Source organism: Molothrus aeneus, chromosome 5, assembly GCF_037042795.1.
Source record: "Molothrus aeneus isolate 106 chromosome 5, BPBGC_Maene_1.0, whole genome shotgun sequence".
Taxonomy (NCBI): Eukaryota; Metazoa; Chordata; class Aves; order Passeriformes; family Icteridae; genus Molothrus; species Molothrus aeneus.
In genome coordinates, this window is record NC_089650.1 from 35,781,477 (window position 1) to 36,334,705 (window position 553,229).

At 39.8% G+C, this 553,229-nt stretch overlaps 5 protein-coding genes and 2 long non-coding RNA genes across 7 annotated transcripts; 4 read left to right on the forward strand and 3 right to left on the reverse strand.

Annotated features, from left to right (window-relative positions):
* Positions 1–53,282: 53,282 nt before the first annotated feature.
* CAND1 (cullin associated and neddylation dissociated 1) lies at positions 53,283–78,586 on the reverse strand. Its single transcript, XM_066550073.1, has 15 exons — positions 78,409–78,586; positions 73,920–74,063; positions 67,101–67,255; positions 65,248–65,371; positions 64,574–64,830; positions 64,386–64,491; positions 63,739–63,884; positions 62,392–62,684; positions 61,646–61,787; positions 59,525–61,018; positions 58,658–58,753; positions 56,869–57,038; positions 56,607–56,771; positions 56,273–56,380; positions 53,283–55,199 (listed from the first exon to the last, which is right to left on the reverse strand). Exons 1-15 carry the CDS (start codon positions 78,474–78,476, stop codon positions 54,975–54,977), a joined length of 3,693 nt encoding a protein of 1,230 aa, XP_066406170.1. The 5' UTR covers positions 78,477–78,586; the 3' UTR covers positions 53,283–54,974.
* Positions 78,409–112,863, forward strand: LOC136556709 (uncharacterized). Its single transcript, XR_010783695.1, has 3 exons — positions 78,409–78,458; positions 111,984–112,069; positions 112,644–112,863. It is a non-coding gene; the product is annotated as an uncharacterized lncRNA (long non-coding RNA).
* An 11,274-nt stretch (positions 112,864–124,137) lies between these two features.
* On the forward strand, positions 124,138–434,778 carry GRIP1 (glutamate receptor interacting protein 1). The gene is made up of 25 exons (XM_066550113.1): positions 124,138–124,295; positions 332,201–332,281; positions 355,897–356,032; positions 356,963–357,108; positions 360,305–360,388; positions 361,223–361,298; positions 362,667–362,812; positions 385,916–386,063; positions 387,657–387,826; positions 393,122–393,277; positions 398,166–398,352; positions 399,700–399,845; positions 400,862–400,942; positions 408,411–408,480; positions 408,732–408,877; positions 413,506–413,650; positions 414,695–414,834; positions 415,003–415,191; positions 417,821–417,974; positions 419,757–419,957; positions 422,336–422,447; positions 422,592–422,636; positions 425,019–425,252; positions 431,709–431,855; positions 432,945–434,778. Exons 1-25 carry the CDS (start codon positions 124,241–124,243, stop codon positions 433,176–433,178), a joined length of 3,429 nt encoding a protein of 1,142 aa, XP_066406210.1. The 5' UTR covers positions 124,138–124,240; the 3' UTR covers positions 433,179–434,778.
* Positions 165,360–167,349, reverse strand: LOC136556869 (uncharacterized). The gene is made up of 2 exons (XR_010783710.1): positions 167,271–167,349; positions 165,360–165,563 (listed from the first exon to the last, which is right to left on the reverse strand). It is a non-coding gene; the product is annotated as an uncharacterized lncRNA (long non-coding RNA).
* Positions 434,581–450,558, reverse strand: HELB (DNA helicase B). Its single transcript, XM_066550114.1, has 13 exons — positions 450,372–450,558; positions 448,700–449,074; positions 446,236–446,444; positions 444,075–444,938; positions 442,865–443,036; positions 441,951–442,092; positions 440,475–440,605; positions 439,348–439,432; positions 438,404–438,463; positions 437,644–437,848; positions 436,886–437,020; positions 436,239–436,676; positions 434,581–435,753 (listed from the first exon to the last, which is right to left on the reverse strand). The coding sequence occupies exons 1-13, from the start codon at positions 450,556–450,558 to the stop codon at positions 435,664–435,666; spliced, it is 3,093 nt and encodes a 1,030-aa protein (XP_066406211.1). The 3' UTR covers positions 434,581–435,663.
* A 33,901-nt stretch (positions 450,559–484,459) lies between these two features.
* TMBIM4 (transmembrane BAX inhibitor motif containing 4) lies at positions 484,460–491,376 on the forward strand. The gene is made up of 7 exons (XM_066549768.1): positions 484,460–484,658; positions 485,693–485,801; positions 487,064–487,169; positions 488,250–488,283; positions 489,224–489,341; positions 489,814–489,859; positions 490,532–491,376. The coding sequence occupies exons 1-7, from the start codon at positions 484,475–484,477 to the stop codon at positions 490,736–490,738; spliced, it is 804 nt and encodes a 267-aa protein (XP_066405865.1). The 5' UTR covers positions 484,460–484,474; the 3' UTR covers positions 490,739–491,376.
* Positions 491,377–491,912: 536 nt separating this feature from the next.
* LLPH (LLP homolog, long-term synaptic facilitation factor) lies at positions 491,913–494,897 on the forward strand. Its single transcript, XM_066550491.1, has 3 exons — positions 491,913–492,002; positions 492,136–492,319; positions 494,672–494,897. Exons 2-3 carry the CDS (start codon positions 492,139–492,141, stop codon positions 494,833–494,835), a joined length of 345 nt encoding a protein of 114 aa, XP_066406588.1. The 5' UTR covers positions 491,913–492,002; positions 492,136–492,138; the 3' UTR covers positions 494,836–494,897.
* The last annotated feature ends 58,332 nt before the right edge of the window (positions 494,898–553,229 follow it).

A 553,229-nucleotide genomic window follows, 5' to 3' on the forward strand; every position in this document is an offset into this window, starting at 1 on the left:
CTCCCTATGCCATTCTTGGTCATAGGTTAGTGGGTTATTTTAGCATCTGATGTATCTAGGCTAATCCACTGGAAATCAATCAGATCAGCTGGGAATGGGCACCCAGTGATGACAGATTGAATTAATGGTCTTTATCGCTGATTCAGTGACGAGGGTCTAATCCTGGTATTTCTGCCATGACATGCAGAACAGAGCACACATGGGAAAGCACAGAAAAGGTAAGTGCAAACATGCTTCTAACTTCTCAAAGACCTGTACATTTGAGTGGGCTGATGCTGGAATAAGTAACTTACCCTGTATTTAACTTACCCTGTATTTTTAGTAGAAAGTCAGGTCCAAGCAACAACCAAGCAATGTTTGTATCTTCCCTCACACCTCACTGATAGCATTACTGAATGGTATGTACCTATTTCCTCATCAAGATACACACATTTTAATTATAGAAATGTTCCAGTTTCATTCTTGCCTCCAAATATATGAAGGCTTTTAATGTTATCACACTTACCTAAATACTAGTAATGTCATACCTAAGGGCTAGCATGGTCTGAGTTGTGTGTTATTTTATGTTGTGTTAATTTAAATATCACTTAAACTAGGTTTTTTTGCTTCAGCATTACCACCTTTCTGAAGGTGATGTAGTAGAGAAATATAGTCTGTATTTTCCATTCCATTCCATCTTCAAGGTCTGTTCCCCAAAGATCCAGAGGTAATTTTTTGGGTAATAATTGAGGTTGTCTTTAATTTTGACTTTTCAAGGGAAGTTAAAAGACATATCCAAAAACCGATAAAGTCACCAGTCATCTTTTAAAGACTTCATCATGTCCACGCAGCTTTATCTATGATTTATCATCACAGCTATTATTTGTCTAAAAAATAGGCCTATATACATAAATATAAGCTCTATCAGTGAGACTGCTGATAGAGGAAAGGTCAGCAGGATCAGACCTTAATATTTTACATGAAATCCTATGAATATTAGGTCCCATATGCCCTGCTAATTCCAGCTTTATCTCTAATACGTGGCTTATTTCTTAGGATTAGGTTAAGAACAGCAATTGGCTGTTCAACCACTAGTGCACCAAAGCATCCATCTTGCAGCTACAATTGGCTTCTTCTACTGGGATTGTGAAAAATAATTCTCTAGCTCAACATCTAAGCAGTTGAATCTCTCTGTGATGAAATCTGTGGCTCCTAATGGCCCGTGTGTACATGCAGAAGAATTCCCTGATCTGCTGGCAATAACTACTTCGCAGCCATGGAGAAATCTGGATAGCACCCATTGTCTGAAAGCAATATCCAAATCATCTATTACAATTGCCAAAATATTTCTGCCTCTACCTCTGTGTGTCTGCTGGGCTGGGGTTTGCTGTGAGCTGCAAGCCCCTCTTTGCCTTTCACCATTACTCCCTGTCACAGCCAGGACAGGACGCAGCATCGTGCCACAAAGGGTGCACAGGCTGCCCCCTTGGGTGGGAGCAGATGGTGTTTTGAGCTGGATGAGCAGGGAAGTGAGCACCTGAGGCTGGGAATGGTGCTGGAGGGAAACTTGGGCACAGGGAACAGCAGCTGGGCTGTGCCTCCCACTGCAGAGCCCATGCTGCCTTCTGCAGGAGGCTGTTGCTGCATCCAGATTTCAGGGTACTTACTTCAGTGCCTGGGGCCAAACCCCTGCAGTGATCTCTCCAGACTCCACATCACATCCTCACCCACACAGCAATCCAGCTCCTAGTTCCTTTTCTGAACACCTTGTAAAAGCCCATCCTAAAAATAAGCTTCTTGGCTCATGGACACAGTGGGAAACAGTGAGAAAAGAGCAGTTAAACAAACACAGGCAAGGCATGAGAGCTCACAAAGTATTGGTTCACTGTCACATCATCCAGTTAGTTCATTTTGTCCTCTGTCATTTGCATCACATACCCAGGCAGTCATTTAAATGTTGGAGTTTTTGCTTTACCTTTGTGGCTTCCAGGGTAATATTCCCTTCTGTTGTTTGGCTGGACTCATTGTTTCTTTTCCAAGGTCAGGATGAGTGTGAACCTCTAGTAGTCTTGTGACTGACTTTCTGCTCTGCCACCAGCTCAAAAGTCTCCCAGCTGCACACCACACAGGCCTTGGACACATCTTTCTCTCAAACATCCACCAACCTAGTCAATAAAGATGCAAAAATGCTAGAACCAAAAGAAAAATAAAGTTTTGTATTCATCTCAACTTGAGCCAAAAAAAGAAAGTTTTTAAAATTATTCTTGTGGAGGGAAAAATGCATTTCACTTATACAAAATGCAGTGATATATTTCTTTAGGCACCCAAAAGGCAAATCTCTTGAGGGTGTAAAATGGATCCAGTCCCTCCGGCCCAATGAGAAGACTCCATGCTTTTCCATACCTCTTGCAAAAAAAGGCTGCCCCCCTGAAAGAGAAACTGCTTCTCAGATGCAGAAAACCCTCAGGACACAAGCAACTACCTAACCTCCACACAGTCCCTTTGTCCAGCTCTGGCAGCTGTCTGGCCTCTGCCCCAAGGCAGCACAGGACAGCAGGCAGTGTTAGATTCATCAGCACTGCCCTGGATGGGGCTCCCATCCAGGTGAGATGCCCCTGGTGTTCCAGCCCACAGAAAGCACAGGCTCCTCCACCACCTGCACAGATCTGGCCAAACCCCCAGGTAGGGTCCCCAGGTTGTTTGGCTTGTTCAGCATGTGTGGGTGCTGCACTGTGAAAGCACAAGCTGTTCCTCACTTCTTCCTCTGCTCTTTTTTCCCTGATTCCAAGTGGTTTGCCTCTAAGAGCAGCCAACTGGTTGAGGAAAGGCTCCCTCCTGTCTGTCACCACTGGCACATCTCCCCAGTGCAGGTATAAATAGCACCAGCCTCCACAGCTGGTGGGCAGCTGCCACGCAGGGGCTTAGCCCAGGGCTAATCCACTCCAATGCTGGCAAAATCCAGCCTGTTAGCTCACAGTCCTTCTCTACAGAGAGGAATCATCTGTCATTTCCCAGCTTCCTGACCCTGCTCCCATGCAGGTCTGCTTCAAGCTTCTCTCTGGGTGGGTGAGTGCCTTGGCAAGCATGGGAACAAGAAGCCACAAGCAGGCTGCTCACTGAGCATCCATGGAAAACCTCTTCATTCTCACCTGAATGGGATGGGACTCAGCTGATGATTATTGTGCTTGTTGAAGTGCCTGAGTGTTTATGCTCTATGACCCCATCACATAAGAGCCCTGTTTGGGCTGATGGGCTAGATCTTTTTGTATTAAGCATTAATGAAAATTTCTTGCATTACTATGGGAAAAATAGGATTATGGACTTGCTGGGGTTTAATACCAGAAGGTAGAGGTTTAACATTATTTTGCTTCCTAGACTAATATCTTATGCAGGAAAGCAATCTAAGACCTTGATACACAACGTTGCTTTAACTGAAATTCACAAAAACCCAAGGATCATCTCAGTGCAAGCATAGATATTTTGATAAGACATACAGGCTAAGGACTTTGCTGTGGATTCCTCTGACTAAAATTAGGAAATGGCAGACAGTGTCTGATCCCATAGCTCCAGGCCCCCTTCAAAATCAATGAGGAGAAGGCACCTCTAGGGTACAATTCATCTGACGTGGATTAGAGTTGCCTTAGAATGACAGGAGCTCCATGGATATCTGTGTCCCTGCTCTAACCATTGAGTCCATTTGGATAAGGTACAGGCCCAGTGTAAGTGTGTGACACTGGTTATGTGAATCCCATACCAGGTGAAAATGTAATCCCATACCAGCTGTCCTTATAGCACAAAACTGGTAGGACAACAGAAGGGGGGAGGCAGGATGAGATTTGTTAACAATCCTCTAAGCTCTCTTGCTGTCAGTTTGCTCCTCTCAGCTTGGGTTAAGTGCAAGACCCCTGCAGTGCCTTAGAAAGGAGATACTGTCCTATGGAAGGGAAAAAGAATGGGACATGCCAAAAAACCCCTGCCCCTTTTGTTGTCAACCCCAAATCCATTCAGCCTAGGTAACTCTAGTGAGATTCTAAACACAGGCAGGAAAGGTGGGTCATGAACCTGGGGAGGTGTTTGCAGACAAACTCATGCCTTACTTCAGTGGCTGCTGTTTAAGGTCTTCCCACAGCTGGTTCCAGCACAATCAGTGGCCTTGGCTTTCTATGTCTCTGGTACATCTCAAGCAGTGATTATTTTCCCCCTCAGACCCAGAAGCCTTTTTCTTTAAACAGTTTTTTAAAAATAAATACTTCTATCAGCATAACTGCTCCAGCCCAGCAGCTGTGAGCAGGTCTTGACCCCTGATCTCACTGTCTGAGGACAGATTCCCCCCTGCAGAATACCTGTAATTCAAGCGTTTGATTTTTCCCAGCAGGGAACAGTTTCTGCAAATGAAGTCTATTTGTGTAATGAAACATCAAGTAGTTCACACAGGGATACAGAACAGTCATAGAGTGAAAGAGCTCTCAAATGAAATGCCATGCCAGGAAAGATTTAATTGTAGTTACCATACAATAATAAAAGAAAAGAGAGGAAAAAAACCCCAACAAGATTGCAGGAACAGGCTGTTTCAATTTCCCGGCAATTGCACAGCAGCAAGGCTACCTCAGCACTCAATAAGCTCCTGTTGGCACTAATTGGCACCCTTGGTGGTGGCTCTGTGTGGATGAGCTGAGGTCTGAATGGCTGGTGGGGGCAGCCCCCCTCCCACACCCCTGCAAGCAGAGGGCTGCACAGGGACACGGCGCAGGCAGCTGCTCCTGCTTGGGATTGGCAGCAGCCCGGCCCTGGCAGCTCTCCTCACTTCTGCAAAAGAATGTCCTCAGATAGGAAGAAAGCAAGTGCATGCACAGCCGTGCTGATATCAGATGGGGGACTCCTGCCAGGATTTTAAGTGTAATTAGCAACTTTGAGGTGTGCAGGGACACCTACTCCTTGGGTATAGCGGGCGTGTAGGTACCTGTAGAGCTCAGAGCATATGCTTCAGTGCTTTCTTCCATGAGGACCTCAAGGAGCCCAGAGTTCCTCTCAATCTGTTATTTACTGATAGCAACCAAGATGATCACAGGCTTTTCCCAGCTAATATTTGCAGTGTTGTTTTCCACACTTCTCATTTCCTATGAACCTCCCCTTCTCTCTTTACAAGTTGCCACAACATTTGCTACCCTTGTCCCTGACAGAGTCCAGAGATTTTCATGTGGAGGGAAAGTTTCTTAGTGATTCTCAAGTGAATCGTAGCCTAGGGTAACCCAGGTTCTTCTTTTGGCCAGAGACCAAACCAGTCCCTTCTCTGTGGTGTTTATGTGCCCAATGGCAGCCTGTCCCAGGGAGAGAGGGTAGTAAGATAGCTCACACATAAAGGACTCAATGATAAGTATGTCTGTAATATTTGAGTCCAGGTTGCCTCAGCAACTTGGGACTTGTGGAAGAAACTTTACTATGAACACAGAAGCACTCTGTCAAAAATGCCAAATTTTTGCCAAATATTTTGCAGCCAAATCTAGGTCTGTTTTTTCATTTGCTTGTTGATTTGGTTTGGGTTTTCTTTTTTACAAGAAAAAAGAAGAAAGATATGTTCCCATGGCTAAAAATTATCTCTGCAGTAGCTCTGTGTAATTGCTGGAAATGCACATTCATATATGAAGGATATCTTGCTATGCAGAATAAGTAACTTTGTGAATGCATCAGCAATAAAAATGCCTGAGTTGTAACACAAAATTCTTGCAATAAGGCAGAGAAGAGGAAAATCTGATTGCCCACCAGTAAGCAATTTATTTTGTATGAAAATAAGCATTTCCATTCCTAATGAGTATGTAAGCAGAAGTGCTTATGACAGCTACTTTATTTCTACAATAAGTGACTTCATGGGACTGGACAGTTTGTAGAATAGGGAAACTGCATGCATCGATACTTGTCTGCATGCCTAGTATTTTAGGTGGTCAAGAGGGAAGAGCCCTTATAAAGATGTCCCCAGTATCATAGCAGAATCATAGAATCACAGAATTTGCTGAGTTGGAAGGGACCCATCAGGACAGAGTCCAACTCCTGGCCCTGCACAGGACACCTCAAGAATGGCACCATGTGCCTGAGAGCACTGTCCAAATGTTTCTTGAGCTCTGTCAGGCTGGGGCTGTGACCACTGCCCTGGGGAGCCTGTTCCAGTGCCCAACCACCCTCTGGGTGAAAAACCTTGAACTGATACCAAACCTGAACCTCCTCTTAAACAGCTTCATGATGTTTCCTCAAGTCCTAGCACTGCTCATGAGAGTGAAGAGATCTGTACCTGGGGGGTGTTGAAGACCACCATGAGGTCCCTCCTCAGTCTCCTCCAGGCTGAACAAACCAAGTGTCCTCAGCCACTCCTCATAAGGCTTCTCCTCCAGACCCTTCACCCTTGTAATTCTATGATCTGTGCTTCCCTTCAAGGAGGTCAGTGCTTACTCCTGCCATCAGATGGGACGGGAGGGAACAGGGTTGGGTATCCCTTCCCAAGCCTGTCTGGTGGGGTCCAGCACTGGGGCTTGCTACCAGGTCCCTCTCCTGCTCAGCTTCTTCATCCAGCTCCTCTGCTCCCACCCCTGCTCTGCAGTGGGGTTTATTCCATGTCCCCTCCTGAGCCTCAGAAACAGCTGGCAGTCCCCTGTCAGGTATCTATGTCCCACACTGGATGCTGGCTCACAGAAGATGGAGCCTCGATAATGCCATAGCCAAGGCCAAAAAATAAGCACGTCTGGAAAGGGGTTAAGATCTTATCTTCACACCTCTGATTTTGAATCCCCATGCTTTAATTCAGCTGTGGTATGTGAACAAATATTAATGATCAATAATTGCTTTGTAGGTAAAATAACCATGCTGCGAATCACAATTTTATTTTAAAACTGATAATAAACACATACCATAAGTAAAGGTATGCATTACATGTTCACAGCAGTAGAGGATACCAAGCTTGTTGAAACGGTATCAATCAGGCACTGAAAATGGTTTATATTTAGCTCATCTCATTTTAGATTAAACAGACTCCACTCCCAATTATGCAGTAATTACCTAGAGGCATGAAGGCATGTACACAAAGCTACACCAAAGCAACTCTGAGCACCGGCTTACTTTGCTGTTGGTAAACTTCATTTTGTCAGGATTAATTGGAGAGAAGGCTGGTGATGAACACATGACAAGCACAACCCTCAATAATGCTTTAATAAAGTGATGGAAGCAAATGTTTTCCATCAAACCTCTTCAGCACAGGAAATGTGATTAATTAAGCACATTCATCTAATTACTGTACGAATTCTCAGGAGGTAAATGTATACTCCAAGGCAGATACACTGAGTTGGATTCCAGAGGCTGTATTCAAACTATTTTTATGTGGTGTTTTTATGTAAACATTAAATAAGGGTTTTTTTTAAAGACAGATCTTAATGGTGATTGGTTTCCAGCACTGGATCAAAGCCGATCCTATTCACCAGTGCTCTTCAGAGCTAATAGCTGCTCTTCCTTCAGAGTAACTCTTTAGCTTTTCTATTATCTCCAGTGAGACTGAGTTGTAGGAAAAATGCAGCCACCAAAATGTTTGCTGGATATTGTCCATGTCTTTCTTACAAGCCTTCTGCTTTCCTTTGCATGAATAGTGTTTGGGTGTTCAGGGCTGGAACTGCTTTTCTAATTAGCAGCAGGAAACGAAGGATACCAGGCTCCAAATTGAGTCTCAATGGTACTGCCTGGGCACAAGCCCTTTCAAAGGCAGGAGCCACAATGTTGCTGTCATTAATCCAGGCACAGCAACCCTACTTGATTAGCAGCTGTGCTACTCCATTGGATGCTGACCTCCCAGCCCTTTTCTCAGCCTGGTGAGGGAAGCCCACGGGCAGGGCAGGTGTGGTGGCAGCAAGTGCCCGTGGCATTCCCCCCTGCCCACCACTGCCAGCCCAGTGCTGCCCTGGGGCTGCCTTCCAGCCCAAAGCAAAATTTGCTTCTGCAATGGGAATCCTCATTTTGCTTGGGACAGGAGAAGCAGCAGTGCAGGAACAGTTCAGCCAAGTGACCCAAGGGGCAGTAAGGGCTGCTGAATTTTCCCCTTGCCCCAGCACAGCCCTGGGCTGCTGAGGGGCTAAATTCCCTCCCCAGCTGCAGGGTGGTCCCAGTCACAAGGTCACAGGGTGGGAGGCTGAAGGGGCTGGCATGCAGGGCACCAACAGACCTGCAACCAGTGCCTCGCTGTGGCTTTGTGCAGAAACACTGAATATTTGAGGTACTGAAGCTGGGGAGAGGGATACCAAAACTAGCAGTGAGGGAAAAGCCATGGCAAATTCCCACCGCTTCTGTTAACGCTGCTTCCGCTCCATCCCCCTCTCCCTTCCCCAAGGGAAAACCCATGCGTGCTGCCTGTATCCTTAAAAAGATCATTGCTGAGCTATAAATATCCAGCCATCAATTAACTTCATGAATGCCCACTGTACAGAGAGCTGTCCTTCTGAGCTGCTAAGCTGATTAAAATCAGGGATGCTCACCATCACAGGTCCTGCCGTACTTGCCTCATTAAACCTTGGACTTTACCAATGTATTTATTTTAGAGGTTTACAGTAATCTAGTCCATAGTGCATTTAAAGTTAACAGAAAGACTCTGCCTGACTTCTGTGGGCTTGGATTGCTTCCAAGGGAAATATTTTCCTACTTAAGTAACTCTGAAACAAGGCGATCACACCAACCAAAAAAAAAACCCCAACCCTGGAATGTTTCATTTAAAAATATGTTGTTGACAACAGAAAGCAAAGAGATCCTTAGCACTGGGATGTATTTTTAATACAGCTTCAATCAAATGCTTCAGAATAATGAAAGACTTGCAAAAGAAACTTGTATGCATTTATGGCCTTCCCAGCTCTGGCTGGGAGGGGATGGGGGGAAGTTCTGTGAAATTCTGGTCCAAAGGAAACAACTGAGGAAAGCAAAAGCTTTGTCAGGCAGCCTGGCAGCTTGCTGGCTTCCCTGAGAGGGGCAGGGAGAGCAGAGGCTGGGGGAAGCCCCACAGTGTGATGCAGTCCTGTAGCACTGTATCTGCCACGTTGGTGTGACCTAACTCATAGTAATACCAGCTCCTTGCAAAGGTCTGGAGACTTTCCAGAGCATTTCCCTAAGGACACTGCACCTGCATGAACAGAAACAAGAAGGAATCCCCACAAGAGAAGGCAGGGCTCTGTTGGGCTTTTATTTGCTGACAGCAGCCCTGGGAGGATCCCACACACCCTAAGTTGTTCATCACACATTGCTGATGCACCACAGGTATGCACAGCAGCAGCAGGTGAATATACCTGTGGGTAGGAGGATATCTGAGAGGGCTCCTGCAATCCTTCCTGCAGTGTAATCAGTTCCCTTCCCTATACTTAGTGCATAATTGGCGCCACTTCAGCAGGGTGAGCCCAGACACATGGCATTGGAGCAGCCAGGTGACTCACCTGGGGCACCTGTTGGCTCCTGCCAGTGACAACCAGGCAGTGTGGAGGAGGAAACACTTGCAGAGCTCACTGGGGGGGCAGGGTTAGCACCTGCCAAAGTACTCAATGGTGCAGCAAGATTCAAGCAACATCAAGTGAAACCAAAATCTGCAGAAGTATTGACATGTAACTACTAGGAATTGGGAAGGCTGTATGATAGGGAGGTGATACATGGGCACTGGAGAGCCTGCAATCATCTCTTGATTCTCAGGAAAAGGAGAGATCTGGTGTAAATTTTTCTGCCCTATTTCATAAATTAAACCTGTACCTAGGTACTGCTCCAGAGTGGTTAACCTGGTGTCTTCCATCATCAGTCTGTGTGTGTATATATGTGTGTGTGTGTCTCTGTGTCTGTGTGTCTGTGTGTATGTGTGTGTCTGTGTGTCTGTGTGTCTGTGTGTCTCTGTGTGTATATGTGTGTGTGTGTGTTTTGCCTGTGAGTTGGGACACCAGATTTCTGTGTGTCCTGCTGGGGTATGCAAATCCTCTGACATCTTCGTGCTAAAATTAAGTTGGAATTGCTGTTTCCCTTTCTGTGACATTTGGTGATTTTTGTCTTCTACTCTCTGTCCAGAGATTTATGTGTGGCCAGGGCCAGTAAACTGCTCTGGGGAGATCTGTGCACTGGGTTGTCTCAGATCTGTATCTAATTGTATGGGATACCTAGAAGGAAGGCAGCAATCAAACCCTCACTGGGGCATTGTGAAGGGACAAGGGAAGCTGTTAGGATGTGGGCTGCAAAGCTGCAATTTTTCCTTGGGTTTGGAAGAGCAATCCCAGAGTTCACCTTACTAAAATGTACATGATACATGGAGGGCTCTTCTCTCCCACTGGGCACTTAAGGTGTGAATATCAAGGTAACAGATCTGGCATTTGGAAAGCTAGCCACGAAAATGTTGCTTTGTGACAAATCTCAGGCAGGCACTGCATGCCTAGGACATGTCCAATGCTCTTCTCCTCCTTTGCAGCACCTTTGCTTACAAGAAGTGCCACTGAACTAAGTCCCCATCATGAAAAACAAAGGGAATATAGCATCACAGTCCAAGAGCTGGGTGTGTGTCCTGTTGGGCACATAGTAGGAGGGGGGGAAATAATAGAACAAGTGCTAGAGAGCTTGAAAACATAAGAAATAGGGGTTGCCCTTCCCGGTCCTGCCAGTGTCACCACAATGGCATGAAGGGACTGCCTGAGGAGGTGCAGCTGTGGTTGCAGCCCCAATATTTCTAAGACAGGACGTGACCTGCAACCTCAGCCCTCTGAGACCAATAGGTGTCCTGCAGCTGAGACCCAGAAAAAGTCTCAGCGAATAAAAGGATGAAATAAGAAACATGAAGATCTGTATGAAAAGCCAAAGTACAATAGAAGACATGGACACAGGCCCCTGTTCGTCTATAAAGTGATGCAGTGCTGGGAGGGGTGCAGGGCTGGGGCTGGCAGGACATGGGCCAGATGTGTTAGCAGGAGGGTCCTGCCCTGGGCTCCAGCTGAGCTCAGGTATCAGCAGGAAAAGGTTTGGAGAGGAGGCACTTTGCATTCAAAACACATATTCACATCTCTCCAGTTTGCCTCAGCTTCACTTTCCTCCCACAACTGATGGAACGGGTCAGTCCTTTACAGAAAACAGCCTACACACAGTTGTGAATGCATCCTCTCTTGTTTGTCTGTGTCCAGCTGTCACAGTTTCTTAAATGTGGGCATATGGGCAAAATGCCATTTTGATGAAAAAGTGTAATATCCAAGAGAGCTGTGTACAGAAATTGAGCATAGGCTTTTGGAATAACTGGAATATCTGGACATGGAAGGATTACTAGATGCTGCTCATGCCATTTCTAAGGTGACTAAAGCAGCATGTTATTTCCACTGCATTGCTAAAGCATATTACTTATCAAATACATTCTACAATTTATATACAGTGAGAAATGGCTTGAAATGTCTGAATGAAAAAGAAACAGATTTTGTTTAAAAAGAAGTCAGAGGTGTCTCACAATGTATGCACCAGATTTATCCTAGAATTAACTGTGGATGACCCAGGGCACATACTGGCTTTTTTTTCCCCTTTTACATGATATTGAGCACAATAGGGCCCAGGCTTTGACAATAGTTCCAAGATACTGCAGGATTACAAGGAACATATGGGCCATAATTTGGCTAGGATTTTGAAAAAAAACCCAGGGACCCAGTGCCCAAATCCAATGACAATTCTGAGATGACTACTCTGTATCTTTAATTCTTAAAGAATGAAGATTACAGGAGGGTGTTCATGGCTGCTACAGTGCAAAGCTCACCTTGCTCAAGAAGCCACTCCCAGCACAGAAAGTGAATAATCATGTATTTCCCTGTTACAGCCAGACTTTTGCGTTTTGGGTGAATCACAGATTTCTCTAAACGTTTAATATTGATGTCCTCAGGGTTTTATCTGGGAGACCACAAACTCAAAACCCTTCTTGTATCTGTAATGCAGGTAATAGAACAAGAATAGTACAGGATGCCAGGATCTGTATGGCATGCAACTCCAGAACAATAAAAAACAGATGCTAAATTAGAGACACTGAAGGTAGAACAAGCATTTAATGAACATTTGGTAAATACTTGAGCTCAGGGTAAGAGGATAACACATACATAAGGAGAACTACTTTAACATCCTGGGGATACTTCTGCCCTAAAAAGAGACAATGATTTTTCAGGCCTCCTGCCCAGAATAGCAGTCACTCATTTCCAGTCCAGCAGTTCAAAGCCAAAGGTGTGCTAAGTTGGCTTCTTGACATCTGAAAACAGAGGCTGTCTTTGACCCAGCAAGAGAAACAAGATTAGCCTTTCCAGATTAGAAGGAAAGTATTAGTAAAGCACCAGAGGGTTTGACATGAGGTCTATTTAAAAGTGGCAGGCTGGACGATAATGATGAAAGCAAAAGTTGCCAAGTCTATAAGGCAGGACTGACGAAGTATTAATTCAGTTATTGCTTAAATTCCTCAGCTGATAGTGAAATGCTGTTCAGCACAGACTGCTATAGAGCAAGGTTTCTTGGACAAAATCACAATATACAGCAAGAGTAGCTAAAATAATAAAGAGAAGGATTTTTAATCACCATTAGGAATATTTCCAAAGCTTTCAGCTAAGTACATCTGCAAGAAGAATAAGAAATATGAAACTGGGTGACCTGGCCCCAAGGAAAAATGGGAACTCTCTTGCTAATATCAGGTGTGCCTCGCCAGGGACATAATATATAAACAAATACTGTGCTAACATTAGCAGACCTGCTAGTAATCAGAAGACCTCACAGTTTAGGCATTTTCTACGGATTCAATATTTTCTTTTATCTACTGCCAAATCTTAAACTAAGGGCAGGTTTCCTATGAGACCACAGAATTATGTATGTGTATTAGTCACTAGCTCTGGGATTGCACTGATCTCTTCCTTTATTTTTTTCCTTGAGTTATTTCATTAACAAGATGACCCAGCAGCAGATAGCCTCCATGGTGTCATTTTAGTATACAGGCATTGCTGAAGAATGGTGTCTCAATACTTTTTCTCTAGTAATTTTAATTTGTTTGTTCAGAGGGTGGCACAAGCTGTATGGCAGAGACTTAATCCAGCAAATGCTAATCCATCAGATCAGGCCAGAGTGCTGTGTTCAGCTTTGACACTCTGGGTTCCCAGCACCACAGGATGTGTGTTACCAACCCTGCTGTCTAGCATGGGCTTCCCCATGGAACTGCACCTCAGAGAGGTGCAGCTCAGCTGCGCTCCCTTCATTGTCTTGTAGATGCACTACTTTAACATGAAATAAAATGTCATTTACGTGACAATTCCAACTGTTCATGTTGAATTAGTAAACAAGAAAAACCCAAATATCTAAACATTTTTTATTTGACTGTGGTCAAGAATAACAATGTACAAACATACTGCAAAATAAGCTGTCCAGCTGTCCTCCTCCCAGAAGATGAACCAAATCAACATAATGCGGTGCGTTTGGGGTGTCTTTTCTTCTTAGCTCAAAAATCCTGTGAAAAAAGCACTGCTGGATTTGAAGTAAACTACAAATAAACTGAGTTAAAACACTAATTAATTCCACACTGCCTTGGTGTAACCATGGACAAGCACTGATTGGTTTCCAACAGAAGCCAGATCTCGTGGTGTGTACCTCTAGTGGGCTCACAGGCTGCTAAGAGGGATGCTAAACACCGTCCCTGCTCTCCACATTTTGTGTGGTCAGTAGCAGCGGGCATGGGTTTAGCTATTTGAGATTCATTCATGAAAGGCAAAATAAGAGAATAAAAATTCCTCTGAATGTTGCCATGAGAAATTGCTGCCCGTCAGGAGTCAAAATCAGTCACAGCATGTGGGTACACGCTGCTCACCTGAGCCCAGGCAGGCTGCCATCAGTATGCACCATTTCTCTCATGTGAGAGAAACCAAGCTCTATTTGTGCAACTGCCTCATGCAGGGCTCCCCTGACTTAAAATCCAGGCTACAAGAGGCACTCAGTGTTTCTCCCTTGGCTGAGACAGGCAGACCCACAAGCCTGGGGACCGAGGGCACCGGTACCAGGCAGGGCGGGAGCCGAGCAGTCGGGTCAGCCCCAGGGCGGGAAGAGGACACGTTGTGTGTCCTCCCTTCTGCAGGGGAGAGCAGCCATGTCTGAGAACAGGCCGTTTTCCCTTTTGTCTCTGACTAGCAGGGCACTGGTAGTGACAACACTGACACGTCTCTGGTGTAGTCCAGGTACATGGGAGCTGTTCTGGTTCCCATCAGTCTGGGATTGGGCTTTGCCATGTCCATAATTCACCTGAAACATTGACTTAGCTGGTTTTGGCAAAAAGACTTCAGTGTCAGAGGCTCCTTTCTCAGAACACTTTCCAACAGTCAGTAGAGAACACCATCATTTCTTGTCATGGCTTAGTGATGTCTCAGCAATAGCTCTGCCCTGGCAGCAGGGCTGTCTGTACCAGCCCTCTCCTTCCTCGGGGCAGCTGCCAGGCTGCCATGCTCCCTTGGCAGTGCTCCAGTTCCACACCACTTGTTGAGAGCTGCTTCAGGTGTTCAGGATAAGGCTCACTTCTCATGCCTTATACTTTCTGTGCTAGGGTAACTGACCACTAAAATAAAACCTGACAGGGCACTTATTTTTCTGAGTAAGTGATTTCAGCAGAATTTCACCTATTGCCTCACAAACACAGTTATTTAACATAGTCTGGAACCTTAATCCTTCTGTTTGTTTTTTCACTGCCAATAGAGGCAGTAAAAAAAACAACTCCTTTTTTTTTTTTTTTTTTTTTACTTTTCTCCTTTAAAGGTAAATTCACTGTCAAAATCCAGATAATCAATCTACCTCCTGTTGTGGCAATAGTTGAGCTGCGCTCAGTATCTCTCTTCTACCCAAACCTGGCTTTCTCCTTACTGGAGAATAACCCAGGTGTCTCCCAGCCCCTGATAAGAAAACAAGCTCTAAATGAACAGGTAGCAGTTAAGATATGTGGTTCACTGACTTTGATGTTGTTTTCAACAACACTGAGAGCCTTGACTTTCTGTGCTCCCCCAGCCAGGCCATGACCCCTCTGGAGCCCGGGAAGCCACGAGCAGTGAGAGGCCAGCACAAACACAGCACCTGCCTGCAAGTTTTGATGGTGCCAGCTCCTGCAGCCATGGCTGTATTGCTCCAAGGGATAGGAAAAGAGAGGCAAAACCTTTCTGACAATGTTTTCATGTCTTGCTCACAACCACAGAGCCTGAAAACACCAATTTGGAATAGCAAAGAAAAATAAGGTATTGAGTTAAGCTCACTGTGGAAACATTTCAGGCTGGAACATTTCAATCTGACATTTTCAAATACTTTGAAATAGAAGGAAATCAAAATGATAGTTGAAAAAACCACATTATTTCGTGTTATATTCTCCAATCAACAACAAATAGTCCAAAATTTAAAGGTTAACAGAGACCCAAAAATTACATTTTATAATGTTTTGAATTTTTTTTAAATTTGAAAATTCTGTGGAACAGCTGTAAAGCAAACAATCAGTAACTCCTCTTTGCAAAAAACTAGGAATACATTTCTTTTGTATTGCTTTTGATTAGTCTGCTTTCCCCTTGCTTGCAGAGAGTTCTTCTATTCCATGCTTGAACAGCACATTTCAATTGTGTGTTTTTATAAGAAAACTTAGAGGTAATTTTAGATGGAGATACAAAGTAAGAGTAGGGATTTTTTTTTTCATTTTGCATTTACTTAGATTACTGAACTAGTGGAAAAGGACACCCAAGATAAAGGTACAGCATGACAAAACATCTGAAGCATAGCAATTTCAATCCATCTCAAAATCACCTCCTTCTCATTGAATTTGCCTTTGTTTTCCAGTTTGTTTGCCTGGAGAAAAAAATAAATTCAATAATAATTGAATTTCATTCAATAAGTGGTAAAACATGATAAAATGAACTCTGCAAAAATGAACTCAAATAATATAACTTGTATATTAATAAATTTGTGGCCCTCACCAAGGGCTTCATAGCAAAACATTATTTTCATGAACTACTTTGTCCAGGATGGGTCACGTCTCTTTTTACCCCCAGGATGTGAGTGCAGGCACTTGCATTGATCCCAGCTGCAGTGGTATGGCTGGGCAATAAATTGGTAGGCAGAAACAAAACTGGTACTTCATGATGTCATGAGAGCTGAAATGTGATGGACACTGCTCTGTGTGACCAGGTCACCAATGGGATGCTGTTATGGAGGAAGGGAACAGCACTGACTGCAAATCCTGGTAAGGAAGAGAATTCCAGCATTCTGACTTTTCTGTCGTTTTTCATCCTCCCTCCAGCCCATCGCTCATCTAAATTGTTGCACATGTGAGTTGCCTCTAGGTGAAGAAGAGAGCTGAGACAGAACACTGCACCTCCAGACTGAAAATCTGGCTGCCTTAGGAGCTGTGCACTCAAGAATGCCCCAAACCACCTTTCTCCCCTTTTTTTATGCTACTGAAAAAAGCACAAATAGGAAAAACCAGCCCCTCCTCATGCTTAAACACTGGCAGCTCTTCCTTCCAAGACCTTAATTCAGTGTTTTTTACTTATGGGAAGCAGATGAGGAGGGAGCCCAGCCTCTCTGTGCAGAAAAATGGCCCTGATAAAAATCCAAATTGCTGACATCTGAGGCCATGCAGTCAGGCTGGGTATTTTTTTTAGAAATTGTCTGATTTTAAGCCTCCAGCTTACCCCTTCCCAGTGCTGCCTGCACTGCAGCAGTGACAGCTGTTGCTCGTCCCTTCCTCACCAGTGAGCGCAGGCAAGGAAAGTTCTCTGGCCAGTCAGAGGTTATTTTTCAATGCCTTACAAATTTTGCCATCTCCCCAGAACATCAGGCACTATCTCCCCATTTTTCTCATCCTCTCAGATCACAGCTATTTGAATTATACCCCTCACATTGTCTTCAATTCACATCAGCTGGGACAGGGAATGTTCCTGCCCAACAGAGGTTTGGTGGGTTATGAAAACCCTGACAGTCCAAGTGGCCTCTGAGTGTTGCTGCTTCTGGTATCTCCAATGCCTATGGCAGCTCAGTCCCTGGGCATTTCACTGCCAAGTTAAAAAGCTCATTCATCACTTGATCTTCAAATGGTAAATTTTCAAATATTTAAAATATTTGTGTGGAAGAACCCACCTCCATAAATAAAAACTAGTTAAAGAGATTTCATTCAAGCTTTAAAGTGAATTAATTGCTTACTTTTTAGGCACAAAGCAAGCCTGGGAGAATTCACAAGGCAGACAAAAAAAAAAACAGCATGGAAACTTAAGGTGACAAAATACAGGCTCCCTGGTTTGTCAGCCTGTACTCAAGTGGCTGCAGATAGCAAAAAGTTAGCAGTTTGCAAAGGTTTCAGCAAGTAGGTAAGTGCTCAGATCAAGTTTTAACTGTGAAATGACCATTTGAAAAAACTGCTGTCATATCTATTTCTAGATTATACACGATTTTAAAAATATAGGAAAAAGGAGAAAAACTTTAATGGTATTTCAGCCTGCCTCTATATGGTTGAAAGATCAGTTACCAAGTAAATGAGGGATTTATAAAATCCACCCCATTTGTCCAGTCCCTCTGCCTGTGCTGCACATTCACCATGACATTTTGGTCCACAGTTTTGCCTTATTGCTTAAGCACAGTTTGCTTGTCACACACTAACCTGTTATTTTCTGAGTAATTTCCTCTGTGTGCCTCAGTCACACTAAACCAAGCCAAACCCAAATATTTACTGCCACTGTGGAGCACGAATAGCATTTATGGCCACACAGAGATCTTAGTGAGGTAACTGTTTAAGCCCAAGAACTACATAGGGGTTTCTAGGAACAAAGTGTTGCACAAAATCTGGCTGTGGTTCCTTTTAAATTTTATGTTGTGTGGCTGTGGCTGCCCATGCAGAGTCTCCATGGGAGATGCCATGGTGCCTCCTTCTCTCCAGTCTCCATATGGCCAGCCTACACACTCCCATCCTGGTCTGGGCATCTGAGCTTCAGTTTTGGGCAGAACTATGTTGACAAGCACAGGTCACACCAATGGCAAAGCCAAGAGGTGGCTCTCCCTGCCCATCCATTGAGATAAAACCTGTTCTTCTTCTGTACAAGTGCTCATTGCCACAACCCCAACTTGGCAGATGTGAGTACCAGCATGTTTGTACCCATCTATTTGCTAGCTTTGCTAGTGAAGCTGCCCTCTTTGCATCCCTATAGAGGCCTCACCTTTCCTTTTATTGGGTGTCAGCAACAGATTTTAACCTTTGGAGCCCTGCTATCCAGAGTTGTGTGAAATATAAACACATACAGGCCATGACTCTTGCTGAAGTGAAGACACATCCCAGCATTCATTTCAGACAGATTCCAAGCAAAGGCTTCAAAGATGGCTTTTGAAGTTATGGTCCTAGGTGGAGGATGGAAACTCCAATTTCCAGTCTCACTGCTGTCACATTCCATAGAATCCCTACTTCTTCTTGCAGCACCTGATGACACTCCAAAAGTCAGCCACCTAAAAACAAATGCTGTGCTCCTTCTGGGCAGCTAGATATCAACACTGGTAAGGATCTTTAGCTGTGAATCCTCTCCCAGACTGAAGTCACAGAGCTGGAATGAAGGGGACAGCAATGGACTTCACATCAGATATTCGGTGACGGCAATGTGGACAGAAGCGATGGGTGGCCAGGTTCAAGGCCCACACTCTTCTTGATCTGAAGCAGGGATCCAAACCCCAGTTTCTGTGAGGAGTACCCCAATCATTGGGTCACTGGATACCTTTTCATGAAGGATAAATTGCTCATGGTAGTTGTTCCACTGCACATAAGAGAAATAATCACATTTTAAGCTGTTAGCAAAGTCAAAAGGCTTTACAGCTTGACATTTAATCCCCTCAGAGAGGATAGCACAGTGAAAGCCTTTGTCATCCTAGCTAGAAGTGTGCACTGCTATATTGTGTGCATTTTGGGATGTGTGTCATCTCCACCCCACTCCTCCCAAACAGACACTGGCTTTGACAGCAACTTTTCAGTTCCACCATGATAATCATTTCCCCACAACCACATCACCAAGTGTGTGGAAAACAACTCACTTCCATAATAAATAAACAAAGAAGGAAACAAATACAAAGCTTATTTCCTCCCATAAGTTTAACATGAAAATACTCTGCTCATGGCAATGGCCAGCTAGAGTAACCCATTTGAGCATCATTTCACCATTTCATCAGCCACTGCTGAAATAGCTTCAGAATGGAAGGGCCTTTCTGAAGATCCTAAAATTGCTTAATGGCATTTCATTACTACAGTATGATTTAGTAAATACAGTGAAGAGTGAAGGGCGGAAAGTTCAGAAAATTTGAGTTCTTTTGTTTATTTGAATTATTCTTGTAGATTATGGTGATGCTCCTAGTTTTTTTCCAGTCTCAGCTATCTGTCAAAAGTGCCCAGGACATCATTGTGCTTTTCTTAGAGCAGCCTCTCTTAGGTTCAGGGCAAAACCCTGCCTTTGGCTCCCATTGCCAACAAAAGCTTCCTGCTGCCCCAGGCCAGACCCAGGCTGTGTCTCCAGTGGCACAGACAGGAGGAACAGCTGTGTGGTGCCTTGGGGAACATGCATCACCGCCCTACAGTCACTTCAGGCAGACTGGGTGGTCAATGAAGGGTGACAGGCCACAGAGCCCAAGGCCCCTGCCCAGGGGACAGGAGGGGGCAGCAGGGGTGAAATGTGCAGAGGCAGAAATGGCTTGTTGCTCACAGGCTGATATTCCCCCAGTGACCACCAGTACCATCAATACAATTGGCATTTCAAGTCCCCCAGCATCACCCCTTCTCCTTTTGGAGCAACCACAGTCAAAATTCCCTTTGCAAAAACAGACCTGCCATGAGCTGTTATGAAAGCACAGCAGCCCCAGTTAAAAGAGGAGCAGTTTGAGCATTGCTGTTCTTGGCCAGACAGATCATGGTCCTGCAGGCATCCAGTGGGCTTGTACCACTCCCCTGGTCTTCCCAGCTGGGCTGGCTCTGCCCTCTGCTCCCCAGTGGTGTGACATTACATATCCACTTGTCATTTTGGTGTCAGCTGCTTTGGCATCTCTTTCTAGCAAGGTTTGCTTCCAGAGGGGAAGGATGGGCTGGGGGTGGGGGATCCTTCCTGTTCACTTTCAGACATGTCAGTCATTGCACATAAGGTAGAGCTCACCATTCTCCCATTCCTGTTTCATGGGTTTGTTTGCTTGGTTTTCCCTTTTTACTTTAATTTGGAAAAAACCCAAAATTAAAACCAAAACAAATAAAAATACCCCCAAAACCAAACCAACAACAAAAACAAAAACCCCCCAAAAAACCAAAAAATCTATACCTTTAAAATTTAAAATTTACCTTTAAAATTTCTCTTGAAAGTGCAAAACACAGATGACTGTACCAGATTAGTCTAAAGGCCAGCTTTCTAGTGAAATGTTTCTGTGTTTGCAGTTCCTGCAGTGACCCAGAGCAGCAAAGAGCACGGCACAGTGCAGCTGGTATGGCTGCCTACTGCAAGACAGCATCCCCATCCACTAGCCAGCAGCACAAGGAGCCCCCACAACTGTGTTAGTTGTCCATCTACTGGTGTCAAGGGTACTGAAGCCCAGTTAGAAATTCAAGAAGGCAACAAAGAAAGTGTCTTCATTTAACCACTTTTCTAATATCTCAATGGAAAAGCTGCTTGTTTTGATAAGACCAAACAATTTTACCACCAGTAACAAAAGCTGCTTGTTTTGATAAGACCAAACAATTTTACTACCAGTCCATATCTTCAGTTGGTGCTCCTGCAATGGAAAGCAGTATGTGTGCAAACAAAGCAAGTGGATAAGTTTGATCAAATTCTCTGTCCCCTATGAAAATAAGGATGTTCTGTGCACAACTGCAGGCTTGTAATGAAGGACATTTTTGGGCAGTCTGAAGCAGAAATCTGTGCCACAAGCAACCATCATCTGTTTGGAGACTGAGGAAATATAAAGAAAAAACCTAGCGAGGTGTTTTCCTCTCTGTACACAGATATACCCAAGCATCACTGCTTCCAGAACCTGGGAACCACTAGTGAATTTGTCCTTGCCAGCCCAGCTGACATCATGTTACATTAGAGGAAGTCCTTCCAGGATCTGCTGAACTGGAAAATATTACTTATGTTCTAATGCACACTTAAGTTTATTTATGTCTTTTAGGCAGGAAACTATCTTGTTCAAGGCTACAAAAGAAACTGTAGAAAAATCCCTGAGATGCATTCTGGTACTGGACCCCATCCTCCTAATCCTTTTTGAAAGCCCCAAACATCTGTCACAAGATAAACTGTAGTGTTTCCACTTGCAGTTTGTAAATAACCTATTTTGAACTCCCAGATACTCAGAAAAGAGAGAATGAGCCCAGCCCCCTTCCCTGCACAACTACTCATGGTTTTGGACAAGGTACTCTCTAGAATGGCCTTTCTCCATGCTGACAGGTAAATAACAACATTTACCTACCTCAAAATCATGGCAGTGGAGTCAAGACAGGATTTATAAGGCATTTCAAGGTTCTTGGAGAACAGGTATTACAGAATTGCAAGCTGATACAGTATCAGGCAGAACATTTATTATTTAGGATTACAAAACAAGCTGCTCTGTCTTATAGCAACATCAAGAAGTCAGATGGAATGCTCAAAGCATGAAATCCAGCCCATTTCTCTTGTAACAGAAGTCCCTTCATCAAAAGTTCATAAAAGGATGAATTGCTTTAACTAGTTCATATCATAAGACAACCGTTATGGGCATTGAGCTTAAATTAGAATTTCCCCAGATTTGTGGGTTTAAGTTGGAATTGGAAATGCCTTTGCATGTGCTTGTGCAGAAACATGTGCATGTTGCAGAGAAAAAAAAATCAGTGAGAGCTGCCAATAACTGGCTGACAACCCAGCACAGGGGGTATGTTAGAACTGATTCACAGTCTTGTGCAACAACTTTGTTTTGGGTTAAAAGAGGGCAGAAAAAATAAACTCAGTTGAGACCGTGTTATGTGAGTCCGTGGACAAGGGCTTGACTTTTGATGTACATGGATTTGGCAGTCAGTGCTGGAGATTTATTTACAGGGTGTCATTTGAGGTTTGCTCTGATATGCCCCAAAGGATAACCACTGGGGTTATTTTGCTTGGGGCTTGCTGTTTCCAGCTGCCTTCTTTAACTTTCTTCAGCTGCTCAGAGACACTTCCTAAAGGCAACTTATTCCTACCTTGCACTGGGCTCAATATTTCTGGTTTTCATTCCTCCACTGCTCCCTCTTAAACCTTTCCTGTCTAAGCAAATAAACAGGAGGCCTAAATATGTCCTTATGTATGCACATGCCAAAGAAAATACACATTAATTCACCAAAGGCCATACTGCCCTGCTCCTTGAGGGCCTGCAGAACCTCCTAGGGGACTGAGAGCTTTCCTTTGCTGAAAATCCTTATATTGCTGCAGCATGGTCATTCCTGAGAAGAGGTTAGGGGTATTACATGTTACCCTTGGTATGCTTCAGATGATGTAAGGCAGAAAGGTTTAATTTGTGTCAGGTAAGGATCTAACTCTGGAACGTGACTTGACAGATGAAGACATTTGAAATCAGTCTCAGGTCTGATTTCAATTCTTCATGTGAATTGTTCAGTCCTTTGTCTCACTGTGAATTATTTTATGGTTTCCAACTACAGTTGTTATTAAATCAGTGAGTTCAAAATATGCTTATATTACACGCTTGATGAGCACTTCTCATAAAGTTACACTTACAGTTGTGTAGCCTGAAAGAAATCAGTTGTTTTCATTTAGTGTGAAATTCCAGCAAGAGCCAGTCAGGCACGCAACATCCATCAAAAACTGTCTCTGCTGGCTGAATCAGTGATATCAGCCTTAAGGGACTACCAGAATCATCTGCCATCAGAGAGCCTCTCACAGTCACAAAATCTCTTATTTGTAAATAAAAGCTAAGCTCTGTCTGGTGATGACACAGTCTGTTCCTGCCTTAGCTTCAGCATTAAGTACTGCACAGAAAAGTCACTGATGCATGGCAGTGACTCTGGCTTTCCCAATGGAGACAATACAGCCACAGCTTCAGCCTCTGCAAATCCTCTCAAGGTTAAAAGGACCACGTCTCACAATCTGATGTGGCTGTGTGTGCTACACAAACTCTTTCCTGTTACTTGCACCTAAAGATTACTGGCCATGGGGTGAGAGAGAAATGAGGGCAGGACTTGAATTGCTGAGCCCTGAGCTGTTGGCAAGGCATGCCATTTTCCCCTGCTCTCCCCTCTTCCCCGCCAGGGACTGCTGGGAATCTGTTTGTCGGGTAGTGTGGCCAAGCACAGGACCTCTCCAGATGGGAACCACCTCTCTGGGAGGTTAGCATGGCACATCTGTCTCTGAGGGAAGCACCTGAACCCTGGGGCAGACACAAGGAATGGGGCCAGGAGCAGCAATGATGGAGATGAGGAGGAGCAAGGAACAATTTGCCTCCAGAGCACAAGAAATCTCAGGTCAACTCTTGATATTTGCTGCCCTGAGATGCCTAGGATGACTCTGCTTCAGCCTGCGCAACTGAAGAACGAGTCTGGACTCTTCACTTTTCGGTCTTGAGGTTGTTTATTAATTCTTATCTATAAAATTTTCTTTCTGCCCAGCTGAGATCTGCTCAGCAAGGCAGCCACAGGCACTCTGACCGCCCCCGAGGCGGTATCGTCTTTTTATACTACAAACTACGTATAACATATTTAGTCTTAATTCCCAATACCTATCACCTATGTTAGACAGTGCACTTCTACTCTAAACCAATCCCAAAGCGCCAACATCACAGCAGAAAATGGAGAACAAGAAGAAGAAAGAAGAAGGACTAGACACACCCTGATTCCTCTATCTTGTCCCCATAACCCCCATACCAAAAATCTTAAAATCTACATTTTCACCTTGTGAATATTTTATTATTACACTATTCAAACTTGTGTGACTTTCACATCCTCATATAATGCTGGTAACTTGCTTCAAGGGTCAAAATCAAATCTCCAGGTGTTCTGGGCAGCATGTCAGGGTCTCTGAGCCCCCCAACGGGGTTCTTGGCAACTCTGGACATCCAAAGGGATGTGCTGAGTTCCGACAAAGAAGGACCAGTGCCAGTGGAAAGAGAACAAAAATGACCTTACAACTACTGCCTGTAACATGACAGGCAGGCAGTTCCAGGGCTCCTGTGAGCTAGTTTCTGTTCCTGAATTACCTGCTCCAAAATATTACCATTACTTTAATGTAGCTTGAGAATATTAAAGAGCATATGGGGTAAAAAAGTTTCTACAAACTTGCATGTGCAATTTTTTTACCAGCTTCTTCTGGGTCTTCAATTGTACAAGCAAATATTTCTGACCACTCTTACAGCAATTACTCACATTTCAATAACCCTTTTCACATGAGTATGTCACTACTCAGTCCTCAATTGAAGGTGAAGACCACTCCTGCTTACCAGTTGATGATCAGCAAAGGAAATGGGCCTGATCTGATCTGTTAGAGACAGATCTAACATTTTAGTAGAATTTATCTCTATAAAGCATCCATATTGTCCCCAGTTGCTGACTGAGAGAGACAGCATTTATTCAATGGAAAAAGGGATTCATTTATATTGATTGGACTTTCCCTCCCACCATGCACATTGTGTAACATCAGGGTACACTTATTCCACATCAGTAACTCTCAGCCCTGCTGCAGTCTAAGTGCTCTCCCATTAAATTATTCAGGATGTCAGCATGGCCAACCAGCTTAAAAAGAAAATTCAGAATGATCTAAAAAGAAAAGAAGGCTTTTGTCTTATAAAAAATCCCAAACACCAACAACAAAAAATCAACCCACAAACCGCAAACCAGGAATTGTCATGTTATTTTTACTTACAAAGATCTAATTATGGCACTATTAACTTACTTATTTCACTAGACAGAAGCCTATAAAAGAAACCGGTGTCATCAACACATAGGCTAATGGTAATTTTTTCTTTAGAAATCAGACCTTCTTGCTGTAACTGAGGTTAAAAACAGAAGTGTGAACTACACATTATTTTAATGTGTGAGAACGGAAGTGAAGGATGGGCTGGAACAATAAATGAGTTGCTTACTTGAAAAATAACAGTGGAGAGAGATCACTGTCTTCATGTCCTGGTCACATAATCTGGTGTTGTTTTAAACAAATTAAAGCAGACTGCTTTCTTTTTGTGCGTTCGAGTAAAACAGAGTTTTCAGCCAGCAGATATTCAATTTTCCTGGCTAGTTTTTGGATGCAGGCCATGTGTGATTAGTGACCTATTTTCACTGCAATGAGATCAGCTGTGTTTGTAGGATCCTGAATCAGCAGATCTGTCCTTATTCCTGGCTCTGCCTGTCAGAGCATTGAGCCAGGCCTGTTCTCCAAACATGCTGACCTGCCATAGATCTGTAGCAAAGGGTGCTTGGTCATAAAAGAGCTGTGCTGAAACCTCACAGGACAGGACCATCAGGATCTATGGTGCACAATCTTCTGGTGCTGCTGAACTTGAAATTTTATTTCACTGATTGAAAGGGCCTGGGAATAGAAGAAACCTGTGCTGTTTGTAGGAATTATAGTTCTTCCTGGACAATAGTGCTATTAAAAAACAGAAGGGGCAGAAGCAAGAGTCAGAGAAAGATCCTAGGGCTTTAGCTTTAGATCTGAAACAATTTTGGTGACAAATACCTGTGGCAGACTCTTGTCTTTGGAAAAGTACAGCATATCCCACAGTTTGCTAGTAGTCCATGAATTATCATGTCCAAATGCAATTTTGAGGTCAGCTCCAAAGTATTCTGCTGTTGTTTGCCACCAAAGCCCAGCACAGCATCTATGGAAGCTTGGTGGTGCTACTTGGACTGAGCTATGCAGAAATGATTGAATCCTCATAGGAAAATTTAGGCTTGAGGGAACTCTGCAGAGGTCATCGAGTCCAACTCTCCACACAAAGCAGGAACAGATGAGATCAGGTTACTTGGAGACCTCTCAGTTGAGTTTTGACTCAGAATTAAATACACTATGTCCAGGATCTGCTCTTCTGGAATGAACCTCATTTGGATTAATAAATTTGAAGACGGTTTTGAAAGAAATTATTATTCATATAGGGCTGCACTGGAGACCAGAATTCTTACTGCAGTTCTTTTCACTTAGCCCCACAGCTGCCAGCAGCACTGGGCACTCAGCTGTCAGGGAGAGAGGAGCTGGTGGCAAGCAGGCAGTGGTCAAAACCTGTCCCCACTGATCATCCAAGATAAAGGAAAGAGAAGGAAATAAAGACAGACAGATTTTCCTCCTAACAGCCAGGAAAACAAAGGCAGTGGTTCACATCCTGCCTCCATTTACCTCTTTTCCTGTGGCTGTTGGCAAAAAGAGTTGCTTTGTCAGGATTAGAGTATTGATTCTCATCTTCATTTCCCAGTGGACCACCTCTGGGATGAAGTGATGTAAGAAGGGATTAATTTGGTCTTGCGGTCACCAATGAAAACCATTGCTATGCATCACCTGAAACACCCTCACAGTGCTCATAAAAACTGCACCAGCACCAGCAACATTGGGGGTTTGTGAGGTGCAATGAGTAACTGGTAACTCCATACAGTTCTCTGAGGGAAACATAATTGAATCCATTGGCAGAAATCAAAGCCATCTTTTTGAATGTTGTGTACCTGACTGCCTCTTACTGGAATCCCATGCTGAGTAAAAACCACTGACTTCTGCGAATTTTGCTCAAAAATACATATAATTTTGTGGCAATCATTTGACATGCTGCCTTCTTTCATTCTCCTCTCTAGTTCAGACTATAGTACTTCCCTGGTAACCTTTCTTTAGCACCACCACCCCTGTGTGATCCCGGGAGGCCATTAAAATGCCAAAGATCCAAGTGTGACGTGAAGAGGGCTGGCATCTCTGCCAGCACAACTTCATGGACGCCAGTACCCTGGGGAGTTGAGCTATGCCAGGGAAGCATCCAAGACTTTAAATGTGAGCAGTGTCCCCATAGTGCAATAGACATCCTCTTTTTGCAGTCACAATGAATGACAGGTTGAAATGCCTGCCCTGAGGCGTGTGGCAGCAGCATGGGATAGTAGGAGCAGCCAAGTTCCTTCTGAAACACGGGGAATGATTTCATTAAGTTAAAATCTCCGAGGACTCTGGGCAGATGCTGAAGTGAGAATGACAAAAGGCATTGCATGGGAGCCGCAGTGTGGACAGCAGAAAGAGCTGGGGCTGGGCAGGTGAGCACAGCGCGGGTTAAAGCATTGTGATCTCCTGTGCCTGCCCACCTTCCTGCTGCCACAGACTAGAGAAATTTGCATACATTTTACAAATAGCTTTGCTGTGACCGGAGTGCTGAGACTTTCCTTTTGGATAGGCAGCATCTCTGCATTTCAGGCATTTCTTTGTTGTTTGCTGCCTCCAACAGGATTACTGGGAAAATTTTCTCCAGTCGGTGACAATAGACCTGCAGTAAGAGCAGCTGCCTTTGATACTCACAGAGGAGGGCAGAATGGTCCTGAGAGACAAGCAAGAGACTCGCAGCAAAATCAAGAGATGTCACCTAAAAATTTGCACAACTCCAGATTAAAAACTCTCTCTTCATGGTAGCTTAAGTACTAATTAAGCCACTGTTTAAAAGTTCATGAATCACAACAGATTTAAAAATCAATTGCTTTTTGGATAAGAAATTAAGATAATTCCTCCAGTGTTGTTCTTGGAGGTTTTATCTCTGTGAAAGGGCAGAGAAAATAGCAGAAGATTGCTGTGGGCCGCCTCTCAAGCCACCCCTTCAGATGCTACCTAAGCTGCCTCCATATTCTTACACACCTGCTAGCACTGGATCTTTGAACCCAAGTGCAAAGTCTTGGTTCATTAGGATTAATGAAACTTGAGCTTAAGTCCAAAGTTTCAAGAAAGGTCAAACAGATTGCTGTGTGCTAGAAAAAGATGAGAACGCTGCTTGACTTGAAGGAGTGCTACTGCTAGACACAAACTCAAGTGCAGGTTAACAAACATTTGTGTGCTTGAAGATCTGCACACACACAAAAAGGAGAGGGGAAAGAGGAAAAAAATGGTGGGGGGGGGGGGACTCATGCAATGCCCTTCATGTTCCCTGCAGAAGACAAGGCAAGAGATAAAGGGGATTTCTCAGAAGTGCAATATGTGCAATATGAGTGCAGAGTGGCCCCTGGATGGATGGGTGAGGCCACCTGCAAGTCTTAGCCTGAACCACAGCAATCCCTACCTCCCAGAAGCTCAACTCACTGGTCCACCAGACCCATCTGTCACCACAATGATTTTCTTACCAAAAAGGTGTTATGTGATGAAAAACAAAATCAGAAAGGGAAAGAACTTCTTCATTTCTGCTTTAACTGATTTTTCCATTGTGTAAGCAAACTTGAACCTGGGGAGACATACATAGATCTCAGTATTAAGGTGCTTGAGAGCTATGTGTTTATACAAAGACGTATTTAGTTAAAATTCTATGACCTCTTAACATACACAAGTCTAAAAATAACATTAAGCACATGCTTTTTATCACAGCTAAAGCTGTTGCAATAAATCCCATCCAACATCACACCCAGCTATTTGCTGTTATGTTGCATAGTAACAGTATTTGGCAAAAACAAAAACCACTTCTGGTCAAATGAGATGGGGAATGAAGATCTGAGAGTAACCCCAAAAGCTCCATGAAGCCCTTGAAGGAACATACACAGCTGATGCTGTGGGATTTAATCGGATGAGGGAGACACAGGAAAGGGGCAAATGCAAACTAGAGGTCAAGCCTAGTGCCATGACACTTAGTCAGGAAATGGGATGGGTTAGGAACACATTTTCCTGAGAATCAGCAAACATTTTTTCAGTCCCAGGTGCAAGAAAAAGACAGAGCAAGGCTGCAGCATCCTTCCCCCTGACTGTGCTCTGATCCATCTTGCTGGGAGCTGGGAACCAGCAGAGAAGCCCTCATTTCAGGCCACTCAGTGAGAAGGAAGAGGAGCAGGTTGTGCCTACTTGAGCACGTCTTCATGCAATTGAAACAGTGTGAAATTAAATTAGTGCAATGAAGAATCAGTCCATGGACACAAAAGCATCAAACACCATGTCTATGATGAGCTATGATGATTGGTTTGTTTTCAGTGTGGCCCAGCTCATGCCCACAGATCTGGTCACATCCAAACTTTCAAATTCAGCTTTTCCTGTATGGAAAAAAGGATTAACTCAGATGGCATACTCTCCGAAATACCTTCAGGGCCATGAACTTCAGCATCTGATCTACTTTTCTGAAACTCAGCCAACACTTCTCTTCAGTTACTAGGAGCAGAAAAACACTGTTTCTCACATCTTTCTGTTTAGCTGAGAGGCAACCGCACATGCATTTGGCACTTTGTCAGTCAAGAGAGAAAAATGAGTTTATAAAGAAAATGCTGACACAAATGCTGGCAGGGCATCCCTGCAATAGGGGTGAAGAACACAAGCTGTTATTGTGACTGAACTCACCCTGGGCAAGACTTGCTGCCTATGGCCACGTGTGAGGGACATTGGTGCTGTCTTTGCTGCTATCAGCTTTGGAGAGGCTGCTGACCGTATGTTTGATCTCCGTTGATCCTAAGTTAGAAGCTAAACAGAAGGAGACAGCTAAAGGCTTGTGAGAGTGAAGTCTTCACAACTCCTTGCTGCCAAGGCAAAACTCCCTACTTTAGGGCAGAGGTGGTTTTACACCTTTGCCACACTGCTGAACATCACTGGTGTGCCACTAGTCCCCAAGTGATCATTTTAAACCAGCAGGTGAAAGTCCAGGAGCGTCCCTCCAGGTGAAGGATTTTCTTCAGTCCAGAATTTGCTTTATCCTTCCCTTGTCATCTCTTTATCACAGCTCCACTTCGTTCCTGGCCTCCAACTTGCTCCTTTCCATTTCCCTCAGTTTCCTTGCCATATATCACCTCTTTGTCTACCTACATCCTCCCAAAAAAGCTGGGGAAATAACCTTGTCTTGGCCACTGTCCTGTGATCCACTTCACTTGTCTGCATCTTCCCAACCCCCTGTATGCCTTGTTGTTGCACAGGCTACAGGACAGGAACTGCCTGCTGCCCTCTGCTTTGACAGAGGGTGCATGCCCAGCTGCTCATAGTGTCATACACAGAATAGGCTTTTTACCACTACTGGGGCTGGATTAGTGGCTTGAGAAACATCATTCAGGACAGTCAGCTACTTTTATTTCTTTTTTTCTTGCAATTCGTAGGAATTCCAGCCCACCCATCAAAGATCCAGTTTGTTGCACAGCTTCCCACACTCGTCAGAGGTAGTCACTGATTCCTGGGCTGTGTGGGCAGAAGATGTGCTGGAAATTACACACTCTCTTTGCACCTGATTTTGTTTTCCCTGAGAAAGAAGCCAAAAAAAATTTTGGTTGTTCCTGCACATACACAGAGAGAGCAGGAGCGTAAAATGAAATTAAATTACTCAAAACCACCCAGAAATGGGGTAGAGCTGCTGCCTGCTTAGGAGCTATTTCTACATCTATGTATAAAGATTTTAGTGTGGTTTTGTCCCATGTGCCATCACCTTTGGAGGGGTGAGTGGGAGCCAGGAGAGTAGAGGAACATGCTGGAGATTATGAGCTCCACTGGTGCAGAGGCCCCTGAGAGCAGCCCCAGGCAGCTGCTGCAGGTCCTGCTGGCTGACAGAACTCCTCATGGCCTCTATGTATTACTCTCTGTTATTTGCTAGCTATTTTTCTCTGTGAATTCAGCCTTTGCTTTCCCAAGGAATGGCACAGTGCTTTCTCTTCCCCCCTTTTTCTGGGGGCACATAACCCCAAATTATCCAAGATTTGTATAAAACACTACCCTGTGTATACTTTCTTAAAGCTGCTGGAAAAAACAGCCCTGATTTGTTTTCTGTCAAAGAGATAAGGTGGGTCACCTCCATCTTCCACCACTTGCAGAGATGTGGCCATCCACCCTACACAGAGGGCAGCTCTTTACCCACACCATGCTCTACTGCAAAGCTTAGGAGGCAACTGGAGCCAGATCTCAAAACTAGGATCTGTTCATGCTCTTGGTTACCTTAAGGCCCTGTGCCTGGCTGTGCCTGGCAAGGGGGTGAGCCCTGCCTCCAGCACCTCAAGGATGACATGGAGAGGGCTGCTGCCATGCCCGTGGCTTTCCCCCACACCCCACACTCCCCTCTCGCTGACCTTCAGACCCTTCAAAGGGTTCTGAAAACCACAATGCCCAGAGCTCCAGGCAGACTGCAGCTTCAAAAGGCATCCCAAGGGGAGCACAGAACTGCCACAACATGGCTTCCTCCACAGCTTTCTCCTTTGAGCCAGCCTTAGCCTTAGCTTTTCCTGCTCTGCCTAGGGTTAGGGGTACACCTAGGGTCTCCCACATGAGGTGTATGTCTTACCACACATGTGCTTGGTCTCACACGCTTCTAGGGCAGTGCCACACTGTCCCCTTGTATCTACAACCCAACATCTCATGCCCCACAGCCTGGTCTCACCTGTGACTTACCAACTTGCTGAACCAGGCACATGGGGCCCAAAATTGGAAAGAAGCTGTCAGACTTCAAAAGCAGCTTATTTTCTACCAGTGAAAACACCTCTGCTCAGCAGTGCCCACGGGGCCAGGGGCCCTGTGCCCAGGAGGCCTGTGGGGTGTCAGCAGGTTCCCAAACTGTCCCAGCTTGCTGTCTGTGGGACAGAAACCTCCCTGCTGAGAGCCTGGGCTTCCTCCACCAGCTCATTTCACACAAGGCACAAGCAATTTCCCCTGGGAACACAGACTTGCTGTCGTTTCACTTGGTTTCTAATCACCGGTCTGCACTTGAAACACTCAGTAGATTTTATTTCCTATGGAAACACCACCAATTCAAATTTTAAGATGTTGAACATCAGCACAATCCTGTACCAGGCCCTTCCAATTAAGAGACATTTTCAGAGAGGGGGTGAGGCAAATGAGAACAGTAATTAACTAAGAAACAACGTAAGTTGTTCTCTCAATTCCCTATGCACCAGGCTGAAATGGTATTATGGCTTCCTACAAAATTACATGTACCACATCAAAAGTAAACACTTAATCTAATATTCTAATTGTGGGTTTAGATAAACATTACAGTTATAAATCATTTTAATGAGTATATAAAAAAGGAGCAAATACCACATTAACTTTTCATTACCTTTTTAACATCCCCCATGGATAATGCAATTCATTCATGGGTATAACAGCCCCCTCTACTATATGGTGTAAATACACAGAGGAATTAAATAGTGTAGCTCTGGGGGTGGTTAAGGTGTTTTAGAGTAAGAAATGTCTATGACTTGTTGATGCACTGCTCGTAAAAATAAAGGTTATGCATTTTAACAAAGTCTGGGATGGAAACATGGATAATTTGATCCAGTAATTAAAAAGAAGAGTTTTCTTAATTGCTGACCTAATACAAAAAGGGTTCTTAATCAAAGTAAAAGCGAACAGTGGAAAACTCTGAGGGAAGTCAACTTTTCTTGACAAGCTGTTAATCTAAAGACTCTCCAGTTACAGTCATGTCATCAAATACATCCCCAAAAAACATAGTTAAGGCAAACTAAGCATCCCAATGGGCGGCAACTTCTTTGCAATAGTAATTTAACTGCTTTCAGAAGTGTAGCCACATGCTTCAGTGAACTACAGAAACATCTGGGGAAAAATCACGCTGTTCTGTAATTCAGCAGAATTTCAACATTGGCTTCAAATGGGATCAGGCACTGGGAGGTGTTTTCAGTGCTCTCTTTCAGGGAAAAGTCCCTCTTCAGGTCATTTGGCTGATAGTAATAGCTTAAAAACATAAAACTTCAGTTATCTGAGCAAAAGCAGTATGAAATTCCTATTTATTTGAAAAAAATGTAAGCAAATATACCATGAAATCTTCCTACAACAGTACAGCTGTTGTTTCTGATCTCACATAATTTCTTTTTGTCTTACTCTAAAATTTATGTTGTAATTTTTGTACAGGCAAGAGAATTTCACACAGATCTTTGCAGTAGCTGAATCAAATGACAGCAATGATGAAGAAAATAAATTCTTTCACTGTATCCTAATTTATTGCACTTGACTGAAATGGTTTAGAGGTATCTCTGAGCCACACAGCCAGTAATTCTCTGCTTCATGGACAGGACATGTTTTCCTAGATGTAAACTAAATTATCTATCTAATGCATAGAGCACATGAACCATCCATTACCTGGTACCCTCGAAACAATAGGATGGAGAGCAGCCAGCATTAATTGATCATCCAACTGTCCAGTTACTCTGTGGGGGCAATTTATGCCAGATGCTATATAACCACACTTTGTATAACCAAACATTTTCCACAAATAAATCTTTCTTATAGAGGGAGGTGGTTGTCTTTGGAAAAGCTATTTATGAGCAGTGATTTGCCAGCTGCAGCACTTGAGTAGGATATGAGCCAAGCTCCTGTCCGTGCTGAGCAGCAGGGCTGGTGCTCACATCCAAACACACCTGATGGAAGGGCTGAGTCAACGGGGCACTGCGTAATTCTTCTAAGACAGGTTTCTCTGAGGTGTCAGAGGCAGTTTGGCCTGGCTCAGAGGAGTCAGGGATTAAAATTACAGCTACTTTCCAAACCAGTGGTAAGAAAACCACCTTTGACAGGCTCCCCCGATGCCGCTGGCTCAGCAGGCCTGGGCAGGCAGGTGGACTTGCTAGGTAGACTGGTCTGCTCCCCAGAGCTGGGGGTCACCATCTGAGCAGCAGCTGGCTTGTGGCTGAACCAGCACCCTGGCACAGGAACAGCTCCAGCTCTGGGGCACTGCTTGGCACGAAGCCCAGGTTAAACAAACCAGCAAGGGCAGTGTGCCCCTGTGCACCAGCTCACACAGAGCCACACTGGCTGGTCCATAGGCATGCCTCCTGTGAATGTCACCCAGAGCATCTGGGCAAAATCTGCTCCTGTAGCATCAATGCATCACCCTCCTATCCTATATCAGCATGGGCTATTTCATTCCATGCAAACATGGTGATTAATCAATTAATCAAATAACAAGTTATTCTGGCCAATAAAAATTCAACAAACTCTTTTTCTTTCTCTGATTGAGGCACCAGTTCTGAGAAACTTTCTGCTCTATCAGTTCTCTCTGTTCAACTTCATGCCCCACATGAATACTTGGGAAAGTTTTAATTTCTAATATCAACTTTCTATTCTGTTGTAGTGCGTTTTTATATTTTGTAATATTTTGAAGTAGTTTTGTTTTGTATTCCTATATTTTTCCCAAATGGTTTATCCCAGACTGTACTCCCCTCCCTTTATCTGTGTTATCCCTCTCCCAGGATGAGATCATCCCTAAACCCCCACCCTGGCTCTCTGTCAATCACTCAGCATCCCATCCCCCCCATCCAGAAGTTTCGGTCCAAGTTGTCGAGTGATTTGCCAGAGGCCAGGGGTCAGCCCCCCAGGCCTAGTCCCATACGCTGCCCTATATGTCTATCCCCCAGTTCCCATCCCTCAGAGATACCTATTGGTTGGTAAAATGTTATCTACTTTTGGTTTCCTGCTCCCTTGAAATGTGACCTTCGGAGATCTCCCGGGGCTCTCGGCAGGAGGCCCCCTGAGGCGCAGGAGCTCCTTTGGGATCTGAATAAAACCATGGACTAACCCCTGCTAAGAGTCGGCCCTTTCTCTTCTACCGATGTCTCTGGTGTCTCTTGTGCTGCGAAGGCAACCAGCCTAAGTGCCCTCAGCACCCTCGGGGCACAGAGAGTGTCTCCCTGCTGTCGGCCGTGTCGGGGCTGCCCTCCCCGGTGTCTGCCGACTCGGGACTGGCCCAGGGTTCCTGAGAGGCTCGCAGAGAGACCGAGACACTATTCCACCAAAGCAAATATATTTACATCCAAGACCATCTGCCTGTTAAATTTGCAGCCCTCATAAGTTTGGGTTTTTTCATTTCACAAGAGTTCTTCCTTTGGAAAAATCAGCCTTGGAACATTCCTCAACCTACAAGGTGATGAGATGCTCTACATAACTCAAATCAGGGTGACAGATCAACATGGTATGTTTTAATAGACACCTACAGAATGTCCATAAAAAGATTTTGTTTTATCTGGTAAGATATTATACATGGTACTTTTTATTGCATATGAAAGAATAGTGAAAAATCTAATTTGTTATGACTGCAGTGTAAATTTTCATGTGGTCTCAGCAGGAGTGCCTATGGGGCAGACAGAAACCCTCTAATGCATGAAAAACAATTGCCTTTCTTCATCTTTTCCTTGCTGCTCCACAAGACCTGATAACAGGTAATCTTGATAATCTGAGCAATTCACAGCTAAGCCTTTGCAATGACAAACTTGTCTTTCCATGTGTGCTGTGAGTCCCACTTTCCCCAGAAGAACCAGCCTGAGTGTCAGAGATTTCAGATGCAAACCATTTGGGATGTCCCACTGCCACCTACAAAGCAAAGCCAGCTGGTGTGCATGGGCTCTTCTGCTCTTTCATTTTTAATGTATCCTACAGTTGCTCTGTCCCTTCCTTCCATTTTCCAATCAGTCCGTCTTTTCCTTTCTTCCTGACTCTCTCTTACTCTTGTTTTCCCAAGTCTTTCAATGCCTACATTTTTTATTTTTTCCTCATCTAAACTGACATTCTGTTCACTTCTTCCTTTATATTCCTAAAATTCACTCCCTGCAATGCACTACTGATCCCCAGGAGAGGAGGTGCTGTTGGCAGGACTGTGTTGTTCCTCCAAGACCTCTTTCCACCTACCCCTCTTCCCTATAAAAGATGTTTTAATTCTACAGAAAATTATTACAGAGGTTATGGGTAAAATGACACTATTCCTTTTCCCTTGCAAGTTAATTTAGATGGGTGATTCAACTTAGTAAAGGTTTTGCTAAGGTACAGGAAACCCCTTACCTTTTCTGGAGTTCCCAAGTAGAAAAGATTGCCCTATACAAAATTATAGTCCCTCAGATCCAAGGATACATGACCATTTAATATGGTTGTTTATAAGTGCCACTTAAATCAGTAGCTGGGGTCTGAAGAGGTTTGCAGTGAACATGAGATCAGACCTGTCCACACAGATGTGTCTGAGTACTTGAGCTCCTTCTTGCCCCTGGCACAATATCAAACACTCAGATGCCCTGCATGGATGTGCCATGCATGGAGCTCACTGTGCTGGCAGGCAATGTTCTGGAGTTAACCACTTCCCCATTTCCTGCCATCTCTGTGGCAAACTCACAAGTCCTCCAGTGATGCTTAAAACCAGAGGTGAAATACAGCTGGTGACCAACTATTTTTTAACAGAAGGATTCAGTGTTTTCACTCACTATTGAAATACAATTTGAGGCTCATGTGGCAAGGAAAGTCCCCAGCTGAACCCTCTCAGTGTGCAGGAACACTCCATAGGTCAGAGCATGGTGCTGATAACCCTGAAGTTGTGGGTTCAACCCCCATTTGGGCCATTCACTTCAGAGCTGGACTTGATCCTTGTGAGCCCCTTCCATCTCCAGATATTCTGTGAATCTGTGGCCAAAAAGCACAGCCAATTTCCCACCCAGCAGACCTGACCAGCCATCACCCTGAGACATCTGAGTCCTCAGCAGAGGCAGGCAAAGGCTCATCCTTCCCGTGGCTGCAGGGAAGCTCCTGGTCCCAGCCCAGACTTCCAGCCTGCCCTAGGAGTGGATCTGCAGATGGCACTGAAAGCGTGCTCTCACTGGCTCCAGCTCTGAGAGAGCAAAGTGCAGAGCTGGCTAAACTGCTGATGCATAGGGGAAACCCTACATGCCAAGAAGAAAGGGGGTGAGGGGTTTGCCTTGCTCTTCACTTCATTGCTTAGACCTTTCTTTTGATATCTGCTTGGCTGCTCCAAAAAAAGATCACAGAAAGGAGATGCCAAACTACATAGCCTAGATTTGATCCAAGATTCTCTCTAAAATTTGTTTTCTTCATAGTCTTTTCTACAAAAGGGGAATGTACATACTTTTACTGAGCCTTCTTATCTTTGCAGGACAGCCTAACTACCTAACTAGCAAAATACAGGGCCATAACAAAACAGGATAATAACTGTTTGACTGCTTATCTTAATGATAATTTATTCTCTAACAAAAGAGGCATATAGCTGTGAGATGGGACTTTATTTACAGTTCATGCCTGACCTTTTTAACGTCTGGTAAAATCATGTTATGGAACTGTTTGAAAATTTATTGTCCCCATTGAACAATGCTGACATTTTGTGATTACTGGCACTGTCAGGCAGAGAAAGTTCAGAAATTGCTCTGCTCTGATTTTTAGAGTGCTGAACACTAACAGATCTTTTTTTATTGCATATTTTTAATATACAGAAATAAGAAAAAACAAGATGCAAAGGAAAGCTGAAAAAGGAAAAGAGAGAAATACTCTTGATAAAATGCAAATTAGAACAGGGCTTCACTCCCAGCTGTCTGAAGTCCGTGGTAAAAAGCATTGTTACTTAAAGCAAGAATGATCAGGTCCAGGGACACTCCAAGACTGGTCCTGTGCCAGCTGGGGCTGAGGCAGGTGGAAAACAGCTCAGCACAGCCCAGCTGGCAGCAAAGCAGCCACGCAGGAGCTCCAGACTTGTGGGGGGCTGCAGGCAGGGAGCCTCAGCAAATAGTGCTGGTGAAACTTTCCAAGTGCCCAGGCCACACAGGCAGGGCTGAGGGTGGTCCCACCAGAGTCTGCAAGTCACCAGGGGCAAATTACAGCTTTTGTACACGGCCCAAGGTGGTGCCCCTCAGCACCGGGTGTCTGGCACACAGCAGGGGTGAGGGGGAGCACTGCACAAGAAAAGCCTCCATAAAATTGTCAGTAGGTAGTAGCCTGACATGGTGCTTGGGGTGGTGTTGAAAAAACCTTTACCAGGATATTTCAGCCGTGTTCATGTACAGCAGCAAAATATTACTGCAGAATGACCACTTGCAGGCTTTGTTAGAAGACACCATGGTTTTCCTGACCTTTCATTCTCAGTGACCTTCCTTTTCAAAACTCTCCTTTATCCCTTTACATTTTTTCACCTAATGCTACAGAAAAATAACATCATATTTGTAGAAACCGATAACTTTTTGTACAGCAGTAAGAAACTACTTGCTCTGTCAGTGTTCTTAAAATTCAGAGTGATATTGATTCACAAAATCTTTTCCATTGCCGAAATGAGGCAGCAGACCTCAGCTCTTGAAAAGCATGTTCCTGGTGCATCAGCCCTTCTGAAGGAATTAGCTGGGCAGGGTTATAGCTGCTATGGAAAAATGTACAGTTAGCTGACCAGTTAACCAGTTTACCACTGGGGGACAGGGATTTTCCAACATGCTTAGTTTGCTACAAAATCTTTAATGAAATCAGATAAAAAATTCTTTCAGAATTGCAGTTACAAAGAGAACCAAGAAACAGAACGATTTTCAGCTTTTCAAATAAATATTCCATTTTCCGGTTGCCATCACATCTGCAAATTCTGTAAGAGGAAGTGGCCTCCCTGTTGCACCAGGGGAGGTTTAGGTGTGATATTAGGAAAAAACCTGTTCATTGAAAGGGTTGCCAAATATTGGAACAGGCTGCCCAGGTATTCTCCATCCCAGGATATGTTCAAAAGGCACATGGGTGTCTCAGTTAGAGTCATTGTTCAGTGGTGAACATGGAAGTGATGGGTTAACAACTGGACTTGGGATCTTAGTGGTCTTTTCCAAGCTAAATATTACTGTGATTCTTCTAAAGAAAACCACAGGGTACAGCAGAGACCATAGCAGTTTGTGACAAGAAATATGTAAAACTATACAAGTGGAAAATGTGAAAATTATGTTTATGGGGTTTTTGTTATGATAGTTCTCAACCATTGTTATTTAGAACCAGCCAAGCATTACACTGATTTCACTGAAGTATAATGGTCTTTACAACTGTTCCTCTAAATGTAGTGACTGATCTAACAGTAAGTTCAATGGAAATAATTCAACTACTTTTCAATAAAATACAGAATTTGCACTTTTGGAAAAAGCACTTTCACTTGAAGCACACTACAACTCGATAAATGCAATTATATATCTAAATGAGTTTTTCTTCATTCATGGTAGTATCAGATCTATTCTGTCTGGTTTTAATGCTCCAAAGTTATTAATCAAAATCTCCCATTAAAACATCTCAGAGAAATTTTGACTCAGCTACTCTAAAGGTCTGGTTTGCAACATGGATCACTATGTGCTGCTGCAGTCATTTATACCACAATAGAAATCTTTGATTATATTCTACTATCCTGCTTTGTCTGCTGCAGTAAAGAATCCCCATGGCTTTGCCAACAATTGAATTAATTTTAACAATAGCTTTTGACTTGATGGAGCACCTCAAGAAGCTGTTAATTATAGGACATTTTCAGGCTCTTTCAGCAGATATAGAAGTTGTGTTGTCTGGTGATATTTTTCATAGTACCAGTTCTTCATTCTTTCTGCAAAATGCACATCTTAAAATTAATTGCTCCATTATGAAGGATTGGAGAAGCAAGGTAAAATAATGAAACCCTTATCCCAATCCCAGTAATTGTAACAGGCTTAAACTCAGCAGGAGGAACACAGATAACTTTTGTGTAACTGAACATTGAGAGTAATATGTTGATAGGAGTGACTGTTGTAAGAACTTGCCCCATTTTGTGGTGGAAGTGATACCAGTTTGGATTAGGTTACACTTTTCTTTATCTAGCTATTGTCACCCTCACAGCTGTACCTGGCTGTCAAGAAGACAATTTTCAAATAAAATATGACAGAGTCTCCAAAGCTAAAGTATGAGAGGAGCAACCTTCTGGCCTAAGACAGACACAAACAGTGTTGGAAATGATGCAGCAGCTTCTTTCTGCAAAGAGCCAGCAATGACCCCAGTATTCCTGGTGCATTCTCAAGTGCAATTAATGAAGTTTAGGGATGTAGTGAAGCTGCTGGTGGCCAAAAGGAGCACTGCTGGAGTGTGGAAAGCCCTCCCCACACACGTTCTGCTTCAGGAGTCCATCATGCCTGAGCCAGCATCCTTGAGGGAGTACACTTTTTCTGGTATTTTTTACCTAAACAAGAGCATTTAAACAGAGCAGAACAGCCCTAATAAGGCACCTTGAGGGAAACTTACATCAGAATAATCTTCAGTTTCATTTTAGACTAGTGATAGTTAAAGAAAGAACAAAACCAGACTCAAGCTCCACAAGATGAAGTTGATTTTCTCACTAGTGCTTGCAATCTCTTTTTTGGAAATTAAGAGAGCAGAGAAACCTCGCAAGAAAAGTGCAGCAGTATCTCGACTAATCAATATTTCCATTTACATTGAAGAAAAAATTGTTATCTTTGATTTTGGAGTAGAACGTGATTCTTTCAGTTTTGCCATTATTGCACGGAATTTAATTCTGGACAGGGCAGCCCATTTTCACTTCTAAGCTCATAAAGGGCAAGAGTGAGTGTGAAGTGCCTGTGAGTGCTGATGGACACCAAGCTGAGCAGGAGGCAGCAATGTGCCCTGCTGGCCAAGAAGGCCAACAGCCTCCTGGACTGCATCAGGCACAGCCCTGCCAGCCGGGCGAGGGGGGCGATCCTTCCCCTCTGCCCATCCTGGTGAGACACACCTGGAGTGCCAGATCCAGTCCTGGGCACAGGGTGAGGGGGACATGGACAGGCTGGAGCAGGTCCAGGGAAGGGCCATGACAGCACCTGACATTGGGAGGGGGAAGGTAAGAGCTGGGGCTGTTCCACCTGGGTAAGAGAAAGCTCTGTGAGGGATCTCACCCATGTGAGAGTACTGGAATGGGGGAGGAAATGAGTAAAGACAAGGATGTACAGTGACAAGGGGCAATAGGTATGAGTTGAAGCATAGATGAAACAAAGTAGAAAAGTTTTGAAGTTTTTCATTTGTTGAGTTTTTTGTTTTGTTTTTTAATGAGGGTGGTCAAGCACTGGAGCATGTTGCCCAGAGAGGTCCAGAGAGTTATTCCTGGTGTTCTATTCCCAAAGAATTTTACACCTCTGGTACAGGGTAGCTTCTTTGCTGGTGTTTCATGGTTAGCTTGCAGTCTGGATGGATCAGGGAATGTCCCATCTCACAGCTCTCCCCAGCCCTATATGTGAATTTATTAACCACAACCTTATACCTGTATTTATTAAAGCCCTAAAAGCAATTATCTGAGGCTCCACAGCAGCTTCACACCATCTCACTGCTTCTTCTTCTTCAGCTGCCTCTCTTCTGTTAGTAACTCTTTCCCAATTCTGGATCCTTCCTCGCCCTGGAAAGAAACTCTTTATTTCCAAGCCAGTGCTTTACAGCTGATAAAGTATGCCAGATTGTAAGAGCTGAGCTAGGTAACCTCTGCAGGGACAGAAAGGAGAACAGTATTTTTCTCTCTAACTTCTGCAGTTCCTATAACTACTCTGAAGCTAAAGCAAATGATTTAGAAAGTGTGAGATAATATGAGAATGTTATTCTCAGAAGTTAACTGCCATGACAGTCACAGAGGATGCTGTGTCCTTTTGTTATGCATTAATATGCATTTTGTATTTTCATGGCCTCTGTGGATACACTGAGATGTAATTCATTTAAAAACACACCAAAGTTAAACAAAAATAGGTATATTAATGTGTGTCAATGTAATTTGAAACTTTAAAAATTATAAAAATTGGTGGCTTTTTCATACCTAGAGAAATTAACTGGGTTATACACTCAGAGCAGATTTATGCTCTCAGTTGTTCACTAGAATAAATATCATGAAGGAACTGGATCTGAAAGTTCAAGGTGAGCATTCACATCCAGAAAACTACAATTCAGGCAGCAGAGCTGTAAAAGCTGCAAATAAAGGCCCTTCTTGGCCAGAATGGTACAATGTCATCTCTTTGCCATTATGGAAGCAAACCTATTCCTGAAGCTGGAGATGCAGGCTTTGAGAGAGATGGCAACTGCTAAACAGTCACTTTTCCTATTGTTAGAGCAATGGGGCTGGAAGCCTGTAAATGTAGAAGCAAAGCAGCCCTTGTGTTTGTTCCATGCAGCTCCTAGCTGAACTGCATTCTATTGTAGTGCTCTAACCAGTGGCATCAAAGTGCTCCGCACTGAATTTTAGTAATGAGAAAAAATTTAAATCTCACACATTTTCTTCTCATTGACTTTTAACATTACATGAACTTAGTGAGAGAGTTTTTGCTTTGTCAGCTAGATACAGGGGTTTTTTAAATGGAAAATTTCTCCTTACTCCAATATTTGCCATGTCATATTGAACCTCTACACACAGGAGTATATTTAAAGCCTGAAAAAAAAGCTCCTCATTGCTTGCTTGTGCATCTAAAATTACCCATTCACTTCTTGATAGCTGAGAGCACTCAAGCATGTCAGTTTTATGACATTCTATGCAGCTTTATATGCTTTGGTTCTTCCAGAAACAGCACACACATGCTAATTAGCACAAAACTGCTCCATAATAAAGTACTGAGCAGTCAAGTAGTGTATACTTTAGAAAAGATCCTTTTCCTTTTCGAAATTTCTCAAGCCTCAGGATGTTCCAGTTTTTCTTTCCAGTTAAGGTGGAGGGCCTCCCTCATCTTCTGACAAAGGGATGATATCTAGAGCATCACTCTATGAATGAGAAAAAGACAATTCTGTCAAACTGACTTTAATTTTGTTTTAACTAAGATAACATTTCAGTTGGTATTTTTTACTCTGAGAGTGCTGTGGGAGTCATCCTTGACAAGCTGTTCATACAAAAAGAATTGTCACTATCTTAGTAAATTCATTATAATTTTGATGCCTTAAATCCAGACTGTTCATGTAAGGCAAAACTTGTAGTTGAAACTAGGTTCTGGTAAAACCAGCAAGTTCTGATGGCAGCTTAAACAACTGGAGCATCAGCACATCCAGGTGGCAGCTCAACATCAGAGTGCATTTATTACTTGAGTTTTGAAATGTATACAAAAGCTAGTTTTCCTTTCCTTTTTTCCCTCAGGTACCCAAGCTGCAGTTTTCTTCAGCAGTTTTTTCAGCTAGAATGTTTGGGCAGATTAGCACTGAGTTTTATTACATTTAGACCCCATGCAAGCACACAGAGCCCAGTTTCCATACACATGAGAATAAACCAATTTTAAACTGCATCATCTTCAAAATCTTCACAAATTTTGTTTCAGTTTTATTCTGAAGCTGTTTTTCAGAGACAGAAGTTGAAGTGGCTCCCTGCATTGTACTTGACAGGAGAAACCACTCAGTGAATGAAACCCTTGATTGAGGTGAAATTCAAAAAAACAAGGTAGATCAGAGACACATCCTACCAGATGAGGAAACTCTGTTGATCTGCCACAGAAGCCAAGACACTGTGTACTTTTCCTGAGAACATTGTAAAGGAATACCAGCAACAGTTCTGGGCCCAAAGGGACTGAGTCAGCAGAAGAGTGACGAATTTAGATCGTGCTGAGCGAAGGAATCCCTCTGCAGGGGAACAGCTGTGAACAAACAGTGCTGAGCTAAACAGAAGTTCCAAACAAACCCAGGAGGCTGATGGGCATATTGTATGCTCTGAGCACCAGGAGGAGGCCATGGAGGAGCACAGGCTTGTTGAGCTTAAGCAAAAGTGCAAAATAGCAAGGGGAGCTGGATGAGTTAGAAAATCAGAATCCACTTCAACTCAGCGAACTAGTCCTTTTTGGCATGAGACCTTCTCTCTCAAGATCTCATTGACTGAGAAGGAATAAACTTCTTCAAGATACTGGGAAACTAACAATGAAACTGTGATGGGAAGGGGCAAAATGTGCTCAGGCCCCTAGCTGGGAATAGGCAGTGAGAAGTGAGTCCACAGCCATGTCTTTGCAGCTTTCCCTGGCACACGAGTTCAGAGCTTGCTGCTCTGCCTTTTTCCCCATTAACAAGACCCTAACCAAAACTCCTTTACAACACTAATGCAGTGTGATGATAGATATTGTACTACCCTTGGACAAAACATACTCCTCAGTGAGGCAATAAAGGCATCCAGGATTTTTATTTGGTCTGGTGCTGGTGTGAGCTGTGGGCACCTCGGAGAAAAGCTCTGCTCTGAGGGCTTGAGGACCAGGATAATGGCTGAAATTAAAAGCAAGCAAATAAAAGAAAACCCTCTGCAAGACTGAAAATACAAAAATGGTTACAAGTGAGATAAAACAAGCTCCAGCCAGACATCTAAATTCTGCTATCTCCCATAGCAGTGGCTGAGAACAACATCTGCGAGGATGTGTTTGGTCAGGGTTTGTGCTCACTGGATTTAACAGCTTTCTTTCTGCCTCTACTGCTGCCTGGAGCAGAAAGCAAGCTTCCATCTCCAGGCATTTCTGCTCAGTTACTGCAGTATGGACAGATCATTCAAAACACTCATCACCTCCTTTTTAGTGTTCAGCACAAGTACAGAGATTTATAGGATCTATCCAATTTTTGGGGCTTTTCTGTTTTGTTTTTTCCTTTATCCACACATTTGTATTTGCATTTATATATTTCAAATAAAATAATTTCATGCTTTGACTTTTGTAGAATCCTATCTCTAAGAGCTCTATCAGATGACAGAGCAGCATTTATTGCAGTACTTGCAGCATGAAGTGCAGGTCTGCCCAAATGACCCCAAAAGAGTTTGTGAGCTCCTGAAGCTGCTGTGGGCTTGTACAGACACCTCCATGGACAACTTCTGGGCAGTTACCTTCTCCAGCTTTTCTTACAATTATGGTACAAGCTGTGCTTCATTAGAATCACATACACTTGGCTCTAAATTACTAGTTTTCCTCCCTTTGGTCAGGTTTTCCAGAATGTAAATGAATGCCCCAGTTCTGCAGCTTCAGAGAATATTACCTTTGGAATTGGGGTCTTATTGCATATTTTGTTCAGTTTATAATCAAATTGTAAAACTGTATTTTAATACTTAATTAAAAAAAATTAAAAATTTTTAAAAAAATTTGTTTTGGTTGCCAGGGCAACTTAGATTAGAAATATAAATTAAAAGCCCTCTCTTGTTTAAACTCCAGACCTGCAAAGTAAGTCAGTGTGCTGTTGCCCAAACACCTCAATTTTACCACTGAAGAAGTGAATGCACTCATTCAGGGGAAGGCAGTCACTGCTGACACACCCATCTGCTCAGCAGAATCCAAACCTAGTTTTGTGAGGTCTCTCATGTTAAGAGCCACCATTCCATTACAGCTGACAGCTGAAAGCCTGCAAGAAGGGAAATCATTAGCAAGGTAGAAAGAAAATATGGAACCATGCTACAAAATCTGCTTTTTCAGCCATCTAACTCAGCTGGGGGGGCCCAGGGATTTACTGCACTCCTTGCAGCAGTAGCCAGCCATCCAGACTGGACCACCAGCAAACATCTGGCTACAGGAGCATTGCCTTGTGGCCACCCACCTGCACAAACTTTGACAAAATATACACTACAGAAGTGAACCTCAGAAACAGCTTGCAAAGGATTGAAATAGAACTTTGAAATAAGCCAGTCTTAACAGAAAGCTTCAGTAGCTTGTCAAGAAAAATAAAATTCACTAGATCCATTTCAAATCCATTCTTCAAATACCTGGAATTTCTCATCTGTGAAGAAACCTCACCGGTTCGGCCCCATTTTGTTTGGTGTTTGTTAATGAGGTTACGGCGCCATCTCCTGGAAGAACACAACTTGTGTTCTGAAATTTTCCATTTCACTGTGCCCACAGAACCAGCTTACACAGAAAATTCTGGCATGACAGGGCAGCGACCTGAAGGAACTGGATGGGAAAAACAAGAAACTGCTGACCTTTTTTTTCTTAGTAGATATACTGCAATACTGAGCACTGGGAGAGAATGGAGAGGTTGATTTTAGCTCATACTCCACTTCTAAGAGGCAATGTGAGACATTATTATAGAATCAGCACTGGGAGAGCACAAGCCTGCTCAAACAGATCTGAGCATTCACTGGCTCAAATAAAAATGAAAGGGTTTCTGGTCCAAGAGGTACATATACCTTTTGGTCAGAGAGTACAGAACCTAAGGTCCAAAAGCTTAATAAGACCCCATGATGAAATCAAAATACCTCCAAATGATGGGTTTTTTTCAGATCTGTGCTTTACAAAACCACTGAGAAACTATTAGCAATAAAACTACTTTCATATCAAAAGGGCCATTGTCAGAGTTAATTTTAGCTTTTTTAAAAAATAAAATATTACTTAATGGTTTAACAGTTAGCATTGGAAAAATACCCAAGAATTGTCCTTTTAATCAGATGATTGATGTAACTTCTACAAATGCAATGCTGATCATCCAGGGGGAACAGTAACTTCAAAAAATTAAAACACCAAAAGATGGTAAACCCAGAAAGACCCATCCATTCTCAGATATATGTGCACACATATGCATAGATAATTATGGATATTTTAAAGTGTTAGAGAGCCAGTTGAACAAACAGGAGACATTAATCAAGACTTACTAGCAAGCAGGTATTTTAATCTTGCAGCTATATGTGACATTAATAGTCCTAGGCACTTTGCTGTATTTATGGAGCATTCTGAAAACTTTGTTATGGGGCAAAAAGCATATACTTTATCAGCCTGGGGTTACTACTGGCATTATCAAGAAGAAATAACAGTTGTTTCCAGGACAGAAGAAACAACAGAAAAAAATACTTAGTTACTTAAAACACTTTTCTTTCATTAGAAGGCTTCAGGGCCTGATATTTAAGGCTCTTTATGAAAAATGCAAAAATTAAAAATTATAGTGATTTTTATGATGTAAGCAATGTAATATAATAGTCTTGGGCATCATGGCTCCCTGCAGAAAAATCCCAGTGCACTAAAATTTTATTCAAAAATCCCCAGCCAAAAGGGTAACCTGGGGCTACAGAAATACCCTATACACAAAACATCATTTTGCTTTTGAGCACAAAAAATAACCTACAGCACTGTGCTTTATTCACCAGCTTAGGATAGTGTATTTACTGGTACAGAAAGGCAGAAACAGCAGGATCATCCTTTGGCAAAGGCCACTGATGAGCTCTGCAGACAGACTTCACAGCAAATAGCCTCTTCTTCAGCCGCACAACCAAGCAGCTCTAAGAACAAATTTATCAAAGAAGCTTCTGATGTTGTTCTCAGATACTGTTCTTTCAATAAACCTGTTTCCACTACTTTGTCAAAGTAATAGCTGGTCTTCAAAATGGAGTGCATTACATATCATATCTCTGTAGTCAAATATACTATTCTACATGCAGACCTCAGACACTTCCGAGGGCTTCTGTGTTTCTCCAACAACTGCTCGTGCCAGAAATGAATGTGTTTTTATTGCTATAGGCTGAAATCTGAACAAAACTACAGAAAAGTATGCAAGATTTAAACAAGGCAAGCAAGACTGGGTTTTGTAGTGACAAAAAGCAAACAAACATTGACAGTAAGAGACATAATCTGTTTACAATCCTAAAGTGCAGGTGTTGGAACATTTCTCTTGTAAACAAACACTACAGAAGCTCAGAAACAACATTATGACATTTAAGGCTAACTCTGCAAATAAATACTTAAATTTTGTATTATAGTTTTTGCCTTCTCAAAGCACTATCCAGAGAGATTGCTCCTCGATGTGTTCCAAGTATTGCTGTACTTTATAACACTGGCAGGTCACTTTCTGAAAGGAGAGACGTTGTCTCCTTCGAAGCTAACTGAAACAGATTGCTAAGTAAGTCTGCAAACAAGTATATTTTTTATTTTAAAAAAGCAGCATAAGCATTCCTGATTTGAAATAATATTTATTCACTAGACTATGTTAAAACTCAAAGAAGATGAACACAGACTAAATGCTCTCCCACTTTCTCTTCAGCACTTCTGAAGGTGGGAAGTAGGAAGAAAAATCTGACTTGATTCCTGCAGAATCTTTCAGCTGATCCTGGAAACTGTGCATTATAGTCGTTTGCTTTACTTCATTAGATGCCATAACAGCATTTTAAGGTTCCTCCTTGGAAACAGATTTATTGGAATTATTAAAGGTATTAAATCCTAGTTTCAGCTACTAACTGCTGCCAGAAGATTTTTAAAAAAATTATATTGAGGTGAATTCTCCAAAAGAAGATCCATGAGGCTAATTTTTAGGACAAACCTTCACTTGAAAAGTAATTGTGCACTTACTAAAATTACAATTAAAAATACATGTAAAAAGTTGAGTATTGCATCCTTGTCAAGCAAACTGGACAGACCTACAAACGAGCGCTACTCTGCTACCTCAAGCAAAACAAAGCTTCTGTACTTGCACTTAATGACTCATTGAAATATGAACTGAATGACATGACAGACTTTTTCTGCACCCCATCATCCCCATTTCACAACAGCATATTCTGATCAGAATTCACACTACACACAACTATGGGCCTTCACTGCACCTGGGCTCAGAAGCACACTGTGAAATAAGTTCCCAAGTTCACTTCTTTCTGCAGTACAGAGCGCACCTTTCCTATATGGTATAGCTGAAAGCATACAAAATGACATCCACACTGCAACAGCAACCTTTGGGGGCTTTCCAACAGATCTGATTCTCTTCTGTGAGTTTCAAGGAGACATTTGTTCTCTCAGCTGGGAGGTCTGATCTCACAGACATGCAGGATATTACCAGGTCTATTTGGCCAGTTGTATTAGAATTTGTTTGTTCCTGGTATGCACTTCAGGACAGCAAGCAAAGAATACTTTGACCAAAGGATGCTCATTATACTCTGCAGTGCTCTTCTTGACCTCCATCTATAGAAGTACCTGAACCTGCCAATGGACTTTTTACTTTCCCATCCTTCCATGTGCTGACATACAAGAAAGAAAATCCCAGCCTGTTGCCAAACTGTTTCTGCACTTTCCAATCCCTGTGACAAAGACAACTTGGGTAACGTGTCAAATATTGTGTTGATAACTAAGCTATGCAGTCTTGCAGCAATAAATGCCTACTGACACCAGTATTAAGAAAAATAGACCAACAAATATGAAACGTTTGCCAAACAGCACTACAATGCAGGTTCACCTTTGTATGTGATGGCCTGCCTTTGTCCTCATTTTAAGTTACCTGAAACAGCCAGGTGCAGCCACCTAACAGACCTGAAATAAGTAATTCATAGACAATCAGAAATTTTTACTATTTCAGAAAATGTTTTGTCTTTACACGGCCCTTGATGAATCCAGCTGTTTCAACCTTAATACATGTGTTCAAACAATTCAAAACATTTTCTCCATGTATAAATTACCTTTCCATTTTTCTTGTACAACCACAGAATGACTGGATATTCAAGCCTGAAAGCCACTCAAATGAATTCACATTCAGAAATCAAATACCAATACCACTACAAAATTACACAATGGTAGGGGTTTTTTCTCTTATTTTCAAAAGTTCGGAGTGAAGAACTGCAAAAATAATTCGTCATCTCCCTAGAAAATGACCTACTGCTAGGGTAAGGCCACTGTAAGAACAGTGTATAATCTTCCATGTCAAACAACTTTTTAATCTTTATATTGGCTGCCTGGAGATACATATATTCTATCATTTTATTAGAGTTAAACTCAACCCACTTTATATGCCCAAACTGGTACCAAAAGCAAAAGCAGCATAGAGTTTGGCATTTCATTTTGGCTGCCCCCTGCCAAGGTATTAAAATCAACAATCGCTGCTCATCTGCATCTTCTGTTCTTCACTTCAATTCTGATGATTAGATGGTTTTTGCAAACAAGTCACATTTCAAACCAGTTATGGCTTTTCAACCTACACTATTAGGAGAAACAAGAATTCCATAGAACTCAGTAACTTCAGTATATTTAAAACGACTCATTTGATCATCTCCACATTTGGAAAAAAATATGGTAATGTTGTTAGACTTTGAAAAGGAGTTGATGATGGGAAATCCAATTTTTGTTTTTCCCTTCTGTCAAATGTGGCTGACATTTCAAAGTTGCCAGCTGTGGAGAGAAAAGAATCTAAGTACCTCCTACCATACATTCCATCAGTAAGCAAAATTCAGCTGTTACAATTCAAAACACCTTACTGGCAAGCTGGGCTAGAATTTTAGATCATTCAATACAGTGTAAGCATTCTGAAACTGAGGGACAGGAGAAAAATTTCCATGAAGCCACATTCTATGGAATTCTGTGGAACACATTATTTTGTTTTGTCCCTAGATAACATTATGTATTTTCACTGCAGAGAGGAATGCTTGGGCTATGAATTCTGTCAAAAATAGCATTCAGTTACATGTAAGCATGGCATCTCTGCATGAGCTCCCTCTGGAGAATGAATACTGCATGCAATAAATGAAAATATTCTCTTGCACGATGGAAATATCATCGATACGGGAGACAAGCCTTGAGCCTTCTAGCATACAACCTTAGTAAGGACTGAAGAAAAAAGTCTTCCAGAGGACTCCATATTAAAACACCAAGAATCCCCAGGAAGGGTGGCATCCAAAGTAACAGTTATCAGATGTTTAGGAGTCCAGTATTTGTTCAGTTGAAGAGAAGAAAGGCTGGATGCTGAATAGAAATTACAGTCATATTGAACTGGGGCTTTTTAATCTATAAATAAAAGAGCAGTGGGAAAAAAAATGGCAAATTTCTTCTGTAGGAATATCTTTACTGCACTGAACCAAGTGACACAGCTTACTTCCTAAAATCTTCAGCAGCTTTATTAAACTGACTCATAATGTCAAGTGGGAGGAATCCACCTAAGAAGGCAAATCATTTCTGCACAATAAAAGAAAAAATAATAAAAATATGACAAATCCAAATATAAACTCTTTCAGAAAAAAAGTATTTTTTCAAAATTACTACAGTTTTATCAAAATACTCTTTTTAAGAAGAAGAAGCAGAAACTACCCCTTTGTGCTCTGGGATCACAGGCCACCACTTGCCCATGAATTTTTTCTTTCCCTTCTCTATTTCCCATTCTTCAAAAACATCAAAGGCAGAACACAGAGAAAATTATTTTAAATTAAAATAATCTCACTTTGGTTTTGTCTTTTTCTCAGCATAACAGTTTAGTTAACATCTTCCAGCCAGTGTCCAACATTGTTCTTAGAAACATGCTTTAATTTCTTCTGTGGCTCAGTGTCATGCTCTAAACCACAACACATGGTGAACATCAGCAGAAATCCTTTGTTTGTTTTGGGGGGTGGATGTCCTTTCTGAAGGAAGGTTTCTCCTCATTTAAGATTATGTGGAAGTATTAAAGCCTCATGGGGTGGAAATAAATCTAAAGAAGGCTAACTCCATACCAAGACAAAATTGCCTGATTCTCACAAAAGCCTCATTTGCAGAAAGCTTCCCTGTTTCACCAACACCGCTCACGGAAGATTAACTTACTTTATTACTCTTAAAAACTCCCTCTCCAAACTCAGATACAATGAAAAATTATAAATGGATACTGATGAAGCAGGTGGATTTAATGTGAGAGTTACAACTATACCCAAGAGCTCTTCTAGGGCAGGGAGCAACACTTGCTGCCAGAATTTCTACCTGCTCATGTTCAGTAGTGCAGGACTCAAATCTTCCCATCACATAGCAAGGAGGAATCAAAGAGGGGGAAAAAAAGTAATAAACTACTATTTTTTTTCAGAATTAATTTTAAGAACAGCAATAACAAAATAGACATTTTATCTGAAGTTTAGAGGAACACGGAAATAAAACCCAGAGGCTGCAGTTTTAACTGTTTGGCAGAAACAAATATTATTTCAGTCAGAATGATAAGGACTCACAAAACAAAAACAACCCACACACACACATCCAAGGCCACATGTTACTTTGCTTTTTAAAGTGGAGGTAATGGAGGAGAAGTACCAGTAAGTATGAAAACAGTTGCTAAATCCCTACTACTGAGTCCACCAGTGCAGGGTGAACTTGTTCCAAGCCTCATTATTGAGAATATCTGTTAAGGCAATTACAATATGAGCAGATATGGAGTTTGAATTCCTAACTTCAAGTTGATGAAATTTAAATATAATCCTTCATTCGAAGGAAGCAATGCTGTTTAGATGGCTATGTGCTGCTTTGTACACCTCATAAAAATACAAGTGGAGTAGTACAGCTCTCTTTATTTTGTCAACTGCTGTATTAGATGCCATACTTGGAAGGAAAATTATATAAAAAATAAATTTACATGATTGAAGTGCAGCGTTCTTGAAGTATTCGTAGGTTTCAATTTCTAATTTTAGAAAAAAACTCTTGTAAGGATGGCGAGTTTTCACTGAAAAACAGAGCATGAAGTATTTTTGAGATACAAAAATATTTTAACCCAAGAATCTACAATGCGAGGACTGGCCAACCATTTTTATATTATGCACAAGCTTGTTAATTGGTCTCAATTGTCTGCGTGCAAAGTGATGAAAAATACTAGAGAAAGTTCTGCTTTTACCAAACATCCTAAGAGCAGCCTTTGAGAATGCTGGTTTTGTTTTAGTGAGAGAAATTTCCTATTTCAGTTTCAAATATTTAGCATTTAAAAAACAGCTACAGGTATTCCTGACATCTTCTTTAAGAGAATTACATGAACGTAATTGATCTAAAAGCATAAACACACCAGATTTATACAAGTACTTGGATATACAGAGGGAAAACCAAAGAAAACTTTCAATCTAGTGATCCAGTGAAATTGAGTGGAATTTCAACACCTAACGTAGTAAGATTTTGTACGTGGATAAATTATCTCAGTAATTATGGTGCAGTTACAATCTTTACGAGATAGCCTTCCCACATCACCAAAATAAATAACTGCTATGTGGAGACAACCACACTCAGAATTTCTGCAATTTACAGGGAAGACTTAGTTCTTCTGTTCCCACCTGCTTTGTCAGGGGTCAAAGTGAAGATTACTCTTCCGCAAGAAAGCATTCACAAGGTAATAGAGCTCAACATTCCCTTCTGTCCTAAAGCTTGCTCCACTGTAAAGTACTGTAAAACAAAGTGAAGATGATCTGCCTCCACCACATCAGCTGTTTGTTATGGTAGTGCAGAAGCACACACAGATCTCTCAACTACAAATATTCTGTTCACTTACCAAATATTCTGTTCACCTACTCCCTTTTCCTGTTTTAGCCTCATGGTTCATGTTTATCATACCATTCTCACATCTAACTTTAGATTTATAAAACATTTTAATATACTTTGAAAACTTAACACAAAAAGTTCAAAGATTAGTCTGACAACTAATTAGTACAACAGATTCTTAATTAGGAGGCCTGTATACTGCTGCAATTGAAGTAGATGATTTATACAGTAAGATAACATATACCTAATTCACAGTGATTTTTCTACTGTATGGTTTCTCTCTAGTCATCCCACTCCTTTTCATGACATTTAGATATGTTGGTATGTTTAATCTCATTTATTTCTACTTCTAGAAGACAATTGTTACATTAGTATGAAGACTTTGGAGACAGAGAAAGCTACATTTTCAAAAATTTCTACAGCATTAGAATTGTTACTATTGAATGAGTTCATAGACTTCTTTGTTCAGGTCCTTCTATCAAAGTAAAATGTACCAATATCTCCTTTGCTTTTCCCAAGCTGCAAGCATGTAAGGTGAAGATTCTGCCCCCAAGCCCCAGTGCTCACAGGAAACTGTCTCTGAGGTCATAAAAATGAATGCTATTTCAGTCCCGTAGCAGCTTATGCCACGTACCCACATAACAGGTTTCCAAAATATCAAACTAGCTAAAAAAGACCAGTTAACTAAAAAAATTCAAATTCATATCTGACTTCGGGAAAAAAAGACAACTAAGCAGTTGCATTAAACAAGTAATGAGGCAGTGGTCCCTGATCATTTTGTTATTAAATTCCCAAATCCAGTTCATTGTGGGACTGCCAGCTCTCCAGTTATGGTCCATTTCTAAATTACCCCATTGTAGCCACAGAGGAATGTTTTCTTCTGTTTGCTCTCTATCTCTCTCCAGCCCTTTGGCCATTCACTGTTCAAAATGATGGTCTGGCAACACTTGTCTAGGTAACACCATATATAAGTGCCTTAACAAAAGCTGTCAGATGAAGAATAGGAGATAGAATCCACTGAAGAAACTTCCTTCATACTTTTATAACAAAAGCAAAGTTGAATGTCGAGTTGACTGAGCAGCTCTTGTTTTCTCTGCTCATTTTACCTCCATCGTGTTTCCTTCCGATCTTACGGTTTGTCCACCTTAATTCCAGTGGATTCAGTCTTTGGGAATGAAAACCCATGAAAACTGCAGAAACTGTCATGTTTACTGTAAGAGTATCTGCAGGGTCATATTACTGGCATTTTAAAAAGCCAGGTTAAGACAACAAACCTTCATTCATCCCTTCCTGTCTGAATGGCCTGTATGTCAAAATACCTGAAAACTGCACTGATACAGTAGAACTTATTTTAACTTGCATTACGAATAAACTGCACATGCTGTTTTACAGACAATATATATTTGTAAACTTGCTCATGCAAAATTAGTGTGCACAACAGGGATATTGGTTTTCTAATCCCCACACCTGTAAAAATGACATTTATGTCTGCTCTTTTTGAACTGTGCCCAAACTCTCTTTTTAATATAATAAATCTTACACATAATTCATCTGCCAGCCAAACCAATTTATGAAGCTAAAACAAAAAAGAATAAAAAGTTATACAAAAAACATGGTGCACCTGGACACTTGATTCCCACCTCCCCCATTTTGTTTACAAGTAGAAAGAATGACTAAAAGAAAAAAAAATCATGGTCACAAAATTTTGACATTTTAATCCTAAACATTACAGGGCAAATGGATGTTGGAATTTATTTCCATACACCATGAGTCAACTTTTTAATTCCCAAATGTGGCCAAATCCACTAAAACAAGAGTGGTTAAACTCTGGACTATGGAAATACATTTCTGGAATAAATGCTAGAAAAGCAATTATGGGAAAAGCCAACTGTCTCCATAAAGGTAAATAAAGTGGAACAATGTGTAGATTAGATACTTTTTCTGTTTCTTACTCATAACCTGTCAATTCAGTGCATCATATGGTTCAACATAATGGTCCCCATTAGACAAACATCTAACTAGTATCCATTGATTCCAAGTTAGTGGATGATGAATCTTTTTGGATACTTTCAAAGATGGCTGCCAGCTCAGGGTTAGAGCTTATCTGTGACTGAAATTCACTCATTAATGGACTCTTCTCTGCTTCTGGAATGGTTAGAAGTGCTGCTACAGCTCTCATAGCAGATCGTTTTAGTTCATCTTGCTTTTCAAACTCCTGTTTCACTGAGTTTGCCTTTACCTACGGAAAAAATGAAAATATGTTTGAAACTTTACTCAACCCTCCCTCTATACAATCTTTAAAAATATACCTTAAAAAAAACATATTTCCTCTCAAAATGATCTATGCTCTTAAAAAACCAACCAAACAAAAAAATACCCCCAAAAATCTTTTTAGCAGAATTTTTACCAGCAGTTTACAAATAGACTGACGCTAAACCTACAAATAGAAATAGAACATGGCAAGGTAAGCAGGAAAAAAGTTGTAAGTTGCCAAGTCAACCACCAAATCAAAGCAACTATAGCACCTAGGCCTTAAGCTAGTAAGGTCAGTAAATTACTTTAAACTGCTATTATCACAGTACTCCCAGCTTCCAGAGGACAGAACTTTTTAAAGAAGTTGACTTTCGTTAGAATAACTGCTTAACCTTCTGTTGTTATTCTCTAAGATATTTCAGTGCTACAAACATAAATTAGAATTAAAGGCAGTCAATTTTCATGATGTGAAATATAGCAGACTAGAGTAATGGAAAAGCAAGGTGAATCAGGCAATAAATGACTGTCAGAGCACGCAGGTGAATAAAGACCAAGAAGGAATGGAAGGAGACTAACTACAAAGATCCAATAATCCTGTAATATAAATGAAGAAGAGGTGGGGTAACTGACAAAAATCTCTAACAAAAGTCTAGACAAAAAGTCTAACAAAACAAACACTACTTTACACTGCCTTCATCGGCCAAATGCTTGTCTGAAACAACATCATCATCAGAAGTGAGATAAACTCACTATTCCAGTTTCAGATTTACAAGTTGCCCAAGTCTTAGCTGATTTTTTTAAGGAACAAAAGAAAATGCATCAAAGAAACAAGAGGATTTTTAAAAAGAAGCTTACAAATCTCTCTCCATCTGTAATTTAAATACATTTAACACTTGTAAAAAAGATCCATTCATTTCTAATCTAATTATCCTCTCTACTGCAGCTTATCAACTGTAACTCAGGAAACGCTGCAGCAGTACAAAGGTATTCTTTAAACATGAGTTCATTTATATTTCTATAAGAAAACACAAACCAATGAATTTAAATAAGTTGAAATACCTTAGTTGTACACGTAGCACGCAAAGGTTCAACAAGCCTGTCCAACCTCTGCAGCACTGCGCTCGGACAAAGGGTAGACAGTCTCACCAGCATTAAAAAGGTCAGCATCTGGGGTGAGGAAAAACCCAATTCAACAAGAGTTATGCCTGGCACATATATGGAGATATATCTCCCACCATGCTGTGTAACCTTTTGAACAGTCACACTTTAATTAAAATGGCAAATGTAGTGAAGCACTTAAGCATATGAAGTAATATTTTTACCATTTCCGTCTATCCACTATTTGAAATATTTGACAAAGTCACTGCTTTCACAGAGAAAAATGACAGCTAACCTTAATATCATAGTGATCCTTCAGGCCATCTTCAACATGGTTTAAGAATTCAAATATATCTAGTCTATCCAAACAGCTATCCAATAGAGTATACATGCACTCAAAAGCTGCTTTCCTTATGTCCAACCCATCATCAACTGTGTGCTTAAATGGTCCCATTTCCACCTGTCAGTGAATAAAAAAAAAGTTAAGTAAAAAATTATATTCTTTTAAAAAAATCACCTATTCACATATTTAGCATTGTTTTTCTCAGTTAACTTACCTCTCTGATTAATTCCTTTCTGACTTTTGTTTCATTGTAAAGATGAGGAAGCACAGTATCTAAGAGGTCCCTTATCAAAGATGGTTTATTGTGGGCAGCTGAATTAAAAGTCACTAGGGCTACTCTCCTGACATTGAGATCTGGGTCCTCCAGAGTTTTCAGAAAATCACCTGCAATCACATACAGAAAGAAAGCAACCTATCAGGATCTTTTACATTTGCAACTTTTGAAATATTTTTGCTTAGTTTTAAACTTAGAAAAAGACATACTTAGTGCAGGAGTTATTTTAATGTGACAGACACCTGCTATTTCAGCATGATGACACAAATAAAGGATTAATTATCATCATATGAAAGCTATTCATATACTTGTTATATAGTACTTAATATAATGAAACAGTAGTAGAAGAAACACTATCAAAATATACTGCCATCACAATGGCATATAAACTATCTTTTCATGTAAATTAATGAAAATTACATTTAACCTTTCATTTTCTCCATTTATCAAAATTCTCTCAAAATATGCACTAGAAAACCAACTTCAATTTCTGCAGTTCAGGAGTTCCAGAACACGTCTCAAGGAAACTACTGATATAACTGATTTTTAAACCCTCAAATTGGCATATACTGAGAATGCCTAAATTACTATAAAATTGGCCTACTCAGCATATATTAATGTAGCACCACCTCTCCCATGCCCCCCTACCTTTGGACATTTTTAAATTAGTTTCTTCCATACTTCTCTAACACAGCTGTATTAAAAATAAATGGCTGCAAGAATATATCCTCAAACAAAGTGACTCTTACACCCACCAAAAAGCTGGGTAACAAAACTCAAAATGACTGAGATTTTTAAAGTACTAGATTCTGATAGCTTTTTGACTGAATAATCAATAAATATTTCCAGAAACGAAAGGGGCAAGGCAAAGGGGAAAACCTACAAACATAATTCTTGAATATATTACTTAAAAAACAAAAAAGCTTAGTGATGAAAATAACACACAGTAAACTGACTTCATTTCCCTATAAACCATGCTCTTTACAAAACTTTATGCTTTAAATCTTTCCCCTCCTATTAGAAGCATAAGGTTAAGAAGCATAGATCATTTTTTTACAGATCTTTAGACCTGTAATTAAACAAGCATAGAACATTCATAACATCTTAAAAAAATCTGCAATACTTTGTTATACAAATGCAAAAATAAAAAAAGCCATAGCATTGCGAAAGTCTTCGTCATACTGATGTTACACTGAAAGCTCTGATTACCTTACTCCTGTATAAAAATACACACAATTCCAAATGCTTTCGACTACAAGCACTACAGAATCATAAACAACCTATATTTACAATTCAAAACCTGGTAATACTCAGAATAATTCACACAAGCATACATGTCTTAAGTGACTGGATGTCAAATACTTTCAAGACCACACTTCTTGGTAAATATAGTACATCTTATTAAATCAAAGTGATATAATTCGGCAAAAACACGGAAAGCTTTTTGGATCTCATCCTACTAAAAACATTAGCTTCTTGTATTGCCCATCACAAAGTCAACACATAGAATTTTTAATGACATAATTTTTACTGCTCAGAATTCAAATAAATTAGTGTTAATAGAAATAATTGGCTACTATGGAAATATCTTTTAACTCTTCCAACAGTTATCATTTGCAGCTAATTCTAGTATCTTCAAAATACTTACTTCTGGTAACACACAAAAAAATTTAAATGTAGTTCTCTTGCCTGAAAACATAGAAGCTGTCAGTGTAAGTGGAGTACTTACCTATGCAGTTCTTCAAGAGTGGGTCTATGGGTTGAGGATGATCAGAAATAGTGAACTTAACAGCAGTAACCACTGAACTTCGAGCATATGAGGACCCTAATATGAAACAAAAGTGTGAACATGCAAGATTAAAACAGAACAACAACAGAATCTAAATCATGCTCAATGCCACTCATTCCTCTTAGACTTCTAATACTCTTAAGAACAGCAAACAAAAAATGCTATTTATTGCTAGCAATGCAACATGTAATTCAAATAAACCTACAGAGAGAATATTTTAAACAGGGGGAAAATACCATAACATTGTAAGAAGCATGTAATGTTATCTCCTATAGAAAATGTGAGCAATAAGCCTATTAAAACAGATTATTTATGATCACACATCGGCCTACAAAAAAATTCTCCCCCTTACAGCAGAGGCACATGAAGAAAACACGTGAATACTGTTCTTGATATGAGACTGATTCATTAATTATGCACAAAAATCTTTCCTAATTCTTAAAAACTTCAGAATCCTTATCTAAAAATTAGGAATATAATAACTGACACCAAAAGGTCAAAATATTGCAACTGTTTGTTAATTTGTCCCTTAGTCACCCATGCTCCTTTTCCTTCAAGTTTATAGCACTGTCTTAAACATAAAACATAACAGAAATATAATGTCTGAAAGCAGAACACAAGTAATTCTTGTTGTGTATGACTAACAACTTCTAGTAAACGCAAAAAACCTTAACCTTCCATTGTTGGGGGAAGGGAGCAAAATTCAAGACACAACATTTAAGCAAGTAATTTGAAAAACTAGACCCATTTTTAACAGGTATCATAAAGCCATCTGCTCCAACACATACATGCATTACTACTCCTCACCTGATGCCAAGTATCCCTTGAGTCGTGGAAGCAGAGTCTCTGGGTCTATCAACGTAAGCTTGCCCAAGCATTCGGCAACAACATTCCTCGTACCCTCTTCTGCACATTCACAGTGTTTCAGGAGTAAGGCCCAGATGTTCTCAACATATGGTTTGAGACCAATCACTGACGCAGAGCTAATTATTTCTTTCAAGGAATGCAGAAGAAGGTATTGCCTCTTAGGCTGACTGGTTATTTCTTGTAGGACAAATGGCAGATATTCAGGAAGATTGCCAACACTAATACTGCCTAAGGCGTATGATGCCGCTGACTTGACTTCTTCACTAGGAGAAGAGAACGCTTCCAGTATTACAGACTTCAGCTCGATTTGTCCACTTAAGTCAATGTGATGCCCAACTTCCCCAAGAGAAAGCAAAGCCAAAAGACGAATGGAATCTGTGGACCTCGAGTTCTTAACATCTTGAATGAACTGACCTACGACAGCTGGTCCTTCCTTAGGGCAGGCTCGAGTGAGGGCAGCGACACATTTGGCAATGGAATAGTAAGACTGCTTGTGAGTAAGTGCTGTGCTCTGGGAGTACACTGGACCCGTTAACATGCGCAGTAAATCCATATAGCCTAAATTGTTTGTACCAGTCACAACCAAAGCCTGGAAAAATTCTAGCATGGCACTAAGTGCTCCACCCTGAAGTAGGGGTGATCTTACCAGCCCAATAAGTTCATTGAGAATGGAGCCACTAATCTTTGACAGGGAGGAAGGATATACTTTAGCCAGCGTTGTCAGAAAACTGATGGCCATCTGTGATACGTGCATGTCACTTTCGCTAATCAGAGGTGGAAGCTCATCCAGGACTGCATCAATCATGGCAGCTGTCAAGCTGTCACTGTAATTCTTAATTAAAATATCTAGCGCAGAAAGAGTGCCCAGCTTCAAAGCTCGCTGGTTCTTTCTCAGAAAAGAAGCAAGAATAGGAACTCCTTCCCCAAGGATTGGTCTCAAATCTATCTTCAAAGGAGAACCAGCAATCAATGTCATTGCCTTCACCGTAGTTAATCGAGTGATCTCATTCTTCAGTCTCTCTAGAAAGATCTGAAGTGTACTAGGCAGGTCTGTACCTAGACTGTCACCAAGGCTACAAATTATTTGACCCATGCAAGATATTGCCCTTTCTTTCACCTCCTGATCAATGTCAGCGGCCTTTAATCTTTTGATTGTACAAGTAAACAAATCTTTGATGTAAGGAGTAGCATCAAAGGAAGTAGGCTGGTCTAAAGGACGAATAACCTTTACAAGTTGTTGGGTAACCAGAAGTGCCTCTGATGTTATCTTGTAAAATGGGTCACCAACGCAAGCTACAACTGGAGGTACCAATGCTTGAACATGAGGATGAAAGACTTGGGGAGAATGATTGCAGAGGATCACATACAAACAGGACAAAGCATCTATCTTCAGATTAGAAGAACTTGATTTGTCATTCAGTGAAAAGATTATTCCTGGAAGAAACCAAAAAATGTATTTTTAGGGCAGGTATTTATAGTGTCTGCCAGAACACTTTAAAATTTCCAAAGGAAGGCAGCTATACTGAATTTACACCTTCTGGCTCCCCATCTTTCTGAATGCTTCCAAGCCCCTATAATCACTTTATTCAACCAATTAGCTTTTAAGCTACCTCCCTCAAATGACATGGGTCATTCAATGGTTTATGACATATTTTCTTAATTATAAAGGAACTCTGAACCTTTAATATTTCCAACCTTACTTTTCACCATTACTTCAAATTTCAACATTTTAAGTTTTAAAAGCTAAACTATGGAAAATATTTTTCTCTGTTCGTATGGAAAAGAAGGCAGTTTGATTTTGGAATTAAGAATCTAATTAACTTCTTTTTTTAATAAAGAAGAAAAAACCTTTAATCTTCTCTTCAAGATTAATGGAAATATATGACTAAAATATTTATATGGATACACATAATAGCTGATTATTTTGCCATTTTCTTTCAACAGAAGCCACACTTCAAAGCTTTTGCAAAAAGCACAGTCGGGACTTCAATATTTTGATGTTTCAAAACTTCCCATACCATTTATTACTAAGTATTTAAGTTAATGCTGTGTTTCTCATACCTGGTACAAGTACAGGAACATGCTGTGTTAGGGCTCCAGGTAACACATTTACTAGCTCAGTCAGCATGTTAAAGCAGCACTGACGAGTCTTAACGCTTTTCTCCTTCATCTGTTTGTGCAAGGCTTTAACTATGTTGGGAACCTGAAATCATCACACATCTGTTAATTGATACAATAGCTGGCATTTCTTTCATTATTGATCACTGGGGGCATATAAAGAAATATGTCCATCCTAACCCCCTGATTTCTCTACAGAACTAGTGCAGTTGTAGAAACACTGGGAAATGAAGATTCAAAATAATTGCTTTTTAAAAAAAAACGTGATTTAGCTTTGAAAGGTGATCTGCATTAATAAAACTGTAGAGAGCAACAATTGAAAAGTCACTTAAATAATTCACTTAGATGAAGTTTTCCAGCATTATGTTTTCTATTCTGCAAATAAAATATGTTGCAGCAGATTGAGTTTTATCTTATGTCTGGATACAGAACGCAGGAAGTAACTTTTGCTTTGGCAATGTGCTAAATGACATAGGACATGCAACTTTTACAGGTGAGTAAACAACTTAAATTAAATAAGCACAAGTCAATTTCAGTTTCTAAGACTGCTGCATTTTTTGGGGCCACTTTACCCAGCTTGCTCTCTATGTTACTACTACAGGACAAAGCACATTGAACGAACTATCCTTATGAACAGGGTGCAATTTTACCATGTCTTCTCAAAGATAACAAAAATCTTTACAAATAACCTGACTCTGAAGCATTGTCAAAGGTGTCTCTCCTTGTTCCATTGCATCAGGATCACAAAGCCAACTTTGCACAGGTCGAGTTTGTTTTAAAAGAGAAAGATATGCATGAAAAACATCTGCTTTAACATTCTCTTCACGTTCTTTGAATCTGGCTATTAAAGCAGGAGATACAGTTTTGTAGAATTCTGGAAGCATTTCGTGTCGTGTGCTAACCACAGCATCCAGACATTTAGCAGCTGCACGTCTCACTTTCCAGCTCATGTCATCATCATCACTATATTCATCATCACTCCCTTGAAAAAATAAATTATGCATATGTTCAAGTCTAGACAAGAAAAGCATCAAGTTTTATTTTAAACAATTAAAAATAACACACTTTTTAAACAATTAAAAAGTTGGGTTCTTTGCATAAGACACACAAAGAAATAGTTTCAGAAGTACATTAAAAACTATACATACAAAAAGCCTTCTAAACAGCCTAACTTGTCATTCTCAGCCCAATTTTTTCACGTTACCCTTCCACACCTATTAATTTAAACTGCAAATAGGAAAAGGAGCTCCCCATCATATTTCCCCATCATAAATAAGCCAGAGTACTGATTTAAAGCATATTCCTTATTCATGACAACAAAGCAACAGTGAATACTAGCTGATCAAGATTCAACAAATTATTCTGTCTGCTTCTTTCTAGAGGCAAATCAAACTATACAGTGTCCCCAAAAATACCAAAAAGCATAAAATAAGCAATATAGATTTTTCAGGTCTTAAAGCCACAGCTATGCAGCTCACTCCTTCCTTAAGTAATGAGAATTTTATGCCCTCAGTTCAGATTACTTGTGTTTCCAAGTTTTCACAAAGCTTGTATCTGGCAAATGCTTGCCACCATATTAACAATACAATACCTTATGCCTTTCAGTCTGAAACACTTCTAACCTACTGAAAAATACTGAGTCATTTTCAATCAATTCTGATTTTATGCATTAGGTACCAATACATTATAGTGGAAAGTAGTGAGAAGCCTTTCCCATGCTGCATATGTATTTTCAATTCATTAACTGATGTTTTCACTTTATTTATATCATGCCACATCCTTCTGGCTTTTTCCACCTTTCAGGTATTTTAAAATATTTGTCTTGTATTTTATGTTCCCTCTCAGAATTACTGATCCCCAGCATCAACATCCTATACTTTTATTCCAGGAAGTGAGGTCATTAGCCATGTTTAAAAGAGGTACAAAATTTGAATTAAAATGCTGGTACTCAGGAGTACTACCATCTATACCAATTCTTCCAGATGGGTGCAGGATCAAAAGCTCATCCACTCCCCCAAACCAAAAAGAGAACATACCTTGATCATCATCATCACCACCATCAGCATCCATAGCATTTTCATCTTCATCTTCATCATCATAATTGTAATTAGGATCATAAGTAAGATACTTAAGACAAATGTTTATAATAGTAGATACATGAGGATAAACTTCTTTAGGACACCTGTGTAATATAAAAATACAATCACTGTCAAATTACTTTGAAGTACTAAAATATTCTTAAAAGATTTCCTGTTGCATGCTGTACTTTGGAGAGAGTAGCCAAGCCACCATCAAGGCATCCTTCCAAACTACAGAAATTCAAAGGGAAGGTCAGAAAGGGCAATGCCACTTTGTAACGGGATCTGCTAGACAGGAAGGTTGCAAAGGACGCAGATATGCCTTTGGATACCATTTTTTTATCCCCACTACTGGACACAAATATTATCAGAATACTTCCCACCTCTTGTTTGCACAAATAGCAACGGCACAGCGGAAAGCTTCTAGAGTACAGACATAACACACTGCTTAAGAGCTAAGTTACAATATAGCTAAAGGAACTGTTCCAGCTCAAAGCTTGCAAGAGTAATTTGTATGAAGGAGGCTGTCTCTTGACAGCTTACAACCAAATGACACACTACTAGATCTGAAGAAAGCCTGAAATAGGTACCCATGAATGACTTACCTCCTAACAAAAGATTCAAAGGCTTGAATGCAGTACTCTCGTAGTTCATCATCATCTACATTACAAAACTTTACAACCAAAGGAATTATTTTCTCAAGATATTCACCTGGTAAGATAAAAAAATTAGCTAAGTAATTATTCTCATGGAAAAACTTCAAAGTAAAAGATAATTTATATATTTTTCTTACCTATTCTATGACCTGCTTGCCTACTGATAGCAGCAATACACTGTATATAGGTCCTAGTTGTTGACATGGAATCATTTTTAGACAGTTCTGTCAACAGATGTTCAATGAGGTCAACAAAAACCATATTGCCACAACTCATAACCAGGTGACCAAGAGCAATGATGGTTCTTTTCCTCACAGCAAGTCTTGGGCTGGTCAGCTGGGGGAGCAGACAGGTCAGAATTGAAGGATGGAAGTTAACAAGCAGTCCTCCTTGCCTTAAAACAGACAAAACACAAACTCAAAACCAATTGAATCTAGATAACTTTGTTCATATACTGTAAAACAATCCTTCAAAAATTCCCCAAACATCACTAAGATTCCAATCAAATGTTTAAAATTTCAGGTTTTAGAACTTGTTAAAAGAAGAAATAGTTTAAAACATAACTTCAAAACAACAAACATTAAAATTAGCTTAAAACCACAGTTCTCAGAAAGTTAAATAGTAATTGATCAACCAATTATCTTCAATACATTCACTTATTTTTCCTAAATTAAGTTTCATCTACATGTAACACTACCATATTATTTCATATGACTTTGAATAATTTAATTTTAACATTTGGAAAACTGAAGTTCAAGCTTTAAGCAGTATTTATGAGCATTCACCAGCATATTAAAAGAGAGATGTTTACCTGCTCAGCATATCAGCCATGATATCCAGTGCCTCCAGTTGAACAGACACATCTTCCTGCTTGGCTATAGCACTAGTGAGACGCCCTGTGATCTTTTTGCAAACATTAGCTGCTAATGCAGAACCTGAAAGTACAACAAAACCTCAGCATTTCCATAATATTTTAAAAATACCCCTTTTAACACTAGAGATGATGTTTGTGACTATGGAAAGCAACCCAATCAACATAAAGAAGCTTTTTCCAACCAACAAAACAAGCTTAAACAGCCACTCTGCTAATGTCATGTATGCTCTGCATTAGAGCTGAAGAACTATCTATGTACAAACATACTAAGCAGAAGGGATTCCTGCCCCAGAAGGTACACACAACAGAGCATTGCTTTTGGAAGGGCAAGCGATGGAAAGTGAAAGCCACAACAAGTCTAGAGCAATAAATGAAAGGAGTATAAGTAAAAATGAAGGTATATACTATATGGTAAGGAAAAGCACAAAAGTAGCAAAATAAAATTATTTTGCACAAGAAGCTACTTAAAAATTAAGTACCTGACTGAAATACTACTGAAACATTTGAGAAAGGCAGGAAAATTTATATACAAGGTATTCTAAAATATAAGTAAAAACGTCTTTATAACAACTTCATAGTTCTCCCTTCCTCTAATTGTCTAACATTGTTCCAAGTAATTATGAGAAGGAACTCCTATCATGGTAACAACTGCCCAGTGGTTAGTACTCTTCTTCACCTGCATGAAATTCTTCAAGTCACATTTTGCAAATTTTAATGTGAAATTAATACCATTCCAATCTATGGTAAATCTAGTTTATATATATTTGAGCTCATTCTTAACTACAACTAAAATTAAAATATAACAAGTGGACAGTCTAATGTGTTACCATGGAGGCTAAGAAAAAGAGAACAATGTGTTTCAGTTGAGAGCAAGAAATGACATGTTGTTTATTTTTATATTAGGAATGTTAATTATATTGAAAGACTTGCCTACATTTTTGTTTGAGCTTTACCTCCACCCAAAAATCTTCTTTTGTGTAGGCAAACACAAGAGTAAAAGCTTAAAACAATTGACTTAAAATTAGTTATTTATGTAAAGCTTATGCATCTCACTGCTGCTTGATAGAAGCAAGATTTACATGTCAATTTTCAAAAAGGATATTAAAATCAGAGCTTTTTTTTAATTCACGAGACCTCAGTCTCTAAAAATGTAGTTTCCAAAGCCTTTTTAATCACTCTGTAGTCTCATTCATATCCTACACTACGATATCTGAAAAGCACTTGAGTAAAAAAGTAATGCTATTAACTGATGAGCTGATCAACATTAGTGTCTTCTAGAGGAAAGACTGCCTTCATTTAAACCTGCAGGTAAGACTTTCACTAACTTAACAGGCAACTGTCAGAAGCACAAGGTACTTCCCAAAACAATTCCTAAAAAGTGAGACAAGAAATCAGATGGTTAAGGAAAAATACAGGAGTTTTAATCAAATTTAAAGCATATTATCGACCAAAGACCAAGATGAGATTTAGCTATTACTACAGCCTAGATGTGCTCCAACAGGCAATTATTAAAATAGAAGCTTTTACAACTTGTTATACTGAAGTTCATATTCTCTGAACTTGTTTGCCACAGTAATGCAATCCTTCAGTAAAAAATATGTTCTTAAACTAGTAAAATTTGGCAATATAGTCAGAAGGAGAAACTGAAAGGGTATTTGTGCCATCTTTTTACCCTAACTGAAACTATTTCCAATGCTGAAACCTCTTCCCTAAAACCTCCAGCTTTTTAAATTTTTTTTGAATTAGTAAATGATACAACTACATAAAGTCTTTAGTACAAAATGCCTTACCACTGGAAGCAGGGGGAAGTTCTCCAATCACAGTTTTAAGACCAATGCTTGAAATGTCACGTAACTGTTCTTTATCTGAAAGCATGTTTGTACACAGGGTATCTACAATGGTCTCCACTTGATACTCCTTCACTTTACTCACCAGAGGTCCCAGGCTGTATAAACAAGAGAAGAGTATTAAATTGGCAACAATATTATTTCAGTATTTTGCATTCAAGTCATAAACTTCAGCTTGGTCTTGGTAGCCATACAAAGCAGAATTTTAAAAACGGAAAACCCTCATCTGGTTGGACTGATAATTTGCCTCCATAAATCTAGTAACAAAACACTTGTTTAGTTCATGTTTCTTATTTGGAGCTGGAAATTCATTTTGTATGGCTGTTCTGCTTCAGTCTCAAAACCACAGTCCCTCTTACTTCTCAGTTCACAACAAGATTTACAACAAAAATTAACCTAGCCAGAGCCATCAGTTTACATGCTTGACCATCAGTGTCTGCATAATTCACAAACAAGTAAACAATATTCTTAATTACTGCATCTTTATTCTATACAACATTTGGATTCAGTCACGGCTCTATGCAGTAAAACAAACCCAAACACATCTTCCATCCCCAAACCTGTTGTATGTACCCCATTGCTGTTACCCTTTTTTCCATGTCCAAGAATTCACAGGGGCAAGACCTAATTATTATAAGAAAATGCCCATCAGAAGCAAAAGGCAGAAAGCAAGAGCAAACAGGAGGACATGGACAAGCAAGCCCTTGCACTCAAGCACTACCTGCACGATAGTAACCAGAGTAAGGTTCAGAGTTTTGCCATCAGGGGTTTGTCACCATGTTAGGCAAACATGGAGCTCCTCTTTCAATGGCCACGCTCACAAGGCCCTACCTGCCATGAACTCAGAACAGTGCTTGCACTTGAGGCACAACACTTGGATTAACACCCAGGAATACACAACTCCCAAGGCAATCACGCCTAGCACTTCCCATGCTTTCCCTCGCAAACCATAACCTGCTTGGTTTCTTTCTCTCCTTACCCACTCATGTGGTAAAACCTGCTGAAAATACATGTGGGGGGCAGGGGCAGGGGAAGGGTGGGCAGAGAGGCAGCAAAGGCAAGACGCACTTGCCAAAACCAGACAATGAAGTATCGCTTGCAACTTACTCCATTTTGTTAATGCACAGAACTTGGAACTAATTTGAGATTAGTCAAACTAGTGCACAGACATCTGCAACTGATGCTTTATGATCAAACCAATGCCACAAATTCAGAAAGATTGCAATTTATTCAATTTGCAGATTATTTAATGAAGATTTACATATAACCTTAAAATAAATACACAAGAACAACTTTGGGGTTACATTTTTAGAAAGTACAGCATACAGATAATCTCAAGAGAACTCTTAGTTGAGATACTGACTGGTATCTGATCAAAGGCATAAAGAGAAGCCCTTTAAGTGCACAGAAATGAAGATGTAATGGATGGTTTCTCACTTGCTATAGCAGCTCCTGCAGAAATTAACAGTTCTGACAGAGACCCCTTCCTCATGCCCTAACCTGGCACTACCCTTTAATTTAGGGAAGGGGCACTGCACTGGATTCTTTAGATTCGATTAAACTATCTCTACAGCCCTGAGAGTAAGAAGGGCTTTAGAGGACCATATCCACAATCTAATCTGCTCATTTTACTGCTTCAATTATGTTAAATTATTAATGATTAAAATAATTTCTGAACACTAATACAGGTAAAGACTTCTTGCCTCTAACTTAAAAACTCCTGCTAAATCTGTACACAAACATCTGCTAACACAAATTATTACCAATAATTATCTGAGACACAAATACACGTCTGCAGTTGAAACATTTTCTCCAATTGCTGAAAAAGCTCACAGCTTTCTTCACAACTTGATTTGACTCTTCAGTCAAGCTTTTCCTTAACCGTGATTCACTGACACATCTATATATAGTTTCTCTTCATACCCACCACTGTCAGTCAGTGGCTACTCACAGCACTGTTGCATGCATCTACTCTTGGTGCATAGTAAATTGTTTTGCAAGCAACACAAGCATAAATCAACTTGAACAGAAACCTGTAGAATTCTAAGGTACAATGACTCCATAGTAGTCCAGAGAAATTAAACTCCCTGTGCGTTTCAGTCAACAGACTACAGTACACAAGGTTAAAAACCCCTTGTTTTAAACCTGAACTGTTGAACGACTACTGAATTCATTTGATTTAAATATGCTTATTTTTCAAAATGCAGCCTATGAGTAATTAAAATAATCACATTAAAGGCCAGTCAATCAGATTCATCTCAGCTAAGAATTGGAAACACTTTTTTGCTGATGTTTTAAAGATGACCAAACCACTGGAATGATATTAACACACACTATAAATTACAGCTTCTGGGAAGTATTAAGCCATATATTACCTGAATCAGCACCTTCAGTCTTATTTATTCAACCTATTAGTTCAGCAAATCAGACATAACAATTGTGAAGTAAATTTTACAAAATATTATCTCAAGCTTTTCTGGCCTTCAAAAACAGTAAATATCACTTATAGACCTTATTATTAGTCCCAGATTACAAATCAATCTTATCAGAAATTGAAAATAAACTATAACCTTCTTGTATCAAGTCAGTTCTGACTACAAAGCTTTTGCACTTAAGCATGTATTTTACACACCTGAAGGCCATTTTGGATAGTTTTAAGTGCTCTTTGATCATTTCCCTTTCACTAGCCAATAATTTGTGTCTAGGTTCTCTCAAAGTAAAAAGCTCATTCAGCTGCCTATGGAAATAATCAGCAACACACTGTCTCCTTTAAGTTAGACACATTTGGAAATAAAGGTGTTCATAGCATAGCTCCTTATTAGGAAGCTGAACACCAACACATAATCAATTATAATCTCCAACTGGCATATTTTAACAGCTATGGAACAAGCACATTTATTTACAAGGAAGAAATTAAAATTCACAAATTTAAAAAAAACCCACATTATTCAAATCACTAGTATAGCATGATGTGCATAGAAAGTGCTTTAAAGCTGCTGAACTGGATCAGCCACACAGCAGCCAATACATGCATCATCCTGTTCACACTAATGACTCAGACTCACAGCGTCAGGGAGAGCTCCCTACATTGAACTACTGCCCAGAGAAGTCACTCTGATAAATGCAGAGAAACTGCAGTACCACAGGGAGGAATCGCTGAAATGCTTACTTTAATTCCACCTTCTTTTTTCACTCTAGATAGATTTGGGTATGTTTGGCTTCTTACTGGTTTCAGGAAAGATTTCACAGTGTGAATCAATAAAAATTTCTATTTGTAGGTTTAAATGGCAGAATATCAAAGTGTTCAAGATGAGAAACAGCTCATCCTTAAGCTGCAATACTGAACACATGAAACAATTAATGTGCAATTTGGGCCAACAGAGCATTACAAATTATCAGATTATCAGTAATGAGGAACAAGCGATACCAACACAATACCTACGCTTAGACAAACCACACTGCTTGACTACACCTCAGGGACATAATCTTAATCAAGCCACAGGCAGTGTAACTACTGCTGCCATAAGGTGCACAGGATACCATGCTGGACTATACTCACAGCTATAAACTAAGGATATGCTGTAAGAATAGCCTTTTCCACATTGGCTGATGGTAAAACAGCCTATGGCTATCAGGTAAATCATAAATCATTCCTTCAAAAATTGGAGACAACAAAAATACATTTAATATTTTACATGCAGTTAAGAAAAACAAGGTAAACAACCTGTTGTTACTGACATAGGTTTCATTTACTGCCTGCAGTAAGAAGCTAAACAAATAAAACTCAGTTCCCTTCTGTAGGGTCAAAGACTACAGCAGGCCAACTTTTACTTCAAGACTACTAATGCAGCTCATTAATTTTCATTTTTATTCAGAAATTAACTGGACAACTGTTTTGCAAAGTAGCTACTCAAATACCAATGAACCCAAAAACTGACTTCTCCTTTGCTTTTACATGGTTTATCCTGCCCCAAACAAGCATAATGTAATTGAAAAGAGCAAGAACAAAATCATCAGTGTGCTTTGTAGAGAGAATAAGAAAAAAGTTCATTGGCGTTTTAACCAATGGAGCTCCTCTCTTACTCAAGTGTGAAAGCGAGCAGTGGATCCAGGCAAAACCAGGAACACTGCTCACTTGTTGCTACGCTCACCTAAAAATAAATACTGCTTTATGGTTGCTCTGAGTTGTTTCAAATCTGCCGTGTTCAGTGACCTCGAGAATCAAATCATCAAAGAGTGACTCTTATGCAAGAGTTTTATTCAGAGCATTTCAATTGATCTACCTGTAAAGAAAGTTCCCCTAACAAGCTCCGTTAAACACCTTTCTCCCTTCCTCAAGGAAAAATCTATCTCAAGTGCAGATTGAAAAGAATATTGGGCTGTCTTAAATCCTCTTTCTATGAGAGGGAATTGATACTTTAATGGGTCATAAAGGGTCTGATAAAAGTTACTGCTAACAGTCCTTAAAGTTCATCACAGCATTTAAATTAAGAGAGATCTAAAGACAGTTTATGCTTTCCTCAGCTGGAAGTGCCAAGAAATCCTTAACAGAAATACACAAGAGCACAAAATATTTAAAATTTAAAAAGCCAAAAAAAAATATGCTGGCTGAAATTAACTTCCCAATGAATCAGTCTTACATGGAATGTTGAGGCAGATGGAAGATTTCAGATCAGCTTGAACTGTCTTAAAAAACCTACAGCTTAGTAGTGTTCAGCCTCTCCCATCCTTCACCCCTGCCAATTTTTCTACCAACAGGTAAACTGCAGGAGGAAAGCAATAAGCCAGAAGAAAACTAAGTCCCTAAACCAGTCTGTCACAAAACCAGGTAAGGAGCAGTCTGAGAAAAGAACAAGGAGTACAAGAACAGCAAACAGGAAGCAGCAGTAGTATTAGGCTTAAAACTATCATGAACTGTATTTTGAGTACAAGCTGCTTTAAGAAGAGAATACTCTAAAAAAGGGTGGTGTTTTTTGTTGTTTGGGTTTTTTTTAATTCAAAGCATAGCTGCAAGTGATTGGGACACAAATAAAAACCAAAAAACCACAACTTGATATGATCCAGAAGGTACACATGTCCACCTTCTACACAGATGGTCATAATTCACCTGAAAACTTTTCTATTATGTTTCTTGTCCCATTAAAGTAAATGTAACACCGTTCCTTAACATTATCTGGAATTCTCAAAAACACTCCAAAATTGAAAGAGATTCAGCCACATTAGTTAAATCCAAGAGTTTTACCAATATATCAAAGTAAATTTAGAAATTGAAGAACTGATAATAAGAACAGGATGTGCACACGCACAGGAAGTCATCTATTTTCTCATTCTCTTCCCTTTGCAATCTATCTTTAATGTTTTAGTAAGCACTAGTTGTACTTTAGACCCTACATTCTAACACTGCCATTAAAGATGGTGGTATGTCTCTATGTGCATTAATCTAAACTTCAGGACAACTTTAGGATGTACATTAGAAATGTATGCTAAAATGTAACTTTTCCATAAAATGCTATTGCACACAAGGACAATTCTAAGCCTGAGCCAAATTTCACAACAATATGCGCTTCTGATTGAGTACAAACAATCAGTTTCAATTAAAAAGAAACAGGGTATTTTGTGTTGTTATGAAAAGGATAGGGGTAAGACACATTTTAAAAACACTGCATCCCTGGTGACAGTAGGGAAAAAGTAGTGACAATTATAGTGCTAATATACCTAACATCGCTAATATCTGGCTTGAAACTTGACATTCCAACACCCATTTGTCTGTGCAAGGTTTTGGTTACCATCACTTACAACACTTCAGAAGCTGAAGCAAACACTGCTTCTAAGTACATAAGCAGAGGTACACACAGGCTTTTTCTGCTTTGCTAGTCTGACAGGGCTAAACTACAAAGAATAATGAGCTAAAACAAAGTTGGCTAGTCACAATGTGAAACTTCTCAAGCTCCAAGTTCACTCCAATCCATACCTCATGGAATGTAAGTAGTGTATATGGAGTATTAAAAAAAACCCCTAAGTTTACAAACAAGAAACATTCTCAGGAACACTATATGCCTCCTAAGAGAGGCCCGCTTTAAAGCACACAAAAATCAGAGTGGCCAAGAACAAAAAGTCATAAGAAATGTAGCACCTCTTCAAAGGGTGCTCTGGAAAAGTCACACCATCTGTAAAGCTCAATAAAGTGAGGAAGAGAGGGCAGGGAAGCAACAGAAGTCTCTGAAAGGCAAGTAAATGCACCCTGATCCCATAAAACACAGTTCCTGTAAAGCTTGTAAAACCATCAGCACAGTATTCTGAATGTTAGTGAAGAGGTAAGTTCCACTTTTTTGAGGCCACATCTTTACCATTTCATGTTTTCATGTCTGCTTGAAAACAACTCTAATACTACAATTCTTCCCCTGCACATCATCTAAGGTCTCAGCATCAAGTATCAATGTGGCAACTACCACTGAAGCTTTTTCTATTTATTTAGCAATCAAGAATCGGCACCAAAGAGCAAGTGCATCACTCAAACACTTTCAGCAAGGACTGCATGTGCTATTTGGTGCCTGAAACCCCAAATATTAATCCCCAACGTCAACAACACATAGTTTTTCATGTTACAACCATTAAGACAGGTAGTCTACAAGAATAAGGGTTTCTTTGGGGACATAAATTTCAAAATTATTTTGTGAAGCAGTGGTCCTTTGAGTTTTCAAAAGTGCTTTATATTGTTCAGTCATTATACAATTCTTTACATCATAAAAAAAGAATACCTACCATTTGACAGCTAAGTTTTGTACCTCACCATTTTTATCTTCCAATAATTTCAAAATCATCTTCACCACCTTCCTTTCACTGTCATCATCCAGCTTGATAGAATCTTTCTGAAGTTCTGTCATCAAGTCATTAGTAGCCATAAACCTGACAAAAGATGTGAGATAATTATTGCTAAAGGGATATGGGTTATTCACAGTGCTTAGGATTCAAAATTCTCAGTTTCCATAATTTGTTATCAAACAAATGACATTTAACATTGAGTTATCGTTGTCTGTTTTGTGATGCAAGTAGCATGTATAAAACAGAAAGGAAGAAAAACTGTATTTGAAAATGATAACTGAGCTAGGTCATCACCTTTCTCTTACGAGAACAGCTACATATTTTACTTCCAGCATTTACATTATATTGCACATGATCTTCACAAATAAAAACTGACACTTTCACTGATTTTAAGTAGTCCTTTCATAAGCTATGCTGATGTTGTAAAAAACAAGCTTTTTTATAACTCTGTTTAAAAAAAAACTGATCTCTGCTCTGAGTTTATTTTAAAACAAGTTTTAACCAAGAAGAAAAATACAGTTTCTCAAACATTCTCCCATAAAATTCACAAAAGCCAAACTTTAATTAATGAAGGGAGAAATAAAAGTTAAGATTATGTTCCATGTGGTTTTCATTTTCTTGCCTTGTACAGACTAGCTTGTTTACAGCCAGAAAACAGAGCTGATCACATTTATCCAGCCCTCAATACAGGGTGCCACAGTGAAGAACAAAATTAACTCTTGAGAGATCAAGCAAATAAAATCATCTTCATATCAATTAATTTACTATTTAATAACAGTCAATATCTACCAATAGAAGAACATACTGAAAAATTACTTCGCAAAAATATTGCCTTTATGCCTTCTGTTTCTTTTCAATCTGAAGTCTGTTTCACAATCCATTTTTCTTTTGTAAGTGCCCTCTCTTCTGAGAAGCAGCAGTACAGATGTATTACTCAATTACAAATCCCACGGGCCTCGGTACTGACACCAACCCCCACTCAAAACTCCAAACAAAGGTTTGTAGTTAAACAGCTAAGGGTGACATTTGGACTTCAGGCACATCAGCCTCAAGTAGTCATCACTTCAGCTCAGGTCAAGCTTGGAAGGTTATCTCTGCAGCTTGACATGCCAGATACTACTTTTTACTGAAAACAAAAGCCAAGACTCTGCATAATCTTAATATGCATCACAAATGCCAGATGCCTAACCTCATATAACGGACCTCAGCTTGTCCTGTCTTTTAATAATTCCAGTCTAATGATCTCAAGGTGTTTCTAAGGTAAGATCTCACCCCTTTTTCACTCACTCCAACAGTCCCACTAAAGCAAGCCTGCAGTCTGACAGGAACCAGATGTGCACAAAAACAGGCTGGGGAGGGAAAGCATGAGCTTTTAAGCACAGTAATGAAAAAGGCTACTTGGTAAGTAAAGATAACAGATAGGACCTAATTTAAGTATATACATAAAGTCACACAGTACTAGAACACTCAAAAACTGTCTCCAAGTTACTGCTGCATTTACCTCCTTTTCTTAAAAACTTTGTCCAATAGCTCCTATTTCCTAGCCTTAGAAGGTCATGTCCACTCATCACCTTCTTGTCAGTTCCTGAAGTAAGCACAGCATGCACATCCTGCTGAGGTGCACCAGCAGCCTCTGCATGCAACCACAACAGGGTTCTCTTGGTAGACTTCTCCACTGAAACATGCAAACCAACGCAAACACCACAATGGGGCAGGGAGACCAGGCAGCTTTAGTGTAAAGCTGCTGGTATTTAGAAACGTAGTTTTAAGTAGTTTCAATGTGACTTTTAGTCACAATTCGCCCTGCCTGCACACCAAACTTCACCTGGTGCGAAGCAGGCAGCATGTCAGCAGCTCCTCACAGCCTGTACTCAGAGCACTCATTCTCCTGCTGCAGGGAGGACATTCCTTCTCCCATGGCCAGACTGGAAACTGCCACCTTACCTGACTGAACTTAAGCCCAAGCTTCTGTGTGGGCAACACAATCACAAGTATGTACATCTTCCAAGAAGTACATATTCCAGCTCTGCATGGGACAGGTCAGTTTATCAAGAAAATCGAGGAGTACTTTTTACAGTAGACTGCTTACTTGAATGGTTGTTTTACACTCTGCTCCCTGGTATCAACAGGATAACTACACTGTCCCTATTCAAACAGACATGATCAAAGAATACACTTACAATTACTGAAACTAAATACTATTTTATGCATTATGCAAATAGACAATACACATAAAGTTTCATAAAATGTTACTCCATAACAGCCAGTTGGTAAAGGTCTATCATCACTCTTTTTTTTATGGTTTGTAATGTTAGATTTTAATCTATGTTAAGACATTTTTTTTGTTTAACATTTGAGAATTTCAAAATTGTTCAAAGCTACTAGAACAGAATTTCTGAAGTGTGCTCTACTAAAGGAACTACACAAGAAGTTTTAATTACACACAGCTGGGAGGAAAAAAGTGTTTGCTACAATTGCACTGGACAGGTATAACCTAGCCCTTCTATACAGAAAGTTTTTAACTCATAAAAATCAGTATCACAAATCCACTGGAACTTACTGTAAATCCTCCTCCCCATAAGTACAAAATGGAAATTTCACTTAATCACAGAAACAAATTAGTATGAAAACAGTAAAAAAATCTTGTAACATTTAGAGGAAAAAATGTTTCAGTCTAGTTTCAGAACAATTTAAAGAAATCAGGCAATTTTAGTTTGTCTCTTTTTAGACTAATCACTATTTTATTTACAAAATTTCTAGTCTGAACTCTCCAGGTAATATAAAGCTATTAAAATTTGAAAGAAATTGACACAAAAATCCCATATCAAATTTGTGTCCAGTGCTAAAACACTCTGTCAAAACCTAATGAGATTATTCAAAAGATCTATATATCATGACCTCTGTTTTCCTTTAGATTTTAATACATTGAGACTTGTTTGGATGACTTTAATAATAAACTAAGAACTGTGATGCTGCAGCAAAGCAACAAAAAACAAGTGTATTTTATGCCTTTTTTCTCTGTCTGTATTGATATACTGTCATAGACAAGTTAAACCTTCAAACTTGAATTTCTGGTTGCACTCAATACCAAAACAATGTAATTATTTTTAACCTAATGCTTTGACAGAGGTACTGTGTAAATGTATTATCTCTGCTGGTTTTTAATTGTATTATTTTATTTTATGAAATTTTACATTTCATCTGCTATTAATTTATTACGAAGCAAGCGAATGTTCCAATGAAAAGTAGTGCTCCTGTGACAGATCCTGAACTCAAAACTAAATCCAGTCCCCGTAAGACTTAACTGGATTTCTCTATGGATGCACAGGGGCGGTAGCAAACTACATGAGGAGCACAAAACCCCACTGTCTAAAAGACACAGCATCCAGAAGGATGTGAGCTGAGGATCACAGAATCGTCTGGGTTGGAAAGGAGCTCTGCAGATCATCCAGTCCAACCCCTGTGCAAAGACAGGGTCATCTAGAGCAGGTGACACAGGAACCTGTCCAGGTGGGGTTTGAAAGTCTCCAGAGAGGGAGACCCCATGACCTCCCTGGGCAGCCTGTTCCAGTGCTCTGCCACCCTCAGTGTAACAAAGCTCTTCCTCATGTTGAGATGGAACTTACTGTAGTTTAGTTTATGGCCATTCCTCTGAGTCCTGTCACTGGGCACCGCTGAAAAGCGTCTGGCACCATCCTGGCACCTCCCTTTGAAAGAACTGTATGCAGGTCTATATTGAAAGAACTATATAAGATCCCCTCTCTTCTCTAGACTAAACACACCTAGCTCCCTCAGTCTCTCCTCATAAGGGGGATGCTCCAGTCCCTTTACCACAAGGCCCACCACTGCACCGCCTTGAGTCTGCCCTAATGGTTACCCCTTCCTGCTTCTATTCGTAGAATCGCAGGATCCATATTTTTTGAAGCTGGGAAGAGATGAGAGAGGTCACCTCATCCGACCTCTGCTGCTCAAGGCAGGGTCAGCGACAGCTGGTTGCTCAGGGCTTCTTCTCTTCGGCTTCTGAGCATCTGCGAGCTCAGGAATTCAGACCTCCACCCTCGCCTGTCCCCACGCGAGTCAGCAAACCTGGCGGCCGCTCGGCTTCTCCCGGCTGCTGGAGATCTCTGCCCACGATGCGTGGAGGCCGCGGCGGTGCCCGCACAGCCGCGCCCCGTCCTTCACGGGCAGCGAGAAGGGGGGATCCCCTCACGGGAACTTTCTTCCCGGGGTAGCACCATCAGATTCGCGCCCAGCCCCGCAGCCGCGGCGCGGACAGCCCGGGCCCGCGGCACCGGCCCCGCCGCCGGGCACCTGCCCCCGCCCGGGCCGCCGCGGCACCAGGCCCGGGGCCGGCGCGCAGGCGGCAGCAGGGGCAGCGCGGGAGCGGGGCCGGCGGAGGGCGCGGAGGGACGGCGGCGGCGGATCTCACCTGAAGTCCTTGTCGCTGGATGTCATTTTCTCCAGCAGGTTGGAGATGTGGTACGAGGCGCTCGCCATGTTGACGGACCCGGCCGGGGCGCGGGGGGAAGGGAGAGGAGGAGAGCAGAAGGCGGCGGCGGCGGCGTCTTCCCGGCCTCGCCGGCTCCACTTCGCCCGCGGCTGCAGGGGCCGGGCCGGGCCGGGCCGGGCCGGGGGCGGCGGGGCGGGGGCGGCAGCTGCAGCGGACGCGGCGAGAGGGGCGGGGAGGCGCGCGCGGCCGCTCGCGCTCGGCGCCGGGTCGAAGGCCGGCGCTGTTGATTGGGTCTGCGGGCGGGCGGGAGGCGCGTGCAGCCCTGCGACACCGCGTGACGTCAGAGCGTACGTGGCGCAGAGCGTGCGCGGGAAGTTCAGGCGCCGCGGGAGAGTGGCGGGAAGGGGGGAGGGGGCGTCGCTGAGGCCAGCCAGGACTGCGTGTCCCGGCATGCATCGCGCTCGCGCCCAGCCGGGGCCGTTGGCGGTGCACGCCGGGACGTGTAGTTTGGAGCGTGTAGGGTGCCTCGCGCCGCGGTGGCTGCTGGGATGCAGGGCCTCGTTGTGGCGCGGAGGTGGCGGCGGCGGCGCGGGAGCTGCTGAGGGAGAGCGGGCGGGGCTGTTAGCGGGGCTGGGGGCGAGCCTTGGCGGCCTCGGTGCTGACCTCATCCAGAGCTCTCGGCAGCGCTGGGGCGAGCCCCGGCAGCTTCCGTGCTGTCCGCGTCCAGAGCGCTTGGCAGCGCTGGGGCTGCTGTCCTGTGCTCTGCGTGGCCATTACTAGCCCGCGACATACCCTCATGTTACAGGGGCCGCAGTTCCTGTTCCAGACTCCCTCAGGGCTGTACAGTGGTTCTCGTCGTAGCTGACTACGCTCAGAGAAAAGTCAGACGAGAGCTAAAAATACTGTGAAAAAATAATGTGCTGTGAAAAATAATTTTCTAGGTAGATAATGGCGTGCTTCCATTGGTTGTGGTTTGCTGAAAGCAGTTTGAAAATGTGAGTGCTTTCAGAGGCCTCGGAAGCCAAAGGACATTTCAGGGAATGGGGCTTTTTTGTGTACACCATTACTGTTATGTCAGTCTCATTACTTTCCTGGGCCTAATTTATGATTTGTCTATGCATAGATAAATGATACAGAGCATTAGGAGAACTGGGGACATAGTTGCACATTACATCTTTCTAAAAGTTTTTATTAAAGTTCAAGGGCATAAATAAATAGCCTTAATCCTCAGATAAATGTGTGTACAGCAAAACTGTAGATGTGGCTTTTGAGCCTGTTATTAAAAATAAAAGACTTGAGCTATAAAGAAAATTTCTTTAGGCATTTATTACTGCAGCTTGCAGGCAGCCTTGCACAGCAGCTAATGGAAAATGTGCTCTTTACTCAGTTGGTATGCTGTGTCACTACCGTGGCCTGCCACCCTGCCCCAGAGTACTGACAGCTGTCTTGGAAGATGCTCATGCTGTTAATTTTCTGGCAGCTGTGCTATTTTCAAATAGGCCATTCACTCCTTTGAATTTGCAATCCTTAATTTATTGGTTACCTTTTAGAGAGGGAAATTCTTTACTTCATTTTGCTTGAATGATTGTGTTAGATATTTAATGAAGCCAACTGGAACAATACAGATGAAGATAGACTCAATCTTGACTTGGTTGTGACAGCTGAAAATAGTTTGTGATGATATTTTACACACACGGGAATACTGTGTTGCTCCTCTTTGAAGTACTGAGGCATGAAAAGTTGAAGTACAAGTGTCTGACATTTGCCACACTGATTTGTATTTTGCCATGGCAAGGATAGCACTATTCTGAAACGTTTGGGTGACTGTGACTTTTGAACATCTTACAACTCGTTTCTGGGACATTAGTGTCCCACAGTTGTCACACAGTACAGAAAAAGAATGTTCTAACCTGGTCTTTATTTACATTCACAACTTTGGTACTAAATGGGGCTTGGGTGGTGAAAGATCATCTGTGCCAAAACCATTCTGCCCTCATGGTTACCATGATGCATTAAAGTGCAGAAGCACACTAAAACCAGGCAGACAATCCTTCATGGCAGTTAGAGTTGTTTTGTTGATTGCTCTTGTAGAGTAAAGCATTGCCAGTGGTCCCTGTGAACCACTGTTGGGATTTACCTTTTTAAATCCTTACCATTTTCAATTAGACACTAAACCAAGTTATTTGCCTCTTTGGGAATCCTACACGCATCTACTTATTATAAGAGATTGTACAAGAGGAAAAAAAATCAGAACAATTCTGCTCTGCTCTGCTAGACAACCTTGAACACTTCTAAAATTTTTCTTAAATCCTCTGACATCATCCTTCCCTTGCTAGTTCCCATACCACAGTTGCCTTATCCTGCCACTGCTCAAACCCAATCACTACCAGAAACACAGGCCATTGCAGAGGAAGAAAGTATTTTTTTGTTCAAGTACATTTATTACGATTGAGATTCAGCCATAGGAGATGTAATGTTCCAAAGGAAGTTAAACATAGAGAGACTAATTGAGTTGAGATTTTTTCCAGCTGATAGCAAACAACTTCACAGAAGGAGTGGCACTCCTGCTCTGTTCCCTGTAGACATGCATATTAGATGCTCTTCAGTTCATTCACAAAGATAGCTGAAAGTTTAATTAATCGCTGGAACCTGAAAGGATTTATCTTGCTTTACACTTGCAAATACATTCCCCAAATGTTGAAGAAGAGGGAGTTAGAGATGCAATTGCAGCCCTAGAATTGAAACCCTCCCCATTTTGCAGTTTCTCTTCACATGGGAGCTGTGAGGCCACTGATGGACAGAGAATATTGGGAATGTGCTGCATCTCAGTCTCAGTGTGGAAAGAGTTACACCACACAGCTGTACTCAGCTTAAAGGGAATCCTTTTGGATGACAAGTTAAAAGCTGGTTATCATTTTTTACAGCTGGTTTTGGGGGAATAAAAGGAAAATTGCTGCTCTAATTCAAAAGCTGCTCACTGCTGTAAGCAGATATTTGAACCAGAGAACCTTACAGTTGTGGTTTATCACTTAGATACATGGCTGACTTTGAACATATGAACTCTGAATTTTCACAAAGATGCCTGGAAAGAGAGTTTTACAAATTTATTGACCGGTTTTATTAACAAACCACAAATGGTTTCAAAGACGTGATCTAGATTTAAATATGAAAGAAATAAAAAGGAATGGTACGGCAGTATTTAACTTAAGGCAAACAGTGTTTAAAAATAGCATAACCTACACCATTCGGTCTCACAGGTAAATGTGTGTTCCAAGACATTAAGGTTATTATTGTATTGCATTGTATAAACTGTCATGTTCCAAGACATGAAGGTGAGTTAACTGTAGAACTTTAATCTTGGCTTTGGAATCTTAATCCTAACTATACTCTGCCAAGGGTGGATCTTTTTTTCCCCCCTTACTTTCTGTTTTCCTTGTTTTTCAAGTTAGATGGCATTTCATAGCAAATGATAGCAATTTCCAAAGTAGGACACATTTCAAACTAAGTAAATCATTGGCTGCCTTTGACCTCATAAGCCAAAGTTTTATTTAAGGTTTCTTTCTTCCTAAAACAGAAAATTTGTTGATGTGAGAGTAAGTAAGTAAGTAAGAGTGCCAAAGCATCTTTCCAAATGGTGCTAATCTGCTAATTTTCACTTAAGATTGTTTCATTTGTGGACAATCGAAGGTACTGTTGGCTTTATTTAGGAGATATCTCTACTGACTTACCAAAAAGAATAAACAATATCTGCAGTTGTGAACTACCTTCCTAACCCAGATAATCCACTTCTGAAAAGCAAAGCAAAGCAAAATAAAGTGTTTGAGTATCTGATTCCATCAGCTTTAAAAAGAGAAAGATAGGAAAACAGTTCTAAAAGAATGTATTCATCTGGGTAAGTAATGGAGTGAAACAACTGTCACATGAGCTCAAATTATTTCTCTAAAAGATGGAGTTCCAATAGCAACCTCATCATAAGATTAAGTTTCAGGAAACATAATACCTTAAAGGAAAATATAACAGTGTTTTAATTAAAAGGTTAAAAAAATGTAAGACCTCTACAATGAAGCTAAAAGAAATTTCCTTTCTTATTGCTTAACACTGCACAGCTTTTTGCAGCATCTGTGGTCATTTTCAAATACATACCACAACCACCCAAAAATAAAAATGATCACTCTTTCAAATAAAATCTGATTTGAAATATGATCCAGAAATTTAGATTCAAATATTTTTATCATTGTATTATTTTCATGCCAAATGAACTTGGTTTACAGAGCAAAATGGTTTTTTCCTCCCTCAGTAACTCTCCTGAGAATCAGTCCACGTTGTTTTTCTTTTTGCTTGACCATTTGTATTTTCATGCCTTCTCACAACTTGAAATTTATAATTCCTTCAGAGCCAATTATGTTTCCCTTTATGTCAGCATACCCAAATTTGTTCATATAATGATCTCAGCAATGCTTGTACTTGAGACACTTGTCTTCAATAAACTTAAAAGCATTTGTTTAATTGGAACTTCTGTTATTGAACAATATTCCCTGTATTTCAGAAGCTTTAAAAATACCAATTGTGTTTGCACTATTTAGGCTTATTAGAATCAGAGGCAGCTGTACTATGGATTTTCTTTATTCTGGATCCCGCATTTCAAGAAAGCCTTGACCATACCTGCAATTTAGAGATTTCAATGTTAGTACATTGGCTAATTACGAGTCAATGTTTGTCAAAGTGGACATAAGGGCTAATCTCTTTTGTTTCCTGACACAAAAACTGAATTCTGTTGGTTCTTAGAAATGCTTCACTTCAGGCCGCAGAATGTGCTATCTCTGGCACTTATGAGACTCAGTAACTGCAAAGTTGAAAAAATACAAATACAATTACTCTGCCATGCATCAATGTGAACAGGGAGGGCTAAAATTAAATTGCAATTAATGAATCGAGGGACTGGAGTGTAACTTTGCAGAGTCTGATTTGTTGGAACAAAACTGACTCATTTGGAGGATGGTCCAAGGTAAAGAGACTCAGTGAGTACCCTTGGAGTAGGTGATGCCTGTTGTCAGTTTACCATCACTTGAACAAGAAACACAGTCCACTGCCTGTCAAGATATGTCCTTGTTGGCTGCCACAAACTGACCCATGTTTTGATCTTTTCCATACTCTGTGAATGTATTGCTGAAGGGCTTTATTAGTCTTTAACTCATATGTTGAAGCTGAATGGCTCTTAATATATGATGTATGCTTTTCTTTTAAATTTGCTATTTGAGAAATAAATTCATAGTAATTACACAATATATACGGTCATCCACATTCCCAGAGCAGAACCTAAAAATATTGCCTGGCTTCCATATGCTCTGCAGGAGACACTTCTCCAGGCATCCCTGTGTAATTGACTACAGTTTTTAGACCTGCCATGTAATACCTGTAGCACTCGTGTCCTCCTGAGCAGGAACATGCTTGCTGGTCTTTATTTAAGACTCTTCTGGGACTGAGAACTCTACCATCAATCAGCTCAAAAGTTTGTTGATTTCTTTATAAGGTTTTTTTTAGTGAAGTATTTTTGACACGTAATAAGTGTTTATTATGCACAAAACCTTGTCAGAGGAGTACTAAATTCAAGTACTGATTAGAGCCTGTCTGTTTATTTTCCTCTTGTTACCTATTTTTGCAAAGAGAACAAGGGTAACAGTACCATGCACAGGAGCAGACTAGAAAGCTGCAGTAAGATTGCTTTCACTGTTTGCACTGACAGAACTGCCATTTCTCCCTTCAAAATATTTAAGTGCTTTGAATTGAAACCTTCCAAAGGTCAGAAGTCAAGATCCAATCCCCAGAATTTATGAATCTGCTAATATGTGAAAAAGCTCCAGTAACTCCTTGTCCACATTAAAGTTTTACCTAAACTTAGTAACTCATTGCTCATTTATGCCAAGACCTTTTTTCCACTTTTCAGGAGGCAGGAGTGCTGAAGGGGTTGGGGTCTCTGGGGTCCATTCTGGCTGTCTTGCATGCAGGTGGTGGTACCAAATTAGAGATGACCAACAACTGGTCTCTTCAGCTCAGCACTGAAGGGCTTTGTGGGTGCAACTACCATTTGAACAGAAACAAGAATTAATTTATACTGCAGAATAGTCCTACCATAACCCATTGAACTCTGGGGCTTAGAGTCTTTGAAGATGATTTTGTTAATTCGTATAAATCATTAACCACATGTTTGTTTGCTAAAATTAGTTAACATGAAGTCATAAGTGTGAAAGGTTTTTACATGCATTTATTATTAGCCTATTCATAGAACTCTAGGATTAGTAACCTAGATAGCAAGGTATAGCCTAAGTTTAGGAGATCTATGCTATGGCATATGTTTGAACATGTCAGAGCCAGCATTAGAATTTTTAAACCCTCTGGGTTTGTAAAATTTCTCTTCATAATAAATATGCATTAAACTGAGGACTGCCAAGTATAAGTGGCTTATTTGTGAATTTATGTATCTGAGAGGCAAATATGAAACAAAATATCAAAAGAAGCAAGAATACAAGTCAAGAATCTCATATATCTCATGTGCATTATTCAAGCAAGAGGGGGCTCCCAAAAAAAAAAAAACATCTACAATTAGTTATAATATTTTTGAAATGGTTACATGTCAGGAAGAAAAACATATATCAATTTTTAACAATCAAATTTAAACAGCATGCTTACATTTTGAAACAAGCTTAAGAAATGCCTTTCAATATTTTGTTATCTCTTGGGGGGTTAATGATGCCAGTAGCTCTCACTGAGAGATCTGGTATTTTTTAATAACTTCCATCACAAAAGTCAACCCACATGCTACAGTCTGATGCAGAGGAATGTTATTTCCAAAACAAAAATAGTTTTCCAAAACTTTGTCTTTTCATTTCTTGGAAATTGAGTCATATTATTTACGTCAGAAACATCTCCTGCCTGTCACAGTCAAGGTGACTTATATGATTTTTAATTTTTTTACCACTTTTGTGGTACTGGCAGTGTAAGGATGTCATTTTATCTCTGTGTTCGGCTAGATCTGGGCTTTGTTCTGTTATCATCTTGTAGAGGCCAAAATTAGTCATTTTTCTAAGATTTTTGCATTACTAGCCAGTACTTCAGAGAGACTGGAACAAATATATTGTAGAAGCAATGTCATTTGGAAGGATGAGATACAGAGAGACAATTGTCTGCTCACATATTGCAAGATGAAGATGATTTTGTCTCCCAATGATTTGTAAGAATGTCCTTGAAGTCCATTGCTACAGTGTTACTGGAGGCAGTGCTTCCTGTAACAATAGATATAAATAAGCTTCTTTCTTTGTTTTCCCTTACCTGATGTCATCATTTACGCCAGCATGTAGTCACTGTGGAAAAGCTGCTCTGATGGTATTTTGCAGTCACTTTGCCCTGCTGTGAATAGTGACACCCTGTGCAGCTGTGATGGACACAGATGGAAGCCAGGTGCAGTTTTGCAGCCTTATCTTCCATCAAGAGGTCATTAGAGAGTGTGCCCAGATAGAACTACTGTCAGGTCTAGTGTCCCTCACCTCTCTCTTGAAACCTATTCTGCCAAGGTCCAGAGAACCAGATGGAAAAACACCTACTGTATTCTGCCAGTCTTGTGTCTGGCCAAGTTTTTTTCTTGTGATATACAGATTTATTCCATGAATAAACCACATAAGCTCATTGTTCTCAAGGTCCTTGACATGGGTTGCTTTCATTCTTGTCCCCTCTGCTTTTCTACATGGTGTTAACAGGATCATTCTGAGAACCCGTCAAAGGCTGAGAACACTGTGAGATTTGTATCATGTTGAATTTACACAGCATGAGCAGCTGGGGCTAAAAGAGAATTTTCATTACCCCTCAGCAGTGTATAGTCTGAGGCATCTAGCTGAGAAGCAATGATATCATCCTGAAGGAATAGTTTGTACATGCTTCAAAGTATGTAAATACAGATATTTTATTTCAGTTGAAAGATCCCATTTTAGTCAATGTTCATGAGCAAGACACTACTAGAAGAAGAATACTAGAAGAAGAATACTTACAGGAGTAGGTTTGTTTTTTTTTTTTTTTTCTGTTCAGAACTATTTGTCCACAACTGCAAATTTGTCCACAAAGGATGCAAAGGGTTTTTTTTTTCAAGAAGCCAACTCCAAAATTATATTTCCTTGAGATGATTCATCTGGTGGTGCAGTAGTGCCCCTGCAAGGCAGTCAGAGGAGGTTGGCAGTGGTCCATGGTATTTCAGGCTTCAGTGAATCGTGGAACATGGTTGGCTTGTGTGAGCCATCTTGGTTGATTCAAGGCACATTGCTGAATTTTAAAGCAGAGTGGTGTCTTATGGCTTCACATCTGCTTATGCACTGTGTTGGGAGAAAGATGTTGCTGTGTATGGCAGGTGTATCAAGCAGGGAGAAAATCTATATCACTATATAAGTTCTGAGGCTCAGGTCCTTCCTTAGTTCCTGTATTTAAATCATGTGCTTCAGATATCAGAAAAAAAATAGATTTTGTAATTTCCTTAATGAGTACCCAGCATTTCAAAGTTCTTAGCTCAAGTTAGCACTTTACAACATGAATCCTATTTTCAGCATCAAGCAGGATAAAACCCTGACACATTTGCAAAACCAAGTGAAGTCTGAGATAGCAAAAACATTTCCAGAACTGTGGAAAGTAATCAAAGGCAGCATTAAATCTACTTGATTCTCTTCCATTATCAACCACCTGGGTAGGTAATTCAGAACAAATGTGTTCCTTTGAGTGATTTGAAACAGCTGGAATGAAAATCCATTTTCACATCAATTGCTAAACACTGGCCAAATGAACAAATATGATGCTGAACCATGTTCTAATCTGGGGGAGGTGTAGAAGTCTGTTTGTCTATTGATCTATATATCTATCTGTCTGTCTGTCTCTTTCAAGATAAAGCACTGGGTCATGTATGTTGGAAGACAAAAGGCAAAAGAGCTACATGTCACAATTGTTTCTGCATTTCCCACCAACTAAAATATTTCCTGTAAAATTGTCCTGTTTGAGGTTTCTGCCTTAAGATAACTTTTGCACCTGCTGTTCAAAGATTAACTTGCATCTGTTGAAAAGAAACTTCCATTTGGGGTCAAATATGTTACCAAATGACATTTTTTATTTATTTGCACAGCTAGGGCTACTAAATTAGGAAATCTTCCTCTTAATTTTGAGCTTTACTGTGGATCTTCATTATAAAATATTTTTTGAGACAGTGAAAACACTAAGGCTCTCAGTTTTATAGCAGGAAATAAAAGAAAAAAGAACATAATTTCTTTCTGGATTTCTCTACAGTAATATATCTGTATTATTAATACTTCAGTTGTGTAAGTAATTCTATACTCATCAAAAAAATCACTCAGGTACCACAAAAAGTTACAGACTTTCATTATTAACTACTTGATTCTTTCACTGTCATCTCTAGTAAGTACTTTCCTCCATGCCATCCTCCCAGCTTTGAATGACTTTCTTGTCAAAGTAATCTTTATGCCAAGCACCAATTCAGTGTCCTTGATGTGTGCAGAATATGGCATAAGAAAGTAAGAGCACTGTCTGCTTCTTAAAAAATAAGCTTTATGTATGGAGAAGTTCCCAACATACAGTCTTTAAGAATTTTTGCAGAAAGCTTATAATTTGGTTACCCCTCATGTAAAATAATATTCCTCCAGAAAAGTTATTTGATGACAGCTATAGTTCTTTATCTTTGCACAGGTCTTTGTGCAGTTGTTCTAGAATAACTTCTTTATGTACACAAGCTCAGTAACAATCAACATTAGTAAACTAGAGTTGTCTAGATTCACTGGTTTTAATACAAAAAGCTGAACAGTCAGCACTTGACAAAGAAGTAGAGGAGTAATGGCTGAAAATACACCACTGTTTTTAACAAACTGGTATGAATTGCTCACTCCCTCCATGTTGCTCCCTAAATGTTGCTTTCTTTTTTGACAAGATCATTTACTCAAGCTGTCTCTTTTGGCACTTACAGTTTGTGGCCCATAGAGTCAAGTAAACCCCAGGTTTTCATCCTTTTTCCTGTCAGGGATTAAAATTCCTATGTGAAGAGAATCAGGTGATGATACAAAATGGGAGCTAGCAATTCCATTTTCTATGCTCTTAGATCTTGTAGTGTTGGTATACATTCATAGTTACTTCCAACTGAAATCTATCTCATGCCTATTTATTTTGTTTACCAACAGTTCCCAGGACAAACTAGTGTAAGAGGTTTAAAATGTGTTTACTGTTGTCCACATCTCATCTTAAGAGTTATCATAATTTATGCTCAACGTAAATGCCTAAAGAACAAGACTGTATTTCTAGGAATTGGAACAAAATAGGGCTTCAGCAAAAAAAATATTCTCTGACTAGATTATCAAGTGGTATAAGATTGTCCAGGGTTTTAGCAGTGATTAAGGAATGCAAATGAAGGGCAAAAGAAATGCATGTTTTCCTGAGTGCTGAATGATATCAAGAACTAATGGAGCAATCGGCCCCTTTTATCCAAAGAGTCATTTTACAGTGGAGGGAGAAAAATGTGGTAATCACAACCTATAATGTGATGATGGAAGATACAGTGAGAGTGATAGTCCTTTAAAGTTCAAATTACATTTTTCACTAAAGATCAACAAGTTCAACAGTAGCTGAAGTCAGATTTCTATAGGCAGTTATTGTTTCAGCTGTCATTACCTCTTCATTACTTGGCATCAATTAAAGTTTTCAAGCAGCAGATCCAGTCTTTGGCTTAGCTGTGCTCAACTGATGCACCAAAACACACTCAGAAAGGAAATACTGCAAGATTATTTGATACACAGTGACTTAAACATGAGGAAGAATTAAAGGAGATAATAAAAACAGTGTGCACTGAATCACAAAAAGGAAATAATTTCTTTTTGCTAATAGAGCTACATAAAAGTAAAAGCAAAGCAGTGGACGTGCTTCAGGTCCAATTGATGCTGACAGAGTTAAGGTTCCTGATATTTAAGATTGAGTCACGCTGTGTGGCAGTCATGGTAGATTTTTCTCTTGGCTATAAAAAACCCTTGTGATTCCAATAATAAAAACAGTTTCACTCAAATTCTGCAGCTTAATTCTTTTCCCTTCAAACCAAACCCGAGGAGCTGATGGCACAGAAGATATGGGAATTACATATCACATCAGTGCAGAATGATCTAATTTGCTCTGATGCACAAGTCCTAAAGAAATACGCTGCTGAGGCGATCCAATCAGGCAGGGTTTCTTCTTTTCCTGTTCTAGTTTAGAAAGCAAAAAAACTGATGTGAAAACTAAAGCTATGCCCTCCAGAGAGTCACCTTATCACAAAATCAGCCACACATGAAATGCATAAATCTTTCAGGGAAAATAGACATCAAATCCAGCCTGGTGGTGTTATCATCATTTTAGAGCTTCAGTAATGATATTCCAGAGAAATTTATAATGAACCCACAAAAAGAAAGAAGTCTGGAAAATTCACTTTCATTTCATACATGAATTAAAACAGCAGCTCCCAGACTGAGATAGTTCTCTCTAATCATAGTAAGCAAACCTATGCCTAAAGAACTGTCAAAAAAATCTTGCTAACATAATCAGAGTGTACCAGAATGTCTTCTGAGTTTATTTAGCCAAATGCAAAGGTACTGAAGTGTGATGTCTTTTTCTGCTACTAATAATACAACCAAGTATGATGATCTAGAAGGCTCAGAGTGCTCACAATCGTTCTCTTTTGTATCTAGGGTAGCAATTCAAATCCTGAAATAAGTGAAGATAGTGAATTCTGTTGCCATATCTGCTCTAAGGGAATTGATCAGAGTTCCTGGTAAACTGGTATTAATCAATACAAAACGTTTTGTGTAAATTGTTGCCCTCTTAATCCTCAGAGAAAGAAATAATATAGACTGAAGCAGGCAGGAAGAACAAAATTCTCACTAGTTCTGTAACTTGTTCCCCTTTGGGCAACAGATTTACATTGAGGAATTGAGCCAGGAACAGCAAAAGAAATCTTGTAACGCTTCCCACCTACATCTTCTAGTACCAGCCTTATGCTTAGCCAAACTTGGTCAATTTCATTTCAAAATTCTTCACAAAAGGCATTTTCAGGTCTGCATGGAACCACTAAATGACAGCTAAAAAAATAACCAACAGCAACTAAGGAAGTTAAAGTAACTGGTTTTTTTTTTCACTGAGGAAAACACATTTCAGATTTGCATTCTACTCATTCTCTTTCAGTAATTTATTCTTTAGTCTTGTGCAACAGGTCATTAACCTGCTTAACAACCCTAAATTTAGATGTTTTCCCTTTAGAGAAGTGTAGTGAAAATACCAAATCTTTCTTCCACTTCACTTTCTTTGATAGTTTACAGGAATTCATGAACTGGGATTTTTCTTTCACAGTGGCAAACAGTAGTTTAGCTGTTAACTACATGGGATCCAGATTTGGGACCATATGTCTGTGTACAGTCTTTTTATCTGCTGAGTCTGATTATATTCAGATCAATATTATCTGATGACTGTTATCACTGGTAGGATAATTCAAGGATATTTCAACTTCCACCACCATCTGACAATAGGCAGAAGGTATCACTGCAAAGTTATTTGGTCATCTTGATCTTTTTTTTCCTAAACAGAAACAAGATGAATTATCCTTGAGAGGATAATTCAAATTTTTCATCCACATCTCCCATATTTTACCTGCACCAAAAGCCACATGGCTGTTTAAAATACAAATCACATGAAGAAAGCAGAAGCTAGAGCTATTCCTGAAAGCATAGTGACAGTTCAAACCCCCTCCTGAGTTTTGCCTCTCTCTCATTGGAATTGCTGGACAGAGGTTGCTGTTCTAAAGTCATGTTTAGATTTCCTATGTTTCCTTTGATGTGTTCAGTCCCGTTCTCACCTGTATCGATGTTCTTTTCCAATGCATAACCTGGAGGCAAAGGCCAAAACCTCTCTAGCTTAGAAGCAAATGCATACTTGTTTTTCTTGAAGGATTATAAAACCCCATCATGTCTCTGCCAGAGATGTTCACTGAGAGAGACGCCAGCCAATATGTTGTTCCAGGATTAATTAAAGAGTTTGTCTGCCAGACATTCTTTAAGTCTGCTATTTCTCATTTTATTTTTACTTTTTGGCATGTAATAGTATTTCCATACTTATTAAATCCTGACTGATAATTACATGCAAAAGAGCAATTAGCAGCAGACAATTTAGTGGCAAAGAATTTATAATTTGAACTATTTACCATTCAGAGATGACTGAAAGTGATATCAACTGCATCAAATGAAACTTCATCAGTGATATTGTTCCAGTGGAGGTTCCACCTGGGGTGCTCTCTATTTCTTCAGTCTATCTTTGCATTAAGCATAAAATCAAACCTGTAAGTAGACAGTTATGGGAATATCCTGCAGAATATCAGGTGTTTCCTAAAATCAAAACCTCATTTCATTGTTCAGCACTGTGTGTGTTGAGGGACCTGTCCGTGTGTTGCCTCCTGTTCCTATTAGAAAGCCCAAGTGTCACAAGTTAGCATAAATGAAATTTCCTAGTCAAAGAACCCCTGACAGAGTGGTTGAGATCTACAGAGGTTTTCCCTGCTTGTTTTCTATCCTTATTTTAATAGAAGCTTTACTTTCCTGTCTGTGGGAGCATAGATTCTGTGTTCCAAAAATAATAGTGCCATTTCAAGCACAATTACTAGGCCAGCAAATGCAGAACCCTTATCAATCAGTTCATGAAAAAAGGAAAAGATTTGATGATTAGTAAAAAAAACTTATTCTGAATGAGACATTGAGGGTGAGGATTTGAACACCTCTCTGATCATGAGCTAAGCAGGAACCAAAATATCTCACCATTTTGACAGCCCTTTGAGCTTGAAGTGTTTCAGTCCATTTATATATGGGCAAGAATATGGACAGGCATTACCAGTTTATAGGAATAATTATCAACTGTCTCTGGTTCTTCTGACACGTGTCAGAGGAAAGATTTGAAAATAGTGCTGGATAACAAAAAAGAAGAAGAATGTCTGGAAAAGAGAACACACCCCCTCCCCTCAGACTTTGAGGCTTGATTTCTTTATAGTATTTGCATGCTTTAGTCTGTTGCTCTTTTTTTGAAGTTACACTGCACTCCAATTTACACTGCAGTTATCCAAGATTGCTTCTCCTGTGTAAACCTTGCTTTCAATGGTCACTTTTTATGGTCAGCCATCCCATAAGAAACTGCATAGAAAGCTGAGTACATTTATGATTCATCATCTCAAAGGAATTTGGGACCAGTTTATTAAGTAATACTAAGAAAGAAAAAGCTGAGATGAGGACCCAAGTTCATAGATCCCTTTAAGATGGGCAGGTAGCAGAGTATAGTTGTGTCAGTTTTAATGCCCTTGAACTTCTAAAAAGCCATTATGATGCATTGTCCCTGGCTGGATGCTAGGTGCCCAGAAAAGCCATTCTATCACACCCCTTCTCAGCTGGACAGGGGAGAGAAAATGTTAGGAAAGTCTGTTTTGTCAAGATAAGAACAGGGAGAGATCACTCACCAGTTACTGTGACAGGCAATACAGACTAAACTTGAAGACATCACTCTAATTTGGTACCAATCAAATTCAAGTAGGATAATGATAAATAAAACCTAATCTTAAAATACCTTCCACACCTCCCCCTCCCTTTTCCCAAACTCAAGTTTACTCACACATTTTCTCTTCCTCTCCTGAAGCAGCACAGCGGAAAGGGGAGCAGGGGCAGTGGTCAGTTCACCACACATCATCTCTGCTGCAGCTTCCTTCCTGGGGGGAGGACACCTTACACTCCTTCCCTACTTCAGTGTGGGTCCTCCCCATGTGAGACAGTCTTCCACAAGCTTCTCCAATGTAAGTCCTTCCCACAGGCTGCAGTTCTTCACAAATGGCTCAAGCATGGGTCCCTTCCATGGGGTGCTGTCCTTCACAAACAGACTGCTCCAGCAATGGTCTCCTGTAGGATTACAAGACCTGCCAGCAAACCTCTCTCCATGGTGCCACAGGTCCTGCCAGGACCCTGCTCCAGTATGGGCTTCCCACAGGGTCACAGCCTCCTTCCAGCGTCCCCCTGCTCTGGCATGGAGTCCTCCATGGGCTGCAGGTGGATGTCTGCATCCCTATGGACCTCCATGGGCTGCAGGGGGACAGCCTGTCTCACCATAGTCTGCACTGCGAGTTGCAGAGGAATCTCTGCTCCAGCACCTGGAGCACCTCCTGCCCCTACTGCACTAACTTGGTGTCTGCAGAGCTGTTGCTCTCACATATTCTCACTCCTCTCTTCCAGCTGCATCTGTGCAGGATTTTTTCTCCCTTTCTAAATCTGTTATCCCAGAGGCACTTGCCACTGTCACTGATGGGCTCAGCCATGACCAGCGGAGGGTCTGTCCTGGAGCTCTGTGGCATTGTTTGTTGGACATGGTGGCAGCTTCTCACTGAAGTCACCCCTGTAGCCCCTTGGCTACCAAATCCTTGCCACACAAACCCAACACAGTCATGTAGATCTTAGCTCTTTGTGTTGACCTGGAGACTTGCAGTGACAATAGCGCCCTTTCAAATACTAATTTAAGGCTCATACAAAAGGGAGTCTACTATCTACTGGTGAATGTTTCCTTCCTGATTCACCTACTATGTGTTTCCAACCTAATTATTGACTTAATCAAAACTCATTTAGCTTGTGAGAGCTGATGTGACTGCAGACTGGCAGGTATGATTTAGAATATTTCAGAACTCAGCAAAAGAAAACATATCCACATCGTATTGCAAACATCCAACCCTGAGCATGCATTTTGATTCATTACAAAAAGGCACAATGATGCTCTTAATAGGAAAGCAGAGGGGATCAGTTTTGAGGCTGTGTTATTTTTTATATTTATTTGCATGTGTTAGTAATGTGTAACTTCTTCGATCTAACCGACATAACAGGAAACTCTTGTTTGCTTTACAGTTGAAGAGTAAGTGTAATGAAAAGCATCCTTTAGCATCTATCATGAATATACACAACTGTGGCTCCATAATGACCTTTCAAGCCAAAATCAGAGAGGCTGGGAAAGCTTTGGTATGGATATATTTGTTGCATCGAAAGTCCTTGAGGCCATTGCCTACATTGTACTTACCAGCAGTTTTAAAGCACCACAAGAGTTTGTAGCCTCCATGTAATAGATGGTAGGAGATAATTCATGCTATATGGCTATATATGTGTGTACAAAATATTGTGTAGATCCAAAGTTATGTCTTTGACCACTCTAGCTGGGAACAGAATTCTATTTTCATGTAAGCAGTTTCCGGACAGCGTTAAGATAATATCAGGTCTGTTACCCCATGAATGGGACAGTCCCGGGCCATCATTGATGATTTCCCTGGCATCTGCACCAGGGAGATAGCATCTAGCCCTTCCTGGACCATGACTGATGGAATGTCTCAGAAACTCACAAGACCTGCACCTGGACATGATTACATCTGCTGTGCTCAGGAACTGGTATCACTCTACGACATGTGAATACGGCCTCTGCCTGGATGCTCAGACATTCGTCTGAGTCTCCGGATTCGTCTTTGTCTGTTCCTGCACATGTATGGAGCCAGCTCTACATGTGAAGAGACACAAAGAAACGTGCGTGTGGTCATCCCTGCCTCAGGCAGAATAAACTGTATATAAGCTAGCTGCTGGAAGCACTCGGTGTGAACTCCTAGGGACACGCTGTCACTTTGTCAGTTGAACCCTGGTTCACCCAGCACCTGCACCCAGGGCTGACGCTGTCTTGGCTTTGGTGGTTTTTTGAAATTCTATTTTTTTGTTATCGATCTAATAAATCTTTGTTAAACTTTTCATAAATTTGGCTACCGATTTGATCATTTATAACACTCTACATTTATCATCTATTGCAGAATGATAACTGCATTATACTTGGTTTAATTCCTCTGAAATCAGTGTTCTCTTTTACTTTTCTAACCCTAAGTCAAAACAGATAAATCCAGCAAACTATTAAGACAGACAAAGGGTGTGTTTCTTTAATAAAATAAGAGACAACCATGCAATAAGGCATTAAAACATTTACACCTACAAAGAGGCAAGTAAGCATAGTTAGCCAGGCAATATTACTTAATTATATTGTAATAGAGTCTGCTGCTCTACTGGATGGAGGGTTCTTTATGGAGAAGATCCTCACCCATAAAAAAACAATTCCATTTGCTTATACAAAAAAGGCACAAAACTTTTTAAAATAACAAAGGATTATTCAGGCATTGAATTGTTATAACTTCTCTGTCCTAGTCTGGGAAAAAAACAGTCTTGATGGTAGGTTGCAGGAGTCCATCTGGTCGGGAGGGGTGTGGTGTGTGTACCAGTCCTTTCCCCCTTTAGTGGGGAGATGTCTGTCTTTCTACAGAGCCTATTCTTGCCTGCCCGGCCGCCTGCACATTAATAACAGGGAACGGAATCCATTCAGTGATTGGTACCAGCTTATGCTAAACAATTTCCCCTCCTGTTTCCAATAAACATGGCTGTTCAAATAGATTATAGTGTCTCAGAGCGTTCACATCCCCTCCAATCCCCCTCCCCGCTTCCCCCCTCCCGCCTTAGATGTCCTTTAGCTGCTCTTTTGTGATGGTAATGAAGCTAAACAGCATTTCAAAGAGGGCTTTGATTAGCATGATAACCGTGTAGTGGCTTGATGGGTAGCATGGAATGGTTGTCTAGCCTTCCAGCACCAACAGCTTCGAAGAGAAGTTATCCAACTTGTTAAAATGCATGCATGGATGCAGATATGAATGTATGTGTGTTTGCATTCACATAAATGAGGTATCAATAAAACCTGACAAGGTCTATTCATTGATACTCCCTGTTGGAACAGCGTTTTCTTGATGCACAGGCTAATTGCAGCAAATTGCCAAAACTTGCCTGGGTAATCCGTATGCATTTCAAGAGGGAACAGGAGGTGGAACTGCGGTAGAGCTCAGTAATTACTCATCATGTACAGCATCACCACACTGCTGCTTCTCAAGCCACTGGGCATTGCTAGAGATTGGGTTTCTGGAAATGACATACAGCAGAAAGACTTCAGAAAACTCCATGTCTCAAGACCTATGTAACAGAGTCAACACTGAGGGCTGAAACTAAAATGCTGTGGCACCACTATAATATTGTCTCGCAATTCAGATCATTTAGGTCAAGAGTTTACGCTGAGAGAATGCCCTTCAACCCTTGTGATATTTATTCCTTTTTCTGAAAATTAAGTGCAAGACAAAGTTTATTCCTGGACTGTTATCTGACATGCATTGTGGTTCTAAAGGGTCAGAGCCACACAATTGGACGGGGAGCAAAAGCCCATTGGCTCTTTCACAGCAGTTAGACTTTATGGGACATTACTGACTCCTCTGGTTTCATTTGTTTTTGAGCTTCAGCTTTCAGCCTCCCCATCATAATTATTTGGAGCACGACCATGAAAAACTGCCTTAATTGAAATAATGTTTCCTCTGGATTTCTTTTTTACAGTGTTTGTATGTATTTTGGCAGCCCTTCAGGATGCTATATATTAAGTAAGTAGATGACAAGTAACATCTTGCTAGTCTGCAAATACTTAAATTCCAGAACATGAAGAAGCTTCATGTCATTTATACCAGCAACCTCTGTCTGCAACCAAACAGAAGGTAAGAGAAGGTACATTGCAGAGGCAACAGATTAATTCAGCAGCATCATGAAGCTGATCACTATGACAAAAAGCAGACTGTCACCTCTGTAAGTGTACTCAGAACTGTCAGCTATGGTTACTGAAGAATATCAAAAGCCTTACAAAGAGGTATATCAGCTTTACCTCTAGAAATACGAACAGCATGAACCCAATATATACTTTGGTGGAATATGTATGGGTTTAGGTAAATATTGACAAAAATACTCAAATCAAGCCAACAAAACCCAAGGAATTATTTGGAACAGAGAAGAAAACAGTGAGTACCTGATGTTGCTGTGTAAATTTGGATGTGGAGGGCCCCGTGTTAACAGCTGGATGATCATGGGGGACTGAGTGGCTGGGGAACAGCTCTGTGAGAAAGAGCTGGGACTCTTGGCTGACAGCAGGATGGAACATGAGTCAGCATCATGCCATGCATGGTGGGGATGGCTGGGAGCATGCCCAGCTGTGTCAGTAGGAGCAACATGGCCAAGAGATTATCACCCTTCTCTCAGTGCTCATCAGAGCACAGCTGGAATTCTGCATCCAGTTTTGGGTCCTGCAGTACAAGAAGGACATCAATAAACTGGAATGAATTCAGTGAAGGGCTACCCTTGATGGTCAAATCTGGGACACTTGCCCTTAAAGGACATACTGAAGAACCAGGGAATGAATCTTCAGTCTGGGAAAGGGATGGCTCTGGGGGCACCTGGCAGCAGTACCTACTAACCAGTACTAACGAGCACCTATCAAAGAGCACCCCTGCCTCACTGAGAAGCTGGAACCAGGGTCCTCCTGGCAGTGCATGGCAGCAAGACAAAGGACAATGGCCATGAAGAGCTGAATGGCAGATATGACTGGGTATAAAGAAAAATATTTTGCCAATGAAACTAAAAAAAAATATTGGAACAAGGAGGTTGTGCAGCTTCTACCCATGGAGGTTTTCACTGCCTTGCTGGATAAAGCCCTGAACAACTTAATCTGACCTCATAGCTGACTCTGTTTTGATCAGGAGGCTGGACTACAGCCATCTTGAGGTCCCTTCCAGCCTGAATTACCCAGGGATCCTGTGTTTCACACAACTCATAGCAAAGCTGTACATCTTTGCTGCAGGATGCTGCAGACACTGTGGGTGTCAGTGCAGGTTTCAGACTGGCCAGGGACACCAAAGGGAAATGCACTGATGTTTTGGGTCTGAACCCCAAACAAACACATGGAGAATGGGAAATGTTCAGAGGAAATACTGTAGGCTTGTTGTAATCTCATATTCTTCCTTGTGCAGCTGCTTATGGCCGCTGTCTGAGTTGGGGACTGACTGTCCATTTCCCAAACCAGTACAGCTCTTTTTGTCTTTTTATTTCTATAAAACACATCATCAGCATGATCTACTGCTTCAAACCTAAAATTTTGCAGAGCTTTTAATTACAGGGAAGTGGAGCTTTTAGAACGTCATCCCTACCCTTGGAAGGAATAGTAAAATAATGAGGCTTTTCAGACTACATTTTTTTCCAGTCAATTTTCATAATGACAGTATTTGGGGGGAAATTGAAGATTGTAGCATATTACCAAAAAGTACCAGAAATGTTGTAGAGAGATCTATTTTTATTTAATATTTTTTTACTTTTTCAGAAGTTCAACAAGTTCATTGCAATCTGCCTTTCAAGGTCATCCATCTGAATCAATGATCTTAGCTCCACCAGTTCTGATTTTTTGAATAAAATTGTAATTACCATCCTTTTAAGCACCAGCTGTTCTATTGAAACATGATACTGGTGGTGTACTCAGTCCTGGTGGAAAAATATCTGTGAGCTGCTCTTCACTGAAGCTTCAGAGCTGATTGCAAGAAGCATTTATAGTCACAGAATTAAAGGGGCCACAACCAGATCCTTTATGGATACAGTTCCTCCTCCTTTTGTGCATTACCCTGTTCAAACATGCATTTGAACTTCCACTGTACTTGTTCATTATAAAATAACGAGAAAAGGGAAAGTTCAATATCATGCAGTGGAATGTGCAAAGGAATAATCTATGAGCTTGTCCACATGATGAGCCATATGAGAGCAATGCACAGAAACAGAAACATTTTGGGGAAATGTTTCTCTGCCATTCTTTAGCAGCACCCATTTTTTAGATGTTGTACCATCTTTATTAACAGGCAAGCAAGGTTAACAATTTAAGAGGAAGTTTATAATCTACGTACAGTAGGCTAATGTACCAAAGAAGAAATCAGTGATGAAAAGAGAAGCAGAAGAAGTGCTTTTCTAGCAGGATTTGCAGGAGAATGGAAAGGCTGATTGGCACAGGAAGTGGCATGGGAAAATAAAAGCAAGAGGTAGAATTTGTCTTGGCAGGAAAGTGATGTTCTACTATTAGAAATGCCTGCAGGCCAAAAAGAAAAAAAATCCTGTGCTGAGATTTAAAAAGGATTTTCCAACTGCTTTAAAGCTCAGATCCGATACTAAATATCTTCCTAAAGGACATAGAATTTGAGAAGTGCAGAAGCTTTTGGTCATGTTCAGAGAAGCCAGAGACCAGTGAGTATTTCTGCTTTCAGACTGGGATAGTGACAGTTTCTGTGCAGACAGGCAAGATGCAAGGAGCAGCCAGGCACTGTGGTGCACCTGCCAACTGCTGCATCCCTGCCTTCCCTCCTTTCCCCTGAAAGATGATTTCTTTACATATTATATGGTAGTGTATTTTCCTTTTTTTTTTCTTCTATTTTTATAAGAAATGAGGACGGTGCTAGTTTAGCAACATGTCTGAACAGAAGCTCCTGCCAGGGCAGGGTGCTACCAGAGGGCACTTGGGCCTGAGGACACAGGGAGGGAATTTGCCTTGTCAGCCACAAAATCTGAAGCATTGCAGTTCTGCTGACTGATTAGGCATTGCTATATTTTTCTCTATTAACTACATGGCCTTTTCTCTTTCCAAGCCAGGAAAATGTCCATGCTGGCAGAAGTCAGGGGACACTCATCCCTCTGCAGTGTGCTATCAGGAATCAGAGTGCCCTGCTCTCCGTAAGTCTTTCCCTTACACAACAGACCTTGAGCAGTATTCCTGTGCTCAGGGCTCCTGACCATTAACTCATAAAGCCCCAGTTCAAGAAGGCTTTAATGCACATAATGACATATCTCTTTTTCTAAAGATTGCACATAGCATGCCACCATTATCCCTAAACTTGGCCTGAAGAACTATTTCTTCCTGAGTCAGAGATAAGTAAATATCTGGAATGAAAAGGCAGTACACAAGGAACAATGAAGGAACACAATACTAAGTTTTTTCTGATTTATTTAACAGAAATAAATACAGAAAAGGAGAAGAGCAATACCAAGAGCATATTGAAAATACCAGTACAAGTGAATGGACTTAACGAGATTATTTCATTTGTGACATCCCTGTCTGTCCCTCATTGCAGATATTTGGCATGGGAATTATATTTTACTGCTTTTGTGTACAGCAGCTTTTGCCAGAGTTGTTCTTCATCTCATGCTGGATCTTTAGACAGTGCTGAAGGACAGGTGATAATAACTGGTAACAAGTATGGAGGGCTGTTGTAATCATTACCATATTTCTGGAAAGTAATGAGGGGAAAATCAGAATGACCACATGTATTAATAAAAAAGACTTGCTGACTAGAGAGCTCAAATTATTTCATTTAAAGGTAATATGAAAGATTGAGACTACATCTTTCTTTTAGAGATGCTCATTTTGTGACTTCTTTGATATTTGCCCTTGCTTTAAAAAGTATATTCTTTTATCTTGATAATTGAGGTTGAATGGAGAGTCTTTTATTTTGAGATATGTAACTCATCACATCTCCAGATGGAGCCACTGCAAATAGTCTGAGCACTTCCAGTTCCTACTTCTCACTGTGCCAGTCCTCTGCTAGCCAACACGAGGTCATTTTATCTTAATATTTCATTGAATTGGTGTATTAGCAGTACATCAAAGATGATGCCTTAATGAAATGCAGCAGCTGGATATAGTCACAGCATTTGAAAGCAATGTCAGAAAAAAGAGGTTGTTTACTCTGCATGGAAAGGGAAGGCTGATGATGTTTGATCTCCCGGAAGCTGGAGGCTCCAGCTCTGCAGTAGGTGAAATAGACAATATACATTTGGTGTATGTGAATTTTAGAGCTGGTGATAGACATGTAATCTCAGTCAGTTGGCAGAGATTCACAGAGCAGGCAGAGGCTGCTGCAACCAAGTAAGCTTCCATATGCTGCCTTGTCTCAAAACTAATCTGGAAAGCAGTCAGAAAATACTTTGTCATACCATGGCAAATTCTTGGCTTCATAGCCAAATGTCCTGCTGGGGTTTGTGACCAGCATCAAACTCGTGGTTCTTGTGTTTCTCACCTGGGTGCTGGGCTGAGAGCACTCAACTCATCCTGTACAGGGCAAGGCTGGTCTCCAGGGATTGGAAGTCCTTGGCCACTAGTGACTAGTGGCTGCTGTTAGAAGCAGATTCAAGCTGAAGGATCTCCATATACCACTACCTGTGCTCCAGGCTATCCATGTTTTCTCAGAACACAAAAGTACAGAAAAATAAAGACTCCAAATTGGCAGTCAATGTTTCATTAACTTCTTCTATCAGTGTGATATTTTCTTCTTATGAGGATATTATTTGTTTGCAGGTGATCACTGCTTTTCTTTTTCCTCTGTGAGATTATCATCTTAGAGAGACAAAAAAGGGGTCCCTGTCAGCTTTTATGACAAATTGTGGTTACAGGAGCACTGTACTATGTTTCTCCTTGAACAGATTTCATGCTTTTTTTATGCTTTGTTCTCCTGGTCATTTGATATCTGAATGTGTTTATCTTTGAAAAAACCTCACCCAGAGGTCTTGAAAAACTCCTTTTCTCTAGAGGCCAGTGATATAGTTTATACATTACTTACAGATGCAATAAACAAAGCCTTTTCTCAACTGCAGTCTCTTAAGGTTGCAGAATAACTGATCAGGCTCTTGGCTCAATTTGCTGCTTGATCATTTAGTTGATAAGGTGAATTCTGACTCAGTCAGATTTTCTGTGGTGGATCAATCAAGTGATGGAAGCTGAATATTGCATTTTCTCACCTTATGATAATCAGGAAAAGCATCAGCATCAGTAGACATCTATTTTGGCAGGTAGTTTAAGCTCTAAATGTGATTTTTATCAGCAACTAATATCCGTTAAAAATAGCTGCATTTTGGAATGACAGCAATTATGTTCACTCTGCTGTTGTGTGAAGTGGACAGATCCAGGGGTTGCCCCAGTGTGTTTCTTACGAGTGACCCACTGGGTCAGTGTGTTTTACTGGTAAATAATTTTGCATGAGATTCCCTACAAAGGACTAACAGGTGGAACACTCTCAACTAATAACAGAAAGGTGTAGTAGAAGTGATCTACCTGGAAATTATGTTTTTACTTTTTCCTTTTAAAGATAATTTTATTTCATCTGAATGAATTCATTCCTTATCAGTAAGAAGCCAATAAGAAAATCACTTTTGGAGGAACATAATGGCAAAGTGAAAAAAAAAAAAAAACCAAAACCCTACCAAACCCCCCCCACCAAAAAAAAACAAAACAAAAAACCCCCCATAAAACAAAGCCCAAACAAAACAAAAAACAAAAAAACCCACGCAAAACCAAAAAAAAACTACCCAGAAAAAGAAAAGCTAAATATAAAATATATCCTTGCATTAGACAATAGCTGGTACAGTAAGGACATGAGACAATTTCAAAGTTCTCTTCAACTGATCAGAACTGAATGGTAATCAAAAGGAAAATGTCTTCCATCTTAATAAACAAGTATTCTCCCTTAATATAGAATGTACTATTAATTACTGAAAATGCTACTGAAACTGCTTTAAATTCATTGTGTACTACACAACCTGACTTTTGGAGAATATTTTTTAACACACTTGCCTAATTTACACATTATTCTTTCCTTCCTTGTAAAAGTGTGCAAATGACCAAGAAGTCCATACAACACCCACCCTTTGCTTAACTTTTCACATTTTATTGCAAAATATCTTAAATCCTGTGGATTCCATGCCCTCTGAAATAAAAAAATTGTCCTTTAAAAATATATTAAAACAAAACATAAAATTTTCTGAAGCATTTTAATTAATTGTAATAATTGAAAAATGAGTGATTTATTTTGTTTTTGTGAGTATAGAGAGAATTTTTAGTGGCAAAATAAATAATAATTGATTTTAAATATCTTCACTGAAAATGAAGTAATCCAAACAAATATAACATTCACTCCTTTGTATATATGCATCCTAATTAAGTATAATTAGATGTAATCACCTGTCATTTCCACTTTTGCATTCTGAAATGTGGCATTATATAAACCAGCTTGCTTTTTCATACAGGATTCAATTTCAGGAAATCAAAGATGTGTTTATATAGTCTGAATTTCTGGATAAAGGTTTTTGAACTACTGAACGCTTAAAAAGCCTCTTAATTTCTTTCTTAGTAGATATTGCATCCTTGTTCTCTGTAAATTCTAATCTGAATGATTGTTACCTGCTACTAAATTTATCCAAGATGGAATTGTTGTCTGTAGATTTTCCACATTGTGTCTCAGAGTTACCAAAGTTAATACTCCTGACAACTTCATACATATAATTTCTTCTCTTTTTTGCCTATATGATCAGTTTACTTATATGTGTTTGTATTAGAAAATTGCTATTAGTTTAAAGGCATGAAATGGCAGTATTTAGTTAAAGAAGAAGTACTACTACTTCAAAACAAAAGTTATTATTCTGTATTTAGTCTGAACCAAAAATTCCATTTCGTACACCCACTCTTCTGTTGTAATTATGTTCCAGCAAAACCTCTCCCAAATCTGCAGAAGATTGGTAGTTCATTTTATGAACTTTGGTACTTAAAACGGAAAAAAATATCAGCTCATCATTTTTAGGCCTTTGTGGAATTCTCTGTACCACATGGAAACAAACTCTCTTATCTGCTGAGAGACTGATGTGAGAAAAAGCAATATCACCTCTGAATATATTACCAGGATAAAATAGCTGCTTTCCAATAGAGGGAGAAAAGGATGATGGTGGCCATGATATCCACATGCCTGTAAAGCTCTGTGTTTCGCTGATATCTTTATTTCCACACCAAGCAGAAAGATGAATCTTCCAATTTCTAAAAGAAGTGATGCTGTGAAGTTGCTGAGAACTGGATTTGGCACGATTTTTTCCCATCATTCTCTTAAATAAATCCCAAAGTCTTATGCTTGCTTGTTAGGCTTATAAATACAGACTGCTTCCTTTTCCGCTCTGGCTGCTTTCCTCGATATTGGCTGGCTTCAAAGGACGGGGAAGAGGAAGAAACATGCTGACAATGCTCACACTTTCTGTGAGTCTCTTTTGTTTATTGTAGCCTTTAGCTCACATGAATTTCAGCTTTGAGGCATTTGCTTGTACAGCCGTCTTGTCACCGACAGTTTCTCTAGCTGCCCCAAATCCTTTCCAGCTCTGCTCTATTTTAAGGACCTGGCTGCACCACATCTTCTGGGTGAAGAGAGAGAAACAAAAATAAGTGTTTATTTGCCAATGTCTTCTGGATTTAAAACAACTCAGCAGCTAACCCCTGCTGGGGAAATAGTTGCCACATTCATTTACTTCAGAAACACCAAGCACCTTTTCTGTATCAGGGACTTCAAGCATTTCATGAATAACTGCTTCGGTATTTGTGCATTTATTCCTTTTTATGAAGAAGCCACTGGGGATATTATAGATTAATTAATAAACCTGATTGTAAGTGTCTATACCTGACATGTGGTTATGAGGAGCTTGTTACAGGCAGTGGAGATCTAGACACTGCAGGACCCTGCAGAACAATGCAGCTGGCTCATGCTGGGAGACTCAGATGGGATGCCCACACAGAAATATTTTGTGCTATCTGAGCTGTAACTGAGCTATTTGCACCATGGTGGCAGACATGAGACAGAACCTCCAGGAGGTCCACATCCTCCCAGAGCAGCAGTGGAAGGTCAGGAGGGAGGTGTGTCTCAGCACCAACTGCTTGTCTGTAGCACCTCCCTAGTCCTCTGCTCCAAAAGGAATTTCCCTCTCACAAGTGTGTGACTCCATTGATTTGTCATGTCAGCTTAAACACATGGCTTGCCTGTGGACAATCACAAATAGGCATCTGTCTTTAGGTTTCATAATCTGGAGCTGAATTTCTCCAGGAGACTTATTGTTAGGCCCTCACTTTTATTGCTTTGTACCATATTGGGATTACACCACAGGGTTCTGGAGAGCTCCTGGAGTAGGTGTCACAACAAGGCCCTGCATTCTCCAAGAAGACTGGAAATATGCAGTCAAGGAGCTTGTGAAACATGCAGATTTAGAGCACCCTGAGTGCATGCACTGGAATACAATCAGGCCTTAAGGCAACTGAGCATACACAGGGCATGGGCAAATGTACACAGACAGGGCACTGGCTAATGCAAGTTAGAGCCATCCCTAAGGCAAGTTGGTCCTAAATATTTATTGGGACTGATAAGCCACTTTTGACTGCTGTGTTTTGTTTTTTTTTTTTTTGCCAAATGACTCTTCAGACCCGTACCAAGTATAGATTGCAGGATCCAAGGACTGGACTATTATTCTTCAGTGAATCTTCTAATAGAAAGCACAACACTGCCTAACTTGTCTGATGGTTAGAAAGACACAAATGTAATACTAATTTGTACTGCCCAATATATTTAAAAGACTGTATCCTCAATTAAAACTCATTGGAAAGTACATATTGAATACCTTAAAAACCACATTTGACAATATATTTACATTTCTCTTTCACACAACTCACTGTCAGAGAAATTGGTAAGAAACAGCAGCAAAGCTCATGTTGTAACAAAACTTAGATTTCTGGCCTCATTGACACCAGACTGGCTTTCCTGGAGTTAATCTGCTGAGGAATACAAGAGTCTATTGCGCAGAAACGCACAGAAGCTGTTCAGATCTGGAAATGTGTAGCTGCATTGGCATGGCACTGCCCCAAGCCTTTATGCTCTACAAACACATCTGAACTTCTCTGAGCCTTGAACTGTTGGCTTTGTATAGTGCCAGGCTATGGCATGGGGACCTGCTGGCTCAGGTTGGCTCTAACTCAGGTACTTCATTATACACCAGAAATTTGGCCTTCATATCTAAAAATAAACAGGTAAAAATTTCAAATATGAGCTATCCCTCTTTTCTTTAGCTCATCTTAGAGGGTCTCTAATAATACATATATTCAAGATAGACTTGATAGATTCAAGCAATCCAGATAGATTGCTCTAGAGCCAAGCTACAAACTTTTACATATTCTCTGGTTGCCATTCTTAGCCACAAATATTTGCTGCCAGTCTAATATCTGGATACACAACAGACTGATTGACTCATATTCACATTGAAGTTACAATGTATGTCATTAGTGTTTTAAACAAAATTTCTTTGCTACATCCAGATTTAATCTTCTGTTGTTAACTGATGTAGCACTTATTCCAGAAGAGCTTTATGTCTCAGCAAAGACACGTGGTTTTTAAAATTCCTTACATTGTGTAGCAGACTTAACCGATGTGGTCCATTTATTCCCCCTTCAGCACATTATCTCCTGTATGTAAAATGAATTATTACCTCTTCTCCAGTGTAACAGAGCATTACGCTCCACAGAAGACCCAAATCTTGTAGGCTGTGTTCCCACAAAATGTTCTTCCATGATGTCTGGGTGTCTGTAATGACACTTATTTCACTAACTGATCATTCGTATTGTTCTAATAGTATTAAAAGTATATGTTAACATTAAAACTTTATTGAACTGATTCCCAAAGGACATTAGAGTCTGAGGGTGAAGCTCATTCCCATGCAGCTCATTTGCCAGCCAAAGGAATACATATTTTACATGGGATTCATTGATGCATGCCCCAGCTGTTCAGCGTCTGCTTGGGAGATTTTCATTCTGGCTGCATAAACTCTGGGTAAGACCTTGCTGCGGTCTCACAGGAGCCTTATAAATTTTAAATAGTACTATTTAAGTGTGTTAAGTGTATAAAGCTCATGGCATTTATGTGAGAACCACTTTGTCCAGCCCTAAAGTAGAAACTGCTTCAGACATAAAATACAACTGCTATTTAGTACCTCTAAAATCCTGTAGAAATTTGAAGATATATTCCATATATCTATGAAACTACTACACTATGAAAGCAGTGTAGTAAACAAGAAGAAAACAAGTATCCTTTTTAATATTAATACTATTATTCTAATTGGTAGTAAATATAAAGTTCCTTCTAAACCTTTGGTGTGAGCTGTTTTCCTAAGTGAATCAGAAGAGAGACTTAACAGCTATTGAATCATCAGCTGTGTTTTCAATAGCATATGGGATTTCTCCCTTAAGTACCAATGCAGCCCAATCCTGCTTAGGTTGTGATAGCTGATTAGATCACAGCTTGGGGCATACACAGTAATTGCTATTAACTTAATTATTTTACCTTATATTAAACATGCTACTGCACTTCTACTATTCTCTCTAGGACTGTTCTATTTTTATCTTTCCAGTTAGATGACAAAATCATCCAAAAGCTAACCAGCATCAAAAAGAAGGCCACAAAATCCCACTCTTGCTTATTCTTTCAGATTTCTTTCTTTTTTTTTTTTTTTTTTTGAAGGTGGCAGAGAAGTGTTAAGTGTTGGTTAACATATGGCTACCCTTTAGGTTAATGCTTTTGTTTTGATGATGTTGCTAAAGGGGCTTAGAGGAACTTTTTCCAGTGTTTCCACTTAGTGCAACTACTGTCTTGGGAATTGTATAGCTTAATTTTTCAATAAAGCTTAGATTTTATATTAGTCATATTGTTGCACCTATTCAGTTGGAAGATTAAAGTGAGTTTTGCAGAAGTGACTAAGAGTTTAGAAAAAGTAGATCTTGCCTGAGCTACATATACCTCTCCAACTACCTGTTTTGTCTGCCTATCCATGTGCTATGTAGTGTTTGCTTGGTCTTTGGGCGGTCTTTTACTGGCTTCTCTCTTTTGACCTAACAAAAGCTCAAGGGAGAAAAGGCTAGAAGAACTTCCTGCTTTTGGACACGTCGTAAGTTGGAAACCATTAACAGTGCAAGGCACATTAAGCCCAAATATGTTGAGAGCCTAATTTGTGGTGGTAAGGCATGAGAACAGGTTGCCCAGAGAAACTGTGGTTGTACTTCATCGCAGAAACTGAGAATGAGAGAAGCTGAAAGCAATCACCTGTCCCTGCTATTTGCTTGCACTGTAGTGTGCCACTGGGATATCCTGATTATGGGGCTGCTTCTTGCAGAGGAGTCACCATCAAGGCCTGGACAGCGGTGCAGGAGCAATGATCTGGAATGATGAGCCGCATGTGGGAGCAAGCTTTCTCTTTTATACAGGTATAAATTTATGAGGAAGATCCAGCTTTGTCCAGGGTAAGACCATCCCCTTTCCACTTGCATTTATCCTACAGGCTTGGGCCTGAATGGAAAGGGAAGCTACATTAAGGCTAAATTATTTATTGAGACTTCAGTTTGTGTGGTGAAACACTAGAACAGGTTGCCCAGAGAAACTGTGGATGCCCCTTTGTTGGAAGTGGTGCCCATCACAGGATAGGGTAGGAGTACAGACAATTTTATTCATGTTGAAGACTTTTGCCAGTTTTACATTACAAGAGAAAATGCTGTTCTTACTCAAAGTTCATTGAAGAAACAGCTCTGGGCACATGTGCAATCTGTATCAACTAATTTTACACCTGGGTAGCTAATGGAGACCATCTCACATTTTGTCTTTTAAAGGCAGGGAATCATGATGAGGTGGCCATTGTGAATATTTGGGATCTTCAGACTTTTTTATCACTCTCCAGTGAGCATTCCCTGAGTGCAGCCCCAGACCCTGAGGGTCTGTCCTGTTGCTCCATGTGATTGCATATGAAAATGTCAAGAGTGCTTCTGAATACCTTTACCAGGAAAATTAGGCTAAAATTCACATTATCTTTTAAGCTGTGTATATGTGTGCGCATAAGCACACACACACACAAACACACTTCTGTGCCTCCTCCTTATGAAATCCACTTTACTAAGCATGATCTACCCTTTTAAATCCATGCAGAGCCTCAAGAGTCACTTTGTACTTGTCAACATTTTCTAGCTTGTTGCTGACCAGTGATACCAAATCTTCCTCCCTATCAACGTCAGATATAAAAAAATCCTCTTTTTTTTTTCCTCTGGGATATCTGCATATTTGAGAAGGATTTTATTAGCCTATTTTGAGCTCTCATTTTTACTCCTCTTTTGTACCATTTTTTTGCCTTTCTTATGCTTATTTAAGTGGAGAGATAAAAATATTTTATTGTAAATATATTCCAGCAAAAGCAGAATGAACATTAGCTGTCTATAAGGGTTAACCCATTACTGAAAAGCATGCCTGATAAATTGAAAGTGTGGCTCTCAGCCAAGAGAGATCGGTATATTCTGAGCATTCATTTTCTGCCTTAGGAGTGGCAAATCCTGTTGCTGGTATCAGATGTGATACAGCTTCTGAAAGAAGCAACCTCAGAGGCAAATTCATGCTTTGCTATTCAGGGAGCTATCCACTAACAGTGTACATGAATTAAGGGTATTCCTTACTTACAAATTATTGTTGTATCTGGAATTGCAAATTGTAACTGAGAAACAAAAAGAAGCCATAAACAACTTTCAAATAAACCAAATTTCATTTTCAAAATATCATGTGGTGTGTCTAGTAAGGCAAAATTTTAAGAGGTATTTATTAATGCTCCTTGACATATTTTTACTCCAAATTTCAGCCATATTTTCACCCCACATTTCAGCCATATTTTCTTCTATTCTGAGTATTAAAATCAGTAATTCATTATTCAGATGCCAGGATGGAGTTGTTAATCCAAAAGCATTCCCATAATCTCAGTGTGGATCAGTAAAGAACTCCAGTCAAGCTGTCTGCAAGTGAAGCTGTCATTGAACAAAGTATGATTTAAGAATAACTAAACAGCAGCTAACCTTCCTGTTTTAAAAGACAGTAAATATTCCACAGGTTTTTTTTTCCTTACAGACTCATTTTGCATTATAATCCCTATTGCATAATTCCTATCTGCAAACTCTAATTCAGCAGTTTTGTATTTAATTTACATTGTGTTTGATTTACACTGTGCTTAATTTACATCTACACAAGAGCAAGGAACAGAAGTCAGGCTTTGACAAATCCAGGCCATATTAAACCTAGTCAAATTCTTTCCAAAGGAAAAAATGTAGAGCCCCAGTGCTAATATTTCTTTGATGTACTGGAATTTATGGAAGACTATGTTGCTCATCTACTACAGTCACAGAGTGTTGCAGTGTGAAGCAATATCCCGTTTCACCTTTCCCAGTCCCTCAAGTGCGCCAACTTCTCCCTTCCCCTGCCCCTTGCTAAGTGCTGTCCGTCAAGCTTAACATTCCAGCAAGCGCGTCGTGTGATTGGTGCAGTTCATTGGCCAGTCCAGGTGTCATTGTCCCCTGAGCCTTCCCCCCGTCCCACCTGGTTGGTGGCACACCTACCCCTTCCCCTCACCCTTTCCCTGGGCTTAAAAGGACACTGAGAGCATGCGGTCGGCATTTTGTTGGAGCTGTTACCAAGATTTGGAGATCTGTGACCGTGGGATAAAACTCTAGATTAGCCCTCCGGCAGAATCTGTCTCCTTTTCCTCTTCACCTCACCTAAAGCCTTCCCATTAGAGGTAAAAACTGAATTCCTGCTTGCCTGGACTTGTTCCAAGTGCCAGCTGCAACATCCAGCCAGCCAGGGGTGTCTCTGAGGTGAAAACACCACAGTGGCCGCCTCTGGTCAAGCAACAAGGGCCAGAAGAGCCCAGGCACGTTCCACCCGGTAATATTGGGATCATATTCTAATAACAGAGGTCTACAAGGAGGCTTTTGAGAGGCCTTCAATTTTTTCTGGCAGACTATGAAGGATGAAACACACACCTCCTGGGCATGGTGAGCACCAGTGTGCCTGCTGCCTGCTTCACCCAGTCATGCTGAGTAAAGCCTTCACCAGTGCCTTCAGTGCACCAAGCCAGTTGTGTAGGGGGATAGAATATAAGAAAATAAAGATAGTATAGAAAGTAATCTTACCCCTAAGGAGTTGCAGTTGGGCCAATTATCAAAGATTAGGAACAGGCCTGACTTGAACAGGCCACAGCTGTAACCAATGAGAAGAGTGCTATAAAAGAGTGGGGTGGCTAGTTGAGAAGGGAACTGGAGTCAGTTGGCCACTTTGTAGAGAAGAAAGAGTCAGTGCTTGAAGGAGCAGCCAACAAAAAACACCAGGAAGGTACGAGACTTTTGTAATAAGGAGACAACAGTATGGAACCCCTGCAATAAGATGGCAACACGGTTGTCCTGGGAACGAGAGCCACGCCTATGGAGAAGGGAAGGTTTTCTGTAATAGGAGAGGGAAGACTAAAGTTGCCTTTCCTATATTTCTCTGCTGCTTTCTGCTCCGTCTCCTCCCTTCTCAGCCAGTGAGGTGCCTTTGCCAGCCCTCAGGCAGCTGAGGACTGTTAGTAACAAGAACACTGCTCCCTGCAACAGGCCAGGCAGAACAGGACAGGGGTGGGGAAAGGCATCTTGGAGAGAAAGATGGGAGAAGGGAGGAGAAGAAAAAGTGAAGACATTCCTAAACATCCTTGAATTCTTTAGCACTCTACAACAGCCCTTTTTGTCTTACTTTTCAAAGTTAGTTACCATACTTATTGAGAGGCAGCTCTTATTATTCTACATGCCTTTGCCTTTCCTGTTAAAAGACATAACATTTGTTTTCCATATAAAATCACCTCAATTTTCTCTATAAAAGTACTTTATCTGTTCAACTCTTGCAGGTCAAGCTCACACAAGAATATAGCAGGCTCTGAAACATCTCAACTCTATACTGCTGACATGCAGTCAATAGTTCATTAAGGAGAAGGTAGATATATTTTAAAGAACTTATATTTAAAATGAAGTATTTTTTTTAAGGAAAATTCATGAATATACAGTTACAGAGAGTGTATTAATTTATCTATCTTTCATATAATTCAATTATATTTGTAGAAGATGCCTAATATGTAAAATATGCTTGTTTTGACATTTATGAAATGCAGACTAATAATTTTCAAGATTTTCTGATGGATGTTTCCTATTGTTCAAGCAATGCAGAAGGAATATCTTTCCTGTCATTTTACAAAACGCAAAATAATTTCCCAGTGAATGTTCTACATTTGCTCTGTCTCCCTAACATTTTCTGGCAGGGAGGAAAACATGTCAACATGCTCATGTAGAGCATGCGAGAAAAATTTCCCAGTGTGATTATGTACTCTTGGTATTTCAGCAGTCTGGAGAAGAATCCTGTATATTCATGCACTGACATAGACAAATTACCATTTTTATCACCTTCAAGCTGTTCAATGACATTATATACCTATCCACAAACAATTGTAAGCATTTTGGTTTATAATTCATTGTTCATTAGAACTTTAATTCAACTTGTTTTTCTTTTTCAGAAACCAGACTTTGCAAGTTTGACCTGAGGATGAAATACTCTGAAAGAAACTTTACTACAGTATGGAAATCAAACCTTCAGAACTAAAATTCCAGCAACAACAGCTTTCCAAGATGGTTTGCATCTTATCTTAAAATTTATTTTATTTCATTATGTATTTCAATAGTTATACTACTTTTTGCAGAACTTCTGGATACCTGAGTTTCCTTTGCAATTTAATAGGACTCCAAAGTGGTGAGAAGTCCAAGGTGGGTCTGTCTTCATTTTGCCTTGAAAGTGAACATCCAAATGCACAAAGATGAGCTTTGACTTTTAAATGTAGTGTTTTGTTAGAACAGAAGATGTAAACATTTTTTCAAATATCAAGCTGTTGGCTAAGACATAATGTTGGTGCAGGGATTTGTGAGTAGTTTCCCTGTGAAATACCTTTTTGTAATGTGAGACATTTTCTTCAGGCTTGATTTTGGTCCAGCAAAGACATCCTGAGCTGTAAAGAAACCTTTAAAATCTCCTCTGGACCCTAGAAATCTTTGCTTTAGTAACCTCCAAGGCCTGGATCCCTTAGGGACCTGCTTCCCAAGCCCACAAAGTTTTAGTGGGTATATGCAGGCTTAGCTTGTTCCCCAAATCCTCTCTCTTGATGTGCTACTGAAGCCCCTCCTCCAGTGAGGGTTTAATTGCTTTTAGGAAAAGGGAAACTCATCTCCCTGCAGAGGAGCAGCACACACTGAAACCAGTGCACTGCTGGCAGGATAGGGTGAGCAGAAGCCTTCCTTGCCACCCTTGTGCACCAGGTTAAAAGGAGAGGCCACTGGTGTGAGCAAAGTAAAACAAGTGTCATCCCTCATATCTTGAAACAAGTCCAGTAGTATGGTCATTGTATGAGAACAATTGGAATCACACATTTACAAAATAGGCATTTACTTTTTGACAGTTGCCTTTTATTTGAAACCAAAATCCACAACTTGTATAGACTGCCACAAAGAAAAATAATGCATGTAGAAAAGAGGTTGGAATAAAAGGGGTACTCCAAACCCTTACCATACTGAACTTCCTTTATGATGTTTGACTTCTTTTCTTTTTTCCTTTACATTTTTGCTTCCATGCAATTACAGTTCCTGTGTGAACTAGCAGTTGTCACTAGTGCTTTTACAGCAACACCTTAAAGATTCACTGTTTCAGTTAGGGTAAAGCAAGTCCAAGAACTTCAGCTTGGCAAAGCCTCTGAAAATTTACAGTGAGCTTGTGTGCTCTGTTTTTAAACATGGGCAGCAATGTACTTTGGAACATTCTATATTTAAATTTCAGCAGTGATTATTTACTCACTGACCACAAATGCTCCATAAATGTCTTTGTACAGTACCTGCTATGCAAGAGTTGGACTGAGATGTTCAAACTTGAAAATTGATGTCCAAATATCGCTGGCGGAGGTGTGATGGGGAGAGGCAGTTGGAACACGTTAATTCCCTTATTCTCAATGCATACTTTTCCATAGGTTTTGATCCTGCATGAAACAAATCTGTGCTACTAATCATTGTCATCTGGTCTTGATGTTAGCTGCTACTCCAGGGTGGTTCCCAGCCTGTTACCTCACAGCCCTGGGCTAGGTTTGGTATCCTCAGCTTGTGCCCAGTTCAGTGGGGGCTGACACAGCCAGCAATCCCACTGAAGTGCTTGACCTTCTACAGTAGGAGCATTACTATTGTTTCACTCTGTTAATGATACCTTCCACTGACTCAGGCTTTTTTTTTTTTTACCTCAGAGGTGTGAGGAAGCTTCAAGTCTTCCCTGTTCAGACGCTAAAGAAGCATCTGAGAGTCTTGCTGGATTGTGAAGAACAAGAAGGTGACATGTAAGCAGACCAGGATCATCTACATGGTGGCTGCTTCTTGCTGTTGCCCCTGTGAATTTTATGTCTTAGAGCAAAAAGCATGGCAGTGTCATGGCTTATGTGAGTGTCTACATGAACACCAGCACAGCTCTGCACTCAACATAGTTTGAATTAAAAGACTGCTGTCCAAGTAAATGGCATGTATCACCTATGAGCACTGGGAGGTGTCTTGGAAGATATTCCAGCTCTTTTCAGGCCAGTTTACATAAGGGCTGGGTGTGAAAGCAATGACCCCACCAGCTGCAGGCTGTGGCAGCCCCAGGAGGTGAATCAGGAGTGGCAGTGCAGAGCCCCAGTCTGCACCTCTGCCTGCTCGGACCTGCAGGACAGAGCTGAAGAAGGAAGACAGCAGTGGGTGAAAGGCTGGGAGAAATGCTCCCTTAGATCATTCCTTCCCTAGGAACCCTTGTATGGGGAAGTGTAATACTGGATTTCTTTCAGAAGCCTCAGAGGCTATGGTTTTGGTAAAGCTAAACTGGGGTATTATCCCTGAGAAAACATCAGTGTAAATATCCATTTTAAGCTACTAGAGTAGATTGAAACATTGCATTTGAATTACTTGTAATAGCTAATTTGTTGATCTACACAAAAGGTTAGCTGCAATTTCAAAGCTAGTTCTATTAGATTTCATATAATGAGACACTTTATTACATTATAGGACAGCAGATCCCATTGTTTGTGTGTTGTTTCAAGTGCTTTACTTTGCTGTTGAGATCTTGCCATCACAGTCTTGGTGTCTGTAATCTGTTCTGTGGGTCAAAAATGGGCATCAAAGGGGTTTTTTTTGAGTTAGTTTTCACTGTTAAAAAGGCTTTGAGAGAGTTTCTGGTATTTTTGTACAGGAAGCTTGTAGGAGACAAAGCAATAATAGGCTGAAAAATAAAAGGCTCTTTCCCAAGTAGCATGATATCACTCTAACCTCAGGCTGTATCACAGTGAAAATTACTAGTTAGGGTCTTTTATTAAAATATTTTCTATCAATCTGCTTATTACATTATGCGAGAAAAGGTTAAAAGTGACATGTTTGCATTGTCTACCACAGAGGTGCCATTTTCTCTGACAGACATCTGTTACTCAATTATCATTATCTCACATTTTCTTAATTTTCTAGTCCAACTCTTAATAAGGTCTCCAGCACGGAAGGCTCTGTTCAGCAGCAGGCTGGGAAACATTGTCCTGCTCTTTCGCAGAGAAAACTTCCAGGACTTGGTCTCCATTAAAAGAAATGATCAAGTTTGTCCTCCAACAGTTCAAGATTTTCAAAAACATGCTGCTATTTTAATGCTCATGGCATTTTCTCCCTAAATATTTAGACTGTGTCATGGCAACAGCTGCTTTTAGTTCTAAATTTGTTTTGCAATCCTTCATTTAAGAAAAAATGGCAGTTTCAATTTATTCCCCTTAAATGTAGAATTCAGTATTTTAAAGTTTTATTACCTATAAACGGCTATACCAATGGTTTGTGATCTGCTTTGGATTCTCTATGCAAATGGAAATTACCATACTGATTGCTATTCATTATGAAGAGGCACCTAAAACTATAAGATAAAGGCAAATGTAAAGTATGTACAATATGTGTTGTAGGTTTTTTGGAAGGGGGATGGCAAGTAGAGGGTAAGTGGCAAAATTAGTATTCCCAGTACATATTTAAAAATCAAGGAGTAAGCTAAAAATAATTGTATCATAACAGGGGCAATCAATGGTCCATTTTTTTCCAGTGCATGAGTGCAAAGTGGATTGATTAACTGAATGTACAAATTCTTGATATTAACAGCTGAACATTTTATTGCCCAAGACAGGGTTAAGGAAAAGGACATTAAAGATCCTTAAATGTAACTATTAACAAATGTACCACAATTAATTATTACTACTGTCATTATTGCTAGTATATTTGAAGAGTGCTGGAAGTCAAATGTAGTGGATTCCACAATAGATACTTCTTGAGTGCATTTGGATGATTTCTTACCAAAATAAGAAGAGACTTAATTCTGATGCAGAAATTCTACATTCCTTTTTAGAGTAGTCTGGTCAGCAAGTAAATCAGTCAAACAGATTTAATGAAAGAAGTGCATGCAGGTCTTTTGCCTACATAAGCAATACATGGGACCTTAATGGGTATTTTATTAAAAAATAAATTGTTCTACTAAAATTCTGATTACCAACTGATTATTATAAATATTTATTCAACTTGCATATATTCATAAGGGAACAGGACAATGTACAGATATAAAAAGGTGCAATGACTCGATATTAAAAAGGTAACTGTTTTGACCTTTATAAAACTTAAATCTGGGAAAACCCTATTACTCTACTACCTAGTAGTACTGAGACTTTACAGTTAAGTAAAATATGCTGTTGGTTTTAGCTCTGAAGTGCCACTGTTTTATGCAGGATGGTTAAGACAAGGTATGTACTAATGGCCAATGGAGAACAAAAAGATTTATAATTGGATTGTGCTTATTAAAAACTACACCTTGCTACAGGAGGAATAGATATATAGGTATTTCATACCAGTTAGTTCTATACCATTCCTTCCCCTATTTGTTTCAAAGCGAGAGTACGAATCTATACGTGCCACTGTGTGTATTGATTTGCATAGAACCTGCTGGATTGCTTGATCCAGGAAAGCTCCTTTCACTCCCTTAGTGGAAGTAACCATATCATCAAAGTTACAGTTTGTCATATGTGCATCCTCCTCTGAATCAGGGCTGTCAGCATTGAATAGGACTAGGAATTGATACTAAACACTGTGTCTTCTTTGTAGAAAATTCACGATAAAATACTTATTATGCCTCTCTAGTCTCAATGTTTTTTCAATGTTTTAAACAATTTCTGTAACAGTTTTTTCCTGTTGGAAAGTATAATTGCAGGTTTTCTTCCTTTTCTGGTGCAATGCTTACAAACACATTCTTTAAGATCATTACATTATCTCAAGTACCTTTAAAAAAGCTTCCCTCTGATCAGCTCCATGTTCTGTGTATTGTAGGAGATACAGATAATAGAGTTATTCACATAAATTTGCATTAATGATACTGAATTTCCTTTAAAGACTAAATTTAATCTACATTTCAAAAAATGAAAAAGCGTGACCAATATTTTTCTGATAGGCACACTAGCTGAGCATCAGCTTTATGGCTGTTTGTCAAAGCAGACAGAAAATAAAAGCCTTTTCTTTAAGATATAGGGCAAAACTTGGAAATGGTAAATGCATCTGGGCAGCTGAGGTCCCAGTCTTGAAAGGCAGCTGGAGCACATCTACATCACTGTGTGCTTTCACATTCTAATTCATCTGCTTCTGACAACATCAAGTCTCTGACACCCACAGTGCAGACTCTGCTCATTGCTTTTGGGGGCTACTCCTCCCTTCCCCTACAGTTAGGAAGACTTGGTGCTTGGGGTGATGGGGCCTGTAGCATCTCAGAACCCACAGGTTACCAAGTAACATTAAGTCTATCTTTATGTCCCTGTAAAACGTCGATGGTTTTAACTGAGCTCTTACTTGAGATTGCACACTGGTTGTTTTCCTTCCTTCCACCTTGCTGCTGTTCATTCCAGCTTCCCTTTATGCTTGCCAAGCGTTTGTACAACAGGCAGGTGTTCTGTGAAATGCTGGATCCTGGACACATTAACGCTTCAATTGTAAGATGGATTCAGGAGGAGCAGGATTGTATCAGTGTGGAGCACTGATGACAAGCAGCGTGTCCAGATCCTCCATCCCTGGAGGCAGATAGATTTCAGGAGCTTGCCCTAGGCCACTAGAAATGGGACACTTCTGCCCTGAAGTGGAAACAGTTGCACAATAGAGGTGGTTATCCCTCACAGCTCTAAGTTCATGACTGGGTCAGCACTGGCCTGCCATTACTCCTGGGCTTGTGAGGATTCATGAGACAATCAATCATATGGCCTGTGTGTGGATAATGGGTATAATTAATGTGCCTGAAATAGCAGCTGGCTTTCTGATAATGGACTTCCCAAAGTGCACTGTGTCATTAATAGTATTCATAGCTGCAGGTTGCTTGCCAGAAAAAGTAAGTAAATATATTCATCAGAATTCAACACAGACTAGCATCACAATGAAATATGTAGGAAAGGCACCTGAGGAAAGTGTAAGCACCTCGGGAATTTGAGGGGCCAAATAGAGATTGTTTTGCATGGGCTGTTCTCTAGTACTGTGTCTTCCAGAGACACCAAGGTGAACCCTGAGAGGCTGCTGAACAAGGAGCAGAGGAGAGCTGAAAGCAAAACCGGCACCCTCTAACTGGCACCCCTGTGCCCTTACCCAGGCAGCATGATGAGAGCAGGCAGAACCAGCACCCCAGGAAAAACAGCTTTTTAAGTTGACCATACAGGTTACCTGCCAACCTTGACTTTTTAAGGAAAGATTGTTAGTTATTTGTCTGCTCTCTCTCTCTCTTTTCCCCCTGTCCCTCCATGAAATCTGCCTTGGATCATGAAAGACTGAGAGAGAAAAAGGTAACATGTGAACTGTTCTCAAATCTGAAGCAAAACCATTTCACTACAGGCAGTTTCCTTGACAATAACAATCTCATCAGTCACAATGAAATCAGAAATCATTGTCCATAATGCTTGCAGTAGAAATACTATGAATGGCAGTTAACAGGGCTGGATTTGTTTCCTCCAGGTTTTCTTCAGTCTTTTCCCTAAGCATTCCTAATGCCAGGATGCTTCATGGCCCATTCTTCTCTGCAGGCTAATCCTGAGCTTTTGACACCCAAACTACACTCCTTTTCTGCTGCAGGCTTTATCTCTTTCCCATACAACTCAGCTTGACTATGTTGAGAACCAAGCATTTAAATAAAAAATCCTTCCTATGCTGACCCCAGAAATTAAGCAGAATTGTGGAGCCTTCCTTCAGGCAGGTGGCAGAGCCCTGAGTGATGGCTATCATGGAGCTTGGTGCTCCTGAGTAGGACTGTAGTGAGGGTTGTGATCAGTTAATGCTCTATTTTATTTATAATTCAATATCAGCACAAAAAGGCAGATACAAGTCAGGGTATTAAATATTTGCATAATTTTCTTTTTTCATTACATTGGTAATTGTGTAGCCCTTTGCAGCTGATTTACACAACTCATTTTTGTGCAAACAAAACAGTTATAAGCACTAATAATTAGAGTATTTTATTTCAGCAGTGCACAACCCCCAAAATTTTCATCTTGGGTATCTATATCTCTTCAGAGCTTAAAGCCTGAGCACACAGGGAAATGGTGTCTCTTTGTCTTGGTGCAAGTTACAGAAAGAGGAAAAGACAAGTAGGTGGTCCCAAGAAGTCTGCTGTCTAGTGGGATTTGTGTGTGTTTGGCACAAGGATGCTGTCATGACCAAGAATCTACATCTGCTAACTCTGAGCTTGTTTGCTGTAGTTCAAGGATCTGAGGTAAATCCTTAAAAATGGTTTCTTTAAAGGGAAACAGAAAATCTTCCTGCCTCCTTAAAACATCAGATGTCTAAATCCCAAGTCACACAGGTACATAACATGGACAGCAGGTGGATTGCAGGTTCCTGAACACACAAACACAGTCCGTAAAACTCCCACCTTCCCCTTTTGCTTATTTGAAGGCTGTAGCCAGCTTCCCTGAACTAATTGTGCTCATGTTTTGTCTGATTCCTAAATCTTTTTGGAACTGATAGACCAAGTAACTTGGGTTTTAACTTCTTGATGGGCCCATTTCCACAGACAGGCTCAGACATCCTCCTCTTCTGCTGCAATCCCCCTCTTAGCCAATGTGAGAGATTCATAAACAGGGCAAGCCAAAGGGACCAGGTCTCCTGCACTGGCCTAAGGTGGATATTCCCCATTGAGGCTGACAGTGACTGCCTACAACTCTGTGGCAGCATGTCCAACTATTTTTTCTTAACATTTGTTTAGAAAAGTCCAAAACTATGTCAAAAAAAAAAATCAATTGTTGGTATACTCATTATGTCTCATCTGTGAACTTTTTGACCTGATGTTCAGCAATGTGACAATAGCTTTCAAGATAAGACACTTTTTTAATAAAAGAAACATATAGAATGATAAAATAGAAGAGCAGTGGGCAGAGAAGATGCTGTATGGAGCTCATCTCTGGTCTGCCTAGTGCTCAGTTCTGACAGGATTGGTATCAGTTTTTTAATGAAATCACATTTTAATGTGACTTGCGCACATTTATGTAACAGTAAGAATACAGTAACACAGTCTCAGGCTCCCATTGGTGACAGTCCACCTAGAAGAATCAGAACCTACCCTTCTCCCCAGATGGCACAGCCAAATACTACAGAGCCATCAACAACATCACTCAAGTATTTTTATCAGAATCATATGGAAGTTCTGATCCAGAAACCCATAGAAGTTGCAACATCTTAATATTATAGAAGTTATTTTAGATAATTTTTGACTTTTATTTGCAGAAGAGATTTTCCTTCATACCTTCTAAAGCTCCTTGTAGTCAAAAATGTATATGTAAACATGTCAGTTATTTAGTAAAAAAACAAAAAAATCCTAAAAGTTTAGAAGATCTAAAAGCTAAGGCATTTTTCCTAGCTTAGAGGTAATTTATAGTGCAAATCTCCATTTACTGAGAAACATTATAGTCCTCCAGTAACTGAACCCTCTGCCTGACCATCTTCATATTTCTTCCTTTTAGGAAATACATAAGAACAGGAAATTAAAAAAAAAAATCTCTTCTTTAGAATGCTCACAGAATAAAACCTTTCCTTGATGATACTTCTTTTGCTTTTGATTAATTCTAGGGTTATACATGCTTCAGATGACCTGCATGTTGCAGCATCAAGTAAGAATAAAGGGTGCTTTCTTGAAAAATCAAGATTTGATTAATTTAAAATTCTCTGGGGAGAAAACTGTAGACAGAAAAGAACTGTCAGGAAGTTTGTAGCTACCTGTGTGATATAGTCACCATAAAATGCGTAAATCAGGTAGCTGATTTCTTCCATTAGTAGCATTGGGATATGCAGAAGCAGTTGTTCAGTGTAAAACAGCTCATGTGAGTTAGAGAAAGCACTTAAATTAACTTGAGCCAGGCACCCATGCAAGCTTCTCCTGTGACAAAGAAATGTGGAATTATAGACTGTCATTGCCTTAAAGGATTTATTTGTAAAGTACTGCATAAGACAGAAAGAAGCATACATATTCCATTTAATGATGCAAATGTTGTCAACTATTTAATATGTAGCATATTTGCTCCTGAGAAGCCAGTGATATTTAGAAAAAGTAGGACTTATCCCTTGTTTTGAAACACATTTTTTCTGGAGCAAATCCAAACCAGCAGCTGGGATTTTATGATTCCTGCAGGATCCTGAAAAATCCCACATTCAGTCCTAAGGAATTCTTACTCACATTCAAAGTGATGACACTATAAAAAATAGCTAGAAAATGGCTTGTTGTGGACTGAAGAGTAGGGCAATCTACTTTATTCCTCTGACCTGCAATTTTGCAGAACTCCAGTGCTGGCAAAAAAAAAATCAACTGGAGGATCAGAACTACAATGTTAAGGCTCAATGTTTGTATTTTTATCATTTGTAATGGAAACATCAGGAGTAAAAGGCGGATATCAGAGGTAGTGTGTAAGATTTAGGACACGGATGACACGATCATCTGAAGTTTTATTTCATTCCATGGCACTTGAAAGTCCAGGTGTCTTTTAAGAAATGGCAGAGGTAAATGCCAAAGTAATTTTATTTTTAAAGTAGTTATATTTCTATACACTTTATTGCCTTTAAACCTGTTACTGGCTGTGTATTCTCTAGGAACTCTTGGGACAGTTTTCTGCACCTGCTCCTTGTATTGGTGCCTGCTGGGCTGAATAGCTGCAGAGTTTTTTTCTCTCTCAGTTTTCTCTGCCTGAACACCCCAAAGGCACTGTGTGGAAGTTTTACCCTGTGAGCAAAGAATCTAACTGGAAATCTTTCTTTTATAATGCTTAGAAATAATTCATATGCACACTCACATTTTTCTTTAGAAATACCAATAACACCCCCCCCAACATTATTTAAGTAAAAGGATTATGAAAGAAGGAGAATATTAGCATAAATATGTCTCTTCTAAAAGAAAAGAGCCAAGATTGGGTTTCAAATATGCAGGGAACACAAATTAAGTGTCCCCAATAAGGAAACAAAAATACCAACAGTGACACGATTCAAAGCTGACATAAATCCAGTCTGATACTTGTAACTTGGTAAAATGTTTTTGGTTTGTTAACTGCACATTGCTGGGTTTTGTTCTAGATCAAGTATCACCTGTAGTCTCACAGGTGCAAGAGTGTTGTCAGCAAAAAGAACTTGTCATTGCATACTCTTAATTCAACCGAAATCCAGGATATGCCTACTCTGTTTGGATCGCTGGTACTGCTCAGTGATCCTGCAGCATTACTGATGACAGGACTGCAGCCCAAGTGCAATCAAGGAAAAGCCAGGAGCTGCAGCTTTCATCAATGGGATTTGAAACAAGGGGTTTTCATGAGCACCAAGACACATTCTGCTTGACAAGCTGGCACAAAGTCAACACAGAAGAATGCTGTGTCAGGAAACTGTCATGAAATTTACAGCAGAAATTAAACCCTTCAAAATTTCCTCTGAGTAAAGGGTTCATGTGGAGTTGTTTGATTGCATAAAATTACATAATATCTATAAACGTGAGGATGTTACAGACAATATAAAAATTATCACAACATAATTGTTAGGCAGGATGAAACTCCTATAGGAGTGCACGCAGAAGTGCCTGAGAAAATTAAAAAGCTTCAGCTGTATTGCTATCATTATTTTCAAATGACATTCAAACCTGCCAATTTGAATTTCTTTTCTGTAAAAAATAAAAGGAATATTTAATCATCACAGCATTAGTTTCCGGTTAGGACATGGCTGTATCAGAAATAATTTTAGTGGTGAGATTTAAGGCCTTTTAGTCAAAAGGTCGTAAGGAACTGCCTGTAATACTGACAGAAATTTGACCTGCCACAACCGGTCCTGGACTCTTTATGGTGCAAATTCGGGTTTATTTGGTCGGGGGCTGTCCCTGCCCTTCGTGGGAGCTTGCCTCAGTTTTAACTCCTTATAGCCCAGCTTTCGCACACCTGGGTGCAGGGAAACTGACCAGTCAGGAATTGCGGAGGGAAAGGGACAAGCCCCTGTCATGCTGCGAGGCGAGGCACCGCCGGGATGGCTGCGCCGCTCGCCACGCGGGGGCCGAAGCTCAGACCCTCGCACGGGTGCGGAGTTTCACCGGCGCCGCAGCCCCTTGGCCCGGCCCGCACCTGGGGGCCGAGAGGCGCCGCGCCCCGCCCGCCCCACCTGGGCCCGCCGTACCGAGCGGGGCCGCCCCGCGCTCTCCATTGTGCGGCCGCCGGCTCGGGCCACCTGCCGGCGGCGCCAGGGCCGGGCCGGGGCCGGGCACCGCTCCGCGCCTCCTCTGCCTCCCACAATCCCCCCGCCCACCCTCTCCGGTCCCCGGCTGAACCGGGGCGAGCCCGCGCCTTCCTTCCCCGCCTGCCTCCCTCCTGTCCCCCGGCTGGCGGAGCTCCGCCGCCTCCCCTCCCCCGCCCTCTCTCTCCCTCCCACCGCGCGGCCGCCGCCCCTCCGCCGCTGCCCGCCGGAGCCGCCGACTTCCCCCTGAGCGCGGGTTGCCGCCGCCTCGCCCTGCCATGAGCCGCCCCCCGTCGCCGCCGCAGCAGCAGCGCTGAGCGGGGAGCGCGGAGCCATGCCGGGCTGGAAGAAGAACATCCCCATCTGCCTGCAAGCCGAGCCGGAGCGAGGTGAGCGTGGAGCCCCGCGGCGCCAGCCGCCCGCCGCGAGGGAAGGCGGGCGGGCGGGCCGGGGTCTGCGGCGCCGCCGGGTGCCCCCTCCGCAGCCCATGCCGGGCACGGCCGCAGCCGCCCCGCGGTGGGACGGGCGGCCGGCCCCGCGCCTTCCATCTTGCTCCGGCGCCGCGGCTGCAGCGGGGGCTGCGGGGGGCGGCACCGGGCCGGGGGACACACCGGGCCGGCCCCCGCCGCCTCCGCACCAACTTTACTTTTCTCCGCGGTGCTGCCGCCCGCGCTGGACCGGGCCGGGCTTCTACAGCCGGGCGGGCGTGAGCCGGAGGGATGGGAAGGTGGCTCCGAAGTGACTTCGCGAAACTTCTCCGTGTGTGGCTTTGCCCCGGGCCGCTGCCGGACCTATCCCGTCCCTCCCGGTGGGCGCCGGTGAACCGGCACGATCGCGTCTCGGCGGCGAGCAGTGGCCGCAGTAGCTGCCCCGAGTCCCGGCAGCGGTCCCGGGATGGCCTCGGGTCCCCGAACCCCGCCGTACGGGTCGGTGATGTCGGAACCGAGAGGGTTTCTGGTCGCTCTTAAGAATAAACTATCTGTTATAATAAAAATGTGTCTTTGCCCCTTCCTCAGAGAGGGCTTCTGTCATGGGTGGGTGTTCTGTCCCTTGCTCCTTCTTCAGCCTGCGGGTCAAAGACAAAAGAGGTTGGGACACCATTTAGTCTTAGGTATGCCCGTCGAATTATGTCTTTGATTTACAGGTCAGTTCCGTGGTAGCATGTGGAGTCCTGAGGCAGGACATTTGGGTTTGGTTGCTGCTGTGTTGGATAGCTGGCTCTCCTGCTAGGAACAGCAATTCTCCGAGTATTCAAAAGGAGGGAGAAGGTTCTGATTACTGTGTGGAAGAAGTATTGTTCCCTTGCGTTGGAGGTGGAGGTCTTTTGCAGAATTGCTGCCCTTCTGACTAGTAAATCCTGTCCCTAATGGGAAGTTCATCACAAACATATGATATCATGAAAATAGTTGCTGAAATAAGCGCAAGGTGTTTCAGCTGTGAAAAGCGAGCTTTTGAGGCTTTACTCTCAGTAAATACATCATTACTAAGATCTGTGGTCATGTTTCTTTATGTCACAAATTATGTGGAGCAGAGGAATCACAGAAATAGGATGGATGACAGTTGTCAAAATATATCAGATGCGTTTACAGATGAGGGAACTTTAGAAAGGGTCTAATCTGGCTGTGTCAGAAACTGGAAAGATTTTCTCATTTTATTCTGCGTAAAGGTTGTGTCATGAGCTGTAACATGCGGACTTGTCTTTATTCAGAGTAAACAATAAGTGGTGGTTTTGCTCTGATGGGTTTAATGTCAGAATACTGATTTGTTACCAGTTCTTGTTTATTCCTTTTTCTGTTTAACCTCTTTCATCTTTATTATGAGGGCGAATAGATTTATATGTTAATAGTCTTACCACTGAGACTTTTCTTTATTGTATTTCAATTGTGTAAAGAAAAAAAAATCTCTGCTCTGCCTAAAGTAAATTATTGCCTTCTGAAGTATGTTGCATTGTATAGTGCTTAAGTTTTAGCTAATAATTTAACAGGATTCCAGTCACTGGAACTTTTGTGATTTAGACTTGGAAAAATATTAAATGGTCAAAATATTTAATCAGTATTGAATTTAATAGTTCTTGAGTATGAAGAATAGATGAAATAAAGCTTTCAAGCTAGACAGAAAAACGGCTAGTGCAGTAATGAAATGAAGGTGCATCTTTAGCTAATGTAGGAGTTTAGTGTGGCATTGAGTAAAAGGCAATTACAAATGCAGTTAAATTCTGGTTCAGAGCCAGTTATGCTAACATCCCCCTCTTCTGTTTCTAGAAAATATTTCCATTCAGTTAGTCTGCAGAACGTTTTATGTACATTGTGCTATCAGAAGACTTTTGTGAATGTAAATACTGTTATTTTAGACTAACAGTGTAGCTGATAGCTTTCTATGATTTAGATATGGAGTAATACTGAATGTGAAATATTTAGTAATATAAAATGTATTTATGTTGCATATACAAGTATGCCTTTATATAGGATATAAAATATCCATCCCAAATGCTTGTGTATATGGGATAAGAATACTCATACAGAAGATAAGAATAGGAGACATTTAAGTGCTTGTGTATTGTCTTTGATTTTATGTTCCTGTAATCTGATTGTTTTAATCAGTGTTCTGTTCCTGTGAGAGAAGCTAGTCTTTATTCAACCCTATGAACACTGGTAGGACTGGCTAGTAGTAATTTTCCTGTATAACAACACAGACCTGCTAAGTTAATTTGGTGCTGAAGTTTTTTGGTGGTGATCACTTGTGAAACAAACTACAAAATGAAAAGAGATAAAACAACCCGTCCAAACCAGAAAAGTACCTACAACCACAAACCAAACAAGATCTCAAAAAAGAAGTGAGCAGGTAAGTAATGCCAGTTTATCCTTGTGCCTCCTGCTGACTTTCCCCTTCAGGGAAGCCTCTCCTGCTGGCTTTATTATATCCACAGTCCATACCCCCCTTCTCTATCATAATAATCAGGTGCTGCGCAGCTTTAATTTCAAGTCTGGTTGTAGCAGAAGATTTCAACTGGAAAAAGTCAGGTCTGGAGGTGCTGGGAAAACTGGGAAGGCAAAGATTTCCATGTGGTGAGCTATGAATGGTTTGTACCAGACTTTTTCCCCAGGCTTTTTCCCCTCAAATGTTACAGAGCTCTGTGTCTTCTGCATGCACCTCTAGGGAGCTGATCGGGCCCTTAGGTCCTCAGCAGTGGAAGGAAGGGAGGAAGTTGTGGGCACTAGGATGTTGAGGCTTGAGGGGTGGGTGGATTTGTTAGAGAGGATGTGGGGGCTGTATCCTCAAGGCACTGCAGCATAGAAGGTTCACTGGGTACCAACACTCTTTTCTCACTCCAAACCAATGCAGCATTGCTTTGGGGAGCACTTCAAGGCTGTTGTATTTCCCTTGATGCCCAGTTCATCTTGGGAGTCAGGAACTGGATGGCAGTGCTGCCACACTGCAGTGCATGCCACAGCATGTGCTGGTGCAAGGAATCAACTGAAAAACTATCCAAGGAGCTGTGTTGTTTTGATGTGAGGAGCTCTTGGGATATTGCAAATGGTGATAACCTTGTGCAGACTTACTGAGTTTGCTCCAAGTGGAGTTGAGTCTGTTGATATCCTTGTTTGTCCCTTCCTGGCTTCAGAGCCCCCTTCTATCTTGAATATCTACTGCAGAAAGTCCTTAGCGCAGCCTGTGATTGTTGTTCCTACAAGTCATGCGCTGAAATGGAGGTTATCCAAAAACTCGATAAAATCAGAATTTTGCTAATGGAAATTGGCCAGTCTTGCTGAAATGAAGTAGCAGAGACGTGGTCAATGCTGTTGGCTCACCTTGGCAACAACTGATACTCTGAGTAAAGGAGAACAACCTGGGATAATGTTTCAAGCATCAGAGCGTGTATTTGCATGTAGAGTTTAATGTTTGTGAGAGTGCTTTGTGGTGGAGAAGATTCTCTTCCGAGGGGTGGCAATCAGTGGTATTTCAACAAGTATTTTTAGATGTCTTGACTGTGGAAATTATGTGGGATACTTACATCAACTTAAAAAAAATCATATTGTGCTGGTTTTCAGTGACTAAAGCCATATTTAAGATATGGAGAGCTGCTTTTCTCTGTGTACTGCAGCACAGCTCCTGTTATTCTGCTGCCTGCTCTGTAATCGAGAGCTGTGCTGGCTGTGCTGCTTCTGGCTTTCACTGCCAAAATTATCACAAGAAGTCCCCTCCTTTAGAGGAAAGAAATTGTGCTCTGTGTTAAGTAAAAGATTTGTCATGTATAACTGATGCAGTATACCCTGTCATTTCAAAAACGACACGTGAAGATGTGCTAGTGTAAGACAGTGCCTTTAAAATTCAGGGCGCACTTCCCTCCTCCCCAGTCTTCTGCCTAAGACGTAAATCAGATCTTGTTGTAAGCCACCTAAAACACTTTCTGGGGTGACATCTTCATAAATACTTAAAGAAGAAAAATGTTACTGGAATTAATTTTGTTCAATATTCGTTCCAATCAAGTTAAATGAAGGTGTTTAATGGAATTCCTGCTTCAACTTCATAGCTGATCAAGTTTGCGGGGAGTACAGAAAATACTATTTCTACATCTTGTATGCTGTACACTGTGGGACTGCTTGAGATCCCTTAATGTACACCCATGTTAATTTTAGAAATTAAAGCATCTAAGTATGCCTTGGTCTTGATTTTAGTTTTTAAGTAGTATTCATTCCACATTTGTTTTTCCTCTGTTAAATAGACCAGTTATATCAAGGAAGAAGGAAATACTGAATTTTTATTTTCTGCTTTTTCTATCCATGTTCACACTTGACAGGGAAATCAGGTGAACTTCAAGGAAACATTTTAAAGGAAACAGTAGGAAACGTTTTAAACCCCAGGACTCAAGGATAAAAAAATGCACAGGTATTTTGTGAATCCTGCCTCAAATACAAAACTACCATGGTCTCATGGAAGATGTGCTGACAACAAGCATCTATCCCTGAGGTTACTGCTGCGTGAGCTTGTCTGCTCATCTTAAGCTGCAAGAGAATCAGTTTCTCAGATAAGGGAAAGATATGTTACTGAATTTAATCATGTTATTGTGGGTTAGCAATTTGCATCTGATCAAATGAGGCCACTTCACAGTGGATATGCTTCATGCTCTTGCCAGGTACCTGTTAAAAATCAGCTTATTTTCAACTGAAGGCTGAGGGTGACTGTTCTTTGTATTTCAGTCTTTCACCTAGTAAGGCAAGAGGAATCTTTTTCTTCTTGAGCTTACATGGGTTCTTGGAAACTGAAGAGAGCTGCAGACTTAGGATTAGAAACCTTGTAGAGGCTTTCTGTCTGTCTTTATCTCATGTGTGTCACAGCTCTGTTTTGTCATGTGTGTCACATGCCTCCTGAAAAGTTAAAGTATAACCTGGATGGTAGAAAACTTTTGTGAGGAGAGTATGTATTTACAGTGGCAGCTCTAAGAATCAGGACTGGGTGTTGGGGATGAATGTTTGGAGAGAGATGCATGGAAGATCCTCTTTTACCCCCGGAAAGGCATTGCCTAGACTTAGTGTTGCATGCAGATATCTAATTCGTGAACAGTTGGGACATTTGGTCAGTTGTGGTATGCAAAGTGCACTGTAGCTGCTTACATTTAAGGTGAAGAAGTGATAAGGACAGAAATGGAAGGAAATGTCAGTTTCAGCTGCTGACACAAGACGCGGCTTGACCAGCTTCATTCCCCTCCTCCAGAAGCATCTGAAACAACCAAATCTCAGATTGGAAAACACTAATACTAGGAGACAGATTAATAAGAAAATACCGTTTGCAAACTATACATATTTTGTTCTTGTTGGCACTCCTGTCTCTTTTCACCTCAGTCTTGATTGAACTGTGTCTTGGACATTGGTCTTTCTCCATTTGCTAAACTCAGTGTTGGTGAAGTCCATTTGCCAGGTGGGATAAGATGATGCTCTGGAGCTGGCTTTCAGCAGCATGCAAAGGGCACAGGCATGCTGTGTCAGTTTTTTCATTCTTTCTCTTAAAACCAGCTGAGATGGGGAAGATTCTAACACAAGGATGGAAAAGAGGTAACAATTGTTCCCCAGTGCCCTTTTAACATGAAAGGAACTGAGAGCGGGCAAAAATTGTATACATCTCTTGTGATCTGCATAGCCAAGTTAACAGCATTTTATGAACTGTGGTATTACAAGAATTTGTTAAATCTTGTGGGATCTTCATGAAGGTATGGTCTTCACTGGTAGCTGAGAGATGATCGTCCCCTGTGTCTGGGTCACAACCAAGGTTTTTTCCCCTCATGTAGAAAGAAAGTGTGAGATAAGTGCAAATAAATGATTTCTATTTTTTGCAGAGGCAGAAGCAGTTTTTGTTCATGTCTGTCAGAAATGCAGTTAGATGTGTCAGCAGTGAGTGATTGCAGCAAATACTCCAGCTTGCCTCAAAGAATAGCAACACGTAGAATTTGAAGCAGTAACAATATTTGCCACTGACAGGCACAAGTTTCTTTTTTGTGGGTGTCTGGGAGCTATAAAGGGTATAAATTCTAAATGACAAGTTTTTGATCAGAGTTTCTTGTACGCTGAAACATTAGAGACACACATAACTGGAAATACAGAAGCTAGAGTTTTAGATCCTTCAGCAATTTACATGTAGACAACTTCTCTTGAATCTTGGTGCATAATTATATCCCTACCATGGGTTGTTTTTCTGTTATTCAAGATTATCTGAGCTGCCACAGCTTGAGGTTCTCCCTAAAGAGCTGTGAAGACCATGTTGCCCTGCAGTAGTTGCAGGAAGTAAGGCTTGATGCTGCACCTTCTCCCCACTGCTTGTATCTGAGTCCTCTTTAGTCATTCTAATGCTTTTGAGAAAAGGTGCACCGAGTGAGCAGGTATCTGTAAGAGTCTGGTGATTGTGGCTGTGAAATTTGGATGTGTTTCAATGTTTTATCTAAGTGTTTTGAATTTATGCACACTGAAATGTCAAGAGTACCATCCATCTGTAGGGAAAAGCAAACTAATGGGATGTGTCAGTATCCTGTATGGATGGGGACAGGGTGATCACCTGCTCAGTGTTTCATTTGGGCAAGATGAGTGCGACCCTGCAAAATTCAGGGTAAAATAGTAACATTTATGTCAGATACAAGTAATCTTGATTACTGTATCACCCTACTGGTTTGTTTGTTGTGTTTGGTTGGTTTTTTCCCCTGTTCCTCTTTCTGCTGGCACTATGCGGGATGGCTGGGGAACACAAACTCACAAACTCTTCTGGCATGTCCTCTGGTATGAGGTGGCCAGCTTTTTTATGGTTCTGAATGATATTGATGGTCTTATGTCAGGGTTTTTTTAAAAGTTATTATCAGTGCGAGTTCTGATCCTACATCACAGATTAGAAGCAATGTTCTTTGCTTAATGTTGAAATACTTTAATGACAACATACAAGTAGAAAAGACAGGTAAGCAAGGGGTGACTGTTTTGGTACCAATATATATTCCACAAGGAATTTTGTTGTCTTTTCTCTTTGGAAATCACCACAGGAATTGAGAATGCCTGGCATGACTAACTCAATCTCCATCTTTTTTGTGCCCTAATTTCTTGTTATTAGTAAAAATCACCACTGGGAAGATTCTGCTACTGTGAAGGAAAACTGCAGAGAATATTTTAAGAGTTTCACCATCTTCTTTACGTACTGGAATCCCACAGATATTTAGGGAATTCCACAGTTTCCTCCTGCAAGTTTAAATCTTCTCTCAAAATAAGAGAAATTATTCCCTGAAATATAAAGATAGAGATGCAATGATGACAGTTAAAAGTAACCGTCAGTGAAACTTACCAGGTTTTGGGGTTTTTTTACCAGCGGGGTGAGACAGAAGTTTTAACACCACTGCTTTGTGGGCTAGTAATTTCATGTTGTGTAACTGAATACAAACATTTCCTTATTAAGAGATAGTGTTTTGAATGTTGTAAAGTATTGCCAGAATGTGTCTTCTCAGTAGCTGTTTTTCCTAGGAAGATAGGAAAACTTAAAATAACTATTTTTGTTTACTAAGCCACTCTATTTAGTTAGCACTTTCTTCCTGAAGCAGTTTCCCAGTAGGTGAATGTACAGTGGGGCATGGTCTCTGTCCCACACTGCAGTGTGTGAAATAAAACCGAGGCATTTGCATTTAATCAACAAAATGAAGAAGAACATATCAGTGACTGGTGCGTAAGTGAGCCAGACCTTGTTTTGTTTCTGTGGATATCAGCTGGCGACACAGAAGTAATGCCAGCTTTTCTACAATTGCCTGACATGGAGACAGGTGTTCTGCAGTCCAGCACTTGTTTGTCAGTTTAGCAGCTTGGGACAGTATTCATAAGTGGGACAGTATTCATAAGAATAATTTTTGTAGGCAAAAAAAATAAGAACAATAGCTGCCACTTTAGGGGCAGCTATAATAACAGATGATATGACACCAAATTGAGCAGTTAAAAATATCTTTGTGATAAATGTGTTCTGCATAGGCAAGAAGAAACAAGGTTATAGGAAATTGTTATTGGGATAGAAATAACAGACTTGTGGAGTATCTGAATTATATTTTTTTTTATTTTTATTTGGATTATTGTCTCTGTGGACCAGATACTAAATCCTTTGTATCTCTGTTGCAAAGAACAGCTTCCTCTGCTTCTGTATTTTACCTTGATTACTAGTTCCCCTTTCTTAAAGGTGAGGAACAACCCGGTGCTGACAGGTGCTGCCTCTCACCTAAGAAGTTTTATTGGCATCTGAGCAAAGCCAGGATGGTTCCAAGAAGTGAGTTGTATCAAGCTCCCTGCTATGCTTTCTTGAAATCTCTTTAAAGCATTGGTAACTGGCGGGATTTTGTTGTCACTTGTACCCATGCTTCTCAAAACAGGGTTGAGACCTGAGTTTGAGAGGAGGCACTTGTGGAATAAGAATAAACTCATTGTTTTAATACTCTGACAAAAGTTTAATCTCAGTGGCATTTTCAGTGAAGCATTTAGTTGTTTTTGTGTTAGGAATGGATTTACAAAACACCTGGGCAGGAAGTCACAGAGCAAATACTCTGGGGAGTAAAATTCACTGCCTGGTAAATGGATGCAGTTCTGCTGGATTCTGAAGGCTAATTCACTTGTGACAGCAAATTTACTGAGCCCTTGTACCTGTTAGTGGAAGCTGTTTCTTAGTCCAGGTTCTCTTCTGAAAAGTCAGAGAAGACTGTTGCCAAAAATAAATTGCCTCCTTCATGTATGTTTGCCAGTTTTATTCTTCTGTATTTTTACATTTTCTGGATCATATTTGTAAATGCCACAATGTTATTGAATGCACTGAGAAATTTTGAGCCTGAGCCTTTTCGAAACACCTTATATATTTAATAAAGCTTCCAAATTTGTGAGGAATATACCTATAATTTACTTTGATTTTTTTAGTCTAATATTAAACTTTCCCAAACCAAATGATATACCCAAGATGTGGGCTTTAAATTAACTGTGTTGTTAAAGATTCTATGTGCATCATGATTTGAGCCAGCAAACTGTCCTGCATGGAATCCCTAATCCAGCAAAGTATTTAAAAATATGCATGTTTTTCTGGACCAGAACACAACAGTAGTGTCAGCTAGACTCTAGCAGAATGAATGGATAATGCACCTGGTCCCAGTTCATTTGATGCTTATCTGAAAAAGTTGTCTAAGTCAAGGGCCAAGGTCACTGAAACCTTTGCTGCTTAGAATCATAGAATGATTTGGGTTGGAAGAGACCTTAAAGGTCAGCTTGTTTGAACCCCTGTGCTATGGGAAGGGATACCTCCTGCTAGACCAGGTTGCTCAGAGCCCCATGCAACCTGGTCTTTAACAGTGCCAGGGGTAGGGCAGCCACAACTTCTCTGCGCAACCTGCTCCAGTGCCTCACCTGCTCCAGTGCCTCACCCCTTCTGCAAAGAACATCTTCCTAATATTTAATTGAAACCTCCTCTCTTTCAGTTTGAAGCCATTCCTGCTTCTCTTGTCACTGCAGTTCCTGATGGAGAGAGAGAATCCCTCTCTGGCTTCCTTGTAGACCTCATCTAGATACTGGAAGGGGCTGCTCTGGGCTCTCCACACAGCCTTCTCCAGGCTGAGCAGTCCCAACTCTCCCAGCCTTGCTTCAGAGGAGAGGTGCTCTAATCCCCTTGCCAACTTTGTGGCCCTCTGGACTTGCTCTGGCAGTTCCCTGCCCTTATGTCAAGGGCACCAGAACTGTACCCAGCACTCCAGGTGGGATCTCAGGAGGGCAGAGGGGCAGAATCACTTCCCTTGACCTGCTGGCCATGCTCCTTTTGATGCAGATATGGAGAATGAATAATCCATCTGAAGTCAGTTAAACTTAAGCCTATAACTTCTATGTTTAAGTGAATCAAAGGGTAATTCTAAAAAGAAACTATTTATTTTCTTTAATTAAAGGTCGTTCTCATGATACACACTAATACCTGTTTTGGGGGGGAAGAGAGAGCAAGTCTAAAGGATTTAAAATACTGCAAATTTTTCCCTGTGTTTTTATTAAAATATTGAGTTTTTTTTCCCAGAGAACATGTAAAATATGTTTTAATTTGATGGTATTTCTCTGCTTATTCCTCATTCCTTGTTGGAAGAGAAGTTAAATGTGTTTAAGTGCAGGGTGTTTGACATTCTTTTTTTCTGGTGGGAAAAACTTCTTTTGTGGTCATTGAAAGATGTTGCATCATGAATGTAAGTAATGTGCAAAAAATGTGTACTCAGAGCTGGCAGTTTTATCACCAGAAGTGGCATGTACCATTTACCCCGACAGGTCTGAGATCCCACTGTGTTTTCAGAGTTACCTGATTTATTACCACAAAGAAGCTAATAATTCTATATCACGGTAGAAGGAATAGTCTTTGTCAAAGTGGAAATATTGAGAGAGTTGGGTTTTTTACATTTTTTTCAAATTTTTCTTTCATGTGGAGTCTAAAACCCATGAACTTTTCCCTACTGCATATTTAACTGTAATAGCACTGAAAGCATAAGTTGTCACTGTACAAAATAGGGTAGCATCTTGGTTGAAGTCAGTAAGAATTTTTGGTTGAATTTGTTGAAAGTAGGATGGCTGAGCTGTTGCCAGTTGGGAAAGCTGCAAATGTGGGTTAGGTTTTTTTGAAAGCTGGAGTATAGCATTGGATGGGGTGACAGGATCACCTGTTGAGAAAGAGAGGTTAAACACTCTGGGGCTGTTGCTGTGAATTGGCATTGAAAGGAGGAAAACTGGTGCTGCTATTTTTGTGCCTTGTTCCTTAATTCCCAGGTAGTTTAAAATACATATACTTCTGGATATTCCTTCCTACTTTGATTTTGTATTCCAGTCTTTCTGTTTTGTAAACTGCTGATGTCAGTACTTTGAAAATGCTTTGACACCCAGAAGGTGTTAATGAAATTAAGTAATAATAGAAACATTAGAATTTCCAAAGAAACTTAAAAATGCTCCCAGACAAGTCTAAATGTCTTCTGCTTTGTTGATCAGAAAAGAGGACTTTGAGTTCATTAGTTTGTTTCATCTTCAGCAGTGGTTTAAAACCTTAGGCCTCCTTTCTTTAAAGCAAGGTAGGTGTTATTTTGTGAGGAAAGAAAATGGGGCAGATGTGTGGTTGTTGCAAGGTCATGGTAAAGATGTGCTTTGCAGTTGGAACTCTCATGTCTTGTTCTTCAGTCAGTGAAACACTAGTCTCTAGTCTTTCCTGCATGAATTGTAAAGATTTCTCTGTAATAGTTGGTTAGAAAATACAAATAGAAGAAAAGAGGCACCTTTTTTTTTCCAGGTAACAAACTACACTTGTGTGAGTACAGTATGCAGGAGAGATTGTAAATCCACATGCTCACCCTTAAAAGCAAGATCCAATGTCAAGTGGATCATCCATGAAGTAAGCAGAATAATAATTAAAAAGCTGAATGAACCCAAGATTATTCTGTAGTACGACATTGCCATAAAACTCTTGTAGTGCTCTATAGCTTTCCAGCCAGTTGAAAAATTAAATATATTCTCTGTTAACATACAATACTCATATGTCTTAAAATAGACCTGAGTATTGCTATGGTAAAGAACATTGTCGTGTAAGTCATTAAACCTAATGGATTTTTATTTGTGTATGCTAGTTTCCTGTTCTGCTGGTGCATTTCAGTGTGTTTATTGAAGATTTTCTTGAGAAAAAGTCTTAAGGGAACATAATTTTAACATACCTGTTTAATCAGGGAAGAGAGGGGCTTTATTTTTGTAATGAAAATGTCATCTTTCCCCTTGAACTGAGGTGCTGCATGAAAGGTAGACAAGAATAAAAGCACTTTTGCTTGTTTGATCTTCCAAGGGCAAGTTTATGATTTGCCATTGCACAGTTTGGAAGCTGATAATCTATGAGCCCAGTTGCACAGAAGAGACGAAGCAATTTTTTCCTTTGCATGTAAAACCAAGGATTTACATTTAATCTTGTGAAAAATCTTCTCTGCCAATACTAATATGTGAACACCAAGGTGCCTAAGTATGTACAGAAGAATTGTACCAAGTTAGAGTTGGCAGTGCTAGGTTTATGGCTGGACTTAATTGTCTTGAGGGTCTTTTCCAACCTGAATGATTGTATGATTCTAAGTTCATCTCCAAGAGACTGATTTAGCTATTAATCTTCATTCTTCCTCCTGATGTCCCACTAATTTGGGCTATGCTGGAGGCAGCTTGGTCTCAGAAACCTTTAGGTTTTCCGTCTGCTTTACTGAGCTTCTAGAGTTGTCTTTTCAATGGTGATGGACTTAAATACCTCAGCTGTTCCACCATACTGTGTAACACAGCATTTGCCATTTGTTTTCTGTCTGACTGAGCAGGTGCTGTTCTCTTTCCCCACGACCACCCTTTGGCTTCCCCTGAGCTGTGAACATCATCTGGTATAGCAAAGAGCTGTAAATAGTTTTTGCATTAGGTTCTGCATTCAGCTATCAGCATCATGTTCTGCTTCTTTCTGAAACTGAGTTTGCAGTGCAATTTTATGTAATTTATCCTTTTTTGCTATTTCAGGGTTGCAATAAATTAAGGCAGTTATGGGAAGAATTTGCATCTTCAAGGCAAAATACAGGTGCAGTGAAAAACACCTATAGACAAACAGGTAGAATGTATTGCTATGGAAACCTTATTAATTTGGCAGTGATAGGAATGCCAGATTGATTACTGATTCTTCATAAGATGTTTTATTAAAAAAGAAAAAAGTAAAAAATCACAAAATCTTACTGAGCAAGTAGGGACAGTGCTATGGTGTTCAAAGATGTGAACTAATATTTACCCATTCAAGGAAATACTAACAAAATGTCACTTTTATTGGAGAACAGCTTAAAGGTCTAGTGGTTCCTTCATCTCCTTCTTTGCATACAGTATAGACTGTAAGCATAATTTGAGATTCAGAATATGATTTGTTTGAAAAAGCATTTCTTATTTTTATTCATAGAAAGTCAAATTAGGATATATAAACTAAGGAATGAGCAAAAAAATAATGGGGTGAAATTGTTTGAAACTGTTTTAATTATTTCTCATGTCATTCCACAAATGTTTTAATTTCTTTTATGGTGAAGTGTTTAATGAACATAAACAAAATGATGTTTAATATTTTATTTAGTTATATTAAAATGAGCTATTTCTTAAAAGGAAAACCAAGACATTGTTTTCCAGTAATCCACATAACCTTGCCTAAGCTGCTAGTTTATCTAATATTTTTGTTTTCCATTTCCTCTATTAGCCTTGCTTGTCTTCATGTTATTGTATTGTGGTAGTTTTGCATGGTTTCATAATATTTCATTGTTTGTTTCCTTTAACAATCCTCAGCTTTTGCAATGCTGTTTCTTTTTTTTTTTTTTTTTTTAATTTTGACTGATTTTTGTTATAACAGAGAGAAAAGGAATGGGGAAATAATGTCCAAACAGGAACACTGTTTTTTGTGATCATTGTGTCCCTGTCCTTTGTCACTGCTCTCCGTGTTCTTTGTGGTAGAGACCTGCTACAGTTGGCCTGCACATTGCTTGTCTCTCCTTCGTGCCTGTGTCATTGGTCACTTTTCTGAATCTGGAAGACTGGAGGCCAACACCGAGGTCCAGATCTGGATGTTCCTGTACTACAGCCTTGAAAGTCCAAAAATCCATCCTTCTCCGTGCTTTTAGAGCTACTGTTGTGCTTTGAGGGGAGCTCATCACTGGATTATCCATTGGTACTCTGCTCCTGGGTTACCCTTTACTCATTTTCCTTGGATACCCTGACATTACTCATAGACTGCTCATCTCTTCATTAACATTAGACATCTGTACTGATTATGCAAGAATGATTAATGTAGTCAGTTATCCCTGTTTCATGTTGGGTGTCAATGTTTTTCTATTTTGTTTCCTTTTTCAAAGATCTTATCTTCCTAGTTTAAACACATTCCTAGTCCTTCCTGGTCCAGTTAATTGATGGAAAAAAATCTATGTAGGAATCATAGAGTTAAGAAAAGTCAGAACTCATCCACTGACATTTCTTTGAACTCAGGTAAACCACTGATACGGTTGATCATTTTTTTTTTTTAACTGAGTTGAATATACCTGCTTATGTGTACTTTGCTGATGTAAGATTTTTCTGATTGTTTAGGCTAAATGTTTGAATTTGCCTTCTGCATGATATATATAATTTTGATTTACATATCAGTCAGTTAACTTGACTGTTTAGGAGATGAGTGTATGTATTTTTGCCTATGCATAGGAGAGCTTGGCAAACCTGGGCCCTCTGATTGTGAGCTCTCGGTTCCAGATTCCTTGCTGTTCAGCTGGAATAGATTCCAGCTCCTCTTACAACTTGCACTGTGGGTTTCTGAGCTCTGTGTCTGGGAATAGGGAAACCCTGAAAGCCCGAATCATTTCCAAGTGTAAAGCAGGAGCTCTGGAGCCCTCTGTCGCTAGGCACTCTGCACGTTGCAATATCCTAAAGCCGTGTATCCAGCAGCTCAGCATGGGAATTACCAGAATCCATGTATGTCTGGATTTTTAATGAAGCATTCTGTATGTTGAGGTTATGTTGTTTGTTTTTGTCCTTGAAGCATTTATGTTTTAACAAATCAGTAATTGGAAAAACTTTAATTGTCATTGTAAGGATCGATAAAAATAATGTTAAGATGACTGGAAAGATGCCAACTTTCCTGTTTGAGCTCAGAAGCATTAAGTTCAGTGGCACTTTCGAGAGAATCTAATGAGGAAAATTGTCATCTGATCATATCTGAAAAGTGTACTTACTGATGATGAAAGAGGTAACTTCTAGGAAGATGACCAAGTAGCAAAGACAATTTAAGTTAAAACAGTTGGGATTGCCTGCTTGGTATTGCCCGTGGTTGCCTTTCTGGAAGTAGGATAGATGATTTGATTTTCCTCGGACTGACTTCCTCACGCTGTCAGCCCATCTGCACGTGTTGTGAGTGGTGGAGCAGAAGTCAGTGTGGCTCTTGCAAAGCCACTTTTGTCTCTTGTCTATAATTGGAGGTTAATTGCTCCCGAGAACGTGTTTGTTCAACAGTGGGCAGAACTGAGCTGCTCTGGCAGCGTTCCTGCTTCACTGATTGCTTTGGAGCAGCAGGGTGTGAGCACTGTGGCAGCCATGGTATTAAAAGTTTAAGATTTTTTTGAGTAATTATTCATGAAAATAAATAATAAATCAATGTACTAGCTTGTCTGTTTTTTGATTTTACTCTGCATCTGGCTTTGTCTCTGGCCTGGTTTGTAGCATGAACAAGCAACCCGGCAATACTGGGCAGTGCCCTCTGCTTTAGCAAGTTGATGGGCACTGATTGCTGTAGTTTACACCCAGCAAGAGGAGCAATTTCAAGCAATACCTACAAAGCTTAACAGTTTCAACTGTTGATTTACTTGAGGTGTTGGAAACCTTTTTCCACTTGAGATTCTGTGCATGTGATTTGTCATTCTGGGTCTTTTTCCTTGCTTTCTTCTTCCAGCTCCCTAATAGCAGAGGGTCTCTGAACTGCTTCCCCTCTTGCATCTCACCTATTCTCCTTTTTTCTTTCTCTGTTACTCTTATTTTTTTTCCCCATTTTCTGCCATCTTTTATTGTTGTTTCTGCAGGTCTTTCTTGAGTTACCTCTTTAGACATGCATTATAAATAAGTTGCACTATACTAAGGGTGAAGACAGGCTGAATAAGATGAATGCTTGTTCACCTGGGCATAACTTATGACGCTTTTGCCCACTAGATACAACAATAATATATGGGCAAACTGGTGCAGAGAATCAAGAGCAAAATGCTAAAAAGGGACTGTAAAGGTAGTTTTGTCTAGTGTTATTCAGCCTGTGGTTCATGAATCACTGCTGGTCCATGCATCGCTATATAATGGTCCTTGAAACAACTACAGCATGCCTCAGGCACACACCTGCTCCCACACACTCAGCAGGATTGTGTACCAGTACATGGGCAGGCACAGTCAGCAGATGGCTCCCAGCCTGGCTGTGCAGGCCTCATTAAAATGTTTATTGCTGTCCAGTTCTGAATTTACTCAAGATCTATTGTTTTACCCAAATATTAGATATCCCTGTTCTCAACTTCCTGTGATGCCAATACTTAGTTACACCTCACACTTTCCTTGCTTAAGTCACTGTCTCTGGCTTGCAGTCCAGATCTATTTCTGCAATGAGTTGTAGGTCTAATATCCTGTCTATTAGTAGAATAGCTCCACACCTCCTGGTTCCACAATCTCAAGTTTTACAAGTTTTGTTTGTGATCTTCCATACATATGTGGCTAATACATTTTTCCGTACCTTGCTTCCAACTTCCCCAAGTTGTTGTCCTGTATTCTTCATGTTTGCTTTCAAGCTGCTTGTAGTATGGTGGTCATAAGGATCAATGTATTTTATATGTTCTAGCACCTACATTCTGTATCTGATTGTAAAACTTCTGGCAGTAATCACAGTAATCCTTGGAGGAAAAGTTCGGTTTTGTCCTTGCAGGCTCAGAAGATAATATGCTTAATGAGATTGTGGCTAATTCTTTCTTATGGACATGCATCAGAAATCTGAGAAATTAACATGACAAATTATTTCTAATGATCAAGTCTAAGTATATTGTTTCGTGATTTGTTTTGTACTGTGGCTAAATTCAGGTAATTTTCCATGCTACATATGTGATGCAAGTTTGAAATTCTTAGCATAAAGTGTATAAATGGGCAGATATTCTAAAGAAAAAGTGCTGGCTCTTTTGGAAAATAGGACTTCAAGTTTATTCACTTATTTCAAGTATGATAAAATCCTTCCAACTCTCTGACCCAGTTGGTTGAAGCAAGAACAGTAGGAGCAACAATCACCTAGAGGCAGTTAATTAGCACAGATTTCAATGCAGTTAAGATTTGGCAAAGAAACAGATACCTACAGCAGTCGTATGTCGTGAATAAGTAGCAACAGTAATAATAGGCAGTACTAATAATGAAAGCATTGCAGGAGAAAGTAGTTCCTGCAGAGTTACCAGAAGCTGATTTTCACTGTATTGGAGGGGTATCGTAAAGAAAGAGGTCATCTGGTACAAATTCTGCTGTTTTTTTTTTTTTTCCACATGAGAAGGAATACAATTCAACCTTGCTCTTCTAAGAAGAGGAATTCAACAATATTAAAAAACTGTCATGAACAAATCCAGGTGTTCTTGCTTTTAACCTTACAATGTGAGAGAGTTATCTAATGCAAAAAAAATAGTTTCTGATAAAGGCCAAAATTCTAATTAAAATTGTTGGCATTCAGAATGAGCAGGCTCTGATAAAGAACACTTTTAGTAAATATTTCCCCATTGGACCTGCAAAGCAACCTGACACTAATATACACTCTGCTTTGGGAGGATATAATTAAATAGAATAGGAGCTTCTGAATAAAACAGGCAATGTGTGAAACCTTACAGGTCGGAGGAAGAAAAACCCATTTTGTATTCATTTCCCCAAAGTAGTGGAGGTGAGGCTTTACTCACAAAAGATACTCTTACACCAACTGCATGAAGGGGGAGATTTGTCTTAGGAAATAAACAGATAAATAAGTGGGAGTTCTCAGGAGTAACGATGGGATGTTAGCAATGCTCCAGGCTGCAGTAGATTCTGCATGGGGTTTTCAGGATTCCAAGCCTGAAGGCCACAGCCTGCACAAATGGCTGGGTTTTGGCAGTACTGGTGGTGTTCAAGCGGTGCTTCACAGCTCACTGCTTTGTAAATGTGTATGTTCTTGGTGGTGCATTTCCATTCTTGGATGTGTCCAGATGGTGTGAACGGAGAGAAGAGGAAGATGTGAACCGAGCGGGACAGGTGTCATGGCTCAGTCTCAGCACGTAGCAGTGTCCACTGGCAGTGAACAGGCATCAGCACAAGAGGCTGAATCTTGATACTGGCTCAACCAAGACTAAAATTTTCAAAACCTTCAGTTTAATATATAACCATGCTTTGGGAGGGAGGTGGAAATACTAGAGAAGCATCATCAAATTTCATATCTAGTGGAGGCTGAGTAGAGCAGAGATGTACAAATTAACATATCTTTAAGATAGTCACTAAAATTATATGTTTCATTTGATGGGCTGATAGCTGGTACATGTGGCCTGGCAGTCAGCATGTATGTAGCTCTGAGCTCGTCATAACATGCACTAGCCTGCCCTGGTAGGGATGTTAAAAGGGACATGGAGAGGAGCTTTGAGTGTGGAAGAGTGTTCGTAATGGTGAAAGGGGCAGAGGGGAGTGTGTGGAATTCGAGGAGGGGACTTCATCAGTGGGGAAGCAAATTCATGGTTGTGGTGGTGGTACAATTGATTGATCCTACAGTTATCATCCCAGTGTCAGTTGCACTTTTTGCATTTATAGAGCCAGAATCTGCCTTTATCACAGGTCTCAAGGAGGAAGACCTATTTTATTTAAATTTTGGTCTCTTTTTTTTCTTTTCCAAAATGTTTTTAAATTTAGGTGCCCTTTAAAAAAAGGAGTGAATTCAGACTATTGTTTTGCATTGTTGCATTTATTATGCAAAATTTTACAAAGGGAGTGAAGTCAAGATTGTCTTAGAAAAAGGCAGTAGTCAGACTGCACTGAGTGCATCTGTTACAAACATTTCTTACTCTGGATGTGTGGTGTTTATATTCCTCTATATGAAAACAATCATCTAATTTTTTTGGCCACTGCTGATATGCTCCCCCAGTCTTGTTATCTGATAGCAGCGTAGGGGAAGGTTTTCTTCACTGCTTCCCTTGCCTCAGTGGCAGGTTAATTTAGGCTTTGGCAGAGTACAGGGAATCCCTGCAGGCAGCTGTTTTCAGGCTTTGGGAAAAGCAGGAAAAAGACGACTGGATAGGACAGGTTTAGTCTGTCTTGAAACTGAGCTGAAGGGATTTTTTTGGGGAGAAATGAAAGGTTACCTTAAAGGCAGTGTTGCAGGAGGACCAGTGCATGAGTAGTTGCTCTGAAGTCCTGATTCCTGTAGCCTTCAGCCCTCTCCTTTTAGATGTTCATGATTTATACTGGCTCCTGTTTCAGTGGTTCCCCTTCTGTTTTCTCAGCTTCTGCTCCTGCAGTGCTCTTGAGCACTGTGCTACAATTGGTATGTTTGAGTTTGGTTATAGCACAGTTGTGTCATGGACAGAATGGATTTCCATGTGTACCTTTTAGCTCCAGATTCATTATCTGCTGCTGCTGCAGACATTTCCTGTCTTTGTCCCTGTAGTCCCATGCTCATGGGAGTGGGTGGCCTATTCCAAGCTTGGGTTTGCTCAACAGATTTGTCTATGAACAGTGGACAGTGAGTCCATGGACAAATTTCCCTGAATGAATGGACTCTGAAAAAATACTGATTTTTAAACTACATAAGAGCTTTAATCTATGTGTACAATTTAAGATCTAAACGATGTCTGTGTGTCAGCCATTGCTGTGCAACCTGTGCAGTTCAGGCTCTAGGATGACCAGGGAAGTTGACCATCAGCTGACCTGATGAGCAGGGAAGTTGGACCAGATGACCCATGGTGGTCCCTTCCAGTCTCACCCATTCTGTGATTTTGTAGGGTTTCTCTGGAAAGTCCATGCAATCTCTAGTATAGAGCCTAGTCTGCCAGGCTCCAAGTGCCCTGAGCTGAAAAGGAAATATCTAAAGCTTTCAAAAGAAAATGTTGCCTGAAAAGAAAGTTAATGTTATATAAAGGATTCATCTTTTCGCAGAATGTCTATTAAACATAAAAATAGAAGGTATTTGTTATTTAAATCTGAACATACCATGAGAAATTTCAGCTCACCAGTTAAAATCCAGCCAAGCAAGAGGCACATAAAAGTTGCGTCAACTTCAATAATTGACATTGATATTGGCTAGAATAAATATATCTTTATCTTAAAATTGGAAAGGTTTTAGTCTGACTAAGAGTGGATTGGCTTCTCCTGTTTCTTACAACATCAGTCCTGGTTCCCAGAGGGAGAGGTGAGCTAAAGTTGGTGTGTCATTTCTCAGGAAATAAATGAGCAAATAGGATATTTCTTTTCACATCATCCTTAGTAGAACTTGCAGAATGCTTATTGCACAGGTTCTGGTAGCGTTCTTGACAATATAGTGTGAATTGCATTTGAAGATAATGTATGTTGACCTGATGCAATCATTTCAGAGCTTTTTTGGGAAATGATCCTTCAAGTTCTCTAGAGACTCAAGCATCTGCTGAGAAATGGAAACAAAGAAGGGCTTGATAATGAATGAAATTTGGGGTAATGAAAACATCTGTTCTGTTTTTCTGTAGTCTTTTCATCCTAACTCTTGTTTGTAAGTGTTTTATAATACTACAAAGCATAACATCCCAGGGTGCCCTTTATGTGTGCTGTAGTGATGTAGGATGATTAGGCAGTCTGACCTCATGGAGGACAAATTGCACAGTGCCTATGAATCTTCAGTAAACCTTCTTGTTAAAGTCATGTTTTGGATTTTAAAGGCTGTATGAGGTGGCTCATTTGTTTAGCTTGCTTATTGCTTTATTTTGTGCAATGCATTATTTGATGAGCAGAATTCTCTCAAAACCAGCATTCAGAAATTGGGAAAGGTGCAAAAGAAAAAAATGTTGTTGTACAACACCTACCTGGAAATCTATTTTTTGGAAAAAAATATTTTCCATCATTAGATAAAAAAATATAAAAGACTGTGCTGCTGTAAAAAAACCAAACCCAACTTATTTAGCATTTCTGAAATGTATAGTTTTAATTATTTAGAAAATCAAGCACTTAGAAAAACATGAGCTGGGTCACATCAGACATGTTCTAAATTTCAGTTAACAGGTGTAGTGAATTAAGGACTCGGGATAGATTGTCATAATTACATAATTTTTTAAAGCAATTTAAGCATGTATTATTTGCTTACATAGCAAGCATTGTAGACCTTTTCTGTCTTAAATTTTCTTACGAATTTTGTAAGTGCTTCTACCTGTTAATATTGAGCACTGTTACAATCCTGGGGAAGGTACTGCTCAGGAAAGCAGCTAGTTTAGACCATACACAGTATTTTTACATCAGAGCTGGCTTCTGGCTTTAGCTTTGGCTGTCATCATTGCTTACTGCTGGTTGTTTGAGACTAGACAAGCTGCAAACTCAGCTAGACTTGGGTTTGCATTTATAGACTGCAACTGGAGTGCTGTGCTCTTGGAGTGGCCCTGTCCTGCCTGTGCAACTTTATGGAACACACTTGGCTGTATTAGGTTGTTTCTTGTAGTGGCTAAGTGACAGATTCTAACATTTAGATCTCTCCTTTGGGTAGGCTTTCTTCTGTTCTTCTTTTCCAAATACTTTTATCTGTTCTTCAGCTGGGCTTGCATTCACCACCATGCACTGACAGTGTAGCCAGTCTCAGCTTCTACTATGATACACTTCAAAAATTCAAATTTTTGATTGTTCTCCCTTCCTTCAGGAAAAATAGCTTTAATGAAATCAATGTTTTTAACTAGCTTCAGTTTCTGCAATTTCCATTGTGCTAGTAAAGACAACACTACAGAAATATCTCACTAATTCTTTCTTGCATAAAGTGGCTGTTATGATAGCCTCCATTTTAAGCAAATAAAGATAACCTGTATGCCACTTAAAAAGAAGAGTACAGACTTCAAGTTTTTAAACACAGTTGTGCTAGAGTGGGTGTATTTTGAGTCATGCCTGTATTTGACTGGCTTCAACTGCTAGCATCATGGCAAAAGTTCATATAGAATATTTTGTGGAAAAGAGAGGCAGAAACATGTCTAATTAATAGACATGCTAAACACAATTACTTTGCGTTTTAATCTGTATACTGGTTGGGTAAATTGAATTTGTTTTAGTTGTGGTCATGTAAATCATGTTGCTGCTGCATGCTGACTCTTTGGCTTGGGAGGGCAGTATGTATCTTGTTTGGAAGGAGAAGGAGTGGGTGATATCCTTGGGAAGGGATACCATTCTGCTTTGCACATAGGATTTATGAGGAGTCCTGTCTGAGAGTAAGGACTCATTAAAACAGTAGCTAGTGCTACACATTGGTAAGATTTATTCTTGCTTATTCTGAAATCAGCTCCTAGCCATTTATGGGGACTAACCTAATTTCAGTGTTAGAATGGTTCATTAATTCCTAGCTTTCTCTATCATCACACTTAATGCTAGAGACTGCAAATGAAATGTTTTGATGTTTTAACACCATGGGTTCCCACTTCTTGTCAGTACTTGGTCACTTCATATGTTTTTAATTTTTTATGTATTTAATTAAACCCAATCACCCACCCAGTATATGTCTAAGTGCATACAGAAGTTATTGGCAACCCTCCTTCCCGGCCACATACCAGTTGCTTTTTTTTTCAAGCTGGAAACAAAATTCAGTTGTAAATTCAGTATTAGCAAGCTGTGTTTGCATTTTTGGGTGATGTGAACATCATGTATGTGTGTGTTAAAGGAATGGCACTGTGCCAAGTGCTTTCAATGACATTTATTAGCTGAGTCTCACTACTAACTAGTTACATTTCCAGGGCTTCCTATGCTCTGTTTTGAGGTACTACATGGTCTTTTTCCCCACTCCTTCCCCTATATATGTTGTAAAGCAATGAGTATCTCACTGCTAGTTTGGATGAAGTAAATACTTTGTTGTCTGCAACCACCTGCAAAAAAAATTCTGCTGCTCTTGCACCTTTTGTTTAAGCTTTTACAGATGACCTGCTATTACTAACCATCTGAGAATAAAGTGCAAGTGGGGATGAGGATAATGTTCCAAGTGTACAGAAGCAGTGCTGAGGTCCTTATGTGCTGCTCCATCATGCTGAAATCCTGTCTGTCATTGCAGGACTACAGGTTACTGTTTATCCCATTTTGGGTTTCTGTGTCTCTGCTAATGGTGCAGAGTAATTCTGATTTTCTGTGTTTGCATGGGAGAACTTTGGGAGAGGATTTGTCCCATAGGTAGAGTCAAGGTTTGTATGTATAAAGAATTCTACTTGTGTGAAGCTGTGGAGGATCTGGGTGGGCCTCTTAGGGAAATTAATTTTTCCCAGTTGTCCCCTAAGCAGGGTGAGCTTAAGTTTGTATCAGAGGTTTTTTCTTCATTTGGGATTTAGAACACAGCATTTTTTGTACTTTCTTTAAAAATAAATAAATAAATAAATAAATCGTATTCAGTAGAAGTTTTATAAAGAATATCCTTAGTTTAAATATATTTTAATTCTATTTTGCCTTTAATTTTTGCTAGCGTTAGTAGATTAATGGTCTCTTTTTATTCACTAGAGCTCCTGCTTGACCAGACAGGATGTCTGTTCATTGAAAGCTGTTGTCAATCAGTAGGCATTGTCTTGTAGATTTGCACTTTGAAATACTACCGGTATTGGCAGTGAGTTTTGTGAATGCATGTTTGCTGTTTCACTTTTTTGTCCCTATTCCTTTATTGCTTATTTACTTGCAGGCATTTGAATTGCCTGACTTCATTGAACTTGAGTTTGAAGTTGCTGGTTCTGTGTCTTCGGTCTAGACTGTCCTTTTAAATAACAGTAACGAAGTGCTGTTCGGATGACTGTGGTGCCGTCTCCAGTGTGGGAAAATCGTCTCTGCTGCTTCCGAAAGCTTTGCCTGAGGTGGCTCCGTGTAATTGTAACATTTTAGATAATTGTTTGTAGTTTGTACTGTGCTTTTTGCCTAAACTGAGGACTGCTTGAAAGTGAATGGATTGAAAGCCCATCTCTTCCTTCTCTGCTTTGCTAATGACATAATGGTGCATGACTGGAGTTTTAAGTATTTTTTGGAACAGTTGCAGTTTGTGTCATTGTGTTTCTCCAAGGTGGATATGTTGCTTGGAGAAGACTTATATCTCCCGAAGTATGGTGTGAGGAGGTATGAACTGGACCTCTTCTGTTACACAGGGGTTACATCACATAAGGCAGGTGTTTTGGTGGAATGAACGAATCATGATTTTTGGTTTCACTGTCAGAGTCAGGTGGTGTTCATTCAGAGGTTTATAGTGTTAACTTTTGCTGTCCAGTAGACTCTGTACTGCAACAACTGTAGGCAGCCTGAGGTTGCAAGTCCCTGACTGAAAAAAATCTAGGCTATTATATGTGGGATTGCTACTAAAAGGTTATAGGAGCTGGTCCTATAGCTGTGCTATGTAAATGGGGTGTGGGAGGAGTCCCATGCATTTGTACCTTAACCTAGCTTCTCTCATATCGGCTGTATCTGTTTTATCTGTTTAGCAGGGCAAAGAGTGCTTTAGCTGCATTGCTGCTCTTCTGTCAATAGCAGATCTATCTAAACTGGCATTGTTTTCCCATTTCTCTTTTGTCCAGCTGCCTCTTTCCATTTCCCCAGAGAAGGATGTTGGTTTTCCTTGATGTGGCAGTTATTCTGTAGGTTCTTTCTCTAACTTTGATCTATAAAACAATCAAGGTTAAGAAAGGAACTTCATACTGAAAAAAGGGAAGAAGCTTCAGACTGATCTATCTGCATTATGAGAAAAGTATCAGCACTTTGTGCAGATGTCCTCTGTGTCATTACTATTTTTAATATTTTAGAAAATCAAAATAAGAACAGAATGTAGGAATTACTCATATTGAGTCAGACCCAAAGTCTGTCTAACCCTATATCCTTTCTGACAGTGGCCAAAAATGAAAAGCTTGAGAAGATTACAGCAACAAGGTAATGACCCCACCATCTGTCTTCTCCCACCCTTTAGTGATATGTAACTCAGGATATTTTCCTGATACAGGGGTGATTGCCATGTCAATATTGTCTGCTACTGCATTTCTTTTTTGTAAATGTGTCTGGCCTCTCCTTAAAGCTCTAGGGTTTTCGTAGCCACAGTATCTTGTGGGAGAGTCCCATGACTTAGATCAAAGTTGTGTGAATACTACTTCCATTTCTTCATTGTGAGCATGCTACTGTTGGTCCCTAGCTCTTGGGCCACAAGAGGTACAACTCTTCATGCAGGCCATGCCACCTGTGAATTTTATTAGCCACTGTTATATCCTGGCTCCTTCATTCCCTTTCCAGGCAATGGGGGATTAGCTGCTCAGCCATTGAGTATCTGAGGAGAGGACAGGAACTGGAAGCAGCATTCAAGGTGCAGGCCCACGGTGGGTTTAGTGGCAGTGTTAATGCCTCTGTTTGGTGCTCTCCTCTGCATAGCTTTTAATAACGGAGGCAAGGCATCACACTGCAACGAATAACCTGCTGTTTTGTGGTGGCTGCTAAGCATTTAGCTGATGGTTGCCTGAAAGCATCTATTTTGTCTTGGAGGAAAATACATCGTGCTGGGTCCGACAGTCCCAGAGAAGCAAGGCAGCTGCTGCTTCATGCCTCAGCGCCCACTGGTGCTGAGGCCAAAATGTATCCCCAGCAGGCAGGGATGTGCACTGTGTGTGTATGCTGGGGATTAGGCGGGCAGAGAGAGCACTGAGACACTTCTGTTCGAGCAGGGGGAGCTCTGGGAGTGGAAGTATGTGTGTACACACCTTGGAGGAGCCTGCCAGCAGCTGAGCTCAGGTGCTGGGTCTGCTCAGAGGCTGTCCTGGTATCCCCAGTTGCTGGCACCTGGACATATGAGCTCCCTGGTCCCACAGCCACCACCCCAGGTGCTGTCATCTGTAGAGACATGCAGGTGTTCTCAAGCTCACAGGTGGCCCTCAGAGACCCACTATAACCCCTTGCTTCCAGCCACTTCTGCTCTCCAGCTTGGTCCAGCTTGGTCTTTGTTAGCTCATAAACTGTATGCAATCCCAAAATGCCCTTTCTTTTCATCCCACTATGTGCCCTACACCCCAAGGCTGAAACACTCCTTGGCTGGAAAGGTGACGAGGGGTAGCTGCTTCCTGCAACTTGCTGTGTTCCATGCCTGGGCACTGTGGCTGAGATTCTCCTGGGACAGACAGGGTGTTACTCAGTTGGCGTCTTGCTTTGAGGTCCTGCCTGCTTCTCTTCCATTGCTCCTCTACATTTGTTGAGATGGGATTTGGATGGGCCTGGGAGTAGTCTGGAGATGTAGTGTTTGTGTAGATGAAATAAGATTATAATCCCAGAATTATACTTGAGTAGGATCAGAGCCCATTACTTTATCTGTGCCATGAAGATTGACTTTTTTCCAAGTGCACAGCCTTTTTACAATGTAACCTCTAAACCTTCTTTTTGCAATCAAGCAGTTTTTTTACTTTCCTGTCTAATTTAAATATTGTCAACAAATCTTGCATCTTAGTAGTCACCTTTTTTTTTTCCTAGTTGTATTAAGAATATACTGACTAGCATAGATCTTAATGCAGCTCTGCCAAACTACTGGTGGCTTCCCTCTAACAGCAGATCATCATCTTTTCTGATTTTGAAAAAATTATCTATGCAAGAATCAATAAGGTATTATTTCTGTCTAGGAAACAAAGGATTTATCTTTATTTTCAAGTTTTGTCTGGTGTAGTATTAGCCTTTTCATTGGCAATGATGCTTCTGTCATTTTCTTTTTGAAATTATTTCATAATAAAATAGCTTTTTTTTGGTCAGAATTTATGTATTCAACAATTTTATTCTGTCATTCATAATAATTTCCCCAGCCCTTGTAATATTCTGAATTAGTCCTGTCATCCTTCAGTTTGACAAGCTTCCTATACACCTTTGTCAAGCAGCTGAAACTTTCTAAATTTTTCTTATAAATTCAGTGCTTCTCTCACTTCTCAGGCCTTAAGGACTTCCCCCCATGATCCTGCAGAACTGAGTATCTTGTTCCATCTGTATTCTTTCCTATTTGCAGGAAATGCATCTCAGAGCAGTATTACACAATGACCCACTCTGGTTTTTGGACAAGTCTGAAGTGCCCTATTAAAAAACTTTGAGTATTGGTTAAATATATATGTATGTATGATTTTTTTAAAAAAAACCCTAATATTTGCCCATGTTTTACTTTGGGAAAAAATTGCTCTCATAGTACAATAATTATGAAAAGGCATTGCTTTTTTTTTTTTTAGAAAATTATATAGTGAGCACAGTAGCTGTATAAATAAACAATTCATGTATTCTTCCCTAGTTACCTTTACCACAGTAAATTATTTTTTTTAAATTCTTGACAGTTTCTACAATGCAAATAAAAAATAAGGCTTTGTGTTATCATTTTCTCCTCTATGAGCATACCCAGTCCTGATCTTTTTCCTGAATTTTTTGCAGAACTGTTGTTTTCATTGAATCTATAATTAAATATGCCTCTCTTGATCATTCCTTATCTCTAGTCATTTGACTTTATTTTTTTCAGCTTTAAGGATTTTGTTTGTCAAGATTTTTGTATTTCTGTAGTCTTCTGTAGTGCAGCTTGTAGTCAGACCTTTCTGAAGTCCTTCAAACTCTGCTGTGGGAACTGCAGCAGGGCAGTGAATCATGGGCAGATGTGCTTATGCAGTGGCTGGGTTAAAGTCCTTTGCACAAATAACATTATTGAGGAGATTTTTATTTTTTCCTAGCCCCAGGATATAGTGATCTGTTCCTGTCTGGAGTTTTGTCATTGGAGGTGGGGTGGGAAATACATGCTTTTTGCCAGAATTGAGCTGGGACATTCACATTTTTTGGTATAGGAATTCTATAATGTTCTGCCTGGGGCTTTGGAAATAATTGCTGATGAAACTTAGTGTACTGGTTCTGCTAGGGTGACTGAGTATCTGTCATTTTAACGGACATAAACAGACATAAGCTTTGTAGCCCCTCTGGTTTGGTTACTGAAGTTCCAGCGTGCATTAGGCTGAAAGGGAATAGCATACCCTGGTGCTGTGTGTGCTGTGTTGTGTATGGCAAGTGGGAATCTTCATATACGAAGATTTCTTCATCTCTGATCACCAGTCCCTCAGAATTGCTATTTTTTTTGTTTTTATAAGCACCAGCATTTCTTTCTGCCATTATGGAGCATTCAGAACCAAACTTGTCGGCCTCAGCTTAGCTTCTTTGAAATATCAAGTGGTTGTCTGCAGTTACTGTGGAGCTCCGTTCTAAAATACGGGATGTTGTAAGTTTGTTGTAAATAGAAATAAAGGAGGATTTTGGAATCAAATGGGATTTTGTAAGTGCAAATGTTTTGCAGACCTGGAAGTAGATTTCCTACAGGCTCTCTTCATGAGTGACTTCATGGGCCTGGGCAGTTCTATCCGCTAGAGCTGTGTTTGTAGGGAGAGCAGAGCCTGTGCATGTGGGCTGAGTGGTTCCGATGGTCGATAGGTCTCTTTGTGTTTCTGGTGAGAAACACCTGCTAGTATGGTGTGGTGGTTTGACAGGAAATGTGTTTTTTGGGATGCTGTGTTTTTGGCCAATGGATATTCAGGCTTTAATATTGGCATTTAACCTGGCCATTGGGACATGGACACGCCTCTGAGAACACGGGGTTAAAAGCAGAGCTCTCCCCTGGGAGGGTTCTCTTGGGTTTCCGGCGGGAAAGAGTTCGGGTCTCTGCCCCGGCCCAGCTGCTGGCTGGGCAGGGGGAGAGGAAAGCCATGTGGCCGAGAGAGGTAGGCCTGACCCCGGGGTGGAAGGGTGGAAGAGAGAGAGAGAGAGAGAGACACCGGGAGCTATCGGGCAGCCCCCCCTGAGAGACACAGAGAGTGAAAGAGCCGCTGCCCGAGACTGTAACCTCGAGACTGGATAAACATGGGCCTGTGCCGGCAGCACGGCTGGGACAGAGAAGAAGGGGGGGTTCAGCCGGCCGCTTGTAGGAGCTCTTAACCCCTTTTCGGAGAATGAGAACTTTACAGAACATTGACCTCTCCTGGAAGATAGAGTGGAAGATGAGGAAGGAAATGGGCCAGTGTGAGAGAGGTCTGGGCGAGTGAGAAATAGTGGAAGAATAGAGAAGAATCCTAGTGGGAAGAGATGATGGAGTGGCTTTTGCTGGACTCTTTTTGTACAGCCATGGACAGAACCATGTTCCTTGTGACACAGAGACTGCATTCTAGGGGGAGGCAATGGCCTCAGAACCAAGAGGGTTCAGTGTTGGTGCCCCTCGGCCCCAGGGGGTGAAAAAATATGGGGGGATCAGGTGTCCCAAAGGAGAGATTGTGGGGACAGGTGTCCCAAAGGAGAGACTGTGCCTTTTTTGGATCGGGACAGAGCATCCTTAAAAGACAACCCTAGAAGCAGTTCTGGTCCGTGTTCAGTGGTGAGAGCACTGGACATGAAAGGAAGAAGTCACAACGGCAGATGTACTCCGGGCGGTGCCACGAGTGACACGGAAACACACGAGGCTTCGACTGTGTTTCCAGGGGAAGCCCATGGTACAAGAAGGACTCCTCTCCTCTTGGTGAACTGAGGATTGATCGTTTGAAGAGTGGTGATGGACTAAGAGTTGATGATTTGAAGAATAGATGCATTGTGTTGGGAATTTGGTGGGGGGAGGAGGAAATGCATTTGTAAGGTTTTCATTTTCCCTGTGTGTGTGTTCCTTTTTATTTGTAGTTGTAGTGTAGTTAATAAAGTTTTGTTTTCTTTCTTCCCTAAGTAGGAGCCTGCTTTGCTTATTCCTGGTCACATCTCACAGCAGCTACCAGGGAGAGGGTATCTTCATGGGGGCACTGGCATTGTGCCAGTGTCAAACCATGACACATGGCCATTACTGCTTGGAAGCTCTGAGCAAAACCAAGCTCTTTCTGTGCTAACAAGTGCCTCATGTACAAGAGCCTGTGCTTAGGAGCTGGAGCAGGTCAGAGTAGGGAAGAAAGAGCTGTATTCTACCCTTTTTAAAAATAATTGAAGCTAAGGGTGACTTTACACTATGTAACTTCAAATTGGGAGCTCATAGGAGGGCAGAACATTAAGCCCAAGTATTTGGTGTGGTACAACATGACTGAATTGTAAACCCAGACTTTAATCTGACTCCATTATTGGAAAAAATAAAATCAGACTACCCTTTCATTAAATGTTGAAGCGGTTACTGGAATGTAAAATACAACTATATGCTAAATTTCATGCATCTCATTTAAGAAATATTTTGCATAGAATTAGCTACAGTGGTGCTAAGCACTTTTACTGAACACAAACACTTGTTACAGGCCAGCTTAGAGCTTGAGGTGTTATTTCACATCTTCAGCCTTGGTGGGGGAGCTGTTCTCAGCGCAGTAAGCCTGCAGCCATGCAGAATGCAGTATGATCTGTCTCTGGGGAAATTAGTCCACTCATCTCATCAGGAACTGATTCTAGCAAACGACTGGTAAATGTTACAACACATTATTGTTTTTCTACTGTATTATATCTCTCTGTCTCTTTAATATGTGTGCATATGAAATGCATGTGGTGATTTGAGGTTATAAACATACTGCTATAATTCACAAGTAACAAATGAGCATCAGTTAAAAAATTAGCTGATCCTTCCAGCAGTAGCAATTTAAGGAAGCAAGCAGCAGTATGAATCACTTAGCTGGAAAAGAAGAAATATCTAGATGCAAATGGCATTTGGCAAATGAGTGATGGTATAAGAACCTGAATATTGTATAGACCATGACCCAGCTATTGGCATTGCTTTTAGTATCCTGAATTGCTCAGCTGCCACACTCTTCTGAGGCTTCAGAACATCCTAAATACTTAAGTTTGTATTCACTGGTTTAAGATGTTGCCAAAAGCATTAAAAGAATTGCTATCCTAAATTAATTAACTTTTGTTTGTTGAATCTGTAGTGTGGAACAGAAATGTCAGTTTTATTCAGACAAAAGGGAAGTTTCATCTCCAGGCCATAAGTGATTTTGCCCTGGCTTAACGAGTCATATATTTCCACTCGACCTGAAAGAGAATTTTTTTTTTAATGGTTGCTTCAGGCCACATATAACCTCATCATTTGCAGCAGTACAATTTAAGGGATTTAATGTAAACTACTTGAAGCTTTTTGATGATGTGTTTGACCTAACCACAAGAAAAAAAAATTGCCTAACCTTCAGTTATAGTAGCATAAGAAATAGAAGTCAGCAGATATGAAATAGTTTAAAATGGCACAGTCTGCCTGCTGTGCTACATGGCTGCCCCTTCTCTTGCTTTGAGCACATCATTGCCCACCCTCCTGCCTGGTGACATCTTTGCTGGCACAGGAGGCAGAGGCAGTGGATCCCAGTGAGGGCCTGGGTCCTCTGCCTGAGCTCTGCCCACCTGGCAGCCCTGTGGGGCTCAGCACCGAGCGTGCTGCCCTCCCAAGGACTTGCCATCAGGAGTGAGCATGGTGATGCAGAATAGATTTAAATCTAAGCAATAGATTGCTTGGATTTGCTTTGCTCTTTTGAAGTGTGGTGTGATCTTTAGCCATAGGGACTAAGCATGTCAAAGTGAGAAGGCTGGAGTTTGCCTTCATGCTTGTTCTTTTTCTATTGTCCCTAACAGTCTCTGTCAAATCTGTTGTCCTTTTTCAGTTCCCTTACACCAGGCAGGGACTGCTTTGTGGTGGCTGGTGCCAGCACTGCTCTTACCTGTCTTCATATCTGTTTTTTCCAGGATAGTTCCACTTGGATTAGTTCAGCATACACGTGTCATAACTGGTTCATGTAACAGGTTTGAGGATCATAAGAAAAGGTTTTGTAGTCACAATGTTTCAGGTAGACTGCAAATACCTGATTTTTTAACCTACTGTTATTCAAAACCATAATAATGACCTCAGCATTGTTAAAACTCACTAATTCTTAAATCAATTTCAAAAAGTGAAATGTTTTGTTGGTATGAGGAGGAAGTATTGCATCTTTTCAGGTCTTGTAAATGGAGGGAGTGGATGATGCAGGGGTGTGCTGGGAATTTATTGCCTTTTGGAGCAGTAGCTGTACTACTGTGGATGTGTCCAAAAAAGTCACTACAGTCCCTTTAGCACCCTTGTGTACATGCTTTATCAGGTACAGCAGAAGTGCCATGATGCAATTTAATGACAGTGAAATGCAGATGGAAAGGAAGGAAAGTGAAGCAGAAAAAGATCTATATATTGACTTGCAAAATTACTTGCTGTATACTTATTTGTCATGCAGCTTTGAATGCTGCTTGTTTTTCTGTCACTCTATGCCTTCTTTCTTTTGTATTGTCTTTGTAATGTCAATATGAAAGGGAAATGTTCTTCACCACAGATTGTGAAATCTTTTTCCAAAATCAATTCCTCCACTAGGATTTTTTTTTTCTTGGATAGGTATTGTATGTGGGTTTTTAGTTTTTGTTTGTTTGTTTGGGTTTTTGTTTGTTTGGGGGGAGGTTGTTTGTTTTTTTGTTTTTGTGGGTTTTTTGGGGGGGTTTGGTGGGGAGTCTTGTATCTTGTGCTCTTAAATGGCAAAAGGTTATCATTTTATATCTCAGGAAAGGCAGGTAATATTTCTTTTCTGCTGCGATGCAGTATTTGACTGTACTTGAAAGAGTCTTAAGTCTTGAATATGGAATACTGCAGCTTTTTGTATTCAGAAAAGTTGTTTTAGCATATTCTAAAAGGTTTTAAAAAGGGATTAGCTATTATTTTCTTTTCTTGTGAATCCTGGTAAGTATTGGACATATAGCAGAATGAAGTGCTGTGCTTTCCAGGTGGGACAAGAAAATAAATGGTCCTAATAAAATATTGAAAGCTCTGTAAAAAATTGCTTAAGTAGTTTTTCAGTAAAAAGTATGTAGTGTCTGTAGAATATGTGGCCTGCTGGACACTAAAGATTTTTTCCCCCTTCTAATTAGGACACAGGTAAGTTGAACTCCATACCTCATGTGGACATTGAGGTTGAACCATTGTAGAAAGTCTGCACTTGGTACTTAACCATTCATTCTCTGCTTTTTTCCGAATCTGTAATTTTATAAACTGTTTTAATTTTGTCCTGTAAGGATGCTTCATCTTGCAGCAGTGAGTTGTATGTATATATTTTTTATTACTTTAAAATGTTTGTTTAAATATTTTATGTTCTTGAAAGTGCTGAGCTTTGACTTCTATACTTACGTTCTATCCTTCATGGCGTGAGCACAAGTAGTGCAAGTAGTGGTACCTATTACTGCAGGTTGTTTTAGATGAAATTTAAAGAGTTCTGTGGGTTGCTGCAGTGTGGCAGTTTCTAACATTTTAAGCACTTCCATTCAAAGTGTTTTAAGGGTGATTTATATCTTGGAGTACATGGATTTTAACAGTGCTATTGGAGCAATGAAACCTTAAAGAGCTGATTCAATATACCCAGTAAAGAAGTATTGGTTGTGTAATGTTGAAATCATTGAATCATAGAATGTCTTGGATTGGAAGGGACCTTGAAGATCATCCAGTTCCAGCCCACCTGCCATGGGCTGGGACACCTCCTGCTAGACCAGGTTGCTCCAAGCCCTCTCTGACCTGGGATTGGACACTTCTAGGAATTGAGCATCCACAGCTTCTCTGGGCTATGTGTTCCCATGCCTCACCACCCTCACACTGGAGAATGTCTTCCTAATACTTAATCTAATCCTTTTCAGGTTCAAACCATTCTTCCTTGTCCTGTCACTACATGCTCTTGTAAATTTTCTTTCTCCGTCTTTCCTGTGGGCTCCCTTCAGGTACTGGAAGGCCACAATTAGGTGACTCCAAAACCATCTCTTTTTCAGGCTGAACAATCCAAACTGTCTCAGCCTTCCCTCACAGGAGAGGTGCTCCATCCCTCTTATCATCTTGGTGGCCTCCTCTGGACTCTATGCAAGAGGTTGATGTCCTTCCTGTGCTGGGGACCCCAGAGCTGGATGCAGCCCTGCAGGTGGGGTCTCACCAGAGCAGAGGGGCAGAATCCCCTCCCTGGCCCTCCTGGCCAGCCTAGGTATGGCACCTTGCACTTGTCCTTGTTAAGCCTCATGAGATTTCCTCAGGCCATATCTTGATCTTGTCCAGGTCCCTCTCGATGGCATCCTGTCCTTCAGGTGTGTCAACTGCACCACACAGCTCAGTGTTGTCTGCAAATATGCTGAGGGTGCGCTCAATCCCTTTGTCTGTGTCATTAATGACGGTATTAAGTAACACTGGTTAACACTGAGGTGCACCACTTGCCCGTTGAGACTCTGAGCCATTGACCATTATCCTCTGGATGTGACTCTCCAACCAATTCCTAATCCATCTAATAGTCCAGTCATGAAATCTGTCATTTCCCAAAGCCATCCATGTCTTCATATCTTGCAAAGTGAAGGAATGGTATCTGCAAACATAGTAACATGTCAATGTTTTCAGCTTTATTTAGGATAGAATTTTTAAAAGATTTTAAAATCATTTCAGGTCTGTAGAAATACTATTTTAAAAATGGCAGCAATGATGCAGCAAAATATCCAAAGAAGATATGTTTTGTGGTGTGCTCTTCCTCCTTGCTTTTCTGAGTTGACTATCTCATTAATGAATTCACAGTAACTCAGTTTATTTGGATGAACTTTATGTTACCTGGTATGACTCAAGATCCCTCTTTTGCTTGTATGTAATTAACATAAAACCTCAAACTGGAAGTCTGCAATATAGTGTCTCATCACAAAAGCCAGCTAACTGTAAAAGCTGATAATGTTTGTAAAGCACGTTAAGCTCCCTGGGTGAAAGGTACCATAGAAATACAAAGTATTAAGCCAGTAGTTTAATTATAAGATAAGAAGTAATTGAAATTTTCCAACACAGTTGCATGTAGAAGACATTCTGGTGATTTGCTTTGTAATATTTAGGTCAGTGAATTGAGATGTCTTTCTAAATCCTTTATGAATATTCTCTCATTTAAGTGCATTGCTCGAAGGTGTCTGATACACTTATTTGGCTGGCTGATACTGCAGTTTAAAAATACCACATTTCAAATAGGCAGGGAAGTGCTGTATAGAAACCTTTGAAATAACCAACCTTCATCCTTCAAAATGACAGTTATTGTGCTATAATAATTGTAGAAGTACTGAATTTGCTTCAATTGATTTTTTTTTTTGAATAGTAGACTGCCTGTTTAATACACAATGCCTCCAGAATTTTAATCTCCATGTCCCTCTTGTGGTTTACAATTTGGTGCAGATTTCCCTTGAGATATTTTTCCTTGTCTTATGTGTATCTATATAAATACCAAACAGTTTATCATGAGTACTAAATCCTGCTTTCTGGCACTTACTGTGCTGTCAGATAGAATGATTCATGAGGTGAAATCGGTACTTTTATGTGTCATTAAGTCTTGAAAACTTTTGTACTACTTCCATTTACAATAAAAGGTAGCCTGTAACAACTGTATGATATTTTTGACTCTGAAATGTCTAAGACAGATCTTAATGTTATAGTAGTTCTCCCTGTTGCATCTGTTTTGACAGTAGGAACGTGTCAGTTTGGGTGCAGCTTGGATCATCCCAGCATCCCTGCATCTCTTCCCAAGCTGCCTCCATGGTCAGTAATGCTTGATAGAGTGGACACTGTGTGGGACAGGAGGAGGGATTTGAGTCTCCATCATGCTCTTAGACCCTCAGGGGGAATTTCCTCCTTGGTCCCCTGCAGCTTTCTCCTCTTGCAGTCATGGCAACACTGCAGGACCAGAAGCAGCCTTGTTTCCAGCCCAAAACTGTCTTTCATGACTCTGCTGGCAGAAGTTAAAAAATTAAATGGACACCCTACTGCTTTCTGCATGCAGTAGAGCAGTGTTTTAGTTAATTGTTAATTTATCTTTATTAGAAAAATGTAAGCATTGAAATGTTTTAACCTTTTTTTTTTGGCACAATAATCCTTTCTTTTGAAGAGGGAAATCTCTTTATTCTTTCCCTCCCCCTGTGATTTTCTGTCATGGAAGAAGAGCCCTGTCCTGTGGGATGTGGCTGCAGCAGAGTCCGTATTGGCCAAGGTGTGCTGCAGAAACGTGGCAGCCTTTGCCAGGAAGCTGCTGAGCCGAGGAGAGGCACTCAGGCAGTGGTCAGGGGGTGCTTCTAACTATAGTAAAAGCTGATCTCTAAAATGCTACAACTCTGAGCTCATAGGATGCAGAAATTTTTAGGGGGGCCTGAATTTGGCAGAAATGGTAAAAGGTTCTTGTAATTAATGATGTAAAGAGTTTTCAGGTTTAAAATTATAACCTGGACTGGACATTTTAAAACTTGAATGTGAAAACTAGATAAGTTTAGCTGCTCTGAAGTTGTCTGCATGACTGCAAGGATTTAAATGTCAAAATTTAATTTTGAAAATAAGTATCCTTAAAGATTTAAGTTTTGAAGAATTGAACAGATTTGCTGTGTATTTCAGAATGTGGAAGCCTGAGCATGGGGGGCTTGTTTGGTATCTTCATAGCCAAAGGCTGTGGCCTCCATTTTCCCCAGGCGTGCTCTGGGGCTGTGCTGGGAGAGCAGTACACTGCAGCCTTACAGGCCTGCTGCAGCTCAGCACCTCTCTTGTCAAGTAGAGAAACTAAGAGGGCCATTAATTCTCTGAGTTATGGTTTGCAGTGCAGGGTGTCCTCTGAGGGATGCAGAACAGTTTGCCTATGGCATCACACAACTTTAACCGAGCTCTGCCTCTAAGCACCGATTGCAGATGTGCGATCCTGTCGCTTTATAAGGAAAACACAATTTTTGCTATGAAGTTAAGGGGAAATTTCATTGTCCCAAAAGGAAGAAGCCTTCCTGAGGAGAGCCAGCTCTGTTCCTTCTGGCATCCTGGGAAGCTTCCTTAGCAACATTTTTTTCCATACTCTCTATATACTATCAATCCCCCTTGATCTTCCTGCTCATTATCCCTCCCCCGTGCTCTTACCCCCTGTTTCATCCTGAATCCCAGAAGAAAAAAAAATCCACTGCAGCCACCCTGCTGCCATTCCCCCAAGGCTCTTGCTTTTATAAAGCCTGTCCTATGGCCTTGCATCCCAGTTCTGGCTGAGCTGCAAATCCCCTCCCTGGAGGGCTGGAGGGGCTGTAGATCATCGTGCAGGGGTGCAGCAATGCCACAGGAATGAAAACCTTGTCTCTTCAGCATGGTGCATGGGACCAGGTCAGCTGCAGCCAGCCAGCATGGTTGGTATGGAGCGCAAGCAGCGCAGGAATGTGTAATCACTGAGTAGTCTTTATCGGCAATTCCGTTTTGCCTTATGTAATGGATTGAAAATATACTTCCTCACAGTCTAACTCTAAAAATTACAGAATAACAGAATCACAAGGTTGGAAGAGACCTTGAATATCATAAAGTCTAACCCGTTCCCTAGGACCTCAACTAATTATTGCACTTATAAGACAGAGTCAAGTGTAAGAAGTAGGAATTCCGAGTTTTGCTTGGAATGACAAATCTTTCATTATTGTCTATGCATTTGAATTATCTGTTTACATTCTATCTATTTTTTCTAATATTGAGGTGGCCCTGTGTCAGTTGGAATTCAGTCAGGACCTGAAATTTTATTGCCTGCATGCATATTCAGTTGAATACTATCATGCTTCATGGACCATGAAGTTTAGATTGTATCTAGTAAATGAGCAAATGCTTTTTATAAATAATTAGTCTTCTGCTTAATTATAGGACTAGGTTTTCCAGCACATTTGTCATGTGATCTATGTATATGGTGTTGCTGTTTATAATTGAATGTGAGAAATAATCGGCTTTCTAAAAAACTTTTGAGTCAATACTTGCCTTATCACACTGTGCCTGATAGATTTAATTTGCTTTTTACAGAGTTATTGATTAAATAACTTAGAATTCCTTGAGAGAGGTAGTTACCTGGAAACTTAGCCTGCTTCTCCTCTTGAATGCACTAGTAAATACAGCTTTCTAAATGTTACTGTTGACTAATAGTTCACTTAGAAATAATAAACCCAGTCTAAATTAAATATAACATGGTATTTCACTGTAGTAGACACTTTCTCTTGGGTTCATGTTTGATTTATTGCAAAGTAGCTTCTGCTTTTTACATAGTACTTGGAAGATAAAAGGTAATGCGTTTGGTTTATAGGTGTTTCATCTCCAGTTTTTATTGAATAAAAACCCAGCTCTTTTCCCCCCAAGATTGTTAGGGTTTTTGCTGAAAAAAAATATAGACTGGAAAATTACTCAGTCACTTAAAACTATTACAATTTACATTATGGAAACTTTTGAAAGATAAGCAATTGTGGAGGGATAGAATGTAAGAGAATAGTTCAGAAGGCAATCTCATCCCTGAGGAGTTGCAGCTGTACTAATCACCAAAGATTAGGAACGGGTCTGCCCTTCACAGGCCACAGCTGTGTCCAATAAGAAGAGTGCTACAAAAGAGTGGGTTAGCTGGGTGAAGAAAGAGTTAGAGTTTGTTGGTTGTGCTGTGAAGAAGAAGGAGTCAGTGCTGCAAGGAGTTGCCCATGAGAAATCACCGGGAAGGTATGGAACTTTGCAATAAGATGACAACAAGCAGTGATGTGTATGATGCTTATAAGATAGGTGGAGTTTAAGAGCTTTCTTCCTCAAAGAGAAGTTTCCAGTAGTGTCTCTTGGTGCCCTCTGTTTATAAAACCTATCTAAAGTCCCTCTCATGCCAGGCATCTGCAAGAGCAGCTTCCTTGCACTCATCCCAGCCTCCTGTTCCTGCCACTACCGCACACTTTCCCCTCTGTCTTTTGTAGGTGATCCAGGACAATTACTAACCAGTGTAACTACCTGGCATGTTTCCTTCCTTTTTGTTATATAGTTTCCATCTTTTGGATGACGCAGTGCTTGGATATCTGTTTATGTAAACTAGCAATATCAAGTCTCATTTAGAGTTGGAATTAGTAACTGTAATCCCTCATCTTGTAGTAAACACTAATATGGAAGCTTATTTTTCTTTAAAGGCTATTTAAATGTTTGTTTTAAAAATAAAAGGTTGTATGTCAAGTGAGAAATTTTAAATTATAATTTTATTTTGTGCATCAGGTAATGTTTCAGCTTTGGTTTTTACTTGCTTTTCCAAGTACCACCTACTGGTATTCTTGAAGCTTTCTTTGGTAAAATTTGCCACTCCAGAAAATAAGGCTATACATGCTTCCATTTATGGGAAACTCCATAAAAAATGAAAACCAAAAAGAATGAAAATTAATTGTGTATTTTGCAAGTTTATTATTTGGTTAAACGTGTGTCCTGTTACAGATCAGGATATCCTCTGGATTTTTTTTAATGAAAAATTCTTATTAGAAGAACTCAGCCATATTTTGTCCCAGTTGCAGTAGTACTGTGTGTGCAATTTTTCTTCTTTATTTGACAAATGTGCTACTGATCTGATGTGCATTTGATCACAAACCTTGGCTTAAAAAAGAGAGAAAAGCAGTTTTTTTCTGAGGTGGTTTTTCTAGCAGCTCAGTTTCAAGAGCCCATGGAGCTTTTTTGTCCTGATTTTGGAATTAGGTTGAAGTGAAGTGGTGATTTTGTGGGGACTGTTAGCAAAATCTCAGAAATCACAGCAAGAGGAGAGGGCATTACAGATCCTGCTACCCTGGGCTCAGTGGGAAGGAAAGGCTGCTGCTCCTCTCCACTGCTCTGTACTAGTCCCTCCAGTGGAAAACCTGATGGCTTTCACCACACATCTGACAGATAACTGTGGCTCTAGCAGGTCAGAGAAGCCTTGTGCTTGGTCTCTAGTACTGGTTGGTATTCTGGCTGACTCAGCAGAGTTTGTTACTTATGTTCTTCTATTTCCTGTGGAACGTGTGAGTTAGGCAAACCCATACGATTTCTCTCAAGTAAATAAATATGTCTGCTTTCAGAGCTCACAGCATGCACAGCAAAGAAATAATAGATTGAGAAAACTGACATGTATAGTTGAATCTGTGTTGCCATGATTTCCTCAAAACATTTGATTTCCTGCAAACCTTGGCAGTATAAATCTGAGCTCTTAGAAGATGCTTGCTGATTTTATTTAATATTTTATTTTTAATTGTTAAAATTTTTTTCTTCTCTGGTTCTCAGCTTCTGATAAATCACCTATTTCTACTATTAAGTCTAGCAGCTTTTTTGTCTCATTCCTTTCATCCTCATTTTGAATCTTTGAGGAATGGATTTTGCTGGTCCCTGCAGTGCTGGGCATTGTTCTCCATATGCTGAAATGCCATTGTTTTCTTACAGTTTCAGAGTAATGAAATCTTCGAAAATGATGGGAAAGTCTACTGACATATCTGGATAAAGATGATGATAAATAGGCTGCAGTACAACAACCCAGGTTGGAAATGTTTTTGTGGTTCAGGTTAAACAGGATAACTTTCTTTCCTTGGTGCTGTCCTGAGCACAAGGCCTGTCCCTTTTACTGTCTCAGTACTGTAGGACAAATAGTCGTGGTATCATAAATCCCTCTCCAGAAGCAGTGATGATCTTGGACATTTTGTATCATTTAAAAAACTTTCAAACATTTGTTTTTACTCTATAGACTGTGTTTACAGATTGACATACAGAAGCTGTTTCTGAACTACAGAAGTAAACACATTGTGCAAATTTTTTTCCCCCAGGAAAAGGAATACATAGTTACTGTGTGTCTTTACAGCTTTATTCAATTTTCATATATGTTGTTTCTGAGCATTCTAGATCTAATTTGTTGTGCACCCAGAAATTTTGACCTGCAAATTTAATGTGGCTGTTCTGTATTATGTATTGTTCCCCTCCTTTCTCCACTACCTGAGTTTCATCTCTCTCTTCTTTACATCTTTCATATATGAACATCTTAACACCATCAAATAAATCATGGCTTTGCTTCTGGCAGATTTCCAGTGTGCTCTATTCTGCCAGCTGCTGGAAGCACTGGAGGAAAAAAGAGTGTCAATCTCATCACTCCATTATTCAGCATGGGATGAGATTTTAAGCATATCAGAATCTATGTGGTAGGACTTAGTGACCTCCTGTTTCAGTGATGCTGTCTTGTCATGGCTAACAGGCTCCTGAATGAAAAAGCCAGTGAATGAGAGCATCTCTCTTGCAAGGAAGGGCTGAGGGAGCTGGGCCTGTTCATGTTCTGGCATGACTGAGAGGGGACCTGATCAATGTTTACAAGTATTTGAAGGGAGAGTGTCAAGAGGATGGATCCAGGCTCTTCTCAGTGGTACCCAGCAATAGGATAAGAGGCATTGGGCAGAGACTGATGCACAGGAAGTTTCACCTGAACATAAGGAAGAAGAACTTTACTGTGCTGGTGACTGTGCACTGGAACAGGTTTCCCAGAGAGGTTGTGGAGTTTCTCTTGCTGGAGTTATTCAAGAACTGTCTGGACACAATCCTGTGCAATGTGTTTTGGGATGATCCTGCTTGAGTAGGGAGGTTGGACCAGATGATCCACTGTGGTCCCTTCCAATCCGACGCACTTTGTGATTCTGAAAAGCAAATAACAATCATGAAGTATAGCAGTTGGATCGCTGAGCATAAAAACTAATGAAGCCTGACTTCATTAATTGTCAGCACATTAACCGTTCTGGCCCCTTTCTTCCCTTGCCAAACTCCTGTCCAGAATAGGGCAAAAACTTCTCCCAGCTGCATCCTGAAACCTGCGCCTTTTATGAGAGCTGGCAGGTGCAGCAGCCAGTGACTGGCAGTCAGATGATGCCAGCACTTAACAGGTTGTGCAGCAGCTCCTCCGTTGCTCTGTGGAGGCTGCAGGTACTGACACTTTCCAGCAGCTGATTGTTGTTAAATTTATGGAAGCATAATTATTTTGAAGGGTTTTTGTCCCTTGTAGAATTAAACTAGAATCAGTCAACAGGCTTAGAGAGTGCGTGGGCAGATAATGTGATAAAATAAGCTGAATTCCTTTGTAAACCATATAGATAATAAAAAAAAAAAAGGATTTTACATGAAGTTCTTAAACTGAGTAATTCAATTTATTCCAGAGTGACAGGAAAACTTCATAGTACTTTAAGATCGTAACTCATGGGTGTAGTGAAGGATTGTCCCTAACATGAGAGTTTTGTTTCCTAAGTAGGTGTGTGTCATGGTTTGACACTGGCACAATGCCAGTGCCCCCATGAAGATACCTTCTCCCTGGTTTCGGCTGTGAGATGTGACCAGGAATAAGCAAAGCAGGCTCCTACTTAGGGAAAAAGAACCAGAACTTTATTAACTACTCTACAACTACAGATAAAAAGGAACACACACACAGGGAAAATGAAAACTTCACAAGTGCATTCCCTCCTCCCCCCACCAAATTTCCAACACAATACATTTGGTTCCTCAAATCACCAACTCTCGGTCCAGCACCACCTTTTAGACAATCAATCCTCAGTTCATCAAGAGGAGAGGAGTCCTTCTTGTACCATGGGCTTCCCCTGGAAACACAGCTGAAGCCTCGTGTGTTTCTGTGTCACTCGTGGCACCGCCCGGAGTACATCTGCCGTCGTGACTTCTTCCTTTCCATGTCCAGTGCTCTCACCACTGAACATGGACCAGAACTGCTTCTAGGGTTGTCTTTTTTAAGGATGCTCTGTTCCGTTCCAAAAAGGCACAGTCTCTCCTTTGGGACACCTGTCCCCACAATCTCTCCTTTGGGACACCTGTCCCCCCCATATTTTCACCCCCTGGGGCCGAGGGGCATCAACACTGAACCCTCTTGGTTCTGAGGCCATTGCCTCCCCCTAGAATGCAGTCTCTGTATCACAAGGAACATGGTTCTGTCTATGGCTATACAAAAAGAGTCCAGCAAAAGCCACTCCATCATCTCTTCCCACTAGGATTCTTCTCTATTCTTCTACTATCTCTCACTCGCCCAGACTTCTCTCACACTGGCCCATTTCCTTCCTCATCTTCCACTCTATCTTCTAGAAAAGGTCAATGTTCTGTAAAGTTCTCATTCTCCAAAAAGGGGTTAAAAGCTCCTACAAGCGGCCGGCTGAACCCCCCCCTCTTCTCTGTCCCAGCCGTGCTGCCAGCACAGGCCCATGTTTATCCAGTCTCAAGGTTACAGTCCCAGGCAGCGGCTCTCTCTCTCTCTCTCTCTCTGTGTCTCTCAGGGGGGGCTGCCCGATGGCTCCCGGTGTCTCTCTCTCTTTCTCTCTCTTCCACCCTTCCACCCCCGGGCTCAGGCCTACCTCTCTCGGCCTCATGGCTTTCCTCTCCCCCTGCCCAGCCAGCAGCTGGGCCGGGGCAGAGACCCGAACTCTTTCCCGCCGGAAACCCAAGAGGGCCCTCCCAGGGGAGAGCTCTGCTTTTAACTCCGTGTTCTCAGAGGCGTGTCCATGTCTCAATGGTCAGGTTAAATGCCAATATTAAAGTCTGAATATCCATTGGCCAAAAACACAGCATCTCAAAAAACACATTTCCTGTCAAACCACCACAGTGTGATTTCATCCTTCTTAATAGTTTCATTGCTGGTCTAGAATAGAAAGTTACCTGACACTTACTGGTGGGAGTGACCTCTTATATGAGGGTGAAAAATAGGTAACCTTTAAACATATTTCTGTAGCTAGTGTGTATTTGAGAGTTTTGTCTGTACTTTATCATCAGATATAAATCTTAATGCTGGATGCAGACATCATATCTGATAGCAGAATTTTGGAAGCTTCAGAAACAGGCTGAGGTGGAAATCTTGAAGATCTATGTAACTGAAGCTTCAGAAAGAGAGCAAGTCTTCCTGTAACATTTCTGTTCTCTATCTGATAATCTGCTAGAAAATGACATAACCTTCCTTTCATCAACTAAAAGTAGTCAGCCACAACGAATGTGCTTCCCCAGTGGAAGTTGTTTTGTAAAAACAGACAGACAAAAAAACCAATTTCATGTATATTTATCCTCTACAGTATCCTCAGCGTCCTGATTTGCTCAGTTCAGTAATCACAAAAATTATGCTTTCTACTTTGGTATTAAGGGTCAAATATAAATTGCTTATTTTCCATACACCTGTCTTCTTACCTCTATTCTGTGACCTAAAGCCACACCTCCCAACCTCCCCCAAAACAACCAAGAAACACAATTTTTGTGGGTAGTATCTGCATATCATAGAATCATAAAATGTTGAGGATTGGGAAGGACCTTAAAGATCATCTAGTTCCAGTCCCACTGCCTTGTACGGTAAGAGTTGCAGCATGCAGATTGATATGTCATGATTTAATTTCCAAGCTCATGCTGCTGATTCACTCTTTCTGTTATGGTCTGCCTTCACTTGGTGGGTGCTTCCTGTAGCCTTGTAGTATGCTGGCTGTGGTGTAATAAATAGATGCCCAAGTGAATGGACTTGCCCCAGGGTAACAGTGCACTTGTGGTGATACATATCATAGGTTGCAGATCACATTCTGTTCCTACTAGGTTGTTTTTGTAGCTGTACCATTAATGTATTTTGGACTGCCTGTGCCCTGAGATGCTTACAGTCTGTATTTGCTTTGATAGTGTGGATGAGCTGCCACAGGAAGCCTTGCTTTTTGGATAGAGGCTACTGTTAGTATATGACACTTTATTTTGACCTTATATGCCTGTTGGGCAAGTCAGCTTCACTTGTTATTGCTTTCTTCCTTGAGGGTAAAGCAGTTTTCATCTCTTGGGATGTGAAGTCAGCTTCTGGAAACTTATAACAGCCAAATAGGAACTGTAGTTGAAGGGGAGCAAAATGTGTTTATGGACTGCAGAGGGCAAATACAAGGAAAAAATACTTTACACCAGATGTGCCCCTATCTTCTGGTTGGATAGAGTCACCCTAGCAGTACTGGGGTATCAAGCTTAGCATTTATTGGCCTAAAGGAATGCTGGTGCGAGTAGGGTATGGTGTGAAGTTGAAGTGTAATAGTGATGTTAGCTAGTTGCTCTAGGTTTTCTGGATGCACATCACTGCGCTGTGGGCGAAGGCTGTCAATACTTACTCAGGGCAGCAGCTTTTGAGAGGCAGAGCTGGAACAGTTGATGCTGTAGCAGCTGCATGCAGATATTTAGGCCATGACTTTTTAAACACTGGAAAAAGCCAGTCTGCTTATTGAAAGGACAGCACTTGAATGAGAACATGGGGAAAATTGCTCCTAGTTTGCCTAAGGACACTGTCCTGTGTCATTTGGGAACTATTCCTGACTTTTAAAGCAATTGGCTCTGCAGCAGTGAAGCTGTTTCTGTCCATGCCGTAACAACGCGGGGAGGAAGCTGAGGCCACTGAGCAGCTCTGCAGCACTGATGTGGAACAGTGGCCTCCTGACACTTGTGTAGGCTGAGTGCTGTGTCCCTGGGGCTGCCTGGAGCTGCAGCCTGCAGGGGTGCTGTGCACCATGCACGGGGCTGGCTGCACCCGCACCGGCATGGGGGCGTGAGCCTGGCAGGCAGGGTGTGTGGTCCTCACATTTGCTCTGCTTGTTTGGGTGGGCAAGCCCTCCACTGCAAAACCTCAGCAAAAGGAAGGGCATAAAGTGACTGCCCATCTCTCATTTACTGTCTGTCCATATCTGCCCCTTGAGCATTTCTTTTCTCTTTTATGAGGAATAACTCTCCTCATAATCCCATCAGAGGCAATACACTGAAGGGTGATGTGGGTTTGGTGGGTCTGTGATTTCATTTGTTCAGTATTTCTTGCCAACGCTTTGGATGACACCCTTGTTTGTGCACTTTGTTTCAGTTGTCATCTAAATAACACATTTGTGGTTAAGACATTTTAGAGATGTTTGACCTGCTTCAAACTTCATTTTCATTTTGGGTTGCAGAAAACTCTGGTTTATCATTTGACTGGGCTTTGCAGGACCATGTGTTTGGCTGCCCCCTCAACCAAGGATGGAATTTTGTAAACTCTTGCTGGGGCCAGGTACACTTTGGCTTCCTATAAAGCACACACACTGGTCCCTGCAAAGCATGTGTGGGCTCCTGCACCTTTCCTAGAGAGTGTTTAGTGTGCAGAGGTAACACTTGCAGAATTGCTAGAGCTGTCTGAGAAAATTAAGCCAGGTGTTTTGAGTAGTTCACCTGCAAAATTCCTGTTTTCATTGTTTCCACCAGCTGTGGTCTCAGACTAAGCCATGCAGGATTTAGAAATTGTTGGTCATATGAGTTTAAATACATAAAAGCACAGGAAATGTTCTCGAAAATTCTTGTCCTCAAAAATAAAATTCTGATTGTGTTTGTAAAACTGTAACTTAATTTGGTAAGGGAATTTGGGAAATTCAAAGCAGTTTAAGGATAGTTAGTGTAGAGCCAAAAGCCCACCCTGTGTTATCTTTCAGGTCACTTGGGTTGTAGATGCATCCATGCATCTCAGTGTTTGGTTTGATGGCCTGGCAGCAGAACCACATTTAGAAAGCTTTTGTGAAGTGACATAATTTCAAGGAGAAGTGGAACTTCTCAGTATTGCATTCAAATGAACTAATGGTGATTCACAGTGTGCTGGGAATAATGAATGATGCTTTTCTCATCAGGTACCATGTACCTAGAGAAGAGGCATGGGAGAGTGTGAGAGCATTCTGCAGCATGGCATAAATTACCATTAAATTATGCTTTGATGCTTTTCTATTAGTATTATTTCTGCATGTCATATATTAAATACATGATAATTACATATTTGGGGATGAAATGTGTTTTAATATCCTGTCTGATGTTCTCTTTGGAAAAAAAGAAGGTAATATTTTTAGCATTTTGATTTGCTGTCAGATCTAAGAGTTAGGGATATTGTCATAGAATCAAAGGTAACAAAAAGTACAGACAACAATAAAACAAAATATTCAGCATTTTCATAGAATGGCTTTCTTCTGGATGTTCCCTTTGAGCAATTAAGCTGAACAGAAATGAAAAGGAGGGTAAAACTTAATTAGCTACTGAAACATGGTGGAGTCTGAGTTTATTCAGTTCTTTAAGGCTGTGTCTCTGGTCAAGCATGAGAACACAATGACCCCATTTGGTGTTTGTAGTAGAGACATAAAGTTCTGTTCAGTATTTTTGTTTGGTTTTAAGCAAAAGTTAGTTTTCTCTTAGACAATCTAATTTTCCATTAGGCAGAACTTAAGCTGTGTTCAAGATTATTTTTAATTAAAAGAAAGTGCTTTCCTGTAAATTTAAAATGTGACATTTTCATCCGAAGTCACTGCTTGTTTTTTTTGACATCCTGGCACAACGGATATTGCTCACACAGACTCACACATGGAGTCAGGCAGTTCTCTGGCTGTGGCTGGCAGAGCTGCTGATGCTTCACCACACCCTGATCCCTGGGGCTGTACATCCATCCGCTGCCCTTGGGGAAAGCCAGCTCCTTCCCTGTTAGTGGCATGGCTGAACTGCAGTTCAGCAGCTTTCTTTGAATAAATAAAAACACCTGAAATTTCCCTTTGGTTCTACCAAGAGAGCAGTTTGATCTGTAACTGAAACTGTAAATGTTTGGAAAAACTAGAAATGTGGGAAAATGAGCTACAGTTCCTGAGTCTGCATTGCAAGCCATTATCGATGCTTTGGTGGGTACCTAGGAATTTGTAGCAGCTAACAAACATCTGGTCATCTTCCACGCATTTGCCTAAGCTTACAGTTTCCTCCTTTGTGTGTGTTTTGTTGGTTTGAGGGTTTTGGTTGGTTGGGTTTTGTTGTGTTTTTTATGTTTGCTTTGGTTTTTCGTTTGGGTTTTTTCCCCTCTTAAGATCTAGTCTTCACAAATGCTTTTTTGAAAATAAATGATGCCACCTTGCCAGGTGTACGTATAAAATAAGGAGTGGGAAGTTGTAAAGGGCTAAATATTTTACTCTAGTTTTCCAGGATCCTTTGTTTTGTTGCCTTCTGCTAGTCTTTGCCTCAAAAACCGTGCTTCTTTTCCCTTTATGTCTTTTCATCCTTTTTAAATTCAGTGGCATTCTTTTGCCATTTAATATGTTAAATTTTCACATATAGGAAAGTGTGGCCAGCTTGACTGCTCTTTCTTCTGCAGGGTAGTACATAATGTCCAATGTCACTTTCTCAATTATCACCTAAACTTTACAGGAAAATCCATACACTCCACAGTTGTTGAGGCAGGCTTGTGCTGGCCTGTTAAGTCTTGCTTTATGGAGGACTGCATTCACTTTTTGTCTTAATGGTCAGGAAGCATCAGATGGCCTTACCATATTTTGTAATTCTGTATAGTAGTAATGATTAACATAAACTGAAAGAGAAAATGCTGGAAATAGTCAGATTCAAATACTATGTTGAAAACCTTATTTACAGTGGGATTTTTCTTTCTTCCTTGTAATAAGAGGGAAGAGTGCAACTGCCTAATATTTCATTACACTTTTTTTGCTTTGTGTAAGTTGAATTTGTGACCATAATCAGAGGTGTAGTGTGTGTTAACTAAACAGTTATAAGTAAGAGATGGGGTGACCATATAACTAATTTGGGCAAATCAGAATATTAGAAGCAGTGAACCTTGCTTATAATAATTTACTGCAATGCACATATGTGCAAGGGGTAAATACACATTTAAATTGTCATTGTGTTGGGTAGGCAAGAATTACAGAGCCTTCTCTGAGATTGCAGGGAGTGAAATCTCGGATGCTTTGATCAAAAAAGTCCGTGTACTGTCCAAATTAGTCCTTTTAGTCTTTGGCTTGGTAGTTTATAGTGTTACTAGAGAAGTATCTGAAAGTGCCTGGGAGCCTTTAGGTGATGCGCTAGAGCAAGTATGTGGCATAGGTGTATTTTGCTTTGTCTTCGAAATGGTGAAGTACCAAAAAATCCCAATGCCTTTCCACTCAAAAAAAAAAAAAAAATCCCCAAAAAAACAAACAAAAAACCCCCATAATTTCATAGGCTTAAATGTAAATAGTAATTCTGTGATGTGATTAAAGAGGGTAATTGACACGGTGTTTGTGTGATGCAGAAAATTTTATTCCAAAGATAAATGAATAGTTGTTGGCTGTGGTGATTTGAGTGTGGCAGGATGCCAGGTATCCACTGGAGCTCCTCTGTTGCTGCCCTCTGCAAGTGGACAGAGGATAGAAAATATAACAGAAGGCTGATGAATTGAGATAAGGACAGGAAGAGATCACTTATCAATTACTGTCATGGGCAAAGCAAACTTAACTTGTGGAAATTGATTTATTACCAATCAAATCAAAGCAGAGTAATGAGAAGTTAAACAAATCTTAAAAACGCCTTCCCCCATCTGCTCTGTCTTTTTTGGGTTCCACCTTCTCCCTCTCAGTGGCACAGGTAGAATGGAATGGGGGTTATGGTCAGTTCAGTACAGGTTGTTCTGCTGCTGTTCAGGGAGAGGAGTCCTTCCCCTGCTCCAGAGCAGCGTCTCTCCCACAAAAGACAGTTCTCTGTGAAATTCTCAAATGTGAGTCATTCCCAAAGGCTACAGTTCTTCATGAACTGGTCTGGAGCTGGTCCCCCACAGAGTGCAGTTCTTTAAAAACGCCTCTCCTCGTGTGAGTCCTCCACAGAGTCAAAGGTCCTGCCAGGGCACTTCTCCAGTGTGGGGCTCTTCCCTTCATCAGTCTGCAAGTCCCTGCCTGGAGCTGCTCCAGCACAGGCCTCCCATGGGTTCACAGTCTCCTCTCAGGAATCCACCTGCTCTGGTGTGGGCGTCCTCCACAGGCTGCAGGTGGATCTCTGCATCCTCATGGTCCTCCATGGGCTGCAGGGGCACAGCTGCATCACCATGGGCTGCACCACAGGCTGCAGGGGAATCAGCTCCAGCACCTGGAACACCTCTTGCCTGTCCTCCTCTGATCTTGCTGTCTACAGAGCTGTTCTTCACAATAATTTTTTTTCCTTAAATATGATATTCCAGATCATTACTACTATCTCTGATTGGCATGCTTGGCCTTGGCCAGTAGTGTGTCTGTCCTGGTGCTGTCTGGTGTTGGGTCTGTCAGACATGGGGGAAGCTTCTGGCAGCTTCTCACAGAAGTCACCAGCCCTGTAGTCCCCTGCCACTAGCAAAACCTGGGAATGCAAACCCACTACAGTGGTGTAGACATAAAATCCTGAGTTAAGCGTTTTGGCAGACTTGTATGTGTTGTGATGTGTAAGAACAAAAACGGTGGAAAAAACCAGAACTGATACCTCTGCAAAACTACATCTCCAGATCTGGCCTGTGGCTGTCCTCACTTTCACTAGCCTGCACCTCGTCTCCAGCTGGTGCCCTCAGTCTCTGGGTCAGCTGCGGGTCAGATTTCCCTCCTGCTGCTTTTTGTGCTTTGCTAAAAGGTTTTTACTGTAGAAGAGGGAAGCTCAGGGGCTCCCTTTCTTTGAGCAGACCTTCTGACCCCAGAAAGCCCCACTGCTTCCTGGCCCTGCTGGTGCTGCCTGAGGAGGGGACTTCTCCTGCATATGCCACTGGGTCCTGTGGTGGCTCCTGCTGCTCTGCTGCCCCGAGAGACCCTCTGTTTTTGAAACCACACCCGTGCTCATGTTGCCTTGCCACCGCTTCTTCTTAGACTTCCATGAGGATGAGGGGGAAAAGGTGGACTGGTTGGAAGAAGGGACTTTCCTGCCCTTCCTCTGGGGGCATTGGAATGTCTCAGTCCAGGAGCTGCCCCTTTATCTTGATGCTCCCTTAAGGACAGTGGGTACCCCAAGAGCTGCTGACACAATGTATTGGGCTAGCACAGGTCTTTCAGGGAGAAGCAGAAAGGCTTTGTCTCTCTGTGGTGCAAGTCAACAACAGTGGTCTTAAAAAAAAAGTTAGAATATAGAGGTTTTGTTATCTATATTACTCCATGTATTTTTCCTAAAATAATTGAGAAAGTGTCATCTGTGTCTGGGGAGGTGAGGCATTTGATCCCAGATCTGTGCTGAAAAGAAGTTGGGCATCCATTCAGACAGAGGATGTAAGAAAGTCTTGTGACTCTTATCTAGTGCTGGGTTACACCATTTTTGTTTTGCTGTACTGTTTTCTTCTTAGCAATTTTTATGAAGGGTCTTCTGTATTTTGTAAGACTCATTAGTGGCGGTGCAAGTAAAACAGAATTGATGGGAGATGGGATCTCTGACCTAAGGAAATCTGTATCATGCACTTAAAAATACAGAAGGAAATTAATGTGCTTGACTTCATAATGGATAAAATGTATGTAGAATATGTGGAAATTAATTTTTTAAGTGGATAAAGGCATTCCAAGTGAATAAAGTATGTATGCATATTTGCCTCTGATAGTAAGGTCTATTGGATGCTTTTTCTCTAGACTGAATCACAGAAGTTTACAACATTTTTACCTGATAATATGTTTTCCCTTGGTAGAAATCATATAATAAAATCTCAAATTGGGATAATTTGATACAGCTAAACTAGAAATAAATGAAAACTGACAAATCTGTCATAAACTGTAAGTTTTAATAGAAGTTTAATATAAGCTTTCATGACTTTGTCAAAACCAATAATGTGTCAGCAGCTAGCTCTAAAGCTGTATGTTGTACTACAGGACTGCAGAGGTTAACAGGTTTTTAAGACCCAGCTGTGAAGTTATATATGTTTTAAAATGCCTTTAGCAGAAGGCACTTTATAATCAATTAATGGAAAGATGTTGTATGTTGATACTTGTTTGAAAAGAATGTTATTTTATAGCTAATGTAATAATTCCGTTATTGATATGCATTACTGAATATGACAGTGGTGACTGGATAGAATTTGGGCAGGAAGAAAGTAACAACCACATTCTGTTTCTATCTGTTTCTGTCTCTTTCTAATGAAATTAATTCAGTGCAGGGCATCCTTATAATAGATAAAGCAGAAAAAAACCATAAAACGTAATGAGACTTTCAACATTGCACCACAATTCTTGTTTCATAGGTGACACACATAGAATATCAAAGGTTTTGTGACTGACAACCTATAGAGATGTTGGGATATCATGGCTTTATTGCAATCAGATTAAGAGAAATACTTCTGTTAAAATAATATTATGGAATTATGATATTGCTTCATGGGAATCTTCATTAAAATTCAATGCAATCTATGTGACTTCAAGGAGAGTTATATTGAGTCAAAAGAATAAACTGACTCAGTAAAAACATTTCTGGATTTAAAATTATTAAATTTAATTTTTGACACTTGGAGCCACCACAGAAGAGAAAAAACCAAAGTGTTTTCCAGAGAGACCAAACAAGGAAAACTCAGGTCTCGAGGTGACTCAAGGACAATTATATGTGCACTAACTGAAGTTTTGTACCAAGCTAAGCAAATTTGACGCGATCCCTTGATTACTGTGGAAGTGTTGTTGATACTTGGCTGTTTTTTTGGGATGAGAATTTCAGGAAATTATGGCTTAAAAAATAAAATAGCAATGATATTGTGCACAGACTAACACAGTTTTAGTATTCATGAGGATTATTTATAGTTGTTAATGTTTTGTTGGTGGTTGGTTGGCTTTTTTTATCATAAAACACACAGGTAATGAAATATGCCCTCACTGGGTGTTGAGAAGGGATGAAGGGTGTGTACCTGTTGTGGTTACTTTTCTGCAATCAGTGTAAACAGTCCAGCACTGAGAGTTCTTAATGTAAGTTATGTCTTTTTAGGTATAGAAGAGCAGTACTTACTTTAAAAATGCAAATAGCAGTTGTAGTGCTGGAATAATAATAAAAGTCAGGACAGCTGTTTCTTTTGTAATAAATTCATAAGTTTTCTTCCTAAAGCACATAAATTTAGGCAAATTATTTGTGAAACAAACTGTAAAATTGATGTATGTCAGACATCTGGCTCATGCTTAACTTTGAGCTTGCAGTTGGTATTTTATGCATGACAGCAAACAGGTGATTGTGATTGAGTGTCTTTCAAAAACATTAGCAAAAATTACAGGTTTCTGAAACTCTAATAGTAAGGAATGACTTATTATAATTTATGTTTTCTCCAGCTCTTTAATGATCATAATTTCTAAGACATATTTTACATTTTATTTAAAGCTTGAAAAGCTGGTAATTCTGACATAGGAAGTTAAATGCTGAAGTGGAAAGGGATGGAAGTGTCAATGGGCTGCCTGATATTTATCTTGTTTTTCCATATGAAATTCAGTGAAAATGTGGCAGAAATTAATCTGATTTGTCACCTGCTTTGATTAGAGGGTTTAATCAAAACCTCTTCAGTACCTGTGGGACCAAGCTGAGCTGTGTGATGGCTGGCCCTGTGCTGATCTCTTCAGGGGCTTCATTTCCTCAGTGTCTGACAGTCTCAGAATGAAACATGACAGCTGTACCTCTTTTCATTGAAAACTTAGGTGTTGGTAGGGCCTTATTTTTGTATAGATCAGATTGTGTAAGATATTTATACACTGTAGCAATTGGAACGCTTGTTTTGAAAGAATGGACTTTGATTCAGTGCCCTTGTCAATATGAGGGACTCACGCAAGAGATCTTGCCATAATGCCCTATTGTTACAGGGTCATTCTTATCTCCTGTTGTGAAGATGTGCAGGAAGAATTTACTTATAGAGCAGGAGAAGGCATATATGTGGAGAATAGCATAGCTCCTCTAATCCAGTGTTTTAGAGAATTCCTCTGGAGGAGAAAATCTCTGCTTCTGGAAGCCTGGGCTTCATTTGTTTGATTTTAAGTGGCAGTTAGGTGAAATGTGCAAACAGTGTCAGGAACTGTCTCAGGTATTCCCTCTTTCAACAGAGTGCTCCTCTCGCTAAGATACAAATTGCTTTGTGTTTTCTTTTTGTGGCTCCATAAATTTGGTGTTTTTCAAAGTGGATCTGAAAGACTAATGTCTTGCCTCTTTTGCTTTGCTTCCAGTCCCATCTTCCCACCTTCCTTTTTTCCTTCCCTCCCTTTGTGGTCACAGCCCTCTTCTGGTATGCTGGACTGCTGAAACAGGGGTTGATCTGTGTCTTACAAAATATAATAAATGTATTTAAATATAATAAAGTGTATTAAATATAATAAAGTGTAAATGTATTTAAATCTTTAAGATGTATTTTAAGAAATCCAAACAGACTAAAAAAAAATAGTCCAAGCCTGCAGAAGAGATTAGGGCACCTGAAGTCAGAAAGGATGTGAAGTTCTGTAGCCCAGGTGCCTGTGGATGTTTGAAGGCTGCAGAGGGACCCTAACCCCAGGGATGGGAGCAGTTTCATGTGTTTTGCTGTCCTGTGGGCAAAGTACCCAGCTCACCTGGCACTTGTTGCGTCCTGTGACTGACATGCTGGGCCTCCAGGCTCATCTTGGGTGCTGCTTTGGAAGCCTAGACATACACTGCAGTGCTGCAAATTGCTCCTATTGGAGCAAGGCTCTTAGAAGTGTTAAACCTCTTCAGAGTGTACATCTGGTCAAGTGCTCTGTTAAACTCCTCTACCATTAAGTGGCAGGGGTCCTCTTTATTTTATTGGGCTTTTAAGCAGGCTTCAGAGAGTCTGGACTAATGAATTTCTTGCTGAAGGAGCAGCCTCACCACAGCATCACTGCTTGTGTGTCTTTCTGGAAACCTTGGTCTGGAGGGTGAAGCATGTTTTTTGAAAATAATTATCATCTGTCTTTATTCTGGTAAACCAGGATGTGAAGGTGCTTGGCAATTGGTTTTAGCATTCTTGCAGAATCAACCCATCAGTTATCGGAGTTAACTACTGAACAAACTAATCTGCTATGCGTTCATATTGATGGTTATATAATAAAATTGTCACAATTTTTCCTTTTAGACAAAAATTCCCCAGAAAACTCTAGCATTCTGTTTACTTTGGAAGGTATTCTCCCATTTTGTTTGCTGTACTTGCATCTGTTGACAGGTATCCCCAGGAAAAGCAGAGTGTTGGCAAACGTCTAACTGTGATCTTTTACAATGTGACAAGGAATCAGAATGTGTATGGACGATGGGCCTTGGTTCAGAATGGAAGTCAGGCAGACACTTGTGTTGTCTTTAGCACTGATGGAAAAACAGAGTAAACTGTACACACCCATGAAAAATAATAATGGGCCAACCCTTTCTCCATAGCCTGTGGGGAATAGGGACAGTCACTGTCCAAATATAATCTAGTTGGACTTTCAGTCTGTTGGATATTTGGCTCTGTGTGAGTCTCAGCCAGTCGGAGAAAATTGGCGTGAAATGGATGTGTGTAATCAGGGTGACTTTGGTGCTTTGATAGTTTCTCTCTTCCACCCATTTCCCATTACATAGAAAGGAAAATTTTTATTTAATTATAAGAAAAATATTTTCCCCTGGTCTCCCAGGTTAAGAAATCAAATAATACAATAAGTTCATGGGTGCTTGGAGACTTCACAGCTTTAGACACCTTGTCACTTTATGCAGATTGACTTCCATGGCCACTTACATGGTTTGGGATGCTCTTGGCGAATTCAAAGTGAAATGTGGAAGTCAGGGTAAGCAGTTCTGGATGATACAGTATAATTGCAAACTGAACTGCATTTGTGCAGCTGTAATGTTTAACTGCTTTCATTGAAATTGTGCAAGTTCTAAGAATTAATGTGGAATTTAGTCTTACAGATAAGTTAGTTGTGTGGATAATGTGTATCACAACAACATCTGTTCAGTTTTGTCTCAAAAAGAGAGTGCTGCTCTATCAATCAGAGTAAAAACATTGCAGTTGCAGAGAATAGGAGATAACAGTTGACTGTGCAGAGGGCAAAGATGATGAAACAGGATTTTAGTTTTTCTTAAAGAACAACCAGCTCTTGGTTCCCCATGCTGGGATGAGCGAAGGACAGAGCTGTCCTCTGCATGGTTGCCCTGTGCAGCACTGCTGCCTTGCTCTTTTCTCTGCTTCCTTAAGCTGTCCCCTCTTTTCACAATTCCTGTTACAGTGTTCCTTAAGGATGAGAACATGCTCCTACAACACAGCTTGCACCATTCTGTGTCAAGCTTAGTTTGTTCTGTGCATTCCAGTTTCTGTTGCACTCAGTAGCAGAGGGTAGGCTGCCATCACATTTTAAAGCAATGATGTTTTCTAGTAACTGTACTGGGAAAAACAAGAATGGTCTTTGGGGGACTAGAATTTAGCTTGTCAGAAGACACTACTGGGTTATCAGTAATTCAAATGCCTTTTTTCACACTGGAATCTGACAGGACTGAAAATAGAAACTGTCAGCCTCCTGATTGTCTGATTATGTAAAACCATCAGTGAAACCAAAACAAACTAGGTATGATAGGTTTATATATGTGCATATATTTTTCTTGGAGATATTTTTAAAGGTTTCTAAAGGAAAGAAATTCACTTCCAGCTGTAGATCCTAGTGTTTTGGAGAGTGAGCAAAAAATTGCTGTAAGTCTTCCAAATGTAAACTCCTATTTTTGATGCTGTTATAGGTTACAGTGGTAGTCTTTGAGGCTGATCAAAATAATAATTAAATGCTTAATCATTAAAAAAACCCAGACATCTTTGTCAAAATGATGTGATTTACAAGACAGGAGGCTTTTCAGCTGTTGCCCAAATGAAAACTCAGATGTCTTGGAGGATCCTCTACTAAAATAATGTTTGGTTTTGGGTCAGCTCTGGTCTGTCTGTACAAAATATGTATCAGAAACATTTTGAGATAGGCAGGTACAAATCCATTACACTGTTGTTACCTCAGAGCGCCGTGAACCCCTCATTCCAGTCTGACAAAATGAAGATACAGTTACAAAGTCTTTATGTCATTGCTATATGTAGTATTACTATACAGATAGGAAACTTTTTTAATTCTAAGCTATCAGTCAGGAATACTTCTCTACTAAATGTGTAGTATTGTGGCTTTGCCTTTGCTCTCAGGTACTCTGTTTAGAGTGACTGTTTCCTCTAGTGGTGAAGTGAACCTGGTATTTCCTTAGATTTGAAATTCTTCAATTTCTCTGTGAAAGGAAGTTTTCCTAAGGAAAAAAGATACAGTGTTACTTCTCAGTGGATTATGTGCTGTTTTAAAACACACCTTCACATTTAAAGCAGTACCCTTTTGGAAGTGAGCTAGAGTAAATAAAGTATGTTTAAATATCACTTGTGAAAGTAAAAACAATTTGCAGTGTCCATTTCAAATTGGTAAAGTTACACTTTGCTTACCTCTAAGTACAAGTCACTGTTTTTTTCTTTCACTTGTCAATAAAATTTAAGCCTGGGCAACCCCGTTAAATAAAAATACATGTAAATAAAGCCAGATGACTACTTAGCATGCAGGGTGTTACTGCCCCTGAATTACTGATAGACCTGATTCAGAGAAATCTATTTTTTCATAGCCTCTGGTTTAGTAAGTTTTATGGAAAAGAAAGAAAAGTTACATTTTTGAGACAAAACAGGTTTTGACAATACTAACCAGGTTTTCTGAAGAGTGAATTTTATTCCATCTTAGTGAAAGCTGTAATGAATCAGTTTTGTGTGAAGACCTTACAGGTGGCCTGTAGTTCAGTTCCAGACCTCTGTCAGGCCCTGGGGCTGCATCACATCTGTCCTTTGCAGGTTTATATTCTTGCCTTGAAAGGTGGATGAGCAGCCATGGTCCCCAGGGCCATCTGCAGTGCAAGGAGACACAGCACCAAGGTCCCAAGAGGGTTTGTTTCTAAAGGCTAAGCCTAAAAGACAGGACATGACTGTCAAATTCACACCACATTTGTTTCAAACACACATTTGTTTCACTGTGCTACTCTGAAAAATCCTTCTTGTTATAATTGCATTTTGTGAACATGACTAAATAATTCCCCCAAAGTTCATGCTGATTTTGACACAAATAAGAGGACCTGTCCAATCTGTTGTCATTTAAGTACACTGCTAAGGAATAATCAGCTTGGTGGACTGAAATTAAATTAGGGAGTTGACAAATTTTCTCTTTAGAGAAACAGACTGAAGAAAAAAATAGCCAAACAAAAACTCCCAAGCCAAATGAAAAATGCTGAACTCAAAACTAGCCAGCCCTCTGTTTCATCTGATTTCTTTAGGTTTGATCAAGGGAATTTGTCCATTTGTTTATTTTTCCTTAGCAGTCCTCTTTCAAGCCAACAGACTTCAGCAAATAATATTGTGTACAGTGAAGAATCACATATCTTCTGCTTTGACCATTTTTAAAGATCCTCAAGCACAGGGCCGTTAAGAGCAGAGAATCAAAGCAACATCTCAGCTGATGTTGAGAGAGTTTGACTGAAAGTGCTCTGTTGTCCCACGAGGATTTTTTTCTACACAATACAGACACTCTTTTTTGGGTTGGTTTTTTTTTTTAGATAAACTTTACTGTGTGTTTCCTGGTGCAGTTGCTAATGGTCTGAAGAGAATTAGTTGCCTGTACTGTGTTGACTCCCTTAATTTCAGCAGGGAGAAACAGATCATATAGGAAAGAATGGGAAAATTCAAAGTACAGAATAAAAATCAGATCCTGTGAATATCCTTTTTTTTTCCCCAAAAGGATCAATGAAGCTTCACATGAGAACCTAAAAAAAAAAATCATAATTCAGCTGTTGTTACACTGAGAAAGCTGAAGAGCTTTTGTGTGTGCTTTGCAGTCACACCTGAGTGGAAGCAGTTATCACATAAAACTGCTTGAGAGTTTTACATTTATTATTAGTCTGGTCACTGGATGAATGATGGAGGGGTGGGATTAACCTACTGTACGAAGGGTCTGAAATCACACTTTCTAAACAGACTGTCAATAGCATTCATCAGCAGATTCCTCTGTTGCTGGAGTTCAAGAAGTAAAATTATTTATGGATACCAATGGTTAATTATTATATACAAGCCATGAGTTCAGATTGCTGAAGAAATGTGTTGCTTTGAGGTGAATCTATTTTACAGAGGATCTGTTTTACACCTGCCATGCTATATAATGCTATATAATTTTCACAGTTTCAGAGTAGAGAGATTTTGACATGTCAAGTTACCGATTGAAGTAATCTGCCTGCTTCAAGAACTTGGGAGTCAGGATGACTTGCTTGTGCTCAAGCCCTACTAGTGTTGAAGTAGTCTTGCCAGACCAACAATGCTTAGTTTTATTTTCCTGCAAAAATCAGTGGAAGCACAGAAAAGCTAATGGAGGGCATACATGAGCTGTGCTGTTAAAGAATCAGTCTTATTACTTTCCCCTTTGGAATTCCCAGAAGCTGACTTTGGCTGAAAATAAGGGTAGCTAGAGCTAAGCCAAGTGTTGTGTACAACAATTTTTGGGAATCTGTGTCTTGTGCTGGTGGGCTCTGCTGCAGCCAGTGGCCTTAGAGAAATGCAGGAGAAAATTAGAGCTTGGAGAGTCACCTGTGAGTTACATATCTGTAGCTGTATCACACAAATAAGAACAATAGACACAGGACATCATGATTATTATTATTTTAATTAAATCAGGGCTTTGATTAGCAGAAACTTTGTCTTCTAGATGAAAACAGCAATACTTCCTCAACAGATTACTTGAAAAGCTGTCTTCTCAAATGGAGTGCAATATATTGATTTAGATATTTATTTTACCAAAATCAGTTTAATTTCCAGTTTATGCTTCTGAAGTCCAAAGGAGATATCAGGTCATAACTCTGTAAAGGTATCTTTCATTTTTCATTTACCTTTTATTTTAGAGCAAAGGAAGTACGCTGTGTTCTGTGGAGTGCTTGGTGTTTCTGGTGGCTGTCTTCAGAACTGGGATTTAGTTCCCTGTTGTGGCTGGCATTTGTCCATGTAAATTCTGTGGAAGCTGGCTGGAAAGAGGCATGGAAACCTTTGCTTCTTGTTAAGACAATGTACAGCTAGACTTGCAAGACCTAACTGATATTTTTCATCAGAATAACTTAGGTTTATCTATTTTCCTTGTTTAACATGCAAATTAGCTATTCAGAATGTTTTGCTGGTCTAAAATTCTCTCAATAGAAAACGTTAATTTGCAAGCAGCATTAGTAATTTAGCAGCATACATTTCACGGTTGGCAGGGCTGGTGTGACTCCAGAGAAATATTTATACCTTCTATAGTTAGTTGTCTGCATGTTCATTTTGTAATTGATGAAATATCACAGTGGGTAAAGCTGATACGTTTAATATGACAGCAGCATCTTTCATCACCTCAAAATCTGGGGTGTTTTTCCATGCCTGCTGCTATTGCTGTAGAGACTGGAGAACTTCTGCTTCCTCCTCCTTCTAAAACTGGGACTAGATGCACTTGCCATTATTGAGATAGTCAAGAGAGTTCAGTTGCAGTGTTACTAACCACCTGCAATGTTGTCAAACTAAAACACTGTTTTAGTGAAAAATCACAGCATAAAATTAATTTGTTTTCTTGTTTCTTAGCACAATGTTCTCCAGTATTTTTATGGCTGTGTGAAATGAAAACTTGACAGTCACCTGATCTGATAAGAAGTTTGCTCATTATGAAATTATGAGTAGTGTTTGAGATATCCCTCCTGGGATAATCTCCATGAAGTGTCCATACCTGTAGCATGTTTCATTTCATGTAATAAAGAAACTGAAAAAGTGTGAAGCAGAAGATTGAATTCTTTATTGTTTAATGAATGATGTTATGTTTGTAGTAGGAATTAGTTTTCAGGAGAACAGATGCTCCTGAGAATAGGTTTATATGTCTTGTTTAAGATACAAACACACTGTTGTGGTACTTAGTTGCATGAATAAGAATATATTGGAGGAAGAGCAGTATGGACCAGCATTTCCAAAATGTCTTAGTGGTGCAGCAGTGCAGTAGCAGCACCTCCTGCCTGCAGGGTGCTGAACACCTCGGGGTGCTGTGTGTGCATCCCTCCTTGTGAATGCAGGGAACTCCCTGAGGCTGTGCTGAGGCCCTCCCAGAGGCACCTGGCTGCCTTTCCTGGCTCTTGCACAGTAGTAAGTCATGGGGAGAGAGGCTGAAGTGCTCTGAGACCTCAGGTATTGTTAATGAGTAAGTGCTACTTACAGGGTGGGTTTCTTCCTCTATTGGCAGCTCACGTTACCATTTAGTGACAAAGGCTGAGCAAATATATCTGTTCTCTAGGTCAAAGTGAACTTTTAGCCACTTGAAAAGCAGGTCTGTTTAAGGTCTCTGAGGAAAGAAAATTCTTAATGGATAAGGAAGGAAGACCTTGAGACTGATTCAATTGATAAGGATGGAGTAAGAATACAGATAAGACAAGTACTTCTCTATTTATTTATTTCAGTGCAGACTCCAATGAAGTGATTATGCTGATACATTAACCCAGAGATTTGCTGTGAACATTCCATTGGCTGTCTCCAGGGACATGCTTTTTTTCCTTCCTGTATTACCCTAAACTATATTAAAAAAAAAAAATCAGGTGTTTATGGCAGACACTGTAAGCTGGAGCAAAATGCACTCTGAAAATTGGCAGCTTTCTTTGCTGTCTGTGGCATCACTGGTTGTTAATGAGGGAATGCAGTTAAAATGCATATTAATATTTAATTGAAGAAGATTCATGTAAACCCCAGCTGTGACCATAAAAATTGGTGCTTTTTTTCTGAGAGAAATAAAAGTAGTGGTTCCCTATGGTCTCATTTGATTTCTTTATTCAGCAGCCACTCTTATGTTAGCATACATCTGTGTAGCCTTTTGTATACTTGCAGAATGAAATATGCAGTCCTCAGTCTTATTTTGGTTCAAAATGCTAGTGACAAAATTGCATGTTGACTGCTGATGCTCAAAGGTTTTAAATAACCATCATGAGGCTTTCTTTGTCATATTGGTAGTTGGAAGAAGTGTGCATAAACAAATGTACAGCAGATGGCACTGCACTGTAACTGTAGAATGAGAGGTTAGGGTTGAATAAACATGTTCATTTAGGGTTTTGTCCCTGTGTATGGAATTTGTATGTTCTTGTAAACAGTAAAAGAAATCAGGAGGCCCGTGTATTTTAAAGCAGAATTATGTGAACTTGAATAAGATACCTGTCACATAAAGCTTTCATGATTCTTTACTAAGGTGGTCAGTGCTGTTTCCAATGATTTTTCATCTTTTAGTGAAGCTCTACTGCTAAGTACCTAAGAGCTTAGGTTTTACTGAGAAACCCTGAAACTTAAGTCAGGCAACACAGAGCTTTCTTCAGCTGCAGGACAGCAGATCAAGAAGTTGAATCGAAGTTTTTTAGAAGAGAATTTCTCCAGGAGATTCTTCAACGAGGTAGGAATTTTCAGCATGAGTTTTATCAACAATTGAGAAACAAATGCAGCTGTGAGGAAGGAGGGTGTTCTGTGTAGGTGCTGCCATCTTCCCTTTGCTCCTCTTCTTCCCATACCTCTGGCCCCTGTAAGAGCACTGACTTCATTGCTCTGTTCAGACTGAGTGACACATGAAAGGAATGGCTGTGCTCAGATAGGCTGTTCCACATTTCCACCACTGACATGTGTGTATTGAAAAGGCTTTATAAGCCTGATAGCTTTTCAGTGGGAATAGTAAAAAAATTACTCAGTGTAATTTTTTACACAGTGTAAAAAATTACGCACAGTGGAGTTTGTCACCTCATTGGAATTTGCCCCTTAACTAAGCATAGCCCTGACTACCTCTTGTAGTGAGTTGAGTTCACAGCATTTTGTGCTCCATAGCACTAGTTTCCTTGTGAAGGATCTAGGAGGCTTAGTGGATGCAAGTTTTTGTCATTCATGCCTCAAAATTTGGAAAGGTGGGTCAATATTATGTGAATAACCCTTTCATTTCCCTTTTTTTTTTTATGGTAGAGACTGTAGGATGACTTCAGCTTGATGCCTTCTTGGTCTGAAAATGGGCACCATCTCTTCAAACATTGAGCTAGAGCCAGTGACTCCCTTCTTGTGATGCTTGGTGGTGTTACTTAGCTGCAGCCTGGTTCTTCTGCTTCCTAAGTGGACTTAGGGTCAAGTCGTGAACAGAGCTGTGTTTTAGGGAGTAAAACTGAAACAAAAGAGGAGACATCAGCCTTTTCAGAATTGATAGACCTGAAGCAGAAATAGTCAGCCAGTCTGTGTGGTGGTAAATTAACCAGTCCATGTCCTTTTGGTTGATGAGGAACATGCCTCATGGTTATAGCTAATTTAGAAATAATTTTCTGTGGAGGACTATAATAGTATAGTACTTAGCATGTTTCATCATGTCCTAGGTGGCTGTAGTTCTTAAATCATCTTTAAAGCAGCAATTCATATTTCTTAGCATAGCAAGTTAGTGTTATAAGCAGAACTTTAAGTCAGTGGAAGGTGCTTGATTCTCATGCATTTAATTATATAGGAGTTAAAAAATATACTTAAAGATCAATTTGCTTTGCTGCCTCAATGTTATCAGAAGCAGCAATTTGAAATGGGAATATAAACCCAGAATGTGGTGAACGCAGGGAATGACATTTTCTTGTCAACAGTCGTGGTGTGGTGCACATAAGGTCCTCTAAGCCTGGATGAGTAATGCTTAAGAAAATTTTCTTTTATGCATGCTAGTGTGCTTCAAAGAGATTAAATCAAGATGTATTTACAGTAAGTTTAATGGCTTTTCTTGAACTGGAGTGGGATGTTAATCATGAAGCACTTCTGAGAACCCTCCATTAAAAATTGACAGTGATATTCATGGGTAACTACTTAGGTGTAAATCTATTAGTAAATTAATCAACTGCGTGATCCTGAGAAAGGATACTAACATGCTTTATTGGTTTGCTGCTCATTGCCTTGATTATTGAGGGCCCTTCTGAATATGTGTCTTTGATTTCTGCTGCTTGCCAATTTGTCATGGTAGTAGTTAAACAACATTTTGCTGGCTCAGCATTCTTGTCTATGCTGGATTTGTAGCAATAACTGAAGGTGATTCCCTTTTGCAAGGGGGACATAATTCTCTAGAGAAGGGAATGTAAATGTACTGCTAGTGTGCAGTATTTTAATAGTGAACTTGTCTTTGTTTACAGTAGCTTCAGATTTAAAATTATGAATTAGTTAGCTTCTTAAAGTAACAAAATTAATTAATCTAAATATATGAATATATTCATATATATATTCAATATATTCACCTAAATATACTGAGTATATTCAATATATTCATCTAAAGGTCACATTTTATTGATGATTAAGTAAACCATCATGAACTGAAATCAGATTTTGTAGTAATTTGTGCATTGTAGTATGTATTTCAGTTGTAGCACTCAGGATTTTGCAATAAGTAAATAATTTTGCAGAAACATCTGTTTTAATTCTTTTTCATGTCTTTCAAATATGCATGGGGAGAAAACTTACAGAAGTCATTAAGTAATGCAGCTATGAGATATTAATTTGACTTTTTTTCCTTATTTGAATCCAGGGGAGTTCTGATCAAGGAGAAACAAATCTTTATTCTGTGATCAGTTTCTAGTTCAGTTGTCTTTATTACTAGTTCTGACTGTATAGGGTAAAGTACAGGATGATATTTTTGTCCTCTAATAGTATTGAAATTGACATGTGGCATGTAAAGTAGTATTGATTTTGTCTTTGAATGTCCTAGATTATTTAAGTAGATGATCTTCAGTGTATGTTTATGTAAATGAAAAATATAGAAGATTTTCCAGCATTTTTTAAAGATGTGCATTTCCATAGATGGTGTCCATAAACCCTACTCTCAGTAAAATCTGCATGTCCTGAGCTCAGGCGAGCTGGTGACATACTGACATGGAGAACTTAGACTGTGTGAGACCTTTGGTCTATGGAAGTTACTTGGGGAAAAGAAAAAGAGAATAAAAATGGATGTTTAAAAAAAAGTACCTATTAACTGTCACTCCTTTGTCTCTTTTCTTCTAAATCCCCCAACCTGTTTTCCTGAGGAATGAAACAGTATGATTTTTAAATTCCCTAGAAGTCTGATGTAGCTATGTTGTAAAAAGGGTCAGACCCAGCTGTGGGGTGTTACCCTGTTTTGAGCACTGGCTATGACCTCTTGAGGGTCTCAAGAGCTCTCTGGGTTTGTGGGAATCTCTCAAAAGCAAAGTCTTGGGAAGAAGGCTTTCTTACAAGCCCTCTGCTCCTGTGTGCCGTGTGTGAGCAGACAACCTCAGCTGTTATTTATATTAATAACCTGAATTTCATTAAAATTCTTTTCTTTCGTACAGAGCAGTAAATATTGAATAGCAAGTTAAAAAGTAGTAAATGTAATTATTTCTGCTAGCCATTTAATAGTGGCAAGTCATTAATACTGATGTATCTTTTGCTTCTTTGTTCAGGCTGTTTCTCTTTTGAAGTAGCAGTGATACATAATAAATCGGGTCAGTCACATAACTAATCAACTGTGAACCAAGGCATGATTTTTTAAAGGCAGGAAAACCTCACTGAAGAACTGACATCTCCTGCTTGGTTTGAGTCAAAAAATAAATGTTTTTTTGAAGTTTGATTTAAAAACTCCACAGCTTTCTTGCTTCCTCAGTGCTGTTTTTTACCTCCAAAGATTTTAATAAAATTTTAGTTGACACTTCAAAATAAAATGACTGTTCAGGTGGAAGCCTTAGAGATGCAGTATGTATTACAGCACACAGTATGTAATGTATTATTTGGAATTATGGAGTGATTCAAACAAGTCTGGCTTATATCATCAGAACAGTTATCTCTCCGACCTTAATTTTCTTTGTGACTTGAGTTCAGGTTTGTGAGATTTGCATGACATTGATCCTTTCCTTGGGCGATTCACAATTTCATAATTCAAGTGCAACAGCTGCTGTAACCATCATGCCAGCTGTCCCTGCAGATGCTCAAAAATCTCCAGCTTCTCAAAAATGTGTATATGTCCCTGGGGTAAACCATTTTTCTAAGAGGTAATGTATGAAGTAGCTTTTAAAAGCGTCGCTGTGCTGGCAGTTTTGAGTGTGTGGTGCATGTAGTGCTACTTTTCTTAACAAAAAGCTCTTCTGTGTGTCCCCCTACATGGCCCATAGGGGAAAAAAAAAAAAAGGAAAAATTGGCTTCCAAGCCCCCAACAAAGCAAAAAACTCTTCCTGTCCATCTGCTATTGTTAATAACTAAAGAAATGAAGCTGTTACATAGATAAGATGGTAAAATTTTCCAAGTAGGGTCCAAACTTCTGTCCAAGAGAGATGTTTACAGGTTTGGTTTCCCTGTTTACCAGACTGCAGAGGATTTACCCCAAGTAGAAGAGATCCTGGATGAACTCTTGTGGCTGCCTGACAAAGGATCATTCCTGCCTGGATGTTTAATGGGGCAACTGCTAAGCTCCCCTGCAGTTTGGCTGGTTGTATATCCAGTTAAGCCTTGTGAATTCAGATCATTCCTTTGGGCTGGTGTGGTGCTCACCCATGGTGCCAGTGCTCGGATCCTCTGAGGCAGAGCCATCCAGTCATTGGAGCTCCTCCAGTGATTCATGGCTTATGGATGAGTGCAAAAGCCTGTTCAGGATGTTGAAGGGTACCTACCCTGCATTCAGACTAGGCTGAATGACCTAATGGTCCTTATAGGAATTGAACTAATCTTTTTAGTGGGTATTCCACAAATCATCTCCTTACCTTAAATTAACAGTATCTGAAAAATGAGGAAGATTTAAAAAAAATTGTTTTGTGATGAAATAATTACTTAATAAGGAGTAAGCCCCTTAAGCTAGGAAAGCAGGAATGTTCTGTATCTGAATCCATAACCCACATGTTTTACTGCTTCTCTTCCATGACAAATAAAATGTCAGTCATAGTAGTCCATTAATAGGAAGCGCCTCTAGAGACTGATGTTCCCCAAAACAAAGGCTTGGAACAATTCATAGCTGGAACTATCCTTTTTTTTTTTCTCCCCAGTCCCTGCTTAATGTTAGGTTAAAAAGAGGTAAATGCAGGTTTTATATAAATTGGTCTGATCTGAAGTGAAGATAATCACTGTGGTTGTGAGGCTAAGCCTAAGTTGGAATGGCATCCCTTTCTGTAACTTAAGTTTCTTGAATCCTATTGCCTCCTTGTAAGAATTAATAATCTGGTCTTGCTACTGCCTCTTCATGTTGTATCTGCTTACCTTCTGAGATCCTGAGAACAGCCTGAAGTCCTTTTGCTCTGCTGTGGCAGTGTGGCAAGTGTGAATTTTATAGTCAAGCTAACATTCTGCCTGGAAAATGCAACTGGAAGAAAAGAGAGTTTATTTCTAATCAGCCCCAAAATTACACAAAGAACTGTTTTTGAAATGTGAAGACTAATTTTTAAATGTGACTAGAAAAATAATTGCATTTATGTTTTTGAAGTGCCATGCCTAGTCCCAACCTCTGTGCTTCACAAATGTAGAATTATCATGAGGCCACTCTTGTAGTTGAAGAAGTTGTTCCCCTAGAGTTCAGTTAAAGACAATCAAAATCTACTTCTTTTTCAAAAAGGTTTCTATAAGATCATTTCTTCAGAAAAACAATTGACATTTTTACGTTTTTCTTCTTTAGAGAAATCTTTTGGAATTCCAGAAAGTAGTAAATTTGCAGGAAAGGGAAAACAACAGTGACAGAATTCAGAGTTTAATAATACTTTAATTTATAATGATTGTTTAGAATGGAGGCAAAACTTGCCAGCCCAGAGCATGTCTTTAATAAGTAAGCTTTTGATGCTTTTTTATACTTTATTAGCAGTTATAGCTGTCAGGTGAATTTTTGCTCATTATTTCATGAATAGACATTGATTCTAAACTTAGAAACAATTTCTTAAGATTGAGAGAAAAAAAAATTAGCTGATGAATGAAGGTTAAATTAAGAACAGTAAGTCACATCCTCTGAATGCTTTTCATCTCAAGACCAAGACAGTTTTTGAAAGATCATTGTAGCATAAGATATAATAATTTTATTAATCAGATTTCATAATTGTGTCAGTTCAGCAGTTGGTCGGGAAAGCAACATAAAACAAGGGTATGAAAAGTATTTCCACAAGAGAATACAATATCAAGAAAATGTGTCCTGAAGCTGTAAATACCTTGGGGTGAGAATACGAAGATCCCAGTCAAAGTCCCTGAAAGCGGTGCTGTTTAGCATTTCATTTTGATGTATTGTAGACCTAAGGGCCATGCCATAGTGATTGCTTCATCTTGTGAACCCACCTTTTCATTAAAGGGTTGTGGGTGCTCTTATCAGAAGTGGACTTTTCAAAAAATACACTTTCAATTATGTAGTTCTTGCTGGAATGGAAATAATCAGTCTTTCATTGGAAATAAGCTGCTTTTAAGAATAAACACCTTAATTTTGCTACAGCTGATGGTAGTTTGCAGCAGCTGTTTATGTCTCTAGGCAGAATTGTTCAGATAATTCACTTTGATTTCCTGTATAACGTGCATTTTTTGGTGTTACACCATTTATTCCATCACTACTGTAGGACTCAATATGTCTGCAATGATCTGCATCCACCATATGCTCTGAGCTGTCAGCCCTTGACCTTCTTAGCTCCTTGTGTGCTGTGGAGTTCATGTACAGGATTGTTGTCTGTCCCAGGTGCTGCTCTGGGAGAAAAGAGGATTTGGAATCAGGGTTTGATCAACAGATGTTGATCAGCTGTGCACTGGGATCCTGGCACATGTCTGTCTGTCGTTTGTTGCTTTTGCAAACTCAAACCTACAAGCAGACTCTTTTGTCTCTACTTAGCCCCATTAGGCTCAGCAGACAAACTGAAGGTGTTGAATACACCTGCAGGCAAGCTAAGGACTTTGAGTCCCTGCTTATTACCACAGATCAGGCTATTCAGAAAAAAAGATTTATAAGCCCTTATGCAGCCACTGAATTTTCTTCTGTTCACAGAATTCAGTGGTATTCAAATAAAGCATCTTTTTTTGAGGTGACTCTAGAAGCTATTGAACTAGGTATTATATATAGAGCTATTAAATGTAAATATTAGGCATTTAAAGGTGTGGCAAGACATCAGCTGTGATATTATTGTCACAGGGATAGGGAAGAAGCTCTTTGATTCCTCACTTAAATTCTGTGTGAGGGAAGAGAAGTGAAAAAACAGCAGGGCATGTAAAGAGAAATGTAAGAGAGTGTGTGTGTGTGTGTTTGACCTTTATGCCACGCAGTGAGCAATGAAAGTGATGTACCTGGGTTTCCTTAAAACTTCATCATGTCACCACCTGCACCAATAATTTGTCAGCTTCTAATACCAATATACCTTTTCTTGTAAGTAGTCTCTGCGTCTCCTCATGAAACAAAAGAGATGCTTCAGGGAGCAGGGACACATGATCCATTTCTGAGGGCTTCCCTTTTTGAGGAGTCCTGCAGAGACTGGATGCACACCAAAAATCAGCTTTTTGACAAACTGGTAACCTAATGTCGTGCTGCCTCTGCGTCACATCCTTCACCCTGGATCCCCATCCCACAGGTCTAAGTCTTTGTTAAGCAGATATCCTGCAATACTTTGCTGGATAGCACAGGGAGAAGCATCCTGGGACACTCTTCAGCAGGTTTCTCACTGTCTGCAGGGAAAAGGCTGCCACCAGTCTCTCCACTGAGAATCCTGCCAGCCAAGCTGTATAATGATTTCAGCTTTAATTAGCGGAAGGTGGCAGGTTCCAGAGGCTTGGTTCCCCTTGGCTGCTGATCCCCTTGGCTTTCACAGAGGTGCATCTGTATTGGCTGGTGCTTCACAGATGCCTTACCATTACTTGTTTGCAAAGTTTCATTAAAACAGCACACTGGTTGCTATTCCTGCCACCAAGTATCCTTCTTGAATAATTTTCACTTCTGATCACATACTAGTTTGTCTTTTATATGTCTGTCCCAAATGTATTAACTGGAGGATTTCTGAGTAGGTTTAGATGTGAATAAACTGCTTTGATATCAATATTTTTCCCCAACTTACAGGAAATGATAACACAGAGCTCTTTTCCTGATGAGATGCTCCCAGCGTTCTCAAAAACCAGAGTATTTAGTGTATCTTAGCCATCATTTCTCTGCATCAAGCAGGTTAAGAGCAACTTGTCTGTGTGACTTACAGCTGTAGTTCCAGGACTGGTGTCATAGGAAGTGGGTGGTGTTTATGTACTTACGTCAGCTTTGGGTCAACTTTTTTTCCCTGGGAAGCTTAAAAACAGAATGAGGGATTACTGATTTCTCATCTATGAAATTAAGTGGAGATGACATGAATAGGCTTGGAGAGTGAAAAATAAGGCATTATTGGTATTGTTCAACTCAAACTCAATTGCTTCTTACAGCTTTGCAGGGATGCACAGGAAGCTTTATCTGTTAGATTGTTGAGTTGTGATGAAATTCACTTAGGAAAACCTTCATCCTGTCATTCCCAGCATTTGGGTTTTTTCTGCAGCTCTTATGTATGTGTTCTGCCCTCATATCAATTGCATCCTTTAACATATTTTGGCCAGTTCCTGTGCTCTCCGAAGTGCCCCTTCTCTCCTCCCTGCGTGGTTCACTCCCCCAGTCCCTGAGCAGATGTACATTCTTACTCTTGGATACCAGTGGGCCTCTTGATGTGGACTTAATACTTCCTCTTCTGTCTTTACTCTCCCTGCTCTATTTTTTTCCTATACTCTGCTGATGCTGTAAGTGAAGAAAGTGCCTGTGTCCAGAAGGGCACTGGCAACCAACCAGGCACAAGCTCCTGTCTGCTTGTAAAGGCCTTTTGCAGTGACAGGGCTTCTATTTATTGTATTTGAGCCAGATGCTGTGACTTTCCTTGATGCTGCACTTAAAGTCCTTTGTGCGATCCTGGCTGAGGGCTTTTGGCAAGTGCAAACCAGAGGCAAAGAGTGTATGAACTGCTGAATGCTGTTATGCAAGCCAGCGGCAGCCCACTAGAAATGCTCTGAATAACAATTCCTGTTGCAGAGAAGCTAATGAAAAAATTAATTTGCACAACTCCCTGCCTCATCCACCTGCTTACTGTCCTGGTGGGGCCATGGTGACACTGCGTGGCTCCTTGAGCTGCTGGGGGAGTGATTTCTCAGCACTGACAAAATGGGAATTGGCAATCAGCTGCTGATACTTGTGTCAGGTTTGCCACATGCAGCACATTTTACCCTTCAGGAGGCATACCAGACAGCACAGCTAGGTCTCAGGGGTGAATGGAGTGAAAGGAGTAGGGGAAAAATACTCACAGTGTTACAGTTTTGCACAGAATGCAATTAATGTGATGCAGGCTAGGTTGTAATTTTAATCATAGTCCTTGCTGCTTATAGATCCATGTGTGCCATCACAGCCCCATTTACCACCATTTCTGCATTCTTGAAGATCTCAGCTGGGCTCTGACCCTGGTTTTGACTTAATCTCTGACTTTATCCTTACATTTCTGTTGGTATCTTGTTGTCTTGAAAATTCACATGATCCCCAGGAGTGTCTGGCACCTTTGCCAAACCAGGGAGGCTCAGGGAACAAGTGCCCATGTGGCAGAAAGAAGGGAGGTGTTAATTCAGCGGTGGAAAAGCCTTTTCTCAGCTCTGTTGGTGCTATTTTATGGCATTACTGGAATTTTTCTGCATATTTACAGGAGAGCATGTGTTTGCATGTGTACATTTGGAGTCTAAAGCTGTTGTGTTTGTACCAAAAAGAAATAGCATCAGACTTCCAGTTCGTTTATGTTTAATGAATTATAATTAAACATTTGGAAGTCAGTTGTGACCAGTAAAGATGTAATTTACCATTTTAGGAAATCTGTAGCATGGTCCTGCTTGCTCAGTCTTCTAAAGACTAGATTTCTACCTGTAAGTCACCTTTTTTTGGTTTAAAGCACAAGTTTCTTGGATCAGTTTCGGCTGGAAGTGTTTTTCACTTGGTTCTGGAGGTCATCACTGCTACTGCTACTAGCATCCTTGATATCTATGAAAGAATGAGGGTGAAGTTATTGAAAACATGTTACAGGACTATGTAATTTAGGTATCATCTCTGAAGACAACAATATTAAGTGAAAATAATACCAACACGACATTAATAATACCAAGACAACATTAATACCAATACTACACTAATATAAGATAATCATATTGTCTCCTATTACCTTGCTAGAGCAGATTATTTCATGCTGTTAGGTGTATCTTGTCCTTTTACCCCGTTTCTTGAACTGTTCTAGTTTTTCTTCGTATCCTATCTAAACTCAAAGGGCTTATCAGAACTTTCTTGTTTTGTGCTTTCAAACCATAAACAGCTGAAAGTGACAAAGATGTGGTCGCCTTCTGGCTGGTAGATAGTGGCGTTGGAGTAGGACTGTGCTGGCTCCTTCACTACCTCAAGTGGGCTTGCTGTCTTTGAGAGCTGTGACAAGACCTGTCCTCTGTGAGCAGCAGTTCTGCAGGAGCCCCACATGAGGAAATGCTCTCATGTTGCCTTGGCTTTATTCCCCTGGTAATTCTGATGAGAGTTATAAGGCTGCTTTCCTTCTTCAGTTCCTAATTAATAGTGTGAAAAGAAAATTCAAAAGCAGTGGAAATTTCATTGCTCAGTGTTTTCTGCTTATCCATTTTACTGATGGAGATACCCATGTGTAGGTTGACAGGGCCTGTTCACTGTGCTGGCCAGGGCAGATGGGCAGAGGGCTGGGGTTGTTCAGACCTGGTTGTGGATGGCAGATGCCATGTTTAATGGTGGCTGGTCAGTTCTGTGTTAGGTTAAACAAAGTATTCCTGGACAGGATTGTCAACCAGCAAAAATAAAATTTTGGTTGTCGAGGTTTAGGGCAAATTTGGAGGAGAATTTCCAAATTAGGGCTCCTCCAGTAAGCAAACCCACACAGCCCCTCCCCCCAGCCGGTTCGGGAAGGATTTCTCGGAGAGGAGTGGAAAGAACCTGTTTATTTAACAAGCACAGCACCCCCCAGCACACAAAATGAACAATACCGCATGACACCGCTCTGAAAAAAGGTGACAAATTCAGAAAGTCTCTCTTGGGGGGTGGTCACTCTGTTCTCAGTCCCTCCGGCGCTGGGGCTGCTGCTGCAGGCCGCAAGGTGCAGGATCTTGGTGTTTCTCAGGTCCCAGTCCGGAGCAGGTTCGAAATGGTCAGAAAAAGGAAAGGAGAAACCGTCCAGGAAGAAATTGGACAGTTTAGCTAAACTAGCTAAAGAGCAAAAGCAAGCAGAAGCAAAGCAAGCAAGAGCGAGAGCAAAAGCAAAAAGCAAAAGCTGCAGTCTCTGTGTCCCGCCAGGCTGATAAGAAAACCCAAACAAAACTTTCCCTCTTCAGAGCCGGTCTTAAAGGTACAGAACATAATATCCAACATTAACAGAACACACGAATGGGGATACAAGCATCATAACGTCACCCTAGGACAACAAATTCCTTCTATGCAGCAGAAAATGGCTCAAACCCACATCAGTGGATAACTGATGTGGGTTTGCATGTTCCCTGTCAGAAGACTCTTTTTGTTGGTACACATGCTGCACTTCGCAGTATAGGGCTTTAGCTTGGGCCAGCTTGATGAGCTTTTTCCACTGGAAGCTGCATGTAAACCTATTTCATGGAAGTTCTGATTGATCTGCATCTTAATTGGTAAGATGACTATTTGACTTCTGAGGATGAACCTTCTATCTCCTTTGCATTACAGTTTAATATACTTTTGCAAGTTAGCTTAATAGCTGAGGCATTTCTGCAGTAGGCCACATGCTTCTGATTTCTTTATTAATGTGCTTTTCTGAGGTCAGAAGAGTCAAAATTGGCTCTTCTCTGTGGTTACTTGTATTTGCAAGTGTATGGTGTCAATCTCTTCTATCCAGTCCTGGTACACAGGATGCTGCTCACATCCTGATTGAAAAGCTGTCCAAATAACTCCATCAGCCAATTTCTTCAGAGCAAACCAAATCCAAACATTTAACCTAGTGCAGCATTTTGCCTCAGTACATTGTTTTTCCTGAATCAATCCTGATTAGCTCATAATCAAATATTTTGTCCTGACACCTGGGGCTGTATATGGCCTTGCAGGCTGGGGAGAAGTCATGATGGCCCCTGGTTCTGAAACCTGTAATTCTGTTGTCCAGGTCATTGCTTCTTCTGCTTTTGCTTCAGACATATTCCTTTATTCTTAACAGATCCTTAATCTGAAACTTCTATCCCAAAATTTAAGATGCTTTTAATATAATCCTTTCCCTGTTCTTACCCATCAAGAAAGTTGCAAAGTATTCCTTTTTTTAATCTCTTCTTTTTTGGGGGTGTTGTTACATAAGCATCAAGGACAGGATGGATGTGCCCATGTGACAGCATTACCGTTAACAAGATGAAAAACAGCAAATCATGCCTGAAAGCTTGAAGTAGTCTGTGGAAGGATGAAAAATTGCAGTATAACTTTCAAACAAATATTTTTTCATATACTATATAATTTTTTTTTTGCTGACAAGTTAATTCTTTCTGACAGACTTGGCAAGTGAGCAAGTGTCTCCAAGGCAGACACTGAAGCTGTTTCATGAATTCATGTTACAGTTTCTCTGATATTGTTGCTCTCCTCAGATGGTATTTTTAGCTTTATTCACACCTTGCTTTAACATTTCTGTGTGTGAGAAAAATTTTTTATCCAGTCCTAACCAAGCCATGAGTTAGTGTTTCTCATTGTTGTTATTTCTTGAAAAAATGTTTGCGGGACCTAGACCCCCCTGAAAGGGAGCTCTCTGTCTTTGGGAATACTTAGCCAAGATTCTTACTCCAAAACTTGTACCTCTCACATTGCAATTTAATGATTTTTTAAAAAAAAGTTGGAATATTTTCTTTAGAGATGTGTAAAATATTCAAATTCCTAATAGAAAAAAAATCTCATATATTGACTTGGTTGATATTTACTTAGAATATTTTGTCACACAGTTTTGCTCACAGGAGATATGGTTTTTAACTGAATGTTCTAAGATGAAGAAGGTAAGGTCCTTCCCTGACCTCTGCTTGTGTTCACATCTGCCTCGTGTGGTTGCAGAGGTCTTGTCAAGGGAGGGTGTTCACTGGAGAACTGAAAGCACAGGAGAAATCTCTGCAAGATGAAAGTACAGGATTTTTTTACCAGTGCCAGCAGCACAGCACTGTATTTCATGTAGGCAGTGTCATCACAGGTCTGCTAGTTCCCAGCTTCCCAGTGTCTCCATCCTCTGCCATCCTCTAGAAACTCCTATAGCTGATTACCAGGTGCAGTAACAGCTCAACAGAGCATCATTGTCCTTTTTCTGAGATAGCAGGGGCTAGAAGTCTTCTCCTGGCATGTATCACACATGAAAATCAGGACCAAAACGTAAACAGTTAGGAAGGAAAGAATCTTATTGATAGAGACTCCATGTTCAGATTCGTTCTAGGTGTTTGTCATTCAGATCCTGGTCAAAGCCAAATAATTAAAAAACCTTCCAAGTACCTGCCTCAGCAATACCACAAGCTGGAAAGCTAAGCACTCCTCTGTTTCTCTGAGATGTATCCAAAAATGACAGATGCCTGAAGATTGTTAATGAATAGTCTGTCCTTCACTGAGGAAGCTCAGGCAGAGCTAGTCTGACAGAGGTCTGTGATTAAAATCCAGTTATTACCTGGGGCTTGCTCTGGCACAAACCAGTGCTGCCTTGCTGCCCGTGGTGTAGCGCAGGACAGGTGATGGAGCCTGCCCTGTTTGCTCATTGTGATGAGCATTGCTTGAGATGGCGCTTTCTTCATTTGTGGAAATTCCCTCCTGGTTTTACCTGAAGCTGTTCTTACAGAGCAGGAGTTGGGGAGGAAAAGAAAACTAACCTGCTTCAAAGACAGCAATGAAAATGACTTGAGAGATCTGCATTTGGCAGCCTTGATGGAGCTTTAGGAAGAAGAAAGTCTGCTCGAGAGGATGTGGAAATGGACCATTCTTGCAAAGAGTAGGTTGAATCACCCACGTCAGCTGCAGCAGCAACAGAGAAAAATAAGAGAAAATCAATTTAATATTGTAGGTTTCAATGTTCCTTCCAAAATAAGTACAGCCTAATGATAGAGAATGTCTTTTCAAGTAGCAGATGGCCGCATTAAAGCTACAGCTGTGCCATCATTTTGGAATTTCTATAAGGCACACATGAAGAGCAGACAGCTGCCTGTAGCGTGGGTGCTAGACCCTCCTAGGAAAGCTTATTTTTAACTTAGATCTACTCCCTGACTTGGTTCACAGCTTGATGTCCTGGACAGCTCTCCCAGGTCAGCAAAAGGAGCAGTGTAGAGGCTGTGTGGGAGAGGGAGGGAGAGCTGGGGCTGCTTGTCCTGACCTTGATGCTGACAGGAGCATGTCAGGAGGCTTGGTTCTTCAGCAGTTGGGAGTTGCTGTCTTGTGCCAAGGAGAGATGGGGTACTCAGCAGCATCTCCCACTCCCTGCTGGGTTTTTATGAGCATGCCTAACCTTTAACTTGAAAATAAAAGCACATCTGTCTCTCACTCTGTGTCATGAAAGGGATCAGAAGACTTTGAGCTGGAGACAGTTTTCTTGGGTTCCAAGCAGCTGTTTCAGAAAAAATAGAAAATAGAAAATTACTATTTCAGAAGAAATATTCTCTTACTGGTCACAGTTGTTGCAATATCTGGACTATTTGCAGAGATATTAGAATTGGGCCGTGTAAATTTAACTAGCTCATAAGAGAAGGAAACTTAGTTTGTTCTTCTTGTGAATGATCTACCATGAGTCTTCTTGAGGAAAAAAATACATGCAAAACCAAAGTTAAGGTAATAAGGAAAGTAAGAGGCTTTTATTTGTTTCAAAGTTATATGTCGGTACACAGATGTGTGTGTATTTTAAAATCTGGGTATTTGGGTTAGGGGAAAATACACACATGAGACACTGTAGAAAGCAGAAATCAGAGGCAGTGGAAAGTATAGGGAGTCAACAACACAATAGAAAGAAAGGGGAGCTGGGATGAAAGGGGGGAGCAGGCAGGAAGAACAAGTGCTGATGGAGGTTGCTGAAACACCACGTGTCTGAGAGAACCTTCGGCTTCTTTCCTCTATAGAAGCAAAGTAAGGTGTTCACCAGCTCTTCTCCCTTCCTGCTGCTTTCTCCCGGGATATTAACCTCTCCTCAGGAGAGAAAAGCAGCTATTGAAAACAGGATGGGCAACTACAGGATTAAAACTGATTTTGGAAGGGAAGAAAGAATTGTGGAGGATAAGGAAAAGATAAAGAGGAGAATGGAGAAAGAAAAAAGGCAAGAGTTGCAGGAGAAGTCATCTGTAAGTCAAGCAAAAGACAAGTAGGATAAACAGCACTAAGCAGCACAGAGAGTTTTCATATATGAAAGGTTATATAAAATTATTTGGAATGGTGGTTAGAAGGACCACTGGAGACTAAGATAATTCAAATAAATTTTCTAAACTTGACAAAAACCCATTTTCCAACACATGAAGTTGCTCTTTATATTTGAGTGTGTTTGTAACTAATAGGGTTACTTCTAGTGCTATATTTTTTCTAGCATCTTGGGTAACTTTTAATTTTTTCTTGCCTTTGGAATACACTAAATGGCTAGGCATTTATTTTGCTGTTATTCAGGGCCCTTTATTATTTTCCATGCAAAAGAATTCGACACGTTCTGGGTTGTTTAAATATACCTTTCAGTGATTTTGAACTTGCAAGTGTTTGAAGTTGTCAGAATAGCACTGCAGAATATAAAAACTGATGGATCAAGATTCTTATGTTTGAGAAATAAGAACAACAAACCCTCTGATGTGTTTCCTACCTCTGCAATGCAGTGCTCACCACAAACACTTCTGCCTGGTGACACTTCTGGTTTTACCCTTAGAATGTCCAGTTAGTAGTCTGTGCAGCTTCTTGAAATTTTCTAGCTCTAAGTAATCCACCTAAGTTTTACAGCTCTTAATTTAATCCAACTCTGGTTTTTGTATCTATCCTTGTCTAGTAACAAGTTTAGCCCAGACATGAGAACTCATAAATTAACAGAGATGTATAATTGAAGTGTGTTAAATGCAGTGTTCAGAAGAGGAGTGGTATTAACCTAATCCCTTTCCTAAGTCAGTGTATCAGAATCCTCTCTAGCATGTCTCTTAAATACAGTATTTTATGGGATCAGGTTACACCAATTTTTCCAGCAGCAATTATCTTGAGTTTCTTGTTTGCTAAGGAATATATTTTAAAAATTAAGCAAGTCATTGCTATTGCCCATTTGCAACAAGCTGGTAAGCAAACTAATTTGATTAGAATGTAAAAAGAGTTTTTATTTTTGTCAAGTGCACAAATTTATAAGTGTATAAAATCTTCAAAAGCTCCCCACCCAATCAAACAGTGTTTACCTGACAAGTATCATTATTGACAAAGACTGCTGTCTGTGTGCCTTGTTCTGTCAGTAGCTAAATGTCATGTTCAGATAGCACATAAAATGTTGTGACAATTTCTGCTTTTCCCAGAAGATACACAGTACCATAAAACTCCTACTCCTGGAACTTTGCACCTGCAAACAGTAGGTTGCCCTTGTAAGTTGAAGCAGATATTTCTTTTCTTGTAGGTAACCATCCTTACTGGAGAGAACCTCTGTCAAACATCTTGGCACTTTTCTCAGTTTGGCTTGTTGGGAATAATGTAATTTTCTGTGAACCCCTGAGAGTTGTGTTGTTCTCTTCTACCATTAGTTTAAAATTTTTCTAACAGGGTGCCAGTTGGTTTTGAAGTATAAAGCTTCCAACAGCGATTGCTGAAAAAGTACAGAGTATAAAATTACAAAATTTGTTTTTCCAATTTTCCTATTATTTAGGAAGGTTAATCCTTCATCATTTTTCTGCCATTAAATTATTGCGGAAGTCATGCATACATTAATTATTGTAATTATGAAATCCTTAGCTTGGATGTAGGGAAGTGGGAGAAAAATTACTCACTTCTAGTATATATAGTTTCATGCAAGGTTTTTGAATTTTTATTCCTATTGCACATGCATTTGTTCTTGTTTCCTGGGTAACAGCATGTTTTACAAACTCAGATTTTTATCGTGGTAGAAGTAAGTAAAGCTAATCTCAGATAAATATGTAGCTATCAAAATCTTACTAAATCTTAATATTTTAAAATCTAAGTTTCATATTTTAGTAAAACATCTGTGTGTGCATGCCTTTACATATAGGTATATAGGTTCTGGAAGATAAAAGCATATATATACTTGATTAACTTTAAATTGTAGCAGAATTGCTAATTTATTTCATGTTATACCTACACACTTTCAAGTTTAAAGATCTGCCTTTATTCTCTGCGGGTGATATGTATATATGCATACTTTATGTAGCTGAATCACCAAAAAAGCTAAGAATGACTCTAAAAGGAAATATATATACATAGTTATAAAAATAAATGTTTATATGCAGGTTGAGATTTCAGGCTTTTCAGAAAGTGAGCATTTTGTTGTTTTCTGCCTGTATGAAAATAAGATTTTATTTTTTTTTTGGCCATCCTGTGAGATGCAGCTCTAAAGAACTTTCTTCACAGAGTTTGGGAACCGTCTGGACTATTCTTTGAGCTGTAATATTGAAAGACTTTTACAGCTTTAATTGGAGGAAAGGCAATCTTGCCTTTAAAAAGAGTTATGAAAAAATAGTCTGCTGGCCAATATTTCATGTGGTAATCATGTTTTTTTCTTACATAAAATATGTAAAAACTATAGATCTTGAAAATGCAAGCAATATTTATTCTTTTAAGCTGACAAAATCAGTCACATGAAGTAATTGTTAAACTGTGCTCTCTCTTGCCACTAGTGGATTAATGTAAGCAGGTCCAACCAAGCTCTTTCATTTATAGTGAGGACAAAACATTGTCTGTGCCTTAAAGGAAATTTGTGTTAGTGTAAAGTTTTAATAAAGCATCTCTATTTTGCATTTGCACATTCAAAATTATCACCTAGCTTGAGAGAGGAAATTAGAGTATTTTGATTTTATAATACCTTTAGTTCTTTTGTTAGAAGGTACCAGCTTAAGGTTTAGTTCTCCTCAGTGGACTGCATACATCCTCACTGCTCTCTAAACTCTGTGAGATATGGAAAATAGGGCTGTATGATCATCCTTCCAGTGTAAAATTAGTTTTAGAAAGCTTATAGGTGATCAGCTGAAGGATCTTTGTTCCTGCCTTGAATATTTTTGGATTATCCAGGTTAAATTCCCTGTGTGATACAACCAATCTCCCTTTGTCTTTTGTGCTGTAAAGGCCTTGAAAGTTAAAAAGGGCTTTTTAAAGAGATTGTGCACCATGTATTCCTCTCTCACTACAGACTGTCAGCCCAGCACTCAGAGAAGGTTCCAGTTTTAGCTGTCAGCAAAGTGCCTGAGAGCCTCTCTGGGAATTGCAGATGGGATAAGGAAGTATTTGAAAATACTGTTTTATATGCTGCCTATTATAACATTCTCCCCTATATTTTTTCCTCGTGTTTTCCATGCAGTTTGGTATCTAAGATTAATTTCTGAATATTATTGCTATCAAATTTCTAAGTATGCAATATAAAATATCTGTTCATATTTATAACCCGTTAGCTAAAATGAATGAAGCACTGTTCACACAAAAGGGAGAAAACTCATGTTCTGTCTGAATATTTATTAGTGCCTTTCAGTCTTTAGGACTGCAGGAGGAAATAGCTGGAATGAACCTCTGGAGATTGTATAGTTGGTCTCCTAGCCCAAGGCACTATCTTTGTCATTCCTCACAGACACCGTAGAAGAATTATAAAATTTAGGTCGGAAGGCACTTCTGGAGATTGCCTGGTCCAGCCCCTGTTCAAGGGAGGACCACCTTTGAAGCTGGGTCAAGTTGCTTAGGGCCCCTCTTCAGCTGAATTTTGAATAACTTTAAGGATGATAAGGCTTCTCTGAGAAACATGCTCTAAAGTTTTATCACACCTCCATGATTTTTTCCTCCCTTCTATCTAATTAGAGTAATTCAAGTTTCACTTTCTGTAACTTTTATCTGTTGTCTTTTGTCCTTCCACTGTGAATCCCTGAGAAGAGCCTGTCTTACTCTTCCCCAGAATCTTGAAAACAGCCCTTGAATTTCCCCTAATCTTTTTTCTAAAGGTTAGAAACTAAACAGACTCAAGCCCCTCAGCCGCTCTCCATACACTGCATGCCTGCAGCCCTTCATCCCTGCCGTGGCCCTCCATGGGCTGGCTTTACAATGTCTCTAGCCTGGACTGCTCCAGTTGAGACAAAATGCTGCTGCACCTGCTGTCTCACAAGTGCTGAACTGTGCTGAAGGACCGCACCACTTTACCTGCTGTCTGTGCTGTTACTGATTCAGCCCAGTACGGAGTTGGTCTTCATTTCTACAAGGCTGCACTGCAGGCTGATGTGCAACGTGTTGTCAGCCAGGACCCCCCAGTCCTTTTCAGTAGAGCTGTTTTACTTTTCAGCTGGTGCCTGTGCTGCAGGACTTGGCATTTGCTTTAGTTGAATTTCTTGGGGTTTCTGTCAGATCATCTCACTGCCCTTATCTGCTGAATGTTTTATGTTCCACCCAAATCTTCCAGACATCTCTGTAGAAAAGGAAAAATAAATTTTATTTCTTTTTCATGGTCTTTGATGTTTCTGTGTGTTCTGTTTCCACTTCAGTCCTTTCTACTTCTCTTTTATTTCTTATTCTGATTAAATTTTACAGATCTTTAATCTATGCTCACTTTTTTTTTCTAAAAACTCTGACATCTTAAATTTGGACAGAAGCATCCAGTTCAGACCTTACCAGTGTAGGAGAGCAAAGAAATAACTGTGTGTGCTATAATGCTACTAAATATATCTCTGTGATTGAGCAATTTACCATAGTGGGTGTTGTTGAGTTTAACTACTGAATGACTGTGGTAACCAGATGCTTTCCAGGGTAATACCCACCTAATCACTTGTTCTTCATTCCGAGCTTATATAGTTGCATATTCCTGTTTACCGGAATATCTGGCATTTCTCCTTATTGAAAGACATCTTGTTTCTTTCACATGATTACTTCAATCTGTTTATTTTCTATTCTAATCTGCTCCTCCAGAGTGCTTGCATTTGGTCTATGATTGGTGATGTCTTGGGATTTATTTGTGACCTAGATAGATAAAAATGGTAATTGCACATAAAGGATTGCATATGCATAATGTATAGAACGTAAAATATTGAGTAGCAGTGGGTCCACATCTTCCAAATTATTTGTCTTCTGATTTGATTTAGTATAGCTTTCAGTTTTGCATTCACCCTGACATAGGCAAACTTTCTTTAAGAGAGTGACATATATTGCATACTTGTGAGAATATTTAGTTAGCACATATGACATCTGTTGTGCTCGGTCTACATGGATTGCTGTCTTGCTGCTAATTTGACATTACTTAATCATGAGAGATCCAGGTTGGCTGTTTGTTTTTTATTTTTTCCCAGGTGTTGTTTGTTGATTTATTGTTTAAATGTTCTGTTTAATTTTTTAATCTCAGTATTTTCTTGAGTGGGGGTTTAATTATAAATCATATAAAGATCTTCTTCTCCCACCCTCCATCTGCTTTAAGACTGAAGTTGACCTTTTCAAGTCTTGTATCTCCATGAGTTCTCAAAGATGACAACTAGTGGCTTAGAGACTCTAGAATTAGAACAAGCCCAACTACCATATCTCCAGTTGCAATATTGAGGAAAATCTACCTCCTGCAAATGTACTGGAATTACCAGCAGTTGCTGAGATTTTGTCCAGTAGACACGTGTGTTACATCAAAGTGCCATGGGCTGTTTAAATAATCACAGATGACTGATCCTTTATTTTAGATCCACTTTGAAACTACTAGAAGAGTCTGATTCATATTGGCCGTAATTGTGACTGGGAAGAAGAAATTAATTCTCTTTGTGCCTAATGGATGTTGATGTGCCCATTAAAAATAAATACACAAGAGTTTGAAAGAAGGTCTTCACGTAGCTCAAATATTGCATTTTTGCACTTGTGGCCAGGCTATTTGTATAATTTAAGCATAGTTTGGCATAAATTTTTAAGCAAATGTACACAGACATTAGCATAACCCCATTTCTAAACAACCCCCTGCACATCCATGCTGCCAGTTTAATACTGTTTCAAGTAATCTGCCTCTATCTGCTGGCCCATTCACTGTCTACTAACTTGCTGACAGTGTTAAAAATCCTCAAAAATGTTTTCATTTGGTGAATAATTGTCAGTCCATGTGTAACTCCTGGAGTTTGTGGTATTTGGCCCTTTGAGCTCAGACTGCCATTGGAGGACCAAAAGAGTATGGATGAGTGAGAAATGGAAAGATGCTGGTATGATGAGCCAGTGATTAACCCATATGCATTATTTCATTGTTTCAAGTTGCTGGTACCCTTTGTAATTCTCTGAATCACTGTGGTCATAGAATAATTTGGGTTGAAAGAAACCTAAAAGGCCATCTAGTCCACCCTGCCCCTATCTCTGCCATGGGCAGGAACATTTTCAACTAGATAACATTGCTCAGAGCCCTGTCCAGTGGGCCATTAATGTTTCCAGGGATAGGGCATCCACCACCTCTTTGGGCAACCTGTGCTGGTGCTTCACCACAAGCATTGTAAAAACCTTCCTCCACATATCTAATCTGAATTAACCCTCTTTTAAAACCATTGCCCATTGTCCTGTTCCAGGCTGTGCTGAAAAGTCTCTGTGCATCTTTCTTATGTGCCCCCTTTGATCCTGAAAGGCAGCAATGAGGTCTTCTGGAGGTGGTTGGCTCAAAGTCAGCTTGGCTCCAGGTCAGCGGTGCTCTACCCAGAGTGCAAGGGCAAGTCCTACTACCTCAGTTATGATCTGATGTCTCACAGAAATAAGGAATGTTTTTTCACCTTGTGTTTTGTAAATGGCTTGTCTTATGGTTTTCTTGTGGTTTTCTCCTCCCTCTGTTTAGAAATATGGATTTTTTGTGGATGTAAGCCCACTTTATGGGTTAGCTTCTCATTGCACAAAGATCGAAAGATTCTGAACTTGATCAGCTGAACAATATTGCCAATACAGGACTTCAAAATATTGTACATAGAAGGGGGAAAAATAAAGAGAAGGATAAATTCAAGGAGTTAGTAGGGAAGGGTCTAATTTTATTTGCATTTTGTCTTTTGAGTTGAAGAATGTCTATAAATTACGTTTTCAAGATTGTGTCTTAAATCTTGTCTGCTTTCAACTTGTACTTGAAGTACAAGTTGAAATTCTCATTTACTTTAGTCTAGCAGCTAGTTTTAAAGCACCTTATGATATATCAATAGGCACACAATACCTTCAACAATGTATTTTCAGAAACAATGCTGCCAACCTAATATTGTATCAACTGTTTTTCCTTTCACCTCTTGGAAGTGGCATCAGAGTGGATTCTGGGAAGATTGACTGCATTGGCAGATAGAACCCATCTCATTAAATTGAATTTAAACCCTTGCTTCATGAGCTTAATAATGATTCATAATTTTTTGTCTTTTCTCCAAGAGGTTTTGAGATTCCTTCTGGGGCTGCAGGTTCATGCAGCCCTACGTTGGGCGCCAATATATGGAATATTAATCTCAATATTTCTGGGTGGGACGTGCCTGGCCTCGTCTGACCCTTGCTGCTGGGCCAAAGGCGGCAGCTGTGGTGTTTCACCCCAGAGATGCCTTTGGCTGGCTGGATGCTGCAGCTGGGCACCCAGAACAAATCCAGGCATAGTAGAAACTCAGTTTACCTCTGGTGGAAAAGGTTCAGGCGACGGTGAAGAGAGAAAGGAGAGCATTCTATCGTAGAGCTTTAATCCAGAGTTTTATTCCAGGATGACAGACCTCTGAATCTTGTAACAGCTCCCAACAGAATCCAGACCACATGGTCCCGTCTCCTTTTAAGCCCGGGGACAGGCGGAGTGGAAAGGAGAGGTTGGCACACCTGGGGGTTGGGATAGGTGAAACAGGAAATGGCATCACACTGAAACAGTTATTGAATACGCTAGGTAAAATCAAGGACATAAATATTCATAAATCCATCACGTGTTCCCATTAGTATGTACTTGATTTTAACCCAACTGGTGTACACACTATTAATGAGTATAGACTAGTCTTCCTAAACCAGACAATTAGACTTTTTCCAAAATTAGTGACAGAAATTCTTCCATTCATTTTGCAAAAAAATAAAAAAAAGGGCACTGTAGCAGGCATCAGTTCTGTGTGCAAGTACATTGCATAAAAGGACTGATATATCTTTAAGCCAGGTGTGTAAGCTGGATTTTTTCCTCCAACTCTTGAAGGCTTTGGTTTTGCAGATACCTGCCAGGTCTTAGCTTTTGGACTTACGAGTAACAGTTGATGAATCAAGGATGTGAGCTGCAAAAGACAGGGTCATTCTCCACCTCTCCTTTCATGCTACCATTTCCTTTTGGTTGTTGTAAAGTAACCACCAAAGCTTGACATCAGAATCTGACAAAACCCCCTCCTTCTAAGTCACAAAATCACTGAATGGTTTGCGTTGGAAGGGACTTTAAAGATTATCTAGTTCCAACCCCCCACCATGGACAGGAACCCTAGATAAGGTTTCTCAGAGCCTCATCCAAGCTTGAACAGGGCAATGTCCAATCCCAGTGTATCAATGCCCTTTGCATAGGGCATCCACTTGAGACAGTGGAAGTTCTTCCCACTGGCCTCAGTAGATGCCAGTATTCAGAGAAGGTGTTTTTAAAAGTAAGAGTAACCAATATAAAAAAATTAACATAATGGCCAAGAGAGAATCTGATTGAGATATTTTGCGTTTTAAATCCAAAACCAAACCATATACAATTTAGATAGAAGCTGTGTCTGTTTCTAGATGTGGTGGTGTGGAGCTTGATTTTATTCTTTGCAGAGTCTTTCTGATTTTAAAGTAGCTCTGTCCCTATGGGGAATCACTTATTGGGATATTTGTTGGTGGGGTGGAGATGGTGGATCTTTCAGAAGGGAATCATTTGAGACAAAAAACCAATCATACTTAGAAGCAACCAAGCAGTACTTCAAATGAACTTTTGTTTGCTTTTTATTTTCTTTTTTCTTTCAAGATGCAAAATGCTTGGTTTTCAACTTCTTTGTTTATTTACAGTAGTTTACAACTCATTAGAGATCCTAAATCCTTTTCAGAGTTTTGCAGTTTTTATTCAGCTAGTCTTATTATTTGGTAATTAGTCTGAAAAAAGATGTGATTTGATGTATTCAATAAGATTTGAAGTGGTAATGAATCATTATGTCTTGTAACTGCGCAGGATTTTTTTAGGTAGCTAAATCATTAAAAAAGGTATATTGTTGGATATATCTGGTTGGTTGGTGTAGTGACTCTGGTGTAGTATATCACTTGCAGTGGGAGACTCAGAAAACAATAGCTATTCCTTGAAGAAACAGCACTGGAATTTTTCCTTTAGTTTTCCCTTTAAAATAAGCATCTGAATAGATTCAGCCCACATGAAAAATCCTGATGAATTTATGGCTGTGTTCCGTAACATGTCATCATCCTCTCACACAAGGCCATATGTTTTCACTGGCTTCCTAAACAGAAAAGTTTTGGTTTTGACAATATATTAGAAAAATAGCATACAGGTTTACTTTTTATGTTTTGGTAGTAAAAGTAATTCTAAGAGTTAGAACTACTTTATATATATAGAATTATTTATATATATATAAAAATTAGCTTCTGCACTGTCTCAGCATTTTTAGTTTTAAAAATTGAATTTTTCATGACAGTTCAGACACATGTTTCATTAATGCACTTTTAGTGACTCTTAATGATAATGCAGTTTGTAAAGTTATTGTAAAGTGAAGTTAGAGTAAATGTGACCTAACTTTGCAATTCTGCAAATGTGTAATGATGGGGCTAGCAAAGTGACTTCATCCATCTGTGGAATATTTCAAGGTCACACCTTTATTGGCTACAAGATTTCTAACTAAAAAGACAGAGGATGACAGTACTTACAGTTTGATAATGTTTGCTTACTAAGCGTGAAATGAAATTTAACAGTGCAGCATGTCTACATTTGTAAATTTATTGTGGTTGTTTAGACTTCTTGGAAAATGAAATGTCAAGTTATCACTCTTGGCTTCCAGGATGTGATCTTTAGGCCCAGCAGGAAAGTTCACTTTGTAAACTTTTCTTCTTCAAATAAGTGTGACAATAATTTTTTAAAATGTATTTCTTAAGCAAAACAAAACTCATGGAATGACTGTATCTGAAGTTAGGATGTGGCAATACCAGCACAGCTGGGAGCATCTGATGCAGCAGCTGCTCATTATCATAGTCCTTGGTACTGCCAGGCATCATGTTCAGCTCAGTGGGACAGTGAGTGAGGTTAAGCTCTTAAAAGATTTCTAGATTGACATCCTATATCATAGCAGTACAAAAATTGTGTCATCCACACCTGAGCAAGTAGTGCATGAAGCAATTTGCAGGAAAGACAAGTCTAAGAGTAGAGATTAGGATGGTCAGTTGTAAATACCTGAGACACCATTTTTTAAGGGATTGAACTCAGACCTAAGGGGATATTTTTAAGGAGAAAGAAGAATTGCAGAACAGTTTATTAAGGAATCTTAATTGTCAGTCAATACCATGTGATACTCTGCAAAAATGGTATAAAATCAGGGAGTATGCATGAGTGTGTCTACAGAATTGCTTTAGTGCTTCTGAGGAAAATGTTGATGGTTGGGTAATCCAAATAAAAATAATTAACAAGTCAGTTTGTAAAAGACACATCCTGTCTGAATTTGCATCTTTTAGAACTGTAGATGTGTTCTGAGCATCTAAAAGAGTGAAAAGGTTTCTTGGAATATCTGCAATAGTTATGAAATCATTTGGGATTGTGAAGTTTTAGCTGTGTCAGTTTTGCATACTAACTGATAATGATTTAACTGGTCTGGTGTAAAAAATTTCCTTAGTATTTTCTTTTATCATTTTGTTAGTGTGGGTGAAAACTGAGGTCTCTCAGTATCTTGGACTCTTGAATCTTGAGGTGATTAATTACAAGTCATTTTCTGTGACTTTAGTAATTAACAAGAGGAATGCTATGTATTTCTTGATATGCACATTTTTAGTCATGTGACCAAATACATCATATGGTACAAAAACTCCAGGAGTTGTGAATTCCCACATTATAACCTGCATACCAAGAGAGAAGCAGTGCCTGGCAGTGTGGATCTTAGTGAAGAGCACAGGGCTGAGTGTGAGGATGAAAATGATTGATTGTTAACAAGTGTTGTAAAGTGGATGTGTTAGGGATGACTTCTTGAGAACAGCTTGGAAAGCATTTGTATTTACCATGGGTGAGGAGTGCCACAGAAGAGGAATGAAGTGAATCCTGGTGTACAAAGTAGCTCTAAAGACAAGTTTGAAAATATTTTGTCTCTTCTGAGTGTCACAGAATGTAAATTCCAAGTAACCTTTCATTTGGGAACTATCAGCTTTCAAATAGAAGAAACCTCAAGTATTCTGTTGCTTCCGAAATGTATGCTGAGGTCAAAGATCTCATAGTCTTTATGAGTAAAATCAGAATTATTTGTTACAGCCTTTATTATTACCCTGTAAAGAGTGCAACATTGAACAAGTGATTATATTTAGTCTCACAATTTTATATGGCCAAGTTGTTATTGTAAGAGTGAATTTACAGCAGAAAATGTCAAACTGTATAGCAGAAGTAAATGAGATTCAGAAGCTCAGGATGTGATACCTTTTTTTTTCCCCTTTGGTTTGTCTTTTAACATTCAAATATAGGAATGCTCTTCTCATGGAGGACGGAGCAGACAATTTTGAAGTCTGTGCTTTTGCTTTGTCTGTAGTTCCTTTGTTAACATCTTAGCAGCAGCACTAAGCAGATTTTCTCTACTTTTTTGTTATCTTTTAAGTTTTACTTTTTCTGTTCCCCTGGATGTAAAAAGGTGGACTTGAACTAGGAAACAAATTACAAACTGAACAGCAGAACCTGTTCTGTGCCCTTGGAATGGGGACAGAAGGGAAGTGAAACCTCATACATAAAGAGGTGTCAGCAGCTCTCATTTCCCAAACTGCTGTTTGGCGTGAGAGAGATGAAGTACCACACTAATGTTCAATGGGCCTTGCTACTGAGAGCTGCTGGATGGAAACCTCCATCCTTCAGAGCTGTGGAAATGTACTTGGGCCTCATTTCTGTGAGGTTACATGTGAAGTTGTCCTTTTTGCCTTTCAAGTCTTTTTACTGTTCTTTTTAATTTGTATGTTCTGCAGTTTCAGACTTTGTAAAGACAACAGGAATTACTTAAAACTGGATGTGGAGGATATTGAGAGAGAAGGAGAAGGGTTAATCTGTCTGGGCAACTGGATTCTTCATTACTGTCAGCTTGGCCTGTGCCTCTAGGGCAGTGGAGTCCAGATGGATGGTTTAATTTGCATATATATTTACATAGTCTTTTATTGTAAATTCATGTGATCATAATGAGGAATTTCTCTGTAGTATTTTCTTGACAGTTAAACAGAATTTTCTTCTTGTCAGAGCTCACCTGCAATAAAATCTTTCTATTCATCTACTACATCTTGACCCTGATAAAACATGGAGCTCAGGATACAGCTCAACTTCCTTTATGCCTGTGGGTTTTTCCCCCCACGGGTGCTTCTCCGTTAGTTCAATTTTATAGTTGCCTCCAGAGTTTTTGTATTTTTCCCTTCGGATTTCTTTCCTGTTGCCCATCTTCTACTACTTCTAACTGCTCTTGCAGTTTATTAAACAAATCACAGAAGTTTCTTGTTGCATTAATTGGTTCATCAGAGAAATGCAAAATATATGACAGGTAGATGTTTTCAATAATGAAATGCAACAAGGTTTTTACTGCTCTTCACAACTAAATATTGTTAATAGAAGAGGGGGAACACAGCAAAAAGTCTCATACATGTAAAGAGATGTTGAATGGTGGATTCTCCTGTGACTTAAATCTCACACAACATATTCAAAGAGGTCTTCCACTGTCAATTAACTGTGAAATCCCACCTTCTGCAAACTTGTTTGATGGCATGCTATAGCTCCTGTGGTCTGCAGCCTAAGAAAATATTTTGATGCTTTTGCTTTAAGAACTTCATTTCATGTATTAGCTAGGTATTTTTGTTCTGGCCAGCTGTAATTTCATAAATTAAATATTCATTCCTTCCAGTGCTCTATGTGCATTTTAATTATTGTCACAGTTGAAATGTGCAGTTGTTGAAAAATCGAAAATCAGGGAAATATAATGCTGTTTTTACTCAGAGAGGAGTAAAAGCCATATCCATATTCTAAACCACTTCTTCATATGTATTTCATAGTTGATTTGAGATATTCTTTGTGCATAAAATAGACACATGATGCGAAATCTTGGTAGCGTTCCCTCTAGCCATTTGCTACATTTCTTTAAAAAGATGAAAACACCTTTAATTCAGACTTTCCTAGTCTGAATAGTAAAACTGAGCTGTGTTCTAGTTTTACTATTTTAAAATTTCAGTCTGCTGCTTTAACCCTGAAGGGGTTTTACATATGGTTGGAATAGTTCTCTGCTTAGCTTTTCTTGAAGAATGATTATTGGTGTCACAAAATATTAAGGAAATTCAAAGTTTTTTTGTACTTAATTTTACCTGAGCAGTATTTCCTTGGTGGTGATAAAATTAGCATTTGTTAATGCATATTTGTATCTTCTAATTAGCCACTTATTTAAAGCCAAATAGGCTAGAAAGATGAGAAAAAAAAATAGAATGTATGCAAACGGCTTTAGCTGAATTCAAAGGAAAAAAAAAAAAGTGTTTTTTCCCTGAAGCATACATTCTGCATGAAATTCAACTTGACAAGTGACCCTTTCAAAACAGCACCACAAAGATTTCTCGGCATTCTCCATATATGAGAGGCTGTGTTCTTGTATTGTACACACAAGCAGTCCCCCAGTTCCCTCTAAATGAAAGTAGCCTCTTCCTCTCTCCTTTGTGTGCTCTATTTTATCCTCATCCCTGTGTTGGCATTCACATCTATGAGCACACTTTTATGTGAGAAAATTTTGCAAAAAAGCAAAACTACTGGGGATCTTAATAAAAAATAACATATATGATCAAATACAATAAAGAACTCAAGTTCTTTATTTTATTTATTTCAAAGTACTGGAAATGTGTGTGTGTTCACTTGCAAAAAAAAGGAAAAAAGAGGGAAAAGATTTGGTAGTTAATTTAATTTACAGCTAGGTGATGTAAAAGCTGAACTCCAACTCTCAAGTCTTGCATTAATTTAGGAGCAGAGGACAAAAATGGTCTATGATTCTGTGTGAGCAATTAATAACAAGAATGTATGACTTGTGAAACTGAATGTAATGCATGAAAATCAGAGCAAACTGATAATTTAACAGTGTATAAGGAGTATCAGATCTTAAAAATAGCAGTATGGATCCAGCACTATTTTATCACCATTCAGTTCTCCTGCAACAACAATCTAGAGATAGTGCACTGGTTATCGTCCATGTATATAAACTGTCAAATGGGAGAGATATGCAGTGCAATATTTCATATGTCTCATGCCTTCATATATGATGCTCTTTTCAGATGTCTTTAGGAAGAGAACAAAACTTGAGTTTGGAATCTGGCTTGACAGAGGGGTTTTGGGTGGGGCAGTGGTACCCCAGGGGGCGGTGGGCTGCTGCTAGGTACTGCTCACGCACAATATTGGCTTTGAACACAGCTCTGCTTCTGTGTATGCGGGCCATGTGTTCTTATAGAGTGTAACAGATTGTTGATTACAGGCATTTTATAATTTTCAAATTGATAAGCTCACATTTTGCACCAAGATATTTAGAGCAAAGAGTGGAAAATTGCAGCCTTGATATGAGCAATTGTCGCGTGTGAACAAACATCACTTGAAAAACTAGAAAGTCAGACAAGATGATTCTGTAAGATAAATAAGGGGAATAGTTCCTTTGTTAGTTATTGCTGGTTTTCAAAAACAATGACAGCGGGTTATCAAAGACATCCCTCAGTTGAAGGAGAAACAGAGAAGAAACGATTATTTCTTCCTTTTGAGGCTTGCTGTACCTTTATGCTCAGGGGTTTGAGGGAGGTGGGAAAAAACCTGTTTCCTCTATTCAGTCAGCCTCCAAGAGCTGTTTATAATAATCTTAATTTTTGTATTGTCCATGTATAATTCTGTGGGGTTTTTCCACAAGAGTAACCTGAAGCAGGTACATCTCTGCAACTGCCATTGTGTGTTCTCTTCCATAGCTGCCTCCCAATGAGGGGCATTGCCTCCCCCAGCAGAAAACTTTTAGGGCTGCCTGGAGATACAGGAGGGTAGGAGGGTTCATCTGTCTAAACTATTCTTCTTTTAAACACTGAAACATGCTGATTAACAGAGTGCAAAATACTGCCCCAAACTATTAATATTTGGTGCCCATTCCATTCTGTATTTATGATGCAACACATTAGAGAGTCTTGCTTCGTGTACAGGCTCTGGTTTCAAAGCATCGTGTTTGCAAGTCCACTCAAATGGAAATACTTGTTAAATATTTACTACCATAGTGGCTTATCCTTGGATACCAAGAGGTTTTTTCTGCTGCTTTTCCCAAATACTGGGAAAAGTGCTGTAGAAAAGAAATATGTCACTTGTGAAAGTTTACCTTGATAATTATATAGCTAATTTTGTGGAAATAAAATGTTAAATATAGATATTTTGCATTATGAGAAACCTAATCTTTGCTCTGGGTAGGGTATAAAGACAAGTTAATGCTTAAATGCTGACATCTGTCTTTTAGGAAATTATCCATGGCTGCAAAAGCATGTATGCTTTAGCTCAACTTTGCAAAAAGGACTGTCTTATCTATGTATGTTTTATTATTGCTGTGAGGTCTTTTCCAGTGAGTCACTGACATGAGAGTGATCCAGTTTGATGGAGCTTCTCCTTAATGTAAACAAATTAATTATCAGAATTCAGTATGCAAATATTACCTAATTGGTGCCACTTGGCAAAATTTTTGTTATGCCAGTCATGCTGGAGACAGCATGACAATCCTTGCTTCTTCTAAGGAGTCCCCTTGGAAATGGTAATAGAATGCTTGCTTTGATTGGAGTAGGCAGAAAGGATGAGCCAAAGAGCTTCAGACATATTTACATTGCAACTTTCTATTGTGGCTTTAAAACACCAGAAAATTGATTCTCCAAATTCTAGTTCAGAGACAGCTTCAGAATATTAACCAATATCTAATTTTATGCCCTTGGGGCATAATTATCCTATTCTCTTTGTCATTAAAGATGAAACTCTTTGTCATCTCTGATGTTTTTGCATTTTAAAAATTTGAAACACAGTGTTTGTTTCTTTCTCTGCTTGTCCTGTCCAATCAATATACCTTTCTGAAACTGCCGTATGCCTCTATTAGTTTCTGCTTTTAAATTTCTTTTCAAGCAGAAGGTTCAAAGAACCATGTTCATGTTCATTAAGAAATGAGTTCTTCTCCACAAGAAGCTGCAGAAGGGTGAATCCTGAGCAATGGGGGAAGCAGTAGTTAAGCTGTTTATTTGGTTTTTTTCCCACTGTGTTTATGAAACTGAGTTATCTGTGTATACCTTTGAAAGTAGGACTATGATTAAATATTTACCGGTATGGCATGAGGAGTAGCTAATGAATGTCTCCAGCATTTTCAGCAAACAGTGGCAGTGGTATGTAATGCATATGAAACAAATATTTTGTTGAGAAATCTTACTAGTGTAGTAAAGCACTTAATGCTCCGATGTGTATTAATATATAACAACAATGTCCTCAGTTAAGGTATTTCCTTTTCTTTAAATTGTCCCAAATACCACAGTATTTTAGGTCAGAGAAAATCCAATCAAAAACTTAATTTGGTCTATGTTTTTTTAAAAAATATGTAAAAATTATGAAATTATGTGTCTGCTGTTTGCATTCATGTAAAAGGGAATGGCTGTATGATTTACATTCTGGCAGGATTGTCAGTTCGTGTGTTAGAAACTGCAGGCATGCTTCTGCATCTTTAACGTAGGAGATGGAGCCTGGTTTGTGTAGAGAGTAGTTGGTGGTGGGATAGAGTGAAGTGCAGCAGAGCTTGAACCTCCTCTTCTTATCTGAGGAGAGCTTGTGCTCCCCCTCAAGCCCTTCATACTTTACACACAACATGGCTGGGAGCTATTACCATGAGCACTGGCCACTAATACCGTTTGGTGCATTATTTTCTGCTTTACTGCCATGTAGCTGTGTGATGCACCTCATGAGCACGAGAGAGAAGTCCATTGCACAATGTACTTTCCAAAGCTGAAAATTTGCCCAGTCTTACATCAGTTCTCTCTAGACAGTGGTCAGGCAGTTGATGTCCTGCACCTGCTGCTTGTGTTACTACTTCAGATCATTTGGCTGCTCCCATATCTGCTTCTTTGTTGTATTTTTCTTGTTATGGATTGGCCTGAAGTCTCCCTGGGGTCTGCTGAGGACTAGGGAAACTGCTTCTGCTGCACTATGTTAAGCAACAGAGGCAGTGGAAAAGGTTGTATTTACTTAGTAAAAGCCAAGTGTGTCTGCTTATTCCAGTTTTCAGCTTTCATTTAGAAGACAGTTTAAAAGCCAGAAAGTTTTACATTTTCTCCTTTTTAAAAAGCTTTGTAATTTTTAATTGAATGTAATAATTTAACTTCATGGAGCAGTGATGGCTGCAGGACTTCTGTCTTGACTGTTACTGACACCTACAAATACTTTTTTCACATCTGTCAGGGAGAGTCCTCAACAGGGGCGACAATCTAACATTTCCTTCTCTGAAAAGAGAGAGTCCTGCCTCTGCTGTAGGCTACATTTTTGGTTTTCATGTTTTGTGACAGTAATGTTTTTGCTGCTTGGTGGCAGAGTGCAGAAAAGATGCAAGTTGAAGCCTTCAAACAGTGATCCCTTCCTAAAGTCATAGGTGAAGTTTCTTTGGCTTTTTAAATTTTGGTAATATGCCTGTAATACTCCTCTAAGGTCTTTACCATTTGAAAGTTGAAAGCTGTGTGATAAAACCAGACTTGTAATGAAACACAACCTCCTTATAGAAGTTTTACTAAAAATAGTTCTGGTGGTGCCCTGGGGGTGTTCATCAGCTAGCGACAGTGACTGCATTTTCACAGCAGGCAAGCAGGGCTGGTGAGGTCAAGGAGGATGAGTCTTTATTCCTGTAGGGAGCTTGGCAGGAGCATCCAGGGATTTTTGAGCATTTACGGATAAAATGAGCGTGGGTTTGTGACAATATTGTTTTAAAATACCTGGAAAGCTGGAACAAGCCCAAAAATTTCCAGTTCCATCTTTCAGTGTGAGTGTGTGTTTTAGGGTCCCTAGGCATCAGGTCTAGTTGACCTCTACTCATAACTTTCACGTTTCAAAACTAGAAAATCCCAACTTAATACTGATTAATCTCTGCATACTTCTTTTGAAGTAGAATTGGTAAGTTACCATCCTTGTTTTTGCTTTACTTCTTCTTTTCGTCTTTTGAAAACATTGGCCTGGTTTACTCTTTGCAGAATGACTCACTGAAATGTCTGCATCACCAGAAACTAATCCCTGCTCTGCATGCTCTTCCTTTTCCAGATGATGAACTTGTAAAATCTGTTTTACAGGAAGACTTTCTGACTTCCTTATGCTCTTAAGTGCAAAATGGTATCTCTTGGGAGCCTGTGTGCAAGTGACCATGTTTAGCACATAGTTTGACTGAGGTGACTGCTCGATCCCTAACTTGTGCCAATGGACAGGAGAAGTCCTGCTGGACTAAGGAATGTGAGGACAATTAAAAGCCCCTGACAGATGTCAGCGTGTTAGGAGTCGAGCAGTCACTGCTTTTGTTTTTGTGCAGGAGGGAAACTTCATCAGAAACACGGATGAAATTCCAGCCTTATCTTAGGGAATGCATGTGAGTTTCAGGCACACAGCAAGAGAAAAAAGCCAGCGCCTTTTCAGGCTTTTTGCTTCTCTCACCCTGTGCAAAAAATATTCTGCCGCACCTTAATTTTAAAGTTTTTTGAACTCTGCTGGGATTTGAAATGAGTATTGTCACAGTGTGCTTGTGATGTTGCTTCCTTTGTTTGCCTATTGCCATACACTCTGGCCAGCTCTGTAGGAGACTTATCTGGGGTGCCTTTTAATGTTTAGATCTAGCAGTGATTAGAATACACTAATGCCCAGTGGGTATATGTGTCATTTTTTAACAGCTGCCGAGCTTTCTCCCTGCTGCTCCAATTAACGCATTCGGCGCACACTTGCCAGTGAGTGGGCTGTGTGTATGGATTAAACCACTTTGCTCTTTATTCATCCAGTGTATGAGATGCCAGAAATGGATTGGCGTGTTTCCTGTTCTTACAACAAATGAAATCAAACGTGCTCCTGAGCTTTTGCCTGGGTAGATATGAGGGCAGCATTTAACTGGCAAATGGAAACCTGTTTTCCTGTGAGATATGGTTCAGTCCATTGACTAACGTCTATCCCCGCCTCCCAGCCCCTCTTCAAATGATGGAGACACAGGATAGGGAGCTCTCAGTGCTGGGCTTCCCCTTGCTGACAAGAAGGTCTCTTCAACTTTGCCCTCCGCTGCTTAATAACAGCTTGAAATCCTGAAATTCTCTTTTTGCTTCAATGCTTTCCTCCTTTATTTATTTTCAGATTGAAATATTCCAGTCAGTAGATTTGATAAAGTGTGTCTCTTTGTGTGTGTCCCTTTTTTTAAAAAAAAAAGGCAAAACAATATGCTTCCTAGTCACAGCTGAGATAAGGGAGGGGTTGTTTAATGGTAGCGGAGCGGCTGGTGGGAGCCGCTGCTCTGCTCCGGTGCCTGCGGTTGATTCATGCTGGGACAGCTCTTTGTGAAGCAGAGGGAGAAGGGGGCTGCCGGCTGGGGCTGTGAGTGAGGAGAGGAGATGGAACGCTTCTTGGGCTTTGTCAAGCAGATACGAAGATCGAGAAGAAGAAAAGGCAAAAAGTACCGTCCGGAGGAGGATTACCACGAGGGCTATGAGGATGTCTACTATTATGCCTCAGAACATTTTCGAAGTAAGTATTTTGCATAACCTCATTTTCCTTTGGCTGTGATAATGTTATGTTTCTTAAGTTGTTTAAACTCCAGAAATGCAAGCAATATTCCTCCCTTGCTAGAACCTGAGCCTCGTGTATGTATTAAAGTCAGTTCCTGTGAGAGCTCTTTCTGGCTCTGCTGCTGATGAACAATACAAAGCATCTGAAGTGGCACAGAAGCTCTCAAAGTAAAGAGGGTCTGTCTGCAGACCCTGGTGAGATTTCAGATGCAGTTAATCCAGTCTGACTGCTGGAAACCTTTTGTTAAAACACTGTTGAGGAGTGAGTAGGGTGGCAGTAGCCCTTGTAGTGTCTTTAGAAGGCTGTGTGGATATTTTTAAAGCACTACAGAGGCAGTGAGCACTCATTTGTAAGCTGAAGTTGATGAATAATGTTTGCTATTGAGGGAGAGTCAGTTTACTAAGCCTCTGCTGTGACCTGGTCTTTTCAGTAGTGAGTAAATTGAGTGGGCTGGTTCCTCGCTGCAGGTCCGGGACCACTGCTGGAGAATTAAGTGGGGATTTTTTTTGCTGGCATTCATGTGATGGCACTCAGCAGCTCTGCCAAAACCAAAATAAACCACCTGCTTAGAAATTCCTGTGCAAAGTGTATGCTGGACCCTGCAGCTTCTTAGAGTTTGTCCTCTGTGCCTGTCAGGTTTCAGCGCTGCCAGACTGCCGTGGTCTTCTGGAGAAGAGGATGTGGCCAGAGGTGCCCACAGGGAGGGTGGGAAGGAGGGAACCACACACAGCCCCTGCCTGGGGTCTTGTGTGGCACTGTCAGGGCAAGGTGGTGCCAGTATGAGCATAATTCAGCCATGAGCAGAAATTGCTTGTTTCTGTTGTTTTGGCCACTGGTTTGGGACCTTTGCAGTGAAGCTGTGCCTTGTTGAGCTGCTGAAGTTAGATGCACTTTTTTGTTGTTCTGTACCATGTGAGTGACTGTCAGTATCTTTTTTCCTTTATTTCCACTTTGCTGAAATAAATAATAAGAACCTTACATTTGTTTTAAGATAGAATGATAAATGTGATTGTGTCTTACAGCACCAGAGAACTGCTATCTTGTGGAAAATTAGGAAACAAGAATTGTTCTTATTGGCTTTCTCCCAGTGCACTATGCTTGCCTATCTCCTAAAGACAATCAGTGTTGGGTGCTTGGTTGTTTACTGGTCTTCTACTTGATACAAATTTGTTTGCTTTCCATTTTTAAGAAAACATATCATGCTGATAATTTTAAAAAGTACAACTTACCTATGTTGTTAAGAGGGAGTTCTTGCAAGAAGACCTATTTGGGAGGCAGTGCAGTAATAATGGGTAACGTAGTGGCATGAAGTCTGCTACACAAAATCTACTACACAAGAACTAAAAATTTTAAATCTGTTTAGCACTGAAAAATTTGAAAGTGATATGTTAGTGAAAGCACGTAACTTCTCCTTGCTTTAATATGTAAATCAAAAGAACGTGTCAAAGCCGTACGTCAAAATATTTCCCTAGCTGATTGTTGTTGCTGAAGGTCCTTTAAAGAGGAAAGCAAAGCCCCTCCAAAAACTGTCAAATGTAATAAGGGTTTCTTGACTGACGATTAATGAATTATTAACTCTTAACTTAATGTACGGCACTAAGATTGAGCCAAATATCTAATAGTTTTTTCCTTTTCTTCTACTTAGATAATAGAAGAATAGTATATACTTCAGCTTGTGGAGGTATAAGTATTTCAGACTGGACAAAATGTGTGTCACATTTTGAAGTGATGTTTACAGCAGCGTTCAAGTACTCAGATTGAATTGAACTCAAAATAGCACACAGCCCTATGGAGCTGGATGCACAAAGAGTTAGCTACATCTCACAGTTACTTAAACCAAACAATCACGGGAGATTTGAGCCATGCAGTCTTTATAGAGATACCATCTCAAGCACAATTCCTCCTCAAGTGCTTTTGTCTGGTGTTTCCATGTGCTTTATGTGTCAGTGTTTTGGTTGGATAGGTGTGGTAGTTACTTAAATGTGCAAAATCTGGAAAGATGCTGCTGGTGCTACTACAATTGCACTTGTCAAATTAAATTTCCTGTGTTTGGGACAATGAAATGTTTCATATTTAATTTAATTATGGTCTGGTGTTACACTGTTTACAGTACAAATTTAAAGTAATTGCTGAGCTTTTAATAGCCATTCCTTCTGCAGTCATTTGCTTAAAAGAAATGTGTGCTTGCAGGAAAGATTGTATTTATTGTTATGACTTTTAGAATATCAGAGCTAATGAACTCAAATGCCTATTGTTCATTCAACTGAGATGGAGTTTTTTTAGATTTACTTTCTCTATGTTGTTAGGCATCCCTTCTCTATCATCATTTATGAGTTATATATCCAATTAGCCAGTACATTTGAAGATTGTCTGAGACAATCACTTTATGAGCTTGTTACTCTCTCTCTTCTTCCCCCATTTGTAATATGGCTTAGAGTGTTGCACAGGGAGGCAGAATTAATGGAAAATGCAGAAACTGCATTAGAATAACTGCAGGATCAAACAAAGACAACAAAGTTAAAAACAGAATAGGCCTCTGGGAATCACAGGAAAAAGGTGACTTTAGTTTGTCCTCCACCCAGCTGTGCCTGGATACTGGGATATTTTCGCTTGCACTGTTTGGTATACCATCTTTACTCCTCCCAAGCTTTGCCATGGAAGACCATATTAACTGTGATACTGGCACACAGCAGGATGAAGGGAACGTGCAATGCTGCCTAAAGCTCCCTGAGTAAAAAAAGACACCCCAGCTCCTGAGGCAGATGTCTTTTTGTCTTGGATGTCTCATCCACTTGTTTTCAGTTAATGGATAACTTTCCTTTGACATGCAGCACCAGCTCTCCTATCTTTCTGAAGTGTCTGTGCTATGTAATGCTAGAAAAACCAAAGTAACAATTTTGGTACGCAAGCACATATTGACATTAGTAGTGCAGGCATCGTACTTATTTCAGTGTGACTTTGCAGTGTGAACATAATGGGTGATAAAATTGCTACCCAACCTACTCAGACACGTTGGTGCTTCTTTTGTAAAACACTTAAAAAAGCATCATACTTATCTTGAGCAGCATCCTACCACTGCCATTCAACCTGTTCCTTATAACAAGGCTTTGTATGAAAAAGGCCCTTTTTATATTATTGCAAAGACTGTTTGCAAACCATCAGGAATGCTGGCTAGCAGAACGTGCTGGAATGCTCCCAGAAATGACATAAATCCAATTGCTGAAGTAAGGGTGTTGTGCCAAGACCTTAGAGTTTCAGCCTGGTCTTGAGCGGGAGTGTGGTTTTGGGACCCAGCTCAACTTGGTCACCTCTGACCAAAACAAGCACTTCTTCCCACACCCTAAAATGATTTCAGCACTAAGTCTATTTTTCAAAATATTTGGAAGGATTTGGGTTTCTTTCATCTCATTTTGGAACTTCACAGGTTTCATGAAACATGCAGGTCTAGAAGGTGAATGCATCTTGTTAAATTTTGCCTTATTTGTGGTACTTCTGGTGTCTGTCATCCATCTCCTGAAAGATCTTTTTTTTCTCATTGGTGGTTCTTCTTCTGATGATGTTCTTCTCAACGTGGTTCACAGCATAGTCTGTTGCCCTAAAGATTTTACTTTCTGTGTTGCTACAATGACAATATTAAGTAATGATCACAAAAAGCGATGTCTGAAGAATTCTGCTAGTAAGTACCTACTAACCTGAAAGGTCCTATAATTTTAGCCATGACATTAAAATGTTCCATTTAGTCACCAGGGTCCAAGGAGTAACTTTCTCTATCCTTTGTCAAGGCCTAGTATATATTGTGTAGTAAGAGTGTTGATATGTTAGACAAAGTAATCTGCCATAGTCTACATCTGCAGTGAAGTCATATATCATTTCCTTCTCTGATGCCATCTATTAATTATTTCAGAATCATCTGGTTCCTCAGTTTAGGACCATCAACCTCTTCAAATTCGTTCTTTAAATAGATGTGATGGTTTTTCTACTGATTTGCCCTTCTCCCTCCCTTTGTCATCACTGGAAAGTGAAGGGAAGTTATTTGACTCCTAGCCTAGCAAATACGGTAAAAAAGAAAAAACTGAAGGTTTTTTATGACTCAGAATTGAAAATGTCCTCTTTGTTGACTGAAATCTGGAAATTATTAAGATTAAAATTGTATATATGGCACACTTCTCGGGATGGTGTCGGCAGAAAAACTCCACTTGGGCGTTATTCTGCAAGACAGCTCAATGTTATGGTGCAGAAACTCCCACACCGTAGCTGCCAAAATGTTAGGAATAAATGTCTTTGCATTTCATACTGGAGGTGGTTTTGAAGCTGTATTAAATACATAAGCCAAAACACCAAGGGGAGTGACATGCCAATGGTTTCTTAATGATGTGGTCAGTAGCAACATCACTCTTGTCAAGATTTTCTCCATTTTGTAAATTGGTAAAAATAGTTCTTGTTTGCAGCAATCTCACAGATTTGATTGGGGTTGCAGAAGAGTTAATGATTTTGTGAGTCATGTGGTGACAAGGTAATTGAGTATCTCTTGCTCAAGCTGTAGAGATGTTAATTGATCCCGAGAATGAGGAATGCAGGACAACTGCTTTTTATTTTACAATGATTGTGTGTTGCTAGTTTGCTGTTAACTGGATGTGCATGTGTGGGGGGGTTGTTCTTCACCTACCACAGATCTTGTCATGTCAGTACAGTAAAATCTCAGCTTTCATAGAAACTAAAGTATTTGTTGAAGCCTACAAGAAAAAGAGGCTTGTAGAGGATATTGCAGGCTTTGAAAACACGTTAAAAATAATATTTAAAAGAAATAACTAAAATTTATTCAAACTTCTTATTTCCTTCACCTTAATAACTGTTTTATGGTTGTTGGAATCTGGAGATTTTCATTAATGGACTTCAGGTCTTGAGTATTTCTGTTTTACAGAACTATTTCTGTTTTCCACTCTTTTCCTGAGATCTGAATAGCCCCAGTGCCTCAGGTTCATCATGGATGTGGTGCCCATGTCCAGACAGACTCTGTCATCACAGGGCTACCCCCCGTGTCAATTTGCAAGCCAGCCACGGTGATAAAGGAAGCTGCTGTGTTTGAGTTTTATTGCTGGGGCAGGCGGTGTCCATTTCCCCATTCAGGGTTTTCTGAATAAAACAAAAGTGGTAGCAAGTGATGTTGTCTCTGCTTCCACTGCTAAGACTTCCCATGTGACAATAGCAATATTTTCCATTTTGGATCAAATTCACACAGTTGTTAGGTAAGGGTCTACCCACATGCTGCTTCTCTTGCTTTTTCATCTTCTTTAACACACATAGGTGTTAAAATTGCTAAAAAAATGTTGGGTTTTTTTAAAGCAATTGGTTATTGCACCTAGTGCAGTTTTATATTTCATGACATCCATCCTCTTGCAGAGAATTGCTTGACTCTTGATGAGGTATGTATGTGTTTTGGAGATGATCCCATTTATCTACCATCTTGTACATTGTGGTTGCTAGTGAAAGTGTTCTTTCTGGTGGAAGCCAAATGGAGGGGAAGAATTACATACTATGCTCATTTTATAGACAAGCAAACTAGTAGGAGTAGGTAAAAAAAGAAGACTGTTAGCAGCTCTTCAGCCTCCCATGAAATTATTTATGTTTTCTAAGCCCATAAGACACATGCATATATTAAAATCTTATTTTACTCCTTTTATGGTTTATATTAGTTAAAACGTGTAAGTCTGGGGATGAGACTTGTGTTTGTAGGTGTTTAGTCTGTTTGAATAATAAGCTTTAGCTGCATTATGTTGTTTATATAATTAAGATATAATAAATTGGTGTTGTTCCTTGTGCTGCAGTAGTGTGATACCCAACTACACAGTCTGTTAGTGTGGCACCTAGACCTGAGGCTGTGGGGTTCCCTGCGGGACTGGAGCAATGCATCTCTTCTTGCCAGGCAGGTGTGTGCTGGTTTTGGTGAAACATTTTCATTATTTGTGAAACAGACCAAAAAAAGCCTAATTTTGTTTTTTACTTAAAACTGTCATGCAACAGCCAGTTTTAAGTTTGTTAGTAATAGGATTGCTTTTTTAAATGACCCTTTACGGCTCTTCTACAAGTGGCCCTTAGGCTCCTGGGGCAGCACAGAGCATGGATAGTAAAACATTGCTTTGGAGTTACTTGAGGGAAAATAGCTTATTTATTTGAAGGCACTGAAATAATGAGACCTGAGTTATATAATTCTTTGCATGAGGTGGAAACACTTTCCCTGCGAGCAATTGCGAGCGTACAATTTCTTTCATTTTATCTGTGCTATTTTTCTTTCATTTACTTTCCAGTCCTATTCTTTACTGAGTAACTAAAGATCCTGATTGCCCCTGCTCAAGAAATTTACTCGTTCTAGGTCTTCCTCTTCTTACAGCGGCTAGTGTTATAATGCTGTACCTTAGTGTTAGAGAATTTGGTACCCTTTATATTTTAGTGTGTCTAGAATATATGATGTTCACATTCAGACAAAGAAATTCAGAGATCTGGGCTTCCTACTTCCTGAAATGATGTGTAAGTCCTTGGTTTTAATCATGGCTTTGTCAGTTTACATCATGAACATGTAGTGATTTGATTGTTTTTTCCCTGTGGATATTGTGACGTGAATGAAATACCAGGTTTTATGAACTAAAATTAAAGAGAGAGATAAAAGTAACTACTGAGGTGTCAGTTTTAATATTGGCCTTCAGTTCCAGTGGAAGACTTGAAACAATTAGTAGAACGAAGAAAGAAACAATATAAGTCCCCTGCTGATGAGATTATAAACATTTATTGAATGATTGCTGTGCTTTGTTAGCAGGGCATGACAGGAGCTGTCATTAATCATCATCATGAATATAAACACACCTGTTTACCATAGTTATTATTTCTGTAAGACAAATGTGGTGGCACTCATATGTACAGAAATTATTGGGAATTTTGTGTAGTGTTTTTCAGCAGAAAAGCACAGGGGGTTGTGCTGTGACTGGGTACTGGGGCTGACGATGACCCAGGCACCTTAATGCTACTGATTTTGTTTAGAGGGTTTTCTAGTTACCCTCTGAACCCCAGGAATGATACACAAATCAGTATTCTGAGGACTCATAGTCCAGATTTAAAAAGCAGCAGAACTAAGGGTGCTTCTAGGACCTTTATTTGTCCTCTTAGTAAAGAGTCCTTAATGAAGGACCTGCTCAGTTTTGCTGTAGTGCTGGTGTGGCAGAGGCTGCACCAAATCCCGTCAGGGCTCACCCCGTGTTTTCCTCACTTGAGAGCATGAACTTGCAGATGTCTGGCACCAGTTGCTGTAGCCAAGGGAGGTTTGCTTTGTATATACAGAAATTACATAAGCCTCATTAGTCTGAAAATCCAGCCATAAGGCATCTCAGACTTCAGCCTTTCCATTCTTGCATACCTTTGATGATAGTCTCCCTGTACTCTGGTTCTCTGCCTGTGAGATGGGGTTAATCATTCCTCTCCTTCACAGATATGCTGTGGAAATAAATCAGTGTTTGCTAAGCTAGCAAATGCTACAGTGACGAGCACCACAAAAGAACTTGGGGAGAAATGAATGTCTGTCCAGAGAGAAGGGCTTGAATAGTGGGTGGGAATTAAGGTATGGAATTACACTTTGAGCAATGAGGGGAAAACAAGGTCTGAAACAATTCATCAGGTAGTTAAAATAATTTCTTTTGAGCATTAAATGAAATGAGGTCTTATGCAAGAAGTAGATCAGGTAATTAAAGATTGTGTTGTAATGCATATGCAAAAGGAGGCCAAGTTTAGAAATTCTTAAATCTGGATCTTGCAGTTTGCTTTTTTAATGGTTTGTGTATGTGTGCACATGCATGCTGTAGAGAACATGGAGCCAACAGTTCCTGGGGTTTAGCATGCCATGGAAATTTCATAACAACATGTTATGGATATAATATTTGCTATAAATGAACCAAAATCTCCTTGAAGTTAAGATGCAGAAGTAAATTTTGATGAGTGGCCTTAGGATCTGATCACATGTGTATCACTTCAGTGCATTTTGTAGTAACAATCCTTGTGCTTGACACTGTGAGGGAACATTGTGGGCAGCTATGGGACAAAGGAGGGAGGAAGCAGACTGATTTTTTGGCTGTCTCTGGGCGCTTTGAACAGATGATAAGAGACACTTGAGGTGACCTATCTTTGGAAAGATTACCATGGGAAGAGCCAAACTTTGGAAATCAAAAAGGAGAAAAGTGATTTAAGACAGCTCTGGGGGAAATACTGTTTGAATGAAACTGTGGAAAAGAAAGTGAAAGCAAAAGTACACAGTAACGATGTGAAGTATTAATTCAGTAAATTGTTTTCAAGTCTGTTTGCAAATGCTTCCTTTGGGTGTGTTTAGCAAGCTCTGTGGCTGCTCAGGTCTATTTTATTTTGGTAACATTGTCCCTCTCCCAGAAAGGTAAAACTCTCCACTTAACAATGCACTCTGTCACTATTCTGTCAGCTGGCAGCATCTCTATTAAAAGAGAAGAGAAAGTATTCACAATGTATTACAAGTAAATGCAGTAAAAAATGAATGCTGTGCAAACATATATTAAATGCATAGACATATACAATTTTTGCCCTTGCTTTCTAGAGGTTGGAGTAGGAAATACTTTAAAGCCCTTATGACCTGCTACCTGCACCCCATTTTTAGGAGCCCAGTTAAGTTGTGTGGTCATCAGTGGATGAGTCACAGCAGTAGCTGCAGGCTGTGATGCCAGCTGTATTAGCACCGAATGCTGGGAAATCAAAAGAGATGTTTGCCACACTGTCTGATACGGACATTGCATCTGACAGCCCAGTTTAGGGAAAATGAGAAAATGCTTCTGAAGGAAAGTTGGGAGAGAGCCTGGATCTATGGCAGAGCACTGCCAGCAGCAGCAGTGCTCAGGTCAGTTGTCAGTAAATCTAAATACGTCTGGTGGCATTTACAGTTTGGAAGGCAGGAATGCGGATTTTCCATTGTGTGGTGGTAGAATGTCACGTGGCTTGTCATGAAAATGCTACGCTCCCTTTCATTGCTAAAAGGAGACCAGAATGAAATCTGAAGTGAAGAAACCAAAACTGTTCAGGCTGCCCATCAGTAATTAAGTAGAGTGCAGTGTGGTGGTGGAACTCTGAAATCCCCATGAATTTAATGCCATTTTGGTTGTCTCTGGAATGCTCCTTCTGTAGCTTGACCCATATTTCACCTGGGCTTCACAGATTTGCAGAGGAGTTACACAGGCATCCCCAGCACTTCTAAATCTGTTGGCATTCACTTCTGCCATACCCTGGCAGGAAAAAAGAGAGAAGTTTTCTGAAGCTTAGCTTAATTATGATTTACCTATGCTTTTCTTGGTTTACACTAAGCATCTCACAAAAATAGAAGTGTATTTACGAATGTGATAGGTTTTGAAAACAATCAGCTGCTCTCCCAGTTTTTGTGCGTCTTAGCTGGCTTCTTCAGGCAGGGAATACCCAGCCCTGTCCTACAGGAGAACAGAGAGGACGAGGTTTGTCTGCTGGAAGAGCACAACCATTCCTTTAAAATACTGCCACTCCCAAGCATATCACAAGGGATGGAGAATGCACTGAACAGTTTTGTATTGTAACTGGTACTTGATTTATGTGTTGCATAACAAAACAGTGTTCATGTTTTGTTCTTGGGTGGGTAGAAAATAGTGCTCCTTTCTAGTTTATTTTGGGTTTTTTTGGTATCTTTTTTTTTCTTCACTACTCCTTTGAACTCAAGCTCTTATAAGAATATGAAAGGCTGTGGATTTTATAGGGCAGATTGTGTCATGCAAATTGTTTCCACAGACTGAGCAAAACTGTTGAAGGCTGTGGTAGTTACAGCCTGGAGTTTGTGGCCCTTTGTCTTGTGCAGATAATTGAGCTTTTTACAGCCACATGTCCATTCACAATAGGTTGTTTTCTTCCTTTTAGATAGGGAAAGAAGTTTATTAGCTGTTGGTTTAAGTCCCTTACAAAAATGTTGCTCATGGCATAATTATTAAGGAGGTTACATCAGTGTGAGTAGAGGAGCAGGCCAAGGTAACACACTGCTCTATGGATGAAAAAAGGTTTAATATATGGAAAATGCTCAAATCTTCTTTCTCAAAAAATTGCAATTAGGACAATTTAAAAAACTCAGGGAAAGCAATTTTTTGGAATTAATTCTTACACAAGAATCTTCTTTAATATGTTGGCATTCCATGCACTAGTAAAATGTTGGTGGATTTTCAGGTAAGGAAAATGTAGTTTTGGTGAGGGAGCTCTTATTTTGTGATAAAATGTCTTTTAAGTCTTGATGACTTGGTAACTATGTCTTATATGATTAATTAATGGATGGTTAATAGCAACAGCTTTATGCCTTAGTTTTATGTAAACTACAACCAGCTGATAGGGACATGTTCAAATAAGGAGAAAAATTAAAGTTGATTTTGAGTAACCTACAGAAGGTGATTAATTACCACTTAGGATCACTTCTGCTCATTTTAACTATCCTATAAATAGTTAAAATTGTTTTTGAAATTACTGGTAATATTTTCTTGGTCACAAGTTATATTTTTTAAATGCACTGCAAAATTAAGCTGAAAAAAGACTCTTAAGAAACAAGCAATATTTAAAAATCTGTAATAGTTCAAGAGGTGAATTTTCCTGAGTTTTTCACTTGATTATTGTACTGTTAGAAAATGATCGGTGCTTCCCAGAGGATCACTGAATGGTTTATCTGTCTATAGGCTTCTAAATTCAGCTTGTGGATTCTGGAAAATTTGTCTGGTTTTGAAGTGCAGTCTAATATAGTAACAAGGACCATGGTATGGAGAGAAGGGTTAGGTGATAATATCCAAATGAGAGCACACACTTACTGGCATTAAATACAGCCACTGTGTGTGACTGTGGAAGCTTTTCTTTTTTTTCTTTTTTTTTTCCTTTTTTTTTTTTTAAATTCTCCCTCAACCCCCTTTCTCTCTGCTGATTTATATGGTTCTGTAATTCTTCAGCTGGGCCCTGGGCAATTGAGTGACCCTGTTTACCTGATATTTTTTTTTTTGCCCCAAAGTGGAAATTTTATGTATTTTCTGAATTACATACACAGAACCCCTCTCTCCATGTGTATCCTGAAGTCCTTTAAAGTACCTCCTGAATTTAGAGTCTAATAAAGATTTTTCTTGCAGTTTAGTAATAAAAATCAAACCATTGTTGCAAAGGGGAGAAAGTCAACTCATGCCATCTGCAGTTATTTAAACCCTCAGGCAAGGAAGGCTTTCTAGTCACACTCAGACAGGAAAGGGTGTATCCAGAGGTGTGTGTCTTACCTAATGTACTTAATGTAAAATGGAAGATGCCTGCTCGTGGTCTACAGTACATGGTTTACTTTTAAAAAGCATAAGTTCCTTGTGTTCTGGCTGCCAGCTGCTCTTTCTGCTTGCTTATTTATTTGAACAGACTAGTGTGTGCTGCTCAGCAAGCCAGGGGGACGGTCAGTTGTTAAATGTGACAGCGGAGTCTAGAGCTCAAGATGCGTGTGCCCTGCCTTTAGGCTTGACCCAGGGCTGCTGGGGATGCCTTAACTTAAGGCTAGGTCAAAAAAATGTGAAAAGGAAGCTGTCTGGGAAAGAAGCAGGGGAAGTGAAGTTCAAATAGCCTTTGCATCTGCAAATTCAGCTGTTTTAATCAGAGTTTCTGGTCTTGGGTTTTAATGTGTTTTCCTGTGCATCTTAAAATGCACGGGGAGATTTATTTGTTTGTTTATAGCTGCTGCAGGGAAAACAAAGCGCTCAAAAATCTGTTTGCAGTAATTGCATTTTTTGTGCTTGGTGTTTATTTTATCAAGCAGATTTGCAGAGCTGACAGTGGGAGGTTTTTTTGAGGTTTTGTATTGTCTCAGCTGTGCCTTGCTGTAGGCCAACCAAAGACGTGGTCCTGCAAGTGCCAGGTGTGTAACTCCGCTAGTGTGAGTATCCCCATTGGTACAGGTTCGATCTAAGTCTGTAGTTGGGAACCTGAAAGAAAGTGGTGTGTGTGGGTAGAACAAAATAGTAATTCTAATGGTTTCTTCCCAGTGTTTGTTGTCTGTATTGTGTTTCTATACTCTGTACCTATTTCTGACAGAGATAAAACATCTTTCAACTGAGAGATCAGTATCTCTGTATTGTTTCCTCTAAGAGAATTTGTAAGCATGGTGGTTCTATTTCATTTTGGTTCTCAAGGAAATTGCTCAGACTTCAAAAACAAAGACAGTTGATTAGTTCTGCATTATTTCATTTCAGTGCATTATTTCAACCTTGTTCATTAAAGCTGAAGAGGAAAACCTGGTTCTGAAGGACCACTGTTGACAGGAACCACTAGCCTGGAGCATAGAATTCAATAATCATTGATTAATACACTTTATTGCTGATTTCTTTTGTTTGGAAAAGCCAATTATTCTTGCCAATATCTTTTATACATGAGCCTTCACTTAGAATTTTAAATTGTAACCTATAATAATATTAACATTTTAAACTGTATAATGCTTGCTGGAGGCAGGCGGTGGGGAAAGAAGGATAAGAAAAACAAAAAGTCAGACTTATTTGATGCTGACCCTAAAATGCTGTTCCACTGGAGCAAAGCCTGAAGTAGATAGATGTATTGTAGTAAATATTAAATGTGCTAAATTGCCTGCCAAGTGCAGTGATTTTTTATTTATTTCATTTTTATTCACTCTGAGTGAAAAATGGGCTTATATGGAGTTTAATAGAAGATGTGACTGCTGCTTTTACTGTATGAAAGCCAATTGCTGTTACAGAATCCAAGCAAATGAATGTTTGCTCCCTTTGGTAGGAAGGCCAGTGGGATGCTATAGTCATAGACTGATTTTTGGACAGGAGCTAAGCACGACTGTATGTGCACGTAGAAAAAGTACATGGGGTGGATAAGTGACAGCTTGAGGTTCTTTGGTGGGGTATGAAAGATTGGAAATGTCAGAAGATGAGCTGTGTGTTTATATTGATCTCTTTGCTTAGAGCAGCTCAGTGTTGTTTCTTCAGATGTGCGAAGAGAAGGACCTCACAGCAAAGCAAACTTCTGAGGTGCAGTCATTGTAGAATAAATGATTTACGTCTGGAACTTAGGGTTGCAGCAGGAGAACAGAGGCACAAAGCTTTGGTCTCTGTGTCTGCAGTTAGACATCAAGTCTAACGCAGAACTGAGTGACTGCCCTTGCTGTATGAGTCCTGTTGGTGTCCATGGGGCAGGGGGGAACAGGCATGGGCATTCCTTCTTCTGAGCTTCTCCTGGGAGAGCAGCTATTAGGGGAAAAAACCCTCAATGCTGAAATTTCAGCTCAGATATGTCTATCTCTGTGTGTGTGTGTGTATATATGTTTCAGGAATCATGACTTTTGATTTCTCAATGACTTGCTTTTTTGCACTTACTTCAAGAGCAGCATGTACAAAATCCCCTTATGCTGCTCCTTAAGTGTAGATAAGCCTGCATTTCTACTCAGTGAGCCTGTTTGAATTGCGGAGGGGGAAAATTTGGCAATCTCCCTAACAGGCAAAGTTCCTGTATCCTCAAAGAGTTCAAACATCTTCAAAACCACTTCAAACATATTTGGGTTTTTATCTGTAAATTATTTTCTTGGCTCTGTATTTTGCCATAGGATATAAGGAAGTAAGTATTTATTGGACATAAAGACATTTTTTTGTATTGAGTGTGCTGGGGACACCTCCCTCCCAGGCTTGTCTGCAGGCTGCCTGGCTGTCCCCTGGGGTTGATACTTCCATGCTGCTCAGGATCTGATGGACAGCACTTGGCATGTGAAGACACCAGCAGTTTCTTTTATTAATGTTTTCTATTTTTTGCTGGTGAATTGTGAATTAAATCTTACCCTGTCATTTCTTGAAGAATGATTGAAATGTAGGAGAAATGATTGAAATGTTGGGGATTTTTTTCTCCTTTTTTTTAAAATTATTTTTGTCATCTTTCTTTTACTTTACTGGTAGCCTATATAGTTCAGTTTCAGGTGGGAGCAGAGGTGCTGGGTGAGGAGGTGCCAGAGACAGGACAGTGTCCATCTCCATTTCATTAAGGTTGGAAAGGACCTCTAAGATAATCGAGTGTAACTGTTAACCTAACACTGCCAAGCTCACCATTGAACCATGCCCCCAAGGGACACATTTAGATGGTTTTCCAAAAACTTCCAGGGATGGTGATGTCGCCACTTCCTTGGGCAGCTTGTTCCAATGCTTCACAATGTCATTGAAGAAATATTTTCTGATATGTAATTTAATGTTGCCCATGCTCATATCTGCTCCATTGCAGGCAAAAGTACCTTTTTCCTAGGCATACCTCTAGCACCAAGTCTGGCCTTGCACCAAGTCCACATTCTCCTTGGGTACACCATACACAGTCCTACTGAAGACAAAATAATGTGTGATTTCATGGGAGCTTCAGTTTTATCTTGGCACGGTGATGAATGTGAAGGCTAAGAACAGTTTTGTCTAAATAGGACTTTAATAAATGTGCAAATGGAAACAAATAGCTGGGCTTCCCTCCTTGCCCTCATGTTTGTTTTTTTTTTCTGTACGGAACAGTGTGTGTCAATCTCAAGATTGTGAGTCTGTTCTGGGAAATGGCTTTGTGACTTTTGGATAACCTTTAACTCTAGGAGACATTCAGAGATGCAGAGTTAGAAAATTATTTTAAAATGTCAGCCTGTCTACAGCTTGTTTTCCAAGTATTCTAAGACTAAAGCTGCTTAAAAATATTGCATCAGTGTTTCTGTATTGTAAAAGTTGTTTTTACTAAACAATCTATGGGACCACCACTCTTGTAAAGTATTGAAGACTTGTTTTCACTTCCTCACTTTATTCAATTTGAAGCCAGTCTCAAAAAATGTGAGGGAATGAGATTTAGTTCTAAAAAAGCTAATCTGACTGGCCCACATTACACCCTCAAGCAAGACTGGTGAGTGTTATAAATGAAATACCATGTTTAAAGCACTGGTGTATCAGACAGGAACAGTATTCAGTAGAAGGCCAGAGATTCTTTCCAATGTCTCAGCCACATCCTCTGTTTGTCTATTAAGGGGCTATGTGGGACTGCTGTGTTTTTTCTAGCTTTAAATGCTGCTGGAAGCCCAGATTCATGAGCTCTGGCGTTGTTCAGGTCAGGTGGGTGCTTGGCCTTGTGGGGCTTCCTAGTGCTGCTCCTCAAGTGTGGGCTGAAGGCTGCAGCCCAGCCCCAGCTCTCCCTCATCACCTCTCCTGAAAGCCCTCTGCATAGGTGGACTCCACTGATGATGCAGCTCCTGGGTTTAGCTGTTTCTGGGCCAAATCAGATCTCACACTTGCTCATCTAACTGATACTTTTCTGCAAAGCATTTCTAGGAAAATAAAGTCTTTCTGAAAACAGTGAGGAAGAAAACAAAGAATAGTTATTTCTTTTTGTCAGCAATATGTATTTACTCTTTCCTTACAGTCATAAAATGCTTGTAGTGGTGAATTTTTGCTTGTCTAATTAAGACTGGCTAGATATTGACTGTGTGTATAATTTTTTTCCAAAGATACCAATTGAATTAAGGGAAACAAAAATACTTGGCAATTATTAAACTTTCCCCTTAGGTGTATTTGGTGTTTTGATATACAGCCTTTTCTTGTACTGATTGCCTAGCCTGAATATTTTACTTTCCTCTGCATGTATTTGATCCCAAGTAAAAATTCTGTCTATGTGAGAAATACTTATTAATGTATTTATATGTATATAAAATATACATATTGTGTATAATTTTTGAATAGTCTTTCTGAGCAATTTTCATGCTTTCGACTTGGAAAATGGCTGGGTGTACTGAATGAAATTAAGTGTAGGTTCAGTGACTGCAAAGATACTATTTTTGAAAATTGAATGTCAGGCTATGTAGGGAATACCAAATATATGTAAATCTGTTGAGCAGGGTTGTGGGGAAGCCAGACTGGGGGTGTATAGATTAAGTGAAGTGTGTTTAAGTGTCTAAAATAATTGTTTCCAAGCAACTAATGCCAATTGTTGAGAGTAAAGTTAATTTGCTAATGGGAACATTGGACCCCTTGAAATGCTGTTTCAAGCACCAAGTTAATTTTAGAGATTTAATAATTAATCAAAGTGACTGTATTAAATGTCAGTGACTATATCTATGTGTTGCTGTCATACCTCTCTCTCAACATGAGTTTCCAGGCTCTTAATGATTAACACAGTGGGATCTGTAATGTAGTAGTAATGCTGGTGCTCTGGAATGCACAGTACCTCTTGAACCTTCTTACTGCAAATTCTTCAGCTTGGACTTTGTTACAAGCAATGGGTATAAGGAGTGCTTTTGATGGGTTAACCCACACCCACATCTTGCTTAGAGGTTGCTTTTCTTCTTTCTGGCATTGAGCCCAAAGATACAGGGCAGGCTCTTCAACTGCCACTGTCATTCCCCCATGGCTTCCCTGTGCTGCTCTACTGGAACGGCAGATGTTGCATGGAAGATGCCAGGGTTGCAGAGAAATACATTTAGCACAGGGAGATTGGCTTATGGAATTTGCCTTGCTGGTTTCTGTGCATTTCTTGTGTCTAGATGCACATTTAACTATTCATGTGGTCATTCAAGGTGTGCTTGTCCTGTGAAGGAGGATTAAAGTTATAGAATGTCTCATTTTACACACATGTGCAAGTGTGCGTGGACCATTCAAGGCATCAGAAATGGTAATGCAAGAAATGTGCAATAGCAGCTATATGTGACACAAATAAACTGAAATTGCAACTTGTAGCATGTTTTTCCACTATTGTGGTCCTGGAAAGGCAGCAAATCTTTTGCATTAGCAGAGATCTCTCTGTGGTTGTGTGTTGTTGTTGGTAGTCCTGTATTGCAGTGGGTTACAGTGTGTGGCTGTTCACATGCACATATTTGAGATAGCTTAAGAAAAGCCTGTCAGCCTTCTGGGAAGAAAGAAATCACTCAGGTCCTAAAACTGCACTTATGTGCAGAACAGCATACTGTCTAGAGTGGCTTGCAGTGCTCTCTAGAGCAGCTCTGAATCACTGAACACTTACTCCAGCTTCTTCATAATAATCCTGTTTTCAAGAGAGGCACATGCTTGATGCATTGTGATAAAGAAGTCACGTTAGTAGTGAATACTTGGGTAATGTAGTTGCCATATAATCATGGAGTGGACAGGTCAGAAAGGACTCTGGAACATAAGGTTTGGTAGTGGACTTTTCAAAGGCTTGTGGCTTAAGCTGGTGCTTGAGGGCAGGTGTTCTGGGCAGTGGGGATGCTGTGTAGAGTGGATTTGTGTTGTAATAGTCTAAAGAGGGCTACTAGAGCTCCCAGTCAGTAGACAGCATAGGCTCCTTGAGGACTCGAGTCACTCAAGGTAAGCTGCCAGGCTGTATTCTTTTGGTATTTCCCACAGCTTCTCTTGTGAGATATGACAGTCGAATTGCACAGCTTAAAAAGTCTTGGGGGGAAAAAGGATAGGCTGTACTTCTAAATGATCAAAATTATCAGAAGTCCAGCATCAAAAAAGACATTAGCCTTGAAAAGGCATATTATAAGGCAGTAGGATCTGCGGGGGCTGTGATTCTTTCAGAGCTACCTTTTTATCTCTCAGAATCTGTATGGTTCTTTAGAAACATCATTGCCCATAATCTTGTATTAGTAGTATACAAAAATATTTGTAACATAAACATTGAGGGAAGCATGGCCTGAATAGGAGGCCTTTGAATTAAGTAATCGATCGGCATTTGCTTCTGCAAAGATCATAGTCAATCCAGGTAGTCAACATTCTGAAGTAATTAAAGTATTCTTTTTGCTATACAGCTGCATGCATCTTGTCACAATATGGGTTTTATTCACAACCTTGTTTTCCCAGAGCTTCAGAAAGTTGTTAATTAAAACTAATAAAGTTAGAGATTACTTTGTAATTTTTTTATTACATGTAATTCAGATTCAGAGATGTTTTTTGTTCTGGCTATAGCACTGTGCTCCCACCACTTCCCTTTTCTGGGGGAGCTGGTGACTGCTCTTCCATTCAGTATATGCTCATCACCTGCTGGTAGATGCACACAATGCAGGGGGTGATTATATTGTCAGTGGGCAAGAATTAATAGGGTGCAGTAGAGGCAGTTGTGTGCTACAAAACTGTATTGTTTCATCACTGAAACTGTGCTGCCACTGGAGACTTTGAAAGCATTTTGTGGCTATGGGAAATGTTTTTCTTCATTTACTGGAAAATGTCTTAACTCTGGATGTAACACTGTACATTAAGGAAGGAAGCAATTAAATATTGCAATGTGCCTGTTTAAAAAACCTAAAGTGGAAATTGCAGGAAAAATGGAATTTCTTTTAAGCCTTACTCTGCTAGAATTTCCAATAATGTGAAGATGCTCAAAATATTTTTATTTTGCTCTGCTGAAACTTGGCAATAACATCTATGTTTGTAAGCATTTTCATGTTTGCACAAGATTGTCAGAGTAGTAAAACAATAATTAAAATATTGAAGATCATTGTTCTCTTTTTCTATTTTCACTCATAACATTTACTTTTACTGGTTTTCTTTTATAACCACTTCATTAGTTGTCATTGTTTTTATCAACCTTTGCTAAAAAATTAGGAGAGAGTTCAAAATACTGTAAAAATTGACATAAGAAGGAAGTTCCATCCTCTACAGCAAATAGAGCAGGGTGAGGGTGAGCTTGGGTCTGTTTGCTCTCACTCATGCAGCTGTACCCTGGGTTTCCCCTGGAGTCAGACCCTTTCTTGTTGGTTTTCCTTCTTACATATATAATTGTATAAATGGCATATATCTAGATATGTATGTAAAATAGGTAAGAGATACAAATACATCAGAAGGCAGCATGTCCCCTCCTCCCTGTGAGGAGGGGGAGCAGGCAGAGCTGAGGCAGTGCCAGCTGCGTGCCCCAAGAAGCGCAGCCATGCGTTCCACTGGAGCGTGAAGCATCGCCAAGGCATCGCTGGAGCCCTGACTGCCAGGCGTGACAGTCGTCGTGCCCCCGGAACATGTCAGAGTGCCTTGAAAGACTCTCATGTCAGGAAATCCTCTGGGATTAATTTCATTTCCTCAGAGCATTTTTCCTTTCAGTCACCTTCATCCCTGCTTCCCAAATTCCAGATACAGGAACTGAGAGGGGAGATGAGTCCCCAGAGCTGATTAAGCGACAGGAGAGCATCGCGTTAACTGGTGCTCTAGAAAGAGCTTCCTCCCCACAGCACATGGAAGCTGCCTCAGCTCCATGGGGTCATGTTCTGCATTTGCCAGGTCAAACTGTGCAGTAAACCTATAAAACAAAGTAAATTCCCATCCCACCATCCTTTTCTACTGTGTATAAGAAACTAACAGACACCCTTTTTGTCCTCATCTTCTTGAAGATCTTCCTAAATGCTTACCTGATTTCTAGCCCTGCTGAGTAGCAATTATAGAAATGGTCCAAATGGGAAAGATGCTTCCAGAAGTGGTTGTTCCCTTGAGCTATGTGTTTCTGGAAACATAGCTGCTGCCCAAAACTACTTTTATGGGGGAGGAATCTTTGCCTGTCCTCCCAAATAAGCAGAGTGGACATGATACGGATATTGATATATATATAATGTAGGTATGTAAATATGAAACTAACTTTCAGATCTCTGGACAACTACAGCTGTTTTCCAGGTACTCCCCATAAAGGTTAGAAACTGTGTTTTTGTCTTTGCTCTCACTATTTTACCTCAGTTGTGCATCCCAGAGCTTGGCTCGTAGCAGTCAGTGAATTGTTCTTCATGTCAGAGAGAGAAGTCTGTTTTAGAGAACCAATTCTTGGTAAAATACACATGCTTTTAATAATGAAGGTAGGAACAGTAGCACTGAAGTTGTGTGATTGCTTGTAAAATGGAAATGCAGATAGTAGAGACTAACGCAGATAAATTCCTCTGTGGCTACAGCCGGAAGATTAGTTTTTGGTTTTCGTTTGCTTTTCCCCACACTGTAGTCTTTGGATGCTACAGCTGCTAACACCCTCATTTGCATAGGAATTCCCTCTTGAACATCCTTCTTCCCTTCAGTTTTGTTGTACTTGACCTACTTTCCAGTGTGTTTCCCATCATCAAGGAACATCCTCCCTAACTGTCAACCTGTGAGGAACGGTTAAATGACCATGACCACCCTTCAAGACAGGGCATGGCTGGGTAATGCAGAAAGTGCATCCCAGTAGTTCTTGTGGACTGCAAAGTCCTCCCCAATGAGTTGCAGCTGTTTACAACAGCAGCACCCACAAAGGAGATCACTATAGTTGCTTCAGGTAGAGGAACAGTCCCTAAGCTGTGCACTCAGCTCTGCTAATGCTGAAGATAAGTTCTGTAAGGGGAAAAGGTGAGAAAATTATCAGCTGAAAAGATGGTAACATTTATTTTTGGGAAGTATTATAAGCCAGTGCTTTGACAAGGTGTTGTGAGAAAAAATTTAAATAACTGTGTACTCCAAATCAAAAGAAATCTTGACATTTTGAGTTGACACGGAGAATCAGAACAAATGGTATTGTGATACATAAATATCAAAGGCTTTTCTAGATATATTTTTGAAAAAACCTACTGTGCATGTAGCTCCCAAAGTGGCTGCAGGCCTGGAAACAAGGCACAGTCCTTTGCCTGCTTGAATCTTGCATGGTTAGCATAGATGAGCTTCTTAAACAGAGCACTCATTTAACATGTTGAAATGACTGTCACACTCTATATGTGGGACTCAAGCTGTTTGAGCCATGAAATGGTTAGACAAATGGTGGACTGGTATGTGGTCGAAATCAGGAGATATTTGAATAGAGGATCCCCAAATGAGAGTCTAATAGATGCTGTGTGTTCCAGGATGCAGTATGTGGGCCTGTGCTTTCCCTATCATCTTCCTGTGTGATGCTCAGAAATACAGTGCAAGTAATAAGCCTGCTATTGTTGAGAGAAACTCCTGTAGATTTGCTGTCCATGCACATTAAATTCAAAGACAAAGCTTTTGCAACCCAGTGGAATTTCAGCTCTTAAATTAATCTACTGAAGAAAAATTCCTTAAGGCATCCCTAGAAGTCTTAGCTGAATCCAAGCAAAAAGGAAGATAAGATTATATGTAAACTTCGGGAGATAGTTTGTGTGATGTGGCATTTAAGGTGTTTATCAGAAACAGCATGAAATTATTATTGTGACTGAAAGAGCTGAAGTAAGAAAGTATGTAAGCTCTTATCCAGTTGCAGCAGGTCCATTTTTAGTCAAAATACTTATTTACCTGTGTTCACAACTGTGCCTGCAAAGATGGAGCACTGTGGACTTGTCCTCTGGCAATGTCCTACATATATGCTTTTTCTAGTTGTTGGACAGTGGAGGATGGATTTTACTGAAGAAATATGTGTAGCCAGTTGGCAAATGATGAGTTGTGGCAAATTACACTGAAATCTGCAGTGTTTCAAGTGTCATGTCTGGGCCAGTCCTAAAAGCATGATCAGTTTCTGTCTTCCCCAACAGTTAAGAGGGTCAGAGTGTTTTCAATATTTTTGGTGAGAAAGGGCATAAACTTATTTGTGTCTCTGTCCAAAAGCCTTCTCCAGAAAAGCAAAATGTATCTATATTGTATTATCTGCCTTGTTCTTTTGGTTCATTTGAGCCAAAAGCTGCAAGTGGAGAAAGACCCTCATTAGGACTCTGCCAGCCATCCCAATGACTCACTTTTCACAAACACTGTACCAAGAACATGACTTGGAAAAACGTTAAGCTAGAGAAGTCAATATCAGAAATGGAATTGCCTCCTAACACTGAAATGGTCTGTTTGAAGTGTAGAGCAAACCAAACTTTTTTCTTGTTCCCTCAAGAACAGTTGTCCATAGACAGGGTCTTACTGTAATGTATTGCCCACAAGACCTAAACACATTTACTTAAAAGGGTAAGGTTATTAAATATTGAAAACTGAGGCTGATGGAGAAATAGAAGTATGATTCTGTATACAGGAGGTCACTTGTCATATATTGTTGCTCAAAGATGACTGGAAACAGGTAATATGCTCCATCATGTCAAGAATGTCTTATTTGTGGCACAAAATCTGCTCTCCTTACTTTCACGTAAGGAGGAACAGAAAATAATTAGAACACCTGTTGGTTCAGGTACTAGAACTGCTTTGAATTCCCCAAATTGTTATTTCCAGGTAACACTTGGTGCCTTGTTTTCTTTCCTTAGAAGGAAGGCAAGCTGCACCTGTCTTTGGTTAGTCAAAGGTACCTTTTTCTCACCTAGAGCTGAAGAGCTCTTGCAGCCCATTATAGCTATTAGCTATGATTTGATTATGAATGCTGAAAATTTACCGGCATCACAAGTGTCCTTAAGAATTGCTAATTCAGTAAGCACTCCAGATTAAATACTTTTGGGATTAATTTATCTCAAGAGAAATTGCTCAGGCGGTTAGAAATGATGATATTCTGGGAAGGTGAGGAGAGGCTGCTCAGCTTTCCATGTGAAAGAGCCGCAGGGATGCATGGTTCAGACAACTGAAAGCTTATGGGTCAGGCAAAGCCCACAGACCAGTGTAGGTGATGTTGTGATGGGTGTTTGCCACAGACTGCTCCATCAGGAAGAAGCAGTGCGTGATGCCTTCAAGCAGCTGGAAGAAGCCTTGTATTTGCAGGAGGTTGGGCCTGGTCCTCATGGGGGACTTCAGCCACCTTGATATTTATTGAAAGAATAACACAGCAGTGCACAAGTAGTCTAGGTTTGTGGAGTTCACTGATCATAGTAACTTCCTAACACATGTGATCAATAAGGTCATCAGCAGACGTGCTCTCCTTGACCTCACACTTACCAGGGAGAAGGAACTGGGCAGGCATGTGAAGGTTGAGCAGTCTTGGCTGCAGTTTCCATAATAAGGAGGAATTCAGGATTCTGCAAGGAAGGAACAAGACAAGTAGCAGGGTAACAACCCCGGACCTCAGGAGAGCAGGCTTCTCTGATAGAAGGCCTGCAAGGAGCTCATGAGGAGGATCCAGGGAGTCACAGGCTGGTTAACTTAATCAGTCTGTGGGAATGTGATGGAACAAACAATCCTGGAAAGCATTTCCAAGAATCCTATGGGCAAGGAGGTGATTTGGAGCAGTCTACATGAGTTTAACAAGGTGACATCATTCCTGACCAACCTTGATAGTTTTCTACAATAAGATGACAACTGAATGGATGATCAGAGAAGAGTGGATGTTCCTTACGTTGACTTTTGACACTCTCCTCTGTATCATCCTCACAAACTGTTGCAGTATGGACTAGATAAGTGGTCTGTGAGCTGGGCTGCAAAATGACTGAATTGTGAGGCTTAGAGAATTGTAATCGATACCACCAAGTCCAGCTGGAGGTCAGCCATAGGTGACATTCCCCATGGTCTGATACTGGCACCAGCACTGTTTAACATCTTTAATGACCTGGATGATGGGACAGAGTGCACCCTCAGCATGTTTGCTGGTGACACAATACTGGGAGGAGTGATAGATACAACATATGGTTGTGCTCCATTCAAAGGGATCTTGACAGGCTGGAGAAATGGGCAAACAGGAATCTCATGAAGTTCAGTAGAGGGAAATGCAAAGTCCTGCATGTGGGGAGGAGTAACCCCATGTGTCACAGACATCTTTTTATGAAAATCCTTTCCTTGGGGTTTTTTCCTCCTGAGAAGCTGAGACGCCTCAGGGACAAAATGTAAACAATGGTTATCTGCTGCTGTGGAATGAAACAGGTGGATCTGTGATTGGTCTCATGTGGATGTTTGGAATTAATGGCCAATCACAGCCCAGCTGTCTTGGACACAGTGTCCTAGCCACAAACCTTTGTTATCATTCGTTTCTATTCTTAGCTTAGTCTAGCCTTCTGAGATGAAACCTGTTCTTCTATTCTATTAGTATAGTTTTAGTGTAATATATATCATAAAATAATAAATCAAGCCTTCTGAAATATGGATTTAAATCCTCATCTCTTCCCTCATTTGAAAACCCCTGTGAACACTGTCACACCCATGTACTGTTCTGTTCTGGGGTCTGGCCAGCTGGAAAGCAGCTTGGTAGAAAAGTGCCTGTGAGTGCTGATGGACACCAAGCTGAGCAGGAGGCAGCAATGTGCCCTGCTGGCCAAGAAGGCCAACAGCCTCCTGGGCTGCATCAGGCACAGCCCTGCCAGCCGGGCGAGGGGGGCGATCCTTCCCCTCTGCCCATCCTGGTGAGACACACCTGGAGTGCCAGATCCAGTCCTGGGCACAGTGTGAGGGGGACATGGACAGGCTGGAGCAAGTCCAGGGAAGGGCCACATGATGATTACAGGCTTGTAGTGCCTGACATTGAGAGGGGGGAGGTAAGAGCTGGAATGTTGCACCTGAGTAACAGAAAGCATGACTGGGTCTTACCACAGCATGTGATGAGAGTGAGTAAAGAGGATGGCTCTTCTTAGTGGTGCTGTCAGGCACCAGTGGTGACAGGGCAAAGGCCAACAGGAACAAATAGGAGAAAGTCCAATTGAAAATAAGAAGGTCTTACGAGTGTAAAATGAGAGATTGCCACAATAAAATATTAACAAATACACAGTGGGTAGACACCTTAACAGTATTGCATGTACTGCTCTGCCTGTAACAATTTACAGAGTGCCTCGTCAAGGACAAGGAAGTTATTAATCATTGTAAGTAGCAAATTGATCTTGGTTTTACAGACCAACTGAAAATAAATGTTCAGCAGAAAATGAGTTGATTCTTTTTCATTTTGTTGTTTTGCCAATTTCTGCTAAGAACGCTATCATGATTTTAGCAGTTTGTCAAAAAAGGCATGATTACATCCTAAGTACTGTCAGGAAGAATTTAAAATTCAGCACTCTTGTGAGGGAAGTAAATGAAAGTATCTTGTGCTTCTGTGTGTTGCTGGCAAAAAAGGCATACTAACATTCATCCAGAAGTGCTATTTTTAGTCAGGCTGTCTAATAAACTTTACTGATGTACTTGTTACCCCTAATTATTACTTAGCTTTTATTTGTGGTGATTATTCTTGTTTACTATAATCCTTTCTATTAAATGACATATATGTACTTTAGGATTAGAATGGTATAATAATATAGATGGGAAGTTTCTAATCTTTATGGGACAGAGGAAATAAATCATGGGTCATATGCAATAAAATGTAAAGAGGAAAGATTAATGTGCCTCCATACCTACAGACTACTACAAGGATTTTAGTGATTTCTAATAAGAGATGTAAAGGAAAAAGCAATTCTCTAGTCCATGTCATAAATGGTCTGTCTTTTTCTAGCATCTTGACTACTTAATGCAAACTCTTGCTGTGTTATTTCCGTACTAAAATCTCTAAAATGTCTCATCCAGCTGACAGACAGGATGCAGATAGTAAACTTCTGGATAAAATTTAATCAGTAAAAGTTAACATTTCTTGGTTCTTTATGCATTATGTTAGAGCTTGTCTTCTTGCTTGATGGAATATTTTTAATTATGTGCCTTTAGTAAAATTGCTCAGAAGCTCTCTGGTGGTTGTCTTCAGTTATATCTTCAGGATATGAAGTTGAGTTAAAAAAGAACAGTAAAATAAATTATTAGTTCAAGAAGTGTGGGACTGTGGTACTTGATCTTGTATTCTGTCTTTCGAAGATAGATGAAATAATGATTATAAAAATGGCAGGGAATGCAATCAGAGAAATGCAACCAAAGTATGATTTTATATGCCAAACTCTGATTGATTGAGATTGGGAGGGCATGACTGGTGTGTATTTATTGAATGTGACTGCTCTATGTTTGAATCTTACTGTAACATCAGTGGTTAGAGCATGCAGAAATGCAAATCTTAAGAAGTAAGAGAGGGACATGAAAAGTGTGTGGCGCATTGTTAGTAAACGCTTCAGAAAGTGGAAACTGAGCGTTTATCACAATTTATAACCAGTTTCTGTGGTTTGACTCAGAAAAGCCATTTTCTGAAACAAGAAAAAAGCCTTTATTGCACATCTGCAATGAAGATCATCGTGGCAGAATGGGTAGTTAGAGCTGTAAGCAACAAGCTATCTGATGGTGCTAGCATTTGTCTTCCTAGGGAGTGCGAGCACCTGCTTCTCTACTTTATAATTTCTGTCACTTGAATAGAAAAGGAAGACTTAGCAAGTTTTAAGGGAAAAAGTGGAAAACAAACCCTTTTGGTAATCTGGGAGAATAATGTGTGCTTAGCAGCTGGCAATGTCATTTTTGATTTGTATGTAATTATTATTCAGTTTTCGGTGGTGCTTACATTCTTTTCTCCTGATGAGAAGATTCATTTGTACACATCGTTATTATCTCTTCTGACATATGCCTTAGTGACATTAATCTGTGTTTTATTTTCTGCAGTGGTAATAGTGGGCTTGTCTTTCCCTAGCTTTATTATGTTGTCAGGCTTTCTGAAGTTGTCCTCCTAGCACAAAGGAAAAGTATAGCACAGGGATCTAGGGAGAACCAAGTAACACTGAATGCAAGGGAAGCAGCTCCTCTCATCTTGCTTCCTCCTTGCCAGGCTGTGATGTGCTTTCCTCGCTGGTGGGCAGGCAAGGAAACATCAAGTTGTGCAATTGAAAAATACTTAATTAAATGTCTCCAGAAAGGGTGCAGCCACAGAAGCTTTATATTATTGACAGGAACATTTAAATCCCCTTTGCAGTTTATTCTGGAAACATGAAAGATTATTGGGGGCAGTTAGAGATTTATTCACTTTTAGCTAGACTGAAATAGCCTCATTACTTTCAGAATGTGAGCTGATAAAATGACTCACTCATTTCAAACCATTCAAATGGTGTTTTTCCAGAGCCTCTGATACTCTTTGCTTTATTATAAGATGCTAATGAGTCAGACTGCTGAGGAAACTTTGGGTCCACTGTCCTGTGGCACATGATGGCTAATGCAGTGGTGTCGGTGTACTGTTTTCTTCTGTTGTCATCTTGGCTTCCTGTTTTTTTCCCCTACACTTATTTTTTTCCTCTACACTTATTTTTTTCCCACACTTAGACATATATACTTTATGTATTAAGATCTTTGTTCTGTCTCAGGATCTTTTTAGGGGTTTTCTATGAAAATGCAATATTCAATCTTGCACATCTGATCTATCAATCAATAAGTTGTACTGTCAATATGACAAAACCTATGATACGAAATACAAATGGAGGATGGAAGTTTTACCTCAGTATATCCACTTCTTTCTGCTCGTGTTATCCTCCTCCTCTTTTGATTAAATACTTACTTAAGGAAGATAATATATGCACAGTAGCCATATAAAATAAATGTATCAATAATAAAAAGTGAAAGGTTAAAATTAGGGGGTTTGCCTTTGTTTCTAGTCTGCCAGGTATCATTCCTTTCCCCTTATTGCCTCCATTATAATACTTGGAATTTATTCTCCATCATACAAAGTCTCCATCTTACATATGACTAATTGACTTTGTGTTATGGATACTTATTTTGTGAGAAAAAAAATTCCCTCTCTTTATGATGTTGCTGGAAATGTTACCCAGTACTTATTGAAATTTTTAAAAGGAGGTGTCAGAGTCCCTGAGACTGAACCATCATTGAGGGCAATGTGTTCCATTCGTGTGGATAGCTAAAAGTCTGGGGGTAGGGACAAAGTGGTGGTGGTGGACTGGTTCTAGCTTATACATGGTCTCAGATCATCTTTTTCTCTGATTTAAGAAAAGAAGCCAAGGAATTGGGGTATCCCTTGCTTTATTCATTAGTATATTCACATGACCTGGCAAGGAAGAGATGTTGCAGTTAGAGTGTGATATACCTCTTTAGAATGTGACTATATTCTTTTCACTGAAGAACAGGAAAATTTAAATAATGTGTATGTTTTCCCAGATTTCAAGAGAATCCTGAAAATTCTTGTTTTGATGCACTGCATTTTCTATTGTCTAGTAAGGTTCCCCAAATTCCTGCAGGCATGGCTGTACTGAAAATTAAAGCATAATCTAGTTGTCCTTTAATTTTTTGCAGCATAAAACGCAAATGTGAGAAAACTGTTGTGTTTTTCCCCTTTTCTCAGACTGAACAAAAGCCTTTTCTTTTACAGGCATTTAATCCGCAAACAAATAAGTCTAATTATTTGTTCATCCATGTCTTAAACTATGCAGCACTCTTTAATGTGACTGCAGTTCTGAATTTATGTGGCTGCTTTAAAATAGTGATAAACACCTCTTTCTGGTGTGATTGCTTAAGAATGGAGATAGAGGGTGATATTCATTTTGGCAAAGCCCTCTTGACTTTGGGGTTGTCAGAGATACCAGTATGGTAGCTCTTCATGTTACTGCAAAACCTCATTTACTGGTGACTTTGCTTGACAACATTTATTATAGTCATTACTATTTTTACTTACCTTTTATCATTAGTGTTTTGTTTTATTGGAACAATCATTGGATATCTTGAAGGCATGAGCAGTCAGTGGAATAGCAATAGTTCTGAAAATACCTACTCAGTATCTTTGTAGGGTGTGAGAGAAGATACCATTGCCATAGTGTAGAATGGATCCATCAAAACCTTCCCCTGCAAAATACTCTTGATAGCCACCTGCAAACAAGAACAGGCTCTGTGCTGCATGGAAAATTGGGTATTATGAGCTACAATGCAGAAAATAATGTTATATCCCCTAAATGAAAATACAGTTTTTGGTATTGTTGCCATTTTTACCGATTGCCTTAAAGATCATTCCGTGTGTTTTTGTTCCAAGATGAATAGGTCACAGGACCATTCATCTGTGGTTTTTCTGTCTTTTAGTAGGAAAAACGCTGCTGCCAAAGATCATAGCAGACCATGGTTATTTGCCATTGTTCTCAATGTGTACAAGCGTTCTGCTTCTGAACATGTTGCCAGAAGGGGGGATTATACTGAGGGTTTTTCCCCCTGAAAGGTAAAATTTATCAGTACACCGTCATGTAAATGCATGTAAAGCAATACATTAGACAGTCATTTTGGGTAGTAAATAAGAAACCAGCAAAATAGGTCAAAAAGTAAGTCTCCTCTTAGGAAGAAGAATGTGAGAGGTCTTGCAAGATAAACTTTGAATGATTGAAAAGAATTTCTGCAAGTTCTTCAGGACAAGGTCCCATGCAGTTGGTCCACTGCTTGGAGGGTAGTTGGATGCCCGTGTTGTACACAGCTTGGTTGATATGCATCCATGTAGGATGGATGCACACTGCAGTGGTCCTGGATGTGCTCAACCTGTCACCTTAGCCTGATGTTGCTAGGAGGGTATTTGTGTGGGAAAGCCTGGTCACAAATACAGACAGACACGGTTGGCTCTCCTGTTTCTAGTATGCGTTAGAGGAACATGTAGCTCCGAGCAAGACAAGGGACGTGCAACAATAAGCCTTGTGTATGTAATTAAAAGACAGTTCCTGCCCTAGAGAGATCTATGATACAGCTTGTGGCACAGATGGATAAAAAACAAAAGGAGGATGACAAAGAACCACTGTTGCACTTGTTCTAATGGAGTTGTATGGTCTAAAGTTTTCATCTGTGCTTGTACAGTTCATGGATGACTGGTTTTGTGGTGAGAGCTGAATTTCCAGCTATCACTTCATGCTTTCATGAGGATACATCTTGTAGAACTGCTGTTGGAGACTGCCTGTGACCTTATTTATAATTAGTTATAATTGTACCAACTATCAATCTTCATAAAATCTTTCATTTTTTTTTAGAAAAACTTTTGACCAAATTCTTATAAAGCCACTCAGGCAGCCTGAGATTTCCACACCTGAGAGATTTGCAGTTAGACAGCAGTCTGACTGTTGCCATTTATGATCCAACTCTTGATAATGAAATATGTCCCTTTTTAATAAATATTTTCCCCAAAGCAATATTTCTCATTGCTGAAAAATCTGATGCTCAGCTCATGTCTGTGTCTTTGAAATTCAGGTCACTTGGGCTTTGGCAATTAGATTTAATACCCCAACTTAGTCACCCAAAACTTACAACCCGGACTGTATTTTTTCACCCAAAAAAATTGGTTTTTCACCCAAAAAAATTTATTTTTCTTGAAAAATAAAATTATTTTAATGTGAATTGATAATAAAGTTAGACCTTTCCTTGGCACAGTATTCCCCTGTGCCCTGTTTCTTCCATTGTTTAAAATGAATAGGCTGTCTCTGCCCCTCTGTCCTTGCTGACTAAGTTGTTGGCTCTGCTGCACCTCCTACGTATTGTTTCTGCTGAAGGGCACATTTCCCCTAGCTTTCCCTAGGAAGACAATAAAGGGATTGTTGCTGATAAGATATACTTCTCTGTGATTGGTGATTCCTTCATATGCACAAACCTTGAGTTGTGGAAGCCATTAATAGCCAGAATCGGTCTGGGGACTGAACCTGGTTCACAAGGCAATATGAAGCCATGGCACTACAAAGATAGAGTTTGGCAATGCCAAACACAGTTAGGATTAGCAGTGGCATGGGGACCGATCCAGTAGGTTTTTGAAACATCCAGTGTTGCCTGCCTAGGTAGGTTCCTTGGTTGAGGATCCAGGTTGAGTGGGATAGGAGGTGTGCAAAACTGGGGGTGACAGGAAAGCTCCTTCAAGAAGAGCATTCTGGGCCCTGGGTAGAGAGCTCACTTTGGCTTTGCTTGGGTTTGCACTGTGCAGAAAGCTGAAGAGCTTTGAAGATGAGTATGACAGCAGTTTCCTTGCTGGGACTCTGTGCTCAAGCGAGGAGATACAGACCAGCGTGACAGGAGTGCCACTAGAGCAGAGGTTTGCAGTGTGCTTTTACTGCTGTATCAGGACATGGAAGTACGTGGCTGTCATGGCTTGGGTCTGTGTTTGAGTTGAAGGTCTCCATCACCCTTCAGCACTCGGGCTAGGAGAAATTCCTCCTCTGTCAGGAGACACTGTGCTATGGGGTGCTTGACCATTCCCCAAGAAACAATATGCAGGGCAAGGAAGGCACCATGAACTCTAAAAATGAGTGGAATATTGAAAAATGAGGGGAATATTTGGAAGACTGGGGCTTGTGTCCGTAAGAATAGCCATAATGTCTTACTGTCCTGTCTCCACCTGTAAGCAGCTGCCTATGGAGTAGCCAAACCAGTGTGCAAACATAGACAATGCTCCTTTCATAGCCTCAATTATTTTTTCTAGTTCTGAAACCACTTGAAGAAGTGGCTTTGTAGTTAATAACCATCAACATATCTTTGTTTTATGTTGTCATCCATTTTCCTCTCGAAAAACATTAAACAGCAGCATCCTTTGCCACTGAGTTCCCCAGGTGTTCTTGGCTGATGCCTGGGGTTAAACCACAACCAAGAGCAATCACAGAGGTCTGTTGTGCATAAAGCAAAGCTAAACATGGCTTTAACACAAAGCTTATTTTCCTGAAGCAATTGTAAAAAGCTCACAGTGATAAGGCATTTTATTTTGTTGTTTTTCAGCACAGTAGAAAGTCATTTAATCAAAGCAACTGAAAATCATTTTAGGCTTAGCAACATGTTGAGACAAATGATAAAGTATTTAAAAGCCTCATTTTACTGAAGAATAACTGTCCTTAACAATTGAACTAATTTTAAAAAGCTTTCAGAGAGGCACAAAAGAAATCTAGTTAACAAAATTGACAATAATTTGGGACTTTTGGTTATATACAGCTTTGCACTGATTGTTTCACTGAAGCTTCAAAAATACAATTAAGATTGGGTAATATTGAAGACATTGGCAGGTTTGGTTTTGTTTTGTTTTATCACTGTTCCTTTCCTAGTCTGCCGTTTCAAATATGAATTATACTTTACTGTCCCTATTCTTTGTTGTTTTTCATATTCAATGTGATATAAATGTCAAAATGTCATAGTGCATTTCAAGTTTGAATGTCTCAAAATTCTTAGAATAGTGTTCATGTTATTTATTTCTCCAAGAAAAAAAAACCGAAAATAACATGCTTCATTTGTTATGTAGACACTAAATTCAGACTTGAAATAAATTAATTTGTTTCTATAATCATGTGAAGTGTTGTGGTCATTGCACTAAGCTTGTGCTTGGCCTTACAGCTTATTTTTCGTACTATTTGGTATTTCGCTATGCTAGAATGCATTTATAATTATTTTTACTGTTGTGTTAATTAATTATTCAATACATAGTCATTTCCATTTGAATGAATTCCCTTGGTTTGGATCACCCAACAGCCGTTGGCTCAGGCGTTCTAGTTCTTGACTGATGCTGCATGGAAAAGTTGTCATGGGATGTTGCTGTGTCCAGAGAATAGCTTTCATTGAAGTCTGGCTTGACAAGCAAAAGTGTTTGGAAATGTCTCTATTTTGGAAAATAACTTTAAAAAATAAATAGAAAATCTAGCATGTTTACTCTTCACAGAAGATGGCTTTCTGCACAGAATCACAGGATGGGCAAGGTTGGAAGGGACACAGTGGCTCATCTGGTCCAACCTCCCTGCTCATCCCAGGGTCATCCCAGAGCACATGGCATAGGATAGCATCCAGACACTTCTTGAATATCTCTACTGAGGGAGACTCCACAGCCTCTCTGGGCAACCTCTTCCAGTGTGTGGTCACTGCACAGTAAAGAAGTTCTTCCTCATATTCAGGTGGAACTTCCTGTGTGTCAGTCTCTGCCCGGTGGCTCTTGTCCCATTGCTGGGCACCACCAAGAAGAGCCTGGATCCATCTTCTTGACATCCTCCCTTCAGGTACTCATAGACATTGATGAGGTCTCCTCTCAGTTGTCTCTTTTTGAGGATGAGCAGTCCCAGCTCACTCTTGCAGTCCCTTGTAATGTACTTGCTTTATTCCAAATGCGCCCTGTTTTCCATATCCCCTCGTTGCCATTTTGATGAAATGCTTAAATTAATTTTTTTATTATCATGCCAGTCCATTCAAAAAATACAACTTTGCTAGGTTTTATTTCTCTATCAAATTGGGAAAACTAACTAGGCATATTATTGCGCTTTTCAACCCTAAAAATTAAGGTTTTCATTGCAGACACTGTTGGAGATCTTCTGTATCTTTGTGCTGTATTTTACAGTGGAATTAAATCAATTCCTTTTCCGAACCATCTGGTTGGGGTGTTTTTTCATTATAACTGCAAATGTCTAAATGTAGTTTCAGTTTTTCAGAGTAAAAAAATGTGGTCATTGTAAATAAAGCTTGAATTGATTTTTCATCTCTTTCTGCAAAAGTAAGCTGGTAAGCCAGAGAAGGAAAAAATGTAAAAATTAGAGCTTAAAGAAATGGATATTTGGTAAGTTAATAATGCTCAAATGTAGAAGTATGAAAAATCTAAATGCCTTTTAAAGCAGAATTTGCTGTCTAATAAGCACTACACAGTTAAATTCATGAGAAAGCATTAGAAGACAACAATGCGTAGACTTCTACAGAGGTGCAGAAAGCTGGGAAAATTTGCGGATGGAAATGTATCCTATCCAGACCTCTGGAGTAGTTTTTAAATTGTATTTATTATTTGTCTCAACAAATGCTTAAATTATTTGCCTATATAATTTTAAAAATACAATAGAAATGTGATATAAAACCTCATTGTATTTCAGCACCTGTGGTGTGATGGTTTGGTTTTTAGTGAGCTTTCCAACGTGTTTGGAATGTGGACAGGCTTGGACTGGAGTTGTTGGATTTGCTCCTTGCCCTTTCTGCCCATCTCTACCCTGTCCAGCACACTAGGCTCTTTGGGGCTTGCACACACACTGTGTGCTACACTCTGTTTGGAAACATAATTTGGCTTTTTAACTGTCAGAGTTACCAATCATCAATGATTTAAAATGGTGTAGAAGTACTGTTTCATCAGGTATACTCAGCCTTTACTTATGGGTTCCCAGAACTGACCCTGGTGTGAATCTCAACTCTTGTTTCTGAGGAATGGTTTGGCAGTGCTCAGGGTGCTCTGGAGTGCATGAGTCAGGCTGAGTGCCACCAGAACCTTCTTTCACCAGCTGGTGAGCACATCATGGGACTGTGGGCAGGGCCCACCAGAAATGCAGCTGTCTAGTGGGTGTGATTTTTCTAGACATACTATATCATTATGCCTTGGGGCTCTGCCTAAGGGATTTGAAAAGGGTCACACAGCTGTAGAGGATGCAGGAATGAAGCTCAGTTCTGTATCAGCTGGAGAATCTTACTAATTTGCCTTTAACATATAGAAGTGACTGACGATTAAAACAAGCTTCAGGAATAGGAGGGAGGAGGATGAGATAAGTATGGGCTGGCTGGTATAGGAGTGGAATGTCTTGAGAGAGGGGAGACATGCAGAAAGGATGGAAAAGCTGCATCAGAGACAAGTGTGGGGCAAGTATTGTGGAGTCAGAATGTGGCTTCCAGAGGCCACAATGGCTGGGGCAGTCAGGGGCATTTGAATTGTTCTTCAGAAACTTAACATCTTTGGCAACGGGGGCACTGCATTACTAAAATCATTGTAAATGAAGACCTAAGAACAATTTGTGTGTGCTGGTAGCAACAACTGTCATTTCAGGTTGCACCATCCCCCGAGTCACCTGAAAGCTGCTGTGCATCAGATTTTGAGCTGAATGACAACAATAAATACAGGCTGTCTCAGAAGGATAAATGAATCCAGAGTCTGCATATTTCAGCAAATGTGTGACTGGAGGAGAAATAATGTTTGTTCTAAAGCCTTCCAGTGGGGTAAGATTTTCTTTATGATGTGTGGCAATAGTTTCAATCTACGTGAGGCACTGTAAGCCACGCTGGTTATCCACCAAGCTTGCAAGGAAGTAAATAGACTGTGTGCTCTGACTGTCAGCAGTATGACAGATAGCTGAGGTGTTCGGGGACATTACTCCTAAGAATTATGTTTTCTTGGGGTTTTTTACGTGGTGAGGTTTTTGTTGTTGTTTGGGGGGGTGGTGTTGTTTAACTAGAAGATTTGGTTTTATGATTCTTAGTGCTTAGAAATTAAATACTCAACTGTTGCAGTTTTTTAAGGCTGGCATAGACTTTCAAGTTAGCTCCCCAAAATGACCTCTGACCAATCTCTTGTATCATTTTTACAGGGATGCTGTAAAAGTTGTTTCCAGTTTGTAATACTGCCAAGTTTTTTAAATCAATATTAAAAGTGAAACACCGCCAAAGAAAAGCAGTGCCAACTTTTTTTTGCATTAGAAATTTTTTAGTATGTTAAAATGCAGTAGTGTCTAAAGCCACGAATAGGTGGAGGAGTTTAAGGGCACTAGGGAGGTAAGAAGTAGCAGAAACACTTGTTTCTTCAACTTGAGAGAGTTGCTTGTCTAAAGGCTTCAAAAGCCTTTTTGGTTTGGGGTGTAGTGCTTCTGTTTTGATACAGTAACATTTTCTAACAAAGTCAGCCATGAAATCAAATCAGATAAAATTGTTAACATACTCTTTCCCCATCTTACCTTCTCAAAAAATTGAGAAATGCCCTTGTGTTTGAGGCATACTGGGCACAGTGACAGAGCTGTTGCAACTTTCACAATGCTTTTCTTCTCCATCATCTTCATATGTCAAGAAGGATGGAGGGGAGCAGTTCCTCTTCAATGACAGGATATTTCCTTCTCGCCATCGATGCTATAAGGGCTATTTTGCCTCTGTGTCTTGGTTTTAGTTTTACTATCATGAATGAGAGAGGCATAGGATAGATTTAGGAAACAGGTCTGTGCAATGTGAGATGGGATGGTTTGAGGGAGGGAAATGAGTTGTGTTTTGGAGGTAAGTGAGCTTGATGGAGAGAAGTGGAAAGAAATAAAATGAGAAGTACTTGCTGAATTCACAGAGGAAAAGATGTGGCATGAAAAAACAGGAAATATGCAGGGGGGAGATAGGAGGAAAGTAATAAAGCACCAAAAATGTTTCATTACAAAAAGAAAAAGTTAAATTGGTCACAGCAGTGTGCTACAATTTAATTTAAAGCCTTAACAGAGAGTGTACAGGCTAGGAGCTCTAAATTTTATAATTTTTTATTATTACTGCTTTGTTCAGAAAAATAAAATATTTGACAATAATTAAAAACTTCTTCCAGGCTGAGGTTTGTGAGGTTTTCACCACAAACACATTTGTAGAGTTTGGTTATAAATGCCTGGAAATAGATAAAAACAAAAATGCTGATCCTGAAAACTCCACACAGCGTGGAGTGTGGTAATGAGAATATGCTTCAAAGACATGAGATATTTTAATGCATTATGTCTTAGGATCTTAGTGTTGAATAATAATTTCCCATTCATATCAGTTTTGTAATTCCCTCCTCTTCCTCTTTTTTCCCAATTTTCCTCCCAGTCTGAGCGTACTTAACAAGCACTGCAGAATTCTATTTTGTATGAGCATCCTCCAGTGAGGATGCTCCAGTGTGCTTTTTGCTCACTTCACTATAATGGTGAATGTGCTGCAGTTCCCAGGCTAATTGCTCTTGAGCTACTGTGTAGGTCATCACCTTGTGCTTTGCTTTGTCTTGTGTCCAAAGAGCTGCTACAGCTCACGTTGCTGTGCTGTGGCTTTCCAGTGGCATCTTGCAGGTTTGTTACAAATCAGTGTCATCTTGCTGCACCTGCAGCACAGCTTTTTGCTCTTTGCCAGGCATAAACAGCAGGTGGTCCCCTTATAGGAATATTTTATGTAAGCAAAGCTTTTTCACATTTACCTCTGCTCCTGCTTCGTTGCCACTTCAGGCAACAGGCAGCAGCTCCTCCAATCTCTTCAGAAATGCTCCTTGGTGAAACAGCTTTCTGCAACTGCTGAAGAGTTAAAATTGTTTCTTAGTTTAAATTATAAAGAGCCTTGTATGTTGGGCACTAGAATGTGGCTCCATTGGGGCATATATAATTGAATACACATTTTTTCTTTTATTTCAATCTCTCATTCTCTCTCACTTGGAGAGGAAGCTGCATCTCTCCCTTGTTCAGCAGTCTGAGCATTCATATGTCCCATATTCCTGAATGAATGAACTGAAACAATATGCAATTTCCTATTTCAACTGGCTTTTATGAAAAGCAGTGGCCAGCAACATTAGACTGACATTTGGTTTTCCACATCTTGAAATGATTTGCAGACTGGGATTCACCACAGCAGTGTGATGGTGGCAGCTCAGGGACTGTGTGTACAAGGCTGCTGGGTCAGTTCTTCAGTCATGTGCACCAATTCCACACCACTGTAGCTCCAGTTGCCACATTCTCCTGATTCTCAGTAGCATGCACCATAAGGGAGTGCAAGTTGGTTTGATGCCAATTTAAAAGCAAAGACAGCACTGGGCTCAGCCTGTAACATTACTTTTAAAACATCAGTGTTGTTTCTGTTGCCACCTCTGTGCTGAGTTTGTGCACCCAGGGCCCAGATGCAGCCCTTGAGGCCATTCCAGAAGCTCACAGACATCCACAGAAATGCTTTGTCAGGGATGTGGATGATGTGCTGATTCAGAACTTAGGGCTGCCCATCCCCTCCCCACTCCCCATGGGCAGGAGTATTGTCATCACCGGTCTTTCACAGAGAGCTTCCCCTCTAGAATGGCTGGCTCCAGCCAACTCCATGGAAAAGGAGCATCTCTAAACCTTCCTACCCCATTGATGTGTCTTTTTGGAATTGCCACAAAATGTGGCAATCAAAATTTGGCAAGATAGAGTCCATCAGCAGCCATGCCCAGCTGTAATGTTGGGGTTTTTTTAAAAGAAAACTAGAGGTTATGGTAAGACACAACCTGTCCCCAGTGAAAAGCTTTTTATTTGAGGAAAAAGGGATACTGGGGCAGAAAGAAGAGAAATGGAAGGGAGAATCTTATGTGGTCAGTGCTCAGGACTGTCTAGGAAGGAAACTGAAAGTGTGGGAAAGAATGTAGAGGAGGAGACTAAAGGTTTAGGTTGTTTCAAGTCAGGGGTGTCTGTTGGAGTTTACTTCAGAATACTTAGAAATCAGATAAAAAAATCTTTGAGTATTAGGGTTCTTAAGAAGCCATGGAAGCAGTGAAATGCACTTTGAGAGGATTAGGGAGGGACAGAGATGGATGCCTTCTCTAACACAGAAAGAGGAGTTATTGGTAACTATAAAACAGGTGTTGCAAAAAATGGAATAAATTATTAAATAATTTGCAAGTACTTAGCAAGTAGCAAGGGGATACCCAAATGGATTTGTCAAGAACAAATTATGTTGAGCTAGTCCAACTTCCAGTGTTGACAGATGAACTGGCAGAAAGTCTAAGGAAGAAGTATTAGATGTGATCCATTCTGACTTTAGTAAGGCTTTTGACACTATTTCACTTGACATTGTACTATGCAAACTAGGGAAGTAATTTAAATGAGGTGTCTCTAAAGTGACTTCTGCAGTGGTTGAAAAACTGCAGCAAAGGTTTGGTTTTCAGTGACCTGATAGTCCAAGTGGTGGGAATTCATTTTCTCAAGGGCTTTGTCATGTGCCCTGTTCTCTTCAGTATCTCTTTTATGATTTACGTAATGAATTTGAAAATACTTATGAAAATTGTGCATGGTGCTCAACTGAAAGGGGTTATGAATGTTTTGCAGACAGGACAGACTTCAAAATATTCTGGATAAATTAGGATAAGGGTCTGAAATAAGTAAGATGTTATTCAGTGGAAGCCACAGCTGGGAAGGAAAAATCAAATGTAAAACAGGAAATAAGGAGCTAAGCAGCTGTGCTGCAGAGCTGAATCAGTGTTCATTTTTAGTGGGTGATAAATTAAGCAGCTTAGTGGTGTGATACCTTTGCAAAGAGCAAGAGTCTTGCTAAGTTTTATAAGGTCTGTGTGTCTCATGTGAAGCTGTTGTGGATGGTGTCTGCTGTATTTGGGTATCACACTAGGAAAGGAATAGGCAAACTGAATAGGAAATGGGAGGGAGGATTTTTTTAGAAAACATGATTTGAGAGAGGGATGAAGAACTAAGACTATTTTACTTGAATTTAGGAATTCTTTGTTTTTCTGGTGTTTTCAATTTACCAAACATCCCATTACTCTAAGAATAATACAGCACTTTCAGACCAACTGGTTTAGATAAAATAAGCAGGAATTGGCACCATCTGAAATTGGAGACTATGAAGTTGAGCTAAATGAAAAAGACTTCAAAGAGGTGTACAATTCATGGAAAAACTTTGAGGAGCTTTGGGGTTTGACTGTTTTCTTAGCAAAGAGAATTTGAATTCTTAATCCAACCCTGTTACTTCTACTGCTTATCCCCCACTGGCATTAATAGCACTGCACATAACCTTACTATTTAAACAACCCCTAATTAGGATGCCAGTGAGTTTGCCTTCCAGGTTCCCCCACAAGTTGATGCCATGCTGCCTTTTCCTCTTCTTGTAAAGGAGACAGTCCAAGTCATTGCCTTGCCCGTTATACTCGCTTCAGACACCTACTTCATTCACACTGCTCTTAGGTATTTTTCCTCCTTTTCATCGGGAAAATGCTAACTCAGATTCCCCAAAATGACCATTTTGCTTGTGTTCTTTAGAACATCTTGGTCACGGAGAAGTTTTCTACGCTCTTATGTTGCCCCTGATGCACTTTCATGGTTGACAGCGTTCCTGCCTTACAGTCTCTGGTTTGCTCTGTAGAGAACTTCAGCATTGTCTCCCAGAGCAATGGGCCACAGCTATGACAGTGAGGTCAGCAAACTGCCACCCTTGCCACTGCTCAGTCTGTCACATATCTCTCTTGCTGTAGAGGTGCTTGGTGGAAAGTGTCCACCTGATATCTGCTTCCAATCCCCACCTTGCAGAGCAGCGCTGCAAGCTCAGCAGCTTTCCGCACTTCATTTCTGCGATGAGATGCATGGAATACTGTCACCTGGTATTGTCGGTCCAAATTGTTGGACCTTTGATGATATTAATTGGTTATGGATTATGGCAGCTTCTTAGGGGGATTTAGATTTAATTCTTGGGTCTCATGTCTCAGAAGATCTTTCCCTCTGACAGTGGAACAATAGTTACAGTAGTCTGTCATGTTGAAATTTCTGTATGGCACTATGATGCATTACAGTAATTATTAATAAAGTGAAGAATGTGCAGGGGGAAAAAGCTATGAATGCATCTATCCAGAAAGAACTGGAATGAGTAATGTTTTATAAAGACAGAGTGAGAATCTATGTACCATATAACATCTATGCAGATTTTCCCAGCGTATTCAATATAAAGTCTATGACTTCAGTATTTGCTCTATTGGCAGAATTTCTCATTCTGTTAAAAAAAATGCCTTTCTGTGTATGAAATACCTCTGGCATATTTTGTAGTCCTGAAATGACTACAAACTAGTTACAAACAGTTAAAATCTGTAACAGGGCACAAGGGTGAATATTTTAAATATCTGTTCATTAGACTAAAGAGGGGGTTTGGAACTGGATGTGGCCAAAGTCACTGGAATTGTGCTTTCAAAAAAAAAAGTATTCCTTTCACCTGCCATTGCATTGGGGTTTGGTTCAAAACTTGATGCTGCTGATGCACACAGGATGCATAGCAGTAAGAAATCTCCTGATGCTGAGGAAGGGGGAAGAGAAGCAGAGAGTTCTCCTTTAACTGTGTGCGACATATATGAGAGGGGAGGAAAAACCACAAAGGAGGCTTTTTTTATTGCTTGCTCTAAGGATCCCCTTTTCTTTCATAGCCCATGGCTTAGTTATCTTTCCCTTAATCTCAGGGTTGGTGGCAGGCTGCAGCTGTACAGCCTGTTGTTGTGTGAGTTAATGATGTGAGAGAAGTCCCACAGGAGTTTCTGTGATCTGTGGAGGAAACTTGTTTGGTGCTGCTTTCCAGGTGGTGAATGCCAGTTCATTTCAAGAGCTTGACAGAGTCAGTGAGGAGGGGGACATGGGACCAGTGAGAGGTTTTTAAGCTGGTACTTTTTTGGCCTTTTCAGGCAGGTGGCATTTGGCCACATACAGAATGAAAGCAGCAGGTGAGTTTCCTTACACAGCAGGTCTGCCTGCCAGGCTGTATAGGACCCTTTGTTTTCTGTCAGAAAAGAGGTTGCTTTCTTTTGAACTTTTTGGGAAACATTGATAAACCAATATAAGACAGTTCTACATGGTGACAGTGCAGTTGTTCACCCCATCAGAGCCAGGGAGAGCTGTAAGGCCTCCAATTGCAGAGGAGTTGAGTGTCACTTCATGTGCACTTAGGAGTCTGGCTATAAACTGCATAGGGCAGGAAAGAATGGGGTGAGTGTGAAGCCTGCACCTAGAAAACAAAGGAAGATGATGATATTTGAGATAAAAAGGGAGAAACAATAAATAACAGGTTGTCTGTTGGTGCCATTTTATAGTACAGTCCTGAGTACAAGCTTATATTGAATCTCATTTGACGTATACATTCTGCTGCTTAAGCTGCCCTTGAGATGATCACAGTTTACTCATGGTAGTTTATTATAGCTAATGCCAATGCAGATGTTTTTCTAAAAAGAAATCTCCAACAAGCAAATGACAAAAATACCCAACTGTAGTGTTATGCAGAATTATCTTTTTCACTTGTAGATCAGATTTCTTCAAATTATCATGTGCAAAGCTGCAGTCCTATTTTCGTATGATCTAATTGCCTGAATACAGGTCTTTATTCCTGTTCTGGTTTTGGATGGGACAAAGTTAATTTTCGTCCTAATAACTATTCAGTGTTGTGTTTTGGATTAAGTATGAGTTTAATGCTGATATCACACTGATGTTTTTGTTGTTGCTAAGTGGTATCTACAGTAAGTCAAGGACTTTCCAGCCTGTCATCCCCTGCTAGTGAGATGGCTGGAGGGGCACCAGAAGTTGTGAGGGGACACAGTCCCAGAGTTCATGACCTCAGCTGGGCAAAGGGATATTCCAGACCATACAACATCATGCTCAGTATATCAGCTGGGGGCAAAGCTGGTCAAGGGGTGCTGCTCAGGGACTGGCTGGGCATCACTTGGTGAGCACCTGCCTCGTGCATCACTTGTTTTGTATATTTTACTTGTTTTATAATTACTGAATTACTGTCCTTTTTTTTTTTTTTCTTCCTGTACTGTTCCATTCAACTGTCTTTACTGCAGCTCATGACTTCTCTCACTTTTACTCTTTTGAGTCTTCCCCATCCCACTGTGGAGGGGAGGGGAGGAGGAGAGGGAAGTAAGGAATTGGGGGTGTGGTGCTTAGCTGCTGGCTGCAGTTAAACCATGATACTCTCAGATGCTTAACCGAGAAGGATCTGTCCCTCAGCATCATAGTTCAGGCACAGCTGAGCTGAAGCTGACACAGATCAGAGTTGTCCACTGTGCAGAGAAAATACTTTGTCCTGCAGGATGTCTAATGATTCTTTGATGCAGAAGGAACCACATCAGGCAGAAGCTCAGCTGAAGGAATTGTAAGTTTAGGACTGCTGTCTTTTAATGTCAAAGTTGAGACTTTCATGCAAATTCTTCCCTTAGGAATCTTCTCCCTTCTACAAGACAGCCAGTCTGCTCCTCTCAGCTCCTGCAGGAGATGTATTGGCATGCTTTGAAGGTGAGTGACTTTGGTGTGATCACCTTTGGCTTTCTCTACATCCTTGGAAGAGGTTGTGGCCACAAGCCCAGCAGAGCAAAGCCTCAGTGGAGATGGTGAACTTCTCCTGCTGGGGCTGTTCTTGTACCAGCTGGTATAAAATGTAAAGCTTGAACTTTCAAACTGCAATTCGCAGGGAGTGCTTGTGCAGGGAAGGTCAAGCTGATGGATTGTCAGCTTTAGTCAGTCCCACAGGGAATGGCGTGGCCTGAAATGTTGAAAGTTCACTTCATGCTGCCTTTACACAACTTTTCTTTTTTTTTTTTTCCATTTTAATGTCACAGTTTCTTGCTGCTGACTGTTTGAAAAGATAAGTGAATTTATTTCAAGTCCTTGTGGCCAAGCTGGCTACATCCCAGGGATTGCCATGAGGTGTTTGGGGCTGTGTTGTCAATCCAACAATTCATGTCAGTGCCTGTAAAATTTACTCTGGGACTTAGACACGATTGTAGTCACTGGTGTTGCTTCCAAGCTAGACTTGCATACCTGCTAAAGGTAACAGCTTTTGCTGTGTGTATTTTTAACTTACTGGGTTATAATTATGAAACTTGGGGTTCATAATTAGAAATTATTCTAATTATGAAACTCGATTACCTCCTTAAACTAGACTTAGATTGTTTTTTGGATCTCAGATGGTCTCACCTCCGCCTTCAGTCTCCCTTGTCACGGTTTGCAGTCCTCAGGTTGCTTTTCTGTATTTATTAACAATCCTTTGTTTGCCTGGGGTTGCTCACATTTATTAGAGATTTCACTGCACTAATGTTCAAAGAGAAAAATGGTATCTCTTCTTTGTGAAGAGGAGTTTGCAAATCCTGAATAAAGCTGTGTAAGAAAACATTTTGTATCATTAGTAAACAGGGCAAGGCAGTGAGTTGATAGTTTCATTTTCTTTAGGGAAGATGGATTTTTTTATGCTGTTTGATGTGAGTGGGGAAGTGGAAGGGAATTTGTGTATAGTGTGCCATTCTCCTGATTTTAAAATCAATGGTTTTGCCTCTTCCCTTTCTCCCTGAACTACTCAGACTTAATTACATTCTTCAGTTGGGAACATAGGATTTATTTGTATTATCAGTTATAATTAAACAAAAGTCCATGGTAATTACTGTCTAATATGCATTATCATTATATGCAAATGTCGAATTCTTGCAGACAGCCTTATAGAGCCAATTTAAAAAATGATCTGTTTAAGATTAGATTCTTCAGACTTTTTCCATTCTACAAATAAGAGTCACTTTGGTACTATATTTGTTGGCTTTAAGAGATAGCTGAGCTTGAGGAGACAAGCTGTCATTTATAGTGCATGTTCTGTTTTCCCCATACTTTAGTTTTCATCACTGCTGTGTGTTCCTTAGGCAAAGCTGCAGTAACACTTTAGAGCAGAGTTTTTATTAACTTAAGAGGATTAACATTTACTAGGACCACCACCTAAGTTCCTTTATGCTACACAGAGGTGCCACCTGTAATAAAAAGCACGTTTTTGAAATAGTGAACATGTATGTAGTCAGCTTTCTTTTTAAATGACTGAAGTATCTTGTAGTTTCTATCACGGTTACACAAGGATGATGCTCTCGGTGAGAGGGAGATGTCAAATTAAGCAGCAGGAAGCCCCGAGACAGCGCTGCTGGCTGGAGCCTGCTGCCCTCTGCCTGTGGAATTCGGGAAATGTATTTTGCTTCTCACCTCGGCATTTAACCTGCAAAACTCTCATTTTTCCCTTGGGGGAATCTTAGGAATTCCCTCCCATTAGAAGAGCTTCTTTGCAGATTTTTTTAACAACCTAGCTGTTAGGGTGACCTGTATTGTTACCGTTTGCTAATCATGTGATGAATTATTACAGCCGTGCTTTCTGTGAGGAGAACCAGCTTTTGGTTATGATACTCTCCTCTCTCTCACAAAAGATTAAAAAAAAAGAAAAAAAAAAGCAGGTTTGTGCCTGTAGAAGCTGTTAATAGTGGTGCATGGGTGCCATGTTGCCTAAAGGATCATCATACCAGCACTCCCACTTTTTATTTTATATATGAAGCCTTCTGGGATAAACAGGAATTTTCTGCTTCCAGTTATTTTCTGATTTTTCTGATAGAGGCCTTTCTGAAGAAGCATGTGGTGTTCAGAGAGTTTAAATAAAAAATGAACTGTATGTCTGGAACTAAAGTAATAGAGCAAAAAATAGAGGTTTTTATGATTATTTAAAAGGTGGTAGTAATGTCAGGCTTACTATGATTTGAAGAAGTTGATAATGTTCGCATCTGTATCCCATTTTTATGATGTGTGCAAATCACCAAGTCACCAACTATACAGATAGGTGTTTGTGTGTTTAGGTAAGAAGGATGTTATATAGGCAATGTAAAACAAAAGTTCCATGTGTGTTTAGTAGAGGCTTGTGGAGTTGCGTCAAGCTTATAATTACTTCATCATATAAAATAAATTTTTTAGAATGATGCTTTGAGAAACAGAGCTTTAAAACAGCTTACTGAAAAGAGCCATAAAAATCTCTCTTACCATCTTAATGACATTAATTTCTAAATTTGTCTATAATGAGTTGATTGAATGCTCATATTTATGGAAGTAGTGTGTGACTTTAGCAGAATACAGCATTTCCATTAAATGTGATATCAGGCAAAAAAAATCCAAGAGATCAACAATTCATAGATTTGAAATGAGAGGCAGAGTAAGTAATGGTCTTGTCCCTGTAATTACTTGAGCCAAAAATGTGGCAGGCTGGTCACCCCTACCAGGTCCCCTAGGTCCAAGGGAGGGTAAAGGTGTGTGGATGGTAGGGCTGGGGCAGCTTTGCAGCCCATCAGGCTCCCTCATGCATATCCAGCCTCTTGCATTTGAAATTTCACAGTAAAATGCAAGCAGCGATTTTCTTTTTTAGAGACTTCCATAAATATTTTAAATGAAACGGAACATTCCGTTTCATGAATCTTGCATTATTTATTTTAAGCCTGTTATAATAATGAAATCTGAAAGTTTGTGTGGAGTGAAAGGCAAACAGAACCCAGTTTCATATCTCTGACGATTACTGAGCAAACTATAATTAACATTAATACTGCACACTTATTTGATGCTTATCTGGAATTTGCTAGGAAGCCGCTTAGATTCTTTGTGCAAGTTCTCTTGCAGATGCGCACTGCCAAGCAGCCGACCACCAGCACCGAGTGAGATTTGGTGCAGTGTGCTGCAATGTTCACGTTGTGCCTCGCCAGCAAAAAGAGAGGTGTTTTTTTGGGAGAGGAAAGTGGCAGCTCTTGCCAGCAGAGGGAGACGATGGACACTGATCTGGGACTCCACATCTGTGTGTAGGGGTGCTTGGAGCGGTGTGTGCTCCGCTGTGTGTGCAGACTTACTCAAATTTCTGTATGCTTCAGTCTTTTTTATTAGGAAAATCTTGATAGATATTTGTGCTTATGGATCAAAAAAGGTGAATAAATGCGTCAGTGTTACCACATTTCACTTTTAAATAAGAGGGATGAAAGTTAAAATAATTATCACTTTCTTGCAGGTAGATTAGACAAGATAACTGTTTTCACCATTTTACTGTATTTTTTGATAATATCTAAGGATTTAGCAAAAGAAGGAAAGAAGGTCTTTCTTTGTTAGTCAACTCTGTTTATAGAGGATCTTTTTAAACCTTGGCATCAGAGGGCTGGAGGCAGCTCCATCCCCATGGTTCTGAAGCTCTGGTAGGAGGAAAAGGCAAGGAGCAAGGAAGCAGCTACAAAGGACAGCTTACAGGGGAGCATTCCCTGGCAGACAAAGAGCTGCTGCACCCAGTGATACCATCTTTGTGCTTTCCAGACTGTCTCTAAGGGAAGGACAGATTTAAGATAGTGGCAGCTCAGTGCATTAGGAAGTGCTTGGACCAAAGCAAAAAAAAAATATTTCTGGGACCCAGGACCTTCTTACTGATTCCTAACACCTGGATTGAGCATCTCTTGCTTTGAAAGTGGAATATTTTTCTCTAATTGAACAGTGGCAGGAGACTGTGGTTCCCCATCTGCTGAGCAGATCTGGCTTTAAATCCACAGTTACCATCATCTGCACTCCACCATCTGATTGAGAGAGGAGTGTGGTCCTCTTATCAGCTGAAAGGTTGCAGTTGTTGCACATGCATGACTTTGTCTCCTGGGTTGGCTTTTTTGATGGTTGCGATGGGGTTTCCTGAGGTGTTTGGAAACAAACTGTCTCATTTCTAAAAGAGCTCCTGATTGCTGCTTTGGCATAGAGTAAAACAGTCTTCATTATGTTTTATCAGAAAATATTCCTGTTTATTATGACATAATCCAAACCAGTGGGGCTTTGTGTGCTGGTCACTGCCAGTCACTGCTCTGGCATCTGATGGCATGTGTCACTTCAAATCCTGTAGTGCAGTCACAGGGCACACTGTGTCCCAGGCCTGAGGGAGGTAACACAAGGTCTCATTATGTTCCTTACATTCCTTACAGTGTAAGGAATCAGTCTGAGGCAGGAGACTGCAATGTGTGACAGTGATAGAGCCCCCTCCAAGGCAGTTTTGGAAGTTGGTTCATACCTGGAGAGGATTTAAAACAATTCCAGCCTGCTGTTTCCTTTTTCAAACATGGAGCAAAGTTGAGGTTTCAGTTTTATCTTACCACCAAATGCTCACTCAGTTCAGAAATGTCCAGGTGCATTTTCTTCTGCTGTTGCTTCAACAAGCTTAAAGTGAAGAGGAGGAGTAGGAAAGTTTCATTTAAGAAGCATCCAAAAGATGCTGAAAAAAAGCACTTGACTAAATGTGAAATGAATAAATGTTCCCCAAAAGCTGTTTGTAAAGCACAAAATAAAATGCAGCTGCCTTCCCTGAAAGCTTGTCTCTTGCACCCTGCATAGAGCAAAGGAAGCTTCTGCATCGTCAGGGATTTGCAGCAGGTTCACCAGTGCTCTAATGTTGAATATATATTCTGTAGCATAAAGGTATGAAGGGAAACTTATTTTTGATCTCTTACAAAATCAAAGCCTTCTTTTATGACACCTGTTTAATAATCTAACATAGCAGAGGAATATGGGAAACAGCTCTTAACCTTGAAAATCAACTTGGGAAAAATGCTATGAACAGGATTTATATGATGACAAATGTAACAATTCACTGAATTGCATTTTCTCCTGATGTGAACTCTTACAGCTGTCCAATAGAGACATGGTATAAAACACTGAAAAAAAAGTATGCTTTCAGTTTTAGAAAAAAAAGAAGTAATTATGGCCAAGTTTAAAAACTAGTGAGTGACTTATTTGTAGTATAATAAAATTTACAAGAGGTTCTTTTACATTTTGTTTTTGGGGTTTTTTTTAAGTTTCTAATTGGGTCTTGCTAGGTTTCTTATTTAGTTTTACTGAGCTGGTTCATTATTGACTTAAATCGTGTTCTCTCCACTCACAAATGGAACACCACATGGTTCAGAAGCAATTGGAGAAAGAAAGGAAGACAGAATGGTAGATTTTGTCACCCATGCCTGGGTGGCATTATATATATATATATATATATAATATTGCATATAATTATTATATGTAATATATTATATATATACATGTAAAGCATATAATATAACATACTATATTACATATAATTTTTACATATTATATGTAAAATATAATAATGTATATTAATATAATAATAGATGAAGAATGGAACATAAAGAACACTGTCTGTAAAAGTAAAACTAACAACAAGCAAGCCCCAAACCACTTTTCATAGTATTAAAACCAATGACAAATAACAGAACAAAACCAAACTAGAGCAGTTATCTAAAATACAGTAGCCTTTTGTGAAGAGTATATGATGTGGGTCTTCTGCTTAATTATAATTCCTGGACCCCACTGATCAAAGACATGACCTTTTCTTGTTAACAAAATGATTCATTAGCTTCTTTGGAAGATGACTTCCTGTGTCTAACACCACTCTGCTGAGATTTTGAACCGGCTCATAATGTGCATCATATTGTGTGTTCCCTTGCATTGTTCTTGTAACTTTTAATTGAGGCTGTCTTTATTACCCTGGTTCATACTGCCATTTTGCTGTAACTCATTTTCTTACAATTAGGTATGCCCCATCCCTGAAATGTAATTTTATTTGTGCTAGTAAACACACAGCACAAGTTTTACATTATTATTTTCATGGGACTTTTGTGTTTGATAAAAATTTAGGATCAGAAACAGTAGCCCCCAAGGCTAAGTTTTGCAGTACTTGAAGCACTTGAGGCAAGTTTCCTGTGGCTGGGGCAGTTCTAGTATGGATTAAAACTAGAAGAAAATTATCTGCAAAAGACTTGAGGGTGGGTTGTGGGTGTCTGTCATTCCTACTCACCACTTAGTGTTTTGTCAGTCTCTGTCTGTGAAACCAAACTGAAATGAGCTTGTTGATCTGGACAGAGAATTAAACAGAGAGGAGGCAGTGTGATAGAACTGATCATTCAAATCCATTGCTAATGGCAGAGTTTCCTTCCAGAGCCAAAGACAGGGCTGCTCCCAGCAGGAGCTGTGTTGACACCAAATGGAGGGGAGCTACACACCAGCCATAGCTCAGTGCCTTTCTGCAGGGCCTCATCCTTCATTCTGATTCATGTATGACTGCACTTAGTGGATTTTGGAGGATCGAGAAAGAGCCTGTTCACCAACGTGGGGTTTTAAATAAAAGGCAAACATTACAATGCTGGCAGTTTTCTTGAGTGAACAAAAAGTAGCTTTTTGTTAGTCAGCCATCATATAAGCAGTACACTAAGTGTACTGTTCAAATAAAACCAGGATGGGGGTATTGAGGGATGTGTTATAACAGTAGGGCTGTTATTTATTTCCATGCTGAAGCTTAAAGTATTTAGTTGCTTGTGATTTGTTTCTGGTATCTGGGCATAAGTTTCCAAGCAGCCTTACACAAAGGGTGTCAAGTTGCCTCTTAATTAGTATTGAACCTTCTGGGGAAGGACTGCTGACTCGCTATATAACTCACTCTGCAACTTCTTTGTCATTTGTCATACGCCACTAAGCAACTCTTAGATATTAGAAGCCATCCATCAGTACCTCCCTCAGCTGGATCCAAACTGACAGCTTACAAATGAAAGCCTCCCAAAATCAAAGTCAATCTTCTAAGCGATTCAGTGCCTTGAAATAACATTTCAGGTGGAATAAACTAAATATTAATGGCACTGATGATAAGATGAACCTTTGCCATTTTCTCTTCTCCCTTTTTCTCAGGAGTGGGTAGTGTTCTCCTGGTTTGCAGCTCTCTGTGGGGTGTTCTCCAGACAGTGTAGGCATTTCAAGTTGGTTCCACCCCTCTTCCCATTCCTCTTTGGCTTAAAGAGCTAAAAGAGAGAACAAGGGCCTTTAGGGACTGAATCGTGCCAAGGACTGGATTCACAACCACAAATTCTGGATGAGACATCTGTTGTGCCTCTGATTGTATCAGTGCTGAAGCTTATTGCATTATAGCTGTAGCTCAGAAACTCAACTCTTTAAGGGAAAATATCAGGGAATATGTTTATTCATATAGGCTTCCAGATTTTACATCAAAGATAAGGGCCAGTAGTTCTGTGAAAGCAAGTGGAGAGAGGAAATTGCGTTTACCTCTTCTCAGACCTCAAAGGGATATCATGTGTATAAGGGTTTGTTTCCAGGCTTTATATGTGTGTGTGCGTGTGTGGGGAGGGGGTGGGGTGAAATCAATATTCATTGTTGCTAGGGGACCCAGATACTTTATTTAAATGGGTTTGTATTTTGCACTCGAGATTTATATGTGCTTATCAGAGAAGGGAAAAATGGACTAGGAAAGAACACACAAAATGAATATAAATGAAGTACTTCAAAATTTATGAAAACTACTTAATTCTCTTTATTGTTTTTGGTGATAACATCTGGTAGTAGTAAATTCAATATTTTCAGGATTCCAAGTAGTCTTTCTAATACTTGCACCAACTTTGTGCAAAAATCAGGGAAAAGATTTCTCTCGGATGCAGATGCATCTCAAATCTGTTAATTTAAAATGCCTGGGAAGAGGCCAGTGGGAGGTGCAGCATCATGCATCCAGCAAAAGGCTGTTACAGCTGTGTCAGCAACTTGGAGGTTGCCCAAGTGAAGAGCTCTTGATCATCACCTTTTAATAGATTTGCAAACTTAAAATGCACAGCCTGAAATGAGCATGTTAGTGGAAAATGTGCTGCCTCTCTGAGTGGGTAGTGTGTAAATGTGGATTATTATTTTTAGGTGAGACTTTTTGTTATACTTGTTTTGGAAAAGAAAACAACATCTATACTGAAGCCTCATGTGAAAATGACAGTAGCTGTAGGCTCATCTTCATGTTAGTAAGATGTGAATTGACATAAATGAAACACCTCTTTCAGGAGTATGCTGTGCTTCTAATTAAAAAAAAAATGAAGTCACAGACACGTTGTTACATGAGGGAGTGCAGTGGATCCCTGCTTTTTGACTAACTTAAGGAGGATGCTTCCTCTTTTGAAGGCTTTGCAGATCCAAATGAAAGCAAGCATAGATTTACTATTTATATACACCCATATATTTACACTCTTTTTGTTTATACTACACTAAGAGTATGTATCTTGACTTCCTGCAGCCTTGCCTTACCTGTTTTCCCCAGTGTGAGTTTGGCATTACTACAGGAGCCAGCATCCTTGTTGCTGGAGCACAGCACCAGCAGAGCTCTCTCTCCTGGAGCTCAACCAGCCATAGCAGTTGCTGTACAAACCTGGGTCTCTGGGTTGCATTTGCTCTCAGTAATGCTTCTGCCCCCCACAGAGGAACTTCACCATCCACCTGACTCTGAATGTCTGGTTTCTTTGTTAACAGGCTGCGCCATTAGGGTTCTCCTCCATGACCGTGGAAGGTGAGCCCCAGGTACAGCAGGCAAAGTTCACTTAAGCAGCTTGAAGCCCCTGGTGTGGCCAAGTAGAGGATGAATCTTTAATGCCTTCTACTTGAGCTGCGTTACGTTTTCATGCATCACAGAAAGTGCTGCATTCAATCTTTATTTAGATTTTCCTACCAGGTATGAAATGAGCTGATGGCAAAATCTGCAGTTGCTTCATATTTTTAAATGATGGAGATAGATGGCTGTAATCTTCTGTCATTTGACATGATTTTTACCCCCATGTTTTTGTGCCTTGGCAGAAATGATGGGAATTCAGATGGTAATGAGGTGGCATCCAGATGCACGGCACAAACACGCGTATGCACAAAATACTGATTTAAATGTGTCCTGACAAGCTGGTCAGGCAGCAATCTGAAGGAAAGGAAACTTCTCAAGTGAAAGAGAAATAATGACAATAATGAAGAGGCAGAACATTGATTTTAATATGTAGCAGCAGTATGGAGATCTGGATCTGATGAATCAGAAGGGGGAAGCTGGCACAGGAGCAAACTGTGATTTGTTGCATACATTTGTTTCCATTTTTATCCATTAGCAGCACTGTGAGCATTCAGATGCAGACAAGAGATCTGGAATGGCAAACAGGGGGAGGGGAACTTGGGCTTTTAAAACTTGGATAGGTGTTGAATTTATATCAGCTAGCTTTCTAATTTCCTGTCCAGGCCCCTTTCTCCTTTCCTTACTTTAAAATAAATAAATAAATGGCACAGTTACCATCCTGTTTCTGCATTCCAGGCTGCAGCTTGGGAGTATTTCCATCACCTCAACAGTTTTATGGACCTTTCCAGTAAGGCAGCAGGCCTTCGAAGTTAGCATATGCCTCTGCAAAATATTTCATCGTTTTGTGACTCCCTTTTGATCAATTAAGTTTATGTAGCTCTTTCCAAGTTCATAGGGAGAATCTGTACACAGCAATCTCTTTGTGGTACCAAATTTATTTTCATTGTTGAAGTGCAGCAGCTGGCGTGATGCAAACTAAAATGTATGTTGGGAAAAATAGTAAGTACATCAGGAGAAAATGCCGTTGTGGAAAAAAAGTGCTTTACAATTGCAGTATGAGCCAGTTTTCATAAAGCCTGTGACACATGAACAAGTACAAAGAAATTCAAGTGTACACATTGTTTGCCACTTTCTGTCTCTGGCTGTGAACACACTGATCTTTGGTATCTCTAGGTGTAACCTGTTTGTGTTCACCCAGGTAGAGTTTGACATTCTGCTTGAATGGAAAGCTAGTGACATGCCACAAAAAATACTAATATGTGCACCTAAAAAAAGGAGAGGGACAAAAGAAGACAAGTTTTGAAGAAAGAAGGAAGAAAGAAGTTTTGGCCATGATCTTCTCCTTGATTTAGTGCTGGTATCTCTAAAATTTCAGTAATGAAATAAATATTGAATAAGCATTAAAGAGGGAGAAGGATTTCAGGTCTTGAAGATAATGTGAACATAGTTAATAAGCAGTATAGATTTGTAAATAATGAGCTCTGTCATAGTTTGGGATATAATAACAAAATTTATGGAAGAAGTACTGTTGCTTGATGCAACTCTGCAGGATGTTTTTGCATCTTTTAAAACATTTGGTGTCTTTTAAATGCTCATGATCTAAAAAGGGAAAGTACCATAGAATGAGTTGGTTGAGAAACACCCCCAGGAGCTGATTCACGACAGCAGTAGTGATTTAACACCCTTGTTAACTGTTGATAAAATTAGCAGTCGAAATTAGATCAGGAGACCTACATAGTAATAAGAATGGAGATGCCTTTAACTAGTCTTTAAAACAACTAGAAATGTGTAATATGCAGAAGAATATCGTATGACTTGGCAAGTAAATGTGTCTATGGGGAAGTAATCCAAGATATGAAAAGCTGGGAAAGCAGCAGTGCTTAGAGGGACCAGCGCATGTAGAGAAATTGCAGTTAGGTTTGCTAATAGCAGCAATACTTACAAAAGGGAGTAACTAATGCTGTACTAACAAAGGTCATGTCAGGGACATAGGAAAATAACTGCCCTTTACTTACTCAGGTGTCTGCACCAGGGCTGTTAAATGTAATTATGGCTGCTTCTCATATTGAAACACAGGAGTGAACAGAAAGGGTTCAGGAAAAAGCAGATGGATTTAATGCCCCTGACTTGTTGCAAAAGTTAAAAATGTGTGTGTATAGAATATTTGTATACAATGATTATTAGAAGAACCCAGATATCTATGGAAAGAGGAAAGTTCTAAGGGAAGATTTGAAAGGTCCCAATTGTTACAGAAAAGTAAGGGGAAAAATAAAGTTACTGTTAAAAATTTTTCACTGATACTTACTGAGTCATATAAAACATACTCAAAAAAAAAGATTTTTGACTGTGTGACATGAAGAAGCAAGGTAGCAGGTTTCAAAGCAGTGTGGATGGCAGGAGTGTGCTGTGTCTGGTACAGCCCCTTTAGGGTCTCAAGACCCTAATGCCAGTCTCAGACCTTTGAATGCATCAGGAATTCAAGATGGGGTTGTTTGGGCTTTTAAAGAAGATACGCAAGTTCAAAATTACTAGTTGGTTAATGGAAATGTAATACAGAACTTGAAGTTTGGTGTTCATTGTTAAGCTCTAATTTCATATCTGACAGTGCAAAAGAAATGTGTGAGAGGGTTTTTGTATAAAAATGTTGAAGTATTAGAAAACTAATTAAAACACAGATTTGTTACTAGTTGGTAGTTTATAAGGGATACATCCACACATCCACAATAATACAGGAAGATCAGTGCTTTTTTTTATTTATTTACATTTTAAATTTTACAGGGGTAACATTTGTTTTGCTGATTGGCATATTTTAGTTTTCTGCTGGGCTGTTCTGGAATGCACTGTTTTGTTTCTCTATCTAGTTGTCCCCAGTTTTTTATTGATCATTTTTGTACACAATACCATATTTACCTTCAGAAATTGTAGAATTTCTATTACTAAAAAAAAAAAAAAGATGAGAGGAAACAAAACTGATAAATAATGAAGAGATAAATATTGTATACAGCCTTTCAAGTGTTGATGTTATCTGGCCAAGCTACTTTTTGGAGAGTATTTTAAAAGGAACTATTAAAGATGTGATGAATAGCAGTGGGACACCACTAAAGCATTAATGATCCATGGAGGAATAACACTAAAACAAGCTTGAGGCTATCAACCTTTCACTTTTGAGACTTACATTACAAACATTTCAACCCTATGCATAGGAACTTTTCCTTTGTTTTGGTGACTTGGGAGGAAAGCATGGTGATAATTTCCTATGAGTCAAACATGCTATATATGTATAACATGTAGGAATTTTCCTGATGTAGATAACATGCTTTGTGTTACTTTGCTCATGTGTGTTTTCTGCCTCTTGCTGTATATCCTGTCCCTTCTTTTACAGCAAAAGGGAGAGGATGTGTGTGGCTGAGGATGGTGCACAAAAGGGTTTCCCTGCTTTTAAAATGTCAGCGTTTTGAGAATGTGGAGTTATTGTGGTGTGTAATGGGGCCCTTTTTCTAGCACATTAAGGATTCTGGTTATAAAAAGATTTTTATATTAGTGTTAATTATATATTTGATAAAACATTATGTTTATCTATGTATAGCTAGTCCTGTCTTTTATTTGTACAACATTTCATGTGCAAATCTGATGAGTATTTTAAGGATGAAAATGGCCTGAAAACTCTTCCAGTCTATTTTTTATTGGTGTCCATTTCTCTTAGTCCAAGCAGTAGTTACAGACAGTAGGAGGCCATCAAAAATCTCGTATCTTGCTTCATTTGCTTTCTAAGACAAGAGAGGACATGTAAGATGTGTAAGGAGGTTGTGACATCCAGCCTGTTACTGTTACAGTGGGTCCAATAACTGATGTTTTGCAAAAATGCATATTCCAGAACCATTTTGGGAGTTTTATCTGTCAGTAGATCTTCCAATCAGGAAGTGATTAGTTTGAATTTTAACACTTGTCTATCATGTGGCGTAGAAGCTCTTGAACACTCAATGTGTCCATCCCATGACAGCCTTAGGCGCTCTCTAGTCAGGTCACTGTCCTAACTCTCCCAATCCAATATTGTACTTTCTGAGGCTGGCACTGCACAAAACTTTTTTACTGGTCAAATTACTCTTGGTGCTCTTCTCTGCACCCTGTCCAGTTTTTCAGCCTTTAAAAAACAAAGCTAAGGTGAGCAAACCCCATCATATGTGGCAGAGCTGAATATTGGGTTCTAGTATAGGTCTCTGTATGCAAGGCATGTAGCGATGTTTTCTATTCTTGTTCTCAGTCTGCCCCCAATTATACAAGCAATGATTGCGTTAAACCTCTTGCCACAGTTGCAAGTCATTGGCTTTTCTTGAAATTATCTGCTCGGTTGTTTTTTTAGTCATCATATTCTGGGATACACTCCCTGGTTCTCCCAGTACTGGTTCTACTTCTGGGATGGAATAGTTCATGTGGCTGGGAAAGTGCACTGGTTGGTGCCAGTTGGCTGGCAGCCAAGCACTGTGCACCAGTGTGATTTCAGTACAGAAATCCATTCTGTTCTGGTAAAGCAGCTGCTGCCATGTCTTCCTGCAGCTTGCACACGGTAGGTATCAATGAATCAGCATTTCCCTTCATCTTGCAAAGGCTTGAAACTATTGTCAGTCAAAACTGCTTGTACCATCCTTTCTTTTTGCTGCATCTCTAGAGCTCTAATAATCCATTGCCATCCTTTTTGACCATATCTTGAATATAAAGACTTGCACATAATAACTTGCGGAGTTAATTCCTAAAAAAATCTGTGGTAGTAGATTAAATGACTTTATATTCTAGACTCATACCTCCAAATACACATTTTATTTTCTAGTGTGATATTCCAATTTCACAGTTGCTTAATATGTTGATAAGTATATGGGAACAAAGCAGGATAGAGAAAGATACAGTTATTCCACTTTTGTTCAAGTGGTTTCAGTGGGATGTAAATATATATATATATATTTATATATATATATTTATATATAAGAGAGAGTCTCCACTTCCAGCATGGTACTTTTGAGGAAATGCTTAGCTTTGTTTTGTTAGAGACTGATGTAGCAGTTGGAAGGTCATCATTTTAATTAATTAAAAAAAAACCTCTACAAAGTACCAAGCCTTACAGAAATTGTAATTACAGGAGTCTTTAACCATGTAGTGCAGCATGTGGAAGCTACTTGTAAGACAGAGTCATCCTTTAGTTTTGAGATTACGTTAAATCCCCAAGCCTGTAATTATATGCCTGTGGCTGGCAGGAGCCCATGCTGGGCTGATTGTGTTCAATGGTTGGGATCGTTACTTGCTGTTTCTCTCCATGGGACCTGCAACATCCTGGAAAGCAAGTACCTAGTGCTTGCACTGCTGCTTCTGCTGCTGACAGGGCAGAGAGACTACTTTGGATTTGATTTATTTCATTTTATTTTGACATATTTCAGGTTCTTTACTGTCAGTTCAGAAGATGCAAGGACAAATTATTAGTAATGCTCCAGAAAGTGAGCACTTTCTTCTGTCATTGTAAACCAAACCAAAGAAAGGGTACAGACACGTGTCCGTACTAGAAATGCAGCGATACCTGATTCATAAGCTCTTGATTTTGTGAAAAGACTTGGTGCAAGGTGCATATGGGTGGAGGCAATCCTGGGCACAAGTACATGCTAGGCAGAGAAAGGATTGCAGGCAGCCCTGCTGAGAAGGACTTGGGCATGCTGGTGATGAGAAGCTCAACATGACCCAGCAATGTGAGCTTCCAGCGCATGAGGCCACCCACATCCTGGGCTGCATTCAAAGCTGTGGGGCCAAGGAGGGGATCTGCCCCTCTGCTCTGCTCTGGTGAGGCTCTACTGCACCCAGCTCTAGGGCACTCAGTGTAAGAAGTACATGGATCTGGAGCAAGTCCAGAAGCCCAGTCCAAGGTCTGGAGCACCTCTTCTGTGAAGACAAGGCTGAGAGAGCTCAGGTTATTCAGCCTGGAAAAGAGAAGGCTGCAGGGAGACCTTAGAGCACCTTCCAGTAATTAAAGGGAGCTTAAAAAAAGAGAGATGGCATTTTTTTTTGCATGGACAGATAGTGATGGTGTTAGGGGGAACCTTTTTAACCTAAAAGAGGAGGGATTTAAGTTAGATGTTAGAATTTGTTACGGTGAGCGTTGTGAGACGCTGGAACAGGATGCCCAGAGAAGTTTTGGATGCCTCATCCCTGGAAGTGTTCAAGGCCAAGTTGGATGGGGCTCTGAGCAACCTGATCTAGTGGGTGGCAGGGAGACTGAAACTAGATGATGTTTAAGGCCTGTGCCAACCCAAACCAGGCAAAGATGACGATGGTGACTTGTTTCTGAAACAAATATCAATTAGTTGTGACTATACTTGAAGTTACCTTTGAGAGACTACAACGTACTTGTGCTACTGAAGTTTCTAATTTTCATAGTGTATATGGCATCTTCATATTTCCCAAATCTTTTAAATCTGTAATTATTTTAAAGCAAATATTTGCAGCTAAGAAAGGGTGGAAAGAGCTAGTAGTGTGTTTGCCAGTAGCTGAAATGAAGTTAAAGTTGTACTCAAAGGTTTTTTAAGCTCTTTTTCTAGTAAGAAAGATCTCTTAACCTTTGTATATCAACACAATTTCAGTGAAAAGGACAAGTTTAATTTTTGCCAGCAATTGAAACAGACTGGTAACATAAAGATTTTTTTTGTAAAGCTCTGGTGTGGGATTCTTGTAAAGGGTAATGTAGGCAATGCTGTACCTTAGGTTGTGCTAAAGGGTAATGTTCAGTGGAGAGTTATTTTCATGTAGAAAAGATGTATGTATTCTCTCTCCTTTAATACTGCATTATAAATTTTAAAAAATATATTGTTAAATCAGACTTTTAAAAAAGTAAATTAAAATGTGAATCTGCTGTGTAGTAAAACACTTCAACAAAAGCCATCCCAGGATGTGGCAATATTGACTGATTTTATCACCACTTATTTAATACGTACTGATTCAAAAAGGCTAGCATTGCTTGGAGCCAATAAATGAAGATTTTTGGTGTTTTTAACTTAAAAGGCCCCTAAATTATTTTTCCTAATCTCTTCCTAGGCAATGAAGCTAAAATACGTGTATGGTGCTATGCAGCAGTGTTTTGGCATCAACTTAGATCTTTAACAGATGTATTCTTGTCTTCTGTTAACCACTTCCAACACACACGTGCCCTTGCTTTTCAACATGCTGTATCTCGTACCTGACATGTTTTCCAGTGAGATCTTCTGAAGCCAGAGCAGCTTTTATGGCTCTTAATGACCTGTAAAGCATTCTGCTGCAATGCCTGCGTGAAATTACCCATCAGTGTTGCAGAGGTGGTTATAAAGCTAGGAAATAGTTGCTGTAGTTGATTTAATAAAAATGTGAATTTACAAGATCCTCCAAATTATGCAAAGCTGACAAGTTGTCTTTTTTGATAATCTGAGCACTGGGGAATAACAGGGTGTCTTTATTTCACTTGCCTTTTTATTCCTTCTCCCTGTAGTGAAGGGGAATCGTCATAATAGAGCAGTTTTCATTGCAAAATGCTGGACTGACTGAATCTGCAAAAATTTTGTTCAGATAGGCATTCCTCATATTGTTACAAGTTTGTATCAAATACTATAGTGGAAATGTTTTAGTTTTCAAGGTATCCGTATGGCAATTTGTTATTTTCAGAGCTAAATTAAGTTTCTTTGTTCCTTAAAAATCTGACTTTCAATTTGACTAATGTGGTAGATGCCAGCAGTAACTTGTAAAATGATGAAACAAAATACTGACTCGTACAAAATCTTTATGCGTTCAGATTTCATAATATTTCATTTCAATTTTCTTATGCAGGTAGATCCAGCAGATATCACTGTGTCTTCCTGACACATGAAGCACTTGATATCTGCATTGCTTTCTCATTGCTTTTCTGTTTGACTGATACTGTTGTTTGACTACATCTCTGCCCTCACTGAACCCCATGGGTTGGCTTTCTTTAGAGGTCTGGCTCTGGTGAGCAGTGCTGTGACCAAGTGAATTCTCTGTGGTGCATCTGCTGCTGTGTGGCCACACACAAACTTAGGCCATAAACAAAAACAGGAGCATGTGACATCCAAAACCAATTATAGGAGCTCATGTGGACAAATCCCCTGACAAGTGAAAGAGGGGATGGTGTGGAACTGGTTTTAAGGTGTTGTTCAGTCGCTGTATGAAAGGAAATGTTTGATACAGCATGAGTGGAATTATACCTAGGGTGCCTTCCAGGTGCATATATTCCTGTGAAACAGAAGGGTGTGTACTCTGCATAAGAAGTTCATTTTTTGAAAACTCTTCTTTTCCCCCAAAGACAATTTCATATTTTGCAGAATTTGTACTCTTCATTGAATACTGGTTCTTTACAGAAATTTCCTCATTGTATCTAAATGCCACACTGCATAAAGATTGTAATCTTCAATTTAATTTAGAGAAATGTCATTACTTTTTTTTTATCCTACAGAAAAGTGTAATAGATAGTAAAATTTTTTGATTCATTTATTTCAGCTAATGTGATCTGATAAGATTAATCAGAAGTTTGTGTTAAATAGGATACATATATTACACTGCCTGTCTTATCATGTGAAAATATAAGCTTCTTTCATCTAGTGACCTTCTACTGAGTACTTTTGAATAAAAATTCAGTTGATAAAGTATTTGTGTGTTATATATATTCTAGATTTATAAATAATCTTTCAGACTCCTGAAAGAAGGAGTGAGTGCAGCAATAAAAGTGATACAAATTCATGCTACTGCCTGGAAGGATCACAATGAAAAAAGATTTTTACAGATGAGTCCAGAGAAAATTGTGACTAAATATGTAGCTGAGTTAATTAATAAGAAAGAAATATAATTACTAAGAGTTTAAGCTGTGTTATATAGACTATAAATAATTTTTTAGTATGTCTGAGGGTTTTTGATCTCTTGATGTTATATCAGATACCTTTTTGGTTTTACCTCCTCCCCCATTTTTCCTCCTGAAACCAGCTGATTCCAGCTGCAGAGTTGAATGAATGACACTTCAGCAAATGATGGCTGTCTTTGAAATGTTGTAACATTTAAAAATCACTAAATACTTAATGTGGTAAATATATATATATATATATATATATATATATTAACACATGAGGTATAGTTAAATTAATTTCAGGAGTTGGACTTTGGACAAGAACAGTTCTGTTAATCCTCATGATTGTTGTCCTGAAAGAAGGTGATAAAACCATGTCTGTCATGAGTGAATATTTTAGAAATTGTTCCAAAAAGTGGATCTTTTCTAGACCTAGCAAAAATGAGGAAAAAATATGCAGTACATACCATAGATCATTATGTTCCATGTTGTATTTGAAGTATGGATTCTTTGTCTTCTGAAACCTTTTTGAGAAATTCAAATCTGTACACAACCTCCCTTGGCAAGGACAGAAAAATTGTCTGAAGAAACAAAAGCAAAAAATTATCCTATTGACTTGGTTGGAAGTGGCTATTGCAGTGCTTCAGAGGCTGTTTAGCATACACACCATAATCTAGAAGTAGTAAACAATACAATAAGCTTTTTGGATCAAGGAATGCAGGTATCATTTCACTGTTAGTAAAGCTTTGTCTGACCAGGTCTGCTGCTGATTTTGCATATATATCACAGTTTCTGTACAATTGTTACAGTTTTACACATTTCTACTTAATCCTGTTGGGACTCAGCATTTCCTTACCTAAAGGCTTGATTTTTCTCCAGTGTCTGAAGTCTGTCCTTTGCAGCCTCTTAGCTCTGTAAGTGCCCTCTGTTTTGCACCCTCTGTCAAAGGAGCTGAACCAGGGTAAGTCATGAAGTCTGATCACAAAGGCAAGCAAGAAGTTCTTCCTCAAGTAGCTACAACCTCTTGCCATTTTTTGCCCAGCAGAAGTCTTCAATGATTGTATTGATTAAAATTGCACAAAAGTGGACTCTTGATTTGAGGTCTGCTCACCAAAATCATCTTCTTTTGAAGGGCAGAAGGAACACTGCAGGCTCACCTGGCCCTGATGCTGGCAGGTGGTGTCATGGTCCATATCCAGAGAGGTGGGAGTGGAGACCTTACTGCCTGGAGCAGACAGTGCTGACCCCACAGCTGACTGGGAAGGATCAAAGAACAAATGTTAGGGCAGCCAAACTATCATCTTGGCAGTATCTTCTGGTTGCCCATGAGTTAAGGGCGAGTGTTCAGACTGGTCTGCCTGGGTCCAGCAAGGTTTATGGCATTGAGGACAGGCATCTGGCAGATGAAAAGGCTGTAAAAAAGATTCTGGATGCTAATCTGCAGAAAGAGAGCAGCAAGTTCAATCTGCTTTGGCATCTCAAACCTGAAAGAGCTGTGAACAGGGCCTGTGTGCCGAGCCATAGCCTTTGGTTTCTGGAACAGATTTTCCAGGGGAGCAGGGAGAAAAGAAAGCAGGTATGGGGTGGTATTTATTGGTATTATTGGTGTGAAGTCCTGTTACCTGAGCCGGAGGTGGCAAGAAAGGGTGGTGGCAAATTTTTTTGTCTAAAAGCATATTGGCAGAGAGAGAGAAAACCACTTTATGGGAGAACAAGAACACACAACTCCTCTCCCCTTTCCTCTCCCTAATACTCCCAAGGTTTTGTTTTCTTTCTGAACTGCTGAATTACACTGACGTAAACCTCTACCTTCATCCACTGGTTTCACCCCTCCTTGTATGCCCTGTCCATCCTTGGCCAGAGGTCTGTGGTTATAAGGATGGAGCCATCAGTTCACACCTTCAGGTGCATCTGCTGTTCCACTGGCTGGGTTTTATGGCTCTCTGGTACAGGAGCAGCTACAAGAAGCAATAACAGGGTTCGTGAACAGATGACTTGATTACCCCTATCTGGTTTTAATGACAATGAAATAAAATCAATTTTCACCAGGTCTGTCTAGGCAATTGCAATGGTGCTGATGGAGTGACCCTTGGAAATACAGCTGTTGCTCTAACCAATAAAACAAAAATAAGAAAAACAATAGTAATAGTAGTTGGAGCTGGACTGTGGGAAGCACAGAGCTGCTGATGCAGTGAGGAGCAGGCAGGGAGAGAGGAATAGCTCTGAGTGTGAGAGCTGTCCATGCTTCCTCCTGGCTTCCTGTAGCTGGTGATAGAAGATGTGCATCATGACACTGGACCATAACATTAAATACAGTGATGGATAAAAGATGGTAGAGGAGAAAGTAAGCAATTTTGTAATCAAAGCATGTGAGTAAGACAGAATATATGAAGACAGTTTTAAATATATCATTCAAGTGAAGCATAAATCTTGAGAAAGAAATAATTGTCTCTTGTCTTAAAGGAGAGTATCTGGTGCAGGACTTGGAGTTTATGCATAGATTTGATGTGAAAAACTCTATATGGAATATTTTGGTTTGTTTGCTTGGTTTTTAGAATGGGTATGGAGTTTTGTCCATAAAGGTGGTATGGAACTCTTGTTTAAGTGGTATGCTCTACTTCATCATTTTCTGAATGAATTGTAAAAGCAGGTTAATTTGCTGTTTGAATTGGCTTGAGAGGGCATAAAACTCCTCATGAGCTGAAGAAATCTTACAAATGGTGCAATATTTGGCCAATTCAGCTGCTCTAAAATCTGCTCTCTTCTCCCTTTAGTGAAGGCAGAAAACTCGATTCACTGTGTGTTTTCTATTCAGCATAATTTTGTTTTGGTGTGATCAAATGCTTGGTGGTCCTGCCCACACAGAACAATCCATCAATTCCTTCCACTCTCTCCCTCCCCCTGTGGTCTGTGCTTCACCGGCTGTAATATACTTGTCTACAATTGCCAAAAAGCTTTCCTGGTTATCAAATCAGGCTTTTTCTTTTTTCTTCCTTATAGATCAGTAGGATTAAATCTTTAATGTGCTTTGATTAGAATATTTCCATTTGAAATGGGCTCCTTCTCTCCCAGAAGTAGGATTCCTGGTGTTTTTGCCCTATTTATTCTGAGGAAATGCTAAGGGAAAGAATAGATACGAAGAAGGAGGAGAAAAATCACCATGTCTTGTTGAAATGTGGGGCCTTTTGCCTGGCACAGCAACCATCACTCCCTGCAGGGTCAGGGAATGCGAGAGGCTGGGGGATGTGTCCCTCTAGTATCTGCATCTGTGTGTGCAGCTAGATGCTTTCTAGCTTGTAAAGAAATATGGCTTTTCAAGCCTGCATCTCCTCATGCAGGTGGTGGTGACGGCGCTAGCAGTGAATGACACAGCTTTGCCAGATGACACGGAGCTGATCTTTGCATCAGCCAAGAGGAATTAAGCTTTGTCACTCCCCGCCGGGGCTACCTTTTGCCTGGTATGTGCGGGAGGAGGAATTCACAGGCTGCTGCTGCATTCACCCAAGGAGAGCCCCGAGCGTGCTTTGCCAGGGGAGGCAGGCAGCCAGAATGATAGCTGTCTCTTTTAAATGCCGCTGTCAGATCCTGAGGAGACTTGCTAAAGGTAACGTGCTTTCCTTCTTACTCAACCAGGGGCTCCGTTGCGTCCTTCCAGAGACACAGCCTGATTTTTTTACTTTAAAATCTGACCGTCCTTCCAATCTACTGTCAGGCAACAAAGAACTCCTGATACAGGAGGGTGTAGGAGCTCTTTCAATTAACATTCCTACATGTCCCAGGCTGTGGTTCTGCTAGGAAGATAATCCCGGGGGTTTTTTTATCTTTTTCTTTTTTTGCTTATTGCTAGAAGGAGGATTTTTTTCCCAAGTGAAGTGCTAAAGTTATTGTGGGGTGTTGTCATTTTGTATTTGTGCTAACTGCTGAGAGGCATCCCTCCTGGGTCAGTGCACGCTCTGCCTTACTGGGAACAACTGACACTGCTGTCCTGGACCTGTATCCAGGACGAATTTCTGTTGTTTCATGTCCTTTGTGAGCTATTTTTACCTATGCTTTACATGCCAAAGGCTGTTGGATGTGACGAAGTAGGGATAACAGCGTGTGTTTTTCGGGCTGCACTCTCATGTCACACTTTGGAAGTTAATTTGCCTGCTAGAACAGTATGCATTTTATCTTACTGTAAATCTTTGCAGTCTCTCATTTTACCGCTTGGAACTTCAAAATACTACCCTGAGTCCTGTGTGTTTGTTAACACAGATAGAGATGTGAAAACCTGCCTAATGCACCTTCACTGTACAGAAATGAACATGCCTTATTTTCTGGATAGATACCTTATTTTCTGAACATAACTTTTTTTTTTTTTAAATCTGTTATGTTTGTTCATTTTTTCCTTCTCTGTGTAAAAAGGGTTGATTTGGGATTTTAGCTTGATGTTTTGATGGAAACTTCCAACATTGTAATAGCATTATGTGTCTGCAAATAAGAAGCCTCTATTTTTTTTCTTGGGTGCTGTGAAATATTTAATGGCTGTTACTGTGCAGCTGGATATACATCCATGTGTGAATGAAACTATTTTTATCAGCTATCTTTGATTATTAGTCAGGATAGCTCAAAATCAATGAGTGTTTTATTTTGGAGAAGCATGAAAAGGTAGCATGCTAATACAATGAGATCAGTAATAGGAAAAGAGAGAAATACTGCAATCAAACTTATATAAGCATTTTCCTTTTATTTAGATTGCTTAGTGGGGTCACGTTGTTCAAAACATAGAAACTTAAATATTTATTAATCATCCTCTCAGTAGATTTGCTTCTCTTTCAAATCTGTGCCGGGTAATGCCTGTTTTTCTCATTTGTGTAAAATGTTTCTATTCTGGTAGCTCTATTACATGTTTATCAGGTTGAAAGTCAGTGTATTCTCTTTTTCTGGTGTGAGCAGAGCAACCTTTTTGTCTGCTGATGTCTTTATCAGGCAGATCTGGGCACTAATTTAGTTACTCACTGATGAGAGTTGTTGTTCCACTTAAATACAGTTGCCCTGTGAATAATCAACAATCTAATACATCATAGCCATCTTAATTATTTCATGCTTCCATCATTCAACAGAACTAGTGGCTAGTGTTTTTTTTCTCCTCTGAAATAATCTTAACTACCATTGAGACTCTTTGCTTCTCCCACTCCCTCCCAATAGGAACTGGCATGATACTATTGATTTTTTGCATTAGTGTGTGCCTTATGCTTGTCTCTGGTTGATAAAGAAAAAGTGTGCCTTATGCTTGTCTCTGGTTGATAAAGAAAAAGACAGTCTAGAGGTATGTTCATAAATCCTCCTGTAAGCCATATGCACACTGGACTGGCATTGCTGTCCTAATTGACAGGTTCCTGAATTTTCACTGTTTCGAGTGAAACCTTTGGTTTTTTATCTAATTCTCTGGGTTTTTTGGCCTTGGCATTTGCATCTCAGAAAACAGTTATGGAGTGCTCAACACAGCCTAGCTGAGGTCAGGGATGGACCTTCACATTATTACTGTGGAGAGAATTCTTGCCAACAGCTGGCAATCTCCTGCTGCTGTATCAGTTGGAATATCTCCTTTCCTTCTAACCTGCTAGTCATGGGGGTTTTGTGCATTCACTGAGTTCCTTTGCTCCAAAAGCAGTTTTCCTTGCTTTAGTACTTGCCCCCAGCCTGTCTCTGCTAGGGTCTTTTTCTTCTGAACTAATCCTGTAGCTTTGTGCAGTTCCTCAAAATAATTTCTTTACTGTCTTTCAGGCCCTACTGTGGTGCAAAGATACAAGTGTGTTGCACACTAGATTAGTATCTTGTATTTTTAATAAAAGATGTGCAGCTAACTATGCATCAAAATGTGGAAATACCTGTTTTGTGTGTATTGTGTCATTTTTCATGCCTGTCTTGACAAAGTAAGCTTGTAGCTTCATTTCCTGTTCTTTCAGATAGGGATGTAAACAGAAATGCCTCATCTGGGAAACTGAGGACCTCTAAAAGTAATTCTTTCCAGCAGGGAGGTGTTTAGGCAATATTTTATTTTATAACAATTGTACTCCCCTCTTCTTGTACTTCACCTTAACCTTTCAAAGCAAAAAGGAGAGGTTATTTTTGTATTTCTTTGCATTGTTGCATGTACTTACTGTGTAATTGAAAAAAACTCTGGTGGGAGCATCTACAAGTGTTGTGAGCTAATTTCAAGGCAAAAATATCATATAGTAGTGGGAATGCTCTCCAAAACCCAGTCAGTGACCCACTCCTTCCCATAGCTGTGAGTCAGGGCCTTACCTCTGCTCATACAGATGACCCTTACCTCTCTTGACCTCACCTCCATGGTCATCTTCAGATGGGAGCATTAGTCTTCTTCTTTGTCCTCTGCCTTCAAATTTACACCATTCATATGAGACAGGCACAATTATAGAATCATAGAATGGTTTGGAAAGGATCTTCAAACATCTTCCAGTCCAGCCCCCTGCCCCTCAGTCCTGCTTCACTGCTGCCCCTGCCCATGCACTCCTTTTGTGCCATATTGCCTCTGTGGGTCCGAAGGCTACTGTGGCTGCTGCAGCTGCTGTACAGAAGCCTTCTTCTATATTTCCAGTATACCAATCACCCCCTCTTAAAGCAAAAGATGTGGCAAACAAGAAGTGCACAATAATTATTCATGCAGGAAATTTAGAAGACTATGAGATTAGGTCCCGTAATGCATATTACACTTCAGTTTTGTGAGTCTTTATTTTGGAGGTCGGTACATTTTCAGTAATGAAATTGTACATTACCAAGGTCAGTTGAAGCTTCATGTTTGTGTCTATTAACAAGCAACCATGAGAGAAAAGTATTATGTTATTTGATGATGCAATTTGCAAGAATGATGCTGTGTGAGACTCTTCTCATAGCTGTGGAGACATGATTTGAATTTAAATCTAGTCTATTCAGAAAAGAACAACAAAAAAAAAATCTGGTTTTTACACCAATGTATTTTTTTTACACAAGTCTGTTGTTTCTATGCTATTTTTCCATTATGCATCTTTAATAGCTATTAAAATGTTTATTGTGGTTGGGAGTTTGTGCTGTAATTACCTGATTCCTTTCATTAATAAATCTTTCACGCTTTTACTTTTGAGCTGAACTATTGCTGGGTCAATCTCTTTATTGTGATTACCTATATGTATTTGAATCTCTATGTGTATGTCTATACATTTTAAGCAATGTTGGAAGTAGTTAAAAGGTTCTGAAAAGATACCTTTTATCTTCTTACCATACTAGGTACTAGAATTTGCACTGAGAAGAGAATCTTGTAATTTTTATATATTATTTTAATTTTTTTATCTCCTTTTTATCCCAAAAAAGCACATTAAGCCAAAAGTTACATTAAGAATCTGAAGTAGTAGCTGTTTTTATAGTTTTCACTATGAGAAGTACTGGGCTCAGAGAGAATGATAGCTTACATTTGGACCAAGTGAATATAAGGAAAGGCCACATTTGTAGTTGTAAGAGCAACCACAAATCTGCACTTTGTGCAGCTGCTTGTATGGTAGGATTATTTTTTTGTGCAGTGGAGAAACACTAGGGTTTCCCCCCCCCCCCCCAGTTTATTCATATAAGACCTTGGGCATTGAACAGTATGCTGTGCATACCAAAGAGCCTGTGGTAATCCCTTACATTGCATATGTATGCTAAATAAAATTTACCATTATTATGTTAAGTAAAACAGTGAGCAATATACATATATAGCCTACAATAGCGAAAAGTTGCTGAAATGTGTAGGCTGGTCAGGTTTACAGGTAAATTAACCACTTTATAGTTTAAAAATTGCCTTTCAAGTAGTGCATTACAATGCCTTGGCGGTGGCTAATTGATGCATGGACACGTTTGTTTTTTTCCCTTTATTAGCTGGAAGAACAACACTTTTAGGAAGCTGTGTCTGTAGTATAAGGTTGCTCACAGAAATGGGTCTTTTTGTTAGAGTCAGGAATGCAGTTTTGCACATACACAGTTATTCTGAATTTTATTATAATGGAAACAGAATAGGAGCACTCTGATAAAGATGTCAGCTGTTGTTACACAGGGCAGAGTGTGAGGAGCTGAGTGGAATGCCTCTCACCCATCAAAGCTTTATAGCCTATCTTCAGGATAATTTATCACCTACTGCGCATACAGATCCTTTCTGCAGACATATATTTTTATTCTCCCAGTATGTTTCCAATACAGCGAGATAAAGCAAGTTTAAAGGCAAGATGCTGCACTCCATTTTACAAGATGATCAGTTATCTAAAAATTGGATTGGGGCCTAAAGCATCAAAGGATGAATTCTGAATGTAGCTGGACATAGGCTGTACTCTGCCTTGCGCACAAGCAACTACAACACGCACAAAGCCAGATTTTCTTTTTTAAAGAATGGAATTAAAATTGAGCGTTAGAGACTTGACATCGAGGCTATATAATATCTTATTACAAACTTGCTAGTGTTTCAGAGACTCATCCCTGGTCACCAGCCTTTGAATTATTTTAATAGTAACTCTGATTATGTGGTCTCTTTTTGCCAATAAATTGCTTATAAAAATACATATTTAACTACTAGAACCGAGTCAACAGCTTGCTTTGAATGAAGTAAAAAATCACAAATAACAATATCTCTAGGGGCATTTAAACATCCTAGAATGTTTAAATGTTGGCTCCCTGTCTTTCTAAAATTATTTCTGAAGGTTCAGAAAACTTGTAAGTGTCTGGTAAGTTCAATAAATAGGCAGTCAGTAAGGATTTGTTGGCTTTGTGCATTTGGTTGGGGTTTCAGGAATATACTTTGAGGCTTTTCATACTTAACACCTGTTTATCCAATTTGTCCATATTTCCAAGTTTTTTGCATTTTATTTCTGAAAGTGACTTCTGTGCTTCTTCTGATTTAGTAAACAAACTAGTGTGAAAGAATAAAAAGTAGTAGCAAAATCTGGAAAATTTGTTTTCCACTAGCATGTTGGAACTTCAGGGCCACCTCCAGAGTTGCAGCCCTTCCTCAGCCATTAGTGGGGGCTTCATGAGAAGACAGGAGAGAGTCCACAGGGGAGAGCTGTGGACCTCTGTTAGCAAGGAAGATATTGCTCTTAGTGCTTGTGATGTAGCAAATACAATTTTAAAAACAACCAGAACAAAAGCATTCCTTAGTACTACTTGGAATTTTTTGTTTTGTTTTGTTTAAAAAACATTATTTTGTTGCAAGACTTGTTTGTCAGATAAGGAAACAAAGGCAAAGAGTAGCCACGACCTGTTTTGTGTCACTCAGTGGGTCCATGCTGGTCTTGGGGATAATGCTATCCTCCTACTCCCATTTGTTCATTGCTGGTTAGGAACACTTACAGAAGTTGGCAAAGACTGTGAGATTGCAGAGAAGACCCTGCATGACTTCTTCACTTCTAGATTTTTCACCAGTTTTTGACTTTTTTATTTGCACTTAAGAATGCCTTTGGCCAGGATTGTTTTAGGATTGCTTTGAAATTGTAAGTGCCTGCATTATGATTGCTGAAGGAGAGGGAGAGAGATGAATTTTTGTTAAGATGTTCCTTCTATAATTGGTATTTAGGCTTTGCAGCACTGAGTATGTGAAGAACAAAAGAGGCAGATTTATTATATTTAATGAGCATTATTAGTTCGCAATATTGTCTTTTTGTTCAAAAGAATTCTTTGAACTTACTGTTGTAAGAAGTAATGAAAGGAGAAAGGATTTTCTCTTCTAGAGCAAGCCAATCACAGTTCAGAAGTTCAAGCAATATTTCTTCACCACTAATATATTCAAGAACTGGCAAACTCTTTATTAATTATTCAGGATGATCTGAAGCACAGCAGCATACTAACCAATCTGTGTGATGCTTTGACAAAAAAGAAAGACATAAAAATACTTTCCAAATCTAGCATGTACTAGTTAAAGTAGGAGCACTGCTGCAGCCCTTATGGTCTGAGGGTGTGTGTATGGCTGGAGTAATGCAGAGAAATTTTTTAGCTTAGATAAACAGATATAATTGCGTTCAGGCGCCTGTAGGGTGTGAAGAGAAAGCTGAAGTCGTATCAAGAGATGGAAGTGGCCATTAGTTATCTTTTATCTATCTCATTTACCAGCTGGTATCTGATGTGGTTGCTCTGATATCTGATATATACATATGGAAAACATGGGAAATGTTTTTTCTAGCATGTGTAGTACTACCTAGCTGTCTTGGGAATATATTGCAGGCTGAGGCTCCAGGTGGAAATGGGCTCTGGTTCCTTGTGTGAAGAACAGACTCACTCTCTCATGAGCTTTATATAATCTTAGTCTGGGGGTCTGCTGAATCTGAGAAACAATGTGCAATAGGGTGAGAGCATACCTGCCTTCTGAGGCAGATTTCTGCAGCTTAATCTGTCTCCCAGTATGGCTCTGCTTAGTAGTGCCCCATCTGCATTTCATATTGTGCTGCTGCTGATGTGCCTCTGCCATGGGAAGGTCCTGCTCTGGGCATGACCCCTAAGAAGGCGAGTCTGTCTCTGTCAGCACAGGTTACAGCACCTTTCCAAGCAGCTGTCAGTAAATCAGCAAAGGATAATCTCATTTCTTCTGCCCTATCTACATTCCCTGCAGGAGTTCTACTGGCCTGGGGAGATGGCTGCTCAGCTGGGCACGCAGGGAGGACTGCCCTGGTTGAAGAATATCACAAAGGGCCAAGTTTTAGCCAGTTGCAAGCAAAAAGAGAGTGGTTCATAACATGTTCTTTTTCTCATCAAGGGGAAAAAAAATCAAAATTTTAAAATTTATTTATTATCTAAATTAATGGAACCTTCTGCATCAAAACTGATTTACCTCAGTGTTACCACAACCACCATGTCATTCCCTCACTCTCACACAATCATTTAGGATCATTTAGATTGAAATGACCTCTAAGACCATTGAGTCCAACCATTGACCCAGCACTGCCAAGTCCACCATTAAAACATGTCCCTAAATTGCACACATCTTTTAAATACCATGTCCCTGGGCAGCCTGTTCCGGTGCTTGATAACCTTTTTCATGAAGGAAATTTTTGTAATATCCAATTTAAATCTCTCCCAGTACAACTTGTGGCCATTTCCTCCTATCCCATCACTTTTTCCTTGGGAGAAGAGACCAACCCTACCTGTGTACTTTCAGGTAATTGGAGAGAGCGATGAGGCCCGAGCCTCTTTTCTCCAGGCTAAACACCCGCAGCTCCCTCAGACTCTCCTCATCAGACTTGTGCTCCAGAGCCTTCACCTGCTCCACTGCCCTTCTCTGGACACACTCCAGCACCTCAGGGTCTGTGCTGCAGTGAGGGGCCCAGAACTGAGCACAGGATTCAAGGTGTGGCCTCACCAGTGTGAGTACAGGGGACAGTCACTGCCCTCGACACACAGTTTCTGATATTTCAGAAACTGCAGGCCAAGTCCTGTTGGCATCTTGTAAATGTATGAATTTCTCAAGATACTCATCCTTTATGCCTCCATTCTTCTTTTGGGCATTTGCTTTAAAGCAGCACTCCTGTAATATTTCAGAACCTTTTAAGACTTTGGGCAAAAGTTAAAAGAAAGCTTTGGCCCAGAATGTTATTATTACAGAAAAATGAAAAGTATTATGTAAGTCTCCACTGCAACTTCAATCTTTTCCCTTGAAGTTTTTATTAATGCTGTTGGGAATTATGTTGTTATTAGAAAAGGAGACTTCCCTGAAAGTGTATTGAGGCAGAAAAATTGCTCCAGATTGGACTGATTATAAAAAGACAAACACTAGACATAGTTTTGTGGGGGAAAATGTGTTACTGGAAATAGTGTCACATCTAACAGGTTTATTCTGCCTTAGCTTCTCAGCAGAGAATAGAGGAAGATGTTAAGCAAGGAAATACCAGTTCTTCCAATGACTGCATTATCATACTACTCTGGTAAATGTCACCGATAAAGCACAGTTTAAATCCATACTGCTCTTAAGGAAACATTTATACTTTCAGTGAACTAGAATTTGACAGCTCTGTCTGGCAGAAGAAATTGTTTCTGGCATTGAGGTTTGGTTGGCCAATAGTTTAACCGTTTTTAATTTGGTTATTTGTTTAGTTTTGTTTTTCTGGCCATCCAGTATGTGTTGTGACCTCTTAGAGACCAGTGCAGGTTTGCAAATAGACTGTGGGCATTTGTTCTCTGCCGTATCACAGGACAATGATGATTGACAAAGATGGAATTTCCTACCATGACAAGAGGCTTAAGTTTTGATGTATCATTTCCTTCTCCCCAGAAGTCCAAAAGGAGGGCACTTTTTAAGTATTTTAAGCTTTCCAGTGACAGGGTTTATATGGTTTTTTCCCTTTACTGACATGCTGATACACATAAATTTCTGTAGACCCTAAGATAATGTGATATTGTTATATCTCCTCTGGGTCAGGAATTCATTTTGCTGAACCTGAGCATAAACTTACTGCAGATTTTGTTTCATTGAGCTAAAAGGAGTTAGGAATTGAGATAAAACCTGACAGCCTGAGCTAATGTGTAATATGAACAGTTCTTTTTTACTGGACAAAAAAAAACCCAAACAAACCAAAAACCTACACAAGACTTGAAAGCAAAAAGGAATTACATCCTTCAAAAATAAACTGACATAAAAACTTTTTATTTAATAGCTGTTTCCTCAAAGAATGAGAAAGAACAGAGAAAATGGGGATTCTAGTTTAGGTTTTGTTTTACTACTTTAAAAAAAAATAGCAGGAAAGTGCAGGGTTGGTGGGGGAGTTCCTTGGAAAGTTCAGCAGTCCAGAAGATTGTCTAGTTACGTTTTGTCTCTGTTTTCACCCTGGAGCTGTGTAATGCAGTGATAAATGTGCCCAAAGGCCACTTTTACTCAGTGTTCCAGAGCTTCCAAGGCAGCAGGAGCCTGTCCTGATGCACACGTGGAAGGTAGGTCGTGCCTTAGGAAGCACTTGAGTTCCTTTGTAGAAGAATACAGTTTCCTCTTCAATGCTGCAGTTGTGGACCTTGTCAGGATGGTTCAGGTGAGGCCACCAAAGCAGCAGCAGCAGCAGTAGTTCCTGCAGATGCCCTGTGAGGCCACTTCCCATGCACATATGCTATGTAATATTGAAGAGCAGCTGCTCGATGTTGGCTGACAGCTGCACTGAGGTAGGAGCTGTAGCCCCAGGGAGTAAGGCTGACTTCTTTTTTGCTGCATCTGTGGCAGTAGTGCAGTGTGGAGATCTCCTTTGTCCAGTGTAACAGAAAATCTTCATCACTTATCCCTGCAGGAATGTGAGTATAAACTCTGCCCTTATTTTTCATGAGATTCACATCCTCACAATTTATCCAGACTGAGAACTTGGGAGTTGTTGGGCTGGGATGTGCCGTGCTGAGCTTTTCAGCTGTATCCAAGATTTCAGATCTCATTGTGGCCATAATTGAAATGTTCATTAACAGTTCTAGACAAGTCAGTTTGACTTTCAGCACATATTTCAGAGCTGCTCTGTTCCTACAGTACACTGTGTGTTTTGGTTTCTTTTTACCTGACTGACAAAGAAAGTGCCTTTTCTTTTGCAAATACGTAGCTGGGTAGAGGAGATCTCAGAGGTAGTACTGAATCCAGGCTATTTCTTTTTCATGGTTTCCAAGAGAATAGGGAAGACACTTCCAAACATTTTCCTGATTTCTGCCATTGGACAGTTGGGAAGGTTGGACCTTCTTGAATGGGCATTGGCCACGTGGACCATTTTGAAGGGGTTTGCATGTTGTGTCTGCACATCCAATGCATTTTGAAAGCTCCAAGCCAACATGCTGAGGTAATTACTCATTTTGTCAGGGGTTCAAGTAATATCCTGGGTAGCATATTATAATAGATGACTTATAGTACATCTGTGAGATACCAACTGTGTATAGGAAACTTTGAAGTTACTTTGATGGCATCTTCAGTAGAGAATTTTAAGCAGTATGGTCCTGATCCTGATGAAATATTATGGATAGCTGCCTTAGAAGCAATTAGGACCCAAGATGACACTTCCATCATAGTGTCCCACTGAAGGTAGCATTCAGCACCATCGTGCATCCACTCAGATGCTCATTCACAGCATAGTAAGTTTCTCTCCTTCACGTATTGCTCAGGAATTATGCAGGAGCCAAAAAATTACTGTAATGAGCTCCCCCACCAACTATTTAATCATAATTAGTCATAGAGTAATGAAGTAAGTGACATTTCCTGTGATCTTTTCACAGCAAGTTCTAATGTCCATGTTACCATAAAAAGAAAAGAGCAGGGGGATGGTGTTGGAAAGAGCAATTGGCTTGTGTTCATGTTGGTTCCCCAAAAGTACCCCAGTCTGTCCCATAGTGACATCTTTGTCATGCCAAAAGGTACCAGAAGAGGTGGAGCTTAGTAACATGCTTGAAACATGGTATTTTCAGACATTTGAGTGATTCATGGTTAGCTGAAAGTATTTTCAGATTCTTTTTATTAATGTGGTTTTCTGCTTGTTTTCTTAAGCTGTTAAAAAATTATATTTTCAGATATTTTGTTGAGATTTCACTATGAACCCAGGTTTGAGAATCAGAATGTGATTTAATTTTATTGATTTAATTCTGTTAACATTTGTTGTTCATTGTGATTGAATGTAAAGAAAGAGGAAAAACGATGATTTAAACTAAAATCATTGTATTTCTTATCCAAGAGCAGAAGATCTATCTAATGTGTTGTATAGCTACACTGCTTATCTTTGAGACATCAAATGCAGTGATATGTGAAGCCTGTGCCTTTACAGATGGAGGCAGAGGAATATCTGAAGGTGTCAGAAATTGTGGTGAATAGCAGAAGGATAGAGTAGGCAATTAGTGTTCAGCAACAAACTTCAAGATGGTCAGTGTTGATTACAAAGCTGAAGATAACACACCAAGTGACTCTTGCAAAGTTATCATGAACAATTTACAAACTCAGAGGAAAAAATCTCTATACAATTCTGACAAAACTTAATGGGCAGCAACAGCAGAAAAATTCAATGAGGGGCCCATGAGCTATTCACAGTCCATGCACTGTTATTTTCAAGGGACCTGAAAATTAAATCAAGAAAAGCAAGCTTCTGTTCTGCATTTAATTTTCACTGTTATGGAAAATACTAAAACAACTGAAAAATCATAAAAAATGGAGCATATATGTGTTTGTGTAAATATACAGGTGTTTATATGCACACATATGTAGACACATACATACAGCAGCTATCTTACTGCTGAAGCCAGAGATTATAGCTAACAGTTCAAATCCTAAATCATTGCAATAAAATATTTGAACAATGTAGGAAGGAATAATTCTAAATTTTAATTTCTTTAGAAGAGCGAGATAAATCTACAACAGTAATTTTCACTGCAACCAGACGCATTACTATTGTTGCATATCTGTAAACAAAAAGATTAACATTTGCTGTATCTGTAAACATGATTTTTAATAGGTTATTTTTTAATAGGTTATTAAAAATGATTTTTAATAGGTTATTCCAGAGTATAAAAAAATTGTATGAGAAAGAGTGTTGCAGGACATTTGAATAGTTGTCCCAAATTCATTATTCTTTGAGAGCTGAAGTTATGAGAACTAAGAGATAACCACTGTTCTTCCAATTTGGATGGTAAATATAAAATAAGTAAAACATAGTAGCTTTACAGCATGTAACAAAGATGAATAAAATTCTGTTCACTACATAAGCATCATAAAGCTTGAAAAATGGTAGCTGATCTTTCTTCCTTAGGAGAGCTTTCTGGAAGACATACCTGCTGCATACTTTATGACATGGATCTCATATTACCCTGCAGATGTGGAGGGGGAAACATGTCTTCACTGTTAAGGTTTTTTAAATTTTAATTAAGAGTTAAGATGAACAAAATCAGACCTCCTATTTCAAGATTAACTTTGTCTTGAATAGGAAGAACAGCAGACATAGATTATGTAAGCGAAACAGAGAGAATGTGCTTGGATTAAAGCTTCTTCATCCTTGTTTACAATCAGGGTGCCATTGGGATATCCAGGAATGTTCTCATGCAGAGAGCGAGAAGCTCATACATTTTTATCTGAGCAGCTGAAATACAAAGAATGTATGGTAATTTATTCTCTTTGCTGGTTTTCATTACAAGGGTTTTTATTCTTGGTGAGCCTTTCCTGCAAAGCGGAATAGTCTTCCTGTAAATGTAGGTTTTGTGACATGAATCCATGGGGACTGTCTGTCTGATTTGAAGTTGCTAATGGATTCGGCATATTGCTGAAGCATTTGCTCATCTAATACCACCTCCTTGAATCATGAATTACATTCAGGTTTTGTTCTTGGCCTCCTTCTCTTCAGCTTCTCCTTTCGTGGTGTCTGTGCCAAGGAGCACAGCCAAATCTATTTCTCCGTTTCTAATCTTACTGGTTCAGATTTGGTTTTGAAAGCATTCTGTGTAGCTGTTCCAACGAAGTTTGGAGAACCAAAATTGTAAGTGCAAATGCTGAAAATCTGAATGCATACTATGCTCTAGCCCCAGGTGTCAGATGTAAGAAAAGAGATCCTTTTAGTAAGGAAAAGCTGGCTAGGATCTGATTGTGAAGCTTTAGATACATTTATATGTATATATATTTGGTTGTATTATACACGGAATAAGTAGACATGCTGTGTATTTGATGAGCAGCATGCCTATGCTAGACTGGGGATCGAGCAGCTACATGATAGTTAATGGTGGGAGAGCATTTCTGCAACTCTGTCAAACCTGTCCCACTCAGGATAGCTAAGAAATCACAGCTTGGAGTTTTGAGGGGTGGTAATTGGCAGACTCTTTGGATGATCCCTAGATTATTTCCAGCTATAATGCTGCAGGAACAGTACCATGTAGACATGAGGGCTCATCACATAGGCTTAGCTGGAGAAATGCACCAGCTTTTGTATAGCATTCACTAGTCTTCATCCTTTAGGTGATCCTTGGACCCCTAAAGACCTTAGGATAAGGTTTTTTCCCTAAGGATTTAAAATCCTTTGTCTTTAAATATCTCTGTTCTCCAGGATTTCATGTTGCTAAAAGTCACAGCTATATCTGGCTGTCATTTGTCAAGGCATAATAAATTTATAGTGTGTTTTTTAACAAGTTGTTGCTGCATAGGTGCATTGATCAAGAGTCGGAAGGTTTCTTTATAATAATGGCTTATAATGCTTCGGAACTGTTTACTGACGTTAAAGGGATCTGTCAGTAATACAACTTGGCTATTTTATAAAGTTGTTTAAAATATTTGCAGTTTGAGAAATGTTGGCTGTAATTTAATTTCCGGGTTTATATTCTAGCAAATGGTGGCTTGTTTCAACCATTTCTCAAGCAACCATCTAAATACTGCTGTAGTACAATATTCTCAGGAGTGGAAGATGCTGTCAGAAAAAATACAGGCAGATCACACTGCTGCTACCTAACTGGGATAATATTTTTATATCTATGTATTTATATAGATATAGAAATATATTTTTCACTCTGTACAAATCAAGTGCCTTGCTGACTGAACTCTTAAAACTGTCAGTATTCAAACTTTAGCAGTTATACCATTTCATATTGTTTTATTCAGAACATCTTGCAGCACTTCCAGGTAGCTGTATTTTGGATTGTTAATGTTTTCACAAGGCACTAGTTTGGGCTGCCATTGAGAATTGGTAGTCATTGCTTTATGCATTGAAGTTGTACATAGTTATCCTGTTATCATGAAGATTTTGGCTGAAGTAATACCTGAAACTCTCAGATTATAAAAAATTGGTAACTTTACTTTTGGTCAGATTGAGAGCCATGTTTTTGATCCTCTGTTGAGTTGACTATATATTCTTTTCAAACTTGATTTTGCAGATCCCTTAAAAAATAGTTTTAATCACTGTTATATTCTGTAATACAATTTTTTGTTTTGTCTTTTTTTAACTGGTGTTCATAGTTATAAACAAAATGAAAAACACTCTTGAGTGGAGAATGGTGAGAAAATTGTGGAGGTTAGACTTTGTGAATGTACATAATTACAGTTCTTCATTTTGAATGAGGAACAATTAAGAGGATGGTGACAGTATTTCATTCCAAGGATGGTCAAGAATATTTTGTTTTATCTCGAAATACTTTTAATTCCTCATGGTCATGTGGTATCATGCTTGCTGAACATGTCTCGCTGCTGCACTCTTTTCCATAGCAGTAATTTGGCAGAGAGATGGTGAGATTTTTTAATTCTTAGGACTAAATATTTGTGTTTTCTTGTTTTCTGTCTGTGTCTGAGATCACCTCTATTCAGTTTTGTAAGAATTTATGGTTTGGTTTTTTTTTTTTTAGTTGCCTATTCTTTTGTTACTTGAGAGAGCCTCTTCAGAGTAAAATTTAACTGATTTGCAAACCCTACAGTAATGTGTTGACAATAATTAATGTAAAATAGGAGTTTTATTTGATTTTTACAAGATGCCAGAATTTTGTCTCCTAGTTTGCTGTGCAGAAAATAATTCAAATTATCAGATAGTATTTTTATACTGTGAACGTGATTGATATTTTTGCCTTAAGGCAACATTAAAGAAGTTAAATGGTAACAAGTTCTGTGTACACTGCATTCACATGTCTTTCCTGTAGTTTTCTCCTTTTCAATACAACCCTGACTTCAGGAGCTGGAGTGGCTCCTATTTGCATACACAAACTGTGAATCCTTGTGTCTTCGATAAAATACAAGGAAAGCATCGTTAACAGCTGTGGTCCAGTCAAGTCCCCTCTTTATACTTAGCAGTTCCCATGGGCTCTCAGTGAGTTTCCAGTCTCTTTTTATCCTCTATCTAGGGATATTAGCCAAAGATGGTGATACAACCCCATGATGTGGTAAAAATCATTTGATGCTTGTGCTTTCATGTTTTTTTCTTAGAACCTTCTAAAGGTAAGGTTGGAAATATTATCCTGGTTTGTGATAGTTTGCTTTTGAGCCAGGGTGCTATGATTTCACCTCAGGACTTGAGTGTGAGGCTTCTGTGCTTTAATTCCCCTTCACTGCCTGTGGGGCTGTCTGGATTTAGACCACCACAGGAAACAAACTCTGTCAGGATGAATCTGATGGGGATGAGCAGAGCCTCATGTTACCTGGCCACACTTCCTGCTTAAAATTTTGGGAGCCAAGGAAAGATAATGTAATCCCTGACCTTGACTCTGGGTCCTGACACTGAAGTGTAAGAAAGCAAATGAGCTTTCCAGAAACAGCTGTAAGGAGAGGGACTCCGAGTGACAGATGTTAGCTGAGAAGATATGAGTACCTCCAGACTGTGAGTTTTTGGTTTAGCTGCTAGGAAACATGTCTCTGTTGAAATACTTCTTTGCCATTGAATTCGGTTTTGATCTCCTTCAGGTTGCATCTTTTCACTAGATATCTTTGTTGTTTTGCACTAGGTATTTGTGAGAGATAAATTAAGCGTTTCAGAAATTGAAGTCTTGCTGCAGTTGGAAATAACCATTCAATATCCACACGTCACCCAGTGTAAAATAATGCCATTTTCACAAACATGTTGAATAATTCATGTTATGTATAGAAATTTCAAAATTCCATCTATGGAGGCATATATCAATCAGGAGAATGACATATTCAGTTAACATCTTTTCTGAGGCAGAGGGCAGACCCAAAGTCATTAAACTATTTCCAAACATGCAACATTTCGAACTGCTAATGCAGCGTTAGTTTCCTAAATGCATCGTGAAGTACTGGTATGGACTTTTTCAGAGCTTTTGTTCCAATTTTGGTGAAAGTGGACTATTCTATGAAGCAACCAAGTAATGGATAATAGTTTTCATTTCCTGGGGGATTTAGGCAGTTTTTCTTGTTTCACCCCAAAACTTTAAACTGTGGTTTTCATTTATTTGCTGGTTCTAGCTCTCTGATCAATGCAAGGTTCCTACCACATGCTAGCATTGTGAATTATATAGTGTACTTAAGGCAAGAGTTGAAAGTATAGTGATGACAACTAACAAATTGCCTTAATAATCTTGTTAAGGATGGCTATGAAAAGGGATATAACTATAAATTAGGATGATACAAAAGACACACTGCATTAAATTACACCATGTTAGTAGTTTCACAATTGGTGTAAGTATAGGCAGCGGTACCAGCTGAATAGACAGAGTTATTCTGCAGTTCTCTCTGCAGAATTGTACCAGTCACTTTGTTGTAGTGCTACAATGACTTCTCTCAGTTTGTCCATTCATCTTTTTTTCTGAAATGTATTAAGAATGTGCAGCAAACTCCTTCCAAGGCACAAAGCTCTTTTGAAGGAAGAGTGCCCCCAGTTTTGAAGGAAGCTCATTTTTTAATAAGGTCAGATGCATTCTATATCAAGGGAAAACTGATGTGGTGAGTTCTTCCCAAAGATGCATTGTCTATAATGAAACACTTAAATATTGTCCTGTAAACTGATAAGACTCACATAAAAGAAATACCAATAAATGAAAGCACTTGAAAAATAATGCCAAATAAATCTGTATTTCATGTAAAGTTGTAAATTACTTTGTAGAACAAAGCAGTAGTTTAGTATTCTAAGTCTGGGGAAGCTACTTTCTCAGTGGAAAGAAAAAAAAGTACATTAAGTATGCTATTGCTTTCTTCCCCTGTGCATTAAAATGTATATCTTTACTTGGATTGTATAGAAAAGCTTTTCATAGAATTAAAGTTAAATTAGTTGTGACAGTCGATCGTGATTAATCACCAGTTTTTCACTGAAATAATTCTGTTTTTCCATGTTGAAAAATAGGATTCCACAAAGAATTATACACAGTGGGAAACATCAATCATATTTGTATAAAATCTGAAAGACGAGAAGTATGTCATATTAATGGATGCTTGTGTATTTTATTTGGAGGTTAGAGTGACCTTTCTTTTGTTACCTTAAAAACAGGTAGTTTTTAGAAGTGGAGAGAGAATCATAGAATTTTGACTGAAAGATGACTGGAAAGTTACCATGGGAGTTTTTCATGGCCTCTCACAATTGCTTGGTGTAGGCACCAAGGGTAAAGGATAAATATTAAGCAGGATACAAATACAGTTTGATACAGGTTTCCATGAAAGAAACTGTTATGTGTTTCTGAGCATCATGAGGGTTTTAAAAGTTGTTAAATGTAGAATGAGTCTCAAGGCCTATGAAGGAACCTTGAAAAACTCATTTTATGCCCTAGTCAGCTTTAGCTTCAGAATAAACAGTACAGTAGGTGAAATACTGAGTGGTTCAGTCTTCCAGGCTGGAGCTTAACATAGGTGTTAACAGTGGAAAACTTTCTGTATTTCTGTGACACACAAATTTGCAAGGACTTAAAAAAATTACAAATACTTACTGTGTTTGTACACGCAGAAGTAGTGCTTGGACCCAGATTAAGTATTGGACTAATGTTGAAGGAAGTTATTTAACCATGAAGTATAAAATTCTGACATTTTACTTGGTAGCAATTTTAATACAGGGATTTTTACTGTGCCACAGATAGAGGAGTGCTGTATATAAGGCATTCAGGTGAAGTTCTAATTGGGGGTTAAATTATTCCAAGCCTTAGTAAGAAGCTAAATTCCTTGGGATGAGGAAAATTTTCAAAGATTGAGATGAAAGATTTCAAACAAGTTCACATTCTGTTTTATAGCTGGTTCTTAATGAGTTTTACTTCATAAGTCTGTTTTAATTATCTTGTGTGTATTAGCCTGAGCCATCCAGTATGTTTGCATGTGTTAATTCTTTCAAAACTTATTTATATATGAATAATTTTATCTGAATTCTGTGCACATTAATTAGTCTTGTAGGGTTTGGTTCTCCAAGCATCTGCATAAGTATTTGAAAAATTGCACCCCAGCGAAAATACTCTGCAGCTTGCATCCTAATAGAAATAGCAGAACTCATTGGAAAAAAATCACATTAAAATGAGGATTGAGAAGTATTTTGCTGTTGTTCCCACTTCATTTCGTCAGAATTCTGTGATAGTGTGACTCTGATAACTGTGTTAACAACTGTGAAATGCAGGTCATTAGGGAGATTAGGCTGGCAGCCAGTTGTGTTGTTATTACCTTTCAAACTTAAGGTGCTTGGTAAATTATGAAGTACTGCAAGAGATGTAGCTGTATGTTTTCTGTATTTTTTGAAAACTTTTCAAGTATATTGTATATGCTAAACAAACATTTCTAATGCTGCAATAGGTTTCTTAATTAGATAGAATATGTAACATACAGTCATAGATTTCTATCCCCAGAAATGATAAATGATAGTGGTTGGAGTTGCTCTTATGCAAATGTAATTACTGGCAGGAAGAAGCAGCACTTCATTATGCATTCTGCTTTTGTCTTTTTTGGTGGTTTTGCAGCATTGTGCTTGTACATTACTAAGACCATCTTTGGTATTTGTTAAAAAACTGTGTACCATATTTATGCAGGTACTAAGACAGTAAGTAATATATATTAGTAGGTGAGACATTTGGATGGATATAGATTTATATGCATACAGGGAAGCACGTATGGCATGCATATACATAATGCTTTGTCTTTTTGCATATTCTGAGAGATATGAAACTTGTTATGAGCAAAAACAGCCTCAAGAGACTCAAACTACAGTGAAAGAACCTTGAAAAACTTACTTGGTGACTCCCATTGTACTCCGAGCTGGTGTTGCAGAAGCACGTGCTGAGCATTAGAGCAATGTTTGACATATGGCAACTGTCTTATTTTTCAGCCCTTACAAATCCCCTCCCCACATCCAAGTATGTATATCCAGTTCATCTGCAGTAGGTCAGGCAATATGACATCTTCAGGATCTTACATTCTCATAGATCATAGCAAGATTTGGCAAAAGTATGCAGTTTGCAGTTAAGAACTTCTGCAAGTCATCCTTCAACTTGCAAATACTCTGTTTTTAGTTTTTCCTGCTTTGTTGAACCAAATCCCCTTTGAAACAAATAGTAGGATTTTTAGTGTAAGTTTTATCAATTCAGGTTTTCAAAACCTTCTTAAAAGAGCTCCAATTTCACACTTGTGTTTCCTCTGCAGAACTTTAGGAGGCTAGGACATGTTGTACCTCAGATTTCATCTTTCTTTAATTTGAGATTAACAGTCCAGAGAATACAAAGCAACAACAACAAAAAGGCACTTTTGCCTGTCCACTTCTTTAACAGTGTTATGATTTCATTATCTATTTTATTTTCAAGTAATGTATAAGAATCTTTGTATTTTTCCTGGTGATTCAGACTTCTATAAAGTTTGGCTTCCAGAGAGGAAGGTTGTTTGCAAAAGCAATAGGCCTTCGAGCCTCTGTCTCTTAAGTCTTTTTTAGTGCAACACTCTGGAAATCAAGTGCTGAATAAAATGGCAGTGATGAAATTCTTTCTGTATTCCATAGTATGTTTAATTAATACATTCATTTTAATAGCCTTTAGGTATTTGCCTGTTATGAAAATAAGGATGTACTTGAGGGAATAACTTGAGGCATCTTTTACCTGTATATAAAATAATTTGGACTAATAAATGTAATTTTAGAAATCCATAGCATCTGTAAGATTTAGAAATGTACCCGATACTGTTTTAGCAGTTCTACATCTAATATTTCTGAACCAAAAAGTTCAGGTTCTTTAAAAAGTCTCTGAAGGAACTACTAAATCAAGTATGACAAATTATAGGGAAAGTTACCTTAAACAATAATTTTTTTTAACAAGAAGTGTGGGAAAGCCAGCTGGTGAAATGTAACAGGGTTTTTCACTGAGATATAGAGGCATAAGTACCCACAGTAGTCTTGAAAATGTTAGTTTTGTCATTTGGCTAGATCTGCACCTTGATGCTGAGAAAGTAGGTGCATTTCTGCTATGATCCTGAACTCACAGACTTCCTGCTAGATGCCCATGTTCCCTATGCAGTGTACATGAGAATTGGCCATCACAAGGTGAGAGCTCAGCTGGACAAAGATGTCAGGAAGAGCTCGTGTGTTGCTGGCACACCACTTGCGTTTAGCTTGAATTAGCCAGCAGGTAATTCTGAGAGTGTGGTGAGCTGGGGGTCTCTTGAGTCCACAGAAGGATTGAGTTTTCCATGCCAGCTCCCCAGCCTCTGCATTTCTCTTCTGAAGGTGCATGCCCATATGTACCCTTTCTTAACAAACTCAAGAGAGAGAGTGGAAGAAGCCACTCTTTTCTTTCAAAATCTGGGTACCCCCTGTGTGATTTTCCATTTTGTCAGTATGTGGGAGCTTAGGTTCCACTCTTTAATCCTGAAGAATTCAAACCTATACCTTCCACCTGCACATGACAAAAGAGGTCCCTGAGTCACACCACTGCAATGGTTGCCTTAAATATGTGCTCTTTTTCTTGTCGTGGTACACGGTGATGGAATTCGTACTGACAAAGTTTTGGACAAAGATGAGAGAAAGCAGAAGAGAAATTGTACCCTTGCACTTTACAGGAACTTGGACTTCCTAGGGAAGGGTCTTTTTGACTTCTCCTTCTGGAAATATTTTGCTGTTCTACATGAAAGAGATTGGAGATAAAACCAAATTAAATTTGTATCCTTCAAAAATGCCACCTGAACAGTGGGTCACATTTCCTCTATTAGGCAGTTTATCCACCCAATGAAAAATGGTCTTCTTAAAATCCTTTAACATCTGATTTAATTAAACTTCCAGGCCAAAAAAAACCCAAAAAAACAATAACAAAAAAAAAAAAAGACAAAAACAAAGCCAAAAAAAAACCAAACAAAAAAACCCTAAAAACCAAACTAAAAAACCCAAACAAACAAACAAACAAAACCACCAAACCCCCCCCCCCAAAAAAAAACCCAAACAAACAAAAAAAAAACCCCACCAAAACAAAAAACCTCAGCACTCAGAATAATCTCAAGGATGATAGACTTATTTGGACAGATGGTAACCTAAAGTTTCTGAGTAACAATCAAATGCATCCAGCTGCTTCATCCTGTAAAAAACAAGATACAGAAACTGCTTTTTCAGGTATTATGGGACCTTACTTAACATAGAAATTGTGGTTTGCTCTCTCTGGTGAGAGGTACATGCCTTCAGAGGCTGGTGGCACAGAGCAAGGATTTTTTTAGGGTTACATTGTAGGAATCTGGAGACCTAAAAGCCATTATGAAGTTTCCATGTAGGTATACAGCATCAGCACTGAATCTATCTTTCAAGCTGTCTTGAATCTCATTGCTGATATTTCATATTTTGTGGTGCAATAAAAACAAATGTGTTTTTCACTGGCATTTGTCTTTATAGAATGTGGCAGATGGAAACTGCATGTCTCAAAAGTTTGAAGTTTGTTGTTGTTTTTCTTCATCTTCAATGTTGTGTGGAAATTTATCTGCCAACATTCAGCTGTCTGGAATAGGGTATAATGGAAATTGTGTCCTTGCCAATTTAAGAGTCCCTGCAAAGCATTCCTGACTATATATATTTGCATAATGAAGCATAGCAGTATTTCTGTATAAAGTTTTTGCAGGATTTTCCCTGTAATGTATTACAGTTAATATTTAGGTACTGGATTGAGACAACCCACTCCAAATCAGGATAGCATTTAAGTGCACACAAGTGAACTTTATAGTCGTGCTTAAATCTCATTGGCTTGGTATGTTAAAGTACAGTGCTGAATTATTAAGCTGCTCAACTAGTTTATTTGGAAATATTACCTGTGGAGTTTTATGGTTTTGGTAGATTGTGAGATATTTCAGTGGAAAAGGAAACTTAAAGGAAACTTAGTTTTCTCAAAGCTTTTTGTACCTCATTGTTCTCTAATTTCTTTTAAGCGTTGGACAGATTAGTTATGATTAGACAGGTACAATATTGACTGTGATATATTTTATTGATGTACTGTAATATCAAGAGAGGACAAGCCCAAATGTCCTGTATCAGAGAATAAAAGTAGTACTGAGTCATGTACCCCAGTACAATGCATGCATTTCTGGGTGCAAAATTGTTTCCTTGATCTCTTAGTATCCACAAATAGATGGAACAAAGGCAAAGAACATTAGAGGAATCTCAGTGTTATTTGAACAGCAATGGGATGATTTTTCCCACTGTACCTGGGTCAGCATGGGAGTCTCAGAATCCAGTATGGGTTACCTGGTTTTCCATTATTAATGCAGAACCATCTACCATGTGTAAATTTCTGAACAGGACTAATGCCTAATAAGAATGCCAAAATGCTGTAATAAGCTCAAACCCAGTGAAAAGAAAAGGCTATATATGTGCTTTATACATGTATTTATCAAATGGAATGTGTTTTATCTTAGTTGAAAAATCAGCTTTCAGTTGTAGCAATCATGAATTGACAGAAGTGAAATTATGTTTTCATGCATGTAACAGTAGCACTTTTACACCCTTCAGAGTTGACAAATTCCTTGCTGGGTATAAAATACTCTCTGAGAGTATTAATCAACCTATTCTATACAGCATTAAGTGCTTGTAGCTTGTTTTATTGGGCATCACCAATACTTGACATTTATAGAAAGCAGTGCCTCTGGTGCACATATTAGTAACAGTCATTTTAAATTAGTCATCTGGGTATAACTACAGACATTGGAAAATACCAACTTAGCCAACTATGGCATTTAAATGGATGAGGTTGGATTGCTTGAAAACAGACATGAAATGTCAAAACTAAACCAGCACTCACCCTGCCAGGTCATCTGCATTAGTATCAGTTAGGATATCGTGCTGTCGGATTTGTAATGGGATTGCAGGATGTGGCCCTTTTGTCTATGGGTGAAGAAAGGTGTTTTGTTGCATTTTCTCTTTGACAGTTCTCATGTCGTGTGTCATTTCTTGTTCCATTTGGTTTTGGGGAGGGATTATATTACTACTACTTGAAAGTGGTGCTCTAATATAATTTAGAATTCACCAAAATAATTGTGAGAGTTGTGCAAACTGCTCTGTATTTCCTCTTAATTCCCACTGGCTTGATTAGCAACACATTCGCTCTTACATAGGCTGAGAAAGTGATAATTACCTCAGTCTTTATGAATAAAGCTTGGAAAAGTCTTTCTTGACAAGTCATGAATTTGCTGAGAAACAAGAGGTAGATAGAGATCAGAAATATGTGCATTTTCAAGGATGATTACTGCCAGTAATTTTGACTGAAAAAGAAAGATGATTTCCCCAGATGCTGCAGTGTCTTATTTCAGCATTTTCAAAATTAGATCTGTCCTCTTTCCTTTCAAAATATTTTGGAACATTTTACTGTATTTTTTTATCCTTAAAGAAAACATGGTTTTAAGGATTAAATAACTTTAAAGGAAGCATTGTATTTTGGATCACAAATAATGCTTCAGATTGACCCAAAAAGTCATTTATTATTGTATTTATTTTACTGTATTATTTTTCATCATTATCTGTTTCTGTAAATTCAAACTCTTCCCCCCTTTTTTGTTTACATTTCATGTTTAAAACTGTCATCAGTTCAGTTCTAATCTAGAGTTTGTATGAAAAATAACTTGAAAGTTTCCAGTAAAATGGATGTAATTTATGTTTCAGAGTAAATACAATATCTCCACATAAACCATACAATTGCCTCAGAGTATGTTATTAGAATATCACACTTTACCAAACAGCTGGTGTATGTTAGCAGCTTTGCAAACATGTTCTATTATAATCATGGTTGAGAGCAGATATATTGCTTCCTCCAGTTTCCTGGAGGGAGTTGCAAGCCAAGAACTGGTAGTTCCCACTGCAGTCTTGTATTTTGAGAAGGTATAGACTCAGCCTTCTGAAGTGGCGTATTCAATCCCTTTTCTGATGCATGACTAGCAGCTGAGCCAGGATGATGCAGTAGTGGGAGTTCAGAGAGATGTCTTGGTCTCTAGAGCCCTGTGGAAGGTGGGAATTAACCATATCCATCAAGAATGAAACCAGAGCAATTGCTGTGATGTGCTGCAGAGCTGTCCCTATTCATTCAGTTGTGTAGTAATTTTGAATGTTAAAATTATCATATTGAATATCAGTTTCTACTGTATCCCTTCTGATCAGTCTGTGAAAGAAGAGGGACCATTTCTTTACACAAGTCTGTGCAGTGGTGAGTGTGAGTTCATTGTGTTGCTGAGTGGGTTTTTGATGCAGAGGTGCTGAAGCAGGTGCTTCCTTCTCTGGCTTCACTGGAGCTTGTCTGGCTTGCAAGGGGGTCCTCAGAGCTTCTGTGCCTAAGGCAGGGATGGTTTGCCTTGCTTAACCCTTTGCTCTTCCTGCTGAAACTACTGGGTTTTATTCCAGTGTTTGATTATGTGGATGCAATTTCTCTTCTAGTAAGTAGACATTGTGATGTACCTAGTCAGCTTGTGTGGAATGTTTCTAACGATGCTACAGTAACTCCCCAATAAATAATTAACTGTTTAACAGCCTTTGCACAGAAGACAGTTCAGATCTCCCTGGGGAACAGGCAAATGATGGTACTATTTGGTACATTTCAGATACATTTTGCTGCCTATTCTGTTTTCCTGTTCTCTCACATAATCTTTTGTGCCTGCATGTGATTGTCAGGTTGAGTATTCATCAACTGAGCGTGGTATTTGCTGAATCCTCGGGATGAAGGAGGAATTGAGAATCTGACTCCATGTTCTTAGAAGGCTAATTTATTATTTTATGATACTATATTACATTAAAGAATGCCATACTAAAACTATACTAAAGAACAGAGAAAGGATACTTACAGAAGGCTTGACAAGATATTAATGAAAAACTTGTGACTCTCCAGAGCCTTGACACAGCTGGACTGTGATTGGTCATTAAATTAAAACAATTCCTATGACACCAATCAAACAATGACCAGTTGGTAAACAATGTCCAAACCACATTCCAAAGCAGCAAAATACAGGAGAAGCAGATCAGATAATTATTGTTTTAATTTTTTCTTTGAGGCTTCTCACGTTCCCAGGAGAAGAAATCCTGACAAAGAGATTTTTCAGAAAATATGATGGTGACAACTAAGAACACAGGAAAACCTTTAATTTAGGAAACAAAATGCTGTATCAATGCATATCAATTGGGTATATGTGCCAAGTGACTGTGTGCAGCTGTGTTTGGGGAATGCTGGTGAGTCACCTTGGTGGGCAATATTATTCATTTTTTTACCCATTTGTGCTTTTCATATTCCATCTCATGTTCCAGGATGCAAAACCCATGTTTAAAGCTTCTGGTCTTCATTATTAACTTTATATCATGACAAGAATATAGTGCATCCTTGGAAGCTGACATGGATTGTTTATTTTTTGCAGTTAAGGGAAGTAAAGTGTAGTAAATACTTCATGCTGTTACTAAGAGGACTCGGAAACTCCTACCATCTGCAGAAATAAATTTCCTGGAATGGAAATAGTTGTGCATCAGGCTTTAATGCACAGGATTTTTTTGTCCACTTATTCTTCATGTATCTTTGTTCTGTGTGCCTAGAGTTGGGCAACTTCAGACAACTTTGCTGTAAGTTGAAACGGCTGAGAGATTTAGGGGAAAAAAAAGACACAATTGTGCAGTGGAATCTCCAGGAACAGTGGTACCATCAGTTGTTCAATTTTAGCAGAAGATAAACATACTTCTGCACACACAGTGGGTTGTGCAGCCCTGTTCGCATAAACCATTAGTCATTTCCAAGCGCAGGAGAAGATGGAGATGCCACCTGCCCCCTCTATGCTTAGGGCAGACTAAGAAAAGGGATAACTCTGCATTTCCTGGTGTACAAGAAAGCATTTGCATCAGTTTGCCAATGACTACAGCCATGGTTTGTCCTTCCTCCCTAGGAAGACTGCCTGTTCCCCGCAGTGGCTTCTTATGGACCCATTCCCACTTAGTATATACTTACTGAGTCCAGCCATTAAAGCAGCACTGCCAAGTCTACCACTAAAACATGAGCCAGAGTGCCACATCTCCGCATCTTTTAAATACATCTGGGGAGGGTGGCTCAACTGCTTCTCTGAGCAGCCTGTGCCAATGCTTTACAACTCTTTTCCTGAAGAAATTTTTCCTAATATCCAGCCTAATTTGGGTGTTTCTGGATTACTGTGCAGTCCATTTTTTTCCAAACTGAGGTGCCTATTCCTTTCAGGCAGGCATCTGGTAAACTCATGATAACTCCCCAGCACTGTTTTAGCCAAATCTCAAGATTTACGTGTGGCTTGTCTGGTACCATGTAGGAGACTGGCTCCTCTCTGTCCAGCCTGAGAGTATGGGTGCTGCTGTTGGTGTCCTTTTGGTGCTGGTCTGGGGTTAAGGAAGAGACACCAGAGCCTCTCCTGCTCCTTTGACCGGGCTCAGGACCAGGGCTGTGGCACTTTCTGGTACTCCATGGTGCAGCTGACCTGTTGGTCAGTGCATCACCTTCAGGTGACTTTCTCAGCTCTTCAGCATCTGTTCTGGAACCTTGGAGAATTCCTGTACAGCACCATCATGTGTTGGTGGCTTTGACAGCAGTGTGGTTCAGCAGTAATGGTTACCTCTGTGCACCTTTTAATTACGTTAAATACACAGTCTGTATCTCTGGAACAAACTGCCTGATGCCTCTTAATCTTCCTGTTTATCACTGTTTGCTCTGGTTATCTTCAAAATGCCAGTCAAATACTTGAAAAATGTCTGCATTGATTCTGTAGAATGACTTGTGTAATACAAGTCTTTGATTTCCATAAATTAAGGAATTAATCCTATTTAAATTTGAGCAGCCTTTAGATAAACATTGATCTTAATTTTTAAAAATGTTTAGCAATGAAAAATGAACATTATTGCAAAAGTGTTACTAAAAATCAATATTAATGATCCGAAAGCTTTTTGGCTTAGCTGTTGAATCAAAGCCATCCAGACCTGCTGATAGTGGACTGCCTACCTTGCTATCATTGAAAATAATTCTAAATTATTGTTGAATTAGAAATACACTGTTATTGTCATGATAAGTTATGTAATTCATTGTTTTTTGACAGTTGTGATTCTTCTTCCTAAAAATACTGCACAGAGATTTTGTAGGGTTTTATTTTTGCCAAACACAGTTTTTTTTCTTGAAGCCTCAAAACTTTTATTGTAGGTTTCTATAGATGATAGTTTGTGGTTTCTGTGCATCACCATCTACTTACACTTTCTCTCATATCAATGAAATATTACTGACTTGTAAACTAGGAACAGCATTTCTACATGGTAAGAACCCTAACCTGTTCTCAGTCATACTCCTTTTTCAACAAGTCTTTATTATGCATTTTAATTATCTAATTTTGCTTTTCTTTTCACTCCAGTACCTTTATTATTTTCAGCTTTAATTTTTTTGCTATACATTAATTGTTCTGATATCTCCTGTCTAGCACACAGGTTTCTAGTCCTGATGCAGACACAATTATCTTCTCTTCCTACTTCCCATCTTTAGTAATTTCAAATAAATTAGTTTCCCAAACCTTGATTTCTTAATTTTTTTTTTAATGCTGGATGAATATTCATTTGTTCTCTCTAGCTGTCCTCACCAGCCATTCTCCTTTTTGGTATTAGTTTTATCAGCCTGATTGACCTATTTCTTACAAGGTTGTCTCTGATTCTGCTGCACTGGAGGGCACCTAGGTTGGCAGCCTTGTTCCTTAAGAAGAGGCCATGTTCCATACAGACCAATCCTTCTGTCTTTGAGGGTTGCTGACACATCTGTTTGCTGGGTTAATCTTTGAACAAAGGGAAGCCTCATGTTTGACGATCAATGGCGATTTGGGAGGATGTGCAATAGGGAACAGATGTTGCATCCGCATATTTATCCCAGTGCATCCCTGTGCTGGCCAACAGTTCCAGTTTATCCGAGTTGGACCCACACCAGCTGGCTTTTATCCAGATGCCAGACATTTGTCTAAGCAGGGGATGAAAAACCACCGGGCATCTATGAGAAATGACATATCTCATCACAACAGAGTTACCACAGCCCAGACCTCTCCAGGCGTGCCTGTGGCTTCCTGTGGGAGTAGTGGTGGGGAAAGGCAGCCAGGCACAGGCTGTCTGTCATTGCCCATTGCCCTGTGGACCTCAACAGCTTCAGTCATTTCATCCTAGGCACAAATCTTTGCTCAGAATGCCTGACCCATGCATTTTGTACAGGCTGTACCCAGAATGGGCAGGCTGAGCTTAGCTGTCAATTCACGAGCTTTGGATTGCACAAACCACCTTTGCTTCATTTCTGCAGTGTTTTGCACAGCAGTGATAAGCTCTTGTATGGAGGGCCACATTGCTTGTGAGTGGGTAGTATTTCCCATTTCAGGAGCTCTTGCATGCTGTGATGGGAGAGGTGCCAGGAGCACTCTGTGTGCTTTCCTGCTGCAGGCAAGGGCAGTGTGGCTGAACAGGGGGCGACACGGGGAGGATGGCCTGGAGAGAGCTCTGGGAGACACAGCCCTTGGCTGGCAGAGCCGAGGGTGGTAACCCGACTAGATACACAGCTGCAAAAGTAAACAGGGCAAGGGAGCAGGAGAGAAACATGGGTTGCAGCCTGTGCTGCTGCTGCCCGTGTAGTGCTCAGGGTGGTGACAGCAGCGGGGCTCGGTGTGGTCCGCGGGAGCGAGGGCTCAGAGTGTGCACTGCAGCCTATGGAGCTGTCCAAGGGCAGGAGTGCACAACAAGCTGTATCTTTTCAAAAGCTTGCTCTTTTCTCTGGATCTGAGTTAACTTGGGGTCTGGCAACTTCCATGCATTCAGGAACAGTGAGTTCAGAATCACAGAGCCATTTAGGTTGGAAAGGACCCCTAAGATCCTCGAGTCCAAATGTTAACTCAGCACTGCCAAGTCCACCACTAAATCATGTCCCTAAGTGCCTTATCAAAATGTCTTTTAAGTACCTCCAGTGATGATGACTCAATCATCACTCAGGAAGCCTGTTCCAATGCTTGACAGCCCTTTCCATGAAGAAATTTTTCCTGATGTCTAATCTGAACCTTCCCCAGCACAACTTGGGGCCATTTCCTCTTGTTCAGTCACTTTTTGCATCAGAGAATGCAATTGGAGTTGATTTGTTTGTTTTCATTTTTAAAAAAAATCTACTTTTATACTACTCCTTGCCTGGTGTATTACAATTGTAAAATATTAAATCTGTAGTGATAGTGTTTTGGGGTGGGGGGGATAGGGTTTAAGTTGTATAGATGGCTGTGCAAGAAAACCAATGATAGGAATCACAAAAAAGAGGGAAGCGACTGTCAGTGAGTAGCTTCAGGCTTTCTTGGTTTGTTTCATTTGGTGTTTTTTTGTTATTATTGTTCCAAATAAACCTCAGACCTCTTTTTCATTTTAGCATGGAAATATTTGTTTAGACCCTGGTGTCAAAGCAAGCAAAAGCTTTAAACTTAAGAGTTTTGTAAAAAGGAAATAGGGGAAATAGGAAATTGATTTTACTGCCACAAATCATCTTCTGGCACCTTCACTTTTGCATTTTAGCTCAAATCAAGGATAGAAAGATCTGAGGAATTAAGTCTTCTTGTCTGAAGACAGCGCAATCATGTTTCTTCTGCTTTGCTTCCCAAACTCTTGGTCCCACATTCAGAGGACTTTGACTCAGGTCCTTCCCCAGTTGTAGATCCAATGAGCAGCACCAAGTATAGTGCTCAGTATGATCCTCGTGGCCTTTCCTAGCTAGGTCACATCAGCAGAGAGCTGAGAGGTTCATGGTATATAGTTCTGCTGTCAAAAGTGAGCTCTGTTGATCAAGTTTCTAAATTTGTAGCCAGCTTCCACACTGATGCACGGCCCAGTTCACTGGGTCTGTGTTCAGGCCAGACTCACTTGCTGGGAAGGTTATAGTGGACAAAATTATGGTGGATAGCCCACTTACAGATGTAATAATACAGATCTACAAATACAATCCTTATTAGAATCATACAGTCATTAAGACTGGAAAAGACTGTTAAGATTATTGAGTTTGGCCCTTAGCCCAGCACCACCTTTTTTACCACTAAACCATGTCCCCAAGTGCCACATCCGCACACCTTTTGGACATTTATTGTTCATACTTGAAAATAAAGTAGCCTTATTTCTAGGCTAGATCAGTGTACAAATTTTTCAAAAGCATAAATGACACTCTGCAGGACCAGAGGTGGCAATATCCTGTTGAACCTTACTTTACAGCAGTTACTAAAATTTGGTTTTATGGCCTTGTTGGTCTAGAGTGAATAGTGGTCAGCATGGTTAGCTGGGGAACAGTGTTCAAAACTGACTGAGAGAGCAGAGCAGTCTCCCTCCCTCCTTCATGCTCTCATTCCTAGGGAGAGACACCAAAGGTAGTTTGACACCAGAGGTGAAGGCAGGCTAATGAGGAGCATATTTGAGCATACCAGGGGGAAGTCAGAGCTATAGTTATACCTGGTAACATTAGCATGCCATTTTTTTCCTCCTTTAAGTATTTCAGCAGCAGAGATCATCTGCCTTCAGCTTGTCAGCTTGCTGCTGCAACCTTGAAAATATCTGCCAGTTTAGTGAATGTTTCAGATGGCTGTAATAGGAAGTGTGCCTGCAGCGAGTCTGGGGAGGATATTGTCACCTGCTATGGTGGAAAAACAGTGCTGCTGGGTGGCAGTTACAATTCTAGTCCCAGCAAACATGAACCTGATCTCTTGCATGGGTTTATGTGGCTGCACACATTGAAAAAACCCCTTAGTCTCCATTTAGCATCAAACTTAGCAGTCCAGATGAAACATGGGTCACTACGTGGCTGTGCTTTGTTCTGCATGGGCTCAGTTCAAAACCTCTCTCCTCTTTGAAACTGGTCTGGGAGGACACATTTAATTGCCTGCAGGATCATTTCTCCTTCTTGCTGGCTGCTTCCAGCAGCTGTGTGTGACAGCAGGGAAATGCTCCATGACAAGTGGAGCCAGGCCAGTGCTGGCCATCAGGCCATGGTGATTTGAACCTAGATTAACAGAATGTTTTCTTGCAAGAGCTGGAAATGATCATAAAGTGCACTTCATGAAGATCTCTCCTTAAGATTTAGTTTCTCCAGAATAGCTTTCTCTTGTAAGTTCTTGATAAACTCAAATTACTTGATAAATAGCAGATAATATCAAATGTAAATTATATTTTCGAGAAACAAATTTGTTTTCCTTGCACAATGTTCTTGAAGAAATAAGAGAATAATTGTGATTTTGTAAAATTCTAGTGACAGGTCAGATGATACTTTGTTTGGGGGGGCATTTCTGACATCAAGTAAACTGAAGATGTATTTTATCTAGGGTCTTTTTGCTTCATTTTTAAGTGTAGTGTCTCATGAATTGAATCAACTGTATAGTCCTTTTCTAGGGAGAAAATGTGGATTTTAAATGTGAGAATAGCTCTATAGACTTTTGAATAATTTAAATTACTTGGCTTCATGCTTATTTGGCTTTTCTACTACTATTGATACCACTATTTTCTGATTTTAGACAGTTTGTATAAAATGTCTTGAAGGCAAATCTCAAAACCCACAAATCTTACTATTCACTGAGGTGGTATTGACGGTTTTCTGTTTGTGTATGATCTCACTGAATTTATCTTGTAATGTTAAAGGTGATCTTTAGCAGAATCTGGTAGCAAGAACTTGGGAGAAGCAGCTGTTGTATTTAAAATTAGCACATAAAGTGTCATTAAAATAATGATAGAGGTTCACAGAGTTGCATTCTAAGTGCTAATCATCCTATCTTGTGGATGAGTTGACTGCTGTGCCTTACTCCATAGTGCTTCATGGGTTTGGATGATTGGCCTAAATTATTCGGTAAAAGGCTGATAAAAATAGGAGCACATATATGCATAAAGTGTGACATCTGCCTAATTTCTGCCTGCTGAACGCATCAACTAAATTAACATTTTCTTCTCCATCCTTGGTCTTTGCCAGTGTCACTGTTAGGTGTAAATTACTGTCCTCTCTGGGTTGTCATGAGGATTTTCAGTGTACTGGCTTGAATTGGCAGGGGAAGAAAAAATTACGATGCACTGGCAATATTCTAAGTTGTATGGAGAGCTAGCAAATTACCAGGGCTAGAGTTACTTTTTGGCAAGCTAAAATGTCAACATGAAGAAATGATGATTCACAAAGATTGTTCAGGAGAGCAGTAATTATAATCATAATCCAGAGTGGCTTTTCTCTGTTCATTTAGGCAGATTTTCATAAGGGAACTGGGTCTGTCAAATCAGCACCCATACCTTTACAAATCCACACTACTCCTTTATCACTTACCTGCTCACATAAAAATCATTGTTTCCGTTGTACAGTGGAAAAGAGTAAAATTTGTGCATGACTGGGGTTTAGTTGCAAATAATGCATGAATGGTTGTGAAGTCTTTTAATACTAATTAGTGAATTGAAGCAAAATTAAGGTAATTAAGATTGGTTTTTTTTAAATGGAAAGGCACTGTAGTGGTGGTGTTTGTAGATTAGTGTCTGTATGCATGAATGGACTGCAGCCTTTTCTCTTTCAGCACTTTGATGCACTTTAATAAACTTCTGTCTTTTTTTAAGTGTGTATGAACACAAAAAATCTATGAAGAAAGGGATGGTAGACCACACATCTGGGAATTTCAGAATAGATTGTGTGTTTATAAAAAAAATGCTGGACAATCTTTTATAGCCTTTTTATATCAAAGTGCTGTTATTCTGAAATTACTATTGTTTTGTATTGTAAATCACTGTGTTGGAAATATTTATTTTTTGAGCTTTATGAGAATAAATGTTACAATATTTTTTTTAAAGAGACTAAAATGATGAATGTGTGACTTCCAATATCCAGTTTTTTATTCTTACATAGAAATTGTGTATCAGACTTGCAGAGAGCCATGCTCACTGCAGTTTGCCAGGGTATTCAGCAGGAAGCTGCTACAGTAGGGGCCTGTATTTTTATAGCTGCAATTAGGAATGTGATACTAAGTGCCGTATTTAAGAAATACTTGTAGAAATGATGGTGTATGGATTTGTAATGGATTTTTGCTTACTTTTCCTTATATTATGAAGCATAATACAGTAACACCACACAGAAAAATGTATTATTGTGCATTTTATGTAAATGTACATGTCTTGAATTTCTCAATGCACTTAGAGAGCAAGAAGCCATGCAAGTAGCTGAATAGCTGCAAAACCAGATCAGGAGAGCATCCCAAATCAAAACAGCATCCAGCCTGTGTACAGAAAGCGGTCTGCTAACTTTAAAATCCCACTGCCTTTTCATTTGGCTTTAACAGGAGCAAATGACCCCTTAAACTGACATGCTTTTTCAGAGCAGGGTCTTAAGGAAAATTATTGCATTTACTATTGCTCTAGTAGCCAGTCTGACTAACCTGAAGAAATCCTGGCAATATTCACGAATAAGTAATCCTTTTATGTTTAACTTTCTTGTTTTAACTTCTGATTTGATTTGAATAAATCCATTAGAAAAGGATAATAGGAACATTTTATTCTTTATCATATTCTTTATTGAAATGAACATCTTGAAATAACTTATATTACTTGTAAGAAACATTACACATATATGGATCTTGGCATGAACTCAGGGAATAGGCATTCTTTGATCTCTGTTGTAATTTTATTCAACTTCTAATTAACTTTTTACATTCAAGTCTCGATAGACTTTCATACTGGAAGCAATGGGAGCAATTCTGAGGCTAACGCAGTCCCTTAAAAAACCATGCTAGAGAAAAAAACATGTACATTAAATAAATAATTTTCTCTGCCAAGACCCTATGTTCTGTTTACTTTGTTTTGTCTTTGTCATTGACACTTCTATATTTTTATTTCATCCATATAATGACAGGAGTAGCACTATCATTGTTATGTGTGCTTCTCTGCTAAGCAGAATATTAAAGAAATTACCTGAACCAAAAATTCTGCATGGTTGCAGAAATATTAAGGGCTTTGTTTCCTGAACTTCATAGGTTGTTTTCAGTTCCCACTCAGGTTCCTTGAGCTGGTGATGATGACAGAACATAAATACAGCTCTCACTATCTCCCTTGTTCATTTGTGTCTCACAGAGAGAAACATTAGCCTAGAGCAGAGGAGACACTTTGGGAAGGGAAGCAGCACAGTATTAGTTTCTGCTGTGATACTGGTGTCTCAGGTGTTTCTTGCCAAATCAGCTTGTCTAGTGGATTCTCCATTGGCCTTTTGCTATTAGGAGTAGGAACTCAAAGTCAAGGACTTTTAACATCTGTTTGATTTCAAACCAGGCTGCTTCACTTGCACTGTGTAGTTAGCAAAGGAAATATAACTTGTTAGAGGAGTTTAGGAGGCAATCAAGAAGGAACTGAGATGTGGGATTAGTCTCCTCCCAATCATCCTCTCCCATACTGTTACTTCCTTTCCTTTTCCTCTGCAATCCAACACAGTTTGGTTTTGCTCTTCTCTCCCTCTTCCTTAGTTGACACACAGCATCCTATGCATTGCATATATTTATTTTCTGTTCTGTTTTCTGTCAGACCTCATCTCAGTTTTGATTCTTTCTATTCTGTATACACTGTTAAAATGTATTGATCCTTCAAAGGGAAGAAGGGACTCAAAGAAGCAGGCAGAAGGAATGCTGCTGTGGAACATGCAAAAATACAGCTTTGTTCAGCATCCCTTGCCCATGGTCTGACCTTACACAGAAATATGAAGCATGGGAGCTGCTTTCACAGAGCTGTTTGGTGGAAGTGTCTTTTGACAGAGAGAAAACAACATTTTTATTATAAACTGTGGGACAGAATGGGTTCAGAAAGCCTAGAGTCAATTCTACCAGCTCAGCTGCCCTACAACTCCCTCAAGGACAAGTCTGCTTGGGTTTGTACTTTACATGGAAATGGCAGGTGACAATGGCAGCTTTGAACAACCATAAACCTCATAGACAATGAGTTTATTATTATTTATTCTCTTAAGGCAAGAAGACAGGAATAGAAATGGATTTCTTGTGGAGTATGAGAGAAGGGGAATGTGTTAGCAAGATGTTTTATAAGCCTCACAAAGAATAATTTGACTCCTGTACTATGCATAGAGAATGGCAGGGTTTTGCTGGTAGACCACTTCAGGTGGGTTTTAATGTGTTTGTTTTTCAGAGTGATTGATGGGAACCTAGGTTATTTTTAAAGTACATCTGCCTAGACATTTAACTTAGAGCAAGCAATCTTCCCCTCCTCCTCCCAACCCCACCCTTCTTTGCCCCCTACCCCCCCACCCTCCCCCAAGAATTTTGGACAAAACAGATTCTATTTATTTCTTTATTGCAAACTCTTGGTGCGGCTTCTCCTTCTATTTGATGCTCATACAGCATGTTCACCACTGATTCTTGTTACCAGCCTGTACTTTCTGTACTCTCCCATCCTCTACAGCCTGCCCTGCTGATGCTCCCACCCCCTTACATACTCATGCACTCTGACAGAAATCTCCTCCGTGGCTCTGCCTCTCTTCCCCATGCTTTCCTCTCAAGGAATGTACCAGAGAAGCTGAAAGCACATTGAGCTGGCACTGTCCATCAGAGGAGTTAACAGTACTTGCTCCACAGTCCTAACTCCTGTTTGGAAATGTTTTCAGAGACCTTTACTTTTCTAGCCAGCTAAAACCAATGCAAATCTTCGAGCTGTAAGCGCTGAAAGTCAGAATGTGGCTATGGAAGGGAGAAACTTGTTTTGTTCAGGCTCTCAGGGCAGATGATGGTGCCTGTTACCTTTAAGGCTTTATTTTTCTTTGTTTAGATACTTAGTCGTGTTGTACACCTTAAGAACTAGATTGCAGTAGACTAAAGGAATAATTTTTCTTAAGGGCTTTCAAGAGTTATATCACAGTAGTGTGTGATCTTTTAGGGCTTGACAGACAAAGGTTAAAAGCCACTGCCTTAATCAACAATTCTTGTGAGTCTCTTGCTTTTGCTGTTCTCACAGTCTAAATGAGTGTGTTCAACTCACCTCTTTGCAGCAAACCACTTGCTTTGTGGAATATGGAAATCATAGCTTGAATTAGTTGCATTTTTTTAAAATACCAGTTATTTCTTGAAATACCTAAAAGATCATCTGTGCTATCATCTGTAAGACATTGTGCCCTGGTTATTGGTACATATACTGTCCTTTGTGTTTTCTTGTTGATTTGGTCAATAAAATTCCAGCTGTGCCTGTGGTTGTATATCCTGCTTGATAGGGGTGGTGCTGCTGGTTATATGTCTGCTTCCTGACGTGGTTAATAAGATATTGTTGTTGCCTGGATTGCCAAGCTGCAGCAAGTAATTGAAAGCTTTTTCCTCCTTGCATGCATAGGAATGTTTCTCCCTTCCTTCTCAATGGCAGTTTGCATTAATGGGTAATGTATTCTGCACCAGGATCTCCTTTTAGAGATTTCAGATCATGAAGGAAATAGTGTCCCTATGAAATAATGATGTGGCCTATTTTTCTTAGCTTTCTTCTTTTCAGATGTTTAGTACAGATGTATTCTGCAGCCTGAACAGTGTGCAGATGTTAATATATTTAGCACTTCATCAGGTCTGAAGTCTTACACACCATGTCTTATTAATAGTTATATTCTACTCTGGGTCCTAAAATCAGCTTGGTTTCCCTCAGTCTTTCATTATAAAAACCTGGACAAGGCACAGGCTAGCCATGATAGAGTGATCTGGACTCTGGCATTCATCATGTTGTTGGTCTGCCAAAACAAGGGCTTATTTGACCTTCATTATATGGCCAGTCTGGAAGGTCTCAGCTTTTGCCTTAAACATGATGCAAAATGAGTTCTTTAGCAGCATCAGGTTGATTTAACTTATTTTTAATATGTGATATTTCTTGTTATTTGAGGTTGCTTTCTGTTGTATATTTTGAAATTATTTTGTGAATTTAGTAAATGCATTGTTAAAAATAAATGTGCACGCACACATACACATATCGTGATAGATCTGAAATTGCTGGCCATGTGCTGGTAATACACAGAAAGATGCAATAATTGCATCACCATTACTGCAGTGTTGGGAGAAAAAAGTTTAAATAGAATTTTCACAGCATGAAAAAACTAAATCCATATTTATTCTTCCTGCAGTTGTGGCCAGCAATAAGTTAATGCTGTTGTTTCTAGGAGATTCAGAGCCAAAGGCTTTGTGAAGATACAGCTGTGAATTCCTGAAAGAGAAGGGATCCTACTTAAAAGGCTTGGGAGATTTGTGCATAGAAAGATTAAAAATTATTTGTCTGCATTCTTGAAGGTTATGGGGGTATAATTTTTCATGTATGCCATATATTCATTTTTATCTATTTCTTTATTGCTGTGTTTTCCAGAGGATTGCAAAAAGATGATCCACACGTGGACTAAGTTGCATGTAGGCAAAGATGTGGGCAAGCAGATATAATAATTACCATTTTACAGAATTTGAGGAATACTGCAGACAGTGAACTGCTTGCCCTAAATAAGCTTTGAGATTAAATAGGACCCAGGAGACACTAGCAAATAAAGATTGTTTGACAGGTTAAAAGCCTTGCTGTAAGAACTACATGCATGGGTAGATGCTGTCTGGAGCACAGAAGGTGGCCTAGGCTCTAGGTGAGCTTTAAGTAAGACAAATATGTATATATTGTTTTGTCAGCTTGACATCTCTTTTGTTGCTACGCTTTGTTCCCACTTCTAAAAGCACACAGCACTTTATTTAGAAGGAATTTTACTCTGCACTGTGTTCAAACCTGTCACATCTTCCAAAAACAATGAAGTTTTGATGACAAGTGAAGTTAGTCTAAATTATTGCACAGTCTCTGTGGATATATTGAGTAAACTCTTCCAGGGTAGGGGCTGAAAGTAGGACAGTATTTCACAAGGCCATGAGGAAGGTGCCAGGTTTATGGCCTGACTCTTGAAAGAAGTGCAGTCTGAAAGATCTGTTTTTCACTAAGCCTGAGCTGTGCCAATTTGGACTAATGTGCATCATTTGGACTACAAATAAGAGGGACAATCCCACTGGCATGCCAGTATAAATACACTGGTACTGGTATAATGTTTATGCAGCTCCTAGTGGCTAGTGGCAGGTTAGAATTATTCTGTGAGTCAAATAAAGCTTGTTAGTGGGATTAAAAAAATAACTATAATGCTGCAGATGTATACATTACAAAGATGGAAAAGTATGCTTTACTCTTAACGTTGTCCACACTAGAGTTAAACTTGTGTAAATTCTTGCTTTAAAATTAAATGGGATACTCCACCAAATGAATATCCTAGTCAGTGTATACACTGTGCTTTGGTGACAAGATCAGCCAGTGTTTGTGCTGAGTCATGCCCAGTAAGAAGAGCTGGTAGGATCTGAGCCTAAAGCAGTAGGCTCAGTAATCTGTGTGGCTTCTGGAATGAACAGAATACAGAGAGATAGTCTTAATAAGATCTTCTGAAGAGTGGAAGAATGTTATTAGGAATAATAGAATGACAGTTAAAGCAAGTAAAGAAAATTGCAGACTGATGGAGGCAACTATTTTCCAGCTGTGAGACCTGATGCATCCTGTGGAGCAGCTTCCAGAGGAAGGTGATGAAGATGTCATCACCAGAGACACGGACACAAATAGGCTGAAAAACATATTATATAATTTACTGCAAATAGCATTAGTACAACATCAGAATTGAGATAACTAAACTCAAGAAAAAATTACCATTTCTGACTTCTTTTTTTTTGAAGATAGTGTTGTGACTTTGCTTATTCCGAAGCAAACTAAACACCTGTTTTCTAAACAGTTTAACATGTTTCATGTATTTTTTATGCAACTTGAATTACAGTCTCACTGATTAGGCTATTAACCTGTATCACTGGCTTCCCCTGCATACATGAAACTAGCTTCTGCTTTTCCTGTAATGCACTGGAGAAGTTCCTAGTTGACATCCTCTCTTCCCCCAGTCCCTGCCAGCTGTAATGTCAGCAACCTGGGCACATGGTCCTGATCTGCTTTGTGTTGTGCTCTGCACTCATAGAAGATGATATGTCTCTTCCTCTCTTCTACTTCATAACTTTCAAGCAGTCAGACTGTAGGGAAAACCTCTACTGTGACTGGGCTGAAAGAGCACAGGCACAGCTGATGCACGGAGACATGGCTGTAAAGATGCAGAACTCAGATGAACAGTATGTATTTCTGCTGTTGCATTTTAACCACAAATGTAACAACAGACCATAGCCCACATTGTGGTACAGTGTAGTGCATTCCTTACAGTGGAATGCTGTTGGCCAGGAAGCCAATTGCCTTTTGTCCAAAGGAGGCACAGTGGTGGGCAGCCACAGCAGTCAGGAGTGTGGTGGTGTAGCTTCAGGCATCATCCAGGAGCCACGGGATTTGGCTTGGCCCCTTTTCTCCCTATCAGCTACCACTGTCTTCCCAGCCCATCTGGGAATGGGTAGCTGAACCCAGGGTAGAGAATACAAGATAATGCTAACTGATGCATTTTTAAAGTTAATAGCTATTCATAAAAGTGTTTTTTCCATGAAGGGTGGAATTAATGCTCAAATATTCTTGAGGGATGCTGATTTAGCATTTACCAGTGTTAAAGTTATTGAATTTATTAATTATTCGAACTTTGTAAAGAAAACAGTTTTCAGTACATTTTTCCCCCAAAAGGTAATGCATGGCACTTTCATACAATGCCAGCATGCAGCAGTACATCAGAGCTACACAGGTGCAAGAAGGACAACAAAAACTTCCTATGGACCAGAGTGTTCAGAATAAAATTGAAGCATGAATATCTGGAAATGCTTCTTGTCAGTGATATCTGTGTCACTTAGGAATTTCCTTTTACATGGAAAGGTTTATAGCCCCATTCTCTAGGATAAGGTTTTCTGCAGAAGTTGTATGTACAGGAAAATCCCAAGACTGTTGCAGAAAAGAAAATAGTTTACATCCCCAGTTTCTTCAAGCTTTTTCATGCACCAGCCTCTTCAGTTTCTAGCTGTTCTGGGTAATCCTCACACATATCACTTATGTGATGCCTGTATTATTTCCATAAACAAGAAACAGCAGCTCAAGACAATAAAGTGAAACTCAAGTTGAATTTTAAAATTATGTAACAATTCAGTGATGATTCTGGTTTATGGAATTTGTGCTTAATGCTTGATTCTGTATAAACAAAAAGACATATTTATCAGATTTGAAGTAGTTTGTGGTTGGGGTATTATTTAAATAGGATTACTTCTTTATTAGATAATCCACTGTAGTGAATTTCACCATATGCTAATATCTCTGGAGACACATTTTGAGCTTTCTGCAGATCCTGCATGTTTTAAATGGTCTTGGAAAGTTCTGAATTTTCATGAGCAAAATAGCTTTGAGAGGAGATCAGCATACTTAGTCATTTAGAAAGCCAAGCATTTCCATTCAGGTGCCTAAGCACAGGCGTAGGAAATTAACTTTGCACAAGCAAACTTGGAGGATATTCAGATCATTTTTCAAACAGTCAAGCTTGCTGAGGTATTGTAAATATCAATATGAAATGGATTCACAGTTATGCATAATTACAGTACCCTACTTCTCTTGCTCCTAGATTAAAACTGAGCTGCTACTGTAATAAGTAACCATATAATTCAGAAAAAAGAGAATTAAATTTACATAAAGTATAATAAAATTGAATAAATTTTCACTTTAGAGAGACAACACAGTTATTCATTGGTAGTATAACTGTTAAAATTAAGTTTCTGAGAAAACCAGAGACATGTCTGCTAAATGTGGAAAAGAAAATTACCAGAGGAGCTATTCTAACTCTTTCTTCTCATAATTTTTTCATGTCACACACACCAACAAATGTTACTTACTGAAGCATTTGAAAACCCTATGTTTTCTTAACAAAGACTGCTCTCGAGAGCACTGAGCACACAATTTGATAAGAAAGGATTAAGATTAAATACATCCATATTTGTCCTACTTGGAGCCTAGGCCATTCATGGCTACTTTACATGCAATGCTTAAACATTTTTAGATATATCTGAGCACTACTTTGAAGAGCAGCATTGCCATTTCAAAAATCAAGAGTCATGGGAAGTGACTGAAGCCGCAGCTCTAAAATGAACTTGAAAAGTTATTATTCCTCTATACCAGTGGGAGAAATTAATGCTTCTTTTCATGGTTGGAGCTCCCATAACACATCTGAAAGGGTTAGCATATGGGAAAAGCAAATTGTTGATGTTCTGTTGTTTCCTGAATCATATACATTCAAAATGTGTACATTCTACGTCTGGTGAAAAAGGCTACGATAATTTTGTCTCTTTTTCAACAGCTTATAGTCCCCTATGTTCTGACACAGCTGTAGTGACATTGTAGTAACCATGAATGTTCCAGGATGTTAGTTTTTCTCTAGACTTCTGCATTATTTAAAAGGAAATCTTACCAAAACATGCTACTTACCAGGAAAAGTACATTCTCTGAGATAGTGAGGTAGCAAGACTAAATGATTGTGTAGCTGGGACTTTTGGTACTCTCTGTGACTGGGCTTCAAGTCCCTGCTCCAAACAACATTTCAGCTTTCTCACAGAAGGGGAGATCTTTAACAGAAAGGTTCTGAGTTTAGAAGAAAGTCAGTTGCTGCAGGAATGATCCTAAAAGTTCTTCCAAGACTCTTTCTAAGTCTTCCACAACTTCAGAGCTTCTATAAACCACAGGCATCAATGGATACAAGTTTATTTTTATCTGTAAAAGCTTCTAGCTGCAAGCATTGGAGATAATGAAGAATGCTGTAGCTCGGAATTTACTGTCACTGGTGTGATGTTGTGCAAAGAAAATATGCTTTTAGATAATGTTTATGCCATTTAAAGATAAAATTCAAGGGAAGCCTCAGATATAGGAAGTATGAGAACCTATTTTGTGCTGTACTGGCAGGATTCATAAAAATTCATTGGTTTTAGTGAAAAATACTCTTCTTTATAAAGTTAAGGAACAACGAATTTCAGTGAATTGAATATTGCAGATCTAGGAATGTGTGAAGTAACAACTGGGACTCTGGTGCTTTTAATTTTTGAGGAACTAATCTTGGGGATGTTCTCTCAGTTGCAACTGATCCTCTTGAGTTTGTGGTGTTGCCAGTCTCTATGTCTGTACAGATATGTGATTCTCGACTTGTCTGAGGTGCAAACAGCAACACACAAAGTTGATCTTACTCCTGTACACTGAGACAGCTGGAGGCTAGCCAGCTGAAAATGTAATGTGCTTCTTTGAGGAGTCTCAGGACTCTGGTTGGACATTCTTCACAGTGGGGAACATTGGAGGATACCTCAGATTTTACTTGTTTGGGTTGTGAAGTCTACTTGGGACCTATATGGTTAAGCTCTAAAATGATTTAAATTCAGTTTTTCCTTGCCCAAATAATGGCTTCTGTGGTGAGACATAAGTAAAGCCATCAAAGAATGGAAAATGAAGAACTGAAAGATGGAAACTCTGTTTTCCCTCATAATGCTTTCGCGTCTACTGTTGAAAAAATTTAGTACAGCTTTCAAGCTCCTAAATATTAGAAAATTCCTGTGTTTGAAATTCCTCATGTACAAATTTGGTGCCACATTATTCGCCTGCTCCCTCTAATGCAGGTTTTGCGGTAGAAAAGCAGGTACAAATGGTGACATATAGCTGAGAACAAGTGAAGCATCTTCACCTTTCCTCTCCATATAGGAGGGGGAAAGTGACAGCCACAGAGTTGTTCAGGAGCTGGTCCCAGTGGGGTGGGAAGAAGCTTCCCCTTTGTATGAAACAGGATGTGGCTGTGCTTAGTCGCTTTCTGGGCCACCTGGTGCTGCCCAGGTTTTGGACACATTTACTGTTTTCAGCAGTTATCGCATGGACGTGTGTGGCAGCAGTGAAGGAAACGTCCTCTAAGCCCTTCTGAAGACTTGAAGGAGGGAGTGCCCTTAGCCTTTACCACATGTGTAAACAACATCTTGTGTCAATAGCTTTCACAGCCCCCAGGAGAGACATGAGAATGCTTCAGTGGCCATAAACTGCCTGAAACGTTGAATGTCTAGACTTGACTCTTGAGGAAGTATCTTTAGGCCTTTCTTTTATTCCCTCTTATGTGCCCCCAGTTGGTATCCTTCAAAGGATATTAAACTAAATACAGCAAATATCTAATGATTTCCTATGGTCGTTTTGCTGACACAGTCCCAGGCACTTCAGATATGTATCTGTACACATTGCCTCATGTGTAATCTTTCTGGGGTTACATTACTGTTCTTTCTTAGTGTCTTTAGAGCCATTAATCTTGGACAGATGCCCCACATGTGTATATTAAAAGCAATGCAGAATGATATAAATGGGTCACAACATGGTCCCTAGCTCAAAGAATGGATCATTCAGTTACAGGATAGAGATGCCATCAGGTTAAAAATAGGAAGGAAAGTGCAAAACCACACAAGCAAAAGGCAATAAACCTACAGTAATAGCTGTAAGCAGTAGGAGTACTTGCCTGTCCACTTGATTATTAGCTTTGTAGTCTTTAATGTTATACAGGGCTTTGAAAGGATGATGTGTAAGCTCCTGTTACTGGTGTTCAGGACTCTTTCATGAGGACAAGTAAAAGGAGAAGACATCAAGGTAATTTTGCTTTGCTGGTTAAGAATCCAAATAATCTGCAAGGTGTCACCTCTGAGATTATCATTTGTGTTCTGCCAAGAAGGAGTGAATTAGCACAGTGTACATCTTTCACTATTGCACATTTACAACTGTAAGAAACATGCAAAGTATGAATTTGGTGGAAATGACCCCTGCCTCTTAACAGTGTAAGAAGGTTGGTTTCCAGTAGTCACTGAGTGAAGAGATCAGCTGGCACAGCCAACCCCTTTGAATGACCTACTGACTAGCTGAAATTGTTTACTCTGATTTTTTTTAGCCAGGGGGAATTATGAGAGGAAAAAAAGCCAGTGGTGTATAAAAGCAGCTGCACAAGTGAATGGGTGTAGCTAAGCTGGTAGGAAATATGGCCACCTGTGGAGCATTCCATCAGAAGAAGACAGAATCCGTGCTGAGTGGCAGGGTTTGCAGCTGTGTGTCCAGGTGAAGGCATTTCTGTGCTTTGGGGCAGTGCACTTTGGCCTGTGAGTTCCTTATCGTCTGTGGCTCGCTCCCTGCTGATGATATGCTACTGTTAGGGGTGTAGACAGGTGAGATTTATCTTTCTGAATCTAGCCTGTTTCTCCCTCTACTTTGTATGTGTGGCATCTTAAAATATATCACAATTTATCCTAATACTGAGTTATTATCTCCTCTTGGGGAATGGGGGGGGGGAATGCTTCATATCCTTTATATCCTCATATCCTCCAAGTCTATCTTTGCTGGTAATACAAAACTCTCCTACAAATCCCCCTAGGCTGTGCTGTCATAAGACATTTTTGCATTTTTAAGACCCTCCCTGCTAACTACAGAGTGGATGAATGTATCAAGAAATTTTAATTTGATGATAAATTCTTGTGGCTGCTCATGCAACTTTGTTAGTACATACAAACAGATTTTTTCATTTGGGGCACCATGAATGGTGTGTGACATTTCAGGGCTCTCAGGACTTCCTTGTCTTTCTAGCTTCTTTAGGGTGACATGTATTTCTGCATTTGTCTGATCTTTATTTTGCTTTCCTGTCTCAGTTAAGCATCTCAGAAAGACTCAATAGGAACTCTTTGTACAGTTGGTTGTGTTTGTTGTCCTTTGCTTCTTGGAGTCCTTTGTACCTATTTCTAGTTATGTTTCAGTCTGATTTTACTGTTAAAAGGGCATTGGAAGAAAATTCTTTCAAGTTCTGAGAACAGCTTGCCATTCCACCAATGGCTCATTGTTCTTTCCCAATAATAATAGGGTATATTTTGCATTTATGGGGTTTCAGAAGTTTATGAAGAAACTTTTTGGGCCCTTTGTTTTGCTGAGCTGATTAAGAAATGTAATGCAATTTCATGCCTGCAGTACCCACCCCATATAAGCTTTCAGTTATAATAGGCTTAAATTAAAATACTAGCTTACTCACCTGTGCAGTCTTAGTTACTTTCACATCTGCCAGTTATTATGTAGAAAACATGTTTGCTCAGGCTCCCTAGTAAGTATTTGAATGTGCAGTCCCCTCCCCTCATTGGTGTTGTTAACCAGAAAGATTTGCAGACGTGTCCTGAGTTCTGAACTGAGAATAACCACAAGTACTCATAGTCCAGTGCAATATTGGGAAAATCTTCCAGCATGAGAGTTGAGATTTACTCATTTGCTCCATGACAAAGATTCAGTGGAAAAAGTCTAGTTGTGAAAATTCTTCTTTCCTTTTGTCCTCTCCCTCGATCTGATGACAATAATTTGCATGTAAGAAGTCTGACTTGGAGAGAACTGTTTTGTTCTGTAAATAGATAGGTTTTTCCTAGGTAGAGCATGCAGTCAAATAGAGCCCAGAAGTCATCACTATCCATCAGTTATAGAGAAATTGCATTATGTTTCCCACACACTTTTTAATAAAAAAATGTGTGTGTCTCACACTATCCACTGTCATGTTCAGCAACTGCAACTAAGTAGTAATGGATGGGACATCTAAGCCACATGTTCAGTTTCTTTGTCTTCAGCCTTGAGTTCAAGCTCAGTAGTGCTTCTTCTGTGAAAGAAAAAAAGAAAAATGCTGCTTCTTTCAGAAGCTTTAGTTCAGTCATACTGTATTTTTTGTTCCTTTAATGAGGGGGTGTATATTCTACATATGCAATAATATTAGCTTATCAACTTACCTCAAGTGGAAGGATAAAGCTTTACATATCTTTTTCTTAAATTATGTACCTAGATCCATGTTAATATTTTTTCCATGCTTCTCTATTTCCTGTAGCTGGCAGCTTTATTTTCTTGGTGTTTGTACTAGCGTGTAACATAATCAAGCCTGTTAGTCTTCCACTTGTAATACTGTAGTCCTAAAACAATTGCAGTTCATTTTACTGTAGAAAACACAATTATATTTGCTGTTATGCTGTTTTACCAATACATGTTCTTCACTAGTTGCTGTATTTTCATCAAGGTTCATGGCTATAAATAATTATTTTGCCTTTTCCTTTTTTTCCCTTTTGAACTAATTTAAGCTTTTTGCTGTTGCAAGAGTAGCAGACTTCATTACAGAAGTTCTGGTTCTAAAGGATAACCAAGCTCTTTCAGTCACTTCTTTGAGATCTGATTTAAAATTAAATTATGCTGACCAAACCCTTATCTCACTGGTATAAAAATGGACTGCTGTCTTTGATGCAAGTTTCTAAAGGCGTTTGAGACCTCACCAGATGTAAAGAGTGCAATCAGCCAAGAAGGATTATACTGTCAAGAGTGTCAGCTGAAAAGATGGTCCTCCAGAAAAAGTTTATATGGTTCTGTTTGATCTGAGGATGCTATAACAGATAATGTGGTCTTTGATTCCTCTACTCATTGATCAGTATTTAAGCATGTATTCATGCACATGCTATAAATGCATCAGTCATTTGCAATCTGAAGGAAAATATGCAACAGAAAGATTTGTGACACTTCAAAGTCTTTGAGCACTCAGTTAAAGGGAGGCAAGGCAGAAGCCTTATTTCTTCTGAGTCCTTTCTTTTGATTGAAATTATAAAATGCATATACTATTTCTTCTTTTATTCATATTTCTTTCCTGCACTTATAGCTTGTCCTTTTCAAAGCTACGATATAGTTGATTTTTTTCCTTACCATCGTTCTTCTCTTAAGAGGGTTGCAGAAGTGACTCACTTTCTGCCTAATACTGTCTCTAATTGGTGACTCATCTGCTCATCCCACCATTAGTGGTCTTTTATGCACTGAAGTTGATCAGGACGTGTTCCACATGGCTTCCTATTTAGACACAGCCAGGTACAGGGCTGTTCTTGAGGCACAAATGTGCCTGGCCTGTTGGGCAACAGCTTTCTGATGTTTTCTCCAATCAATTGTTACAAAGGAAAAGGAATCACCCACTGACAGATCCTAAAGGAAAAGGAGCGCATCTTCCCAGCCAGAATATTCAAAAGCTTCTGGAAGCCTTTTACTCCTGGGCAGGGACAGTGCCTCTGTCATTCAAGTCTTTGACACACGAAGTTTCTAAACATGAGAAAAGGGCAATTTCTATCAGTATGTTAAACCTGAAAAAGCCTTTGTATATCAGACCTGTCATCAATATGTGTTACCTCCAATCTGAGTTTTAGCACATCCTTTTCACCTCTCCTATTCCGAGCCTTTGTCATCAAGGCTAAACATGACATTGAGCATTGAATCAGCATTTAGAAATACCCATCCTCATCTGGCTCACAGCATCTCTTCTGATCTACTCTGCTAGTTCATACAGTACCTGGATTAAAAAATGTTGGTTTTAACATTATATTTAACAGTAACTGGAGGTGTTGCTTGTTTCTGTTTAGATGAGAGTCCTTACACTAAATCTGCAAACCAGGCAAAGGCACCTGATGGAGCACTGTCTGTGAGGAGACAGAGTATTCCAGGTAAGATTTGCTTCGCTTTTTGTAACACCTAACTTGTTTTTGAACAGCAAGGTAATACTAATCAAAATTCATCTAGTTATAAAAAGCAAATGTATCACAGTTGCTATTGAGCAACTTTAAAAGGAAATTTCCAAGAGAGCTGTAAGAAGTTTCCACAGTTAGGTTGCCTCAAGCTTTTGCTGTGAAGAACATCCCCGTATCTCTGTCTTTCACAGCAGATTTGAGACACTGAGCACATCCACCTTTTCATCAGAGGCTCATATATTTTCAGGCCCTCTGAAATCTGTTCTTTGCTATCTGGTTTCAATAATATAAGGGAGATTGATGCATAATTTCCACTACTCATCAGCCGGGCTCAGAAGTCTAACAGAGAAACACTCTGCCAGAGTTCTTGTCTTCATGTGATTTTCTGCCATGTGCAGAATCACTTGTCCATCCTTGTCTTTTGTGTCATTGCATCACACAAAGCTGGACCATTAGATCAGTGGTTAGTTGAAATAAGTGATCTTTCAACCTGTGTCTCTTTTAATTCCTTCAGACAAGTCTGATATACGTCCATGTTTGACATACATATTATGCAGCAAGCTAAAGGAATTTTCACCTCAAGTAATATTTTAGAGACCTTTTAATGAAAACAAATGAACGTTGACCAAGGGTGCACTCAGGTGGAATTATTGATATTGCTGTTCTCACCTCAAGCACAGTAACCGCTGACTCGAAGGGAAGATGCATTGCAATAGAAATCAGAAGCTGTGAGGCCATGTCACCCACCCTCTGATGGTCAATATTGCCTGTGCTAAGTGGCTTTATTATTGAACAAAAACACACAACCCACAGAGAGTCTGCGGATGGGGGGCGGAGCTCAGACCTTTGCCACCTGCTAGGCTCAGATTTCATCCCAACAGCTATAGGGAACAGCTAAAGCACATTTTGTGGATGCTTTGTGTGCATGTTTCTATGTGTGAGAGAGAGCAAGCTGCCTTATTTAGTATTGCTTATAATGAACATTCATATTCATTCTTGAAAACACCATAGTGATTTAAAAATTGTTATTTTTATGGTACAATCATGAAGATCATAACCATTGTGAAAAGACACAAGTACAGCATCCAATGTGCAGTTATTCTTCTAAGAAAATATTTAATTATACAAACATCAACCAAGTCTTTTTTTATCCAAGTCAATATAAATCAATATTCATTGTTCTTCAGAGTGAATGATGACCTCTATAGGGTGCTTTTCAGGAAATGCTGTAGCTCATAGGTCAGTAATATTTATGGCCTTGAAAGTATTCAACCTTTTGGGGTTTTTTGCTGTGATCTTAGTAGTTATAATTTAGTGTCATTAGTAGTGATCATTTATAGTGTCATTACTGTATTTATAAAACACTTAAGCTAAGGTCTGGGAACAGACTGAAGTTTGTGAGAATTTTAAGAACTCCTGATGATTTTTGTTTGTATTCTTAAAAAAAAAAAAGTTTGATGAAAATGTATTGGTACAATTTCTCTTCAGAGCATCTTCATAAGATTAGGAATTTCAGGTGTTGAGTAATAGTCATCATAACTAATGAACATTTATTTTGATTTTTTTGCAATTTTGATGCACATTCTGGAGTTTTTGAGAGCATTGCAGATAAATTTTTACTATGTGCTCTGCATAAGTCACAGTTTATTCAGAGAGATAATACAAGTGTTCAGTGAGAAGTGCTTTGCTGTATTTCAGGTGTTCTGAAAACAGCTGATCTACACTTATGTATATTCTTCAGCTTTTAATATAGTGATGACATTATCTGAATTACTTATTCCATCTCTAGACCTTAGGAGCTCCAAAGGATAAACTAGATTGAGCTGGTTGGATATTTTTAAAAATTGTAATTAAAATTCTTCATGCCTTAGCAAATCCTCATTGTAACACAATGAATGTTGTGGGTTTACATACACAAAAGGTGTTGCAAAACTAAGCATTATTTTGAGAATTAACTTGAACATTTAGGAGTTGACTGAAGTTTCTGAAAATAACCTATAAACATTTATATCACTTGACACCATGTTTTGTATGTGAGATAGCACCTTGTAAATAGCTTCTATTCTTGCTTGTGTGTGAGCATTTTATTCACATTCTGGATTAGTCTTGGCAGAGGTGCAGAAGCACCCCAGCTCGCCAGCTTCGTTTGGCAATAGGAGGTTCACTATTAACTAGTAGCATTAATTAGTACAAGACCAGAAGCAGAACAGCTGCTTTTGCTCAGGAGCAGGATCACCCTTCTGACGTTATGTAGGTCAGCTCCAAATAGCTTTTGAATTGGAAGGTGAGGTGCAGTGAACCCAGTAAATTCTGCTGGACCTGGATGGGAGCATGTCAGCTGGAGTTACTGTCAGTAATCCTCACATGGAGATCTTATCCTGTATGGAAAGCATTCATTTCTATTCCCCCAGATGGTATGCCTGATAACACATCACATTTCTGAACTGCTAGTTTTTCAAGCTTGAAGCATGGGAGTACCTTTGACAGTACAGCTGTCTATTCCACTTGATGCTTTGTCATTCCTAAGACATGGACAGCAGATGTTCTATTCCCAAGGAATGCTTTGCCTATTGAATTAGCCAAGGGAAAACTTGCGGGTTTTAGCAAGGTAAATGATTGCATGCAGAGTTTTGCACAGGTTTGAACAGTCTGTGAAAAAAAATACTAGTGAAGATACACAGGATGTGAGATGTAAATCTTTCAGCTTGGTAATGGGATCGTGGCATCTCCCTGTGTCTGGTGAAAGTTCCTTCTCATGACATTTGAATTCACTTTAAAGGATTTCACTGCTCCATCCTTTTGGCAACTATCAGAAAGGCGAGCTTTTGTTGCTGCGAGGCCTGACACTACTATACCAGCTGCAAACCTCTAGAGGTGGGTTTTATCCTTCCATGTGAAACTGTATTGAAAGAGCAGTATTGATGAGCACTGGCTGAGTGCACAGAGAAGTAATGTAATTCTGTAGAGGTTACATGCAGCTCAGGCTTGGTTTATTTTACAGGAAAAAATGTTGAAATAATAATTTTATAATTAAAGTCAAATGAGCACATACTGTGAGATCAGTGCACTGAGTTTAATTTCTTTCATCCCCAGAAGGAAGGAATGGATTAAGCATCTCCCTGGAGCAGAACCTGCTTATTTGAGATGCAGAATGTATAATTCATGTGATGAGACTACATGTCATATTTACCATGTCTTCACATGGTGCAAAATCAACAAGCAACAGATCCTTTCAAAGGGATTTACAGAATTGCTGAAATAATAGTTAATTCAAATTATATGCGTTAATATAATGCAGTTTGAAACATGGACTTTATTTTACATATGTGTAGGTGTTTAGTTACAGTTATATATACATGATTGTTTGAAATGTTACTTAGTTTCACAGTCAGAATTTTTTAACTTAAAAGTAAGGCTGAGGTAATGCTAGCATGAGAAGCAGCTTGCAGTCAGAAACAAACAGATTTTTCCCCTCTAAATATTTAAATTTAGACTGTCAAGCAGAACATAATGAACCCTTATTGCTACTGTGTCCTTACAGAAGCCAAGGCAGTGAGTATATTGTGCCCCCCTGAAGAAACTGTCAGGAGTGGTGCTAAGGCACATCAATGAAAACGATGTGTTTCAGAAGTCATTCACTTCCCTCACAATCATAGATGCAGTTAAAAACAACTGTAATTTAAAATTAAGATATTTGATAGCCAGCCTCTTGAATCCCCAGGTTTAGATGGACATAGTTCCCTTGAGTTCTGGACTGAGGTTTCCTGATTTGCACACACTGAGGGTGTGCCCAGGCAGTGCCTGGCCAAGGGCAAGTGCTGGGTCAGTAGCAGGTGAGCCAAAGGTGTCATTCCTGGGATTGCTTATTCCTGCAGGAGCTTTAAAAAGGACATCAGCTATTCCTGTGGCACTGATACAATGTCAAGAGCTGATGGCACAGTTAAAGAGGCACTTTGAAGTCAAGGAGACCTTAACATTTACTCCAAGATAAGCATGTTCCTGTGATGTCCTGAATATGGAATAGCTGTTCCCATGATTTCCAAACTAAAATTCAATGTCCTCTTATCTCTTTTAACAATGTGGGTAAATCAGTCAACAATAATGATGTGCAAACTGTTCACTTTATATATCTATTTCTTTGTTTTCAATTCACTTACTGAAAACTGGCAGCATGGAGTGGAACGAAGCAACCTGACACAAGGATAAAAAATTATTGCTTTGTGAAGTGAGAATAAGACGCCATACATTTAAGACTGATTAAAATTTTTCATAGAATCTGCAACAAAAGTTTCATTTTGCTTTTAGTCCATATTTTTTATTGAGTCTTAAAACTTATCATTACTAGAAAAAAAAATAGTTCAAAACACCACGGTTTTTTGAGGTGAAATGTGTCAGCTTCTCAGTGTCTCATTTTTGGGTTTTTTTTTGGGAAAAGTGAATTTCTGCTCAGTCTAGTTGGCATTAAATTTAAAACAAAATTAAAATCCATACTTATTCCTTCTTCTTTCTACTGACCTAGACATGTGCACTTTACAGTCAGACTTCTGACTGTAAAGTCTCATTGCCTGAAGTAGTCAAGGGCTCAGAAAAACTATAGTGTGAACTATACACTGGGAGAGCTGTTTGAATCATCTGTGAATTCAGAGATTTTGTTTGGCTTAGGGCAGTTGCAGTTGTGGGCTATCTCTTTCCTAAGTAAATTCTTGTTCAAGAAACGGGCACCAAATAACAAAGAGTAGAGGAAATATTTCTTCAAAGAGTGGAGTTTTCCTGTTGTCTGGGACAGAAGGATAACACAGATGCCTGCCTTCTGTCCTGCTCAACACACCTAGCAGAAGGCCCTTGAAGTCTTGCCCTCACCATGTTGTCCAAGCCAGTCCAAACTGTTGTTTCACCTCCCATCTAACCCTTGTGCTCCAGCTCTACCTGCCTCTGGGACCCACAGGAGCCTTCCCAAGTCTCATTCCAGCCACCTTCTACTCCACAGTGACAACAGATCTGCTGAACAGGCAAATTATCTGCATTTATGGGGTGAGTGCATGCCAACCCTTGCAGAGACAAGCAGGAAAAGACCAAACTAGATGTTTAAAATCATTGTTTTGAGGTTTTCTCCACTAACAGGAGCCTCTTCTTCTCTCTAACCAGTTTTTTGTCATTTGCAAGATTTGTACGTGGCTGCAGGGAGGTACTTCTACAGGTCAGTTATTAAAATAAGTCACTGTGCTCTGAAGGAAAATTGTGAAGACTTTAAAGTCTGAAATTAAAGCTACTGGATTTTTCAGTTCCTTTGTACATGTGTAGATACTGCACTTTCTTTCCACACTACCTGCTTCTTTGAAGCATGCTGTAATTCAGGTTTTGTATTTCAGCACAGTGTTTGATCTCAAAAACAAGGGTAGCCATCAAACTGGAGGGAAAATAGAGTGAATGTACAGCCCTGAGCACATCCTCTGCAGTGGCTCAAGGTCTGGAATTGCAGTTAGTAGATGGTTTGCAGCCTTGTTTGGGGGGAGCTTGGTAACAGGATTTTAATGCAAAAATAAAATGTTAAACAAACATAATTTTAGGGTAGGCTGAATTTCGAACTGCTTAGCTAGAAGGGAGCACATGCAAATCAAAGAAGCTTAAAATGCCTTGAAAAGATAATATTTACAGAGCTGATACTAAAAAAGTAATTGCTGTATGATGTAGTGTCCTCAGTAATTGCTTAGGACACAAAATATTCCTAAGAGAACCTATGAAATACTAAATTCTTGTAATAAAACCAATAGTTAACATCCTGGGAATTTTCAGGTTCTGGAATATTTAAATACACAATGTAAATGTCATTAGAAAGCAGTAAGGCAGTTTTCATCCTGTCCTTGGCTCTGAACACATAGAGGAGCTGTTTACAAAAATACAGAGGTATGCCTTTTTTTCCCCTCCCTGGCCCACAGCCTGCTGTGCAGCAAATGCTCACATTCTGTCTCAAGCTGCATCAAATCTGGCTTTCCTGAGGGGTTTGTCTACTACCCACAACCAATGAACTCAAATGTAGGTCAGGTGGAAGCTGAAGAATTTTAAAGACCCTTTCTTCTTTCTTCACTGTGATTTTGTAACATCTGGGAATGTCTGTTTAAATAAAAATACTATCAGAAAATTACTATCAGAAAGCAAGCAGAGGTTGGGAAAAATAAGAAAGTAATTGAATTTATATATATCTGTATATGTGTGTATATATATATGTAAACAAAAATTCCAGAATCCAGTCTAAATTAAAGCCAGAACATGTGATCCAGTTATGATGTCATTGAGTTGCCAATATAGAATTGTATTAACTGAATTTAAGATCGTGTGTGCTGTGCCTTGACTTAAATAAGGAAAAGTTCTGTACTGCATAGATGGAGTGCATTAATTTTCTGTTGCAAGATAATCTCAGAAGAAGGTGAGAAATCTGGAAAGTAAGATGAGAGAGATAAAAGGGTTTCTAAAAAAAATCCACATTATTGAAAAAAAAAAAATAGACTACTGAAGTGATCCTGGCATCTACGCTCCATTAAGTGACAATGCTCAAGAGGGAGATGGCTCCCAGGTTATTCCTGTAGCTCAGCTCTTAACATCTGCACCAGGTTCCCAGTGACTGACAGATGTGACAGACAGATGATGCATCCCTCTGGGTACGTGTTTACCTGTGTGCAAACACAGCTCCAGAGCCAGTTTTGTTTTCCTTGGTGGTTAATATGGCATTGGCAAGACAGTGAGTGTTCAAAAGCAGCTGTTCTCATGCCACAGTTAACTTGGTCCAATTCTTTTGGGCTCCTCTGCTGAGTAAAACTGCAGAATATTTAAATGATCCTGTTATTTTTGACAGTGCTCTTAACATCAGCAGGCGCCCTTGCATCATTTGCTATAGTGCAGCCAGCTTCTCAAGCAATGTTGCCTGACTTGTGCAGTCCTCAGTCATTTTTTTCATCCTTGTCAAAAGAAACCTGCCTTGACTTTAACTTCAGCTTCCCTCAGATTTCAGAAGCACTCTAGTGTCACAGATGCAGCACTGTGTTACCTAATCCTTCATCCCCCATCAAAATGTGAAATAGTCTTCATTGGCTAACTGGTTTTGCAGAGTAAGAGCATGATTTGCCTGAGAAAACCTGTCAAAATCATACCCAACCTTATTCATAGTTCTCATGGTGAGAAAAAAGAATTCATTGCAGAAGACTTGAAAATAAAACGTATGTCAGTAAAAGCTGGGTTAGGAAATTCAAGTATGTATCTACAAAAGCACTTTTTCCCCTCAATTTGCATTTTTCTCATAGTCACTTACTTTTACTATGTACTTTTAAAAATCAGCACAAAATGCCACTGAAGAGATTTTAAGCATTTAGAAATCCATTAGCCGTAACCTCTGCAGTCACAGTTATTATGGTAACGATTGTGGGTGATTTCCAAGCAGGAGCAAGAGTTCTGACCTGTGAAATGCAGATCACAGCCCAGTAAGCTTTTCTGCACTTGAGGTGTTTATTATATCTGCAAAGTCATTTGCTGATTTTCATGTTTGATGAGAGGCTCCAGTTGCTGTATCATTTACAGGCTTCCCTGTGTGTTTGTTTAACCTGCTGGAGGTTTACCAAATGGTCTGTGAAGCAGCTGCAGAGCTATATGTCTTTTCCTTCCCACTGACATTGAAAGTTTTGGAATTTGCTCTCATGTGTTTATTACTGAAGATTTCTTTCTTGTCCTTCCTCCTGTTCATCAAAATAACTTTGTTGGAAGGACTTCATGTTTCCTACACAGATAAACAGGAAAGAAATTTGTCTCTTGTAGAAAATCAACAAAGGTCACTGAGCTCTTACTTAATTGAGATTGCTGATGATTTATTTATACATATTCTTTACAGGTCTGCTACATGCTGGTGTTTTTCAATACTGAAAAGGATTAGAATAGAGAACAGTCTCATTTGACTCCTTTTACCATGAAGGAGAAAATGTATTAAGGGCAATACTGTGCACAAGGAATGTGCACTTTTTCAAATACCCAACTGATTCAAGGTCTGAAAATTTACCTGACTTGAAATGATTTTTGCTATTCACACAGCCAGGAGCAGGTTTTGTTGATGATGGTACCAAACACCTTCATTCATGTGTATTTGGATTTAATTGCATATAGTTTTGCTAACCTTTAGCCTTTCAGAGTAAAATGTATTAATTTATTGCAGCTGCATTTTTTTTCCAGAAAAATCAGTTTAGCTATATGTAGTATAGGATGATACACTATTGATATACTATATAGCATCTATAACATCATTTAAAAAACTGTCTCAGCAGTTTAGCTGTTGCATAGACATTTTGGGGCAGGGATGGGCAGTTCTGAGTGAATTGTTGTGTACTCAGCAAATGTGCTTGCAGTGCGTACATGTGCATGTACTCCTCTGGCCATGTGCTAGTTTGAAGCATGAGTCCCTAGTGCCTTCCTTCCAGTCACTGGGATACCACAGGATTTTTCAATGGAGCTTGGAACCTGAAAATAGGTTGGGAAGCATCAGTGCATCTCCTGAGGTTGGGGGTCCCATCTTCCAGGAAAATTGTTTTCCTGCACAATTCTGGCATGCTCTCTAATGTCCACAAAGGGAAATTACCCTTGTGATGGTTGGTTTTGCTCATTTTTATAAAAGTGTTGGTGATGTCTGTTGAAAAATTTATTCTCCTTTAAAGGTTTCAGTTAGAAGAGGAGGCATGGTATAGTGGACATGTGAGGAGAGGGAAACAAGGGAAAAAAGAAAGATGGTCAAGACTAGGTTTGAAATAGGAGCATGGAGACAGTCTCTGAAAGAGACACTGGACTGGCTGGGTGAGCTTGGAGAGGGGGAGGAAAACCATGTACTCTTGAAAGGTCATGGAAGGATGTGCCAAGCAGAAGGAGATTTGTAACCCTGGGATTGTGCAATTGATGGTGATCCCTTCCTGGCTGAACATAAAACTTGCCAATCCAAACAATCACTGCTGTCTACAAGAAGTTGTAAAACTTTGTGAAACCAGCATGACTGTCCCTTGTGGAATACACAACCTATTGCAGCTACTAGAGGTTCTTCTGGGTAACAGAGAAGCTAAAATTTAGTATTGACCTCTTGAAAAATGACTGCATTTTCATGGGATAGCACAGCTGGGCTTTCTTGGGGCAAGAAAAGGGGGTATCTTCAGAAAAATTGATAGTACATGAGAAGAAAATTCATGAGGAATGCTCAGGTTCGCCAGTCTGTTCAGAAGTAAGAAGAGGTATTAAAATTGTTTTCAGGCAATATATTTTTCTCTGAGTGGAAATCTATTTAAACATTCTTCTCTATACTGCTTTCAGTCCAGTATTGGGGGAAAAATTGTATTCAACAGCAAAAAAGATTTCTGCATCATTATGTTGAGATACTTATGGATCCAGTATCTCTAGAGAGGAAGAGCAAGCAGTAAATCTGTGTATACAGACTGTGTCAGTGCATTCAGAAGAGACTGAATAACCTAATTGCCAAGAGCTTCATATGTAAGTATTAAAAAGACTGAGAAGCATTGTACTCTCGAATGTGACACTACTGGATGCCAAGGAACTGTGGCAGGACTACACTGGGGAAAGTAGGCTGGCTCTTATGCTGTCCCTAAACCTCATTCATTCCAAGATGGAGCAGGATTAGATGGAGTGTTGATCTGACTCACGAGAGTATTGCTTTCTTTCAAAAGTCTTGTGTTGCACAAATCTGTAGACAGAAGCATATGACTGGCAAACAAAATCCAGGCTTGTTCCTTTAAGCTCTGAGAAGTTTGCTCATCTGAGAAGTTCGGGATAATTTTTTAATCATTTGCCTGCTTGAGTCTTTTTGCACTTAATAATTTCTTTTTATCTTATAGATAATTAACTTGATGTTTTTAATGTTCCTAATATAATTTCTAATACCTCTTTAAAGGACTTAATGCATGATTTCCATCTGTTCAGGGGTTTTTTAATATCTCTTTCAATTTCTTCAGTGATTATCATTTCAGGGCATGAAAATAGTAAGGAAATAATATACCATCTACAAAGATAACACCAAAATATGCTACCCCAGATCTGGATAGTAGTTTGCCTTTTCTTTTCAACTGTATCAGTGCATCAAAGCTGCTCATTCTCACTCTGCAGCCTGATTTATACACAAAAATCTTAAATTATTTTTTGTTGCTATAAAATTCTATCCATTTTGCCAATATGAAATGGCTCAAAGTATTTTGTATGGAGGATGGAGAAAAGGTTTCTTTGCTTGTTTGCCTTATAGCATTTTCACACTTTCTATTCATTTCTTACAATCAAAAGAGGAAAAGAAATTCTGGTGCTCGTGTGTCTTCCACATCACATCTGTGGTACGTGGGGCAGACAGAGATGTAATGGCACGCCTCATAGTGTAGAATAAAAGTGGTTTGGTTTTTGCAGGATCTGGAAGACCAGAAGTTTATTATAACATCAGTGCAAACTAGCTTTTGTTTCCTTGCTATGTAAAAGTGCAGTGGTAAGAACAAAGGTCTTGTCTGTTCGAGTTTTGATGTATTTATTGTGAATTTCTGGGGCCAAAAGAGGTATTTGTGTCTATCTTAACTAAACATACATCTTCCTGGTATTTATTTGAATCTCAACTTGTATTTGAATTATATTTTAGAAGGACATTCAATCTATTTATGGTTTCCAGTGATGCAAAATGCATCACAACCTTTTGTGGTTAGACTCACTGCATTTATTTTTAGTTTGAGTATGCGCAGGTTCAGCTTCACCTCATTTGTAAGAAAGAGTTGTTTTTCGTCAAAATTCACCTCATCCTTTATAGGCACTTCACTCTGAAATCACTATTTAATCTTCCCTTTGTTAAAGTAATCAAGTTGTGCTTCAGGGGTTGTTCTTCCCAGGAATTTTCTTTTAACTATTTTGAAAACTCTTTCATTACTTTCCTGTCCTCTCTTTTGTTACTCATATACTTTGGGAATTGTGTCAAAAGAAGGAGAGAAAGCATCTGAGTGACAGTCACTACTCCACTAACAGAAAGGTGTACTAAGTACTGCTGTGTTAAACTGTCTTCTTTATACAGTCATGGTTTGTATTAATTATTCTGGCCAGTGAGAGGTTTGATCACCTGGGAGGGTTTCCAAATCACTTTTTGGCAACTTTAATTTTGTAATTAATTTACTGGGCACCTGTTGGGGTTTTTTATATATAGGTGCACACATCCATTCACATCTTTTACATTGGTAGATCAAGGTACTTATAAAAGTTTGTAGGTGATATACAGGCTAGGAGCACGCAGATAGTCTTTTTAATTTATTTATTGTCCTTGTCCAAATTGCAGTTATCTGTGTCACTTTATGTCTGTGTAGCTTGGGGAATCCACTGATGTTATGTGAATAAACACATAAAGAAGGCTCTTCAGTAAAGTCTCCCTTATTACCAAGCTGAAAAGAGAACAAGAAAGCAAAACAAGGAGTATTTTAATAGGGGAAAATAGCAACAAGGCTGAAGTCAGGAGATTTCATTGCTCTTATTCACAGAAAACATTGGTAGAAGGACACTGTGAATATCAGTCCAAGCAGGAACAAATGTCAGTCTTCAATGCTAATTGATTTTATTGGTGGAGCAAAACGAGCCCAGCTTAATAGTTAACTGTAAGACAAGATTCTGCCAAGACCTTCCTCCTATATTAGATGACACTGTGACCCTGAATACTTGTTGGATAAATGATACAGAAAATGAGCACTGACCTTTGAGATAGTAAAGACACATCGTAGACAAATGAGACATGTTAGAGCTGAATTTTAGATATCACTGCCAAATGATGAGTGATCATACCTGATAACACAATGTGACTCTTGAACCCTAAAATATTGCTTCTTTAGAGGAAAGTAAGAAGTAAAAATTGATAGAGGTCATACAGGGAAATCATGCCATTATGCCAAGACTGCAACAAAATCGACCAAATCTATCAAGAATAAAAATGCTACAGTTCAGTTAATAATTTCTAAATAACTTGTATTTAACATATTCATGTGGGACTAAAAGTGTTCTCTTTCAGAAAGATTTCAGATTTATTTCTGAAATTGAAAGTTTAGCAAATATATTTGAAAGTCATTACAAATTTTTAGCTACAAACCCAGATACCTTGTAAGGAGATTTTGCAATTTTATGATAAGGATGGTATGTAACTGAGGAAGCCATTAAAAGCCAAGGGCTTTTTCCTTAGCCACTAACCAAAGGTAATGGTGCAATAGAGAGCATATACTGGGTGGGAATATCCAATCTCGAAGCTTGACTTACTTAATCACACACCACAGAAAATAATAGGAAAGCTGTTTAAGTCAGTCTAGTTCAAGTGCTAGCCAATGAGAATGATAGCTGGATATAATTATAATGTATGGTAAGATGTGCTTTCCATGGCCTCTGTTAAGAGTATTGGGGAAATTGGAGTATTTTTGACAAGTATTTTTGACAAGTTGTAAATACATTTGATAGTCCCAGTTTTCTCTGTGTATAAAATTGGAGTAGATACTAGAACATTTTATTTGTTGATCCCCTGCAAATTTTAATATATCTACTACCCTATAAAATTATCATTGACCAGTAGTCAAAACATGGGAATCAGAAGATGTCAGGGCATCATCTTGTATTTTTCTAATGCATATATACTTAGAATTAAACATTATTAACTCAAATCCATACCAAACAGTCTTATGAGATTGTAACAGCTAACATTAGGCTGATTATCTCTATCTCCATCATAAGCTCTGGGTCTTCACTAAGGAAAATATTGTGAGTGTAAAAACCTGTTGCAACCATTGTTAAATCAAGAAGGGAAAGAAAAACTGGATCAAAGACTCTCTTACAGAGAGACATTTTGTAAGACCACAGGGAGCAGAAGTTTGTTTATTCAAAAACATCACATACTGATTTATGTGGAGAAGAAAAAAATTTCAGAATGCACTTGTTTGTGTAACTTAGCAAAGTTTTATACCAACCTGGAACCATATGAAATGTAAAAATTCCATAACTTTTTCTCTAGGTCTGATTAGCAAATTTTGCTCTCAATGGTAGTGGAAGATCTCTGTGCTGAAGCCTCTGTATTGAGAAAGGCCTGCTAAGTTCCTTAAGTGATCTTTGTACATTTAAAATAATTTAGAATTTAAATATTTTCTTTAAAAATGCTAGCAGTATATCCTTTAAAAGCAGAGGAGAAAATAACAGAGACAAACCCATCTTGTGAATTGTTTGCATGGAGTCAGCAACCTGAAGAAGTGCTCTCATGCTGCAGTTTCCTTCTCTTTGAGTATAGCCTTTATTAAGAGTCAGCACTTTTTCACAGGCAATCTTACTTTAAAGGAAGTATTTTCAACAAGTGTGCTTTGAGTTGTGTTAGCAGTTTCCTCATTTGCATCCTTATTGAGGTTCTGTACATTGCACTGTGCTTGGAATGAAAGATGTCATTGAAGTCTTCAGGTAGTACTATTTAGCTGAATCTTTATCTGTTTCAGTCTATTTGAAGATTTTAGCTATTTCTTCCATCCATATAAACATTTTCCTCTCTGCTTTAAACTGTTGGTCACTGAAAGAAGAGAAGGATCTTCCAATAGACCCAACAGACAAGATGTGTTTTTGAAGTAGAGGTGAACCAGAATATACAGTTAGGAGGTCTTAATGTTTTTGGAGAGGAAGGTAAGATGTAATCTTTGTTCCTTTTCACCCAAAGTTTCTGAAGAGTAAGAGTAAATGTTGAAAGAAAAGCCAAAAAACTTTCCTGTGAAACTTACGTCGTATTTTGGACAGAGGAAAGTCTTCTTCCTATATATAATCACGAGGCTGCTCTGGGGTAATATAAGCCTCTTGTGTTGATGTCGCATTCAGATTTTTACAAAAACCTGCAAACACCTTGAAGTGACCTGAAGATGTGAAATATTCCTATTGTCTCACAGGCTAGTGAGTGTGCAATGTCACTATGTCCTAATATGATGCCATCTCAGTTTCCGTGCTAATTTAATGGAATATGGTGACAATTTAGATGAAACAAGAAATCACATAGGTAGATTCTTGCAGCTGGGTATTTTACTGTTTCACTGCAGTGATTTGTTCAGCAAGCTTGACTATCTAATAAGCTAGTTCATGCAAATGAAGGCATCTGTCTTCATCCCTCTTTGCCATTAGTTCATTATGCATACATTAAACTTCAGGGAATAAGCACAGAGATTGATTAGAGAGTTCCAGAGAACAGGTTAGCAGGCCAGAAATGCCTGACTTACTTTACAGCAATAGTAAATTCTTGTGGATCTTAAATGCTTATTGACATCTAAAGTCATCACTATTTCTGTGATTTGGTAAATTTTAATATAAGCCAGTAGCTTATTTTGCAGTTCTTTAACCCTCCTTTTCCATTGGCTTTAACTGTATTTTTTTTCTTCATCTTGACTATTGAGCAAGTTGATAATCTTTTTGACACAGGCAGGTTCTTTTTTTCCTATAAAAATCTAATAAAAAACCAGTGCATCCTGTTTGTTAGGTTGCATATTAAATTGTCCCCAAAGCCATTCTTGTAACTTTGGTTTTATATCAGATTGAAGTATGCAAAAAGAATGAGTCATTGACAGATCACTTTTTAAACTATTTGTAGCAATACACTCATCCAGCCTGATTTTGAACTACCATCTTCCAGAGGTCAGCATTTCTGGGCTGGGGTTTTCCACAAGTTGAGGAGTAAGCAAACCATAAAGATATCAGCGGTCACTGAGCACAAAGGGCAAAAGGTAAAATGTGTGGGAAGCATTCACTCGTATTTTCCATATTTCTCTTTTTTTCTCATCCATATCTCATTTTCTCAAGGATAGCCTGATCTTCTACACAGAGACTTTGATAAACCCTTTTGTCATGCTGAGTCTCCTTCAATACTACCAAGTAGAAAGACAGGGTGCGCATATCATTCAGGTGTATTTGTTCTGCAATCATTTATGTATATGACCCCTAAAAACTTAAACATCTGTTCCTTAATCTATGTACTTCAAAAAGTTATGCTGTCCCATTCCTCCAAATTTCAAATATTTGAAAATTCACTACCCACTATTTGAATACATGAATGATAGTTTTTCTAAAAATGAGTGACACCATTACTATATCCTTTTCTTATCCTAACTGATTTGGTTTGCCGTGACACTAATGATCTAGCTCTATGCCATAAAAAGGAAAACCACTTGTGTTAACTAATATATTACATTTATTTAGCAACTGTAGATCATAAAAGGCAATGCAAGGTATGTCAGGAAAAATAAATGACAGCTCAAGTGGAGAAATGTGATTCAATGACACTATTGCTAAGATTTACCTGGTAGCAACAGGATGTTAAAACATTGTGGCAAACCATGTCTTAAATAGCAAAAACCTAAGCAGTTCAGGCAGTTCTTAATCTAAAAGGGAAAAAAAGATTAGGAGATGATTTGATTGGAGGTCACAGTTCTGCATCGAAGGGATATCCTGAATGTAATAGTGGTACTATAATGAGATCTTTGTCTCAAAGGTTTGTCTACTCCCAAATCAGATAGACGTTATCTACACATGTAGCAGAGTTTTCATCACTTTCAAAGCCACACTGGATATCTTTCTAAAAGGTAATCTATAGGTGGAGATAGCACCATATCAAGTTTCTCTGCTTGTCTCACTCAGGTGATGAGGGCGAGAATTGTTTTCAGTGGTTCTTTCCTGCTTTGAAATGCACAAATGCAATCAGTCCTGTAATCAATCCAGCCTGATCCATTTTGGTAACTGTAGAAAGCAGAGAAACTGCAACAGTTAGGCTGTGTTTTTGTGAGTAGTGACACATCAGTGTAAAGAAGCACAAATTATCAAGAGTTTTCTTGGTGTTAATTTCTCATTAAAAAGAAATTAAGAGGAAGTTGGAGGTGAATTCATCAGAATTATGGGAAGAAGTTCTATAAATCTAAATTAGTGTCTAAGTTCTGTGCTGTTCTGCACAGTAGGGTTTCTACTAGTGAAGGAGGGTTAATGAAGCCTCTGTCCCATTCAGACAGAAATGTAGAAAAGACTAATGTCATGGGGCTCTGTCCTTTCTTCATCGCTACTGTCAGCAGAGACAAGCAGAGGAGATCAGGGTCACACTGCTGATGCACCAGCCATTCTTGAGTTTAAGATTTTGTTGCTTATCGTGTGATCAAAATTTTTGAAAGGAGATACTTGTTTCATGTGGGAGATACAAGTTTGAGATAACTATGGGTATAAACTTCAGCTTGTAAGTACCTTCTACTACCCATTCCACACTCGAGCTAACAATAATATGGTGGGGAAGCATGGAAGTTTGAGCTCTGGAAAGCCTTGCAATATCTGCTGAAGAGGTGAAGGTAGAGACCATCAAGTCCTTCATCACTGTGCTTATTTTTACCTTCCAATGTCTTTGCTAAATAAAGCTCCACCTTGACAGTTTAGTGAGCTGCTCTGGACCCAACAGATGTTCAGGAAAGTGACTGCCATCATAGATAATGAGGGAGCAAAAAAATGCTTGAACTTTCTGAAACATAGCAAGTGCCTCAGGGTGGAACTGGTCCTCATCTGAAGATAAGGAAGTTGATGGTTGCAGATTTTCAAGTGATCAATGGATAGTATAGATACATGTAGGTTTTCTCTGAAAGAGAACCATTGATGAAAACACTAGAACTTCCCAGTTACCTTAAGGAATAAAAGTACTTTCACTACACTGCATCATTGAGCAAGTTGTAGTTTGCACTGCATCTTTATTCCAACCCTACAACAAGGTGGCATATCAGGGATAATTTTTCTTTTTGTAGGTAATAATACAAGAAAAAGTTTTGTTGTTGTGATTTAACTAAATCTGGATATTCTTACTGTAATATATTAAAGTATTCATATTTACTGAAGCTAAATGTTTTAATGTTTTATAATTTTTTAAAATAGTTTTTCCTCCTGTTAAATTCCTCTGCTTAGTGGTTATTAATAGGGAATGATTGTGTTTAACCTGATTTTTCCAATCCTTGATGTAGAGCAAAAAAAAAGTACAGAGAAAAGAATTCAGAAGTGTTCACTGACAAAAATTCCTAATAGACTCAGCTCTTAGAAGAATCAGATGCCATCATCTGTATTAAGATAACTCAAGTTAATCTCTTTGCACGATATCTGTCAAATTAATGTCGTGAATAATTTTAGGCTGATAGTACTTGGAATGCACTATTGTGCAATTCGATTGCGAATACAAGGAAGAAAAAACCCAACAAAACAAAAAAACTATGCAAGCAGGACTATCCAGAGGGCCAAAAAGCCTGTTGTTCCCTTACCAGCATTTGTCTGGCTTGAAAAAGCATCTAGACATGTGGCCATCCATCTCTTGTTTTAGTCTGCATATCTGCCACAGTTGGCCTGGAGAAACCTCTCTGCTTCTTACACAGCTGCTGCCATGGAGCACTTCTTCCTCTAAGTTAAAAGCAGGGGTTTTTTTGCACCCTCATATGAAGCCATCCTTTGTAATTTGACTTTACAGAGATCATCCTTGTCTTTTCTGTGTGAAGCTTCTTTAATGTGAAAACTGATTTTACACCATGCCACATTTATTTTCATTTTCTGGTGAATGTTCTCCACTACTCCTGTCTACAAGGAGTGGATTCAGATGCAAGCAGGATGTTGTGCTTTGAGCATTTGCCATTGGTATCACAGCTGTGCTGCTGCTGGAGAAGCACTGGGGCTGCACTGTAGGCTGTGGGATGCAAATGTTAAGCCCTGGGAAGGTAATAATGGTTTACTCCAGTCATTGTTCACTCCTGAAATGTAATTAGTGAAGTTATTGCAGTGTGCATTGATAATGGTGTCATATATGTTTCTTTCAATACTCTTCTGTTAGGAAATTGAGGTGAGGTTCTTTCATTAAGAATTAAGAGCCTCCTTTTTTTGTCTGCAGCTGGCTTTCTAGTGGTTATTTGATTTTCAGGCTTGGGATACTTGTATTAAATTCTGATATTTTAGTTAGAAACAGAATTTAAAATATAATGCTTACATTTGTGGTTAAATTGAAGACCTCCTTTGCTGGATGACTCAGTTGAGATTTAGAGAGTGTTGGCTGCCAAGGATTCTGCGAATATGAAAAATGTACCCAAAACCAAATAGCACAAGAGCTAATCTCATTTTAGACAGGCAACCAATGAACCCAGGTGTGAACTGTGCTGCTGTGTCCTGCAGGCCTGGTGCTTTCAGTGAATTATGTGATCATGTCCTCTATATCACTGCTTGTGATGGATCATAAAATACCCTTATTTCCTTTTCTGTGTGATGCCTAGGCTAGGCAGACATTTTCTAGTCTATAAGCACTGGTGGAAGGTATTTGGATTTTAGGTAATATTTTTGCAATGGCAAAGTCATCTTGTAGATGCTCTTATAGGTAATATATACATATATATATATATATATATATATAGAGAGAGAGAGAGAGAGAGAGAGAGAGAGAGAGAGAGAGGAGATCATCTAATGCCTTGTACACAACCAGAACAGGTTGTCAGTGTAAACTGAATCTGTTTTAGACAGTTTTTTGGAAGTGTCTTAGCCTTGCCTATCTCCTTTGCTTTCACTGAAAATGGTACAACATTTCACCTGTACATTTATACAGATTAACCTGGCTGCTGACCCAAGGCAGCCTGCATTGGCAGTGTTTAAATTTGCAGTGTTGTTGGTAAGTGCAGTGAGTTGTGCCTTGGAGATGTGTTCTGCTGCACCTTGTACCAGTTTGTCTTCCACTGTGGGTGGCTTGGCTTCTGAACTGGGACTGGTTTTGGGGATTGTCCCACCACAGGATGGAGGGGAGGCCACAGGGCAGATTGTGACCAGCTTCATGTCTTCAGACTCTCCTCAGTGATGTGGTTTTGTTTGTTTTTGATAGAAATTTAGATGGTTTAGAAGTTAGTGACAGCCAGTCAGGAAAAGGGCAACAAGGAATGGACTGCTCATCATCTCTTTGACATCCTTCTTGTCACACTAAGAGAAATGCACATACCCACAGGACTTGAAACACTGAGTAAATGTGATGTCTCCACTATAACAAACTGCTCTCTGTTCCCAAAGAATTGACTTTATCTTTATGTGATTTCTTACTAAGCTAGGAGATACCTACTGGGATGTAAAGCAAAATGTTTTCTTTGCAGAATTTCTGCTGACATACAAGGGAAAGTCCATTCCAGGACAGCATTCACTGTATTTTCAGCAAACTTACCAATTACTTACTTTTTAATTATATATGGTTTTGGTAGGAAAATGTCAATAACAGCAAGTTTGGAGTTTTTTACTTTTATGTTCAGTTCCATTTATGCAGCTGTTCCAGCTGCACTTAACAAACTTGTTCAGTAGGTGGAGAATGGAAGAAAGCACTTGACCTGATTGTGTAGATTTTAAACATTTTTTGGGGTTTTAAAATGAAATTTTCACAGAAGGGCCTCAATATCTGAAATGAAGGCAAACATTTTTGAGCTTTTCTTTAATATGTACATTAAGATATAAAATTGTAGTAATTTAGAAAATAAATGATAATAATTTTGACTAAGAGTTGTCTCAGCTTTCAAATATTTTTCTGTGAAAAAATCTCTTAAATAATTTAGTATTGTTTTCTTTTTGAAGAAGTGAATATACTCCAGGTTCATAAGTCACATGAGAATTTACTTTCCATGCTGTTTATTTATTGAAAGATATTATTTATATACACCAAAGAGTAGAAAAGGACAAGAAGTCTGCTCGTGTATAAAATACTAGAAGCTTTACTATGTTTCTATTATTATTATTGAAGAAAAATTGGTCGTGGTGTTTCTTCAGTTTTACCTACCTGCAAATTGTTCCATGTATTCACTCTCTCACAGTAAGATTTACCCGGTCTAGAATTTGAGCATCAGCTTTATCTTTGAAGCTTTCTTGTGCTACATGGAGTATTCCTGTAGTCCTCCAGGCTCCAGGGCAGATCACAGTGTTAATGGACCAGCTGACCCAGCTGCAAGTCAGGCACACACTGTCAGGATATTGCAACAGCAAGCCTGGGAGAAGCATCCAGAACAGCAACTGAGAAAACAGCACCAGTGTAATGTTTTCTGTAGAATTCAGCTGCTGTGTATGCTCCTGCTTACAGAACTGGAGATCTAAAGGAAGCTCTTTGGAGCAGAAACCATTCTTTTTCATCTTATGTCTGCTTGTGTGCCTGTTTTTGCTCCCCTTGCTGAGCCATTTCCATGATGCAGTGGGATTCCTGAGGCAGGTGGATGCCAAGAAAGCTGTGGAGTGGCTGGTGCAGCATGGACAGGCATGTACCCAGGACTGTCCTTGCAACAGCAGGAAGCAATGGAAGTGCTAAGGCAGTCCCAAGATGCCCCCTCCGTAGGCTGAGGGAAGGCAAGTCCAAGTGTGAATTCATAAGAAGTCTGGAAATAACTTCTGTGCTTTCCCCTCAGATGCTGACTATGCTAATATTATTACCCGTGTGGGAGTACATGTAGGAGAGAACAGACTCCAGAGACCTCTAACTAATTAGGAGCTTGCTGGTTGGCATAAGTAATGAATTATGAGTGAGGTGATACATGAAGTAGTTTGATTTTTTACCCTTAAATTGTAACACAGCATTGCCTTAACTAGGAAACAGAGACTGACCTTGCATTAGTTGGGGAATAGCATGTACAGATGTGGTTGTGTGTTGGATTGGAAATGAACTCCCAGGGTTGTTCTGATATTGAGCATTTCAATAATATTTCAGTGGGGATTAGTCTGTAATAATAATGCCAAAGCAATGCAGATGAGTAAGCATGTCATATATAGCATTATAAGGTCAGTAATCATGTGTGATTTAAGAAAGCAAAGATGAAAAACAGAATGATGAGGGTATCAAATGGGCCTGGTTCAGATCACTTGCAGGGGTAACAATCTCTTATAAACCAAACCAGCTTAGGTAGTTTAATTTCTTCCTGATATGATTATGTACAACAAAAGCTACAAAATCCTTCAGAGCAGCAAACCTAATGAAACTACTGTGCATGCCTGAATGACCTTCTTTGTCAGTGTGCAAGGAGCACCTCGCACCACCCCTCCCTTACTGTGCATGGTGCATCTTTCTCTCCTGCCTACCAGGGAAGAGTGCCTAGAAGTCATTGTTCTGTTGGCAGAGGTAGACAGAAATTTGTCATAATAGATGGTGAGAAGGAACGAGCCTGGTTATCACTTTCCATGCCAGTAGTTGAAGGGAATTGTATAATTGTTAGCCTGCTTAAAATACTGCTTGGATCATCTGTTCCACATGTACTTTGGACAGCAGAGTATTGCCCAGCATTGGATTGCAAACTCAAAACGTATGTAAAAGACCAAAACACATGACTATATTATGCTTTGGCAAAAGATTAGCCATTGCTTTGCAGTGCAGTGCATTGTTTATGTCCTGTATACACATTGTGGCAAAGTATTTGTTTAAAAAAACCTTAGATGTTTACTGAAAGCCAGATTGTACTACTGAGAATTAAAAGGAAGGATTCGGTCTGGGAGGAGGGAAGGGAGGGGAATTTTCTTTTGGACAGATCTTGTGGTTGGTTAAACCCTGAATAAACATGTGTTACACACTGGCACAGCAGCTGAGGTTGCATCATGAGTACCAATATATTTTATATACATACATTATCTTCAATACATTATCTTCAGCTGCAGTAAATACAGTGACTAACTCTTGTATTAATTATGAATACTTACAGGTTTTTATAAAACTGAAAGCAGCATTTTGGTCCATAGCATCTCTACAGCTATGCAACATGTCTGCATGTTCAGAAGCAGGTAATCACATCTGTTCTTTCTGAACTGTCAAAAAGGCCAGATGTGAGCAAACATGAGAGCTCAACAGCTTCCAGATGGTACCAAATGGTGGTTTGGTGTCAGCCAAGTTGGAGAATGCACCGGTTAGCTATGCTGCTGTCTGCTTCTGACAGCCTGGGTTACTGGATGCATTGCAGAATTTTGTAGTAGTAGAAACTTTATAAGCACAGAGGAATTCTTGTCCAAGCATGCTGTATAATGGTCAAAATGTGAATAACTGAAGTGAGGTGATCATCAGCTGGGATAAATAGAATATCCTGTCAGACACCTAGAAATGAGCAGTAGAGGCTGATGCCACATCAGAAAAAGATTCAGCAGCTAATCCTATTAGAAGTACTACAATGGATTACAAGCCTGTGCACCAGGACTGGAGTCTCTTCTGAATTATTTCTCAATCTGCCACCATTTCCTCAAATACAGAGGTAGTGGTGGTGGTTTGTCAATTCTTGTTCAGGGCAGCAGTTCTTCATTATAAGGTGAAAATGTGTTACAACATCTCCTCAGTCATGTGGAATGATCTTGATAGAGCCTTGTTGCTATTTGGATAGTGCTACTTCTACACTTACTGGTGAACATTTGAATATATACAAGGACCTTGCTTGGTTTTTGGGAGGCTTTTCGTCTTTACATCTCATGCAGCCACAGCAACTTGCTGATGCAGTGCAGACATACTGTTTGTTTACAGTGAATATTTGATGTTTGTATCTGATCAATTCACCCAAAAGCTGCATATTAATACTGAAAAGTAGGATCCTGAGATGGATGGTCCTGAGATGATCTGAAAATTCTGAAAGGATGATCCTTTCAGAATTTTCCATGATCTTTAGGATTTCATGTATTTTTCCAGAATACCCAGGCAGCTGGTGGTTTTACTAGGTCTTCCCTGATTGCAAACAATGGATATGTGGCTTTCCAAAGAGTTGCAGTCCTGCTGAAACTGCATGTGTAGGTTACCTTGTCCACCCATGTGTTATAAGGACATCTCTTTTTGAAAGTTTGAGGCCTTTTGCTGCATGTGGCCTGCCTTTGTTATCTGTGGAATTAACTTACCATTTTCCAAGAATGAAGAAACTGCAGAAGAAGGTGTTTTAGCATGTGAGGGAAATTTTATATACACTTAATCACTATGAAAGCCCTTCACTTACTTTATACCTGTTCTGCAGAAATTGCAGAGAGTTACAGTGGAGCTGTATTTATGTAAAAATAAGGAATAAAACTGTTAAGATCTGATGTATCTCTGTCTGGATTCTTGCTATATTCAACTGTTCTATTAACACTGATGTCTCCTTCTGGCTTCATAGTGAGTCTGAACCTAAAATTATAGTTCTGTTATATCATTGTGTGCTTTACCCTTCTGTTTAATCAGTTGAAGTGCATTATAAAGCTCAGAGGTCAGAGGTAGAGAGCAGAAAATGAGGAAAGATAGCTTTTTTAAAATTAGAAACAACTATCTTTAGTTATAAGTGTTCCCAGACTTCATATTTGTGGGCTCTGTATAGTATACTAGCACATTGGTGTTGTTTTTAATAACCTTTTACAGAACATATGGCTCAAGATTTATCTATATTCAGAGCCTTGTGGACAGAACTTGTAAATTGTAATATAAAAAAATCTCCAGATGTACATGTTATTTCTTACTAACACAGAATGATTTTCTTGGGAAGAAGGTGACATATAGGAAAGGTAACATCTGTGTTACTACTTAAATTTTAATAATGTGAATAATTGTCTTTCAACAGAGGAATTCAAGGGCTCAACAATAGTTGAATTAATGAAAAAAGAAGGCACCACCCTAGGGCTCACAGTATCGGGTGGTATCGACAAGGATGGGAAACCAAGAGTATCTAACCTTCGTCAGGGAGGAATCGCTGCTAGGTAACCACATCTCAAGCTGCAAAATGCATTATAATATGTGATTGCCACAGAAATACGTACTGCATCAGAAAGGTCCCCTAAAAAATATGTGACTGATGCATCTATAATGGCAGCCCATCACACTGGAGAACCTCAGGGAAATGGCAACAGCTGGTCCTTCTTTTTGCTCAAGGCTACTTTGATAAAAACTGGGAATACCAATGAAATCTTTGAAAGTTGTCATCAAACTCATGGTATTTCTTCTAAATTATACATGTTTTATTTCTGGGGGTTTTTTTGTCTTTGAACAAAAATTTGAGAGAAGTAGCATAACATACCGGCGGGGAAAAAAACAAAAGGGGAAAAAAAAGAATGATAGTGCTACCGTAATTTTATTCTTTTTTTTAGTTCTTCATTAGATAGCTTTGAGATTAAAAAGACTCTGAAGTGATAGGTACCTTTCTTACTACTACAGTGGAAAGAAAAATGGCTTTTAATCGTGAGTGAGACAAGTCAAAAGATGAGGGTTGAGTTAAATCATTCCAAGTAACTGAGTAGAATGTATGCTTTTGGCCTTGGCCCATCTCCTGTTGATATGATGTTAGCTGTGAAGGCAACCAATGTCCAAAAAAAATTTTTTTGGACATGGGGACATGAAGATGACTTCCCAGGTCCTATGCCCAAACCAGTCAAATCATCCAGCTCCTTTATTGTAGGGCTGGTTTTGTACCTCAGGAATGAATAATGCAACAATGTTCTTATTTTAGTATTTTAAAAGCTAGAGTAGATTAACATCTTAAAATGCCACTTTCTGTTCTGTTAGAAATATCAACTCGTTTTGATCTAGATTCATGGGAAAAAAATTCTTACAGTTACTAAACAGTAATTTAAAGGATTTAGTTTAGTTCATCAGATCTGTCTTTCACAAAAGAAATATGTACTTTTCACTAGGAGTGACCAGCTGGATGTAGGGGACTACATCAAATCTGTGAATGGAATCAACCTGACCAAATTTCGCCATGATGAGATCATCAGCCTACTCAAGAATGTTGGTGAAAGGGTTGTGTTAGAAGTGGAGTATGAGCTGCCTCCAGTCTGTAAGTATTTCCAGAGCAAAATGAAAGCCTATGTAGAATAGCAGATGTAGTCAATAGTGAGATGAGCATGGTTGGTAGTAGTCATTTTAGTAGTGTTTTTTTTTTAATCTTCTATTCTTAATTCTATTTTTTCCTGTGGCTTATCACAGAACATTGAAGCAGTACAAAAGAACTGGCAGTACAGAGGGATGCTCTCGGATGTTTTAGAAGCAGAAATGTCACCAACAACAGAGCAGAGTTACCAATCTCTGCTTTTTGTTGGTTTTTTGATTTTCTGGGGGTGAGGGTTGGTTTTTGGTTGGTTGGTTTTGGTTGGTTGGTTGGGTTTTGTTCGGGGAGTTTTGCTCAGAAGCTGATGAACTTCCCCACTGCTTTCTAGCAACTGGAGAATTAGTCTAGTTATGTATTTGGGGGTTTTTTGAACCTCCTGACAAGCACACTAAAAAATTTTGAATGTCCTCTGTTGATTAGTGTTTGCTTGTGGAGTGGGAACTTCATGTTCTGAAGCACAGTATCTGAATTAATCAGCTGAGTTCAGAGTTACTTTGCTGCAGATGTTGTTCTTTCATCAGCATTATTTGTTTTGCATTTATTCAACTGGGCTTTCTTTGGTTTTCATCCCCTTTTAGCAATGTGCCACTCTTGTTCACTGAGACTGGATTTTGACACGCTAAATGACAGTAGCGTTTGTAACTTTCCCTTTAATTCTTTGGAACGTCCAGCCTCTTCATACAAGCATAGATGATAAAGTTGGAGATAATTAGCAGACTAGTTGTTTCCATGAACTACTAGTGAGCAAGCTGCTTTTGTTAATTATTAAAGTTTTCCAGTAGTCATGTGGAGAAGCCCTGGCACTTCCTTCCTGGCCCCATACATAAAGAAATTCTACTGTTGTTCCCATGCTTGCTCCCTCAGGCAGAGGACTGTCACAGTTTCAGAGCCAGAAAATGTCAGTCATTTAATAATGATGGATTAAATTTGGCTGAGCACTGGTAATCCCACTCCCTAGTGCTTCCTTCCATTTCTGAAGTGTTCACAGCAGGAGGGTCCAGCTGCTGTTTTCAGCATGAGCCACCTCAGTGTTTAAAGCTGGAAGGTGAGCAGTGCCTGCCCCGTGTCTATTGATGTAGGGTGACTCTAATGCAGGGAATAATGTGCTCTGACTCTGTGATTTCAGAAGGCTGAATAATTGCTTTATTACACTATACTATATTACACTAATTCTGTACTAAATTACAGACTGAAGAGATACTATACTACAAAGATACTAAAGAAAAACCCATGACTGTATAGAGACAGTCAGGACACAGCTTTGACTCAATTGGCCAAGGAATCAAAACTTTCACTGGTGTCCAATTAACAAATCGCTTTGGGTAAACAATCTCCATAACACATTCCACATGTGCAAAACAAAAGGAGCAGTGAAGAGATAAGAATTGTTTTCTCTTCTTCTCTGAGCTTCTCACTGCCTTCTCCAGGAAAAATCCTGGGAGAGAGTTGTGCCTGCTGCTGTCTGTGATGAGTGTCTCGGTCACACGTGTGACCCTGTTGGAAAGGGTTAAGCAGTTTTTTCCCACAGCAGGCTGAGGCTGGGGTGCAAGGACAGCCACCTGAGTGGCTGCCCCCAAGTGGAAGGAAGCTGCTGCCATTCCTCACTGCTGAGCTGTGGGTTTCACCTCTCCCCTGTGGAAGTTACAGGCCACACCAAACAAATGGGGAAGCATGGGTTCATCATGACCTGCATGCAAGGCCACTTTCTGTCAATAGGAATGAAGGCAAAAGTTGTCTTCTCATAATTCTTTTTTTTTTTTTTTGTCAGTAAAACATTTCTAAATGAGAAGAAAGCAACCACATGGACTCAGTAACACAGTTGTGATCTTCAAGCTGTAGCAGGAATTACTGCAGCACAGAGCAGTGCTCTGGAGGGCCATGTTTCACCTGTTTTCCTAAGAAATTGAGATTTATGTAATTTCACTGGCTGGTTCTCCTGGTTCCCTACAGTAACTTTTTTAATAGGGACTGAAAAACTCCAAAAAAAGTACATTACATACAGTACATCTCCTGGAAATAAAAACCTGACTGAGTTGGGAGCAGGGGGGTCCCCAGAGAGACAGAGAGAGGGGCAGAGAGCACTGAGGGCCCTCTGCTCTTCCTGGTGCCTTTCATGATTGGCAGCACACACAGGGTAGCCTGTGGCACCCTTGCCCCTCAGGGTATCCTGACAGGGAAACTCTGGTTATTGCAGGCAGGAACCTTAAATGACACAAGTTTTCATTAGTTCTGCTGCTCACAGAACATGTATTTTATAGAGCTGGGTTGGTTTGGTTTTCTTTTTTTTTTTTTCATTTTATGTGTGTTTGTACTGTTTGCAGTACTTGAGTGGAAGGTGGAAAGTGTGAGTGCATGTGATTTTGCACAGACTATTTTTCCCATTGGAAAATAGTTCTTAGACCCTGCCAAAGTTTTTCCTGTAAAAGCTAATTGCAAACTCTTAATAGCAGTAGTTTCAAATTCTGTAAAGTGGATTATCACATCAAAATGCATGAGTCTGTGCATTAGGCTTCTCACCTCCTAGTCCAGCTGTACACCAGTTCTTTAGTACCTCCAGAGAAAATACTGACTCAACTAGAAACTAAAGAACTTTTTTACTAACTCACCAATTATAAGAGAGCACGCTGCATTTTGACAAAGAAAAAAAAGTCCTTATGATAATAAAATACATTATGCATTGTAATCTAGTAACCTAAGATCAGAGAAACACCCCAAAAATCTTGTCTTCTCTCTAAGCGACAAAAGCAAATGTTTACATAGCTAAACAAGAAGCTCAATACGTACTCTTAAGAATTTTGTATCATTTTTGTCTCACTGTGTATTTCCATGTTTTCTAGCACTCTTCTGTAACTATAAGAAAAACAAAATTATGCCATAATTTAAACAGTAAGACTCAAATTCCTCAACTGTTATATGCATTTATGTCTTTTTTCCAAACCATTGTCACTCTGCAAAATATCTATCCCAAAATTCTCTCAAAAAGAGGGTGAGTTCTATTTAATTACAGGTCTTCAGTCTGTCTGTCCTGTAATTGAATCTTTCCAATTGCATGACTCAATATCTATCTTAAATTAGAAAAGATGTAAATCTGTGTGTATAATTAGAAAAATAATAACCATTAAGGTTTGTTTACTTTTTCTTTTAGCTGTACAAGGGTCGGGTCTCATCTTTAGAACTGTGGAAGTTACTTTACATAAAGAGGGGAACACTTTCGGATTTGTAATAAGAGGTGAGTTATTGTTGAGTTTGAACTCTGTGTTTTCTTGTTAAAAACATAAGTGATAAGTTTTTGAAGCACTCAGAAATATGTCAAGATTTATGGCTTACAGTTTGTAAAAATCAATATATTACATCTTCATACTCTCGTGTTGTTTTTATGAGCTGCTCTAATTTTTGTTTATGAAGAATTTTAAGTAATCAACTATGCCAAGGAAGCATGACAAACTCTGGTCACATAACACCAGATTTTGCTCCCACTGAAATCACCAGGAAGATCATAGTTCTTAAAAAAAAATTTACATCTAGTACTTGTATATATTAGGCAGGAAATTTGATTAACACTGCTGTATACAACTAAAATATTATCATTGACTTGGAGAACAGAAAAAAAGATGCAGCTGTTAATTAATATACCCCAATAATGAATTATTATTTTCTTCAGGGAAAATGTCTTTTTTCTTTAATACATAAATTATTAGTGGTCACTCATTAATCTCAGTATACATAAAGTGCACTTTTTTTTTTTCTCTGTGCTGCAAACATTGCAGAACAATTGTTCACACTGAGATCTTATTTTCAGAGTGAAGGTTCTAAGAAAAAAATCCTCATTTAGTAAGAATCCCTCCATATAAATGTTTTTAAAGATTCATCTATACCTAGAGTAAGTTGATTTTATTTAGGTAAAATTCAGTGGAGGGTCATATTAATGGCTTGGCCATTTTCTTCATTCTTTTAGCCCATCTGTGAAGGTGCATGATGCAAGATGTAGTCTTGCCTTTTAGAAATGAGCTTTCATAAAAAGCATACAATGAAGGTATACTTTCTCTGGCTTTTTCCTTTTCAGGTGGAGCACACGATGACAGAAATAAATCTCGTCCTGTAGTAATAACATGTGTCAGACCTGGAGGGCCTGCTGACAGGTACAATTCATCTTTCTCTGGAGTTCATGTGAAAGAGAAATGGAGAAAGGTGAATTATTTGGGGCAGAAGTTAAGATTTTGAGTGAAATAGATGCATTTAAATACAGTCCTTTGGAATTCATGGGTTTGTCTTTAATTGTTGTAATAGAAATAATAATAACTGCAGCAATAGTAATGGGCAGCCACAGAGGCTCAGCACGTTATGGTGTGTGTGAACCTTAATTTAGAATCTTGCACCTAAAATAATTAGAATAAATTCCTGCAGTAGGTCAGGGCACCTTTTTTTGCATTCTTCAGACAACTGATGTAGCTCTTAATTATGCTTTTTATACTCTAACACCACAATCTTTTTCTCTTGCGGTTCAAAATAATACTGTGACCGGTTTGAGTGTTTTATCGTTCTGTTAAGATGTTTGTACATATCTGCATGTGAGGTCACACATAACTTTACCTAGAAAACTTCTGAGCACAGATTTATGTTTTGGCCATATTTGTATATAATACCATTATATATATATATATATATATATATATATATATATATATGTATATAAAGAAAGAATATTCACTTTATTTTTATGCACAAACTGTATTTTCAGAAATGGCATTTGTGTCCTTAAGCCATTAAAGAAACTCAAAGGGCAGTTTCTTTAAAGCAGATTGATATCTATAGCCTATGTTGACATTTTCAACCTTGGAAACTAAGAAAATGTTTCAAGAGAGCGTTTCTTTTGTTCCCACACTTTTTTCTCTCCCTCATTCCCTGGTTTCCTTGTTTTTCTTCACGATCCTTAAGTTGACAGTGTTAGTATTTAATTTTTTGTTATAATTCTGAATAGGTTATGGGATGTGCCTAGGAGACAGCATTTTAGATTTAGAGCTGAATTACTTCTAAGTAGGAAGAAAGGAAAAATGGAATTATGCAAGTAAAAGATATTTTTAAAGAAAATCAATAAATTGACATTCACATTTTGCAATCTGTTTCAGCACCCATGTGTTTGCACATCGTGTTTATTTTTAAGAAAATATTGGAGGAGGATGTGTTTGTGTGTGTATGAAAACAGAGTTGTGTGGACAAGGTAGAAAGAAAGCATATGTTGAGCAGAAGCTATGCTTAGATGCAATTTAACGTGACTTGATTATTTCACTGTGTGGTAAGCTGTTTTCCAGTCACTGACTTTCCAATTAAAGCAATTTCCTTTCCACTGCGCCCTCTGATCATTCTGGCTGTCAAAGCAAATGTTAAGTGTTAAGGCAAGAGGGATGGATGTCAGGGAGGGCACAAGAGAATCACTCTGCATAAAAATGGTACTATCTCCACATCAATTTGTCTTACTAACAAAGATCACTCCTTTATTCTCCCTCCAGAGAGGGCACAATCAAACCTGGGGACAGGCTGCTGAGTGTGGATGGGATCCGGCTGTTGGGAACAACGCATGCTGAAGCCATGAGCATTCTCAAGCAGTGCGGGCAGGAGGCGACTCTGCTGGTTGAATACGATGTCTCGGTGATGGGTAGGTCCTGGGGTAGAAAGTGGGGCTGTGACACTGGGAGCCAGCTGTGATATTTCTCTGCCTGTTCTCCATGAGCTATTTCAGCAGTGACTGTGACCTGCTATGCTCCTAGTAGCACTGCTATTCCCTTCTGCATTGTATCATTAATCTTGGGTTCATAAGGAGGTGAGCAGTGTTTTACTGTAATTTAGCATTCTGAAAATTCCATGGTTTGTAGGCTGAAACCATAGTGTGGATTCTAGCAAAGTAACTTTTCCAGTGACTAGTTTATAATAAAGGTTAATGAAGTGTAAGCATTTCTGTCACATGAGGGAGGGGAATACTTGATCTAACAAAAATTCTTTTGCCTTTTGCCAGTGCTGCTAGTTGGACAAGACATAATTAAAAAGTCACAAGACTGCCACAGAGAAAAGAATAGGGGAGAGAAATTTTGTTAAGAAATCCAGAGGAGGCAAATGGCTTGAAAAATGAGCTTACATGTTATACAAACTTTGATTGAATTCACTGAAAATATGGGAGGTTTTTTTGGGAATTCAAGTAGACCAGATGATTTTTAATATGAGATTTGGAATTTATTTGTTTCCATTTGTTTTGGAAATTGTCATTTCCCCTCAATTTTTTCAAGATACAGAAAATTCATAGCAGCAAGAAACAGAAATACTCACCAGTCAGACTGAAATATTTCTTGTCTTTTTCACTTCTTTTTCTGCTCAGTTCCACAGTCAGGTTTCTAGCCTAGCAGTAAAGCAGCCTCCTAGGGATTTGTGAAATAGCACTGTCAAACTTCAAAGCCTTGGAAAAGATTAATACTGAAAAGAATAATGTCAGGTATTTGCTTATTCTGGAACAGCCCTCTTTATTCTTCTCTGAGACACAGATTTCTCTTTTTTTTATTACAATATATGTCTCTGTTTACTTAACTGTCAAGAATTGAAGTGGCAGGTTTGTGTAGTGTCTGGCAGGCCTGATGGAAAGTTGTACAGATTCATGTCCAGAAAGGTGGAGACAGCTCAGATGAGCTCTAGCTTCTAAGGAGAACTAGAATTTAGGTGTTTTCATGTGTTTCTTCTTTTTCTTCAAACAACAATGGATGACCAAACCCTGTCTATCATCACAGTTAAATCAATATTCTTTCTACTCCACTTTTTCTAAAATGAACCCCTGGCTGTACACAAAGTTCCCAGCAAACTTTCATTTCAGAGAAAACTCCCATCCCCATTTTCCTTGTATACCCCAGAGGGAGACGAAGCCTCCATTTCGCTGAGGATCTTTCGGACATCTTTGAAGGTTTGTGTAAGGAGGAGACCACGTGATTAAATACTCTGTTGTTTCCTAAATTGCAGCTTGTTCAAGGCAGGAACTTTCTTTTCAGTACTATCTGGATAGAGCTCAGTTCAGGAGGATACAGAACTTAGGTGGAAATTTCAGGCTTTTAACTCTATAGGCAGCACCTACCAATCAGTCTCTTTGTGTCATTTTCTCTCTGAATTAACTCTTTTTGTTCTCAGCACCAAATCTGGATTTACTATTCCTGCCTTCCTGGCAATGAATGTGCTATCCAACAGAAATTAAAGGAGGTAGAAAAACCTGAGACTTGTGGAGTCAGAAGGAAAGAAGGAAAAGGAAATCAAACACTGGGAAATGTATGGAATGGTGGTCTAGCAGAGTCTGCAAGAAGAAATAAGGAGGGAACCAGTAGACTGTTGTTCTAATGCATTGTGATATTACCTAGCCCCCAGTAGGTTTTGAAGTTTTTCCAATCTGTGTGCCCTGCATAGTATTTAGCAGTGGTGTGAACAAAAAATTTTGTTGGGAAGCTCTCTTGTGCAGCTATTTTATGACCATGGTGCAAAGGCTGAAAATCATTCACTCTAATCCATTGAATCCTGGCCAGGAAACCTTTTCTGATTTGAATCTTCTCTTAGTTCTGCTCAAGAGCAGGAAAGTCAAAGTTGGGAGTAATGTGAAAGAGAGAGCATGAATCATGAAGAGAAATTTAAAAATTACAGAAATGTTATCCTTTTTTCTCAACTCTTAATGTTGCCCATAAACTGTTTGTAGCACTGTCTAAGGGTTGAAGAGAATTTGAAAGTAGGCTAAAACAAAGGGAGAATATTGGGTAAGGTGACTTATCAATAACTGATGCTTGAAAATAGATTAGTAGGTTAGCCTGTTTGAAGGGGACAGAAACAATCCAAAAGTTGCACAGAAGTCTTGTGTATTCTGTAGGGTCCTCCTGTTATAAGCTTTCTGTAGAATATATTACTCCTAGAGATATAATTGTAGCACTGTTTGCTTCAATACCTTCTCTTCTGTTAGTGATGGTAATATCCTGTAAAGTAGCATTCTGTGTGGCCAGAACTGGGAAGAGCCATAAAATACATTCTGGTAGCATGAAATTGGAACTTGATTTGAAATGGTTTTACTAGATGAAGGAAATAATCCTGAACTAGTTTTCAACTACAGTCCTGTAGTGTGTAACAGACTTTTCTTACTCCTGTAAGCATAAGCTGTTTCAAAGGTGTGCTCTTTCTCAAAGTTTAGTTCTCCCAGCTGAAGTCTTCAAGAGGTCACTTGGGAAGCTTGTACATTTTATTGTTTCTGGACCCTAGACAAACTGGATTAAAAAAAGCATCAAGGGGTTCTGTGCAGGGTAATCAAGTGTGTTTATAATGTAAGAGATGTGGCTGTTCTTGTTGAACTCTGGGGTTACACCTGTGCTTGCTTCAGTACATCCTGAAGTCTCCTGCTCTACTGGGTCCAAGGAAATAAATTTGTCAATTCAGCTTCTTGGAAGTGATATTTTTTTTTTTAGGCGCTGCTGAAAATATTTCCAGGTTGGTGTGTGGAGTGTATTGCTGTAGTTTCAAAGAGACTTTGTCATAGCAGGAGTTTGAAAATACCAAGATAATCCCTGAAGAAAATTGAAAAACCTAATTTCTGAGAAAGTATTTTATAATGTGATAAAAGTTACATTTGAAGCTGTGGAGGATGCAGTCTTCCAAATGTGTTTCTGTTTTGCAGAACACATTCTCCAGTGTTGAAGTACTGTGATTGCTTACCTTTCTTGTTGATTTTAGAGGAACTGCATGCATTTTTTATCTTTGTGATGCTAAAATAATGCTGCACTTCAGTGTTTGCAAAGGATGTGGATATGGTGACTGGCTCTACACAAAACTATATAGAATTAACATGATCTTTGTGGGCTTTATTACTTTTCTCTGTAGTCCTTACACTTTAAGTGTCCAAACTTTCTGGTCATATGGATCACCTATTTTCATCTAGTGGTGGGAGAGGTCTGTATAGTGCAGCGCTCTGTGCCCTGTGATTACACCTGAGCCCTCATTTTGAGGAAGGGGAGAAGTAGAGGCAAGGTGGTAGCGAGCAGTGACTTGCTGCCGCTGTCAAGATAATTTTACAACCTGAATCCTCTCCTGTGGCAATCAAATAAAACATATTCATTCCAAACTATAAAGTTAGGTTGGAGACTGAAATTCTCACTGTTAGGCAGTGGTCAGATGAGGTATCATAATTAGCTACTCACAGCTGGAGTTATAGTGAGAGTGAGGGTAAGAATGCAACACTAATAATAAGCTACAAACAAAGATTCACAGTGCCTTTGTCTAAAACAAAAAATAAAAGTTTATCAGTACATTGAAGCTGAGGAGATGCAGTTTCCCTTCAGGTTTTCAAAGATCTGCCATGATGCCACTGGGCTCTGTGTGGTCTCTATAATTGGGGTTGCATCTGCTTGGGTAACTTTCCATATTTTCTTTGAAAGGGAGCAATCAGACAAGTTCAAAGGTAATGACTACCCTGAGTTTAAATTCTGACCATTTTTATGGTTCATATCTAGTGTTCATATCTATTTATAGTTCATATCTAGAGTTTATGATCTTTTGAGCAACCTACTTTTTAAGTCTTGGATGCTCGTGCTGGGACAATCTTTGAATCAAGGATACTGTAGTTAAAGAAAACTAACAGCTTTTGCCAGAACTTAGACACAAAAGAAGCTTTTTTTAGTTGTTTGCACTTGTGAGACACAACATCTTTCTCTCTTCAGTGGGTGTTTGTTAGTTCAAACCACTCTATGGTGTTCAGGAGTAAAGGAACATATTGCACTTTCAAATTCCATATGTTTCTCTGGCTTCTTTAACAGTTCTTGCTCTTATTTGAGCCAGGATAGATTTGCTGGAATGTGGCACCCTGTAAGCTTTCTCTACAAAACAGAAATAGTCAGCTTGTTTTCTGTTGCAAATCTACCAGAGTCACCCTGACACAGAACTGCTTGATTTTAACTAGAGCAACACCTTCTATTTTCTGAACTCAGTGTTTAACACTGATAGAACTTCCTAGAAAGGGGAATACTGATGCAGACATTTGCTAGTAAATCTTTTTGCTAGCCTTATCCAAGGCTTTTGCCTCTTTAAATTCACCCATTAAAATAAGCTAATTATTAATTAATTAATGCTGTAATGACCTTATGAAAGTATATTTAAAGAAACCTACCTCACCTTTTAGCAACTCTGCCTGGCAAGAAGATCACTAGGGAGAGAAAATTTGCATAGTTTAAAGATCAGGTGAGATAATCTGCAGTCTAGTGCAGACTTTCAGCAATTTGTGGAAGGTGAGAAAGAGAGGAGAAAAAAGAACTTATGGGCTGACCCTTAAGTTTCATAAAGCAATATCACTCAAGTGCATCCAGAGCTGTGGAGACCCTTAAAAGCTAGAGATTTTACAAGCCCAAAGGAGCAGAAGCCCCAGAGACTCCAAGGACTGACTTAGGATCTTCATAAGCCTTACAAATGTTGCAAGACCTTGCAAATTGAAGTAAAGTCAGGAACCCTGTAGGATTCCACACTGCCTTTTTCTTTCTATTGCTTTGCAAACTTAAAATGTACATTTCTCTTGTCTCATACAGGGTTTTGACAGAACAGATAGGTCGACATACTCTAGCATTTGACTGCAGCTGCAGGTCTCCTGGCTATCACAGGGTGACAGATTCAGATCCCTTGAAATTCTAAGTATGAATTAGTTGCTTAAAACTTCTTCAAGTTTGCTTGTCTTATGTTGCTTCAGAGACAGATAGAATGAAAATTAATGTGCAAAACAAAGGTCATAATAGCTGTATTAATTGAAACATTACTTTAAATACTGTTACACATACACAAGTTATGTTACAAGACAATGCTGGAAGTCAAAATGTTGACTGTTCCACTTGGGAAATGTCAGAAGAGAGACTGTCTGCTCAGCCACTGTCCAGAGGGGTGTGCATGCAGTACAGTCACAAGAGCCACAGGAGAGATAATAACCTTTTATGCAGCTATTCATTTTGAATTTTATTTCTGTCTCCAGTGTGTGACCACAGGCTTATTAAAGGCACTGCCCAGATCCTTGTCTAAATGCAAAGTTATTAATTTCCTGGTGTTTTTTCCTGAGGCCCTAATCCAGCCACAGTTTGAGTGCTTCAGGCAATACGCAGATCTCAAGGAGAAAACCTCTGAGTCCCAAGGTCATTCCATATGTATTGGATCTTTCTTACAGCAGGAGATAACACAGACATAACTCTAACACTTCCAGAAATATCCACTCACAGGTGTGTTCACTAGGTAAAACACATGGAGTTCTTTTGTCTCTCGTGAGGCTAATGAGTGATTCACATTCACTGAGCAGATACTTAAATCTATGTGCTATGGCACATTAGTCTCATCTTAATGTGCAGTTTACTTGTTCATCAAACCCATGGCATGTTCTGCTGTTGGTGCCAGATGCCTGCATCAGGGACACCAGTGTAAACTGACAGTCAGCTGTGAATATACACAATAAATAACTTTTCTCTTTGTAGTGCCAGCAAGGTGTGCTAAGGCACAGGGAAGTGGTTCAAGACAGCCAGCACAGCTTCACTGAGGGCAAGTCCTGCCTGACCGACCTATTGGGCTTCTACGATGGAGTAACTATCCCAGTGGACAGGGCAAGGGCTACAGATGTCATCTCTCTGGACTTCTGTAAAGCTTTTGATACGGTCTGCCACAACATCTTTAGCTCTAAACTGGAGAGAGATGGATTCAGTGAGTGGACTGTTGTTAGATGGATAAAGAATTGGTTGGACAGTCACATCCAGAGGGTAGTTGTTAATGTCTCAGCGGTTAATGTCTCAGGGCATCAGTGACAAGTGATGTCCCTCAGAGGACCAGTGTTATTTAATATCTTCATTAATGACACAGATGAAGGGATTGAGTGCACCCTCAGTAAACTGGCAGGTGACACTGAGCTGAGTGGTGCAGTTCACACACCTGAAGGACAGGATGCCATCAAGAGGGACCTGGACAAGCTCAAGAAATGGGCCTGAGGGAATCTCAGGAGGTTTAACAAGGCCAAGTGCAAGGTGCTGCACCCAGATCAGGGCAAACCCTGGTATCAGCACAGGCTGGGGATGGACAGATGGAGAGCAGCCCTGCTGAGAAGGACTCGGGGTGCTGGGGGAGGAGAGGAGAGGCTGGACATGACCCAGCCATGGGCCCTCACAGCACCAAAGAGAGCCAAACGTGTCCAGAGCAACATGGCCAGCAGGGCAAGGGAGGAGGTTCTGCCCCTCTGCTCTGCTCTGGTGAGACCCCACCTGGAACACTGCATCCAGCTCTGGGGTCCCCAGCACAGGAAAGACATCAGTCTGTTGGAGAGAGTCCAGAGGAGGCCACCAAGATGATGAGAGGGATGGAGCACCTCTCCTATGAGGGAAGGCTGAGAGAGTTGGGTTTGTTCAGCCTGAAAAAGAGATGGTTTTGGAGTCAACTAATTGTGGCCTTCCAGTACCTGAAGAGAGCCCACAAGAAAGATGGAGAGAGTCTTGTTACAAGGACTTGTAGAGACAGAAAAAGGGGGAATGGCTTCAAACTGAAAGAAAGTAGGTTTGGATTAGATATAAGGAAGAAATCCTTCACTGTAGGGGTAGTGAGGCACTGGAACAGGTAGCTCTGAGAAGTTGTGGCTGAAAGTGTCCAAGACCAGGATTGATGGGACTCTGAGCAACCTGATCTAGTGGAAGGAATCCCTGCTTACTGCAGGTGGGCTGGAACTAGGTGATCTTTAAAGTCCTTTCCAACCCAAGCCATTCTATGATCTGTGGTTTCATATGATTTACCCTTGGCATGAGAAGCCTGAGGCTTGTGATGTGTTTCTGCTATCGAGTTTTCTGGCTTGCAGGACTGCTCTTTTACAATAGGGAGAATGGGTTACTCTTTTTAACCCTTCGTCTCTCATGCTGCTACAAAATATGTTGTACAGACTTCACTTAGTCTCATCACGAGCCTGTAAGATGGTTGATACTGATCAGTTTGTCGTAAGCTCCTGCATCCTTACCTGCTTTAATCTACTCTACTTATCTTCTTTAAAGGAAATATAGATACCTTTTTTAACACCTCTTGAGATAAATGTGATAACATGGAAACCTAAGGTAAGTAGGCATTATAGTTTAAAAAAATCCAGCTTTTTGGGCTGGATTCAAGTTCAAATTGAAATTCAAAAAACAGTTCTTGCTTGATCAGTTTTTTGTGTCATCAAGAGATACAGCTGCTGGCTGTGATAGTGAAAAAAAAAATGCTTGCAATTGGTGACCAATGCTGTGGTACCTTTCAGCCTTTACAGAATTTGTAATATAATCTGATACGTAAAAGCAGCAATCAGGTGTTCCCTCCATGTTTCATAACCTTCTTTTCCTTGCAGTTCCCTTTTTATGCCTTACACACCTCCTATCCAACTTATGCACAGCTAGCTCCTCAGAACTTATGGTGCTTTCCCCTATGGGTAGGACATTTGTTTCATTGTGGGGACTGCTGAGCAGTGAAAGAGGTGTGGAACAGGGCCTTGTAAGAAAATAGATTTTTCTTTCCAATGAATGGTACCCCTGGGTTGCATAAGCAACTCTCAGTTTGTTGTTTACCAGTACCTGTGTAAGCTTACATCCTTAAGAGCTTTGACACATTTTTATGTATTGTTACCTGGGTTTCTCTGTCAGAAAAACTTCAATCTTCTGACATCCATACCAGAATAGTTCCTCAAAAGAGTGAGAGCCACTAAGCCTGCTCTCTGTTAGCAGCGTTATCAGACCAGCTGTCCAGCACAATGCCCATGTGATTGATTCCTGGAGGCCAGAAAAGTCTTCATACACACACATGACCACAGGGTTTTGAAGGTGTTTGCTGAAAGTGGAGAACAACTGCAAGGGTTATGGATCCCATGTTCCTTCCTGTCTATTTCATGGAGGCATGATGCTTCTTCCCTCCATTCTTTGCTCTTATCCTGATTCTGAGCTGCATTACTGTCTTTTTCCAGTAGCTGCTTGATTTTTCCTTTCTCTGCTGACCTAGTTTGAGTTGTCTTTTCTAGAAGGTCCTAAATCCCCAACATGCTATTCCCTCTCCTTACAGCCCAGTTTTTTCTGCTGTCTTTTGCCAAGTAAGGCTTAAGTAATTTTCCAATACATTTCTCTCACACTGCTGATTTCTCTGTTTTAAAGGCCTTTTGCAGTTTACATGCCTGTCCTTCTTTAGCCCTTTCTCTTGTCCCCATCTCTTAGCAAGCCATTCCCAAGTTTCTTGTTCTGCTGCTTCTTTATGGATCAATAACCCGCTCATCTCAGTTCTTCTCCTTCTTGCCCAAAAAATCCTTCTCTCCCCTCTTCTTAGCTCCTGATTCCCAGTGCCAGATCTGTCAGGTAGAGAGGATACACAGAGAACATGAATTTTCCATATAGAGCCTAGAGAATTTTCAGGGGGAAGGGCAGGGTAGGTGGGGCAAACTCTGGGTTTTCCTAATGAGCTGTTTCAGCTAAAATAACTAAAGGGAGAGAAAAAAGTACAGTCTGAGAAGGGTAACCATTGTAAGAAAACATCACACCAGATATTTTTACTGTGGCCAAGTTGTAAGTTACAAGCAGTTAAAAACAAGATGTTTTAATCAGAAAAGTATTATTTCCATGATTCCCAAGTCTATTTGCTCGATATCTTTTCTCTGTCTGGTTGTGATTTGCTGCTGCAATTTAATAGCCATCTTGCTAGTAGGTGATTGCAGAAGTGAGGAGTTGTCATGTTTTACAAGGATTTCATAAATCTTACAGGTATTTCTTTTTTTTACAAACTTCTTGATCATCCCTAAAGAGATATAAAAGGAGTTTAGCATAAGTTACAAATTACTCTAACAGGTCCAATTAAAATTTATCTCAAGTGCTTTTGAAACTATGACCTTATTAAAAGCACCTTAATAACATTGTTTTGTATGGGAGAAAAAAAAACCTGTAAAGGTGAAATTAAATGTCCCTGAAACAGAAAATTAAAGGTACCATTTATTGTCATAAATAACTAGAAAGGGGGAGGAATTTCACTTCATGTATAAAAATGCTCTGTTTTACTTACTGAGTTTTGAGAGTAATGGAAAAATTTGTCTTCAAAGACTTGTCAGGAAGGTGAAACCTGTATTTGCTTGCAGTTAATCTAAATAGCCTGCAGTTATAAGAAATCAGTCTGAAATATCAAATGTATTTCATGATGGGCATTCATTAAAGACCCTTGCTAATCTGTGATAGTATCTCTTTACAAAGCACATGGTCTCATGATGCTAATCCAGGGGCTAAGATCCTCAAATGGAAGCAGTCTCTACCTCTTAAAAATATCCTGTTTTGCTTCTTTTTATAAGTAATTAAACACAAATGGTGGAAGGAGAAAATTCTTGCAGTAATCTCTCCTGTCCACCATCCAGGCTTCAAGAATGCAGAGCAAAGGAGCAAAGAACCCTCACAGACACTCTAGTAAAAGATGGGAAATAAAGGATTGATCAAATCTTTCCACTTCACATGAGGGCTATCCAGATACCCCATGAAATGCAGGGTGGAAGAGAATTGGCACCCCTACCATATGCTCATACCTTTGGTCAGCTGGAAGTGGGTCAGTAAGTTGGCTTCTCTGTTACTTAGCATGCTTTTCAACAGAGACTGTGATTACAATAGGATAATGAGGTATCCTGGCTTGTGCTTGTCTGAAAAACAAATTAGGCAGGTAGCTGCAGTACTTAAATTCGGAGCGCAGAGGTGAACGTTTTACAGAAATGGTGATAATTAAGTTTTGTGGAGATTAAAGGATCTTTTGTATGTGCCATGCAATTCAAATCAAGAGAAACTCTGTATTTGGAAAAAATCCAATTAAAAAAATATAACAGCCCCAGATTTGTGTTAGTGCCACTGCAGTCATCTGAGAGACTAAGGAGTAAGAGACAGATCTGATTTTCTTTGTACTAGAGAGAATTTGTGCTGTAACCCCAGAAAACACTAAATATCTCCCAAGACTTTCCCTGAGGGGAGGCATTTTAAAAAACCTGGAACTGAACCACTCCATCCTCTTGACTTTTTTTCATGGGTATGAGACATCAGACTTTCCCTGACAGGTTAGGTCAAGGGGGAAGAAACCCCAGAGTTTTTGGCTTTCACATAACAGACCGGATTTCAAATGTCAGCATTTGATTTTATAAATCATGGCATGGTATTGATGCTGCTGGTCTTCTCAGTACATCCTGTTATTCGTTAGTTGGACATGGAATGTGGGAGAAGCACCAGCTGCTATGTTTAAACTAGAAATCAGCTGCAAAGGGAAAGCAAATAAGAAAGGATGTGTCCTTTCTGTGCTTCTTTGAGATCTCTCTTGCTGGAGGAGTGGCTTTTTTGCTACTTTCATAAACTGACTCACAGTTAAACTCAAGATTTGAAAGATTTTTAAAGAGAAACCCAAGAGTTTTTTGTGTATATATTTTGTGAGGTTTTTTCTTGTCTTTGCGAAGTTCTTTTTAGTTCAGCTCTTCAGGGATTAGAAATGTAAAAATTTAAGATGCCCATGCAGCCTTACTCAGATGCCTTGGTGCATATGTTACATTACAAATTTTAATAGGAATGATTGCATACATTTTACCTTCCACAGTCACCTGCTGCATAGTACTAAATGATCTGAAGAACAGTCATGTGAGAGAAATGTGCTAAAAAAAGGTGATCTCATCTTGATGCAGATGCCTAAACTGGGGCAGGTGAAGCACATTTGTCAAATGTCAGTTTTCTTGGGTGGTTGTAGAGAGAGTTTAGGCTCAGGTGTAGCTACTTCAGGTCTGTCCTAGAGAGGTCTGCATTTTGGTGCAGTGAGCCCCAACACAGGTGACTTAAAACGTCCTCTCCAGACAAATGGATGCTTTCAGCCTTCATTTCTTTGATCCTTGCTTGTTTATCTCTACAGTGGGAAAAGCACCATGATTTTGCTCTAAACTGTGGTTATAAGAGAAAATCATTAATAAACATGGGTTGTAGGGAACACTCAGAGGCTGCAGCATACAACGGCTCTCCCCCACCGCATATGCTCAGAGAAGATTGAGAATACTGTTTAGTAATTAAGGCATGAGCTTGGAAAAAAGGGGAGAAGTGTTCCTACTCATTAAATATTCACTGTCTACCTTCCATATGAGGCTCTTGAAGAAGTATATGTGCTTATTTAATTAAAGAGGGAAGGTAAAAATAAGTACATCCAGGCAATATTCATTCTGGGGATCATTAGGTTTGAAGTGCTTTGTGCCCACATGGTGACTGTAATATTTTCCTTTTAATGTCATTCTGTTTGTAAACAGATGCTTCTGATCTTTATTGGTATATGTGTATTTTTATGATGATTTATACTGATATTCTGCAGATTTTAATCAACTTCTCATTTGGGTTTTTTTACACCTTGCATAAGCACAGTTTTTCTGTTATGGTCAGCTCAGCAGTGTTGTTTGGAATAGCCTTTTTCTGAACACTGTGACCTCTAATTTTTAAAGGTCTTTACAAAGACCTTAGGTAAATTTGGGTGGATTTCACTGGTAAAAGAAAAATAACAACCAAAACCAAAGAAAGAGACTGAAAAGAAACACAGATTAAAAAAGCTTTTCACAGTTTCTCCTTTACATAAATACAGTAATTGCTTAATTATAAATTTTGAGCAATAGAACATCTTCAAAAAGAAACAAGTCCCCAGACTTGCATGAGAGGACCTGGAGCCCCTCGGAGCCTGGCAGCAGGAGCTGCTCTGGCAGGAGGTAAATGTCTTGCCCTGCAGCAGAGGAGGAGCCACATGGGAACCTTGCCAAAGGTGACCCTGGCAGCAAGCTGGCAGGCTGTCTGCTGAGATAGCAGATGATAGAGTGCCCTTCTCATTGTATGGCTATAACAGTTATGGGCCACTTGAGTTTCTAGTGGTTATTGCTTAGCTGGGATTTTGGGAGCAGAAATATGGGGAGTTGGTTTTGCTGGAAATGTATGCTGCAGAGAACAGGGGATATAGAAGCTTTCTTTTACTTTAAATGTGTGAATGCTCCCAGTAGTACTCTTCCTATATTCTTTGGAACAAGTACTGGGAAGGGAAAGGCTGGAAATATATAAGCAATTCTAGATTATTTTTGCAATGAGGTTTGAAAGAGTTTATGTTTAGGACCATGGTTTCTGTGTTGGACTTAAGGGCAATTTACCTAAACTACTTTCTCTGTTTCTTTGAAATGTTTTTGCTGAACTGCTGCTGAGGCAGTACCAAGCAGAAAGAGAGAGCAGTAAATAAACTTGTTTACTGACTCATTTTTGTCTGACTCAAACATACCAAAGTTTGTACAATCCCTGAGAGCAGAAAAACTCTCTTGTCCTTAGTGCAAAAACCTCCAGGTCAGATCTCAGCCTCAACTTTCTGCATGATAGCCTTTTATAATGTTTCTGTGCCAATGCAGTAATTATTTTAAATTTAATCTGTACTAGAGCACAGATTATTTAAGAGACCAAAGTTTCAGGTAAAAAAGTGGTAGCAATAGTACATATTTGAAGGATTAGAAATTAATATTTTCTGTTATGTACAGCACGGTGCAGTTTAATTTTTCTTTTCTTCTGGTTCATAGTTACCTGATAGGCTTTGCAGAGGAGTTTTAGACTAGTCTTAAGGTCCTGCCTGTTCAACCAAACCAAATCAGCTGATGTCAATGTTAGCAGAAGCACACCCAAGGTCAGCTTTCCAAGGCAGAGACTGCAATTATCTTGTGTTCAGAGGTCACTAACACATGTAAATAGTAAGTAGCCATGAACGTATAAGTTGGTATGTTTCAGTACAGAGGAGCCCTGAGCAAGGTCCAGTCGTGCAGCTCGCATACACCAGGCAGTTCAGCCATATGGGAATGGGGCTGTACTTGGCTCAGTCATCCTGTTGACAAGCAGGAGTGGCTGTCACAGCCTCAGCATCTTGCTTATGTGGCTCTGCTGCTTCCAGGGCTTCAGCTCCCACCGCCATGGCAGAGAGACAGGGGCAGCTGAGGTTCTCACTAACACAGCATTGACTTATCCAGGTGTCCAAAGTAGCCATGGCACACCTTTGCTCTGAAGTTTTTGGCACTATCTGAGATGTCCTGTCTGATGGAGACTTGGATAGATGAGCACTGTCAGCTCAATGCAAAGGTTGGGTGCTGGTTCTTCACAGTGCTCGTTTCCATCTATGAAGTGACAGAGTGAGGGGCTTTGTGCTCTGTAGGGTTTTGAAGAGAATCCAATCCCATTCTAATTATTAGTGTTCCTGTAGATGGAACTTAGGGGAATTGTGTCAAATAGGCATAATTGATGGGTACTGCAGTTCTTTATATTATCTATAGTGTGTACTTATGGATATGCTTTCAAGGTTGGCTGACGTAAAATTCAGCACACCAGCTGTATCTTAGTTTGCAGGCTGAGGTGCAGATTGTGTTGCCCTTATTTGTTCTATTTGTTGTGATTAGACAGACAAAGAATCGTGCAAGAGATGTAGAGTTTTGAAGATACCAAAGTTCTTGTGCATTTTATTTTCTGTCGTACTTGGAGGAGAAAATAAGTACAGGAAGTTCTTTTGGACATATCTATCTGTCTATCAGGCCCTGAGAAGTTTTGGATATTCCATAACTGAAAGTGTGCAAGACCAGGTTGGATTGGACTTTCAGTAACTTGGTCTAGTGGAGGGTGACCCTGCTTTATGGAAGGGGATTGGGACTAAATGGTTTTTAAGGTCCCCCCCAACTCAAACCATTCTGTGACTCAATGGTTCTTTGAGAGCATCTGTGCTAATTAGTGTTTTGTATTGCAGGGCCTCAGCAGAGGACTTATTATTTGCACGTTTTTGGTGTCTGTCTCATTTTGGAAGATGGTTTTTGAAAATAATTATTTATAAGTTCCATTCCTGGAATGAAATGCAGGAAGAATTCCATTGCTGCTGATTTCTGCAAACATTTCATAATCAATCTAATGCTATATAGTGTTTCAGGGCAGTTTTCAGGAGCCATCCTTCAATGGAAAGGTGCTATTTGAGGCTCAGGTTGCCAAACTAACCATAAAGGTGTACTTGTAAGCTCCCAAATTCTGAAACCACGTGCTGGCATCAGGGATAGAGATTTTGAGTTCCTAATAGTTCTTTAACTGCCATGTGAATTTTCTGTGTGGCATTCTTTCTCAAGATAACAAAGGCAGAAGGTTTTAGTGCCTGTGCTTATTTACAGTAATAAACTCAGACTATCCTCAAAGAGGCAGATCCTGGATTCTCTGTACAGGCATCATCTACCAAGTTGCTTTTGTGTTGTAAATTGTGCAATAGACAGATTGCGTTTTAGATTAACAAGACACATGTAAAGAAAAAGAGAGGTAAATTAAGAGATTGGGATTTTATACAGCTTCTGAGCAGGGAAGAGGCCTAGTAAAAGTGTAAGCTTGTAACAGTTAGTATGAGGAAGTTAGTATGAAATTGGGGAAAGTATTTTGAGCTGAAGTTGTTTAGGCAGGTTTTATGGTCTGAACATGAAAGAAAGTCTGAGAAAGTCCCAAACTGATTTTGAACATATCCACATCCACAGTCTGGGAGCATTTTGAAGGCAGAGATGGTTCTTCAACTAGTTAGTGATATTTCTTAGCTGAGAATGATGGTGGGGCTAAGGTTGCAAAGTATGAAATTGGTAAAAGCAGCTCCTAAGCTTTTGATTTGAAGAACTTGGCTAAATTAGAAGCATATAAATGAGCTGCAGGAATTAGGCAACAAGAGGAAAATTGAAAGACTGTGCCAGTCAGTTGACAAGAATATTAAATTGCTTGTGGATAGAGAGGATAATAGGTGGCACATTTGTTTAGAGAATAACGTCTCCATTTTCCATTCTGAGGTTGAGAGGTCTCCCTGATTTTGCTATCACTCATTCTGCTGGCATCCTCTTGCAATTATTCATATTTATCATTTTTGAAATTTGGTTATTCTAAAGGTGAGAGAGTATAAAATGCCATTGGTGGCCTTTTTCCTTAGCAGCAATTAATGGGTTTTTTTCCTGTGAACTCTGTGATCTTTCTTTCAGTAGACCAGCAGTTCCAGTGCTGCCCTGTTGCTTGCAATAATGGAAAATACACTATTTTATTTATCTATTTTTGCTACTGTTTTTGCCTCTCTAGTTCTAGTTCAGGTAAAATTATAACAGCTATTGCTCATTCTACAGCCTGCCTGTAACACACAATACCCCAAAATCAAGGGAATGCAAGGAGCACATATATTGTATGATAGATTGTAAGTTTGTCTTGGGAGACTGACACTTCGAACAAGAACAATATTTAATTTTTAAATAGTGGTTCTATTAAAAACTGCTATTCTTTCTCTACAAATATTACTCGTAATACGTTGTCAGCTTAGTCTGTTTTATAGAATCATGGAATAGTTTGGGTTGGAAGAGACCTTAAATATCATCTAGTTCCAGCCCCTCTGCCACAGGCAGGGATGCCACCCACTAGATCATGTTGCCTAGGGCCCAGTCAAACCTGGCCTTGAATGCCCTCAGGAATGGGGCATTCACAGCTTCTCTAGGCAACCTGTACCTGTGCTTTACCACCTTCTGGTCAAGAGTTTCCTCCTAACAGCTAAACTAAATCTCCCCTCTTTCAGTTTAAAACTGTTCCACCTTGTTCTATCACTATCTACCCATGTAAGAGGTCACTCTCCATCTTTTTTAAAAGATTCCTTCAAGTACTGAAAGGCAGCAATGAGGTCTTCCCAGAGCCTTCTCTTCCCCAGCTCTCTCAGCCCATCCTCACAGGAAAGGTGCTCCAGCGCTCTGAGCAGCTTTATGGCCCTCCACTGGACCTACTCCAACAGTTTCACAGCTTTCTTAGCTTTCCAGAAATCCCTTCTAGAGCTTGCTAGCTGTCATTGGTTTTATTTTGCCCATAAGATCTGCGATGAGTAAAAGGTTACTCTGCTAAATGAAGCATGAACAAAGCCAGGGTGCAAACACGATGCAATATTAGTAGAACAGGGGACCAAAGCCAGCACCGTGAATCACACTCTGTGTGTGGTACATTTATGACTTTTAGCCACAAACGTATGAGGAATCAAATAATATTACTCTGAATGAGTGATAATGGTGCTACCCAGCTGTAGGGCATCTTGAATGTTGTTCCAGTGCCCTTTAAACACTGCAGAAGTCTTATTCCTGCCTCTCTTCCTTGCTGCTACATTCCCTCTTGAAACCATTGACCCATGATCCCAATCTCAATTTCTTGATTAGATCATCTTTAAAAATACATAATTATATCCTTTCTTTGCAAAATAGAGATCAAATAATCTTTACAGTACAAGGAAAGTGTATTACATAAATAAGTGACCTCCCATGCCCTCACCTCTGCCCAAAAAAATCAGCATTTAAATAACCATCACTCAGATCTCTGTAAGAGACTTGGTTGGTCCTCCAACTGATGTAAAAAAAAAGAGTGAATGAAAATGCCCCTGCAAAAGGAATTTTAAATGGTAGCAAAGTAGCCTAAGTGCTTTATGATGTAGATGAAGAACAGGGGCAAAAATGGGGTTTTGTCAGCTCTTTTTATCTGTGACTTGGTGAAACCTGGTAAAATAAAAGAAGAAAGGTAAAAGTTAATTGAAGCAGAAAGGAAGGAGAAAAGTAGAGAAAAGCTTCCCTACTTGCAGCAGATCTCTCTCTTGCACACGCATTTCTAGTTGTAGCTCTTGTTTTGCGTGAGATCATGGGAAAGACAGACAGACAAGTTGACTGCCTATCTCTATGGCAATCTCAGAAAATCATAAAAAGGGACATAGGGGAGCCAGAGTATGATAGAGGACTATGAACCTCACACAGCTAGGAATGCAATCTTGCACCGAACTGTGAGGAGTTGGGACAACTTTAAGTGTGTCAGTCTTACGGAGAAAATGTTTTAATGGACACCAAAAAAATGGGGGGCTTGGGCTGGTATTCATGTAAAAGAAATAGTCCTTAAGAATACAAAAACCACACAGAGAATGACAAGATTCATTAAGTGTAGTTTAAGATACTGCCTGGCAGTAATGAATAGTCTGTGGGTGAATGAAGAAAAGTGGATGTGAATGCACACAGAGTCCCTGAGTGCTTTCACGTTGCTCTGCTGTCAGCTGAGCAGTACTGTAAAGGACCTTGCAAAATGGTCTATATGGAAAGCGTCACTGCTAAAACCACACATCTTAGAAATTAAATTCATCAAGTGTGTTAGAAATCCTGCCTGTTCTTTGGGTTGGTTATCTGGTCTCAAGTTTGAACAGCTAGCTGTGGATTTCAAGTGCTGTGTAAGATTTGTATCAGCTTTGATTTTTGCGTTTCAGCAATCTAGCTTCCCTAAGCAGGGGCAAATACTCAGAATTCATGGCGGTAAGTGTGTGGTATTTTGATCCATTTCTGTTACAAAGAGCAAAAAGCTTTTAACGTTTCAGGTCTAGTTTCTTAACACAGAAAACAGGGAGGCTAATCCCTAGCACACTGACTCTGGACTGGCACAACCACATCTGCTGTGCTTTCCTCACCATTGATTATTCTGTCAATCATAGAATGATTTAGGTTGGAAAGAACCTTAAAGATCATCCAGTTCTACCCCCTGTGCCATGGGCAGGGGCACCTTCCATTAGACAAGGTTGCTTAGAGCCCCATCCAACCTGGTCTTGAACACTGCCAAGGATGAGGCATCCACTATTTCTCTGGGTAACCTGCTAAATAGGTACATATGTACAAAAGAGTTTCTCCTATTTTTTTTTTTTATTTTTCCAGGTAAGACAGGGGAAAAAGCCAAGCACTTGGATTTCTTTAAAACATTCTGCAGCTTCTCTGGGCAACCAACCTTGTATGTTATTCTCAACTGAGACTGAGATACCAAATAAAGGCACAGATTTGGTTGCTTATTCTGTGCTTTACACATCAGTTTCATCACTGCTGCTTTTAAGTACCTTCTCCTTGTGTGCTGAGTGCTGAGAGTAGCTTGTTGGGATGTCTCAACCTTTCACTGCGATGGAGTGTTTTGTGTTGGACCCTTTCTGGAACTCACACTGGCTTGTGTACACAAATGCACACACATAGTTCCCCTACATTTTGTTGGGTTTTGTTAAAGAAAGCAAGTTCAAGGAAAGGCTTGCGCGTTTCTGCATTTAAGGATTTTTGAGTGTCCATCTATGAGAGTTTACTCAACAGCTTCTTCAGTGCTGTCCCTTATACATCAGAGCTGTCACATACATGATTGCTGAGCAGGTACTGGAAAAGATTCATTGATTTTTGTAAATTGGAAAAAGAACAGAGAGAGCAGAGGAAAGCAAGAATATAGTCTAAGGCATTTGGGAGTAATGGGGGATTGAAACTGATTTCTTCAATCATGACTTTCTGTAAGTGTTCCAATGTTTTGCTCTTAAAGGCAAGAGTGTCAAAGATCTCAGGTTTTTTTCCACTTCTTAACAATCTTCCTTAACTTCACTAAGATATGCATCTCTAATCCACTAGTCTGAACATGAGGCATGCAGGCATTGGGTATAAAAATTAGGATTACAGAAAAGGAGAAAGAACATAAAGTTTCAGGTGTACTGACAAGAACTGAATGGAGAAAATGGAACTCCTACCTGAGGGAGAGATTGCTTTGCTTAGAATCATAGAATCTTTACGGTTGGAAAAGACATCTAAAATCAGCAAGTCCAACCATACTTGCTATCTGTGGGCTGCAAAGATTTTGTATAAAGGGAACAAAAAAAGGTGTGAGGAGTAGAAGAGCACACTTCTGCAATCAAGAAAAACTATTTCTGTAAAATACGGTCTTCTGTTTTTAACATAAGTGAGACACATTTCGATCTGTGAAGGTAAAGCTACAAAAATGTTAAAACTTTGCATTGCAAGAACTACAAGGTTTGAGGACCTATGCATTTTTTCTGGTCTGAACCAGCACCTTGCCAGTTTTTTTGACTACTATCAGTCAGAGAATCACAACAGAGAAGGCTACAGGGACCTGCTTTACACAGTTTTAAGGTGAAAACCTGGTTAGTCTGTGAACACCTAATAGGGAAGAAGCTTGGAAAATTAGTGTGAGATAGTAAGATATCCACTTGTTTGTCACATCATTTCTATAAAGTACAGCAGCATCCAGAGAGGTCAATAGCAGTCTTCTGAAGCTGTGTGTTTCAATTGGTCCAGCTGGCTCTTTAGAGACAAAATCTATTTTGACATCCTTCCTCTGTGTCAAGATCTTTTAAGCTGCTCAAAAAAATTATTTGTACCTTGTTTTGCCATGACTTTGAGAAAATAAAAGAGCAGCCCAAACCTTGCAGTTGAGAAGTGAGAAGCTGCAGAGCACAGGTAGTAGCAGCAGAGCTCAGTGTCCCTACAGGAGCAAGCTCAGTAGCTGTACTTCCCAGTTTTAAGTACAGGAAGGCTTTGGAAAGGAAAAGCATCATAGACTAAAAAGGTTTGGTTTCCTGTGAATTATTGTCTTTATTGATCACAAGCTATGACTGAAGCTTTTCCCTGTCTAGGGCAGTTGAAGGTATTGTTTCACATGTAGATCCTCTGCTGCCTAATACAAGCAGCTCACTTTTTGGTTTCCCCACTGTGGGAATCCTAGTGTTTTTTTGTCCTCTACCACCCACCAGTTGTTGACCTGGATTTCAGATACCATGGGGATCAGTAAGGATTAACAGATATATACATTTTTGAGGACATAAAGAAACACATGTAATGTGATGTCTTTATCAGGTTAAAAATACATTTTTCAATTTTCAAAATGATTTGTGATTATCCTTTGAGGCAGAGGAGGTTCATAACACTGTTCACTTTATTTAAAAAAATTTCTAAACATTATACTAAATACTATTTATACTATACTAAATATAGTATATTTACATATCATGAAATTATATCCAGAATAAAACCCCTTGTTTCCCGTGATTTAAGCTGTCAAATAAAAAAGGTGTGCTGCTATGTAGCTGTATTAGCATGCAGAAAGCAATGCTGCTTCCTATGGGAGGTTTTAATCAAGCCTCTTGTAGTGATTGAGATGCAATACTCTAAAATGAGAAAAATTATTAACAAAATCAAAAATCTAGAGTGCCTTTCACACAAATATTCATCAGTGTATTCATCAGTATCTTATGTAATTACATAGTCAATAAATCAACATAGTGTGTAAGTGCTTCAGTCATGGTGTAAATATCTTAATGACTGGAACATCTTCACACATGAATAATTTATACCTGTATGATTCATTTTTCATATCCACGCTTTACTTCAGCATGAAAAACTAATTCTTCTCTGTCAGAGAATGTGTGCTTGATTATTGCCTTCTTTCTCTTCCTTGTGCTTCTTTTCCACTGTTAGACACACTCCATTTCTTCTCTTCTGGTTCCTCTAATGTAGTTATCTTATTTATTCATCCTGTCTGCCTTGGTTTGTGTCCCAGTGCATTTCAACAGGCACCTGGGAAATAACACTCAGGCATAAACTGCTTGTGCTTATGCAGTTTCCCAAGTAACTGGAAAAAGGACCAGCATCTTGAAAAATTTACACATTCTCAACAGATATTTGCATTCAGTTTCCTCCTCAAGGCAGCCATTGCAGAAAGAACTTGTGCAAGTAGGTCTTTGCCATTTTCTGGATCAATATGAGTTAAAACCTTTGTCAAGGTATGGATGGCAAACATTGTTTGAGTCTTCTTCCCATATATTTGTAAATGTGGAACTTGTGTGTAGCTCCAGAAACCACTGGAATGTTCAAGATGAAAATAATTGCTTCTCAGTGCAGGAATGGGAATAAGGAATACTTAAATTCTGCTCTGCTGCACGTGTTTATTTGGCTGTTTGCAAGGCACTGCATGAATCCTGCCTTACTTAGACCTTTAACCAAGTCATCTAAGACAGGAATTTCATTATGATAAACTCCTTCTTTAGTTAGTAAGAGAAAGACAGGTAAGTTAGTAACTTTAACTTTAGATAGTAATATAAAGACTGCTGAGGGCAGTTCATCCAGCTCTAAATCTACTTAGTGCTTGAAGCTCCAGACAGAGCTCTATTCTGGGTGGACTCTATTCTTTTAGCTGAGAATTTAAACATCAGTTCAAGTTTGTGGAACAGCTTATTTTGTAGTGCCTGTGAAGGTTGAGCCTTTAAAAATTCAACCCTAGTTGTGTACAGAAATTGTTAACTCAGATTTAATGACCGCTTTCAAAATTGCTGAATCTTGCCTTCAAACCCTCAGATTTTGAACTTGAAAAAAAAAGAAAACCAGCAGGAATCTAAAAATTATTTCAAGTTGTGAGGGAAAAAGGAGTTCTATAATAATCAACTGACACTTTTCTGGTATTGTATGTTATTCCATCCAACCTTTTTTCCATTTCTATATGCAGTTTACCTACATTACACTCTAATGAGGAAGAGCACCTTCACTGAGTGTTCATCACCCCCTCATTCAATTTCTTTTATTATTATATAGATTGTTAGTTTTGTATCCTAATACAGTTTTTCTGTCACTTCTGTGCCAGTATTGCATTTTTTGACTAATTTTTTAGATTTAAGACTGAGTGGAGTATCTTATATCTGTCCTCTCCTCCATACTTGGAAGCCCAGCTGCAGCTCTTTTACAGCTTCAATCTTAGTGTCTTCTGAGACACATCAAAATTGATTGTTGTCTTTGTATCCTCACAGCTGGTTCCAGTATGTTGTGAATACCAATCTCTCCTGCTTGCTGACAGGACATTTGGTAACTTTGATCCAACATAAGTCTTAATTTATTCAGTTTTTTCTTACTCTGACTGTAAGCACCTCCAAAGGTTTCTGATAGCACTTTGTCTCAATCTTTTGATATCCTTAAAGGACATCTTCTCTTAATGTATCTTACTGCACTGAGTTATTGATCAATGGGTATTGGTTAGTAGGAGTTTTCAGCCAGTCTCCAGAATGTACTTCACCCTGATCCCTGCCTGCTTTGTTTTGGCATTTAGGAAGAAGCCTGCTGTCTTTTTGCTCTGTTGTGTCTAGCACTTGTTCTCTGGGGTAGTTTCTCACCACAGTCATTGATCATGACTGTTGCTCCAACTTATTTTCCTGTTTTCTTTATTCAGTGGTGATCACTTACTATCTATGTTCTGTTGTAAGACAGTATTTTATCCAGTGGAATGATGCTAAAAGACTCTTCTGAACTTCCTCACATATATTTTGCTTTAACTTCTACTGTGTATAGGTGTCACGCCTCCTGCACTTTCACCATTTTGTCCTTTCTTTTGTGAAGGATTTCTTGTAGACCCTTTCTTTATCTTCATTTGATTATTAGAGCTGCTATCTACAGACCTTCATCTTCTTTTGTGAAAATTAATTTCGCTTCCTTCTCTAACCTATTCACTGGTTCATTTTTTTCAGATAATTTTCGACTTTTTAAATTAATTCTGTTTTTTCAGCATGTCTGTTTAAATTCCAGGTAATGTTTATCTTCAGTTGTTCTAGAGAATGATTCACTAACACACCCTGTTTCCCTCATCTGGTCCATCTCTGATTCTGACACACTCTGAAACTTTCAGACATCCCGGATTCACAAACTTTCTCTTGCTTTTATCATTTTCAACATCAAGAGCTGGTTATTGACTCCTTGAATTATGCTATTCCAGTATTTCTTGAAGTGGCATGTTATCTGGTCAGAGAAATAGTATAGCCATGGAGATTTTATGTGGGAAAACATGAAAATGGCATAAGTACCATGCTGGTATAATACTGATCTTTTGTTGTCTAATTTTAACAGATTCAGTAGCAACAGCTTCTGGGCCACTGCTAGTTGAAGTTGCCAAAACTCCTGGTGCTGCTCTTGGGGTCGCGCTATCTACCTCGATGTGCTGCAACAAACAGGTCATTGTCATAGACAAAATCAAATCTGCAAGTATTGCAGACAGGTGAGTGTGACAGAGGACTGACACTGCAGGTCCATGCATCCATTTTACTTCTATTTCTGTTTCGTCTGGTTTTAAAGGAACCCTTCCCTTTGTTGAGAAAATCAACTGAACCAGGTCCTCTCAAGGCTGCATGTCTTAAAATTAGCACTTTGTCAGCTGGCTGTTCCAGAGTGCCGAGTCTAAGGCTTCCATCTATTTTAGCTCATCCGTGTAGTATTCGGTGACATAAGCCAGCCCCCGTGTAGCACGTCACTGGCTGCTTGCACTATGCAGCACAGGAGTCTGGCTGTTAAATGTAACACTGTGGTAGAGATCAGGATTTAAAAAAAAGAAACATAACCCACTGGAATTCTTGAAGTAAGCCCACCATATGGAACAGCTGTCAAGGGAAGTAAATTTTGAGGCTTTGCAACCTTGGAGTGTTCTTTTAGGATATATCACTCAATCTTGTGACACAGTGAAATGGAACTCCTTATGTCTGGATTCTTCTACTGATATTTTAGAATACAAGTGAGATATAAGGAAGACTGGCTTCTGTATTTTTAAATTGTTTTGCTGTAATATTTCCACTTCATTTAAACCTTCAAATAAAACCATTTAAAACATTAAAATTATAGCTAGATATTTTTCCTCAGTGGTCTGATCCTCTGCAACAAAGTTGTAGGATCTTTCCTGGGGCGTGTGTGTGTGTGTATGTGTGTGTTTATACATATACAAGATATTTCTATATTCATATCTCTATTTAAATTTTTTTTATATATTGCGTTTCAGCAGCAAATTCCTCCTGCATGTCCCCAGTCACCCTACCTTGTAACTCCTCTTTGGCAACGGTGCTTTTGGTAGCACCCACTTGTAGCAGTGAGTCTACAGCTCCTCTGTGGGCTTTTCCCTACAGTAGAAACTTTGAGAGTGACGGCCATTGATCCAGGGGTGTTCTCCAGTTCAATGGTGCAGGATGCTTTAATTTTCTCCCTCTGTTTTTTCCCATTTCGCAGGGGGTAACCAATTAAAGGAGCTGTCCACTTGACTGGTACGTCGGGATGCTGACTGCTGTGTTTGCATTTCTCAACTCATCCAGTAGCCAGTCTCTTGAGTGCAGCAAAATTTAGCAGATAGCCCCCTCCCCACCCCACTCCTAGAGTCACCATGCTAGCCCTGGTTTCATTATTTGTTTGACTACTGCATAATTTCATCATCATTTACAGCTTTTGTACTAATAAATGTTTGAATTATAACTCAAAAAATGATGAACTGGGTGCTTGTGTGAGGGATATGTGACCAAGTTATTCGAGTCTCCTTAAGCTCTTCTCATTTTATCCTGCTGCCATTTACATATATTTTAGAGTCAGCTACCCCATTGCAGTTTGCAGTTCTGTGAGTGATGTCTTGGCATATACTGTATTAACGGAATTGTTTTTAAGGTTTGTACTAATAGAGTTAAAGTCTGACCACTGACAGTGCCTACAAAACACAAATGTCTCTCGAAAAAAAAAAACATGTTCATAGTTGTCATGACCAGTTTGAAGGCAGAAAAACTCATTGTGCAAGAAAATAGCATACCTGATCATACCAAGTTTTTCCCCTTTTGTATAGATGTGGTGCATTACATGTAGGAGACCATATTCTGTCCATTGATGGCACCAGCATGGAGTACTGTACACTGGCGGAAGCAACGCAGTTTTTGGCTAATGCAGCTGATAATGTCAAACTGGAGATCCTTCCCCACCACCAGACACGGCTAGCACTGAAAGGCCCAGAGCATGGTAAGAGAATCTGTAGCACCAAATACCTCTTTCTCTTGCTTTCTTGTGCTTTGCCTGCCCATGCTGAATGATCAAAGCTATCGCTGCAGTTTTGTCTGTAAGTGTTGTTTCAGCTCCCCACGTTATGCTTCTGCAGTTTCTGAGCAGCTCTGTGTGTTCTTGGTCTTAATGAACCCTCTAGATTCCAATGGCCAGAGAGGGAAACGTTTTGCTAAGAAATACCTCTACAAACTTGCAAATGTACATAAAGACACCTGTTGACTCTACTGTTGTAATTGTTGGGGCTGCTACGAGATACTTCAGTAAATTAATCTCTACATTGATTCTTAAATTTAGAGTGGGGAAGTAGTACCACAGCCAACTTATTTTCAGCATATTGATTTGATAGTTGTGGTCAATTAGTAACACCTGTTCTCCCCTAAAATACATAAATCCCTCCCTTACTTTCTCTTGTTAATGGCATTATTATTTATTGCCATCATCTTTTAAAGTGCTTCTGAGATTGCTTCACAGGTTCACTGTCAAGGCTTATCAAAACTGTTTGGAAACAGTTTCCTGCATTGCAGACCTTTTCACTGTGATTCTTATTTCATACCAATATGCTTGAATAGAATGGCTTTCCATTCTCAAATCAAATGTTTGTAAAATGTCTTAGTATTTGAAGATGGAGGCTGCCTGTCTTGTCTTCTAACTAACTGGGAGAAAGTGGCTAATTCACAGTAATCCTTAAATTCAGTCTGAAATAGCACATGTTGATAGACATCAAAACAGTAACAAGGGTTATCAAATACACAGAAAATAGGTACATGTGTTGCAGCATGAACCAGTGGCTTAATTTTTCTGAGCCTATGGTACTGTGCTTCTGCCACCTCTAGACCAAGACAAGATTTCTGAGGTCTCAAAATGTCAGTGATGGTCAGTGTTCTGGGACATCCATGCAACTTCCAGGTTGTCCCTTGATAAATGGTGTTCTAGACAGTTTCTCAGAGTAGGGAATACTGGTCTAGTGACAGAGCAGACATTCGTTTCTCCTAGACCAGGGTGAAAAAAAGTAACCTTTGCAATTACATGTTCTCCCTGTACTCAGCTCTTGCCCTTTTCTACTTAAGCTGCTTAGAGCCAGAAGGAGCAGAGTGATACTGCACAAGCAGAATGAGTTGGAGCCGAAATTTGCAGTGTATGTCCATTCCTTTCAGTTATGACAGTACATTGCAAACAAATCTTCCTCTTTTTTTGAAGCAAAGATGTCATGCAATTAATTTCTGATGGTTAAAGAATTTTAAGACTGTTTTTTGGGGGAAGACAAATGCTGGGGCCAATGATTTGTGTAGATAATTGTATTACTTGAAGTAGTTGGTTTGTTAACCAACATTTATAACAGATTGATGCTGTTAATATTCTAGTAACCAGTGTAGATGCTTAGAAAAAGAAATGCTCTTGCTATGCCAGAGTTAAGAATTGTCTGTTACTAAATCATATTTAGGTGATCAGCAAAAGATGATCTATAAGAGCATCTTTTGGGGGAAAGTATCCCTAAAGTAATAAAGTTGCTTTCTTCAGTAAGGCAGAATAACTAGGATGTTTACAGACCGTTTCAGCTCCACATCAGGTGGTGCTACCACAATATCATGACCAATTCAAGATGTAACAAGCTTTATGGAAGCAAGTTCCCTCTAAGAAACAACCTTTTATCAGGTGTGGTATGACCTAGAGGCTGCAGAGAGTGAAAATCTCCTTTGCTTTGTCTGCAATAAGCTGAGTCATTAGGGCTGTACCTGCTGAGCTCAGTTATTGGTCTTGTGGGAATATGTTAGGAATTTAAAACAGGCAGGAAAGTCAGTATATAAAATAAACTGAAATTTTAGCCCTAAAATAAAGTGAAGAGCTCTAAAAAATATAGGATTCTTCTTCATGTTTTTTTTTCTTTACACTCTGCTGCTGACATTCATTTCTCTTGCTGCCCCATTAGTTTTATGTTTACTATACACAGCCCTGTACTGGAAAAGCTGAAATTACCACTAAATTACTATGGTTACACACAAAAGGATTTTCTTTTACAGAACTTTTGTTGAATTGGGACTATCCTTCTACAAGCTGAGCAAACTGAATTTGTGTACTTTCCCACTTTGTAGGACATTTTTATCTCTACTCTCGGCATGAAAATAAAACATTAAGAAAAAATCTCAAGGACTGCCAGATAATTTCCTGCTGGAAGCAGTCTTTTTAATTAAACAAGGCTCACAGCAGCTTGAAAATAATGAAAATCCACCTGGCCACATTGTTCTTATCAGATTTTAATTTTTTTCACTGTAGTTAAAGTTAAGAAATCTTGCTGTCTGTGCACGTAATTGAAGAGACGATTTCATCTGAGAAGACATTCTAAGTCTCTAAGACACATAAGGCCATATCAGACTGCTTCTGGTGTTTCCAGGACTTTTCTGGCTAACATGAGATTTTCCAAAGTTCCTGAGGGTGGTGGTCCTAGCAGGTGAGGAACCCAAGGGGCACAGATCCAGCCTGGTGCTGGCATTGCACCTCTACCTTACTTTTGATACCTGATATTGGGGCAAAAAAATAATTCTTTTGATTCAAGTACATGCTGGGGCACAGTGTTCTCATGGAGGATTGCAACTCCAGGGCAATCTGACTGAAGACACAGGGCCAGGTCAGGCAGCTCCAGGGCCTGCAGGGTCTCCACCACTCCACCAGGCTGCAGGGACATGGTGAGCCCCTGTGCTCCCCTTTCCCTGTCCCTTCCCTGGTGTGCACTCCATAGATCCACCCTGTAGACATAGGCATCGCTCTTGAGTCAGAAGGGCTAGTACAGCCAGGCAATTAGCACATCAATGCTCATGTGATACAAAGTGAAACCAAAGGACAGCTTTCCTTCTGCCGGAGCACAGGGCTTGCTGTAGTGGCTGCCCTTTCCCCCGCCTTGTTTTATTTCATGGAATAAGACATGAACATAAGGTGTAGGTCCAACCTAAATGCTCAAGGTTTTGGGCTCCTGTTAAAGGCCAGCATGGGGACAGACAAGTGTGCAGCCATTTTAGCAGACTTTTAGCCATTTAGCCATTTTAGCCATTTAGCAGGTAGCAGAGGGACACAGGTAATACAGCTCATGGGACAAAGACAGCAAACTCTATGTTTTATAGAAACAGATTTAGAAACAGTTTAGATTAGATATTAGGAAGAAATTCTTCACTGTGAGGGTGGTGAAGCGCTGGGACAGGCTACCCAGAGAAGCTGTGGCAGCCTCATCCCTGGAAGTGTTGAAGGCCAAGTTGGAAGGGGCCCGGAGCCACCTGGTCTAGTGAAAGGTGTCTCTTCCCATGGTAGCAGGGTTTGAACAAGATGGTCTTTAAGGTCCACCAAATCCAAACCATTCCATGATTCTGTAGTATGGGCAAATCCCTTGGTGTTTTAAGACGAAAAATTCAGTGCATACTTCCCAGTTTGAACTGTGCCTTTATGGTTCAGCAAGGATACAGACATGCTGAATTTAATGATGAATATATTATATTTAATCAAGGGAGACTTCAATCCTTTTCCTTTAAGATTTGACAACTGAAATGCTTCCCATTCTCTTAGTAAATACCAGTCTTCACTTTCGGCACATAGAACCCGCAATTAAATAATCAAATACAGTCTCAAATTTAATCCAGTGAAGGATCATTTTAAAGTTTTGAAGATCAAGTTTAAAAAAAAACCAACACAAAAACCACAAAACAAAAATACAAAATTGCAAATCCAACTAATCAATAAGAACTCTTTTCTTTATTAACCAGGTTTCAGGATAGTTTTCCTGCTTCTGGCATTGGGAAGTCATTTACTGCACAGAATAGCATAATGCCAGCAATAGATTGTGGCAAAATTAAAATGTCAATACAGTAAATTGAAATAGCAGGGAAGTATCTCCATTCTAGGCAGTGCCATGTAAGGTATCTGGTTGGTCTTTTTAAAATAGATTAATGCAAGCAGAGAGTTATTAGCCTTCAGTTAGTGGTCATATGTAGTATCATAGTATTTTCTGAGAAAGTTTGCAATCTTAGCTCTGTAGCCAGAAGGAGATTAAAAATCGATTCAGTAACCATAATTTTTGAAACAAATATAAAAAAGAAAGAAAAAACTAAATCAGAAATGTTTTTCTGAGAAAAAATATTATTTCTGCTTCTTAAGTTAGAACCCCCTGATAAAAAGACAAGACCAGGTTATTTGTTATATTTTATTTTATTTTATTTTATTTTATTTTATTTTATTTTCAATTTGTTTTCTTTCTTTCACTTCTGGTTTATAGTTTTGGTTTTTTTTTTATTTTGTTTGTGCAATTCAGTTACTTTTACCTCTTCTCTGGTCCTTTTTTTTTTCTGATTTTCCATCATCCCTTCATGCGGGCAGTGAAGGTTGAAAGAAGCAACAGGCAACTTACCTGGGATTCGTGTGCCAACAGCCAGAGCAGCCTCCTCACCTACCACCATTATAACACCTACCACCCTGACCATTGCAGGATGACAGCCTTGAAATTCCAGAAAGCGCCTCCTCAAAAAAGCCTTCGTAATGTTCACACCTTTTCCTGCTGACATACTCACTTCTCTTCTTCTTCTTCCTCCTCCTCCTCTCTCTTCTTCCTCCTCCCTCCCTTCTTCTTTCACTCATACTTTTCCCATTTCAGGCTCTAAAACCTTTTCAGTTTTATGGATGCTACACTCTTTCATAGCCATGCTGAGGTTATTTCTGACATTTTACACCTTTTCTTCTCTATAACAAAGCAGCCTTTGTAGATAGGTAAAGGCTTGAAAATTCTGAATTAATCAGCTCTTCTTCTATGTATGAGTAGACCATTGGATTGGAAAAGTGTATACAAAGCATTATTTTTGAATGCAAAGCATTGCTTGCAAATCTTTGTCAGAAATTACCTACTACAAAAAGGCATTTCTAAAATCAGTGTATCTAGATATATTGATTTGCATTATTTGCATTAGTCTGGGGATATGTGTTGAAAAGTTTAATTTCACATGGTTTTCTTAAAGTAAGTTGTATACTATGAATATATCTTTTGTGTCTACATTATCTTTGTTAGCTTCCAGCAAGTGTTGTCATGAAATGCTGGCTTTACTTTTTCCTAGGGTCACCTGTGTGGTTTAAATGTCTTTGTTGTTGGAAGTGCACCAAGCATTCCTGTGCGTCATACACAGCCTATACATAAAATGTTTGATTCATTGATGAGTTACAGGCATGTGCCGCGCTCTTCTGTGAGGACTGAGTGCTGTATGCCAAGTGTTTGATTTCTTACAGCAGCTCTGGTGTCTTCATCCTTCTCTCCTACCTCCATGAGTGCATACAGCCTGAGTTCCCTGAACATGGGGACCTTGCCTCGCAGCCTCTACTCCACCAGCCCACGGGGGACAATGATGAGGCGGAGGATGAAAAAGAAGGACTTCAAAAGCTCCTGTAGGTGGTAACTGCATTTCCTCAAAAATGTGCAGTGAATGAAGGGGTGGAGGAGGGGGAAGATGCAGAGAAAAAGCACAGTACCTTAATTAAACACATATATTCTAGACAGAAGAGAGAGTTCCTGGTAGACATATGGAAACACAAGGGTAAAAATATTTGTCCAATGCTAAAATGAGATGAGTAGATGCTGTCAAGCATAACTATCTCATCTGAAATTTATAAAGGAATATTTTTTTCAGACAGTGCTGGAAGAGTTTGTTATACCATTACTGAAGTGATATTAAAATTCCTTTTTTAACTCTTCCTATGTTCATTAGGGAATAGTCAAAAACAGATTGCTGGTAAGCTCACCAGCTGCCACATTAGGGAAGGCAGAGCTTGCCATGGCACCTCCTAGGTAGTTCTAATGTTTACATCTACACCATGACCTGTACAGTTATTTTGGTGAGGGAGAGCACGTTACAGTGAAGACTGAGTAGCCTCATTTGACCACTCTCTGGGACTCAAAGCATGGATTGCCTATGAGTCAGTCATTTCCCAAGCCAGAACAGATCTATTCAGGCTGTTCCATTTTGCATATTGCTAAGCATTCACTGGGCTGGAAAGAGTGTGGCTGTGTCAGTGCATTTTTTCCCAGACTCCATGAGAGTGCCTCCTCTCTTTTGGTTTGTCTGTCTTTGTGCAACCCACAGCAACTCAGTTCCTCCAGAGCAGGGAGGTGAGAACTGCTCTGTAAATCATTTGCTCTAGGTAACAATGCTCAGAAGTCCACTCTGAAAGAACTGAGCTGCTGCACATTACAGCACTGCTGCTGTATTTTAAAGATTCCCCATGGTCATAGTAAAAACAGAGCAATCCAGCAGCTTCCAAGGCCAATCACTACAGAATTATGAGAACACATTAGAGAGGAATTGAGGTTTTGCTTTCTTGCAGTTTTTGTTGCTTGCTTGTTATTTCTTCTGTAAAGCACATATTTTTGCATAACATTTGCCTGTAAGTGCATTTTTTGTTTTTAATCTGATCAGCCATTTTTCACAGCTCATCTACTGACATGTTAGCTTCTAATGGGTTGGGTTCTTTTGGGTCAAGAGGGGATACTGTGTCTGTCATGCTGTGGTATCAGTAGAGGTCCAGCTCTTACACCTTCTCCTCTGCACGTGAGAACCAGTAGTAGTGTTACACTAGTAGTAATTGATTTGAATGGTAAAATCAATGCAAAAAATTGTTCATCAGTTGTGCTACGTTTTAGCTGTTCAACAAAGGATGAAATCCTCAAAGCTAATCCTATTATGGATCTTGGACACAGCTGTAACTTGTGTTGTTCAATTTTTCAAATAATTTTTCCTTCAAGGAAGCCTTGTCTGTGTTACCTTGAAAGACTCAAAACAAGGCCAGTGATGTGGCATTTAGGGGAACAGTCACATATGTACTGCAGCCCACCTAAAAGATTTTTCAAGTCAGAAGGCCCTGGGGATAACAAGCTGCTATGAGTAAACAAATCTCTAGATAGGAGAAGTTAGGACAAGGCTTAGTTGTGCAGCAGTTTATTACCCATTCGCATTGTGAGGTCTCGATGCAGAGCATTACAAAGTACCTGAAACTGGCCCCATCACTGAATGGTCAGTGCCTCAGTACAACCTGTGACTGCATCAACAGCCCTGAATTGGAACTGGCTGTGGAGGAATTGGCTGGCCAGCCAGACTTGTTTGCTCTTTTTGTGAGTTTGCTTCTCAGCCCATGCAGAGTTCCTTACTCTGTTAGTAGACTTATACCCATACTTGTGACAGCGATAACAGCCAACTTTAGAGACCCACACCGCTCGGAATGTCCTGCACTGGACCAGGATAGAGAATGTCCAGTCCTGTATCTTTCCACTATCCATCAACAAGATTTGGAAAACCTCTCCCTTTGTGGGAGACTCATGAGAACCAGGTAGATTGACTGCTGTGCTTTTCATGGAAAAGGAGTAGCAGAGTCTTTAATTTTTAGTGGGATTTTTTTCTTTAATCCAGTTGGATCATTTGAGAGTTTTATTAAGGTAAAGTTTATTAAATCTTTTAGAATGTTACTTGGTAATAAAAATACGTAGGTTGCTATAAAGTTTACATTGCCAATTATTTAAGAATATTTGCACAACATAATGTGATCATGGCATAATTCATGAAGATGAAGTATTGATGGCACGATGGGTTAAAGACTTATATGGTCATGATTTAACAATCATTGCATTAGTCATGCAGATCCTTCTAAATATGTGGCTGTAAAAATTGAGGGCATGCCCTGCTGCCACAAGCTTTTTTTTGCCACTTGTTTTCAGGTTTTATTCTTCTTCTGCTTTTGTTTGTTTGATTGTTTGTTTAAGGTGTGGGATTCATTGTGGAAACACTTAGATTATTATTTCATTAAAGTTTAAATCCTGAAGTATTTTGCATTAGGTCCCTATTAGTGGTTGGAAACGAGCCATAATTTATACCAATTTACTTTACCAGGATTGCATATGTGGTAGAAGTTCAAGAGGGTTTTAGACATGCGCAGGTGCTCTTTTCTCAACAGCTATCAGGAAGAATTGCAAACATTTTTCAATTGCTTGTAGGTAAGAGTGGGAGACTGGAGGCATAATAATCCACAGATGCACCTTGAAGCACATCTTGTTCTGCTTCTTGTATAACTGTGGACATAAAAGTGCATCATCTTCAAATTTATGATCATGATTTACATAACTGCAGAGCATATAGCAAACTAGCCCCCAGGAATGTTGCTAAGAGTTAGATGAGAGCTATACAAGTATGCTGGAATATACCCCTAGCAATAGCAAGCAGTGTTCACTGGAAATACAAATACATCCATGTCCCCTTTTAAAATCAACAGCGCTGCTTCCTGGCCTGAAAATTCTAATCCATCAAGGAGCCAAAAAATGTCACTGTTTCTTGCTGCAGTTACTGTTGAGTTACAAACCCCAACATGCTCTAAGTCATGGGTTTTGGTACCTGTGACATTTTACATTTTGGGTACCTGTGGCATTTAGAGTCTTAGGAGATAGCTATTGTTACCTGATTAAGAAAGGATCATTTTCATCTCTGAGGGGTTTTTTTTTGTTCCTGTTTCTCTTTCCTTTTCTTTTGGAGTGGAAGGAGTTCCTAATTATCATACTTAAGTGTTGACATCATCAAAATGTTTATCAGAGTGAGTTTTAAATCCCACAGATAGTGACTTAATTTCCCAATGTGAATTAAAACTTTTACTGTCTTTACTTTATTTCAACTGAAAGTTGAAATAAATTTTATGAGATATTTAGTAGGACATTATAAAAAGAGTAAGAAGGTTACAGAGTCAACTAGATACCTGCTGCATGGAGGGAATAGAGGCGTAAGCGATGGGAGATAGAGATGAAGTTAACAAGTAATTGTTATATGACCTTTAAGAAAGGGAAAATTGAACTTTCCTTTGCCCTAAATTAAGATGTTTCTAGAAGGTGTCCTAGGTATTATATTAATTTATTTGGTTTCATTATATTTTAGCCTTTGCAGCAGTGAGGGCTGGAGAAACCTATTTCTCAGATGCAGTAAATGCTAAAGCTGTTGGAAGTTTCTAAGAACAGATTTTTAGTATTTGTCTTTGTGTATAAGCATATCTTATTGAGTGCAGATAAAAGAAAGAGTAAGAAGGAAGCTATTGAGTATCTGAAATGGTGCACAATTCTTAGAAAGAAAAGTTAAAACAAGATATGAGGAAGAATTCAGTTATTTGGAAGAGACAGTTTTAGAGTGGGAAGGGGCTTTGCTGGGAGAAAGCAGAAAATTGTGAGCTTTTTGGCAAGTGAAAATTTTGCAAAGATCTGTCATTGCCAGCTGTGCCACATCAATCAGATTTATACTAACAGTATATAGAGCAAAAGGCCAATGCTTGCAGCCCCATAGTGTGGGGAAATACTTATATAACCTCTGACATCTTTTTACAGTTGTGCTAATACTGTCTATAATGTCAACATTTTTTCCCCCGCATCTAAGAGAAAAAAAATGCACAAGTAACCTATCCCTCAAGTAATCTATGAAATTTTACCTAATTCTTAGCAGACATGTGTATGAAATGAAAGGCAATAGTTTGTCTCTGGGGGAATTCAAACCATAATACAATAGGCGTTTAGACAGAGGTCAGGGAGGCAAAGGTGCAGTCCCTCCTTTTACAGGTAATTGTATTGAATCTCAGTGTTGTTTTTGTCTTGATCTGTACTGCAGCCTTTCAGAAAAAGTGTGAGTAAAGCCTGAGTTTCTCATAGAAGGGTCCCTCAGTGGCTTTGAGAGACCCCACAGAACCTTTTTTCTCACAATCCCTTGATTGTGAGATACACTGGTTGGCAAAACAGGGCAGTTTGTTCAACTTCCTTACATTACCTAGTTAGCCTGACAAATTGCTGACTTATGGTAAACATGTACAAGAAGAAGGCATCCTTACTGCTTGCAAGCAAGCCTGATTCATGTGCTTTGTTGCTAGCTACAGTGAATGGCTGTGAGATGTTCAAAAGAGGAATCTGCCTGAATAACAGCTGGGCTTGTGCTTCCAATTGCCTTAGTTCCTGTTGAAGTTCTGCTTATCCTAATGCAAACAGAATTCAAGGATGTCCTGAGATTTTTGGAGTGGGGATATCAAACACATTTATTTTACTCAGAACAAGAATTATCTTTTTGCATTCCAGCATACAACCAGATGTTTTCTATTATCTTATATGCCATAACTGTTTATACATAATTTATAAACTCTAGCCTAAATTGACTTTTAAAGAGACATTTCATTGACTAGATTTATTGTAAAGAACAATTTTCTCAAAAAGCAATGAAACTTCTGGTGTATATGAATGTCTTTCCTCCTGGTCTGCTCTGTTTTATAGTGTCTTTAGCCTCTAGCACTGTTGGTTTGGCTGGGCAGGTCGTCCACACAGAAACCACAGAAGTGGTGCTGACAGCTGACCCCATAGTGGGGTTTGGGATACAGCTCCAGGGTAGCGTGTTTGCTACTGAGACCTTGTCCTCTCCACCTCTCATTTCCTACATTGAGGCTGACAGTCCGGCGGAAAGGTGAGCTCTAGAACTGACTGCTGAGTGCATTCCATGGGCGTTCCTCGGGGCTTTGGGCTTCTTGCTCTCTTTCAGTTTGTGACAAATCGCAGGGCCTTGCTCAGTGGAGTGGGGCAAGTAATACACTTTCTGTTCTGACAATGGTGTTTCGTGCACTTGGTCAGCTATAAAAGAATGACAAGCACCGGTGTTCTGATCATACAGAGTCCTCCAGAAGGAGACTGGAAGCTATATTCACGCAAAACAAAACCAAAAAAGAAGAAAAAAATCAGAAAAATCAATGAAGTCAAAATAGTGATAATTGAGCTTGCCAGGGGGGAAGCTGTATCCAGCTCTTTTCAGTTTTGGTACAGAATCAAATCTTGAGGAGTACCAGAATTTTGACTTACTAATTATTTCAATTATATTTTTATGCTTATATATGTATTTAATCGTGTCATGAGAATGATAGCAGCTGCACAGACAAGCACCAGCTGCCATTTCACCTGCAGCCCAGGGTCAGAGACACAGATGATGTCCATGGGTGGGAGGGAAGCATGAAGACCCCTCTTCCTGGGTCCCAGCACCTAGAGGACACAACCCATACTGGGAGTGCTAGATAGTGTTGTGGTGCAAAGGGGCAGCAGCTTCTGTGCCTAGGTAGCTTGGTGAGCTGCTATGCCATAATTATCCTTCAAGGTCTGGTTGAAGGTGTTTGATCAGGTGGGTCATATCAGAAACTGTGTGGCCAGCCAAACCAGGGCAGTGATCATGTCCCTGTCCTTGGCTCTGGTGAGGCCACACCACAGGTGCTGTGTTCAGTTCTGGGCCCCTCTTTATATGAAAGACATTGAGGTGCAGAGAAGGGCAGTGGAGCCAGTGAAGGAGATGAAGAACAACTCTAACAAGGCTAGCAGCTGAGGGAGCTGGGGGTGTTTAATCTGGAGGAAAGGAGGCTCCAGGGGAGCCTTATAGCTCCCCACAACTATCTGAGAACAGGATGTAGCCAGGTGGGGATTGGTCTCTTCTCCCAGATAACACACAACAGGACAAGAGGAAATGGCCTCAAGTTGTGCCAGGGTAGGTTTAGATTGAATATTAGGAAAAATTTCTTCAGTGAAAAAGGTTGTCAAGGACTGGAACAGACTGCCCAGGGAAGAAGTTCAGACTCAATTCCTGGTGGTATTTAAAAGACATGTAAATATGGGAAATCAACACAGAAAGGGTGGACTTCTCAGTGCTGGGTTAATGGTAGGGCTCAGTGGTCTTAAAGCATTTTCCCCACCTAAATGATTCTGTGATTCTGTGATACTGCTGGTTCTGGTAACATGCACATCTGATGATTGTTTTGTATTGTTTTGTACCAAGGTGTGGGGTGCTGCAAATAGGAGACAGAATAGTGTCAATAAATGGTGTCCCAACAGAAGACAGCACATTTGATGAGGCTAATCAACTGCTCAGAGACTCCTCTATCACCAACAAGGTCACTTTGGAAATAGAATTTGATGTTGCAGGTATGAATGTCCTGTTATTCTGTCTTGCAAGAAAAATGAAGGAATAGATCCCAAGTACATTGCAAGTGTTAGGAATCTGGGGTAGAGGTTTTCTTCTCACATCTACACCATTCAGTTTTCAAGTGACTTATTTGAAACGTGGTTTCTTGTACAGCTTTCTCATTTCACACAGCCCTGCAGTCTATTTTGGAAAGCAAATAGAAATGACAGGTCCTGTAGTAAGATCTGGTGACTGTCTCTCCTCTGAGTTATTTCCAGACATTTTTCTGGCCTGAGATAGAAATGTTCTGCTAAACAGAGACAAATCCTCTACAGGCCAAATAATAAAATGTTTCACAAGACAGAAAAGTATTAAAAAGGGTGGATAAACAAAAAAACTCTGGAGGTGTTTCACTCACAGTATCTCTAAATAAAATAATAGAAAATTAATTATCAATGGCCAGAAGAATCATTGTTAGTTTTTCTGGTGAGTATTATTACTAATGGCATTCATTTATTCTGTAATGTGTTTAAGCATACAGAATATACCCATGAAATCACAAACTGTGTATATCAAGTACACATTATGTGTGTGCACCACTGGATTCATTTTCTTCCCACTAGATGTTAAACCCATGGCAGTTACCTTAGTGGACAGTTAAAAATAAGTGCTAGTCCTGCAGCAGCAAAGGTCAGAAATCCTTATGACTCAATCTCCTGTCCTTTTAATTAAAAGCTGTCTGCCAGCAGTGAAATTTTCCCGTGTGCTCACAGAACTTGCATATGAGCTAAAAACCTGCAGTCTCAGCTGGCTGCTGGCCCGTGCAATCTCTACAAATTCAGTTAAAGCTTAAAAAAAATTGAGTAACCGTGAAATTACCAGTAGAGTTATAAATCATAGCTCCTTCATTTTAGCACCTGTGTTTTATCCCTGCCTTGTGACTCTGGTGTGATTTCATCAACTTACATGCATAGTTCCATGCTCATGGAATTGCTGTGCCTTATAAATTATCTAACATTTTAAATATTTTTTATAGAATCAGTTATACCAAGCAGTGGAACATTTCATGTGAAACTACCAAAGAAGCATAATGTGGAACTTGGCATCACCATAAGTTGTAAGTACAAGGGCTTATTTTTCAGACCACGTTTATGGGATAATCTGCAGATAGTAGATCTTTGAGCTACAAACTAACATTTCTTTTGGTATAAACTTATTTTTCCTTTTTCCAGCTTCTTTTACTGCTTTTCCTGTTTTGAAATACTGTTCTGTAATATATTTATACTCCCCTTCAAGTAGTTAACAAAGCCAGAAGTTTGCTAAATCTAATGTTTGACTTACTCCTTCACATATTTAACTCCAATTAAAGTTATTTATTAAAAAAAAAAAAAAGAAAAAAGAAAGAAATCAGCAGAATTAGGTCCATGCAAAAGTATTTCCATAGCTGGGAAGTTTATAGCCTGAACAGAACCCCACTGAAGGGTCTCACAGACATGAGGATCCACATACCTAGGGTTATTTTCTACTTCAGAACACAGGTACATCCTCAGTCTCGAGAACTTGCGGGCAGTCCTGAGTGTGTGAGTCACAGAAAAATCCCCTTTCACTGGGGATTGCGGAGATCGCTGAAGAAAGTCACAGGAGCCTGCATCAATCTGTTTCTCAAAAAGTATTTGTTGCTGTGGTTTGAAATTAAGTGTTCCTATGTTTATTTTGTGAGGAGAGAGTAAAACAATGTGTTAGAACTGGATTTTGACCCGATGAACTCCAGCATACTGAATTCAGCTCTTGAGGGAAGGAAAAACAATCCATATCAAAGTTAATGGGCTTGACACTGCAGAATCTGGTGTCATCAGAATTAACATTCTTTTATGGCTGTGGCCTTTCTTAGGCTATTAGTCTTCCTTTAGAGTTTTTCATGTGTCTTGGGGGAAGACTGTGCTTTGTATTCTCGAGGCTTTTACCAGCAGAGTGGAATATGGTTAATCAGAAGTACAGCAGTGCTTAGGATTACATCTCAGGAACAAATGAGAGACACTGCAGGCCCATTTGTTTGTGTTGCACACTTGAATGAGTGTGATACTGTTAGACTCTGTAACATGTGATGTGATATTTGAAGCAAAATCGTAGGTCTACATGTATCTGTGCAAATGAAAATACTGAGAAATGATAAAACCAGGAGCGAGGCTGTTCTATTTAAATGTTATTCTTAATATTGATAAAGGTTTGTAAGGTTGTTGAAAAAATATGGTCTTACTAGTAATTTGATTTGTGTTGTTTTTTGGAATGCAGACATCTCCTTTTTTTTGTCTGTAGGAATAAATTTTTAATGGAAAGCTAATGTTCTTGGAATTTAGGTTTTAGGACTCCTCTTTCAAACTTTGCATGCCTTACTGATCTGGAATTTAATTCCAAAAAATTAATGCTTTATAAAATTAGTGCTTTATATAATCAGAGTAACATGTGGTTGCTCTTAGCTCTCTGCTCTTGTGAATATACTGCAGTATCTTTATATTTAAATTAAATTATCTCTTATATATAGTCTCATGGATAGTATTTCATTCATATAAAATTTATCTAGGATAAATTATTTACATGGTTTTAAAGGGTTTATATTAATAACTGGTAGAAGTCTTGAATTGCTGCATGTCATGCTTGCTTTTCAGTCTTTTGCTCTGTTTTACCTAATTAACTGCTAGATAAGGCAATATGATTTGAAGAATACAAGCATTTTTTATTCATTTTGTCAAATTTCTGTCAGGACACTTTAGCACATTAGCATGCCATTGATTACTGATATTTTCAGAAAGCCATATGATTTCTTTTAAGAAACAAATACTAAAGGAAACTTGGCAGAGTTGATATGTCTTAAGCAGGGGGGATGGAGATGATCAGATTCATTCACTTGTGGGCTTGATATCTTAAAAGGGCTAGAGACCTGTTTCATCCTCTTCCTTCTCAAGTTAATGGAGTTAATGTTAAATGAGACAGTGCTATTAAAACATTACAGGGAAACACCTTTCTTACTTTCCATATCCCCCATTTAGTTTGGGGTTTGTATAAGAGTAAGGAAATTATCTAATCTGACAGACAGGACTGACATTTTTTGTCAGAGAGGAAGTGCAACTTCACTTTGGGCTGGCATGTGAGCATTTGTCTATTTTTAAGTCCAAGAGTTCTTCTAGGTCAGCTGTTAGGAGTCAGAGATCCTAGAAGAGGAATTTATTTCTCTTTCTTGAAATTGTTTTCCATGTTAATGAGCACCAAGAGTGCTTGCATGGAGTTACAACCAGGTGCTTTATTGAAGGCATATCTGAGGTAACACACAAAACTAAAGACAAATAAGATAATTCATGGTCTTTGAAAAACAAGACTTGTAATAGGAGAAGAGACTTTCTTTAGTTTCAGATTTATTAATTCAAGAGAAAAATAACAGAAAACATTAAAGATCCCCTTAGATAGCATCCCCTTCTGTCCCCTTAAAAGCAGGACAGAAGAAAGTTTCATGAGCATCATTGTTAATATTAATCCAGGGCTCTGAGTTTTGGATAGTTCATGTCAGTTATCTCCCAGTATAGCAGTCTTGCCTAAGTCCAAATGATAGGACTGCAATGTGTGTATGAAGGCAGACTGCTGCCTTCAAAAACACATTGCAGTCCTATCATTTGTCCCTTAGCTCTGCAATATCTGTCTAATTTTATCAATGATAAATACTGAATATAGACCTTATTTCATATTTTCATATTTTGCAAATATACATGACTTTATATTTAATGCTTCACATATCACTAGTTTCACACCCAGTTACCCGATTAGAGCAAATAGAAGGTCTCAGTTCTTAAAATTACATCATCCAAATTAAACACAGGAGTGTTCCTGTGCATGTGATTATGCTTTTGTAGCAGAATCATTCCCTAGAAGAAGGAACATTTACAAGTAGTGCTACTAGTACTCAAAGCTGTTTCAATTTATTTGCCATTGACATTGACTTGAAACCGTATAATGAATATAGATTTTCTTTTCAAAGACAAAAACCTTTTTTAAAGGTTTTTGAGGCAAGTGGCTACTTTATCATAGACTAATTATTTTTTTGTCAAGAACATTGAATGATGTCCAGTAAAATGACTTACTAGTGGATTCTGGTAATTGTAGTTAACAGCTTTTTTTTTTTCCTTTCCTTTTCTTTTTTTCTGTCTTATGTGAGATTCTGATATCCTTTCTAGTAATGAACTGCAGCACCTTGCTTCATAAATAATCTCTCTGAAGCTAATGGGACTATTCAAGGAATAAGAAGCTGCAAAGCTGGTAAGAATATCAGAATCTCACCCAAACTATCATCAGTTTCTCTGAGTCACTTTGATTAGCAGCTATACCATAGTCAGCTTTATTGGTTTTGTATTTCATTGGAAACAAGCTTTGTAAATATCTAAAGATACATTGAGTATGAGAATTTATTTTCTAAAGCATGCTTCTGTGTATTTTGGGATTTCATCTGGCAAGCTCTACTTAATTTTGAAGCATTACAGGTAATTCTTTTCAAGATAGAAAAATATCAACGGATTTCTCAGCGGCTCCACATGAACCAATACTTAAGGAACAAAAGATCTGCATCCGTGTAATTTTAAAAAGCTTCTTTATTTATTAATCACACTATTCTTAAAAATGTCTAGTAGCTGTAAACCAGCATTGTGGATAAATGGACTGACTTTGTATAAAAAGTATTTTTCCATCACATGAGCATCTTCCTTTGTTTGTTCAGTTTGTTCAGAGCTTGATCAAACTCCAAAGTTTGAAGTCAGGCTGAAAGTAGTGGGTTTTGTCTGGGTGGTGGGTGAGATGTCCACCCAAAATCTGTTGAAGTCACTTTGTGGGGGGTTTTGTTTGAGTTAGCAATGTAATAAGCAAGGAGCATTGTTTGAGGGTGTTTTTAAATGTACTGGAACAGCTGATACACAGAACTGATAACACTTCATTGAACTTACTTTCAAGTGGCTGGGTAAGTGTAGTAGAATAGGGTAGAGAGACCTGGGGTGGAGACCAGATCAAAGAGCAATTTAAAGAGACAGCAAACAACTTGCTTAAGAGCAGCCATTTAGTTGCAACACTAAATTTAGTACCTGTACAACGTCATGCACTCTTCCGTCCACTTGTAGTTATTCATGCAGACTCTAAGGTCTCTGCAAAAGCTGAACAAGACTAAGCTGGAACAGGGGGGAGAAAAGATGAGATCGTCATTGGACAAGCAGAATGGGGCAAGGAGAGGAAGCAAGTGGAAAGCTGTAACAGAGATGCAGCAAATGAGGGGAGAGACTGAACTGTGATCAGGATTAGGGGCAGCTGGGACTTGAACAAGAAGGCTGGACATGGGTGAGTGGTAAGGTGCTTTACTTTTAACAGCCTCTTAAAACCAGAAATAATTCTGAAGTGGAGACTGGAAGCTGTACAGTGTCACTTCAAGCTTGCATTATTGATGTGGGTCTGTCAACTGGTCAAAGACTGCTTTCCCTCTGGATCTCTGGTTTCTCTGCTCTCTGGGGAGAGATGAAACAGTGGTGTGTAACAAAGGGGATGGAGGCTGCTTAATGAATGGGATGGAGGATTGCAGAAAGACAAAGGAGGCAATCTCATGGTCAAGGTGTTTAATGCTACCCTGGAGAAATTAGGATGGTTTTTCTTTTCTCTGCAAAAGACTTGTGCTGCGACAAGTCATTCTGGGAGTGGGGGTGGAGATTTTCCACAGGTGGCTGCTTGATTTTATGCAGAAGTATTGAGATCACGGGGTTGCACTTACAGAAATGCTACTTGTCAGCAGCTGTTGCTGAAAATGCCAGTAGTTGTATTTCAGACATAGAAGCTCTTATATTCTACAAACTATTGTGAGACATAAAGGCATGGATATCTCAAATTGCTCACTGAAAACTGTCATACTTTGACCAAAATTTTTCTATGTTTCTTCTGCTTATCTGTAAAATCAGGGTAGTACTCAATCTTCTTGCTGGAGACAGCATTTGTTCGCCAGTGTTTGGGAGACAATCTTAGCCTGTGGTAATGTGCAAAAAGGTCCAAAAGTTCAGGAGGAAATTCATGATTGCAACACAACTTGAATAATTTGTAGGAAGTATGCCATGCGCATTGAACAATACCAAAATGAAGTGTGGTGTATCTGCTTCTCAGCGTGGGGGGATTCATTCCACACAGAGCTGTTTGGTGCCTACAAAAAGGCTTTCATTCTCCAGACCAAATAATAGCCCAGGAGAACTCTTAAAATGCTGCCGGTTCACACTTCCTCAGTTTGAAACGGTGATAACTTTGTGTGCAGCATCATAATCTTTACATCCACATGTGCTTTGTGGCTCTGCTCTTTGAGCTGTGCTCTTTCCCTCATTTTGGTTCCTCCTCTCTTCTTTTTACAAAATAATGGACTGTTTCCTTAGTTCTGATAATTTTGTAATACTTATGAAAAGTATTTCAAAACTAAAACCGTAGTCTGCAGTGGGTAGCCTATAACCTGAGAGTAAGGCAACCCAGAGGGTAAAAACATGGAATTAAAAAATCACCAAAGTGATACTCTAAAATTTTAACAAGTTACTAATTGATAAAATAAATCCAAAGGATTCAAGTAAATTATGGATTTTTAATGTATTTGACCCATGACATGAAAGTATAAGAAACAATCTACGAAAATAACATATCTTGCAAAAAGTGAATTACTGTTCTCTAAATTGCAACATAATCATTTCCTGAAAGCATTCTGGTTTAGACAAATTTCTAAAAATTCTTCAAAATCCTTGTATGTCTGTTTTCTGGACTTTCACATTGCATTTGAAATATGGCTCTTCAGCAGTTCTTGAACAGTTCCTTTGGACATTCAAAGGCTGTCTCAGCCAGGGCAGCTAAGGTTAACAAGACCTGTTAGCATATTGTGTTGGAAATGTCATTATTAATTTACCATGTGGTTGCTGTAGGTGTGCTGTCATTTTGCATCAGAGAGAAGATTCATGAGCTGCTAAAGTAACTGACATCAGGATTTTGTAGGTGATCCTCCAACAAGGACAGTTTTTGGGTGATTGTCAGTTCAGGCGTGGGAGCCTGCTGGAAAGGTACCTTCTGTGAAAGGATGCAGGGGCTCAGTTCACAGAGCAGAAATGGTGTGGGGCAGTTGAAGAATACTAAATGTGCAAAACTGATTAGTGCTTTCAGGAGAGCTGAGAGCATTATACCACATGGCAATGTTTTATTATCAGCACACTCTTTGTTAGGAGTCCCAAAAGTCTGTCTGTGTTCACCACATGGAGCACCTCCAGGGAAGAGCAGCTGTAGGTGATATTCTTCCCAGAAGTAGACAGCATATGCCACACAGATGTCTAACAATGTGCCTTCCTCACCCTCAAATTCTAAGGTGATGCTTGCCATATCAGATCTACAGTGCAGTCTTCTGTCAGCAAATGGATGAACCCTCCAAAACAATGCATTCAGCGAAGCCACTTCAAGAAACAGTCCTCTGGAAGTAGATAGTGATCACTGTTGACTTCCTCTGGTGTATTTAACTGCTTCCTAGGCAGCTAAAGGTCAAGCAAAATTGCAAAGCAAATTTCCTGACCAAGGGAAACTTGTCAAATACTTTTGCACAAGTTGGTAAAGAATTGCAATGCCTAGTGTTGAAGAGCAGAGCATGTTTTTAACCATGAGAGACAGAAAAATTGACCATTAATGTCAGATCCTTCCAGAAAGAGATAAGTGTGCAAGGAGAGTGGTGGGAGTTTTACTAAACTGACTGGAATTGCAGTTTCTAGTAGGCATCCCCAGTAGAAAGCTGGGAAAAGTCCACAATTCTTAAGGTCCAGCAGCAGTACAGGGGGGCAAGGTTACTCTCTTAGAAAGAGGCACAGGTTGCTTCAGAGGAAGCAGTGAGTTACACTGAAGCAAACATTGGTGTGCTGTAAGCTACACCTGTGCAAACATGCCAGTAGTGTATCAGCCCAGTGGGGTGTGTGGCCACTGTCCACAGCATCTCCTTTATTGAAGTGGATTCCTCCTTCTCACCCAGGACACCTTACCTTCATACCTCTGCCTGAAGCACTGGATGGGACACAAGTGCATGGAAAGAATGTGGACTAGCCCACTCTAGATATTTTGCCAGAGCAGCTCTGTTGGACAGGATATGGTATTACAGGAGTTATTCTGGCAAAAGATCACCATTAGTAGTTGCCCTGAAAGATTGTAATACAGAAAGTCTTCCTTATGTGTTACAGCTGTGCAGATCTTTGTGATAGATCACTGGAGCTGTACTGGGGGGTGTCTTCACATGGCTCAGTCCTGGTCTAACCCAGAATTCAGACATATCAGGCTAAGTTCCCTTTGTACCGGTCACTGCAATTCTGAAATTTTCTAATCTTTGAGGAGTATCCAGTCTTGCCAATATGCTGCTGGTGTTAGTTTTTACCTGAAGTTCAGATAATTTAAGGGTAGGGGAGGAACATAATACAAGTAAAGAATGTGTATGAAGTATTGGTTTGTGGTCAAAATTAGTCCATCTGCATTATCTAGAAACAAAACCAAATGCCTGTATATATTCTTTATTACAGCTCCATCAAGCAGAAAACCAGGGGACCCTCTGGTTATTTCTGATATCAAGAAAGGAAGTGTTGCTCACAGGTAAGACTCCCAAAAAAGCTCCCAATAAAAATCTGTTTATGTGTGTAACCAGCCAAATTCAAATTAAACAGAGAGAGCTTGTAAGAGACTGTGAAGAGGCTGCGCTATATTTTAATAAAACTTTTGTGAAAAGTTAGAAAATAGAAGGCATATTAAGAAATAATTGTCCTAACAATCCATCTTGTTTCTATAATAATGTTTAGATACTTTTCTTTTAATGTTACTTGAGTTTCATGTCTGCTTGTTTGCAGGACTGGGACACTGGAACTGGGTGATAAGTTGCTGGCAATAGATAATATTCGACTGGACAACTGCTCAATGGAAGATGCTGTCCAGATCCTCCAGCACTGCGAGGACCTTGTCAAGCTAAAGATCCGCAAGGACGAAGATAATTCTGGTATTAGCAATGGCTATTGCAGATTGGTGTGGATTTTCAGGATTTCTAGAGCATAGGGGATTTATTTTCCATTTTAGTGAAATGTTTTTTTCTGAACATGTCTGGTTTATGCTAATGATAATCAGAAAATGTCACCTAAAAAGAATTTTAATGGTACATAAAGTGTTGAATTTTCTCACTGGCTACATTGCTTGCACTGCAAAATTAGGTCTCTAGTTTACTGAAAAGACAATTGGCCCTCAGGTGCAGCCATATAAAGTTGATCTGTTTCTTACCAGCATATTGGGATTTTCTCTGCTTTTAAAATTGGAATCATGGTTAGCAGAGCATGTGTCCTTAGGCTTCAGTTCTCCAGCAAAGTGGTGTAGTGTGTGCTTTGTCCATAAACTCAAAAATTTGACTTTGGTATGGCTGTTCACATGCTCAAAGGTAAGTAGTACTTTTCACACTGTGCTGGATATCTGATGGCTGCCATGTCTGATCAGCCCAATGGAATAATGGACCTGCCATAATTTTCTGCACCTACACCTATTAATAGTCTTGTGTCTTCCCCACTCTGGATTCCATGAGAGCAGAATTTCTACCTGGAGATTATAAAGTGAGTTCTGTTATGCACTGTAGGGCAAAGGAAGTAAGACAGTTATAACTACTATTACTGCTGGTGTTTGTATTACAGTGTTACACAAAAGCACAAACTGGAGATTCACTTCTCTTCAGCTCTTTACAAAAAGAGCTTCTCACAGCAAAAAGGCACAACCTGCCACACTTTAGTATTGAAATTTAGTGCAGCTGTTGAAGTGCTGTTTAGAATTGCACTAGAAGACACTTTTCCTTTTTCTTTCCCCCTCCTAATTGATTTTGAAAGCAAACCAAGTATCTTCTCAGTATTATAGTACAAAGCAAAGGCAGGTGCATTTAGTACCTTGTGCAAATTGTTGCTGTAATTGAAATGGGGATTTCGGTCTCCACTTATGGAAAATAAGATCTTTGCTCTCTTAGGTATTGCACACCATGGTATCTGGTACAGGTTTTAGTCTCAGTGGGATTCTTATACCACAATTTCCTTTTACACACTCTCATTGCTTGATATGTATCTATATCAAGATTCTCACACAACTACAATGTTTTATCCAGACATGATTGGTGTAACTGAACAGATTCAAGTGTGACTGGACAGCTACTCAGAAACCTACTAAAAAAAATTCTTTGTACAAATTATTCTTGTAAGAGTTGACTAAGTGTCAAAGCGTAAACGAAAGTATTTATAGCAGATTTCAGGTACTTTGAAATTTAAAATGAGTGTCTCCTCAAATGTTAAAGAAAAATATTTAGTGGTATAACAGTAGCAAAGGTGTAATAAAAAGTATATCTCAGTTAAAACAATTCTTTTTGTGTTTGCCATTAATTTACTTATGAAAGTTTTTTTCCTCACAAAGGAAGAAATGTGCTGCTCAAACTCAACAGAGGAAAATAATAAATTCCCTGAGAAAATAAAAGCCTAATGCTGATTGATGAGTAGGCATGGAGCACTCCAAAATGTTTTGTAAAGCACAGAATAAGATTAGGATTTAAACTTCTTTTTACTTCTCACTGTATGCTTTTTTGAGGAAGGTGAGGCAGGGAGTGGGGGTCTCAGACTGTGTTCCTCTGAGCCGCCGTGCAGCTGAGGCCACAGCAGGGTGAGGCATGTCAGGGGCTCCCCAGATCCTGCTGCTCCTTGCCCTTGTCACTGTATTGCTCTGATGTTGTTCTGATGAGCAAGAGGCCACTGGGCAGAGCAGAGGCACTGCAGCACAGAGGACCTACTTTCATTAAATGTGGTTTCCAAGAATTAGCCACAAGAATTGCATCACAACAAAAGAAAGATGGAAAATCTCAAAAAGATGAGACCCATAACCGTAGTACTTCAGTTATATCTTCTCCCCAGATGGAGGTATGTTTCCAGCAATTTTTCCTTTTCTTCTTGCCAGCTTCCCAAACTGAGGACAATCTTAAATCCTAATCTTAATGGCTAGCTACCTTTCTTGAATATTACCATTCTTTGCTTTCACATGGCAGAACTGGCCTCCTGGTGAATTCAGGCCACATGTATGTCCTTTTCTTGGATAGCTCCAACATTCTGCTCAGCATAACATTCTTCCAATAATTGTCTGACCTACAGCTAACCAGAAAACAGACATAATGGACCAGTCTTCTTTCCAGTCATTCATCTTCTTTCCAGTCATTCACTGAGATCTCTCTCTTCCAGGTCTCATGTGGAAGGGCTGCTGATTGTTAGTAACTTTTTATTCACTTTGTGTTTATAGCAGAGAAATGTTAATGTTGTGCCACTTGTTAGCAAGTGCTGGCTATTACATATTCAGCTAGCTTGGTGTTACTTTCCACCTTTCACTTGAAGCCTTGTACCATGTCCATGCCACATCTGGATGAACAGTGCCAGCATTTGACCCCAGGGGATTTGTGGTTGTTCCCTAAATGCTTTAAGCAAGCAAAGCTGCCCCTGTTCTGCTGTGCAGTGGCAGCTTGCATGCCAGCCCGCTGTGAGCCACAGGGGCTTCCAGTGACATCTGGGGAGCTGGGTGCTTCTGGAAAGAGCATGGCAAACAAAGTGCAGTTGATGTGAACTCTGCCACAACACTGATGGCAATGCCCCAGGTAGGCACAAAACCCCTGTATTCTTTGCTGAATGAACACCACTGATTCTTCTCTCCTTCATGTCTCTGTGTGTAGCTTTTTCTGTAGGTGGATAGCAAGGAGGAAATAGAAGGAGAAGGTGGGGGGCTGAAAATCTAAATTTTCTGAAAATTGGGAAGAAACTTAAGTAGCTTCAAATGTATTAGTGTTCCTGCAGTTCTGCCTAAAGTACCACGTTCAGTAGTAGAAGGAGACAACTCTTTGAGCCTTTGCTAGTGATGTTGGTTTGGAGGTTTTTTTTTCCCTTTCTAAGCTTTTCTATCTACAGGAACAGGAATTATAACATTTGAATTTTCTAAGTTGTTTTAGTTTCAGTAACATTTATGGAATGTGCATGCTAGACATTTTCCACATTCACTGAACTGCTTAAAATGTCATTATCCACAGATCTAAGAGAATTTGTCCACCAGACCAGTTGCCCTGGCTGAATTCCAATATCAGAACATGAACTAGAAAGCATTTGTTATTTTGAGGAGAACTCTGTCATTTTAGATTTTAAAATATTACTTCACAACTCAAAGATGCTGCAGTTGATTGCTCTCCTTCTGTGGTTAGGATTTTTTTAATAATATGTAAAGAGCATTGTATAAATACAGGCACATATTTTGTTGGTGCAATGCCTATTGAGTGTTGTTTAAGGAAATACATTGTATTTAAGTTTACTCAGTGATGGATTCTTTTCCAATTCTGATAATTGTTTGGTGAGATAAAACTTCAAAATAATGCAAATTACTTCAAGTAATATCATGAAATAATATCTAATGGACTTACTATTCAGTTTAGTTGATAATTCAGTATACAGAAGATATTTTTGATTCTGTTACAAAAAGCTCAAAACATGTCCATCAAAAACGTGGACTATTTATGAACACAGCTGCTCATCTTATAATGACTTTTGAATTTAAGAAAGTTTGGATTTAAAACTTCTGAATTACCTTTAATTTTAAATACCTTCTATTCAGTTCAAGAAACAGATGAGTATCAGTATTTATACCATAGTAACTTGCCTTTTCTCTAATAATGTGACACTGTGGCAAATAGGGACAACAGCCTCCTGGTCTGCAAGAGGCAGAGCCTGGCCAGCAGGTCAGAGGAGGTGATGCTTCTCTGCTGCTCAGCAGTGCAGAGGGATTTCTGGAATGCTGGGTCCAGTCCATGGGCTCCCCAGTGCAAGACAGACATGGACATACAGTGGATGAGGTCCAGCAAAGGGTCACAAAGGTAATGAAGAGGCCAGAGCATCTCTCCTCTGAGGAAAGGCTGGGGGAGATAGGACCACTCAGCCTGGAGAATCTTATTAGGGTGTATAAATATCTGAGGGGAGGGTGTAAAGCAGACAGAGCCAGGCTCTCCTCAGTGGTGCCCAGTGGCAGGACCAGAGGGAATGAACACAAACCTAAACACATCGAGGTTCTGTTAGTGTCAGTGTTTACTTTGAGAGTGACCAAACACTGGCACAGGTTGTACAAGGAGGTTGTGGGGTTTCTACCCATGGAGATATTCAAGAGCCACCTGGACACAACCCTGGGAAACCAGCTGTAGTTGGCCCTGCTTGTCCAAGGAGGTTGGACAAGGAGGCATCCAGAGATCCTTTTCAACTTCAATCAATCTGTGATTCTGTAATGAAATAGCCTTAAGTTCTAGTTTGATAGGAAGGAGATCTAAAAATTTTAAAGACAGTGAAATTTAGTCTTAACAGAATGAGGAGAGTTTTTCTATCAACTTGTGTTCAGCTTTTGGCAAAAAAAATTGCATAATAGGTAATTTTTTTTTGTTTTTTAGAAAATAATCCGGTAGAATATGATTAAGAATTGTATCTGAAATGTGATCCTTTGAAAGTGTTGTTTGATTACCAGTCACTAGACTGAATATGCTATTTTTTTCATTCCTTCTTTCATAAGAAACCAATTGCATCCCTTTGGCATTTATTGCAGATGAACAGGAGAGCTCTGGAGCAATTATTTATACTGTTGAGCTCAAGCGCTATGGTGGGCCTCTTGGAATCACAATCTCTGGTACTGAAGAGCCCTTTGATCCCATAATCATTTCCAGCCTTACAAAAGGAGGATTAGCTGAAAGGTAAGTTGGAAAGAAAATTATTTTTAATATCTCTCCATCAAAATAGAGGTTTGTTTTGTTTACCTAAAACCCCTGATTTTCCTGGGTTAGCAATTGACTTTTTTATAATTCTCCAAATCTGAGTTCATAATCTTTTTGCTGTTGTTATTTGATCATTGCCAAGCTCCAGGAGCATGAGCAGGATGTACATATGATACAAGGCAGAGGATTGTGGATTATTAAAGATCACCAAGGAAAACCTAATCAATCAAACTGAGCAGTTTGAGTCACAGGAACATTTTAGCAGTCTTTTAAAACCAATAGGGTTGTATAATACAATAAATAAAGAAAGCACTTCATGTGTGCAAGTTTATCTGAACTCATCATACACTTATCTGCTACTGCATCTGCATGTGCACTTACATACACCATAGGAAGGGTTATCAGAGGCACAAAAATGCTCCTCATGGTAAGTGATAGATAGAGAAGAATGAAAATGATCAGGATTTCTGTCACCTGTCATTTCTCAGATTGGATGAGTCATTGAAATTTGGTGGTTTCACCTTTGGTGGTGGTTTCAGAGAGAAGGTTCAGCACACAAAACATGATACTGTGCACAGCCAGAACCATTTACACAAAAATAATTTATTTTCTTTTCTTGATTGACCCATCCTGAAGGCCAGGTTTGTGAAATAGCTGGTTGCTTGCTTACACTGCTTTTTTTGATGTTATGAGACTTCTAGAAACTTGACTCATTTTAGGATTTACTGAGCTGAGATTGCTCTTGAGCAGGTGGGCTGCAGTGAGTTTCATCCACAGGTGATTAACTCAACTGTCACAGTAACACAGAAATCCACATCATGCCTCAGCTCTGCTATTGTCACTACAACAAAGGTGACTTGCTTTAAGCATTTCTAACAAAAGAATTACTCTGTGACACAGCAATAAAAGCAAAATAAAAGAAAGAAAGGGAGATGAGATTTTAATGCTCCAAAATGCAAAGAAATTGCCTTTGTTGCCTTTTACACTCTATTCTCAATGTTTTATTTCTCTCTCTTATTGTAGGACTGGGGCAATTCACATAGGAGACAGAATCCTAGCAATAAATAGTAGCAGTCTGAAAGGAAAACCTTTGAGTGAAGCCATTCATTTGTTACAGATGGCAGGAGAAACTGTCACCTTGAAAATCAAGAAGCAAACAGATGGTGAGTGGGGCCAAGGGTACCATCCATGGTCTTTAATGCACGTGTTACTGCAGATTAACAAGCATTTAGCCATCCATGGAAAAGCTTAGTGTCAGGAGTAAAAACCAGATTCTCAGAACTGCAGTAAAGCAAGGATCAACACCTTTTTTTTTATATAATCCTATTCAGCTACCAGTCCCAAGAAATTTTCTGTGCCTGTGGGTCACGTGAGTGAGCTGAGTGATGCTGAAGATGAAAGCTCCGCTGCACAGAAATCTGGCAAGCTCTCAGACATCTATTCAACTACAGTCCCAAGTGTGGACAGCGCAGTGGAGTCCTGGGATGGCTCTGCTATTGATACCAGCTTTGGAAATCAAGGTACTGTCAAAAATACAATCGACATTTAAGGCAGGAATTATTGCCTTCATGGTTGACCTTCCTTTGCCCTAAGCAGAACTTTTTTATCTGTACTAACTTTTAACCCTGTACTTTATAATGTGCTGCTGTCTCATTATGACCACACATCTCGGCAGGCAGCATGATTTCTTGCACTTGGCTGGCCTCAGATTCGTTCTTTCATGAGGATGTGATGTGTTACAAAGCATTTATCAATACATTAACAGGCTTTTGTTAGCTTTACTGACATCTGAATAGCTCGGTCCATAGCTCATCCACAACTAAATGAGTTTATCCTTCAAGTACAGATCAATGCAAGGCGCAGAACACTCTGGAGATGTTCAAGAATTTGATGCCCATATTCATTAATTTTTAAATGACAACAGATTTATTATAAACTGCTCAAGGGCAACATTAGTCATTGCCTATAATTTGTAAATCTTTTGCTTCTTCCTCATTCCTGCAGTATTAACACCTAACTCTCAGCTGTCAAAAAGAATCATTCCATTTAAAGACATGATTTTCTATAATGATATTTTTTTCACCTCTCTCTGACTATGGTTTTATATAGGATTTTCAGATAATTTCAGTTTGTAACACATGTTTATTTAGGCAGTGAAGGATATAGACATCTTGTAATATTCTTGATAACAAGAAAAATAACTTACACACAACTTCAGTGTTTTATTTAACTCTTTTAAAAATGTTTCTTCCCATAGTAAAGCATGTATTCCCATTACCTGGGAGGTATTTGGACAGATAGGTCCTTACTTCAAATAACTTTTCCACTGGAGTTGGAATTTGGATGAATTTGATCCCTTTCCTTAACTGTGTTGGTCAGTTTACCAAAATAAGTTATATTAGATTTTCTTCTGGTATTTTTGATAGTTCTAAGGAGAACTATTGCTGAATAAGTGCCAGGATGGTAATTCTCATTTTCTGGATGAATTGAATGTATTTGGAGCAAATTGTTCAGCTGTGGAAAGGACTGAGGCCCAGAATGCTTTCCAAAGTCCTGATTATTTGGATTCTGTGCCAAAGCTGAACCAGTACCTCAAGGCAGTTTTTTTTTTTAACTCCCTTGAAAAAATCAGCCCAGACTTGGCTGCACACATGGCACCTCTGCTAAATAGCCTGAGTGCAACCAGATTTGTGCCTTTATTCCTTGGTGTCGTGGTGGCCCCCATTTCTATAAAAGTTCATTCTGTCTTGACCCATCAAGCTGAGTTTGGCTTTGCTCCAAACCCTTCTTGGCAATAAGCACAGACTAAGCAAGTTGAGGAGTTTGAGGGATGGTTCTGCAGCACCAGATAATGCTTTATCCTATTAATTACCAATTTAATGCTGGTGAGCTATCTTTTCTCTCCTTGAATTAATACCCCATTTTGTACCTTTGTCTTATGTGTCTGTTTTACTAATCCGGAGCCTTCCCCACAGAGCAGTCACATTTCCCAACCAATACCTTTCCTAGAATCTGGGACTGTGTTAATATCTGCCAGTTTGCTGGAAAATGCTCACAGCTCTGTAGGTACACAGCATTTCAGGGAGACAGGTCTAGACTGATTTATGGAAGCAAATTACCCTCTTTAGAGGGGGGGCAGCAGTGATAATAATAACACTTCCTAATCCAATATGCACATCAAAAAACACCAACTTTTTTAGTGTACAGAACTAAAAAAGTAATATATCAAGGTGCAGTATATTACATATATATGTTATATGTGTGTGCATGTATATATACATACATACATGCACGCATGCATACAGACATATATAGTGTATATATTATGTATATCATTTCCACCATAATGGATTTTGCTTACTAGATCAGCATCAGCTTGTGACCCATTGATCCATATGTTCTTCTTGATGCATCACTTGGAAACTGCTTCCTACTTGGAATTCAAATTACACCTGATTTCAGTTAAAGTACTATTGAAGTAATACCTGCTTTGCTAGTATGATAAAAGCACCCAGAAATAAACTCTGCAGGTCTAAAAGCCATGTGATGCCACTTACACAGCCTTGAAACACTTAGAAATGGGTGATAGAGATGGTGTATATTGGTCCTGAGAATGTGTGTCCATTGTAAGACCGGTCTTTCCTGAGCTCTCAGAGCCCTAGCAAAAGGGCACAAGAAAAGCCAAGTTCATGGGATTTTTTAATGCATCTTTGGAAACTTTTTCAACGCATGTGAAGCAGTTTTCTTAATAAGTTAGCTTTAATTTTGGCCGTGGTGCATATGACCATGTTAACACATATTTAACACATCCATAACATGTGATTTATTCACTACTGTTCAATCTAGGATGTTGAATTGGAAATTGATAAATTGTGGCAGTATCTAGAACTAAATATAGAAGCAGCTGAGACATAAACAGTAGGAGAACAGTGTTAGATGTATTTAAGGTTTTGCTTTCAGTGGACTTTCATAAGAGAAACTCTAGAGCATACCTAATTCCAGACATAGTCTAGCTCAAATAATCTGGCTACAGAAAAAAATAAGTTAACAATGACAAATTCACCAGTTCTTGAGAAGCCAGCTTCAGAGGTGTGCTTTCCTGTCACTTCAGCATATGCATTGCTGCAAATTAGTAATTCATCTTTTTAGGACACACCTATCCTGCTTCAGGATACAACTTCAATGCCTACGAGTGGAGGAGTCCCAAGCAGGGCAGTTTGTCCCCTCCAGGCAAACCACGGAATCACCCGTTCCATGAGCCGGGGCTGAGCGATGACGAGTGGGACCGACCTGCAGCAAGCACGTGAGTTCCAGAGCAGTGCCTGTTCTCTGCCCTGCAGCTGCAGCAGTGCCTCAAAAATGAACAACACTAGCTGTCTTGAAGGAAATTATGTTTTTCTAATGAAGTTATAGCAGCTCTTCCTTTGAATATGAGACACAGTATACTTAATGAAACTTAGTGGGATGGATTAGTGGTCTTTATGGAGGATTATGATGCCAACACCAAGACCTATATTTATTTCAAGTTACTTCAGCCTATAAAGCACAGCATTTATCCCTTAAGAATAAACAAACAAAAAAATTAGGGCATTTCCCTGGGCAAGTTTCAGAAAAAATCTGATCTGTTTTCCACTCCACAAAAATAAACCTACAGATAATGTGGCTGAAGACAACTGGTGTGTTAATCTTTTGTCTTCTATGAAGATTCATTTTGGTTTGGGCAAAGAAGCACAAATTAGTCTTCTTCCATAAATGCTTGAGACATTCACAGTCAGTAAGAGTGATACAGTAGGAGTAAAAAGTGATCCAGGTACAAATGTCTTGTCCAAACTATTGGTATTTTGCCATGCATTTATTCCTTCTCTCCTGAGAAGTAAATCTCATTTTCAGTTAATTTCTCTGCAGACAAAAGCATTTCCTGAGGGAAAAAAAAATGTACTTCACAATTCCTGGAGATAGTTGAAAGACCCAAAAATCTATCTTCTGTTCTAAGTTTTCTTTTCTTTTGGATTTGTTAGTGGATCCACTGCAGAGGCTTGGGTAATTTCTGCCAATGAGCAGTTCTTCCTCAGATGTGGGAAGACAGGCATCACAGTAAAAGAGATTTCTGTGCTCTTTGCACCCACCCTCAGGATCTGCAGGCATGCATGTCCTTCATGAGAAATACACTTTCTTGGTGTGCCAGCACAGCTAGCCTGAAATCCCAGTCTGTGAAAAATTCAAGTTTAGTATCAAAAAAACCCCTTCCTGGTGCCTGTATAAACACACTGGGTAAGGAAATCCATGAGGTCCAGTCTGTAAGCTTTGAAATACAAATCAAGGCAAAGATTAGATGCTGCTTTCAGAATTTGAATGACAAACCCTCTGATACAGCCCATGGCTTTGTGGCATTTTGTCTGGAGACAAGCCTGGCAAGATGGCAGCTAAGATATGAGCAAGTGTGAATTCCCAGTCCATATCCAGCTCCTTTGGTCCCTACTGCAGAAGCACACTGGCAGCTTTCATAGGCTAGTAGTGGACAGTGTTTGATAAAGGAAATTAGATCGTTTTCTTCATAGTGCCCATTCTTGGTAGCCTAATATTTTTAGTTTAATTTTATCCACAGTTACAGCCCATATTTTGTTTCTCAAATGAGAGGCAGCCATGATTCCAGAACACCTACTGTTTTGCAGCTATGAAAGTAATGGGCTGAAAAAGTTGATGAGCAGTGAATCAGGGAGCTGGATTGTAAAATACAGAATCTTCTAAATGAAAAGCATGTGTTCTATTACCATTTTAAAGCACTGTTCAGCAGAAAGTATGCACATTAAAGAGTCTTGTTCTGCTTGTCAATGTGATTTACACCTGAGAGATACAGTACACATTAAAATAATGATCACTTTGATGCTGTATCTGTAAAATGGATGGTGCCACATCTGATGGTGTTGCTATCCCAAGTGCTGGAGTGTTTGAGAAGGCTATGTCTGTTCTCCAAGCCTGTTACAGGAATCCTCAGAAAAAGCACCACTTTTCTTGTAGTTCTAGCTAAACAACTTCTCTCCCTCTAGCTGTAGAAAGTAATTTTTTCTTGCCTTTTTTTGTGTAGCACAGCTTCCAAGAATATGTGGCAACAGAAGGAGACTGAGACATTGGGAGAGAATCAAGAAAACCATGTAAAGCAAACATCTGTAGAAAGATCAGGTGGAGAGAGCATCAGGAGCCTGAAGAAAGAGGGAAAGATGTGGAAAGGTGCCTCTGGAGGGCAAAGGAAAGGTGGGGGACAGCTGGAAGAGTGGAATACTTCCAGGTAGGAAACCAAAAAGTGCAGAGAATTAAGATCCAGCTGGGCTGAGGCAGAGGTGGGGGGCAGGGGGTGTGAAAAGACAAGGGAAGAAAGGAAAATCATTTGAAATGAGAAAAACAGGGTAAAAGCAGAAAACACTGCATTAACTTACTGTTGATTGACAGAGGAATTCCAGTGGGCAAGCAAATGAAACCAGAGAGCTTAAACCACTCTCTAGCCTGGTGTCTACCTATCACTGGCAGGTAGAACAAGTCTGTTACAGTTCCTGCTCCAGAGAAAATGTTTAACACATTAAAACATCAATGCTTACAGGAATGAGTCTGCCAGATCCAAGAACCTCCTGATTAAGAAAACTAAAAAACACAAAGATTTTGTCCCTCATATGGGAGTGAGAACCAAATCAGATACCCATGTCTTCATTATCTGTCCTACTGCCCTTCCTTCAGTCTTTTTATGTATTTATTTCTGACAGCTCTTTAAAAAAGCGTCAGAAAACCAAATGTGTTCATTATGGATCAAACAATATTTCATATGTTTTAAAATCAATCCCTCAGGTTTCAGATAAAAAAGACATCTAGGTAAATTATTTTGGTACCTCTTCTGGTTTTTTGGTGTAGTAGCTCAGCTACAAATTACTCATGTGGCTGTAATGAAGATGCAAAAGTTGAGATTTCACACACCAGGAGACAAGACTCAGAGAAAAAGCACAAGAGGAGAGGAGAGCTGAAAAAGAAATTGCTTCCACTAAGAAGTCCAGACATAGAAGCATCATGATTTTCTATTTCACAGAAGTCAGAGAAGAAATGGACCTCCAGTTCTAGGAAATCCAGGTTTTTCTGTCGCAGACAATTGCCTCAAATTATCCTGTTCATTAGCTTAAGTTCCATTTGATATCATTAATGTGCAATATAACAAGAGATATTGTAATGGATAAATTAATCTATATTTAAAATTGGCTATTGAAAGAACTACATAGATTTATGGGAAAAGCTCATTTCAGAAGTCAAGGATCTTTCTAAAATCATGTTTTAAATACTTTCTTGTCTTGCCTGGCAGGAATTGCATCTGTGATCTGAGTAGGTATTCTTGCCATTGCTGTATCTATTGCAATATCTTAGAAGAGACACTGATGCTAGGTGGAGAATCATTGCAATAAGAGATTGAAATGGCTGACCATTGTCTGCTTAACTGATTGTAGCTGTAAGAAAGCATCTCTGAGGCAGAGTATCATGTGTGTGAAGCATTCAAGCTGTCCTCCCTTGTGCTGGGCAATTCTCCTATTTAAAAGCTATTCTGTAAACACAATTACATTCACGCTATTCTCAGTAATACATTGTTTGTCAAGCAAGGCCTCAGATGCTTCCATAATAGTGTTTGCTCTGTTTATGTGCTGGTTAAGCACCACTAGCTGCAGTCCATGGGCAGCTGCTCCAAAGTAACAGCTTGCTGCCACCAAAAGGGCAAATTGTCACTTTCCTTCCTCATCCTTCTTCCCCTGTGCCTTTCACATAATCAGCCCTCTCCCATGCAGCAGCTCTGATGCTTGTGTGAACCTTTATTGAGCTGCTTCCCCTTGCTAAGGTAGAAACCCCTCCTGCTTCCCTCCCTGTATACACACATACACTGTAAAGGTGTTGCTTTGGGATGTGTCACCGCAGCCCAGAGTGGAGGTTTTTATCAGACCTCACTTGGGGTAGCTGAGCAGCTACCCCAACATCTGCTCAAGAGTGCTTTTAATAAGGCTTTGGGTGTATTTATGAAGCACCAGAGACCTAAGTTTCCATGCAAGACAGTGGCATCCCTGAAAGTTTTTTCTGTGTTTATGTATGAAATGATTGGAGCAGTTTCTATTATGGCGATCAGGTGGGCTTAAATTGATAAATGCAGCTTAGGCTGAAGGAATGAGGTAAAAAGCACCACCAAGCCTCTTTTGGAAAATGTTGTTTGCAAAAAAAAAAAGAGGACTCTTTCCATATTGCCTGGGAGAAGTCTGTGAGGTTGAAAGGTTTTATTGCAAATATTTGTTGCACGGAGCAGCTCCGCACACAGCTACTGGTTAATTCATTAATTTTCATAGGGAGGTCCCAGTTTCAATCCAGTAAAAATGTGTATTGAATTGTTCTTGGAATCCATTTATCTCCTTACTGAACAACTCGCTGCTCAGACCCTGCCAGCTGCTAGTGACTGCCAGGTTATGAGAAGGCTTGTCTGTCATGTGCTCTGCATGTCCATCCGGCCTCTCCTGGGCAGCCACTCTTCCCCACTCTCCTGCATAACCTTGTGTCATTCAAGTTGCAGTCTGTGGCAAGGCACGTGTGTAATATATATTTTTAGAGGGGGGAAAAAGTCCACATTTTTTTAACTTCTCATTGTAAATCTAGCTTCACAGGTACCCATGATAACACCGAGGCTGACCAGGAGGAAAATTTCTGGTCTCAGGCTCTGGAGGATTTAGAGACCTGTGGCCAGTCAGGAATTCTGAGGGAACTAGAGGTAGAACAATCTTAACCTTTCTTTCCAATTATAGAGAAATATAATGGTTTTGGTTTGGTTTACATTCATTTTATTTTCTCCTTTTTTCTTTTACGTTGCACTAATCACACCAATTCATTTAAAAGCTTTAACCCCTCTCCACAGGACAAGGCTGACAGGCGTCTGTGTTTGAGAAACATGACTCTCTTGGTACCTACCCTTTACCTTTATATTTTTGCTTGTGCAGCTGCCTCCCCTGCCCTTAACCAGAGCTGTTTTCTTTTGTGCAATGCAACCAAAATTCTATGAACATGTTCACCCCAGTGCTTTTGACTTGCAGCTTCTGCTGTGCATAACCATCGATGCTGTCTGTACAGGCAGCAAATGGCACAGAACTTCTAAGTGGGCATAACCTTCCTGCAGCAATACATTCCACTCGCTGACAGATGCTTCATGCAGCTTTTCTTAGCATGTTGTAGGTTGTCTTTTAAATTGAAACTTAATTTGATTAAGATGAACATAAAAGAAAATCAGCTTCTCAAAATGTTCACCTATAATCGTACCACTCTGAAAGAAAAAGAAGCTGCCAATGTGAGAAATGTTCATTATGCAGCAATTTCTTCACCATGTAACAAATTTCCATATTTCATCCTTGACTTTATTACAAATCTAACCATGCTTTGTGTTAGATTGTGCTGAGGGCATCGGGGGAAGAAAACAGAGACAGAGTAACTTGGGAGTGTTTAATTGTCTAATCACCTTTTCTCTAAGTTATCTAATCAGAACAATTAAGCATTGTACTGGCAATTAAAGCTACAGAATGAAAGGTCCTAAAATATTTTCTTTTATGTTCTTTTAAATTCCTGGAGCTGCAAAACTGGCAGAATCTCATTTTCATTTTTATGTTATATAAAGTCCTTTAGCAGCCAGGAGGAATGTGAATGGCATAACTGGGTGAAAGTTTTTCAGTTCAGATTAATTTACTTCCTCAGATTTATGGCTTTTGTATTGCATGTTTGGGTAGCAAAATGTGATTCTCATATATTTGTTATTGAAAACCAGAGAAATATAGGAGAAAATGTTATCCTGGTTTAATTCCATAGATAGATATGGTTTAGTACTGCAGGCTTCTCTTGCAGTTTTCAGTATTCAGAGCATAATAAAAGGATATGAAAATAGATAATTCCGGAAGAGAAATAGGTCATCCATGCTGACCAGAATTCAGTTATTTCAACACACTGAGTTTTCCTCAGCCTTTCACGAAAGTGAAATTCAGAACTGTAGATGCACCATTTATAGCATCGCCTCGTTGCACAACGCCCAGCTCTGAAAAGAAAGCCAGACTGATTCAGTGTGACAGGATGCTGAGAGTGGCCATGTCTCTACTTTATGAAGTGCCATGGCGTAGTCAAGGACTCCTTATCATTTTTCATTTCAAGGTCTTCAGCCAAAGAGCAAAGAAGGCTGTTGTTTGCCACGTCCTCTGGCTGCTTTTGCTCCATCAGGCAGTAATATCAGTCATTACTGAGCACAAAAGAGTGTTATGACTACCATCCTTTATCTTATAGTGAAAGTAGTGATTCAGCTGTGAGAAGGAAGGGTGACAGACATGCTCACCAGAGTTATAGGCAAACATTTATTTGTCTGTTTTGCCCTTATTTTTTTACTTCTGCCATTCAAGCAGGCTGTCTGCATCCAGTCCCAGTCAGAGTTCAGGTTATGGCCTTTAAATTTCCCTTTCCAGTTGTTCATCAGAAGAGATAATAAATAGGAAATTCAGCACACCCTGTCCCCACAGTGGCTGTGCCAAAGTGCATATGCCTCCCATTCCCCAGAGCAGAAAATCTTTCCCAAGGGTGAAGGCTCATTGCTGCGCATGGATTCTTTTAAAGTTCAGTCTGTTCCACACAGTGGGCGAGGTGACTCCCATCATCATCTTTCATGATTTCATGTATTCTTGCATCTAAAACAAAAGGCTTTTACTGAGATTAAAACCAGCAGTGAGACCAGGGCCAGTATTAGTGCTGAGCTAAGGCAGCCACTCTTTCCAGGCAGTGAGCTCACCTGCACTGAGTTTTCCCTGAGCTTGGGTAGAGCCAGGCACTCTGCCCATGCTGCCTCTAGAGCTACCTACAGATTCTGCTGGCTCACATATTTTTATCTTGCAGACACAGTGTGAATTGTAAATGCCTTCCTGTAGTTCCAATTCCAACAAATGCAATTATGCCACAACTTAGATGTTGTTTTACTGATGTGTAAAATATTTTTAAAGTAAGCAATTGCACTACATACTCTTCAGTCTGCCAAGGGACTGGCTTACAAGCACAGCAGTTCTGGTGCTCAGTATTTTAGTTTGAAATGCCATCTGAAAACTTTTGCCCATAGGGTTCATATATTGTTATTGTGTTTTGTTGTGGTCTTTATTTTATAGTGACTTGCAAGCAGATTGAACATCTGTCCTCTTGCCTTTTGCTGTGCCCTGAGTGATTGTGTTCTAACAAAGAATAGAGGTGTTCTTCCTATTGCTATGAATTAACCACTTACTTAACCCACATTCTCTGTTACAAATTAACCTGTTCATTAATGCTCTAGGCCACAATCATGTCAGGAAGTACAATGAGTTTGAATCAGGAGAACCCACAACCACGTAACCAGCTGGGAAGACAAGCCAGCTTCCAGGAAAGAAGTTCTGTAAGGCCACATTACAGTCAAGCTACTCGTAGCAACACATTGCCATCAGATGTGGGGAGAAAGTCCATGGTTCTGAGAAAATTTAAGCAAGAAATGAAAGAAATCATGTCACCAACTCCTGTGGAGTTACACAAGGTCTGTAATTTTTTTTCTGACAGCTTTGAAATAATATATTCAGCACAGGAACTTTAATTATATGGCAACACAGTAAGCACTTTTTATAATGACTCCACAGATGTAATTTGGGGGCCATGCATATTAGTTCTTACAAACACATTAATGATAGATCCTTGTGGGGGAAAACAAATGAATAAGATGCATCCTTGTCTACTATTTCATTTTACAATAAATCCTCAAAAGGCACTGCTCTTTTGACAGGAGCATCCACTGGTAATTTGAATTGACAGGACCAATAACTCTTCTCCACAAAATGTGTTCATTAAGAAAGCAAAGTTTAATTTCTAGAAAATACATTTCTTCAGGAAATTACTCAGGAGGGTTTGGGGCTCCCATAGGTCCTTTTTTAAATTAACACTCGTTTTGAATCAAATACAAGGAATTGAATGTACATAATATAGAACGTTATTTCAAATTAGGTGTTGCTTCTTTTTTCTTTATAATTCCTTTGCTCTAAAAAGGATAAATAATCTTCAGACTATGCAGCTTTTCACTGCTCAAGATGGTGGGAATCACTCAGTGATATGGAGGTGGCACTGCATTCCTAGCAAGGACTGGATAAAGGATGTTTGGATATGCACAGCAAACACCTGACCACTTTAGCTCTCAAGTCCAGTGAGGTCATAAGAGCAACCAGTTTCCAAAACTTTGAGGGACATTATAATGCTGTTCTCCCAGATGGGAATGAGCATCCCATTTCCTGCACCCACCTTCCTCTTAAAGGTCTGAGATCTTTCCAGAGAGGAGGCAGAACACAGGGATATTTCATTAATATGTCACCTGGTCATTCTCAATAGATCTGGGTTGGTTTCTAAGCCCTGTGGATTTGCCTGAGTTTAGTCTGTAGTTCAGTTGAGTTCAGCAGCGTGAGGACTTGCTGAGCATGGGCTAAATGAATGTTTATAGAAGGTAGTAGAGAATTGATCTCATATATGGTAAATTAAGTCATTGGCAATGTATATGATCAATAAGGATGTGTTGGGATAGTTTTAAGCTATTCCTATTTCCAGCTTGATGTGATCAGTGGAGTTAGATACTGTGCTCAGTTTTTCTGAGTGGTGAATAAATGTGAACTATAAAACCAAAGTATGCCAGTAGGCATTTCACAGTGTGCTCACATTCAACAAAGGCACAGCTCTGGATTACAAAGCCAGCCTTCCATGTTAAAAGAAATCATTACCTGGAAAGGAGTCCTGAGATTTCTGTTAATGAGTCAGTGGTATTCTGTGATAGTAACTAGCTGTTGAGTCCTGGGCAGTACAAATAACCTGTCCATGAGCTTTCTCTTGCTTCAGCTGACTATTTTTAAGATTGCTTTGACCTTCCCTTGGAGTAATTTCCAGATTTTGTTCAGACAATATACCCACTTTTCCCCTGTCTGCTGAAGTGATGCTGAGTTTGTTTTTACTGTCTGTTCTGTCACCCAGAGAAGAGTCATTTCCTCTCTAAAAAATCTAAACGTTGAACCTGTACCAAGGATTTTCCAAATCCTTACAGTCATTCAAGAAAAATAGAAACTAGTGACTGGATCTTATGCTCTGTTTCCCCAAATTGAGGTTGTACTCCTATGACACACGCAGGTTAGCCCAGGCAGCATGGACTGCTTTTTATCTGAGCAAGTTCTCACTTGTTAGTTTTCTTACTGATTCTTGTGTAGCAGTGTGCCTGCTACTTTCTCTCATGTATTCATGTTCATTTTTGTATTAGACCTCTAGTTTAATACCCTGTTCCTTTGGACAGCTTATTCAACCAGAGGTTTCCAAAAGAGCTGCAGTGCCATAGAAATGACTTCACTGTCAGAGAAATGCCTTGGTTGAAGTACTTTTCATGTATCCTCTTGCTGGCAATGTGTTCTGCCCTCTGCAGGCAAATGTCTTAATTAGCTGGGCCACTGAAAAATAGGAAGACTTGGAAAAATGTGATGGTGTGGGCAGTTCTGAGATACAAGCTAAGACACACCTTGTCTAAGACCTCCCTTGGCAGATTCTCAACTCATACTTGGCTGCGTGCTGCTGAGCTGCGCCAGTCTCTGGGCAGGGCAGGGCAGGTGCCACTGTCCTGTGTCACTGTGAGGAGTCTGCATCCCTGCTGTGCCCACAGCTCAGAGCTCACTTTGCAGCAAAGTAACCTGAATTCTTCACTGCTCCTTCTTTCTGCATTGCATTCACCAGCTGTGCTCTTGAACTGTCTGTGTCCTGAGGAAAATAGAATTGAGATAAGTGTCCTACTAATCTCTTCAAACATTCGTTCTAGATGGTTTAATAACATTTAATTTAGCTGGATAGTGTATTGCTATATCAGTACCCAAATTTAATGAATGCCTTTAATGATTTAATCTACTTAGATAATAATATAGATTAATATTTTACTAAAAATCATAGCAGACCATTTTTTAGAAGTTTCATAGAGCACACTTTCCTCTGAGAGCAAAAATATGCACTAGGATCAGATAATTTTTCAATATTATTATTACAAGTAGTCATTAACCTAAAATTACAGTCAGTTAAAATATCTCAATAGCTGATCTGTGCAAGATGTATGAATTTAAATTAAGCATTTTCCCATAGACTTGAGAGGGAGAAGAGGCATAGGCACAGACTTAAAATGTATAAGCTTGTGTTTTAAATTTGTAACTATTTAATTGCTTATGAAATATGAATTGAATTTCCAAATCCACTTTCTTTTTCCCTTAGGCTCCTGATGTAAATTTAAAAGTCTAATAAATCACCCAAGTGGAGATTTCGCTATTGAGATCAGACCTTCCAAAGAGTTGTGATCAGCAGTACAGATAAACCAGCATGAGTTAGGTGTTGTGTGAATTGTCTGCAGTTTTATTCCTTTCAGAGAGGGTGGCTGCAAGTCAAGATGAGGAACCTGTGGTAGGGCTTTGTCCATACCCACTACTGAGTAGAAATTGAGTATTTCAGATAGCAATGCTTTTATCAGAGATTCTCTTTGAAGAATATATGTTACCCTGGGAAGAATTAGCCCGAAAATTCTAACCTCTAATACAAAAGAAAGTTGTCTGCAGATGCCTTCCATCTGAAAAATGTGACAGCTGTCAAACATGCAACAAAGTTAAATTGCTACCTCATCCCTGAAGCAAGCATAAGTTTCTTTAAGTTCCAAGCTCCTGTTAAGCACAGCAAAAGTCAAGAGAAGATAGCCATAAGGGAAGCAGGTTGTAAAAATCTAGGATCTGTATATCTGAAGAACCACAAGCTTCAGGAAATATTTTGAAATGTGTAAATTGTGATTGATAAACGACTTGGGATGATCATTCCCAATGCCCCTCCTTGTCCCCTGCCTTGCCCACTCCATTGCAGTCTCTTCCCATTGACTCTTTAGAGCAAAGCCCCTCTTTCATGCCCTTTGTAATTTGAAATGCTCCATTTTTTGTCTCACAAGGTGGGCATGAAGTAGCACATGCATTGTTACAGACAAGATCCAGGTTAAGGTGTGCTAATGTGTCATGGCTCTTCCTAGGGGTGTCTAGAGCTGGATTTATGTGTGTGTGCTGTTTGCTGATAGATCACTCACTGAAAACAGGGAAAAAAGCAACTCTGGCGTAGAACATATGAATGGGACCACCATCCCTGGTGAGCTATTCTCCACTCCAGTTTGGCTCTGAGAAGGTCTTGACTGTAATAGTGTCCAGTATGGGATCTGAAACTTAAAGAAAGATGTTGACCATATGGACAGGATCCAGAGAAAAATAAGCCTTATTTCACATCACTGCAGAGAAAGACAGAGTAACGTGATCTTGTTCTCTGTGGATCGCAACAGGCTTAAGCCTCAGCAAGGGTGTTTTAGTTTAGACCCAAGGGAAACATCTGAATGACTAGAAGGGATTACTTTAATAGACTGTGGAATCTTGATCACTGGAGATTTGAACATGTGGGGCAGATAAATGTATCTCTGAAATGCCTTAGGTGCAGTTGATCCTGTTTTAGGACAAGAATGAAGTCTAGATGACTTCAGAGAGTCCCCTCTTTCATGTGCTTTTGTTGTTCATCTGGGACTGGATCCAGCTCCATTTGACTCCAGTGCCTGAAGAAGGGGAAAAGGAGTAAATGAAAAAGGGAAGTTCCTTTTAAAAAACATGCCCCCTGTGCTAGAACAGGACAGAGTATTTCAAGTCTTCTTCTCTTAGGCATTGCATCCCATTTTACATGAAATTTTCAAGGCTTCTTTAAGAAGCAGTTGACTTGAAGAACTTCTGTCCTTTGTGATGATGAGGATAAAAAAGTTACTTTGCTAGAAGAGAATTTGGGTCTTAGTCCAGAGCTAGTTATTTCTAATTTCTGCCAGGAAGTGCATACAAATCTGTCAGTAAAATATATCTCCCTGCTTTTTTTTTTTTTTAGTCTTGCAGAATGGTGGTCTTACAGCATTTTTGTAGCAGCTTCAAGCACACTCTTCATTAAAGCCATGTTAAACATGCTGTGATATCACCAACAAAAGCCTCTGCTCATAGCAAATTATTAGAATTTCCCTAGAGTCCTGCTGATAATAGCATCTGTTGATACAAATTAAAATCATTCTATGATTAATTACTGTGAATTTGCAGATAGGTTTTTCAGTAGCTGGAATGCCCATTGACTCCTAAAGTTCATGAAGGGATGGAGGACATATGACAGATCCAGCAAGAAGTTATCTTGGAGGAGGATGGGGGAAAAGAAGGCAAGAAACTTAAATTCCACAGTCCCTGCAAAGTACGAAATGACAGCTCATACCCAAAAATGTCCCTGGCAGGAAGAAAACCTTTAGCCTAAGGGGACTTTAGGTGTGGCTTTCTGCTTTGCAGGGCTGTTCAGGGGGACAAAAACAAGGGAAGAGGATGAGCTGGGGTAGAAGTAAGGGACAAACATCACATGGGGGTGTTTGTGCTCCCCACGGCACAAGGCTCTGATGTTTTCACAGCAGCCCCACAATGCACCATCCACTTTACAGAGAAAATGGTGCTACCGCTTCAGCCACTGCCCTTGTATCCAGCTTCTCTCAACTGCTGCCCAGCACAGCTACCAAACCTGCCAGGGAGTGTGATTTCATTCTGGTCAAAGCAGGGCTGATACAGCCCTAAACCCAAGTCAAGAAAAATGCAGTGAGCAGGAAAGCAACCCAAATCCTTTACTCCTGTTTTGAGAGAGCCTGGTCTGTTCTGGCATTCCTTTTCATACTGGCAATTTAAAGAGGAGCTCAGCAACTTTCTGAAGGCAGCACCAGCCAGTGCTGTGCCCCAGCACTGTTGTGCCTTAGCATCCTTCTGTGAAACCCTGACCATGTGTGCTTTCAGCAGGACACTGAACTAGAGACTTTCCTAAATCCCCTTCAATTCAAATGATTCTGCAATTCAGAAACATCAGGAAGGAATTCAGTGGCTGGTGCACACACAAGGATGTAACATATGGGACATTATTTGTACCAAGTCATTATAAAATTTTGGAACAGTTAATGTCATTTTTATCAGCCAAGGTATGATAAAATCAGTGCATTTTGAATTAAAGGTGATACATGCTACAGCCCTAAAAACACGGGTTTGACTGTGCAACTGTAACTCTGCACAGTGGCACACCACTCACATAATTTACTTGCATGGGTCAGTACCCCTGATATGAGGGAGGACCAAGAAAATATAAAAACCTAAGAAAAGCATGCCACTTACCCACAAAGAAGTCTCTGTCTTTATCTGTCAAATAGCTAAATTCACAAAACTATCTGTGAGGACTTATCTTCTGAATAACTGAAAAGCCTTCTCCTAACGGTTTTACCTCCTGTTTCCTGCTTTTTAATGACCACCTCATGGTTATGTAACTGTAAGAACACTGCCTGCAAGCTCTTTCAGAAGGAGCCTTATGTGTACTTCCTTAAAAGATTGCATTATAACTCTTATACTGAGCACTTCTGAGGTTAGGCTCTACAGGGCAGACCACTGCCTGGCCCAAACCAGGCAGTCTAGAGCTTAAACTGACAATAGTCTTTATTCCCTTGATTGCAAGACGCAACACTAATTGTTTGATTGAGGCCAGATCTTTGTACTTGAAGCAAAACTAAGCCATATCTTGTACTCAGATGCTGGCAGCTAGAGAATAGAGAGACAAAACACTAAGAATGAAAAAGTGACACCAGAAAAGGTGGCTAAATACCACAAATTTCCAGCTGACAAGCAGAAGTGAAAAGGGCTGTTTATTTACAGAAGAATAAGGTGGCTTCTGAGAATATTAACATAATGTCAAAATGGCGACAACTTTAATACTCTAAGTACCAAACAGTAGGTAAGTGATCTCTCTAATGTGAAAAAAAAATAAAAATAAAAATCACCAAAACCATCCTAGGAAGAAAACCTGCTTCATGCTTGTAGAAATGGGGGGATAAGTGTTTTTTCTTTCTCATCACATCACCTCTCCTCCACAGGTAACTTTGTACAAGGACTCTGATGGAGAAGACTTTGGGTTCAGTGTCTCAGATGGTTTATTGGAAAAAGGAGTGTATGTTAAAAACATTCGACCGGCTGGCCCTGGTGATCTGGGAGGTTTAAAACCATATGACAGACTCCTACAGGTAATGTTTCTGGCACTGTGCAGGTCTAGCATGAAGGGACATGACATACAGATCACTTTGTAAAAAGGTTTATAACCACACTGGGGGTACCTGGGTATGTGTCTTTGGAGATGTGATTGTAGAAAATTGCACTAAGAAATTGCAAAACTTTTGCAGTTTTGTTAGTTGGAATGGCCCTGTAATCCACATTGCTTATTATATTTTAAATAATGAGCACCACTGTTTGTTTGTATTTCTGCTGGGAAGGGATGCGTGTAGGGGGACCAGGAAGGACAAATGACCATAATTGCTCTGCACCACAGGCTGTGCTGTGTAGATTTCTGAGATTTCTTTTCTTGGCAAGAAAAGGCAGCACTTCGTGGAGCTTTGGACTTTTATGCAGTGGCACTAAAGCTGGATTTTCCTGTGCAGTCAAGTTTATAGCAACAAACCTTTCAGAATGCTAGGTATTTTAGAACTCCAAAGGAGACATACAAATACTCACTAGGAAGCTGCAATTTCCCACAGCATTTCCAGACAGATTTTTCTTTCTTGCTTTTCTTGATACAGACCTGATAATTATTTCTGTGTTTAATCCAAGTGTTGACTGACATAGTTGGAATAATGTAATACTTACTCAGCACCACACTTATCACAGTGCCAAGTTGGACTGTGATGAAAAAGCCAAATTATTTCTCAACTAGCCCAATAAAATACTTTACATAAATTTATATGTATTAGGTAAAACCAGAGAAGACCTGAACTGAAATTACAGATGTGTTCTACTGCATTTAAATTGACGAACACCATGAAAGACAGAAAAACTATGTGCTGTTAAATGTCATTATTGGAGTGAGCATTGTGAAAGCTGGCAACAGCCAGCACCAGTGTAAATATCCCCACTTCTGCTACATTCTCTTTAAAAGTGAGTAGAAAACTTAATTGATGTCTTCAGACCAGACATCACAGTTAAAAAGTCTTATACTGGGCAATTCTCTACTTGGAATAGTTAAATCATGCTCCATAGTCTCAAGGATAAATTCTTTCTCTTGTGATCTCTTTTTTTTTTTTCCTAAAATGGTAACAAAAATCAATCTTCTCATCAATCAGGTAAACCACGTTCGCACCAGAGACTTTGACTGCTGTTTGGTTGTGCCCCTCATTGCAGAATCTGGCAATAAGCTGGAACTGGTCATTAGCAGAAACCCCCTGGCATCCCAGAAAGGAAGCTCAGAACAGCCTTCAGGGAGCGGGGAGTGGAGCGACCCGAACGCTGCCTTCCTGCAGCAGAGCGGGCACAGCAGCGTCAGCACGGAGACACGGGACCCCACAAACACCTTATAGCAGAAACCACTGGGGCGGGACATTCAGCAACTAAAGACAATTATGGTGCTAAATCCATTCGAGAGTGCTCTGAGACTGAGGCTCAGATGCTGTACAGCACTGAAAAGCACAGGAGGTCAGTTGGTCTGTCTCAAAGCTTCTATTAATCCACGGTTACTTTGGAAATAGTTTCATTCTTCATTAAGTCATTTTCCATTCTAAGCAATCTAGGATAAGTAACAGTAAAAAAAAAAAACACATAAGGGCCTTTTTTTTCCCCAAATAAGAAACTGGGGAGATGTTTTAAACATGATCTAAATATTCTTCTCCCTTCAGCTACAGCAGCTGTTTGAGGGAAAAACATGGAGTTAACCTCTGCTAACAAACAGTAGTGTCCAGATTATGGTGTTTTTAAAAATCCTTTTATGTGGAAGGTGCTGCTGTCTGATGGACAAGGCAGAGTGGTTTACTGCACTGGGTTTTCCTGGGAAATGGCTACATCTCTGATTTTGGAAACCTTTATTCGCTGGCGAGAAGGGTGCACTCATTAGACAAAGCAGGGTTTAGATGTTACAACAAAATGCTTGCAGGAAGCTGCAGTTTGCATTGAACATTGCTCCCCACTTCAGCAAACTTTGTTAGAACATATGTTACTCCCTATGCAATGAAATATTTAATGGTATGTCTTGCAACCTGTGGGGATTTTTAAGCAGACACTTTTTTAGTGGGATAAAACCTCTGACGAGGGATTACTGAAAAGAGTGAAACTGGAATGAGTTCAGACAAATTAGAAAGGTTTTTTTAAAAGAAAATGGCTTTTTTAAAATTATGTCAGTGGAGATTGATACAAAAGCTCTTTAATGATCCATAAACCTGTAAACTTGTACTGTCACACATGAGCTTTTTAAGTCAATCAGTTTCTTGAAGGAAGAAAGGTCCTATTTAATATGCTTTGTTTTCAGCCTTCTTTATGATAAACATTACCCCCTGCAACACATTTTTAGAATATAAAATTGTAAATATATTTTACAAACACATCACACAAATTGTCTCCTCTCCCCTCTTCCCCCAAGCAATAAAATACTGCCAGTTGCTTTATATGCTCACCAGCAGCTGCATTGGTTTATTCTGGTATTCAAGTTGTTATTGGTAATTATTGTTATTGGTGAATATAAAGATACTGGATTTGTACATTTGTAGAGTCTCCATATCTAAGCAATCACCTTACAGAGTTGTTTCTGGTCAATTTAAACTGTTTAATGTATCCCTGTTGCTGTTTCCAATACATAAACAAGCTCACCTGCCCTGCACACACACGAGTATCTCTGATTTCTAGTTCAGCACTGCCAGAAAAGGTCAGAATGACATTATAGGCTGAATCATGTAAAAAAAAAAAAAAAACAACAAAACAAAAACTCCAAGGTTCATGAGTCACTTAAATATGTATTTTTATTTGTAACAAATAAGTATTAAACTGTAAAGTATTTTTGTACAAATTTAATACTTTAATAGCATGATATTTATCGTCTATGTTATGTTTTTTGAAATTCAAACTGTTGCAAATATTTGTATGGAAAAACTGTATAAATTGAAATAAACAGTGATTTGAAGACATTAAAAATGAGGTAGAGTTTTTCTACTTGATATTGTTCCCAGTTTTTTTCCCCACAGTTTTAGAAAAAAATACCATTTTTATATTTGTGGTATACTTTTTCCTACCATATGTGAAAAGAAAAAATTGTTGAAGGTAAGCAGGTTGTCCACATTTTAGTACAATGTGTCTGATGTTTGAACATTCAATTTATTAATTTCAAAACTGCAATGCAGCAAGTCCCAAAGCACACATGAGAGAGCTGAAAGTGGAATGTTATTTCAACTCTGATTTGGAGTTTTGCTTTTCTTACCAAGATCATCATCAGCATAGAACTATTAGCTAAACCAGCAATGGCAAGTTCTACATCATAGAAAAAGTTTTCTATGTCACTGATTGCAACTTTCTTGTTATGCCTGTAACAAGATTAAAACCCATGATCCATCAAAGCTTCATGGCCACAAATCTGCCACATCAGAAAAACCTAGACCCCCTTTGTAAACTGTTTTTTTTTTTTCTCAAGGAATCAATAGTATTGGCACATCAGTAAGAGCATCTCATCAATATCATAGCATTTGGAGAAGGATAAATCTTTGCATGGACAACTAGGAGTCTTTAAACCAAAATACATCCTTGTGTATTTTTTAAGGGGACATCTGGAACCTCAAAGACCTGTAAGTTCATTCTTCAGCAAAATGAAAAAATTACATGATTTTTGATGACCAGTACACCAGTGAATCTATTAAAAATGGATCACTGAAAATTTAAGAGGCTCAGCATAAAACAAGCTGTTCTTCACAGAACATGCAAAACCAAGAAAGGCTTGGAAGGCACCTGAACATTCAGCATCTCCATCCCAAAAATCTTCAACAGCTGCAATAAAGGTTCATACCAAGACCAATTAATAATTGTCTGTTAGTTTTTGAAAAGTTTCCTAGGAATTTGCTGTCCCAATGTTAGATTCTTAAGTCTGGAAGATCCAAGTGGGGATTCTTCTGCTGTTGTCTGTCAAAACAAAAAAAAACGTTACCCAAGCTTGAAACAGAACTGAAATATATTAGCTTCTTCAAAACAGGCTCTTTCTCCATGAGCTCAGAAATTAGATGTAATGAAAAGAAAAGCATCTGTTATCAGGTTTGACTTAATAAAAATCAATTTCAATTATTAAATTTTATATACATGTCTCACAGCACGTCACCTAAAAACTGACATTTGTGCACAAACCATAAGCTGATACGGGCTAAGCTGGCTAAGAGATCACTCTGAGAGTAAAAACACATATAAGTTTACTACTATTGACCTTTTTTTCTGTATTAGCCATATATTACTCTGCAAAGACATCTGCCAAATTTGACTGCTTCACCAATTACTGGTCAACTTGAAAATTATTAATAAATGTCGATCAAACAATCGTGACAGTGCCCTGGTGACTTGTGGTGAAAGAGAGTGCAAAAGTTTGTTTTGAACTTTCTCAGTAAGGAGATACTTACCACGGGTATTTCTGTAGCATCCAAAGGTGCAGGGATTTGTCTTTTACATGGACTTCGCTGCACACTGCCCATCTTCTCTTTACTGACAACTGATGACCCTTCCTGTATCATGAAGTCACTCTGAAGTTCAGGTGGGTCAGGAGCACCTTGAGTAGCAGAAACAGACTGAGCCTCAAGCTCTTGCTTTTCCCAGCACTTCATCGGGGTAGAGGGTATTTGTTTGGGATAGTTGTTTGTTTCTGCAATTGCCTCTCTCAGAAACTTCTGCAAACGCGTTTTTCTGGCGATCTCCTTGCTCTTCACTGCTCTCCGGAGGTGCAGCTCCTCAGCCACGATGTAGACGCGGCAGCGCCCCCTGGTCACAGCCGTGTACACGTGCTGCCAGTGCTGCCGGCCCGCATTGCCGACCACGTACACCACGGTCCTCTCCTCCGAGCCCTGAAACGCGGGAGAACTCTGATTCAAAGGCCGATCTCCAGGAAATAGTTAAAAAAAAGACAAGAGTGAGGAAGTTGGAGGCAACTGGGGACACTCTCGAGAATATTTTCTATCCTGCATTCAAGGAATTCTAGTTTCAAGAAAAGTTTCTGATTCTTTCATGAGAGAATAGAGTGCATTAGCTCAGCTGACAGCTGCTGTGGTTTTACCTGGAATGTGTGAATAGTTCTGGCCCAGGCATGCTTGATGTGACAGAGCTTCTTCAGTGCCGCGTAGTTCACAGTGAACGTGGAGCCGTACGTGCTGCTGATGGTCAGCAAGCGCTGCTTATCAATTTCTACATCCTAAAGGAATAGCACAACACTCAGCAGTGAGCCTGGAGCAATGTCTGTACTTCCCTATTCTGGCTTGCCCTGAAATTACAACCAGCAAGGTCAACCAGCTCAAAGTTTCAGAAGACACTAAGCCCCATAAATTGCTGTCTTTCCCTGACCACCTTGAAGGAAAACAGTTTTCACTGTTCAGGGCTACACTAACTACTGATACTTTCACTGCTCAACTCACTGAACCCAGCCAAAAAATCAAGTTTTTTGTTGCTGTTACTTTTAGGCCAGCTTGGTTTTCTGTCAGGGAAAACTTCAGCTGTAACATTACTCTTTACTTCAGACCATGTTAAACATTATCTATTTCAATTAAAATACATTTGAGTAATTACAGACTGTAACTACACTGAACATAATCACACCAAGTGAAACACATTCTACCAAAAACCCAGAATAGAGGTTTTTTTAAATTTTCTACCGTACCTTGCCTCTTCCATGCCTTTTACACAACTGTTTAGCAGAACTAAGTATGTATTAGGGGCCAAATTTTACAAGTGTGAATTGTTTTGTTCTGGGAATTCAGCAAGCACTGAATCACTTCCCACTAGGTTTTCTTTGTGCAAGTTCTTGCTGCCAGGACTTACCTCTGTTATGAAAAATATATCTCCATTGCAGAGTCGTTTGCCCTCCTCATTAGACTCTTCAATGAATGAGGTTTCTCCATTTCTGCATTCCTGGCCATTAGAACCCTCTCTGACACCACAGGTTGCCAAGAGATCCTTGAGATAAACATTGCGTGTGCTGGCAATCTTGTCCCCAGTTTGAAACAGAAGTCTGTTCTTATGGTCTCTAGGTCAGAGAAAGAAAAATGGGAACATGTATTTACAAAGTGTGCATTTACTGTCTCTCAGTATTTTTTCTCCTTCCACTCTCTATACTTGACCCAGATTAAAAACTTTAATAATATTCAAAATAGTTAGTTAGGATAACAATTTATGTCTTGAACTTTTGTATAACAAATTGGTAAAAAACCAATAATATAAACCAGTAATACAGAGTAGCACAAAAATATTTCAGAATCTATTTAGAAATCATATAGTAGCAAAAAAAATTTAACCTTGAGGGTTTTTCATGTTGCTTTTATATGAATTTTGAATATTCAATAGTAACTTAAAATCTCAGAATTCACATAATGAATTTAAATGAAAAGCCATTTACCACTATTCAAAATGAGATTAAAGAGCCCATCAAATAAAGTTTATTGTATGAATGATTTATAACATAATCAGATCTAGATGGAACATTGGAAGTTTTAAAATCTTATTGTATGGTGTTGGTCTGGCTATAACACTTTTAAAAACAAAATTAAATTGGTGACAGGAAAAATGCGAAACACTGGCTTACCTGGTTAAATGTTTTGAGTAGTGTTGGCAACAAAGTTCATTTATTAGATCACAATCTTGCCTAAATCATACAAAACAAGAACATGAACAAAGTCATTATATACAAAACATACAATTACAAGCAATGTCATAGAAACATTAATTTATAAATAATGGAAAAAGCCCTTTTTCTATCTGATGCTCTTCTACCACCTATTAGAACAATTACTTATTCAGAGTTTAGAAGACAGAGCAGTAAAGGAACAGTTTTGTCTAAATAGCACAGAAAGCTTTTTCACTATACACCTAGATTAGCTGGATTTGGTTTTAAGATAAAGAAGAAAACTAAAGAAAAACTAAAACATGGACAGACTATTTTCTGTCTGTGGATATATTAAAAACAGCAAGATTTATTTGCTTTTTAAAGACCTGGAATTTTAACTTTTAAATGCAACTCAAGTACCTATAAATATATTCTAGAAGAATCATACACAAAAATTGCTAATAATATTGTACCTGAATGCGGACTGGAGAAAAAAATTGATACCAGAGTTACTCAGCATTCACAAATCACTTATTAGCTCACTGGGAACCTGTAAATAGTGCATGATTTTTATGTCCTGAGAAAATGTTCTTCACAATTAAACGTGGAGTTTTTTCTTAAGTACCCTTTTGTGCAGAACTCAAGGTTCTGGACTATTGGTGCTAGTGCACTTTATGCCTTTTATCCCTTCAGTGTTTCTGCAAAGCCATGCATACTATTCATGTTCCTGTGATTACTGACTTCCAATCTTTCTTCAAAGTGTGTTAGAGCCCTACATCCCACCGTTCCCAAGTGATGAGTATTCCAAGTATCTAGTAGTTTTTGCTATTGCCACTAGTTTCTCCAACTCAACACACTCAGCTATTTTTAGATTGTGGCTGCTAGCAAGGATTTCTTCAATGTCTTCCTGCACACTCCATTACCTTCTGAAAGCAATGAATTGTGATTGTTTGGCATCCTCCAATCCTGGCCCTTTTTTAAGTAAAATATTTATTGCAGTTTGTAAATCTGTTTTAAAAGACATAAAAGGTAAGACATGAAAATATTCAGAATTTAAAAAAGAAAAATATAATTCAATATGAAATTGCCTTTGCTTATTTCTTGCTTTAATGACATCTCAACTTGTTTAAAACAAAACAAGAAAGAAACCAGCCTCCCCACCAAACTCCCACACAAAATGACACACCCCCAAAAGAAACAGAAATACACCATAAAAAACCCAAGAAAACATCATGCAGTTAATCCACTATCAAAATCAGAGAAACAAGAGTGATATGGAAAGAAACAAATTCTTATTTCTGCATTAAAAAACAGCTGCATGGAGCATATTTCATGCAAAGTAAGGTTTTGCTACAGCACATTGAAGAGGTAAAGATTAAATATTTTCAAGCCACAGACCTATACACTTCGATTTCACAGAAGAAATCTACTTTCAGTATTCTGCTTGCTGAATATTTTGCTAGAGTAAGATAAGGTGATAATGTTCGCACTTTCTTTTTTCTGCATTCCCCTTGAAGTGTTTTGATACATATAAAAGAGAGGCCACTCAATCCACTTACACCCAATAAATGTCAAAAACCCCAGTAAACAATGGCTCTAGCCCTGACCCCAAAACATTTTAAGAGAAATACTGCCATCCCTTCTTAGAATTTTCCTAACTCAATTCTACAGCTGAGAGCACATTCCTGTCCTGCACACCATACTGTTACAGTCACTTTTTACTCAAATGATTCACCTCTGAATCAATTCTGAAAATCTCTTAAGGTTTGACAGCTCCGCTACAATATAAAAAGACAACCCCATTTGATTACAGTGGTGGAAGCTGTCCCCCATTTCAAAGTCTAACTGATGAGCTGGAGCTCTACAGCCCATTCTTTGCACTTACAGGTCTTGCTGTGTGCACTTACTTAGAAGGCAAAAGACAAACTATGAACGTAGCATTTAAATTTATGCCACAAACAAAGCCAGATTAAAATTTTCCCAAAATTTTTGCTCCAGACGATAGTCTATGCTTTACCAAAGGAAAAATCAAGATCAGAAACTGACATACTCCCACAATTCCCGCCAGCAGGCAAAGCAATAAAAATAAATTTCTTCTCTGGGATTGGCATTGTCATTTCCTCATTCCAAGCAGAAACTTTCAGCACCTCATCAAATTCAGGAAGCTGCCGGTGAGAGATTCTGGACCAGAGCATTGGAGGAAAAATAAAAAGTTATTTTCAGTTACTGAATTCCAGCATATCATCATCTGCCTCAGCCTGAAGTTCACCACCTAGAAATCTTTTGTCATCTACACTATATTGCCTGAAAACTCCTTCCTCAGAGCATAACTTGATTTCACATTGAAAAAATTGGTAGTTTGTTCTCTAAACCCTCCATCACTGCAGCAGATACTTAGTATTATTTAGTTCTTCCCATGGGAGCAAAATGGAGTGAAACAGAAGTGTTACCAAAAAATAAGTAAGAATGTTTGTAAAACACTTAGTAGTTCTGGACATCTTGCAAATGTTCAGAATATTCTCAAATTCAAATAATATCAAAACCTAGATTGTCGCAGACATCTTTTTGTGAAAATCCTTTTCTTGGGATTTTTTCTTCCTGAGAAGCTGAGAGGCTTCAGGAACAAAATGTAAACAATGGTTACCTGCTGCTGTGGAATGCAACAGGTGGGTCTGTGATTGGTCTCATCTGCTTGTTTGTAATTAATGGCCAATCACAGCAGAGCTGACTCAGACAGAGAGTCTGAGGCAGCTGCCTTTGTTAGCATTCTTGTTCTTTCTATTCTTAGCTTAGCTAGCCTTCTGAGATGAAACTTTTCCTTCTATTCTTTTTTGTATAGTCTTAATGTAATATATATATATCATAAAATAATAAATCAAGCCTTCTGTAACATGGAGTCAGATCTACATCTCTTCCCTCATCCTAAGACCCCTGTGACCACCGTCACACTAGATTTTCTTCTTAGAGGTTTGAAAAAGAAATCAAGCACTGTTAGGATAATTTCCAAAACAAAAGTAATGCAAATGCTGGAAACATTTAGACTCTTTAGCTACCGACAGAGAAAAAATACAAAGGACCTTGTGATGTAATGGCCTTTGATATCTAAAGTCTCCAAGCAATTCAGTCTGTTTTAGTTGTTGTCATACTTACCAGCAATGTCTTTAAAACTTCATTTTTAGAGGAGCAATTGTAAGCCATTTTAGAAGCCATAAAGTCAGTTGTGCATTTACAACTCATTTCAAAACAGAGAGTATCTGATAGCATAATAGTGGATTACATCCCATAAAATTCAAGAGCATTCCAACACACACTCTTTTTGTCCAATATATACATCTGAAAAAATCTGTGGGGTTTTGTTGCTGTTGTTTTGGGGGGTTGTTTGTTTTTAAAACCAATGTTATGGATTTGGACTAAAAAAACTAACAGAAGCAATACTACAGAGTCAAATCTGGATGCAGGCTATTTGCAGGTAAAAGGCCAGGCAAGAATTACAGGGATTCTTCACACACACATCAGGATAGCCTACCTTGACGCACTGTCTACAATTAGTTGTGATTCAGCTCTGTGGTTAGTTCGCAGTTCCACAGAAAAGCCTCTTGATTTTAGACCCTCAAAGATATCAGCTAACATGTTTCCTGGGTCTATGCTTGGTAGCTGTCTAGTGTCACCTAAACAGAATGCATGTTAGTCTTTGTGAGAAGGAATAACATATCATCAGCTGAAAATTGTCGTCAAAAAAATGAATACTTGTATGAACAAATACTCAAGCGTCTACAGAGTAACATCCCTCCTTAATGCAATTCACATGAAATCAAACTTTCAAGAATCTAAGAAACTTTGGGAATAAGGCTGTAGTGTAGTTTTCTTATACTCCTCACCCAATAATGCTTTACTAGCAAGTGCAAATCCTTCTGCTTGATCTGCACTGACAGTGATCACATCTTACTCAAACCCACTTTGAAAGCTACGTATTCAAAAACAAATGCCATAAATAGCATGTCAAAAAGGAAACCTCTAAGAGAGCATAAAAAATTGATTTTACATTTCTTTGCTTTCCTTTTTAAATTAAAACAAGATGATCCTAGCATTAAGAATGGCATGAAAACTCCCTTCTAACATACAATTCATATGCTAACAACAGCTCCTTCACATTTAAGGAAATCAGAAAAGTTTTCCAATTGCAAGATGTAATAACATACCACATGGAAGTCAGAATAAGACAAAACACTGCTAAACAGATAATGGAGATACTGATACTTTCATACTGACATTTGGAAAATTGTCTACCTCATTTGACCTAAGAAATAGCAGAAGTATCCAAGTACAGAACAATGTAACATTTTAAGAGACTCAGTGCGAGCTCTGATACTTACACTGTATATTGGGCAATATTGGGCATTATGAAACATTGTACAATGCTGAATTTGCTGTTTCACTTACCTAGTATAATAAGCTTAGCAAGCTGAGCATGCTCACACAAGAGTTTCAAAACTAAACTAAGAATGCGTACAGACACCAAACTTCCTTCATCCACAACGAGAACCGTAACTGCAGAAAATTTCCACGGCTGCTCTCGGTCACTCCGCCTCCACGACTTAAAACTATAGATAATCTAGAAACAAATAAAGCAAGCTCTGACACTAATCAACTCTAAGCTATGTCATAAAAGTAGACAGTGTGGTATCATCTGACGTATGTAGAGTTATTATCCAAAATTCTCAACTTACACCTGTAAAGACCCAGAAGACTCAACCATTTTGACTTATTTTCTTCCTCAGTGAATGCATTTCTAGCTGAGATTAGCAACACTGACTTACATAAAAGCATAGTCTTTTTTTCCTGCAGAAATTGTTAAAGACACTACATCAGCGATTAGGTTGCTCAGTAACAGAACACCTCCTACTACAACTTGCTGTCATTAATAATACCCAAAATTGCATGGGGAAGGGGAACAGGCAACTAACTATCCAGACCCCAAAGATAAAATAAACCAACAGTACTTTTTATGTTATTATAATTTCTATTTATATGGGTTACTATGTAACTCCAATGTCTTCTTGGCACTGTTGCTACCTAGAACAAGACAGACTTGGCCTAAGTTTATTTACAAAGGTAGCTTTCTACATTTTTCTAAAACAAATTCCACAATACCTAACATTAATTAAGGAAACACTATGCAAATGAGATTTCTCTCATTATTCAGCTCCAGGCTACTGATCTTTTCATGTATGTGCTGCTATGATTGCTAGGCAACAGGATCCTAGAAAACAGCTCTACCACCTAGAAATCATTTTTGTCTTCATTAAACTAAAATGCGGAACCGAGAAGCTGAAAAAACCAGATGCCCTAGAGAAGCACAAGTTTCAGATGTATATAAATAGTAAAGAAACCAAAGCTAGAAAAGAATGTATTTCAAATGACTGATTTATAATTCCCCCAAAACATAATGCTGATTTTCAGATGCTGATAAGCTGTACCCAAGCATTAACATTAATAACAATAATAGGCTACACATTTCTTAAGGGAAGTCCTATAACAAGCTGCTTTTTTTTTTCTAAAACAAGAATGGACAGTGTCAAAATGTGTTTCAGAACCCAATTAAAAAAAAAAAAACAAAAAAACAAGAAACAAAACCCAAAAGAAACCTTACCTGATGTAGTGTATATGCAGGAAGCTGCGTTTTTTCTCTCAAAAGACTTGTTGCCCTCCCTGTAGGTGCAGTGAATAGTACGTTCAAATATTTTTTTGCATACATATTCTCTGGTTCCCAGTAGTGATCAAATGTATTCCATTCCTCAGATGCATCCAAGTCTCCTTCAAAGACCTTGGAAGCAGCTTCCACTTCTTTTTCCATTTGCATTAAGTGACGAAAAAGGCAGCTAACTATTGTACTCTTCCCACAGCCTCCTTTTCCACTTATGATTGTGACAGGATTAGAACAAATTTTTTCTACAGCAATCACCTGATCTTTGTCTACCTCTGCTTTACTTTGGATACCAGACATAGAGGCCACATCCTTTTCAGAAAAGTGATTTTCACCATTATGATTGTCTGGATTATTTTCCTGTATTTCATGTGCCTGGGTAATATTAATTTTGTTACCTACATTTTCTCCTGGTGCCTCAGGAATGCTAAGTATCTTTTTGATATCCACATCCAGTTTCCATGTGTGTTTTGCCAGAAGGTCACCTACATACATTGCAATGTCTTTTTCAGATTTGTAAAGATGAGGCAGAAACACCAGCTTTTTCTCCCTAATCACTACATTCTGATCTTTCAAAAAGTCAAGAGATTGCCAAACATGCTCGATAGACATGTGTTTGGATAGCAAACGAGCTAATTCATCTTGATCTTCGTATGTGTGTCCCATTTGTCTGCAGCGTGTCTTGAGCTGATCATACAGAATTAATGCATTCTTCTGCAAGACAGGAATCTTCCAGAGGAGATGTTCACACTGACAGAAGGCAGCCCACGTTGCCTCGCAGTAAGGAATGTTCAACTCCTTATACATAATCTTCTCCCCAAAAAGAGTAAAAGCAAACAGAGATTTATTTCAGAAGATGTTAGCCTCTTGCTGAACAACATTCTTCCTAGTAAATACAAATTGCAATTCAGAAGGTGGAAGTTTGCAAAAATTTGCATATTTTTCATAAAGCAAAATACTTAAAAGTAACCTGGAATAAGTTCTCTTATTGACCCTTCTGTATGAAACAGAAACTTTAAAAATAAAAAACCTGGCAAAGAAATTGGGTACTAGGGAAGAACTTGTGCACACCAAATACAACATTTTCATGTTAAGGTACATAAACTGTAGAAACAGTGCACAGGAAAGCCAGTAGCCAGAATACTGTACCTAATTCTGAACGTGTTCAAGAAATATGCCACCTCTACAGACACTACCACAAAATAGTGAAAGATCGAGATGTTCAAAACAGATGAACTATTGAGAGCAAGAAAAATTAATTGCACTTGCTCAGTTGTAAGAGAAAAAGCCAAAGAGAGCCTTCAAGCAATAAAAAACTGCAGTGAGAATGCAGGTCCTTGAAGCAAGAGAGCAGCAAGTCCATATTGCATAAGCAACAGTCAAACTGGACATCAGGAAAATCTTTTCAAAGGAAATTACGTGAAACACTGGAATATATTGGCTACCCTGCTGAATCTCTGACATTAGATTAAGGCAAGTGAGAACCTCCATCAGTAAAGCACTGGAGGCCTAAAGAAGAAGGAAAACCAACCACATTTGTGAACACCTAATGTTCTCATGTAAGGTCCAGGACTGCTAAGGTGAGCTGCAGCAGCAAAGCTCACGGCAAGCACAGCAAAGGAAAACAGGAAGGTAAGCAGCCACTGCAAATTCCATTGCAAAAAACAAACTACTGGACCAGATGACCTCTTACAGAGAAACTTATCAACCTTACTATGAAAGCATAGATATTGTTCTATGTATCAGGAACAAAAGTCTCACTTAGCGGTATAAAATTGAAGTGAACAGTTGACGATTTTAAATGAGCTAACTTTTGGCCCAATTACCTCAAGCAATTTATTTTCTGTCTCTTGTAGAAAATACTAAACAAATGGTTGTAACAAAACCACTTTCTAAAATCTTCTGAGATTAATTAATTCTAGACCAATGGGAAAGACAAAACCCTTTGCTAAAACTGAGTCCTGTACATCATCCATTTCCAAATAAGCTATGCCTAGCCCCTACAAATGCCCATTTAATCAAGTGAACCCAACTAAAACAGTACTGTAGTCTAATGCACCTCAAATGCAGCACACACCATATTTTTACCATACATAACATTACTTACCCTGCTGAATCCAAGTTTCCATGGCTCATCTTTTAGTATCTCATCCAGTTTTGTTCCCGTCTCATCAGCCACCTCCTCACCATCCACATCAGCCTTTCTTTCCCAAGATATCTTATCTAACAGACAGCAAAAGTGGCGTGGCAGAAGAACTGGCAAGAACTCCAGTATCCTTGGAAAAGCCAGAGCTCCCAATACCGCCTTTCCTGCAACTGCACACACCATAAACACAGGAATTTTTATGTCATGTACAAAGACTGTTGCAAAGCAATTTACACTGACTCTGGCTTCATCCTTCTGCTTTCATTATATCCAAGACATTACAAATTTCTCTCATTTTCTTAGCTTTCGTAACACTTTTCAAATTTTTTTGAAGTCTGTTTTCCCTGAACTGCCTTAAGAAAAAAAACCAAGGTCAACAGAGGACATAAAATCAGCAACTAAATGTATTCACTTGGAAAACATGTACCATTCACTTGGTTTAAACTGCATACTCAACAGCATTTTGTAGAAAGTCAGTTCAGACCTCACCATGCCTGCCTCTTAACTAGAAGTAATTTTCATACAGATGTACAGAAGAACATTTCAAACTCAAAATAAAAAAGAGGCTTTTATATTTGTAGTATCAGATCAGTAGAGGAATTTACCAAAAAAAGTGCTCTCCACTGGCTTTCTCAATGACCACAAAATTAAGCTATCACTTTCCCTGTTTACATCAGTGATTGGCTAAGAGTGAGGAATAATGAAACTGATTTGCTCTATATTTTGCTTTAAAAAGGTAATTTCAGGAGAAAGAAAAACAAATTTAAAAAGAAAGTGAGACTTTCAGAATCTTTAGCTCTCAGAAAAAATCAGGCTATTTTTAATTAAGTGTTAAGGAAAATTTAAACCACTAATTTTTCTCAAATATTTTTCTGATCACTGTCTTATAAAGCCAAACCTTTTCCCTTTTAAACAAGTACTTAATTTACACATAAATCATCAATACACACTATTTCCACACACAAAAAAATACCATGAAGCCTTGAAGAACAAACTACTTAATCCCATAACAATTAATGACAACCAAAAGAATTTACAATACTAACAGTAGCAACTGGGGTAGGGGGAGGGTGTATATTGCTCAATGATAAAGATTAACGCTTAAAACGTAGCAAATTAATTTAAGCTAGATACTAGGAAAAAATCACCAACTACAAGAAAGGTGAAGAGTGGCACACTGTGCAATCTTTTCTATCATTACAAAATGAGAACAAAAAACCTGAAAGCCTATAGAACACTCTCCTCCCCTTACAAATGGGATTTGAAGTACAGTCAGTTCAAGTCTAGCAGAGGCTCTGAATTATGCTGTTACACACAGCTTGACATCCCAAAGTGATGTCACCTCCATCACCTGACCTGACACTGCCCAGTAAGCCAGGTACTGGAAAACTCTGCTTGCTTACACCTAACAGCAGATAGACCCAACCTGTCTGTACAGGTCATGGAAACAGACCATCAGAGCAAACCAGAGCTCTAACGCTGAGGCCACACCTCAGACACCCCAACTTTCTCGTATTTCAGTGTTTTGGACCAGACCAGCTGTCTGGTCCCACAGAGTGAATGCCCTTTATGGACTGGAGTACCTCAGGAATGCAGCTGGAACACCTTGTTTGGGTTTCATCCAGCAGGAATACTCAGTCAGTACTCTCAGAGATTGCACCACAGTGGGGACAAGGGGGATGTCAGCTTCAAAAGCACACTCCTGATCCAATCTCTTAACACTCATGCTCATGTAATCACACCAACATTGCCCACAACAGTACCCTCAGAAGTCTGAAGTGGAGACACTGCAATGCTTCCACAGTCTGTTCCCAGCCATCCCAATCTGCTGACAGGTGGGATCCCAACACACCTACATAGTATATTTAGTGCAGCTGGTTAGGACTACACTGACCTCCTTCACTGATCCCTGTACTACAGAGAAGCACCTATACTACTTCTGAACATGTGCCAGCCCTAAAAAGCCATCGCTACCATGCCTAAGTAGTGATCAACCCATTTTTCAATAAGCCTTGTTATAGCTGAATGAACTACAGGAAGCACCAGTGTCCTTGCATGCTAGAATCACAGAAGCATAAAATAGTTTGGGTTGGACCTTAAAGATCAACTAGCTCCAAACCCCTGACACTGGCAGGGACACCTTCCACTAGACCAGGCTGCTCAGAGCCCCATCCACCTGGCATTAAGCACTTCCAGTGATGGGAAATCCCTAGCACATACAATTCTACTTAGCCAACAGAATTCAGCAAAGTCCTTCTGGATGCCTATCTTTAACTGATAAACTGTCCTACTGTCCTGACATATTTTAAAATAAAAAAAACATTTGAATATACATTTCAAATGAATACATGTTAGTTTGAATGCTGTATATGAGAGAAAACTCCTTAGATTATAAACCAATTGGAACAGCACAGGATATACCTACATGATTTTGAAACATAATGGAAGATGTCGTAATCCTTGGTATCTCTTTTGGTCCCTCTTGGCTGTAGCTGTGAAACTTGGAACTGTTTTAGTTTTTCTTCAAGGTTGCTAAAACTCAGCACAGACTCCATAGGGAGCCAAGCAAAAAATTTTTCTTTCCAATCTTCAGGAACACAACACTCCTTAAGAAAGAGTGAAAATACTTGTCGGTTGTTTTCTTCTACATCAGTCTGCAGAAAATACGATGGATATCCTTGCACAAAGTACTTCGACCCCATTTTTTTGGCTTTAACATTAACTTTCCACCAAGGGTCAACTAATGGAAAACGTCCAACCACTTCATACTCCTTTTTGGTGCCACATTCCTGTATAATAACTGAATCATTAAAAAGAAAAACAAATCCAGTGTTAATTGGCAGTCCTAAAAATTAAAACTTTGTGTTGATTAAGAGTATTGTTAGTTCAATGCTTTTTTTTGGTGTTTTCTGTAAGTTGCAGTAGTAATAGTAAAGCAGGGATTTCCATAAACTCCTGATGCCTGTCTCTCCACTAATATTTAAAAAAGAAAGTGAAACCAAACTCAGAAACAAGCGCTAAAACTTCTTCTCTAGGCATGAGGAATAAATCTTGCCTATGAATTTATTAAGCTAATGAAATACACATGGTTTAATATTATGGTTCACTAGTTATCCCACCTCAAGTTTATAACTGAATTTGAAACAGTTTTATCACAAAGTAATCTATCACAATGCCTGCATAATCTTCAGATACATTTGTATACCAAATATTTCCTGTGACTGGAACCACCAAAATTATAAGGAATTAATATGCTTAATTATTAACATTTTGTATGACCTGGTTTGAACTCCTCTTTGCCTTCAAAAAAAAAAAAAAACCAAAACAAAAACAAAAACAAAAAAAAAACCACACAAAAAAACCCCCAAAACAAAACAAAAAACCAAAAAACCAAAAACAAACAAACAAACAAAAAAACAAAACAAAAAAAAAAAAACCACCATTCCCTGATCGGCAACTGGGGACCAATTGCTATGACCAGAGCAAAGTGGGCACCTATGTTCGGCAGGGCCTCTTCCTCACCAGGACAGCTCTTAGGTCTGTAATAACTTACTCGTTTCTTCCTGGTTATTTAGCTCAGTTTAGCCACTTTAAAAACAACTTGCAGATAAAATACTTTTTAGGCAGAGGCTGCACCAACTTCACCTACTTTTCCAAGCTCTAAATAGAAAGTTGGAAGTCATTAACATCAAGTATCAACACTCCCGTATGTCCTAAAAGAAAAAATAATGCGCTTTCTTTGTGTAGAGTTAATTTGAATGGGAAAACCCTATGTTTTCTTACTGCTGCAATCCTGTGCCCGTAGAAAAGCAGAGATCACGCTTCCCTCCCACTACCTATTCATCGCCTACTTCGGCTCCCAGTCCCCTCGCTGGTGATCAATTCCGGCAGCGAGGCAGGGCCGAGCCGGGCCCTCCCCCGCCGCCATTCATGCCTCCCCCGCCGCCATTCACGCGGCGCCGGCCCCGCTCGCCTCCCCGCGCCCTGCCCGGGGCCCGAAGCCCCGAGCCCCGCGCAGGGAGGGCACCGAAGCCCGGCCCGGCCCGCTCCCGCCGCCCCTCACCGGCCCGGCCCGGCCCGCTCCCGCCGCCCCTCACCGGCGCGGCGCGGGGGCAGCGCGGCCGCCAGCTCCGTGCCGGCGGCCTCCAGGAGCGCATCCTCCGCCAACAGCTCCTCGAAGTCCTCGTCGCTTTCCTCATCGTCGTCCGCCACCTCCCAGCGCGGCGGCCGCAGGTGCCCCCAGAGCTCCACGTGCGCACCCCGCGGCCCGCCGGCCTCCGCCATGCCGCCGCCGCCGCCGCAGGTCTGCCCGCCCCCGCGGAAGGGCGGGACGGCGCGACCGGGTCGGGACAGTACGCGGCGACGAGTGAATTTTTTTTTTTTTTTAACACTTCGGGACATAATTCTCTGTGTTTACATGACCCCTATCACAAAACTATCAGATCATAACATCGCACTTCCAGTATATCCGATTGTGTTTCACCCAGCTGCCCCCACAGTAGTTTAATGTTGTGTATAACTGGCAAACTCTTCTCCGGGAGGCCCTCATTGAAACCACCTTTCCTTCCCTACACTGTAACCCTGGCAGTTGCTGCTTAGTCTTCACTTTTGCTCAACACCGGATCCTTGCCTTTTCTGAAACCTTATGACAGTTCATTGATGCAATACCAAACCTTCTCATGTTCAGTATTGAACTCTCACTGAAGACCCCAGAAATCCTGCTGTTCAGACATGAAAGCAAGTCTTTCTACAACCTGTTTTAAACAGATTTTCACTCATTAGTAGTTAGCAGGTTAATATTTTCCATGTTGTTACATAGCTCTGTTTTCTCAGCAAAATTTTGCAGTTGTATTTTTGCATGTTCACGCCGCTAGCAAGCATATGTTTTCATCAATGAATTAAGTTTTGTAAGATTTATTTTTCTAAAAAAGAAATAATTTTGCTGACTTCTGTATTTTGATCTACCCTGTCTTTATTTTTTTTAACTATTTTCTTCCAACTTCTTTGTTTTGTTCTATATTGTCACACAGTACACTGGAGGCCTCTGTGGATGTCTCACTGCTGTATCAGAGTACTGGCAAGCAAATTAAGGGAGACACAAAAGCAGCAGGTGCTGGTGCATTATTCTGATTGAGATTAAATAGCTGGGTGGTTTAACACCCCAAAAGACCAAAATGCAACACAGAAATGCCCCCAATGCTACACTAAATAGAATGCAGCAAATAATTTGCCCAGCTTCTGAGAAGCTGTCAGCAGCACAGACATACCCTGCAGAACGGTAGCATAGGTTGTTTGTATGTGTGTTTAGAACAAGTGATGGATAATAAAATAGATCAACATACAACAATTACTTTTGGTCTAACCTGAAAGAAACACAATTCTTTTCCACATTGTTTCATGACTCCTTCTCACGCATGATTCAGGAGGCCTTCCACCCGCAGGACTACCCTACAAAGAATGTCCCCCCTCTTTGCCACCTTCCTCCTCACAAAATTGATGGGCCTTCAGCTCTCTCACACAGAAGCATGGGACTTTGTCCTGGCATGGTTCTCTGCCACCTCTTCATCCCTGGGAATACCTACATCACCGTGTCAAAGTAATATCTATAACACGACAGAGACGTGTAAATACTGCTGTTACTGTGTTAAAACCCAGCTGCAAGTCTCATGCACACATAAGAATATTGAAATAGTTGTTTTCAGTTCTTATGTGAGAAATATTTGGGTTCTTTCTCCATCTTAATTCACAGAAAATGAAGTAACTACTTGACATGGCAGGCTGAAAACACATGGCCTATAAAAGGGAGACATGAGAGTAGATGGAAACATTGATGTTAATTTTAAAAATTTAAAGCATTAGCTTACTGAAGTGTTTAATAGTGTTAGGCAATCATACATTTGACTCAGTGCTTTAAGATACTTTTTCCTTATAAAACATCATTTCACATTTAACTATGTATTTGTCTAAGTGAAACTGGATATCTGACTGCCCCAGTCTATTCTGAAAATACAAATTTTATACTATATTCATCAAGGCTGACTGGAATTTTGTAGTCTTTCCACGATCCATACTATATTGGCTGAATTTCTGTATGATGCCTTACATTTACATTTCTCCTTATCATACAGTCAAATGCGTCTTGATGATGAATGGCTTTCTATGTGCCCAGCTTTATTAGGTAAGGCTTGATTTTCAAAAATATGACTATTTGCCCCTCATGTGAAGTCAGATTGGTTTTCTAGAGATTGGTGAGGATTAGATGATTTTTTTGAATATTTGAGACTAAATGTTTTGCTTCTTTCAGGAAAGGAAATGAAAGCTTGTGATTTCAATGAGGATAACTGGTCAAGCTTCAGTCCTTTTCCCTGCACTTCGTGTCATCCCATTCACTTTTATTGTTTTGACTTCATTTCAGAATTTTCTCTTTTTTTTAGCATTTCATTTCTTTCATTTCTTCTCCTGTGTTTGTTTACCTTTCTTCCCTGATTTTGAGATTTCAGTGTAAAGAATTTTGGCAACTCTCAGTCCTTTTCACTGCATCTCATTTCACCTCAGTATATTTTGTTGTAGTCACTCCATTTCCAGATTTTCTTTTTTTAAATTCAATTTTATTTTATCATATCTCCTTTCCAGAATATTTGTTACACTTTGTTCTTTGATTTCAAGATTTCATTTTCTTTCCTGTCACAAAGATTTTAAATCATACTTTGAAAAATACTTGGAAATCTTAGATAGCCTTCGGGGACTAGCTTATTCTCCATCCTGTCTCACTTCAAATATCACCCTAAAATCCAACAATGTACAGTAAACAGCAACATGCTTTGATAGCCCTTTGATTTTACTTTCTAGTGCATCATGACATCACTGTCATGATAATTCATGATTCTTAAAGTATAATCTGTCATGCCACTACAGAAGTTAGTGTTGCTCTTCTGTCTGTGGAGAAAAAATCTGTTTATAAATTTGAACAAAATATTGATGCATTCAGTGAAAAAGAAATGCAAATCCCTGAAAAGCAAACTCATGATGAACAAGGAGAGATAATTTGCTGTCTTTTACTGCTTAGTGTCTTGTCCCACAGTAGCAAGTGTGTCTTGTCCCATATTGTGTTCATTTAATAAGAGGTATGCCCATATAAATCTCCCTCTTTTAAAAAGGTGTGTGAAATCCTGAAAACAATTTTCAGAACATTCTGACAGGTACCATTTATACACTGAAGGGTTATATTTATGCCAGCCTCCAGATTTGAATAAGACTTGGTACATTTTTTTAGTGTTTCCCCACACCAGACACCCTCTTTCACAGGATGCCTAGCAGTTCATCTTCAAATATGACTAGGGCTGGGAGTAGGGGGGGGGGCATTCCCTAGTCTCAAATTTGCCTGCATATTCACTGCTTCCTGATCTGTGCTGGGATTAAAGACATTCCTCTCTGCCAAAATCAACACTAAGTCTGAGTTTGGCATCTGAGCAGCAACTGGAAGTCCTCAGAGGGTGAAGTTAGGTGATGTATCCAGAGCAGCAGGAGGCAGGGGTAGCAGAGGAAGAGTTAAACTCTAATTCCTCTTGAGATGGAAAGGGTTTGGTTTTACCCTGTGGTCTTTCAGGGTGTCATAGAGCAGTCACGTCCACAGAAATACTTTTCAGGAAGTGAGGCTCTGGAGGCCAGCAAGGCAGCCTAGCTGCCTTTTGAGATGTTACACTGAAGTGCTGCACCCAGACAGCAGTGAGCTGTCCTTACTGCTAGCCACGAGCCTGCTGGAGCAAAAGGTCCACAAGTGGTCAGCTACCACCACCCTGACTTAATAGTGGAACGTGGGGATTTTTGAGATCTAGGGATCCCATAAACAGGTGTCAACATATGGAAGCTTTCAGAGGGTGGTGGCTAGTGAAAAGGGGCTGTAAAAATGACTGCAGATTAATTAGCACTTTTACTTACCAGAGTTTCTCGTGTGAAATCTCTTCACAGCTGGGTGACATTTCTATAGATGAGGCAAAAAGTGCTAATTCTACTGACATTGCTTTTTCCCTAGACAGTAAATTTCGGAAAATGTCAAACATGCCAAGAATGAGATATATATGTCTCAGTCCTCATTAGGAATAAAACTGGTAGAACTTGAGACATATAAACATTCAAAATCTTTAAAAAGTGAGAGTTGTTATAAGAGCATGCCTAATCATAGTCGAGAAGAGGGGCTCTCTGAAAACTTGATAGGTGGAAGATAGAGCCCCTGGTTAGGACAGATGTAGTGATTTAACTTGGAACTCTGCCAGTGTAAACCAGCACATTAGCAATAATGTTGAACTCTGCTTAGAAAACATGCTTGGCAATGTCAGGACTTAAGGAGCCAAGGCAGATTCTTTGCATTGCATCCAAAGTTCTGACACAGGACTGCTCCTTATTAAAAGCTTTAGAAGAAAACCAAGACAACATTTTCATTCTCCTTTCTTCCCAAGGCCACAGAATGTTTGCAGCATCTGGCATGTATTTCCCCTTACAGAATGGTGACTTCACCAAGATGTGGATTCAGGGTCACTTTAACTTAACCATAGTGTCGCAGAACATTCTAAAAAATGGTTTACAAGTTTATTATTTTCTGTGTCTGAGGGAGGAAAAAGCCAATCCAAGGGAAAAAATATCTGGATAAAATGGCTACTGTTACAGCCAGAAACAAAAACACACCCAAATTACTATTTTTATAATTAGGTGTATGTGTACAAAGATTTCTGCTGGAATATATTACATTCATGCACCAGGCTTCATGTCATACTTGTGGGTTTGTATATCTCAGGGGAGAAATCCAGTACTGTTATCTGATTTGCCAGTAACATATAAAACTTCCCTTAACAGTGTTTCATAGTGGGTAATACTTGGAAGTACTTTTTCTAAAACAGTCTGTATCTTGGTGGCTTATAGAAAAAATCTCCTATGTTTATCCCAATGCATTCCACTAATGAAAAGGCTACAGAAAACAGACACAACAACATCCAAACCAAAACCAAACCAAAAAAAAAGAGCTCAAACCCCCAGAAAATGAAAGACAGCCTTCTTAAGAAATGCCTGAAATTCTCCAGTTCTACTTGTAAATGAAAGTATGGGTAACTTTAATGACCATGTGATAATATTTTGATTCAGTTGTCCCTGGCTGCCCTCCCTCAGCCCCTTCCTCAGCATCCTTTTATAATTAATGGTTTGGAGGAGAAATGAACTGCATAGGTCTGCATTTTTGCAAGAGAATTCAAGACTTGTTCTTTATGTTTATCATTTATAGAGCTATGTTGTTCTGTAATGGTGTAATCTCTACATTCCTGGTGAGCCACACAGCAAAGATCTGGTTAATAAACTCAAAATTAAATAGAAAGAAGTCTCAGAAAAGGAAAAGTCTTTGTCTTTTGAGACTGTCAAACAAAAGAATATTAGTAAATATGTTTTAAGTATTGTTTTGTAGTTGCTCATCTTTGCTTTTTGAGAATATTTTTCTGATTACAGGGAAGACTAAATGGGGGAAGGAGGGGGGTAACAGGGTGGGTGTACATTTCCTTCAGGATTTGACTGAAAACTAGTATTTTCTGGGCTAATGGAATGAGTTTTTTTATTTTCCTAAGGTAAAGGTCACCCTGCTGCCAACAGTACCATACTGTGTGCCTGTCAGTGTGTGATCCTGGGCCTAATTTTCATCTATGTTTGCAAACTAACCTGGGCCAGAACAGGGCCTGAAGTGGATGTGTGCCACCATCCACACTGTCTGCTGCTAAGGCACTCTGGCACATTTTGCCCTATGTCAACAAACACCATCTCAGATGATACCCAGGCCCTGAGAGTTTTTCTTCCCCTTCTCACGGTTCAGAATCACGACCAAAGAACAGATCCTGTTTTCTTTTCTGGTTCAGAGGTAGCCACTAAAACTTCCCAAGAGAAGTCATTTACCTGAGTACAGTTCTACTTTGCAGCTGTTTGCCACCAAAGGCCACTGCTCCTATTAGCTCTATAAAGCTTTTTGTGATACTCAAATCTGGAAAACATTCATAGCCACTTTCCCCCTCTTTAATTTTTATCTGGAGCTTTCCTTGAAAAAGAACTAAATAAAAATGAGTAAGCACTTTCACAGTCTAAGGTCTGAGCCACTTTCCAGAGGGTCCTTTGAGAGCCCTTCCAATTACTTGCCTTCAGCTGGGCTCTTGAGTTTAGCTATTAATTTTTCTTCATAAATAAACCACATCTGTGCACTAACCCTTCTTTGTTACCGTTCCCCAAATCTTCTATACTTTTCTGGTAACAAATTTAATGCAATTTTCTTCATGTGGTCTTATAAGCATAATGAGCAGATGGAAGTGCTCGGATTACAGCTAAAGCCAGCTTAAATGCAACTGTTCATCTTCTTTTGAAACAAAATCAATGAATACAAAGATTAATTTCTGACTAAGTTTGATTTGCCTCTTTTTCCTCAAGCAGCCGCTCCCAGTAGGTGTTCTGCTGGAAAAAGCAAGGCTCCAAGAAGGATTTACAGAGGAGAAGTTATGGAGAAGGAGCAGATGAGAGATACTAGTAGAGTTGAGTGTTACAGGAAAGAACTTTACAATCCTCCTATTCATCCCAACTACTTCCAGGTCTGGGTAGAGAATATCAGACTGTAAACCCTGCCTTTTGTTTTTGTGTAAGGCACTCTGATACGAAGGACTTGTCATTAATAGAAAAACTGAGAAGAGTTGTGGCGTCTTGTTGATTGATGCTGTCAAGCAGCAATGGGAATAGAGGTCAGGAGGATTGAAAATCCACTGGGATTTAATGTCACTATGCACTTTACTCTGGGATGGCTTCCATCCTAAATAAACCACCTGGAGAATGGAAGTAGTTATGACAAGAGGGATATGGCAGCTCTTAACTTAATAAAAAGTTAAAATGCTCACATAACACAGTGCTGGATCACACATCTAGTATGGATCAGAAGATACTCATGGAAAGTGAATGCACAGTGACACGCAAATTGCCCAAACCATGTGGCTTTTTTAGCATAGCAGGGATAGTAAAATAAAGAATAAAGCTCCCTTTGGGGTCCTCACACAGAGTGAAATTTAAGTTTTCCAGACCAAAATGCCAGATGCTGGTAGAAACGCATTGTGTTTTGGGATTGATAAAGTGCTGCAGCTATTATGCTTTTCCTTTGGAAATGTATTAGACCTTTAGTGATCACTGCAGGCCAGGACTTCATTATTTCGTAGAAATAAAATTACAGAATGATTTTTTCCAAACTTTAAAAGATTTTTCAGTCTTGATTGCACATAGCAATTGTTTTGTGACCATTAAACCAGAACCTGTTTTCTTCACTGACACATTTGCTCCCCTTTTGTTGATATACAACAGTTTTAGCAGGTAGTGGGTTGTGTGTTCTGGGTTTTGTAGTTTCATAGGTTTTTGTTTGATGTAGTTTTTGCAATGAACTTTTCATTTCTTCTGAAATGTAAAATTGGACACAACACATGGCAAATAGATAAATTAGAAGGACAAGTCTAATGTGGAGTTCTAACATTTGCAATTTAGCCAAGATTTCTTTCATAAGCGATGGAAGAGTTTGCAGTGGTAGCCATGGTGTGTGGGAGTCTCTCCTCCAGTCATGCAATGCTCTGCAGTAGTGTCAACAGAGCACACAGAGGGGGAGGGAGGAGGGAGAACACAGGAAAATGTGGGGGCTACCTTCAACCGTAGGCTGAAAAATTGTAGAGGGTGCTGGATAATGGAGAAATGGGGGAAGATGTGAACATGGAAAAGAAAAAGAGGCCCTTTCTGAGGATGCAGAAGGAAAAGGTAGAAAATTAATGTAAAATAAGAAAAGAAAGGCAGACTTTCCATAGCTGTTTCTCAAGGAAAAAGCCCAACAATTAATAAGCAGTGCTGTCTCCACTAAACTCATTTAGAAACCAGATCCTGGCTAGAATTTTGATTAGTAATTATGAGCATGTTTCCTTTCACCTACAGCTTTTCAGGGAGAGAGACCAAACATTGACTGAATCCAGTGATTTCTCTTTTGTATTAGCACTATTCACACGTCATTCATAATGCCCCAAACAGCAGTAATGAACATGTTCTATACAGTGAGCTAATTGCATCAGAAATTATTTGTTTAATAATAAGATGACCACTTAAAAGTTAGCTTTAAGATGTAAAGCAGAGAAAATTGTTTCTTGACATGACATGTGGCAAAGGTTTTCTAGCACATAAAGGTCATTCTACTCCTTTGTGTATGAGTCTACTCATGTAACAACTATTCAGAAAATAATACAAATTTGTTTATATTAATTGAAATTTAAAAGAGATTTTGAAATTTAAAACTCTTCTCACTTATTTACTCTTAATTTAAGAGAGCTGTTCCTATGAAGCATACTTGCATGATACTTGTATTTTTGGTTCTAAGAAAATGAATTTTGCTGTATTGCAACTCATTTTGTTCACATCTGAGAGTTCTTGCAGGACACCCCCTGAATTTTTTAACACAATACCAACAGACACTTATATTCAGACTGGGTTTTTATAACTAATGAAGACAATCAGTGATTTCATGTATTGAATCTGATATTGAATTAATGAAAGACAACATGTATGCAAATGGGCCAGGTCATTCTTCCACAATGCATTTCACAGTAGAACTCAAATTTTATGTGTGTATTTTGAATTGCGACAATGTACTCAGCTGCTACTTGGTTTGAAAGAAGAAGCTCTTTATGGAAAAGGATTTTTTAAATGGCTGTAAGACCAGCCTAATGAGATTCAGGACATTTACCTTGCAACATAGCACTGGTCAGGAACAGAACAAGTTTTTTCTTGTCTCCAAACAATTATGAGTCCATTTTTTTATTATTTCCATCAATACCTTGATATGTGGATTTATTGCTTATCTAGCAATTCTACTTCTTGATGAACCACTCTTTTGGCCAGTTGCCATGAAAGTAAATGTTGGAGCTGAGACTAAGCTGTGGTCAGATGGATCAGATGGTATCACAGCCCATTTGTTTCTCCTGCTCTGCCATCCTCTACACAGGTGAAGCCACACAGTCAGCTCTCCCAGCACTCATCTGCTCCTGCACAGTTCTGGCCAGTTTATTTTAGCAGCTTGCAACAGCATTTTAACCTAAACTGGCCAGTTTTCCCAATGACACGGGTGAAGGGCATTCAAGCTAAACATGATGAGGCAAGCAGATGGGAGAGTTTAGAAGTGTTACCTAAATTCTTTTACCTTAAAGAGATTCTCTGATCAGTTTTCTATGCTCAGGGCATTTTGGCTCTGTTCTTGACTTGTCACAGGGTTAAGGAGAGAAATCCTTAACCAGCTCTGAGAACAGCAGTCAAAAGTATTCTTGAACATACCATATATATATACCTTCACAAGGTATATACTATACATAAGCATTATTTTCCTTCATTCTGATATCAAAGATGTGAACTATCTTCAGAGAATGAAATACCATCTCAAGATAAACCATGTGGTTTCTTACTAATGCTGCTCTATCAGAGCATCCAAGTCAGTGCTAAGCAATCTAGCAAGTGGAGGAAAGGGTGAGTCATTATTAAATTTATGAGAAACTGCTTCATAAATCCTATATAATCACTTTTTCTGAGCTGACTTGGGAAAATCCTTTAAAGCTGCCTCATTCTATTTGGCATCCACAGTAGCTCAGTGTGACAGAAGATATTTACCTTTCCCCAGACAACTTCCTAGAGCCCTTGCTTTTCAGCTGACAGCGAGGAAAGAACCTGTAGCAATGCGTTTCAATTTAGAGTCAGATTTAAAGTCATCGAAGGCACCTGAATTTAAGCAAAGCTTAGGCACATAAAACCAAAATTACAACTCAAACCCTCTCATTCCGTAATTCCCTCATTCTAGAATTATTGAACCACCCTGGGTACCTAGCTTATTTACTTCAAAGCTTTCCATGTCTCTGTCCAAAGCTAAGTGAGGATTCAGAGCTGGGGTGTTTCTCCTCCTAACTTTCCCATGGGGTCTGCTTCAGCAGCCCCCCTGGATGCCTAATGCCTTAGTAAATAAAAGATTCTTGGGTGGAAAGTAAAAGAAAAGGAGCAAGATGAAAGCCAGATGCTGAGCACTGATCCAGGGCAGGGAGGTGCCAGGGTCTCAGTGGACATTTACAGTGGCTCTTTCATGCCAGATAAGCTCCTCAAGCCTCTCTCCTGAGCTGCAGGCTCCAAGCAGATGTATGTGCCCATCTCCCAAGATGGACAGGATTTTGGATCACACATAACCCTTGAAGCTGGATGCTCCTTGCTGGCCTCCTCATCGAGCTCTCAGCCTCACACATGGCCTGACCCAATTCCTGGCAGCAGCATCTGCCTTGAAACAAGGGCAGGGCTCCCAGGTCAGTTTCAGTGCCCAAAATGTGGTGTCAGAGCCTAGCTCCAGCTCTCATCAGTCTGGTCCCTGGAGAGGGAGAGGGGTCTGGGGCTCTCAAAGCCTTGCATCTGCAGCTGAGCTTCTCCTGAGCTGAAACCAGAGTCCGGGAAGCCAGAAACTGTAGTAGTGTGCCAAGAGGGCTCTTCAAAGCTGTCTAAAGCAATTATTTTTATGAAACATATTTGAAAGATTAAGATGTATTTCTCATCTTTTAAATGCTGAATGACAGTTACATTTTTTACTTCCCAGAGCTCTGGAATATTACCCAGGTCCAGAACAGAATTCATTACCTTGCTAATTTTGAGGGGTTTGACTTTTTTGATGACCAACCCTCATGTTCCTCCTAAATCCCTTAGCTAATCAACAGATCTATCAGGATATGCTTCTGAAGTATACTCTGTGCTTGCATTTTACATCAGTGACTACTGGCACAGAATCAAAAAGCCTAATTGGGATTAAATATTCATATAAAAGGGAGAACAGTGTCAACAGCAGAAGCCTTACCAGCATATTCCTGCTTGCTTGCCTTTGCAATAGCTGCATGTCCCTCTTTTACTCTGTTCTCATCCTTGATGTTACTGATTCCTGTTTGTCATGGAGTTTATAAATAGGGGTCTTCCTTCCCCTTTGATTTAAACCAGCAGTTGTAAAAGCTCAGCAGTTTCCAGTGTTATTCTTTTATTTAAGCCATCTGATTCACTTTGTTATATCAGTAAATGAGAGACCCTTTTCTTCAAAATGCTTTTCTCAGATTTCTCCCAAAATTTACAGTGCTTGTGAAGATGAACAAAGTTCACAATGGCCCAATTCTCTGTAAGCATAGCAGATCTCAGCTTGAAACAAGATAACCACCTAAACTATACATTTAATGTAGTGCAATTTTTATTATAAAGTGCTTCTTAAATATTTCATGATCTTCCGCTACAGAATTATTAAAGACAATCTAATTCATTATCGTCTTCCAACAGAAGAATTCGTTACTTGAGGTTTTTCTTGTTCTCATTGACATGACCAAGTAATGGATAGCAATTAATGTCTAAGAAGGAAGTTACTAATGCAGAGATTTTTATAATAACAGACAGAAAGCAATTTTGGAATAAATTATCAAAAACTAGCCCTGAATGTTTTGGTTTAGGTTTCTTTTTTTCCTTGATTGATGGAGGAAAATTGTACTGCATGTATCTTCTTATTCAACATTGGATTTGTTTGGTTTTCTTTCAGAGTGTGTTGATTTTATTTGTCATCATTTCTTTCCTTTCCTTTGCAAGAACTCTAAAGAGTGCACATCCTTCAAAACAACTGGTGTGACACAAGACCAGCAGTGTGCATGTATAGAATATCAGGACCTTAAATAACTCTCATGTTGCATTCAGTGATCTGAATTTTCATGCTGCAAATGTAAATGCCATGTTCAATTTTACTTTCTGCTGCTGTAATGCAAGTATGAATATTGCCATTTTCTGTAAACCCAAAAAGATCTGGCAAAGCAACACCGCTCCTGGGCTTGACAGTGATGGCAGTGTTTCAGCTTCCATTAAACAAATGGGAAAAGACTTAAAAAATTAAACACAAAGTTGAATATTTCATAGTGACTTTGCTAAATGGGACTGGTCTGTCTCCTCCAGAGAACTCTGCAGAAAGTGACCCCTTGTGGCAGGTGCGTGTCCGTCTGCAGATGTGCAGGGACTCCTGCACCACAGCACATCTCAGGCAAGGCTTTTTTCAGCTGGCCATACCAGGGGACTGTGGCCCCAAAGATCTGAAACCCAGACTTTGGGAAAGAGTGGAGAAGTACTGCTGCTCCTAAGCACCTGGCCCTGTTTCTGTGCCACTGCAAGATCTTCAGATACCCTCCCCTTCCCTCCCTAGGCTGCAGAGAAGCCAAGATGGATCTTACCTGTGTATGAGTTTATATATAAGCCGAGAAAATTAACAAATAATGACTGGCTTTTGTGTTCCATTTCCATGACAAAAAAGAGATTCCCACAGTTTTCAGGTGCCACTTGTTAATTTCTTCCCAGCATTGGGTGACACTAACTGGTTGATGGCCAGACCTATGATGCAATGAGCTCTTGTGGTGCTTTGGGTGTGTCTGAAAGGTGGAGGGCTGGCTGTGGATCGCAGGTGTGCAGGGGCTGGCAGCAGGGGATGTGCTCTGCCTAGCACTGGAGGAGACATATAATCACAGTGAGAAGAGTCAGGGCTGCAAATGCACCTGAACAGCCAGACCACCAAAAAGAGGCTGTGTCAGTTGTTGATGGGTCCTGGAAGCAAAGATGTTGCTTGTTCAAGGAAGCCAAGGGGAGCTCAGTGAGGAATAAGGTGATGCTATTCAGCCCATCATCCCTCCTCTGCAGTGAATGAACTGAGGCATCTCTGCTTTGTAAAGCTAAACAGTGAAGCAGTTGCTGTGCCTTATATTCCATTTTTGTTTCCGTGTGCAGTGTACAAGCTCCATTACAAAATAAATAGCCCAGCAAAGATCTTCTGAAAAGTTACATGTTAACAGTGTTTTGAGGATGTTCACAGTTTTTCTTTGCACTTTCATATGTATGCAAGCTGGTGTTGGAATTGATCCCCTAAAAAAGGGCTTATGGCTAAAATATTCTACGTAACAATTGATAAAATTTTATAAAATGCAGCTCATAAAATCCTGCAGAATGTCTTGTATGGTATAAAGCTGTGAAGTGCATCTCATAAAATACTCTGAAACCTGTATCTTGAAGCAGAGGATAGATCAAACGCTGCAGCAAATGAATTTGGATGACACCTGGCTTTCACAGTGATGGGTTTATTATTGGAATCTGCTGTGCTGGAAGAGATGCGAGGAGGGGGGAGAAGGTAGGGGGAAGGGAAGTGTGGTCTGCCCTCCTGTGTGATGAGCTAGCCTCAGCTAGGGAATATTTATAGTGGTGTTACTAGAAATGCTAACCCCTTTCTGTCCCTCCCAGCACAATCACTATTCTGAGCAAGGAGCAAATCCATAGAAATCCCTCTCAACTGGGCAAAGCTAAACAGGCATCAGCTCCCTGGAACATGGCAAACACCGTGTCTGCCTTCCAGTCTCTTAATAATATATATGCCTGTTTCTCTTGTTTTATATAAGATGCCACAAGAAAGAAAATTACTCCAGCTTCTTTCCTGGGGCTGTCAGTACCGATGTATCCCATCTGCCATGTCCATGGAGAGGTTTTGTTGGAGGTAAGATTTTGTTGTAGGGGTAAGGTCTTTCTGGAGAATGATGCTTCCCCTTTCACCAGGGAAGAGGTGATGGAAAAAACGGAGCCTTTTTAAGCACTTGGCCATTCTGACACCTCTGTCACAAACCACTCATGCATGAGATGTCAAGCTGTCACAGTTTTGTGACACTGGCTCATGCTTTAAACATGTTCAAAACATCATGCATTTGAGAAGTCTTGCTGAAGTTGGAGAAAGTAATTACATACCTGGACTTGTCAATGCGGTTCCTGGGAGCATTCTAGTCTGAAGGTACATTTGCACCACAGTTGTGGTTTTAAACATATGCTGATCAATACAGATTCCTGGCAGCTCCTTTTGTGTCTCAAGGCCCACGATCCCTGCAGCAGACAGCAAGAACTGCTCTGATGCTTCCTGTCTGAAGTTGCCACTTGCACCTGCCCAGCAAAGCCCAGCAGCAGAGCAAGTGCTCTAACATGAGGACCTGGTCTGGACAGGTTTCAGTATCACCTCATAAAAGCACCCAAAGCCTGTCTGCAGCACTGTTTGCTCCATTTTGTGCCCCAACACTATTTCCACATTGCTAAAACAGCTCTAAAAGTTCTCACTGCAGAGGATGCAGGTGACATTGGACTTCCTCATCCATTTTCCTTATCACACTTTGCAGAGAAACAACCTGTGCCTGGGGGTCCTATTTTTACATCCATTTATGACTCTGTAGTGTCCTCCCACTGCAACTGAAAAACCCCACACACATGCCAGATGCCAATTTTAGTCACTTTGTACACTCCAGATTAATCCAAATATTTCTCCTTTCTACTTTCTAATTAGTTCATCTTTCTTATCCTCAAGCCCATGTAGATGGCTTTATTTTACAGTAACTTCATTGATGCTTCATAGAAACTTCCCTCAAAATATGCCAGGAGAAGATATATTGTACAGGAGGACAGGCCACCTTGTAAGAGACCCAAATTTTAAAAAATTACAAATTGACAAGTAATGAATGCCTGCTGTACTGGAAAGTTTACAATTATTTCTTCCAAAACTTATCCAGGTTATCCAGGAAAAACTTATGCAGGTTATCCAGGGAAGTCTCACAATTTTCCTCACAAATATCAGTAAAATCCAACAATGCTTCCTGGAGGCATTTTGCAAACTATGGTGGGTAGTGGCATTATCCCCACTTGGCAGCGGTCCCTTCACATCCATGTGCTTCTCCAAATAATGACTTAACCTGTGTCAAAACCAGGCCAAGGTGACATAAAGAGAAGGTCACTCTGGTATCAAAGACCCTGCTGTAATAACTATTAAAGTTAGTGGATGTATCAAAAATACATCAGAATCCATTAAAACGGAATAAAATTACTATTTTCTTTCCTTTCCAGTGCAGAAGGAGATAATACCATTTGGTGTCCATTAGTCACTCCCATAAGACCATGAAGAGCTTGTTCTAGTGCTGCAGCCAGGTAAAAAAAGGTTGTATGCTCCCAGAGGTATCAGGAAGCCTGGGGTTTTTTGGGGCTAGGATGGAGAAATGGCCCATCACCACTATCCTTTTAGGGGCAATTTTTCTGCTGATTCACTGTCTTCTTTTTCTGTTCAGTTGCAGTAATATGACTTCAGAACCACTGCGCTCAAGAGGAATGCTCTTTGTTCACTTTTCTATTTTGGGAGGAAGCAACAGAAAGTCTTTGGTGTTTCCTGTTTTCTGCAGGTATATTTCGAGACCAGGAGCCTGAAAGATGAAACAGTGTGAAAGACTTCAAAGATCATGGCTGACTGATGGTGAAATTAAGAGTCTAGGGAGAATTTTCTAGAGTCCAATGCCTAAAAAACCCAATTAGATGGAGAGACAGAGTCATTGCAAGTGGGACTGCCAGGAAATCCCAACGCTGGTCTCTGTGACAGTGTCTTGAATCGGTGTAAGTAAGGGTTCAAGCAAGTAAGCAGGTGTTCAAGACCCACAAAAGCAGAGTTGGGAGAAACAGCTCCTATTCCAAGCAGGCTCAAGCTTTTTCCTCCCTCACCATGTTTTCTTTCAACTTTTTGTTATTTGTTCTGCTCCCAGATTCCTCCTATCTATATTCCCCCACTGCCCTTTTAGTGATCTTTTATTGCTTTCTTCCCTCCTTCTTGGTTACATGTGGTCATGTACAAGAAAATAGAAAGTGGATGACAACCTAACCTAAAGAAGATAGGAAATTTTTCAGAGAGTGCTCTGAGAGATTTAAATCAAACCAAACACATTATCAACCCTGTGACTCAAATTCAGCTGACACAATTATATAAAAATATGCATCGTTTTCATGAACATTTAAAAGATGGGTGCAAGACTTCCAAATGAGATCTGCACATCACTTAATCAGTCAGGAAAAGCCACTTTCCCTTTGCCAGCGGCTGACGACTGGCTAATGGCGTAAAGCACAAGCGTTAACGAGACCTAATGACTGGCAGGAAGAGGGAGGAACTGCTCCAGACCAGGACCGGTTCCAAAAGCTATGGTGCTACTGCCACCTGAGGTTTTCTTCTGGAAATACAACTCCTATGTGGAAGGGGTTGCACAAAAACTGGGGCAGAAGAGGCGGAATCTGCCCTCCTCAGTGCCCTTGCCAGCCTGGGCAGAAGGACCAGAGATGTCCAGAGGTCCCTGCCGGATGATTTGTCCTGTGATTCTATGATAGTTAAGACAGCTGTGTTTTCATACAATTTTTTTAGCTGTGTGATGTTCCAACTTCTTATGAAAAAAATATTTTTATCTGCTGCTACCTTGACCTATAAGGACTGCAATGTAACCAGAAAAAGTGAAGGCTTTTCACCATTATGGTACTGGCAACCTTTAAAACCAGAATCCTGGCCAGGGTCCACATGCACTGCTCCAGAGCATTACACCATGGCTGGGGTCTCTTCCCACTGCACACACAGACATCTGTGTTGAACAGCACATTAGCAGCACTGGTGGCCAAATCCATGTAGCATGTGACAGGGAAAATGAATGGAGCTTTTGAAAAGACTAGTAAATATTTTTTTTTTTAAATTAAAAATTAATTATATACATTTCATCATCTCATCTTCTCTTGTGTTGGTATCTGATTTTAATTGGGAAAGACCATGCTGTCATTTGTGCCTAGCTTTTGATCCTGTTCCTGAATTTCTCTTATTTGTTGTAAAACACTGTTTTGATCATAAAAGCTATTCTCTCATACAAACTTCTCCTATGGTGGATCTCAACTTTGCACATGATGTACGTTGACCTATTAGACCAAACCTCTGCAAGGCATGAATTTTAAAGTTAGTTTTCTCCATCATGTTCATCATTACATCTTTCTGGCTAGAAAAAAGTATAATTTGGTTACATTTAAAATAAAAAAATTAGAAACATAGCATGCCATTTTCAATTGTGACTCTCACCAAGATACTATTTTGGACTCTTTATCTCTTCTTCAAAGCCCGTCAAAACTTCCATTATGGCCTAAAATAGTATAAAATAAAGCTACATTACTTTTGAGATTGTAAAATATTAATAAGCTATGAATAACCAACTAAAGCTATTAAGTATATTTTAATAGGCTTTTAATTATTATTTCTTGCTTGCCTAAATTCCTTATAATGGTAAAATCATTGCACAATATTTAATGTTAAATCAAAGAAAGCAAAAAAAATTAAGATCATGTCCCCTACCAATCAGATAATTCAGGAAAAGAAAAATCTTTACTACTTTACAAAAGTTGATACTTGCAGTTCCATAGCTTTAGATGCCATTTTATGGAAGGTTTGCCCTTTTCAATAACTTCTCTGTTCATCTCCAGAACTTATTTGTATTTGTACTCTCAGTGCAAATGTGAACTACCACTTGGGATCTCAGGCATGACACAGAAAAATCTGACAATTTTGGTTAAATGTGGTTATCCAAAAGTATTTTTGTACTAAAACTGTATATAGATTTATTATATGAATCGTTTACATATGAAAAAAGGTGGGAAGGGAGAGAAGAGATGGAGGGTGAAAAATCAGGCAAAGGAAATTCAATGCTTATATTTTCTTAATCCATCAAATTCTTCCCGTTTCTTATATTAGTATTTTATTGTTCATTATAGCTCCAATGAAGCAATTCTGTTTATGTGTGTGCTGGAAGAAGAAGTCTATCAGTTCTAGTGAGATTCCTTAAATATTTTCAAGATGAGCAGATGCTTGAAATAAGCATACACTGGGCCAGTGCCCAACTGCACTGCTTGGTATTTATTAGTAGTAGTGCGTGGCTAATGTAATAGTTACTTCCTTTCTAAATTCTCTCTTCAGCTGTTCATAACTTCCCAAACCAAATTCCTTTTAAGCCTTAAATTCTAAATAGTTGGCCTCATGCAAAAGACAATCTTTGTATATTGGTTCCTGTAAAATCCATCCATCTGAATTCACATTATGTGGATAAGACAGAAGTGATTACCATGAACTCTTGCTCAGTTTTTTTTCATATAACTGATAATAGCCATGAAGTTTCAAGCATGGTGGAAATTGCCAAATTCAGTCTCTCATTTTACAACAGATCTTCTGCAGATGCACCATGACTCACACTCATGAGTTCACTGAACTCAAGGAAAATTTGAGGAGGATCAAAGTTTCACTTGTGCGGTGTTTAGGAAGGATTGAGCATGCACAGTCCCTGCCAGGAGCCAGAAGCCATGTGGAACTGCCAGCCAGGGATGTCCATGAGGGAGGACAGAGCCCTCAGCCCCACTGCCAGACATGTTTGTGGTGACACACCAGGGCTGGGGCCCAGCTGGAAAGTCTGCAAATCTGAAAGTCCACCTGAACAGGGTCCACAGTCAGGCAGGGATGGGACAAGGCTGGGGACATGGTCACCTACAACTTGGATGGGGACAGTCCCAAAGGCTGAGCTGAAATGGGATCCACTTTAATACCTTTCATTCGGCAAAGAGCTCTTCATAAAACTAGGCAACTGGACAACAGTAAGGCAGTTTATTATCCAAAACCAGATAGTTTTTAAGAGAACTTTAAGAGAATTTTAAACCAGAAAGTTTTTAAGAGAATGAAATGGTTACATTCTTTGGAATCATTCCTTTCTAAATACATGTCATGCCACGCTGGTTCCTATTGCTGTCTGTGTATGAATGCTACACAGCATGAAAATGTCATTTCTATGACATATCTTGCAGTTCTGTACAAATCACAGTGCAGATCTGGATAGTATGCAAATACTGAAAAACTTTGGCTGCTCCTATTAATATATCCAAATTAATTTGCTAGTACAGAGAGAAATAATCATTCCAAAACCAGAGGCATTAACTAAGTAGGTACTCTGTGTAAGACCAGAATTCCACTTGAAAAAGCACAACAATAGATAGCAATCTCAAAGAAAAACACCATATGATAATTGCTATCCCTCTGGTTTTGAATGTAGGCTGGATATTCACTGAAGGGCTTTGATATACAGATTAATCTACATTCCCTCCAACTGAATTTGATTTTCTTCATTAAATGCCACCCAGTTGAGTTTTGTAATCAAAATTAAGAAATAGCTTTTCAACATTTTCAGAGGGGTTGAAGATCATATTACTCTTGTTCAGTAGAAAATAATGACACTACTCCTAAAGATATATAGAAGTATTTGCAATATCAAGACCCTTATTATTTTCTTTTCTTACCTTTACAAAATAGAAATGCTGAAAACACACATTGAAGAGCTTGGATTGGTATAAATACCAGCAGTAACAGGGTGTTTTACATCAACTTGTACTGGAGGTTTTCAAACTCCATTTAATCCTGAGAAAAATTTATTGCTATTGCAGGTTTCAGTTATGGGCAACAAGGGTTTCTCAGCTAATGTTGACAGGGAAAATCCATTTTCAGTGCAATTATAAAAGTATTGGCAGAGACATGGGAGATTATGTGCCATCATATGTCTTGAAAAGGTGCTGAAAATGCTTTTGTTCTGTACATGGCAGGATTAAATAATTTTTTGTCTGTCTGGCCTCTGCTGCTTCTCTAACATCAGAGTAATTAGGATAAATGAACTCCCATCTGACCCTCTTCAATGCCTGTGGTACATAAACCCTATAAGATAACACAAGTATTACACTTAATCCCCAGTTCAGCAGAGCACTTAAATGTATATTTTGAGACCCAATTTAAAGGTATGTTTAAAAAGAAACATTTCTTAATGGCACTGGTGAATTGGGGCCTTAACAGGCTTTCACGGTCACTGCTCTAGGAAGCCATGAGTTAATGTTAATCCTTGGAGAGCAGCACTTCTTCCACACCTCACACCAGCAACACAGCTGGACTGCCCAGCAGGCTCCGTCCCAGGACTCTCGACATCCAGGCACTGCTCCACGGGGTGGTGAGATGCACAGAGCATTGCACAGCCACACATGGAAGCAGAAAATCCTGAACACAAACCCAGATAAAACTCTCAAACCAAAGGCACTCTCCAGCAAACATTCTTTTCTTTGGAAATCTATTTTAATGTAGTCAGCATCAGGATACCTCGTATTGTATAAGCAAACATTTTTATAAAGTCTGACACAAAATGGGAGTGCCAATATTTATTTGCCAATTAAGGCTTCTGCACTATTTTTCTTAATATAAAGTAGAACAGCTCATTCCATGAGAATATCCATCTATTTCAAGCAAGCTTGGGTAAAGGAACTGAGGCACTGGGTACCTCTAGAAGCCTTCATGGCTCAGTAGGAAGGAAAGGACCAGTATTTCATATATGCCAGCATGGTCTCAGGAAAATCACTTTCACAGGCAACAGCTATCAGCATAGAAAGGCATTGAATGAAGTAAAGAGTCACTTAGGTAAATGTGTTATGAATTTGAATGTAACATTGCCTGATGACAATACAGGAAAAAAATACTATAAATTAAAACTTAAAATCAAATTTAATGGCTTTGAACTTTTTCTATAGGGTACCCAATGCAAATTGGTTTTTAACCATACATAAATGTTTGGTGGATAAAGCCTGTAAGATCTGCTGGCAAAGATGCATGGTCAGAGCTATAAATATGTGGGAAAATCTAATAGTTCAAATTTACTCCAAAGGTCATCCGGAGTATAAATGTATTCTCAGAAAAATTATGCAGAAATTTTATCATTCTCTTCTTCACATGGGCTGAGATTGCAGGAAATAAGTAAGTCCTCACAAAATATAATGACAGGAAGAGAAAAATGCCTGTGCTGTGACTGAATCCAGTTTCTTCTAACAAATTATTATGTGCTCTGTCACATAAATTCCAACCATTAATCACTTCCATAGGCATGAAGCCAGAAGAATAGCACTATTAAGACCAGTTTCAGCTAACCCCTGAAATATTTTACTCTTGAAAAGGTTGCATTTTTCTGGACAAAGGAGGTTTACATGCAGCTTGGCAAGAAGTTAATGTGAAAAGGAAAAGCCAAAACAAAATCAACTTACAACTGCAAAGCTTTGACTTCTGAATGAAATGGTTTCTTCATATGTTTTGCCTATATATAAGCCAGGAAACATATATAATCAGTGAGTTACAGTGCACAGATGTACTTTTAATGTGGGATGCAACTCTGCTATCATAAAAGGAAAATGCAGTCATTTACCTCACCAACATCCAATACTTGGGCCACAAGGAACATGCAAGAACCGTGTGTGCTTGCCAGATCAAAATACAAGAATAAACCTATATCACAGAAGCTACCAAAGACTTTTCCTTTTCCTTTGCTTGCAGATGGGCACAAGGTCCCAGGAGAGATCTTGCATTGGGAGTGTTTCCAGGACAGCTGTAAGAGATCCAGTTCACACTCTTGTCCATAATGAATGGGAATAAGCTACACTTTGCGGGAGTACATATATGCTAATTAGCACCATTTCCTCTGAAATTATATTTTAATTAAACAACCTTTAACAGAAATCAGACTGATAGCAAGTCCCCCCAAAACAAGCACACAAAAAAGCCCCTGCCTCTTCAGCTGCAATGGCAGAGAGCTTAGATTCTCAGTCGTGGCTGTAAAATTCAAGACAGCACATAATAAAGCCCAAGAAAATTATTACAGGATTTCTGTATGTACATAAAGTAAATAAAAACATGTGCAGATACTTCCCATCCTCCTATATCTCAATAACACTAGCCAATGAGCTATTAATAACATTTTTGACAGCAAGAGGCAACTTAACTTTCCCTTCTTCTTTTGTTCTATACTAAACATTTATCCCAGGGAGTTGAATTTAAGTCGATATTGGGCATGTAAAATTTTACATAGAAAGCTGAGCATTATTTATCATCCATTTATAGAGTATTAACATCTTCATGGTTCTTTTCCCCTTTTTTGTCACTGATATTACACAATTTTTTCACTGCTGTGTCCACAGAATTAAAACTAGTAAATGAAAAGAGAATGGTACAAGGATGCTGAAGGTGAGCTCTGGGACTATGAAGCAGAGAAAAAAGTGTGTCACTCTCCCATGGGATTTTCCCTCTCTCCAGACAGCACAGCTCAGAGCAGTGATGCCATGATGGAGCACCAGCACTGCTGGCAGGTGCTGGGGACTCACCATCCGTGAAACCAGCTGGAGACACGTAGGAAACTTTCTCTTCTGTATTGCTGCATTTTGGTGCTCTTCAATCTCTCCACTCCCTCAATCTCCCCAAATAAGGTTTGCAATAAAAGCAATAAGAAGAATGAAGTGGCAATGCATTTCCTAAGAAGAACCAAATGCTAAGCAATAAAGCAATGCAAACCCAGCATTATTGATGTACATTTTTTTAATATTGACAGAGGTACAGCAGATCCTCTGACAGATTCTCTGTCCTTTGTGTGTTTAACCATGGTACTTCACAAAGTCTTATATTAGCCTACTTTTTCATCTGTGTCACAAGAGTGATGATGTTGAGTTGGTAATAGACTTATCAGGAAAAACAAAAATTTACCTTTTTTGATATTAAAAAACACTGTGATTTTTAAATATTATTTTAAAACATTTTACATTTGAAAGCAATACATATTTTTATACATTGACCCACTTTCTATATTGTCAGAAACCTGATTGGGGTTTTCTTAATTAAGAGCTTTTCACATAAAACACATTAATGTCACAGGAAAACACAGTCCCAGAGTAAATTTTTATTAATTAAAGTAGAAGATTTATCCTTTGCTACTTCAGGAAGGTGGAAAATGTGTCCTATCAGTTGGATGGGAAACAGTGATATGCATTCTAGTGCTTAGGCTGATGTAACCTAAGAGATGACACTACAGTTTCACTCCAAAATAGAACTGTGCTAAAGTCAGTCTGTATATAGAAATACCATCAATGATACTATAAAAGGTCTCAACATAATGATAGATTGTTGAATTAAAACATGTCTAAAATCACAAAAATGCAGCAATTTTATATTTGCTTTCTGTTGTGAGTGGAAGTAACAAACTTTGCAGATGCAGAATGTCAGTAAGCATCTGAAGGAAAAATCTGCATTTGTATTCTGAGAACTCAAAGGCAGTTAACATGAGTTTTGTAATTTATTGCCATCATGGGAATCATAACTTTCAGGAAAGTCTGTGAGTTTCTCAAACTATATTCCCAGCGTCAACCTATTTACAGAAAGAATTTCAATGAGAATTACAATTATATGTGGGGCTGATGAAAAGCATCTTTTCCCACATTGGTGCTGCTAGAAACTGCCAGTCAAAGCATATTTCAGTATTTTCTGTCTTAATGATGAGATCTGGGAATGCATATACACTAATTGTTTCCAAAAATTAAAAAAAAAAAAAAAAGAAAGAAAGAAATTGCTGAGTTTTATATATTTCATTGCTTAGCTTAGTGTATTAATGTCTATGCAAAATTCAGCATAGCACAGCCAATTAAAAACATGAGTTGATGAATATTTACATTGCAAATTGGCCTCAGGAAAACTCTAGTCTACCATCAGTTAAATCATCCCAACAATTGCTACAACTGGTCTCTCAAACACAATGTCTATGTGCTCAAAGTCCTGCCTCTACACATTTCTCTTTTAAAAAGCTACAAAATATTTGGGTCATTTATGCAGTTACTGTATTTCTAGAGTGATTAGCAGACACAACAGTGTTCTGTAATATTGCCCTAAAATGCTATTAACACAAACTTCAATTAGATGAATGATACCCTCTACTTCCTAGCAACACAGGATGCAAAGAATGTTTAGGTAACATTTTCTAGCACTGCAAATTTTACACATGTTTTTGTATGAGAAAGATAAAACCATCATGAAGTCAGAAATTTTTGTTTCTCTTAGCTCAATAAAATCATATCCATTTGAAAATGTTCCAGATGTGCATTTTATATGGAGGAGCTCTGCTTTGGATTTATTCCCCAAAAATAATAAAATCTGACAGGACTGACACCTTCAGCTGCCTCTTAAGTGCTTACACAGTGTAACCACAGCAGTGCACCTCTCAGCAACATACAAATTTCATAGAAATGTGAAGAGAAAAGCAATGGGATTTTGAAGAAAGTTTAAGGGAGAATTCACCATCCAGATAACACTTAACTTCTGGCATCCATTCCACTCAGGACATAGATGCAGATACAGCAATTTTCAAAGTATTTTGAGATTGAGGGTGCATTTCCATCTCTGGGCAAAAGTCCTAAGAAGCCAAATATGAAATATCTTTCCAAACATGTATTTCTGAGACTGGTAGAGAAATATTCAGATTTTTGGCACCACAACATTGCTGGGCACCAGCTGGTCCTGCCACATACATTGAGCCACACACCTTTTACACTGGTACCTTGTATGTAACAGAGCTCCAGCCTGCTGTTATTTTATCATGTCCCAAGCCTTAACACTACTGAAGGACTAATTTATGCTCCAAGTAACATTTGAATGTGATAACCACAAAGGAAATAGTTGGGTCAAATGTTACCTGAAACTGGGATTCCATAATTAGCTTAAGCTGCTGGAATGCAGGCTGCCACCAACCCTCGTGTGCCCATTGCCTTCCTCTTGTGAGCACAAACAGCAGCCCACCAGAGTTCAGCTCATACTGGTTATGATCTACACACTGAGTTACTCAGTATGGACTTATGTGAAAATGTGATTGTCTGTGAAAGTTTAACTTCAGAAATGTCTGCTCCTGAAATTCTTCAGGATGAGCTGCTGCACTTCCATCCACGCTCCTTCCAATGCAGCTTAATATGCAGTTTTTATACAAATCCTTGTAGAAAAATCAAACAAGGGATCCAGTTTAGGCAACAGTAAAGTTCTAAATCACTCCCAAGTCCATGAAAACTGCTAAAACTCCTGCTTAATGTTGGCCATCAAAGTGGGACTGTAAATCCCACCTTTTGAGGAAGAACGTCCAGCTCAAGCAATCTCAAGTTCTGCCCCATTCCACACCCTCAAAAAAGTACACAAATCTTCAAAATAATCAGTGTAGCCATGTGTATTGCAAAGCATTCCAGAAAAACAGCAGTGTGACTATTGGGCAAGGGAGGTACATTTCCCCTGCTCTAATGCAAGAGACACATGCTAGGCAAGGAAGACTTCCACAGGGGAACTCTCCACTAACCTGGAAAATTCAGTTTGCACCAGCAGCCCTAGGAGTTAAAGCTCCTACTGTGTGCATTTGCTTGTATTGAAGAAACAGACCCTGAGGCATGGTGTAGGGCATTTGAATATTTTTTTTCTTTTTTCCCTAATTTGTGAGAGAAGCTTACTCTGAATTTGGGGAATTTTCTGGGCTTTTTACCTGAAATTACTTGTATCCCAGCTATGTAAAATCAGGTATCTCAGTATTGCTTTATACTAGGGCAGAGGAGTCCTCAGGCTGAGATCCAGTACATAGAAAATACCTTGGAAGTGCTGCTCCAGAAACTAGTTGACAGATTTCTCTCTCCTTTTGACTGTTATTCTTGAAAAAGGAGAAATTAATATTTGAATATAAAGGGATAGGTTCCCCAAAAATAATAAAGTTGAAGTCTCATAAAGAACTATAATTATGTTCATACTTTGTCACATCTGTTGTTCTCTTCAGAAGCTTCACAGAGATGATTAAGCGGAATCTTGTCCCAGTTGTGATTTTCAGCAAAGTAGCATCTAAAACATGCCTGCTAACTTTGGACATAATGTTTTGAGGGAACAGCAGAAAAGTTGGTGAACAATTATGGGTTATGGCCAGTAATCAAAAAACACCATTAAAAGGGTTCAATTGCAATTACAGTTATTTTCTTGGCAGGTATTAATGAATGTGTTTAATATTTTAGTGGAGATACTAGGTTTCTAATTAGACTAGATGTCTAACACCAAGTATTAGATTTAAAGAATCAATCACTTTAATGGCTGACTCATTAAGATACAGAGTCAACTATCTATGAAAATAACTTTAAAATCTATTTTTCTCACACAAGGATCTGTAAAAAACAAAATCAGTATTGAATAACTGGATTAGGATGCAAATAAATGCAGGTGTGCTCCAAATGATGCATGCTGCAGAATGCTTAATAAGAGCTCACACATGAAAGTAGGCCAAGTTTTGTGATTTACAATAGAAATTTACCTGGGCACTCAATTTCTTAGCATAACTAATATTACTATGTAATTCTGGTTGCCTTTCTGCATGCTTAGTATTACCTATCTCTGAAACAGCCTTAAAAGCAAACACTGCTGTCAAAACAGCATCCTTTAAATTTAATCAGTGGATTTGACCTGTCAATATGATATGGCTCTGCTTTCCTGAAAAGCAAAAGGTTATGTCTCAACATGGATTTTCCCCTCCCCTTTGTTTACATAAGTTAGATATGTCAGTCTTGGAGGGTGTCACGATCCACTCTACGAGCAGGGAGTTGTGATGATTCGTTTACTGATCTCAGAGTGCAAAAAAACCAGCACGAAAGGATTTCAGTATTAATCAAAACAAATGCACCTTTTATTGAATGACCACAGCAAATGCGATAGATTAAGGGAGAGAAAAAGATAGAGACAGAGAGAGAGCGGGGGTTATAGCTACCAAACGCAGAGATGATGTCCTTTGCAGTCCAGCCAAGGATCTGCCTGTTAGGTCAGGGAGATATCAAAATCTCTAGCTAACTCAGAGGCTTTTATTATGATAATTCTATTGAAAATTGCAAAGGGAGGGAAACAGATACAATAAAGAATAGATGTAACAGGTAGTCCATGTTCTCAGCAGTAAGCGAGAGCCATTGTCTTCTTGGTCCAGCGATCGGGTAGTGCTTGGCAAAATCTCGCTTTGGACAGGTCAGCTCTCCCCCTCCCCCGTGTTAGGGATTTCAGTCTCAGTCCTTGGGAGAGGGGGAGCTTCGATGTAGGGGTCTCATGCTCATGTCTCAGTCCTTGAAATGGGGCTTCATCCATCTCAGTCCGTCCATCATGGTGGTTGAAAAGCAGATGAGGAATTCTCCGTAGGGGACCACCAAAGGTTCCCCCAGAAAGACCATTTGGCCAAGAGGTGGGGGAAATTCACGAGCTATTGGAGCAGGAACCATGAAGCAGGTGCAAGCATTCAGGGCAAGTCATCTCCCTTTCTCAGGCTCAGTGTTCCATGGCAGCAAACATACCTGCAAACAATAGCTTGGCAAACCAGCAGGGTTCTCAGGATCTTGGTGAGCAACCATCTCTAAGCAAGGCCAGAATTCCGACCAGTGTCTTTTTGGTGATCCTAGTTTCTGTCCTTTCTGTCCTTTCAATCGGGAGGCAGATGAGAGAAACTTCGGACAGCAACTTGCAGAGGGCAAGAGCTCAAGCACAGCTGGTGTCTCAGCAGAGAACCTTTTCACAAGACCACAACAGCCCACTCAGCCAGCATATATCCTAAAGCTCCCAGTTATTACCAGTGGGGATATTCTCTTCCCAAGTGGTAGTGGGCTGCCAGCCACCACCAAAGATTACAGTGAGGGCGGTGAAACACTGCCACAGGTTGCCCAGAGAGGTGGTGGATGCTCCATCCCTGGCAACACTCAAGGGCAGGGTGGATGGGGCTTTGAGCAAACTGGTCTACTTGAAGCTGTCCCTGCTTATCACAGGCTGTTAGACTAGATGCCTTTAGAGGTCCATTCCAACCCAAACTGTTGTATGATGATTCTGTGCTTTGTAAAAATCACTAACAGCAGTCCTTGTAGTCAAAACCTCTGGAGTTCAACATAAAGTGAAACACAGAATTAATTCTTTTTAAATGAACAGGGGCTGCTGAGCTGCTTTATTGCTGCAGGAGACAGGATGCTTCTGCTTTCTAAGTGACAGCATTAACTTCTGGCATTTATACAATCTCAATTCTAAAAGCACTGGAAACATCTAGCCCAAATTCCACTTAAAAAAAAAAAAAAGAGCAGTTTTTAGGTTCTTCCAAACATTTTCAAGACAGGCGATGCTGACAACAGTGTGGAAAAAATCCTGAATACAACAAAGATGATTGTCCAGTTCATAGTCTCTGTACAGGCACCACACACAATTAATACTACTCCTTGTCAAAGTAAAAATCAAGTTTTAAAAGGAACATCTAGCTAAAAATTCAATCGTGATTATCCAAATCTGTCTGACTAATGAACCACTGTTCTTCCTGCTAGTATCTAAGAACGTCAAGATTACACAAGATTCACTGATGTTTTTAAAATGGTATTTAATTATTAACACTAAGACTACTCAGTTGAAAGCTCTGTCTTTGACTCTCTTCTCTATTGCTGGACCAAGTGTAGTATTTAGGAAGCTGTGGGAGTCTTTTCTGCTGCTGTTCCAGAGAGGTGCCTTGAAGCGTCATGGAAGAACTTTGCTGTGTCTTTGTTTCTGCCTTATGCAAAGTGAGCAGCAACAAGATATCTGACATACATCTTCTGAGACTCAATGTTGAAGAAGCTGACTTCAGCCAGCTAAATAATTAACCTTATGAATAAGCAAAGGATTTGCTGCTGACCCACTTCCCAAAGAGCCTGCACAAGGCTGACTACACTCTTGTTCCATCAGCACCACAACAAACATCTCACCAGTTTCATCCTTCCCTCCATATTTTTCAGTGCTGTGAAGCTCTAGGAGCCTCTTGAAGCCACTCAGCTGTGGGAAAAAGTCTGGGAAAACTAAGGGCTGCTCAGCACTTTATGGGCCAAAGGCCCTTTAGTGCCCCTGGTATTTATGCCTGAAGATGGTGAAAGACTCCAATTACCTCAAGTTTCTTGTCCCAGCCCCTGTGCAGGACACTGCAGGAGTTGCATGCAGCCCTGCACATTGGGGTCAACACGTGTGTGATGGCAGCATGAGGAAATGAAGTGATTTCAGCCATGCCTGGTGCCTTTTGAAGCCCCTCTAGACAAAACCTGGGTGCAAGCAGTGCCTGAGGGTGAAGTGTGTCCTCTTCTCCTCCCAGCTTTGTTAGCAGCAGTATGCTCCCCAAGTGAAGAGGGCCATATCTGTGTGGGTACTTCTGTGCTGATGAAGCTCTCCCAGCAGAGACAAGACTATCGATATCAGGGGAGGTTTGCTGGCTTGGTTTTATGGATGAGCCTTCACATACATATCTCTCACAGAAATAATCAATGCCTTCAGGGTTTTCTGCCAGCTCCTCCTCCCTCTATCCTGCCCTTGCTATGTGTGCCCATCCCAGTTGTGATATATGTGCCACATATGCAGGGTGCCATTGCTTACACATGGAATCTGGTGCCTTTCAGGATGCTCCAAGGTACTCAGGGTATGGCCTGGCTTTGCAGATATAAGAAAATATAAAGAAGCTCAGTGCCTTCACAGAGGAGCAAATGGAATTGAGATTGATACTCTAAGAGCCATAAAAAGGCACCAGACACATTTAGGCATCTGCATGCCACCCTTATTTCCACTGACAGTAATGCTTGCTTAAGCACTTTGTACACATGTAGATACCTATTTACAGACACTTAAGTGCAGATATTTTCATCTAGAGCTGAATCCTGCTCTTCAATCTCTGCAGGATAGACCTCACCATGAGCTGAAAAGCCACTGCTATTTTAAGTATTTAGGGGTTTTTTTGTCCTTTAGCAGCATACATACTATTAATGTTGTTACACGTGGGAGTTCTAATCGGGATTGAATTCAACTAGACACTCAAATAGAAATAAGCATATCTGACCTCAACTTTTCAAAATTCCCAGAAATAAAAGATTCAGAATTAAAAGTGATCATAACAAAATAAGTTCAAATGTTGAGATAAACTAATTTGTCTCAGGTTTTAGATGTCAGAACAACTGGCTGTCACAGGTGATGTAGGCTGTTCAGTGAGGACAACTGAAGACAATTAAAGCACATTGGAATTTGTACAGAAAGAGAAGTTAAGGGTTTTATAAGCAGAGTCCATATAGCACTCCCAATATTCAGGCAGCTCTAACTGCTAAATTGAAAATGGACAAAATAATAGCAAACTCAGAGCAGACTATGGTTTGATGTTTTGTTCAGAGAAACAAACTGAAGAATAATCTGCCTTCTGTTTCACAAGGTAGTGCAGTTATTAAATTGGTTTCGTTTGTAACATTACTTCCATGAAAAAGAAAAATCCCTTTTTACATAAAAAAGGAAAATTTGCCTATATCTGGGCTGTCAGTGTAGCATTTCATATTTTCCTAGGATTCAGTCTTACCCGTGGAAGAAAATTGTAATGCTCTTTTTTTAAACTTCAGCAGCTACCGAAATAAAAAAAGGTGTGATTATAAGCAAAGATAGATTCCAGACTGATCCTGACCTTAAAATATAAAAGCTCTCAGCTTGCTAAAATAAGATGGCATCCTTGAAAGACATGACACTTGTATAAATGGGCAAAAACCTTCAAAGAAGACTTTTAAGACTTTGCTAGGATTTTTAACTACCAGTACTACCCTATTAACTGCAGAGTTAACTACAGTACTACCCTATTAACATTTTCCTGATGTCTTGTTTTCAAAAGGAATTGTACTCACCCAGAGCCCATTCAAAATGTCTCACCCAATCGCATGAATCAAACCAACATGTCTGTTCAAGAGCTGTTCACAGTCCTTAAAATAAAGGTCACAGTGATGGACTACTGCCTAGTGCCACCAGATAGCTCTGTTCCTAGGCACAGCCCATTTCTTATTGCAGCTAGACCTCCCCTGAGAATAAGATCCAAAACTAACCTGCATATCTTACCAGAAATGTACATGCTTTAAAACAAAATTTTAAAAAGGAGATAATTAAGTTACAATAGGGCAAGGTGTAATGAAAAAATATAATGCAGATGGGATTTAACAGGAAAAAGAATGTATCGTTATTAGGCAAAGATGTGGGCTTTGTAGGAAACCAAAGAAACATTGAGAGATGCTTTTCATCCTGGAATAGTTTGGCTTTGTGACCTGCTTGCTAAAGGGTAGAGTCTTCCTCATGAAACTGTAAGTACTAAAGGAGATAAACTCTCTTCCCTTGATCAGTGGATTTGAAAAATCACCATCGGGGATTTTACAGAAACAGATGGCACATCTGTCTCTGAGTTTCCTTGTTATTTTCCTGCCCTGTAAGAACATCATGATGGATTTGCACCTGCATATTGTACACATTGAAATATAATTTGGAATAACTTTACAATTACGTGATTGTCTCCACTTCCCATGGAAAACCTTGTAATTTTGAGTCTGAGGATAATTTCATAGTAACTCATGGAATCATGAAATGGTTTGGGTTCGAAGGGACCTTAAAAGATCATCTAGTTCCAATCCCCCTCCCATGGACAGCAGCACATTCTACTACACCAGGTTGCTCAAATTGTTCAACCCAGCCTTGAACATTTCTAGGGGTGGAGCATCCACAGGTTCTCTGGGCAAGCTGTCCCAGTACCTCACCACCCTCACAGTAAAGGATTTCTTTTTAGTATCTAATTTAAAACTACTCTCTTTCATTTCAAAGCCGTCATCCCTATCACTACATGCCCTTGTAAAAAAGTACATCTCTGGCTCTCTTGTAGGCCCCCCTTAGATACTGGAAAGCTGCTACAACTCACATGTCTTCAAATTAGGGTTCCTCAGGATCACAAAATTTAATGATTCCTTTAACTTAGCCAGCTATTTTGAAACTGAGAGACCAAAGCTCACCTGGGGATAAATTAATGGTTAATGGCCATGTGGATGCACCTACATAATCTAACCTCTCTCCTCTGTTTTCCCACATTGCTTTGTATCCATGTGTGCTGTGCTCTCCTGAGCACAAATTGCCTGGATGTTACCTCCCTGTGGAAAGGCTGGCAGGCAGCCACAGGGCCCCATGTGTGACCCTGTGCTCCTGGAACCACATTGCAGCAATACTCCAGCAGTTGTGCCTTATGCATTTGTATGGAGCCACGCAGAGGTCATGGACTTGGCAGTCTGGGAAGAGGAGACCATTTAGTCCTGCCTCAACAAGAGCCGTGATGATGTGAAGATACACAGATGTATATCAAAGCCATGCTGAGAGGGGTCACTCTGGGAACACTGCTCAAAGCAAACGAAGGGCCTCTGGCACAATGATTTAAAAACAAACCTCTGGAAAGAAGCAGAATCCTGGCAACAATCCAAGTACCTTTCCCAAGTACCTCTGAGCAACAGATGGACTTTTTCCAGCAAAGCCACCAGTTATGTATAACGCAGACAAAAGGCACAGAGGAGTTCATGGTCCTTACCCAGGCCTCCAGTGACAGCAAGCTTCCTCTCCCCACACTGGAGCCCGGAGCAGAAGCTGGGAGAACAGAAAGCTCTTTCACCGCTGCACGCACGCACACGGAGTGGGAGCGTCTAGCCAGCCCCGAGCCAGCCACTGTGGGACTGCCGTGGTTTCAAATAAAAATAGTGTGATGGAGGTATGTTTATGAAAACATCAAATACAGAAAAGAAAGGCAATGTAAAACACACTTTCCTTTTCATAAGGCATATTTAGCATTTTACAAGGTATACTTTCCCAAGTGAGGAATGGAAAATTGCTAAGACATTGAAAGCACTCAGGCAGACAGACTCAGTGTCATTAAATGTTCATTCAGTACAGTCATTCCAAAGAACTGCATTCAGTATGTGCTTGCAAGTAACAAGAAAGACCTTAAGACAAGAACGATGCTCTCCTTTGGCATGAAAATGGCAGCCTTTATCAGTGTTGCAGATGTAAATAATTTTCCACTCCCATCTGCAGCAACTCTGGCAGATTGTGCTCTGTGGTGGTGTCACTGGGCAATTTTGCTGCTTTGTCTCTTGCCTGGCCGAATAAGCTGATTACTGACTCTTGGTGGCTTCCATCAGACCAACATCTTCCACACAGGAGGTGGGTGTGTGAGTGCAAAGGCTCACGTGCCTGCTTCCTGCCATCTCCTATCTCCCAGCCTGTGCCTAAACCCCAGGCTAACTATTCCACAGCTTTACCCTGATTACTCTTAAAAGTACTCAAGCTTTCACCCTGAATATTCCCTAGTGCAGTTTAGACCATGCTACCTCTTATGTGACACTTTCTCCACAGCTGGAGGACTGCAACAGCCTTAAAAAGAATATTTGAAGGCTACTGTTATATCTGTCCTTCAATTGTCTCAAGCCTCAAACTATTTGCAGGAGTCAACTCCTGCGCCAATGCTCTGAAATGTTCCATTTCTCACATAGAACGCCTCTAAGAGGTACTTTAAAGGAAACAGCACTGCATGTATTTGGAGAAGGCAACACCAGATGCTTTACCAGAACTCTAAATGCTTCTTCTGGGAGAGCATCAGTGTTGTTCTTCTGCAGAGGCAGATGCAAGAAAGCACACAACATAACTGTTTGCAAACAGTTACCATTCAGCAGTGTGAGCAAACTGAAAGATCCTACTTGCAGCAAGTAAAAAATGCAAAATGATGGTAAGAAAATAATAAATACTTCCCAGAATATAAAGTCATGTTCATAATTCTTGTCTCTGCAAGTGAAATGTAGTATCTTAAGTCACCTCGGTAGAAAAGCTGCTCAAGATTATTTCATCACGAAATCATAGAACTGATTTACTTCTCCCTTGAGAAGCTGAATACAGTTCAGGCCACTATTTTCCAATTTTCAAAAGCACTTCTAGTCAAATGTATTACATATATTTCTAAAGTGTCTGTCGCTTCAGTTTCTTGGCGCACTTCATTCAAGAGTTAAAAAAATACCCTGCTGCACAGGTTATCCACATCCCCAGATGGTGCCTTTTGTGATTGCTCAGTGTGAGCTACCACCATCACGTCCGACTGCACCAAGCGCTTTGTGACGCCTGAGAAACACCGGGCATCTTTGCTTTCTGCTCAGTTACACTGAGTTTGAAGGACGGGACACTCAACTAGGAGAAGGCCGAGGTAAAATTCTGCTTTGCATTAAGGGTTTCTGAAGTGAAGCCCGTCCCTGTGGGACACAGGCGATCGGGAGCATCAGCCCCGCCGCCGCTCCTCAGGCACCGCCGAACAGGCAGCGTGTGCAGCTGTGCACAGCACCGTCCGGAGGGCAGCGGAGTGCAGCTGAGGTGAAGAGCAGCCCAAGGGCTGGGTTTTCCAGGCACTGGAAGCTCCCTCCAGGCCCTTCAGAGCTCAATTGCACACGGGCCGCCCGCAGCGCCCGCCACAAAGTCCGCACCCGGGATCGATGCGCTAGGCCTCTCGGCGGGGCGCCCTGCTCGGCGCTGCGCGACGCGGCGGCGGCCATGGCGATCGATGCGCTCGGCCGCTCGGCGGGGCGCCCTGCTCGGCGCCGCGCCCCCCGGAAGCGGAGACGGGCGGCGGCCATGGCGGCCATGGCGGGGGAGCAGCGTTACCCGCGGAGCTCCATCGAGGATGATTTCAACTATGGCAGCAACGTGGCCTCGGCCAGCGTCCACATCCGCATGGGTAAGGACTGCGGATGGGTGGGAGAGCAGCACGGCTCCGCCGCAACCCCCCAGCGCTTGCGGAGAGGTCCCGTTGCCCGCGGTGGCGGGGCGGTGAGGGGATGCCCTGCGCTCCCGGCAGGTGCCCCTGTGACACCCCGGTCACCCCCGGCCTTGAGCTGCACTCGGGCTCCGCGCAGTGTTTTCACCTGGCCAAAGGTTGTGAGTGCGGAGCCAGGGCGCTGTTTAGTCCAGGTCAGACATCAAGGGTGAGGGGCCGCGGCCGGCGAAGGCTTTGTCGTTTAACCGTGAGTGAAGGGGGTAGGTGTTCTCCGGAGAGCGCTTACCCGTGGACCCGATACCCTGCGGGGATTCAGACCTGATTTTGTTCAGCGCGATGAGTTTTGAAGTCCAGACATGACCCATGAGATGCGTAGTCCCTGCAGAGACGCGCCTCCCCGAGGTATTGAGGGAAAGCCTGGACGTGGCAGTGGGTGCCATGGTGTGTGACACAGCGCTGTTGGACTCTGTGCTCTCACAGGTCTTTTCCAAGCGTATTCATTCTGTGATTCATAAATACTAGAATTAGTGACTGTAATTACAGAAGTTTAACCATGATACTAAAGGATTGGAATTTCTTCTGTGAGGTGTTAAAATTTTTGTTTCTTCCAAGCATTTGGCATGCCTTCCATGTTAATCCTCTGTCAGTTAGGTTCATTAGGCACCAGGAACATGATGGAGAAGGTGTGCTGTCAGTATAGTGAGAATGGGTGTACGTGGGTCTTAAACTGATCCAAAGTAAATTCCTTGTAAGTGTTTTCTATATTTCTTTTGTCATCATTGTTAATAGTTAAATAATGATGTCCAGGAATAAATGCAATTTTGCTGTAATACTGTGTCAGGTTTTTAAAGTAAAATGGCTTTTTACGACTTTGTCTGTGCTTTTTCACTGACTTTATAACAGTTCCCTCTGAAAATGAAAACTTGTATCTGATTTACTGTTAAACTTTGAAGCTGCAAGTCAAAAGTGGTTTCATTTTTATTTTCCTTTTCCAGCATTTCTGCGAAAGGTGTACAGCATTCTTTCTGTTCAAGTTCTATTGACCACAGTCACATCTGCAATTTTCCTATACTCTACTGGAGTGCAGGCATTTGTTCATGAGAGGTAAATTCTTAGGTGAAATGCAGCTGTTTAGCCTGTGTTAGGTATAAATTATGTAACTTGTTGCTACACTTTGTAATCATTTTTATAATCTGTGGTTTTGTTGCTGTAATAGATACTTTTTAACTTGATTAGGGAGTAACTTCTCTGACATTTTTCTCCTTGGTTTACTATGAAAACCGTTATTACCCTTTTTGTTGTGTTGTTATTTTAATCAATGCTTTATTAATCGTGCTTATTTTAATATTTATGCTGTGCAAACTTTTACATGAGCTGCAGAACATCTCAGTTACTGACATTTCTTGTTTTACAGTCTAAATACTTTTAGAATCTCTTTGGAATGCTGTTGTTTATAGGTGCCTGTTCCAAAAAGCAGAATCATGTCTTATTCCTCTTCCTCCCTCTCCCATCTTCTTTTTCCCCTTACCCCCTCCCCACTCCCCCAAAAGAATTAGTCTCCTTAAATTCCTGTGGGCGTGCTTCATTTTGCCTCTCAGATTTTCATGATAAAATGAGTCTCAGAATGCAAACTGCAGTGAACAGGCCAGGGAAAGGACCAGATGGGAAAGGAGGAGAGAACCATGTCTAGCTTCTGTTTTCCTCCAAATGCACTTTTGGACTTCTACTTTCACTTTAAAGCCCAAATATAAAGGAGGATTAAACACTACATGAAAGTTTCAGTTTCTGTATAACCTATAGTGTATACAACAGTGGTTGTAAAACCACAGTTTTCTACATAAACCTGATAATTTAAAATTGTCCTACTTGCTTGGAACTGTTGAGATTTTGTGTTTCATGTTGGCCCCATTTTTCTTGGAGGGCTACTTGAATTATTTAGCAGTACTTACTGGTCACTACTGATTTTCTTTGGTGCAGTTAGTGCCCATGTTTGTTGCATTCAGGCGCTTATGGAAAATAGTTCTCTGAATATGGAGTTCAGAACAGGCAAAATGGTACATATACTTTAATGCTCTTACTTTGTATGGATGGATTTTCTTCTTTGTATGTGCTCATTTCCAGGTCATGGATTACTGGGCAATCTTGAGCTTTAGTATGAAAAAGTTGTCTTTACTTGTGACTGTGCTATTTTTAACTGATTATCTGTAGTAGTATTCTTTAAACAGTTTTATTGTAAACTTGCCTTACATTTACTTTGGATATCTTCTCCTAGATGTTCATTTAAAAATTTGAATTTATATAAAATGTTCCATAGTCTTAGAGATATTTAAGTTTGATCATTTTTTTTTTAATATGGAATTTTACAGGCCTGCCTTGCTTTTGATATCTGGGTTTGGATCTCTGGCTGTAATCGTGGCACTGACCCTCTACAGACACCAGCACCCTGTTAATTTATACCTGCTGTTTGGATTTGTAAGTGCTTAATTAAGTTAAATTATTAGTTGATTATTAATTCAGTGTAATAGTCCCTTGAATATCTTGCATCATAATTAATTCCTTGAAACTAGAGGTATGTCATTTGTTTTTCTTGTATTCCTTGAAACATATCCTATATATTTATGAAGGTCTGAGTTACTTTTTGGAGATTCTGCCTACAGGTTGTTCCTACATAGCAGGCACTTCAGGTTTCTTTCAGCATCTTTTTAGAAAGAGTGTTAGAACTTGGAACCAATTTGAGCAAGGGTTATTGCATGTGTATAGAAATCTATCTGCTCTCATTGTTCTGTTGATGTCAGGGATTTTTTCTATGCAATTGCTCAGTAGGAAAGGAGGAGGTATTCCTGTTACTTAAATTGTTAAATGGACAGCCTTCAGTAGAGACCCAAACCAGCCATATACTTTATTCTTCCAGTTGTCTTTTTGATGCTAAATTCTGAGCATGTTTCCAGCACAGGCAGATCTGTCAGAGCTGTCCTCAAATTTTAGTCTTCTGCCTGATGTTGTGAGTATGTGGATCCAGGCTAACAGTTGCTCTTGGATATTTTGGATTATGTAGCAAATCAGTCTTCTGAAAAGAAGTCACAGTAGCTCAATTAAAATTTGAGGTTTCAAGAGTTGCCTAAATTGTGTTTGTGTTAAAACAGAAAGACAGCTTTCTGTGAAGTAAACAGATTATTTAAAGGGTAAGTGTGGAAGGGAAACTGATGCAGACACTGTTAGACAGCTGTCCAACAAGATATTACAAATATATTACTTTTATAATATATTACTTTTACTATACCTTGAATAGTTTGTCAGAAGTGTCATATAAATGCTGTGCACTTACAGTAGGAAATGTGACATTTTTCTATAGGGAAAGTCTGTCACTCATTTTCACTTTGTATTGTATATTTTTAATGTAACACAATTTCCAGTCCAGGAGGACAGTGTGATTGCCATTTTCTTGTTGAAAATTAAACATGTTTTCATACAGAAAGATTTAACAGGAGACCTAATGTTTAATGGTTTGATTTTTTTCTTACCCTCGTCTTTTTTTGGGTTTGCTTTTTGTAGACTCTACTGGAAGCACTGACAGTTGCCATTACAGGTAAATAGTAGCCATGCTATTGTCTGATTCCATAAAGAATTTGGAAAATGAATCCATTATATTGTACCAATTGCCATTAGGGTTTTCTAGATGTGACTAAAATGATAATGAATCCTGTTTGAAAATTTCAATGACAGTGATAGGAGTTCAGCAAAACCAGGAAATCAAGGGAGAAAACTGAATTCTGATTCAGATACGAAACTGTATAAACTTGAAGTGAGAAACTGGGGAATCCATTCTTTCAGTATAGTTAAAAATGTTCTCTTTCATAATGTTCAGCTCGATCTTCAAGTTGAAATAGTCCTACCTGCCCCCTCAATTTCCTCAAAGGGAATCTGAGTTTGGAGAATTCTGTGCTTCATGGTCAGGGTTGAAATGAGGCAGTGTGCAGTCACATCATGGCATCATCTTGAACTATACCTTAGAGCATAAGATGAAACCTCTTCATTGTGGCCTATGATAGCCTGATTTGGGGATAGAAAAGAAAAAGGAGGAAGGAGGGAAGAAAAAGATTGCACATGTTTCTGCTATCTTTCCGTTCCTGTCCCCTAATCAAAACTTCGAGCATTTCTAGGGGATTGTTTTATTTTTTCCCCTTGTTGCAATATTGTGAAAAATTTATACAGTTTTTTTCCTTAAGATCTCTGTTATCTGTGCTTAAAATCTTTTTGTTTTGTTTTGTTGCTGTGTTCATAATTCTGACTAGGGAAGATCTTTTATTTCCATTTAAGAAGCTACAGCTATAAAGTAACTGTCAAACTTACTTAGTACACGATCCCTGAGTCCTATGATCATGAATTTGAAATGCAAAGACAAGTTCAGGCATAATTTACTAAATTTTCTTCACAGTTAAGTTTAAATTTCTGTTTCCTCAAAAGATAACTCAGCAAATACATAGGGTAGAGTTCTTTAATTGACAGATTACTCTTTCTGTTTATAGTGAGTTTCTATGATGTCTCCATCGTCTTGCAAGCTTTTATTCTTACTACTGCTGTATTTCTTGGATTGACTGCATATACCTTGCAGTCAAAGAGAGATTTCAGCAAATTTGGAGCAGGGTATGTTGTCATATTGATGATTTTTTTTTTTAAATTTTATGTTGTTGTTAAGGTTTTGGGGTTTTTTTCTTTCTTAAACCAAGCTTTGCAGGTAAAGTTAGGAATACAGGTCAATAGAACCTGCTTCAAGGGAATGGTGAGGGTTATTTATTTAAAATTATTCATTTTACCCACTTCTGATCCTTGGTAAATTCTTTTCAGTGATAAAGAATCTTAAAACAATTAGAAAACTAGTTCACATGGATTTTTCACTGAGAGAGAAGGCAGATGTTTCAAATCTTTAAAAAAATTAAAGTTAAAACATAACTTTTGACAGCTTTATAAAACCTTTACTGCTGAGACCAGTAAACAGTTGGCATCTAAGAATTCCATTTACTTGCCATATATATTGTGAAGAGGTGTTAGAAAGGAGGATATTTTAAGTCTAAAAGAAAGTATATTGTTAGTCACAGTGTAATTTATTTTCTTTCAGCCTCTTCGCTTGTTTGTGGATTTTAATCATCTCAGGTTTCTTGAGGGTAAGATACTTTGTGTTCACAGTTCAAAGATATTCACAGTATCACAGAATGGTTTGGGTTGGGAGGGACCTTAAACATCATCTATTCCACCCCTCCTGCCATGAGCAGGGACACCTTCCACTAAGATCAGGTCACTCAGACCTTTTACTAACTTCTAGTGTAACTAAAAGGTTTGGATCAGCCCACTATAACTTAATGAAAGAAAATTGTTAGCCAGATCCATTACTGTTCTACATCATGCTGGTGATCGTGTAACCACACATTTTCAATTTAGATTTTTGTTGGGTGCTGTTCTTGCCAACTCCAATAAAAGAAGTATTTGGGTTGATTGACAAAATTTGTCAATTGAGATCGACTACTTGATGAAGAGAATGTGAAGGACATTTGAGATTTAATTATATTTTCTAGCTTCTAGTTTTCTAGTCTGCTGTTAGTATTCTGGAGACCAGAGCTTCCTCCCTCTTAAGTGGAGGCACTTTTACTCAGTCAGAGATTGTGTGACTGGAGAGTATTTGGAATAAGAGCATTGAAATATTACCATAATACTGTGGTTTTGTGTACATAACAGTAGAAAGACTGTGTTTTAAATGTGGCATATCATTATGCAGGGATTTTAATATTTAAAAAAAATGAAATTCACAAGTATCTTTTTCATATTTTATCTGCCTCCAGCTGTTTTTCTATAGTGAGACAATAGAGTTGGTGTTTGCTGCTGCTGGAGCTCTTCTGTTCTGTGGATTTATTATTTATGACACTCATCTGCTGATGCACAAGTTGTCCCCTGAAGAGTACATACTGGCTGCAATCAATCTCTACTTGGACATCATAAATCTGTTCCTACACCTGCTGCGTTTTCTGGAGGCATTTAATAAAAAATAGTCAAAAGCGGAGTGGTTTGACTACAGCACAATTAAAGTTTATGGATGATCTGCAAACTCAGTAGTTCTGCCTTCTAAAGACTGAATTTTTATTATGTTTGCATTCCATGAATATTGGTTCCTCCTTAGGGGGAAAAATGCCTTTTTACATAGCTACAGATCTTCTCCAGACCATGTATATTATGTAGTTAACATGCTGTCTTCATTACAGTCACTTTTTTAATCACTTAATTTGCTGTGTAATTAATGATTAAAATTTTGCCAACTCCTGTTTACTTCAGAATAAGCTTCCCTGCTGTTCTGTAGCTGCTGAAAATGTTTCCTTTGGGATTGATCATTCGTTTATGTACCACATAAGGGTAGCATGAGTTTACCATTGTGCAATGTTTCACTGAGATATTTTTGTTGTTGTTTGGTAAATTGAAATGCTGTCTCTGACAGAGGTACTTTGTCCTAGTTAAGGGCTGTCACTATGGAAGCTGTGAAGGTGTTAAAACAATTAAAGGGAATATTCTTTATTTTAGTACTATTTATTGCCTATCAGTGTTCTGAAAAATCATTTGGAGATTGATTATGGCATTTTATCAACTTATGTATAATAAAACTCACTGTGTGTCAATAAAAATTGGAAAGCCTTTAGTCTGTTCTTGGAGAACTTCGGGATGCTGAGAATGAGCGCTGCAGACGGCTCGGTGATGGCAGGGTAGAGGTGCTGGGACTGTGGCTCCTTCCCACGCTGTGGAGATGCTGGAGGGGCAGGCAGCGTAAAAACGGTTTTGAAAGGCTTCCTTTCTCTTCAGTAAGGGATTGTTACTGCTCGCAGTCCTGTCAGTGAGGGGTGGGAGACGAGGAATGCTGTACTTGGGGACGGTGCGCGTCCTGCCCGCCCCACGCTGGTACCGGGTGCGCTTTCCGTGAGGCCTCCCAGCTACCACTGCGGATGGGTTTGAGCGAGTGTGATAGCCTCCCCCTTTGCCTTAGGATTTCATTCAGAACAGCGGGGCAGGAGCTAAGAACAAATCCCTGCTTTTTACGTTGTGATGGAGCACACGTTTATCCTTTCATGCCTCCCTCTCGCCCTGGCCGCGCAGCGCCGTCCGGCACAGCCCCTCAGGGGCGCAAGCGGGAGTGCGGCTGCGCGCTCGCTCCGACACTTACGGTAGAGCCCATCTACCCCCGCGGGAGGCCGGGCACCTCCGTGTGCGCATGCGCGGGCGGGCCGCGTGGCCTTGCGCGAGTGTGTGTGGCGGCCTCGCGCGCGGCAGGTGAGCGGAGCGGCCCCCCCCCCCCCGAGTGCGCGCGACCTCCGCCGTGTGCGCGCGACCTCCGCCGTGTGCGCGCGACCCCCGCCGTGTGCGCGCGACCCTCCCTCAAGCGCTCCCGCTTCCCTCCCCGCAGGACATGGCGAAGAGCCTGAGGAGCAAATGGAGGAGGAAGATGCGGGCGGAGAAGAGGAAGAAGAACGCGCCCAAGGAGCTGGAGAGGCTGAAGAAGATCCTGGGAACCAAAGCGGATGTCATCATGGAGGAGGTCAAGGAGGTGGCGACCGTGGTGCCCCCAGAGAAGGTCCTGGAGGCGAAAGGTGAGTGCGGCCCTGGCTGGTTGTTCCTGCTGCAGTCGCCCCGGTGCGGCAGGGCCCGCGGTGCTGTTACTGCCCCGTGACTCTCACCGCCGGCATCAGCCGTGTGTGTGGTTGTTTCAGGGGGAGAACAGGCACTCGGCAAGCCTGTGTTCTAAAGCTAAAACACTGACTCTGGTCATTTCGCAACACTGCCATCCATACTGTCCATACTGCATCCGGTCACTTGCGGAACAAGGTTATTAACATTTGGTTTTAGTACGTAATGTATTGTATAAAGAGACATCTCTCAGACCCTCAGGTGAATGCGGATTCACCAGTTAGCAGTTGTTCCAATCACAGCATTATCTTTGCTGCCAAACTGTCCTAATTTGAGGAGGCTGCTGAACATAGAGTAATTGGGGTAGGAGTAATACGGGCCCAGTTTCTGAATACTAGTGTTACATTGCACGTAGTGTAGGAGTGGATGGTATTAGGTGTCTACAAATAATGCCATCTTCCTCCTTGTGTCTGGAATCGAATGTAAACTGTAAAGGAAGTAACCCAGGAAAGGGAAACAAAGGTTTAAATAGCTGCATACTGGATGGGAGTCAGAAAAACACCTCCTCTTTCCAAAACTGACGTCCAAACTAAATCATAGTCTTATTTTGATTCTCCAGTTTGTGCCACTTAAGATGTTCTGATATTGGAAATGGAAATAAAATGGTATTTTAAAAGTACTTGTCCAATTAAGATTAGCTTCAAGTATAATCTGTAATTTTGTTCATGGTTCAGATTTGTCCTAGAAACCAGGTGTAAGAGTTATTCTTTAAGGGTTAGTTAGAATTGAATTTCCAAAATGTTTTGGAACACTGTCAGACTTCTGATGCTGAAGTTGAAGGAGAAATCATTCCTTTAAACCTAGTTTCTGAAATAAATGCATGGCTGTCTGTCATTTTGCACCTCCTTCCAACTCTGCTGGCAACTTCTCGACCGTGGCCAATTTCAGTTGGCTTTTTCAGAGAGATAGCAGCCTCAGAAATACCTAAGAAAATATGTATTTCACAAAACAGCTACAAGTTTTGTGAAAATAATGGTGTTTTCTTTGAGAGGACTTTTCAGTACTAAATGTAGGAGCTCGCATTGCCAAGTGTTATGAGAACTGAAGTAGATAAAAATTCACCCATAATATGTACTTCCTGCAGACAGATAAATCATTTTCCAGCCAAAGAAAGTATATAGGTAAATATTATAGACATCTTACCCTATTACTTTAGGGTAAGCACACTGTGAATTTTTTTTTTCCGTTTTAGTTCTTAAGAAAAAAATAATATAAGGTCTGCTGTGCTGGATAGGCTTTTGGTTCTGCCACCAGGCCCCTGTGCTGATTCTCTGCTGATTGCAAGTATTTTGCAGGCCCCCCAGTTTAGGGCTCCATAAGCATATCTCTGATGCAGATTCCTGTAGCCTATCAACCTCAACTGTTGAAGCAGCATGTTGGCCTTTTCCTCCTGAGCTTTGTCTCCCAACGTTAGACAAGCAGTACATCAAAGTCTTTTTTCCTCTCCATAAAACTTGTGGTAAAGGCGTGAGTTGCACACATATGGTTTGGGAACAAGGCTGGGATGAAATTACAGAGCACAGTTGCAGTCAGTACTTAGCAAGGTGCTCCTCTTGCACTTTCTTATCTCCCTGAGACATGACATGACGTTCATGGGATGTTAGGCAGCTGGGGACACCCTTCTTGGGAGTGACCATGTCATGGCAGTCTTCCTCATCTCTTGGGAGTGACCATGTCATGGACAGTCTTCCTCATCCTAGGGATTACTCCTCTCCTTCTGCCTGTAAATGTGTTAGACCTGATGTCAGGCTCACTCCTTGAGGCAAGTGTGGCATCACTGGCTGATACTTCCTACTGTCATTGTATTTCACCTTTTCTCCTTACTATTCTTTTTACTTGTATTAATTTTCCACTCAGAATAATTTTTTAGAGCAGATCTTAAACGTTACATCCTAAAAAGTGTGTAATTGTGCATATCTTTCAGTAAGCCTATGGCTTCCTGCATGCTTCCATGATGGAATTACAGTGTTCTTAGACACAGGATTGGAACAGATTGCTGATGAAAGAATAAGATGCTTTGCCCATACACGACCTTTAGGAAAAATATTGCACACTTACTGTCAACTCTTGAAGTTCCTGGGTTGCAGTTAAATTGATCTGGAAAGTGCTTTCAGTTTATAAACCCTTCAGTTCTCTATGTACAAATACTGTTGTGTCTAGGGATATTTTTATCATTTGGGGGAATCTAGTAACAAAATAGCTTCTGTGAAGCTGATTCTGATATTTTACTCACTAAAAATACCTTTAATTTTCAGATGACTGCAAAATGGAGCTGGACAATAAACGAAACAAAAAAACTCTTCTAGACCAGCATGGACAGTACCCAATATGGATGAATTCCAGGCAAAGAAAGAAGCTTAAGGCCCAGCGTGTTAAAGGGAAAAAAAAATCAAAATTGGCCAAAGGCCTCGTCTGGTAAAATCAGTTTTGTAAAGATCATGAATATTTTATTTAACAAAATAAATTTTCCACATAAATTCATGAGATTTTGTGCTTGGTCACTGTGTATAATTTATTGTGTTGAATGAATTTTTGAAGAGACTATTTGGCCAGCAAATGATGAAAGAAATTACAGCTTGGTGTCTGCCAAACTTAAAAAGCAAGCTGAGTGCCTTTGAATAGACTAATTGTGTGTGTTTATCTGTTTTCTTGGGGGTGAAGGTCTTCCATCTTTTATACTGTGAGCACCAAAAACAGTAAAGGAAATCCTAAAAGTAATTAAACCAAATGTTTTTGTACTGTAGTCTTTGTCAGTGTAACTTGTCTTTTAGTAAATATAACCAAAGGATTCTGTAAACACAGTATCCTTTAAATCTTTCTGTAAAATTTGTTGCTCTGACTTGTGTTGCTTTTAACATCTGATAATTAACAAAAATATATTTTCATATGTAACTCCAAAATTTTTATGCTGAAACAAAACCAGGACCTCATGAAAACTCTGCAAGTAAAATGAGAAAGTGTCAGTCTGACACAAGTTCACAAAGAGAACAACAAAATATTTCATTGCTGTCTGCAACAGGAATACTGTAGGAACTAAATAAGTGCAAGTACAACTGATTCTTTTATTATTAAAATGAGAGAACGCAAAGGCACCAAATGGAAATAAAACAGTTTTATTTAAGATCTTTTCCATGTTTTAGTAAAGTAAATGAGAATTTTGCTTTCCATATATATTTTCAGTAGCCTTTTATTCCTTTTAAATGGTACTTACCTATCCTGCTTTACAATGTGTGCATAGGATAAAATACTGTGTGATTGTGTAACAGATGCCATTTGTGTGATTAGCTACGTTTGAGTGCATATTACTTGGCAATAACATGTGATGACAGATGCAAGGCTTAGTTGCCCTGAAAGCTTGTGTTTTTAAAATGTCTCTCATTTCAAGGATGGAAATAATTACAGTACCAATGCTGCAGTATGTTGCCTTTTCAAGTACCAGGCATGGGTACAGGGCATAACCTTTGTCCAGCTTCATGCAAGATGAGATCCAAGTTCTGTAATTACGCACAAATTGTGGTTTGTATCCATTATGATAACTTGGGCATAGGAAAAAAGATCTATTATTGGTTGTAGTATGCTAAATTCTGGTAAGATGAGCTAAGTGTGATAGAAAATTAAGTTTTTCTGGAAAAATACTGTGGATTTATTACTATTGTTAGGGAAAGGTACAACAATGTTAAAGGAAAAAACTACAACAATGTTAAAGGAAAAAGCAATGTGTCTTCTATTTTCACATAAATTGACAGTTAATGACTTGATAAGATATATAGGTCACATATTACCAAATTATATGCTATTGATAACTTTGTATTTTAAAAATATTTCCGTTAAGTTGATAAAAGCCCTGCTAGTTGATAAAAACAGCTGCTGCTATCAACTTTTTTTGGTCTTACTAAATAAATGGATCTAGATTTTGGTATCAAACTTATCCAGATGTTAGCATGTAGATTAGGACTACTTTAAAAATGATTCATGTGGAGGAAACTGTTTATGAATGTGTTTAACCAGGAATGGAATGGAATGAACAGTTAGATTGTATTTATTTATTGTTGTAACAATGTAGGCTTTATTTTGCTTAATACATGCTTTGGGGAATTGAGGAGGGGAGCTTCTTGGGCTTAAGTGTGAAAAAACAATTGTTTTCTTCTGTAAAGTAAGCAGAGTGCTATTTTTGACATGTTGTTTGTAAATCATGACTTTCAAGCAGCTCCTGATGGGAAAGCAAGCTGCTTTTCCTGAGTGGAGATGATTAAACTGGCAAAGTCCCCCTGTTTAGATGTACAGCTTCAGAGTCAGTTTATTTAGGTGCACAGCCATCATCTGCCTCATCTTCATCGAGCCTGCCACTGCTGCACTGCCCTTATGCTGTCCTCTCTCCAGAGCTGTTTCACTGCTGCTTCCTCTATAAGAGAAAATTACCTTCATAACTGAATAGTCTTGCTTATTTGTGCTTTTATGACCTAACCCTGAGCTTTGTTGTGTAGCTTTATTAGTCATCTGCTTTTGTGACCAGATTAAGAATTTGAATCTTAAGGGAAAGACAGCAGATGCTGCACTGATGTTTTATTTAGAAGTTGCTTCCTTCCTGTAACAATACTGGCTGTGTGAGGTATTTCCTTCATGGTGTCCGGGATAAAGTCAAACATGTTCACTTAAACTACAGATATTTTAAGACATCCTGTTTGATTTTTGAGGTGAAATGGAGGATAAGAAAGGAATAAATATGGTCTTTACTGGAATAGAGCTCTTAGTCTAGTACCAGTGTATTGTGTACGATGTCATATCTCACTCGGGTGAGGCAGAGCTCTCTATGGGCCAGGAAATATTTTTGATATTTTATAATATTTTGTTTGGGTGGGATTTGTAATCCAAGCTAAAAGCTTGCTTGTAGACAGACAGCAGGAACCTGGCTAAACATGCAGCATGGATGTAACCAGAGCCTGAGTCATGGATACAGCAGGGAAATTCTACTTTCTGGGATTTGAGTATATACTGTATGTGGATACTGTAATTTTGTATTTGGAATTTGTTTTGACCAACTCTATTTTTTGAATGGAAATACCAAATTACTTAGCTGCCTTTGAGTATTTGATTCATACTGCTGAATCTAAAACATGTTTCTGTTTGAGTTGATGGAAAAAGCTATGTTTCCTTCCAATAGAAATTAATTTAAACATAATTGGTTTTGACTGAAATACATATTTTAAAACTCCACAGAGGGATTTTCAAAGAAGTAACTGATCTGCTGCTAAACAGCATTCTAGTAATATCATAATTCATTGGTCTTTACTTAAAAAATGTTATTTAGGTTGGGATTGAGGGAGAAAATGTTATAGTTGATTAAACAAACTGATGGAAGTCTGAAAGTATGTAACTTAAATGGCACTGTCAAAGTTGTGGTGGTTGGGTTTTTTAATTGTGTAATTGTGTTGTTATGAAACTGCTTAGTTGCAACTTTCTGCCATCTACCTGTAAAGTGCTGTGGTAACTGTACTTCCTGGACCTACATACAGAAGGCAGAGGAAGTAATGCAGGTACTTTTGAACTACATGCAGGAAAGCCAGCACTGGAAGAATTAAATTCTGTCATTTTATTGAAATGTTTATGTGCATAAGATGTGCATGTATTCATGCAGTATAAAAATTGCATTACCAAATTGCTAAATGTCCTGCAGATTGTTGGCAGTTTCTTAGGAAGGTTACAAGGTCTGCCCTTTTTGACCTAGTGTGTAGGACTTGATTTTTAAAGTGAATTATTTCAGATGCCTAAAATAACTGGCAGCACTGATGGTTCAGTTCCTGGGCTTTTCTGGTAACTCATTCCTGCCCTGGGGCACCTCTGCACTGTGTAGTCAAATCAGTGAGGGGACCAGTTAACTAAGATACACTGAAAATATTCTTCTTTTCCCCATTTTTTTCAGCTGGATTGTTTTTCAGCCTTAGTGTACAATAAACAGTGTCAGTAGGAGGCAGTACAAGACCAGGATGAAAGACCAGGCTGGTGAAGGTTGTGTCAGGCTGTCCTGGTTCATGAGCCACCTTTCCTCCTGTGGCATTAGTGCCTCTTGGTGAAGCCACTGGGCAGTACAGCACTGTGAAGGTGGAGAGAAGTTCTGGAGACAGCGCAAGCAAGTGCATTGAATGGGGGTTTTGAAAGTCTTTCTCGATTAAGGGCATAGTATTGGTGTCTTACCTACAGCCAACACTGTGGTTATAGAGGATGCTAAATATAGTTTGGGGCTGCTTAGTACTGGAGGAAGAATGTCATGGCCATATGGTACAAAATGGCCTCCTCATAAGTGGTCACAACAAAAGGAGTCCTGTATAAAGGCTTTATAGTGTAGGTCTCTTTCTATTATTCTACCTTTTCCTCCTCCTGTTTAGTGGGTTTGACTTTGATGGAAGCTGGATATCTGATATCCAGCTGATCTCTGAATCTGATCTGTAGTGTGAGCATGTCTGGTATCAGACATTAGGAGACTGTAGCCTTAGCGTGCAGAAATCTGAGTGCTGCAAAGCAATCTGCTGCTCAGGGTGGCATGGTCTGAATTGAGCTATGGCATTTGTGGGGAGGATGAGACTGAAGCACAGCTATGCATTGCTCTCTTAAGGGCATGGTTTTGCCATCAATTTTAACTTGCCAAGGAGTGAAGTTTCAGGGCAGGACTGACTGAGCCACCTGAGAGCTCACTGCTACAGGAAGAGGCTCTTTTCAGCTTTTTCCTTTCCCTTCTCCAGCTACATTGTCCAACTTGCAATTTCCTACTTCAGAAGAAACAGACATTGGGATAATTTTTTCCAAGTTAAAAGTGAGAAAGAGCTAATAACTTCCTTCTGTTAATAAATGCTGCACAGTTGTGACAATCCCACCATTTTCACTGTCATTTCATTCTTCCTACACTACTACAGTTTTCTTATCTCTACCTAATCAATAGTGACAGAATTTAAAGGAAAAGAGAAGGCAGAATAGGAAGGGGATATTTGCACTGTTTCCTCTCTCAGTCATTTAAACATTGCTTTCTCAGGTCTCTAATCTTTCTCATGCTCATGTATCAATATAAAAGATCAAATATCAATATAAAAGACCAAATATCAATAAAATATAACTGAAATGTTAGGAACAGTGTGGCAAAGGAGGGTTGTGTATCAAGGGTCCTATGCAAGGCAGCATAGGACTGCTTATGAAGTGCTTGTATATTCACAGTAAACTGACTTCTGTTTTCAATCTAGTCGACTATTAGGAGGAGGCTGTGAAAGTTACTGATGTTCTTGTTTGGTAAGCTATTATCTAGTATATTTTCTCTCTTAACTACAGTTAATTTTCTTGCAAGACTTTTAAAGTCTGAAAATTTCACAGCATTTTTAACCTTTTGCCTTTAACCAGAAACTGAGTTTGTGGATAGCATTTCAGGAAACAAAGGTGCATTTGTTGTCTCAGAATGGCTCATCTGACTCAGCCCAGCTGGTTCATTCGTACACTCACTTTATGTGTAATGTATAATATCTCTCTTGAAAGGTGACAAATTCATAGTGTATAGATGCAACAGCTATTCCATACTATACAGCTTGATACCTTGAGTCTTTAAATTACTTTGATAGTAGATGTTCTGTAAATTTAGCTTTGGTGGATTCTCATGTCTATGTTTGAAACAAGAACTTTTTAGGTCTACCAATTGTGCTTCTGTCCATCTTGCTTCTGCAAAATATGACAGAATTTGGTGTAGATCAGATCAGAGCTGCAGTTTGTCTTGCAACAGAACACAAAACGTTTCTATGAAAGCTTAGAAGGGCTCAGTGACAGCAGCCCCTTGATTGTAGTCTCTTAGGTTTAGTTTATCACCACTGCTGCTACTGAATAGCCTCAACAGAAATGCAAAATTTGACTTAGTTCCCTTAATATGTGCAAAAATATATTTTAAACTAATTTGTTTGTGAGAACTAAGAAAGGTAAGATACACTGCTTTTTCTAAACTTCTTGCACCCCCTTGGAATGTGGAATTGTTAGAGGATGTACGGGAAGAAGCTGGGAACTGAAGTGCACCAGGTTATGTGCAAGCTGATGGTGGATCTGCAGTGACCCATCTGAAGCACAGCTGGGTCCCCTCAGACACTTAGATTGTTTTTCCTCTCCTAAATGTCTTTAAGTCTGCCTGAATTCTTGTGGAAAAAAACCTAAAAAATTGGCAACACTTTAGAGCAAATGCAGCCATAGGGTGATCCATTTACTTGCGGTTGCTGGAACTGCTCATCCATGTCTTGGCTGCTACTGTTTTGAAGAGAAAAAAAAATGTTTAATTCCTTGAGTGTGAGACCAGGGTGTAAGATCATCCATGGGAGAGGTTACAGGTTGGTCTGTTGATGTAATAACTTTAGGAACTGTTGCTTCAGTGAAGGGTACAGTGTGTTTATATACAGGAACCTGTGATTTTATCCATCACTTTTAAAGAGGTGAAGTGTCAAGCACAAGAATTTTCTCTTGGGGGAGAAGATTGCTTGTGGATTTCTTGGTTATTTTGCTTTTTGTTTAAAATAAATATTAATTTGCTAAGCCCTCTATGTGTCCAGTATTTTAGAAATATTGTTATAAAATTTAAAATCAAAATTTGCACTTCTGTTTCCTTAGGCAACCAGAAAGATGTTAACAGCCAATGCATGTCCCTAACATATGTTATCAAATCTTCAGAATATCATCCCTTGCTAATTGTAGAGATTGGAATTAGAGGAAATTGTAGGGTTTGGGGATTTTTGGGTTCCTTCCCCCATGGAAAAATAGTTTTTTGTTGAACTCCTTAACCAGCTCCTGACAGAAACCCTTAGCAGTGGGAAGTGAATCTGTACTTCCACAGCTGGTGATTGCCCTGTAGCAGCGATGGGAGGAGGACAAAGGGCAAAGTCTGTCACACAATGTATTTCCATCTCAGCATTTCATTGTCCACAGCAGCATCACCCAAATTCACTGGTGAGCGAGACTGGGTTATCCGTCGTCGTGCTCAATGGCAACAACTTCGACCGTGTCATGTCCTCACTCAGACTCAGCAGTGGCACAGATGCCGTGAGTCGGTGGCTTCGCTCCGTGTCCCCCTAGGTGTACCGGTGGCACGGCTGGGTGCTGGGAGAAAGGCGGGGGCTTTTCATGCCGAATGCCGCTTTTCATGCCGAATGCCGCTTTTCATGCCGAATGCCGCTCCATGCCTCCCTGCGGAGCGGTGCCGGCGGGACCCGGCTGGGCGGGCCGGGGCCGCTCTGTGCCGGGGCAGCCGCTGCCCGGCAGGCGGCGCCGGCGGCCGCGGGAGCGCGGCGGGCCCGCCACGGGCACCGGCCCGCGAGTGGCCCCGGAGTGGCCCCGGCTCACGGGCCCTGCGAGGGTCGCAGCGCCAGCCCCCCGTGCCGCTTCCTTTCCTTTCGGAGCCGTGCAGCGCTCCCAGCGGGCGGGCAGGGCCTGCCGGGGAAGGCGCGGTGCCGCCGTGCTTGCCCGGGGTATTCCCTGTGCTCCCGGGCTCCACGCTCTCCTCACTGCCTGGAAAGCTGCTGGAAGTGCAGTCACAGTCTCGGTCCTAGTAAGCGGTGGCATTTAAATGTCTAAAAGCACTTGATGTTTTTACTGATGATATGTTTATAACTGAGTGCAGTTATTCTCTAAAAATATACTAAAAATGCTACTTCATGAAAATGCTTCCCCAATCTAATTTTTTTTCCCCCTTAAACATGTCATTTTTCCAGGGGAGTGCACAAAGGGATCCATGACTTTTTCTGATATATGGTGTTTTGTGTTTAAAAGGAAGGCTCTTTAAAAGCCTCTTATCAATCAACTGAAGCATTTTAATGACAATTTCAGAAACTCAGTGGAAACAGAGTTGTTTTATATCTGCTCGTTTTATTTGCATTTAAAAATCTCCACGTGGTGATTTCAGCTAAGGTCCTGTGTCAGGGAAATCCAGAAGTGAAGTTGACCAGAGACAAGTAAAAATGCCTGTGTTGTTTTCATTGTCCAAATGTAATGATGTGCAATGATTTAAACCAGCAGTTTCACATGGTTAAAAATGAATGAGATTTATAAAATTCTAAAAGTAACCTCAGACACATCAAAAAGGATAACAGTTTGTGTTAGGGTAGCATTAGTTTTGAGAATACAAAAACTATTTTCTATGCATTCACAAAATAAAGTGTTTTTATTTTTAGGCATGCACAGAAAAAAAGGTTTGTTTTTATACCAACAAACACTGTTACAGCAAATGCATCCATTCCTGCAATTATAATTGAAGCTGAGAAAAATAAAATAATCTCAAGAATTTCAGGAGTAAATGTAAAACAATATAAATTAAAATAAAATTAGAGGGAAAAATATTTTGGGAATACAAGATCTACTCTGCAAGAAAAACACAGAAAGCAAAGTTTCTTTATCTAAAGAGAAATTTAAGAAAGACATACAATGATACAGTTGAACAAATTTATGGAATAATATTTAAAATTGAAAAATATTTTTCAAGATGCCAGAAAATAAATGTTGCTTAATTTGCAGAAATAAATTTATACTTTGGGGAAAAAAGTAAGTTAGAAATAGATTTAATTTGCATAAATCTATACAAATAAAGTAAATTTATGTTGTACCTAAACCTACCAATTCCAGTGAATGAGAATTTTGCCATTCATTGGTCTGGAAACAAAGGTTAAAGCTTGGGAAAAAAAAAACAAAAACAAAAACAAAAACTAACAAAAAAAAAGAGAAGCTGAAATTCCAGCTTTCATTGAAAATAAAATGAACAAAAAAGTTTTTGCAAAACCTTTTCAAATGTTAATTGAAGTTCTAAACACACTTAGTTTTTTTTTAGAGTTATTATATTATCTTTCATTCACAGACTCTACGTTTTGAAGTCTTATTTCTGTCAGAAACTTCACTAACACAAAAGTGTAAACCAATGAATTCAACTTCTGGTCTGCCTTGACATCTTTAGAGATTGTTTTGCTGTGGAAGGAAATTAAATAATTTCCAAAATGATCTTTCCCAAGTATCTTTTTGCATTAAACAGGTTTTGGATTCAGTGATTCCTAATGAATTTGGATGTGTTAACAGTGACTGGATCATATCCAAATATGACTTGATGGGAAAGCCATTAGTTTTTTCCCTGAAGTTACACTGGGATCCCATCTGGTGATTGCTAATAAATGTGGATACATTCTGGGAAAAAAAAAAAAGAGCTTGTATTGGATTCTAGTATGAATTACTGGGAATGCAGTTTCTTGAAGTTTCATTCATGCACTTCAGGGAAGCTGGAGTGCTTTAAAACTGGACAAAAAGAACATGACATAAGACTTTTTTTTTTTTTATTCTACAGCAATTATTTTTGCAATAGAATCATGTTTGAGATCAGCAAAAATGTATTATTATGTAAGAACACTTATGACAAAACCAAGAAAAAACCCATTGATGAAAAGCAATTTTATATTTGATTGTAGCTACCAAATGTTTACCAAAAAATAAAACTTTAATTGAGTGAGTGCCTGAATAGCTTTCCTCCATAGTAGGATAAAATCTAAGTCATATTTATCTTTCATATGCACCATCCAGAACACTTAGGCAAGTTTCATTTTTATATGCAGTGTTAGGGAGAAAATCTGAAGAGGACCAGAAAGAAATGTTTGTCTCAACAAAGAGGAAATGCACATCCGTTTTCAAAATCCTATAAATTCTTTGAAAATACAGCAGTGTGTTTAGAATAGTAAGGCTGATGGTTGAATGCATCTTAGGTTATTTGTGAACACTACAACTATTAATTACATGCAGGGAAATGCTGTATTTCTTTTTATAAAGTTAAAATACTGTTCAGCTCACTTTTTTCTTTTCTTTCTTTTTTTTTTTTTTTTTCCTCTTTTTTTCTTTTTTTGTCCCTTAACAAACCAATTATTAGCCAGGGCAAATTGCCCCTGGTTTTGATCAAAGGAGCAATTTATCTCATGCTGCAGTTCTGCAGCCTAGCAGCTATCTGCTGTTGCAGAATGTGCAGGTCGCCTCTAGCTGCCGACCCCATCCAGGCATGAGAAAAGGGAGTGAGGAAAAACCTATAAAACCCAAAATAAAACTGTGGGTTCTTCTGGTTCTTGTCAGGTTCAGTTACAGTGGTACAGAAACAGCAGTAAATTCACTGAGGCTCTATCAGATCAAAACAGCTCTGTTATAAATATCATTCATATAAACCATGTGGGTGAGAGAGAAACTGTCAGAAGAAGGGAAAGGAAAGTAGATCTTTTGCACTTAAATAAATTATATGATACTTTTATAGGTTAAAACAAAAAAATTAAAACTTAACATATGTATGCCTATACGTGCGAGTGCATGTATGTGTGTACATTCACTTGGTAGTATTCATTTAAATATTCAAATGTTCTAAATCCAAATATTTTACTTTAAAAAAATATGGAGATTTCAGTGACTGTAGATAAAATTAGAGTACAGTATAAATCTAGAACAAGAGGTTCAAAAAGTGCCTTATGTTTTCCTCAAGAATTGACTCAATGGCTTGAAGCACTTTTAATTGGGTGAACAGCGTAGATCTGCTGGGTTTTGCAACTGGTGAGTAGCTGAGAGGGTTATGATTATTAAAGGTCATGACCTTTAAAGGTGGTGAGGATGTGATGACCAAAGCCCTTGTCTGCCTACACAGTTGATAGAGGAAGGTTGTTTCATATGTTTCCCTGCTGTACTTAAAATTATCAGCCAGAGTTTTAATGACATACCACTTTGACAAATTCCCTGTGCTTGATGGTGGTATGTCTGGATGTTTTACATTTTGAGATGCCTTGACACAATTGTTGGAGTACAATTAACAATTCCTTTACATGAAATAGCTAGAAATAGCTTGAAGTTGCCAGGTAATAATGTACTTTTCCTCCTTTCTGACCTCAGCTAGATCTAGAACCATATCTTAGCTACAAGAGTTCATTAACTAGAGAAAGATTAATATATACATGTCAGTTCAGTAAAGCATAAATGAGAGAGAACACACTAGCAAAACCATTAACACTGCAATGGCCACAGCTGTACAGTAAGAAAATAGGGACACATTAAAATGATGGGAGTGCACCAAGGCTTTTAACAAGGGAATTATGTTTGTTGCATGATTTCATGAGAAGTGAAGCTACATGCAGTTTACACAGCATTTACCAAATAGAGTAAATCTGTTTCTTAAGAATTGTCATTTTTTGGGCACACCACTAATTTTGATCTTCAATTATTTTATTTTTTAACAATTTTCAAGTCGTTTTTCTTGCCACTGTCTCCTGATTCCTCGCCCTGGGGAGCCGAGGTTGTTGAGTTCTACTGTCAGTGCTGTGCATTTGCTGGCTCAAGTCCCAAGTCAGCTGAACAGACAGATAGTTGCTTCAAAAGGGTAAAAGATGGAATTCGAGATAATTTTGGTACTTAACTGCTCACGGTAGATAGCTTACTGCCTTGCAGGTCACTCCTTAATGTCACAGGGAGTAAAGCCAGAGACAAAGAAAAATGAGGTTCAATGAAAACCAGGAATACAGAGGAGGAAATATGCAGAAAAAAACAGGACTCCTAACGTAAAAACTGTGAAGCAAAAAGAGCCACGAGCTGACCCCAAGGCTTCCTCTGCTCTTCTCTTTTGGGTTCACACATTCACTCGGTGCCTGTAATTGTGTCTCTGATCATGTCCAAAACTGTTGCAGACTGACAGTGCATCCTTAAGCACAGCTGGGAAATCAGAGCAGCATTCATTTACTCCAGCTTTACTCTCTTTATTTAGAGACTTTAATCAGAGCTGGTTATCCTTAGCCACATTTTCCATCATGGGAGGAAATAAGGGACAGCTCAAGGGGATATTTAACTCAATTTTTTTTTACTCTTTCTGCATATACTAATCTGTTTTCCTCTACCTGCTTCTGTCCACTCACTACAGTGAAAGGTTTGGGTGAGTTATGTGGATTACACCTTTAGCATAGCAGCGCCCAATATCTTTCTCCCAAATTTCCTCTTTTCCTCCCACATTCCCTTTCCAACCAATAGAACCCACAACCTTGTGGCTCAAGCCACAGGGTGACAGGAAGGAAGAATTTGACAGCTTGCAAGCAGAATTTGTGTCTTGCATCAGCCTTGTAACCATTTTGTTTGTGGGGCAATATCTAAAAAGACAAAACTGTTGGGATTTTGGGAGGAAAGATGTAAGTAGCATCCAACACGCTAGAGATCCTCTCTGTGAATTGGTTCTGAGCAGACATCTCCTGTTGGGCCTGGATGTGGCACTTTCAGAGAGGAACAGAATTCAGAATACATCTTGAAGTGGATGATACTGATTTTAGACAGCTGCCCATTCAACACACTTGAGCCCTCTGCAAAGCCACTTATTGTTCCCCATAAAAAGAAACATTAGACTTGAAAGTCTATGGATCTCTGCTGAAGTCTATGATCTTGAAGCTTAATCCTGAGTGCTTCTCTCTTTTTTGCATTTATGTGTTTTGCTGAGTGTTGCTTTTGCACATGTGTAGGTGTGTATAAATTCTCAGGAGTTTGAGACAAGGAATGTACTGTAGAGGAGAAGGGTGACATTACTGGGCTCTGAGGCTGATGTTAAAAATGAACTAGCAGGCCAGACCTAGCACATGTGCTTTTGCACTACTAAGGAGCACAAAAAAAAAAATAAAAATTAAAAAAAAAAAAATACAGCTTTCAAATTTTAAAGATGAAGGACAAATTTGGCAACACCTTTGATGGACTCACCATTCTGGTGACCTCCCTGCTGCAAGGATGTCAGGAACACCTCCTCTCCCTGGGAGTCGTCCTTCCTGCTCTGCCATATGTTGGCTTGGAGGGGCCAAGATTATCAGCAGCACAGGCAGATACAGTGGGGTGGCTGTGTATCCAGAGGTGAATCAGAGTGCATGCACTGGGCCAGCATTGTCTGTGGAAGGGGTGCCCTGGGTATTGCTGATGCCTGAATGTACAGACCTGCTTTGTGAGGTAAGTTTTTGTGTCTCTTCTTGACTGCAGATGCTGTGTTTCTTCTTCACTACAGATGGTGAATTATGTTTTTCTGTAATTTCATTTTCTGCTGCAGCTGCCATCCAGCCCTCTAAAGTAAAAATCTATAAGCTACTTCTGTAAGTCACTAGGTGGAAGCATCTACCTTAATAGTACTAGCAAAACTCCTTATTTAGAGAGCTAAGTTTTTCAGTTCCTCTCATCTTTAATTTCCTCATCACATTACACAATGTCTCATTATCAGATGCTATTAATGGCAGTTGTTCTGTTGTCTGGTTCAGCAAAGTACCTCAGCACAAGACCATCCTGTGTCCTGGTCCTGTAATGTTTGGAAATGCACTTTATTTTGGATAGTGACTAACACTTGCATGTTTGAGACTTCATTTGGTGAGACATGCAAGTATGTGTTTAAACTGAGCTCACAGGAGCAAATGCCTTAGTGGCTGAGCTGGGACTAACACAAACCTGACCTTCAGCAAACACCTTCAGCAAATTCAGTATGAAGCCTTCTCAGAAGGGCTTCCTGGGCCCCTTCTTTCTGTACCAGTACCTTCCATTTTCTCCAGGCTGTGAATTTTCTTCTCCCTTTCTTCTCTCCATTCAGAATAATTGGCTGCCTTGGAGAGGAGTCAAGGTGCCAATCAGCTGTATGTGACCTGGGCAGCCTAGAGAATGCTGTTGTTATACTGGAAAATGTCCCTAATTTATGTATAGGTCTTCTGCAGCATCGTGCCTTTTAACTAGATGGCCACTTCTTCCTCCAGGTTTTGGTATCCTGATTCTTCTCTAATTCTGTTCTGGTCATTGAAATCTGGAATACTCACTAAAGCTCTGGAAATGGCCAGGTGCAGGAGAGCAGTGGTGTTAAGCAGAAAAGGAGACAAGTTGAGATGGGCCGTCCAGCTGGATATTGCATTCTGACATGCCAGAGGCTAAGACTGCAGGCTGATTTCTAGGTCTCTCAGTTCCTAATTTACTTTAGGCAACAGCAGCAGGGCTAATTCAATTTAAACCATTTAATCTAACCTGGTAGATTTTGCAGGAAAGTGGATTAGCAAGTGCTGAAAGCACTGCTTTGCCAGCAAAGCTCCATAGATGATAACCTCATGGAAAGAGACTGCAAACCACTGTCTGAGGCTGCCCTGGAAGTGTTTTACCCTTCTCAACCATGCCAAGTCCACAGCAGGCTAGCAAACCAGCTCGATCCTAATCCAGCTCTTCCTCCATTGGTGTGTTCTCCCGCAAATGCCCGTTTTTATTGAGGTTGATACTTGGATCGGAAAGAACTGAGTTTGGTTTTCATGCCACAGACTACAATGCTGAGAAATAAACAAAAAGAAATCTGTTTTTTACTTGTTAGCTGAGCAGTTTTGATTTGAAAATCGCTGACAGACGTCAAACATGGGACCCCACAATGAAATGTTTACAGTGCCATATCAGAGAGGAATTCCACTTTGAAACTGAGTGGAAGTATGTGGGAAGTTTGCAGAGCAGGACGTGTAGGGGTAGAAAATTAAAGCACGATGGAGCCATCAGCATCCAGAGTTTAAGGAAAGAAATGGTATTTATATTCTTCATGTTTCTTCTCAATTGACAAGCTGATCCCTTCCATTTGTGGTTATTGAGCTAGCTTTTTTCTTGATTCCCTGTATTTTCAATTTGCTGGCTTTGGCTTTGTGTTATTTTCCTTTATAAACGGCACTAGTAAAGTGGGGAGCTCTGCACACTCAATGGTGAAACAGAAAGAAGACCATTTCTTTATGTTTTTCTTCTGTTTGTTTTTCTTGTATGAAGATATGTTTCATGCAAATCGATGTATAATTTAGCACTGATGCTGCACCTTTATTTTTATTTGATGGAGAAATGCTTAACACTTGACACTATTTAATTTTAATATTATTTTAATTTTCTATTTAATTTTCTCATGCAACAGCTCATGCTGCTTTCCATAACATAAATGAAGAAGGCTAACTCTATAATTCAAAACTTGGAATGACTTTATTATTACAATCTGATTTCTTTACTGTTGGCAAACCCCAAATATTTTTCTGAAGAGGAAGTTGCTCTGTTGTGCCTGCCATTAATATAAATATATATTATGCCATGTGCATTTCTATATAGGGCACATTTGCTTCCCAGTTTACTGTTTGTGACTGAGAATAGAGAAAACAATTACAAGACAACTTGTTTTTTATTTTGAAACTGTAAAAGTTATAAATTGCAGTGAATTGGAAAAACTCAAGTTGCTCTATGGGACAGAGGCATTCCAAAGCACTTCCACTGGCCCTGGAAATACAGAAAAAAGAGCATGATGAGGACACTTTGTGGAGGTAACTGGCAGTAAAAGAGATGTGACTCTCTTGTGCCTTCTGTTGGCCTAGCTCTCTTTGCAGTTTGGGTTTGTGTTTCTAGAGGCAGCATGCAGAGGAGTGCAGAAAGTAATTCTGCTCTTGTACAACTGAACCTGCAGTGTCACTTTTGCACCTCAGGCTAGGGATTAACAGAAAGTATTGCACAAAGTGGAGAGAGCGCCAGCTTGGGAACAGCTAGGGGGAAGTGATGCTTATTCATGTGGTGGGGGACTCACAGGGGGTGGTTTAGGGGCCACACTGGCAGCACACACAGCATACATGAAGAGGGAAGATAAGGGCTGAAGAAAATGAGGAGAAGCCTTCCTGCAGGTCAGTAATATGAACTTGGCTGGCTGCTATCCCTGGGGAAGTGGCAGAAGCCTTGTTGTTTGGAGCATGTGAAACTAGTATAAACAAGACCATAATAAATGTTTGCTGGAGAACAGTCCTGTGCTGGCAGGGAGTGCTGGGTGACTTAATGGGTCTTTTCCATCTGTAGAGTCTATGAATAACAACAGATGATGCAAAAGAAAAGAAAAAAAAAAGGTGTGAAACTTCTGCAGGCATTTCTCAGCAAGCAAATTGCTTTCCTAAAACAGAGAAAAAGTGATCTGAAATCACTCAAAGACATTTGTTGAGCCGTATCCAATTCTGTTTTTACAAAATCTGTTGATATTCAGCTGCCAGGTGAAATCTTGGGCTGATTGACATCCAGTGGAATCCTACCACTAGCTTCAGCAGGGCCAGGTTGGAGTAATTGCGGAACCAGAGTTTGGTTCATTTGATCAATCAGAACTGAGAAATAATAACTCCAGCTCAAAACAGTTTAACTCATTTTTCATCCTCACAAACAAACAAACAAAAAACCAACCAAATTAAAAAACAAAAACAAAAAAAACCCCAAAAAACCACAAGACAAGAAAGAAGAAAAAACATTTAGCAAAAGAGTAGATAAAAGCATTGAACTTCCAGTCTCCCTCTTCCCTTCTCACAAACCTGCCTCGCCCCTCACCATCCCAGTAATCCTGCAGGGCTGCTGTGTTTGGTTTGCTTGTTTTGTTTGGATTAAAAAATAACCCATTAGATGTAGCTCAATAATTGTGGCAGAAAATCTAGGAAGTGAAACAAGACAGATATATAAGAAAGATGAGTGGTCTGTTTTCATTATTTTTCTTTCATTTTCAGATGGAGCAGATGTTGTCTGTTCTCAGCTTTTCCCAGTGGACACTCTTTGCTCAGACTTTGTTGCCACTGTCCTTGCTGGCCTTTCACCTTTCCTTCTGCAGTGATGCTTCTGAGGTTTGGGAACATAAGGATGATGGAGTAGAGAAATGAGAGGACAACTGAGGTGAGGCAGGAGGCTTGTACCTCTGTGGAGGACCAGCTGGGTGAAAAGGGGGATGGAAAAACAGCAGTTTCCTCTGCTGCACCTGAGTTACCACAGCTCAGGGAGGCTCTTTGCCTTCCCAGCACCTTTTCCTGCCCATTTCTGCCACCAGCACCCCTGCCTCGGTGGCCTGGACTCACAGTCCTCCTCAAATCCCCCTTTCTGGGGAATTTCTGTGGCTCCAGGCTGCCCATGCCCCAGGTTCCCGTGGTCAGGAGCAGGGGAGTGGTCCCAGCCTCCAGCCCCACTGTGTTTGTTGGGGCTGTACAATCCCAGGATGTTCCAAGAAAGCACAATAAAAATTAGAGCAGTGCTGAGCCACAATGTCTTTGATTCATGCTCAGTAACCACATGAGAGGATTGCATGCTTAGAAAATGAAACTGTTTCAGCATTAAGAGAAATATTTATGAAGATCCTGCCAGCACAGCTGACCTGCAAGACTGATTTCCTGATGTCTCCTCTTTGCGGCAACCTTCCTTTCTTTGCCAGGTTGTTGCACCTTTCTTTTGTCAAGGTTTGTTTTGTTGTGTCATTTCAGGGGGCAGAAAGGATGGGTGTGTGTCTCCCCAGCCTCAGCCCCCTGGCAGTGTGCAGAGATCTCAGTATTCCTTTGCTCTGGCTGCTGAGTTTTGTGTCTTTCCAACTGCTCCCATGACCTGCCCTCCTGGGGGGTTGTGCTTTGGTTTTTCAGTCTATCAGAGCCTGTGCTTGACCTTTCCTGACAGCTCTGCAAGGGCAGGGTCTGGTGGGCTCAGGACCTCTTCCCTATCATGCTCTTCCCACACCTTCAGGCTTCTGAATGTGATTATGATCAGCTTTGCTTTGTTTAACTCCACTGGCTTTTAGGGTGCCTTGGAGAAGATGCCTTGTGGGCTCAGATTCTCATTTGGGGCAACAATTTTGTTACATCCTTGGCAATGCCAATCATACAAAATCATACAAAATTTTTATCATACAAAATTTTCCTTAACTTCCATCTCACAGTGCTTGTCTGAATACCCTCCAGGGATCTCCCCTGTCCTCCCTCCACAGAGAAATGGAGGAAATATTCCCCTGGTGATCAGGGTCTGCTCTTCCAGCCTTTTCCCATGGCTGGTTTGGGATTTCATGGTGCAGTAGACTTTCCCATAGCTGTTGGTCACGGTATGCACTGAAAACTTCTCACTGTGCTGTGCGAACTCCCTGTCACACCTGGTGAGCAGACTCACTTTGAGGTTAACTTGAGAGTGGTTCTGTCTTTGTCTAGATGTTTTTAGCATTTCTCCCCCAACCCTCACTGTTGTTGCCTTTTCCTCCTGGCTGTCACGCTGGGTCCTTGCCCCATCATCTCAGTACTTTCTTTGCCCATGCAGCTACTTCCTTGCACTTGAAGTCCCATCTCCTTGCCCTTCAGACAGAGCCAAGTACAAATTTTGTAAATTGTCACATGTGGCTTTAGGCATCTGAGCTTTAGAATATAGAGATTTTCATTGATGCCTGTCCTGGATTATCCTGTGTGTTTTTAAAAATCTCTGGCCTCTTTCAAGGAAGCAGAAATTAGGGTCACATTTTCTTCTGAGCCTTCTCTAAAACATTTGGGCACATCCACAAGGGTGCAGCAGGAGAAGTGTTCATTGCAGAAGAGTGCACATGTGTGTGTGCATATGCATATACATGTGTATATGTGTGTATGTGGGCACCTTGTGCTGGATCAGGTGCCAACAATGGGGTACAGTGAATAAACATGCACTGCTTGATTTTTTGGAAGGGCTATGGTTTCATTTAGCACTATGGTTGCTCACAGCAGGGGCATTTTTTGTTGTCTTTTTGACACTTTAGCAGGTAAAGGTTTCAATAGCTTGGATATGAGGGCACAAAGAGGAAATTTTGGACTGGTGGCCATTGGAAAGCATTTCCCAATAATTGCCCTAACCCATAGAAATAATAATAGTAAATGGCTAATATGTTCAAATCTAAGCAGCATGAGGATAAAGCAAGCTGTAGGAAATAAATGAGTAATTGTAAGAGTGGCGTAGGTTGGTGGACAAGGACTGTCTCTAATTTTGCAGTGAGAGAATGCAAACAGTATTCAATGTCTTAAAAAGTGAAACAATTTAAAACATTTTTAAAGAATGAATGCTGCAAGTATCCCACTTGTGACAGTCATGTGTACGATCTGAAGAGATCTGTTGGGACCCACAGCATTTCAAAGCTGAGTTCCACAATTAGATGTGTGCAGCACTGTCTGGTAAAGGGGTCTGATTGCCAAGCAATGTTTTGAGTTATAACAAGACAAAGAATCAATCATGAAGAGCCACCAAAGGGAAGATGCATAATATTTGCCTTATGCAGCTTTCAGGATATAGTAATGACAGCTGTGGAGCTTGCCCTGCAAAGCTTCATGCTGTACACTTCTCGTTTCCCTACTCCACCAGCAAAGCTTGGAGTGGCACTGCTGGGGACCGAGTTTCACCTCTTGCCTTAAGTCTTAGGGGGCTGCCAATGGCAGTAACACATAGGCCAAAGGTACAGGCAATATCATCTGCAAAATAAAATTATGACCCTCTTGCAAGAGGCCTCAGAAGCCCAGAAAAAAATCCTTATTTGTGGCATTGTACAGGGCTTCTGCATGATGGAAGCCACACACATCTTTTGCTGACTTGTGGCCCAAGAGATTTTGGTTTGCAATGTTAAATCATTGACAGTAGTACACATTGAACAATCATTTTTTATCAGGATGTTGAATGGTGGCAGTAAACAAATTAATCAGGGAACAGAAATACAAACATATGCCTTTATCGCTTATGGCATGGGTAGAACCCTTATTTTCTCCACTTAGTTAGTGTGTATGTTTTTAATGGAATAAGTTAAATGTTCATCATTTTTCTTGTTGTCCAAGATTTCAGCAACAAAACAGTAGGGAACTCCCATTACCCATTTCAGCTCCAAAAGTATTCTTTTCTTCTCTCTGCAAAATGCTCAGGTCTAGTGATCCAAGTTAAACATTACTGGAATTTAACCATGACTCAGAAACAATATTAATTTTGAGTCCACATATTTTTCTTCTGGTAGGGTATAAAAGTTTAAAATAAGTGCACCCTCCAGACAATCTGTAAATGGTAGAATGCAATGGATGAGACAAAGAAAAACAAAACAACATGCAAATATACCAACAGAGCAGCAGCAGTGTTGGGTGGTATGAACTTTTTTGGTATGATGGCAGGAACCAGAGTTTTTTCCCCCATTTCTGTTGTCAGGTTCAAAGGGAACAGAAGACTGGCATCATGCCACTGAGCTGGGTCAGAGGATTTCTGTCCCACACAAATCCATAACTGGGGTTACTTCTTGGTGGGAAGCACAGGGATTGTTCAGAATATTAGCATGGCATTTCTGAACTCCCCCATCGCTCACTCCCTCCCTGCGCGGGAGATACCACACTGCTGTTTGTCTGAAGTCTAAAGGCTGCCACAGCCACCTTTTTCAAATTAAAATGGCAATGTAAATTTTGTAAATGTTAGTTCTCCTAATTGGCAGTGGCTTGTATAATTAAAATAAAATCACTAATACTTTCTCTTGTTTTTTTTTTTTTATCACTGAAGTTCATTTTTCAATAAGTCAGACAATGTCTTCATTTTTATGAAGACCCATACTGACCTCTAAATATCTGATTTTTTTCAGTGAATGTTTATGCCCATCTGGTTTGAATTTAGCATTCTTATGAGTCATTCCACTTTGATAGGAACACTCTGCTTTAGAAAACTTCTTTTAATATTTTAAAGTTTTAAATCAAACACTGCATACTGCATTACCTAAGCCCCTCTACAATTATGGAAATCAGTGGGTTCATTTTCTTCATTGGACATTGCATTTGCTCTCTTTGTGAATTAAATGATTTTCATGCTAGAAAGGTCTATAATGCACATGTGTTCAAGTGTTTTACCATCTTTTGTTGCCACATCCTTTCCCAGACTTAATAACAGCCTTTTTGGAAACAGCCTCAGTAGAGGAAGGATGAGTGATTCTATAGGAAATAAGGATGCTCAGCACTTCCTTACATCTGACATTTAACCCAAGCAAAAGTGCTATATTTATTTTACTATCAACACTGATTTTATTACTTCTTATGTTCTTACTACACGCATTTCCTGATGTTAAAGATATAACCAATTCTTTTGGGTTATTTCTTTTCATGCAGTGAAGAGTTTAAATAGATTTTTTTAAAGTGAATAGCAAATGAAAGGGAAGGAAAAAAGTTCAAAGCAAGCTATTAAATGTATGGTGCAGTGGAAACCATTCTATTTAAAAATGAAATTTCAATTTGCCAGTATGTTTTGTTGAGCTATAACTGAATCATCACATAAAATAGAATGGGTCAGTTCCAACTGAAAAAAAATGGAATATTTTAAAGTATTGTTTGTTTGCACTTAATATGTTCTAACAAGCTAAGATTCTACTTCCTTTCTTGACTATTTAAATTAATTTTGGCTCTTAAATACGTACAAAGTAAAATTTAAACATTGATGTTTTCTCTGAGACCCCTAACTAGAAGAGAATAGTTTCTGAGCAAATATGGGCGAATTGCTTTAAACCAGATGAAAATTACAGTACTTTATTTTATTATAATATGGAAAAATGTAAGAAGTTGGGGTTTTTTCCATAAACACAAACTATTTAAGCTCTCACTTAGTTTAAGCAAATGCTTCGCAATTTTGAGAGCATCTTCCCACATACTTAATAATTAGACTGACACTATTTTCCCAGTTTATAGCCTATAATGTCCTTCTTCAAAGCCTCTGGCTTTTCTGTCTTTTCTGCCAGGGTAAATTTGGATTCAAGTAAACAAAGAGAGCACCTAATTTTTAGCTGATCTTTAGCAGAAAATGCAGAAGCCCACCTTGAGGATGGAGCTCCATGAGGACCCAAAATGACCATACTTCATACTCTTATGCTAGGGTGCATTTTACATTGACCAGGGCAGCAGAGCAGCAGCTAATGTGCTGTAAGCAAGATCTGCTCTCTGGAACAAAGCATTGTCATTGCTATGCACACCCATAATAGTGTCTGGTTTATTTTGGTAGCATTTTAGGTAAGGTAAAAAAAAAAGCACAGGCCCATTAATAGAGGCTAAAATGTAGTCCCTTCCTTTCCATCATTCCTAAGCAGCCTGTAACATGAAGAATGCTTTTGTAGTTCACATTAGTCACATTATCATGATGGAATAATGAAAGAAGAAAGGATTTATTTTTAAGTACAGTTCAGAGGTGTAGTGTTGTCAGACTAATGTCAGAATACCACACTTTTAAAAAACACTTAGCCTTCATCAGTCAGACAGATAAATACTAAAGATACTAAAGTCCCTTTCTAATCCATTGAGGATGCCGTGTTTTTTCTTATCTTTCCTTTTATTTTTTTTTCCCTATAGATCAGATAATGGAAAACTTTAGCCTTGTTAAGAAATCTGGGGATATTATATTATAGAATTATGATTTTACCAATTTTCAGTAATAATTTTTCACCAATTGCTGAACTTTGTTTTCTCCATTTGCAAAGACAAAAAGGAAAATACCTTTACTCATTTGCTCAGTATATGTATAGAGTGGTGACTGTTCATTTTCACATGTAATGGACATGTGAAACATTCATCACATAGTTGTATTCACACAGGCTCTCTCCCATTTTACTTGTAAGGGTTAGGGAGAGGTAGTGGAGAGACTGCCCTGGTGAGTGCATATTCTGAGAGCTGTCAAACAAAACATTTTGCATTAAACACTTTGATGGTCTGACATTATTTTTAACAGCATTATGCAGGTAGTCTGTTCCTTTTGGGCATACCAAGTGCCCTACAGTACCATCCACAACTAGCAGAGCACAGGAAGGGGTCCCCACAGCAAATCATGCTATTGTTGACTTCTTATTTAATAACCATTTTTTAGAGGTAGAAACAGGAGAAGCTTGCAGGTAAGGCACTGATCTGAACTGCCAAAGACTGGGCTCAGTTCCTGATTCTCCTACAAGTGTTCTCTCTGAATGGTACATGCTATTGGGATACAGGTACACCCTGCAGCAGGCTGAGTCTGACACCAAACCCCTTTTGCACTGACCTTGCAATGCCATGCTCAGATGCTTGGCTTTACTCAAACTGGAGAGAAAGGTGAGGCTGTTGCTGCTGTGGATGGTGGTGTAAATATGCACAGAGCCACCATGGAGGGGTGCTATCCCAGCTGCCTTCATGGTGATAGCAGGTAGCCAGCCCTGGCCAGGGGAGGCAGCTGGGAGACCTTTTCCAAACATGTCCCAAGTACTTCCCATAAAAGCAAACAGGATTCACAGGTTGCTGCCCAAACTGACCTTACAGCTCTAAGTGTATGTTGCAGGAAGGCACAGGTATCTGTGCCCCAAGCTGAGGGTGCTGTGGCCCTCACCCCACTCATCAGGTTTTGGGATCCTAACGAGCTGGGCATGGGTTACACTATTAAATTTGGTTGAAACTGGCCCGAAGTTGTTTGTTGGGAAACTGGCAGACAGATAGATGGATACTATGGTTGCATAAACTTAGTTTCCAAAGGAAACTGGATCAAGAAATGAGGATGGTAGCACCTCCCTACCATACAAGGATGGTATGAGAATAAGGGCTTTTCTGGTGGTGAGCTGCTCAGGTGTTTCAGGGATGGAGAAAATGCAAGTTCCTAGACAACTAGATTAATTTTGGCATTTTTCCTTCTATTTTGAAGTTGTGTACTGCAAATGGTCACTCATGGGCGTATCTTTTGAGCCAGTAACTCTGCAAACACAAACTGTGTTTGAAGTATCAGCAACTAATGAAGTGGAAAGAGATTCAGATCTTGTCTGCTGAACTGCTAAGTGTCTGTGTGACAAAACACAAGAATTCCTACTTACTTTTCCATGAGGAGAGCATATTTTGAGTACAGCACTACTCCCTTTCTCCAGAAAGTTCATCAACTGAAAGCAACCAAATATACCTTTCATATTTCGAATTGTAGTGCATTTCTCTTGCCTTAAATTTGAAAAACAAATTTGTGTGTAATAATGGGAAAATCTTTGCAGTTCAAAGGAGAAGCAGGTGCAAGCCTTAGCTGCACAAAGCATTGGTCTTTCTGAGCAGAAGGGTGAGCAGCAGTAAATCATTGAAGCTCAGGTTCATGAGGAATCCAAGCACTTCCAACAGAAATCAGGAGGAATTTCAGAAGGTATTCTAAGGCTAAGAGCCTAAAATCTTCCACTCCTTCACAGCCTGGTGCTGCAGGGAATGAAACTCTGGAAGCTCTTCAGTTTTCCATTCCCAAACCCTGGGCAGGGGTAGCTCAGCTCCCTGATCACAGGGAAGGTGGCCTCTGAGAGGCCTGGGCATGCTGGCATCTGTCTTGGGCTGAAGATCTGCTGGGACCTTTGTAGGAGGCATTTCTCCTTGCCATATTGTGCCTAAAAAAACACCAGGTTGCTCACTAACCCAGCAGCAGCTCTTTTATGAGAGCAGGATGGGGGAGTGATGTGCTGCTGTGTGCTGCCTGCCCTGTGGGTATCCCATGCACGTGAGATGGGACTAATCCCCTGACCAGTTTTCCATGTACTCTGCCTCTGCCAGGGCAAACCCTGTGCTTAAAATAATAGAAAATACTTGATCAGGAAGAAGGAGCTGGTGCATCTTTGTGCTCCTCAGGAGGGAGGAATACAGGCTCCAGCAGCTTCTTACACATCTCACCTAATGGCTGGCTCCTCTATCTGCAAGGAGAGCAGGGCCTGGGCTGCTGCAGGCAAACAGGGAAGCTGAATTCAGGTCTCCCACATGCTAGATGAGCACTCCTGATACTGCAATGCTGTATAAAAAAACCATAGTTGCCCCTGCCAGCTAGTATGAAGGGCATTAAAAAGCAGGCTTGGTCTGCTTTTGGAAAGCTGAGCCTCTGGGCTCAGAGGAGAGGGAATGATGGCATGCACGTCTTAAACCATCTTTCTCCTCAGTGTGGGTTTTTCTGGAGCATCTCCAAAGACCACTAGCTGTCCCCATTTTCTGGACCTCAGCACCCAGGGAAAAGGTCTAGACTCCTGTTCCTGTAACAGGCATCTCAAATTAGGTGGTGCAAGTCCTGGCACGCAGGGATTTGGCCCGGCAGTGTCTGTGTTTGTTTAAAGAGCTATATGCTGAGCCAGGTTAGTGCCTGTTGCATTAGTCATAACAAGCTTTCAGGATTATAAATGGAGAAAGTGCTGAGTAACTTGTGATTCAGCCTTACTATGATTTCTAAGTACATATTACTAATACATTCCATGCTATTACACTCCTTCCCCTCCCAGTTTGACGCCTACATCCGTTCCCCACACAAATCTGGAGCAGAGAAAGCTCCTCTTTTTTCCAGTAGCTGGTAGGACATGAGGAGCTGCCTCATCCTCCACTCGACATTTTCATCACCCTCAAAAACTCCCTTGTTTAAAACTGTTTACTCTGGGCTGGGATGTTTTCTTTGGGAAATAGTAGTGACAGAAACCAGTGGATTCAAGGCAAAGTTGCAGGTTCTGCACCCCCTGTGTGTAGCAATCAGTATTTTTTGCCTTTGTATTTATCATGAGTTATCTACAGGGTTTTATAGGAGAGTGAAAATTGAGCCATCAGGTGGTTTCTGTGGTGGAAGCTTGAATGTTATATATATATATATATATATATATATATATATAAAAGACAACTTTGTTTCTTTTGGCATTATCTAAAATGAAGTTAATGGTGGGTGGAGGCTTCCTGGGAAGGAAATGTGCAGGGGTAAAAAATGAAATTGTGGTGGGCCACCACCCTGTAGGGCCTTGGTGAAAACGCTGAATAATTATCTGAATGTTGTGGGTGATGGAAGTTTGTGTCCTCTTCAGGCAGGGCTTTGCAGGAAAGGCTGTTTGTGCACCTTTGGGTTGGCAGGAAGAACACACACACACACACACACACACACACACACACACACACACACACACACACACACACACACTCCTCAAGCAAGGGCAGAGCCTTAATTGCTGGAATTTCATTTTATCAACTTTACTTATATTGAGACATCTATAATGCCAAGAAAGGCCTCTTTTGAAGAAAGAAAAATTATTTTTGTGGTAAGGGTTTGTGTACTGCAGTACTGGAGGAGGTTGGGATCAGTGATGCCAGGCTCAGGAGGGTTTTCAGTGCCAGAGTCATGCCCCTCCCTAAATGGGGCTGTGGCAGTCCCCAAAATTGGAAGCAGAGTGGCTCCTTTAACAGTTGGGAGAAGGAGAGGGACCCCCACAGCCCCCTGATTTCTTTCTCCAGCTTTCTTTCAGGGCCTGTCAAGGGACCCTGAAGTGACCAGGATTTTAATAACTTACTTTAGGTTAAAAGGGATGAGTCTGGGAATCTGAAGTGCAGATTACACCTATGACAGCAACTTAAGAAGTTCCTCTCCCTCCTCATCAGCTCCATTGAACACTGAGGAGCCCAGGTTTTTCAGGCATGTTCCCAGTTTGGGAATTTCAGCACATGGCTGGAGATGGTGCCAGTTTTGCATTATGCTGGAAGGTTAGTGCAGTGGTGTAGGTGAAGCCCTGGGTGAACCCACAGAAATCACACAAGGCAGGGGTCAGAGGAAGGCTGTGGCTGCCCAGGCCAGGTCTTCAGCAAGGAACCTGCTGATCATGGATGTGGGAAGCACTACATCTGCAAAAGTGAGGTTTAGCAGATAAAAGCAATTTTTAGAGGTAAGCACCACAATAACCACAGGTTTCTCTTGAAACACTGGTGCTGTTTGTTGCAAATGACCAAGAGGCCTGGTGACCTGCCCAGGAAGGAGGGAGATGTGTGCTCCAGATGCTCTTTGATTCAAGAGATTGGAAACTTTAGCTTCTGTAGCCATCTCAGTGCTTTGACCACCAAGCTTAGGCTATTCTAGAAGAAAGCACCCCACTGAAGCTGCTCAGAGATATGCAAACCTCATAGAATCTGGACCCCTCTAATATCTAATTGTACAGTGAAGGGCTTTTACTGGAAGCAATGGAACTTATTGTTCTAAGCCTGTTTATAAATTTATTTTACTCTGTAGATAAAGACAAAAAAACCACACAGATGGCAGTGCCTGGGACCCACCATTTTTCATCCACCTCTCCCACTGCACCCCATCCACTGATCTGAGCCTGGCACTGGCCCCTGGCCACTGAGCAAAACAACATCCATTGGTACAGGAGGCACAGACAGCCTCTGTGAGGAGAGAAATACCTTCACAGTGGGTTCAGCACTACCTTGGACACTGCAGGAAGAATTCCCCTTCATACAGTCTCCCTGGGAATGGAGAATGGGTCCTTGCTCACCCCTGTGACAGAGCATGCCAAGATCATGGTGAAATATTAACTCTGGGAACCTCAGGGGGGTAGGTATTGAATTCAAATGGAGATTAATTTCTCACCTTCATCTCTGGCTTGTAATCAGAGGTGGAAAGTGTCATCAGCTCTGCTGCATAGGTCGGTGTTGTATCTCTCAAGAACACAATCAGCTGGAAAAGATTTTCCCAATGTCTATTAAATGCGGGCAAAAGAAGAAACGGAAGAAAATAAAAATTAACGAAGAGGAGCCCGTGAAGGCTTTAGTGGTATTGCTCTGGCATGGAACTGCCCATGAGCTGGGGATGGTGGGAGTGTGTGGAGCAGTGCAGGGTAAGCAAAGGGCAGCACTTGAATCCTGTGTGTCAGCAGGTACACATTCTGCACAGTATCAGTTACCTCAGCAATTCAGACAGACTGAAACAGGAGCTATTTCCTATGAAAAATGACCACAAGAGCTTTCCATTCCATGACTTTAATTTAGTTTTTTTTAGGCATTTGGATATTTTCCAGTGCTTCCCGGTAGCTGCTATTACAGTATTGTTTCGAATATAGATTGCATGAGTCACTGTACTGCCAAATTTAGAATTCATCCTGGAAATGCTCCGGCTCTTCTTTCAAGTCTTTTCTCCCAATCCCTTGGGTATTACACAGGCTTCCTCCAGATTTTATGCTGAAGTCCTCACCATTCCACCTGACATCCTCTTTGTGGTGAAATCTAGTTATTACAAAACACTGTGAGCTCTGAGAGGTTAAGCAGGCAAGCTTACAGTAAATCCAGAGAATTTGGGTAAGCACTTCCTGACAAAAACAGTTTTACATATTTGCAGTTCAGAGTCTGGTTGGAAGTTTTCTTCGAAGAAAACAGAAAGGCAAGAAATTCACATCTTTGGAACTATCTGTGATGATAAGGAATGCCTTCATGTGTGTGCTTCTCCAGGGCTGTGCCTAGAAGAGCTGGAGAAGCCAAGTACTTCAGGTCTTCAGGAAAACTGCATCTGTAGCCTACTTTCTTCCCTTTTAGTTTTTTTTTTAGAGGATATAGCACAACGTTTGTGCTGTAAAGCCAGCTTCAGCTGGAAGCATCCTTTCTATAGATACAATTTGTGCAAGGTTTTAGCACACTCACCTGCAAAATAATCCAAATTACAGACAACCTGCAGACTGTGTGCTCAGCTGGACATGTAGAGCTCTTCCTGAAAATAAGCAATATCCATCACAGGGATTTGCAGCTCAGCCCTGCTAATTGTGTGCTTCTTTATCTTACCACTTTATTTCTGTTACCTTTTCTTCTGCGTGGTAGAAATAATTATAGCGCATTTTGGACCTGTACAGGAGTCATAGATCTATTTTTTCTCCACTCTAGTGTTATACCTTTAATGTAATAGAAACTGCAGTCTTGTTTGAATTACTCTTGTGTTGTATTTGGATTCTGCTGTGTCTGGTGGTCAAAGCAATGAGAAAAGTAGCTCATAATCTGTGAAACACATGAACTACATTCCTGCGACATTTGGAATACTTGGCAGAGAGACAGTGTTGATTGAAAATGAGCAAAGCACTGTTACCTTTCCTTGTAGTTTGCTTTGTGTTATGGTGGCTAAGAATGCTGTTGCATAATAATTTTTAATTGTTTTTCTTTTAGGCTAGGAGGCCAGATACTTTTGTTTGGGTTGTTTTGTTTTGTTGGGTTTTTGCTTTGTTTAATTTTTTGGTGTAGAAAAAAACATATGCATCACCACACATCACTGCTTGTTTCCCAGTATTTAACTGACATCTCAAAAGGAGAAACCCCCCTGAAACTCAGTGAACATTAAATTGGCTGATTCTTCACCAGAAAGACCTTGACTGGGCATTTAGGCTTTATTATGTATTACAGTGTTTATCCTCTATAAGGTAAATTTGCTGAATTGAAAAAACATGTCAATATAATAACAAATGCATCAGCTGTAAACATGTCTTTGCCTTGCTGAAGACAGAAAAGAAAACAAACCTCACATTCTATACTAAGGCCCACTAAGACAGTTTTTAATATGAAAAGGAATAACAAATCATTAAGTGGGAAAGTGGCAGAACACAGAGCTGAATACTAGTGCATACTTTGTGTCAGGCTCTCAACTACCCAAGCCTTGGAGAACTTATTTTGCCAAAGCTTCCTCCACATGAATAGTATCAAAGGAACCTCGAGCCCTCAGACATGTTTGATGCACACTCCCACCAAACTTCACAGGATGTGATGGGATACATCCTTATGCCATGCCACAAAAATAAATCTGACAGGCTGCAATATAGCATTTTTGTTCTTTTGGACATGTGGGTCAGAAAAGCCACCAAAAGCTACCATAATCACACAATTCCTAGGAAATTCCCATGCCAAATACTCTCTGATAGGTCTAGAGCATACTAAGCATGAGCACTCTGCAGCAGCTCATCCAGGAACCAGGCTTTGCTCACTGTGGTACTCAAGGCTGCAGGAGCCATGGGTAGCTCCTGATAGCTCCTACCTAAAGAAGCATCTGTTGTCTGGTTGAAGAAGTCACGGATCTTAGTGGTTGAATGGACCCAGGAAATGTTCATTCTTCATCAAAGCTCTGCATTCATTTCTGTACTTGCAGGCAATACTAATGTGTGATGGGTAATAGCTATAATAGCATAGAACTAGTAATTTATGGTAGGTATATGATGCATACACTAAAGGTGTCCTTGTGAAAGCCAGAAGCAGAAAGCCTCAGCACTCTACTTCTTCCTAAAGGACATTCCTAAAGGAAATGGGTTCTTTCTTTCTATTGGTGAAACTTGCTCCTCATAGCACAGCAATTTGCCTGGTCCAGCTGGCAGAGAGCTGTCCCAAGGAATCAGCTGGCAATGCAGGCCCTATTTGCCTCTGGGTAACCAAGGGCTGTGGGAGCATGGAGCACACCATTGTCTGACTGATTCCATAATCCAGGGCGAGACCAGAGGCTGAATCTGAAGGGTGAGATGACATCAGTTCAGGTAATGAGGTGCCTGTAGGCTGAATTAGTAGTGGGAGAGGGGAGGGCCATGACTATGGATCTCCTTTCCTACTCCTTTTAACACATAGTAACTAATCATAGTTGGTTTGGTTTCAAACAAAATCATTACCTTTAAAAAAAAAAAAAACAAAAACCACAGATGTTCTTAAGGAGTACAGGGAGTACAGCAAAGATAACTCACAGCCTACATTATTGTACATACTCAATACCACCTAAACTGTGCCAAATTGGTAGAATAAAGCTCTGTTTAACTGCATGCAGTGGTCTCAGGGCTCCATAGCTGCATACTCCAGAGGTCAGCTCTGGTAATAGAGGTGTGGCACTCACTGCTGTCTTCAGAGCATTTGTAACTGGGGATGGGTAGTTTTCCCATTGCACCCAAAAGACGTGGTCCTGCTGCAGAGCCCCCATGTTCTCAGAGGTGCATGACTATGTGGTAGTGTTGTCTTTGTAATACTTCAGCTTAATTAAAAAAAAAAAAGGAACCTATGGGAGCAAGATTTGGGTTGGCTGTAAACCAACATATGCACCGTTTAATAACATACATCTACATTCAGTGATTTCAGCTCTTATCTTTTAATCAGAAGCTATAGGACCCTAACCCAAATTTTAAACAGCTTACAAGTGCAGATTTTAAGTCTTACCTTTTCTTTTCTTTGTACTGAGTTAAGTAGTGAGAAAAATCACTGTTATGGAAAAAACTCTTACAAAAACTATTATTAGTCAACAGGTTTTAAGTTTTTCTACCAGCTTCACAGCTGCTGTTTCCAGGTCTCTTTTAATTAATCCTGGTAACTGAAAGGTTTGACAAAAGTTTGTAAACCCCTATCCTTACAGGGTTTTCAATTACATTAATTAATGAGTTGTATATAAATCAATTCACACAGCTGAATAGACCTAATTAAAAATAAATACATTTACAAGCTATCTTATTACGGCAGCACTGAGGGTAATGAGTTCATTAAGCATCACATGGAGACATTTCCAGGCTGAGGGTACAGGCTGCAACATGTTGAAGACACTCGCTGCTGAGGAAAGGAGGCTCTGCCAACAGAGATTAGCCTATCTGCAACAAAAGCTTTTACTTCAAAGATCATAGATAATGTTGGAGGGCTTAATGAGAGTGTATTTATAAAATGTAAATAGGAGGATCTAGTGGGCACATAAATTGCATAACACTCATAGCACACCCTCTGCTCTTGCTTATGGAAGAGAGTAAAAGTTAACAAGTTATGGACATCACCTCCCTGTTTCAAGGGGTTGTTCTGCTTGTAGATCGATTCCTATTAGTGCAGAGGGCCTTAATAATTGGAACTGTATCACAAGCTTGAAATAGCTGCTGCACACCCCATTTGTCTGAGTACCACTTTTGATGAGGTAGGTCCCAAAATGCCGAACGTTTAACTGAAATAAATGTAAGGTGTCTCAGCAAACTGTTGTGCTGTTCTGCCTTTAAAAGGACGAACTTCCAAAAAAACCCTTTCAGATCACAAAAACGTAAAATGCTTTATGGGTAATACTGAAAATGGGATTTGTTTTATGTTATGCAGAACTGATAATTGGTTCTTTAAAAGTTTGCTGCGTTTTCACATGAAACATTAAAATGTTATGTGCTGAACTGACAGACAGAGGAAATTTTTAATATGCTGAAATAAAACGTGCTTAAATAACACTCCCCAATAGTCTTTCATTCTTTGCTTCGCTTATACAGAGAACCAGCCGTCACTTTTAACTTTTAATAAGTTTCATATGTTTTGTAGAGGAACTGTGTTTGGTTAATTCTAACCTTTAATTAGTAGCCTCTGGATTGGTGTATACCCCAGGCACGGGGATGTTATTAGTGTGAACTGAAAGCTATGTGTGTTACTCCATAACAGATCAAAACAAACCTTGTATGCTCTGACAGCATTAAACCCCACTGAGACTTTGTGCAGGATATGGTTTTCCACTTGCAAAAGAAAATTGTAATTCACAAGCCTTTGCCAGATGTTGTCCTCCCATACTTACATACCTACCGAGTAGGTGGTCACCTAGGGTAAAGCCAAGTGTGCCCTGTTAGAGCATTTGTCAGACTAAATAATTTCTTGAGGTCTTTTCTTTTCTTTTTTTTTTTTTTTTTTTTTTTATTAAGATAAATAGCAGCAAACTATTTTTAAAAGCCGTGCTGGAAAATTACTGTTTTCTATGAATGTGATCCTGTTGTACAAAGGAGTCTGTTGAAGACTTGATTTCAGCTGAACAATGTCACTACAGACCATGCTGCACCATAAGTGCAGCAGTAACACAAAATCTTGAAGCAGACAAAATGAAGAGGAGATTGCAATCGAATGCTTTGAAAGGTGACTTCAGAAGACATTCTTTTGTTAAAATTAGAGATGTTCCTGTAACCAAATAGAAGAGTCCCCTAAATGAGAATAAAATACACTGCTGGTTGCTCATCCCTGGCATTTTATTAGCATGAAGATACCTGGTACAAATGGGTACTACTATCAGACTGGTATCAGATTTTACCAAGTCAGCAAAAGTCATCTTTGTTCTCTGTAAAAAACTTTTCCCAGAGAAAGATTGTTTAAACTTTGCATGGAAAAGAGAAGCTTAAATGAAAAAATTACACTCAACCTTCACCCAAATTTTCTTTGGAAACAGCTTGGGTGACCCTGCTTTGGTGTTTTTTACATACTCAGCTGTAAACACAAAAACATGGCTTACATATTGTAAATGTTATTGCAACTTTTGTGGTCCAAGAATAAAAGTGAGGCAGGATTGTGGACAGTAATTAAAATTAAAACAGTGTTCCATAATGGAAACTTGGAATAATTTTCAAACTTAATCTTCTTCAGTAATTTTATGCAAAATTCTGTAAGCAAAAGGAGAAGTTTCTGGTGTTTTAGGATGTGCAGATGTTTTGGGGTTTTTTTCCAGGAGATTTTATAAACATGTCAAGTAATGACTGCAAGTGATTTTATACAGCAAAAAGCATTAAGATGACTTTTTAAATGAAATTAAGTTCTCCCTGGCTTCTGGACTTCTTGAGAAGAAAGAGATAAACTTTTGACTCTGAATGCCATAAGGTACTTATGGTATGACTGCTTGAAGCCACAAAAATCTTATCTGCTGCCATGGTGGAAACCAGCCTGTGAACATCAGGCATTCAGTGACATACTTACGTGATCTATTTTTGACCAGATCTAATGTAAGCATTGTGATAAAAGGGCAGGTCCTGCCAACAAGTCGGCACATGAAGTGCAGTTGCCGACAGCCAGGGCTGCCCCAGAGCAGCCCTGCAGCTCTCCCTCCTTCCTGCCAGGCAGGGGCAGCTCCATGGAGCTCTGGGCACAGGTACTCTCTGCAGGGTCGGGCCTGTCTGCATGCACCTGGAATTGCTTTGCTGGCTGCTTTGATGCCTGCCGGAATAACTTCTCAATAAACCTAGTGCAGCAAGTGCCTTCCTTTTATTCTATTAAAAAGCACATGTAGCTTTAGTTCTATTGATGGAGACCTTCCTCAAAAAGTGCATGTCTGTCCTAGGAATGAATTAAAACTAATCACACAGCTGTTATGTTACAGTACATAGAATGCAATGTTTCTCTGTCTAGGAACACCACACTGACAACTGATTTGGTGCAATAGTCCAGTATCTGCCTTTTCATGCATCTTGGATTTAGTGGTATTACATTTTGTGTCCATGTAAACAAAGGAAAAAATCCCTCTCATTGGCAACAAAAACAATGTACATGAACATGACTGTAAGGGCTTCCAGCACTAAATTTTATGTGTAAAAACACCAATAAAAATCTGAGCTAAGCTTTGAGATTTTAGAATAAATCTGAAAAGCCAGGGTTTTTTCTCCTTGCTTTTCTCCTTGTTTTTCCTGTTTTTTCTTCCTCTTTCTTTTTAATAAACAGACAAGGCAAATCTTCCAACAGACTCTGCAGTGTACATCTCAACAGGTAAACACTACTGGTCATTTCTTTCAAACATGTCATCTTCCTGAGATTAAACCTGGATTAATTTCTTCTTTAGACAGGTGACTTTCCACTCCTTGACAGAAACTGAACAGCATAAAAAATGGTTCTGGTCAAAATTACAGATCAGCTGGAAATTCACAAGCAGTCGTGCAGGATTTCCTCTAGAGAACTGACTGACTGACTGACTGACTGACTGACTGACTTAGAGCCATTTTATTTGTCAGTTATGTTGTTTTCCTCCAGAGGATAATAGACAAGCAAATTAATTAGTGAAAATAAGCTACAAAACCATCAAAACATTCAGGCAAAGCTTCACTCAAACGAACATGTTCAGTGAAACAGAAACTTGGACTGGCAGCTCTCTGTTTTTACACTATTTGTTGATTCTACTGACAGCTTTAATCATTGCTGAGCTGACATTCTGGTGGTACAAATGAGTAAATAAAATGTCAGTTTTGCTTACGATGACATTGAACATAACTGTTCAACCTTGACAGGTCTATATTTGTAGACAAGATAATAATTTCTTTAGACTTTCCGGCAAGAATAACATGTCTAAAATCTGCACTGCTACCACCTACATGGCCTGTAAACACTAAAAGTCAGCTATTTTTATTTGTGATCTTTTGACAAAAACTAATGGTGTCATTTTTTTTAATTTTTTTTTTTACCTAGTCAGAAGGGCAGAACAGCCAGCATGCGCCCAGCTCCAGATCACAGAGCAAAAGCCCCACCTCACCCCAACTGATGGGAGTTCCTCTATCAGCTCCTGCGGACTCAGTGTTGACTCTTCCAAGGGTTGCACAAAACTCCAAGTTTTTCTGTGAAAAACCTTGTGTCAAAGAGGTTCTTTGTTTAAGGCATAACCTGAGTTGTCTGTCAAATGTGGGACTTGATCCAGCAAAGCACTTAAGCACATGTGTAGTGTTGTTGAAACCAACGGGACTACTGCTCACATGCTCAAAGTCACGCGTGTGTTTAAGTGCTTTGCCGGCCTGAAGCCTTGCAGAAGTCCTTTATATCATGTTGATTTCAAAGCACATTTCGTTATTACATCACCGTGCTGTTCTTGGCAAGGAATGAATTAATAAATGAGACAAGGAGAGCTCCGGCAGGAGCTGCTGGGGGAGTGGGACACTGCATTCCTTTCAAAGCCAGGTTGTGGCAATAAGTTTACAGGAGACATGAATCAGCCACGGAGGCAGATATAAATAACGTGAAGCAGCCGGGCCCGGTGACATACTGCTGCACTTTGTATATTGCAAGAACATACCAATACTGGGTACATTGTGTTTTTAATCTTCCCACAGACTTGGCATCCACCCACCCTCCAAGGCCAGCCATATTCTGGTCAGTGTGAGAATGCACTAAGCCCCTCTCTCTGCACAGGATTTTAATGCTATTTCACAACCTGGGATTGCATGGCTGGAGAACAGCCCTGTTGTAAAGCCACAGTATTGGCATGCATGTGCTTTATAGATATGTTAAAGCCAAAAAGTCTCCCTTGAGGACACAGTGGTAACCATAGGGTTGGGTGAGACACATGCTCTTAAATCACAAGATGAGCTCTTCCAGAGGGATGCTCTGTTGCATCCTGGACCATGTGGCCATAATTGTGTTGCTGCAATCAAAGCTGATCTGCTTTCACATGCACAGTCCTGTTCAGATCATGCATTTTGGGAAGTCCAGAAACCTGCTGCTGTCACCATGACATTTTCTGAAAAATCCCTTCACTGGGATTTCTTCTCCTGGCAAGATGAGAAGCCTCAGATTCTCCATGTTTTGCTGCTCTGGAATGTAGTCTGGAGATTGTTTATCCAAACATGTGAATTGTTTTTAATCAATGACCAATCACCATCAGCTGTGTCGGACTCTGAGGAGTCAGTCACGACCTTTCATTACCATTCTTGTTCAGCCTTCTGATGTATCTTTTCTCCTTCTCTTTCTTTAGTATAGCTTTAGTATATAATTTCTTTTAATATAATAGAATATCATAAAATAATAAATCAGCCTTCTGGGAACATGGAGTCAAATTCTCATCTCTCACCTCGTCCTGGGGACCTCACAACACCACATGCTGCCATGACATGGCCACGGTACTGCCCGCAGCCAACCTTGCAGCCGGTTGCTGGTGGGTTGTCTTGGCAGCCAGAGCCCTGCCTGTGGGTGAGATGTCAGAGCCCGTGTTGCAGAGAGCCCTGTGCCTCCACGTCAAGGCATTGCACTCACACTGGCACCTCACCCAGGCTAGCAAGATGCAATGGAGTCTGCAGGCACCATCTGCTCAGATAAGGATGATGGCAAAAGCCACACTGGTGTCTCCCTTTGTCATGGTCCTATGTCATGGTCCTATTTAGGAAGGGAGCAGCTAAGTGGAAAAGAAAGAGTGCTTTGGGGAATAGGGCAGGAAAAAGAGGGCAGAAAGGATGAGGAAGGAGGAAGAAGAGGAGCAAGAGGGTAGCAAACTGTATGAAAGAAATGTCCTAGAAACAGCTGAAGTTCCCCTTTGGGACCTCTCATGAGGAACTGCCTACGTGGTGATGAGGATGGGAGAGCAGCTATGCCCGGGTGTGATGAGGAAAGAATGTTTTCCTTCCTGTGAGAAGAGGGTGCTGGGGTGGAAATCTGGGAGTGGAAAATTGATACCACAAATCAGCTGGTCTGTTCTTATCTAGGAAAGGTATCAATGGCCCTTTCATTTTGCTGGGATTGGGTTAAGTATTGACTTTTATTGATCACATGAATGGGAGGGAACAATGGGAGCTATGGAGCTTTCTAAATAATCTTCACACACAATAAAATATATACAAATAGCACAAATCTAGTTCCTCCTTCCTTTGAAAGTTGCTTCTAAGGAAGCCACTGTGCTACAGATACTGACAAGCAGCTGGAAGAAATAACTTCCAGTACTGGGAAGGCCAGTGGGAAGAGGGGACAAGCTCCTTGTCAGAGCCTCAGCTTCATATGCCTTTTGTGTTAAAATCTGCAAAATCTTGTAAGGCAGGACAAGGAATTTATTTATCATTTCATCTGGGAATTCTAGAAGTTTGGAACCGTTTTTCATTTTTCTGCACTCTTTTGATTTATTTGCATATTGTTACTGGTAGATTAATGCCATTCATGACCAGAATACAACCGATCATGTAATTAACTATAAACAAAGTTAAACAAACTACAGTTTTCCAATCTGAAAAGGGGCTTGATTTAGATTTTGTTCTTGAACTAGGACTCAGTGTCCCCTTTGACGAAAGTTGGAGGAAGGCTTTCAGCAGCAGTTTAAACATACATTGCCAAACTCACAACAGAGAAGGAGCAATCACACGCTTTCCAGAGGATGTTTTGTATCCAGTTGTCCCAGCAGCATGCAGCAATGCTGTTATCATGGAGGCTGAATTGATGCTTTTCCTGGGAAACATCATTTGGAGAAGTGCTATAATCATCTTTTCTGATAGATACATTGCACAGTGCTGATAGAAAATGAGTACCTGATCCAAAACCCTGTCACCAATGGTAAAGTTTCTGTGCTTTCTCTGGGGTTTGGATCAATTTCTCTGTCTGTAGTTGCTGATATAGGAGGAATGTTATTTTTGCTGTGGTACTTGCATTAAAACTGAGCTATCATTTAATCAAGGTTGTTGCAATATGTTTGCTAACAGACACAACTTCTCTGAAGGATTTAAATCTGCTAAACCATCTGGGGAAGTGAAGATAATGCAAAATGTAATTTTAATGTATGTAAATGTAATGCACAAGGTAATTTTAATCAATGTCATAAGTGAACCACTTTTTACAATCTGATTCTTATCCGCAATTCTTAAGAATAATGTACCACAGCTTTTACCACAGCTTTCTTCTTTTAGGACAGCTACTTTCAAATTATTCTCCTTTTAAAAAGGCTTCAGGAGAGAGGCAAGAAGAAGAGCTTGTGCTCACACACTGCAGGACATGGGTTATGTTCCCACAGCCTGCCACATTCAGCTTATCTCTGTGTGCCAGTCTAGGGTGGCTGTAGCTGGTCTGGAGAAGGAATTACCTCTCCAGTCTGACCTTCTGCAGCTCATTGCTGCAGAGGGAAGCTTCAACAGACTGGGGTACACAGCTTTTTCTTAGCTCAGCATAGCTCATTTTGAGAAATTTTGATTTGCAGGTGCTGGCTGGTCTGAGTTTTTGTCGGGAGCAGTTTTGGGAACACTGCCCAAGTAGGAGCTTCCTCCTGCAAGTGATGAGGACCTTAGTGCTGTGTCATTTTGCTTTGCCACCCCCCTGAGCCCCTTGGCCATGGGGGCTGCACAGGGCACTGTCCTTTCTGGAGCTCACTGGTGAGCCACTGCAGCTGTAGACAGGGCAAGGACTGCTGCTCAACTGAGCCCGTGGTCATCAGGCAAAGGCCAAAGATGCTGACAAAGTGCACCTTGTAAAAATCACTGAGATATCTAACCTCTGCCACCAGAGAAAAGTTAGTTGTGAAAAATTCTCTTGAGATCCTTGCAGGGGCTCTAAACCTCTGCATGAGCTGAGCCAAGTGGCTCTATTAGAGAAAGGTACCTGGAAAGTAAGGTTAGAGGAATGAAGGCTTAATTTAGGTAGGGAGTGCCAGTGCATGGACAGGCTATGGGTAAAACTGGCAGCACCTCCCAGAAAGAATAGCTTGCAGTAGAGCAGTAGAAATCAGGGAGGGCAGAGGTCTTTTGTGAGGCTCAGGGAGGGAAAGTCCTTCAGCCTGTGAAATGCAGCAGGGAAGGGAGCAAGGGAGCACCTGGTCGCTATTTACCACTTTCCTGCACTCTTCTGCCCTCTGCTCCACTTGGCTGTGAGCAGTGATGGTGTTAATCAGTTTTCAAAGATGGCACTTCTGCATGACACTGTTTACTCTGGGTGTAGGAGGAGGTGACCCACTGATTTTCCTGATGGACCAAAGGAGCAGAAAGTCAAGTTTCAAGCTATTGCTGTGACTTAAGAAGCATGCAACTCTTTTGCCTCTGGACATAATCAAGTCAACATGTTCAGTATTGGTTTATGCTTTAAAAGCAAAGTAAAAGCAGATGAAGTGTATTTATAAGTTCATCAGCCAATGAATGATGAAATGGAAAAAGAAATTAATAGGAAAATGTCAGCCAGGATAGAGGAGGGAATCAGTGTGAAGTTCACATTCAGACCAACAACTTGGAGTTAATTCCAAAGACTAGGATATATTGATTTTCAGTAGAAAAAATTGACACCTATCAACTCTGAATTTAAATGTACACCATAAAAAAATGTGAAGAAGATCCTTTTGCCAGATTAATTCAGTCTAGGAAGTTTAAGGAGCACTTAGGTTTGGCCACTTGAAAATGTGTAGCTTTGATTTGAAGTTCAAAATCTTAAATAAAAAGGGGAACATAGAAAGCAATATTACAACAATGAAGCCTTACAACAATGCAGTCTCCCTTACACTTCCCAGATCCAGATAAACTTGGGTCTAACACTAAAAGCGGTGAATAGAAAAGCAGAGGTGGAAAAATGCCTCTTTGCTCTGTGCTTTTCTGCTCTGCTAAAGTTGCTGCTTTTTGTGCAAGGAAAAAATCTGATATTTAAAAGCTATTTTCAGCAACATGAAATACAGGGACAAGCAGAAAGAAACAGCAGCCTTGTTAACTGAAATGTGAGGGCAGGCCAGTAACAGAGGATACCAGCACTGAACCATCCATCTTTTAAAAATTATTTAGGGAGTTGAGAAAAAGACTTTATATTTCATAAAAATCTCCTTGCCTGATCTAGTCCAGTATTTAAGAGAAAGAGATATGAGGAAAGCAGTATAATGAAACCCAGCCCAAATAGGCCAGACTGGAACAAAGGAGTTGCTGTTGATTTTGTGTCAAGCTTTGCCACAGTTTGACTGTGTGAGCTGGAGCAAGTCTTTATGTCCATGCTGCCATCAAAGGTGTGATTGCAGCTCATATATTCATGCCCCTGAGCACTCTTTGCATCAGTTTAGCCATCTGTACCCGAGCCATCGTACACTTTTACCTCTTTTAAAGGCTGCAGCAAAGACTGACGTAATCCAAGTTTGCAAAAGCTTTTGTGGTCTACTGATGAAAAGCATAGAAATGAAAGATGCTGTAATATTTCTGCTTATTGAACCTACTGGTACAGCCATGTGTCTTGCTGCTGGAAGAATCCTTTAATAAAACAAAATCCATTGCTCATCCACTTTTTTCTGGCTGCAAAACTATTGCTGTGAATTGACGCAGGCTTAAAAATCTAAGCCAGAGCACAGAACTGAGCAATACTACACATATATATGTTCTTGGCAGTGCCTTGATGCAGATCCTGACCACGATCTGTTTAATGAATGTATGTTATTTAATGATCCATCCGGTGCTGATTTAGAAAAGAGCAAATTGGAATGTTTGTGCTCAAATGGCAACTAGGAGAAGATGACTCAAAACGAGCTCTTCCCTTGGTTCTGGTAGATCTCAGAAGCAGCCCCTTCTCTAAGAAGCAGCCCCTTGAAATGGCTTGAAATGAGTCTGAGTGGAGTTTACACATTGATGTTCATAATATAATTCATGTTTCTAAAAAGTAATAACTGAGAACACACGCATTATAGAGGCTCAGTGAACAAAGCTTGTAATGTATAATTTGCAAGGAATATTTCTTTAAAAATGTAAAGCAGGAGTATCACTTATCATTCCCACATGGAATGAGTGGTGAAAAGGTTGTGGAAATAATTTTTATTGTTATCATATGTTTTTCCTAAATGTTGCTATAGGAGTAAACCCTTTTTGGTATTGCTTAAAGTATTGCTATTGTTTGACATCCAGCATTACACTTGTGTTTGAATAGCTTGCCCTTGTAGCATCCTTCTTTGCCTTTGTTGATTAACTCAGAGATAAATATACCATTGTTTTCATGGTGGATAAAAACTATTCAGCTGGGTGACTAAATATTCAAAGAATGGAAGGAGTGCTCTTAGTGGAATAAAACACTCGGACAGTTTCTCTTTGGACCAAGGGACCATGGTTTAATTCTCTCATCTGGTTTCCTTCCATGCCCTTGCCCTAGGATGGTGCACACAGGTCCTGGAGACTGTATGAATCTCACTGTTACCCAACTCCTCCTCTGAGGAGGAATTTGCAGCCTGGAGCAGGTCTGTAGGACTTGGAGATGAATAAAACTTCCTACAGTTGGTTTCATTTGACTTGTGTGGTCAAAATGAATCATTTTTGGTCTCCTGTGAAAGGTGATCAAGGAGGTTCTGCTAAAAATGTGTGAGTCTCTCTCAGAGTGTATTTCAAGTTTTAGAAAAACATGGCTATGTAGGGGATGAGGTAGTTTTCAATGTTCCATTTTTATGGTTTTCAGGGGAATACTTGAAGTTTAGAATAAGGAATACATACATTGGTTCTTGCTTGCATTTTTTTGTCAGTACATCTGATTTTCTGACAATATATTGCCACTTCCATGTGAAAGGCACAGCAGGTCAGAGTTTTATTCCATGGAAAACAGCTGCAATAAGTTAGCAGACATCCTTCACTATGTTGCAGCTTCTGAGAAACAGTTGAGTTCTGATGTCAATGGACACCAGTGCCCCATCCCTGGAAGTGTTTAAGGTCAATGTGGTGGTTTTAAATAGCTTGATTTTTGGTGAGAGGGAAGAAACTACGAGTGGGAAAAAAACACTACAGTCAGGCTGGATGGGGCTCTGAGCAACCTGGTTTTAGTGAAAGTTGTCCCTATGCCTATGGCAGTGGTGTTGGAACTCGGTGATTTTTGAAGTGCCTTCCAACTCAAACCATTCTATGATTCTATGATATATTATACCTAACCATATTTTTAAATATTTTCACTTTTATCAAAAGTAATGGAGTCTGGGATCACCTGAGACAACTCCAATTCACTCTTCTCAATGTGAAAATTAAAAGTGAAAACAACAGTGCTTTTCTTATGCTTAAAAGATATACAATTCACAAATACAAAGAGAAACAGACATTAAGATATGTAGGTATGTAAAGGACTCAGTGTTTTAGAAGCTCAGTGAGTCCCCAAGGGCTTTCAAAGAGACTGGGAATCTCAAGATGCCGGCAGGGTCACGGAATGAGGTGCACTCTTAGGGCTTGTCACTGAATCACAGAATGGTTGTGGTTGGAAAGGCTCTGAACAACACCTTATCCACCCACCCCCTGTCCAAGCAGGGCCACATAGAGGAGTGGCCAAAAGCTGTGTCCACGTGTCTTTTGAATATCTTCAAGCATGGGACACTCCATCATCTCTCTGAATAACCTGTGCCAGTGTTCAGACAACCTCAAAATTAAAAAGTGTTTCCAAATTTTTGGGAGAAATCTCCTGTGTTTCAATTTGGTCCCATAACTGGGCACCACTGAAAAGAGCTTGGATCTGTCTTCCTTATCAGCCTCTCTTCAGGTGTTTATACACACTGATAACATCCCCCCTCGGAGCCTTCTCTTCCCTAGGCTGAGCAGTCCCATCTCAGAGCCTTTCCACAGAGAAGTTCCCATCACTTTATCATCTTTGTGGCCCTTGGTTGGACTTCTCTTCAGTATGTCCATATCTGTCTTTTACTGGGAGCCCAGATCCTGACCCAGTGCTTCAGGTCTGACCTCACTGGTGCTTTGGGAACTGCCTCGACCTGCTGGCATCATGCTGGGTGCATTTATTACAACCGTGTTCCTTTTGGCATAGTTTATAATCTACAGGGTTTGCACTGTTCTCAAAGGCATCCAGTTTTCTACTTTGAACTCATGATCATACCTAGAAAAAGAGCATCTCCTGGATCCAGTGATGGTTGGACAAACTAGTGCATCACTGGCAAGACATACCTCTTAATCTAGAAAACTTAATCAGGGAGGCAAAAAGGAAGCAGAATTCCTAGAATTTTCTGAGGAAAGCTCAGCCCATGGCAAGCAAGATTGGGCAACATCCATCACCTGCAAAAGAAAGGCCTTTGATTGTTCAGCATGAAGTCAGAACTTCTGTTGGTGGAGCACAGCCAGGACTGCTCCAGCCTGGCAGCTGCCATGGTCTCCTGGACACTGTGGGTTGATACAATGCCCAGAAAACTTTAATAAATTAGCCCAGCTGAAAAGAGCTGAGGTGATAAATATATTTGCTGGTTATCTCATAGAAAAGCTGTGCAAGCCAAAGGGGAGGGTGACCTTCTGCATGGCCCTGCCAAGGCCTCCTTACCCCTTAGTCCTCTTTCTGCCTTCACACTCCTGCATTGCTGGGTACCAGTACAAAATCCTTACTGCCTGGTGTGCCAGTGCCATGCAGGGAGTTACCCTGGAGATTGTCTGTATTTCCTACTACACAGTATTTCTTCATAGATCAGGTCTGGTAATACAAGACCTGCAGAATATCAGGAAAGAATTCCCTGGAAACTACCCTGAGACTGCTGCTGTTCCCCTTTTAGGGGCATGAAGTTAATTTCAGGGACAGCACAGAGAAATCCACGTCTCTGCAGGAGTTTGCCATTAGCTGGGAATGACATGGCACTCTCTACTATGTGGGCTGGCATCCACAGAAAAGGGGTGAAGACCTGTCTGAGTCTGCAGTCACATTAACATTCTTCACTCTCACCCTGTGAGGTGCGCCACAGACATTTTATCAGATAAGCAATGCCTTACATTGAAGTGTAGCAATTCAGTAAACTTATATCTTCCTTTAAAAGCAACTTGCTTTCCGACAATGGTGCACAATGTCAAAAATACTTGTTGTGTAGCTTACATCAAGTTTTAATCTCATTTTCAGTAATTGTTTAAACAGAAATGTTTCATTTTATGTAAACGTTAACATTATGCTAAGCTGTATTCTACTTCTGTGTACTAACAAAGGTCACGAATAGAGTAATAAGTGTTTGAGGTTTGCAGGACTGCTTTGATGTAAATTCTATTTGCCACTGGTATTCTTCATTTACCACATATATCCCCAGAGAACAGCTTGCCTGCATAGCTCATAAATTTGTTATAAATCATAATGCTTCTATTACATCATTTCCAACCTATCCGAGCTAAATACACAATGTGATTTTTTTTTTCTCCCTATGTGAAATTTCCAGTTTTGTGGCATATCTGCTGCATAATAAATTCCAGACAGTCATTCTTTCATGGTATATCTAATGTCTGCATTTTGGACTCAATCTAGTTGATTATTGAAATCTGTGGGAGTTTGCCAGAAGTTACAACAGGACCAGAATTGTGTCCTCTTTGTATTTAACTTGCCTTTGCTGGAGCAGCATGCTGGTTTGGAACCAGTTTCTAATGAGAATATATCTGGAGCTGCAAATACCAAATGTACTAATTGTCTGCTGAAATGCTGGGTTTGGTGCCAGCAGTAAGTGTTGGGTTTCTAATTCAAGGCTGTTTGTTTTCTCTTATGATTTAGTGCCACAAAATTCATCTGTTACCCTTTGCAACAAAAGCAAATGAGGAAAATGTTGGCTTACAATGAACATTTCTGCAATCTGGCAAAAGAAGGGCAGTGGTGCACCAAATTTCTGCTTGGTTTCTACTATGCATAATTTCATTCCAAAATAGGGAAGGAAAAAAAAGATGTGATTTTATGTGATAGTATTAGCAATGCTATTTATTAAATCTTGTTGAAAGATAAGTCTGTTAGTATAAGCCCCCGTTTGCAAGCTTTGTTAATACATATTAGTCTCCAGAAGTGCATATTGTATTGAATTCAGTGGAATTATCCATATGCATTCAGTTATGCAATTCAATGTCTGTAGTGTTCTGATTTTCTTTGGTAGGAAGCAGAAGGGTGAGATCAAACTCCTGGTTTATAATGTTCAGAAATACTCAGACTAAAAATGGCAAATGGATCAAAGTCATAGTAAACATGCTCTGCTTTTTATCAGGGACATCGTTTGGTGCTTACATGTGGGTCTACCTGTTTTCTGCTTATCTTTGGTAGCAATATAATGATGAATAAAACTAAAACTGCTGGAATAATGAAACAGTATGCCCTCTGTCTTTTCAGTGCTTAGCACAGTGAGCCAAGTATTTCCCATGGCTTCTTGTTTCCCTGCTCTGGGTCTGCTGGAAAACCCTTGGGTGTAGGCAGCCTTGTGCTGGTGACTGTGCTGAAAACTGTCCTCTCCAAGAGCTTCCTTCTCCACCCCAGACAAACCACCCTGCAGGGCAGCAGTATACCTGCAGAGCTGAAGCAAGAGTCAGGAACACAGACACAGCAATAACTCAATTAGGTACATTTTTTGCCAGCAATTTCCCACATAGCCCAAGTCAGTTTAAAACACAAACCACCTATCAAGAAATGCCTTGAAATTATTTACTGTTTCATGATTGCAGTGTATGGCAACATAATACTTTTAATGGAAGCCCAAATAAACGGCATATGCTGCAAAGTGTCTAGGAATGGGTTTTATGAGCTTGAATTCTCACGTCATGCACCGGTAGCAATCCTGACTTCAGCAAATGCCTTGGGGACATAGAAGAGCATATATACAGCTTTAATAAAGGTATAAACTGATAATATTTATTTTAAAAGTGTATTATCACACTGGGAGAGCAGGTGGGGGAAATATCACAAATAATGAAAAGATTTATTGTTGCAAAGTGCTTTACAAGTGTTACAATATGTTAAAATGTAGTGGTCTCCAGTAAAGGCTTTGGTTGCAGGGGCAGTCCCACTAGCTCAGCTCATAGGCAAACAGCACAAAGACTCTGTGGACTGGAGCTAAGGGGCAACACGATGATCATGCTGATGGCTCATGGCAATGAACATCTACCCTTGGGCTGTCTGGTCCAAAGGGTTGGCAAAGGAGTTTAGCGTTTATGGAGACGAGGATAGATGGGGCGTGTTTGGGTGCATCCCTGAGCCCTGCTGGAGTAAACTGTTTTTAACTGTGACTATCCAGACCTTGACATCCTTTCAAGCATGCTTGGTGCCAGACTGTAACCAGCCTTTAGTCCTTGCTGGGAGCCATTTTCTGCACATATTAAGACAATGGTATGTGACTGCTTCAGCTAGAGATGTTTTAAAACCAGCTCTGGTGTGACTCAGTGTTCTCATCCTCTTCCCATCCCATAATATACTCATCTCCATTTTTGTTTTAAAATTTTAATTTTATGATACCGGAAACATGATTTATTTTTTTGATTACTAGTTGAAATGAAATTCCTTTACAACTGATTAAATATCCCGTGTATAACCTTCCTCTCCTCAAAACTTTAAGATCACACAAACTATTCCCCAACAGATGTATTTATGATCAAGCATTTCATGGCATATTTGGTATGTGTTTAGCTGTTTCAATATGTGTTCAGTCCAGATATACTCAGCAATCAAACAGTTGTTGTATATGAAATTGCTTCATGAATCACATTAGTGGTGCCATTCCAATGGCATAAGAGAGTCAGACCACCATTATTTCAGAGTCCATCCCTGGTCCCTCCCAGAATATGAAGTCAGGAAGGTGAGTGAGTGCTTAGGCATATTGAGATTAGGATTTGCAAAGGGTCCAGAGCAGATGCCAAGTAGTGAGAGAACAAACGGAAATCATTTAGGGACCTGAATGCCAACCTACCCCACGCAGGTGAGTACCATAACTTTGGTACCACAGTTGTGTTTAGACATATCTGTTTGGACCTGTACTTGTCACTTGAGCTGTGCTGAAGGGACAGAACCTGCACACCACAATCCTGCTGATGTGGATTCAAGCCCCTCCAGCGTGATCCGTTGCTGCAGATCCACAGGGACGCACCAGAGCAGGCCCAGGGTAGAGACAGATGCTGCAGAGAGTGAGGAGAAAAGGGAAGATTTTTCTCCTGCCCTGAAAGATGAAATGTCACTGAGCTCACCACTCCTCCTCAGCAGAGGGCTTATGACAGGGTGTGTGAGCTGTGTGAGAGACCGGCAGTGACTGGAAATTGCAAAATTGAGCCCCTTCGCCTGCAGTGAGGGCTCCTAAATCATCTGGAGGAGGCAGCCAACAGCTTTACCCTAACCCACCACATGTGAGATACCATATGTGTTTCCTGAACTAGTGTTTTATGAGAAATGCAAATCAGAAAACATCAATCCTGCTCTGTGCTTCTACGACTGCCCCCTTTGGACCTTGCTGCTGCCATGAGCATTCTTGTGCCCTCATGCTTTGGTCCAGCAGTGTGGATCCCCCACCAGCTGGTCCCTGCATGTGCATGAAGAATCAGGTGACCACACTGACACGTGTCTGCTCCCATCACCTGGATGGTTACAACAATACACAGCAAGGGTGGAGGGGCTGTGCTTTGGGGATGGGCAGCAGGCAATCCTCTCCTGGGTTTGTTAGCATAGAAGCAGGAAGGAGCCTAGGAAAATCCTGTATCCCAGCACCTTTTCTTATAGCACTTCCCAATGTCTTTTGCTCCCTTCCATGAACAAAGGCTCCCCTCCCACCCTGTATCTGGTCAGTTCTCAGAACCAACTGGTGCAATATGTACCCTGTTCTCTGCAGGGAAGGGAGGAGAAAATCCTGGCTCCAGTGAATTTACAGGCAGGCAAAACTCAGAGACTTACTCTTTATTCTAAAAAATGGGTTTCACCATTAGATGAAGTCCTACATCTCCTTTCAAACTGCTCTGTGATGTGACTGCTAAAGTACTACGAGACCAGCGTTTATAATGAAACTGAAATTTTTATATTTATGCACACTGTCTGTTAGGATAAAGTAATTAATTTTTTAATAAAGCATTTTTCTAAAATGCTCTCAAAAGGTTTCCCATGTAAAAAATGCTGTTACTCTTTCCCCACTAACTTATTTTTCTCTTCACTGTGATGCTTTGGTCTTTGTTTATGCTTCTCTGAAAAAAAGCCCATAAACCTTGATAAAAAGGCACTTTTGGCTTATAGCTTTATTCAATAAATATGGTGTACCTGTAGCAAAACTGTTTTAGGAGCCTTGGGAAGACAAGTCCACTTGCTGAGTACCAGAACAAAAAAATTGCTTCCCCAAAGCTTTAGAAAGATGCTTTATAACACAGAGGAGTCTATTCTGATTTTGGTTATATTTGTACCACACTTTATAAACTGTGGCTTTTTGAAGTATGAATGTGATTTCATGTAGTTCAATTCTAATAAAGCTTTCAGGAGTGCTTCAGCAAGTCTATGCAAGCATTTCCGAGAGCTCCCCCAGCTCAGACAAGCACAAACCCTGTGGCTACAAACAAGTCCCCAGCTGCTGTAACTCCAGGGTAGGAACCAACCACAAAACAGGAGGGTGAGGGTTAGCAATTAGCTGTAATCCAAGATTAATACAGTTTTATTGCATGTCTCCACAAATCACAGATTGATGTGGAACTAATGGTTTTCTTCAGTGCTGATTTGTGCTGTGCTCAGGGGTACAAAATTAAAAGTAAAAAGATTGTTTCTCAATAATTAGAGCTTCAATTGATGTTACTGTAATTTACTAATAAAATTCATGAAGAAAAGTTCACTGTATCTATATTTTTCTCTCTCTCCCATGCTGTTTTAGTCCTTTTCCTTAAAAGTTCTCTTTTTTCTGCTAGAAGCAAATAGAATAATAACAATAATGACAACACCGCATTACAGCGCAGATCTGAAGTGCTGTTGCTGTTGTATGCTAACACTTAAGCTTCATGAGGGATAATTCTCTTTGTAGCTGCAGGAGAAAGAGAGACTGGACAGTGTGGAAGGCCACAGGAGAACTCAGGCAAGGAGGGTGGCTTTTTTTCTTCAGTTTTATCCTATACTAAAGCCTCTGAATGAAGGTTTGACCCAGATCTCTCAAAGCTGAGGCACGGCACGTCCAGGGAGGGTCTCACCAGGTGCTATGCAAGCTGGCTCTCAGCCTTCCCCTCTTGACCACTTGTGGCTTTGGCTGCTCATGCTGACTAGAGAAACTGATGTGAGGTTTTCATTTGATTGCAATACCTAATGTAGGTTAGGGGATATAGGTGCTAAACAGGTGCTCTTGGCCCAGAAACAAGCACATGTTCTGGGAAATGCAGCATAAAAAAGGGGGATGGAGAAAGAAAGGAAAATACCTTTTAAATAAATATTTCTTTCCCATGCAATGGCTCTACAGGATGAAACAGAGAAGAGCTCTGTTTTTAGAGTTCCCTGCAGTTAAGTAATCTTTGTCTGGAAATTAATAGAAACATTTGTGTTTCCTGCTGAGGGCTGTAGTCTTATTCACAGGCACTGAAGAAAGCATCTTTCTCCATGGCACTCAGCAGGTTTGCATGACACCAGGCTCAGGGTGGTCTAAAAATGTGGCTGTGAAATTTTTCAGGGTGCCAATGCTGATGACTTGGGGTATATGCTGAGTTTTGTGTGCCCAAGGAAGTTGTCCAGTAGAAACTACCTGAACATCCAAAGGGATAATCTTCGGATGTAATTGTAGAACCCAAGATCTTCACTGGGAAAATCCAGACAAGTGCCTTCACCCAGTAGCCACTGCATTCAAACACAAGCTTTGATTCTTCAGTAGGGTAGGTGCCAGCTAAGATAGGCTTCTCTAGACCAGTAAGCTATAGAAAGGTGGGCACTTGCAAGTTCAGGATGTCATGTTGAGCCACACAGGAGCAGCCCTGACTGCTCCCAGGAGCTCAGACCTGGCACAGACCCTACGCTCTCCTGCTGGCTCACTCCTCCTGCTGCTTGTCCCCTTGGATCCTGCCTGACCACACAAGTTTTCCTGTGACTCCTCCTGAACTTTGTCACAGGCCAGCATCTCAGCTTCTGTTGGTTTAACCATTTCCAGCCAGCTTAGATTGAAAGGGTGGAAAGGACTGGGGAAAGGGGAGAGGAGAGGCTGTCCCTAGCAGCAGCACAGATTTATGCCTAGCTAAAGAGGCTGCTCAACTCCAATCTCATCTTCCTTCACACACATTTTCTGCTTTTTATTTGTCCCCTTTGATTCCAAAAATTTCAGGTGTAATTTGCTGCCTTCTTCCTCTGCCTCACAGGCTTCATTTCTTCTCCATCTCCTCCATCTGGCACCACTTGCTGGGTGCAGGCAGGGTGACCTGTTTGCTGCACACATCTCAGCCAAGCCCAGCATTGCATATAGATCCCTGGCTCTGGACGAGGTACTGTATGAAAACAGATGTGACAGCACCAAACATAGTGGCCAGCATCACTCTGATGTTTCCATTCTGCCACTTTGGGCTGCATGGCACAAAGAGCTGAAGGAGAGAGGCAACAATAATTGGCAAAACACTGTAATTCATGCAGGGTGTAATAAAAGATGCCTGGAGTTTAGTGCAAACCTCTGTACGTACTCATGCTTTGTCCTGGGAATTGCAGGTGAGACCTGGGCCTGTGAAACTCAGCAGGAGGGCTCATACTTTGCCTTTGAGCTGTTTCCTCTGTGAGGAAAGGGTGTAGGGACCAGGCTATGAGGAATACTGAAGGACACAGAGATGGCTGCTCAACACTTCCATCTGTCCTTTGCTACACGGTATGAGCAAGGAGAAAAGAAGTGTCTGGAGATTAAAATGGATTAAAGGACATCCATCCTTTTCATCCTCTGCATCCATTGCTTAGTAGGACAAAAATTTTAAACTTTTGGATAATGAATCCATATTTATTAAATATATAGTATAATCATAAGTAGTATATATAAATATATATTTATATCAGTTGAATTGCTGGTTGTCTCAGTAGAGCTACAAAATCTCCAGATGAATTGTTTTCAGTACCTTGCAGCAAAAATGCTGATCCTTCTCCCCAGATAACTCCAATCCCATAAAATTAAGAAAATACATTTTAGATTTTCCCTGGAAAAATACTGTCGCACTATCCCAATGTGCAACATTTTCTCTCCCAAAGAGAAATAGTGGTTTTTTCAACACGCAAACATTAGCAGCCATGCAGGACATTATGATCCATGGAGATCAGCACTTTTAAACTCAGGAAGTACAAATCAACCTATTTCTTATTAATCTTATCTCAAAAATCTAGCTGATGGGACATACTCTTAAGTTTATTCCTTTTTAAAAAAAGCTTTTCCCTCCTCCAGGACTGCTGGTGTTCGCTGCTTAGATCAAACTGCCGAAGTCAGCCACCAAGTTATCTGTTCACTACTTCTAGGATTAAGACATTCTTCTCAAATTATGTTTATAGGCTGCTCCCCTCTCTTTCTGCTCAAGTCCAGACCTCTGGTGTTTAAATTACATACTGTGCTAGGTATCTTATCACATCAATACATGAGATCTCTTCTTGCCCTCCTGTTTTCTTTTATTCTAAAATAGATGGGTGCCATATGAGTAATCTCTAAACACAATTAATTTCTTGCAAAACTATATCCTTTTAGGGGGGTCTCTAATGCACCTTTCTAATCTTAGCAATACCATACCATTAGAATTGGCCTCTTCAGCTCTGGAAAAGGGCTCTCATCAGTGTGCTTGACACTGCTGGAGTAGCTTCAGTGGGTTTAAACATCAGGATTATATACCCAAGGAGCTTGCTTGGCTTTCTGACAGCTGCCTAGCAGGGTGCAGATGGTTTTAGTTTATTCCCCATTTACCACCAAATGATTTTGCCCTTAAAATTAATAGAAGAAAAATATTTGGAAAGTGATAGCTGGTTGTTAGATATTACTTTTAGTGTTCCTGTTCACATTTTTCTTTTCTTTCCCATATGCGCTTTTTCTTGTGATCTTGCAGGACTGTAAAGTTATGATTCAGCAAAGTGCTGAAGGTGAGAGCATGGCTGTGCTGATTCTGTGGGTGCCATAAGAGCCAGGACCACCTTCTGGGTGTGCCTTTTGCTGGGGTGCTTATCTTGGTGAGCTCCATGGCAGCACCCCAGCTCTGGGGTCACTGTCACCTTCAAGATGGGAAGGAATAGGTGGTATGCACATTTTTGGAAGCAACACAGGGATGGGCTCTAGCAGGGGGTCAGTGCCATCCCTGTGTCTGCCCCAGACATAGTTTTGGGATACAGCATAGGGGTGAGGAAACTTTTCAAATGGGATTTCATGGTGGGAGGATACCCTGTCTCTGTGGTTTTGTGGACATCCAGCCTCTTGACCCAGACCATCCCAAGGGTGGAGAGAAGGCAAGGCTTTTCATTCTTACAGAATTGATAGAATCTATTGAAATTAATTCCATGTGGGGAAGTATGGACTGTCTCCACATAGTAAGACTCAGTATGGAGCATACTGTCGAGTTTGAGCTTGACTCAAAAAAAATGCTTGAAGGCAGAACAAATGCTTCCTGGGGTTTTGAATATACCACAACCCATGAGAAAGATAAGGCTGCATGAATGTGTTTTATATAACCCATGAATGAAAAAAATCTCAGACAGCCTTAGACTTTTCACATTCATATCACTCTCAAATGAGTGCAACTGTGGTTTTTGCAGTCATTCCTCCTTTATCCACGTGTAATGAGAATATACCTTTGCCTTCTAGCTGGATGTCATTCAAGTCTAATCTCTGTGTTCAGATGGGCCTTTAGAGCACCAGCACCAAGCTCCAGAGGAGTGCTGACAGACATTACCTCTGCAACTCCTGTACATTTTCCCTCTCCTCCTTTCATACAGGGAGTTTCTGAAGGTGTTTTGGCCAGACTTTGATTGGCTGACTTCTTCAGTGGCATCAGGAAGAGTGATTTCATTGATTTCCCAGAGCTGAACAGATTCACACCACCTGGGAAGGTGACACAAAAGATTTACAGTGAAAAAGGTACATCATGCTTTTACTATTTTCTGATGCTGTTTTATTCTTATGAGATCAGGGTCTGGACAATGATAATTCAAAAGGCTTCTTTTATAGTCTTTTTTAAAGGGCTGCATAGATGGAGGTTTAGACTCCATCCAAAGGCTCAGCTGTGTAATTTTTACTCAAACTCAATCCAGCAGGAGCAGCCAGTGCAGCAGGACCGAGCCTGATGGCACTGTAGATTGAAATTGAACATTGGCTTTAATTAACTCCTCCATTTCCAGAAGTGGCTTGTTTTTGAGTTTAATTGCAATATAATCTATTATATTACAATAGAATATATATTGTAATATAATACATAGTGTATACAATATAATATATATTGTATATATAATATATAGTGAGGGAGTCTGATCAGGTTTGGGCCATAGTCTCCCATGCCCTGATGCTGACCTCTGCCCCAAATCAAAAAGAGCAGCACTGATGAACTTCCCAAGAAGCTGCTGACTTATTTGAAATATGTGTCTTTGCTGTCTGTGACATAAGTGCACTCACTAATCAGCAAGTCTCAGCTGAGATGGTTGTTTTCCACCATGAGTTTAAAATACTCCACATAGCTCCTTCAAGCACTTTACCGCAGACTTTACTGTGGTCATGCTGCTGTCGCTGTGTACGCCGCCCACTCTGCTCACTGACTGCTCAGCTGGGGCAGCTCACCTGGCTCAGTTGTCCTTTGGGTGAGGCTGCAAACTTTGCATCGCCTCCAATATCTGTTTTGACCATTGATGCTGTTCCCCTCACTTTTTAAATGCTGTACCAGAGGCTCAACAAACCATAGGCAAATACAAAATTATACGGAAGTGTAGTGACAACATGACTCTGTATTTTGCCTTTTATTTCCATGTTTGAAATGTGTACTTACGGTTGTTTGAGGTTTGAACTGACCATATAACATCTCCTTGCAGGTATGTGACTGCAATGTATAGAGGGACTTCAAAGCATAGGACCATAGAATGGTTCGGGTTCGGAGGACTTTTAAAGGTCATCTCATCCAACTCCCAAACACACGTGACCTTAGTGCTTCTAAGCTACTAGGGACATCAAAGAAATGATGGTGGATGGGAATACCTCTAAGACCTTAGTTGGAAATTACCTGGGCTGGTTTTGACAGGGGTGTAATTAATTTTCTCTGTAGTAGCTGTATGGGACTAAGTGGTGTGTGAAGAATACAAATCTGTTGTTGCTTGCCCAGCATCAGTGCCTTTTCTGCTTCTTGTACTGGTGCACCAGAACGTGGGCTAGGGATACACAAGAAGATGGGAGGGGACCCAGCTGGGACAGCTGAGCACAGCTGACCAAAGGGATATACCATACCATGTGACATCATGTTCAGTCTATAAAATCTGGAGGAAGAGGACAAAAGGGGGACACACGTTTGAGCTGATGTCATTTGTCTTTCCAAGTTGCCACTATGCATGAGGGACCCCTGTTTTCCTGGAGATACCTGAACACCTGCCTGCCCACAGCAAGTGGTGAATGAATTTCTTGTTTTGCTTTGCTTCCATAGGCAGCTTTTGCTTTACCTGTTAAACTCTCTTTATTTCAATCCATGAATTTCCTCACTTTTACTCTTCTGATTGTCTCCCTCATTTCACTGGGGAAGAGTGAGTTGTGTGCCAGCTTAGTTGCCAGCTGGGGTTAAATCACAACCCCACCCTAGCCTTTGATGAGTCACATTCAAGGGACAGGTGTAGGAATGCCTGCCTGCTTCAGGCAATGGGTTGTGCTGGCTCAGAGGGGACATGACTGTCTATACTGACCCTGTCCCTCTCCCACTCTGCACTTAATTGTTCCTGTTCTTAATTGTGAAACTGGGACACAAAGCCTGAATCTCATTCTGGATTTTATACACTTACATTGTGCATGTGATGGAGACAACTGACTTATTTGCCTTTGGAGATACATCTGGAAGAGGAGTGCAGGGGTTAGAGCAATTGCTCATGAGTAGGAGTGCTCAGCTCAGCAATGTATCTGGAAACTACCCAAATTCACTTTTTTTCAGCTAAGTTAACATCACTGTCTCAGCTTCCTGAACAGTCAGTAGGGAGGGATGAGTGATTCATCCCACCCAGCTCAGACCCATATTTTAGGAAGGAAGGAATTGCCCTCTGGCTGATGAAAACCTTAGATGAGACATCTAAGTTTTAAATGACTAAAGCTTGGTGACACAGATCTCTGCCTAAATGCAGAAAACCTGTTAATTTGGCTACTCTTTTGACCCTTAACTGAAGAAAAACTTGCTAACTTTTCATCAACACCAAAAACACCAAACACTTAATTTTCTTATTTACTACTATCCCACTACTTCCTGGTGTCAGCCTGCTCTTCATGAAGAGCACCCTGAGTCTCATGTCCTGAGGAGAGCAGGAGCAGAGCCATACACATAGATTTAGTCTTTGTACTCAGCACTTGGGCCAAAAGCATTCTTGCCAAGCTTTCTTCTGACCATGCTTACAATGCTATTTGCCCCACTCTGTCTCTCTTTCCTCCACTTCTGTTTTTGTCTTGTTGCTTTTCTTTTGCATACAATTGACTAGATTCACTAGGTTTTGTGTGTGGAGCAGAGGTTGCAACTTTAACTGGTCTTCACTTCCATGAAATATATCAATTATCCCTAAAACTCACTGCCATAAGCCACTCCGATTTCACCCACCTCCCCATCACTGTTTTCTTCCTTGCATCTGTCATTTGTGTGCACCCTGAACCACATGTGCCTGTTTAACTTCATGATTTGTAGGTTTTTGTGTTACCAGAAAAGCCATTACTGATCCATGACCAGCCTTTCAGGGCTGCATGTCCTAAGAGTTTATTTAAGGCCTTGAGATTCTCCATAATGTAGAGTTCAGAGAAGTGCAAAGGTAAATCTGTGCACTACAAGCTGATTTTAGTCAAGCCCTCATGAGGAAAAGGCAATAGTAGAGGTCATCCTTTACAGGTCAAGGCTAATTGCCAAAAAGAATTGAAATAGCTTTGACGTTGTTAAGGGAAAGGGGATAGACAGATTATAAATGCTTCCTGTGTTCCACAGGAAATGAAATCTTCCTATCTTCCTTTCTTAAGCCTATTTCCTATTGAAATCGAGTGCTATACTATTTAATTATGTGTATTGGTTAAGAAAGATGGGGACTCTTTTCATGTAAAATACACCCACACATAACCAAACCAAAGTGTTTTGTGTCAAATTCTGATAGAAAGTAAAACAGCTTTCATTCCTAGCACAGACAATTAAGTGCTGATGAAACAATTTCATTCTAAAGATTTTAGTGGAAAACAAGTCTTCCCTCTAACCTCTGAATAATGATGCACTGAAACTTATTTATAAAGAAAATGTCCTTATTGGTCTGGATAACACAAGGTTTCTGACTTTCATTCTGTGCTGTGCAATTGCTGGTTTGTATAACAATTTGTGGAGAGTTTGCCAGGGACATAAGTGATGGAGAATCACCAGTAGCCTCTGAAAAATGTCTATTATTTTAAAGCATTGCAAATATTTAGATGCAGTTATGGTCCTGCTGTATAGTTACACATACCCAAAACCAAACAGAGATGCACCTCATGATTGTAAACTGCTTGCAAGAGTGAGAGTGGGGTTTGTGTAATGGCCACCTCCAACACAAGTTCTGTAGCATTAGTTTTTGCCACACAGAGCTTTGTTTAGGGCAAGATGCCTTTCTCTCTGCAAAGATGTAGGGTAACTTATTGACCAATCAGTGGTACCTCTAAGAGCTGTGGGGAATATAACTGGACAGTGAGGTGGATCTCAAGGGTGTTGCTTGTAACACAACAGCCATATGTGGGGACACCAAAGTCTGGATCATGTGGGGAACTCCAGTGGATGATATTCCCCAGGGCTTGAATCTCATTGACTTTACTGTCTGTTGGGATAAAAACGCCAAACCTAAACCATCCCAAAGTGTGCACATTATGAACCTTGGGCAAAAATAATCTTATTAACTGTGCCCTTGATAGACATTAATTTGTCTTGGACCCAAGTGCAGCTGCAGTCTAGGAGCAGGAATTCCTTGTGAACACCTCCTGAGCATATCAGGCCTCATAAAACCCCTATCTTATGCTATGATGTAGCTTCAAAGACAATACACTGCTGTTATGCAGGACCTAAGCAACTCCTTTAGTGCATCTGCTGAGCTGATTTGTTTTCAAATGTTGATTTAAATTTTACTTTTTATTATGTGATATTACTAAAACTATGGTTTTATGGCAAATGTGTTCCAGTTCAATAAAAATGTGCTTATTTTTTTTCCTCCTCCCTGAACTAAGAACAAAATGCCTTGAGGGACTATATATGTTTAATAGATTTTCTGAATTAAAACCCCCTTCAATTAAAATAATAATCTTTGGTGGTCCCACATAATATTTTGTAGCTGACATTTGTGTATAATGTAATGTAATCTTTTTTTTCTGATGGGACTTCTGTCTTTGCTAAGTTTCCTCTCTGGCTAATTAATGTTTTTGCCTGCTATTGATTTTTCGGATCCACCCAACTTTCATTTGTTATTTTCTTTCACTGATTATTTTAATAGCATGCCTTAATGTAGCATGTGTTCAGATTCCAGCTCCAGTTTTACCCTTGCCATTATTAACAATGTAAAGCTGCTCCTTTATGTGACAATGCTAATGTTTTTAGCTGTGCTTAATTAGCCCCATCTCAGTAGGGAAGCACTGTTAAGGCTTGTGCCCTATCTGTTAATGTTTCAATTTCCCCTTTTTCTAGCAGATAAAAGCTGATTGTAATCCCATGTGGCAGGTTTGGGGCACAGCCATCTGCAGTCTCATTTTAGAGTCTAAACAGGCAGATTGCTTCCCACTTAAACTGCTACCACAGTAGACTGCTATCTTCAGGGTACTCATAATTACATTCATGTATCTTCAGAGGATGTAAATTACAGGAGGATGCTTTCTTTCTCTTGAATACAGGAACAAGTGCACTGCAAGTTTAGAGCGATTAAGGAGGGGAAAAGCATTAAATCACAGGTGGGAAGGAAAGAAGTGAGAAGCATATCCAATAGGCCAAAAGGTTGTTTGAATAGCAAAGGGAAGTAAGAGGTGTGAAGAAAAAAGACGTGTTAAACCTTATTGTCATGTGGAGGTGAATCAGTCCAGAACAGCAGAGCTTGTCATTCTAACGGAAGGACATGAGGATGGTTAGTATAGCAACTTGGGTAAAGCAGGACCTGCATGCCAGGGACATCTGGAAGCAAAGTGGAGTGCATGCTCAGGATGGCTTCCCTCCTTTTGCACTTGAGAGTGAGGTGGGACGGCAGGAGGATCAAGGTTTCCCCATCACTAGCATGTCCTAGCATGGCACAAAGCCCGTGGATCCTGGAGCCAGGCAAAAAGAGCATACACCTATATTGACTCTTCTTGTTGCAAAGACTCCAGACAGCAAGGATCATAGGATCATAGAAGCATAGAATCATAGAACAATTTGGGTTGGAAAGTACCTTTAAAAGTCCAGTTTCTTGCAATGAGCAGGGATATCTTCAATTAGATCTAGTTGTTCAGAGCTCCGTCCAATCTGACTTCCAGTGTTTCCATGTCTATATTGTTCAGACAATGTATTTAACATACAATGGCACACATTCATTTGGTTGAGCAACTAGATGCAATAAATCAGAATCACAGAATGATTTGGGTTGAAGAGGACTGAAAGATTATCTAATTCTAAGCCCCATGCCATGGGCAGGCACCCTTTCCACTACACCAAGGTGCTCAAAGCCCCATCCAACCTGGCCTTGAACACTTCCAGGGATCGAGTATCTGCAGCTTCTGGGGAAAACCTGTTCAATAACATTTCAGCTGGTAGTACTTCTGAAAAGAGGAGGCATAAAGCAACTGGACCTTTATTTGTGCAAAAAACTTTATGCTTGTCCTGTTTTTATCCAAGGACAGGGTTAATTTTTCTCAGAAGGTGAGAGGGAGCCATGTGGTTGGTGTGTCCATGTTGTCATTCTATACCCTGCACATCATCACTTGTGGTTGGAGTTAAGAGACTCACTTCTGAGAAGGAGGGCATTGCAGTCAGAGTAAAAGCAGGTGCACGGGGGTCCGGCTGCCATTTTCTTAGTT

Coding starts and splice junctions, on each gene's coding strand:
- LLPH (XM_066550491.1), top strand. CDS start 492,139: ATGGCGAAGAGCCTGAGGAGCAAATGGAGGAGGAAGATGCGGGCGGAG. Junction 492,320..494,671: donor GAAGGTCCTGGAGGCGAAAG/GTGAGTGCGGCC, acceptor TTTAATTTTCAG/ATGACTGCAAAATGGAGCTG.
- CAND1 (XM_066550073.1), bottom strand. CDS start 78,476: ATGGCGAGCGCCTCGTACCACATCTCCAACCTGCTGGAGAAAATGACA. Junction 64,492..64,573: donor GCAAGCAGGTCATAGAATAG/GTAAGAAAAATA, acceptor TTATCTTACCAG/GTGAATATCTTGAGAAAATA. Junction 61,788..62,391: donor TGACAATGCTTCAGAGTCAG/GTTATTTGTAAA, acceptor TGATGATTTCAG/GTTCCCAACATAGTTAAAGC.
- HELB (XM_066550114.1), bottom strand. CDS start 450,558: ATGGCGGAGGCCGGCGGGCCGCGGGGTGCGCACGTGGAGCTCTGGGGG. Junction 440,606..441,950: donor ATTGTAGACAGTGCGTCAAG/GTAGGCTATCCT, acceptor GCTCTGGTCCAG/AATCTCTCACCGGCAGCTTC. Junction 439,433..440,474: donor TGCTGGCGGGAATTGTGGGA/GTATGTCAGTTT, acceptor CTTTTAAAACAG/ATTTACAAACTGCAATAAAT.
- TMBIM4 (XM_066549768.1), top strand. CDS start 484,475: ATGGCGATCGATGCGCTCGGCCGCTCGGCGGGGCGCCCTGCTCGGCGC. Junction 484,659..485,692: donor CAGCGTCCACATCCGCATGG/GTAAGGACTGCG, acceptor TTCCTTTTCCAG/CATTTCTGCGAAAGGTGTAC. Junction 487,170..488,249: donor TATACCTGCTGTTTGGATTT/GTAAGTGCTTAA, acceptor TGCTTTTTGTAG/ACTCTACTGGAAGCACTGAC.
- GRIP1 (XM_066550113.1), top strand. CDS start 124,241: ATGCCGGGCTGGAAGAAGAACATCCCCATCTGCCTGCAAGCCGAGCCG. Junction 393,278..398,165: donor GAAGGACTTCAAAAGCTCCT/GTAGGTGGTAAC, acceptor TCTGTTTTATAG/TGTCTTTAGCCTCTAGCACT. Junction 425,253..431,708: donor CTCCTGTGGAGTTACACAAG/GTCTGTAATTTT, acceptor TCTCCTCCACAG/GTAACTTTGTACAAGGACTC.